The sequence below is a fragment of the Corvus cornix genome, chromosome 7, assembly GCF_000738735.6.
Source record: "Corvus cornix cornix isolate S_Up_H32 chromosome 7, ASM73873v5, whole genome shotgun sequence".
NCBI lineage: Eukaryota > Metazoa > Chordata > Aves > Passeriformes > Corvidae > Corvus > Corvus cornix.
The window spans coordinates 23,079,734-23,652,083 of record NC_046337.1 but is presented as its reverse complement, the minus strand read 5'-3'; the positions used below and the strand labels follow the sequence as shown (position 1 = coordinate 23,652,083).

The 572,350-nt window shown below is 38.0% G+C and overlaps 8 protein-coding genes and 1 long non-coding RNA gene across 31 annotated transcripts; 6 read left to right on the top strand and 3 right to left on the bottom strand.

Annotated features, from left to right (window-relative positions):
• The first annotated feature begins 40,142 nt into the window (after positions 1-40,142).
• On the top strand, positions 40,143-91,751 carry SESTD1 (SEC14 and spectrin domain containing 1). Of its 8 annotated transcripts, XM_039555030.1 has the most exons (21): positions 40,144-40,304; positions 43,427-43,489; positions 44,170-44,272; positions 49,807-49,926; positions 52,471-52,550; positions 55,834-55,942; positions 59,524-59,614; positions 61,582-61,695; positions 69,517-69,630; positions 71,125-71,222; positions 71,577-71,632; positions 74,154-74,365; positions 77,086-77,208; positions 80,418-80,612; positions 81,228-81,342; positions 82,479-82,638; positions 85,254-85,335; positions 85,649-85,771; positions 86,632-86,823; positions 88,588-88,709; positions 91,016-91,751. In XM_039555030.1, the coding sequence occupies exons 5-21, from the start codon at positions 52,496-52,498 to the stop codon at positions 91,143-91,145; spliced, it is 2,091 nt and encodes a 696-aa protein (XP_039410964.1). In that variant the 5' UTR covers positions 40,144-40,304; positions 43,427-43,489; positions 44,170-44,272; positions 49,807-49,926; positions 52,471-52,495; the 3' UTR covers positions 91,146-91,751. The 8 variants fall into 8 exon arrangements, with proteins under 8 accessions (XP_039410970.1, XP_039410964.1, XP_039410963.1 ...); XM_039555036.1 differs by lacking the exon at positions 49,807-49,926 and having other exon boundaries at positions 40,143-40,304; positions 74,154-74,356; XM_039555029.1 differs by lacking the exon at positions 49,807-49,926.
• Positions 91,752-103,283: 11,532 nt separating this feature from the next.
• CCDC141 (coiled-coil domain containing 141) lies at positions 103,284-174,537 on the top strand. Of its 4 annotated transcripts, none has more exons than XM_019290139.3 (31): positions 103,289-103,654; positions 109,361-109,593; positions 110,602-110,724; positions 118,288-118,479; positions 119,604-119,712; positions 122,443-122,696; positions 124,872-124,991; positions 132,814-133,008; positions 133,666-133,838; positions 137,630-137,771; positions 140,091-140,210; positions 141,447-141,638; positions 142,507-142,683; positions 144,167-144,346; positions 145,143-145,268; positions 145,839-146,027; positions 146,315-146,494; positions 147,303-147,452; positions 153,758-153,898; positions 154,700-154,894; positions 156,270-156,453; positions 157,667-157,776; positions 160,057-160,161; positions 160,778-160,861; positions 163,677-163,824; positions 164,365-164,560; positions 166,529-166,701; positions 172,516-172,670; positions 172,769-172,898; positions 172,991-173,153; positions 174,250-174,537. In XM_019290139.3, the coding sequence occupies exons 2-31, from the start codon at positions 109,492-109,494 to the stop codon at positions 174,371-174,373; spliced, it is 4,632 nt and encodes a 1,543-aa protein (XP_019145684.1). In that variant the 5' UTR covers positions 103,289-103,654; positions 109,361-109,491; the 3' UTR covers positions 174,374-174,537. The 4 variants fall into 4 exon arrangements, with proteins under 4 accessions (XP_010405591.2, XP_019145684.1, XP_019145682.1 ...); XM_019290138.3 differs by having other exon boundaries at positions 103,290-103,654; positions 164,347-164,560; XM_019290137.3 differs by having other exon boundaries at positions 163,677-164,560.
• Positions 174,538-180,339: 5,802 nt separating this feature from the next.
• TTN (titin) lies at positions 180,340-425,252 on the top strand. Of its 8 annotated transcripts, XM_039554644.1 has the most exons (257): positions 180,340-180,550; positions 182,511-182,614; positions 186,833-187,036; positions 187,741-188,028; positions 188,811-188,899; positions 188,997-189,238; positions 190,948-191,233; positions 191,476-191,628; positions 192,098-192,217; positions 193,228-193,365; positions 194,102-194,239; positions 196,427-196,702; positions 196,814-196,933; positions 198,006-198,281; positions 198,550-198,615; positions 199,085-199,343; positions 199,939-199,999; positions 200,114-200,326; positions 201,049-201,191; positions 201,844-202,046; positions 202,160-202,390; positions 202,946-203,190; positions 203,911-204,134; positions 204,234-204,398; positions 204,502-204,670; positions 205,193-206,883; positions 206,977-207,258; positions 207,527-207,793; positions 207,937-208,209; positions 208,317-208,580; positions 208,680-208,940; positions 209,476-209,736; positions 210,130-210,393; positions 210,487-210,747; positions 210,912-211,172; positions 211,609-211,869; positions 211,956-212,097; positions 212,187-212,352; positions 212,555-212,786; positions 213,359-213,643; positions 213,731-213,856; positions 215,916-216,104; positions 220,361-220,417; positions 235,616-235,894; positions 236,959-237,522; positions 237,988-238,269; positions 238,382-238,660; positions 239,027-239,305; positions 239,398-239,676; positions 239,799-240,086; positions 240,205-240,483; positions 240,584-240,865; positions 240,976-241,254; positions 241,379-241,657; positions 241,752-242,030; positions 242,149-242,436; positions 242,536-242,814; positions 242,975-243,256; positions 243,378-243,656; positions 243,799-244,077; positions 244,172-244,450; positions 244,554-244,841; positions 245,035-245,313; positions 245,523-245,804; positions 246,384-246,662; positions 246,767-247,048; positions 247,551-247,829; positions 247,955-248,242; positions 248,449-248,727; positions 248,827-249,105; positions 249,207-249,485; positions 249,587-249,874; positions 250,006-250,293; positions 251,184-251,465; positions 252,182-252,460; positions 252,570-252,851; positions 253,000-253,278; positions 253,403-253,690; positions 253,918-254,196; positions 254,297-254,575; positions 254,654-254,932; positions 255,075-255,362; positions 255,524-255,811; positions 258,524-258,805; positions 259,081-259,359; positions 259,470-259,751; positions 259,883-260,161; positions 260,626-260,913; positions 261,059-261,337; positions 261,423-261,701; positions 261,800-262,078; positions 262,612-262,899; positions 263,053-263,340; positions 263,854-264,144; positions 264,830-265,117; positions 266,117-266,209; positions 266,333-266,615; positions 266,870-267,047; positions 267,404-267,493; positions 267,576-267,843; positions 267,941-268,201; positions 268,748-268,957; positions 269,065-269,142; positions 269,257-269,283; positions 269,846-269,893; positions 270,746-270,802; positions 270,938-271,015; positions 271,285-271,536; positions 272,164-272,256; positions 272,795-272,872; positions 299,572-299,652; positions 301,056-301,139; positions 301,488-301,610; positions 317,133-317,207; positions 318,104-318,184; positions 319,343-319,447; positions 319,969-320,046; positions 320,437-320,490; positions 320,817-320,900; positions 324,672-324,722; positions 325,340-325,735; positions 325,931-326,206; positions 326,447-326,722; positions 326,875-327,014; positions 327,481-327,607; positions 327,694-327,957; positions 328,061-328,327; positions 328,460-328,723; positions 329,267-329,406; positions 329,532-329,658; positions 329,771-330,037; positions 330,134-330,400; positions 330,856-331,122; positions 331,209-331,348; positions 332,280-332,406; positions 333,158-333,300; positions 335,254-335,377; positions 336,224-336,490; positions 336,638-336,735; positions 336,876-337,044; positions 337,148-337,414; positions 337,590-337,856; positions 337,948-338,226; positions 338,316-338,724; positions 338,828-338,952; positions 339,048-339,314; positions 339,976-340,245; positions 340,441-340,743; positions 340,868-341,170; positions 341,528-341,715; positions 341,798-341,912; positions 342,496-342,780; positions 343,063-343,214; positions 343,342-343,489; positions 343,597-343,774; positions 343,868-343,989; positions 344,086-344,373; positions 344,467-344,763; positions 344,865-345,051; positions 345,578-345,693; positions 345,795-346,094; positions 346,322-346,621; positions 346,709-346,814; positions 347,891-348,087; positions 348,187-348,492; positions 348,590-348,868; positions 349,272-349,571; positions 349,671-349,973; positions 350,071-350,442; positions 350,540-350,842; positions 351,310-351,609; positions 351,706-352,002; positions 352,102-352,386; positions 352,472-352,765; positions 353,155-353,454; positions 353,558-353,866; positions 353,958-354,148; positions 354,635-355,064; positions 355,598-355,906; positions 356,319-356,467; positions 356,559-356,591; positions 356,689-356,818; positions 356,939-357,238; positions 357,324-357,641; positions 357,727-358,023; positions 358,113-358,412; positions 359,088-359,402; positions 359,493-359,641; positions 360,497-360,647; positions 360,737-361,018; positions 361,110-361,412; positions 361,518-361,820; positions 361,939-362,220; positions 362,679-362,978; positions 363,069-363,371; positions 363,484-363,792; positions 363,877-364,158; positions 364,388-364,687; positions 364,828-365,121; positions 365,218-368,184; positions 368,285-368,605; positions 368,713-368,997; positions 369,205-369,504; positions 369,822-370,124; positions 371,195-371,470; positions 371,586-371,885; positions 371,976-372,278; positions 372,516-372,815; positions 372,943-373,230; positions 373,323-373,619; positions 373,709-374,011; positions 374,104-374,409; positions 375,178-375,465; positions 375,569-375,859; positions 375,954-376,241; positions 376,408-376,998; positions 377,092-377,196; positions 377,688-377,885; positions 377,970-378,266; positions 378,384-378,971; positions 379,065-379,367; positions 379,483-396,588; positions 396,914-397,210; positions 397,314-397,901; positions 397,998-398,300; positions 398,429-398,725; positions 399,188-399,475; positions 399,563-399,862; positions 399,962-400,264; positions 400,427-400,732; positions 400,843-402,609; positions 402,705-403,001; positions 403,567-403,854; positions 403,948-404,247; positions 404,326-406,392; positions 406,484-406,786; positions 406,869-407,174; positions 407,264-407,554; positions 407,669-407,968; positions 408,075-408,380; positions 408,629-408,934; positions 409,033-409,314; positions 409,586-410,179; positions 410,281-410,568; positions 410,686-410,985; positions 411,429-411,731; positions 412,006-412,308; positions 412,426-413,010; positions 413,138-413,443; positions 413,535-413,834; positions 414,081-414,656; positions 414,749-415,054; positions 415,736-416,329; positions 416,438-422,391; positions 422,479-422,632; positions 423,554-423,847; positions 423,972-425,252. In XM_039554644.1, exons 2-257 carry the CDS (start codon positions 182,524-182,526, stop codon positions 424,268-424,270), a joined length of 94,350 nt encoding a protein of 31,449 aa, XP_039410578.1. In that variant the 5' UTR covers positions 180,340-180,550; positions 182,511-182,523; the 3' UTR covers positions 424,271-425,252. The 8 variants fall into 8 exon arrangements, with proteins under 8 accessions (XP_039410578.1, XP_039410570.1, XP_039410575.1 ...); XM_039554636.1 differs by lacking the exons at positions 237,988-238,269; positions 238,382-238,660; positions 239,027-239,305; ... (32 more) ...; positions 261,800-262,078; positions 262,612-262,899; XM_039554641.1 differs by lacking the exons at positions 236,959-237,522; positions 237,988-238,269; positions 238,382-238,660; ... (33 more) ...; positions 261,800-262,078; positions 262,612-262,899.
• Positions 221,260-230,780, top strand: LOC109145671 (muscle M-line assembly protein unc-89-like). Its single transcript, XM_019290380.3, has 2 exons — positions 221,260-221,351; positions 221,494-230,780. Exon 2 carries the CDS (start codon positions 221,505-221,507, stop codon positions 227,940-227,942), a length of 6,438 nt encoding a protein of 2,145 aa, XP_019145925.2. The 5' UTR covers positions 221,260-221,351; positions 221,494-221,504; the 3' UTR covers positions 227,943-230,780.
• On the top strand, positions 280,049-280,753 carry LOC120410262. The gene is made up of 3 exons (XR_005602280.1): positions 280,049-280,124; positions 280,375-280,458; positions 280,741-280,753. It is a non-coding gene; the product is annotated as an uncharacterized LOC120410262 (long non-coding RNA).
• Positions 425,253-428,495: 3,243 nt separating the features above from the next.
• PLEKHA3 (pleckstrin homology domain containing A3) lies at positions 428,496-439,338 on the bottom strand. The gene is made up of 8 exons (XM_039554652.1): positions 439,167-439,338; positions 435,461-435,577; positions 434,807-434,962; positions 434,025-434,161; positions 432,898-433,062; positions 431,754-431,797; positions 431,124-431,239; positions 428,496-430,371 (listed from the first exon to the last, which is right to left on the bottom strand). The coding sequence occupies exons 1-8, from the start codon at positions 439,204-439,206 to the stop codon at positions 430,244-430,246; spliced, it is 903 nt and encodes a 300-aa protein (XP_039410586.1). The 5' UTR covers positions 439,207-439,338; the 3' UTR covers positions 428,496-430,243.
• Positions 439,339-439,551: 213 nt separating this feature from the next.
• Positions 439,552-445,779, top strand: FKBP7 (FKBP prolyl isomerase 7). The gene is made up of 4 exons (XM_039554653.1): positions 439,552-439,837; positions 441,139-441,290; positions 443,376-443,509; positions 443,829-445,779. Exons 1-4 carry the CDS (start codon positions 439,629-439,631, stop codon positions 443,988-443,990), a joined length of 657 nt encoding a protein of 218 aa, XP_039410587.1. The 5' UTR covers positions 439,552-439,628; the 3' UTR covers positions 443,991-445,779.
• Positions 445,437-458,319, bottom strand: PJVK (pejvakin). The gene is made up of 6 exons (XM_010406720.4): positions 453,192-458,319; positions 450,868-451,063; positions 449,440-449,581; positions 448,625-448,742; positions 447,492-447,596; positions 445,437-446,179 (listed from the first exon to the last, which is right to left on the bottom strand). The coding sequence occupies exons 1-6, from the start codon at positions 453,400-453,402 to the stop codon at positions 445,878-445,880; spliced, it is 1,074 nt and encodes a 357-aa protein (XP_010405022.1). The 5' UTR covers positions 453,403-458,319; the 3' UTR covers positions 445,437-445,877.
• Positions 458,320-461,432: 3,113 nt separating this feature from the next.
• Positions 461,433-563,493, bottom strand: OSBPL6 (oxysterol binding protein like 6). 6 transcript variants are annotated; one of them, XM_039554647.1, is made up of 25 exons: positions 563,414-563,493; positions 518,895-519,126; positions 506,974-507,069; positions 503,471-503,593; positions 500,165-500,218; positions 499,349-499,462; positions 499,069-499,233; positions 498,427-498,559; positions 497,872-497,975; positions 496,953-497,045; positions 492,281-492,355; positions 487,907-488,072; positions 486,814-486,944; positions 484,690-484,797; positions 482,224-482,361; positions 481,266-481,353; positions 480,815-481,068; positions 478,418-478,555; positions 478,034-478,097; positions 477,360-477,438; positions 475,952-476,096; positions 474,684-474,828; positions 473,565-473,691; positions 472,902-473,024; positions 461,433-471,972 (listed from the first exon to the last, which is right to left on the bottom strand). In XM_039554647.1, the coding sequence occupies exons 2-25, from the start codon at positions 518,994-518,996 to the stop codon at positions 471,864-471,866; spliced, it is 2,874 nt and encodes a 957-aa protein (XP_039410581.1). In that variant the 5' UTR covers positions 518,997-519,126; positions 563,414-563,493; the 3' UTR covers positions 461,433-471,863. The 6 variants fall into 6 exon arrangements, with proteins under 6 accessions (XP_039410581.1, XP_039410579.1, XP_039410583.1 ...); XM_039554645.1 differs by lacking the exon at positions 563,414-563,493 and adding an exon at positions 563,204-563,273; XM_039554649.1 differs by lacking the exons at positions 484,690-484,797; positions 563,414-563,493 and adding an exon at positions 563,204-563,273.
• Between the last annotated feature and the right edge of the window lie 8,857 nt (positions 563,494-572,350).

Sequence of the window (572,350 nt, the reverse complement as noted above, 5' to 3'; positions counted from 1 at the left end):
CCACTATCTTTATGGATCTGGCAATAACCCAGTGAGCCTCACTGTATATGTTTTGAACATGTCACCTTGAATAAGTGAGGTACTGCACTATTTATTCATGCTTGGTTGGACATTAAATCTCCACAGTCATCATCTGGTCACAATGGTCACAGTAATTTTCTTACTGTGGCTTGTATATTTTTTTAACTTTTTTGCTTAATGCACTTGTTTCAAGTGACAACTGAAGCATCCTCAAGTATTTATTGGAATGACCAACATTTTAGGTAAAACTATTTTTTGTGTCTAGAACTCCTAGATATTACAATGTTTTATTATTACACTAACACTGTTTTAGAAATGTTTATATTTGGTTTCATGTCCTATTCATATTTATTTGTATCGATAGAGAGCTGTGCTGGATGCCAAGAGCCGGGTCCTGCTGAGCACCTGAACTGGAGGAGGCCAATCCAAGACCGCTGCCTTTTGAAAGGCTGCAGCTGAGGGAGGTCTCCCGGGACTGGGGAAAGGACAACTTTATGCCTGTCTTCAAAAACGTCAAGAATGAGGATCTGGGCACATGAAAGCAAGTAGGTGATTGGGATTGGCCAGTGTGGGTTTACAAAAGACAAAACCACATCCAAAAGGCCTGAGTGCAGCCTGTCTGCTGTGAGGGCCTGTCTTCGCAGCCAAGGGGAGTCAGATGCCCTGAGGCTGGCTTCCGTGACGTTTCCCACACCAGCTCTCCCAGAATCCCGGCAGGCAAACGTAGGCAGTAAAGACAGGGGGAGTGGCTACAGTGAGCTGTCGGAGAGCCTGGCCCACCAAGCTCTAGGCTCTGGACAGCCACTGGCAGCCCGTGACAGCGAGTCAAGCACTGTCCCTTGGGCCAGTAACACCAAACACACTCAGCACTGACCTGTGCAGGGCAGAGGGGCCCTGGGAACCTGTGCCGTGGGGTGGGGAATCCTTGGGAAGAACGTGTATGTGAGTGCCAAACCAGGAGCCTGCTTTTCCAGTGGTGAGCTGGAGGGCAAGGCTGCCCTCCGGAGTGACCTTGGCAAGCTGGAGACCTGGTTTGATGAGGACTTGGTGGGACTCAGATGCTGGGGAAGGAGCCCACGGACCAGCCAGCAGCAGCAGGAGCCCTGCGGGAAAGGGCCCGGGCAGGCAGGGGACACCCAAGTAGGTGGTGGACGGAGGGAGCTCGAGCCTGCGGTGCGCCCTGGAGGCGGCAGAACCGGGCTGAATGCGGTGCTGTGTTAGCAGAGCCACAGGCAGCAGCTTAAGGCACGTACGGAGCCTCTCTGCATGGCTGCACCCAGAGGAACGTGTCCAGCCTGGTGTGAGAGAGACACTGACAAACGGGAACAGTCTGGGAGGAGGTCAACATTGGTGGTCAGGAAATGAGCACACTGTGTTCAGGAAAGCGAGGGGCGTATGTTGAGCCCAGAGAAGGCTGCGTCAGTTCTGGCCACCGTCCTCCAGTGCTTAACCCAGGCTCACAGGGAAGAGAGATGGATGTTTCTCAGAGAAGCACCATGAGAAGATGAGAGAAGGCAACCAGAAGGTGCAGGAAAGAATATTCTGACTGTACATATGAAAAAAAGGTTTTGAAGTTATGCCTGGAGCAGGTTGCACAGGAAGTTTATTGCAATATCCACCTCTGAGTAGTAGGCTGGACTAGGTGACCTCCAGCAGACCTGTCATCTTAAATCAATCAATAATTCTAACAGGTAACAAAGTTTGCTGAAAAATCAAAAGTAATCACTGTGTTACAGGGCAATTAACAGCTGATGGAAACTTTGCAGCACTAAATACTGACTGATGATTCACAACATGGTGGGCACCTGCTAAGCCTGAAAAAATTAAGACAAACATCTTGCCTGCAACAGGCTGAAGAAGGAGAACTGGAAGGAGGATGTACCTGGAAAGGTGAGAAAGTCAAAGTGGCAGGGAGGGAAAAATATTTGTAGTTCAATATTGTTAGTGAATTTTGGAAGGGCTGACGCTGTATTTTTCAAACCAAAAAAACGACCTTGCAGTAATTGCAATGTGATGTGTTTCAGGCCTTTGTGAGTTTTGCTAAAACAAATACATCCATCTTACGTGAAAGTATTTGAATGCAGTGCTGCTGAAAAACACATTTGTTAGAAGGTGTTAGCTACTGTGAGCTATTTTTGCTAGGCTAGAAGCAGACACAGCACAAAGGCTTCTTTTTCAAAAACTGCGCTTTGCACTTTAGATATACAATGTAATTTCAGCAGATTAAAATGCCCAACATGCTCAGCAGCCAGTTGGTGCTGTCAGAGTACTCAGTCTGAGCTACAGCTTTTAGGATACTTCTGGCAATGAGCGCCCTCTCTGGAGCTCCAGACCCAGACACAGGTCTTGTGCAGCAAAGGACATTTCTGTTCTGTTTCCCCAGGATTTTTTATTTTCTTCAGGAGGTATCTTGGTCGTGAAAGATGTCATTTTTGGTTAAGGCTTCTCCCCAGAGCCATCCACCCAAGTTACTTCTCCATTTAGACACTTTCCCTCCTCCAGCTGTGAGAAGGGAAACATATTCCCGCTGTTCAAGGATCGATTTCTGCCATCCCACATCTGAACCTATTGCTGTATCGTCCTGCCTCACCCTCTGTTTATATCAGCTTACTCTCTCTAGCTCCTTCCTTGACCATATCAAACCCTGCCCTTGTTTCTCCAGCCCTCTATCAGCCTCTTAGGTATGAGTTCTCATAGCTTGTCAAGATGTCAGCTCCCTTCTCCACCCCTGAGTGAACTCTGTTTTCATTTTCCAGTAGGTGCTGGTGAGATTTTTCCATTCTGCCCTTGAACTTAAAAGTTCAGCTCCCTAAAGTCACCAAACTGTCCATCTTCAATATCTTTCCTAAAGCTCACTTACAGCAGCAAAAACCAAACCCACCTCCTACCCCTCCCCCAAAAATGAACCACCACCACTGCAGGGAGAGTAAAACTGTCATGAGATTTTGTGATGCCAGATTTTAGCAAATAAGAAAGCCTAAGAAGAGGGGACAACATAACCGTGACTCTTCTTATTTTATGTGTCTAAACTCTGTCAGCCTTGACTATACTAAGCACATTTTCTGGCAGATGTGATGCTTGCCTTAGAGGGTCAGTGATGCCTGCAGACTCTTCCTTTTCAGGATATATTATCTCCTCAGGAAGGCAGGTGGTAGCTTCATTCAAAACTAATTTTCATGTTGAACTGTGCCAAATCAGGTTTTCGTATGCAATTTGAATTTTAAAACATTCTGTAACATTTTCTGCAAAGGCTGAATGAAAAATGGATCTTCACTGCTTGACTTCACCAGAGCTGCTCAGGGGCTCTCACAGTTGAGTAGTGTGAGTCTACCCCTTGCCCAACCAGGCAAAGGAAATAGCGGGGGTTTGTTTTATATGAGATCAAAGGCACTGGCTCCACCCCTGCTCTTTCTTGCCTGTATAACTCCAATGGGAGTATGTTCCTGTTTGGAACACATTCCACCCACCCTGGAGAACAGCACTGAGGTGGGTGCACATGTGCCTTATAATGTGTTCTGTGCTGGGGGTTTTCTCCCTTTCCTGCAGAATGCCTGACTTGCATCAGAGCAACAGGAGATCTGTTTCTTGTTCATCTGCATGTGAGTCTAGGGCTACAGTAGTCCCCTTCCATATCTTGAAAAGTTAATTCTCCAGAGTGTCTCTCTGGGAAGGAGTGAGGCATAGAATTCCTGCATCTTGCCTTCCTGCCTCCCTCCCCCTGTGCAGAGGCAATCAGAACTCATGTAGAAAAACCCATCCAATATGAGGTTTACCTTTGACTTTCCCAGTTGAGTGTTTGCTGCTGAATTATTCAGCCCCCAAGGAAAGGGAGGTGGGAACAGGAACACAATATCTGACACCAGGTTGAACTTCATTAAGAAATGTGTTTTACCTGTGACAGAAAAAACCATAAATCCCAGACTCCAGTTCCTTGCTAAATGGACTGCAGTTATGTTCTCCCCCTTCTCTGCTTCCCATCTTTGGAATACATGAGGGTGGGAGACTGTGCAGACACAGATACTTTCTAACATGTGTGCCCTTTGTGGTGCCAGACAGGGCACCAAGCTCGTAAATCAGCTTCAGGGGTTGCTCTCTGTAAATGATTTCAGGTGGGAGATACTGATTAGTGGTAGCAAAGGCACCAGAATTGTTCAGATGTAGAGGGTGAGAAGAATTATATCTACATTTTCAAATGCAAAAGTTAATTTTAAAATAATGACTTGCTGTTGCCTCCCTGGGACTGAATGCTGGGAATGCTCTGGTGCCTTCTAAATCATCAGAGCTGGCCTGCTCTGCAGTCCCATGTCATGGGAAAAAAAGCATTAAATAGTTTTAGTCTCCTTCCGAAAATACTTAACTCCATATATATGTTGCCTGCCATTGCTCATATCTATTTTTCAAGGGAATTCAAGGGAAATTCGAGACACTTTAAATCTGCATTGCAACTGCTTGCTGTGTGCTAGGGTGATGCTCCAGCAGTACAGGGAGGAGGCAACAAGATGAGAGTGGGCAAGGTAGGCTGCAAGAGGAGAGGGAGCTCTCCCTGCACTGCAGTGATGTGTGGGCTACTGAGAGGTGCAATGCACTCACAGGCATTTAAGGAGGAAAACACCTTTACAAACGTGGGTTTTCAGACTGCCAGTTTTTGTTTACATTGTGAGTGAGCAAGAATTAAGTTGTGATTTGAAATGCACTTAAGTTGTCACTTAAAGACAACTTTTAACTGAAGACTTAAACTAAAGAGCAGTTTGATGGATGCTTGATAGATTTTGTGAAGTGAACCATTCCACAGTGCCAGGAACTTTACTTCACCCCTCTAACCCATTCTACTGGCATCTCTTTTTCTGTGACTTTTAAAATATATTTGCATGCTAAACCAATTTATTTTCTCATTTTCTTTTGCTAGGGCTACAGTTTTAACTGCCAAATCTTATCCTGTGACTTGAAAAAGCTCTGATGTGCAGTAAGCTCAGAAATCCTATTCATTCTCCACAAGGCACATTTACATTTACTACCAACACCTCCAGAGTTGGCAAATGTTCCAAGTCAAGGAATTACCAGAAAGCAATGAAGAAACTGGGATGGTGATGGTTATTTATTTCTAGTCATATGCTCGTTGCATGTGTTTACTCAAAGGAGACATTCAACTCCATACTTCTGTAACATAGAACATGAAAATGCAGATAGAACTTTAATAGAATTTGAACTTGGTATGGACATGGCCAGACGTCCTTTAAAACATGCCACATAGAAAATTTATTCCTAGTTTGATCACAAATTATCTGATTCTTCCAAAATACACTTGGAGGTTTCCAGACAGTAAGGTCAATAGAAATGGACTCCAGATAGCAAATAAGGTTTCTTTTAAGGAGATAGGAATGAAAAAAATATGATCATCCTCTTTCATTTTAGGAATGTATTTCACCACATTGTCAAAGGAATTGTCTTATCATGACAGATAGAGAACATGAAAATCATCAAACTTTTTTTGGTTGGTATTTAGAAGGCTGATGGTGATTGTTCCCACCTTCTCTCAACTCTTGGCTGCATGCTTTCAACAAGCAGTTCACACAATGACGTGTTCCAACACATCATCTACTTGTTTTCTAGTTTCATTTAAAATAAGAAAATTTTTGATTCTGTTAAGGTCTCTTTCACATGCAGTGGAGATAAAGGTAGTTTTTTATATTGTGTGCTCATGAAAAGAAACACCAGGACCTTAAAACCAGCTAGTGATTTTTGGAAAAAAGAAAGACACAGGCAGTTCTAGCAGGACTGAATCAAAACAGTCTGTGAAACAGACTGCCAGGGCTCTGTGCTGATGGGAAGTCAGCTTCTCGTTCATTATCTATTATTAAAGGGAACAGCTGAGAAAGTAAATTGGAGATCACAGCACAGTTGTTTTCTTTGCCTTATAACAGCAAAGATGAACAGTGACGCCATTCTCCTCAAACAGCTGAGTGTCCTGGCCACAGCTTTTGGAAATCTTGAATGCTTGGCTTCTCTGATCCTTGGCACTTATCCTGCAGCCCATGACTGATGCAGTCAGTCCACAGGCGGGGCTGCCTTGGCGTGGTAGAGGACCTGGAGGCATATATAAGCTGATCTCTATGAAGTATGGACAGGTATTGTAAAGAGGAAAAAATTAAATTCTTACAGTAGAGCAGTTCGACCAATTTTCTTATTTCTATGTACTGTTAAGAAGGCATGATATTTGGTCTGCATATACTGCTGATGGAGGGATTTTTCCCCTGTGTCCTGGGAAGGATCTTCTTATTTCTAGCAACATGAAAACAAGTTAAATGAACAAAATGCTTCTGCTGTGTTGAAACTCAATTTTCAGAGTTAAACCTCGACTGATTGGAGTCCCTTTAGAGGACAAAGAAGCCAAAAAATTAACACCACCACCACTCCCCAGGAGAAATGCATTTCTTCTTGGCACTGGTTGAAAGTATAGAGGGTAAATATGAAGCTCCAAAGAAATCTCTCTGTAGGCATTGTAAGGAATTGAGAGCTGCTGCCAAGCATTTCTGAAGTTCCCACAGAGACTTCATACCAGGAGGGCAACAACAGACCAAAGAAAAGCTCAGTAGAGCTTGTCACACCTGGAACAGCTGAATGTAGGTTTACAATAGAAATATTCAGTCTGCTAAGAAACTTTAAGATTGATTTAAAAAAAAAAAAAAAGAAGATAAAATATGAATTACTCTTGACTGCAAACTTCACATTGAGCATCCTTCTTTGGTTTCCTTTTATTAGATGTATTTTTTTGTACCCAAAATAATTTTTAATATTCTCAAGGTATGGCTAAATTAGAACTCTTTGAGCTTTTTAATTAGGTAGAATCTGATTTTGTAAAAAATTGTATTTTCAAAGATTCCTTCCATACTGTTATTGATCTGCCCAATGCCTTCTCCTGGAGATACGGCCTTGGCTGTGACAAGAAGCCTTGTGACTGAAGTACACAGCTCAGCCCCATGTTCTGACATGGCCTTTGCTTGATCTTCTGATGAAGAAAAAATACAATGGACAAAAATGTCATAGAACTTCTGCATAAAGGAGTTTCATCTAAAGAATTTCCTTTTCTTCACTAACCCAAGAAGGAAGGAAACAGGAAAGAGGGAAACTGGAAAGAATTGCACCCCTAAAATCTGTAAGTCTCTGATGAGCAGAGTCCTTGTAACCCCACTGCAACTGTCTCAACAGCTGTGCTCCTCCCATAGGCATGCCTGCTGAAAAGAAAACCAAGAATCTGTATATTAGAAATTCTGACTTGATGTGCAGATAAAGACTAACAATCTGTGATTCTTTCTGATGCTTCATGCTACCTTGAAATGCAAAACTAGGAATAAAAGTGTAACTCTCTTGGCTATCTGTTGAGTTGCATTAGGGATATTTGATTTATTCTGCATCTCAGAATAAAGGAAGTAATGCAGATACATGGACTTTTTTATGGCCAGATGCTGTTATTGTAAGATGAGTGCAGTTAAACTTGCATATAGCTTTTTTTTCCTTTAACACTACAGCTTTAAGTTGTAGAAGTTCTGTGTGTCTGGAAAACTGAGTCTAGTAAGGCTCTGTTTTAAGTATGCTGCATGTGCAAGAATTACTTAGTTAGGAGAGCCAGTTGTACCAACATTGCTTCCCTAAAAACATGGACTAATGAGAAATATATCATTAAAAGAAAAAGATACTTTTCTAAAGCACTTTGCTGATTACTATTCTAAAGTAATTAATTACTTCCATTTATTGTTACAAGTCAATAAAATAGTTTTCCACAGAACCTAATGAGACATTTAAAAATATAGTATATGATAGAATCTTACTTGTGAAAAGACATATTAAAAACTTAACCTGAACTGACATTTATCATGATGTAACAAAAATAGTAGTGATTCTTTTTCTAGGCAAATACTTTCTTATTTAATTAGAACCCATAAGCTAAATTGGAAAGAAAAAGCCCAAAAGCCAAAGATGCAAAGCCTTAAATCTGGAATTATTTAACTTAATCTAGAACCAAGTTACTCTGGGCTAAGATCTCTGAACAATGGAGATGCCTATACCATGATGCAGTTAGAAAATCTTTATGCTTCAAAGTACTACAAAATTCTGTTGAAAATGTTCTGCTGAGTGAAATTACTGCAGTTTGAAAAAATAGGTGGACACCCAAAGCACCTTGAGCTGGAGAACCAATTAGATTTAAGATCAAAGCACCTCTCAAACGGGATTATGATAGATTTTCTACAGAAATTCCAAACATAACTCAGAGTTGGCAATTGAAGAAGACTAATACTTGAAGCAAGTTGAACATGTTGGATTTCACCCTGAACTGGAGTTTTCCCTAGAGCCTTAGAAAGGTGCAGAATGGTTGAAATGATACCATATGGATTGCAAAGGACAGTCACCCACAGCAGATCACATCCAGTACAGCAATTCCTGCATATCAGCAGAAATAGCCTTGGGAAGCAACCTGTAATCCCTCTGCCAAGTCCTGCCTGCATGCCTGCTCATGCAGGAAGGGTGTAGGTACTTGTCTGCTTCAGCTGTGGCCTTTCGAACCATCCAAAGCCCCTGGTGGCAATTCCTGCCCCTTGTCATCTTGTCCAACTAATAAGTGAGTCAAAGAGGGTGTAAATGGATACATACCTCTGAATATGTATGCTATATGCCAATTTAGGCTCATTAGCCAGTATGTAATTATGCCTAATTTCACATCACTCCTGAACTTGATCCATTAAGAAAACTTCTATTCTCTGAGACAGCAATAACTTGACCTTAAACGAACTGAATGTGAAATTGCCTAGTGATTGATTTTTCAATTCAATTATTTTTCCTTCAGAAGTTAAATTTAAATGTGGCACTTTACAGTTGACAGAATCTAGGTCAAATAGATGGGATATTAATAATAACCTATCCTGTGTGAAATCCAGGGGTTATACTTAGCAGTAAATTCAGCTTCTGGAATTCTCTGAAGACTGAATTTTATGTGAGTAGCCATCTCATACAAGACAAAGGCACAGGCCAGAGTTTCCCAGACTTTTCAATACTGACCTGGGACCCCTTCCTCCCTGGTGTGCTTCCTTCCTCTCTATGAATTCTGGGCATCAAGGGTGCAGAAAGTAGAGGGTTTCTCGATTGAGACTCTCTTTAGCCTTGTTTAATCAGTTTTCTTTCCACCCTCATAGAGTTTGACTGAAGAAAGCATTGCTATTTGCCTTGCATAAGAATAACTGCAAATGAAGACATACGGCTGCTCCCCTAAAATCCCAGAGGGAAGCAGGATCATGTGCTGGCCCAGCCAGAAGCCAGCTGAGTTAAAAGGTGTTGGACAGCATCCAGTCCAACTAAACCTCCTCAAAAGGGAAAAATCAAAACACGAGACCTTGCAGGAATGAGAAATCAATTAAAATGTTGTACAAGCTGGAACAAAATAACAAAAACTTGGAATTATGTAATTTATTTGTGTATTGGAGATTATTTGCTTGTCTGAAAGACACTAAAAGCTTTGGTGGTGCTGGTCTTACCTTACTGCAACGTGCTTTCTGTAAATTGCTAATAGATGATGTCTAAGAAAACGGTGACACTCTCCCTGTGTTTGGCTCTTGTGACTCACCCAGCCAGTGCCAGCAAAGTGGGACCACCCTGGCAGAGCTGGCACAGGGGGCTACAGGCACGGCACAGCCCCTGGGCCACTGTGGTGAGCGGTGGCTGTGCCACCTTGGCACCCCACTGGCTGGGCTTGCTTTGCCCCCATGCCCAGTTGCCTGTGTGAAGTGAGGGCAAGTTTATTCCTTTCTGTCAGGTATCTGATTAACAGACCTGGGGAACACTAATTAATCCAAGTTTCTGGTCCAGGTGGAAAGAAAGAAATCCCCTACACAGTAAATTCTTGTAGAAATGGAGAACTGGCCAAGGGACGGCCTACAGAAATGGGCAGGTAGACTGTGATAGGTGGAAAGAGTGTTGACTGTTTTTTGCTGAAAAAATGAAAATTTGGGGAGGGGGAGATAGAAAACAAAGATCAAAAACTACATTTGCTTGGGAAAAAAGTTACTTCACAGTCTACCAGGAGGAGAGAAGGGAGTAAACACTTTTTAAGTGAAACCGTGGAATGAATGAGTGTCCTGATGCCTTTCCAATTTGTTGGATTTGTTGGGTTTTTTTCATTCTGTAGATCTCTTGTAAGTGGGAGTTCCAATGGCTGGTTGAAGAGCCTTTAAGGGCAGACACAAGAAGAATGACTTCTTCCAGGCTTGCTTGTAAGGACTGTAAATCCAGGCAGACTTTGGAATAACTCTTACTGAAACCAAAGGTTGGCTGGTGTCACCCACCATGGTGCAGACATCTGGAGTGTGTGGTTTGCATTCTGTTGCTGTAATGCAAAGTCTAGCTAAACAAAGAAAGCCATGGGGAAATCAGAAGTGTAGCCGCCTTACTACTGTGACAGTTTATTGGCAGCTAATGGCACCTCTCCCCGACACACATACACACATACCCCCGAGATCCCGAATCCTTCGGGAAGTGCGAGCCACGGTGCTGGTGAGCGTTTTGATGACACCTGGTGGCAAAACTGGAATAACGCACCAGAAATGGAATCGTACATGGGTGATAGCCATGTTACTGAAACTAGGGTACAATAAATCCATGGGCAACTAATGTGAACTAGAGGCTGGTAGCTAAAAGTGGAAAATAATATGCTAGGAATGAAATGGAGCAGCTTAACAACATTATTTCAAGAGGCAAACCCAGCTCTGATAAATGTATTACATATCTTTATAAAGCATTCCATAGAGAGGAGCCATAACAGGCTCTACAGGATCAGTTACTGCCTGCTTAAAGAGAACTGTAAACAGCAACAAGAGAAGATTAATTAGTTTAGTTCAGTGAAGTTGTCTCCTTGGATACCATTCAAGTGACTTCCACCATTGTTTGTGTGAAGTAACGAGGAACACAAACATCAGGGTAATAAATACCTGTGTTCCAGATAAGCATTTGTCACATGAATTTGATGTGGAATAATCTCTTTTCAGAGGATACATTTTGGGTTTGCCTCTAAACGCCTTGTAGCAGGCAGGCAGAAGGGGATAAATAAGGGGGCCTGCCCAGGGTAGCCCTCCCCAGCATCATCTGGAACCTACCAAAGTGGCCAGGGAAGAAGCCAGAGGCGCCTTCCATGAGCTGTGGGCAGGCTGTTTGAGGATGTTACATTTATGTCTTTTATTGCCAAGCTGGATCTGTGAGGCTATTAAAGTGAAATGCCAGCTACAAACCCTGAGAAAGCCCTTTCACTGACAAAAGGGTTTAGTGCTTTTACTTTTGTCTCATTTCTCCTGCACCTTGCTGATGAGTTACTGAGTGAAGTCTGTCATCCCTGTCACAGACCTGCAAAATTCTCCAGATTTCTACCCTGCCTCACACAATGATTCCATTCACCCTAAAGGTTTCCAGTACCTTGCTTTTAGCTGTTCCATGTTATGTGTTTATGTGCTATCTTCTGTTTGCTTTATGGAAACAGCCCTGAAATCACCAGAGGCGCTTCAGTTTAGCTTCTAGGCGCCATGTGATGTCTGCTAATACATGGTGTAGATAGGGAGATGTGTGCACAGCACAGGAGGCTGTGACAACGCTGCCGTTCACATTATCCTGCTCCTCTCCTGCTGCGTGTCACGCAGTGGAGGCGCTGGGGCTGCCTTCAGCCAGCCACAGTTACTGCTGAGGGCACAACCAAATCACCAGTTTGAGATTGCTTAGTCAATTGAACATTCATTTAAAAAATGTAATAACTTACACTTCACAGAGAAGGACTGAAGTTAAATAGTTGGGTTTCTCTTTGTTTTAAATCTCTGAAAATTTCCTGGCTAGTCAATTATCTGAGGGCACCAGCATTAATGGTTTGTACATGATGACACACATAGCTCCATTTTCCTATCACAATGTCCTCATTTTCACTCTGTAATATCACAGTTAAAGGTCAGCAACTACTTCAGTATCAGGACTATAAGCTAGAAAAGAAAGTAAGCAGGGAACTTCCAAAAGCTTTCTTCGTCCAACAACCTCTCAGTAAATTTCTTTACTGTTTGGACAATATCCTAAACTTTAAAATCTCCGTTTGAGACTTTTATCTCATTTTAATATTTTTCCAAGGTTGAATAATATATAAGTCCTGCTTATGTGGAGTTTTTTATAATTATGTTATTTAAATGGGTCAAACAAAAGAAAAATCGTGAAGAAGAAATAAGATATTAATAGTCTCACAATATGCAAGTGAAGTCTGTGTCCAAGCTCTAGCTAAAGCAAGAATTAGTTATTTTTGCTTACAAGTAAGGAGAGGTAAATGAGAGGCCTTGTCTTGGCTTAGGTAGCAGAGACCGGATATGCAGAGATCCGTTTGCCCTCAGGGCTGAACTGGATATTTACACCCCCGGAGGTGGTGCAGCCCCCATTTAGCCCTGCTGCTGCTGGGACAGGAACTGCAAGAGCAGTGATTTGCACAGGATGGGGTAAGGGAAAGGTGCAGCCCTCTTCAGTCCCCATGCAACATCTGCTCTATGCCAAGTCTGTGAAAGGCTCCAGCAGAAAATAATAAAACAACCTGTTCTTTGTGCTAACTGAGCCTAGCAGAAGAGGCAATGAGCTTAAACTCGAGGAAGATTTAAATGAGATGTTAGGAAAAATTCTCATGGTTTGGGTGACTAAGCATTGGCATAGATTGTCAAGGCTTTGTTCTTAAAACACGTAATAGAGATTTCACAATCCCTCAGCAAACTTTTGCCAAAAATGACTCACTGCAGTGGAATGTGTTGACTGATACCTTGAGATCCCTCACCACTCTTGATTTTAGTAATCTGTATAAGCACAGTTCATTGATTTGCTGCTTTGTTCAATCATTTGACATCTAAGCCCCAGTAATTACATCAAACATCCTGTTTCAGCTGCTCGGTGGTTGCATTGCTCAGTACTTGGATGCATTTTTATTAATTGGCTGCTTCTGTTTTATTATTTAATGTGTATTAAGTTTATTATTTAATGTGTATTAAGAACACTTCAAGTACAAAAGCCAGATAATAATTAATGCTGTTAAAAATACATGACAGCAAAAAGTAGAAACCAGGAGTGATGAGTGGCATATTTGCTGATTTTTTCCCAAAAGCCCCCAGTGTGAAATATCATATGATATCAACTGCTCCAATAATAATGGGGGCTAGTGGCCTTCCTGTTAGATAAATGTATTTCCATCAAGGATTCACTATTTTTTTTCTGGAAAATGCCAGTAATTCAAGAGCTAATAGTAACTATGAAGTGCTTTCCCCAGACTAGCAGTGTGGCAGGACCACCAACTTCTTGCAACCTTTCTGCTCCTTTTCCTCCCAGATACCTGATAAAAATGATATCTATAGACAGTGACCATCGAGGGCAGCTCTTGCCTTAGAGGGACAGCTTGTTAACTGAAAAATAAGTTGCACTGATACGAAAAGTCATCTTTATTTTGTCTCCAGGAAAGATGAGAACAGCTGTCTGGCTCATGTTGTGAAATGTGTCAGGAAAGCTGCTAGGGCACAGTTGTAAGAAACTCAGTCTCACTTTCCTGCTACCTCTAAATTAATAAAGACCCCAAGATGTCACCATTGCTCATTTTGCAGCTGCTGGAAGGCTTTGTTGCAAATACATTTTTCAGCATCAGTCCCAGGTCTGTATGATGGATAGGGAAACATAATTTGGGAAATAAATATTTATGATGCATAGTCACTTGGATTCTTTTATTTATACATTGCTCAGTACAGATGCCCATCACAACAGTAAAACTGTGCTAGGTTTCAGCATTTATGATTCATCCACTATGGAAGACTTAAATCATCAGCCCATTAAATGGAATGGTTCTGAACTAAATCATGAAGTCTTTTTAAGTGTCAGTCTTTCAAAGAAAAGAAATTTATGTTACACAGTTTTTGCCTTGACCAAAAAGGCTGTTTTGAACACAGGACTTACTAACTATCCTTCAATTACCAACAGCAAAGCTTGGAATACCCGACACTGGAAGAGTAACTACTGGAGTTGACATATTTCTAAGTGAACCATGGGCTTCAGCAGCGATCTCTACCCAGCTGTATGCCAAAGGGTTTCCAAAAGTCACGAGCTCTTTGCAAAAAGCAAAGAGTATGTGTCTGTCACGCATACTGTGAAAATTGTTGTGCTCAGCATGAGGAGTTGATTGAAAAACATCTTCTGCCTGGCACTTTACTTTTTCGAAACCCCAGGTACATATTTTTCATGCAATTTAACTTTAAAGAGAAATAGTCATATCTGGCCATCAGAAACTAAGGTTATGAATCCCTAGCTCTGCACCTCTCCTCTTCATGGGAAATGATTGCAGGGAAAATACCTTCAGGTAAGAAGATGACTCTGTTCCTGTAGCAAAGCATTTCAGCCTCTCCTCCAAGGTCAAAAGACACTACTTCAAATCTACGGACATGAACCAGCCTTCATAGACAAGAAATCTGTCTTACGTTAAATACAAAGAACATATGAAAATGGTTGTATATAGTTTAGATGACAACCTATTAAGCTTTCTTTCTTTTAATGTACTGCTTTTAATGTAATGCTTTAGGAAAGCAAAACTTCCATGAGGCTGAAGCATCAGCTTTGCTGTGATAGGCTGAATTACTCCTTGATCTCCCCCACAGTATTTCTTACCAGTACTTTTATTTCAAGTGGTCTGAGTCAGCAATCAGGCCTTCGCTGTCCTCATTGTTGCTTGCACACAGAAAAGATGATCTTGTCTCAGAAAACCTACAGCTTAGGCATATGACAAATAAATTGATGTAAGAAACTACTTTGGGGGCTCTGGAAATGAACTGGACAGAAGAATAGAGGATAATAGGTAATAATAGAAATGGGTCTCATGTAACTACTCTATCACGATCTCATCTTTGTTCCAGAAAGACCTGCCTGTTTCTGCCCATCCAGCTTTTGGTATTCTTCCTACTGCTTCTGGAGTCATCAAACCTTACCATCCTTTCCCCTTGGCTGAAATTGGTGCCATCTGTTCTTAGTTGTCATTCACTCTTGGTCTTTATTCCCAGTTGTTCAGTCTGTGTAGATTTTTAGTCCGACTCAGCACTTGACTTTCACATGCTCACAAAGCCTGCTTACCAAGCTTGCTAGCACCACGCTTTTATAAAATACGAAATAGTAAAGAATTTTACCTCCAACATCATGCCCTCCTTCTGAATCCTCATTCACTTGTCCAAAGATATGCCTTCCTCACTCTGAAACTATGAACCATTTTTAGCATTGATTATTTTCTTTTTTTTTTTTTAATTTTTTTTATTCAGTTCTGAAGAGGCTTCACCTTTCAAGGCTGGGATTAGGCTTCAAAGTCAGATTGATCTCAACAAGTGATTTTATGAAGACCAGATCTTCTGCTGTTCCCCTGCCATCTCTCCAAGTGGCCCCTCACTTCTAGGTAGGAGCCTTAATTTACAGGTACTGGAGTTAAATAGTTTTCCATCAAGAAAATTGCACCTCTAGAGATGGATCTTTAGTAAGCAAGGTAGAGCTTCCCCTTTGTACAACATATATTTGATGAACAGTGGAATGAGTTGTGCTTCTTTGCATTTGCTGACATGAGATCTCTAACACTTCACCCAGGCACGTGGCCTGCATCAGAATAATGGTTTGATCACTCTAGTGTCTTTCACAGACTGTAGTGGTATGTTGTCAGTGGTTTTTGTGTGTTTTATCTTATGGTACTGCCACAGAAAAGCAGGAAAGTTGCCACTCAGGCCTGAGATGGAAAAATAACCCTGGTGCTTTCATTTCATCTTTGAGAGTATTCACTCTGACCCTGATCAGACTGAAAATGCACAGAAGTAGCAATATTATTTACTATATAGATCATTTAAACAAAAGGATAAAGAGCTGGACATTATGGACTTGTTTCTTTATAAGTATTGATGTGTCTGGTTTGTCATCAACTGAATATAAAGAGGAAAAGTGATTCATTTCCTAAAGAATTTCTGCAAGAAAAACTTAAATGGGAATTAAAATGGGCATCTCTGTGGGTAGCACCCTGCCTGAGCCTCTGTGTCATAGGAAAAGTCCATGCCTGTAGGCTCTTCTGGCTTAATGTATAGCCAGGGCCAGCTAGAAATAAAGCAAGACATCTGATAATGCCGCTTATGTGTCCTTATGCTGGTTCTTTGGGAAGCTGTTAATAACATCAGTTATTGTGTGGGTTTTGGTCCAAGTCAAGCTGTTTGGACGCATCTCTCATTGTGATAATTGACATACAATTTCCCTTTCCTTGATGTAATGAAGTTGAAATCACGCTTATTGTTGAATGTATATAATTCCTGTGTGGAAAAGCTCTATGGAATTTTTATATGTTTAGTTGGTAACTGACATTTACTTACCACGATGTAATATTATTTGCTATCTTGCTTTTTTTATTTCAGAAGTAAATAGCACAAACACAGCTTGGCATGACTGAGGGAGACTGTTCGGCTGCAAGTCTAGAAATTAACTTTGCCACTTGCCTCTAGATGTTTGTCTGGGTGATGAGCTTGAAGCTCAGTTGGTCAGAGCATGGTGCTGATAACACCAAGGTTGTGGGTTAAATCCCTGTATAGGCCATTCACTTAAGAGTTGGGCTTGATAATCCTTGTGGATCCCTTCAACTCAGAAGGTCTGTGTTCCTCCGGAGGCCCCATAGGGACTTTTTTGCAGAGCAGCCCAAACAAGTCAGTAGAGGTTTCACTGTTCAGTCTGCTTCCTTGCCCTCCTGCAATCTTGAGTACCATCAGAGGCTGCCAAGTTCACAGGCAACAGATTTCCTACCAAACAGGAGTTTGTACGGGTGGTCCCTCCACCTGCCCTGTTGAGCAAAGGAGGACCCTAACTTTGTCTGAGTTGTTGCTCTATAAGCAAGCCTCACTCACATGATGGATGAATCACTGAAGAGGAAAGGCAAGAGTAAAGTAAGTAGGAAAGTTTAACAGTCTATTGTATTCTTCTTTTAATTAAAGGTTTGGAGTGAGGCATGGAGATGTGAAGAAGAGATAATGAACTCTCTTTAAAGAGCTGGAGGAAAACCAGCTGCAAGTAGTCTTGGCTTTAAACATGACTGGCAGGAAACCAGCCCGGAACTTAAACCATTCGCTGTGCTTCAATAGTCCAGGGAGAGCACCTGTTTCCCACTAGGATGCTGGTACTTTATTTACCTGATTATATGGAGAACTGTTTCTGTTTTCTTGGAATTAAATGCAATTGAGTTTCAGACCTTTCAAGGTTAATCCAGCTGCAAGTAACAAAAGGGAAAATAGAAATTCTGAGAAAAAACTTCACATGATTATGTTGGAAGGGTAGCAAATGCGTGATTTAAACAAAGATGTAGTCATCAGAAGGATCTCTCTCTCAAGTGGCTAGAGGTTTATATGATGAACATGATCACTGGAAGTCAGTCTGCCAGCTTCTTGTGCCTCTTGTGAAGGACTCATCTTGCCCTGTTCAGTCTCACAGTAATACTTTCATGTTTGCCATTGCTGTAGAGAATATGCACATCAGCCTTTCACACCTACATTGCCTCAGTGACAATTCTTGCAGTGCTCAAAAGACTGAATGAAGAGATGGTTATGCATTGATATTCCTCATCTGAACCTCTTAAAATGCTCATATTTCCATCTAAGCTTTTGCAGTCCTGTTCCACTCCTCTGGATACTGCAAGCCACAAGTTTCCACTTTGTTGAAACTTCGTATGGCATTCCTTGCTCTCCAGGACAAACTGTGGAGGAAACTGCCATTTTTAAAGTCCAAAGGTAATGAGAGCTTCTTTTGGCAGCAATGGGCTGGGATAAGAACAGCAGGCAGACATTGATGCTGAGTACTTGTTAGCACCAGCTAACCCTCTTAAGAGAGGGTTTATTCTGCCAAGTGCAAATGAACATACATTCCCTTTAAAATGCTTGATGCTTAAATGAAATTTAAGAGAAGCCCAGCTCAAAATCCCTTTTTGACCTTACTTTTCTCTCTTTGATACTTGAAAAAGACCCTTTAATTTCTCTCTTGCACTTGGCAAGAAAAAACTTGTTTTATGAAATGTAGAATATGATAGTGGCAGACCTGCACCACATCAAACGCTGTGGGAGAGCACTGTGGATTTTTGTTCCAAAGCTTTGAAAAAAATTAAGTTAATAGGGAGTTTTTGAGGGATCTTTTATCTTGAACTGGTTTTACCTGCAAAAAAATTTGAAAGCAAAGCCCAGTAAGTCTGTGGGGTTTATTGGCAAAAGAGTATTTCAGTGGAAAACATGAAATGAAATACTATTTTTTTTCATTTTGGTGCACTTGATTTCACAGAAAATTATGAATGGATTGTAACTGCCAGTACTTTTGCTGAAATGTAACATAAGAAATAATGTAATAATTAGCTACAGAAATCAGTTTTGGTCTCTGATATTTTATACTTAAGACTCTTCTTGCATTGGAAGAAAATATATAATATGGCCTCGTGATGAAACACTGCTGACTTACAAAGAAGACTGCAGTGCTAAATTTTTCAAATTACCATAAACATAATCATCTCCTGCTGAGAATGAGTGATAATTCATAGCACCATTACTTTCAGTAGTTAAGACTGTAATTTCTTTCAAAATATGATTAATTCCTTCCTAAATTATAAAAGTCAAGCCAAAAAGTTATGTTAGATTGGCAAACATATAGAAATGTTATTATGTTTGCTCCATGCCAGAACATACATGAAATCTTCACCCTTTAAAGTAAATGAAAGAAAACTTTAAATCCTGCCTGAGCTGGTAGGGAGCTGTGAGGAAGAAGAGAGATCCAGCCAAGCGAGAAAGGGATGATGGGTCTGTCCATATGAGCGGACTTTAACAGTGTGCATGAAACCCATTGGCCAGCAGAGGTATCTCTGTGCTTCCTTCTGCAGTAGCCAAGTTTCCAATCCTCCAGAAAGCCCATGAATGTTTGTGGTTATTCTTACTCAATAGCAGGAGCAGAATTTCACTCCCTGTAAATTATTCCTGTTGAGGTTGCTTTCTCTGTTCAGTGACAGGGATGGTACTTGCCTCCAAAAGCTTTTGGTCAACGTAGCTTTCCTCATTTTGTTGTGTCTTTCTGCCCCTAAGATGAAACAGAGAAGAGGATATAGTCATAAGATTCTAGATAAAGCATCTTCAAACCTAAGTTAGACTGATGTTTGATTTTAATAGTAGAAGCTGATTTAACACTGTTCAACAGTTGGTGGTGCATGCAGCAAAGACAGTCCCATGTATTTATGCACATTGAATGTTAATAGGGTATTTGCTTTCTTTCTATTCAGCTCAATTTGCTTCTAATTTTTATCTTCCTTTACATAATTTCTTTTTTTAATTCTCACTGGTTGCTAAGTAACTGTAGCAGTATTGCTGCAGATGTGCAATAGGCATATCTGATTACTGTGGTGGTCTTTCTTTTTAAGGAAAAAAATTCTTTCAGTAAAATAAGAACAATAATGAAAGTAATGATGGCCTGATAAAAGATTAAAGTTTTTTCTTATGCCAAATTTTTGCAGCTATTCATACATTGTGTCATCCAATGGTAGTAAGTATTTGGGAGGAGTGTATTATGCTCAAATGGATCAATCACCATAGGACTACCTCTCCCAGAGATTTACACTGCATTGAATGTGACACACAGGCAGTCTTGTCACAGCCAGCTGCACCTGTGGTGGGACTTTCTTCATAGCACACTCATGCTAAAACAGGGTAGGCCAGAAGTTGCAAGATCATGGACCCTAATTTTTGTTGGCTTCTGTAAATATTTCTGTGTAGACCATGAGTCATATCACTGGCCAAGTTCTAATATTTCTGCCCATGGAGGCTGGCAGTTTCTCTTTGTTTTTGTCAGCACAGCGCTCCAGAGCTTTAGCCTAAGTTTTATGGGAATGTAATGCAGGTGGCTCTCAAGGAGAAATGAAATCTCTCAGCTCATTTTCATGGCTCTTCACAGTTACTGTGTATATTATTCAAGTGTCCCAGGTGGCCTTTCTGAATCCATTTCCCTGAGCAATGCAGCACCCTCTGGCTCTTGGTAGCCAGGAATCTCCACAGCATGCAAGCCCTTGCCTGGTCCCTGTCACCCTTTGGCAGACAAGATGCCATGCTATTGTTTACTATCTCTGTTGTCACTTGCTCCTATGTGTAAGAGAGCTGTGTGTGAAGTGTAAGAGTTAAAATCCTGTTGATCATTAGTTTGGGAGGAAAATAGCAGAATGCATATGTGACAGAGAATGATCACTCTACTGATAGATTTCATTTTAGCATTTACTAATTTGGGTGTGTTTGACGTATCTGCAGCAGGATTTTAACGTAGATTTTTAGCAGCAGTTATATATAGATATATTTTCCTCTTAATGTAGGAAGAACAGAAGAATTGTAATTGTTGACATTATTCAAAACTAATAAATGGCAGTTTAAAGATGTGGATATTGTGTTAATTCTTAACTTACTGTAGCTAGGTTAGGATGGTTCCATTTATTTTTTCTTTTTGTATTCAGTTTAATCAAATGTGTCCATTAAGTGTAGGATGTGGCATTTGAATTCTTTTAGGGAATGCTTGCAGGAGATTGATTTTTGCCTGTGTTTGCAAAGAGTGAAGGAGTTTGCCTGTGTAATCTCCAAAAAGGTCAAATCTTGACTTAATAAATGTATGATTCAGGAACATAAACCTCATTCTTTAGGACATCACATTAATATTTATTGGGGTCTCAGTACTACAAAGACCTGCTAATTAGCTACAGAATATTTTGTGTGTTGGTTAAACTGGCTCAAGAGGGATTAAAATTGCTTCCATTATTATAAATCTGCTAAGCAGTGGACTCATATTCCCATTAATTCCTATGGCTCAGACTAGAGTGTAGGTACATCTTTCTGCATGACTAATAGTGGTTATGACATTTTTAATAAATTCAGTGAAGAATATTTCTAAGAGGAATCATCCCCTATTGCTGATGGTAGAGTAATAACCAGGCAGTAGCCAGGGAGCCCAGCAGGAGCTACGCAGCTGCATCTGGAAGAGACTGTCCCAATCCATGCAGTGCTCACCCTGTGCAGGAAGGTAGCAAAGACCAGAAACCTGGGCTAAGACTTGCTTAACGGAAATGACCCAGAGATGCCACCAGAATGCCAACAGTCAGGCCAAGTTTTAAAAGTATGGAAAAATAAAGATGGCCACTGTATTGAGAGAGTGACAGAAAAGAAACTCTGGAAGTGAAGCAGGGAGAAGAGGGTACTGTCCAAGGAAAGGGCTGCTGTGCACAGCTATAGTTGCAGTACTGCCTAGGTGAGGGAGGATATGTTTATATATCATGGAAGACAATATGGCACAAACATCACCAGGCTGAACTGAGCCTGTAAATCCACAAGACTCAGTCTGGATCTGGCCCAGAATGAGTACAGCTATATTTGCATAGTGCCAGCCCTAACCAAATATGCCTTGCTTCTGGTCTCTGTTCAGCTGTTTTTCAAATATGTTTGATTACAAAGTTGTGGGCTGGAAAAGATAAGATTAGATAAAGCAACTAGTAATCTCAGTATTTTTATAAAGTGGGAAAGAGAATGTATGCAGTGTAACAGTTGAAAAAAGGTGCCCTGCTAAAAAATTCCTGGAGTGAGTGGGCTTAAGAAACACTTGCAACCTAAAGGTCATGCCTTATGTTAAGGGAAGAAGCCACAGAGTCAAAACTGAACTGAAAAAATAAGTGGGCAGGAAGACCTAAAAAAGAATCATATGGCTCAGAGGACACTAAACAGAACCACCAAAATCACTTTTTTTTCCCCTGTGGCAACTGTTCACACGCATGCCACTAAAAGGTGCAGAGCCACGTGGGGTAAGAGCATGTTCTGTCAGCCCAGGATCCTACAGCTGAAACTGCTCCTTGACATTACAAGTGGTGATACAGACCAAGGTGGGAGGATACTGAGGAGGCAGGCTTATGTCTCATGGGGATGCTGAAGTGGAGAAAGGGAAGTAAGCACCATGTATGTTTGAGGAAATTGAAGAGAATGCACTCAAATGTACCTGTGGCTGACCAGTTTAAACCTTGGAGGCACTTTCTGGACAAGTCAGTAAGAGATAAATATTGATGGAACTTGTCTGACCTTGAATCAACTAAAATTTTGTTTTCACAGAGCACATGGCATCTGATAAGAGTGATTCAGCTAAGGAACTTTGCACCTCTGCACAGTATCATCAACACTGTGCTTACTCTGGAGGGATAATGACATTTAAGAAAACACTTGGATCCAGATGTGGGAATTGAAACTCCTGTAATTTTTTTCTGTTTGTTTTTCCTTCTGACAGGTTTTATTCTAAACCAGAAAAATATCATTTCATAAACCTTCATTTAAGTCCCATGCTCCGAATCTTCATGACTCTTGTCTTTCACAGAAAGGGAGAATAATGGGAAGGGAGCTAGCCCATCCACATAAACTATTTACCCAGAACTCCTGATGGGGTAAAACCACAGAGAAGAGCTCTCTGCTCTTAGTTATTGGCACACAAAGTCAGCCCTCAGAAAGCTTCATCTGCATCAACTTTCAGCTCAGCACTTCCCTACTGATGCTTTTGACTCATCATAACAGGAAGAACAAGAAGGACTCCAAACAAAGTGAAGGTTCTTCCAGAAGCTGAAGAGCATGAGAGAAATTTTGGATTAGCTCCAAGAGAGCCTCTTTTGTCACAGGACTAAACAGAGCTGAAACAGTCATCGTTGGCTGAACTGAAGGACAGGGTTGGGCAGTGTTCCCGAGAGGCTGAAGCCTCTCTGCAAGCCCTCTTGGATGGTGCTACACAATGAAAACCATGCACCAAACAGAGAGGTGGTAGCTAAAAGCATACATGCCTCCTGAATGCTCTTTTTGGTGAGTGGGGAGTCAAAATAATGGCCTATTTCTAACACTAGCTTAAGGGAATACGTTATGGATCATCATAAACCCATTGCTGGGGGCAAGGTTGGGTTGAAGCTATGTTTCCTATTAATGGTAATCTTTCTTCCCAGCCCCAAGAATACAGTGCTTGGAAGTGGGGAACAATTTAAGAGGTCTCTTGGGGTTTAGTGATTCCAGAAATCCTGGGTGGGGGCATGAACTAATGGTACATGAAAACCCTGATATACATTGAAGTGGGTTTTTTTTCTGGTTATTCCAATCAGCTATGAGGGAGTTTATGTGATTTGAAGCTTTTATTTCTTGCTAACACATGTTCACACACACAATGGCATTCTGTTGAATTGTTTCCAGAAAATTAATTATTCTTTAGAAAGATTTTGGCTTTCTCTGAGGACAGTTGCTACTTTTCTACATTAGAGAAATCTTTTGTCTTTGTTTAACAAATAGGTGCAGTGGAGAAATATTTGCCTGGGAAATTACTAGAGGGAATAAGATGTAGAAAGATCTTGATGCTGCAGTCCAAGATAAACAGGACATTGTAATACACTTAGCAAATGAAAATGCAAATCACAGAAAAGTAAAGGAGGAAAAAATACATTCCCTTGCCTGAACATTCAGAGAAAGGGAGTAGGACTGGAAGGTGTTTGACAAGCGCATTATTTTCAGTCTCCTGCTAATTTAGTGTTATCAGAATTGCTTGTGGCTGTCATTCTGTGAGCAAATATATTTGTAGAAATGCCAGTGGTTTCAGGGGGATGATGCACTTATCAGAAGAAAAATGTGAGTACTGTGAGGAGACTTCAAGCAAATGATAACTGGTAGAAGAGGTGTCCAGGAAGACATCTTGTGCTTATCAGGAGTCTGTTCTTAAAACCTAATCAGTGTGGTGTTAAATTATTAGTTACAGCTAAAGAATCTTTCTTTGTTTGTATATGAGTTTGACTTATCAGTGTGCTTGGCTTCTCCACAACCTAACAATTAATTAACATCTAAGCAATGAGATGTAGGTGAGGCCAGTGCAGAGACAGAGCTGGCAAAGAAGGAATTATTTTTAAAAGGGCTCAAAAGGTAGCCATACAATTCTCTGAGACTTAAGAAGCACAAAGAAGAAAAAAAACAAGGATAAAAACCACAAGGTAAGGGAAGAAGAAATGTGGAAACTATGAAGGAAAGATCTGAGAAAATATGTAGAAAGAAAAAGGAATGGGAGTGAAGAAAGATTGTGGGAAAGTTTGGAACGTAGACGGAAATACCTTTGCAGAGGGCAAATGGTATCAGGAAAGAGATTAAAATAAGAGAAAATGGGAAAATGACAAAATAAAAACAACCACTAGAATTATGGAATGCATAAACCCCATACCTAGCACTGCGGTCACTGAGTTTCACACTGCTTGTCTAAGGATTTCTGCTGAAACTATGCTATCAATATCCATGAAGCCTTGATGTGCCATTGGTGCACAGGGATGTGCATCTTTGTAGGATGGGGCTGCATGTAACCAGACTGAAAAGTGCCTTGCCTACAAGCAGGTGTGTTGCCATGTTATGATCCCAAATGCAGCTCAAGGGTTCAAAGCGACCTTTAGGTCCCCACCAAAGAAAATCGCTCTTCCATCTGTCTTTGGCTGCTACTAAATTACAGATTTGTGACAAATATATGAGTCTGAAGGATACTTACAAAATAACTACATCTCTGTAATTCATATTTTTGTTTAGCAGACTCCTGTAGGAGTAAAAGGCTATGTGAAAATCTTATGTGTATTTTTAATCCTTTTAATGACATCAAAATTTATATTCATGTTCATTTTCAAGTAGAATTTTTCTTCTGGGAAAACCACAGTTTTATGGAGACGGAGCAATCCAAATTAACGCACCCAACAAATTCCCTTTCAAATTTCTACTGCATGAATACCAAGTAGGTGCTTTGAAAAACAAACCTCCAAATATTCCAAATTCTCCAAAGCTGGATTTGCATTGAGGGATCCTGCTCCTAGCAATATCACTGTCAGCCCCCATGTATATTGTATAGCTTGTGATGCTTTTGCCATGGATTATTGATTGGGCACTACGGTCAGCAGAGCTTTAGTGATTCTGCTCCTGCCTTTGGTTACAGCTGTCTGCAGACATGTGGGTATATGCTCCAGCCATCCCAGGGCAACTGTGTTTCCCAAAGCATTAATCATTGCAGAAGAGCAAGGAGAATAATTGAAGTCCTGTGGGCATTTGAAATAGTTCAGCCCCACTCTATACTGTGAAGGCGACCAAGCTTTATGTGTTATGAGACAAACAGAAAATGTTTGAATAGAGTGTGTGGGGAGAGAAATAGATTAAAAGCCACCCACAGCACACAGCACCTTTTCCAGAGCTGACTAGCAGTTTGTGTTTAGGCAGTAATTTGGGGCTGAGAGGATACTTTAGATCTGCTCCAACCTAGCTGTGAGGAATGTGGGGAGGAGGATTTCGTTACTGACTACGCTGATGGCTCTCCTGATTTCCAGCAGTGCTAATTTGAGAGGCTTGGGGACCTTCAGAGACCCATGGATACCAAGCTTAAGATAACAAGAGGTCTGGGCTCATTTTTCCTTGAAATACAGGTTCATTAATTTCTGTTCTCCTACAAATGGGGGTCATTTTAGGTATGTTGCCTCAGCCTTGAAGCCTCTCAGCAGTTTGTTGCTAGTTTGTTGTTTGTAAGATGACTTCTAACACAGGTAAATTAAATAATGTAAAAACCTCACCTGAAACTGCTACTTGCACCTATATGTGCTTTAGATGACCTCAGAACAACCGTGTTACTTACAAGTCACTAATGTCTCCCAGATTATGGGTAATTGCTTTGATTTTCGAGACGTTGTATCCCAAAATACCCCAAGCAAACCAGGATGCAAAAAAACCCCAAAACCCCAAACCTGCAAAAAGACAAACCTCAAGTGGGAATGGTTTCTGAAGTAAAAATGGGTGGGAGTTTTTGAGCATCAGTAGGAATGAGGGATGTGTTCACTGTTGGTGAATACTGTGAGAAGAAGCAGACAAAAAAAAAAAAATCTATCAGAACTTTGAGGAACTTTGAATTGTCTAATATATAAAAAACCCCAACCCAAACCAAAAGCAAACAAAAACCCCCACAAACATACCCCCCGAGAAAAAACAACAACCAAAAAAAAACCAACAAAAAAACACCAACCAAAAAAATCCAAGCCAAACCCAAAGAAAAAAGGAAGGGTAAGGTGCAGTTCAGATATATTTGCCCTGAAACTCTGGATGTTAGAAATCACAGAGGAATACAGACAGACACAACTCAGCTTAAAAGAAATGACCCCAATTCATATAAATGCAGCACAACATTTTCGTTAAAAGCAACGAAATGTAATGATAACTGTGTCTACTATTATGGCTGAAATGACTTCTTAATCTGCACCACAGTTTATAGTCACATAAGGTTTCAGTCAACCCACTTATTTTTATCTGCTTTTTTCTGTTTCAAGAAAGAACCAGGAAGATTGGCTACAGTTTTCTCTCATTTTAGACAAATGTAGTCCTGATGGCTGTGGCCTGAAGGGAAGAGCTGCCTTTCTGCCAGAAGAGGAGGAGAACTGTTAATATCTGGCAACAGGAGAGGAACAAAGGCTCTGAGACAGAGTTTGCTGCTGGTGTACAACATGAGATATTTCTCTTTATAATAAGCAGATGCATCATGAGTGAAATTGTGTAGTTGCAATCCTGAGTGTGCATCAGGGCAAATCAGCTCAGGTAGGTGTGGTTTAGGGTGCAAACGTTGAAGACTGATGAGGCAGGATAGGAAGTCTATTTAGCAAACCTCCTTTGAACAGCAAAGACCCCTGTGCAGCCCTGTGTTACAGGCAAACTTGTTGGAGAGCAGAGGGAACTGCAGAGCGGGTGCCTGCAGCAGAGCAGCAGTGATTACTCAGGTGAGCTTGGAACAGCAAAGGCCAATTGCCTTGGCCAAGGCAGGTGGCTAAAGCCACCACCAGAGATGGCAGATGGCAATCAGCTTTGGACCCATGGAGCTTCAGAAGCTGGGAGCCTTGTTCCTCAGCAGTGTAGGGAACACATCCCTCCAACCAGCAGCCATAACCTGCAAGACTGAGGTGTTACCACAGGATGAGAATAACAGCCACAGGGCCCAGCACAAGAGATGAAAGAGAAGGACCATACATTATATGCTTGCACTTCTGGAAAGAAGTTGTTATGTATTAAATACCTCCCTTCTCCCTCACTGCTTCTTCCTCCCTGCTTCAGTGAAATGTTTTTCTAGTTTTAAGTTCATCTGCCATTTGCAAATGGGAATAACTAGTTCACTTAGTTTTATATTTTCAAGGTCCAGGGTATAAATTTAAGCTGGTGTTTATTAGAAACTTCTGAACTTAGAACTCATATATTTTTGCTGTCAGTAAAAACCTGACAGAGAGGTTATTTCCCCATCTTCATAAACATGGTATTTCCTAAAATATGTTGCAGTTAACTTGTGATACTAAGCTCTAATAAAAACTCAGAAATGTTTGAGAAATTCCATATGCTGCCATATACTGCAAGGCATCATTGAATCTTCAAATTTGTTCTTACTTAAATTATATGTGCTGATACCACTCCTCTTACTACAGCTTGAACACATGCTCTAGCTATTTCTAACACTTACAAGATCATCAATTGCCTCACATTTGTTTGCAGCATGCAGAATTACGTTAAATGCCACTGCCATACTCAAAGAGTGGCTTTTTTTTGATGGAGATTTTATAATGTCTAAAATGAGGCACCAGAAGTGATTGGCAGCCTGAGATCGATTTGTGTGAGCAGGATACATTCCTCCCCTCTACTTCCCTCCGGGGTCGGAGATGCAATTGGTAAAGGTGCTTATAATACACCTTCCTCAGTCTAAGTGGGGGTGCTTGGCAGGACATTCTTCACAGGGATCCCTGATGGCTTTGAGATGCTTTCTTGCTCTGAAATGATCTGGAGATATTAATTTTGAGGCATGAGGCTTGGCTTATTTGTTCTGACTTTCCTTTAAAGAGGGAAAGAAATCATGAAATATAAGCTTCTCTGTGTACCCTGGATACCAGCTATTGTTTGTGGGAGAAATTAAATAGATTTTGTTTTCATTTTTGCAGTCTAAAATGGATAATAGGACATGGTAGTTACACTCCTTAAACTATGCTAAATTTTAAAAAATAGGAGAAGAAAATTTGCAATTTAACAGGACTTACTGGTAGTTTGGCTATGATTTTTAAAAGATCCTACACCCACTATTAACTTAACTTACTTTTATTTTTCATTTAAATACTCATGACTTTCTGCATTAGTAATGCATGAACATATACCTTGTTCTTTCTTAGAAGGGTAAAGTTTCTCCTAACACTCCTATCTCTACTCTCTGCCTACTTTTCATTTGAATCCCAACATATAAACCTCATGTTGTGTTTTTTCAGTGGTCATCAAGATATTAATTTGTAAACTGTATTTCTGTAGGCCTCTACCATGTACTAATGTCTCAGTGGAAATGCTTGTCTGTTACTTAGCTCACCATACTTTTCTAGACTACTTTCCAATGTTGAACTTTCTAAGTAATCAACTGTTACTTCCAGTAATACAAAAATAGCATGTCATTACCATTACGCACTAACTCCGAGGATTTAATTTTAAACAATTTCTCCTTTCCCTGACTGAAGAAATGCCTCTGCAATAATTTTTAACCTTTCATCAGCATAATTGCTAAATAATTAACAATGGTTAAATTATGAGAACCTGAGAGATTTGAAAATTATTACTGAAGTATGTCTTTCACTGAAGCAATGACCTATATGCATCTGCTTCAAAATAAAAGCAAACTATAATTACTAGCAGCAGCACAAAGTCCTTTTATGTGCCAGATCTTCTGATATATGTACTTATTTCTAAGTCACAGCTGCCTTTGGTCCTATGTTAGGGCATAAAGAGCCATCTCATTGCAAAGAACTACTTGTGTGCTGAGGCTGAGCTCTCCTTCTCCAAGGTTATCTCATAATGCTTTGCAATGTCTTCATTTCCATTAACACAAATTAGTTATTCCACAGAATAAGCCATGGAAAACAATGTAAATGTTCTATAATACCTTTCTATTTTTATAGCAGATATTATTTCCTTTCTTCTGTTAGCTGAGCTGATTTGCATTTGCATGCTGAGCTTTTCTTCAGTTTCTCCAATCTTCTCAATGAGCTCCATGTGCTGATTTTGGATATGCCTTTTATACACCATTTAGGAGCTGACAGTCGTTAGTCTCTCCATCCTGTCCCAGCTCTGTGAGTCATCGGGATTTACTCACTCTCCTTTGTCTCCTAACTTGGGTATGCTTAAAAACTGCACAGTCTGCTGGCATCCTGATGACCCAATAATCTGGGTTTCAGCAACATGTGGGCCCTTATGTCCTCTCCTGCCCTTTGTTTCAGGCACTCCCATTCATTCTCCACTCACCACAGTCTTAACATTTCTAATACAACTCTGCATAAGGAGGGGGGGAACAGGAGGTATTTGCTGGCGGGGGTAGGAGAAACCATGGGAGCATGAATGTACAGCATAAATCTGTCAGAAACCTGGCTGATCCCTTAATGATTTATTTTTTCAGGTCCTTCTCAAGTTCATCCTTTTGGTAAATGTCTTCCAAGTAGTTTTTGGTAAAAAAATGGACAGTTCTCAGTGACTTTCACTCACCATTTTGAGAGTGTGGATATATCTTATGTCTAATCACATACCTGCATCTCCCCTGTCCACAATATTCTTCTTTTCAGGTGTCTTTGGTGGCCGGATGTGACTCTGCAGCCAGGGGCTGATGTAAGTACCCTTTGAATTGCAATTCCCAACTGCAGTTTCATCCACGCATCTCAATAGCCACTTCTTTGTTTCTGCAGTCTTTCATCTATTGAGGTGCCATTCATATTCAGTCTTTTTTTTTTTCCTGAGGCTTTAGGGGAAGTAGTGGCAGAGAGCTTGTTTAGTTTTGTTTTTCTGTTAGAGGTTCCAAAGTACAGAGTCTGCTGAACTACCAGTAGTGTCTATACAATTCTAATGACCCTTCACTCCTGCCACTTTATTTATGCCTTTGAGCTGTTTAAATCAGAGGCACCTGGATAGAAACAAAGTGAAGTGGCTGTCTGAGTGTTTTCACAAATTAAAGTAATGTGTCTGGTGCTTCAGCTAAATCCCCACCGCTTCCTCCCAGAGTATTTAGCACAAGGGTGTTCAGCAGGCTTTGGCTTTGTTAAACACCTGCTCAGAAAATCTGCTGACTACCAGAGGCCCCAGGAGCACAGCAGCCCCTTCATGCTTGCTTTTCAAAATGTTGGTCTAACACCAGCACAGCACTGTGATCCTCTCCCACAAAGTCCTCTAAATGCAAATTTTAATCAATGCCATTTCCTCATACATCAGTCCCTCTAGCTTTCTAATTATCAGCACCAGCTCTGAATTGTCATTACATTCTCATATTGATGTCCAGATTGAAAGTGATATCTTCCTGTGCTGCACAGGAAAGGATTACCACTTTGCTGCTCTATCAGGGATCTGAGCATAGGATATGAAGCTGATTAGCACACCTTCCTCTCTCCTGTGCACGAGGTTCCACCACTGCAGCTTTTCTACTATAAAGCTATTTATTTTTAATTCCTCTTTTGAAACAACCCAAACAAACAAAATCTTCATTATGCTTGTGCAGTACTCTCATTTATAGCTATTTTTAAGAAATGCCAGAATGAAAGTTGAACCAACATCAGCTTTATTTTATTGTGCAGTTCATAAATAATGTGGCCATAATTGCTGTTTCCCTTTCTTCCTGTGCTAACATTTTTGCAGCCTCTTACGTTTTTTTCTGAGCAACTGAAAAGCTCTAGATCAATAAAAAGAAAGTGAATTTTTTTCTGGAATGTCATACAGATGCCTAAGCTTTCAAACCCACTATGAAATAATTTTCCTCTCCAGCAAAAAAATATATGAAATTTGTTGGCAAGCAAGTGCATGTACTGTTTCATGTATAGCTAGAATAAAAAAAAGTATGATTTCTATATTATAATTATTTGGAAGATAACTGTGTGCATCCTGTTTTCATTACCAATAATCAGAGCTGCTTTATTGATTTAATTATGTAAAAATAATAATATGCTTTTATTAGGTTGTTTAGCTTCCCTATGATTGGATGTAACCTGGTTATAACTATTTTATATATATATATAATTGCTGGTGTTTATTGTTAATATAATAATGAAAATGAGAATATGATCTTATTAACAAGTACAATCCTTTTACTGCAACAAATGGTAAATATTTTGCACCTTTTATAAAATTCATTTTCAATTCTTTTAATGCAGAGTCTTGAATAGATTCTTGTAAAGCGGTGAGAAAAATCTATCCTTTTGCATTTAGACCTGAAATTAGAAATGGAGGTTATATTTTTAAAAGATTGTATAGTGACTCAGCACTCAGGATACTGTAGTTTATTAACAACGTTGGGAGGCATGCTCTGCCACGGAAGCCTAAAAATTTAATTGAAAAAATGCATGGTGGCCACTGATATAAATAAAGATATTAGTTAATATGCAGAATAGAAAAACTAAATTTATTCAAGGGGTGAAATTTTGAAGCATAATCTGGATTAAACCCAAATACAATGCTTTATTTACCAAGTATGACACAAAAATACTTAGGGCTTTATTTGTTTTCTGTTTTGCTTTGCTGCAGATTAACTGCTGCGAATGTTCAAAACTGCTTATCTGTGTCCTGCTCTCTGTGAGAAGCAGAGAAATGCCATGCATTTTCAGTTGTGATCTGAGATGGATCCCACACACTGGCCCTGGGAAGTAAACTGCCTTTGGTAAGAGCAACTTGGGTCTGGACTCAAATGGATGCTTTACAGAACAGAGGTATCCAAAGACAGGTTTGTTGGTTTGACTCATCTTTCATTCAGCTCATTGTGCTATTCCAAAAGACTGCTGGTAAATGGAAATCTGCTTTTAAATCTTTTATGTCATTCACATACTTATATGGTTTATTGGTGATCTAAAGTTCAGACATGCCAGTGGAGCGACAGAAATATTTGATATGAACAGGGCTCCTTGTCAGTAGAGGCAACCTCTACAGATCTGATTACAAGATTTGCATTCTGGTGCAAAAAGTATGTCTAATTCTGCAGATATTTTACTGAAACAAGAAACTTCATATACATGAGTAGTCAACTTGAAACAAGAGCACTAATTGTACTGATGAGCCTTAGCAGGACTGAAACAAGAATTATGAAAAGACCTTTCTTCCCATTTTATCAAAAATGGTTTAATTTCTTAAAATAGGTTGAAAATGAAAAAGAATGAAGGAAAGAGTTGTACATAACTTCCAGGGAAACGCTGTGCAACTGAGAAATTCTGGTTGATGTCAAAACATTTCTGTGTTACTAAATATCACAGCATAGGCATAATCTGCCACATTCTGCCAGAGGCTGACCTGTTCAAAAACTGGAATATTGGAGGACCCCTGAACTTTGCTGTTGCATTGGGGGAAGCCACTTGCAGAATGGCAGAGCAGCAGCTTAGAAAACCTCGGCTAATCAAATTTGTCAGACAGCAGGAAAATGTTTGAAGAGAAGGATTGATACCAGCAAAGGCACAATGGACCTACTGTGAGGGAAGGGCATGTATGACTTAACAGGAAGGATTTACTTTTTAACTCAGGCTAGAGTTTGATGAATATTTCCTTTGATGGAAGTGCTGGATAAATCAACTTCGCAGGGAGGGAAAGAAGCTGGTTTTGACCTTAGTTATTTCTCCAGCCTGGCTCACTGTGTGACAGCACAAATTAAAATGCACAGCAAAAGGCAGTGGCAAGAGGGGCAGGGAAAAGTGAAGTTAGGGCTTACCAAAGTCTTTCTGAGATGGCCCCCCATGGAGGAGAGCTTGTCTGGAGAGACATGTACTGACAGAGGCATGGGCAGGCAGAATGGGTGCAGTGGGAGCACTGAGCTAAACCCAGAGCATGCTTGGTAGGAGGGAAAGGTAGGGAAAACAGAAGTGCATAACGAAGAAAAATGTATAATGAAGGTTCTACTGTTAGCAGAAGGCAAAGCTGAGCAGGCTGTTTGCTTCCCTTACAGCACAACACTGAAGTGTAGACTCCAGGTACTAAACAGGCCAGCAAGTCTGAGTTCAGAAAAGGACTTCACTTGAGCTGGAGAGGGTGCTGAGGAAGTTATAGAAGAGTAGGCACCAGCACTGGTGACAACAACCGACAGGCATAAGGATCTCTTTCTGTGTGGGCTCGTAGGTGGCCAGTCAATGAAAACATCTGGGGCCTGTTTATCCTAAAGAGGGTTTAAAAACCTGGTTTTGACTGCACACACTTAGCATGCTCATGAATTTTAAGAAGGAAGGTTCACTAGGACAATTTGCTGCTGTGTGAGGATACAGAAAACTGAACATTTAATTCATAGTACATTGCGTTTTCAATCTGCTCACTGGTACATGGGAAGAACATGAGGGATTTCAACTATCTTTCCTTTAGAAAGGATGATTTGCTGAGATAAAATTTGCTATGAGTCTCTAAAGGAAGGGGTTTTAATCTTTTTTTTACATATAGAAGTGTAAATTTTCACATTTTGCAAAATTTTATGTAGAGTAACTTAGTATAGGATAATATTCTTCAAGAATATTTGTTTTTATCAAAGGTTCTCAGTACTACCTTATTAAGTAAAAGTTGTTGCATGATTTTGCTAATCTCTGCCCTATTTTTCCTCTCTCAGTATGAGCTGTTCTGAAATTATGTTCCTGTGCTAGAAGACAAAGTGCCAAGTACCTAATTTAGTACTCAGCAGTTACATCCAAATTTCAGTTGTTGTATAACACCAAATATTGTAAAGACGACAAGCTCAAGAAATACTTGCCTCAGACTGGAAAATTATCAGCACTTTGGATTAGACAGTATTATTCAAATTCCATTTAAATGGTACTTTATTCTCAAGGTGGCATGAATGACTTTAACAACCTATTTGTAATGTGTGTGACCTCCATGACTAAGATAACTATTGCAGCCTGATTGCCCACAATTGGGCAGAAAAAAGATACAGGAAGATGTTTACAAACTACTTGTGAACTATGCAAAACAACAACAAAACAAAGTACAATCCGTGGGATTTTAGAATTAGAAACAGGTACCCGTGGGATTTTAAAACACTTCTGTCAATTAGAAACATGTACTATGATTAGGCTCACAGGGCTTTTGGATGTGTTTGAAAATTCTTGCCATTCTGACAAAGATTTCAGAAATAATTTATGTTAAGGATAAACATACTTGATTATATTTGAAACGACCCTTTCAAAATGCATTAACGTAAAGCCTGTACACAAAAGTTTTGATAAAGCGTGAGAAATATACTCCACACATTCCATGATGTTTTATTTTTTAATTATAGGTATGGATGTAATTACTTTCTTTGGAAAAAATAGTTGGATTTTTAGCCATGGCATTCTTTCTGTCTTGAAGAGAATTTCTGACTCTGGGTGAACACTGAATACTGGGTAATTGAATGTCAAATACTGAATCTCTATAAAATAAGCTTTTTTCAACATAAAGGGTTACAGTTTAAAGCTTCTACATGAACATAATAAACCATGAAGTCAGGTAGCTCTAAGGACATCTATGCAGATACAGAGAAGAATTTTAACCACCTCAGTCACTCACTCCTAAAAATGGCTTTTCTCTCAGAGTGAAGAGTTCTGCCTCTTATTGCCTCTAAAAATAGCTCATATTTCTTATCCTCTTTCAATTCACTTTTGCTAACAATGATTGTGATTAGTGCTAGTGTATAACCTAACCTTGAAGCATGCTGCTGTTTGTAATGTTAGACATTCAAGCCATATGACGAGGAACCTATACAGAGAATCTGTAAATTACTAATTCATGTCAACATAGAACTATAACCTCTTTAGTCTTAGAGAAAAAATTATTATTGGGGAACTCCTTTCAATTTATCCTCTTTCCAAACACCTCCCCTTATGGCCCTCAGAAGAAACTCAGAGAAGAGTTTTTTCCTCAAGAAGATGCTTGGTAACATCACCATGTCAGAACTGTGCTAGAATCTCAAATCACACAATAATGGGAATTGCACACAAAAGTTGTAAAGCTGTCTTTGTCTTCCCCTTTTATAAGACCACGCAAAGTAACAGCTACGGTACAGGACACCCATTTCTCAGTCCCTGATTGAGAAATTCCACATTGCCATCTAACCTCTTTTATGCTGTAAACATTTTGCTAATAGTTAACTTTGAAGCTGGAAATGAAATGTAAATCTAATGTAAGCAAAAATGGTGGTGGTAACTGAGTGTGGCTGCCTCTGCAGGCCAATGCTACTACACTCCGTGGCTGAAGAGCAAGCAAGTTGCAAGGAGATGGCAGTCAAGTCTCATTAGAAAAATCCCTGTTCCTTCCTTTTTTGTGGTGCAAGCAGAAGAAAGCATCATGGAACTGCAAATGTGGTTCCAGCAGAACATTAGGTGCTTTGTACAGGAGTCATTCAAAATGTCATTGACCATCAGCTCTCTCTCTGTGGTACTTCCATAGCTAGCATTTCAGAGCTGTTATGCCTCATGTGATAACCAGTATGTAAATACAGTTCCTTTTCTTCAGCAAACCAGCGGTAATCCCTGATCAGATTGAGCCATCAGGAGTCAGAGTGTGCTGCAGACATCCCACCAAACCTGCTCAGTGGTATGGCACAAGAAGCTAACATAACAAGAAAGTTGGTTCTCATGTCTTTCCCCTGCACGTTAGACAAAACATGACCTGAGACACCTGATTGATCCACGGAGTCTCACAGGAGTCTTACATGCAATAACAAGGGCATGGATCTTGATCCTATAACTTCAGTCAGAGGGTACACAACAGCAGAATGGAGATGGGTATGTCTCAGGTCATGTTTGTGGCTGCAGGGGAAGGATATGAGAATCAACCTTCTTGTTATGTTAGGTCCTGTACAGAAAGGAAGGCATTCCCCCTTGTATCAAAAAAGCTAGGGGTCTACTGCCAGCCAGAAACAATTTTCCTTTCACAAGATGAAATAAATTTGTGAGGAAACCATGTTCATATTTAAGAAATCTGAGCAGCAAAATACTGACCACAGATAGCTTTGCATCCTTTCAAATATTTCTCAGGAAATGCAGCCCTTAGGCTTGTATTTTATTTTATTTTATACAAGAAAGACCAAGTTATGAAGACTGTATTTCATAGAAAATAAAAAGTAATTAAAGAAAGCAATAAAAGTCACTTCGAGTTTGCTGCAGGAAGCACAATCCAACAGCCTCTAGTACTTGGAAGGATACAATGAGATCAGGGGATACTTGATTGTTTCTACCTGAGCACTAAGAAGCATGTGAAAAAAACTCACAAAACACTCCAGATTCTTCAGAATCTTGCAAAGTTTCATATGCTGTATCTCATTACAGGCATGTCACTCATACCTTTATATAATGAAGGCTTTATCTTTTTTTATATATAATTGAAGAACTTCAAAATTACGGGCAAGCTATTTAAAATATTGTTTTACACGCCCTTTGATAAGTATGAGCGCAATAAAACAGATCCTTCAAAACCTGCTAGGTGCTGCCTACACAGAGTGCCAGGCTTTCAGCCTGTGCTAGTCAGTAAATGAAATCTCATGGGTTTGGGCCATTTGGGACTCGAGTTTCAGATTCTCTTAAGCGCACAATTTAAGGCTTTGTTGTAATTGTTTCAGAAGAAACAATCACTCCTCAGTTCAGGATTAAAACCTAGTATTTGTGTTTAAAGGGGCATTTCCTATCTCAATGCTAATAGGTAAATGTGAGGCTTACCTTCAGAAGCCAGTGAATGGTAGCTCATGTACTAAATTCTGCAGATCTTTTGTTTGTTTCTGTGATGTTTTGAATGTGCACTGAATGCTTGTATTTTTCTGTCACTTTCACTTCCCAAACTTCCTGATACTGTTTATTAACATAGAAAGGGCTTTCCCACTGTTTTTCCAACATGAATCTGGCTGTATGACAAATACGTAAGGTTTTAAAGTAGTAGATCCCTCTGCTGCTTACCCATGAATATGATGACACCATCTCATTATGATCAGAAAGCTCCATATAGAAAACATTCTACAGATTTTATTTACAATTCATTGCTGCCAGCCTATACTAATCCCCCTGCATATAGTCATTTGCTTATTTTCTGTATATGCCTTTTATGAATTGGCCTGTTCCATAAGTTACATCTCTAGCCAATATACTGGATAATGCTGGCTTACATTAACTTAACTGCTCACATTCATTTTTGTGCTACAAGTAAAAACAATTGCCTATCTGTTGCAAGGAGATGTGGAAGGAAATAACAAGCAAGGCAGCAAGGTAAATCACTCCAGGTGGAGGGTTTCCAGCCCACCAGGTACAAGGCTGCGCCTGGCAGCACCTCCCTGTGCCCAGTGGCAAGTGGAGCAAGAGTGAAGGTGTATTACAGGCCTGTGGGGTGCTGCACAGGATGGCCCTGTCACATCTGGGGGCACCTGAGATCACTGTCACCAGACTGAGCCATCAGGAGACAGAGTATGCTGCAGACATCCCGCCAAACCTGCTCAGTGGTATGGCACAAGCACCCAACATAACATACTTGGTGTCCAGTAGAAGTGTAGGGGGGTTTTGTTAGTTTTTCTTTGAAGGCTGATTTTTCTAGAAGTGCAGCCACTGAAGCTGGAAGCACTAACTCTGTTGTGAGAGCACTGCTCTGCCTTGTAACAAAGGCTCTGTTGTGCTGGCATGCAGCACAGTGCCCAAAGCTCAGGATGTTTCAGCCTATTTGCTTTCATTTGTATTTGAGTTAATCTGGCACAGCTGCTGGAGAATAACACCATATATTAAGGGTCATTTTAATCAAATGGATCCTTGATACTGTGATTTCTTCCTACTGGCAGTTTGCACAGAAAAGGCAATTAACTACAACTCTAAACTGATGGTATGACCTTAAACAAATTAATTATGTCAGATTCTGTCCTGGCAACTCATTCCGCAGAGTATGCATGGAAAAGTCAGAAAACCTGTTGCAACACTGTTATACTTAAACCAGCACATCTCCAGCCAGAGTACAAATGAGAGTGACTTTTGGGTAACTCTCTCCTATGGAAGGCACTGCAGGAGAAGCCTTGTTCTGTCCTTGAGAAGAGATTCCAGTTGAGACAAGAAAAATGGAGAAATAGGGTCTATGTCCTTTTGGCCTGAATTCCTTTCCTTCTCCCTCTTCTTCTCTCTCTCCCGCTCCTCTCCTCTCCCAAAAGTAACCTTAAGAAAATTTATTAGGATTAATGAGTTCATGTGTACTAAAAATTTGAGATCCACAAACCAAAGCAAAACCACCCAATTTAAACGGGTGCATGTTCCTTTATTGTATAGGCTATGTGATAGGTATGGTACACAGAATGTAATATCTACACTATGAAGGATCTTAGACATGTAAAATAAAGAGAAATTCACACATGACAATCAGCTGTACTTCTCCCTTTGTTGATTTTTGTCTTGGTCCTTTTAAAGATTAAATATATGTGTCAGCGAGTCCCACTGAAATTTTCACGTGTTGGGCATCAGATCACTTATGTAGAGTTCTGAAATACTGTTTGTCCTACAGTCAGAGCTTACAAAGATACAGCCTAAGGGATCTCAAGTAAATATTGATGAATAGTGAAAGCTTCTATTATCTTACCTTTTGCCCACAAGAATGCAATAAGCATAAATTTAGAAGAGTGATCTAAAAGTTCTATCTGGCACATTCTTAAATCATTAGTGAACACACTTAAAATACTGCTAAAGTTTTCCTCTTTTAATAAAGTAAAAAATAATTTATTTGGTTCTCTACAGCAATTACTTTTTGTGGGAAACTGATGAAGATGGTTTATCTCTGTATCTCTACAGGCTGTGAAGGAAGTAATTTTGCTCTTTCTCTTTCTTTGCTGCTGCTGTTTTAAGTATTCTTCCAGGAAAGGCCCAACAGAGAAGGTATGTTCTCAAGGCTGGCAGGCCTTGGCTGATGTGCCTCCCCAAATTCAAATTTGAATGACAATATCTTTAGTTTTTGCATGTCTGGTGGGTGGTGTGGCTGAGAGAGGGACAGCTTTCTGAGTTAGAAGAGGCCAGGGATGAGGTCAGTACCACAGGCATACCCCGATGGTGACGGTGAGGGCAATGGCTGCAGCAGATGTTGACTGGACAGCAACCAGGAAAGGCGGTGAACAGAGGTGGTTCTGCAAACTCTTGTTTTGAGAGAAGAAACGAAGCAGTTGCAGCCTCCGTGAGACACTTGTCATATTCGGAATAAGATTCAGTAAATTATATTCAATCGTTCTGGAAAAACCAAGAGCAAAATTATGGTTAAGATAGAGTGTGCAGAAGCCAATTTCTTTAAGAGCAATTACGTAGCCTAATGATGTATTCAGCCAGGAGATTTAAGACTGCAACCTGTCCTAGAGTAGTTAAGCTGAATCCAAGGCAAGTGTCCCAGCCAGCCTTCTTCACAGCATTTCTTTCTGCATTTTTGCTTGTATTATTTTAATCTTGGCATGACAGAGTTTTAGGGTGTTTGTCCAGGAGCTGAGACAGACAATGGGTTATTATCTGCCATTGGAGGGGAAACAAAACACACGTCAGTGCTGAATTGGGCTTAATGATCCTCGTGGGTCCCTTCCAACTCAGGATATTCTGGTATCAGGATATGCCACGAGTGCTGAAACGCTGGTGGCGAAGGACAGCCGACACCTGCCTGAGGTACTCCCAGCGTTCACCTGTGAGCCGCTGTGCTCTCATTCAGCACGCACAGCGTGTCTCCGAAGAGCAGAGCGAGAGTACTGTTATCTTAACACGGCTGCCAGTGATAAAAACTCCGCAGTCGGACAGACTCCCGCTTGTCCCGCGCTGGGTATTTATCACGACCCTCCGTGTCTGCGGGCCCCGGGCCGGGCGGGGCCGCGGCCTGCGGGCGCAGCGCTCGGTACGGCCGCATTGTCTCCGGGCGGGGCGGGGCGAGCGGCCGCGGCGGCTCCGCGCGGGGCGGGCGGGCGGTACCGCGGCTCCGCGGGCGGGGGCGGCGCTGAGCGAGGGCAGCGGAGCGGGGGCGGGCCCGCCAGCGCCCGGCGCTCGCCGTCTCCTTGCCGACGGAGGAGGGGTCGGAGCCGCCCCCGTCCCCAGGGGCTGCCGCCGGGCGAGCGAGGCGGTGCGAGGCGGCCGAGGTTAGCCGCCGCAGCCCGGCCGGAGCGGGCAGGTCCAGGCTCCGCCCCGCGTCGTCCCAGCCCGGGCACCCGCAGCGCCGCATCGGGTGAGTACCCGCGCTCCGGAGCGGCTCTGCCCTGGCCCCAGCCCCGCGGAGGGCGGCGCAGGCCCTGCGGCCTGGCCGCGCTTTGTTCCCGGGCGGCGGCGGCGTTGGCTCCGCGGGGCGCCCCGCTGTGCCGGGGGCGGCGGTGGCGGGGCCGTGCGGCAGAGCAGCCCCCGGCTGCGAGCTCGCCCCTCGCCCCGCTCGCTGCCCCGCTGTGGGTGCCACTGGCCACTCGTGTGCCGGGGGCACGGCGGGTCGGCGCGGCCCGGGGGAACCCGCGCAACAGGTTCGGGCATTGTTCGTGCCGCCGCTACATACGTGGCCGCGGCGGCGGCGGGGGGTTTCCCAGGGGGGCTCCCGAGTGGCCGCCGCCGGTGGAGCTTTTGCCTTTGTGCGGGCGCGGGAGGGCGGCGGCCCCTCCCGGCGGGCCCCGCCGCGGGTGTCACGGCAGGCTCGGGAAGGAGGGAGAGGCGTTCGGGCAAGGGGAGCGAGCCAGAGGCAGCCGGGGCGGGAGTCGGCTCCCTGGATCGCGGAGCCGCTCGGCTCCTGGTGGGGATTTTCGCGGTACGTGGCCGCCGGTCAGGCCGGCGGCCGGCTGGGGACGAGTCACGGCCGTGTCACTGCCGCGGCGTCGGGCGCTCCTGGGTTTCTGGAAGCGCTGCCTGGCCGGGAAGCTGATTCACTGCTGAAGACGTGGTTGCTCGTAGCTGTGGTTACCCTTTCTTTGATTTTTTGACAGGTCTATTGTCCAGCAGTTTTGCCTTCTCCCCCATAATTGTAGTGTCCCTTGCTACCCCGTAGCAGAGCTTTTTAGCCAGGAAATTGTACGAAGGTGATGCTCTAAAGCACTGTTTTTGTTAAAGAACTTAAACGAGTGTATGGAAGCAAGATTAGAGATAGGGGAGAGTGGTTCTTTATTTTTTTTGACTTTTTAAAAGTTTTTTAGTGAGCAAAATTGGTGAGGCTTATGTCGATAGGCATTAATAGCTGCTTTTGTCTGTTTCTCGCTCATCTTTCTGCATCCCAAAGGAAATATTGGTCCTCTCCATTTTTAGTATTGCAGTGTCTGCGGTGTCCTAACAATTGGATCTTGACTTTGTTCATGCAGTAAAATTCACTGTGATGGGAAAATACTGGGTTTTTTCCCTTTTGTGACATTGCCTGCTAAGATTCAGTGTATTGTAAATAATAAATAGTGTTTCTACATTGTGAGATTACTGATGCTTATTAATTACTGTGTTAATAAGGGTTCTCCTTTATCTGAATGAGAGCATTTATAGTCCTAATGCCATTGTCTGTACCAAGCAGAAACTTAAGAGAGAAAAGGGGGAAGGTGGACTACAGAATAGAACTGAAGCTTGCTCAGTGAGGCCTGCTGCTTGGTGAGGTGCTGATCATGCTTTGCTCTGTCAGGAGAAAAGCAACGAGGCAGAGCACTGAAACAGGCTATCCAGGGAGATTGTGGAGTCTCCCTCTCTGGAGACATCCAAACCCCCTGCCGAGGCTGGGTCTCCACCAGCAGGTTACACAGGAATGTGTCCAAATGGGGTTCCATTGGAACCATCCAAATAGATGCTCTCCAGAGGTCCCTTCCAATCTTAATAACCCTGTGATTCTGTGAAAATCTCCCACCAAAACTAGGAGCAATTACAATGTGGTTTTTAGGGGTGGATTTTAGGATTTTGCACAATTCTTTACGTCATAGATTGCTGCTTGAAGAATCCTGTAAAATCATCTCAGCTGACTTTTTCCTGGGGTGGTATGCTAATAGATGATATTTTGTTTGAAGTTTAATTGATCAGTAACGTTAGTTTTCCTAGAAATACAATTTTAAGAGAAAGAAATAGATGTATTTTTAAATTTCTTTTAAGAATATTTAGCATAAGGAAAACTGGATGTCTTGTTAAATTGTAGGGTATAATTCTAAATTGGCCGTGGATTCGAGTTTCTCAGTGAAGCTTATGTAAACAGGGGAAATTGACATAGTTTTGTTGTTTTCTGTCAACAGAATAAAGGAGTCAGGTGAAGTTCACCTCAGTTTCAGTTGGCTGTTGCTTGGGAGTGGTAGTAGGAAGGGAAACCGGAGGAATTTCTGTAAGAACTTTAATGCAGTGCTACCTGTCAAGAATCTTTAGGAATAGATTACAAAGAGGAGTACCTTTATTCCCCAGTGACTATGATTGGGTGGGGAAGTACAAAACACCTTCAATATGCAGCTTCTGATAAAGTAGGCTTGGAAATGATGTTGCAGGATTTCCAGTGTGTCTCTACTTAAGCTTTCTCAAGGACTTGCTATTTGTATTTTTGTTCCTGATCTAGAGGTACATCCTCTTGCCTTCTCTCCCATCTTTTCGAGGCTGACTAGAAAACTTCCATTAATAGAAGGGTGTTTTTAATTTAAAACTGTGAGTTAGACTACTGTAATGACTGATCTGTCAGAATTACTGTAAAACCAGTGAAGTGTGTTTGTCATCTTGACTTTGCCTTTTACACAGTATATTCTAATTTGAACTTTTTGGGTTTTGTTGTTGGGTTTCGTTTCATGGGTAGAATTTGATCAAGTTACAAGATTTCATGCAAGTCTTAAAACATTTGCTGGGATTTAATGTTTGGTACTTACATGTTAATTCCGTATCTTCTAACACAAAGAGGGAGTACTTCTATTTTCTTATCCAAGTTACTCTTTGCCTTTTTAAATTTTATAACAGTGAGTAATTTTGTAGGAATACCTTCTTCCTCTTCACAAAAAAACTACTAACACTGTTGTATTTTCAGTTTAGCCTAAAACTCTGTGTGGGTTACCTCTGATTGAGAGCATACTACAGGGATTCTGGTTCTTGTTACTTTCCCGCTGCTTCCGGTGCTGCCTCAGGAGCATTGCCTGCTTACTATAAACAATGTTGATGTCTACCATATGTTTCGGTAGAAAAGTGCAGGATTCCTGCTGTCCCACTAAACTCAAATGCCTAGCTTACTAGTACTTGTGAATATACAATGGAAATGTTGACTCCCCTGTCATGTAGCTCTGTAAGAAACCCTTGTTTTCAACCTCCAAGGAAATAAATTTTTAGATTGAGTAGCAAAATCAAAAAATACGGTCAAATCCTTTTTATTTAAATTTACAGAACCCGGGATCTGGAGCTCAAACTTGTAACCTTAGCAGGCAGTTTTGCATTCCAGTACCAATGGTAAGTAAGATAGGTCTCTTCCAAAAATAAATCTTTTTAATTTTCATGCATTATATTTGGTTCTTGTGAAGCTTTGATACTGGTGAATATACTGCCTAGAGCAACATCTTTGCAGTTGGTTTTGTAAAAACTTACTTAGGCTTTAACTCATGCCTTCTTTAACTTACCTGCTTTACTTTGTTTTCCTTTTGGGACTTTAAAAAAAAAATCTTTAAAAGGCTCTATAACATAAAGAAAGCTGATATTAAAGTTAAATTACATTGTTGGCCATGCAGCTCACAGTGCAGCTTGCATTACTGTGTCTCATGTAGTGGTAGTGTCTCACAAGGAAAGGAGTGTCTGCAGATGTATTAGAGGATGTTTAAGCATAAGACTGGAGATGAGTGAATTCTACTTTTAAGAGGGTTCTGTGGTAGTGGGTGAGAGTAAGGAAGGAAGTTGTAATAGCATCAAGGTAATTGTTGCTGCTCTGATGGTGTTGATAAGCTTGTGCTGGAAGATAAATGAGAGACTTGAGAACCTTGATTGAGCAAGCAGAAAAATGTATTGGCAAAGCTTTTTGCTCTTCAGACTAAGTAAGAGTGAGAGATTTTTGAAGTGAGGATAACCTTACAGCAGATGCTAAACTCAACAAGGAAGCAAATGAAAATCAATCTGGAGTGTTGTTTTCCTGTTTCTAGGTGAGAAGATGAACTGCTGCATTTTGGACAAGCTGAAGTTTGGAATGCTGGGACATAAAGAACCCATTAAGAAGGAAATTACAATAGTTAAGAGGCGATGAAGGTATGACTTAGGGCTTTGCAGAAACAATAATTCAAGCAAGATAGATGCAGTAGGTACTTGAGAATTCAGAGCCAAGATAAATTCCTATGGTGTTGGCATAGTTGTATTTGAGAGGTGTTCTTAGTGAGGTGTCATGAAGGCTGTGTTGACCAGACCAAGTAAAGCCAAAAAAAAAAGTGTTCTAAGAGTAAGTAAATGGATTTGATGTTAGCTTGATGTTTGGGTCACTAAATGATGCCTGTGGCTGAACTTGAGAAAATAAATGCCCATTCTTGAGGGAAAGGATCAGGATGGACACATAATACATAGATGAAAGTTGCTGAGAATTATCTACGTTTTGGTGTTGGCAAAAGTCATGTTTTCTCTCTAATAAGTATACCCTCAATGCAGGTTGTCTGTTTTCTCTCTGCTGGTGTTCTGTTTGCTAATTCTTTCATTCTGCAGTCTCACTTGACCCTAAAAAATAGTATAATTGGTAAATGTATGAGTGTTGCATCTATGCAGGATGCTCCAGGGAGCAGCTTAGAGAACTTGATTTTATGTTCTCTGAAGCATGTGACCATTTATTATTGATTTATTTATTGGTAGTGGAAGGCTACATGTTTTATTTTGAGGAGTAGGAGAGAGGGAGAGGTGCTGTTGATTACTGCAGGTGGTTGCTGTGGCCAATAGAATTTGTGATTTGCAGTTGAAATGTTCAGAACTTTTAATCTGAGTACAAAAGCTGAAGACATCTGTGAAAGTTAAGATCTATTTCTCCTGCACCCTCTAATTTAAGGACATCTTAGATAATTATTTTTACTGTGTAGAGCAGTGAATTAATGGATTTCTGAAATATTTGAACAAGATATGTGAACAGATCTGGTATATCTCAATCTCTTGTTCTTTCATGTTTGGTTAACATTAACAAAATTTTCAAGTTACATATTTCTTATTGAAGGGATTTTTATTATTACCCTCATCATGGATACTTTGTGTATTGTGCAGTGAGGACAGGGGAGCACACAACTTTAATTTAAATTTTTTTTTTCCTTTTGGGCAGAGGAAATTGTTCAGTGTTTCAAGGTCCACACAAAATCTTACTATTGGGCTGGTAACTATTTGGTCAGGTATCAAACCCAGAGTTTTAGGGATTTGTAAATAGTCTTTTTATTTGCCCTTTCTTCACTGTCATCTTGTTTTGATCAGTTTTCTCCACTCCAAAAGGATGACTGCTTTTGTGTCTGCTGCAGTTTTGTCTGCACACCCTACCTGACTCACCCTTTCAAACAGTACCTTTCCCTTTCATACCCTGCTACTCGAGATGGCTTTCAGTGTCATGGAGCATTTCTTTTTGCTTCCCCTCAGTCGAGTGTCACTATACTGAGCTGGGAAATGAATCCTGAGGCCCTGAGCCACATGCACTTGTAACCAATGCCAAATATGTGTATTGTTATGAAGTGGTAGATTGTTTTCTTATATAAGAATATTGCAGAAAGAACAAGAAGTTCTAGTCTTGCACCCCAGAGGAAAGTGGTTTTCATTTGTTCTGGACTGCCAACAGTTGCACTCATCAGTACAGCTGTTTGTCTTTTGACTTGGCTGCCCACGGCCTGGATTGTCCAATTTCATTCCACCCACTGTCCTAGTTCATTTAATGAAGTACTGAAGGCATAGGAGCTTTCTGATCTTTCATCACGAACTGGTTTTAGACAGTTCCTTAAAGACCTGGTGATAAGGTATTCATTTTTCCAAACACTTGTGACTTGTATGTTGGTTTTGTTTTGTTTGTTGGGTTGTTTTGGTTTTTTTTTTAAGGAGAGGGAGCTAGGAGAGGAGTTTGTAATTTTATTTTACTATTCGTAGGTTTTTTTTCTTCCCCCTAACCTCACAAAGTGCTTTTGTGGTAGAATTTGCAATCTGTATGATTCTGTATTATTTCCATGTGACTTCTGACTAAGGAAAATCTTAAGACCTAAAAAGGAGAATTTTCTTTTAATGAATTTTAGCAAAGTGGGATGAGGAAGAGAAAGTGTCTCAGCTGTGCTTTGAACATAGCATTTCAATTGACCTATTGCTATGTAGAAAGTGGTGGAAGAAGCAGCCTCTCAACTTGCATCATTTTATGTCTTCTGTGGTATTCAATTCTAACACTTCAGAGTGTTAAGTGAGATGGGACTATACCAGATGACTGCAACTTCTGCTGGTTCGGCTGTCTGTTGTAAAGGAAGGAGGGTATGAGCTAGATTGGTCTTCTGTTGCTGGTGGGCAAGCTGTGGTGTGTGCAGGAAGGTAAATGGTGTCTCTCACTGTAAAAATGTGGCAGAAAAGGGAATGTGAAGATGCATCCAAAACCTGTGGCTTATTTTCTCTACTATTCTAGATTAAAAAGGCTTGAAAACTGCTACAACTTAACATAGACCGTGTGTTTGGCTTGGACTGAAGCTGGAAAGGGCAGAAAACTCTAGCAAGCTGTCATCTTTGATGTCGCATGTTGTAGCATTGTTATGAAGGTCTGCATGTGTCCTGGGCAAGTTTGCTCTCTGAACATGGCCAGTGAGCCCAAGGAGTGCTGTTCTTTGAGAGTGTGCTCATTGCCGCACAGTATCCTGTGGCTGACCTTGTTGTATGGAAAGAGTGAGGTGTTGGTATTGTGTTTCACAGCTGTACATGCAGGTGTTACTGTGCATCCCTAGTTACATTGTTTCTGTGCTTCGTACTCTTCCTTTTTTCCCCCTCTGTCACTTGCTTGAAGTCGGAGGAAAAGCTCTGCCCTTGTGTGAAATGAATAGTTGACTGTGATCAAAGTTAGAACTCAGACACACAATGTCTTTTTCTTCTCAGATGGCATAACCTCTTACTCACTTGTTTTCCATTTGCTGGTTTGCTATTCATTGTATTGCTCATCACTTCCTTTTGTTGCTCATCTTTTTATTTCACTTTTCACAGAATTGTTGATGGGTTGAAAAAGGGTGGGAAATGAACATGGAAGATGGGTTAAATAAAGGAAGTAGTTAACAGACAGTTCTTCCGAAGTCTGTTATTAGCTTTAGTTAGAAGACAAGATTTGAACCTTCAGGTGAAAATGGAATAGAATTGGAATTTTTCCAAGCTTAAATCCGTTGTGGCTGTGACAATGTGCTTTTGGATCATGGCCTAGCACACTGTTAACCTCAGCTTTAACCCAAGTCAGAGCACATTTTCAGTCTGTGCATTGAACTGCCGTGGCAAGTTGCTGAGTTAGAGTACTCACAGTGCGTGTGTAATGGAAATGGCATTGTATGGTTGCATCTTGCTTTAAAATTAAAGAAGCTTACATGCTCATGAAATTACTCAGTCTGTGTTTTTCATTTTCTGACTTCTTTAGTGTGAATTAGCAGGTTACAGAAGATCAGGAATATTTTTGTTGTTTACAACTTCAGACATGTTTACAACTTCAGACATGAAACTTCTGTGGTTTTTTTCTGGACAGTTTTTACAGATAGTAAAAAAATTAAAAATACTAAAGTGGTTGAAAAAGCAAAAAACTCGATCTTCTTTAAATATCTGGAGTTACCTTTTCTCCTGAGGGCTCTAATGTTAAATATTTATTAGTGCTGCTCACAATACCTTAAAGAGTAAAAACCGAATACTGCATTTGCATACGTAAGCTGATGTTCATCTGTCAGGTTTTATTGTTATTTTGAAACTGTCCAGCTGAGTAGCCGAGTTCCAGGTGCCTTTTAATTGAAGACAGCATTAACTAATAAATATTTACAGCCTTTTTCTAATTTTGGGGCAAGTTTGTGCTTCAGAAATTACCCTGGGGCATCAGCCCTGGAGACGCCTTCGTTTGTGTTCTCTCTTTGTACAACTTTGCTGTGGGAGAGATGGCAACCTTTAATGTAACTTTAAAGGAAGGTGAAATAATAATCTACATAGATAATGGTGATACTCGGCTTTCTCTCTGTCTTTTATATGTGGATTTTATTTCTGTGTGGAACAGGTGAACTTGTTTTAAGCTGATTCATGGAAAAAGAGGGTAATGCTTTGTGGGTTGAAGTTAGCATCTGAAAAAGCCTGCATGCTGGCTTCAGAGAATGAAGATGTTAGTTTTGAAGGTCTGCAATTCAAAAGTTGACCTAAAAGAAAAAGTGTTTCCATTCTGTATGATCTGAGGCTTTTTTCCTTTGGTAGTTCAGAATGTCTATTGTTATTTGTGCTATTGTTTCTGCCTGGACTTGCAAGCTGCTACAGTTTAGAATGTAACTGCCCATCTGCTCCTGGGTTATTTATAGGCAGATTTGTGGAGCTCCTTCTAATCTCTGAAGTCTTCAAAAACATTAATGAATTAAACATCACAATACTCTTGTAAAAAGAGAATAAGACAGAGGAACTGAATGGAGACTAAAAAGGATAAATGACTTGCTGAAAGCCATATGTATATTTCATAGCAGAACAGGGAATAGAAACCAGATTTTTTTTTTCTTACTTGTAGTCCTGTGCTTAACAGACCAGCTACATGCTCCTGTGAGATACATGCTAAAGGAATGAAGAAAGTACTCCTTCTTTGAAACTTGCAACAGATGCTCATATGCAGACTAACCCATTTCAAGACTGTGCACCATGTAGTGAGAGTATTAAAGGTTTCAGGTCTAAGAAACATGAATAAAAATGTTAATATTAATTCTCATTAAGCCTGAATTTGTTTTGATTGTTAATATGTTTGACCAGTGGTTTCCACTGTGTTGCTTAGAAAGAAAACACCTGTTACTTGCAGGACACCTTCTCTTTGACATCTTACTTCCAGTTGTCTAGTCAACTTGTCCCTCTTCCCCCATCTTTAATAGACTTTTAGAATGGTTTTAAACAGTGTCTGGACATTGGTTCTTATTAATATTTTTAATTCGAAGACAATGAAGATGGGTAGCACAAAATGCAGGTGATACTTTCCATTCATCAGAAATTTTGCACTTTGATGAATTACACATAGTACTTATTGTGTGCGAGTTTTTTTTATTTTTGGTGGGGATTTTTTTTTGGTTGGGATTTTTTTTAGTGTTTGTTTGGAGGGGGTTGTTTGTTTTTGTTTGGTTTTTTGTTTTTGGAAGAACTTCTGAAATGTTAGATGTGTGGAGTAAAACAACGTAATTTACAGTAGTTCCAGAGTCTAGACATGATAGAGTATGCATCCTACCAAGCAGTGATTTGATTTCACGTTGGAGTGCAGCCTGAAGTATTGTTTGCATTTTTACCTGTTCTGTAACTTTTTTGAACTATTTGTTCACTATTTCCCCAACTTACCATCCTCTCCTTAATGTATATGTATTTCATCCAAGTTTGTATGTAAGAGAATTTTCTCCACAAATAGTATTAGTTTCTGGTTGTCAAGGGGATTGAAAGAGTTTTCTATATCATTGGAATGCCTTTCAAATATTTAGATTTTAAATACAAGTATTATGTGAATTTAGTGTTGCCACCTTCCTGTGGAAATCTTCAAAAGAATGAACACATTGTTGCAGACTGACATTGCTATATGGATTTAATAACCTGAAAGCCTATGTCATTCTAAACAGGTTCAGTGAGGTTGTTCAATGTGCATCGAATGTGTCCCGGAAGCATGTTAAATAAAAGAACTACAAGTTTTACAGTTTGGTATATGGCATTTTATGGTATTATGGCAAAGTAGATTGCAGGTGGGTATACAGCACTCAAATAGTTTCTGAAATTCGACAAACACATTTAACCTCTTTGTTTCATATCTGTAACATTTTAGTGTATAAAAGTTGTGTCTTTTGATTTGGAAGTGATAAAATGCAGCTTCCTGAAGTATATCACTTTCCTCATGTGAAATCTGTTCTCTTCAGTGCCCTCATTTTTCTTCTGTAGCTGTTCTGTGTTTAATGAAACCAAATGGGATTTTTATTGATGCATAGACACTGAATCTGTTTCTTTCAGCTAAGTAGTGGTACAGTATTGAGCAACAAATCATTCTTTCCTCATGCTAAATTGAAAGCTTGATGAACAATTTTAAGAACCTGTCACTTTGTCTTCCTCCAACGAATTGAACACTTTACATATATTTTGTGGGTCTAAATACATTTATATCTGCTTTTAAGCAGTGTACCTTTTCAAAACACCTTTAGTAGCTCCCATTGGAAAGTAGATGCCAGCTGTCTTGGAATTGTTTCGCTTTCCAATATTAAAAAAAGACAGTTTAATTCTAAACTAAGACTGTTTAATTCTAACACTAAGACTGTTTTTTAAACGTGAAGATTTTTTTTTTCTGACATGTTCTGATAAACCTGCTCTGGTGAGAGTTTTCTTCTAGCTCTCACAGAATTGAGGTAAGTGTAAACTTCAGGAGTTTCTGGAACAAGGACTAGGTGTTTGGAATTATCAGCAGTTGTTCTCATTGGTCTGACTCACCTCCCTCCGCTCTGAACAGAATGCTTCTTTTGGTTCCAGGAAATACTGAATAAAAGAACTATTTTGATCCATGGACAGTGCCACTACTGTGGCAGAAAGCCAGGCAATGCTTTCATATTAAATAAATAGGTCTTTTCAGAACAGCAGAGAAACATGTTCCCTAGAGTCAGTAAGCTGATGCAGACTTTTGTTCCTATGTGAAAGTACAGAGATAATGAAGTTGTATGTAGGTTTGAACTTCATTCATTGATTATAATAAAGAGGCATTTGTAATAATTTGGAAATATAACTTGGGGAGGAGGGAGAAAAATCATTCAGGTATGTGTTCCACATCTTGGAAAAAAGAATATAAAGGGAACTGCCTAAGTTTAAAAGTGTACACAGAGTGGCTTCAGGGAAAAAAATGACTGCCTGAGTAATTCTCAAATTTTGTGTTTTATGCAACAAACAACTACAAGTTTTTGTCTAAAGCATACAGGAAGCTTTAATAGAATGCTTTTTTGAGTAATTGTTCAAAGTACAGGCTGTCATGGGACTCAGTTTCCTGAGAGAACAGAAAGTTGTTTGTTTCCTTCTGTAATACATGAAGTGTGAATTTTATATAATTGGCAAAATTACACTTCAATATGGAGATTTTGGGATAAGAGATGGGAATGAACATTGTGACACATTACACATTGGAACAGGAAGAGACAGTAAAAAGCTGTTGAAATATTTTTTTCTGTTTAATAATATGATAATTCCTTATTTGTTTGTTATGAAGCTTATTCTTTTAACATGAAAAGGAATAACTATTTTACCTCAGGCTATTTGGATTTCTCTGGATTTGTTGGGTTTTTTGGGTTTTTTTTCCTATATCATTTGTAGTTTTTATTCAGTTAACTTCCCCCGTGCCAGGAAAAAATGTTCTGTGTACATCCTGAAGTATCCAGAGGGAGAATTCCAGGGTTGCAGTCTGAAGCCCTGGTCCTGGAATGGAAAAAAAAAAAATTTTGGATCTGTTTTTATTTTGACTGGATACTGGCGCATACCTTGAATTGCATATTTCTGTGCAGAATTAGGTTTTTTAATTATTTGGATTGATTTGTGGAAGTATGACCTCAGAAACTTACAAGCAGATGCCAGTTGCTACTTCATGTAGGCTGGAAGAGGAGGTTGCAGTTCAGGCATCCCGCGGATTTGTCAATGAAGCAAAAAAGCTTCATCACGATGAATTGCGGTTCACAGTGCAATAAAAATTGCATGAGGGTAAGGAGGAGGCAAAAGAAGCAGAAGCATTTCCAGGTATAGGTTATAGTTAGGACATAGTTATTCAGGCTGTTGGATGTTTTTCTTCAATTGAAGCCCTGCTAATGACAGGGTAATGGCAGTGTCCTGACATAAATGTAGCATAACATATCTAGCTAATTATTATATTCTTGGTAATATGAGATAAACTGTGCAAAAGTGCAATCTTATTTGCATTTATTTTACATCTGAATGAGCAAACAGATGATGTACCTGTAAATGAATTGTAGTTTAATAGGGTTGGGAAATGGGATTTTATATAAATTATCTTGATGTCTTTGGTTGAGATTCTGCTTTGGTTTTTGTGGTTGGACTGTTTCTTAGCCCCCAATGAGGAGAAAGGAATCTTTAATTAAATATTTGTATGGATAAAAGCCTACAGAGATGTTTATCTTAAGTTTTTACAGTATCTTGGATTTTGGTTAAAGTGTTCCATGCTTCCTTCAGAAGAATTCAGAAGTGTAACACTGGAAACACTGCAATTGATTTCCCGTGCTTGACAACTTCAACTTCTTGTGTTTCAGAGCTGCAAAAATTATCTGAAGTAGAATGGAAGCGTCAGTAATATTACCCATTCTGAAGAAAAAATTGGCTTTTCTTTCAGGTACGCTTTCGGTTTTACTCAGCTGGTTCCTCCCTGCATAATTTGGATGGGATATTTAAGTTTCTTATTTGTGTTTGCTGGATGTTTAACAGAAATACATTGTTGATTAGTGCTTTGTCATATTCCAAAAGAATCTCTTGAACTTTTTATCTAGTAGCCAAGCTGTTGGTGTTCAGGATTTGGTTTTGCTGTAGCCTGTAGCTCAACCCACAAAGCAGTTAGGAAGTTTCAGTCTTTATGTAAGAGAATGATGATTTAGTAGCTATCCAAAAATAATCCTTACTAGTTGGGGGTTTTTTTTGAGGTTTTAGAAATACGGAGTGAATGTTTTCAGGATTTTCCATTGAAAAATTTTCCTTCCTTTTCACCTGTTTTTTCTCCAGCATAAAAACATGTGGAAGCAGAATTAGCCATGCATTGCAATGGTTTGGTTATTGCCAGGTAGTTATTTCAGGGAAGGCTGTAATTATTATTGTATTTATTAAAACTTCTTGAATCTTATGTTGGAGGTAACTTTTTCTCTTCCCTATCCCAGAAAAAAAAAAAAAAAGAGAGGGAATACTTCAAATGGTGAATGACATTCTCCTGCTGGTTTCACTGCTGTCATAGATAGCTGTGTTAGTTCTTGGTGTTCGATTGTCTGATCTAGTGTAGGTAGGTAACTTATAGAACACTTGCCAACTTCAAAAACTGACAAGTGTTGCCATAAATACTCTTCTCATTTAGTTTATTTTAGTGTGTTTTTTTAGCTAGTCTAGTTTAGCCTGCTCCAGTCACCTGAGAAGGGAAACCTGGTTTTTTTGTTAATAGCATTTATTTTGCTTTGAATTTGCCCACCGTCTCCAGCAATTGCAAATCTAACAATTCCTGTTTAAAAACAATCAATTCCCTAAGACTCAACTCACATTAAAGCCTGGGACAGTTCTTTCATAGTAACAGCAGATCTGTAGTAAGTTGTTGTTCAGCATTATATTGTAAGGGGATATTCTCATTAACTAGAGTGCATTTTCAAATTGCTATTAAAGCTGCCTGATCCATTTCGAAATACAGACATTCTTAGCGGAAGGTAATTTACTGAATGGCATTTTGAATGCTAGGAACCCTTTTGGACCTATGTAGTTCTAAGTAGGTTTGATCTTTTTGGAATTGTTTAGTATTAATGGGTGCTTTAATTTAATGAATGACGAAGCTTGATGCAACAGGGTTTTTTAGTGTTCTTCAGTGTGAGTAAAGGAACTTGACAGACACAAAATGGTTCATCATGTATCTTTAAATCAATTTTACTCCATATGATTTCACAAATTAAAATATATTACTGATTAAAAACATATACTTGGAAAAATAATATTTTAGGAAAGTGTTCTGCAGTGTTTAAGTGCTGAAGTCTCTCGTCATTTTTGAGTTAAATTGGTACAAATACTGTTGATCCTGCCTTTTTCTGGAAGCCAAACAGTGGTTTCTAATTGAAATCCATGGCTGTGTGGCTTTCTTGTTGATAGGTCATTACACATAGCACAGAAGAAAAGGCAAGCTCCTAAGTCAACCAAAAGCCTTGAACAACCACTTTGGTGCAAAATGAACTAAAAACTTCCTTTTTTTTTTTTTTCTTTTGTGATGCTCTCAGTTGCTTTCCTAAGCAGTGTTTACAAGCTGGGGGAAAAACCTGTTAGTTGTTACACAAGATGACTTGTCGTGAAATAATAATTTAGATAATTATTGTAGTCTTTTTGTGAAATGTCAGGAGATTATATTTCTGGGATTTGGGTTGTGTTTTGTTTAGTCAGTTCAGCAAATGCTGTTTAAATCCAAGTATTTTTCTTTTTTCTCTGCTTCCTCACTCCAGTTTTCAGGCTTTCTGCCATTCAGAAACAGAAGGGTGGACAGTCTGTAAATAACTGTTGCTTTAGATTGTTTCTGCAAGAAGCATCTGTGCATTTGTCCTTTCTCACACAACACCACTCTTCAATTCTTCCGCTTAGAATTACAGTTACTAAAAAGTGTGTTGCTGTTTTCCAGCAGCAATTCTCTCCCAGAAAGGAGGAAGGGAGGGAACACAACTACTGCAGTGGACCACTGAAAGCAGTAGGTCCTTTATGAAAATGTGGAAAATACCTGTGTCAGGGGATCTTTAAAACTCCAAATTTAGAGAGTTTGCACAGCTTTGGAAACAAGGATAAAAAGCCTGTTGCAATTAAGATTCCAACATATATTGTGTAAACAGTGTTTGTCATTATCTTGCCTGCACCTCATGGATGGGGAGAATTCTTATCAAATTATGTCAACATGTGTGTATGAGTCTGCAAGCATGACTGTGCTTGTGCGCTTATTTCTGCACGGCTGTTACTATTCTGTAAAAAGTTGTTCTTACTGATTAGACAGAACTTCAGTTCTGTTGAAGAACTTTGTGAACCAAAAGCATAATTAAATTGCTTTAGCCATGTGAATAACACAGTTTGAGAACAAAGATGTTCTTTCTCAGGTTACGGAAATTTACTTTGCTTCATTTTCACCCAAATAAACCTGTGATTATAGCTCTCTTTGTATAGTTTTTTCTAAAATATGGAGAAGATTGTTTAGTAATTGACTCCTACATGTGCTTAAGTGTGTTGTGGTTGTGTTTTTTCCCTTAATAAAATAGATAATATATTAAAATTTACTGTTTCTATTATTGTTCGTATAACTTTTACCAGAAAGGTTTGAAAATACATATGAAGATTAAGGCAAGTTGGTCGGAAGTATTTGTCTTAATAATGAGGTGACTGTTAGCTGTTTGTAAGTAGGTCTAGAAATTGTTCTGTGTTTGAATGAACTGCCAGTTTAGAGTATGTGCCATGGGCAGTCTGTGTGGTACAAGATCCCCCTTTAGTAGTCAGTTGGACTAGAAAAGTCTTCCTTTTCTAGGAGCTCCAGTTGGTACATGCTCATCTTAGGAGCTGACTAGGTTTCTGATAGGCTGGTAGTGTAGAAGGTCTAGGAGATGCTTGTTAATAATGTAATCTAGAAATGCAAAAATAATGCTTCTGGAACACTTGTATTGTTTGTCTTGAAAGTATTATATGAAAAATTGTGACAGCTGTGGATGTGGGCTATGCTCTGATGATGTTTTAAATATCCATGTGGTGCATGAGTCTTCACAGCTGAGAGGTGAAATGTCAGCTGAGGTTTCCACAGCAGTTTAAAGATTGCTTTTATCATGAGGTTTGAGACCACTTAACTGCAAAGTATTTCTTCTGCTTAAACGTCATCACATTAACTTTGAAATTACTTTTTCTTTCTGAAACAGGAGGGAAGGACAGAAGAAGTGGCCTCATTCTGACAATTCCATTATGCCTTGAACAGACGAGTATGGATGAGCTGAGTGTCACACTAGACTACCTTCTGAGTATACCAAGGTGATTTGGAAGGCATTCTGTTCGGAGCTGGGTTGGTTTCTTTTGCAGTTGTAGAAGGCATCTTTCTATTGTTTTTAATTTTATTTACTCTTCTATACCAAATTAATTTTACATTAATTAAATTAAAAATTAATCTAAAATGTTTGTTTAGAATGTGATACTGTCTGACTGAGTTAGGAACACACATCCCAATAAGCTAAGGGATATATACTAAGGCTTGTCTATGTCCTTTTATGTCCTTATGTTCTCCTTTCTTGGGATAGCTTTTTTCATAATTTCTTTTTAATGACCATGCACTTAAATTGCTAAGTAAATTAATGAGCCGTTCCAATCAAACTCCTAAGCTTGCAAAGGCAGCATTGCTTATTGCCCTTTCTGTGCTTTGTGCCTAAGCTTTGTAGCTTGTACAGCTTCAGTGTGCACTGAGTTTAAAAATACACAGTCTTACTGAAGTTAGCAAGCGACTCATGTTTAAAGTTAAGGTACTGTTTAAATGTGCTGGATGACAGCTTGAGTATCCTGTCGTCCATAGCTTGCTGTAAAATCATTGCTGAAGTTCAGTGCATTTGCCACTGCAAGCTTACAGTGACAGTTTTTGGTCCTGGTGTAGATACCTGCATTTCTATCTTCTTAAGATCCAGGGATTGTTCTTTATCATAATTTTTTTTTTCCTCTTATGCCTCTGCTTTATAAAGAAATGAAGCCTCTCAGATAAATGTTTGCTTTTGTATCTTTTCAAATTTCTCTTCTGGAAACTGGACAACAATGGCATAACTAAAGACATCCAGTGTACTTTGCATGTTGTGATCTATAAATGTTTATAAAATACAGTTAAAGGATCCAGTGTTGGGGTTGTTTTTGTAGATAAGACTTTAAAAAATTCTGATTGGTGAGAGAGCAGTAAAGAATAATTTCAAATTAATTAAAAGTACAACATCAGTAGGTATATGAGTATACTGCACAACGTTTTAGTTGTGTAAGTTTCAGGGTTTTTCAAACAGCTTGTTGTCTTTTGTAAAGTGATGAAATACCAAATGGTCATCCACACAAGTCCTATCATTGACTTAAGGATTTGGCCATATTTACGGAACAGATGCAGGCATTCTTGTTCTAGTAAGCATTAATTATTCCACAGTCTCATCCTGATGTATGTCTTTACATATATCAGTGTAACAATAACTGTCTAAATGCTGAACCAAAGCGCTCTTTGTACTCAGTAGAAACTGGGAAATCTGTTTGAAAGTGAAGTCAGTGTTCCCACATTTAATGTTCTGTTTGTCAGTTGTGGAAAAAATGACCTCTCTTCTCTGGTGGCAGTATGGAAAAATCATTGTCATTTTGGTTTGTGTGTTGTTTTTCAGTGGGAAATACAAACTTTTTGGCCTAAGCGCTTCTCATTTTTGTTCTGGAAAACCTGCTGAACAATGTTTGGGAAAAAGAGGGCTGAGGGGAGGGATATTGTCCCAAACCCAGATAGCTGTCCAAGCAACATTAATACTACTTTTTTCCCCGGTTCTTTGTGTAAGGTAACCTAATATGTTTAACTTTTAATTCAGTTGTGCATGATATAGGACGTAACTACAACTGGTTTGGGATCGTCAGTCTACTGTGGATGGCTGGCTGTGTCCAATATTTGAGGGGCGTAACTGCTTAAAGTGTCTTGGGTAGAATTTCTTTGGAGTATATGTGTGAAGCCATCCTAAAACTTCAGACAACTTATTGCTAGTGTTTAAGTCTACTGTTACGCCCTTCTTTGATGGAATTTAAAATTCTCAGATTCTGGAGAGGTCTGTTCAGAACTGAAGAAGAATAATAGTGGCAATGTTATGCTGTTGTCTGTTCGTACTAAAGTTTGCTTCCTTTGTTGTATTCTCTCTATTGTGGCTCAAATCACCAAGCTTTTTATTTTTTATTTTAACTTGCATACAAACATTTGCATTGGCTGAACTTTCTAGAAGTGGTAGGTCACTTCTGAATTTGATTGGTTGTGTGTTTTGTTGGGTTTCAGGGTTTTTAATAGGTTTAATAGTAGAGGAGCAGATGCTGATACTGCTAGATTCCAGTAAGTCTAAGGAAGTAATGTCTCAAGATGCTGTAGTAACACTCTTCACCTTATTCTTAAAAGCAGTAGTAGTGTGCCTTTTGAGTTGATTTTGATTAAACATTGCACTCATGAAGCCTAAATGTTCGGACTGCTTCCAGAAAAATCATGTGTGTAATCTTAGAGGTTCCTTAAAACCAAAAGCATTCATGGACTGGCAGCCAACTTTGTAATTATTTTTTCCTTAACAGAATAGTAAAGTGCCTTCCTCCCCGCACCTCCCCCTTTTTTTTTTTTAAACTCCAAGATGAATTTGTCTTCCGCCCATACTTGATGAAGCTCAGCTTAAACATGAAATAAATAACAGTTAATTTCTTCTTGTGAAACATAATGCTTACTGTTACATGCTTTGTTTTTTTGTAAGCTAAGGAGATTACAGAAGTAGCTTTGTTTTGTAACTGCAGATTTGGGAAAGATTACGTAATACTTTCCTACCTAATGTAAATGTCATGGATTTTATTTACTTATAACTTTGCCAACACAAGAATTTCAACCTGGGACATGATATCTAGTGTGCTAACTAATGTTGAAACATGGGCTCACTTTAAAGTCCTCTTCTGGATGGTCCTGTGCTGGTTGTGGGAAGGTAATACTTCCCAGCTGTTGGTGATATCCAGAGGTTGCTGCCACCACTGAACATTATCCAGCCATTGTTGTGAGCACCTTGATGCCAGCTTCAGTTTGAAATGAGCTGGAGAGGTCTGTGGAAATGCACAGAGAATGAGGAAAGTTTTCGCTATTTTCTACCATTTTTTATTTGAGCAGCACCACCTTTGAACTTTTGGCTTTGCAGCTGTTTTCAGCAGGTTTTGGGGGGGGGGGTTGGGTGGTTTTTGGGGGGGGTGTGTTTGGTTTAGTGCTTTTTTCGAGGGGGGTTGTTTTTTTTTTCTGTAGTATACACAGACTCAAACCTTCTTAGAACAAAAAGAGGTGATAGCAGTCTAAAATAGTCTGTCTTGTAGATCTGTAGACAAAGCTTGTGTCCTGTAGAGGCTTTTTTTCACTGCAGTTCCTAGCTTACTTGTTAAGGATAGAATTTAAGCATGCTTAGATGGTTTCCTATTAGGACATGCACAAAGTGATATGTATCCTCAAATCTTTGCCAATTCAGAAGTAACCTTGTGAAAACTGACATCCCTTTGTCTTCCTTATGACACTGTAAATTGATCTCTTTTCTGAGGATTTTGTGAGCTTAACAGTTATGAGACCTTTTCAGGGTTGCTACAGTTTAAATAAATACTTGTATTATGAGATACACTTCAGTGCTACTTAAAAATTTAATTTGGAATATCTAATAATATGCTGGAGCATTAAAATTGGAAGTTATTTATAAGTAAGTAAACTTAAGGTTTGTAAGACAGTGTTTCTATGAGGAAAAAAGCTATGTAGTTGCATTTTACAGGAGGCTTGAAATCCAAAGTCGTGGTATGACACTTGTTAGAGTGAATTTTATGGTTTTTAAGTGTTTTTCTTCTTCTAGTGAGAAGTGTAAAGCCCGAGGATTCACTGTGATAGTGGATGGCAGAAAATCTCAGTGGAACGTGGTAAAGACGGTTGTATTAATGCTGCAGGTAAATAAATATTCATACAATCATAGTTGACTGATCAGTTTTATGGATGTGAACCAAATGGCTGTGTTACTGTAGAGGCAGTAATTTCCTTAAAATACGTTTCTGTGATGAGTCCTGTGCAGGAAGAAATTCTGAAAAGCAGATGCTACAGCTCACTCAAGTGAGAGACAAATTCTTAATATGATGAGAACACACAGCTGTAGACCTTTTTCGGAAACAGAGTTTTAGTTAAAAAAATACAGAAATATACTCCTGGCATTACCAACTATGAGCAGTAGGAATGTGTGCAGGGCTGCAGGTGACACAGATACTGCAGCTGAACAGGTTTTGATGCAATATATGCTGTACTACAAGGTTTCCTTTGCAGTAGGATATAGTTGACTTTGTTGTGGATCATAATTCCAATCACTAATTATGTTCTGAATACTATAAAAAGTAGGAGAAGAAGAAAAGTGACAATTTCCAATAAAAAAGAATTCTAAAAAAATATTTTAACTCTTCAGAACTGTGTGCTTACAATAGAGTCCTATTTCTGCTGTATGGATTATTTTCTGATCTCAGTGGTCAAAGGAAATGTGAGATACGGCATTTCTAACACATTAGAACACTTGGACTACTGCCTTTCTTACTGCACAGATGATTTCTCTTTATCAGAGCAGTTTTCCTCTCAGACTTAAGTGAAGCATCAGAAAGTATGTCAAATACCAGTTGTTTTTTTTTTTAATCCTGCTGGGTCATTGTTGTTTCTGGATTTTGAAGTCTGTGTCAAGGTGTCTTTCACCTATTCTTGACTAGGACGGTTTTCCTATTAATAGAGTTACAGTATTTGAATCCTTTGTGTTCATATTATGATCTTGACTGGGTTTTGCTTCAGCCACGGTGTGATTGTGAGGTTCAGTGGGAACTGCAGCTAGTGGGGAAGGTCAGCTCTTTGCCCACGCTCTTATTTGCCTGGCTTCCTGGCAGCACTTGTCCTGCTTGTGCAAAGCTTGCAGAAACATGACTTGCACATTTGTGTCTTGAGTTTGAGAAGGAAGCAATAAAGATTTTCCTGTGTGAATTGATCACTTGTGCAGATCACATGAGATTTGTCTGCTTCATTGTACATAGTTCTCAAAAACATTTCTGTGTTCAAAATATTGTCTACTTCGAAATCGTTTTTGCATATTCATTAAAATGGTGCAAGAATGGAGTTTTTTGTTGCTGATTTCTTTAACTTCTTTTGAATTAAGTTTTTATAAATAAAATCAGATATTTAAAGAGAAATCCCATGGATTGTGCCACCTTTATATCACTACTCTGATTATTTAATTTTTACTGCTATAGCTGGTAAGTTTAGAGTAATCAGGAGTCTTTGTTCCTTGATCTGCAGTCAGTGTGACAACATAAAATCAACTTGGTAGATTTAGGTTGAGAAATGTTTTTCTGGTAGTATTTTAATGAATTAATATGTTGAAATGTCAATATTCAGCCTTTTCATTCTAGCCTAAGCAGTATGTACTAATGAAGTAATAGGATATAATCTTGGCATGTGATCTGATAACACATGTACAGCTTTTTCCTAACTTTATGATTACGATTGCCTTCTGTGTAGAAGCTAATATTGGTGGAAGGCTTTGTTTTTAAAATTTCTTCTTCTTTTTAATGAAATACCATAAATTAAATTAAATCTAGCCAATAATTCATTTTTCTGTATTAACACAGCATAGACTAATGGTTTGTCCTTAGGACTGGGAGTAAAGAGGTTATATTTTCTTTTCAGTTGTGACCTAGCTTTGCTATGAGTCTAGCGCAATCTGTTACAATGCAGGATGGAGCAAGTATGTGATATAGATGAAGTATACTTCAATTTCTGTCTGCAATTTCTAAGTTCTTGTATAGATGATGAAATCTAAGCGGAATTCACTTCTGTGGTAAATGAAGGTTTAATCTTGAATGTTTTACTTATTTTTTCATTTGTTTTACAGAATGTTGTTCCAGCTGAGGTGTCACTTGTTTGTGTAGTAAAGCCAGATGAGTTCTGGGATAAGAAGGTTACACATTTCTGCTTTTGGAAAGAGAAAGATAGACTTGGCTTTGAGGTATGTTGAGCTTTTGTCTACTTCAGTCAAAAACACTGTTTCTGAAATTCTGGTACAATTGGATGGCAACTAAAGTATCTTTAAAATAGTTATGTTCCAGATGCTTTGTGGATAACCTTAACAAACCACTGTGGCTTTTTAACTTTTTCCATTTTTAATGAGACTTTCTTCATTTAATATTCTTAACTTTGAAATGTATGGCATTTAGTTCTTTGCTTAGCAAGAAAAGAAAGCTATTTGATACATATTGTGGGTGTTTTGAGTAAGAAACTGTTGTGCAGGGTTTAGTGTGAAATTTTTCATGACTTCTCTAATAGACTGTAGAGATACATGGTGTATGGTGTCACTATCAGCTGTAACCATTCTGAAAAACATCTTGTTGCTGTTGCATGCATCTTCTCTGATTTTGTGAGTTCTTTGACATCAGTTACAGATTACAGATCCTTTGCCAAATACAAGCTGACACTGTTCTGAGTTGTGAGGCAGAGTGTATGTAAGAGACTACACATTAATGTTAGCAGTTCCATTGTTCTATCTGTCTGGGACGTTAATGGAAACCTCAGTTTTCCCTGTTTTTTTAGAAAATATCTGTTTCATCAAACTTTCCACTCATTTTTTAAGCTAATCTTGTTTGAACTACAACAGGCATGTAGCATGCAGCCCACGGTGTCTTTAATCAAAAACATGAGTGTGGTGGTGCCCACTTGTATAAACTAGCCTATTGTTTGGAGCCACATGCAAGAGAATTTGAAAAGCCTCTGAACTAACCATCTGTACTCAAAAATATGATTTAAGAGCTGCTGGTTAGAAAGTGGCTTAAGTTTGCAATGTTCAGTTTCACACGGATCTTTCACAACGTAAGGTAAATGTCAAAGAGTCCAGAGAGCAGCAGTAATAAAGGTAAAGCCCCTCTTTAGAAGTCCTACTGTGTGATTTAGGCTCTCTCTTCCCATCTACACATCTGTAAATAAAATGCTTGGGTAAGTTCAGGAAGTCTTTCAAGTTGCAGTATAAAAGTATGTTATATAGAAGTTGTTAGTGTATATATGATGGTGCTGCTAGTTTGGAAGTTAGTCCTCTAGAAGATTTTTCTTGTGTTTTTCTTTAACATGATTCAGAATGTATTTTTAGACAAATAAGCAGAAAACCTATAGAAAATATATCAACAAAGCAGGGATAATTTTACATGACTGTGATAATAAAAGGATTATTTATTTCACTTTAAGGTTTGGCCAACTGTCATTAAATGATAATCCTTTAATTTAGTAATTTTATGAAGTATGTTCTGTGCCAGTAATCATGTTGGCATTTTTGGCATAGACCACGGGAATTATGTAACTAAACCTTTTGGTTTCTGTTACTTGGTTGCAGTCAGGAAAACTGTTTCAGTAAAAATGACCCACCTTCTCTGCCCTGCAAATAATATTTGTGTCAGAGACAGTAGTGTGTCTTTCCTCTGTTCCAAATACGAGTGCAGACCACTGATAAGGCTGTGGAAGGCTCCAACTCATGCACAAATCTACAGCTGCATAGTTTTGCATTACTGGCACTAAAAACAAGCAACACCCAAATAATGTTTTGGATCACAGGTTAGATTTCTGTAACTATTAGCAAAATTCAGGATTGGTTTTGCACCAGTGAAATAATTATGAACTAAGAACTTTAATGAAAATATGAAATCTTTTTAATCACTTGGGTGTAATCTCATTTTATTTGAAGTAAATGCTGTGTAACTGTGATTTCTAATGGGGCATCGAATCTACCTCCTATTTCCTGCTACCTGATCTGTTCTTAATACCTTGCTTAATATTACCATATGAAGCCATTAATCACAGTGTCTTCCTTTCTGTTCAAAGGCAGAGATCCTCTGCTTCAGAGTATGATGTGGTGATGATGAGTTGCAAAGCATTGAAAGTAAATGTGGGCACTGAGATCAAACAGTACTGGGTGGATAAGTACAAAGAGGTGGGCTGATTCAGCTGAGTAAAAGTTCATGTGTTTATTTCTGGTTAGTGTTGGTTTTGGACCTGCCTCAGGACAACTCCCATTTGTCCTCCAGCAGAACTTTCTTCTGTAACTTTATTCCTCCCTTATTAGCAACCAGTTCATGTGTTAATTGAAGCAGTTTTATCTGGTCCTGTGCAATGCTTCATAAGAGGAGAGTTGTCTTAATTGTTACAAAGCTGTCTTTCAGCTGGTTGCATATATGACACCGTAATACTTAATATTGTTAATGTTTTAAAAGATTGAAGGGCAGGATTTGAGTATAAAAAGTTCTGTGTTTTAGAGAGTTGAGAGGTGTTGCTTTTTGCTTTTTATTAATATACTCTACATAGTGTTGTGAAACTGATCACTCTTTTAGTAGATGTGTGTTGTATTTGAGCATGAGCTTTTCATATGAGGACAATGAGCATAACTGGAAGAAAAAAATACCATAAAAATACAAGAAATGTACAAATTTGTACACAATGCAAAATTGCCTATAGGTTAGTGGGGTTATTTCATACATGCCATTCATTTAAGGAGCTTAGAGGAAAAATAATCTCTGAGCCTGATTTAGGTATTAGATTAGTACTTTGAAAATCAGTTTGTCAGGAGCAGGAAAGAAGAGGATGTGCTTGCTGTTCTTATCCTTGCAGAAATCAGGGAGCAAAATTTTAGAAAGTTCACTTATGATTTGGCGATAAGAAATCAAGTGCATTTATAAAATAAAAATAAGGCAAAAGAGAAAGGAAAAAACAGGCTTTAAACTACTAGGAATTAGTTGAAAAAATTGGAGTGTATAGCAGAAGGATCTTTGTAATCCTGAAGTCCAAAGTCTGAGTAGTTCTAAATGCTTCACACTTCTACTGTAGCTGCTGACAGCTCTAACTCTAGTAACAGTGTAAGAAATTTCTTATGATCATTCATCTGCAGCATCTGCTCTGGAAAATTTCAAGTCTCTAATTTACCTTTTAAGAATGATGCTAATAAGCAGAGTATTGCTCCAGAGAATAAAGAATGACTAACACTTTGTAGGAAGCACCTAATTTTTGTCCATTTTCAGTTCAGTGTTTTAAGACTGAGGCACCAGAATTTGCAGCTTTCATGGACTTTCCTAAAAAGGCATATAGGAGTTCCAGTTAACATTGTTTATTTAACTGTTTTGGGGTTTGATGCTGGCTAATGGCCAGGCACCCATGAAAAACTATTCACTCATTTTCCTCTGCTACAGCTAAGCAGAGGAGGGGAAATTGATACTTCATTTTCATGAGTTGAGATAAGGATTATTGAAAAAAAAAAAAACCACTTGAAGGCAAAACAGGTTCAAAACTTCGACAGTATAAAGAAGATTTATTATTAAAAGTAAAAAGGGTAATGAGAACCAAAGTGAACTTTCTGAACACCTTTCTTTCCCAGTCCCTCCCTCTTTCCAATGACCGTGCAAGGAAACAAAACACGGGGTTTTGGTCAGTATTTCACTTCTTAAAAATCTTTCTTCAGTATGCTTAAGGAAAAGAGTTTCTTATGCTGTGCCATGGCATCCTTCCCACGGAAGATAGTTCTCTGCGAACATTTCTAGTGTGGTTTTAACCTCCACAAGCAGCAGTCCCGCCCGAACTTGCTATAGTGTGAGTCCCTCCCACGGGTCAAGCAGTTTTCCCACAACTGCCCAGCATCATTTTACTTCATGGGGTTTAGTCTTTTAAGGATGAGCTGTTCTAGTTTGGAAGTGAAGGCTCTCTTCCTCTAAAGGCAAGGGTCATCTCTCTCTGACAGACATAGAAGTTTTGAGCCGTTTATCTCCTGCCCCCACTAAAAACCAGGCTGTGTTAAACCAACACAAACTGCATCTCTCTTTTCATCTGCATGCATCTCTTGCTATTTTACCATGGAAGGCAATAGGTTCTTGGACAAATCAGGGAACCATCTTTGTGGAGCTGGAGCATGTAAGCTTGCGTTTATGTCACATCCTGAATTCTGTCCAAAAAAAGAGTGTGTTGAAAAATACCAGAATCTTTGCCTATTTTCTTTTCTCTGGGATGTAAAAATGAGAGTGCGCTAATTACTGTGTGCCCTGGAGGGTGAGGGTAAGGTGAGCGAGTGGGTAAAACCACAAGTGAAGGAGGCCGTTCCTGGCAGTGGAGCCGACAGTTCATTTTGTGTTTATCTGGGTTCTGCCAGCTGCTCTTGGGTTTCTAGTATGACAGATTTCTATGGCACTGGCCAGATAAATATTTAACTTGTGTTTCTTGGTGTAATGTTAAAGAAAAGGATTTTTGTTTAGATTAGTGTTCCATATTAAACAAATAACATCCTATGCTACTCAGTGTTTAATCAAATAGTGTTTCAAAAAAGGGATTGAAATAGTATTTAGCATCAAAAAGTAGGATTATTCTCCTCAGGAAGAGGTAGCCTTTGCTTTACAGTTCTGTGGCAATGAAGATCATATTTAGATTACACTTGTTTAAATTATGTATTCTCAAGAGACAAGTATATTGTTCTCTTTTGGAAAGTAACTACTCCTTCTCAGATTTAGTAGTGTGGCTGCTCTGATATTACACACTTCAGAAAAAACCTCTTTGTTACTGAAATTTTACACCATCCAATTTTCAAGTAGCTCCTGGGTTTGACTCTGTGACATTTGTATTAAAGAACTTTTTCATTTCTTCCCTCAAAAAAGAAGAAAAGTTCAGATGGATATATTTAGCATTTTGGGGGCACTTTTACATGTCCCGTTGAATATCTAGAATTCCTCTCTCATCTTGACATCTGCCTTTATCTCCTCATAGATGATCAATGAAATTTGCAGAAAACAGCAAATGACAGAGAGGTCAACTTACTGCAAACAGTATTTAAAGCTTTTTTATTACAAAAGATACATGTTGCATGGGTCAAAATCATGTATTTTTGCTCCTGAGAAACAGAATGTTGCACTTAAGGCACAAGACCTTGCAGTCCATGTTTTTAGCTTTGTCTTTCTTCTTTTGCTCAACAGTTCTTACAAAGGTTGTTTTGAATTTAGTATAAAATACAGCACTTCTGCTTTTCCCAAAGCACTGTTTTGAGTTATTTCTTTAAAGGCTTTCACAATGTTTTAGCAGACCAGTATTGTACAGAGCAAGTTTACTGACTAGAGTAGAGCAAGGATGAGAGCTGCTACCACTCTTCCAGGTTTTAAAAAGAACTGAGTTCAGATGATAAGTCCATGACTCTGGTCAGTAGCAAATAGGACATGTTTGAAACCTACTACCACTGTCAGCTTATTAGCTGTCCCTCTTGTCAGGAGTGGGTGGATCAAGTAAGAAGGGAAGCAATGATTAAAGGATTCAATAATTTATGCTTTTTTTTTGTTTGTTTGTTTGTTTTACCATCTGGCCAGATCTATTTGTTTCTCCCTTGGGAAATTTAAGCTGTTCATTTTAACATCCAGCTATAATCTGCTGTTTTACTTTGGATTAAGAAATCTGGGGTTTTTTTCCCTTTTTCTGGAATCAACATAGTTCGACTTGGAAAAAGAAGAAAAGCAAAAAATCATTTCAGTCACAAGCAAATGGGGTTCTTTCTATATTTACAGCTGTAAATTATCTTTGCCTGTGGTAATAAATTGAAGGATGAAATTCAAAGGCAAAGGTGAAACGCTGATTCATAAGGGACAACTTTTTTTAGGATCTGGTAGTTTGACATTTATTTTTACAGGATGTCAAAGACAATTACTGTGATTGGATTTTGAAACATTTTGGGAATCTTGACAGCAGAAGTTTGCTGAGCTTGAAGTATAATTAATATCTTTAAAAGAGAAGTGTTTTTTCGCTGTGCACATTGCGTTTTGCAACATTTTTTTCTTCTTTGGCTCTTGGTCTGTGTACTTATGGACTATCAATCTGTAGTAGCTGATTAAAACATTATTTCTGAAGCTTCAGAGAGGCAAACTGAGCTTTTGACACCTAGAAAATATCAAAGCTAATTTACTAATTTAAAGCATACAGAGGATGTATGCCACTAGTTCAGGTTTAGAGCAGGCGATAAATTCTGTTCCTGTTCAGGAACCTTCATTTCTGTCACAACCTAGTCAAAAATTCAAATGTTTGTTTATGTTTTGAAAAGTTCAGACAGGATTTTAGCAGCTAGCCATGTGAACAGTCAATAAACAGTTTAAGAAAGAAGTGTTTTTTCAATCAGAAACCTAGAGAATGGATGGGTTTGGGAGTAATGTCTTAAGTTCCAGCAAGGCTTATTAATGAGGTGGAAGGTTTTGTTTTTCAAAATTTTTCTAATAAGATGTAAAAAATCTTGGTTTTGACCAAATCTCTTTATTTAGGTGTTTCTTTTTTGTCAGAGGATTATTTTCTCATATGGCTAAAATATTTTTTTGTGCAGGTCTTGCTTTTTCAGGAGATTTTTTTTTTCTAAAAACATCTCTCTAGTGCAAGTTTACAAGGGCTATTCCATGCTCGCTCTCTTTCCTGAAGGATCTCAGTTAAACACAAATCTGAAATAAGTGGTCTCAATACAGTCTGTCCATTTTGTCAGGCTATTTGGGTCTTTTTAGAACTTGTATTTCAGTAATGAGAACCAGCTGCCCTGTTTCCTTTAGTTCCCATACCAAAATGTCCATACCAAAATTAATTTTCTCCTTTTTTTATGAACTCATAGAGATGAATGTTAAAAATTACCCATGAAGTGTGCCAAAAGAAGGAAGAACAAAGGGGTTTTTTTTTCTTTTTTCTTGGACCTAGAATCCTCTGGGGTTTGGGCTGATTACTGGCATTACTTAAAGAAGCTACTAGCCAATTCCATTTACAGCAGCTATGTACCATTAAGAGTACAGGACAACAGTGTATATTTGGATGTTGCTGAAAGGTTTTCCTCTGCAATGACTGTTGGTTTGGAGCTGCTCTGAATTCTTTGGTTTCAGTATCTGTGTGAAAATAGAGCTGGAATAGAAGCTCTTGTGCCCTGCAAGAGTATGTGAATGATTTCATGGGTTATGGAAATTTTCTTTCTTTTTTTTTTTTTCTTTTTTATTTCTGGCTATATATTGCCAATATGTATGCTTCCATAGAGAGGTTGGTTTTGGCTTTTTTTTCCATGGGGGTTATTTCAGGCTTAGCATATCAGGCATTGAAGCAAGCTGTGCTGCCAACTTTTGGTTTAGGCTTACATGAATAAGGGTCATTCAGGAGCCTCTAGAATGCAGAATTTAGTTTTCCACCTAGCAGTGAACATGTGTTTTCCTGTATTCCCTGATGTAGCTGATGAGCTAGATTTGTCTCCTGGGTGAATGACTCAGGCTTTTAAGCATACTAAGATTTGACTTTCTGACTACTTATGGAAAGAGTATGGTTGATCCAACTTTTGATCCAACTTTTGCTGAGCGTATTTGCACAGTAAATGCAGGCACTTTAATTTTATGGCATAAAATCACCTCTGGGACTGAAAGTATTGCCAGAAAGTGGTAAAAGTACTGTGTGCTTTACAGTACGATAGCCTTCTACCATATTCACTAGAAATAGATCATGTGGTATATGACTTAATCACAAAGCATCAGTTCCCAGCAGGAAAACAGATATCCAGGAAACACATTTCTTTTTCCCATTGTAAATACACAAGGTGGTAGAGATGATGCTCTTACAGGACTTTGCATGAGATACACACTGCGTCTCAGAGTTACCTGTCTCGTTTAGGCTCACATTAATCGCCAGCAGCCATATTTCACTTAAACATTTAGCAGAAAAATCTGAATCACAGAAAGATCTGCTCAGTATCCTTAGACACGCTTCTCAGATACTTAAGGAAAATAGAAGCATTATCTACAAGTTATCTATTTTATTGTTGCAGGTTATTTTAGTATCTGCTAACAAGCTGACGCGATATATAGAACCATGCCAACTAACAGAAGATTTTGGAGGAACTCTCACCTATGATCACATGGATTGGTTGAATAAGAGGCTGGTTAGTTATCTGTATTTTGGGGTTTGGGGGTTTTTTAATGTCTCCTTCTTGAGCCCTGAAATTTTTATTTGTGTAGGAACTACAAAGCATGTAGGAAATGGTCACATGTGTAGTAGTGCAGTTTGTTTACATGAACAGTCTTGTGATAAGTAATACTGCATTTACTCAAGGGATGATAAAGCTCATTTAATCAGTTTGTTGAACAAACCAGTTCCTAAATGAAGCTCTTCTAGTAACACTAACTCTTGAAGAGCCTGAGTGTATTACCGTACATAGTCTCTATAAAGGGCAATTGGCTGCTGTAGGAGAAGACCAAAACAAGGAAAAAATACTTGGACTCTACAGATCCTCCTGGGTTATTTCTTAGGTCTTGGTTCCTGTGGACTAAGAGTTAGGCTTTAAGCTGTCCTACACCAAAACTTCTGTCAGTGCAGTTTCCCCAGCAGACTGTGAAACACTAAATGTCTGGGAGCAACTACACCAATTAGTTATTAATCAGCACAAATTGTTTAACAACTGTTGGTGTGCATAGCTCTCCAGAATGTTCTTAATCTTTTTTTCACTGATACTTGCTTTTCAGTTATTTAAATAGAATTTTCAAAACAATATTTAATCTTCATTGACACAGCGTGTTCCCTTCCTGTGTAATCTGTTCTTAAAATGTGTGTCTCCATTAGGATCTTCAGGTGGGATCTCCAGGTGTATTGCAGCTGCACCTGCCTTCCCCTGAAATTTTACGTAGTCCTAGATAAGTTAAGGAAAGTTCATTGGCAGGCTACTGATTAATAATTTAATAACAGCAAAAAGGCCTGAAAGTTACTGTGCATGTCACATAATGCACCCAGTTGTTCTCACTTCTGTTAAAAAGCAAAACCAACCCTCAGAAGTCAGATACAGAGGAACTGTCTGAACAGTGCTCGTTGTCTTGACTGTACAGGCGTTGTTGTCTGAGATCGGAAGCCCCTGAGTTCAAAGAAACTGATGAGGATATTTCTTTTTATAGAATCTTTCTGTATAATATAATACATTTTTATTTTAGTTTAGTTATTCATTACAATATAGTCCATTTTAATAGTGATTAGAAGCTGGAATCTTCACAAAATTGATTATTTTAATCATTTCAAGTAAGCTGTCTGGTAGTTGTGCAGCATGCCTTGATTCTCTAGCATTATTAAAGGCTTAAATGAAGATGTAGAAGAAATATGTCCATAAGAACTTAAAGGTTTTGCAGAAATCTCAATTTTTTTTCAGTATTCATTTTATTCAGTGTAATACTTACTATCTGCCTAAGGGATCTTAGTGCTCTTAAGTGTTCCCTAACAAAATTTTGTATTTTCTGTTGTTTCCTCCCTACCATCTGAACGCTGGGTAATAATTACACTGTGTAGAGACTGAAGTATACTAATGGAACTACTGGATGAATTTGCACTGATGCCTTCAAATACAGATACCTAAAATTTTCATTTTTTAAATTAAAACCTTCTTCTTATTTAGGTATTTGAAAAGTTCACGAAAGAATCAACATCTTTACTGGATGAGCTTGCCCTCATTAACAATGGAAGTGATAAAGGAACTCAACAAGAGCGAGAGAGGTGTGTGATTCACTTTTTGAAATCAGTGCTTTTGGATGATAAAATTTCATTTGAATTCCAAAAAAAATACTGAAAAATGATACACCTTAAATACTTTGAAATGTGTAAAGAAATTCTAAACATTTATAGTGTAGACTACAAAATACATGAGCATGTATGTAGATGGATGCTCATTTAAGTGATTACATGCACCTTCACTTGTGTTTTGATTCAATGAGTTGAAAAAGTAAGGACTTCACTAAGTGAAAAAAAAACTTTAGTCTTTTAACACCATTAGGTAGTTCTAGGCTTAGCTGAAATTTTTAGTGCTACTGTAATACAAATTTTAATAATGTGTTTGTTATTTTTTTCAAGATCAATAGATTTGAACTTCCTTCCATCAGTTGATCCTGAGACGGTATTACAGACAGGTATAGTAAGTCAAAAAATTAGGATGTTGGTTAGTAAAGTGACATAATTCATTTTAGGCCCCAGGTAAAAGCACAGAGGGCACAGTTGTTATCTTAACCGTCTTCACAATGTAACAAGCTTATCAAATGCTGTAATCTTTGGGTTAAAAGAAGTGAAGCTAAGAAATTGAAGAACTCCAAACATGTCTTTTTAAATATGTATTTTCATAATCCTACTAACATCTTTACAATATTACCATAACTATTATGTTTAATTTTGGGAATGCTTTGTTTCTGGCTGATGTCAATGTATTTGCCTTATAGAATGAATTTATCTCAGTAGCCACCAAATGGTTACAATACAGAAGGCATTTTCCTGCACAATTCTGACAATTTGCATCAGTCTGGTTCTGAGCTGGTCATTTGTCAGAAAAGTGAAGCATACTTCTCTTCTTGGACTCTCCATTCAGCATTAAATGATTTGGGATTGTTCAAAATGTTGGGTTTAGGGTGAATTTCCCATTGACAATAAATTATAATAGTGCATTGATTTGGACTGGAATTTTTTTTTAAGTTAGTGCCTTTGTGGAATAAGAAGTAATGCATAGTGTTAGGTGGTGATCGGAGTCCGAGTGCTTAGAATTTTTACCTTGTAGCCTCTTATAAACTAATCTGTGGATCACATATAATACTTGTCACAGAGAACAACTGGCTTTACGTGCCCTCTGTGTGAAATTTTAGCTTATCTAGATGTGGGATAATACTGGTTTGAGCTAAAATGTGAAACGATAGTTTCATACTCTGGTCTTTTGAAGTTCTTAAAATCTGAAGTGTCTGTAGACAACATCACTAAATTTTAGCCTAATTGTGTGTCCTTGTCCAATAATATGATTTTCGGACAAAACAACACTTCCGTTTTGTGTAAACAGATGGCTCCTTAGCCCATTAGTTTATATGCATTCTCTGTTTTCTTAATTATGGTGTAATGAATTTTTTTGGGTGTTACATAGTTTCCTAACTTCCATGGGACTGGATGATCGTTGTGGCTCCTTTCCAACTCAGCATATTCTGTGATTAAATCATGGGACTTTTAAGAGGCAACCTTTCTCTGTTGGAGTCACTGTATTGAAAGGCTGAAAAAAAGAAAAATTAAATTTTCATCTCCTAAGGATAGATATGAACAAACTAAGGGTTTAGATAAAAGGCTTCTGTCTTCCATAACTACAAGTACTGTTCTTTTCGCAAGCTTCAAATCCATTTATATAGTTCTTAGAATTTGATAAGAACTTAGTTCAAAAAAATGTTTTTACATGGAAAAGTGGTAATCCTTTGCTGCTGAAACAGTACAGTAAAATTTCAAAATTACCCCAGTAGAACAAGCTGGTAAAAGTCTTTAAGCCTGTTTGCTCTGCAGCTATCTGTGCATATCTGTTTAGGGTTACAAAAGATGAAATCCAAGGTGTTTGTTCTATAGTACGGCAAAATGTGTTTGAATTCTTAAGACATTTTCATTTCACAGTAATATATACTGAGTAATTTAAACTTGTTTGCTGCAATCTCCAAAGCCCTTGACATTTTGAATGTCTCAATAATACCAGTTGAACTTAATCTTCTGTTTCTGCATTTTTCTTGAGGTATTACCATTACTTAAGTAGTAGTTTTCTTTATTCTTTCAGTGAACTGCCATGTTACCATTTTAAGACCTGCAGAACTGATGATTTCCAGCTGGCACATTTTCACTTTCATGCCCACATCTCTTTAATGACCCAACACTATTTTAACTTTTTCAATGAGCTTTTGAGGAACAAGTTGATGATCTGGGTTTACTTGTAGTATGGTGTTTACATCCAGAGAACTTTAACACAACAATAACATTTTTCAAACAGTTTAAGCAGAAGCTTAAATAGTCAAAACATACTGTTTTTGTGAATATGAAAGTCACTGCACTCTAGAGAGTCTGTACCCTGATATGATGCGTAAGAGCACGAAAAAAAAGGCAAGACAAGTGAGAACAAAATACTGAAAAAAATAGTATTCAGCTTCACACTCCCTATGAAAGTGTTGTACTTGCTATAAAAATCCTGAAAGACAACTGAGGAATTATATAGTCAGGTTTTTAGTGCCTCCAGAGCATCCATTCAATATAAGAACATGAATTGCTTGAGAGAAATACTTAGGATGCTACTTACCATTTTGAACTAAATCAGAATATTTCAGAGTTTTTTAAGACTCAGGATTGTGCTTTTCCATTTTCTTTACATTAATCAATGCTATTGTCAATTTGAATGTTAGTCACAGTATCTCTTCTATATATCTGAAATATACCACATTTCTTTTCTTCTCTTTTATGACTGATCCAGCCCCACAAACTGTGACCAGAGCTCTGCATGAAATTGTATCATTAAATATGTCCAATGCATGAAAGATCACTAGCTGCAAAAATGCACCATTGATGGTTTAAAAGCAGACAATCTTACTACTAATTCTTGTGGTTTTAGTCTTTGAATCTAGATTAACTGCATCATTATATGTATTCTTAAAGGTCATGAGTTACTCTCGGAGTTACAACAGCGTCGATTCAATGGATCCGATGGAGGGGTCTCCTGGTCTCCCATGGATGATGAGCTGCTGGCTCAGCCACAGGTCATGAAGCTGTTGGACTCCCTCAGAGAGCAGTACACCCGCTACCAGGAAGTTTGTAGGCAGCGAAGCAAACGCACACAGCTAGAGGAGATTCAGCAGAAGGTAATGCAGGTAAGCTCGGAGTTGTTCTTGAATGCTCCGAGGCAGAGCTTTGAGCTCCAGCCCCAGCCTGTGCTTTCTGCAAACTAAAACTCGGAGGGGAGACTGTCACGCCTCCCATCACTCCACAAATGTCAGCATGCTAGTTTTACTCAGTGCTTCACATTGTGGCTGCCACGGTGACTTTCCAAAGGCTATTCTGATGTGTGGAGGTTGTTCTAAATGTGCTCTCTTGCCCTGGGGCTGTCCCTTTGCTGCGCACTGCCGCAGTGCATGGCTTCGTTGTTGGAGGCGCAAATGCCTGCCCTGCTGGCAGAGAGAGGAACATTCACAAGTGAGACACCTTTGTCTGAGAGTCAGCTTTGCTTGAGAGTGGAAAACCTTCCCCTGCCCATGTCATTTAAAGTTCCTATTACTGAAGATAAGCCATTATTTATTCCTATATTTGTGTGATGCTTGAGGGCTTCACCTGAGCTAAAGTGCTTAAACTCTGTATTTCAAGGATACCCTGACAAGAATGAGTATAAACTTCCTAATCAATTGCATGTTAAAGGTCATGATGAATTGGTTTGGTCCTTTGGAAGCAGGCATGTAGTTAGTACTTTCAACATTTTCTCAGCAGAGTCTCAGTAGAGAAAATCAAGGAAATGGAATTAATTTATTCTTCTTGTGTTTATCACTTGAAATGAGATTTGTATAGTTTTAAGATTCTGTATAGTTTGAATATGCAGAAAATGGAATAGATAATTACTTTTAACCTTGCAACATTGGCATTTCTAATGCATGCGGAGCGCAAGTCAAGTACTTGCACTTTGCAGCGTTGTAGATGTGGGTAAAAATAAAAACTAATCAATTTTGTGATGTCTAGCAGTGAAAATAGAAATCTACTGAGGAGATAATATTAATTTCTATAATAATTCAATTACTGCAAAAAATCTAAAAAGCAAATGTGATCTATTGGTATATTGAGCTGGGACTATTAAACATACATGAGAGATTAATATAATCCTGTACAGAACATATCAGCACAGCTGTGGGTATAATCTGGTGAGATTCTTTTTCCCGTGTTAAAGTTTTAGTGGTTGAACAAGATGTGATTTATATTTCACTTTGGCAAACTGACATTGTTAATGCATTTAAATAGAATTGTTTACCATTACTCAGCCTCATTTTGCAATATTTGTAGTAGAAATAGTTACTTGTTTGCTCTGTGTGCACTACAGATGTTACCTGGCAAGTGAACTGAGTTTCAGTACACAGGAAAAATGTGTTTTGCTCTTTTACCAAACTAATCAGTTTTATGAAGTTGCCCCAGAGGGGGCAACTGCTAAGCAGTAGCCTTGTACTCTGTTTCAGACTTGCATGAGAACTGTCATTTCCATGTGTAAGTTTTCCAGGCCACTCTGACCTTAGAGGGGGACATCCGGGTCCCTTCACTTCTAGGTCAGTTCCATATTTAACCTGTAACAGCTGTGCAGAGGTGCTGCGCACAACAGGAAGTTTCTCTTTAAACAAAAAGGACCTGCAACTGTAGGGTCTTAAATTGTCCTAGAAATTATAAAAGCAAGGAAGACTCAGGATGCTTTTGGAGCAACAAATACATGCTTTGAAACAATGCTTCCCATGGGGCAAAAAAGGGCAGTGGGAAGGCAGAGACATAATGACTCAAAGATGGAGTGAATTGAATAGCCTTCTGTAGTAATAATTATTCTTGATTACTGTTGCAGTGCAGTCTAGCAGCACTAGGAAAATGGTCCAATTAGTCCCTGTTTCATTTGTCTTCATGGTTATGGGGCTACATTGTGTATTGCATTATGTTTTCTGAAAATCTGTGTGAAGCTGTTTTGTGATCAGTGTTTAAACAAAAGTCACATGAAAGAGAGGAAGCTGGCTTCCTATGCTTTTTTATTAAGTTCAGAATCTGGAGGTATTCCTGCATTTCCTTACTTCAGGACTCCAGCAGTAAGTGACTTTTGCACTTGGTTTCATCGCAGCTATCTCTGTCTTCCAGATATTTAAAAATTTATCAGGAAATTTTTCCATAGATACCATCTAATAATTCAAATTTGTGTAAGGAAACCAAAATTTGAGATATTCTGCTTTGCTTTACATTAAAAAAAATAGTTTCAAAATAATAATAATAGAAGAAATAAAGTACTATAGTCCAAAGTTGTATTGCTGTGACCCTGCAAAGACAAATTCCATGAGATGTGGCCACAAAAACTCTGTAACAGGTTTGTTATTTGAATAGACCAAGTTGGTGTGTAAGTTTAAATTTGAAATAAGTATGTATCCTGTACGTGAGTGTTAGTATAGTCAGCAAAAAAAGGAGAAAGCTCTCAGGTGTGAGGTTGAATACAGCTGTGCATCATAATCACTTGGGCAAAAAAAATTTCTCGTTTGAACACAAGAGGTCCATTATCATTGTGTTTTGAGCTCTTTTATTGACAAGGGATATGAAATGACAAGTGTCTATATGAAAAATCTTGTTGTAGCTGAGACCCGTTTTCATGGAGCTGACAGGCTAAGGTTAATGAAAAGTATTTTCTACTTAAAACTTTGAAGGGTTGAATGGATTCAACAAGAAGACTTCTACAGAGCTGAAAAAGAATCGTTTTTTTAAAAAACATATGCTTATTTTTATTTCTGCTTGTGTTACAAAATTCTGTGTATACTAGTTTTTGTATAATTGATTTGCTACTTTTTTTAAATCATCTTTATCTTACTGACAGGTAGTCAACTGGCTTGAAGGTCCTGGATCAGAACAGCTAAGAACCCAGTGGGGAATAGGAGATTCCATTAGAGCTTCGCAAGCTTTGCAACAGAAACATGAAGAGATTGAGAGTCAGCACAGTGTGAGATTTCCCTTACTCTTTTCAAGTATCAAAAGAATTCTAAATACATGCAGTTATGAGCAATGTATTTTGGTTATGAGTATCTAGGAATTTTGCATATTGAATGATGTTATGGGTTGCAGAGGAAATTGCCCAAGCAGTTACAGGACTAATATAGTCATTGTATTTGCATGTTATTAATTTTTTTTTCCATTGTAGAAAAATACTGATTTCTATTTGTGGTATTTCTTGGGTTTAGTATGTTACAGCAGTTCTTAAATTTTCATGTTGAGTAGAAGGAATAAATTTACTTTTTCTTCCCTCCCAAAATGTCTGAGAAGTCCTGCACTTCTCAGGTGACTAATTTAATATTTTTCTTTATTAGACTACACTTAGAAGTAGCTGAAACTGGCTTAAGACTTTCATTGATCAAGAGTTTAGATACACTTTATGTTCATAATGAAATCATGAGGATGCTGTTTTGTAACTACACTAACTTGATGCCTTTGCTTCTAATTTTGAATACTTCCTAAGCTTCAGTAGAATTTTGTCTTTCCATCAGATGATTAACTATAATTAGGTTATGAATATTTAGTGCTCCCAAAGGGAGTTTTGCTCACAGTGCTGTTCACCTTTTCTGACTTTCCTTGATGTAGACGCTGGCAATTCTGTCCACTTTTCCTAAGTTCCCTTTACAGTCATGGCAACACAAGTAGTCACTGGGTTATAGTTTTTCAGATGCAATTTAGGGGGGAAAAAAACCCCCAAACCTTTAGTCTGAGAAACACAGCACCCTAGACAACAGTGGTTTCCTTGCTAGATGCAGCAGTGTAGATGTCTGTGTTTGGTTAAGTAAATCCCATCTCCTCTCTTGTTGTTGCTTCAAGCTCTTCACGCAGTGTGGAAGCCAGTACCTTCTGGAAGTGTAAAACATCTTGCAGTTGAAGTCCTAATTGGAAGGAAAAAAAAGAAACCCACAAACACCCTAGACTACCTACTTCACTGACAAAAATAAATTTGAGTGTCTTTTAGTTATATCGGTATTTCAAACTGAAAAGAGAAAACAAGACTGAACATACTTTGTTTTCACTTGGATATCTATAACAGAGAACTGTGATTTAGCTGGGACTAAATGCAGTCATTGAATTCCCACTGAAGTTTTCAGGCTGCCTTACAGTGTGCTAAAGCACTGGCAGCATGGAACACAGCTTGGTTCTCAGGTGCTGGCAGGAGTCTACAGAAATAAAATACATTTTTTCTGACTATTTTATACCAAAAGGAAGTAATTGGAAGACCGCTGCCCTACCTTAGATGCCTGATTAGAGATTAAAACCATTTTATGGCAACAGCACTAGAAAAATGTGCTTTACGTTTTTCTTTGATTTTTAGTGTATGGTTCCTCTTTCATTGTTTTCTTCTTTTTCCTCTCCTAATAATTGAATTGACAGTTCATATGCTTGCTCTCTTTCATCACCTTCTGTTTATGTTGATTATAGTATTTTGAAGAGACTTGCAAAAATGTTTAATTTGTTTTGAAGATACTTTTTTACTTCAATTTACTCTGAAGTGAAAAACTAATTTCCATAGGATACGTTTTTGTTTGGGTTTTTGTGGGGAGAGGGTGGTTGGGTTTTTTGGAGGGGTTTCATTTTCTGATAGTTTTATTCACAAGCAATACACTAGAACTGTTGTTTTTGAGCAGGGCTTTTCTCCATGGGTTTGAGCTGTTACATACAGCTGTCCCTAAGTTCTCCCATGGAAAAGGTCAGAAACACACTTTTTATACCTGGTTTGCTGGTGTCTTAATTTTACTGATAGCGTGATCAAAATAAATTACTACAACTCTTACTTACTCTAATGCTAAAAATAAAAACACCAACCAAACCCTTAAACATTATTAATCTAAAATTTTTTTGACTTCTCATATTATAGTTGATTTGTCACACTCAGCTGGATTTGTATGTTCAGTGTCGAAGAGTTATTTCTGTGAACTGATTGTGCTGAATCTCTGTATCTTTAGTACATGTGTCACAGTGGAAGATGTTTTCACATTATGTCATCATAGTTACCCCTTTTGGGACAGATGAGAGGTTTATTCTGCTCTTAAATGTTTGACTGATTGCTAATTTAACTTTTTCATTACTTTCTCTTTTTTCCCCTTCTTGCTCTTTTCATACTCTCTTTTTTTTCTGTGAGCAGATGGTAGAGGCAGCTTTGGGTAAAAAGAAAAAAAAAATCAGAATATGGATATTTATACTCCGGTTTGCATGATTTGTAAATAAATGATGCAAAAGCCAAAGACATAATTTACAAAATTCTAAACATCCCAATCGGAGCGAGACAAGAATACAAATTAAATCAAATATTGTAGGCCAATAGATGGTGCTATTCCATAGAAATGCAGAGGACACTTCAAGGTCAAAATTAGAGCTGTTGAGCAAACACATTTTGCTTTACAGGCATTTCAGACATGCAGGATGTGAATGTGATCTGGATGTATCAAGCTGTTTTTAAATCTCCCCAAATTGTTAAATATTTGAACTATTTTCCTCTGCAAATACACCACCAGGACAAGACAACTAACTCTTATGTATGTGTTCAGTAATCAAGCCATCTGAAAACCAAATCTACACATTTTGACTTGAATAGTATAAAGCTTTCCTTAAATAAGAAACAAGGATAATTTTGAAGTTTCTGAGCATGGACACTCTTTTATTCAGAAGATAGAGATTACTTCCACTTTGTCAACAGCAGTATTTTTTCTAAATATTTTAAGGAAATTATTGCTAGTTTCAATCATGTCACTGAAAGTAACACCTGGATAGTCCTGTGAACACCTTTTTATAATAGCTGATCACTTGGCAAAAGGTCTTTTATTTCAGTAGACCACTACAGCCATTTAAGCACTAGAAATTTGTTTAAAAATGGTGGAATTCCTCTTTTGGTGGAAGTCTGTGCTGGAACTAGGAGCCATGCCTTGTACTTTTCTCATCTTTCTACAGTAATTTTTTTGTACTACAACACATATATTAACATGTACTAAGCACTTTATTGAGAGTTGATTTGAAATCAGGAATATTTTTTCTTTCTCTGTGACATGTCATAGTGCAATCTGTAATAACCTCCTTTTTCAGTCTGATTATTTATTAGCCTGCAGTTGCATGTATGACATTTAAGAGAAATAAAATTATATTTGGCATTTTTAATTCTTCATCTTCTTGTGTTTCTAGGAGTGGTTTGCTGTTTATGTTGAGCTTAATCAGCAGATAGCAGCTCTTCTAAATGCAGGGGATGAGGAAGACCTTGTGGAATTGAAAGCATTGCAGCAACAGCTGAGTGATGTGTGTTACAGGCAGGCCAGTCAGCTGGAATTCAGGCAGAACCTGTTACAAGCAGCACTTGAATTCCACAGTGTTGCCCAGGATGTAAGTGTTTCTTTTTAATTTTTCACAGGCTTGTCTGTCAATAAATTAGTGTCTTAGTATTGTAAATGTTGAATAAATTGGAAAAGTGTCCAGGGAGGTAAAGGGAAATATAATGTCACTTGGAAAATGCTGTAAGTCATAACTTACTGTAATTGGAATACTGAGAAAATTGGTTCCCCCTTTTTTAGGAGGGAAGTACTGTGTGATATGTCTTACATTTCAGTAGTGTTTGAAATAAAAAGGTTACTAGTTGAATAGTTAATTTTTCGCCCCTCTTTTTTCTTTTTATTTAGAGGCATATGCATTAATTGAACTGGAATTTGCTGTACTTTTCATAGTTTCTTTTTTTGAATTGGCATATTCCTTTCCTATACTCTCCTTAAAAAACAAGTAGAATCTTGGCTTCCTACTCTCCCACCATCTAGGGATGTATGCTCTTGGAATTCTACAAGGCAGATGGGTCGTTTATCTTTCATCTTGACTTTCATTTCCTATAGCTGCAAGAAAAAATTTGAAAATGACGAATTTCCAAACATTTAGAATATTGTAGACCCAACCATCTGAAGCTCAAACTTCTTTTTAAATATCAGCATTTATATTGTTCTTACATTTTAGTTGTCTCAGCAATTGGATGGTTTACTAGGAATGTTGTGTGTGGATGTAGCACCAGCAGATGGAGCATCAATTCAACAAACATTAAAACTACTGGAAGAGAAATTGAAAAGTGTTGGTAAGCAAGATATTTCTGCATTTGAGACACACACATTCTAATGAATGCATTACAGGGGGAACAAACAGTAATCCCTTTTAAAAAATCACCAAAAAAGCAGGGGAAAAAACACTGTCATTTCTGATTCCTCACTATGTAATGCTCCACTGAGCTACTTTGGACTGGCTTATGCCATCTACTGTGTAGTAATTCTGTTTGGGGAAATGATCTGGAACTGTTTTCTTTTAAATTTTTTGCATCTAATATGTATATTTGTTATATGACATTATCATGCATTTCATTTGTAAACAAACTTCTTTCCCCTATTAATTTTCTTTAGTGTCTTGGGATAATAATGTTTAGATGATCTTTTTGTCTCTAGAACTGACCCCTTGATGATTAAGTTTTTATCCACTCAGTTTTAGAATGCTTGTACTGAGTGTTTTGCAGTAGCTTTGAATGCATGTGTTAATAAATGGCACGTTGAAGGTTGTTACACTGTCAAGCATAAGGAATTAATTATTTCATTTGGAAGTGATCTACAGTGATCAGCTTTTTCATTAAGTTGTGGAAGAGAGAGCTGCAAAGAAAAATAATTTGTGGTAGAAGTAGTTATGATTGGAATATAACAGTTTGATGAATAAATGAGATACTCTTTCAGGAAAACAGATAGTAGAGCTGCCAAATAAAAGATGTAAGAGCAGATCCCAAGGGTTGGCAAATTTCAGTGTAGAAAATTGTATCAGCCATATCAGGTGTATTATAAAGCAGTAACTTCTGGCAGCAATGGAAGAACACTTAGGCTACAACTGCTTAGCAGTGCTACACATTTTAGGAATGGTGTAACTGTGTGGATGAAAGACATTAATTAGCTATGTATATACTGAAAAACTGACTTGCTGTCAACTTTGATTACCTTTCTTGTTATCTGCTAGGTCATAAAATATCAAAGCCTTAGTTCTTTGTTAATATAGACAAATGCTCACTCAAACTTGAGTTGGAAAGGGCAGTGAAAGACATAGCAATGTCCTTTTCATTTTGCACGTTCCAGTCTTCATCCGTGTATGATTCTGTTGCATTTTATCTCTCTCCATGGAGGAAAACCACCAAATTTATGAGTAACCATTGACCTTTTTTTTTTTCCTTTCTCTTATTAGACTTAGGCTTGCAAGGCTTGCGTGAGAAAGGTCAAAGTCTTCTTGATCAGATATCTAACCAGGCATCATGGGCCTATGGGAAAGATGTGACCATTGAAAATAAAGAAAATGTGGACCATATCCAAGGAGTAATGGAAGATATGCAGCTTAGAAAACAAAGGTAAGAACAACAATTCTAGTCATTAAGATTTTTGTGTGTTAACAAGTCACTTTATATACAATTTAATTTGTTTTAAAGAGCCCATTTTGTTTTATGTTCAGTTAAGGGATGTAATCAAACTCTAATTTATATTAGTAGTATATTTGAATGGGACAGAAGCTTCCCTGACTAATCTGTTGTAGCATGTTCCTAAAAACAGGCACCTTTTATATTTTGGTACTGGATGGAGTGTTTGAATGCTTTCCTGTGCTTGTTAATGCTCAAAAATTATACATTTCTTTTATATGGAGTTATGAAAATATGCAAGAGGCATCTTTTATATTAGCAGTTTCAGATGGAAGTATAATATGACTACAGTAGTGGTGACGGGTGCAAAATCACCTATTAACACTTATTTATCCTCTTTATCACAAGCTCTAGCCTTTGAGTATAGTATTTTCATTCCTGAAGATAGGAAGACTAACGAGATGGTGTTGGAGGGTTCAGGGTACAAAATGGAGGCATGGATTTCTGTTTTCAAAGTGTGGGGGTTTGTGAGTTCTGGAAAATTAGGGAGTGTGGGGGATGAAGTTGCAGTTGAGAAAAATGTTGGAGAGAGTTGAATTTATAAGAAGGATGGATTTTGCCATCATCATCTTCCTCCAAAATTTGGTTATTTTTAATTAAAGATGTAGTAGTGCTGGATATTCTGTGGTACTCCTTTTTTTTTTCTACTCATCAGTTTGAAAGAATTAGATGCTGTTGCCAGTATTACTGCTGGAAACCCTGAGACAATGTAATACTGTCTGTAGAAAGGACCTGAAGTTCAAGGGCATTGGCTGAGCAAAAGAGTGCCTCTAGGCAACAGCAAGGTCTAGTGAGCATCAAATTGCCCATTTTACAAATTAATTCTACTATTCATAAATTGTTTTCTTAGGGAGCTTAATGCAAGAAACCATGTGTTTTGGTAGTGCTTAGAGAAAATACTGTTTTACGTATGCCCTCTGAATCCTATTAATTTAAGCAATACTTGTGTTTAGGGAGCCAGCTGCAAAAAGCTACAGAGGACGTGTCACTGTGCAATAAAATGGCAGCTGGAATTCTGTACTGAGAAAAGAGGTGTATATGGGAGAAGGAAAGACTTCATATACACAGTAATGGACTCTGAATCAGCTGTGAACTCAAAGATAAATGTTGCAAAATGTACAGAAATTGCTTTAGTGTTCAGTCATACAGGGAAAAGCAAGTAGAATGCTAAGAATTGTTAGGAAAGGGATAAAAAACTGAAAGAAGAATGTCATTGTGTCGCTGTATAGATTGGTAGTCCATTTTTGTTTTGTGTTGCACGATTCTGGTCCCTATTCTCAGATGGGTTATAGAATTGTGGGAAGTAAATTAGAGGACTAAAACATCAATAAAATTTCCAGACAAAGGTATGAAGCAGCTTTCAGATGGTGAATGATTGAACAAAGTTCTTTAGCCTGGATGAAAGAGTAAAAGTAAAAGGACTAAGTATCTCTCAGTAGCATGTAGTAGTATTTTTTGCAAGGCCTAATTATATTTTTTTTCTAACGTCTGTTGAATGTTTCTTGTTATTTACATACACATGTATTTTAATGGTTTTTTTAGGGGCATTTTGCTGCTTTATTTATGCTTTTGAACCCATAAGCAATTTTCCTGCATTATTAGAGCAGCCAGTTTCCTTTCTGTAAGCATTGCAGGACATGTAACAAAATGCAGCATGCTAACAAACTGTTCTTTGGAAGTGCTTATGTTTGTAACCAGTTTGGAAAAAATCATGCACACAGTCTTTTGCATTTGCTTATAAGGCTGACTGCTGTTGACATTAGTAATTCCATTTGCACTGAACAGGAGCATGAGTCTTGCTGTCGACTTAGGAGGCTCTGAAACTGAAGTGGAAAGCAGTCTGCTAAATGTATTACCGTAGCTCTTTCTGTGGAAAGAGAAGAACTTTCAATAGTTACTTTGGAATTCTGGAGAAAGAACTGCAAACTATGTTCAATTGAGAACAAGATAATCAGGGTTAGTTTTTATATCAATTCGATTTTGAAATGCTTCCTGACAAGTACAGTGAAGCACATCATCATATGAGGGTTCAGGTATTACTACCTTTAGTAAGCTAAAAAGAAAAATGGAAAAATGTCCATTTACAGTCCTCATTGTATTCATCAAGAAAACATTGCCCCCAGCAAACAATACAATTCAGAATTATGCCAAGTTGAAGCCAACTTTCATCTGAATTTTAGTAGGATAAAGTCTGTCCTAGCCACATAAGCCTCTGTGTGGCAGAGCTTACCAGTGCAGCAAGGTAAGGAACCTGCGATGCTGCTGCAAGACCTTGTAGATAGATATCTCTGGTGTTACTGCCTCCAGCTTAGCCATATCAGGAATCTTGAGGATCTTGATTTTGGTGACTTGGAGTGCTCAGTTCTATTTATTGCAAATTCCTTATTGTTCTCTGAGGCATGAGGTATTTTGGCCAAGCTCAGCAGCTTTGATCACCTTTTCATGAGCACTTGTGTCTTAATGTTTCTCACTTGAAAATGTTGTCAAATTCAGATTGTTTTGTGTCTGCTGTACATGGGTTGATGAGTCTTGTTGTGCTGCTGTCTAAGGTGTGAGGATATGGTGGATGTGCGGCGACTGAAGATGCTTCAGATGGTGCAGTTATTTAAATGTGAAGAGGATGCTGCTCAGGTATGGAAATACCTCTAGAATTTCATCATTCTGGTCTTTGTATGTAATTTATGGGGGCCGGTAGTTTTACAGTATTTTTTTTGTAACGTTCAAATGTAGTTTTATTTAGGGAATATGTACAGTGAAAATAAAAGATATAGCAATGTCTGAGAATAGTATATTTGGTGATTGCGTGCGTGATCTACCAGCTTGTGACAGCTCATTTAACTTCTTTTCTGTATCAAAAGTATATGCTAGTACTGAAGTAACGTCACCCTCCTGGATTAATTTCTTTTTAATATATTAGTTTTTATTCTTTTGGCTTGTTTTTAAGGCGGTAGAATGGTTAAGTGAACTGTTGGATGCTCTGCTGAAGACACACATCCGACTGGGAGATGATGCTCAAGAAACAAAAGTTCTGCTGGAGAAACATCGAAAATTTGTTGATGTTGCACAGGTGAAATGTGGTTTTTTGGGGTTTTTTTGCAGTATGGTGTTTGTGCAGTTTCACATCCTCTCCTAAACAGAGTTTCTAATTGAACAGCTGTCACTGGTCTTCCTGGTTTGCCTCAATGCTTGAATGAAGAAACTTATTGCTGAAGTTGGCAATGGGCCTAATGAGACGTTGCAGTTCCATCAAGAGCAGCAATGCTGCAGTTTACTACCTTAGTTAACCTTCATACAGGCAGTGCAAACAACCAAAGTTTGTTGGCTTTTGTGAAAGATATATTTCAAACAGTCTTTAAAATGACTTTTGACGAACTGGGCCTTTTTAAGGTGCTTTGTCAGTCGTTTACTGCTTTTAGGAGTGTCTCATTTGGACTTGTTAATTAACAGATGGGATATTTTCTAATTCCACCTGTTAACACTGGAACTGATTTTCTCTTTTGATGAATAAGAGTTGAGGATGACAGGAGGGTCATTTGCTATTCAGTGATGGGCCTCAGTGCACCTGGATGCTGGGTGACAGTGAAGTCAGTGAGACAGTTGTCTCAGCAGTGGATACCAGGTATCCCTTGTAAGATCCAAACAGCTATTCAGAATTTTTGGGAAGCACTCCTCTTTTGCCAGTGTGAACACTAGACAGCAGGGAATATTGGATTTTTTTTAAGAGTGAAAGCCCTGTTCGGTCATTAAAATTTTATTCCTACTTCATCAGCATTTTGTAGTAGACCAGATTAGTTCAGTGTACTTTGTGAACTTAAACTGTAGAGCTTCCATAAACTTGCCTGCTGTAGCTTTAAGATGCTATTTCACCCGCAAGTTAAGTACAGAGTTTTTACGTGCGCTTACTCTCCCATCCCCTCCAATTTTTAGAGCACTTACGATTATGGGAGACAGTTACTGCAGGCAACCGTGGTCCTATGCCAGTCCTTGCGATGCACTTCAAGGTCCTCAGGGGACACACTTCCCAAACTGAACAGAGTGTGGAAACAGTTTACAGTGACTTCTGAAGAAAGAGTACACCGGCTGGAAACAGCTGTTGCATTTCATTCAACCGCTGAAAAGGTGAGTGTTGTGTTTTTTAAGAAGAAAAATTTCTAACCTGAGTTTAAGCAAACAAAATGTAAGAAATAGTTGCCAGTGCGTATATTTACCCTTTCTAAATATTAAAAAAAAAAAAGAATTGAAGTATATTTTTCTGACTGTTAACTTCAGTACTTAATGTAATAATTGTTCATATACCTATGTTGGTATAGGGCTTGCTTAACACAAAGGAGAGCAGCCCTCTTCAAATGGGAACTCTGATATTGATGATAAAGCATTTCTTTGTGTCTTTTAGACTGTAATTCTTAAAACTCAGGAACACTTCTTCGTGCAAGGTCTGCTACAGAGCTGTCAGGTCATTTACGTTCTTGGGAGAGTTAAAGGTGTATTGCCCTTTAAGCTGTATGGATTTTGGTTTTTTACTTCTCACAAACTGTAAATGAGGGCAGCTCTTGCCACTTTAGCTTCCACGCGTGCTGTCTTGTTCCATCTTGTAGTTTGCACCTGGGGGGAGTTGAACTTCTTCTTGAACACACCTCTACCTTGGTATGGTTTTCAAACTCCTGTAACTAAATGTCTTACTGCTGCACCCAGTCAGGTGATGTGAGAAGCTGCAGAGGAGGACGAGCAGTCAACAACAATGTGATGAGGAATAGTTGCTATTCAGTAACAGCTTGCTGAAGGGGGAAAATGTTGAGAGTTTTCAAATGCTTGAATTTGAGACAATGTCTTTTATTGTAGACCTTGAGGGGTAAGGCCTTTTTGTCCACAGCTGGTTTTTTGTGAAGCGATATGTTTTTAAAAAGCAGTTTAGGGTATGTGTCTCAAATATTGGCAATAAAATTGTGTGTAAGCGCAAAAAATCCAAGTCTTGCACATGGTAAAATAGATTCATTCTGTCAAATAGATTCATTCTGTCATTGAAGGAGAGCAGGGATTCAGAGTTGATTCATATGCTCCTTGGTTTTATTAATTTCTTATTTGTAGTAGTGGAAGATACTTTGAATTTGCAGGTAGTGGGAGTTGATGGAAGTTCACAAAAGCAGAAACATATCATATATGCTTCCAGAGATTTACCTGATACCAAATTAAATGTTAGTGGTTCATAAACTCTAAAAGAGTAGAATCTCTTAATCCATATTATGAGCTTTCTTTCTTTATTGCAGTAGTTAATTGCTGGGTTTAGGCAGTCTTAAGTTTAAAGAAAAGTAAATTAAAGGCTGACAAAAACCATAAAGGCTGTTCAAAAACCATAATTCTCCTTTCACTATCAGACATATATTGATGAGTCTGTGTGGAAAATTGACTGTTAATATCTGCGCTGCATTGGAAAAAAGTGAGAAGTGGAAGAAAATACATTACTGAGTACTAGGATTGGGTCACAATCCCATCTGGTAACCCTTGTGTTCAGACTTTTGTAGTTCTACCTGTTCTGTGCCGGATGTGGATTTTAGTTTTGAAACATCTTGTAAGGGGCTCTTCAATAACCATGGTTTTTTACACTTTATGTGATTGTCTTTTTTGTTTAATGATGTAGGTTACTATTCCTTCATTTGTTGCAAGAATATTGTCTAGGAAGACTATGATGGTAGCCCTGGACTATCTTCTTAATGGACCTTAATTGATATTTTCTTTTCGAGTTATATGAATATGTCAGTTGATCTCATGCAAATGTGGCAGTGAAAATGCCAAAAGAACATTCATTCTGCCAGTTAATGGCACTTAAAAAACTACATACTATCCCTTGTGTACTTTATTCTGTATTTTCTTACTTTTTTAAAACAGATTTTGCAGGAATGTCCAGAGCAGCCTGAAGCTTTTAATGAAATGGATCAATTTGATGAAATTGAAGCAGTTGGGAAATCACTGTTGGACAGACTAACAGTGCCTGTAGTTTATCCTGATGGGTATGTAGAACATTTTTTCTAATGCCTTTGCAATAATGCTTTTGGTAAAGTTTTATAATAGTCTCATATGCAGAAGAATCCTGAAGGCATATTGCTGAAATAGATAAGTGAGCATGTTGTTTTTATAGAGTTTGAAATTGGACCTGCCTGCTTTCTGTGAAAAGATGGGAAAGAATTTTTAATGAGTATTAGTGCACTGCTTTTTTAAAGTAGTGACTTTTTCACACTGAATAATTATTCGTTTCATGCATGCACAGTATGCAGAAGTAACAGAAGAATGACCACTCCCAATCTCTTCTCCCTGAAAAAAATATACCAGATGAGAATCATGGGATTTTGATTTATTTATTTGCAGTTCTGACTATCTTGAAGTCTTAAGCCAGTATACTGAAGATAAATTTACATTTGATTTATTCAGTAAACAAAACAGTACTTCCCTTGAGAAGTGTTCATGCTCATTTTAAATTGGTAGTTCTCTTGAGCTATAAAAGCAAATCGAATTTGGAATTTCAGCCATAATAAAACTCTTCTCTGTGTTTAATAACATCTATTGTTATGCTGAGCTTGTAGTTAACTTCTACATGCATTACAGCCAAGCTATGGAACAAGTCTCTGGTGGGTGGGATGCCACAGCATAATGAAAAAGGTCTGAAATCAGTATTTTGAATTAGAGGCTGAAACCTTGTGAGATAGCATCAGGCAACTGCATTAAGGTTACCTAAGTCTCTCTGTAAAATACAGTTGCAGGAAGCTGGTTATGAAAATTTGTTGTTATCTTATTTCCAAAATACCATATTCCTTCTGCAGTGTAGATCCTTCAGTAAGGAGTGCTAATCATGAAGGTGGACCCAGGCCTGAATTAGTAGTGCTTTCTACTGTTATTTCAAAAGTGTGTTTGAAAATAGTGGAGGATTTTATAGCTGTGGGAAAAAAACCCCAAAACAAACAAAAAAAGACCCAAACCCAGATCAAGAAGTGTTTGTTGAAGTATTTTTGTATAATTCTGTATAGCAGATTTTAGTGACCTGGCAAAAGTAGCAACTTTTCAATCCTGAACATTGTTTCTGACCCCTCTGGCATTTCAGTAGAGTTTTGCATATCCCCCTTCATAAAAATGATATTGTTGCTGTGCTGTGTCTCAGGACCCCCTGCTCACCATCCTAGGCATTCTGGTTTTGAAGTGTTGACCAAACATGCTCATTATTAGAAACAGTTTTAGAAATTTAAGAACATGCAAAATGTTATAAATGCTTGGGGGCATTTTCATTAGCCTGTTGACCTCTTCAGACTTTTTCCAGTGTCTTTTTGGAAGTTCAGGTCACTGTTCCCTGTCCTGTTCATGGCTTGTGCACTGTATCAGGAAATGCTGCAATCCAAGTGCAGTTATGCAGTCTGACCAGTTAACTTCTCAAATGTGTCTATTCCTGTGTCTGTCCACTTTTGCCTGTCTGAAAGTCCTTTGTTCTACTGCCATTTCCAAAGTGTACAGCTTCTCTGCTTTGCAGCTAGATTTAATACCTGTTCTTCCGAAACACATATTCTGTTCAAACCCTCCCTTTGCTGAGAACTTGGTGACTGGTTTCCCTAACATTTCAGCTGTTCTTTGTTGTATTTGAATTACACAGCCAGGTGTTCTTTTCAGTTTGAGAGGTAGATGGCATAATTTGTCAGCATGTGGTTGACTTAACATGTGAAGAGTCCTTTAATGTGGCAATTTTATAAACTCAGAATTCATGTATAGACAGGTATCATAGATGGTCACAGTATGCAAAATTGTCAGACTGACTTGGGGGAGAGCCAGAGAAAGGAGGTAAGAAATAGTGTTGGGAAGTATCCAGTTGCACTTCTAGAATAGTGCCCTGCTGTTCAAATCACAGAATGTTTTGGGTTGGAAGGGACATTAAAGATCATCCAGTTCCAATCCCCCTGCTATGGGGAGGGGCACCTTCCACTAGACCAGATTGCTCAAAGCCCCATCCAGCCTGGCATTGTACACTTCCACAGATGGGGCAGCCACAGCTTCTCTGGGCAGCCTGTGCCAGTGTCTCACCACCCTCAAACTTCTGTTGAGAGTGTCTTTTGGCTATGAAAGGCTCACTGAGTATTGGTAAGAATTTCATCAAAATTTGCTGTCAAGTCTCATCACTTAAGCCTCCAAAGCCTTTTAAAGGTGGCTTTTAAATGACAAGAGGAAAAAGTGGCTATTTTTCTTACCTGCTTTGTGTTTTCTACTGCAATTAACAGGTATATTCATGTACTGACTTACTTTTTTACTGATAATTTCTTGTGGTTTGGGTTTTTTCTAGGTCTGAGCAGTACTTTGGGAGCCCAAGTGATATGGCTTCTGCAGCAGAACACATTAGAGAGAAGATGAAGTTAGTTAGCCTGAAAAAGCAGCAGCTGAGACAACCAGAAGCCACAACCCCAGAGAGCTAATACTGACCTATGAATTCATAACAGGACTTCAGTTTATAATCCAGCATGTTGTTTGCATATTACAGAATTTGGTATAATATATTAAAATGCATTTCACAGCCGTTACGAATCTCATCTTTTTTTCAACGTAAATGTTCTCAGCATCTTAATACTGCACATCTATCAAGCCATAATTATTTAACATGCTATGAAACCATAGACTCCAAGTATCTTATGAAAAGGAACTGTAAACTTTGCACTGAAATTTGCTGTACAGCTTTACCTGACCTGTCAGCTGCTTCTTAGTTAGACAGCTGATGCAAGCTTTGAGTGGTGCTAATTAAAGTGTTAGAAGTTCCATATTATGAAACTCTAGTTCTTTGCTTCCCCCATGCCCAGGTGATGTAGTAATTTTAGACTGTAGGGAAAGTTCCTGCAGTGTAGACTGTGGTAACCCTGTAATTTTAATTTGAAATACTTAAAAAAATCATTTTTATTGTGCCAGTATGCAACCTGCCCATCAGATCTTTGATCTATCAAATTCATTAAACAGATGTTTTCCTATTTGTATTGATAATGTATTAAAAGCTGTTTGTGCTTAATAAAAATCATCTTTTTAAAATCTAAGAGAAATTTGTTCTGGTCTGTATTTCCAAATATGGTTTAGGTTACATTTTTATGATAAATGGTAGTAAAAATAATTACTCCCCCAATATATTTAGAAAGTCTGTATAATTTTTCTTATGAAATACATTGTGGCTATAAGGGAACTGCTCTTGAACTATTACTGATAGGTGCAAAAGTCCATGCTATTCTTTTCTTTCTTTCTGATAGCAGTACTTGCACAAAAGTAAGATGGTATTTGCATAAGTTGGTGTTACATTAATCATAGTTTTGTTCCCTTGTAAGACTGGCACGTGTCTCCTGTTTATTTCTAAGTCCTTTGTTTCCCTTTGAATGGAATATCCTGAATAATGTGAATATCCCTGTTGGTACCTTTGCGGTTAAAGGTTTTCATGTAATGAAAGAGAAATTAACATGAGGTTCATAAACAACTTCAAATCATGGGATTAGTAATAAAAGGACATTTATTCAGAGAAGGGAATTGGATTGAAACCAAATCAGCTGTGTGCATGGCTGGGTTAACTTCTTAATCTTCAGGATGCAATCTGAATAGATTAATTATTGTATTTTTGGAAGATGGTGTGGAATCTGGCCGTTTTAGGATACTGTGTGTGTAGCAAACAACTGTAGGTCTAAGAACTTTGTTATCTCACTGTACTTTGCTCACAGTAAAGGTAATGCTCTCTTCCTACAGGCATTGTTATTACTCTCCAGATTTTCTGATGAATCTGTCATTCAAATATTATATTTATTTATTTATTTGTCTTTGTTTTCCACATTTTCTCCAGAGGAAAGTGATGTTTGAAGTAAAGCCATTTCTCTATTAAAAATTTCCAAATTAATGACTTACCTGTAAATTCAGTGATAAAGGTATTTTTCCTCTTGAGGTATTTTGGCAGAGGAAATACAATTTTTTTTAATGCACTTAATGCAATGGTACAATATTACATTAATATTAGTTTAAAACTAACTGAAGTTTTACAGACCTTATTTATAAAGAGACGTTTTTGATACAATCTTTTCAAATTTAATTTAGTTGCTCAGTTGCATTTGAGAAAGCTGATGTTACTATGACTAATATTTGGAGGATATAAATTCATTTAGAAAGAACCCAAACATGAAAAGTATGCATATATTAAATCTAAAGTGCCAACACAAAAGTAAATTAATATAGTCATTAATAAGCATCGTGTCTCTAGTTCTGCAGCATTTGTAAATAGAATCGGCTTACAGTAAATAATGGTCTGCAGTATAAAATCTCATTAAAATATTAGAGTAAGCAAGTATTACAAACACTTTAAATTATTTCCGGGTTTTTATTTTATTTTGGGTTTTTTAAAATTTAATTTTATTTTGGTTTTTTAATTTAATTTATTTGTTTAAGGTCTCAATACTGTAGGCAAACTCAGGGCAATATCAGAAGCTCTTCACTCATTTCTTGTGACAGCTGCATGCACAACTTGAAACTGATGACTGCTCACCCTAGTAACCCTGATGTTAATTTTGTCTCTGTGTGTGTAGTCCAATCTTGACGCTGCTCTTATCTGTCCTTTGACATTCCTAGGGGCCAGGGGATCCTGACTTCCACCTATTGACTCTAATTGAGCCTCTAATACAGCATCATGGGCTGTGCCAGCTTTTGCTCTCTCTGCTCTCTTCCTCTGGAATTCCTTGCTTTTAGGGAAATCAAGTGTCCGGGAGGTGCTGTTTACCATCGCTTTGCCATTTGCCCATGTGTATCAGGAAAGAGGGCAAGTGGTTTTCTAAGTCGTGTTGCATGATAGTCTGCCAGATATTTCAAATCCTATGAACTCTGAGACTTCCTATCTTACTGAAACAATGGAATAAACATCATCTGTTAATACTGCTATTGAATGTAACTGCTTGAGAGGGATTTTTATGCTGGTCTTTACTCTTACTCTCTCATCTGTGATTGTACTTGCTACTGAAGCTTTAGAAATAAACAACCTTTACTAGCATACAAAATCTCTGAGATTCAGAGACATGCTAAAAAGCAAAAAGCCCTGCTCTCAAGTAATCCATTGTTATTTGTTTGTGCATTTACTACTGCAAACAGTAGTGGTGGCTCTACTTGTGGCTCTTGCTCCGCATTTTTTGGTTGCAAAAACAATTCAAACAATGGAGTTCCAAAAGATGCAAATAGTTTGAGTTTATTTAAAGTGAAATCACTTGCAGTGGAGGATACAGTGCTGCTAGGTGTGAGATGGGGAGATACCCACCAAAAGGGAAGGATTGATTGTCAGGATTGTAATTGTTACACCCCTTCGTACCATTACAACTAATGACTTGGAGGTGATGAATTCAATCCTGTTCATGGTAATGAGATGAATATCAAGATTTTCTGTGTTCCTGTTAGCCAAGTTTGGATGTATTTGAAGTGTTTCAAAATATGGTAAGTATTTTGTTAGCCTTTTATTAATCCTGAGTGTGCTTTATGTGACAGTGAATGGAAAGGTGATCGACTCGGTAAGTGCCATCCCTTTTTCCTGGGGCATCAGTTGTGCAGACCAACAGCCATAGAAAATGCTTATACCTACCAGCTGTTTTAGTGCAAAAGGTGTGTGGACTGTTGTATTACTTTCCATAAAAATGTTTGGTGCTCTTCATTGCTTAACTTTATATTGTGTTTAGTAAGATTTATGGGGGTTATATTTTTCTTGGAAAAAAACAGATTTGAACCATAGAGGCTTCTATAGCTTTGTGAGAGTGACTGACTTAGTGTTCAAATAAAGCTACTCTAGAGGTGCAGCAGTGGGTGGAGGAGGGCCGTGTGCAGAGCAGGATCATATAGCACTTCTAATTCTGTCGTGCTAGCCAAGGGTATCAGTGCCAGCTGACAGAAAGATGAGGGAAAGATTTTTTTTCCATCAGAGTAAAAAAGTAAAAGTGTCAGTAGGTCGCGATCACAAGGTGACGTTGTCATGAGCTTTCCACAACAGTAATAACATGTAATGGTGTTATAATCAATTCTAGTTTCCTGAATTCTTTCTGCAGGATAATTTTAATCTGTTTAAGGAGATTATTAAGAATGAGGAAGAAGAAAAGCTTTTGGAGCTACAGATGAAATTCTCTAATAGCACATTATGTGACGTCTCAAGCTAAAATGCTGAGAAATGGATGAAAGCAAAGATTTGGTGATTCCTAACTTCTGAAGGATTGACTTCATATCTCTACAGATTCTTGTATCGGTAAAAAGGGAGTTAGGATTGTAAAAATGCTAGGTTGTTAGATTTCTGTTCTAGTTTAAAAAAATAATCAGAATACTGGTTGAAACATATAGAATAACAATCCATACATATGTAACAAAGTACCTGAATGTGAACTGCAGAGCCAAAAACTGTTTGAGTATCTGGAATTTGCACACCATTGTTCCAAGCAATTAATTAATTCATGATCTCTTTGGAGAGTTACCATCTTTTCCAGGTTTGTGGAGAAGTGATACACTCTGAAATAAGATAAAAAGGCAAGTAGTCAAGCAGTTACACTACTTGTGGTTCCAGCTTGAACAGTCGTTTTGAGTCTTGGTGAATTGAGTCTTTTGTAGCTGTTTCCACAATTTCCTGATGTGCAACAGTGCAGGCAATTGCAGAGTTCCTTCTGTGGAATCAAAATCAGATGTTAGGAAAATATTATGGGATATAATTTTAAAATTACTGATTTTCACAGTCATCCCACTTTTGTTTTCTCCAGTTAAATAGTGGATGGAATCAATATAGTCCTGTTGCCTGTCAAGACTGCATCTTAATTGAAAATTCTGTTAAAAATATAATTGTATGCCTTCTGCAAGGATACAGAGTCAAGGAATACTTAAAGATATTTTTCGCCTGATGCTCAGTGGAGAGAGTTTTGTTGTGAAGGTTTGCTGTGTGAAAATACAGGTAAGACTAAATAACCACAGAAAAAGGAGATTGATTTCCCACATCTAATAGCTCCCTTTATACAGATCTCTCAAAGACATGGTATTTTAGTACCATTTTTCTGTGATTCCAAGATTAATTTGGAACATGAAAGTGAATCACTGAGGAGACTTGTGAGAACACATCTGATTCTGTGAAATTAGAAGACAACATATCAAAGATATTCATGAAAATAGATGCTTGTGTGACTGTAAAATTTTAGTTATGTTGATACAAGAATTAATAGAAACAGGATATAATAAGAAGCTTTTAGTATATGTAAACCACTAATGAAACACTTAAGCTCAAAATAGCAGTGAAAATTAATGTAACAGCTTTCTCTTTTCCTGTCAGTTGACTTTAGTTTACATAGGTCTCTATTACAGCAAAAATTACGGGAATGTGACACAGAGATGAGGAAGGCTGATTCAGGAGTTAAATGCCTCTTGAAAAAATGCTTTATTAAAATTTCATATGTGCTGAGGAAATATATTGGAAAACATTAAAAAGAAAAGTGAAAATCCCCATTTTTAGTTTAAGTTCAATGGGAGAAGTTCAGCTAATTTTCCAGATACTAGTGATATTTACAGTTTACAGGCCAAAGAGCAGGACATTTCTGACTTTTGAAGCATGAAGAAAAGGAAACTTTATTTGGTATCATTCGGAATACATTGAGAGGAGGCTGTTAAGTGGAAACAATTGGTTGTGTTAGCAAGAGTTGTGCAGATAACTTACGTTCTTTTTATTGCAGATAAACCACAGGTTTTTAAATAATAATTCAGTTCAATTGGCAGTTTAATGACAGCATTGAAACATCAAATGTGTTGTGACTACTGAATGCCAAGGAGAAACTACCTTTTTGTGCACAGGTAACTAACAGACAAAGTGTGCTTCAAAGTAAGTGTTCTTAAAAGCTTAATATAAAATTGTGCAATTTTAAAAATAATTCTACAATGTTAAATAGGTATTTTTTACATACTAGGAAGCCTTTTAGCTTTTCCACCAACAGCTAGCTGATAATTGCTATCAGACACCACTGATGAAAGCTCCTGTTGGGAAACCTCTTAATGCACATTGGATTTGTATGTAAAGGGGGGGGATACTACGAGCTACGTAAAGTATCCTATTGATTTACTAAGCTCATGCATCTGTGCTTAAAATGTTTAAGTGGACCTAATGTAACCACCCCTACTTTCTTTGAGAAAATTTAGCCACAGATTATGCGTCAAACTTCTGTAGCAAACCATGCCACTGACTGTTTGTGGCCCAGATGACTCCGACTGCTTTGCTCATCCTGCTAAAACGTGGTGTCCACTTCTGACATATAAATACACTTGGCTCTTCTGAGGATCCCGATGTCACAAATCCCAGTCTTGTTCTGTCTGCTCTGCTACAATACTGTCACTGTCTAAAGGCAACATACATTAGGTGGATTAGAAAATAGTGAAAATTAGGTTTCATGGTAGCTGTAGGTGCTAGAACACGTACAGCAAGATGCTTGGGCAGTTCTGTGTAGGTGTATATTGTGCTTGGAATAAGGCTGTAACAGCTCATGGTAGAACAGCCCTGAGACTTCGGTGAAGTCCTGAGAATCACTGGTGCCATTTGAACGGATATAAATGTTTATAGATTGGGCCTTAAAAACTTTTGAGCCTTTTCCTAGACCTTACACCAAATGTTAATTCTAATCATCTATAAATTATGAAAATAAAGTGGGGAGGAAAGCTTACCTTAGCTGTAAGAACAGACTCTTGGAGGAGCTGATAGGAGCCCTGTAACTTGAGATGTTCTATATCAGAATGAAGCATGAACAAATACATATCAAACCCCTGATTTTAATCTGTTCATGTTCTCTATTTTGGCAGGAGCAGTCAGTGTGTTAACTTCAGAGGTGTACTTTGCAGACATGGTTCACTGTGTTATGCTTGGTTTGCAGGGAACGAGTTGCCATCTTGATTTTGGGTTTTCTGCCTCCCACGTTCATTTTCCCAGCATGAGTTGCAGATGCTGGGTGACAACACATTCCCACCATCATTGCTGAATTTCCAGGCATGCTGGGATTGCTCATTCCTGTGCCTCACAGGATGAGGGGCTGCAGAGTTCCAGTGTGCTGTTGAGCTCCAGTCGGACGTTTATCTCTAATACTGTGCAGAATTTATGTGTGATAAGTGTCTTTTAACATTCCATTCTGCCCTTAAGGTTTTTAGACTACTAGGAAAGAGAGTAGCTTTCATGGTGTCTCAGCCATTTTCACAGGCAAGCCTTACAGCATGGTTACTTGACATTTAATATGATTGTGTGATATGAGTCTGACTTTCAGGGATTTGGGAAGAAGCCATAGTCTAAACTGGTACTAAGAGCAGCCTGTTCTTTTTCTCAGCCCTTGTATACAGCTCTGTGTGCCTCTCTTGGATGGTAGATAACTGCAAGCTGGGCTTAGCAGGGTGAAGATTGTGCAATGCATTCAACACATTTGAGTGCTACTCCACATATCTGTGGTGATGATGTGAACATGATGCCCACTCTCTGCTTTATATCACTAGGTGCCTCTCAGAGCGCGGCCTTCCTCCTCTCCTCTCCTTTCCAAGACTAATGTATCCAAAGGAGCGTAGTAATATGGTTAGATGTAAGCCAGGGTTAATATTAGTGCTCTGCTTGAAACGGCATCAAAAGGCTGCAGTGAGCCACATGCTCAATGAGCCTTGTTGGCTTTTTATTTCCACTCATCACGTGTGGCCAATTTGTTAGGTAGCTGCTGTTTGCAGGCATCGTTTCATGGTGCATTGCCTCTGCAGAACCAGCCGTACATGAAAAGCCAGGGCATTTGTTCCTGCAGGTGGCAGAAATGTGAACTATTTGAGTGCTTTTTGCTATTCGCTGTTAGCTGTTACCTCTTCTCTAGGTATTGCTTTGTCTTCTGGATTTTATCAGAGGTACGTCTACATGTCTATACCACTAAACTCTCTTCTTCAGCACCAATTTCATCAAAGACTTTGCAAGTGACCCAACAGATGTTTAAAGAGTTTCTTCATTGTTTCCAAAGAAGAATTTACTTCTGGGATGAAATAGTTGGTAATGCCAGTGTGTGTTGGGAGGGGGTGACAGCTGCATTCTCTGCTTCACAGGGCTGCTAGAAAGGAAACCTCATCAGTATTCAGGAGTGGCAAGACGTCATGAAAATCATGGATGCACACAGAGAATATAAAAAGCACAGCTGAAATAATTTTCATCTTAGAACACCAAGATGATGGGGGTTTTCTCTATATATAGTAGGGAGACCTGAAGAGCAGTAGCAAGCAAAAAAGAAAGGTGGGAAAACCATTTGGTGAATGGTGTAAGTGTTTCACATACACCAGTCAATGACAATATTTATAAAAATCTTTTATAAAGTGACAATATTTATAAAAATCTTCTGGTTGCAATAGGTTTTGGAAGATCAAGCTTGTTCTTTGAAGTCAGTTAATCGAACACTGCAAAAAGATGGAATATTCACGCAGTGAAAAAGACTAACGTAGAGAAAGGAGTTTAATTACAGGATACTTATCAAATAGCAGATCAAGTGGACAAAAAGAGATACGCGGCCCATGAAGTACTCTTGCATGGTATTTTTATCTTGCAAACACTGAAAGCAAGGTTCTGAAACACGGTTATTGCAGATCCTGCTGCATTGACAAGGGATGACTTAAGGTACACCATCTGTCTCTGCTTATGAAAATACTTACGTGTAATGAAAGGAAGACAGACGACTCCTCAAAAGTTTCTGTTAATTTAGGCCAAATTCTGGGACTCCTGATTAAAATGTGGATTTCAGTCTTTCAGCTCTCTCCTAGAATTCCTTATGTTGGATTCAAGCTCTGTGAGTTAAAAAAGGAGGCAGTGAAATAGTTAAAAAATAAATTTTCTCTTGATTTGACTAGAGAAATAGCCCACAGTTATCGTATAACTGTAAAAAAATCTAAATCAAATATTCTATATTCTATCTTGCAACTTGAGACAATTACTTTTTTTTTTTTTAGGTCTGAAGAGTACTCTAAAGCATATTGCATAATTTTAAGCAACAAGTGCAAAAATAAACAAATATGAAACAGTAAAGATTTGTAATTATATTAGCATTGTTATTATTTTAAATTAACTTTTACCTCAGGGCCTCAAAGTAACACTGATTATGGTCAGTTGCAGATTAGAGGACAGGAACAGGCTGGAGCAAAACCTCCTGCACAGCAGTGACACCATGATTCTCCTGTAAACCGTCTGTAAAAATGTCTGTGCATTTTCAATTCAGCCAGTCAAAACCTCAATCTGGAAGTTATTTTGCATTATGAGAGTTTAACCTCAGCACCCTAGCAATGTTATTGTTGTCAGTGAGTACTCAGAACTGCTCTCAGGCCGTAACATCAGGCAAGCGATGCCTGAGAATGTAATCCACAGGGCTCTGCCTCCTGAATTCTAACACTGAAATTGTGTTAATTAAAAACAAAGCAAGAACCTATGTGCAATTTGAAAAATGCAAGAAGTTTACAGTTGTACTTGATTTGGTATTTCCTCTCCTCTCTTCCCAATCCCACTATAAATGAGGGCCCCAAGTGCAGTTTTGTTTCTGACTGTAAATTTTGGCTATAATGCTTGTCTGCCCTTTGTCTCCACAATGTGAAATCATCACACCTTATATCCGCCTTATCAGTAAACCTCAATTTTGTCCTTTTCTCAAACAAAAATGGTGATTATTGTCCCTGGCAAGTCTATTTTCAAGTGTGAAATTTAGGATAATTAAGCAATGGGGATCCTTAATCAAGGAGCTGACTGCAGAATTCACTAGAGGACTGATACTTCAGAAGCAGCTACTTTGAGAAATCAGAAAAAGTGGTCAAAAGTAAATTATTCTGTGGTTCACAGGAAAATACTTTTGTCCTGAAGGAAGCATTCTGGACATGTGGCGAAGCAAGGGAATGCAGCATTGCAGCCACATAACCTGTGTAGGGAGCCTGAACAGACTGTCAGATGGGAATGCACTGCCAAGGTGGGCTTTCAGATCCTGGGATCACAGCAGGGGAGTTTCCAAAGGAATGTGCACCTCCAGAGCTGATCCAGGGTCCTTGTCCCTGGAATCTGCAGACAAATCCAACAAGGACATGCTGTCAGACCACTACTACAGCCAAGTAAAGGTAGTGATATTCTATGCATGTCTCTGGGGAAGAGAGGCTCCTGGTGATGTTATAGCACTGGGTGCAGTGGTGTGGAAGAGTGACACCTATCTCTGGCTTGACAGCATGGGCTGCTATGCTTTTGAAATCAATCCCCTCAGGGCCTTGAGGTGTGACAGAAATCTTCCTGAAGCAGCTTCCTCTTCAAGTGCACTTGCCCAGGTCCTACTCTGTGTAGGACCAAGTCCTGGTGCCCAAGTGAGCCAGATGTGCAGAACACCAAGTTAACACAGCTCTCTATTACTTATGGTCCTTGTTCATAGGCTACTGGGTCCTCTCATAGGAAAAGACATAAGAACACCTTGGATTCTTGTATATTTGTGTGGGGCGAAGGAATAATTCCTGGAACTGTAGAGGTCCAGCTGTGAGGACACTCTGGAGTAGCAAGCATGGGAAAAGATGACTGATGGCCCATTATGAGGTTGAAGGACATTGCCACTCCCTGAGCAGTGCTTCAAGCAAAAGCTGAAGCTTGCATTATAAAAATGAGAGCTTTTCATCTCTCCTTTTTGCTGTCACTTCTTCCCCAAGAAAACAGCTGAAGGCTCTCATCCCTACCCCATCCACCCAAGCAGGCACAGAGCAGTCAGAGGTGATAACTTTTCAGTAACCAAGACCTCTGGAGCAGGTTCAAACCCTCAGAAAAAGGGAGGAAAACACCTCACCCTTCAGGTTCTGGAAGAAGAAATCAAAAGCAACAGCTATAACACAGGAAAGGTGATGCTGTCCTAATGACATGACGAGACATCAGCCTGTGTTCAATTTCCCACACCCAGAGCTTTTTTGCATAGTTAGACCACAAGAAAAGCCACTCCAGGAGTATTAAAAAAACAAAACCATTTTGGGGCTTTATTTTCTTAAAAGTTTTCCACTAGGATAAACATACATTCATTCCAGATGATCTCCCCACAGGATTACACCATGGTGTCTTGTAGTACACGTTGCCATGCAGGCAGCCTGCTCATCATGGTGTCACTTGGCAAGCAGCATGAATATTGATCTGTATAAAGTCTTGGTACTGAGTTTCTGCCCTGTGAACCTCTCCTATTGCAGGTACCCACCCGCTACTGCAGACAGCAGCACTCAGATCCAAAGCAGTTTGAGCACCCAGAACAAGGAACAAATCACCTACTCTTGGTGACTGTTTTTTGCTATGGATGGCAAACAATGGCTCTGAAACCTCCAAATCCATCTTCACTGCTCTTCAGTGTTTAAATAGTACTGCGGGGGGGGGGGGGGGGGAGTTTTGTTTTGGTTTTTTTTAAATTGTAGGCAATGCTTCCTAGATTTATGTGGGACTTGAATTCTGAAGTACAGTGAAGGGCCACTGAAACTCAGAGCGCAGAGCGAGTATCCTCATACCCTGTAGTGACACTCCTGATACATTGGGTAAGCACCCATTTGTTTAACACAGCTCCAGGCAAATAGACTGGGGCGGGTGGGGCTGGAATTCCAAGATTTCATCTCCTAAGTATGTGACACAGTTCAGTACTTACCTGAAAGGAACAGGCAGAACGTGGTATGTGCTCCGTGTTTGAGGTATCAAGGTCTGGAAGAGGGAAATGTGTGACCAGAATGCACAGAGGAATCCTCAAGTGTCAACCTTCAAGTAGCAGTTATACGGGATGGACTTATCTTTTTAAAACAAAAAAAAGCATGCTATTTATAACCCCACTGATAAATGACTTTTTAAAAAGGATTCTGAAGCCTCGTGGTTCTTTATCACCTAAAATTCAACTGCCCTGCTGAATATTTCTTTTCTGGATAACTATCAGAGGTGTAAAGTAATGTTCTGTTAGAAGTGTGGCTGTGAAACGCATTTGTGTACTTGTTCTAAGTTTAGTCTTCTGAAAGTTGTGTTCATGTAACTCAACTTTTCCAAAAAATAGCAACAATATGGCTTTTGCATTTTGGTGTGGTTTGCATGATTGTATCTATTTAATTAGTCTTCTGTTAACTAAATGGCTCATACTGATCTTTTTGCATCACTGCTGGCTGATTGCATTTCATAGGTCTGAACAGAGACTTTTCTCTCTTACAAGATGGTCCTAAGAACCCAGTTACAGTGCATGAACCCTCTGAACAGTCTGTGTGATTTTTAACTGATGTTTTTATTTCACAAGTTTAATACATACGTCTGTATTTATGTGTAAACATTGAAAAAAATGAAACTCAAAGTCTTTTAATACAGCTGAAATGTAAATGTAAGTTAAACACAGAAATTAGAGACATGGGGCCAAAGTGCCACTGTAATAAATTACCTAACTAGTGGTAGTTTGTAGCTGCCCTGAGAGTTAGATGTAGATTACAATCTGCATCTTAATCTTCCTTCTTTACAGAGAGAAAGAGTAGCCTGTCTCACGTCTATATTTGGTGCAGAGTGCATACTCCACTGTGCTAACACACCACATCAGGAAGGAATTTCAAATGCTCCCAAGGAATTTAGTAACAAAAGTCCTGTTGGCTTTCCTTACATGCATGGGCAAGGGAACATAGTAATCCTGTGTAATAAACTGTTCTCTTTCTGCTGCCGCTGCTGGAGCCTGAACAACGGACTAATGAACCCTCTAATGTCTCTTCACCCTCCTGATAGAGTTGAATACCCTGGGCCACCGTCTTTGTTGACAACCTTTCAACTGGGCTGACCTGTGCATTTGCCACCTGTGAGCTGCTAAAACGGCTTCACTTTTGCATTCACCAGAGTAGAGGTCCACAGGCTGTGCAGCATTTGTTTTGGACAACACCCAGTGAGACAGAAATGTTGAGCTTCACCAGGGGTGCTGATGGGGTAAGTTTGTTCTCCAGCTGATTCTGTGGAAACTGGGGAGCCTCCCTGCCATTTCTGCAGTAAACTTAGGAGGATGTGCTGATGTCTTCACCTGGAACATGAGAGAAGACGACATGATCCCTTTGCAATTCACACTTGTGAATTGTTTTCTGTTTTGTTTCAGTTTTTTTACCCCTTTCAAAAGTTAAAATTTTCACTGTTTATATTTTGCCATTATATCTATACTCAAAATAGTCATCAAGTCACTTCTTTCTTATGTCTTTTCTCTAGCTGTGACTTTAAGGAAAGGTGTAAGTCCAACTTGTATTTTTTATTGTCTGTGACAACAAAATCAAATTAAACTTGCTAAAAAACATGATAATGTAACTAATGTGTTTCAGTTTGGAGAAATCTGTTCGGATAGCTTGACTTTGAGGTACAGCTGTTAATCACTTGGAGCTGTCAATGGCTTCAGAATTATTACAGGGGCTCATGCTCCCTTCTCTTCCTTTCCTCAAAGTGCTTTTTATCCTCTTCCTCCAGTTTACTGTTATACGAAACCACCTCACGGGTATCTGCAGGTAAAGAATCTAAAGAATTTTTTTTTTTTTTTTTTCTTTGCATGGGGTTATGTTTAAAAAGGAAAGGAACTTCTTTCTGAAAGCACTAATGTGTTAATCCATTCTCAGAACAAGAAATTTGTTCTGCTGCAGGGGTTCTTAAGAGGAGAATCCAACACCTCAGTTTTTTATGCTGCCCATCTTGAATCATGTGCTAAGATAACAAGATATAAAGAAAGCAGATTAGATGAGCACATTACTGCCAAGCTTAGTTTATTAATTCTGTATTTCTGAAAATAGGGCGATTGTACACTCTTCTAAAATATAAAAATGTAAGCAGTCCCTATGTGCTGCATACCTCTTTATCTTGTATATAAGGCTAGAAAAGCACAGGAAGACAATTTTTAAAATAACAGATGCTAGAAAGAATGGTGTTTGTTTATATAACATTTAGAATCTGGAGTTCTAAATTTAAAGGTTATATGAGCATTCTTAAAATTAATGTGGAGGCTGAAGTGACATTTGGTTGGTAACCCTAGTTAAATTTGTTGGATCTTTTCTATCATTTAATAAATAGTAGAGATTTAGGTGCTATTTTTACAGGTTCTAGGTACAAATAGCATGTATACTTTGTGGGAATCCTCTAAAATCCATAAGGAGGGATACAGGGAAGAGAAAGCTTCAGGGTGAAAGAGTGGGACACGATAAATCGATGACCAGTGGACTGAAATGTTTCAGCTGTCATTGCTCCCCATGTCTGTTTACTGTATGGGTTTTTTAAAATGTTGTTGTCCTTGGAAGCAAACAAACAGTGATTTTTGCTCTTACCATTGGACTAAATTAGCAGTGTTAAGGTGTTTGCTGATTTCTTGATCTCTGTACACTGCTGCTTTTACAGTTAGCAGTGTTGCTTCATTTTCTTTCACAGAGACATGTTCAGTGTGACAGGGATAACTTTCCTTTTGGTATTTTCTCTGCTTTGTGTGCTAATATTTTTTGGGTAGCTTTTTCTTTTCATGCTGATTTCCTAGTGTGGTAAGAAGTGTCTTCAGGACAGGTGATGAAGGAGAAAGTGTAGAAAGGTTTTTGTTAGGGTGATGCACAGGAAGAGTGGGAATATACAAGCTGTAATTCTTCACTATACTTTGATGTTTTAAAATTAATCTGTAACTATTGTTTCTGGAACTGAAACAATACTCCAGGCAACATGGACTATAGTTTGTTCTTGAAACTTTTTGCTGGAGGGAAGCAGGTTGTCTTTTACCCCTTGGGCAGTTTTCCACAGCTGTTTCCTAGCCCTTTACTAGCACTTTTATACTTTCTCTTTCCATGGTGGCAAGGACAGGACAATCTCCTTTTGGGGCCAGCAGGGTCCTGGGCTACTTTAGAGCCCCCCTTTTCCTAAGTTTCCGGGCTCTCAACTGGCAGGGATATACCTTCTGCCTGTGCTGCAGCTCTTACCTACCTGATGTTAATGTCATTTACCCTGGCTGACCCTTTCCCTCTCTCTAGCCCTGCTTGCAGCACCTGTCCTGCCTCCAGAACTTGGCAGCAGTGACCCATCACTGCCATGGGGGAGCCAGGCCCATGAGGGTGCCTGTTGCTCCTGGGTATCTGGGTTTGTCGGAGGACAGACTTCCCTCGGTTTGGTCTGCAACCCAGTCCCAGGGCCCTGCTGGGCCTGTGGAGCAACTTGTGCTGGTCCTCGCCCTGCCTCTGGATGCAGGAAGTTGGTTTGTGCACAGCCTCTGCTTGTCCTGTCACTCTGGCCCTCAGTAGAAAAGGAATGTCTGCAAGGCCCACAGTTCCCTTCTGTTTTCTGTCAGCGTTCTCTCCAGGGCAGCTCTCTGCAAGAAAACTTCTTTCCATCTCAGTGTTAAGAAAGAGATGACGTTCCAAGTTCCTGTTCCCCACAGGCCATCCATGTACTGTCTGGTCTCTGGGATGAGGTGCCTCTGTCTCCTGCCTTTCTCCCCTGACTGCTGCCAGGATGGTTTTTATCATTCTTGCTTTGGGGTTTTAGGAATACTTGGTTAGAATCTCAGTTTGTCACCCTGGAAACTTATTCAACCAGTGTAGGGTAAAGAGGAGCCTCTTCCAGGAGAAATACCTGCCTCCTGCTCAACCTTCACCCTTGATGTGACCTCCATGGCTGTTTTATGAGCTGTTTTGTTTTATGCTTGCTATCATGCCCTCATTCCTGATGATACCTGGAAATGGTCCCTACTCAAAAGGAAAGACCATGGGAACCAGTAAAAAGCCACAAGCACAGACTTGGAGAAGACTGATGTCTTTGTCCCTCTTTCAGGTGGGGCTGTGGAAGCAGTGTTTATACACCTTTTTGCAAGCCCCATGAAGCCCATCAGTTTGAGGGATCCTTCTTTGCTGTGTATGCCTGTTCTCCCAGGTGTGAGACAAGAGGAGACCCACTACATTTACAAACTGGTCAAAGTGAAGGACCTTGCATCTTTGGGGCTGCAGGGAGTGAGCTTTGTCTCTCCCAGAGGCATTTTCATAGTGCACCAGTAGTTCCAACACTCTCAACAGAAATAAACTTATCTCCAAAAAAAACACATCCTTTTTCTATGCATCACTGTCAAAACTGGGATTAGCACACTTTGCTTGCTACACATGAGAAAAACCTGTGGATAGGACACCCTATGTGCTGAAAATGAAGTGAATTTTTTCACATTTACCTCTCAAATCCTTTTTACGTACAGTTGTTTCAGATAATACATGACATTATTTACACCAGAGAGACTTGGATCTTTTTTTTTGCTTTCCTGAGATTGGTTCCTTTGTTCCTTTGTTCAGTTTTGTTGTTTCCTGTGGACAGTTGGTGAATATTCCTTGCTTCTTGTCATTCTTACTCTCTTCTTTCACACAGTAGTAGCAAAGGGAAAATATTTCTTTCTCCTGACACAAATAGCCTGCCTTTTTCTGGCTGCTACCAGGATTTTTGTTTGTTTCAGACAGAGGAACAGACAGGTAAGTAAACAAGACAGAGAAAGGCATGCTTGTTAAATTTTGTTCCCTTGGACACAGCTGAAATGGGCCATCATGCAGTTCTAAGATCCTCATTTTTTTCTCCCAGGGTTGTGTTCTAAGACACATTTTGATTCCTTGATACCTTTTCTCTGCCTGCTACTCTGATGTTTCCCTGTCTCTATCTTGTATGCTTAGCACAAGATGAATAAATATGATATCCATTCATTTGTTATCAGACCTTCTGAATCACTTGTCTCAGTTGTTGCCAAATTTGCTTATAGTCAACTTCTTGAGTGTGGCATTTTTCCCTTATTTCCAGCTGTCAGCACTGTGAAAAATGATACCTCATTTAACTTGAATGAAAAACAGCTCTTATGTCTGGCTACCCCAGGGAGATGATGGATTGGCCCAACTTGTGCTGTGAAAAAATACACTTAGAATGTTCTTCTGAGAGAACAAAAACTCAAGGACATAATACCAAAATTGGTTTGTAACTCCTTTTGTAAGAGTAAAAAGAAGTCTGGCTGGTTTTTCCTAATTAGTTTTTCCACCAACCAAGTGCTGTTTGTCCTCCAAGTGCTGTCCTGCCTGCAGGGTGAAAAATCCAAAATTGCTTGTCTTCTGGAATGTGTTTTTGAAAGCTGGAGTATTTAGCAGGTTTTGTAGAATGGATCTATCTTCCATTCAAACCAAAATAGGGCTCTCTAATGTTTCAATTCGGAAGTTTTCTTTAGGACTTCTGTCTCCCAGGTTTTGTGTTGGGATTAAATACCAAATTTTTGTTCTGCCATACCTATCACAGGAGTACATATTAGTCCCAAGGTGATCTGTCTAATATTTCAGTGGCAGGGTCCCTGGGCCTCTTACAGGTGTTACAAAGAGTTTCAGAAAACTATGTGATATTTGTTCCTTGGTTGGCAGCTTGAAGCTTCCATGGTTGTGATTCAGCACAAGGGATGGATTTTCTCTGCCAAGCCCATTTTGTTCAGCACAAACAACATAAAGGGCTTCTTCATATCCTGTTTGAAACTCATGGTTTGAAGGTGGTGCTCAGATTAAGGTTATAATCTGCCAACAATTGGAGGGCAGAGAAATGAACGAGCAAAAAGAATAATGCCACCTTGACACATCAATTGAAATTCCCTGTAACTACCTTAAGTTTCTCCTAGTCCAAACTATTTTAGAATTTTCTTCCAGATCTTGGTTCCACTGCAGGTGTGCATGTTCTTGTTTGTAATTAGCAAATCTAGTTTATATAAAAATGTATTTAAATGTTAAATATTTTTAAACAAACCAAACAAGCAGATGCTTAGGGGAGACTTATGCAAGTAGTTTCTTGGGTGGAATTGTTTTTCCAGAGTGGCTTGCAAGCCGAAACAGCAGTGTCACTTTCTCAGCTGTTCTGTGGAAGGAAACCCAGCAGCTGTTGTCCTAGTGTGGGCTACTTGTGGCATGCTCTGGACTAGTGGCAATAAAATTAATATGCCAAACCAATACTGTAATCTAAATGTGTCTAATAATTCCCCACACTGAATAAAAAACTTCAGGGGAGTTTAAGCAACTATTAAAGAGGTCTTCCTTATACTCATTTAGATCAAAATGAAGACTGTAGAAACAATTTAAGATTAAATTGAAAAGCAGGAAAATTATCTTGATCTTAGAGAGGAATAAAATATTCCTTAAGAATTCAAGGTACTTGGTTTCCTTCTCTGTTTGTTATGGTCACTATACCTTTAAGTAATTTTGGATTAAAAATCCCCTGTTTTGATTTAGCATTTGATTTATATACACACCCCCATCCTGTTTAAAGACTTTGATTCAGCAGAAGAATCACGTTGAACATATATATTCAGTAACTAGTAAGCGAGAAAGTATTTTACTTGTATAATGTGAAAATGTAGATTCGATGGTTGCATGTTTGAAACCTCATAACACTGAGTTTGTCTGTATAGAATCAATGGTAATTTTTTTTCTAGCTGTTTTAATTTGAGAACCTTTTTTGATTTGGTTAGCTGGTGTCAGGTGATGTCCATGGAAGAAGCCCTTCACACTTCAGATGGTGACAGAAAAGAACAGGCAGCTTAATGCTACCAAACTAGGGGTGTGTCAAATCTCTCTCAAGAATGATAAACTCAATGGAGTTGTCTATTTTTAACCTCCTGTTCTTTCCTTTGGGCAGACTAATCAGTGTTAGCTGAGCCACTTCACTGAATGAATCCAAGCGACTCTGGTGCTTTCTGAAATGAGCAGTGGACCCTGAAAGAGCGTTTCAAGTCTGCTTTGATGTATGAAGTCCCATTGTGAAACACGATGTCAGATGAAGCCAGTTCGGAGCAGAAGCCTTCTACAACAACAGTCAGTTCAGTGGCTGTGCAGGCTGGGGATGCCAGTATTGTTATAGCTGTGCTTAAGGTGAGGCAGCGACTGCTGGCACGTCTGTTCTTGTCTCTCTGTTACTCCCTGATTAACGCTTCTTTTAAATATTCTGGAAAATGAGCAGTTAGCATAAAATGATACAGCAAGGTCATTTGATTAGTCAATAGCTAATAGAGTTTTCTTGGAAGTTAACACCTGTTTCTGTTCATGATTACTGTTTGTGGCTTTTGGGTCGTTGGGTTATTTTTTTCAAATAGGATAAATAATTTGGTCAAAATATGTAGGCTCTTAGAGGGAAATAGTTCCTCTTACTCTGTCTAAAAAGAGATCAATGAAGAGTGGCATAAAAATGTGTTTAAAAGCACGATGATTGTAGTTAAGACTCCCTGAATAATTTTAACCTGTACTCAGCAATAACTTTACACAATAAGTGGTTCTACAAACTCCACAGATGAGGTATTTTCTAGGGAAAACAAATACGGTCTAAACCTGATTATGAGTAGTTGTTTTCGAAAGCTGTGAATTCACAGTCCCACGTGTTTCAGTAAAGCCCTTGTGTGCATACAGTTGTGCTTATAAGCACCTAAAGCCCTGTCTTGTGACCTAGAATCTACACCTACACTTTGCATAAAATTTGGCATTGGGAGCTGGATGCTAGTAATGAATCCCAGCTGGAATTTATTGGCAACTTGATTTTTCATTCTCCAGGCAACTTGGAAAACATGCTAACCTCAGCCACTAGAGTTTGTTTGTAATGCAGAATAAGGTGATAATGAGTTGAGTTGTCACCTAATTCAGGTAATTATTCAGGATGGTTTACATCAGTTGTGGGATATTGTAGTACCTTCTGGATAACTCTAGTCTGGGATTTTGTCACCTGTGAAGTAACTGAATGAAGTTTATACTGTATTCTCAGTGTCTTCATTGCGTGTATGGTCCCTGTGCTCCTATGCCTATGGAAAGTACATGTGAGCTGAGAGTGTGAGTAAATAAATGAAGGAAACCTTGTGTTTTCTGAAGTCTGTAACTGTTTACTTATTACAGTGTGGAAAATGGGTGAAGCTTCAGCTGGCTGAATCAACACCAAATATATTGGAAATTGGCAGCAATCAAGATGAGACTAAAAAACTACTTCAAGATCATGAATTCCTCCTATCTAAGCTGAAGGTAAGATGTGATAAAAAAAATTCCTCGAGTCATTATCGTTCAGGTACAACAGCTGATGTAGCTGCCTGTGCCTCCTATTGCAGTGTGGTAGTTAGGTTAAACTCCACATAGGAAAAAAACGTATGTGCAGCCTTTGTCAGTGTAGCAGATCTTCAGTGGCCTTTGTGGGTTCTTTCCAATTCAGGATATTCTATAATTTTCTGGAAATTAGGCTTCTTCACTGGAGAAATATGCTTCTGACAGCATCAGTAAAGACAGTTTTTTCCACTTTATACATCAGTGCCAAGTCAGGTGAAAAAATCCTATAGCCCTCCTGTAGCCCTCAGTAACTGCTAAATATAAGGGAATGTCAAGTCATTTTTTTAATTCTCCGAAGTTGTGAAAAGTTTGATTATTTTATAACAGCTCTGAACACAAGCAAGCTCCTTGTGTGTCTGAAGTATATATTCCACAAACATTTTCACTGAATGTTAATTGATATAAGTTGCATTAGGAATGATACTGTTCGATTAAAACAGCTTGTCTTGATCTATGAAGATTTTAGCTAAGTAACACTCCTAAAATAAGATTTTGGCATTCTTGAGAGCAGATTATAAGAACGGTGGCATTTGGACACTGAGTGACAGGCTTACATGAACAAACTGAATTATGTTATATGGGGGTGTTTGACACTGAGAGAAGTCTGAAGGCACCTAAAAAGAAATTTTGTTTTAATATTTCGATAGGGCAGGTTGACTTTATATATGTAGACAAATAAATTCCTCTAACATCTTTGAAGCTATGAACAGTAACTTATTTATTTAATTTTGGGGGGATTACATAAACTTTAGATCTGAAAGAGCCAACGTGATTTGGATAGGATCAAGTATTTGATTTGATACCAATGACTATGTGCTTCCCCAATCATTAAAAATCTCCAATGTGTCTGAGGTAATTCAATACGGTATATAGAGAATGCTGCTAATGCAGTGCATTGCGTGGACTTTGAAGAGTATGGAAGAGTATGATGACCAAATGCACAAAACCAACCAAAATACCCAAATCCTAGAGAGAGGTGGTTTTGCTTTCTTTTTTTATGCAAGTGCCACATCTTTGTTGTCACTAGTGCAACATTTGGGTATTCTTGGAATAAGCTACTGTGTCCTGTTTGAGCAATTCAGAATTAGCTGAGTTTACACACTGATGACAGGAAGGAGCTGATTATTCTTCTAATTTTCAAAACTAAATATTAAAGAGTGGAAAAAGAAAACAGTAATTCCCATCGTTGTATGAAAAATGAAGTTTCAAATAACATTTTAGTATGGAGTCAAATCAGATCAGAAAATTTATTATGCATAAACTGTTAAAGAATGTTTGTCATCCAAATACATTGGGAACAAATACTCATTATTTCATGTTTTATACCTGTGGTCCTTGCAAAATTTGGCATTGATTAATGAATATTCTATAAAAGAATTAAGTTCAAAATGACTGCTTTTTCCTCAATAATATAAGCTGTGATAATAAGGGACTGCAATGTTGTTACAATTCTTCCTGGCTGTACATTTTACAGCCATGACCATTTGTGACTTATAGTAAGCTGTTAACACTTGTCAGTAATTACTTAGTCTTAAGTCACTAAATCCACTCATGAAAAGTTTTTCCAAGATTGATTATTAGTTTTTAAAATATTGCTTATAGTTATTTTTTCCCCTTAGCATTTGATAATTATGCATTAACTGTATGAAGATGGGTAAGAGGCAGTTTGGATTGTTTTCCCATTTCTTTTTTATTGTTGTAAAAAATAAAAGGAAAATAAATCCTGACAGATACGCATACTTGATATGCATGTGCTTAACTTTGCTGATTATTCTAACCCAATTCAAAATTAAACTTTTGTGCAGGTCAGGCAAAAATTCTTGAATGAATAATGATTCAATCATGAAACTAGTCCTGCTTAAGGGAAGAGTTAGATGATTAATACTAAATACATCTTCGGAATCAGTGGAGATGTACCTACTGACTTTTAGAAGATAATTGATGGAATAGTTGTCCATTCTGGCATTATCGCATGTTCTTCTGTAAACTTGTTCTAGGTTTTGATCATCCCTTTGCTTTTTAGCTTCACTATTCTCATCCCAGTATATTTATTGCAAATTATAATCAAAATATTCAGGCCAAATTCTTTTGTCAGCATAATATGTTGAAGATTCACAGGTGTAAATAAGGACAAAATCTGGCATAGTGACCAGTGGTCAGTTTACAGTACTTCTGATGCTAGAGGAAAAGGAATGTAATCCAGCTCAGTGTTTCAGGGAATTGGTTTTGATTTAGCAATATTAACAGGGTTAAAAAAGCCCAAACAGCCGGTTTGGCACTCAGTAGGGCAGATGGTACTTTAAAGAGTAATTGGAATAGACTTGTTGAAAGAGAAAACAGTAACTTCTACAACATTTTGAAAGTTCTTTTAATGTTCGGAATTATTGTGATAAAAATTGATGTGTGTTCTTCAGGGCCTTAGGGAAAAACATATCAAAAATACTTTGCTTTGATAGAGTATACTCTATCATAGTCATTACTGATTTACATTTGTTCCATTAAATTTAGGAATTAGGAACATCCTACTACTTAAATAAAAAGCAGAATACAACTTTTGAAAAGGGCCCTACTTCAAATGTTTATGTATTAGGAAACAGATGTGTCATTATTAATAGAGTTAAAAGAATAAATGTTGAACAGGAAAGATTAAAACTGAGACTAAACAGAGAACATGTATGGCATGTTTACATCCAGTTAAAATTCCCCTCAGTAGTCTCATCTAATATGTTCTGATTCTGTTGCTGTTTTGCTCAATCAGACCATATCAGCAATACCAGTTTTGTTGAAACCATTAACTTCTGTGATTTCATATAAGTCTCTTTCCCAATATCTGCCTCATCCCTCTTTTGGTGACTTTCAGCAGGTTTATATGTTCTGAAAATATAAATATATGTATATATGCATTTTGATGTCTCATTCTTCACTATTAAAAAAGAAAAAGAGAAGAATCAAACCTGTAGAACCTGAGACAAATCTTCCAGGAGATAAAATGATATAGATTGCACTTTCCGTGGATTTCTCTGCCTTTCTTCTGTTTCCAACAGAAATGCTACCTGGAGATAACATAGATTGCTTAGTGTTTGAGTCTCTCAATAGTAAAGCTCACTGGATCATCTGGAGGGAAAAAAGAGAAAAAGAAAAAAGTGTTGCATGTGTGTGTCCATAACAATGTTAAAATTCCCAATAAGGCATTCTTGGTTTGCTTCCAAAGTTCTGGTTTTTATCATGACAGAGACTGTGGCAGAACAGCCACAAAACTGAAGTGAATCTAGCCCATAAACTTAAGTTTAAAACCATCATTGTTATTAATTTGGCTCATGAATCTGAGGATTGTTCCTAATTATTTTATTTAATTCACACAGCATAAATTGCAAAATAGTCATTTATACACTAATAGCCAAGAAAAACAAATTAGAAAATTACATTCTTCAAAAAGCACTAATATAATACACTAATTTTTGTATTTGGTATCTTTTAAATATGCCTTTCTGTTATTTCAAGTAAAAATATTTTCAAAATGCTTATTTTTCAGTAATTTTGCCATGGAAGAAATTATTTGTTAATATTTTCTCAATTATTGGCAATTAATTTTTGAGGTCCCCAACAGTACAATTAGCAACAAAGTTCAGCTGCGTTTTTATCAAACCAGAGCTGATTTTTGCAAGTGATTTGAACAAAAAAAAAAAAAAGAAAAGGAAAAGGTAAAATGTAATAAATATCTTTTTTCAGTGTTAGTTCAGCTCACTTATCAATTTCAATATTTGTATGAACAAAATTCCAACCAAAATAGTATTTGTCTCGAAGTAGCTTTATGACTGTTTTCTGGGCTTCAAGTTAACAACAGTGTTGTATAATTTCAGCACTGCCTTTTAGCACTAACTAAAGGCTAATTTTAGCAGCACCTCAGTGCTAAGAGAATGGGAGGGTAGTTTACACCTCTGAAAATTCCAAGTGATGGAGTCAGTGTGCAACACTCAGGAAAGGCAAAAGATAATTTCCTCCTCTCATTCCTTGCTCTTTTAACAGAAGGAAAAGTACCCAAAATATGGACTATGAACAAATTAATACAGTAGCTATATTATTCAACACGGCTTACACATTACTATTCTAGACCTTCAGTTATTTTTATTCTGTCTTTGCTACAAGAGCAGAGGCAAATGTGCCCTGGGAAGGAGTGGGGAAGGGGCGCGGCTGCCCAGCAGCTGCCTTGCCAGGCAGGGAACATTCCTGCTGCAGGCCTTCGATTGCAGCCCCTGAGTATCCCTTCAGCCCAGCTGAACCAGAGCATTGCTCCCTTTGAGCTGCCAGTGCTCTACTTTTGGGATGGTGGAGTTACACGTATTATATATATTTAATAGAAATTGAAATTGGTCTGTTCTTTTTAAAGCAATGCTTTTTTGACATGGTTTTACTGACAGCAACAGAATTTGCATGTTTGTACAAGCTCCTTTTTGACTACATGCTAGGCATTCCTTGTGTTGTCAAGCTTCATTCCAGCTTCTCAAAGAGAACCATACTCTTGTGTGTGTTCACAGGGAATGAAAGTTCATAGGAAGAAACAAACAGCATGTGAAGTGAAACATATTCATATCACATAATTGTTAATTTGAGAAATAACAGCATCATGTACTCAGAACTAGATGAGCTAGATGCATTTCTTTTCTTTTGCCCATTCAGACTGAAAAAATAAACACAAACCCAGACATTTTCAGGAAAGAATATCCTTCCTATTCTTTTTCTGCTCTGTTGAAAAAATAAATATATTTTAAAATGTATTATTTGAGAAGTCAATAGAAAACTGAAACATGAGATTTCAAAAATGTTTGAAATAATTTTAATTCTTTACTGGAAAGCTATATTAAGTTAAGTCAATTAATAAAAGCCTTATTAAAATTCCGGTCTCTATGAAATATTTTGTTTTCCATAAGTCATCATTTTTTGATGGAAATACACATTTTTCTACTAAGTTTTCTTCTAGATCAAGAGACACAAGTCGGAAAAAAGGAAATACCAATTGGATATTAGAAAAAAAAATATTTGACCATGAAAATGATTACATTCTGGAACAGGTTGTGCAGAAAAGTTCTGGAATTTCCATTGTTAGGGATATTTAAGACTTCATGGGCTAAGTCCTTGAGTAACTAGAGCAACGGGTTAGACAGATGACCTGAAGAGTCCCGTTCAAATTATTCCTTGACTCTGTGTTGATAAAACATTTATATTTCAAAGATAAAAAGAAGAAAACCAGTAATATCAGTCTACTTCATTTAAGGATAAACTTTTGCCATATGTAGTATATAGAAACTAGCATAGTTGAGGATAATTATTTGCAAAGTTCACAGTAACTAGTAGCTTTACAGTTGTGGGAAGCATAATTTTAAACTCATGGCAATAAAACCTTAATAGCACTCTGACCATCTTAGGTATTTGAATTGTTTCTCAAAAAAAGAGTAGTTTCCTCTAAAATATTTCTCTCTCTTTTTTTTTTTATTAGTCTGTCTTTTCAAAATGTAACTTTTTCTGTTGCTGGGGAAACAAGACAACATGACAACTGTTGTGATATTGGGTTTTTTTGTAGGGTTACAGGGGCTATTGTTTGAAGGCAATAAAATACACACCTGTTTTAAAAGAGCAAACCATACTCAACCATGCTCAGGAAAAAATTAAGTCTGTATTTCAAAATTTCCATTAATCAGTTCTAAACCCTAAAAGGCTATTACACATAGCAGTTCCATAATTCTCTTTCTTTTGTAACTTTATGCACACTAGTTTTGCATTTCATTAAATGCAGCAGTTTAGTTTGCTTTAACTTTCTAATTTTCTGTGGTTGGATTTGAATTCATCTCATAGTAACTGAATTTTTAAAAATTCATGGAGCATGACTGATAGCTTTTGAAAACTATTCCAGTTTTCTCTGTGTCTTAGGGATTATGTGCCTCACAGCTAATCAATTACTAGAAAACATAGCCTACTTGTCAGGGACAAATGTTAATTAACAACCTGTTCAGAAAAAAGACTTCTCAAAGAAGAAAATCTACTTCTCAGTCCTATACCATTTGTGTAGCATTCATCTTGCATAGTTAGGAAACATTTAGCATTTGAAATGTCTTTTAAATATGTTGAAGCTGATGTAATATTAGGATAAAAGCATACCTAGTTTTATTTCAAAATATGAAATAGTCAGCTCTTTAAAAAGCTAGTCTTTGCCAAGAAATTCCAAGTGGAACTACCTCAGATGTCACTCGGTTTTCTACAGTGTATTCAGAACAGCTGTGAAAGTGGTCTGATCATTTTGGTAAAATTAACCTTCTAGTGACGAGCAGTTTGTGTGTAAAGTTCTGAAAATATTTTACCCCATTTTTTTTATGTTGGCATTGTCATGACTATAATGCTTCTCATTAATTGATATTAAGATTTGAGTTAGTAAAGAGACTATCAATATCTCATATATTAATTTCATTCCTGTTATATTAGTTACAGAGCCGGTCTAGAATGTTAATAAAATTTCATGTTGGATAATTAATGAATGCCACTACTTTTACAGAGTTGTTGTGCATGTAACAATTTTATGCCTCATCAAGAAAGAAACATCATAAAGGCTTCTTTAAGTGCTCTACTTCATCAACTTTTTATCTGGTGGTATAAAAATGGCTGTTAAATTTGCTTAATAAAAATTTCTTTTCACATTACATATTCATGTGGTAGCAGCTCTAATAACAAAAAAGAAAGTGACACTATGAATTCCTGCTGATGATTAAACCCAAGATGGGGGTTGGGAAGAATACAGAAGAAATGCTAATCGATTTTTCTGACACACTGAAGGTTTGTAACCTAAGATGGAAATGGGCCAGCAGTTATCTTTCTTGTGGTGAGATTAATAAAGGGAATGAAACACAGAAGAATTATTTTGACAATTGAGCATTATTATTTGGTGGCCAGCTTGAGCAATGCAGCAAACTGAACTTGAAACACTTAGATGGGGTTTCTTGGAGAATACATGCTTATATTCAAGCCACTCTTGTCTGGATTGCATTGTAGTTATCAGAAACTTATGAGTAAATTACCTTACAAACTTCTAGAACTTCTAACGTTCAGTAATGTAATATGATGACATATGAAAGAGGATTCAAAATATGTGCACTGCTACCACTTTGAGGAACACAGGAAGATCTGTGTTTATGGAGATGTAAAAATGTTGGAGTCTAAATATTAGACCTAAAATAATAAATTCTCTTACCTCTTGTTTATACGTGAATTTTATAAAAATATTGCCCCTTAAGTGCAGATGAAATTCAGAAACTTGCTGTAAAACATGCAGAAATAGCTACACTCCTATCACTAGGAACTGGAAATAAAGCAGGAGTAGGAGGCTTGTGGCTAGTTTGTTAGACCCACTATAAAAGTATCCTGACACCAGTATCAGCACACTGTTTTGGATTTTGTTTACAGATTTCTTACATTTGTTTTGGTATTTTTCCTTCCCAGGCTTTGGAAGACAAGGTATGGGACCTGCTGCAGGAAGCAGACAAGGTTGCAGATGAGAACAAAGAAAAGAGTCAGGTTTATGATGCCATGGCAGAGACCCTTGGAGATGCATGGGATGCCCTCATCATTATGTTAGAGAAGCGACAGGCACTGCTGGAACTTACTTCAGTGTTCTTTGAAAACGCTCTGGAGGTTTGTATTTAAATCAAATAACTATTAATTTGGAGCTGCCCTCGTTTGATGGGTACTCTGACCACTCTAATTTTAATGTGTTATATATTGTTCATTGTATTCCTTAAGGCTGAGGCAAACAAGAAAATTAAAATCTTGGGATGCATCCTTCCTTTTACACCTTTCGGATAGCACAGGATGAAGCTGAACCAAAAACCATGTCTACTTTAAGAAATATTTTAGTCACAAAGTCTCCAAAACTCGTACTTGACAGAAAATGCCAGTGAAAAGTGGAACTGGACCAAAACCTAAAATATGTATTTCAGTGGCTATGGACATTCTGCAGAATATCTTTCATTCCTTATGATTAAAATTATTTGGCATTGAAAGAACTTATTCTCAGGTGCCTTCACTAATGCACACTGGTAATTGGCCACTGAAGGTTTTACACTGAAATATCCATAAACTTATGGTATTAAATAAAGCAATCATTAGTCTAACTTGACAGTCATTTACCTGAGACTTTGATGTACAGATGGACACAAAAGAACAACTGTGTGATCCCTGTTTATCTATCTCTTAACCTAATTCACTGATACACACAGGGAGCTAAGAAAGAGAGGGATTCCATACCCTGCAGGTATGTGTGCCCACTCTGTGTAGCCTCATGATCAACCATCCCCACATCCTGGAACTTGAAAAGCTTAATAATTCTCCCTGATAATTTTGTTTCTATAGTATGCCAGTGCAACCTATAAGTTGCAGAAGAAACCATGGGACTACTAACTGCCCTAAGAAGTCAAAGATCATCAATCTACTAATTATTGTGTCCTTATAATGTGTATTATGCGAAGAAATTAGATTTGGCATAAGGCTTTGTAGGAAAGATGATTCACAAAGTGGCAAACTGTAATTACAGATTATGTCAACAAAAGTCCTTCAATCAATCAGTGCCTCAAAGAAAAAAGCAACTCAGAAGGTGCATGGAGGCCACAAAGCATCTGTATTTGGCAGTCACTAAAAATGCCTTTCTCCAAGAATTTACAAATTTTCATGAACTTTCCCAATTACACAGAGATTATGATGTAGCCATGAAGAACAAAATTATACTGTGCTTGTCCTTATCCTTTGTTTTCTTAATGCAGTTTGCTGTTAAAATTGACCAAGTTGAAGATTTCCTGAAAAATGCTCAAGAGTTTGACAATATTGACTCTTTGAGAGAACTTCTTCTGCAACAAGAGCATCATACAAAAGGTACAAACTGTATTCCACTCCTGATAGCATGTGATTGTGTACTGACTTCTTGAAGGAATAATTTTATTCTTCCTGTGCATATTAAAACAAAATCTTTTAACAAATATGCAAATACTCTTTTTGGAAAAATATAATGGTGACATAGCTTTTTAGCAGATTTGCTGAAAGATATGAAACTCCTGGTTTCAAGCTAGCCCTTCCATCTTTGTTGCTGCAGAGTGGGCAGTGGCAAGCTTGTACTCTGATTTCAGGGCAGTTCAGGTCCAGTGAACTGCTAAGAAACCAAACTGACTTTTAGTGCTGATTTGCAAGCAAGTTCTAAAACTGTTCTTCTTTTTCCTGGGGCAGTTCATTCAAGTCATCAGAGCTACCAATGAATTAGCATTTTTCTATGGAAAAATTTCCATCAGAAAAATTTCCATCAGATGATTTCCAATCAGCTTTAGTAACAAGCCCCGGCAAAGCCCTGCAGTCTCTCAGGAGTGACCAAGGGAGGAGTTTGCCCCAGATTTTCTTTGCCCAGGGTTGGGGTTTGAAGCAGAAGGGGTTAAGTGAGGATGGGAACTACAAGATAGAGGTGGCAGCGCACCAGCTTCAGAATCTTTTTGCCTACAATGGTTCCTGGAATTTTGCTTCTGCCTTTGAGGAATGCAGCTGTGTTTCACCCCCCAGTCAAATTGTCTGATCTGTTTGAAGAAGCTCTGTGGCTGGGACTGTAACACTCTTGGAAAAAAGCTGCTCTCTCCCCTTCAACAACTTTCCTGTGCACACTTTTGCCCATAAAGTTTTCTTCCGTATGAATTCTTTTTCTTTATTCAAGCTTCTATGTGAAGCACCTTCTACCATATTGTGGCACATTCCAATCAAAAAGAGAAAATAATTTTTTGGAACTAATCTCATTCTGTGGCTACTCCAGACACCTTTGCAATTCCATATGGTTCTGCATTTTTTATAAGGCTTAAGACTACATCTTTGTAATTTTAATCAAATTTTGCTATATGATTACTAACACTTGGCAGAATATCAATTATATTTTATTATTCATTAGTGGAACACTAGCTGAAATATTTTTAGCTACCTTGAGCACCAGGTATTCTTCCTAGGAGGCTGAATAGAGGATCGAATTCAGATAACTCTAATATGGGGTTTGGGCCTTCCAAATTGGTCTTCATGGGAGAGAACTGCTCACTGCATACCAATTTAAACTTGTAGTATCTGGCAGCAATTTACTGCTGAAAAGAGGGCCCATAACTGTAAGGATCAGGTGAAATGACTTGCCAGAGAAAGACTGCTTTGATGGCAATAAGCCTTTCCTCAGATAGAGGAAAGTGGCTGCAATTTATTGACTTCTTATTCTACCTTAACTACATAAAATTTTGAAAGCTGATATTGAACTATTTGATAAAAAGCAGCACATTCTGCAAGAAGGATACTATCTACCTGCTCCAAAGGAAGGTGGCTGGAAATACAACCCTGACCAAGTATTGACTCTACCAGTATGTGATAAGTAGTTTATCACAAATGCCTATCACTCTGGAATAATTAAAAAAAAAGTTTGACACAAACACATTTTAAAATGGAATAAAAAAGGTGAAAACATATAAAATATCCTTGTTTACCCATTTCTACGTGTATTCAATTTTGGATGGACTGAAATGAAACATTTCTGATTAATACCACTTTTCTGGAAGGCAAGAAGTAAAATGGACAGGCTTGTTGCTGACTTGTTGCAGTGGGCTCACGGAAACTAATCTCTCTTGTTAGCCCTTGGTGGCTGAAGAGCTAGAGGCGTCCCACTCTGCTTCTTCCCTAGGTGTTCTACATGGAAGGTGGGGATTTAGAGTGCTTTGCCTTGAATTACCAGTACATGTACTCAGCTGGGAAGATAGAAGTTTCAGGGGAGCTGCTTCTTGTTGTTTTACTGGAAGCATCTGGAAAATATTCCTTTCTTTATACTTTTCTTCATGTCTACCTTGCCACTTATATTGGTTTGTCCCCCCTTCTTCCTCATTCTGCTCCTAAAAAACTTCCCTTTTTTTGGAAAGATTTAGAAATACTGATCATTGTCCATTCAATAGATTTTGAACTATGTGACTTTAAGGAGCTGGAACAAAGACAGACAAGTGACTAATAGGTCATTAAAGTGGACTAGTCCACTGAATTTTAACCCTGAATGTGTCCAGGTAAAGACTAAAGGAAGAAGGTAAGAGTTCCTGATACTTCTGACTTATTTATAACAGCCCCCAGGCACCAGAACACTATTTTTCCCAATGTCTGTGAGGGGTGTAAAGACCTAAACTTAGCTTGCATCACTAGTGAAAAACTACAGAGGTTACTGACCCACACAGGAAGTAAGGTAGAAAATTCCACTTCAGCTTACCCAAGGATTGGGAACCTTCACAAAGAACTCAGTTCTGAGAAAACAATAATACTTCTGGGTTTTGTCTTGATGTCTCTCATCTCTCACCTTTATAAGTGTGTGTTTATATATATGTTTGTGTATACACCACTGTACCTTTGTAGGTTTACATAAGAGCTGTCCAACTTGAAATGTCTTCATATATTAGTATACACCATCTAAAGGAAGCATTTGTGTCCATGCAATGCATGAAAATATGTTGTGCTCGTGTATGCAAATAGTGTGAAAAATACTTGGGTAATATTTGAAATATGCTATTAGAATCACAGAGCACTCTGGGTTTTTTTCCTGATGAAATTCTGTTCTTACAGAACTTTTGGAGAAGTCACTTGCCCTTTTAAACAAAAGCCAAGACCTAACTCAATTCATAGAAGAATTCAAATGTGAGGGGCCAAATGCAAATCCAGAGCTGATTCAAGGAGCCCACAGCAGCTGCTTGAAGATTGACAATCTCCTTGAAATGCTACAGGACAGGCGACGGCAACTGGACAAATTCCTTAGACATCAGCGCCAAGGACTGGAGCAGGTTCTGCAAATTTCTTTGTGGCACCAACAAGAGAACCAGGTAAGAGATATAATATCAAGGGAACTCACAGTAAAAACATAGCAACTGTTTTATGGTACAAACAGAAAAGGAACTTAAATATATTTATTAGGCCAATATTTCTGGGGCGGTTCTGTTTGAGGGAATCCTAACTTTTGAATGTTTGATGTTAACGGGAATTCAGGGGATACAGAGAAAACAGAGTACTGGAGACAAGCTCTGCTGTATAAAATCTAAGAGTAGGTTTATGCTCTTTGTGTTGCTTCTGTTTTGCTAGGCACAGCTGTGTAGTCTTGAAGGATGCACAATCTGTGGGTTGCTTATCCGTTACTACCAGGTTATGAAACACAAAAAATGCAGTATCTCCCTTTGGTCTCTAGCTGGAATGTGATGATCTGATAGTCATGATTGTAGCATGCTTTATTTTCAGAATTTTCAATGTTTGAAAGCATATGTATTTTACATAACTTCCTTTATGGAACTGTCAGCATCATATTTTCTGTTATCTCTTTCATTAATGATAATCAAAGACAGATTGGCCTATTTTATGCATAATTAGTTATCTTTGGAAGAAGAAAGTAATTAATTCAGTCACTAATTATTGTAAATGAAAGATTAAATCTGATTCTTGAAAAACAGGAGTGCTTTTAGATTTCAACCAATCAAAAAGGAAAACCACTGTGTTTTTCAAACAGCTGTATTTACCTTGTCTCCTTTCCCATCTCTTCAACAAAATCACTGAATGTGAAAATCTGGGGGTTTCTTGCTTATAAAGCAGTTAAGTATTCTCAGCCATTCCTTCAGAGCTCAGGTAGCACAGTGAAATCACGCAGAGGTATTAGCTGTAGTGGATTAAACTCACTGTAATGGCAAGGAATATTGCCAAGTGGTAAAGGGGTGAACACTTTGCTATAACAGGGTTAAAGAATGACTTTTTCCTCTGCCTAATATTACAGAAATACTGGTTTGTTTTGCCAAACAGATAGATGATAAAAAACCCCCCGCCGTAATTTACAAAGAATTTTTATTTCCCTTTTAGCACAGTTTTTATTGCCTACTCCACTTATTTGTATTTTGATGAAATCACAGTAAATGTTCTGTGAAAATGTGCTTCCAGGAAAAATGTTTCAGTCAATAAGTACACATCTGGAGGATATGCTCAAGAAATGAAGGCTCAGTATTAAAATAATTTCCTTACTTCCCTAGCTCTGTTGGACTCATGAGATAATGGGAACATTTTATTTTTTGTAACTGAAAATATTTCCACACATTTTAAAGGTTCTTTCACTTTTTAGAATTGTTTAAATTTATTTAAAATAGCACGATTCTACATGAGCAGGTAAAAACAAATCTCTAGTGGGCTATTAAAATCTGTAGTACCTAGAGTACAGAAATTCTTAGCATGATGCATATGATCCAAGTATAGGGGTGATTTTCCAGACTGGGAAGATTGGAAGAAATCCTCTTGATACCAGTAACTAATTCTGGATACTACTTTAAAGTGCAAAGCTTCACTCAGGAATTCTTGCCATGTGTTGTTTACAAAGAAAGTGAGAGGTACCTACTGTGAATCAAGCAGATATAAATGCAAGTAATTCTGTGGAATTTAGGAGATGTATTTGTATCCTGCATATGTTTGCTGCATATACTTGCTGAAGAAGTTTGTAAGATGTAAAAAATTTGTAAATCTGCATAAAATTATTCCACACAATAGTATCCCATTAGCTTAACTGGGGTTTTTCAAGCCAGGGATGGAGAGATTCTATTAGGTCAGAAGTTCTCAGATTTGTAGTCTTTTACTGTATGCAAAGGGATATTTTTAAGTTACTGTATTTCAAGAGAGAATGTACAATATCTTGACTGTGTCAAAAAAGCATGTGTTTATTCTACACATGGCTATAACTTGATTCTTCTTCTACTGTGTTCATTTACAATCTGGTCATGCTTGATGGATACATTTTTGTCTGTTTTGTCATATATATTCCATTATGTGTTTATTTTGGCATTAGTCCTTTCCTTCTGCATTTGTTATAACACAAATGCAAGCATTTAAATAAAAGCATGAACATTAGGAATGAAAAATGAAAGGAATGAAAATGAGAGGTTTTTTTTTTTATGAAACTGCCTTGTACATATTTCAAAGAATGGACAATATTTCTCGAATTTTTCACCTAGTTCTTTTTATTATTTAATTAGGTAACATCTTGGTATAAGAAAAACATCAGAGATTACTTTCAGAAGCAAAATTTAGGCTCATCGCTATTGGAAAATGAAGAGTTACTTCAGGAGCTTGAAGAAATGGAAGTCAAAGTGAAAGTAAGAAATGCCATAATTGGTTGGCGAAGCAACTTTAAAAACAAGTAGCAAAATATGAACTTGGGCATTGAACAAGCACATATAGGAATAGACATTTTCTGTATGTACATGAGATATAGATCTCTACATGTCTGAATTATTTTAGTAATCTTACTCCTTTTAATGCAAGACCTCCATGTTTCTCAGATTTTTTTTCATTTAAAATTTTAAAAGCTACTGATAAGTTAAAAGAAGAATAACCCTTGATGTTGTTTAGTTAGTTTTTCAATGTAGTGATCAAGTTCCACACTGGTAATTTACATGTTAAACCCTGTGGCAAATAATAAAGAAAATTAATTTTATAGAATATTGCCAAATTTTAGTGTTTATGAAGGACAAAACCGCAGCCATTTCTACCATAATTAATTGTCAGTGAACTGAATATGTGATTGGAAAAGGTATTTGCCCGTTTATTTCTTGTGACTAAAAGTAATTGAAAATGCTATTCTCATGGTTAATATCAGTTTTCCATAGAATAAATCTGTTACCACTGCTCATAAATGCAAGATGAGATTAAAGAAAATGTTGGTATTGAGAAGAAAGGATCTTTGTATGAAATAAATTGCCTATATTTAGAACCTTTTTTAGGTAACTCAGTTGTGCTGTCCTCAGGTAAGTGCTGTTGCTGGGTCAGGATCATTCTCCATGATACCATTTTCATGCAATTGAATTTGGATAACCCGGATGACCAGGGAGACCTTTTTCATCCAAAACCGCTTCCAATAGAAGTAAATGCCTTTTAAAAGGTTATTGTGTTGGTCTTAACAGGCTTCTGATTGTTCACAGATCTGTTTCCTTGTAAGCTTTGTAGTTAAATGTCACATGCTTGCATGTTTGCGTAATTAACAGTTAACTGCTTCAAGGCTGTCATGTAAACACAATATAATAATATTGCTAATGCTTCTCCCAGCAGCATGTCAGAAAACACTTATTTTTGTAAAAGGAAAATGGGAGTGTGAAGATAAATTCTTCTGAACTGACCTTCGGCACAAGAAAAGCAGATAAACCAGTAAATGAGTAAGCTGTGGGGTGTTTTCAGAGAGAGACACCCACAAAAATGGGTGTCCTAAAGCATTGCTGAATTTTTAGCCAAATAATCATTAACCTTCCCTGCATTTCATTTTCACAGGCTATTCTTGTAATTTGCTGTCTGAATTAGAAATTAGAGTGTAAGTGCAGAAAGGAGAACAATATGCATTTTCATTTTTTATAATAATCCTTTTCATTGTTGAGTATCTTGAAACTAACTTATAATAATAACACTTATTATAATTTCACCTAACAATTCTTCTCCCATGCATTATATAATAATGTATAGATCATTCATTACATTTTACTTAATTGACTTTTTTTAAATTAGGTCATTTAAAAGTGTTTAGCATTAAACATTTTCGTCACAAATCCATGTGAGTTATGATTTAGAGTATGTTATTTCTAGCCTTCTGCTTTTCTTACTAGCAGCATGTTCTAGCAGAGGGAAATTAAATTCTTGAAGGGGATGTTACTGAGCATGTGGATTTTGCTTATGATGTGCAGAAGAGTGGTCAGGTTGCACGCTGCAAATGTAATTGAGAAATCTGTGAATTATGGGGCTTTGAGAAAGCTATGAATTATGGGGCTTTGTGCATTAGTTTTTGCAACACTAAACTGCAGATGTTGCAAACAGAATAAAGGAAAAACCTGTTCTAAAGTAGCGTAAATAAATCTTTTCAAGTAACTTTTCATATATGTACTGTAGCTCAGAGCAAAATGTTTTTGTGTAGTAGCCATGCAGAGCAAATTTTAGTGTTCTCACAGGGAGTAAGAAAGTGGAAAGTTCCAATGTCTGAACTGTTTCACACAACATGTTTATTTACCTATATTATTGCATTAGGCTGAACAGGAGAAAGAGTTTCTTAACTTGTTCAGAGGCCAGCCTAAGAAGGATTTACAGACTTAGTATCTAATTTATGGGACTGGGCTGGGAGGAGTAAGGAGAGAGATTCATTATTATTATTATGTTCTCAAGCTGGTGTCTTATGTTGAACTTCACCTTGCTAAGAGGTAAAACCCCTGAAAACATTATCACTGACTTGTAAAATTATTAAGACCAAAAATAAACCCAAGAAATTGTAATTGGGGAAAAAGGCCCTCAACCCTCACAAACTTTAAAAGGACCCTCCTGCCTCCACTCCTGCAAGGACTTTCCCAGTTCCCCCCACCCAGTGCCACCAAGATTTGAGAGAAGAGACATATTTAGGAACTCATGTTTCAATAAAGACATCTGCTGGCACTGCTGCACTGATTACCTGCTTGCTGTTACATTTCTATGTGCATTGGAGGTGCTTGACATGGTAAAGAAGAACTGCTAGCACCACTTTGTGGCCAAATAATTTTTAACATATCTCAGCAATTTTCTGGGGGGGTGACAGACTTTGAATTACTTTTTCCTCTTTGTGCATGTTGTTTTTATCAGCTCACTGTTAAATACACTTCTACAGCCATTCACTGAACTTTTCAAAAGACACATCATATGGTAATTGTCATAGCAGCTCACACTCAGTTGTGTAAGTGCCCCCTATTTCATTTGTAATTTGAGGGAATAATATGATTATGTTTTTAATTATACTGCAACGTAGTTTCTGAAAGCATTTCAAGTATTCACAAGGACTAAATTACCAATGTACTGATGTATGCAACAAATCAATGGCAGGAAGATTTGGGGCTCAGAAAAAGTTCAGTTGTGAACATTTTTGCTTATGGGATAATAAGGTAATTTATCACACATTCTGAAAAAACCAGACTTTTATGTTTAATTGACTTATAGTTTAAATGCTGCTTTATCTAATACATGCATCATGATCTGAAGTCAAAGCTTTCTAAGCTTGACCCTAGAACATTCCAGTGAAAAAGCTTTTACACTATTTCTCAGGTTTTAATTCAAAGTCCAGAAGGTTTACTGTATAGACAGAAATGTCCGTTTATCCCACAATAATTGTTTAATAAAAATATAAATTTGTAGGTATTTCTGCATTTCCCCCCACCCCAGACTTGTGCTGGATACTTTAGAAGGCAGAAAATTTTCAGGACTTTTACTTAAAGCTACAATATTTTTAATTCGCCAGTTTTAGTACTCTTGAAAAATACCTGTTTAATCAAGGAACCTAGAAAGAACTCATTTTCCTTGCCAAATGGAATAGTGAAAACAGGTTTTGAAAAGACTTTCTAGAGTGAAGAAAAGAATAGTGACAAGAGCTACGGAGACACATTCAATGTGTCTTTAATATGTCAGAGGAATTCACAAGCATCTCCTGATAAATTGAAAAGTCAATGTAATAGTAGATTGTGTGTTCCTTTCAAGGAAAACGAGTAAGAAATATGTTAATGCTGACTGGCAGAGTGTTATGAATTTAGTATGTTGAGGTCTGATGAACAGAAGAAACTAAGATTTTTCCACTGAGTTTTTATGTCCTGTTGATGGAAAGCCTATGCTTTTTATGTGTAGAAACATTTCCTTATAAATAGAAAGCTGAAAATGAATTTGTCACTAGCTATTTTATAGAAAATTTAACCAAGTTTGAGGAATGTTTAAACAGGATAGCAAATGAGTCTAACCAAATTTAATACCCTCAGAGAATGTGTAAAGTTGTAATGTTTGTGGAATGTCTTAAAATATAAATTACTATAATAAATGGGGGTTTTGAGCTTGTGTGAAAATTCAGAGAAGAGCCTTGACTCAATATAAACTAGGCAGAGTTTAATATCTGCTTTAAGATCACGTAAAAGCTGCTGTTGGCATCTTGTACCAAACAAATTTATGAATTTTGTTACAATGATACACTCTTACAGGGAATAATTTCACTGTAAGTTGAGTTATTTTCCTATAATTAGTCTTGCCTGCTGTAATTGTGATTTAAACATTGTAATACACTGGAACAATTCAGAACTTTTGTTTTTCTGTATTTGCTTCTAAGCTAATTATGGGCAGTTTTTAAATTATGGACTTGCATTAACGTGCATTTTTCATTCTTGCATGAAATATTATTTTTTAATTATTATACAGATAGAACATAATAGCAAAATGAGGATTCACATATTCAACTGCACTTTCTTTGCCTTTTTTGTTGCAAATTATTATTAGTCACAGTTAAAAGCTCCCAGCTTCAGGGTTGTTTTCTAATTATCATTAATATCTGTGTGTTTAAATGTAAGTAAAATTTCTATTAAAATCTGACCATGCAATTCATACCAGTCACTCAAGCTGCAAGTATTGGAAGATTACAATATTATGATGCTGATATAATTGGAAATCAAATCAGTTAAGCTGTGTTTATGGGGACACCTCCTTACTATTTTTTTCTCCCCAAGATAAATTCTTCAGGTAAAAAGGAACAAATACAACACAGTAGACTCTTATTATCCCTAAAATCCTCACTCTTGCTTAATATTGCTTACGATAGAATGACAAACACAGGGTTTTATGAAAGGGGAATTGTGCATTAAATAATACAGTGCAGGGTTTCACTTAATTAAAAGTACAGGCTGAAGATTATTGCATCCAGAGGTTGGTAACGGTTATTATTTTAATTTGAAAAAGAAACTTTAAAAATTAGAAAGATTTTTCTATAGCTGCTTATCAGTAATAGACAAAATTTTTTAAAAAATTGTTTTTACTGTGCCCAGGATAAATCTCTTTTTAGTAGAAAGCTGACAGTACCCAATTCAAGTCTTCAAGATATATGGGGGATATTTTTGGAGGGTTTTCTTGAGAAAGTGGAGCAACTTCATTGCAGGATATTCTAAAACAGCAGTATTTTAACAAGCCTAGAAGGAAATTCAGTGGGCAGTATTTGGCCTTCAGGTGCTTGTTTGGGGAACACATGAACTTGAAAAATCTCTGAGAAGGTTTTTCCTCCAGGTTCCCTTACGGAAGGAAAGAAGAGTTAGAATGAGTGAGACAAGTTTGCATCTCTGTAGGCATACAGTGCAGATATACTGAAGCACAACCAGAACACATCTTTCCTTTTCAAAATGAAGCAAAGCTAGGTTTCTTGAAATATGTGGAATTAGTTTCCTTACTACAGCCCTTAAATTCGGATTGAAACATTTTAAGGCTATTGAGTTCTTTTTATGCTGACTTTTTTTTTTTTTAATTGGTAATACTATAACAAAAGTTAAAAACAAAAGTAGATATAATATGAGAAAAACTAAATAAAACATTAATGTAGATCTATAGATTTTTACAGTTGCTTAGGCTTTCCATGGCAGAAAGGTAAGAGTGTTCACCACCGTGGAGAAATGACTTACAAATCTAGCAGGATTGTCATAATTTTCCTGTTCCTATTCATCATATTTTCATGACAAAGGGATATGCAGCACTGCACAAAAAAAAAAAAAAAATACTGTTCAAATAAAGCTGTAATCTGAGACATTTCTGCTAGTTCAGTAAAGGTATTATCATTCCTTTTATGTTTGATGTAATGAAGGCTTTTAAAAATTTTTCCTTCACAAAAAGCTTACTTAATACCTAAATAATCTCTAGCATCCTTTTAAATTGGTTTTAATTTAATGAAAATTTGCTTGTTAAAATCTTGGTTAGCATCTCTTTTATAATTTTAATGGTGCATAATTTTTTTGATTGACTTTGCTGAATTTTTTGTCTCTTGTTATATCTTGCAACAGTTAATACCATAGATTAATTCACACTGAAAGGTTCATCACTTAGTATACCTTGGCAGTTGTGCTTCTGAGTGAGATGAAAGGTATTTTTATATAAATCATGGTTTTGAGACTACCCATGTTCAAGTCAAGACCATGCAGCCATGGTCTGAATGCATGTGCTTTCTATGTTTGGACGTGGTTTTCGTTGACCTGTGAGTAGTGCTAGACCTTTTTCCTGACTTGTTCTGGTTAATCTAGAATACAGGAAGGAAAGCAGTCCTTTCCACTGGAATTGCCATGCATGATTTAAGCTTGCTGGGAAATGGATACGCTGGAAATTCTAGGATACCTCTCTAATGTTAGCTTTTGAACCAGATCCAATAGGGATCTGGGAGAGATCCCTAGGATCTCTAGGGAGAGAACAGCATCTCTTGAAGAAGAGTACGTAAAATAAGTTTCTGATCTTTTTGAACCAGTGTTTTTTACCATACCAGTTCGTATCAAAAAAATGAACAATGTCAGATAAAGAATGCACTGAACTACAGAGACCAAAATAGGTCTAGTACTGCTTACTGTACTTCAGAGAAGGATAAAGCAGTAAGGGATTTAGAATTGCGGCTGTTTGGGAAAGATCTATGAAAAAACCAGATTGCTTCTTTCTGGAGAACTTCCAAAACCTGCAACTTTCACTAGAAATATTTTCACTAAAAAGAAATGACAAATGTGAAGTCCATGTTTTAAGCATGCTGAAAATAGTGAGCCTACCCTGTATCCTTGTTGTGCCATGTGTAGACTTAAGAGTGTTTTAATGAAAAAATTCTAATTTAAAAATACTTTTCTGTTTGCTTTACTAGACATTTGATACAAATCCATGGAAAAAAGTGCTAAATTAATGCCAAAAAGTTTCCTCTATTATTTAATCAATTACCAGAAAAAGGGGAGAGTGTAGTATCAGACTCTCCTTTTGCTTTGAACAGTATAATGAGTCACTGATTTTAAGTGTTGACAAGTACAGCAGTAATAAAGTACAATGTAACAGTTTTACTACTTTATAGTTTCCTTTATAGAAACATGGGGGGGGGGGGGGTGGAAAAAAAAAGCAGCAACCAAGGCAGTAGTTGCAGGTGAAATGGTATTTTTCTCTTGACTCTTTCCAAGTAAATATCATTTCTTTTTGGGCTGTTTAGTCTGATACATCTTCAATACTTCTTTATAACCTAAAGATGATAGGGGTGAATATTTTAACAGCAATCGTCACCGGGAGTGAAAGTTTTCTAGATGAAATTTTAATCCCTAAAGTTGATATATATTTGGGTCACTACAGTAGAAGCACAAGTCAGTTCCGTGTGAATAGCTGAATAAAGAAAAAGGAGTGAAACAGGTAGTCAGTTCTAACTAACTAAATGTGCTTCCATGTGGTGCAATGTCGACCAAATATTTGTATGCAAACTTGTACTGATTCAACAGAATCCATTTTAAAACACCTTAGTTTTAATGTACCTGGCTCAATTGTCAGAAATGTTTCTGACTCTACGGTTTGAAATTCTGAAGTGTGATCTCCCTTTTTTTCGTTCTGTCACTGCCTCTAGAAAGGTTCATGATCAGATAATGCCAGAGGCATTCTTTGAGTGGATTTAGGATCTTGTGTAGGAAATCAGGGTAACTGTACAATGGAGGATGTCGAGGATAATGGAACACCCTGCTGTAAGGGAGGGTCATTTGATTGAAGTGATTGCCAGACAGCTCTTAGCAGAAATTGTCTCACTGCAAGCTGCTGTTACCTAGGCAGTATTTTAATTTGTTCTTGATTAAATAGGTGGGCTTAAGGGCTGTTTGCCGCGAGAGTGTGGCCATGCCAGGAGGTTTCTGGTCTTTGTTATCCAGACCATTTTTCCCAGCAGACACCTTAGTAACTGCTGCTTCTGCCTGTGAAACTGTGTCAAAGAGTGTAGAATGCCACTGCTGAAAGCTCTTATCACTAAACCCATGATTTTCTGGGAAACGTCTCAGAGTAGAAATATTGTTTTAAATCATGATAGCTTTCATGCCTACAACAATATGCATTTTGCAATGCATATATTATTATCATGCAGTATATTACTTTTCTACGTGTAATTGATTAAAGTGAATTTTTTCCTGTTAGGAATGGAATTACACTGTGGAACAATTGGAAGGTGAAGCATTTAGGATCTTGCTTTCAGAGGACTATACAGAAAAAGAACATCTAAAGCTTTCAAATCAGAAAATCTGTCTGTTGCAAGAAGAAGTGTCCTTCCATATGGAAGAAAGGAAAGCCCTGCTGCAAGAGGCCAATGACTTTTTTCATGCTGCTGGCAAGGTTGGTAAGAAGCCAAGTCTGTAATAATAACCTGATAATAAAAATATTAGTGTGCTCTTGAAGGCTGGTGTATGTGGGATTATGCAAACAGTTGGCTAAACAATTCGAAGTGGAAAGTTACAAATTCAATTACTCTTTTTATATTACTTTTTGCCTCAAACTTCTATCCAATATGGCAAATCCATTAAAATTTTTTTTCCCTTTTTTTTTCCCCCTTTAAGTATCTTGAGAAAAGCGCTTGCTTTCCAAAATTAAGTATTTGGGAAACATTTATTTGCCAAAAATTGGGCTTTAAGATCCTGAGCTTTGCCATGATGGCTTAAAGCTGTATGAAGACACAGGAACTGCTCTGAAATACCCAAACTGTTACATGCTAGTGTGGACACCAGAAACAATGTCTATACTTACAGTGGTCTCCACAGGGGCTAATTATAATCAGTATTATTAGTAATGCAACCTTATTTCCAAAATCTTTCTGTTAGAAGACTATTCAGAAAAGTTTATATTATAAGGTGTCCAAAGAACAAATGGTATTTTTGTATTATTTTCCAGGTATATTTTTTTCAGATCGTTTATAGAAATTTTAAAACCAGATCGTTTCCAAGGAGAGTTCCAACAAAGAACTATTGATAACATATGCTTTTCTTTTTTCTTCAGGTACTTGATGGTCTTGAAAGTATTGAGAATTACCGTAAAATCTCTATTTCAGAAGGCTTACATTTACCTATATTGACTCTGAAGTACAAGGAATTGCAGGAAGCAATTAAAGGTTGCACAGCAACTACCATGCAAAAGGGACGAACTTTAGTTAATAAAGCAGATTCTCGCAGGTATTCCCTCCATTTTTGTGTATCTGCTGTGGTTCTCCATATCTCTATGTCACTTTATAACTCAGCTAGTTAGAATCAAATTGCATTTAGAGCCAGAGTAGTTTACTAAGTAGGTAGGCGTTTAAGGACCCAGTGCTCCTGCCATATTTCTCTGGTGGTATTTGTATGAAATGATCTCTTACAGAAAAATTTTTGGGAATGATACTTGTCAGAGTGGTGTCAAACAATGATATTGGTATAATTGGGTCATTGGATAATTGGTATGGTAGGGCAGAACTCAGAATCAATGGTTTAGTTAACGTTTAGGAAAAGTAAATGTATGGAAGTGACAATTAAAATATAGATAGTTATGAGCATTCTCTGCTGCCCACTGTACCCCTTTTAGACCTTTTTGAAAGCCAGAGTTACAGCAGTTATTAACGTGAATTGATGAAGATAAAAATGGAGATAAAACCCTGTGCAGTAAATGTGGAAATTTCTCCGCATTTTAGTAGTTTTAGTTAATAAATAAATACCTCTTATTCTTCCAAAGTTTTTGTTAATTACAGTGATCATGCACTTCATGTGTGTGATTTTTACAGTGTTGGAAAAGGTTAAAATCAGTCCCAGTGGCTTAATATCTCCTACTTTTCAGGAAGTCTTAGTAGGAGGTTGGTGCTATAAGAGTGAGGACTGTTTGTGCTAATGAGTTCTACTTCAAAGACAGAGCAGATGACTATGACTGATGGTTTTCTACTGGTCAGCTCAGCTCTAACTTTCCATTATATGCTTATGTCCTTAGTTATTAATTGCATTTCAACACAACAACTGAAAGCATGTAAGATTTATGATTTATGATTTTAGATTAATCTCATGATCCTGCAAAAAATTTCATCTAAAGGTCGTTCACCCATTAACTCCAGATGTAATTGTCTTGAACCTAGCAATGGGATGAAATCGAAAATTCCAGTAGAAAGTTGTTTTGGAAACACAATGTTTTTACAGCTGTTGTTACTGCTTCCTAACATTTTAATGAAATATAATAGAAAGGGATTTTTCTCAGTGAAACTTTGATTTATAAACCAGCCATAATTTCAGAATGCATGCTGCTGTTCTCCAGGGCTTTATTTTCTGCACACATTGCCTCTACAGAAGCAGCTGTTGGGTTTCAAAATGTCTGCACAGCATTAATTAATGTTAGGAATGCTAAAGACCTTAGTAGAGAATGAATCTCCAAAATGGCAAGTCATTAATTTTCTTTCTTCCTTGTTAAGAGTTTTTAAAAAAACATTTAAACAGTCCAAGACATCAGTGGTATATTAAGATATCTACAGTTGAAATAAAAAGAATGGGGTGAATTTTTCAAAACAACCCTATTAGTAATTTCTTATAAAAGTTCAATAAAACCAAGTAATGCTACAGGTGTATCTCCTGTATGCCAAAGTGTTGGTCAGGATTTTCTATAAATAAATAGAAGTTAGATTTCTGCTTAGAAGACATTATAATCTTAAGAAAAGTAAAGCTTTACATCTGAAGCAGCAGTGATTTAGAGAGGGAAGGTAAAACTTCATAGGCAATCTAACTAGAAATGTGTTTTGCTGCTTCTAAAGAACAGTGAAAAAATCCAGGCTTTAAAATGTCTACTTGCATTATAAAAAGAAATAAGTCCCTTTATAAGAAAGCAAACACAAAATATCATGGCTTTTCAGTTTTTTCCCTGTTGCCTTCAGGCCTCATTGCCTGAATGTAATGAATTTGCAATACACCTCAGCACGTAGTGCTCGTACTTCTGTGCAAGTGAAACACTTAACATTCCTAGGCATGGGCTTGAGGATTACAATCATAGAATAATTTAAGCTGGCAGGTAACTCTGGAGGTCATTTGGTGCAATCCCTTGCTCAAAACCTGTCTGGTTAGGTTGCTCAGGACCGAGTTTTGACTATCTCCAAGGATGGAAATTCCACAATCTCTCTGGGCAATCTGTGCTGTTGTTTAAGCACTCTTTTTGGGAAACATGTTTTTCTTACTCCTATCCAGAGCTTCTGTTGCTGCAACTTGTGAGCATTTTGTCTTGTCCTATTGCTGTGTACCTCTGAAGAGACTCTGATCCTCTCTTTATATATATAATGTCCTACTTCCAAATCTTCTTGAGGCATGTTGCAAACTTATACTAAAAGACATTTCTTTGAAATAACTTGAAATATGAAAATAATGAAATTCATTATTTGAAATAATGAATAAATGAAAATGATGAAAATATTCATATTGAAAGATGAATAGATGGTAGAAAAGTGACAGAGGAAAGTTCTTGTAAACCCAGAGTGCTTCACAATTAAAATATTGGTAAGGCTGATTTTTAAGCTCTCATATTTTTAAATTAAAACCAGCTAGAAAAACAGGAGCAAAAATTTCTATGTATTAATTATAAAAAAATACAAGCAATACGTTTTGCCTACTAAGAAAATCCTTGTTACTTTGCCAGCCAATTGGCTTGCCCATGAGTATAAGAACTGTCTTTATTTTACTGCTGGTTTAAATATACTGTATTGAATCATAACAAACCAATGATACTTTCAAAGGCTTTATCGAGATGTGTATTATCCTTTTCAAAACCCGTAAATCTTGTTCTCTTACTGCTTTTTTAAAATGAGTAGTGCTAGTAGCTGTTTTTAAACATACCTCTTTTTAAGGAGAACTGAAATAGAGGAATGACATTTTTAGAATTTAAGATTAAAGCAGAAACGAAGAGGTTTCTAGTTTTTGAAAGAGTAACTTAAAAAGTTTGAAATCACCTACTTCCTGAAAAGAACTTAAAATTTGGGTTCTCTTTTTGTCAAACTCTTGGATAAAATTCAAATTATGTACTAACACCATACTTTATATTAGTAATGTAGACTAATATTTTTCTTTGAGGTTACAGAATTTAACTCTGAGCCTTATCTGAAGAAAATTTCCCTCAATACTAGAGGACAAAGTAAGAAACCTAGAATAAGCATCTATATTAACAAAAGTTTCTGAAGAAACTAAAGTAATTGAAAAACTTATTTTAAACATGTCTGTTTAAAAAAATTCTTACGATGAATAAATCTAAGTAGTAAATAAGTTGATATGAATGTGTGCATGGGGGGAAGTTATATCAAAACTTCAACTCTTAATTGTATGAGGTAACTTCTTTACAGTCTAAAGTGGACTGCCTCAAATATTCCAATTCTGAATTGCTTCCCTAATATTATCTTTTAACTTCAAAGGCAAGCCATTGTTTTGTAAATTGGTGTGATTTTTTCTTCAGTTGAAACAGCACCTTTAAGGAAAGGTTGACTTAGAATGTATATAACATTCTTTTTTCAACTACGGTAAAAACGCTGAAATATTTGAGAATCCAAAGAAAACATTCTTTTAAAAGTACAACTGGTATGCCATATATTTTCTCTTTTAAGCTATTCCATTTGTCATTTTAGTTTTTAAATAGTATAGCTAGAGTGAGAAGTGAAATGAGCTATTTCTCAGTGAATCAGGTTATGTGTCTTGTGAGAATTAATGTAACTGTCTTGTAAATCTACCTTAGGCGCTGGTGACAGATGATTTGTTTGGAAACATCATTCCTGTGTTTTACTAATTATCAATTTTATTTGGATTAATTTTCATATTTCTCTTGGTTATTTTTCCTCTAAGGGTAACAGTTTAAAATTCGTAAGTTACTCATCATACAAATCAAAAGAAAGAAAGTGTTGGATTTGTTTAAAATCATAGTCATCCTCTATGTTGAGCAAAAAAAAAAGGAAATAAATGACAGTTCTACTTCTCCATTTTAGCTCTTGGGTGGCAGGAATTCAGAAAATGATGGAATATGTTCAAAAAAAAGTAGATCAGTTAAACAGCCAGTGTCCAGATTATGAAGAACTTGCTTTGAAGAAACAACAATGGACTACCTCACTTGAAGGTCATCTGAACAAGGTACATCATAGAATCACAGAATGGTTTGGGTTAAAAGGGACCTTAAAGAACATCCAGTTCCAACCCCTCCACCATGGGCAGGGACAACTTCCACTGGCCCAGGTTGCTCAAAGACCCATCCAGCCTGGCCTTGAATGCTTCTAGGGACAGGGTAGCCACAGCTCCTCTGGGCAACCTGTGCCAGTGTCTTACCAACCTCATAGTGAAGAATTTCTTCCTATTATCTAATCTAGACCTACCTTGTTTCAGTTCGGAGCCATTAACCCTTGTTTGGTCACTCCAGGTCACTCTGGAGCTTTCTTATAGGCTCCTTTAAGTACTGGAAGGGTCTCCTATAAAGTCTTCCCAAAGTTGTCTGCTCTCCAGGCTGAAAAACCCCAGCTGTCTCAGCCTATCACCATAGGAGAGGTATCCAGCATTCTGATGATCTTTGTGATGATTATTATAATCATCACAGCACATCTTCTTGAAGCATTCAATAACATTCTTAATGCATTTGTGAACAGTGCATTGTATTTCCATAATTTAACTATAGTGACTATTAAAGTTGAACCACATAATAACAAGTTTGTTAGAGAGAGCACAGTTGTAGTTAGATTGCTGAATACTCTTATCAACACAAAGGAACCTAAAGCTGTTCTGAAAAATTCAGCTGTTTCCACGAGAACATTTTATCAGTGATGTTCAATTAAGCATGGATTTGCTTGGATAATGAACTATTATAACTTGTTCTTTTGGAAAAGAAGTGAGCAATCAGTCCTGTGACCTGTAAGAAGGTTTCCTATACTGCTTCTGTCCTCTGTTCTATGTGGCTGAAAATATAAATAAAAGTGTGGCAAAATTGAGGGTTAATAAGCATGGTGACCGAACCACAGCAAATTTTCAGTAAATCTGAAGGAGACTAGATTCTGTTCACTATAAAAATTATTTTTGTTAATTAGGGTATTGATGCATCAAGGACATCACAGTCTTGTTTAAACTGTTCAATGTCATATAGTTTTACAGACCTCTTAAATGACTTGTCAGAGATGGAATAGACAAATAGCTCCTAAATAAGTTTCCATGTGTAAATTCAAATTGAAAAAATAGTCTTTTAGCAAGGTTCGTGTGAAGGAACCAAGAGTGTAGACCAGAAAATCAAATTTAATGACTGAATAATTAAGTCTGCAATCTGATATTTTATATTTGCATGATGTTTATAGTGAACTATTCTCAATCAAATGTGAATTCAATTTAATACAAATTGGTCCTTTTCTATAAATTTATTTGTATAGAAATGATGTCACTATCATGCTGTGAATCTTAAGGTAAAAGTTAAACTATGAAGGTGATTTTTACTTAAAATGGAGACCTCACCTTCAACATAAGGTTTCAGTCTGCAGTTTGTTCTAATCACTTTGTTCCCAGCCTTGCATGAGAGGACATCTTGGAGATTTGTGTCATAACACGATTATTTATTGCAGTGAGGAGTGCTTGTTGTTATATTCCTACCAAACAATACGCTTTTCATCCCAACCCTCATATGTAAAGTATCCCAAAGAATCTGGTGCCAAATTCAATCGTCCCTCAGCCTCATATAACAGAGTTTGAACCTCAATTAGGAGCCAGTTCTGAAGAAAAATGTTACATGTGAATTCACATGTCTAATAATAACTATGTGTGTTATGTCTGGCATCATCTGCCTGTGCTCCTCATAATCTGTTTTATAATCATAGTGCATATATAATATCTTAGTGACAGTGGAAGGAAATTCTGTACATGTATCTGCACAAAAATAGGTCTCTTGCCTTGTTAGAGAAGCTTTAAATGTCCTTCCTGAAAAAAACAAAAAACACGGAGCAGAATCAAAATATTTCTTCCAGGGCTATAATAGCTAGATTATAATGCAGTTGTGCCATATTGAAATCACAAGCCATGGATATTTAGGGTAAAGGAAAGCACTGTCAATAAAATGAGACCAAACAGGAAGGGGTTTTGATCACACCTGTTGGAGAAATAGTAGTTTTCTTCTTTTATATTTTAATTCCTGACTTTCTCCGACTATATATGATATTAAAGCACAAATTTTACTTTTTCTTCATTTCTTCTCTCCATCCCACCATTTGGGGTTGAGGGGTGTGTGTGTGGGGGGGGGTCTGTGTGAGGGAGCAGCTGTGTGGTATTAGTTGCCAGCTGGGTGTAAACCATGCCCAGAAACATAATCCACACACCGACAGACAAGTGTTAACTCATTTTTTTCTATAAAAAGTGATATTTTATACTGGTGTTATAATGTCTACTTATATAAATTAACCATGTGAATAATACTTTCAAATGAAGGTGTCACAATCAATTAAAAAACTCGCCCCGATGCTTGCCGTTGGCGTGGAGATTGGCTCATACTTGTGTGAGACAGAAAGAGTTTTGAACAAACATCTTGAACTGGCTAAACAAACAAAGGTAAAAAAACCTTTCAATAATGTTAAGCACTTTTAGAAACAGATGCTTCCTCTATGTAATTCTAAATAAGGTAAGAGGCTGACAGTTTCTTGTAAAGAAAACAGGTCTATGGTGTGTTTTAAAATTGTAGTTAATGAGCAAAACCGCAGATAACATTACAAGTCAGTCCTTAAATCATTGTTTTTCCCCACTGTCTCTATCTCACTGTGTTATTTGTTAGTGCCTCTGGATCCTAGTACCAGCTCTTGATCGGAAGATTCTTCAAATGTGGATTGCTACTCCTATGTGAAGCACCAGGTTTAATAATTCTCTAGACATCCAGAGTCAGAGAAAAACCTTCCTGTAGTTTATTATGCCAAATAAAAGAGATGAACTGGCAAAAATAAAAAAGTGGTTCCCACTTAGAGAAACTGTGAAGGGGCTTGTAAAGATATCCACTGGTCATGTTGGGAGTGCAGCCATCTGACGAGAGCCCTGCAGCACCCAGCTCTGTAACACATGTGAGGCTATTTTTAAGTCACATCCAGGACCTTTCCAACTCCCACAGCAGCACTGCAGTATCTGAAAGTGGGTTAAAATCACTTGAATTCCTTCCATAGCCTTGACATAGGTGCATATTTCAGCCTAAGCTGAACAACATGGCAGTGTGTATTTTAGGAGTATCCTACGTATTTTCAGTACTTAAAACTCTGTTACTCCTGCAGAGTTCTTTCTTGTTTCAGGAAAGATCTTATAGAGCCCAAGGGATGGATCTGTACAGTGCCTGTGGAAATAAAATTCACTTTAAAACAATTCTGAAGAGCACATACTAACAATATAAAAAGCTCAGCAGATAAGCAAGAAAAACCTTTTGTTCTGTCAAGATTTTAAAATAGTTTTAAGTGTCTTTTCTGCCAAATTTTTGCATGCCAGGGTCTTGCTTTTGTTTGCTGCAGTGTCTACTTTGCCCTGACAGATATATACACCTCTTATAACTATACATCTCTTATAACTATTCTTTCTGGGTATTGTGATAGGCTAGCTTTCAAAATAGCTATTTTAATAACTACGCCTATCATTTTTAGGAAAGAAATGGGTATTTCTGTGATTTAATCTCCATGATGAGCTCTTCTTCAAACAAGCAATTGAATTATACATAAGAGAGCAATCCTAATGAAAATTAACAATGTGATATCAATATTCACAAGTCCTTTCCAGTTATTATACCTTTTTTTTCCTATGCTTCTGCCTTCAAAGGAAACTTCATGTGAACTGAGAGCAGCTGAGGGAATCATCAAAAATATGGAAGAGTTGGAACCTGAGCAGGTGGCAGCTTTTTCTAGCAGAGCTGACTTTCTGAATAAAGAATTGAAAAAAATAGAAAAAAATATTAATTCAAAGCTAGAAATTCTAGAAACTTATGTGGCCTTTTTACAGTCAGCTGTAGAGGTATGGATTACTTATTTATTCTCTGACTAGACTGTAAAAGTCTTACAATTGAAAAGCATGCTTCCACTGTAGGAAGAATTGTAATTGATTTTAATTTTTTCCTCTGCACATGTGCACTCTCATTATATACATGATAAAAATGCTTCCATATATGTACTCTGAATATTAAATTTACTGATTTGCTTTATATAACTTTTAAAAATATCACATGATATATTCATAGAGATCTCTATTGCTGCCTTTCACTACTTCCACTGATGTGCTAATTAATACAATTGAATTTAAAAATTAAATAAAAACCAGCTCTAGCTCAAATCATAATCAAGTCAATACCAACATAATTTTGGTAGCTGTGCTAATGGTGACTGGGAGGGTTCATTTTCATTTTGATTTGGATTCCATTTTAAGTTTCTGTAATATGGTAGCTTTTCTTTAATATTTAGAATGAAACTGAGGATGGCATGGAACCTGTGAGATAAAATTAGCCATAGGATTTATTTATTGCATGATAAACTACAAAAACCTGTATTACATCTACTTCTGATTACTGCTAACTTCAGTTACTTCCTATTAAGCAAATCAGTGAAAATCAGTGCATTGATATACTGGTACATAAAATCCATGTAATGATATGTGACAGAAATTGAACTAATTGCTGCCATCCATCTGCTTGCCATCCACTGGTTCGCAAGTTATTTAAAACTATTTTATTATTTGGTGTTTGTAAATATTTTAGAGACTCATAGATCTTAAAATGAGGGGAAGATTCAGAGGGTGCTATTCAAATTAATCATATCTGTATAACTTCTGATTATAGCACCTTAAGTTTTGATTTGTTTTTTGATATTTATTTAATGTCTTTCTAAAGGTGAATGATGATATTAAAAATCTGAAGGAATTCTATAATTCAGAACCACTACCGACAAACAGGGAGGCTGAAAATAAAATTGCAATGGAGTCAGCTAATACTCAGTGGCAAAAGACTATAAAGAAAACTTTTTCCACCCAAAATATGGGTAGCTATTTTCTTAATTTAGTAAATGTGGTGAGTATAATCTGATAAACTATATTGATTTTTTTATATTTGCCTGTGATGAGATCCAGTCCTAGTTCTATGCCTAGATTGTGATTTCTCCAGTACCTAGTTTTAAAGGGGCTAATGCTGTGATATACTTTAAGAATATGAAAGTATTATTTGAGCGCTTATGGCATTACAAGTAATATAAAAAGTTTTGTGGTTAGCAATGACAGAACCCTTAATGAGCCAGTCTGTGCATACAAATGTAATATGTGCTCATATCTGTTTTGTTCATGTTGGAAAGCAGCATACATGAAAGTACAATATTAAGTTTATTTTACTTCCACTAAGAGGGAGGCAGTCTTTGTTGACTGGGTCTATGAGTTCTTCTAAAGAAATGCCTGTTAGAGCTACTTCCTTGCAGATAATCTTTCCCAGTGTCTTTACATTTTGCCCAACAGCTACACTGCCTAGGCATCCCTGTCTAATTTTCCAACAACACTTCATAAGGCAATCTTTTGAGATGTGCAATCATTCCCTAAGCTACACCTCCTAAAGTAATCCCAATTAATGTAGACAGCCTGGATACCCAGCTGTTTTTTCTGCTTTTATAGGACAAACTAGGGAGCAATTAAATTACACACTAAGCTGAGAAGGGGGAGGTGGTGTTGGTCACCCACAGCAGCATGTAAGGTGAGCTGGAAAAACCAACTGAGGGAGGGAAAGTGCTCAGGCTGTTAGTGTGGCTGAAGGTTTGTGTCCCTGCTGGATTGCAGCCAAGCACAGCTAAGACAGTCAGAGTAATGGCAAAGTCACTTGAAGTCTTGACACATCTTCAGGGATTTTCTCCTAAAGACCTGGAAATATGTCATCACCATATTTTCTGCTACCCTGTTCCCATGATATTCCCAGGTTTTGTCTTTTAAGTATCCAGAAGATATGGATCATACTAGTAATTTACAAAAACAACTTCTCTTATGAAAAAAAATTAAATGAGAAAACCAGAAATGGCATTACCCAGTTTTCTGGTATTTCTCATAGAAGATCTATTGGAAAGAGGAAAATACACCAAATATTCAAATACTTTAGCCCTCCTGTGCTTTGGTGCTGTTTTGTTTATCGACACAAAGGGGTGGTCTTTTCTTTACCTGCTTTGTTTTCCAGTTGCTATTTTTTCTCCAAAAGGCCATTTTGGGTAGTTCTGTTTATTCAGAAATTATTTTATTTTGTCTGAGTGTGAAACAGCCATCAGACAGCAATAATTCAGTCATTACTGACCTGCTCTATGTTTTAAACTTCAGCTGTGGCTATGTCCTCAGTTTACCAATTCTGTCAATCTGTGCCTATTTCTAGAAAATATTAAGAGAAAAGCATATGTAAAAGTATCAGAATTTTTTTTGAAAGTTACACTAGAATAGTTGAGTTTTTATTAAGCTTTGTTTAAAACTATGAGCTTTTAATTGTATTTTATAAAAATGTGTGAAAAAAAATTTGTCTGTTTATTTGCCAGGTAAATGAGAGTTTAATATTAGAAGTAGAAAAGTCTATAAAAGTAACAGAGGATATCATTATTAATCTGAATAAAGAAAGGAAAGAGCTGACTGATCTTTGGGCAATCTGGAATTTTAAAATTACTCAAGTGAAACCCATCAAGCAACAGTGCCAGATATTTAAAGAACAACTAAAAATCGTAAGTAAAATAGCTAGGAAGAACGCAACTGTGGCAAATATTTCTAGATCGTTATTAATTTGTCTGTGACTCTCTCATCAATCTCTCATCATTATAGGTATTATTTAAGAAACAGTGATGATCAGCAAGATACAATTCTTGTCCAAAGTCTGTTCTCTGTTCTGCCAGTCAGTCATCAAGAAACATGAAATGTTTTTAATCTTTTTCCCTTACTCAAATGCATACAAGTCCAAGTCTCCTCTTCAAATTCTAAGTTTTAATGAAGTTTAATCGATGCTTTACCAGCAGTGTTTGTTTTTTTTTTTTTAAAAAAAGCACCATTTTTTGAGACTTAACAGTTGCTAAACTAAACTGTGTCCTAATAGTTACTAAACTCAAGTCGAACCAGGTTCCTACAGAAAGAGGATTGAAACCTTCTTGGCACAGGGAGAGTGTGCAGTGCTCCTTAAAAGAAACACTAGCTGGGCTAGTAGCAGAACCAGAAACACCAGCTAGACTTGTAGCTGCTGTTTCTCTAGTGCAACTCATCAGTACACCAGCACATCTGTTATCACAGAAATAATGTGTCTGTGGGTCCTGCAGTCTTGGTGTCTGAGTCTTTTTTTCATGCTGTCTTAAAGATATCTTATCACCCTTAACACTCAGAAGGTTTGTGACAGAGGGGTTTTACTGACAGCATTTGGGTGCCTGGTTTGAGGAAGGTTTTTGTTACAAATTTAGATTTTACTTTAAATTCGGGTTGGTTTTTTTTAGTTTATTTCAGCTAGAAATGCTGAACTTTTTGATTATCTTTTAGACTACCCATGGATTAGAGATTCTTCAAGAGGCTCTCCAGCTTGCAGCACCAGTTGACCTTGGAAGTGACCTTTTAATTGTTTTGGAACTACAGAAAAAGCTTAACCAAATGAAACCACACTATGAGGTGAGGAGCCAAGCTAGTGGAGTGAAGGGTGCATCAAAAGCTGGTTTTGGTCCCGTAAAGATTCATATCCACATTGACACCAGACACTGTCTGGATTTGAAGTGTTTGAGGAAGTGTTTGTGTATGTTTATAAGGTAGCAGAGAAGACATTTTGCCTTCAGTGTCCAGAGAATGTCCCGTGTGGTGTTAGCTGTGTATTAATGCGACACACAAGCATTGGGGGGGGTGGAAGTGCAAGGAGAGCATCAGCTCCATGCTTTTGAGTTCAGAGCTGGTCAGAGGCTGAGGTACATCATAGTGAACTTTCTACCTCCTGTGAATACTGTCTCTAAGTTTTAGCAATTCACTCTGCTGTTGTCCTGTAATTATGTTTGACTTGTTTTCATGCAAGGCTGGGCGATAGCTGGGTTTCATGCCTAGCAAAAAGTACAGAATGTAGGGTTTTAAAGTGTGTGTCATTGACTTCTCCCCAAGGCAATCTACCACTGTTAGGTGGTTATTTCATCAAATGTAACGGAAAAATTGCAATTATATTTGTGCAAATTGAGTAACTTCTTTGATTTTTGTTAGCAACTGAATGCTGAGCTTGAGTACCTGGTAAAATTATTGGAATTGCCAAGCCAGAAAGAATTTCCTGTGAAAGAGAATTCTGAGAGAATAAGTGAGCTTATTCATTTCCATCAAACAGTAAAGGATGCAATGATAGAGTATGATGAGATTTTCAGCAAGACAGTTAAATTCCATCACATTAAAAAAGAAGTGAGTATAATATTTTAAAATATACATTCTTCCCACTGTAGTTAAACTCTCTTTGGTTTCAGTTCCTGTTGCTTTTCTTTCCTTTTGCCCAAGAAATAACATTAATCAGCCTGGTGATCAGTATTAAAATCCTGGATCTAAAACTGCATGAATCATTGAAATTTAAAACTCAGATCTGAACCCAATTTTAATTACTTAAACCCACCTCAAAAAAGTTTAGGTAGGTCAGGAAGAAATGTTAAGTTTTATTTTAAACCCACACTGATTTTTGTTTTTGTATATTTCAGCTGGAATGTCTATCAATATCAGGAGAACTGGATATTCCTGAAATATGTTGGAACCCTGAAAATGTGCACCAGGCTAAAGCCTACCTTGTGAATTCTCAGGAGAAACATGCACATATTAGACAGCTATATAATCTACTTATTACCCAGGGAGTGGATATCTTGTCTGCAGTACAGCAACCTGTGAGCATAAGTAGAATAATTTTTGAAATCAAGGATAAATATGAAAGATTAGTGAACTTATCTGACTGAATTTTAGATGTGCAAAAATGTATTACTAGTCTGAGAGAAATACAGAGGGAACTTTAAGGGAATTAATCTTAAAATATCAGTGCTTGGAAAAAAGAAAAATACATAGCTTTCTTTAGTATTTTTTGTGAAGTTCAAGGCCTTAATGGCAATTTCTTGAATCTCTACAATCTTGCTACTTTGTAAAGGTTGCTTTGCAGATTTATTCTTCTATAAAGAAAGGAAACAGAAGAACAAAAAAAGTAAATATAATCACAGTTTTGTGATTGTACTTACAGATTCAAGACTGATTTGCGTGACAAGATGGATATCATTTTAGAAAGGAATTACTTACTCAGGGAAGAATTTTCATCACCCTATATTCATTCACTTACTAAGAAAGCAAGACTTTCCTTGTGACCTGGCTAGATTATTCATACTGGCAGTCTGCTCTTCAGACACCCTAAATTGATTGATGGCAGAGAGGAGCTATTCTTCAGGTGGCGAAGGCCTAGAGTAGGTCACTTCCTCTTTGCTCAGAGAAGACAACATGTTTAAGTTGTGACTGAGACCCAAAACTACTCCCCAGATTACCAGACTGAAACTGCTATGTCCTTGCTGTCCTTCCTGTGAAGATTTAATAGTTTACTCTAGCCCATTGTGGCTGACTGTGCATGTTCTGCCTCAATGATTTTCATTCTGGATTGGTTAAATCAATACATTTCCCGAGACTGATAAATTTCTTTGTCTCTTTCCTCATTAGAATTGCTTGAATGTTTCTGTAAAGAATCTGAAGCAAGAACTTGCTAGATTTGAGTGTGATAGCATAAACTGGAGCTCCAGAGCTGATAAGTATGAGGAAGAACTGTCACAGTATTTCCAACACTGCACCACTCAAGAGGATATAAATGAGGTAAATGGGATAAATCCCAACACACTGAATGGCTGTTAAAAGAGGTGTTGTGTTCTATAATATACATTACTGTTTACCATTTCTCTAAATGCTTCATATGTATACAGAAAAACAGACTTTCATTTTAGCAGCAACCTTGGATCTATGCAGCAGCAACAGTAATCTGTGGTTCACGGCTCTGCTGTTCAGGATTCTATCAAGTAGTTGGACTGGCAATAAAATGCTTGCACAGTACCAAGAGGAGTCGAAGTAGAGCAGCTGTATTTTCTTTGGCCTTCAGCTCAGTCAGCTTCATCTGAAACATGAATCGTCACGCCTTTTTCTTATGAAGCTAAAGTTTCAAACAGAAGTAGAATTTATATATATTGCCATTGTAAGGCTGTTGGAAAGAACTTTCAATATTTTAATGAAAAGTTCAGAATAAGCTAGTACTAACAGTTTTTCAGAAACACAAGATATGATGCTTAAAAAACTGCTAGGAGGAAAGGAAATGTTCATTGGCACAAGAGACTAGAATTTAGCATTATGGAACTTAGGTTAGGAATAATTCCTCAGTTAATATGATTATCAACTTAACATCTTGGTAGGCCAAATACAAATGCATCCACAAATTAGCATGTTGCATTCCTTAGATGTCTCTGCAAAAATGGGTTTAGGAAAAACCTCTCAAAGAATTAACTTTCCCAGAGTGATCCATTAAAATAAGAGGCTGATGGACTCTGTACTTGATGTTCTGTAGATTGTATTCCTCTGCATCTGTGAAGTACAGAATCTGGATTCTGAGCTGGAAGATTTCACATTAATGTTCCCTGTAGCATGAAGCAGAGGTGGTAAAAATACAGGACACTGAAAGTTATATATTCTTATTTTTATCTTTTGCTAGGTAAATCTACACCTGAGTAAAGACAGACTATATTTTGTGAAAATCACCAAAGATGAGGTGACTGAGATTTTTGTCCCAACTATTTTTAATGAGAAAATTGTTGTTTGGGTTTTCTTTTAAAAATTATTTTGTGTGTTTGTGAAAAGTATCCGTTTTCACGAAAAGATAATTTGAAATTGAAAAAATATTTTCATAAAAAGGTTTCTTTGAATATCAGTTACACTTCTAGTTACAAGCTGAGTGTTTCATGTTGGTCTTCTGTAACTCTTTGTCTTATGGTAAGAGGTAGCAGGAAGAGCACGAGGTTAGGAGAAGCACTCTGGCAGAGGGAACCATGCTGTAGAAGAGGGTGAAGTATGAAGTATCTAAACAAGAAGTCCCATTGTACTTCACAGTGTCATGGCAGAATCAGACTATCTGAGGTTTGAAATAAAATGTTCTAGGTTTTTATTGAAAACCCCTCAAATTTGCTGAAGAAAAGGAAGTCTGTATAAGGCTGGCCATATTCAGACACACTGTTAAATAAAAGAATCTTTGTTTCTGTCCTTTGGTTCTGGGATTACATAATGAGGGCAAGAGAATGTGGCTCCCTTCTAAGAAGAATTATTTTTCTATTTTTGTTGCTTGTTAGACTACAAGGGAAAGCAGAAAGTAGAGGGAAAAGCCAATCTTCTGTCTCTCAAATGTAAATAAAAGGTCACATCAGTGGTGGGTTACTCATACAGCAAAATGTATCTTTTGTCTTCTGGTAGTTATTGGATACTCTCTGTAAAATAACTGCATAGCAATTACAGTATTCACTATTGGTTGTTTTTGGTTTTTTTTTTTTTTTTTCTGTTTCAGTTGGGAAAGTAATGTTGATAAGTTAAAACCTGTAATTCTCAAACCTATTTAAATCTTGAACATAAACTAACAGAAATATACTAATTTGGCATGTGGATACCTTTTTCTTTAAGTTCCTTTTCTATTGTAGAATAGCATAGAAGATGAAGGTATTTCCTAAACAAATATTTGGCTAATGTACCTGTATATGCATTAATATACTGCCATTTTCTTGCTTTTTTTTTTTCATTAAGTATTTATAACTAATTTTGTTCAGTGATCAAGAAACCAGACACCAGAATACCTCAAGAATACTATCTATGAGTATTACCTTCAGTATCTTAAATTCTGTCAATTTTATCATCAGGAATTGAATATTGCTAGTATGTAGCAGATCTGTCTGAACTTAACAATTTATTTACTCTCTACTGTGCCTAAGCAAATAAGTATTTCATATACCAGCAGCAAGCAGCAGCTGTTCATGGCTGTCATATAGTAAACAGCCAACCAGATAATTTAGTAGTGATTTACCAGTTTACAGAGCAAACTTTAAAGCTGACTGAAAATATTTGTGATTCTGCTGTAAATACTTACATTATTTATGTTTGATGTGATTAATTTAAGTGTGTAAATACAGCATGTGAATGAGGGATTTGGTGTTTAGGACTCAGTGTTTGAAGAGATCCTTAGAGGACTTAGCAAGTTCCCTTTGTTTGTAACATTGGTGCTTCTATAAGAAACAAGGAAACAAATACTGAAATTTACAGCCAAGAATCTGTAGCATGAATTTTGAGACAGCCTTGGAGGAGAGAAGAGTAAAATGCCTGCCTTTTCTGTGCCCTCTCTAATTTAGAGAGAATTTGAAAAGGCAAAAATAAATATTTATGTCCTCTACATCTTGGAGAAGTATAAGGGGAGCTCATCTTTGGGATCTGAATTTGCCAGTTTGGGCTTCTTGCTTCACTAGCTGGTTTGGGTAGCAGCCTCTGAAGAGCCGCACCTCCACTGTGTTACACTGCAGTTGTTGGTGAGCTCAGCCTCGGGTACTCTGATATGCTGGACATAGTAATGCTATAATGGATCTTTTCAGGGGATTAGAAACGACACAATTAATTACACATGATAGCTTTTGCGATGAAAAAACCTTTTCTTTAGGTGATCACTTTACAAATAACATTATGCATGTCTGCATAAAACTTGCAGCAGATCCTGAAGTATGTTCACAGCTTTTCCCAGCCATCTCATTTCTTCTTCACCATGTCATTACTTATAGATTTATGGAAAGGTATGACTGGAAATATGGATTTTAACCATAAATGGTAATGAGCTATTTTTATTCACAAGTCAGTAGGAACCGATATGTAGCCACATTTCTCACCTTGTAATTTCTTTTGATTGTTTCCCCAGGAGTAAAGTAGTCATTAATGACTTGACCAGCACCTTTTCTTTCCACTTTTTGTTTGACTGTTTCTTAATCTTTGTCACTTTGAAAATTTATTTTCAGCAACCTGCTTTTATGGGGTGTTTTGATTATTGCTGCTACTAGAAGTTTTGTATATGAATAGAAAGGGAAAGGTAAGAGATTAACAACATTGAAGTTCCTTCTAGAGTGGCTCCCACAGGAATCAAACATTTACTGGAATGCTACTGCTAACAAAAACATGTTTAAAGAATCTTTTAAATTTGATTTTTCCATTTATTTTATGGTCCTACGATAAACTGAAGCAATCGATACTTAAACCCATCTCCTCCACTATCATTCTCCACCCATGACAGGGCAACTATAGTTAGGAACAGTTGCCTGATTAAAGACTATGACACAATAGGCAATGTACAGAGTTCCAGTAAAGCAGTGGGCTGAAGTCACTGAAGCATATTTGGATACATAATCCCTTTATTATTCCTCCTTTCATCTTGCAAAACTGAGATATGTTTAGATTCCTAAAAATTGGAGGCCATACATTGTGCTTGGTGCAATTGCTGATGATAACAGGAGTTGTGCACATGCAGTCTGATGTACAAGTCAGAGCTGGATCTGGTTTTTCCACTGAGGCTAAAAGAGAAGAGTGACAGCAGCTGCAGACCTTTGACACATGAGCCATCATATCTGAAACAAGGAGATCTAATTTCACATACTGCTATGGGGAGAGCCTCTGGCCTTATAAATTATCACTATTAGACTACATGAGCACAAACTAGTGAAATAAACTAAAACTCTTGTTCATCTTTTGTTCCCTACAAAATTGAAGCAGCAAATAAGACTCTTGTATTCTGAATAAAATTGTTCTGCAGAAGTGTTTACATTAACAGAGGGCTTTTAGATAGACTTTATTATTCCGCGTACTTAGGTGGGATAAAGAGCTTAAATTAATTGGAGATCACGGGGCCAGTGATAGAATTCCCTTCCTTTCCATTACACTGAGTGAGCACCATCTGTTTATTCACTGCTGAAATAATGCAGCAACATCCCACTACATGAAATGAAAATGAAAAATATATCCCTTGATGGATTAACTTTAGTATATAATAATAATAATGATTGATTGTTAGCAGTTCCAATAACAGTAGCTGCAAAATAAGCCTTCATTACTCCCCGGATTCTTTGGCAGGAAGGAGGAGGGGGGCAGGGCTAAGTCTGTAGGACTTTTTAATATTAAAAAATCCTCATATACATATTTAAATATCAAATTGTGGATGTGACATGAACTTGTTAACAATAATTAAGTAAGTTCTTTTCATCTATGTGTCTGGAGTAACATATCCTAAAGCGTTAGAACTTCTGCATTCCTTTACATCAGTGTCTTTAAATAAATATAAGTTTACATAATTAATTTATTATTATTATTATTATTATTACTATTATTATACTATCCTAAAAGCAAAATATTGTTGATGTAAAGGTTTTAAAATTCTTAAAATCAATATTTTGGTCATTTTTATAGTCTTCCATTTCAAATGTTATGAATTAATTACAAATAACTTGAAAATATGATCATGGAATTGCAAGGTAATTAAAATAGTACCAATTTTAAGTAGGTTCTTTGCTTGTCTGATTCTTGTATCTCTTGCTTAAAGAAATTAAAAAGTAACAGTAATATCTGAAAGGACTTTTAAAAGTTGTAAATAAAATTGGTTGCATAGCTTTCAGAGAAAAAATATAAAGAAAACTATGCTTAAAAATTTCATAGCCCTTTAACAATAATTTATCTAACTGGTTTTGATATGCTTATTTATATAACATTGATAATGAAAAAAAATGACATCTCGTTTATTAAAGGCCCACATGTAAGACAATATTAAAGTAAACATAACTGTCACTTGAAAACAAAAATTAAAGAATATAACAACCCTATATTATGACTAGTTCTCATGGTAAATAAACACTGGGTTTAAATTTATGTTCATCATATATGACTCTTCTTTTTGATATGTATTAAACTCTTTCTGGTAAATTGGAATGCATCTGATCCATATGTATGTAAATGAAATTGCAGATTTCTAGAGCTTCATCAGTGTCATTCCTATCCTTCTGACTCTTTATAATATTTTCTGTAGATTAAAGAAAATATAGTAAAATATTGTGTAGCTATATTCCATCTAATTAAAAAAAGAGTTTTAGAACAAATTTAATGTAACTAGATTTAATAGTAGCTAGCTGATATGAGTTCATCTGAAAAGTCTTCAAAGTCATGGACACTTCATAATTGGACCTACTTAGTTGAGTTTAATTTATGTTATCATAAGAATAATTTTCCCTAATGTTGGGCTTGCTGCACCACATCAGTGCTGACTGGCAAAAGTATTCTCACACAGTACCGAGCCTACTAGCAGTAGTTAGGTGAGGCTTTCTGTGTCTGTTAGGCACAATCTCTCTGCTGCCATATTCAGAGCATAGTTATTTGCAAGTCAGGTGTTCATACAGTCTACCTCTTGATCCTGCAAAGAGCTGTATTCCTCTTTGTATGCTGTGAGTGATTGTACTAAGATGCTTGGACTAGCAGAGTGTATAAAATTAAGCCCATACGTAACTTCTTTTAGGAAGCAGGACTTTTGAAAAAGGGGTAGGGAATGGGACGATACACCAACCAAAAAACAACCCGACATAAAGTAAATGTTTTATTGTAGGACAAGAGTAATATGAATAAAACCAAATCTACTTGCCCAGGCCCAGTAAAACTGGTTTTTTGGAAACTAAGTATGGGTATACATTTACATGACTACCATTTCTACTAAATGGACTGAAGGATGTGAAGGGCATCTACCTCCAGTTAAAATCAGTGGAAGATCCTGGACAAGATTTTTTTCATAGGTTGTCTGAGCAATGATCTCATCCCTTGTCCAAACCCTTTTTTAGCCCCAGTCATTCTGGAAACAGTATTCTGCATCCAGAAAGCAAAAATACTGATTTAGCAGGATTACGAGTTTCCATTACTGTAAAGAAATTCTGAGGAGCAAAGGATGCTTTATGAGATGGCCTAGTATTACTAATTTCTGTATTAAATTTTAAGTGTTCAAATTGTTCGTTTAACAGCTCTTGAAAAAACCTAAATTGATGTGTGATGTGTCATTTTTTACTAACAAAGAGCTTACTCTGTTACAGCTCAGAGAATCATTTAAGGATCTCAAAAAGAAATTCAACAATTTGAAGTTTAACTATATGAAGAAAACTGAAAAAGCTCGAAATATGAAAGTGCTTAGAATACAGATTCAGCAAGTTGATACATATGCAGAGAAAATACAGGTAATAGAAATTCTAGGCTTAGTAAAAGCTTCACCTGTTGAATTACGCGGCCTATGCCAAGCCCATCGCAGGAGATTGGCACATCACAAAATTTATTGTGCACTTCTCTTACTCATCATTATATCCTTCCTGTCTGTCATTGCCTGAGACATTTTTCATTGTTCTATTCCTGTTACTTTTCCACTTACTTCAGTGAAATTATGTTGACTCAATTCCTGACTTCACTCCTTTTATCCACCATTATTTTTCTGTTTAATCTTTTATTCTTCTTGCCTCTATTACTTCACAATACGTGTGACCTAGTCTTTCTTCTCCTTAAAAAACCCCAAAATAATCATCTCTGGCATGAAGCTACTTTCTTGTCTTTCTCATTTCTTCACATAAGATGAACCTTTTCGTTACAACCTTTGGCTGTATTCATTGCCTGGAGTTGATCATGCTCATTTGCACCTTAGAACCCTGCTAGCTTCACCCATTTTTCACATTCACCAGAAAATATTCTTTCAATGGTCTTTTTAGTTGCAAGTCATGCATGACCATGTTTTATTACTGCAGATATTTGTTTATTTTTAAACTGAAAAAATTAGCTCAATTATACATTTAATAAATTTAATTTATATCGATTTTAGTCAGCATTGCAGAGGTCCTCCAGTTTCCTTTGATTTTTGAAAGAGCAGCTTATAATTTTTAAAACAAAGGACAATAATATGTTTGTATGGTTTTCCCCTGCTTTTTATATTAAACTTCTAAAAATAGAAACATTTTGTTGTGGTATTTAATATTGCAATGTCTTTTAAACAGATTCTTAAAAAGAAGATGGATAATTTAGAGAAGAAAGTCATTGACCTTTTTGCAAATGAACCTAATGCTAAAGTTAGAGTTCTCTTGGGCTCAATCAGTGACTTACAAAAACAGCTGAATGATTTTAACATGGTTGTGGAAGATTACAAGCAAAATCTGGATCTCATGGAGCATCTGCAACAGATGATGAAAGAGGTACTAGTAAACCTGAGACCCCCACGGTGGCTGTAATAATGAGCCAGGACAGGGATAGACAAAAGTGATTTAACTGCCTCAAGGTTAATCTGTAGCTTCCAAAAATAATAAGTTGGTAAAAAATTTTTTTTTTTTATTATTTCTTCCTAAATTTGCAGTGACAGGGGGAAATAAATGTGCAACGTCACCATATTCATGCAACTGGGGTCTCCACCTCCACATGACTTTCATAGTCATTCAGCATGTGTGTGATCATACCCATGAGCTCATTTTCTCTAAGTAAGCTCTGAGACAATACAGAAAGTGCCACGAAGTCCTCTTTGATAGCTGACAAACTATGAGTTACCACTGTGGTTTATGTAATGATGAACTGAAATGTAAAATACTCAGTTCCTTACCAGAAGAATATTTTTTTAACAGACTAAGTTGTTAAATATATCTATAATTTTTTTCTGAACTGCAGTCTGTCTTATTGGACACTTTCATAACTTTATTTTAATGTGTCTGAGGACTGTCTCATGCATTGTCTTTTTTTAAAGAAAAAAGGTTTGTAACAGTATTGTAACAGTATTTTCCTTCTTGCCGTATTTTGTTGGTGCTCTTGCCGTGGGGCAAGCTCATTCTGGTCATCACTGTTTATATTTAGAAATAACACTGCTCTTATCTCCAAAGAGATCTAAGTGTATGACAAATTCCCTTAATGATGAATCACAATACTAAAGTTTTGCTAAAGAGATGTTTTCAGTGCCCAGTGACCTGATCAATATGTTCTTGCATATACCATTAGCAAAACAATTTGTTGGTATTTGTTGAAGATTTATATTTTCAAACTCCCCACTTATTTAACAGAAATAGATTATTTCCTAGAGGTAAAATTTAAGACTGTTTGGAGTATTCTTAACCAAAGGTGTTTATTATGGGTATGTTCTAAAGCCCATTCTTGTCAGTAGAAATATTCCTGGTGACTTTAGTGGTTGCTGACACCTCTCTGCTAAAATGTAAAATTTAAAGAACCCTTCTGCCCTTACACAGCTATAATTGAGGCCATAATATGAAGTTTTTGAAATTAGTCAATTGATTTACATGGCGGAAAGAACTCAGAAATAAAACATGTTTTTGCAGAACCGTTAAATAATAACCTCACCATGCTTGTAAGACGAGCATGGGACTAGTGTTTAATGAAAATTTAACAGCTATTAATACTTGAAGCACCATTAGTAATTAACAAGTGTTTTTCAGGTTAAATTTAAGTCAGAATACTTAAGACATACTGTATGCCACTGATTATGGAAAGTCTAAGAATAATCCAGTCTATTCTACAACATCTTGAACTGCAGACAGTGATTCATTACAATGCAGGTTTTTTATCCCTCAGTGTCAATTTTGGTTTGAAGATGTGAGCGCAACAGTGATTAGAGTTGGCAACTACTCTGCAGAATGCAAAACAAGAGAAGCAATAGAGACTCTCTATAAGCAATTCAATAAATTTATTGAACCTACAGTGCCTCAACAGGAAGAAAAAATTCAGCAGATTATGGATCTTGCTAGACAGTTATATGGTGAGGAGATATCTGGTAATGTACTGTGGGGACAAAATACAGTAACTTGGGACAGAAGTAAGCAGATTCCTTGGTTTGTTCATTGAAGAAAAAAATCAGATGAATTTAAAAAAATTAATGTTTTAAAGTATTGTTTTGAAGAGGTGAAGGATTTCAGAACAAATATTTACAAAAAACAAGAATATGAAAGTACTCAGCAGTCTGGCATTTACTTAGTTTTCTGTATACAGCCTGAGTTCACCTTGAAATAAAAATGTCCTTGTAATATTCATGAGCTTGGAGTTAAGACTTCATGGCTTAAGCTCTCTCATAACAGGTAAGCTCTCTCATAACAGGCAAGACAGAGGATATTATAATGCTGAATTTATTTTTCACCTTCACACTGTGAATAACTGGTAGGATTTGTTTGCCAAATTTTTATTAGCAAATAATGTAGACTGCTATTTAGATACTGTGTTTGCAATTGTAGTGATTTGGAACATTGCTGACCAAAAAACCACAAAGTCAAAAAACTTCATATTTTCCTTTTTTCTTTTTCCCCACTTTTAGTTTTTTATGTGCATTTTGAAGTTATTTTGTCCAAATGTGTGGGGATTTAGTGTAGCCTATCAATTCAAGTAGTAAAGCTGAAAAAATTTCAAGATTCAAACTGGGCTTTTAAATTCTTCTTAATTTAGTGCTGGAAAGACTATTTAGAGAGCACAGATCACTTCTTTTTTCTTCTTTCTCTTTTTTTATTTTTTTAAGACTTCTCAATATTTTAAACATTCCTATCTGCAGGCAAGGAGAGGACAGAATGGATTTTTGAAAACAGCTGATTAGGAACACCATGAAAAAGTTGCGTGGTGTTAAGTCATTACATGAGAAAAAGCTTCTGCATCCTGCCTTTGTTTTGTGTTTCTTGTAACAGGGATCTAAGTGCCTCCTAGTTTCATAACGTGGCAACTAGTTTAGGGGACACTTGACGAGGTCAGCTTTTTTTAAAGTAGTACTACTAACCAGAGAGAAGACCTGCAGAAACTATGAGGACTCATCTCAAGTAAGCTACTAAGATGTGAGAAAGCATATTACTGTGAATCAGAGAATTCCTCCAGCAAAACAAAACACAGAAAAAATATGATTATTGTAGTACCTTGGGGTTACAAATTACACTGATTGTTGCATGTATGTTTGAGGCATTTTGTTCTACATTCATGCTGTTCTGTCTTTGTAGGTATTGAAGAAGGAAAGAAGTATGTTGAAAAAACTCTATTAAAGTACAAAGAAATCATGAATTCTGTTGATGGCTTGTGTAGAGCTCTGAGAGAACTTAAGGAGATAAAGGTATTTTTTTTTAAACTGGAGAATGTATTGCATCTACATCGATTTATCATGCTTAGTGACTGAATCAGTGCTTTTAACTGAGGATCATCTATGGTAGTGTGAAATACTTCTTAATTGTTCACTTTTCTGTTACCTTAGGTAATGATTGTAATGAATCAATGAAGACATACTTGTTTTGGGTACTAAATATTTCTTCTAAGTTTCTTTTTCTTTGCTTTTTTCGGAACTGTTACTCCTTTCAAGCAATGTTTAGGAGAAATTGTCAAATATTCTTTGAGTATCTAGACAATTTTTTTTTTCATAATTCTTCTTCCTTTGATATTGTAATAGGCAACTGCTAGATCTACAAAATGCCAAACAATCTCACTTGGCTCCTCTTGGAAAAGACATCCTGAAAACCAAGTTGTGTTAAAACTAAAGTAATTTGAGGTAGAAAAGCCTTGCTTTTACATAAATATTAAAGACAACAGCATTTTTAGTTTCATGTTCTGATAAACTGCTGTAGGTGTAATTCAATATAACATATTAACTGAGGAGGAATTATGGAAGACAGGTGATAGAGGTAGATAATGAAGACTGTCTACTGACCCCTCTCCATTCTCTAAGTAATATATGAAAAATCTCCTGCATGCAGCAGCAGCTGATGAGTTAATTCTTCTGAGAAGGTGGTAAAATTAAGATGCTTAAATATCCTACTTTTGTTGATACTGAATGCTGTTTCACTTTTCTTTGATGGAATTATACTATAAAGTTGACAAACACTCAAATTATGCATTAATACACTTAAAAGCTGTAAGAGATGCCAAAAATATAAATGAATTCCAAAGGTCATTATGTGAATGGAAAGAAGGCTTTGTCTTGCACTGTGACCATATAGAAACCTCAACATAAATGCCTATTTGGTTTTTCTATGTTCTCCTCCCTGTCCATGTATCACATAAACACTATTGTGTGCAGGACAGTACTCCCAGGTTCTGTCAGAACAGGGCTTGAACCTTTCATCTTTTCTGCTAGCTCAACATTGTATGATCTTTTCAAGACAAATGGAATTTCAAACTATTTTTACTACCTTATTTTGACTAATTTCCATAAAATCATTGAATTTCTTGCACAACAATTCTGCAACTTTATTAAAAGGAAAGTTGTTTTGGGTTGGTTTTTTTTTTTTTTACAATATGCACTATTCTGAGATTTAAAACCTAATATTCTTATTGAACATTTCCAGACTATATTCAATCTTATGAAGAATAAATAATTCAGCAAACTATCTAAACAGACATGTGCCATCTGTATGGAATGCCATGACTATAAATTGAGTTTCATTTCATGTCATTTTTAAGGCATGACAAATTAAGTGGAAATGTATTGCATAACCTTTCCTAATTTTACATTGCTGCTGAATGCCAGAAAAAACTTTGATTCTTTCAAGTGCAAAATTAAAGACTATTTTTCCTTCCTAGGTAAAAAAACTGATTGAAAAAATTACATGGAATTTTTCACTTGTTTAATGCTAGAATGGAAGATTAATAATGCAACACTTTCTTATGAGAAACTTGTTTAAGACTGTAACTTTTGGCTGGGCAGCTAAAGATGTGAAAGACACAAAACTGTAACTATAAAGCTTTTGGCTTTCTTTATCTCATGCGACTCTTATGTTCTTTGAAATCTGTGGGATTCTTCCACAACTGTTTTGAAGGATTTATCAAGTCTTCATAAAATACATTATGGTTGTCCAGGTTTCTGTTATGCTATGTTTTATGCTTAGATCACATTCTTCCCTTTCCACCTTTTAGAAAAATTTGATTATAGAGACTCACAGATGTTTCTTTCCTCTCTAGAACTGTTTTCCTGAAATCCTGATATTTTTCTGAATTTGTGGTTTATTCTCTTTTTTTCTCATAACTATGTTACTTTCTTAATCCTTTATTCCTCCTTGCTGAGCCTGTGTACAAATTGGTTAATATTCCTCAGATTCTTGACTAGCCACTGGAATTCTTCAGTCTTATATACTGAAGAATTGTAGTCTTCTATAGTTTCCCTGCCTCAGAAAAGATCCCATCCGCTTTGGAAAATGTTGTCATTGCTTGTCCGAGAATGAATTAATCGGGTTTTGCTGCATTTTTTTTCCCATAAGCAATTAACACCTGTGCTGATGACAGATTTTAGATAAGATTTCAGTTTGGTTTTTACTCCGTTGTACAGAGCATAAGTCAGTGTGTAGCTAACAATTGCTACCTTCTATTATTTATAAACTTAATTAATTTTCTCTTTACATGGCAGAAAGTTGGATTTTCTGAAGAGTTGATTACTGTTAAAAAAGAGGAAAGAAAAGGTCAAGAAGCATGTGAGACTGCTAAAGACAAAGAAGTGGAGCAAAAGCAGCAGGTTAGTTCAGTTATTTGCATTTTTTAATAACTAGAACTCTGTTTCTAAAAAGGCTTTGTGTATTGCTAAAAAGTTCTTTGCTTTTCAGTCTTAGAGCCTCCATTGGGATGGGTGTTACCAGTGTAATCTTGGTTGATTGTTTTTCAGTTATTTTCAGTTAGCCCTTTTCCTGCTATCCAATCCACATACTCTTCCTCATGAATTTTTATTTTTTAGCATTTTTTACATGCCTGTATATCTCCTTTTCTTTTCTGAAATAGTATTCCTTTCTTAACCTTTTACTGATTTTCCTTTGGTCCTATTAATGTAGAGGTCCTCTTTGTGACCATTCCCCCTTCCTGAAAAAAGAGTACATTCTGCTCTCTCCTTTAAAAATAAAACTTAAGGGCATATAGGAAGTAATAGTGGAGACTGTTGTTACTATTCCCAAAGCCCTAGAGTTCCTATGATGACTAGATACAAGTTATGAAAGTATTTGATTTATAAGTAATATTCTATGAGAGAAACCTCATGGCTCAGAATTTGCACTAAATAAGGGTGAAAATCATGATTATTTGTTGAATCATTAAAGTCTTAATGACGAAAAAAGTGGAATTTTAAAACATTTTTCTTTCAGATGGCATCAGGTGAATTGCTTGCAAATTCAGAAAGCATTGCTGAGAAAAGAAGCAATACTCTGTCTCCTACAGGCACTAAACAAGTATGTGTTGTTCATATTAATTTACATTTAATCAGATTGATGGGCATCATTGTGTACTCTCAAGGGAATTCTACTCCTTAATTTGCTGTGTCTAAAAAGTGAGGACTGTTATACTGATATGCTTTGCTTATATTCTCATTTACAGTATTACCAAAAACCTGACAAAACAAGCACATTGATTCAGTTTAACAACAGTGTGAATAACAGGAAACAGAGCAACAATGATGAACACAACTACATCTGTCAGCAGTTCACTAAGACATCATGTCAAAGATAATTAGCTGTAACATTGTTATGACACTATAGAAGAAATAACAGAACTCACCATCAAATAATCGTCTTTATCCTCATCTCAAAACACTTAAGTTCCATTTCAGTTGCCAAAATTCTCTGCATCAGAGATCATAAATAATCCAAATTAGTGATTGCATGCATGTTGAGAACAATGCACAAAAGGAGATTAGATATGGGAAGACTGAGTATGCATTTAGAATGATAAAAATCCAAACAGACAAATATGTTTCATTCATGGATATACAATAAAGGAATATGAAAGTTTCCAAATCATCAATGAACAAATGAAGTCTTAGAAATACAGGCAAAGCAAAGCCAGAGCTATATTTCATGGGATAAATTACTTTAGATTAAAGAATATTTTGAAGTTTTTGGATCCTGGATGTAAATGTAAATCATTTGCTACATAAAAAAGTGATAAATTGGAGTGGGTGGTAATATATCTAAGTGCTTAGGAATGTAGGATCCATTTGTAATAGATGTAAAGACCTAAAAATTCCATTTTGCAAGCTGCTAACATAGAAAAATACTACAAGATATTAAACAGTGATGTTTTCTAGAAATTCAGCTAATAATACCATTCCCTTCAGTTCAATACAAAATACCCTGTAATCTGATGAGCCAAAATTAAACCTAATTAATTTTCTTACCTCCATTCCAAGTCAGTGGGAGTTTCAGTATTGACTTGCAGCCCAGATTTCACTCAAAATTTTGTGACTGTTCCAAAGAGTGTCCCTCAGGAGAATCACCTCAGCAGATGTCCATAGCTCTATTTTGCTAAGCCACAGCTTTGTCAGTCCTCATCAGACTGAGTCTCAGCTGCCAAGGAGAGAAGTCAAGGGTATGCGAAACCGCAAATATCATATGAGAATTGTGGCAACTACGATGCCTCTACCCTTTTCATCACTCCATACTTCACTTAAAGAGGTGGCAAGTTCTTCTCACTAGAACCTTGTATAGTGGGCCAAAATCTCTGAGTTTGTCTGTACTTCTGCAAGCTGCTTTTGCAATATTAATTTGCTTCAAATATAACCTTCTTAAAAGTGTGCTAGACCTTCTTATGGTACATTGATCCTCCTGCTTTTTTGGTCCCATGCTGCCAAAGCCTATCTGGCAGCTTGCTCACTCACAGCTCACCTGCCATTCTTTTCCACAGCATTTTCCCCAGGGTCTTTTCCCATCTCTTCAAGGGTCAGAGTTCATCAGGGGATGCTTGTGGGAAGCTTGAACTTCATCTTACAACTAAATTGAATTGTTTAGTAAAATAGACACTGTAAAGCCCCAACCTCCTTCCAGTCATTATTTCATAGATCTGGCATGAATCACATTGCTTTGAAATAACAAATGCAATAACTTGGAAAAGCATCTATATTAAAACTATTACATATATTAACATGTCTAGAGGACCAGGGCACATATGAGGTTCTATTTCTTATAATTTTTTAAAAATTTTTTGTACTAATTATTAGATCATATTTAGAGCAGTAAAGCAAAAAGAAAACCAAAATAAATATACCACCACACTCTTGTACTGGATACTGCCAAAGAGACCTGTTTTGGAAAGCAATGACATTCAGTGTATCACCCAATTTATGTGAGTGGGCAGTTCATAGGTGATAGAAACATTGCTTAATAGATTACATATTTGTGAACAGAAGTCAGCAATGAGAGGGTAGCTTAAGAAAACATTATGCACACCTTTGCTGAGAGCCTTTGAACAACTGACATCAATCTGAATATGTGATTACATTCATATAAAAATTAAGAGGCAGAGAAGTAATTAACAAAGCACATAACGTCTTTGAAGCTTTGTGATTAAAACTAATGCGTTTATGCCTCACCCAATTCTCTTTGAAATATGATGAGAGGGATTTTTTTTTTTCCTGGATCCAAGTTAACATAAAAAAAATTTTTACATTTCTTTTTTTTTTAATATTTGGCAGGATCTTGGAATAGCTGGCAAAATAAAAAAAAAAAAGACAGAAATATAAAATGCTTGGAAAATGTTATAGAGGTGTTGGTTTAATTATTTAACTCTTGAGCATGACTGACAACTCTTTTTTCTCAAAGAACCAAGTCCAACAAGTTGGATGTTAATATATTTTTGTCGCTATGTAACTGTGTTCCATTAAAATGTAATTAGGCCACCTACTCCTCCTCCTCCTCCACCTTCCCCTTGCAAATGCTCACATAAACAGAACCTACAGGAAATCCACAGGTTGCCCTTTGTTTGTAGAAAGGTACTTTTTGTTTCATTGTTACTGTTATAATAAATGCTTATACATAGTTTTAATAATATCTTCTAAAATCTGTTTGAACAGTTTGAAGTTCCAGCAAGTTGCTGCAACATTTTCTGAAAAATTATCCTTTCTTCCATTTCTTTCTGCTTCTCAGAATACATCAAGATTAATTAGAAGAAATACTGTTGCTACATTCTGCATGACAAGGGATGTATTGAATGATAACTCTTTGTCTTTTTTTTTCCTTCTTTCTTCTCTCTTCTTTCCCCTCCTGATTGGAGGAGAGGAATATATTGGCTGATATTTCAGCCGTTCCAGCTGGTGAGGATCTTGTTTCACAGGATACAGAGCTGTCATCTTCAGCCAAAGAGGATAGTTTACAGACTGAATTCCTGGCACAAGACACACCCTCCGGAGATGAATATGAGTGTATATCACCTGATGATATCTCTTTGCCACCGCTTTCTGAGACACCAGAATCCAACCTCTTACATTCTGAAACAGAGCTAGAAGAGCAGTGCTGTTGTAGTTCTCATAGTCTGCATGTCAGTTCCTATAGCTTGCAAATGCAGAAAACCACTAGTATGATAAAACTGATGGAAGCATCTGACCTCTTAACAAATTCTGCTTTTGCTGATGCTACAAATAATAGAATGGAAAGCCCATCAGATCACTTCGAAAATTTTTGTCTCTCTTTAACAGATTCTGGTCCAAAAGTCAGAGCAGTATCTCCTTTGACTTGCAGCTCACAAGGAATATCTGAAACTAGCACGGCTTCCTGCCCTATAAAAGCCAAACCAGTGCAAAGCATGATGAGTGAAGTGTGCAAAACACATTTACAACACCTTGAACTTCATAAAAGCATGTCAGAAACACAAGAACAATTGCATGCCTTAAGTAACTGTACTAAACCCCAGGACAGGCTACATGCTTTGCCTGATCCGTTCTCAGGTTTCGTGTTTCAATCAGACGCCACCAGAAGCTGTCAGAGGCAGATGGTTACCCGAGAAGAGATTAAAAGTTCTTCAGAAAAGAACAGCATGGCCAGCCTAACTGGACAGGCGCCTAACTTCTCCCAGCTTCTGTCTAACAAAACCGTCATGGAAGGCTCTCCGGTAACTTTGGAAGTAGAAGTAACGGGATTCCCAGAGCCTACACTGACATGGTGGGTAGCTTACAATGAGAAGTAGTAAATGTACCTATAAGTGAGCCACCATGAACCTCTTACAACCAAATCAATTAATCTGTAGGCTAGAATAAATGGCTTGTATCCTTTCTACTCCACACTTCTGCCTGATTTCCACCTTCAGAATTGTTTTCGACAATTAACCAACTTGAAATAATCTCTCTGTACCAAATTTTATGAATGGTAGTATCAAACTACTGCAAACATACCCCAAGGTTTTTTAAGGAAAAGCGTCATATAGTTTTCATATTCTGGAATATGGCATTCTACTTGTTCAATGCCTTCTTAAAATAATTGCATGCTTCAGATTTACCATAAATAAATTCACCTGCATTTTCCCAGGCTCTGGGCACTATGTATGGACAGACACATAGATATGCATGCACACTGAAATATTTATACAGTCACTACATATAGATGAGGACACAGTTACACATATGTGAAAGTCAGTTATGAAAACCAAGGCAGGTTACAGGTTAAAAAAACCCACCTAAATATCTACACTAACAGAATCAGTTTATATCATATATTGGTGTGCATGGTCTATCTCTTTCTTAATTGCTATGTGTCAATTTAGATTACTTTATACTGGATTTAGATTACTTTTATACTGGATTTAGATTACTTTTATGCTGGATTTGTGAGAAATACAGATGATGTAATATGAACATTTAAAGTCTAAAAATGCCCTGCCAAAAGGAATAGGGACTTAAAGAGGGGCAGGATTTCAAGATTTTTGTCCTAGTTCTATATGTTGTTGCATGCATTCCTCCGATTTTACCTCATTTGTCTTTTCTCCACTTATTCCATTAGTCTTTCACAATGGAGGCCTTTCTTTTAATGTATTAAAACTAAATATGCCTCTTACTGGGAAAAAAATGATGTTAATATTATTATTACGCTTTTAAATAATTAAACTGTAAGTTTTTGTTAAACTGAAATTTTTTCAGTGGCACTGAGAAAAATACTGGACACTGCAACCTTGGTGCTATACTCTGTTGGTATCAATAAAGTTACCTTGTTTTAAATACCAGTATTGTACAGATTGAGGAGTATTATTGGTGAAACAAGATGTTCATTTTATTGTAAGAGAGCATTAATTTAACTCGAAAATATATATACTGTTGATAGATTGTCTTTCAAAAAGATAGCATTCAACTGGAATAATTTTGCAAATTAGAAATTCATGAGAACAGAAAAAAAAAGTCGGTGTTTTAAATTAAAAATTCACCAATAATGTGTATTTTGTACTGGTGTAGAAATATTTTCGGTTATACATGTGGAAAAATATTTTCATGTTTGTGTTAGGTTAAATGTAGCCTGTGCTGAAACATCATGAGGCAAGGAGAGACAGAATTTTCTCTAATTTCCATTTTTAAATCAGGAGTCAATACCAATACATGGTGAAAGATCCTCAAGTGTTAGAATATGACAGCAGTTCCCTGGAGTAACTCCTGATGCATTGTTCTATCCTGTTTGATGATGTGAACTAAGTCAATGTTAAGTGGCCTGGGATGGAAGAAGGTTCTTGACTGTCATTTATATTGAGGATACAAGTTTAGAACGTTTTTTTGTTGATCTTTTAGAACCTTTTCATTAGTTGGATTAACTAACGACCTTATTAGCAAAAATGTTTCAGCACAAAACCAAGGGCCCAGGCCCTCAGGTAACCTCTTTAATACTGCAGTGAGAGAGGTGTGACTTGTGCGTTGAACACCATTTTCAGAACCACATTTTCTACTGTTAAGATGTATTATCCAGTAATTTGCATAGTTTAGCTGTTCATACATATTGACAGATTAACTTCAAAACTGAGAAAGGAGAGCACAATAGTGTTCTCTATCCTCTGCTGTTAATGTAGGTGTTACAGAGATTGCCTGAATTTGCAAGGTTCTGTGTGACATGAAGAGATAAAACTCTGACTTGAAAACTGACTCTCTGCTTCAGGTACAAGAAGGGCCAGAAACTGACTGCAGATGAGCACTTAAAGCTTTTACAAAAGGAGACAAAGCATACTTTGTTCATTCAGAAGGTGTGTGATAAAGATGCTGGCCTCTATGTTGTTCGGGCTAAAAATTTGAACGGCACTATCTCATCAAGTGCCATTCTTCACGTGAAAGGTAACAGGCCACCTATTGCAAGAATAGACTGGATAATGCTGTGTGTCATCTATATTGGTGTATCACTAATGTACTGGCTATTCACAAAATAAGTACAATATTGACTGCACTGGACTTAATCATCACATGTTAAATTTATTTTCTTACACTGCATTTTCACAATATGTACCAAGCCACTTTTATGGCAAAATGGATATATTGCTTGTTTCTTTACTGGCAGTTTTAAGTGCTTATTTTACTTTCTCATAGTGATGTTGAGATAAAAACTTCCAAAGATATTTCTAGAATCTGAGGCTGAGTTTTGCTTTCGAAAAATGTAGGCATTGCAAATCACTGGAAACAGTTTTAATGGCTGTAGGTTTTAAATGTCAATATAGAGCCAGGCAGTGCTCAGATCACTGTATATTTTAGGATATGTCTTCTCTTGGGATGGGGTATGGAGGGTGTTGGAGGTTTTTTTAAACATAGAATGTATTTTTTCCAGCCATGTTTTCTCGTATGCTTACAAAAAAATTTATTTTTAGGATAAAGCTTCTTAGTAAAGGCATTATACCATTCCTTACTGAACTAACATAGACCAGATTTAAATCTGTCTCAGCCCAGCATATAGGACCCATAAATGAAAGCTGCAGTAGTTCCAATAGAGTTGTGATTGTGCTACAGAATTGACTCAGAACCATCAGGATTTGTGTCAGCGGCATCTAACATACAATAGAACAAATGTTTACAAAATGAAACATTCCAGCATTCCACTCTGCTTAAGTAGATGCCCGTCATATTTTCTCTGTCTTCTTATAAAGATACAAATATTTCTAATAATCCTCTAAATTGTTAGTATAAGAGAAGAAAGTTAATAATTTGACATGAGCTTTTGCACACGTTTAAAATTTTTAACACATTGATTTCAAACAGAAGCAACCAAATTGCAGAAATATTCAAAGGTGTATTCAAATTTATAAAAAAAGAAAAATAAGTGAAACAGAATTATCCTTTAACTTCAAAGTAGTAAATCCAAACCAGTAGTTTGTTCACCTACAGTTTGCATTTCCTTCTTGCAAAGGACAACCACAAATATTTTTTTAAAATAAAGTTCTAATTTGTTTAAATATTTCATAACAATGATGTAACTGTGCCAATGGAAGACTCAATTTATAAATCCTCAAATATAACTTCATTATTTAGCCTCAGTATTTGTTGTATTTATACAGTAAAAGGACTTTACAAAGAACTACATGATTTTTCCTGCATCTTTTGGTTATCAGCTTTCGTGTTACAACTGCATTGCTGTGGAAAATTTTTAGAGAGGGAATATTTACCTTCTCTTGCATAATTTGCTGGAATGAAGTAAACTTTTTACTGTGTAGCATGCTATGAAAAGAATATATACTGTAATTGCTGAGGGTCAGATATTTTGGCCCAGTGACGGCGGCTTTTGCAAAATTCCTGTAACTTTGAAAATGGAAAAGTTCTCATCATGATACAACCTCACAGCAATATGAGAGGGAGCAGGAGGAGGAAGTGGTGAACAGATGGGGAAACAAAGTAAGTCCTAACTAACTGGGTATTACCCTTAATGAACCACTTTCTAAGTTCCGTCATCTCCCAAAAATGTAGATTCATAGGAATTTTCTCAGGTATCAATTTCACCTGTTTTCCTACAGTGTATTTTCCATTTCATGATAAAGGTAATTTAGATCTTAATAAATCATTGTAGAAATATATAATACCATTGTTTGTTTGTTTGTTAAAACTTTCCTCTGAGAATTTGGACATTTCTGTGAACTTTAGGTAAACACAAGTTGATTTTGTGAGTGTGGTATTGCATCTACTTTCAATCAGGAATAGTTTTAAATGGAGTTTTTAATGGGTGTGTGGATATCAGCCACAATTTTAATTGCTGCAAGAAACAAGATTTCAAAAAGAGTGATTAGAGATACTGGATGCACAGCAGGACTCTGAAAGTCTCCTGGTTTTAATGTTTTGCTTTGCAAACAAAGACATAATCAACACTGGTTACTGCTGTGCTGGCAATCTGGGTTTAAATACCCTTTATTTAAGGACTCAAATGAGTCCTTAAAAAAAATTTGCTGGAAAATTCCTGCTATGCTCTGTTTAGATAATCTAAAAAAACCAAGAAAATAAGGGAGTGACAGTGATATAGTCTCATGATGCACTAATATTTCTTTGAAGGAAAAAACCACTCATTCTTTTGCAGCAATAATTTTAACATAGTGTTTCCCACTCTCATGGAGTTTTTAATAGTTTATACTATGCATGCTTTACTTCCTCCTTCTTTTAGCCATACTGTAGAGCAGGGAATACGTATAGGTGTTTTGTATTGTTCTGGTTCTTTCTTGGTTTACAATGTTAGTTTCCCCTCATCACAGTCACGGTTTTGGGCCTATAGTTACTTCAAGATCCCAAAGTGTTTTCATCTTCCCTATGGCTCCCGTATAGAGAAGATGTAAGCCTCAGTCCCACCATCCTTACAAGAAAGAGATTGGGCATATAACTAACCTACACTCCCTTCCTCCTTCCCCATATGCAGACACCGATTAGGAAAATGGTGAAAGATATTGCCTGTCTACAAAGGGGTGTTTACACAAAGTACCTAAATTTGGAGGGGGAAAGGGATTAATTATTTTCATTTTTCAAGAGAAGCAGCTTGAGGTCACATGTTTGAGTCAGTAGGCAAAGAGAGGATGAGTCATTACGCAGATTGGATCAGATGTGGCTGGAGCGGCAATGGAGAAGGTGACTTCCTCCCAAATGACTGGTAAGGTATGCTTACTTCTGCACCTTTCTCTGGAGACTTTTCTAGGGTAAAGGAGTAATTTTGGTGTGTGGTCCAGAGGAACTGTGTCTTGAAAAACTACTGCCAAGACTTTAAAGAGGTTAAGAATGGTATTCAAGGAGACTGGAGCTCTGGATTATGGATATTTCTGATCAATTGAGTCAGGAGATCCACTTAATATTCCCAATAAAGGAATCTTTCTGTTTGTGTTAGGAGCTTGACTGAGACAAAATCTCTAAACATTAAAGTGTAGTGTTAATTTAGAGTAATGCTGAGTAAATACAAAGTCTCTAAGCAGCATGGTGGGAATCTGCCTAGCCTAATTTGTGGAGAAGACAGAGGAAGTTCATAAAATTGCTAATATCACATTTCAAGACACCAGAGATTGGAAATTACATGCCTAGAGTAAATAGATTAAGAATAACTGTGAAGCAATTTAATTTTACAAATGGCTCTTAAAACCAATTTGGCTTGACCTGTACTACATGTGTGTGAGAGAGATCTGAGGCAGGGGTGAAAGCTGCGTGATAGACAGATATGAAGGTGATCTTTCCTCCTGTAGTTTTTCCATTGCAGCAGATTGATGATTTTTCCGTGCTTATTTGCCAGTTTGCAGCATAACTCTACTGGTTCCTACCAGTATACTCGTGGAATATTTAATATTTGACAAAACTACTGTCTGAAGCTGTAAGAGTGGTATTTCAGTACCACTGACTACCTGATTATCTTTTCCCACAGTGGGGGAATGGATCTGTTCTTTCTAACCTTTATGGTTCATGGGATGTCCAGCCAAGAAATAAGTTGCAATTAACAAGTTTTCTTCTGAGTTTTTGTTATGATATCATGGGAAAACCATTGGTGAAATATAACCATCCATTCTATTTTGAAGGTTGTTGTCAGATGATGAAGTCTTTTACAGCAAACTTTGTTTCCTGTTGAGGTCAAGCCTGTGCCTGAAAGAGTTGTAGGAACTGTCACTTCATGGGTTTTTTTGCACATACTTCTCTCTTTGCTCTCTAGAAACTGGTCATTTCAGTTTTTATGTTCTACTGCCTTACTGGTATAAAGTCAAGATGTGGTCTGATCATTATCACTGTCACCTGTCACCATTCCACTCAGATTTTTCTTTTTGTTTTTCTTCTTTTTTTTATGGTAAAAACCATTCTGGTATGAGATGCAACATGACTTCACAAGGTAATCCAAACTGCACAAGTAGTGGAATCCAGCCAAGATTATCCCAAGGAGGGGCTGAAACCCACTTAATGTTTTCCACTGGAATACAAGCTAATCATGTTCTGTTTGTGACCTATTGCTAACTGCCTGCAAAGAGTAGGCAGGGCTGTAAACTTGGCTCTCTTTCTTGAAGTGAAGCTGGAGATCTCAAATTTCTGGGCTTCAGGTGCATGCAAAGCAATAGGGGTGGCAGCTTGCACATGCTAACTTTCAACAGCTACGAACTGAATTGTCTGAGCTGCTCTGGCTGGCTAATACAGAGGTCACACCAGTTTAGCACAAGTACAGGAGAGTAAAACTTATGTTATTCTGCTTTACAGTATCACCTCAGTCCTACAGTACATAGGAAGAATAGAAAAGCAGCTAAAATAATAATAAAATTATTGCAATTAAGAGCTCACCTAAGAAGTGAATTTATTAATACAGTAGTCAAAATGTCTGTCTCATTATGCCAGCAGGCCCACCTTTGGCAAAAATAGCCTTTAGCTCAATATATTTGGATTCAGAAGTTGATGTGCACCTGTGTGTGATAAGCTGATTTTTGTTCCATCATAGCATAAAGAAAAAATTTTCATCCTTAAACAGTGGAGTAAGGGTGGCATGGCAGTTTCAAGCTCTGTCATTTAACACACATTTCAGTAACTTTCTGTTTCTGAGAAGGTCAGTTATAACTTTTGTTAAATAATTTGGAAAGAAGGTACAATTTATGTCAGAGGAAGAAGGACACATTCTTTATGTGATAGAGATGCAAAAAGTTCATTTTTGTTGTAGTATATGTCTTTGTGTGTCCTTCTTGTGTTAACATCTTCTGCTTTATATTCCCTGTTTCAAGAATACTTAGTCTGAATTCTGAGGTTGTTTTCTCTTTTTACAGTAACCTCGTAGGTGGAATATGAGTGGAACCTCAGGTGGTAGTACAGTGATTCAGTAAATACACCTTTACAGCTCATTAAGTTACAAGTCACAGAAAGCAGTGCTTTTAGTCAGTACAAACTGATGCTGATGATTAAAATTTCTTCAATTTTGATGGGTCAATTTGTATTGATCAGTCCTTCTAGTGGCTCAGGTGTCATCTGTCCTTCCAGAGTTGGCATGAAGCTAGCACAGAATCAATCTCATGTGTTTTGGGTATTTGCAATAGAAAAGCAATTACTTGCCCATCCTTCATCTGAATCAAATTTGTACTGGATGATGTGGTAGTACATGGTTTCAGTATTAATGATGGCCAAAATAGTGATGTGGTTGAAGTGGTAGAGAGGCCTCATTCTGCCCTTCATTTTTGTTGCAAATATCAATTCTTTTTATCTTTTCAATAACTTTTTTTTTTTTTAACTAAAATAATAGGGGGGGAGAAAGTGAAGAAAGCATGATGTACAACAATGCACTAAATAAAAAAATTTGCTCTCATGACTTTGTCACTTAAATTTGTGTGAAATATTTACTTATCTGCCTTCACTGAAACAATAATTCACATAGACTTGCCTAATACCTTACCAAACAACATGATTCTTCAGCATTTCCATGGAACTAATATCACTATGCTGATGCATGAAATTCTTAGGTGCTTAATATCCATGTTTTTTAGAAAACTTTATATTAGGTAGATAAATGATACATGCCTACTAACTGTCTTGCAAACAAGTTATCCTGAGTTCCAGGCATCAGTAAAGGCTCTCTTTGTCTTACAATGTGATGAAATTTATGAGAACAGATTTTTTTTTCTTCACTTGTTTCAGTTGTGTCTTTTAAAACACAGTGAATATTGATTTGATTACCTTTTTTTTCAGTACAAGGAAAACAGCCAAACTTCATACAAAAGTTTGGACATAGAACTCTACAAGAAGGAGAAGATTTAATCCTGCATTGCACTATACATGGAAAGCCCAAACCACATGTCTTCTGGAAAAAGGATGATATCAAAGTGGTATCTGGAGATATCAGTGTATGTTCTAATGTTCTTGAAATTTTTCTTGGGAGAAAGGTAATTTATATTGCCTTATGCTACTAATTATGTCTTATGCACATTCTCTTCTTTTACAGATTGAGAAATTAGGAGATACCTATTACCTTTTAAAGAGAAATGTAGTCCTTGCTGATACAGGGAAATACATGTGTGTTGCCAGCAATGAAATTGGAAAGGCACATTGCTCTGCTTTCGTAACAGTGATAGGTGATTCGTCCTGCCAGCTGCATGCTTTTTGGCACCCTGTTGCCTTATTACATGAGCAACTCGTTCCCACTAATGTACATATTTTGTTTCAGGGAAAAACAATCCCCCCAAAACTTCCAGTGTAACTCAGGCTAAACCAGAATGGGAAGATGGATATTTTTCAGAAGAAGTGAATGTCACCACAACTGAGCTAGTACAAGCCCACCCACCACATGAGGGAGATCAAAGGCCAGTGGCTGAATGTACTCCAGTAAGGTAACTTGCATCTTACTCCATGCTACAACTTGTACTGCTGCAATAACTGTAAGCACCTTAATTTACAAAGCACACATCAAACACTCTTCCTAATCTATTAATTTTGGGGTAATGTACATTATGTGCATAATATGTGACTGCCTTTTTCACTTAATTCTTCATCAAAAGATATTTAATTTTTAGATGAAAGAGCTTTTAATTCATTAGAACATTGAGTCTTTGCAAGGTATTTATGTTTAGTGAAATATTTTTTTGAAATCTAGGCATCTCAATCTAGATTTTAATATAAGCTTGAAAAGCTCAAAGGCACAAAGTGTTCCAGGAGTTCAAATTGATGGAGCTACTTGAAGTTTCATCAACGGAATATATAAACAAAGGTTTCTACTAGACAAGTCTTATTCAGAAGAGTAAGTAGCAATCCTAATAAGACAGGAACTGTCACTGTTCATTAATTGATTAAAGATAATACTTCCCACTGTGCAATTTGAGATTAAATAAATGAGATGCATGAAGCCACTAGTCCCTGTGGTGACTTTTAGCACAGGATGAAATCTTGCCTCATGAATTTAGACTCTGATAAAAAAGGAAGAGCAGTTTTATTTTGTCTTTAAGTTCCTGAAGTTTATCTATCTAGAGGTAGAGCAACGTGTAACCATAGAGGAACGTTGTTGCATATGTTGATTCAAAGGCTTTGTCCTTTTCCTTGTGAGCTGCCTGCACACTTTGCCTCATGTCCAGCTGACAAAGTGTTGATCCCACATAATTTGTTCAGGTTTTTTTCTGTAGTGCTGTGATAGGGCAGTAAAAAAAAACAAGCCAGATCATTGTAATTTTACTTAAGGCACATAGAGACTTCAGTATGATTAAACCATGTAGACCATACAGAAAGGTCAGATTTATCCTATTTTTTTCTCTTACCTTCTGTTGTTTATAGCCAAAAGTGTCTTCTGATCAGTAAAATGAGATTTAGAATATTTTATGTTCTCTGTAATTACTGTTTGTTTCATCTCTAATCTTGTGTTTTCTCAAAACCACGAAGAACTGACTGTGCCACCATTAAAAATGTGGACAATATTAACTGACCTTTTTAAAACAGGTTTAAAGAGAAACTCTGGTTCCAAGGAGTGCATCTTGAATTTGAGAGGCCACAAGAGATTAACTTCAGTTTGAGACATGATCCCATTCTTCTGCCTGATGCAGTGGAAGAGAAGATGGACTGAACTGCAAGATGCCTGATCCCTGTGCAAGTTCATGTTGTTTGCTGTGTCCATTAGTAGATATTGGCCACGGGTGAGGAGCAGATGAATTTTGGGTGCTATCCAATATATATCTAGATTAAAATTTGTATTTTGTTCCTTTAAAAATAAATCAATATTAAAATTCACCTGTGTAGAGCATTTATTAGACAGTGATTATACAGTTTCTTGTGGGTTTGCTCTGGATTGTTGGAGAAATCTAATAGAAGGTGATGAAGAAATATTCGCCTTCAAAATTACAGATCTCCTTGGTGATTGCTTAGTACCCACTATGGTATTCTTCTACAAATTCCATCAGTGGTATTAATTCCATTAATAGGTCTTCCCACTAGCTAGTATAGAGAATTAGGATTTAAACCAAAATGAGTGTATAACTATAGAATTCTTCAGTTTATTAAATAGTGTTAATTTTCGGATTTCTAACAGCTTTGAGACACTTCTAGGAGGCCAGGCACCAAAAGGAGTGGTTACTAATATTAGCAAACCTTGTCTAATGCTTGCTTAGTAACAAGAATATCTTCAGGGAAGAGAAAGTCTCTCTCTAAGGCGGCATAATGGAGAAGTATTCACTGCAATGCTTCTGCTTTCAGGACTAGATTAGTGTGACAATACAGTCCATTTCCAGTTGGTGCCTGTCATTGCAGTTCAAAGGAGTGGACTACGAAATTGTATTAGTGCTAGCTTCAAAACACGTTTTTAGTATAGCCAAGGACTCTTCAATAAGAGAATTCCTCAAGAACCACAATGTCCAACATTCTGTCATTCTTTATATTCACATTGATTAGACCTACTCTGGTTTTGCATACCACAGCAATGCACTCACACTTCTCACAGAGAGCAGATAGGGATTTAAGCAGTGCAGCATTTTTGCGCTTCATCCAAGTAGATGTCATCTGTGCAAAACTGGCACTGAAATAATGTATTTAAGAATTGCTTAAATCATAATATCAAAACATTAGATATTTTTCTCCATCAAGGTGCAGGTTGCATAGCAGAATCTTAAATTTTTCTCCAAGTTAAAGTACAGGCAGAGAGAGGAAATGAGCTGAAAAAAAATACTATGTACATGTCTTCGCCTGATCACATAAATCACTTGCTTGACGTTATGGAAAAGTCAGTGGCATCCTGCCTGCAGAAGAGTCACAAGGCTATGTATATGTGCATATAAATATAGCAGCTGCAGACTGAGGTACTTGCTCTGCATATTTACCCTGTATCTCTCACAGATTTTTCCAAAATGGAATGAAGACAAGTGTCAAACATCTTATGGATCCCATGCAATTACTTTTCCCATCTAAGCCCCTCGTTTGCACGTGTTATTTAGATTTAAAGATCTCACAGAAAAAATTGTGTTTCTAACTGTACTCACATTCAGAGGACTGACAAAGTACATATCAGATGTCCATCCCCTCCTTCCCCCCCAAATTATAAACCCCATAAAATTAATGTTCTTTTCTCAGCTGGAATCTGTTAGTGTGACATATATAATTTCCTATTTAGAAATTCATTCTGTAAAAATTAAAGTGTAGAATTCAGTGCTTGCTGGTCTTGGATGCTCACCAGATTTAAAGTACTGGATTCTTTTTGCTTTTCCTCGATTGTTAGACTGTGAGAAAAACTTTAATATTTGAGGCTTTTTTCCTCTTGATTCACAAAACAACACTCAAGAAAAAAAGTTTCGATGCTTTTTTAAATACGTGGGGCAAACCGAAACCTATATATCTGTTCTTAGTTATGGTTTTCTTACAAAATAGTAGAAAGTGGGTTTTATAAATAAATAAAAATCCATCAACCTTCTTTTGCCAATGAGGAACACAGCTATTGCTCCAAGTGTTCCCTGAAAATGGATCCATTATGAAAAATGGTGTGTTTGTTTCTTTTCATTTTAAAAATCATAGATGTCCATGTATTTATTAAACGGTTTCCAAATTTGACAAAATATGTGTATCTATTAAATGCTAAGGACAGTCTTAATGTTGTGTAAAACTTGTCCCCAGTATAATGACATTAACTACTGTTTTGTGGAAGGAAACAGAACACTTAATAAATATATTCTTTACTCAGGGGCCAGGTTTTGTTAGTAGGGCCTGCTTTCTAAGGTGAAGTGCTGACAATGTAAATTTTTTTCTTTCTTGTTCCCCATATGTAAATGTGTGAGGATGATATATAAATAACATACAAGGAAAACTTGTCAAAAGTGACATCTGTAAATCTCCTTCTTAGGTATTTCCAGTGAGACTATGTAAGTGACTCCTATCATCATGAAGTTAGTGAAAAGGGACCCTGATAATGTGCAGTGCCATTTCCAATAAGTTGTTCCCATATGAAACAGATAAAGTCGTTTCAAAACTTAGTGCCTTAGTTACGTTTTCTACTTTGGAAGCAACTGACAGTGCCTTCTTCAGTAACACTTTTTTGCAAGCAGGTTTTAGTTTGTATTGAAAAAGGCTAGTGTATCTTGCATATTCAATTACAGTGGCTCAAATAAGAATCTTTAGCACCTGAAAATGTAGCAGCCTTTCAGAAGCCTGCTGCAGCGGACAAACGTGGATATTCTCATGCGTATAATTCAATTTATAGCCTGTATTTAAAGTTTTAAAGGTTTTGTTACAAAGTATTGTTTGTAGTATTAGCAGGGAAAGGGAAGTTGATAAAGGTGGTTGAAATATGTTTTGATTTCAAGTCAGTATTTAGTGATTTAACAGTTTAGAATTTTTTAATTATTTCTAAGTTTAAAGAAAGAAAGTGGGTAGGAGAAGGGAAAGTAATTTTTTTTCTTAAGTGTACTTGGAAAAATGGAAATTCAGCAAGAATATAAATATATTTTGGGTTCTGTTTTGTCAGTTCTATAAGTATTTAGGACAGCATTTTATCAGTGAGAATTTTTATGTAAAGTGGCCAAATTATTTATCTCATTACTCCCTTGGTTCACACAGTTGATCGGAGGACAGAGTAAAATGAAAATAGTAAATAAAAGGAGATATAATAGTTATTGTATAGGAAAGAACGGAACCAAGGGAGACAGTGAAAATGGAAGTAAAGAAGGAAATGGGAAAGGTACTAATTTTTTTTACTCAGTTTGCAAATTAGCATTTGTAGATAGACTAGGGGACCAGGAAAGAAAGCAGGATTTGTGCTACATTGGCTGTGCCGCTACAGCAGAGTACACTGGTAGTACAAAACTACCAGTGTTTGGCAAACAATGAAGAAAAGTAAAGACCGTGAAGTTTTAAAAGAAGTATTAGGAAATTCCGCTCAAAAAAGCACAGTAAAAACTTGTTTAGGTGGCACTTTGAAATTTTAAGTGTTCAAGAAATAATTAATTTTGTCTTTCAGCTCTGACTAGAGTCTTCAGCTTTCAAGGCATCTTCATGTGGGCCTAGTAAGGCAGCTCCATTGATCAAGTCATTAGGATTATTACAATTAATCAAAGTGAATCACATACAAAGAGATTGCAGGTGCTCACACCACAACGTTTCACTGTGTTAAACATCACCTGCTACTCCTTAAATGTGTTGTGCCCTACTATGTAGTACATATGCTAACATTGGCAATACATAGTTTATACTTCAAGCAGTATCAGACTGAAGCAAGCAGACCCTGAAATTTTCATAACTATCCCAAATTTAAATATCTTCCTGACAAAAAAGTCTTATCTGGATCTGATTTTTGTTTGATGCTAGAGAAAAAAAATAACATCATTTTTACCAGCAGTATGACTGAAGTCGTCCTTCTGATTTTTCTTGTGGGTACACTATGTGACACTAAACATGTAGAAATCATGTGATATAAATGTGACAGAAGGCATGTAGGATAAATAATTCATATTTCCTTGAGGACATGAGCTAAATATTCCACTGTTCAATTTCATTTCTGTATTAAAAGTAAAAAATTGAGAAGGTAAAAGCTTTTGTTGGAATGGAAACAGATGATTAAAAACAGATGTAAAAGTTAAACAGAAAGGAACTTATTTTTTAAAATACAATCTATTTGCTTTAAGTATTTGAAAGCAGGAAATTTTTTCCCTTGTAACATTATTGTTATCAGTCATTGTTGACTTGATGTTAATAGAAACACACAAACTTCTGACCATCTCATAACTTCAAAAGTGGCAGGCTTTATATTTCTGTCATTTAAAAATTATCACATGTTCATAAAAATTTTAATTGTTTATTTGATTTAGACATCATCATTAAGCTGCCTGCGTTTTTTTAGTTTGCAAATACTAGCCTGTGTTTTTCTTCAAGCTGGATTTTTCACTGACTATTTAAGTGTTTAGCTACAGAGAAAAACATTTCTCTGCTAATTTAACAAGTCTCTACTTAGAAATAGAAATTTTATATCTTTTACACAAGATTCTTTGGATATTTTATGTTTTTTTGGTATAAGCTAGCTTGACCTCCCCCTCATTGCATTTGCTGTCATTCTCAGTCTTGTACAGAATGATTAGGCTCTCTGAAATCTATTTGCAAAAAGAAATTAAAAATGAGCCATGGTTCAGGTAGTACCAGTGTACAGACTGTTCCTCCCATTTGTGTTGCTGTTGATACTGCTGCATGCCTAGAGTAGCCATGAAGTTGCCACCTTATGAGATGGATAAATTAAAGAGCAGATCAAATTTCTGAAGTTATTTTATGAGATCACAGCAATATGTAATTTCTTATTTTTTTCAGATCTGCAAACTATAGCATTATGACTCCCTTGCAGGAATCACAGCAGTGAAACTCTCTCTCTCCTTGGCATTTTCTGCCTCCCTTGCTGGAGGTTTCCTTCAGGTTGTTTTCAAACACAAGTGCAGCTGATAGTACAGAACTCCAATCTGTCTTTACTTATCTCAGCATTCTCAGGGAGGTCCTTTTCGATGTGGAACTTGGTAACCTCAGACTGAAGTTCTCCATTTACCAAAGCAGCTAAGCACATGCTTGATTTTAAGCAAATAATTTTAAGTAAGTCTTCTTATGAGCCAGTTATGTGCTTAAAGAGTTTGCTAGATAGGCAGGAATAGGAACAGGCAGACGAGGTAATGTGGTAAAACACCTCCCATTCCAGCCATAAACAAGAGTAGTCTTCTAACTCTGATGTCTGTTCCAGCAGCAACTCTAATAGCACAGTTAGCTGTGTAGTGACAAAGCTGGGCTAATGGAAGTTCACAAACCAATATGCTGTTCCATGGTCTGAGGTCTGCACAAGGCCTACACAGGTGTAGAAAAAAGCAGTTAGACTTAAAATCTTTTTTTTAAATGACAGTATTTGTCTGTGTCAAATTAATTTCACAAAATTTGTGTTTCTGCACATTGTATGCTACTGTTTGTTAAGCTTAACTGCTTGGAACATCCAACAGAAAAATTGTGAAAGAAACAAAAACAACCCTAGAGCACCAAATCTATGTATTACCTAACACAATTTTAGAATTCAAAGTTATGCAAAATAAAAAGTTTAAACAGTGTATTCTAATAGTGTGCAGCCACTTGTCTGAGCTCAGCTTACTTATTTAGTCTAGTGATTGACACATGCATTTGGTGTGGCTTCTTGGATGTTTTATAATGAAAGAAAGTAAGACTGAGTCTCACTGATATGATGACTTCTGACTTGTCCATTTGCCCTGCTAAAATGCTTCTTTATTGTTCTCTTTGTCTTGTGATTATGACTTAGGAAATTTGCAATGGCTTGTAAACTGCACTTCATAAACTAAATTGAATTATAAACCAAAAGCTTTGGAACAGCTGAGGTTTCCTCAGTGAATCCCTTTTGTGCCTCCAAAGTTAGCCTTGTCAATCAAAACCAAGAGGGGTGTATGGTTACAGAGAGTGAATCCCCTCTCACAAGATACTTTCTTTCAGGAAACCAATCAGAACTGGCACTGACATGATGAGGCAGACCTGTCAGCAGAGCTGGGGTATATAAAGCGAAACAACTATGTTAGCACTTCTGAGCAGTCGTGCATTCCCCGCCTCGCCTCGGGTGTAGGGATTGCAAAAAAACAAAACTACACTGTCAAGACTGTGTAGTTTTGTTTTTATGATTAGAGGCTCTACAATTCTCATGCTGGGATTGTCTAAAAAATCTTACTCTGGATAAGGACGTCGTTCAAGAAGATTTCGTTGGGCTTAGCCCACTCTTGCAGGCACTTTGAGAGATCAGGTTAGTAGCATGTTTCTGCTGGTGTAATAAGGGCTTTATCAGTCATTAATAATCCTGTTACAATCTATTTTTTATAAATTTGCTCACAGGGGGGGTATAGATTTCAGAGTATAGACGTGAAACACTTAAATCCTCTGTCAAGATTATATCCTTAATTTCTGGAGTAAGCGTTGATAACTCTCAGCAAAAAGGTTTTTTCCAGTGTATTTTATTGCTAAAGACTACATAAATTAAGATTTTAAAAGTGCATGGAAACATGTGCTTAACTTAAAAACTCCTTTCTGTTGGGAGTGTTCAAGGTTACGCTACTGCGAGATAAACTGAGAAGCTCCAAGAATAGCTCTGATAAAATGCATATGGTATCAGCTAAGCGTTGATGACTTTTTAAGGGAAACAACTGCTAAGGTATCAGTTACATGGCAGCTCTGGAACACTTGTCTGCTGTCATTCATGGCTGTGAAGGTTATTTCTGGAACATGACATTTTAGATGCATACTTTCAATTCTAATTATACAAGAAGCCTTATAAGATCAGATGTTCATCACCAGAATTTGCTTGGACAATGGAATATAGAGACTTTGTGGGAAGTCAAGGACAGTTCTATTTAATTAAATTATTTCTGATCTATCCTGCAAATTACATATATGTACAAGCTGTCATAATGTTTAATTGTATGGTAAAATTATTTCCATTTTTTTTAGCTGAGGTCCAAAACATAGTTGTAACTGGACCTGAAAATCCCAATACAATATCCAGTTCTGCTCTTATGCACCTATTGCATGTATGCCTCAGGCCCTGATTTCTATGAAGGAACTCACGTAATGAAGAATTTTCACCCCTGTGAGAGGTAGAATAAACTTGATTCATAGTGAAAGAAACTTCACTTTCTCATTTTTAATTGAAGCTTGGGACTGTTGCAAAATCAGGCACAAAAGCTAAAGTAAATGGAAGTAAATATGTGAGTAAGATTGGCTTGAAAAATTGTGGGGCTTTTGTTTTGAGACCTGATATGCTCTCAGTGGAATTTTTTAATGAGGAAAAAAGGTAACTTTAATGGATGTATGGTAATATTGAGAAGATGCTAGCTACATTTTTAAAAACTGCACAGTTCAACATCAGTAAATAAATAGGTCATGCAAATATAAAATATCGACACACAAGCTTTTCTAGTGGCAGTACGTTATTTCAAAGTAGGATCTTGTGGCATAGCAAGAGAAAGCAAACTTTCTTTCAGATTTCACATGGCTTTGCAGTTGTTCAAGCCATCATCAGTGGCTACCTTATATCCTAGCTCACATTTCGAAGGTGGCTGGCTTCCCATATTCAAAATTCCACTGAGATACTCTCTAAGAAAGAGGGGAATTTTATTTGCATCTTTAATACCAATATGCTTCTGTAAAGTGAAATTATTCACTACTTACAGGGTGCTTTTAAAACAGTCTCTTGGCATTTGGTTAATCATTAAGCTAAATACATTGCAGACCTTCACGTTTTTTTAAATTGCAACTTAGTGTCTTAGTTATGAGTTGTCTTCTCATTGCAGAATGCAAATATTTTGCACCAGCAAAATATTTTAAAAAATTATACAAGGAAATTACTTTCTCATAAGATAAAAAAGTTAATAGATAAAGAGAGGCAGGCCAAATGACCTGTGGAAGGTCACACAGTGAGTCAAGCAGAATTTTGTCTCCTGCTGCATACTTGCAATGCCAAAGCACAGCTCTGCTAAATATAAAGGTTTCCCATCCAACTCAGCCAAGCATGCTCCAAGAGTAATTTGCTTTACAACTTTGTCAAAACCCACAATCTTTACATTTTGCCAGGTCATTCCGATTTAAAACTGAGAAGAGTAGATCTTTCAGAGAATAACTACAAGTATTCTTAAAATCTTGCAAGAAGTGTGTGCATATAATAACATTTCCACCATTGATAACTAATTATGGGCTTTTTTTGCTTGCAGAGTGCCTGTAAAGATGACGACAAAAGCACCAACATTTACACAGCCATTACAAAGTGTTGTGGCACTGGAGGGTAGTGCCGCAACCTTTGAGGCTCATATTAGTGGTAAGATTTTGATTCACTCTTCCAAGATTTGCTATTGTTTATCACTCATTTCTTTTCTAATGAAAAATGATGACACTTTTCATAGATCATAATCTGATATGAATGGGTAAAATGAGTTCTGAAACATGCATATATATCCATATCACGCAGTGCTGATCAGCACTGTGAGGTGCTGTCAAATATCCACAAACATACTGTATAAACTTACACGGCTGTCCAAGCAGTAGCCAATTGTCCTGCCATGCCCCTGGTGTCTGACTCTCATGTATGTTAGAACCATCAAAACTGGAGTGAAATACCTTTAAATGTATATATGTAAAAATACACACTGTGCTCATGAGGGAACTTCATGTGCCTGCAGAAAGAATAATCCCATTTGGATGATGACTGGACAGAATTAAAAGTCAGGGTGCAAAAAGCAGGGTTTATGCTAGCTCTTCCAAGACCTTTTGCTAAGCTTTACTCTAGCTAAGATGTATTTCTGTGCCCTTAAATTTAATAATTCCAGAGTTCTAGGAGAGGGATTAAAAGCACAAAATGTAGGCCCACCTGGCCACTGAAGAGGGTAGAAAACCCTAGTATGCTAAATAATAGATGTATCTGGTGATCCTGATGGTAACATCAGGCTGGATTAATACAATTTATGTTGGCTATGCAATTTAAAGATGCCAAGCAATTTAAAGGATGCTTGATTTCTCCAGTCTACAAACACCCTATCTTGTGAAAAACACCATGCAAACCCCTGAGATAATGTTACCAGAGACCCAACACCCTGTTCTAAGAGTATCTCTAACCTCAGCAGTGACTAAGGGGAAATGGCATATGTTCCTGCTGGTGGAATTATATTGTCTTACAGGCATTAGCAATGTGATGGTCCACATACCATAAAGCACTTCTCAGATTCTCTGTGACAGGTGCAAACACATGATCTGTGCAACTGTAAAGATCTCTGACATCTGTGGTCCATGTATTTCATCCCTTCCTCCCTTTGCATAACACGGGCTCACCCAAGGTGTTTGAACATGTCCTGCAGTTTGCATCCATGACATTTTTTCATGCCATATTCTATTATTTGGCCCTTACTCTTCAGTTAATTGCCCTGATTTTCTCTTCTTTCTTCTGCACTGTAAATTTTCTGTGAAATTTTTTTCCACTGATGTTTGCAATACTTATTATTATTATGAATACTTAAATATATCATCAGAAAAAGTTAGGACGCTAATATTATTATTCAATGTGTGATTTTGGCTAATTTCATTTGTGTGATATTATGGAGTACTTGTGAGAGGAACTTGATTTCTTACTAAGTGAAGACGCAGCAGTTTTTCTAATAGCATATGCCATATTTGTATGTTAGTCTCAAATATCTTGTGAGTCAACCTCTTGTTGGGTTTTTTTTCACACTGTGAGATTCTGGTATCTCTTTCCTGCCCTACAAACATCCAGCAAGCTTGAAAGATCTGACAGTGGCTTGGCATTTAGTTTTTCTACAGCATAAAAAACAGGATAGGTTTTTACTGTAACAAATTGCATAAATAAAGGACTACACAGCTTTATCCTGCTGTAATGTTTGCCCTTTCTATCTGCCATGAATTATTGTCCATTTGAAATTCAGAATTTTTCTCTATCTCTAATAACACTGCTCTTTTATATAATTCAACTATTAATACAGAGCTACAGTTCAAATGTGAAGAGCTCAGTTAATCTAAGGGTATCAAGAAGAGCTTAGCAACCACCTGAGATGCAATTTTGCTGTGTGTAAACTAGAACAAATTAATTGTGCTGTTGTATTAGACTGTGAATTAAGTGTCACATTACATAGGGTTGATATCAGATGAGTATACCCAGCATGTAACAGAAAGCACAGAACACACAAACCCTGTTATTAAAAGCAGCGAATGCCAGAGCAGCCACGACATCGTCACAGGGGGAGTCCTACTGGGTCACCAGTGACTGAGGAGTCATGAGACAAGAAAGTCAGAAGTGTTGCTGGCATTAGAACTGTGCCAATGCTCATGTCTCCACAGTGCTGATCAAGTTTGATTTTTTTCATAAAGAACTGAGCTGTACCCTTTATTGAACTGATATTTAAAGGTATTACCCAGTGCAAGACAGCCCTTAAATAGTGCTCACTTCTGAAAGCAGCACACAGATCATACACAAGCTGGCAGTTCCTCTCACATCATTGTGAGGAGAATCTTATTGAATTCAATTACTGAAGAGGTGAATCTGAGGCATGTCAGGTCAATTTTCTTCTTTTTGGCATTAAAGTTCAAAAAACCTCAAGGACAGTTTTAAAATGAAAAGAGATTGTCCTAATTTTAATAGCTAAATCATAGTGTCATTTGGGACATGTAGAAGTAAACCCCTACTCCATACAGACCAGGCACATATATCTTTATTCTGAGTTAGATCTTACCTAGCTCTGGGACATGGGAGTGCTAGTAAATTTATGGACTCGAATTTTTGATATAAACTTGGGCTCAGATTTCTAAAATGGCTTCTAGCTTTGGATCCCTTGTACATAGCAGTTTGAGACATCAAAACAGACTCCATTTTGAAAATGCAGACCTTTTTCAACCTGCCACAGAAACTCCCATGTTTTCTAATCATCATATAATACCACCACAAGAAAATAGAACTTTTGACAATGTTTCAAGAAATTCACTATTGAGGACATGTTTCTGGGAGGTTTCCTTGCTTAAAACAATTTTAAACTAATTTTCACAAATATTGAGGACACATAGCTCTGAATGAAATCACTGGGGTCTGCTATATACTCTATGTTTATGATGATAATGCCTAAGTTGCCCTACACCAATATCACAAAACTGAATTACACTATCCCATCAGGACTCTTTGATAACTTCCATCTGTGAAAGTTCCAATGCTTAAATGTTCTTTTACCCTTTTGATTTCTCATCCTCCCTAAAACTGTCCACATTCTGTGTGTGCGAGTTTCTGTTTTACAGTTCTCTTAATACCAGTGCTTTACTGTGAGTAAGATTTTAAGCTTTCCTAACCAAGTCTGATGGGACTGCAGTCAACCAGTAAAAGCTTCAATCTACATATCACAGCTTCTCTTTCACTTTAGTCTCACACCATCATTTTCCTGGTACATTAAAATCCTTAATAATTTATTTGGTTTATAGGCAGGATACCCTAGAAAGGAAGCAGAATTCTGTGCACCTGGGGTTTTCCAAACCACAGAGATTAGAACTGGGAAAATTAATTCATCTGTAAATGCAGTCTCAGATCTCAGTCCTGAGCCCCTGTGCAGCACAACTGATGATTTGGGTTGAGTGGATATGTACATGAAGTGAATTTGCAGGGATTTTAATTTCTAAGAATTTATGTTCTAGGACTATGAAAAAGATTTTGAGCTGGAACCATCTCCTTAAATTACGTGTTCTCCTTATGTGAGAATGTGGCTCATATAAGAAGTTTACTTGTTCATCAAATGGATTTAAGTTGCTCAATAAATTTGGCTGAGTAGAACACTGGGAAGAGAATTTCTACAGGGAATCTAAAATCACCATTTGAATCCAAAAATTAGCTGTAGGTACAAGTGAAATTTTTCTGACCAGAAGACTCTTGTTCATGACCCTGGCAACAAAAGAATTATGTATTTGAACAACAAGTTGATTCCAGATGACTGCTGTTGATCAAACTCAAAAAGTTCCAGAAAGAGAAATTAAAACCCCCAAAACTTTGCTAGCATTTGATTTTAATGTCTACAGCAGTCACTTTTTCTGTCACTTCATTTTCTAAAACCATGGTAGTGTTAGAACAAATGCTTCATTTGGTTGGAAGTACTGATCTTTACATTATCTCCAGACTATTGGACTGGATAAATATTCTAGCAATAACAAATCCTACTTACATACTAGAAAATAAGTTTTAAAAATACTGCACATGAATTAAATCATCCCCCTCATGATTTTAATGAACATCTATTTCTTAATAGGATTGCCAAACACTACAGTCCTCTCATTATTCAAGTGATTTCCTAAATACAGGAGCCAGTGCAGCTGTCCTATTGCTCTGTGCATTTTAGAGACCTTTCTAAAAAGAAATTCCTTTGCCACTGAACATATAGCCATGCCTATGGCATTATGCTCCACTGTAACTGTGCACACCTGAGTGTGTGTTCTGGTAATTTTTTATATCTGGCATTTCATAATGTCTTAACCTCCATTTATCCCCATTTCTCTGTAGGTTTCCCAGTTCCTGAGGTGAACTGGTATCGGGATGGCCAGGTTCTCTCTGCTGCAACCCTGCCCGGTGTGCAGATCTCGTTTAGTGATGGCCGCGCTAAACTGGTGATCCCCGCCGTGACAGAAGCCAACAGCGGAAGATACACTGTCCAAGCCACCAATGGATCTGGGCAAGCGACTAGTACTGCTGAACTACTTGTGACAGGTACAAAGCAGCTAAAGAAAGGCACCTCTGCCTGCTAGCAGTGTGAGAGATAGAAGAGTAACACATAATCAAACAGTTCCAATTTTAAGTACGTGATCACCAAAAAAATGGCAAACCTCATTCCTTTTCCTAAAGCAGTCTAGGATTCAGCATGTGTTCTCACCAGTAACATCTAACAGTGTCCTTTACATTTTAACTGTATAAAGTTTGATCTTGATCTCACAAACCCTTATTCATAATTACAAGCTTCTGGCTCAGTCCTTATACCTCTGCTCCTGTGGTCTGTCCTACTGGCTGCATTGAAATTGCTTGTAAAAGAAAGGATAAAGTTCTGCAGGATGGAGCCATTAATGATATCTAATGGTATCAATTATATTTAACAGAATAAGCCACATAAAGGGCCATACCGAGAGACTATGCTTAATGCCTATGGTTACAAATACTGTATCTGTAATTCTAGAAACATTTGCAATCATAGGTATAATCAGAAATATCAGAAATTTTAAATTCTTGAATAAAGCTAAGGGTGTTTGCATTTTGGCATATCAACTCCTAATGTTTTGAATATTTCAGAAGGTACTATCAGTAGCATGTGAAGAAGAAATAGACCTCATGCACTTCTAGTAATGAAAGTTTCTAGTTATTTGCAGTTCTTTTTAACAGATACCATTGTTTTTCTATTTACTTCTTCAATAAAAATGCAGCTGGAACAGCGCCACCAAACTTCTCACAACGACTACAGAGCATGACTGCAAGACAAGGAAGTCAAGTTCGACTTGACGTGAGAGTGACTGGAATCCCTACACCTGTGGTGAAGTTCTATCGGGATGGAGTAGAAATCAAAAGTTCCCCCGATTTTAAAATTGTACAAGAAGGAGACCTTTACAGCTTAATAATTGCAGAAGCATATCCTGAAGACTCCGGCACCTATTCTGTAAACGCCACAAATAATGTGGGACGTGCTACTTCAACAGCTGAATTGCTAATTCAAGGTAATAGAGCTAAAGTTGCAGGCCATGAAAATCAGAGCATTAATTGTAGTGGTGCAATATGCCCCACTTCATTCCAGTTATATCAACAAGTTAATTTATTACTTCTTTCTCAAGAGTTATTAACTTGCTGTGAAAAAAACAATATCTTTGATGAAAATTGCGTAAGATTTTTGTCTGAGAATTAAAAGGACTTTTTCTCCAGAATGGGTCTTCTTTAAGTGGAGGATATAATTGATGGAAAGAAGTATGGGATACCTTGAGTTGTTCTCATTTTGGTCTGTAAATCTCTCAAAGTTTTATTTGTAAGCTGGCTTTGACAGAATAGATACATTAGACTGCATAACTGTACATGGTCTTGCAAATGAGGCTGGTAAGGATGAAGACAGAGAATTTTAGCAGGGAATCATGCTACCCAGAGCAGTCTTGCTTGAGTTTCACCTCAGTCAGGCTTAGAGATGCTGTAATCATTTTAGATCCAGGACTGATATGAAGAATCTACAATGAATGTATTTTATTTTGCTTTGAATTTTTTTCTAATGACTTGGTAATGCAGTAATATTGCTTCAACTGTTTTCACAATTACCCGTCTGTAGATATTGAAGGCAAAACAGATGGTTGCTCATTTTTATTTATTTTTATTATTTTTTTTATTTATTATTATTTTTCAGTTGTGTATACAGATTTTTATATAATTGAAGTTGACCATTCACTTTTTTCTCCAACTGTTGATATATGATTGTTGCCATATCCAATTCTTTTGACCACGTTTTCTCTTTCAAAAGGCGAGGAAGAAGCCGTTCCTGCTAAAAAGACGAAGACAATTGTTTCGACTGCTCAGATTTCACAAACAAGACAAGCCAGAATTGAAAAGGTATAATTTTCAAAAACAAAGCAGGTATGGCTAAAGTGTGGAGGGTTACTTCTACAGTATCTCACCCTAGTTTTCTTTTTCTTGCTTTTCATTGTAGAAGACTGAAGCCCACTTTGATGCCAGATCACTTACAAGCGTTGAAATGATTGTAGAAGGTGCAACCACCCAACAGCTCCCACACAAGGCACCTCCACGAATGCCTCCTAGACCTACATCAAAATCACCAACCCCAACAACTGCTGCAAAAGCACAAATGGCACGACAGCAATCACCATCACCCGTTAGACAATCACCATCGCCCGTAAGACATGTCAGAGCACCAACACCCTCACCAGTAAGGTAAAATTACTATTCTTCCAGGCAATACTGGTTTTGGAGTCATTTTCACGTACAGCAGTAATGCTGCAGAATGAGAGCATGGTACATAATGAAAGAATGCACAGACCTATTACTGACTGGGTCTATTTTGATGGCGAGCTGTAATGTTCTATATTTGCCACTGCTATAGAAGTGCATGCCTCCTATGTAGACTTCTATCCCCTATTGTAGAAAATCCCATTTGACTGCTCTACATGGAGCCAAAGCAGCACTTGCAGCTCCATTTCATGATGAAAGAACGAAAACAGTAGAGCAGTTGGCCCTCGATTATTTTAGATGAACAGAGAAAAGAGCAATGACACTGATGAGTGGCAAACAGAACAAAAGGATATTTTAAAAAAATTGGCTCATGTTCTGTGTGTGCTGGTAATAACTACAGAAACAATGTTTTGAAGGTAGGCAAGCTAAATGTGGCTATGGAAAAATGAAGTTTAGCTCTTCTGCGTAGAGGCTCTAGAGAGGAAAAGTGAGTGATTTGAAGAGCAAGGCTCATGGTATGGGAGACCCCATGAGGTCTGTGCTGAGGGGCAGGTAAAATGAAGAGTTTTGAAAGTCCTGCAGTTTCAGTATCCTGAAGTACAAACATCATGGAAGGAATGTCTCCAAGCTGAGTGCTCAGAAGAGTCCCATTTAAGTTGCCAGAGCTGGCTGTGCTGGTGAATTTTGCCCCATGAGAATAACTTGCGAGGACAGGAGTAAACAGACGGATAGCAACAAGCAGTAACTAACAAACCGCATACATGAAAAAAGAATTCAATAGTGCCATCTAGAGTACATATGGAACTAGAAGTTTATCCTCCCTTGCTAGTAGACCCCTTTTCAGCATACAAGACATTAGAAAAAAATAAATCTTAAAATTAGTATGATGATGCTGCCCCCTACTGCTGCTATTTGCTAATGTTCTCTTGGAAATACAGCCCACAAAATTCCACTCAAAGAAATTCTAAGTTAGAAAATCTGTTTAAGAATTTTGGAAAATGCTTTAAAACTGTCTGCTAGGATTAGGATTGAATTTTTGGAATATCAAAATTTAGAAACTAGCACTTGTCAAGTGGATTATTGTGTCTGAGATTTGTAAATGTAAGTGTGGGGAGAAATACAGGCACTGATAAACTTGCCTGGATTATGAATACATATATGAGTGATACATGGAAATAAGATGTAGTACAGGAGTACATCCAGTTGTTTTGCTAGGTGGTTGCCACATGACATTTTTATAAAGATTGTTTACAATTATTATTTTGTCTCTCTACAGAAACTGGACCATGAATGTATTATGTAGTATTTACAGCCTGTGAGCCTTTTATGTTATTCCTATTAGGAGAATCAGGATAGAGCAAATGCAAAATCAATTTCAAATATATTTCAAATATATTTGGTTGAGTGAAATTTCTTTTACCACTTGCTCTTATTTCTTTTTGGAAACTAAGCTACTACAAAGATAGGTTACAGTTATGAGGATGACAAAAACACACATTAGGCATAATGTTAAAAACAAGTTAGCGTAATTTACAAATAGAACCTCTCAAAAACTTTTCTTAAAATCCAACTACACCTTACTGAAGATATCCTAAATGGGGAGTGAGTTCACATTCAGGCTGAAGGTGTTTACACAGTTATCACACTGTGGCAGTAGATTAATGATATTAATACTCTAATTTTTTCAATAGGTCAGTTTCTCCTGCTGGCAGAATCTCCACCTCACCTATTAGACCAGTGAAATCTCCATCTCCAATCCGTAAACCACATGTAGTGACAACAGCTGGGGCTGATGTCCTTCCTCCTTGGAAGCAGGAAGGATATACTGCAACCATGGAATCTCAGATGAAGGAAACAAGAGTATCTACAAGCACTACCCAAGTGACTGAAGAACGATGGGAGGGGAGATACGGGGTCCAAGAGCAAGTTACTGTTACTGGTGCTACTGCTGGCGAGGTGGTCACTGGTGCTAGAGAGGTAAAGTCTATTTCTGGAAAAAACACTGGGTTTGCTTTATGTGGGGTCTCACCCCAGCTGGATAGATCTGCTAAATGGAGTCTGAGAGGCTGTGTGTAAAAACACGTGTGCATCTGCTGTTGAGAGAGTTCTGCCGCAGATATGGAAATGCTTCTTTGCAACATTCTGTCTCTGTACTTGTTTGTGCTTCTTCTGAATGTACGCAAAACATGAAAAAATGTCTTTTGATGTGACTAATATAGGTGAGAAAGGACAGTGAAAAAACAGCAGCTATTGCTACGGTGGTTGCTGCTGTGGATCAAGCCATGGTGAGAGAACCAGCTCCAGGTGTTGTGGAGCAAACTGCTAAAAGGACAGCAATGACTGCAGTCCACGTTCAGCCTGTTCACGAGCAGGTAGAAACAGAGCACAGACATTCTATGATTTCCCTTTATCCCTTCATCCAACATGCAAACAAGGCATGATTCACTGTGAAGAATTAACAAAATATGACCCAGTGCACTGCAAAAGCATGCATACTCATCTAGAACACCTAGACTGCAAAGGAATGCTCAGGCTCACTTACACAATTGCATTCCATCATAACAGGATTGAACTAATTACTCTTTTTAAGTTTAAGGATGCTTTCTCTAAAAGTGATCCTCTATTCTTTCTTCTTATTTATTCTCTAACGTTATTCTTACAATGATGAATTTTTTTCTCTAATATCTCATTTATAATTTCCCCAGTAGGAAAAAAATAATTCTCCTTTAGTATTTTTCCTCTCTTCTCTCTTGTTTTTCCTTCTCCTCTTATTTTGATGATCAATTTTTCAAAATGAATTTTAAGGCTTTGGTTTTTTTTGTTTGTTGCTATAAAAATCAGATGAAAAAGGAGGCAATGGTAGTAGTTACCAGTGATAAAGCCACAAAACAAACTATGATATCAAGAACTAGAGAAGGAATTGTCACTTCACAAGAACAAAGGCACATCTCTCCTGAAAAGGTGAATAGAGATTTTACCTCTGATTTTTATGCCCAACCTTGTTCAAAAATCTGATATCTCATACAAAAGACAAGCCTATGAACAAGACAACTGTTATTATTTGTTCCTTTTATGCATGTTCGCTCTTCCAGTTTACAGTGCTATCATTTTCCTGTCACTTATCTTGGATTACTGTCTTTCCTTTTTGATTTCACTTCCATTATTTATACCTAAGAATGTGATAGATGAAGTTGCAAAACATTAACCTAGACAAACCTCTTTTTTTTTTTTTCATATATTATATGGTAATTTACTAGATAGTATTCTTGATCATTTAAAGAATAAGTAGAAACTATCTCTCATATTTTGTTATGGGGGGGGTGTTTCAGATTTTGTCTCTAAGCTTACCACTTGTAACCTGCTTTGTTCGTTGGCAGCACAGTGGGTCAGAAAAAAGAAGGAAAAACTCATTCTGCATTGAAATCAGTTTTGAAAACACTGATGAGTGATTTGAATTCAGATTATTTTAGCAGGTGTTTTATCAGAAAAATGTGATTTAAGGGAAGACCAGCTTTTATAGAGAATGCTACATTTGCATTATAGTAGAAATGCATGAAGAAGAAAATGTAACCTCTCTTTAAAGCACTGAGAAACTGAAATCCACCTGGGCATTAATCTGAACTTGGCATTTGAAATCTTTTCAAACTGAGAATTTCCTAAAACTTATTTTTAATATACTACACTTTCTCAGAGTGATTATAATGCAGGACAGTTTTTCTCTGAGCCAATCTTTTTTTAGTACCGCTTTAAGTATCAAGCATTTGCGGAATGTTTTATTATTTTTATGTTAAATGTTTTATAAAAAGTCCATCGTGCTTTTGTTATTGTTTCCAGACCAGATGGTTTCAAAATGCAGTTTGACATCTTTGCTCCCTCTAATTTCTATGCTCTTTTCCAAATATATTGAAAATTCCATACCTTATGTTTTAAAATAAAATATAATTTAAAGTTCTTTATTTGTAAATGTCCAGGTGAGAAAAGAACCAGAGAAAACTCCAGTACCCAAAGTAATAATTGCCACAGACAAAGCCAAAGAACAAGAAAGAATAACAAGAGCTAGAGAAGAAATATCTACCAGACATGAGCAAGTGCACATTGCTCATGAACAGGTAAATAAATGTTACAATGTTTAGTTCGTTGTGACACTCTGGTTTACAAAATCTGTTACATAACTTTGCTGTCCTTCTTTACAAAGAGAAGATTACTAAACAAAAACTTAAACAAGGTATTCCAGACAAAAATCTCTGCAGGTCCAGTTCTCCTGACCTCATAGCAGCTCTGTCTGCAGAGGAGTGCAGCTGCCCTTCTTACAGATCCTTTGATCATTAAGGCTTTTATTGCCACGGTACACCGAATTTCATCTGATGCTTAATGACAAATTCATCTATGGAAGTAGATTTCTGAATATAAATTTTAAAGGTTATTTTTCATGGTATGATATGTAGTGTGGAGTTTTATTTAATGAAATTCAAATTTGTGAGAAGGTTGAATACATCTGTTAGACCATATTGTGGAGCCACTCAACGGATGGGGATAGCTATTAAGTCAATAATACTAATTTCTGCACAAACGGATTCTTCAAAACATAATGATCTATCACAAACTAGGAAGTACAAAGATTCTTCTCTCATTCACATAAAAATTAATGCAATATATTAATGACTTTGCATGAACTTCTCTCAGCATATAAGATGGGCTATAACTTGAGTACAAAGTCTGAAGACGTTTCTCTCTCTCTCTTCTTGATATACATTTAGAAACATTATCCTGCTTTCCAAAAAAGTTGTGTAATCTTGACAACAGGCATAATCAATTACTATTGTTTTTCTTTACCATAAAAAATAGATAAGAAAGGAAGATATGAAACCTTCTGTACCTAAGGTAGTAATTACTACTGATAAACCTAAACCACCGGTCATAATATCGAAAAGTAAAGAAAGAGTTGCCACCAAACAAGAACAAGTGAGCATAACACATGAAAAGGTGAATAGCACTGTTATAACCATACTTGGGTTTTATCCTTTCTTCTTTACAAACTTCATGTTTTCCTCAAAAAGAACTAACTCTGCATTTCCAGCTCATTTTTTGTAAGATAATCCCACTTACAAACTTTGAGACCTAATGCTAATTAGACTAAATTATTTCACCTTGATCTTCTTCTCTTGTTTCCATTAACAGGATGCTTATAATTATCTTCTGACTGATGTTTGGAATGGACTGACTGACTCCTGAAATGCATTTTAACTTTATTTCTTTTAAATAATTACTTTTATTTAAATAGGTGCGAGGGTATAACAGTACTTATCAGTATACAGATAACACAGAGATGTGTGCAGTGCACAAGGATCTAACCCTCAATTCTCCTTCCCTGTTCCCATTTCAAAATGTTTTCTCATTGTTCAAGTATCTTTCATGACTGAATGCAACTGAAGCTTCTATTTCTGCTATAAAAAACAGATTAAAAAGAAAGCTGAGAAAACTACTCTAGTTCTAAAAATAATTGACCATTGCTAAAACAAAAGCACCAGTCACAGTGTCCAGAACTGGAGAAGAAATGACAACCAATACATGATTACAATTTGGTTTGTCTGCAAACCTCACCTTTTAAGAACTACTTTGGTAAAACAGAATGGTCTCGAATTCCTGAAAACATACCCATTAAGTGGGTTGATTGTCAAGTAAGAGTCAGTATGATTAAGTTTCTAGTGCTGAGGAGGTGAGGTTTATATTCCATCCTGCTAGGAAATGTCACACTTTAGGCCGTAGTCTGATTTCTCTGTGACAGTCTCCTCTCTATCAATGGCTTTTAAGTAATGTTTATTGTTCAAATTTCTGAGTCTGAAATATTTTTTCTACCCAATGATTCCTTGTAACTGTGTGGTTGTCAGTTGAAACAACTTCTCTTTATTGAGGTTTGAATTGTTCTTTGTTCAACACAAACTTTAACATCCATTTAGGTCTGTCCACCTGGTTACTTATTACCATCAGACACTTGTTGGCACTGCTTTGTTCCCATAGGCCTGCCACAGTAGGAAAGATCTACAATACAGCCAGGAACTCTTATGTGTGGAAGAATAGCATAGTTGCCAACAGCTGTTATTTAAAATCTACAGTGTAATACATTCATAAAATACCTCTATAAAATATAAGCAGATGAGCAAAGCATATAAAACTCACTCAGAGGAGTCAGACTGCTAAGCAATTTGAGTCCCTTGTTAGATGATGTAAATTTAGGGCCAAATTCAAGTCAGTATAAAAAATTACTTTGAAATTGACAGTGATACTGAGTAAGAGGTCCCTGTTACCTAAACAATACTTTAATAAGAAAACAAAATCTCTATAAATGATCACATTTTGGCCTCACCTAAGTAATTTTAGTTTAAGCTGATAATGATTTTAAAATCAATATGAAATGATCTATTAGGGGTTTTTTTCCCATTTACAAGGCATACATATCATATGCTCTGTTGCTACATCCACATCAGTTATGACAGTAATAGTAAACACTAGTAAGAGTCACCCTATTATCTACTGTTGGCTGACTGGGCAGAAGTTTGGACCCGATAACACAGAAGCTGATAGTATTTATGAGTTATTAGAAACAAACAGAAGTCCTGATACAAAAGCATTATTTCCAAATTATCAGACATCTCAGTCTCCCTTCTTCTGAAAAATCCTTTAAAATAGATCAGCACTGAATTAAGAGATATACCTGCTGTAAAAATTTTTATGGGTCTGCTTCTCAGTAAATACATTTACATCAGATGCTAGATGCATTTTTTACATTTGCAAGAGTTATATGGAGCTGATGAGCATACTTTAAAACTATGTGCATGTTTACATACCTGTATACTCTTAGAAGAGTGGACACAAGTGTGACTGTAAAGTATTAAAATTGGGCTTGCAGACAAATATTGATATGTATAAAACACAGAAGCATAGATATATTCTGAATGTGCAGAGATAGCACTTAGAGAACATATATGGTTTTGAATCTACTGATTCTTAAGGGTATTTACAGGTGCATACTTTTGATCTTTTCGTCATTACTTTTACACAATCATACACCCTCTCTTTGGAATATACTGAGCATTATAACTATTTGTCATATATGCAAGTTTTCAATATAATTATGAATACGTGTACAAATTCTGCTGATGTTGTTTGTAGACTCAAGCTGGGAAAAAGGCTGAAGCTGTAGCTACAGTCGTTGCAGCAGTTGATCAGGCACGTGTTCGATCACCCTGGCAACCAGAACAAGTAGATGAAGCTTATGTAAAGCAGAAAACTTTGGAATATGGTTATAAAGAGCACACTGTAACAGACCACGTTTCTGAGGCCCCAGCAGAACGTCATGTTGTCACTAAAGAAGTTAAAACAGTCTATGTTCCTCCTGAGAAACATATCTCAGCTCCTGAAAAGCAGGAAGTTCATATATCAAAAGAGGTTAGACTCTTTTTTATATTATGTTCTTTCCAGAATCTATGTCCCAGTGAAATCTGTTTCAGTTTAAAGAACAGCATCACTTTCAACAACCTTTTTCATTACTTTGTTTAGATAAAAAGAACAACAGAAATTGAGAAAACAATTCATGTTGAACCCCCGCGACCTCGCACAGCAAGTCCTCACTTCACGGTCTCCAGAGTTGCTGTTCCTAAACCAGATCATACATATGAGGTAAGCTGAAGTGTATCCAAGAGGAACATGCTCATTTTCAATAGCCAGTAGATCACCCATTCCATCTGGCTTTTCCTCACACACTCCAGTGTGGTCCTTCCCCAAGAGGAAGAGTTGTATACTCCTTACAGCTATTTTTGTTGGCTTGTTTGACTAATAAAGAATACTGCTGTAAACAGACAAATTGCTAAAATAGAATTTGTTGTTATTATTAGTTATTTAACTAATCTTATAAACTGTTTGAGGATGCAGCTTCAGTACTTCGTGACATATAGTGAAATTGTAGATATTTGTCATGCAAATTATGTTTTTTAAAGAGCAGAAGTATCCTTCATTAATCTTATTATGTGTATCAGTTCACTTGCATACTGCTCTATTCTTCCTTGCTAATTAATACATACTAAGCTAATTTTTTAAACAGAAAAAATCCTGACTGACTGTGTAATATGACACTATCCATTTTTAATGTTAGTCTTTCCACTCTTCTGCTTGACTCCTTTACATAATATTAAAATTTCCCAGTTAATTAATTTTCTCATTTAAGCATATTTTCTCTCTTCACCTGGAATTTAAAAATTATTTTCCTCCAAACATAATTAAACACTGTCATAAATATTTTATTAAATATTTGTGCATTTTTTTAGAAGTCATTTCACCTATAATAAGGTTTTGAAATCTCTTCAGTTATTTTAATCACTGGAAGTTATATAATTATTACTAATCTTTCTTCCAATATTAGACTGATTAAATGGAAATCTAAGGCTTCAAGTGAGCAAATGGAGAGAACATTTCTTGTGCTACACTTAAGAGCTTCTTGACCATTGAAAGATCAAATTCTGCAGTGAAAAAGAAAATATTTAAATGTTAGATCAAAAATAATACAAGGGTATTATATCTATGGTATTCTACTACTGCAACCTAATACTCTTATTTTCACATATAGCTTTTGCAGTGTCAAAACCAAGTAACTAAGGAAACAACTGCTCCATATGCAATCTGCTCAAGAAATGCACTCTCTCCTTTGAAAATAAGACAACAACAAAGATGTAACTCTTTCTCTTCTGTTCCCTAGGTTTCAATAGCTGGGTCTGCCATGGCTACTCTGGAGAAAGAGTTATCAGCTAGTTCTCCTGTGCAAAAGATCACCAAGCCTGTGAAACCACCTCAGCTAAAGCCTCACGAAGTCAGGACAAAAGCAGAGCCAGTCGCCCCTCCACAGTTTCCCTTTGGAGAAGCTGCTGAGAAGTATAAGAGTCACTATGATGTTGAGACTAAAAAGGAGACAAGGATTAAAAGTGAAGCAGTGCGGACAGAACACTTGATGCTGCATAAAGAAGGTGAAGCAAAGGTATGTTCTTAAGCAAATTTCTGTCTGACTGACTTTCATCTTAAAAATATAGAATGGCCTTACTTTTTTGCTGTTTTCTTATTGCAATTTTCCACTTCTAAAGCATTTTGCTGCCTTTTATCTTTTCATTGGTTTACACAAATCCTTGTAAGGACCTAATATTTACCTGTTACTTTCAAGAGTCCACATTCCCTGATTTATTTTCTTATTTAAATTATGCTGTTTATGTCCTTGACTTTGTTCATTAATTGTTCTCTAAACAACCTAGGTGACAGAAACTGCCAGAGTTCCTGTGCCTGCAGAAATCCCTGCTACTCCACCCACCTTAGTCTCAGTAAGTAATTTGTATGTAGTTTAGGGGAGTTACACTAGATTTTCACCCATTCTGTTTTCTAACTTTTATCACTGAATACCTAACCATTAAAAATTGGCTTTATTTAATTTTTTAAACTTTGTATTAGATTTACTCAGCCATATAATTTATCTCAGATACAAACTCTTCTCGATGTCTTTTATGGTAGTGACTCTTCACAATTATGTCACATAGTAGGTAGATCTATTTGCATAAGTGTGAACCTACTTTTTCATTTTGTTAATAACAGCAGTGTTCAGAGATCCTAAAATCCAGTTTCAAATACTTCCCTTTGGAAAATACCCCTCTTCTTTTCCTGCATACATTGCTTCACAGATCACTGTTTTGAACTAGACATTAAATTTTCCATTCAAATAGGTTTTAAATATTTAAATATATGTTTAGTATTGAAAATATATACTGACTGTGATACTTATTTTTTATCATACAGGGCCTCAAAAATCAGACTGTGACTGAAGGTGAGTCTGTCACTCTGGAGTGCCAAATATCCGGTCATCCTCAGCCTACAGTGACATGGTACAGGGAAGACTACAAAATTGAGAGCTCGATGGACTTTCAGATCACTTTCAAAGCAGGGCTTGCTCGCCTTGTGATTCGTGAAGCCTTTGCAGAGGACAGTGGAAGATTTACCTGCACTGCTACCAATAAGGCTGGGAGTGTCAGTACTTCTTGCCACTTACATGTAAAAGGTAAGTATATTTATAGAATCACATAATTGTTTAAGTTGGAAAAGACCTTAAGAGCATTGATTTCAATCATTAACCCAAATCTGCCAAGTACACTGCTAAACCACGTCCATAAGCGCCAAATCTACATGTCTTTAAAATACCTCCAGGGTGGAAATGGTATTTAAAAGTTAGCCCCAGGTGACTCCTGGGTAACCTATTCCAATGCTTGATAACCCTTGATAGCCTTTTTGGTGAAAGGTTTCCTAATATTCAAAGTCAACCTCCCTTGGTGCAACTCAAGGACAGTCCCTCTTGTCACTGTAGGAAGTTAATAATTTTGTTAACTGTCTATTACTTGTAATGTATTGTAGACATTTAAAACTCATGGCTTGAGTTGTATTCCAGGGTTATTAGGTAAAAGGGCTGTAAGAATATGAGGAAAAGGCTGATAATGGGCTGATAATGGGAAACTCTTAACTCAATTCCTTGGTGGAGTTAGCAAGCCCCCTGAGCCAACTACTTACTCTTTTTATGTCAACTCTACAACTCTTTTTATGTCATTGTTTAAGGCCTATTAAGGTATTTTAAAATCCACTATATCGAATTTTCCTTGTAGTTACTGAAGAAATTGAGACTCGAGAAACCATTTCTGAGAAGGCTGTTACAGAAGAGAAACGGTAAATTTCCTTTTCTAAACAGACTGCTCCTACTGCAGTCATTAGGTTCTTGCATCCTGTTTTATGAGAGCTTCAGACATCAGCTCACTTACCTGCACTGAAATCTTATTTCAGCTATGTGGAGACAAAGGACATTGTAATGGAAGATGTCTCTGCTGCAGCAGAGGAAGTATCGGGAGAACCCGTACCTCCTTTCTTCATAAGAAAACCCATGGTGCATAAATTAATTGAAGGTGGGAGCATTATTTTTGAATGCCAAGTAGGGGGCAATCCAAAGCCACATGTCTACTGGAAAAAAGGCGGAGTTCCTCTAACAACTGGCTACAGGTACTTTGAATACCATGCACAAAAACTATCTTAACATAATTTTTATGCATATTTAATTGGCAATGTCATAATTTTGATTCCCTTACTTAAGTTGAGCCAGAAAACATACCCTGATTTCTGTGACATTTTTATTTTCTTAATGTAAAAGTTATAGGATCATGTCTTAATGTGTGACTTTAAAAGGCTGCTAAGTTTTAAAACATAAATATTCAAAAGACTATAAAATGAGATATGCTACTTTTCCTTATAAACAAATCAGGAAGTTTTGCGTTTGTTTTAGTCTGTCTTTGCAATGTTTGCATTCTGTCTATTTAAGTGTTGTCTGTAGAAAGCAACATGCTTTCTAGCTGAGAAAAAAACCCACATTTGTGGCATTCTTGAAATAATCATGCTATGATGATCCATATTAGGACAAACTGTGTGCACACAGAATATACCATTATATTTTGTGTGATAACTAGACCTCTCATATTTCAGTACTGTTGTTTGTATCCTATTTATTTAGTGATAACAAAAAGAAAGCTGTCCAGTACTCTAGTTTCAGTGTGGTTATTTTTCATACACTGCTCTGTAGATTCATTCAGTGAGAATTGCCTGCAAAAGTTTCTCTTTTTGTGCCCTGTACAAGTTAGGAGTGTGTCTCATTAACTGTATAAGTAAAAGCAAATTCACTAAAAAGCCTGTCCAGAATTACAGACTTTTTACTTTTATTTTTCCTATAGATACAAAGTGAGTTACAAAAAAGAAACTGGGGAATGCAAACTTGAAATTTCCATGACTTTTGCCGACGATGCCGGAGAATACACTATTGTTGTTCGTAATAAACTTGGAGAAGCTTCTGCAACGGTCTCCTTACTAGAAGAAGGTACATTTTAGATTAAGGCAATGGGAACAATATTTCTTAAAATTAACTTCAAAATGGGAAAAAAGATTTTAAATTGTGCTGCAAATTCTTTGCAGCTTAGTTTATTCAGCTGAAGAAACATAAAGGGAGATCTGTCAGCTTTGTTTCTGCAAGAGTATCTGACATCAGGCCCTTGAAGGACTTTATTCTTTGCTAGAATGTGTAGTTATAGGAACCTTCCTCTGTTGACATGCCATGTTCATGACAGGATAAGACATTCAGAGAGTGATGTGGGAAAAGAAGGTTAATCAATTAATAGTTTTTTATCTTAAAGGGAAAGAAGCTAGTTTAATTTTTTTATTTGTCCTGTAAAAATGTACAAAAATTTTCAGGAGACAGAGTCATGGTGAAGAAATTGTAAAATAATCTCGGCAGATGCTTCCACTTTGAGAACTAGGATATCTAAATAGTACAAGAAGACTTCTGTCTGTTTATAAAGCTCATCTTAATACATCAGTCTTTGCATTTTGTTGCTGTTTGTATTTATTGGCTAAACAGATAGAAAGTCTGCTTGAATCACCAAAACCAGTAAAATAAGTTTGTACTTGTTTTCTCCATTCAATCCAGTGAAAACCAAAAAATTTATCAAAATTAATCTGTTCTCAATTCTTAGCTGATTATGAAGCCTACATAAAATCACAAGAAATGATGTACCAAACTCAAATGACTGCATACGTACAGGAACCTAAAGTGGCTGAGGTAGCCCCACCTATTTCCTATGGTGACTTTGAAAAAGAATATGAAAAAGAACAAGCTCTAATCAGGAAGAAAATGGCAAAAGATACAGTGATGGTCAGAACTTTTGTAGAAGATGAGGTATGTCTATCCCTCTGTATTAATTTTGGGTACTGACATTTTACCATACAAATAGTTTATTTGCAAGGTCATTATTTGACACAGAAAACTAATGGTCTTGCTTTTCTGTATAGGAATTCCATATTTCTTCTTTTGAAGAAAGACTTATCAAGGAAATTGAACTCAGAATTATTAAGACTACCTTACATGAACTTCTTGAAGAAGATGGAGAGGAGATGATGGTTGATATTTCTGAATCCGAAGCTGTAGAAGCAGGATTTGATTTAAGATTAAAGAATTACAGAACCTTTGAAGGGACAGGAGTTACCTTCCACTGCAAGACATCTGGATATCCATTGCCAAAGGTACCCCACATCTGTATAAATTTTTTTTAATAAATATTTTGATGCTCTACTTGAAAAAATCCCTTAACATCTCATTGTCAGACTTTTTACATTCTGCATAGAAAACAGCAACTCTCAAAGGAAATCCAGTCTTCTGGTTTGATATCAAGCTGAGTTTTCCTTTTGTCCCTTAATAGAATAGAGTTAGGTTGGTTAGCCAGTTCAGAGGTAAGTTGGATTTACCAATTAAGTTAGTCTTGATTCTGAGTATCTCTGAGGTAGCCTAGCCCAGTGGGGAACACAGTAGTAGTCCAGTCTAGGTTACTTTGCCCTTCATCAAAATGGGCTTTATATCTGTTTGTAGCTCCAAAACTCATGTTTCAGATTGTTGTGTAAACATGTTACTTTAGTCTTACCTATTTCAAGTAAAAATATTAATGTTTAACACACGTACATGGGCTGTGATGTTTTTCAGCTGACAAACAGTAAGTTATAACGTCTTGCATGTATAAGTCATCACTGGATCTTTGTCTTTAGGAGAGTTTGCATAGTAGTCTACTGTTTCTTTCCATGCAGGTTGCATGGTACAAAGATGGCAAACGTATAAGGCATGGAGAGCGCTACCACATGGAACTTCTGCAAGATGGCAGCGCCACTCTGCGTTTGCCTGTTGTTTTACCTGAAGATGAAGGAATTTATACAGTCTTTGCCAGTAATATGAAAGGAAATGCCATTTGCTCAGCAAAACTCTATGTTGAGCCGGTTGCACCTACAGCAACTCCAGGTTATATGCCAGGACCTGAAGTTATGAGAAGATATAGGTAGGTACACGATAATATAATTTTACAAAACTTCAATCTGCTGTGATAGACAGTCCAAAAGATCATTACACAGCAGTTAAATAAGCTCATGCTATTGGAGTTTGCATACCTCTGGAAAAGCTCTAAATGCTGTTTTCATGACTCATATAGATTTATGCGCTTTTTGTCTGATTTTCGCTTTTAATGAGCAATGCAGTTCCCAGAGTACAATCATTCACGTACATTTCCAGCCACAGTATCAGATTTACAACCTCAATAACCATATTTATTGGTTAAAGTACTCATGTTTTTGAAAAAATACCTTCTGCACTTGGAGTTTTAGTGTGGTGTGCAAATATTTTTCCCTGCCCTTGAAATAGCTGTATTTCTATGACAGAAAAAATTAAGCATTGCCATGTCCTGTGTTCAGTTTCCATACACATACACACCCATGCACAAACATACACAGGATTACACCCATATCTGTGCACTATCCAAAACCCAAAAATTTCCTTGGCCATAGTGTGTCCTAACACTGTACATCTCTACAAAGTCCTGTCAAAAACATAAAGAAAATTGACTATAAAGAAAAATTAATTTTGTCCCAATTTCTCACATAGATAAATTAGCCAAGCTCTTTAAAATAAATTATGAGAAAGGCAAAGGTTGAAATCTGTTTATCATGTCAGTCCACTGCTATATGACATTGTCATATATATCTGTCTTATCTTTTCCTTCCAGGTCTATCTCTCCGCGGTCTCCAAGCCGGTCTCCAGCCCGCAGTTCTCCTTCTCGTTCTCCTGCCCGGAGATTAGAAGAAACTGATGAAGGGCAACTAGAGAGACTGTATAAGCCAGTTTTTGTGCTGAAACCTACGTCATTTAAATGTTCACAGGGACAGACAGCAAGATTTGACTTAAAAGTTGTGGGCAGACCTATGCCAGAGACATACTGGTTCCATAATGGTACATCAGCCTCATTTTCATTAACAAATAATCTTTAAAAGGTCTTTGATATCTCATTGAAACTGTTTTGACTGCAACTGTTCTCATGTGTATCTGCAGGTCAACAAGTGATTAATGACTACACCCATAAAATAGTGATTAAAGAGGATGGCACCCAGTCATTGATCATTGTTCCTGCAATGCCTGATGACTCTGGAGAATGGGCTGTCATTGCTCAGAATAGGGCAGGCAAAGCTTCAGTCTCAATGACACTGACTGTGGAAGGTATCTTCTGTACATTTTATTTTTAGCAGTCTGATGAGTGTTTTTTATTTAAAATCACGGCTGTGTCATTTCCTCTTGTGATAACTTACCCTTGCTCTTTCAGCTAAGGAAGACCTAGTCAGACCACACTTTGTGGAAAGGTTGAGAAATGTCAGCGTGAAGGAGGGCTCTAGACTGGAGATGGCAGTGAAAGCTACTGGTAACCCTAATCCTGATATTGTATGGCTCAAGAACAGTGACATCATTGTGCCTCATAAATACCCAAAAATAAAGTAAGAGAATTTTTTATATTTAAATCTATTTAAATTTAAATTTTATTCAAATTTTATTTTCTTTTATTTTATTTAAGATACTTTATGTAAGTTAAGGAGTTAATAATCACCATCCTGCAAAATGCCTCCTACAGTTTCACAGAAGGAATTCACTAAGGGCTTTTGCATTTCTGCAAGGATTACAGATATGAAATATCTTGTAGTATTCACTCCATTTTTTTCCAGCTTGTGTTTTCATATAGTTTCTATTCTGCAAATCCATCACAGAGATTATTGAACTGTTCTCTGTCTCTGATTTTGAAGACCTCTGCAGGTAAAACTGCCACTGAATTTAAGAATGGTTTTTATTATCTTTATCTGTTTGATTCATAGGCACTGCACTCCCAAACATGCATAAACATAAACAACGTATCTAGTACCTCCAGAGATTTGCCTTTGGAGGCTTTGACTTAATTTGGAAGAAGGACAAAAAATGAATGACAAAGAAGGGAAAAATAGTTAGAATTTTTTTCTGTATTTCAGGATTGAGGGAACCAAAGGGGCAGCTGCCCTTAAAATTGAATCAACTGCCAGGCAAGATGCTGCATGGTATACTGCTACTGCTATCAATAAAGCTGGGAGGGACACTACCCGCTGCAAAGTAAATGTTGAAGTTGAACATACAGAACCTGAACCAGAAAGGAAATTAATAATTCCAAAAGGAACTTACAAAGCCAAGGAGATTGCAGCACCAGAGTTAGAACCTCTCCATCTGCGTTATGGTCAAGAGCAATGGGAGGAAGGAGATCTCTACGACAAAGAAAAGCAACAGAAACCATTTTTTAAGAAGAAGCTGACATCTTTAAGGCTCAAACAATTTGGACCAGCACACTTTGAATGCAGGCTTACACCAATTGGCGACCCAACCATGGTGGTGGAGTGGTTGCATGATGGCAAACCCTTGGAAGCAGCTAACAGACTCCGCATGATCAATGAGTTTGGGTACTGTAGCCTAGACTACGGGGTAGCCTATTCCAGAGACAGTGGAGTGATTACTTGCAGAGCAACTAACAAATATGGTACAGACCATACATCTGCTACTCTGATCGTGAAGGATGAGAAAAGTCTTGTGGAAGAATCCCAGTTGCCAGAAGGCAAAAGGGGACTCCAGCGAATTGAAGAGTTAGAAAGAATGGCCCATGAGGGTGCTCTACCTGCAGTTGCACTGGACCAAAAGGAAAAACAAAAACCAGAAATCGTTTTGGTTCCTGAACCTGCAAGAGTCCTTGAAGGTGAAACAGCACGATTCCGCTGCCGTGTGACTGGCTATCCTATGCCCAAGGTCAACTGGTACCTCAATGGGCAGCTCATCCGTAAAAGCAAAAGATTTAGACTCCGTTATGATGGAATCTACTACCTGGATATCGTGGACTGCAAATCATATGACACTGGAGAGGTGAGAGTCACTGCAGAGAACCCAGAAGGCTTTATTGAACATAAGGTAAAACTTGAGATCCAGCAGAGGGAAGACTTCAGATCTGTTCTTCGTCGTGCTCCTGAACCCAAACATGAGCCTGTTGTTACAGAACCTGGAAAACTTCTCTTTGAGGTACAGAAGGTAGACAAACCTGCAGAGGCAACAACCAAAGAAGTGGTGAAGCTGAAAAGGGCTGAAAGAATCACTCATGAAAAGCTTTCAGAGGAATCTGAAGAGCTGCGAAGTAAATTCAAGCGTAGGACAGAAGAGGGCTACTATGAAGCCATTACAGCTGTGGAACTTAAATCTCGCAAAAAAGATGAATCATATGAAGAAATGTTAAAAAAGACAAAAGAAGAACTTCTTCACTGGACCAAAGAGATCCCAGAGGAAGAGAAGAAAGAACTTCCTCCTGAAGGCAAAATCACCATTCCAACATTCAAACCAGAGAAGGTGGAGCTTAGTCCAAGCATGGAGGCTCCCAAGATACTTGAACGAATTCAAAGCCAGACTGTAGCCCAAGGAACAGACGTGCACTTTCGTGTGAGAGTGGTGGGAAAACCAGATCCTGAATGCCAGTGGTTCAAAAATGGTGTTCAGATTGAAAGGACTGATCGTGTGTACTGGTACTGGCCTGAAGATAATGTCTGCGAATTAGTTATCAGAGATGTGACTTCTGATGATTCTGCCAGTATCATGGTGAAAGCAGTCAATATAGCTGGTGAAACTTCTAGCCATGCTTTCCTGTTAATACAAGGTAATTTCAATTCTCTTACTTATCCTACTGCTCATCATAGTGTGTTATGTCTTTTGGTCAGTGCTCTGTTGATCATTATATAATGTTTTACAGCCAAGCAGTTAGTCAGCTTCACTCAGAAGTTACAAGATGTTGTTGCTAAAGCAAGAGACTCCATGGCAACATTTGAATGTGAAACATCAGAACCCTTTGTCAAAGTGAAATGGTTTAAAGATGGAATTGAGATTCATTCTGGAGACAAGTACAGGATGCACTCAGACAGAAAGGCTCACTTTCTTTCTGTATTAACAATTGATATGTCTGATGCTGATGACTACAGCTGTGCACTGGTAGAAAATGAATCCATAAAAACCACTGCAAAGCTTACTGTTGAAGGTAAGAAGCATACAGCTCAATACCATGCCATACTGTTAAAGTGAAATCAGCTTCAGAAAGAAATAAAACTACTTAAACAGATGTCTAACACCCTAACAAATGTTGAGCCGCTTTCATACTTTTGGAATCCAGTATGAAAGTTCAGAGATTTATCTATGTAAAATGGTTACACTATATATATTTATTCCCTTAGGATCATTTAATAACAATTTTTTTCTTCAGGAGTATCTAATCAAGCTTATTCACAAATGTAATTATGTGCCTTTAGGTGCTGCAGTTGAGTTTATTAAAGAACTTGAGGATGTTGAAGTGCCAGAATCCTTATCAGGTGAACTTGAATGTGAGGTTTTCCCAGAAGATGTGGAGGGGAAATGGTATCACGGTGATGTTGAACTCACTTCTAATCTTAAATATGTGATTGCATCCCGCCGTGGTCGTCAGATCCTCACTATTAAAGATGTTAATAAAGATGATCAAGGAGAGTATAGTTTTGTTGTTGATGGAAAAAGGACTCACTGCAAACTGAAGATGAAGCGTAAGAATTTCTTATATCGTCTATATATTACAGATTTTCTATATTATAGCATGTATTATAGCTATATCGTTGTATGCCATAATGCTTTAATGTTCAATATTCTGCCTCTTATAAGTATTAATTGACTTCATTTAATTACACAGCTCGTCCCATGGCAATTCTTCAAGGACTTACTGATCAAAAAGTCTGTGAGGGAGATATCGTGCAACTTGAAGTTAAAGTCTCCCTAGAAAATGCAGAAGGTGTCTGGATGAAAGATGGCCAAGAAATTCAATCAAGTGACCGCATTCATATTGTGTTGGATAAACAATCACATATGTTACTCATAGAAGATGCCACAAAGGAAGACAGTGGAACTTATTCTTTTAGTGTTCCTGATCTTGAGCTCTCAACCACTGGACAGATCACAGTGTACAGTAAGTCACTATGATGATTTTGAAGGCGTGTTTGATTTTTGACTCCTTTAGGATTACTTTTTAAAGGCATAGTTTTTCTCATGATGAATATTTTTGTAACTTGGCAGGTGTGGAAATAGTGGTGCCTCTAAAAGATATTTGTGTAGTTGAAGGAACAAAAGCCATCCTCGAATGCAAAGTTTCAGCACCTGATGTGTCTTCGTCCAAATGGTACCTAAATGATAATCAAATAAAGCCTGATGAACGTGTACAAGCTGTATGTAAAGGCACTAAACAGAGGCTAGTGCTCACCACAACCCATGCATCAGATGAAGGACGTTATAAACTAATGGTTGGCAAAGTTGAAACAGACTGCAATGTCACAGTTGAACGTAGGTGTCTTTTAAGACGTACAGTTCTTTGTGAAATAATTTCTTTGAAAAAAAAACTGTGGAAACTATTCATAAATTTATAATGTATTCTTTTTACAGAAATTGAGATTATTAGAGGTCTCCATGACATCACCTGCACTGAAACACAGAATGTGTCCTTTGAGGTTGAGCTCTCCCATTCGGGGATTGATGTAATTTGGCATTTCAAAGGCCAACACATAAAGGCTGGTCCTAAATACAAAATTGAAGCACATGGCAAAATATATAAATTGACGGTGGTGAAGATGATGAAAGACGATGAAGGAGAATATGTATTTTATGCTGGAGAGAAGAAAACATCTGGGAAGCTTATAGTAGCAGGTTAGTAAGGTTAAAGTCCAACATTTTCATTTCACTGTGATTTAAAAACTGTCCAATATACTGTATTTCATACTTTCAGCAATACTGTTGTTTCAGTGGGGGGGTTTTGTCTTTAGTTTATCTTTTTTTTTTTTTTTTATGTTCTCCTTGCCTTTCACCTTATTTTTTGTGATTAGTATAATTTGACTTCTCAAATCTTTTAAGTAAGTGTTAATGTATTTTGCTAGATCAAAACCATAGTATGAAATGCTATATTATGCTTTTGATGTAATTAATGTAAAAAAGAAGGGGTTTTGTCTTGAGTGCTCTCAGTATATCTGTGCTGATGATAAAATAAAAGAGAATAACTAGCATAGAATTAAGAAACATCTTTTTATAATGTTCAGGTCATATTGTATTCCTGATTTTTCACAGAGCTCAGAATGACAATGGGCAGGCTGCAAGTTAGGGCAAAGTATTCCAGCATCTACTTTTTGTTTCGGTATGGGGGGAAGCTGAACAGCAACATGATGAATGTGCTTTTCCTTCCCAACAGGTGGTGCCATTTCAAAGCCTCTCCATGACCTGACTGTGGCCGAGTCCCAAACGGCTGTTTTTGAGTGTGAGGTGGCAAATCCTGAATCAGAGGGCCGGTGGCTACAAAATGGTAGACCATTAGCTACGACAGATCAGTATCGTGCTGAATCTGATGGTGTAAAGAGGCGGCTTATTATCCCTGCGACAAAACTGGAGGATATTGGTGAATACAGCTATGAAATAGCAAGCTCAAAGACATCTGCCAAACTGAAGGTCGAAGGTCAGTATTTTTTCTAACTAACTGATGTCTTTGAGACTTATTCCAGCATCCCTCACTATGTCTTGGACCAGGCCTTAAGACACAAGCAAAATAAAATAAATCAAATAAAAAACTCCAAGCCAATCCAACAACAACAACAAAAACTAAACAAACAAACCCCCAACCAACCAACAGAACAAACAGACAAAACCCCAGAAACCAAACATTTCTCATGGATGCTACAAGTAAAGCTTCCTTGTTTTGTTCCCAGCACACCACTTTGCTGGAAACTGCACAAATTACTATGAAGCACCATTATTCACTTTTATTAAAATTATTGTATTTACTATGGGCTTTAATTTTGATCTGTTTTGTCAAGGGTTTTTTCTATTTTTTTTCCCTTTTTTTCCCTAGCTGTTAAGATAAAGAAAACACTGAAGAACTTGACAGTGACAGAATCACAGGAGGCAGTTTTCAGTGTAGAACTGACCCACCCTGATGTGAAAGGAGCTCTATGGATTAAAAATGGTGTTGAACTTGAATCAAGTGACAAATATGAAATTACAGTGAAAGGGACTGTTCACACACTGAGAATCAAACACTGTGTTGTCACCGATGAGTCTGTTTACAGCTTTAAACTTGGAAAAATAGGAGCAAATGCCAGACTTCATGTGGAAAGTAAGTCAGTCTGGTTTGAATGTTTGCTGTAATGCATGTTTTGAAATTCAAATCATACAAAGTGCTGAATATTGCTAACTTTTTTCCCTCTAGCTGTCAAGATCATCAAAAAGCCGAAGGATGTGACTGCTTTGGAAAATGCTGTTGTCTCATTCGAACTGAGTGTTTCCCATGATACTGTACCTGTCCGTTGGTTCCATAAAAATATTGAGCTTAAACCAAGTGATAAATACAAGATGATCTCTCAAAGGAAAGTTCACAAGCTTATGCTGCATAACATATCTCCTGATGATGCTGGGGAATACACAGCTCTTGTTGGGCAAATTGAGTGTAAAGCGAAACTGTTTGTGGAAAGTAAGTATTGTAAGTTCGTAAGAAGGTAGTTGTATGAATTGCTTACACCATAACTGAGCAACTTGACCTGATGCTTCATAGCCTGTTACCCTTGATTTTTTGCAGTCTTCCAAACATACCAACTTTTAGAAAATTCTCTCTCGTCTTTTTTGCCCTCCTTTTAGGCATACACATCACAAAGACCATGAAAAATATTGAGATCCCTGAGACCAAAACCGCCTCTTTTGAATGTGAAGTTTCTCATTTCAATGTGCCTGCTGTCTGGTTGAAAAATGGTGTGGAGATTGAAATGAGTGAAAAGTTCAAAATAGTTGTCCAGGGGAAACTCCATCAACTCAATATCATGAACACAAGCAGTGAAGATTCTGCAGAATACACATTTGTCTGTGGAAATGATAGAGTCAGCGCAACCCTGACTGTAAAACGTATGTCAAAATTAAATTATCCAGAATATTTTACGGTTACCAATTATGAGTTTTTGTTAACACATGGACTAAATGAAATTCTGACAAAGCCAGCACAGCTGTAGAGGTGTTTTTAAATAACACTAAATAGCCTCAATTACATTCTTTAAAGAGATTTAGAAAAAGTGAACTTGAAAGTCAGATCCTGCATTGTTCTTTTTTAGGCCAACTTGCCTAATTGCCAAGTCACCATAGAAAACAGAATTTGGATTCCTGTGTCATTCAGAAGTTGTGGGAGATTTAATTGTAATACTGATTCTGAACACAAAACCTACCTTATAATATTTCCAAAATTGTCTTCAAGAAGTTGAAGCATCCTTTATCTTGTTAGCATGTCATTAAAATAAAGTAAAACAGAATGGAAGAAAGCAAACCATGTCCATTTCTTTCCTTTTAGCCATCCTAATTACCTCCATGCTAAAAGACATCAATGCCGAAGAGAAAGATACAATAACATTTGAAGTTACAGTCAATTATGAAGGTATCTCATATAAATGGCTAAAGAATGGCGTTGAAATAAAATCAACTGATAAATGCCAGATACGAACAAAGAAGCTTACACACTCCCTCTCCATAAGGAATGTGCATTTTGGTGATGCAGCAGAATATACTTTTGTTGCTGGAAAAGCAGCTTCATCAGCGACTTTATATGTGGAAGGTATTTGCTCTCTTGATTTGCGTATTTAGTGACTTCTGGTGGCTTAAATAACATCATGGCACTCATTCTATTATTTTCTGCCCTAGCTCGTCACATTGAGTTTAGGAAGCATATTAAAGACATCAAAGTGGTGGAGAAGAAGAGGGCTATTTTTGAATGTGAAATTTCAGAACCTGACATTCAGGTCCAGTGGATGAAGGATGGGCAAGAACTCCAGATAGGTGATAGGTAAATTATTGCTTCTACACCATATTTACTTTTGGTGTGTGTTTTTCCCCAGGAAATAGCTAGCTCATTTTCTTTTCTGGTGTGCTCAGGTTGAAAATTCAGAGAGAGAAATATGTCCATCGTCTCATCATTCCTTCCACAAAGATGTCTGATGCTGGTCAGTACACTGTAGTAGCAGGTGGAAACACATCCAGTGCCAATTTGATAGTGGAAGGTCGTGACATTCGTATCAGAAGTGCCCAGAAAGATATTCAGGTAAGGCCTATACAGATGAATAAGTATTTCATAGCTTTGTCACTCAAAGAATAATGCAAGGGAGGAGCAACAATATCTAACCAGCAAGAGTCATAGCACAAAAATCTGTAATCATAAGGTCAGAACCTCCATCTAGGAAATGGAAAGTGAGACCATAGGAAAAAACAATATTATTTCTATTATTTATTCTACTTTTCCAAAGGTCGTTGAGAGACAAAGAGCTGAAATTGAATTTGAAGTCAATGAAGATGACATTGAACCACAGTGGTACAAGGATGGTATTGAGATCAACTTCCAATATGAGGAAAGATACAAGTATGTGGTGGAAAGGAGAGTTCATCGAATGAGCATCTTTGAAACCACTTACTCTGATGCTGGAGAATATACTTTTGTTGCAGGACGGAATAGAAGTTCTGTTGTTCTTTATGTGAATGGTATGTGGCCCCACAACCAATGTTTTGACTGTTTATTACTCAATGGTTTTCTGATTTTTATATAGCTTCTCTGGAATTCTAACTCTTGAAAGAAAAAAAATTTCAAAAGGATCATCGGGAATACTACCAAATTCTTCATGTACATGGATGTTTCTTGCCCTACTGAAGTAGCTGGCTAGTGGATAAAAATACCATGGCAGTTCTTTTCCCACTGTATTTACTTAGACCAGAAAATTCTCCATTCTAAAGAAAACTAATTTGCTCATATGGACAGATATGCCTTTCCAGAGTGATCAACCTAACAATTCTTGGACACATTTTGCCAGAAAACACTTACACCAAAACAGCCAATTATGTTAAGGCACTTGCTCCTAGATCATTCCCCCTGTATCAAGAAAAAGGGCAGATTTTCACGGACACAAAAGATTAGGAATAATAAGGGGGATAGTTTTGTTTGTTTAATCCTTTGCAAATAGTTTTGAATCACTAATAATATCAATAATGAGACTTCTCTCTCTCTCTCCTTCTTCTTCCTCTCTCTCTTTGCCACCTCGCTTCCTCACAATTTTCAGCTCCAGAGCCACCCCAGATTATTCGGGAGCTACAGCCGACTACTGTGGAGTCTGGCAAACCTGCCCGCTTTTGTGCTATTGTATCAGGCAAACCCCAGCCCAAAATTTCCTGGTACAAAGATGATCAACAGCTTTCTCCAGGTTTCAAGTGCAAATTTCTCCATGATGCACAAGAATATACTCTGTTGCTGATTGAAACTTTCCCTGAAGATGAAGCAGTGTACACCTGTGAAGCAAAAAATGACTATGGAGTAGCTACAACTTCAGCTTCACTTTCAGTTGAAAGTGAGTTTCCCATGCTCATAATAATGTTTTAGAAATGAAATTTTCATTCTTCATCTTTAAAAATCACTTCTGTCCTTTATTCTTTAGTCCCAGAAGTTGTTTCTCCCGAGCTAGAAATGCCAGTGTACCCACCTGCTGTCATAATACCACTACGTGATACTGTTACATCTGAGGGACATTCTGCTTGTTTTCAGTGCAGAGCTACTGGGACAGGTGGGTTTAATGAAATACTGTACATCTTTCCATCTCTCAGAATTTTTCATCTTGAATTCAGAAAAAAATTCAGCAGTGTATATGCTTGGATCAGTCTAACCATAGAAGTGCAGTTATTTGATATACACACAGAGCCAAGTGTTGTTAACTACTTTCAGTTAAGCAAGTCAGAGGTGGCGTCAAGCATGGAAGTTTTAAACTATCATAAGCATATTAAGTGTTTCAAAAAAGAAGATCTGTTTTACAAAATTTGTCTTTGGAAACGTCTCAGCATTTCAAATGCTAACTGATGTTGGAAAACTCTGTCAGTGAGTAAAATGTAGAGTTTCATGGGGGAAAAGCATTACCATGTCAAATGAACATGATGAAGTTTCTGAAGACACACACTGCCATGTCTGTTAACTGCACTAACTGACTGAAATTGTGACTCAACCTTTCTCCCAATATTTCTAAGTATCACTCTGCAAACACTAAACTGTGGTTACTTTCTTTTTCCTAGCATAAAAAGTGTTTCTTCATTGTCTTTTAAGTGTAGATTTTACTTAAATAAGTTTTCTTGACTTAGTGACATAGAATTTCAGTCTGCAATTAAAATATCTTTTTCCTTAACATACAGTCAAATAAAGCTACCTTTCTTCACTTAGCAAATGGCCTTGAGTAACTAATAAAATATTCACATAGTAAACTGCAGAGTAAGATCCAGTTCACAAGCCAAAGAATTTAAAATTATTTAAGATAAAAATCCTCCAAATTTAAAAATAATTCTGAGTGACAGCTCTATAAAAATTCTTATAAATTGGTTATATATGCAAACATATATAATTTTCATTTCCATCCCTTAAAATAAAACTCCAGGTTTTTTTTTAAAAAAGAAGCTTTACAACAAATCTGATTCAGCTTTAGAAGTGCTGCTAAAACTCAGAAAATGTATGTTGGAAAGACTGGCCCACTCTTTGTGCAATGCATGCTAGTGTAACTTTTTTTAATAGAACTGTATTCATGTGAATGTGGAAGCTGCATTTACAGCACAAAATATAACGATCCTTTCATCTAGGTCACCCATCATAGAATCATTTAGGTGGGAAAAGACCTCAAAGACCATCAGGTCCAACTGTTAACCCAGAACTGCCAAGTCCAGAAATAAACCATGTCCCTAAGTTCCACATCTACATGGCTTTTAAATACCTCCAGGGACTGTGACTCTACCACTTCACTGGGCAGCCTGTTCCAGTGCTTGACAACCCCTGCAATGAAGACATCATTCCTATTGAAAATTTCCTTTATTGAATACTCTAGCCAAATGTATTTGTATACCTCTCACTTGTGTTGTAAAAACCTTTTATACTAGGTTAGGTAACACATGATTGCAAGTACAGTTGTTTAATGATACGCATTGTGCAACTGGCTATAGAAAACAGCCTTCTGATAACAGTAATAGCATACAATTTGAGTAACAACATATGAATCATGATGTAGCATAGTGACAGGTGGAGAGGAAAGGCTAAACTCTGCTTCAATTCTCTCCAAAGTCTACAAGAATCTATACAAGTAATACAACATTTTAAATAGGAATATATAAATCTTTCTTGAGAAATATGTAATATTTGCAACAAAAAGAGGGAAGGTGCTGTGCTTAGCAACATAATGTTCTAATTTCTTAACCTGACTAGTTCAAGCTAGATATTTTATAGCCTGTTTAATCATGCAATTGTAGCAAAATCACATTTTTAAAAAGATACTTTCTCTGATTTAAGTAGTAGCAAAGTATTTTTAAATTTTTACACTAACAGAGTTAAGGAACAATTACTTTTACTCAGTAATACGTCTGCACCAGCATCAGTTTTGCCATACAAGTATTTCCAATACACAAATCAAAATCTAAAGAAACAAGTAGGTTACTTTCCAATCATCATACTTTACGAGAATAATTACAAGGCACTTTTAAAGTTAGATACTTGAGTTTAAGATTTTTGAAAGCTATAAATACAAAAATAGTGTTTATTTGCTAGTAGAATATCATCATTTACTCCTTTTTTTTTTCTTTCTTTTGCCTGAGCAGATCTGAAAGTCTCTTGGTACAGCAAAGAGAAGGAGATCAAGCCATCACGGTTTTTTAGAATGACTCAGTTTGAAGACACTTACCAGCTGGAGATTGCTGAAGCTTATCCAGAGGATGAAGGAATCTATACCTTTGTGGCGAGTAATTCTGTAGGCCAAGTGACCAGCACTGCTACCTTGAAGTTAGAAGGTACACTGTGCAATTAAAGAAGTTGTCTTGTTCAGGTCATGTTCCAATAATCATCTTAATATACACTGATGCTTATATGTGAGTTGTTGTCTGTCATGGTGTCTTTTAACTCAATTAATCGCTACCATTTTGCATACAATGTCCCCAGCATACATATATGTCTCCAAAATATGTGTCACTGACATAAAAATGTATTTCAAAATTTTTCAATGTTCCATGCCCCCCCTTTTCATTTACTCTAGTCTTAGAATCTGTCACGCACCAAAGATGGTAAAAACCTTCTTTTTAATGGAAGTTTTTTGCTTACACATTCTTTGATTTGCCTGTGAAGACAATCTAGTAGGAGTTTTTGTACAAAATAAATTACTTTGAAAGTGTTGAAAAACATCTTAAATAAAGGTATGTAGCAGGTACTCCGGCAACTGAAAAGAAATAGTTTACATTCATATGAATTGATGGAACATTGATCAAAGTTTTAGAGCAGAAATATTGTTTGAAGAATTTGCTGTACTATATTGTCCTTGATATTATTAACCGTAAGTATTTTGTTTTCTTTTTGCAATAGATTTTATAAATGATGAATGAAAATAATTCATGCTGTTAAGTTGCAAGTTAGAAAAAAAATCTTGAATGAGAGAGAAAATTTACTGTAGTGTAGGGTAAGAAATTAAAAGTTGGCATGCTTCTTTTCAGGATTTAAAAAGGTTGAAGAAGTTACATCAGAGTCCCCTTGGCATGTTTCTTCATCTGTTTCACTTAAGAAGGAATCTATTGGCCAAAGGCCCGCCTTTATCCAGCCTATTTCAAGCTGCAGGGTATGCAGCGGGGAATCAGTCAGATTTCATGCTAGAGTCTCTGGCAGGCCCAAACCAAAAATCCAGTGGTTTCATGATCAACAACTCATGTTGCCAAAAAAAGACTTAGTTTTCCACTTTGATGAGTCTACAGGCACAGCTATACTGATAATAGTAGATGCTTTCTTAGAGCATGCTGGCCAATACTCTTGCAAGGCAAGAAATAGTGCTGGAGAAACAACTTGTACAGCTACACTTACAGTGACTGCAGAAGGTAAAGCCCCATTTTTACTTCAAAGGGATTCAATATGTTGTATACCACACTTCTATGCTGTTACTAATTTTTCCCTTGTTTCACACCTTTTCTTTCCCACCTAACATTAATAGTACCCTCAGTAACCCATCCACTCTCATTTCCTGTCTTTAAGCTGTAACATCTGGAAGTTTTCAAGTTTGTATCTCAATATAGGTCAAAGAACAACAATGCTTTAATGAAGGCATTCATATTTTTTTTAAAAAGTGATTTAGTGATCTTTATAGCAGTGACTGAGGTATTTTGCACTATTCTGTAGGGGGGAAAAAAAAAAACACCTCCTTTGAAAGGGCCATAAGTTTCCAATACTAAAATGGACCACTTTAGTGAAAGAAGAGACAAGCACCGAGTATCAACTGCATGACTAGCTTAGGCATCTCTTGTCATTCATTCATGTGAATGGATAACTTCTGTGTCAACAGAGTAGTACATCTGGCATGCTGTGTTTTCAAATGAAGATCATTCATTTTCACCCCCCCATGCTGTTTGATTTTGTTCAGAGCATGGCCCAGTAAAGTTCTTTAGATACTAATGTTGTTGTTTTTGTTACTTGATTACACAGTGCAAGCCCTAGATAGGCAAAGTTCTGGGAAAGATGTAAAAGAGTCTATATCAGAACTTCACGTTTCTCCTCTCACAAAGAAGAACATTGAAACTTATCAAAAAGAATTTAAATCAGTGGAACAGCCATCACAGGAATTGCGTGTACAGGTTTTTGAAAGCGTGTCAGAAAGTTTGACCATGAAGTCTACATCAGTTGAAGAAATGAAAGCCATGCACACAACAGTCCTTTCTCAAACATCTCAGAGCACCAAAATCTCTATGAAGACCTCTCAGGAAAAGAGAGATGTCCCTCCAAAGGTTCTCTTGCAACTCAGAGACCTAACTGTGAAGTGTGGTGACACTGCTCAGTTCATATGTGCCTTAGAAAATGAATTCTATGAGTTTCTTTGGGCCCATGAAGGTGAAAAGATAGAATTGTCTGAAAAATTGAAGATATCACAAAATGGGAATGTTCTTCTGCTCACAATCCTAAATGTCCAGCTGACAGATCAAGGACTATACAGTTGTACTGTGTATAATGACTATGGAGGGACAACAACTTCTGCAGTACTAACAGTCAAAGGTGGTTATCTGACTTTTAACATTATCACTTACCTTTTGCAGCTTCATTTTAACTGCCTAGAGCTCACTCATATTTCCTTTATTATCAGTATTTAATTGAGAAAGCTCTAATAATAATGCTTTGGAGTTTTTCCTCCACATTTACAGCTCTACTCACAAGTGACATGCAGTACTGGGAAGTTGGTATTGTAACTCTGTGCCTCTTCCCATAAAGTCACAGATGTCTCAGGCTTTTTATTCCCCATATCCTTTGTGATATGCAGTGAGATGTAAAGCAAAACAGGCTTGTAGGAAATTTTATATTCTGTTAATTCCTGGAGCTGGAGTTTAAGGAAGAAAAGAATGTCAGATGCAATGTTGAATTAGATACCAGGTCATTTCAAACTCCAGCATGTTTCTAACAAATCCAAGATTCCAATTCCAAAGTTGGCAATATAAGTTAATGTACTTGAAAGGATTAATGGGTGCAAGTATTGTATTACTGCAACAATGAACTGTTTTCTACCTTTCGCTCTTCCTAATATATAACTATTTATTTTTTGCTAAAACTCCTTCCACCTCTTCCTGACATCAAAGTATTAAAATGTTAGTAGTGTTACCGGTAATGAAGACCCAAAAAATGTATTATCACTACAGGTGATAGTATTTCTGATGATTTCAAAGGAATCAGGCCAGAAAACTGTGATGAATAATGAGAAAGGCGTTGATCCTGTTGATTTGGCTCTTAATTATTGAAATTTTCTTTCTTCACTATAGAGCCGTGAAAAGCACTTTACATAATCTTCTGCTGCTACTTACCAAATTAAGGCTCTAAATTAGAAGCAAAGATGTGCTTTTTTTAGTCATTGTGGATCAAGATGGAAGTCCCACAGGCTTAACTGTTACCTAGAATTAGCCTAACAGGAACAGAGCTCTTAAATGTGCAATCACTCATGTTTAATAGCATTGTTTTAGTACTAATATACAGCATATTCTATCAATACTAATTACTGGGGTTTTCCCCCTAAGTATAAGGATTTTTTTATTCCTGCAAAACATCTGACCTAATCCTTTTCCTAACTTTATTCTTACCTAGCAAAAGAAGCACAAGCCAAAGCAGTAACAAAAATTACTCTTGAATCAGATACTAAAAGCTTTAAAGCAGCCAAAGATTGTCAGTTTAAAGCATCTGAAGTTAAGCAAGAATCTTCAAAGAAAACCTCGAGCTTATTTATATCTACATCCCAAAGACCATATGAAACTGAGAAGCAAAGAAACAGAGTATATTATCCTGATGTTGTGCCATGTGAAGACATCACAGAAACTGACGCCAAAGCACCAGAGTTTCTTGAAACTCTGCCTTCAGAAACCACTGTAGAAGAAGGAGATGATGTGTTTCTCTTTTGCGTAATGAAAGGTGTGCCTACACCTTGCGTAGTCTGGCTGTGCAATCAGCTAATAGTTGAGGAGTCTGCACTGTGTTCCATAAAACATGATGGGCCACTGTGCAGTTTAAGATTATTGAAAGTTGATCAGAACCACAAGGGTATATACAAGTGCAGAATAGTTAACTCTGCAGGACAAGCCGAGTGCAGCACCCATCTGAAAGTGACAGGTTGGCAACTGCATGCTCCTTCCAAGTATCAATTCCTCATGCATAGCATCATCATTGCATTCCAATATATTCATTCCCTAAGAGATGATAAACAACAAGAAGTATCTCATTAGTCTGTGGATTGTTGAATGTTTTCTTCAGGGATTTACAGCATGATAAAGGCATGTTGTTTTAGAAACTTTCCCCCACCCTGCGAAAAGAAAGCAAATCTTATAGAAAAATGTGCACTTCAAACAAGTTTGAAAATATTTGATTACTCTGTTCTCAAAATTTATCAGGTGTTTGAAATGTTTGGCATGCATTTACGTGTGTGTACGTACATGTGAATTTATGTGTTTTTGCAAAATAGATTGGATATTTTTACTATATAAAGTGTTGATTGGCACATTTAGCAACTATAGCTCAAAAATCTTTGTCTTTTTTATTCTAGCTCCTGAAAAAATTGTTCATGAGAAGCTAGAGGAAGAGGTTGAAATGGAACTGAAAGGTACAATCACCGATGAGAATAATTAGTACCAGTAATTAGTAATGTTGTGAAAAGCTTTTATCAGCTTCCATGAAGTGTCTGATGGGGAAAGACACATTTTAAAGCATATTGGAACATGTTGCATGTTTGTTTTGATATGCAAAGGGTTACCTGCATTATAAGGTTATTCAAGTTTTAAAATATGTTTAAAACTTCAAATTTATAACTGTGCAGCCATATTTTTAACTTTTACTTCATGCTTTGCAGCTGTTCACAGAGCTCTTATTTGTTCAATTTCCTTTTGAATGCATGGAATAGTTTACTTCAGAAGGAAGTTATACAAATCTTAATTGTATTACTTTTAAACAAGTTAGCAGCCTAACATTAATCAGTTCAATGGACACTGTTGAATGGATACATGAAGTATACTAGAGAGCATTTGTTGTTTAGGTTATGTGAAAGCTACACATTCCCATTGATTCCTTGCACTTTTTTTTACATACATTAATTCATCATTATACATCTCTTACCCTGGCTTGCAGATAGCATACGTGGTTCATGTTGCTTGCTTTTTTCCCCCGTGCATAACACTGTGAAGTTAGTGGCTGTATTAGTTCGAATAAACGCCTTCTCATTTCATGTTACTTACTTCTAAAAAAAATATATTTCAAAATATTTTTTTCAATTGTTTGAACATACCTACAAACAGAGGGGTCAGAAAGGGCGTTTATTCTACTGTCTGCAAGTCAGGTAAGATTTTCTTCTTTGCCACCCAAAGACACACAGCTTTTCCAGGCAACAAAAACATACATGCAGAAGAACATGTTATTTTGAAATTCTTTTTTTGCTTGTTCAAGAAGAAATTTCCACAGTCTGAAGAAAGAACAGACAACGAACGATTTTCGTGTCAATCTTTAAAACAGAGCAAGGCGTTGCGTTTATTCGAACAAATATGGTGAGTGAATTACTTTTTTTTTCCTGGGTGTGTGATGAAATCTGTTGCATGCCCATTTTTTATTTCAACATATTGCTACTTTTTTACAACCAGATGGTAGGCAGAGCATGACATGTAATAACCCAGTCTCCTTCTCTTGCAGAGCAGCACAGCATGGTGGACTTCAAGGGACATGGCACAGTGGCGGTGCTGGCTTGCCCCCAGAACCGTAAACCCATCTTCACACAGGGCTTGAAGTGTAGGTCTGTTGTGGAGGGGGACCCTGCGTTCTTCCACTGCAAGCTGGTGGCATGCCCAGCACCACACATGGCCTGGTTTCACAACAACCGGCCTGTCCTCCAGGACTGCCGCAAGGTGATTCGCACCGAGAGCACGGAGCACACGCACTGTGCCAGCCTGGAGCTGCAGGATGTGCGGGAGTATGACGCTGGCAGCTACAGGGTATTCGCCATTAACAGTGAGGGCTCAGCTGAGTCCACTGCCTCGCTGCTGGTGGCACGCAGAGGGGAGCAGCGGGGCTTGGGTCTCGCCGGAAAAGCAGAGTGGGTGCGGCAGAGCTGGGAGTGCCTGCTGCAGCAGCGGCGGGAGGACCGGCTGCGGGTGGTGCTCCGCTGCACTGGCTCTCCCTTTGACAAGGGGCAGGTGGCTGAGCTTGGGGACCTCTCACCAGCCCGGGGCATGGTACGAACCATCTGTTTCCAGAGCCTGCCACTGGCGGGGCCTCACCGCCCAGGGCTGGCACAGAGTAGGGAGCACAGGCGCACAGTGCCTGATGCTGAGGAGCTCCTGGATGAGGAGATCCGTTGGAAGCTGCAGAAGCTGAGGGAAGCAAAGAGGGCAGCACTGAAAAAGAAGCAGGAATCCCTCATGTTCATGCCCCAGGAGGGCCCTCCTGGGAAGCCCAGCCCACCTAAGGTGGCTGCCACAATGGTTGGCTCGAAGCCCCTCAGAGTGCAGGTAGTGAAGCAATACTCCAGACCCAAGGCCATGGGGGAGAGATGGCAGGTGCAAGGTGGGCTCCTGGAGCCCTGCCCACCCCTCTTTGTACAGGAGGTCAAGCCCCAGGAAACTGTTGAGGGACAAAGATGCACTTTCTCCTGCCTCTTCCATGGCCGCCCACAGCCCACCGTCACTTGGTACAACAATGACAAGCCCGTGGGGCGCATCCAGGGCACTGCTGTTCACACCACGGAGTGCTGCTCCACACTGACCTTCCCATCTGTGCTCCCACAGCATGGTGGCACTGTCACCTGTGTGATCTTCAACCCACTGGGCACAGTCAGCACCTCAGCTGCACTTCATGTGAGACAGCGAATGCCAGCCTATAAGTACACAATGAAGGAAAAGGAGGGGATGAAAGTGAAGGAGAAGAAAGAGAAGGTGAAGGAAGAAGAAAGGGAGAAAGAGAAGAAGAAAGAGGAGAAAGTGAGGAAGAAGGAGGAAGAAGAAGCTGGTCTGGCCCTTGCAGCAGAGAATGGACTGCCAAGTGCAGTTCCAGACTCAGACTTGCTGTCATTGCCTGTGGAAATCAAAATCACTGCCCCCACTCCAACGCCAGAGCAAGACACAGAGATGAGGGAGACCCCACGACTCTCTCCAGAGCAGGCTGCTTTCACCATAAAGCACAAATTTAAGTTTTCATTTGATATGGGAAATGAACCACCCCAAATTGTGACAGAAGCCCCAGCACATATTCACTGCTGTGAAGGAGAGGAAGTGGTGGTGGAGTGTGCTGTGTCTGGGCAGCCCCCACCAGCTGTGACCTGGTCCTTGAATGGTCAGAGCCTCTCTGCCAGTGAGAGGCTGAGGTTTGAAGAAGACAAGAATGGCATATACCGCTTACACCTTCAAGAGGTCTCTGTCACGGATGCTGGGCGATACTGCTGTGTGGCCACAAACGTGGCTGGAACAGCACAGACTGCCTCTGAGCTGACAGTGCAGCCCAGCGCACCCAAGCTGTATAGCAAGGATGGAGGCACTGAGGAACTGCCTACCATGGACCATGTCCTGCACCTCCAAGGCCCCAGCATACTTGGGAAGGATGAAGAGGAACAAACCGCATGCCCCAAGGAGGAGCAAGCCCACCTACCATGGTCCCTGAGGTTGTCTCCACCTTCTGGTGAGCAGCTGGAAGAGTGCGAGGAAACTCCTCACTTCAGGGAAAGTGAAATGGAGGAAACAATGATGCTGGATACCACAGAAGTTTATGCAAGGCAAGAAGCGGGCAATACAGAAGAAAGGGTGAGTTATACAGATGGTATTTCTGAGATGAGGCAGTACAAGGGAAAAGCTGACTCTGAGGAACATAGGTTTGGAATTGATTCCACTGAATTGCACCCTACCATATCCAGGGAAGGATGTGAACTGGTGGCCAAAGACTCAGGTCACTTTTCTGAGGAGCTGGAGCCTGAAGGAGGCAAGGTGCTACCACATACAGATACCCTGTCTTGGGACATCTTGAAGTCACCATTTATGGAAGTGGAAGGGCAAACACATGCCTTTGAGCAGTCTGCTCTGGCAGGGGAGTGTAAGGATTCATCATTCATGAAAGTGCAAGAGCAAACACATGCCTTTGAGCAGTCTGCTCTGGCAAGAGAGGGTAAGGATTTGTCATTTATGGAAGTGCAAGGGCAAATACATGCCCCTGAGCAGTCTGCTCTGGCAGGGGAGTATAAGGACTCATCATTTATGGAAGTGCAAGAGCAAACACATGCCTTTGAGCAGTCTGCTCTGGCAATAGAGGGTAAGGATTTGTCATTTACAGAAGTGCAAGGGCAAACACATGCCCCTGAGCAGTCTGCTCTGGCAGGGGAGTGTAAGGACTCATCATTTATGGAAGTGCAAGAGCAAACACATGCCTTTGAGCAGTCTGCTCTGGCAATAGAGTGTAAGGATTTGTCATTTACAGAAGTGCAAGGGCAAACACATGTCCCTGAGCAGTCTGCTCTGGCAGGGGAGTGTAAGGATTCACAATTTCTAATTCCTATATCACCTGTGGTGCAAGAGGGAAGTGATGTCTGCACAGAGTGTGATGCCCCTGCCTGGGAGGCAATGACTCCTGATGTGCCTCTTGTGGAAGAGTATGTGCCCCACCTGCAGGACCACATTGCAAGCAGCCCCACAAAGGAGGAGTTTGGCTTTTATGAATTCTATACAGGAGAGCAGCAGGAAGAACAGGACAAGGAGCAAGAGAGATCAGTTGATATTGAACAGGAGATTAAAGCTGATGATAATCTTTGTAAAGAAGAACTGATTGATGATGGTGATGCCACACACTGGGAAATGAACAGAGACAGGCAAGTGCTGCAAGAAATGAAGTCTGATGCATGCAGCCCTTCCTTGGATTTAATCCCCACTCCTCCTGGCATAGAAAACTCAGGTCAGGTTTTTACTGAGGAAGCTGAAGTTCATCTGGAGGAAGTGCATTTCAGAGAGAAGCTGTTGCCATCTGAGACTGAGACTGAGATCACATTTGATCTGAAGAAGTTTGTGGAGCCTTTCCCGGCTGCAGAGACTGTGTATACAGAACAGGCAAAACCCACCACATCACTGGAAAGTGTGCAGGTAAGAGTCACTGGGCTCAACTCCGCTGTGCACCAGCATGGTGTGCCTGAGGAAGAGGTGTCTCTGAGTGAGGAGCTGCATCAGAGCTACAGGATGCAGCAGGAGGAGGTTGATGCCCAGGAAGAGGAACAGCCAAGAGAAGTCACAACGGCTGATTTGCAAACGCCTAATGGGGATCTTGGCAGCATCATGATATCTGCTGAAGAAGAACACTCTGCAGAAGAAATGCAGGAGTCAGAGGTGAGTGTCTGTGGAGAGGACTTAATTCAGGAAAAAATGAATGAATTTCTAGTGGAACCCCCAGAAGGTTTCCAAAGAGGAGTTCAGGAAACACATGTGTGGGAGAGTGGGGAACGACTGGAGACCACAGACTCCCAGAGTGACAGCTTCATTATGGACTTGAAAAAAGCTGCACATGAAAAGAAACTCCAAGCTGGGCATCAGGCTGAGGAAGGTGGTGGTTCTGAGATAGAAAAGGTCTTTGAGCCAGGAATGAGCAGCTTCACCTGTGAGATAGAAAACACAGATTCCCCTGAGGAGAAGCTCAGAGACATTCAACAGGAACCAAACACAACCAAGGGTTTCTCTTTTGGGAAACTCATACTTGGGTTAGTAATCGATGATCCTGTGGCACAGGAGGAGCAAAGGAGGGAGTCTTGGGACAAGAAGAGGACTCCCACTGAGGAAGCCTCTGAGAACAGTCTGGATGTAGAAGAAATGTGGGAGGATACTTCTGCAGCTCCAGAGTCCAGTGCTATTCAAATCTCAGAGCTGGAGCCTGATTTGTCTCTGGCCAATTATTTAAGATCCACTGGGATATATGAAACTCCAAATCTCAGAGGCACAGTTCAGAAGGAGCAGCAAGAAACTATCACTTCACTGGAAGTGGAGGAGGTTACCTTCAGCATGGTTTATGATTATTACAACAACCATCAGGAACTTGCCCGGCCCTTCTCTCCAGAGTCAGAAATGTCTATAGAGCTGGAGAGTGGAAGCAGAGAGGAGTCACCTGATTCAGACCGCTTCTACACACCTCCCTCCTCTGTGGAAATCTTTGAAACTGCTTCATCAGCATCCTACCACACGCCACTCAGCACACCTGAGCACTACTCCACACCGTCTGAGGGCTCAGGGTACAACACACCACCTGAGCGCTACTCCACACCGTCTGAGGGCTCAGGGTACAACACACCACCTGAGCGTTACTCCACGCCGTCTGAGGGCTCAGGGTACAACACGCCGCCTGAGCGCTACTCCACGCCATCCGAGGGCTCAGTGTACAGCATGGCCCCTGAGCACTACTCCACACCCTCCGAGAGTTCAAAATGCAGCGCATTGTCAGAGCAATATTTCACACCCTTTGAGGGACCCTGCTCTGCATCAGGGGACAGCACGCCACCGGAGCGCTACCGGACGCCCACTGGGGAGTATATGGATGCCCTGACCATGCTCCCGCTCTGTGAGAGGAGGCATCAGCCTTCGGACCAGCCCCAGGCAAACGGGTTTGTGATGCCCTGTGAAGCCCTGGAGCCATCAGGCAGGGACATGCCACCTGCATTCCTCAAGGCATTGAGCAGGAGGAGGTTGTATGAAGGCAGCACGCTGACGTTCGTGGCTGAGGTGGTGGGTGTGCCCAAGCCAGGAGTGAAGTGGTATCATAATAAGTCTCTGTTGGAGCCAGGTGAGAGAGTGCGAACAGAGAAGGATGGGGACATATATGTTCTGGAAATCACTAATGTCCAGAAATCTGATGAAGGACAGTATCTGTGCCATGCAGTGAACATTGTTGGGGAAGCTAAAAGTATTGCAGAGGTGGAAGTTTTGCCTGAAGATGGACGGTCACTGGCACTGCCACCCCCTGTCACCCACCAGCATGTTATACACTTTGACATGGAGCAAAACACATCTTCAAGGTCCCCTTCACCACAGGAAATCCTCCTGGAAGTGGAGCTGGATGAAAATGAAGTGAAAGAGTTTGAGAAGCAGGTCAAAATCATAACCAGTCCTGAGTTTAGCCCAGACAAGAAGAGCATGGTGGTTTCCCTAGATGTACTTCCACTTGCCTTGTTAGAACAAGCTGCAGGCTTGGCAGCAGGGGAGAATGAGGATGTAAAAATTGATTTCCAAGTAACTGAAATGCCTCCACGCTTTGCCGTGCCCATTACAGATATCAAGGTGACAGAAGGCTTGGATGCAGTTTTTGAGTGTGTTGTAACAGGTACTCCTGTCCCAGCAGTTCAGTGGTTCAAAGGTGACACCCGTGTGACACCTGGCACAGGGAAGTATGTTGTGAGTCAGGAGGAGGGACTTCACAGTTTGAAGGTCCAAACTGTAGGACCTTCTGATAGTGGCTGGTATCACTGTCAGGCAATGAATAGGCTGGGAGAAGCAATGTGCAACGGCTCCCTTGTGGTCATGGCTCAGCAGGAAGCAAATGCAGCAAGCAGTGAGATAGTCACAGGCTGTGAACCGCACAAGTCCCAGAAGTGTGACTTGCTTTTGAGTAAGACTGTAAGCCCGGGTGACCAGTCAGAAATAGAGCTGGAATTTGAGTTTGAACCACACAGAGATGACTCAGAAAAAGCGATCCGACTGCTTGCAGTGACTCAACAAGAGCAGGAAGTGGAAGGGGAGAAGCGTGTCAACATTAGTTTTGATGTGTTTGCAGAGCCATCTGAAGAGGAAGGGGTTGAGTTTAGGGCAGAGGACTCAGAGAGCTGCAGCTTTGAGTTCCAGGTCACAGAAGCTCCTCCCAGATTTGTGAGGCTGATTTCTGACTACAGTACATTTGTAGGTGCCTCAGCATGCTTCCAGTGTCTTGTGACTGGTTCCCCCCGTCCAAGTGTCTGCTGGTACAAGGATGGGGTGTTGTTGGAAGGGGATAGGTACTGTGCACAGGAAGAGCAGAACGGCTTGCACAGTCTTACTATTGAAAACCTGATGCAAAGTGACAGTGGGCAGTACAAATGTATAGCTACAAACAGGGCAGGAACTGCTGAGACTTGCGCTGTGTTAACATTATACTAAATTTCCATAATTTATTTCAGAGTCTGTCTTGAAATACGAAGTGGTTTTATGATGTTGTTCACTGCAGGTAAAAATGCAGCACTCATTTTAGGGGCATTGTTTTCATCTCTGTAAGGATGAAAACCACTCTGTGGGCATATTTGTGTTTCACTTAGATTTGCCTTCTTTGGGGAATTTAAGTGAGATTTAATCCATGCATAGATTTGCGCACACTTTCTGCACTGAAGGATATTTCAGGCTCCTTCTACGCTCCTTACTCATTCTTGTAAAGATATTTTAATTGACACTCATTTGCGTAGGACTAATTTTTTTGTATAATGTACATATACCTGTGTGTCTGTAACAGTGCAATCACTATTGTTTTATGTAGGCTAGAAATCACCTGAAACTGTAGACACCACCTTTTTCTTGTAACCTAGAGGTATGGAACACTAACTTACGCTTGCTCTTTAGTCTGGGTATAGTTCTGTTAAAGAACTCCTTAAATTGGTATTCCCCCTTCTCACAATGTTGTGTCAGAACACGATTCAAATCCTGTTTACGGTTTCTATCACTGCAAAATTCTTACATCTATGGGCCTCATTCTACTGACTCATGGAATTAAATGCCTTTTTTAAGTCAATGAAATTATGCTGTTGTAAAGAAATGCAGACTAAAGGGAAGAAAAATGAAAATTTTGCATTAGTAGAGACCGGACAGGATTTTCTTCTCTATTACCAAGTAATAAACATGAAAGCATATTTTGTACTGTATTTTTAGGAGCTAAAGGGAAAGCAGAGAGGGAGCATAATAATAACAAATCAATTATGTTACTGTAAATTCATTAAAATAATTTTGGTTGTCCCTGTATTCCAGTGTCATTTGTAAAAAATGCATAGTAGTAAAAAAGTAAGATATTTTTATGCAGTATTCTTGTTTCACATTAGAACTACATCTCTACATATCCCTCCCTCCCTCCCTCCCTTCCTTCCTTCCTTCCTTCCTTCCTTCCTTCCTTCCTTCCTTCCTTCCTTCCTTCCTTCCTTCACCGTTAAGTGTGCTATGTGTCAAAATGACCAGAAATAAGTGGAATATATTCAGTTGTTATCTGTGGCATTTTCTCAGCACAGGAGATTTTTACATTAATGTTCTCAATGTGAATATATATTTTTATATTTAAAGTAATGCCAATATTTAGGAGGAACCAGCAGTAGCTGACATAATTAAATCAGAATTAAATCTCTCTTACATAAACAATGATAAATTGATTAAGAAAATCTGTTAAATGGAGGAAAGTTATTAATTAAAGTTTCTCAGAAACTAAATAACTTTCTAATGTACGTACCAGCTTTCCAGTTACCTATATGTCAAGGTGAGATCTTGAGTTCAAGATCCCTAGGCAAAAATTAGTTTTACTTCATTTACCTGTTAATAAGGTTCTTCCAGTTATTTACAAATTGCTGTCAGTTGCCTTACAAACAGCTTTAAGCAGAGTGGTGATTTTAAGCATAAAAACTATTCCTATTTTATGTTCAGTTATGTTCATACAATTTCTTATTTCTGAGTTTGATGTGTCCTTACAGTGAGACCAGCATGCCTCAAAAAGTCGATTATTTTCTAAGACTATCCCATCACTCACCTGGGACAGTAATTTTTGATCAAAAGATTCACCTTGCCCAATCATGTTGCCTGATATAAAGTCAGGAGTGGCAAGTTCTAATGACCCAGTACCCAGGCAAAACAACTGAAATGTTTAGGCTAATGCAAATGTGTCACTTCAGTTTCTTCTCAGTCATAACCCCTTGATAAATATTTAAGATTTGTATGTTAAAAGGCAGAGCTAATTGTGCTTTCTCATAGGTAATGGTGGTAGGAAAGAGAAACATGACTGTCTGACCCAATGTTGTGCTGGGAAAGAATTACTCCATAATGTGCCCTTAATCCATTCCTTGTGTAGATGTGTAGCACTGACTGATTCATTAGACAGCAGAGGTCCTTAGGGAAGTTGGCATGAATTGTCTGATGTTCTATGTCAGCTGGGACGTGAGGGGTCTTTTAGTTCCAAAGTCAAAGAGGTCAGAGGCCCTTTGATTAGGTCCTGCACAACTGTGGTGTGTGTTTATTTTGCATGTAAATCTGAACATTTTTAGCAGAAAGAGGCCCATAACTTGTTTTGGATATTGAATGTTATCCCATCATACACAGCAAACTGGTTGACATTGTTGTGGAGGAAGAGGAGAGTGTCAGGCTGGTGTCTGTCATAACAAATGTCAGAGAGGTGAACTGGTACTTTGAGGGTAAACTGGTCTCTTCAGGCAACAAATTCTAGTGTTTGCAAGATCAGGACACGTACACACTAGTAATAAGCAAAGTGTGCGGGGAGATTCACCAAGGAGAGTACACCTGTGAGGCGCTGAATCAAGGTGCAAAAAGAGCAACAGCAACAAAAGCCAAACAGGTCCAAGTTCATGTTCACATCCGAAATATAAGGCCAAGCATCTTTACCCACGTAGTGGTGTTCGTGGTTTATGTAAATTTATAAGTCTTGGTTTAAGTTTCGTACATTAGCCAGGAGCACCCGGTTCACCTAAGCTACAATTATTAAATCTGGAGTAATCCTAGGTTTGAATGCATTTAGTCTGGGACAACTGGTATAGCTTGACTATCTCTTTTCAAAATTTTGTGTTTTCATAGGAATGAAAAAGCTCACAATTTTATTTTCAGATTTAATGTTGTCTTCATTTCTACAAAACAAGTATCTTAACAAAATAGTTAATTATGTCTGTTTGTCACCAATGTGTATTGAATGTTAACATGTATGGTTAATTTGTGAAATAAATATGAAATTATTTAAGTCCATTGCTTCTTGTACTTTATTCATTTTATAAACATATCTAAAATATGAAGAAGTATCTGTATAGTTATTCTCTTATAAATATCCAGGAACACACAAAAGTGCATTAATTTTTGCCACACTCCTGTGTATAAAGCATTCTCCTGTGTTAACATGGGTTTCACTCTGCATTTTTTATATTTTATATTTTTATATTTTATTGGCCCAATTCTGCCGCCCATCCTCAAATTTACTTGCACAATTTATTACTGTTTTAACAAGGTTGGTAAGTAATGCTGAAGGACTGCTGTAATCTCTTTTTTTGCTTAAGTATCTCTTCTCTGCAGTTAATCATTGCATGCACTGTGCTATGACATTTATATTATGGCATTTGTGGCAAGACTAATAATTACTAAAACCAATGAGAAAGAATTGGGTGACAGAGTCTGTTCTTTATTATATTTGTTGCTGGAGTGCAGCAAAAATTCTTATATCTCAATAAGTTTTAAAATTGAAGGCACTGTAATTAAGAAGCTTATCAAGGTTCACCATTACAGTGCCTAGAGACTTTAATCCACTCACACTTTTATTCTTTTTTTTAAACTCTTATATCTTTCCAGCATCAAATACTGTGGGTCTTGACTGAGCAAACTTGACTCAGTGAGGACAACAGTATTTGATTTCCAATGGTTTTCCTTGCATCATGCTTTTCTGTGAATTGTTCCATTCCTGGAATTTCCAGATTTCACTGATGTTTCTATTGTCAAACATCTGCAGAGAATGGCATGTTCTTGACCTCTGCTTCCTCTCATTTTCAAACTACTATTTGTCCAATGCATATATCTATAATTTCACAACGGCAAGAAAAAGAAAAATCTTAAAAGTGTTCTGTTTTCTTTTTCTCTGATGTTGTAGGAGTTTTAATAAGCCACATCTTGGCAGGGAGGAGTTCAAAAGCAGAGCTCTAATTCAATTATATTAAATCAAGGGTTTAGACTTGTGATGTTCATAATAATTATGCCATAAACTTAAGGGTCTAATGACAAAATCAGGACAAAGCTGGTAAGGTAGAGGTAATCTTTTGGTGTTCTAGACAAAAGATAGAGTTTAAAGACATGAACTATGCATCAGAAGAAAGGTTACTGTGCTGAAAAGATTGTGGGTTTATTGGTTGGTTTGGGGTTTTTTTTCCAATCCTAATTGTGGCATTCTGCTTTTTTTGTTGGTGTTTTGAATTAAATCAGGGTCTTAGCACTATTCTGCTGTACTTGCTTGTGTAGGTGTACATACAAATATGTATGGCACATAACATTTTAATTATATCTGTGAAATGCATCAATGTTGCTTGATTGTTACTTGCACAGTGCACCCTGGAGGGATATGCCTAACCCATACTGTGAGGTCAGGTTTAAAGACACACCCATCCTGATCAAGATAGGAAATTCTTAAGTAACCTGACAACACAGCATGTCTTACTCATTTTGGCAGGTGTGACAGTAAGGGGACAACACAGACCTGTTCATTGCTGGCTGCTCCATAGTATTGAGAAAGCCTCCAGCTGTAGAAAAATAGTTGCCCTAACGCTGTATATTGCTATCTATGAGTATTCTCATAAATATTCTAGTAAAACTAAACAATTTTTTTCCATACAGACATCGCTAGGTCTCTTATTCCCTCTTCTGAGGAAAGAAGAAATGAAGGCTACAGCAGAGGCCTTCAGTTGCCTGATAGAGAGAAAACACTTGAATTTGAGCCTGCAAAACCAGTTTATTTCAGCGAAGCAAAGATGAAAATGGAGGAAGAGGGCAAAGCCCCTGTCTTCCTCAAACAGGTCGCAAATGTTGAAGTCTGGCAGGGAGATGTAGCTAGGCTCTCTATTACTGTTACTGGCAGCCCCATACCCAAAATCCAGTGGTTTTTCAACAGTATGAAGCTAACCTCATCCGTGAACTCTAAGTTAGTATTTGCTGGCAGTGACCACAGCCTCATCCTCCCATATGCAGGTGTGCAGGATGAGGGTGAGTACACTTGCGTGGCCAGCAGCGTGCACGGTGAGACCACCTGCAGCACCCAGCTCCACGTGCACCAGAGGAAGCCAGGATACCCTTGCTTTGCCAGGGAGCTGGACAGCGTGCAGTGTGCACCGGGCTTCACAGCAGTCTTTGAGTACACAGTGGTGGGGAAGCCATGCCCTGACGTGCTGTGGTTCAAGGGGAGCGAGCAGCTCTTCTCTGATGCACGTCATTCCATTGCTCACTACCCTGATGGCTCGGGCTCTCTGACAGTGTGGGACTGCAGGGAGGAGGACACTGGGCTCTACACATGCAGGGCTGTGAGTGCCCTGGGCAATGCCACGTGCTCTGCTGAGCTCTTTGTGCTGCTCGAGGAGCATGCTGTGTGGAGGCAGAGCCCGGCCTTGCAGCACTCTGCAGTGGCAGAGGACCAAAGCCCCCTTTTCTACGAGGAGGCTGGTGAGTTTCCTGCAATCGAAGGAGCACTCAGTCTTCAGCCCATGAGGGAGCCTTCAACCCTCCTTCAGCTCCAGATGAGCCAGGCAGTGTACATGCCGCCCAGGGAGGACATCTTGCCTGGTCTGCCACCAACCTGTCTGGCAGCACAGAGTGTTGAAGAGGTACTCACACAGGTGTCGACAACACAAGAGAGCAGCAGGCTTCTGGCAGAGTCTCTGCAAGCCTTCCCTGCTGGCCCCCAGAGCATGGTGCCCACAGCAGTGATGGACCTGCCGGGCTGCCTTGGGACTGTAGCTGCACAGATACTCATGCCCAAAGAGAAAATCATCCCCAAGGCAGCAGAGCAACTGGCTGCTCTGAAGACAGAAGCTTCCCAAACCCTTCTACAGCTGTCAAGCACCACTGAGAGCCATGCCATGGATGGTGACCAAATCCAGGTCCTTGAGAGCTTTCAGATAGCTCAAGGTGAGCTGATGGCTGAATCCAGATTTCTCTCTGAATTGGCCTTCACTGGGGGTCAAGCTGTCCCCCTGGAGAACATTTCTTTCCTGGAAACAGCAAAGGAAGATTTTGCTGCGATACACGAGGGACAGGCTGTGAGATTTCCCTTGCTTCTGGAAGGAAACCAGTCCATGGAGAAGGAGCATGTTGATCTTTCCAAGCCACTCAAGCAGTGGCAGAAGGCAGAGAGACAATCCCATGAAACAATGTCCTCTCACCAGCTCCAGCCAAGCCAAGTCCTCAACAAAGACCGTGAGCTCACTGCTCTGGTTCCCAAGAGCTGCAACTTAGACATAAAGTCTCAAATCAGAAATGCAGTGAAAGCGGCGGTGGTAAGTGAGAAAAATCTCTCATTTTCAGAATGGTTGGCTGATAAGGAAAATGTTGAAGTAAAGGCAATAAACATCACCAAGGAGAATACACATACCTTGTGCACCTATGTTGTGACCACAGGAGGATGCAGTCCCATAGAAATCCAAGTGTCCTTGGGAGAAGTCAACATTCAGACAGCTGTCCAGAAAACAGTCTTGAAGGAGGCTTTCTATTTCCTCCTTTGTGAACATAAATACCTCCTGACTGGTGAAAAATCCAAAGCATTGCCATTCTATGCCAGTCCACTTCTCTCAGGAAAATCCTGTGATGAAATCTTTGAGCTGGAGCCCCAGCAGGCTGAGATGACTATGGAGGCAGAAATACCACTGGAGCAACCTTTGTCTGCACAAGTAATCAACACTGTGACCGAGCATGGTCACATCAAGGATGTAGGTGCAGCTGAACCTACTGCTGATGTGGCCTCTGCAGATCTTCTTATTGAGACACCCACAGAAATACTGAAAAGAAAGGAGAAAAGGGAAGAAAAGTGTGAGGAAGAAAGCAGAGAGGGTCTGAAAACTAGTGCTGGAAAGCTAGAGGATGAGCTGGGCAAAGAAAGTTATCCCATCATACACAGCAAACTGGTTGACACTGTTGTGGAGGAAGAGGAGAGTGTCAGGCTGGTGTCTGTCATAACAAATGTCAGAGAGGTGAACTGGTACTTTGAGGGTAAACTGGTCTCTTCAGGCAACAAATTCTAGTGTTTGCAAGATCAGGACACGTACACACTAGTAATAAGCAAAGTGTGCGGGGAGATTCACCAAGGAGAGTACACCTGTGAGGCACTGAATCAAGGTGCAAAAAGAGCAACAGCAGCAAAACTCACAGTTGTTAAAAGAGGTTGGATTATGGGGATAAAGTAATCTTCATAATGCACTGCTCTACTAACGAACCTCCCCTACTATGTGTATCTTTGAATAGAGATACAATATTAATACCATCATGCCACTAATCAGAGGGCCCCCTTTCTCTCTGGATTGCTGGTCTCCATTTACCACATTGCAAGGCCTCTCACTTCCATTACCCCAGTCTTTGGTCAGGAACTTCATTGCTTCATTGCACTAGCATGGTCAGGACAAAGCTGTATTTCAATCCCAACCATTTCTCCTATTGTTGCCTGAGAAGTGGACCTGCTCTTCCCATTTTGCTCACTGCTGCACCCTCTCTCACTCCTTAGAGTCATTGCACATATTCACCACAATTTCTCGTTCACACCATAATTTCTCACAACTCCAGGATATTTTACTATATTTTTATATCCTATTGCTATTGTGCATTGCTATTTCACTTTGTTTTTCCAGTATCACCACTGTTTCCTGATGTCATTATGCACTGTAAGACTGTCTGTCCACTGAGTCTGGTACTGCTTTCATTTCTTACAGATATTTTTTCTTTTACAGTCACTTTATGTGAATTGCAAATATGTCACCTTTTCTTTTTTTTTTCAGTCAGTCAATCACATAATTTCAGAATGTCAGCAGGCAGGGTTTTGAGTTACTCTCTGCTTCTAATTTCAGTTGCACCAATCCTGAGAAGAAGGCTTGAACCCCTGGAAGTGGCTGTAAATCATGTGGCCAAGTTTACCTGTGAGGTAGAGATGGCTCCCAGTGTCAAGTTCCAGTGGTACAAAGCCGGACGAGAGATATATGATGGGGACAAATACTCCATTCGCACCTCCAACTACCTCTCCACACTGGAGATCCCGAGGCCTCAAGTTGTTGACTGTGGAGAATATAGCTGTAAGGCTTCCAACCAGCATGGCAGTGTAAGCTCTACAGCTGTTTTAACAGTAACTGGTAAGCACAGACTTTCAAGCACTTCCCCTTTTCCATAAAATATCTTGGTGTATTGTAATGCTTTCACTGCTATACTTGCACATGTTTATGGTAGGGCTCTTGGTTGGCATTATAATACATAATCCATGCCTAATTTTGGCAGGCACAAACATAGAAAAAGAATAACTTTTGTGAATGCTGCTTTTAGGTGCTTTCTTTATGAAGGAAAGGGAATCAGCATGAAAAGTTTCAGAGGGAAAGAAAGAAGGGGGAAAGAGAGCAGGAAGAAGCAGCATGGGATTGCTTTGTGAATACGTTCTTGAAGAAGGTTTATTTAACTTTCAGACAACAAGAAACACTTCTAAATCTGATTTCTTGGTGTAACAGTCACTGTGCAATTATCCTAGCACCCTAAATTTATCCTGCAACTATACTGTCGATGCAGGTTATACAGCTCTGCATACCTGAACATCTTTGTGCTGTGGCCAAAGGGGAACTCTGTGACTAGGGAAATAGATCTTAAAAAAACACAAGAATGTTTAAAGGCTTTCAATTTGCAAACTTTTTGTCTATTGAGAGCTATACAGTGGGGTTTTTTCTTAAAAGAAAAAACAAACAAAAAACCACCATCTTCCGGGTGTTTCTTGTATGATTACTTTTTTTACTCTGATTTTTCTCTTTGTGGGACGAGTCCTTATGTGGTCTTTGCTAAGTGCTAGGTGCTAGAGACTAGAAAAAAAATGCATGAACAGTGAAATGCATGCAAGCTTGCCCATCTTGAGAGAACAGTGCGCAAACGTGTCAGTCTTGGGGAAGGAAGTTCTGGCTTTTGGTTTATTTTCCTTTAGTTTGTACATTGCTCCAGAGATTCACAACACCTTCAAGCTCTGGAGCAACACTTAGACTGAAGAAGTACAAAACCAAAAGCCAAAATTTATCATCTTTAACACCTCTTATCTCCTTTACTGCTGTTTTCTTTTGCTTAAGAGTGTCCAGTGACAAGCTGGCCTCTCTTGCTCTCTGTCCCTGGCAAATGTGGCTCTGCTCCTCACCTCTTGGTAACATTGAACCCCTTTGTTTTGCAGAGGCATTTCCACCAACGTTTCTTACCAGACCTGAATCTATCACTACTTTTGTTGGCAAAAGTGCCAAGTTCCTGTGTACTGTTTCGGGCACTCCAGTCATCGACGTCACCTGGCAGAAAGATGGAACAACTATTTCACCTTCAGACCACCATAAGATCTCCAAAGTGGAAAATAAACATGTTTTAGAAATTTCCCGTCTTAACACTAGTGACAGAGGGGCTTACACTTGCAAAGCTTCCAACAAGTTTGGAGCTGATATTTGCCAGGCTGAAATGGTCATTATAGACAAGCCCCACTTCATTAAAAATTTGCAGTCAGTACAGTCAGCAGTTAACAAAAAAATACGCCTTGAATGTCAGGTAGATGAAGACAGGAAAGTAACTGTAGGGTGGACAAAGGACGGAAACAAAATCCCTCCAGGCAAAGATTATAAGATTTACTTTGAAGACAAAATAGCCTCGCTTGAGATTCCTCTGGCTAAGGTCAAGGATTCAGGCCACTATATGTGCACTGCTTCAAATGAGGCAGGAAGCAGCTCCTCTTCTGCCAGCGTCACAGTCAGAGGTAAGATAGCTCTATGCCCCCTTTACCTGTCATCTTCTTGGGTTCCCCATTTCTTCTTTCACAGGCAAAAGACTTCTTTGGGCTGAAATTACGCTGTGAATTCTTCTCAGACCTGCCACCTGGTTCTTTCCCCTTAAAGTCTTTTTCCCTGTTGCCTGACAGTGCACTGTGTGTTACTTCAATATTTCTTTCACCAGAGAAAATCAAGAATTGCTCCTGCATGCAGGGGAGAGATGGATGAAGAGGGCAAGCAAAACCACAGAAGCTGTAGATCAGCAAAGATTATGCTGATCTCTTGTGAAGATGTATTTTGTTCTTGCTCTGGGAAGCAATCTTTCAAAGCTTTGTATTTCAGCTTTCTTTCCTTTCTCCCTTTTCCTTTTCCCTTTCTTTCCCCTTTCCTCTTCCCCTTCTTCCCCTTTTTACCATCTCTTCCCCTCTCTTCCCTTTTCTTCCCATTTTCAGAGCCACCATCCTTTGTGAAGAAGGTCGATCCATCTTATTTACTGACCCCAGGTGACTCTGCACGCCTTCAATGCAAAATCAAAGGGTCTCCTGAAATCCAGGTTACTTGGTTCAAGAACAATAAGGAAATACATGAAAGTAACACACACAGGATGTCCTTTGTCAATTCTGTGGCTGTGTTAGATATTTTGGAAATGAAAGTTGATGACACTGGGACCTACTCATGTGAAGCTGTCAACGAGGTTGGAAGTGACAGCTGCACCACCGAAGTGGTTGTCAAAGGTCTGTCCTTCTTGTTGCTGCCAGTCACATTCTTCAGAAAAACCTTCCTTCTTTTTTTTTTTTTTTTTTTTTTTTTTCATGGTTGACTAATTCTTTCTTACTGCTTTTGTAGAGCCGCCATCTTTCATCCGAACACTTGAACCTGCAGAGCTAGTGAAGGGAACAAACCCCATTCTTCAGTGTGAGGTTGCTGGCACTGGACCCTTTGAGATTAGCTGGTACAAAGACAAGAAGCAGATTCGCAGTAGTAAAAAATACAGGTTGACCTCTCAGAAGGCTGTTATTTCTTTGGAGGTGTCCTCATTTAATAGTGCAGATGTCGGTGAATACGAGTGTGTGATAGCTAATGAAGTCGGGAAATGCATGTGCAGTGCCACATACATCTTGAAAGGTCAGTGGGAGAGAAAACTCCACTTACTGAAGGGATTGGCAAAACCCTCTTATTTCATAAAATGTCTTTTCTTTGGATTTGTGGGAGGCTGGGGAGACTGGGGAGGGAGAATACCTTCTTCTCTTAAAATTCTTTGTGTATCTTGAGTCTTATCTGGCATCAAACCTGTGAATTTGAAGAACATTGAGATTAAAGGGCCATTAGCTCCCAGCTGGAGAATGCAGTTCTCTGACTTGCCTGCTCTTTTGCTGAATTGTGACATGCACTGCACATACTGTCTTACAAAACTGTCTTTAAGTAGCAGATTTTATGTGATGATGTAATAGTAGATGAGTATTTTTTTCTTATCTCTCTTCTTTGAATTAGAACCACCATCTTTTGTTAAGAAAATTGAAAACGTGACTGCTCTGGCTGGAGATAGTGTTACGTTACAGGCTGTGGTGAAAGGGTCAGAGCCTATTTCTGTGACATGGATGAAGGGCAAAGATATTATTAAAGATGATAAAAATATGAGAGTGACATTTAATCACGGTCTAGCAACACTACAAATTACCGGTGTCCAGCTGAGCTCTGGTGGCAAATACACCTGCGTGGCTGAGAATGATGCAGGAAGTCAGTCCTGCTTTGGTGAACTAGCAGTGAAAGGTCAGTGGAGAAGTGCTGTGATCCCTGCAATCTCCCACCTGAGAGAGCAATTTCCTTTTGTCCTTAATACCAGTTGTTTAATTCTGTTGTAGAACCCGCCAAAATAATTGAAAAAGCTGAAATGATCCAGGTTACAGCAGGAGAACCAGCTATTTTGGAGTACACTGTCACAGGCACTCCAGAGCTGAAAATCAAATGGTTCAAAGATGGAAACCCACTACCTGCCAGCAAAAAATATAGGATCAGCTTCAAAAATAACATTGCCCAGCTCAAGTTTTATGCCACTGAAATGCAGGACAGTGGTGAATACACCTTTGAGATATCCAATGATGTGGGCATCAGCTCTTGTACTACCAGCTTCACTGTGCTAGGTTGGTACTGCCTCTTTGCAAAGAGCCCTGTTTCTCTGCTCTGTACCCAACAGAGCCAGAAGCAGAACAGAATGCCTGTTTTGCTCATGTGTTCGTTTCTGTCATTTTTTCACTCTCAACAGATCGCACTCTTCCTCCCTTCTTTACTAAACCACTGAAGAATATTGACAGCATCATTAGCACCTCATGCCGCCTAGACTGCAAAATTTCAGGCTCTCTTCCAATGACTGTCTCATGGTTTAAGCAGGACACTGAGATCACTTCAAGTGCCAAGTACACATTACACTTTGCAGAAGGCTCAGCATCTTTGGAAATAAATCACCTAGATGCAAATGACGCTGGGGTCTACATTTGCAGAGCCACAAACTCTGCTGGTAGCAAAGAGAGCAGTAGCACTTTGTTTATAAAAGGTTTGGCAACTTGTTCCACTTTTCTTGGAGTTTTGCTTATCTTGTGATAATACTTTTCTTTCCCAAAATTCAAGCCCTCTCTTACTCTTGACAATTTTTTCCTTTCAATGCAATCTAGAGCCACCCAGCTTCACTGTAAAACCAGAGTCTCAAGATGTACTGCCTGCAACAACTGTACATTTCAAAAGCACCTTTAAAGGCACAACACCACTGACAGTGAAATGGTTTAAAGGTGATACTGAGCTGGTGACAGGAGGAGCCTGCTACATTATGACAGAAGCATTAGCAAGTTACTTGGAGCTTTATGCAGTCAAACCAACAGACTCTGGAAAATACACCTGCAAAGTCTCCAATGTAGCTGGTTCAGTAACATGCAGTGCAAACTTATTTGTGAAAGGTTTGCATTCTTACTCTTATTTAAAATTCTAGCTGCTGGATTAACCCAGTGGCACTCTTTCCTGTGTTCTTTGTCATGAATGCTCTTCTTAAATCCACAGAACCTGCTGCCTTCAAGGAGAAGCTAGAGCCAACCCATCTGGTAAAGAAAGGTGGATATGCTGAGCTGACCTGTGAAGTCACTGGTACTCCTGAGATTAAAATCACATGGTTCAAGGATGATAGAGAGCTAAAAGAAAGTGACAAATACAGGATATCTTTTACAAAATCTTTGGCAAGACTCCATGTTTCAGAGGTTGATACAGAAGACAGTGGGGAATACATTTGCGAAGCCAAAAATGATGCTGGAAAAGATATCTGCAGCAGTGTTGTTACAGTCAAAGGTGTGTGTGACATCCAGCCACACAGTTTGTACCTCTAAGCTCAGTACTCAGTATCTCTCAGCTTCAAAAGTATGATTAATGCAAATTGCACTTTCCTTTTTGCACTGTAGAGTCACCTTATTTTACCAAGGAGTTTCAGTCCATGGAAGTCTTGAAGGATTCTGATGTGGTTTTGGAGTGTGAGGTGCTTGGCACGCCTCCCTTTGAAGTGTTTTGGGTGAAAGACGATAAACCGGTGCGGAGCAGTAAGAAGCACAGAATAAGTATTGAGAAATCTTTGATTAGCCTCCACGTTTTCAGGTTTGATGCTTCTGATGTTGGCGAGTATCAGTGTAGAGTTACAAACGATGTTGGGAGCTGCCTCTGCCATTCAGAGGTCACGCTGAAAGGTTAGTGCAACGTGCAGAACACCACTAGCATGGTGTTGCTAGTGTTTTGCTAGCATGGTGTGGTTTCTGTGCCACACTGTTACATGCCAGGCCTGTACTTACATAACCACTTTCTTCCTGCCAGAGCCTCCTCAGTTTTTGAAGAAGATAGAAAATATTAGCTCCCTTCGAGGGGGCACAGTTGTGTTTCAGGCTGCTATTAAAGGTTCCTTGCCCATCACTGTGTCCTGGTTGAAAGACAATGATGAAGTGATTGAAGACAACAATATCAAAATGACCTTTGTGAACAATGTTGCCACTCTTATGGTGAGATCTATTGAGCTGAAACATGATGGGAAATATTTCTGTCAGGCTAAAAATGAGGCAGGAATTCAGAGGTGTTCTGCTCTGCTGACTGTCAAAGGTTGGTCTTACCCTGAGGGCTTGCAATGATCTCAGACAGCTCCTTTGTGATTTTTACAGATGCCCTTAACACTCTATCTCCTTGTTTACGACAGAACCTGCTACAATTGTGGACAAGGCTGTGTCAATAGATGTGACTGAGGGAGACCCAGCAACCTTGCAGTGTAAATTTTCAGGAACAAAACCTATTACAGCCAAATGGTTCAAAGATGGCAAGGAACTGACATTGGGCCCAAAATATAAGATCAGTGTTACAGATACCGTCTCAGTCTTAAAGGTGCTTTATGCAGAAAAGAAAGATAGTGGAGAATACATTTTTGAGGTCCACAATGACGTTGGGAGCAGTAGCTGTTCTGCCAGCATTAATGTCCTAGGTGTGTATGGGGTGTCTCTTATTATTGCTTTTAGACACAAAATCTTTTCTCCTGATCTGACATCTGCCACAATCACAGCTGAATTTAATATTTTGTCTTTTTACTCTGTCTTGGATAGATCTCATTATACCACCTAAATTCACAAAAAAACTCAAGAAAATGGACAGCATTAAGGGGTCTTTTGTCCACCTGGAGTGCATAGTGTCTGGTTCGCATCCTATAAGTATCCAGTGGTTTAAGGATGGCCAAGAAATAACACCAAGTGAAAAGCACAAATACTCTTTCCATGATAATACTGCATTTCTGGAAATAAATCAACTGGAAGGCACAGACAGTGGCTCTTACACTTGCGAAGCAACAAATAAAGCAGGAAGCAACCAATGCAGCGGGTTCTTAACAGTCAAAGGTTTGCGTTCCTTCTTTGTCTTGTGTTAGGTCTCTCATTCATATTTTCGGATTTCCCCATCTCAGAGTAATCCCCTTTCTTCCTTTTTGCATGTTATAGAACCGCCATATTTTGTGGAAAAACCCCAGTCTCAAGAGGTTGTGCCCAATGCTAGGGTTCAGTTCAAAGCACTGGTGAAAGGGTCTACTCCTCTGCAGATAAAGTGGTTTAAAGACAGCCAGGAGCTCCTGTCTGGAGCCAGTCGATCTGTCTGGAAGGATGACACTTCTAGTGTTCTGGAGCTCTTCTCAGCTAGGACATCTGATTCTGGGAACTACACTTGTCAGATAAGCAATGATGTGGGGACTGCAACCTGCAAAGCAACTCTGTTTGTAAAAGGTGTGCAACCCAATCTTCTAATTTTTTTGGTTCTGATTTTTTTGTGCAATTTTGGTGGGAGGGGGAGGAAACATTTTAGCCTTTTTTTTCTTTAAATTCTGGGTTCTTTTCTTCCTACCGTGGATATTATAAAACCTCAACTTCTCTGTCCATCTTCTAGAGCCCCCCAGATTTATTCAGATGCCAACTTCTGTAGTAGCTTTGCGTGAAGGACAGTCCACCACTTTCGAGTGCCAGGTAGTAGGCACACCAGAGATCCAGATTACATGGTACCTGGATGGGAATGAAGTGACTGACCAAGCTAAGTATGGCATCTCCTTCATAGACGGTTTAGCCACTTTGAAAGTCACTCAAGCCAGAGTGGCAGATAGTGGGATTTATGTTTGTGAAGCCCACAATGATGCAGGTAGTGAGAGCTGCAGCATCGAGCTGAAAGTAAAAGGTTGGTTTTGAACGTCTTGTCATCTCTGTCACATATCTGGGGTGAGGAAGTAGGAGATACTTCTTCTCCCCTCAAAACTATTTAAGGTTACTATCTACTTTCCCCTCGTTCTTCCCTATAGAGCCTCCAACCTTTGTTCGGGAGTTGCGTCCCACCGAGGTAGTGAAGGGTTCAGAGGCCACACTAGAGTGTGAGGTGACTGGTACCCCTCCATTTGAGGTGAAGTGGCTGAAGAACAATAAGGAGATGTTCAGCAGCAAGAAATACGCCATCTCCGCCAAAGAATCAGTATTTACTCTTAATGTGACTAACTGTGATGTCTCGGATGTTGGTGAATATCAGTGTATTATATCAAATGAAGGTGGGAGCTGTTCTTGCAGCACAAGACTCAGCTTAAAAGGTCAGTCCTCTAGGAAGCATACCTCAAATATTATATGCTCCAGCTAAAATGTAGTGACTGGGATTACTTTATATGATGTCTCTTTCTCTTCTTCCATTTCCACAACTTCTCTTCTGAACAACAAACAAAACTCACACTACAGAACCACCATCCTTCATCAAGAAGCTGGAGAACGTCACTAGCATTTTGAAAGGTGATGCATTTTTTCAGTGCGTCATAGCAGGTGCTCAACCCTTGTCTGTGTCATGGATAAAAGATGAGAAAATACTAGAAGACGATGAGCACCACCACATTACCTTCAAGAACAGCGTGGCCACACTGAAACTTGCTAATGTTGACCTCAGCCACAGAGGGAGATATACCTGTCAGGCAAAGAATGAATCTGGCGTGGAGAAGTGCTTTGCTTTGCTTTTTGTACAAGGTGTGTACAAGGTGTAACCTTGATGAGTATTTGGAAAGTCAGTTCTCTATCCATGTAGCTAACTGCTATAATTTTTACACTCTTTATACCTCAGAGCCTGCACAGATCATAGAAAAGGCTAAATCACTTAAAGTCACTGAAAAAGACCCCGTGACTTTGGAGTGTACTGTGGCTGGGACACCAGAGCTTCGGATAAGATGGTACAAAGATGGCAAGCAGCTCCTGCCCAGTAGATACTACACAATGAGCTTTGAAAACAATGTGGCCAGTTTCAGGATTGAACCTGTATCAAAGGAGGATAGTGGTACATACAGTTTTAAAGTCGAAAATGACTTCGGAAGTAGCACCTGTGAAGCTGTTCTGACTGTGCTAGGTTTGTATTGCCAATCCATCACGAAGGGAATGAAAAAATAATCTCCTCGAAAGATAAGCAAGAAGTTAACCAGTGTGTTTTTGCTATTTTTTGTGTTGGGCAGATCAATCAATTCCTCCTGTATTTATCAAAAAGCTAACCAAAAAGGATACCATTCTGGGATCTTCTATCCAAATGGAGTGCAAAGTCTCTGGGTCACTCCCCATTGTTGCAAAATGGTTTAAGGATGGAAAAGAGATAACTGACAGTGCAAAATATAGAAGCCTGTGCCATGAGAACACTGTGTCACTTGAGATTGCTAATCTGGAGCTGGCAGACAGTGCAAATTATACGTGCAGTGTCTCTAATGTTGCTGGAAATGATTCTTGCAGTGCTGTCCTGACTGTGAAAGGTTTGAAACTCTTTTACTACTTCTTATCTGTGATAAATGCCAGGAAAATACCTTAGATCTTATGCTAACATAACAGTCTTATACATCTTAATGTTAATACTGAAAACTTGGTCTCCATGCTTGCCTCACTGATTTTCTTCATTCTTAGACATTTCTTATGTAACTGAGTGTGTCTTTTTCTTAAAAACTGCAGAGCCACCAAGCTTCTTAGTAAAACCTGAAAGCCAGCAAGCCATACCAGATTCTACAGTGGAGTTTAAGGCCACACTAAAAGGAACACCACCCTTTACAATAAAGTGGTTCAAAGAAGACTTAGAACTTGTATCTGGTCCAACTTGTTTCATTGGTATTGAAGGTTCAACTGGGTTCTTAACCCTCTATTCAGTGGATTCTTCTAGGAGTGGGCACTACACTTGCCACATTTCAAATGATGTTGGCAGTGACTCTTGCACTACAACACTGATGGTAACAGGTGTGCACTCTTTCTTGTTGTGTTACGGGTTTTTTGTCTCTTTTCTTCTCTTTCCTTTTTGCCAAGCCCGCCTTGCTGATCTTTGATACACTGCCAAGTGAATTCCCTACCCTGTGTTTGCAACCCACAGTTGTTTGGCTCTTTTCCCTGCTATTTTCTCTCCAGTATTAATTCAGACCTTCCTGACCCCACTTTTTTTGGTTTTTTAGAACCACCCAAGTTTGCTAAGAAGCTAGAGGCAGCAAAAGTAGTCAAGCAGGGTGACTCAGCCCGGCTCGAGTGCAAAGTAAGTGGATCTCCAGAGATGAAAGTAGTGTGGTTCAGAAATGACCATGAAATTGTTGCCAGTGAAAAATTCCGGACTTCATTCATTGACTCTGTGGCCGTGCTTGAAATGAATCATCTCAGTACTGATGAGAGTGGTGACTACATCTGTGAAGCTCACAACCCTGCCGGCAAGGCCAGCTGTAGCACCAAAGTCACAGTGAAAGGTTAGCTATTCTCTTGTTCTCTGACTGCATCCTATTTTTCCCCTGGTGTTTGTATCCCTAAGAAATATACAGGAACATGAGGTTAATTTCTTATTTCAAGACTGTCCTGTTCTCCATGTTGTGTTTGTTTCTTGATGCCCCCTCATCATCTCTGCCAGTGTCTAAACAAGAGAGATGATGTTCTTAATGCGATGAGTCCTAAGCTAGTTTTTCCCCATTTCTGTATTTTTAATATCCAAGACAGTTCATAGTAAGAATTGTTATATCAAGGAGCTGAAATATGAAGAGAAGGAACAGACACAAACCGACTAGTATCAGTGGGAGGTTACTACCAACTAAATGAGACCTGTACCCTCTCTGCTAAAGGTCACCCCTCTGTTTACCTTTTCTACAGAGCTAAGGGCTCTCTAAGAATGCTCACCATTGTGCAAACTCATTGTGCCCAGAAAATGAGGGAAGTCTTGCCTGTTCCGTAGATATTCTCAGCAGTTGCATTTTCCAGAAGCTGGTATCAGTAGACAGTTTGTCAATCAAACGGCTTCAGACTACTTTCTAACTGTTCCTTTCTTCCCTTGTTAGAACCTCCTGTCTTTAGCAGGAAGCCTTCTCCAGTAGACATTGTCAAAGGATCTGAAGTTATCCTGGAATGTGAGATTTCAGGAACACCTCCATTTGATGTTGCCTGGTTCAAAGACAGGAGACAAATCCGCAGTAGTAAGAAATACAAGGTTACAGCCAAAAACTACCATACAGGCGTTCGCATTCTTAATGTCGAAGCTGCAGATGTTGGTGAATATCAGTGCAAAGCACAGAACGATGTAGGAAGTGACACTTGTGTTTGCACTGTGAAGCTGAAAGGTAAAGTACTGGTACCTGTGTTTTCTGCAGTGCTCCCAATGGCGCTGCTTTGCTCTTCTTTGCAGAAACACTGTATTTACTATAACTGCATATTTTTTCTTCAGAACCACCAAAATTCTTGACTAAAATAAACAGCATGACTGTTGTGGTTGGTGAACCAGTAGAGTTACAAGCAAGAGTGGAGGGCTCCCAGCCAATTTCTGTTCAGTGGCTTAAAGACAAAGAGGAAATTATTAGAGAAAGTGAGAACACGAAGATCACATTTACGGAAAATATTGCAACTTTACAATTTTTGCGTACAGAGACAAGCAGTGCTGGAAAATACACCTGTCAGATAAGAAATGATGCTGGAAGTCGCGAGTGTATGGCTACTTTAACCATTCTAGGTTGGTAAAAAGCACAAATTCATGGAAATTTCTTTTTAAAGTTAGAAACTAGGCTGCTTAGTGTCAGCTGTATACTTTGCTTGTGCCTCTGAGTTCAAAACAATCAAAATAGAGAATCCTTCTCTTCCCAGCAAGCAGCAGTCAGGTTCCGTATTTCCAGTTGTCCAGCAATAGGGTTGAAAGGAACCACTCTGTGACTTTATTTCTGTCATGTCTTCTGCTCATGCCTGCTTGGAGAGGGAGTCTAATATATTTTGTATTTTAAATTAAAATATATTTTAAAATTAAAATATTTTTATTTAATCTTGGAAAGCATCTGAAATTTGCAATTTAGGGTAACAGAAAGGATGGAAAAAACAGCTGTAAAAACCTCCACGTCCCAACAAATCGAAATTTCCTTAGTACCAAATGTGTAAACCCCATCTCATAGTGCTATAATACTTACAGCTAATATTAATCAAACCCTGTTTTAACCATATATGTTACCCATCTCTCCTTCCAGAGCCTGCAGTCATTGTAGAGAAAGCAGAGCCAATGAAAGTTACTATAGGTGATGCCTGTACTTTGGAATGCAAAGTAGGAGGCACACCACAGCTTTCCACTGGGTGGTTCAAGGATGGCAAAGAACTGACCAGCAGCCAAAAATACAGAATCACTTTCCTCAATAATGTATGTACACTTAAAATTATGGATGCAGAAAAGGAAGATGGTGGATTATACACTTTTGCAGTGCAAAATGATGTGGGGAAAAGCAGTTGTACAGCATCGGTTGATGTTTTAGGTTGGTTGGATATCTTGTCTTCTATCTTCTACAAAAGCTTTTGTTTGGCCATATTCTCTGTCCTTTCTTCCATTCCTTTCCTCATTTTCTCTCTAACCATGAATTTATTATGTTTTCTTATGCAGATCGAATCATTCCTCCTTCTTTCACAAGAAAACTAAAAGAAACCCTTGGTGTTCTGGGTTCCTCAGCACTGCTGGAATGTAAAGTGTCAGGTTCACCTCCTATTTCTGTTGCCTGGTTCCACAATGGACTTAAGCTAGTCAGTGGAGAAAAACATCAAATCTCCTTTTCAGATAACCTATGTATTTTAGAAGTTAATTCACTGAGCCACTCAGAAACTGGCACTTACACCTGCAAAGCTACCAACACAGCTGGCTCAGATGAATGCAGTGCTGTATTGATTGTACAAGGTGGGTATATGAAGATCAGGAAGACCTGTGAGCTATTCTTTTCTCTTTCTCTCTTGAAATTATCTGCAGTCTTTTGTAAATATTCTTGGGGAAAATTATTGACAGAAAAATAAAGATTTTGCTCTTTATCTTTAGTAGATGTATGGAAATACCAGACCTATGCTGTAGCAATCTGTCTTATCTATCTTTTTCTTTTGTGTATTTAGAGCCACCTTCTTTTGAGAGGACACCAGAGCCTCTGGATGTATTGCCAGGCACAAGCATCACTTTCACATGTGTTGTCAGAGGAACCCCTCCTTTTAAGGTCAACTGGTTTAGAGGGGCCAATGAACTTGTGCCAGGGGACAAATGTAATATCTACTTGGAGGAGTCTGTTGTGGAGCTTGAGTTATATGATGTAACTCCTTCCCAAAGCGGAGAGTACACTTGTCTAGTGACTAATGATGCTGGCAGGGTAAATTGTACAACACACCTTACAGTAAAAGGTTTGTAAAAGATGATGTCTCTCTATTTACCTTAAATTATTGTTTCCTTCTCTCCATTTGGCATGTTGGGCTCAACATTTGTGACTTACCTTTCATTAGAGCCAGCTGTCTTTGTGAAGAAACTGAGTGATCAGTATGTGGAGCCTGGCAAGCCCATCATCCTAGAGGGCACTTACACAGGCAGCCTGCCCATCTCTGTGACATGGAAGAAGAATGGCCACACCATCGCACAGTCTCAGAAGTGTAGCATCACCACCACAGAGAAATCCTGCATCCTGGAAATACTTGACAGCACCAAAGAAGATGCAGGAGAATACTCTTGCCATGTTGAAAATGAGGCAGGAAGAGATGTTTGTGAGGCTGTAGTCTCTACCCTAGGTGTGTGCTCCCTTTGCTTCTTTTCCTTCCCTTTTTTTCAAGTGTATGCTTTCCAAAACCTGGCACATAACAAGCCTGTCTAATTGCTTCTCTTTTTTTAGAACCTCCGTACTTTGTTACTCACTTGGAACCTCTTGAGGTGTCAGTTGGGTCTTACACAACACTGCAATGCCACGTTGCTGGAACACCAGAAATTACTGTGTCTTGGTACAAAGGCGATACAAAACTCAGGTCTACCCCTGAGTACAAAGTGTTCTTTAAAGACAATGTTGCTACACTTATTTTCAACAAAGTGGCTAGCAACGACAGTGGAGAATATATCTGCAAGGCAGAAAACAGTGTAGGAACTGCATCTACAAAGGCTCTCTTAACAGTTCAAGGTGATGATTTTGTATTAGCTTGCTAAAATTCTTTTTCTCTTGCAAAACTATGAAAAAATTGCTTTCTGAGGTATATTCATCCTTTGCTTGCTTTCTTCCAGAGCGCAAACAACCACCTTCCTTTGCAAGAAAACTAAAGGACATCGAGCACCCTGCTGGTTTACCCCTCAAGCTTATGTGTCGGCTCAACGGCTCAGAGCCCATTACTGTCACTTGGCACAAAGATGGTGTGCTGCTAAAGGATGACCACAATGTGCACACATCCTTTGTAGATAATGTTGCAGTGCTGCAGCTGGTGCGAACTGAGATGAATCACACCGGGCAATACTCCTGCACAGCCACCAATTCTGTGGGTACTGCCACCTCAAGTGCTAGGCTCACAGTGGCAGGTGTGTTGGCTTACAAAACTTTTGTTGGGTCACAGGCTCCTCCCCCTTATTTCATGCATGCAGTGGTACCTGTGTGTTGGATTAACTTTTTTCTGAGGTATGAATATTACATTATTTTCTTGTGTTTCTAGAACCCAAGCAAGCACCTGTCTTTGATATCAAACCAGAATCTATTGATGTGCCTTTCGGAGAAAGTGCTGACTTTGAATGTCATGTTACGGGAGCCCAGCCAATACACATAACGTGGTCCAAGGATGGTCGGGAGATCCGAACTGGAGGAAATTTCAATATTACATTCACAGCCAACACAGCTCACCTTCGCGTGCTCAGAGTGGGTAAAGGAGACTCTGGCCAATATACTTGCCAAGCTAGTAATGAAGCTGGGAAAGACTTCTGCTCAGCCCAACTCAGTGTCAAAGGTATTAAGATTAAGTCACCTTTGTTTGTGCATTTTCTTTTTCTTGGGTAAAGACATCTCTTTGTCTTTGATCTTCTACCATTTCTAGTTTAGAAATATATAGAAAGTAGCTTTCCAGACTGCAGATATAAAACATGTAATGACCTTCTCCCATCATACTGTGTAACAGCAGAAGTCTTGTGTGCCTGCAAAATCTCCAAGGAGGAAGGTCCTTGTATGAACATGTTTGTACGGAGAGTTGCACTCACGCTACTTTTTACTTTAACAGTTAAACTTCAGCCACTGTGGTAGTCACTCATAGCAATTGCTATATGGAAAATGCTGATTAGTAAGTACAGCTCTGCCTTACATTTGTTGGCCAGCACTGGTGACTCTTTTGAATTTGCTAAAGATTTCAACTGGAGTTCTGAATTGTTGATTTAATCTAGACTATGAATCACTTAATTTCTTCATGCAGAAATATACTTTAAAGATGTGTAAGCAAGTGAAACAATCCCTACCATGTTTCTGTTGCTCCTGGAGATGAAGGGCTTGTCAAATCTTTCATGTTGGCCTGGGAACCCTGTTACTTGTTACCACTCATAGATAACAGCAAAATTTCACTTGTGTGGAGCAACTGTCGTTTGTGTATTTTTCACAGCTTCAATTGTCTGATGCAGCAGGGTCCAAAGTTGGCAGCACATAGTTTTAGTTGTTGTCTTTGCCTTCTTTTCGTCATCTTGTGTATTTCCTTAAGAGGAAGCTCTGGTTGGGGATGTAACCAACTTCTGTAACAATTTTACTTTTGTGCTGTAGTACTCTTGTGCATCCCAGAACTCTTGCTTAGCATTGCAGATTTCACTTGGCAAACAGGTATGTTGTCATTCTCTGTATACTTATTCTGTTCTGCAGAACCCCCCAAGTTCATCAAGAAGCCGGAAGCTTTGCGGTTCGTGAAGCAGGGTGACACAGTTCAACTTGAATGTAAAATCAGTGGCACACCAGAGATTAGAATCGTGTGGTACAAAAATGATCAGGCACTCCAGGCAAGCGACAGGCTGCACATGTCCTTTGTAGACTCTGCAGCAACGCTGACCATCTTGGGTGCCACTGCTGAAGATGCTGGGGATTACATCTGTGAAGCCCACAACTCTGCGGGCACAGCCAGCTGCAGCACTTCAGTCACAGTGAAAGGTTAGCACATGGCTCCGCATTCCTCACCAGAACCCCTGGCTGCCAGGCCTGCTCCCAGCTGCACATCCCACTGCTGCTGCAGCAGCTGGTGGCTGCTGGGTCAGTGTCTCTCCAGCTGCTCTTGCATTTAAATGCTGCTGTGTTTAAGCAGCAGACATCAGGCAGGAAATAGTGGTGGGTGTTCAGCACAGCGCAGTCATTCCCTTGTCTCCCCATTTAAGTTAACTGCAGGATGAACAAGGCAAGCTTTTCAGATCACAATGGAAGCATGGACTAGATGGAACACCAGCCATGGTGAGGGTGCTGGGAGTACTTTTAAGCCATCCCTCTGCCTCCTCTTTATACACAGTGATCCTGACAGGAATGAAATTTAAGACGGAAGAGGAGGCTGTGTAGCTGAGCTTCACCGACTGTAGCTTTCATGACTAGAAAGAGCAGGGTGGGAAGCTGGAATGTGACCCTAGAGTGCAGGAAGAGTGGCTTTTGGGGAAGGACACTGAGCACTGATTCCAAACAGGTGCAGAAGTACCACATTTTCTGCCCTTTGAACTCTGAGTGCTGGGATTTTTTAGAGGTGAGGCCACATATTTAAAAGCTAAATATGTGTTTACAATATAAGCGTAGGCTCCCTTCCTGAATGTGTTGCTTCCTGCTACTATCCAGAAATCCATCCAGAGAAGCAGACTCACACATTATGATGTGATTCTTTTTTATAGAACCACCCATTTTTAGAAAGGTGCCAAGCCCTGTGGACACTCTTAAAGGCTCAGATGTTGTCCTTCAGTGCGAGATAGCAGGGACCCCACCCTTTGAGGTGGCTTGGTTCAAGGACCGGAGGCAGGTCAGGAGCAGCAAGAAATTCAAGGTGACAGCAAAGCACTCCGTTGCCAGTCTTCATATTCTCAATCTGGAAGCTCAAGACACTGGAGAATACCAATGTAAAGCTATGAATGAGGTGGGAAGCGACACTTGCACCTGCCCAGTGAAATTCAAAGGTTTGTATGCTAGAGGATCAACATCACTGCCCTCTTTTCTTGATCTCCTGGCTGTCACTCTTCCAAGCAAGCATGTATGATTAACCAGCCTCCTTGTTTTTGTCATCAGAACCTCCACGGTTTGCCAAGAAGCTGAGTGACACTGCAATCTTCATCGGGGAGCCAACAGCCCTGCAGGCAGTAGTGGAAGGATCCCCACCAATTTCTGTTGTCTGGCTCAAGGATAAGGGTGAAGTTATTAGGGAGAGTGAAAATGTTCAAATGTGGTTTATGGACAACATTGCAACTCTTGAGATTGCCAGTGCAGAGGGAACTGACGTTGGAAAGTACATCTGTCAGATCAAAAATGATGCTGGCATGCGGGAGTGCTCTGCCTTTTTACAGGTCCTAGGTGGGTATAGCCTACTCCACTAGAGGCACTGTGTCTCACAGCTTGCACAGTTGGCTCTACTAGCCTTTGCCTTCTGCTCACACCCTGCGCTCACAAGTTTGTGGGTAGATTTCTCTGTGACACACAGACCCCTCCCTTCCTATTTCAGAACCAGCAGTCATCTTAGAGAAGACCGAACCGATCACAGTAATGGCTGGCAATCCTTTTACCCTGGAGTGCAAAGTAGGAGGAACACCTGAGCTTATCACCAAGTGGTACAAAGACGGCAGAGAACTAAAGAGTGACCGCAAATACCAAATTACCTTTTTCAACAATATATCCACTTTGAAAGTCTTTTCTGCAGACAGGGGAGACAGGGGCTTGTATACTTTTGAGGTGCAAAATGAAGTAGGGGACAGCAGCTGCACTTCTTCAGTTGATGTTTCAGGTCAGCTCTATGTCTTTGTTGTTCACACTTGTCTTTAAAGAAAGTTTTTATTTTTTCCCCTTTTATTTCCATTCAAAGAAACCTCAACACTTCTCTTCCTGTTCTTCTGCCCTGTCCTACTTAGATCGCCTTGTTCCTCCTTCATTCTCAAGAAAACTAAAGGAAACAAATGGGGTGCTGGGATCCTCCGTGCTGCTGGAGTGCAAAGTGTCTGGCACAGCTCCCATATCTGTGTCCTGGTTTCAAGATGGAAATGAGATTGTTAGTGGAGAAAAATATGAAATCTCATTCTTGGATAATGTTTGTGCTTTGAAGTTGAATGCCCTGGATGTCACAGATACAGGGTCATATACATGTATGGCAGCCAATGTGGCTGGATCTGATGAATGCAGTGCCTTCTTGACTGTACAAGGTCAGTGGAAGGATACTGCCACATCTTCAACAAAATTCTTCTTCCTTCTTCTCTTTCTTTTCTCTGGTTTCCCATGGTTTCTTTTTCATGGTTTGTTTGGTTTGGTTTTTTTTCCCAGGGGTTCTTTTTTTTTTTTTTTTTTGACTCAAACGTGCTCATTTTCTTCCCCATGGAGACCTTCCTATTAATATCCTTCTCCCTCTTCCATTTCTTTGCATGATCCTTAGAACCACCTTCTTTTGTGAAGACACCTGATCCCCAGGAAGTTTTGCCTGGATCAAATGTGACATTCACCAGCTACATCAAGGGCAGTACTCCCTTCAAAGTGACCTGGTTCCGAGGCATCAGGGAGCTGGTGCCAGACAGCAACTGCTCAATCTCTCTCAATGAGTCTGTGGCACAGCTGCAGCTGTACAACGTGGAGCCAGGCCACAGCGGGGACTATGCCTGTGTGGTCACAAATGATGCTGGCAGTGCCTCATGTACAACACAGCTCTTTGTGAAAGGTGTGTTTGGGTGTGTGCATGAATGCACAGTTATCTTCATTCACTGCCTGCAGCTCTTCCACATCTGTCCCTCTTACTATTGATTTATACCTCCCCACAGAGCCTGCAGTCTTTGTGAAGAAATTAAGTGATTTCAGTGTGGAGCAGGGGAAGTCCATTGTGCTGGAAAGCAGCTACATTGGCACCCCTCCCATCTCTGTCACCTGGAAAAGAAATGGCATGCCCATTGCTCAGTCTCAACGCTGCACCGTTACAACTACTGAAAAATCTGGCATTCTTGAAATCTTCAACAGCACAAAGAATGATGAAGGCGAATATACCTGTGAGGTGGCAAATGAGGCGGGTGGGGATGTTTGCCACAGCCTTGTATCCGTCTTAGGTATTCATTACCCCTGATCCCCCTAATGCACCCCGTGTGGTGCTCTGCCTCTGCTCACCATGCTCTCTCCTTCCCCAGAACCACCCTATTTTGTCACGCACCTGGACCGTGTGGAGGTGAAGGTTGGCGAGCCCTTGACCTTAAAATGCCAGATTGGCGGTTCACCAGAAATCAAGGTGTCCTGGTACAAAGATGACACCAAGCTCAGATCAACACAGGCTTACAAAATGCACTTCAAGAACAATGTGGCAACACTGGCGTTTTCTGCTGTAGAGGATAGCAACATTGGAGAATACGTCTGCAAAGCAGAAAATAGCATCGGCTTTGCCACCTCCACAGCTTTGCTTGTTGTTAAAGGTGATGGGCCAAGACCCACTCTTTTCTGGGGTAGTTTGTAGGAACTCTTTGTTGTCTACAGAAAGGGGGTTTTATTAATTTCAAATATAAGTAATTCTAGGTTGGCTTCCTACTGATAGTGGTGATTATTATTGTTTTGCAGAACGTCAACTTCCCCCTACATTCACCAGAAAACTAAAAGATATTCAGGAGGTGGTTGGTGCCCCAGTGACATTTGACTGCCGCATAACTGGCTCAGAGCCTATCCAGGTGTCTTGGTACAAGGACGGGGTTCTCTTAAGTGACACTGATAACGTGCAATCAGCCTTCTTAAATAATGTTGCGACTTTACAGATCTTGGAAACTAGTATGGATTACTGTGGCCAGTATACTTGCTCAGCCCAAAATGCTCTGGGGACTGCCTCTTCCAGTGCCAAACTTCTCCTCACAGGTTTGTAGCTCATGCTTTAATGAAAATCTTTTGTATGTCTTTGCTCTTTTATTTCTCCACCCTTTTCCCCACTCTACCCATTGTATGGTGGCCAAGGACAATGGGCATGGCGTGATGAGGCAGGCTTCATGGTGAGCCCTGCCATGCTTTCTTCTTTGCAGAACATCTACAACCTCCCTTCTTTGACATCAAGCCGGTATCTATTGACGTGGCACTAGGGGAAAAGGCAACCTTTAAGTGCCACGTGACTGGTTCTGCTCCCATGAGGATTACTTGGACTAGAGACAACAGAGAGATTCGTCCAGGTGGAAACTACAAAATGACACTGGTGGAAAACATGGCCAGCTTGACAGTCCTAAAAGTTGGTAAAGGGGATGCTGGACTCTACACATGTACTGCCAGCAACAGTGTTGGAAAGGATGCGTGCGCAGCTCAGCTGGCTGTACAAGGTATTGCTGTGGGCTTTAGTGTTTATGAGGTTTTCTTTGCAAGGCAGACACCTGGAAATCACAGTCCTGAATGCAGATGTGTGTGACTAATAATCTTTACAAGAGGTTACTCTGAGATGTTATTTCACTTAATTATTGTTGTAATACCAAAATACTTATATTTCTTCTGCTTTGGTATAGTACATGATTTTTCTTATCAAAGGGGTTCTTTCATTGAAACATTAACTCTTACGTACTACTCTGTTGTGCCTTTGTGAATGGTTCTGTTGGACAGCAAAATCTGTCTTTCTAAAGTCTTTCTCCAGCAGTGACGGTCACTAGGTTGCCCAGGGGAGTGAAAGGAAACTGAGAGAAATTCAATTCACTTATATGGCTTAAAAGTATTTTTACTGCATGTGCAGCTCCTGCAAATAGCTCTGCTCTTTCACAAATTGAAAACACTGAAAATTGCTCTTCTAAACAGCAAAACTGGAGGATCTGAGAGCAGATTTGGTGACAAATATCCATCCCACCCAACACTTCACCTCTCTTCATAGTGTGTGGATCTAAAAGTGAAATCTAAATTTATGAATGGCTCAAACTGTCTTAGTACAAGTGACACATGTATATTAGTGCAATTTCCTCAATGTAGGTGGGAATATATTTATAGCTGTTCCAGACATTTCAATCTTACTGATTTCATAAAAGAAGAAATGTAGCATACACTGCTTAGATTATGCCTGAGTTAAAAGGTCCCTGTTGCTTTAGCACTTTCTTTCCTCTTTCTTTTCCTCTCTTGCCTCTGTATGAATTTGGAGAGGAAAGAGGGGAGAAATATTTCGAGAGTAAATCCTCCTACTCTGTAAGACAAATAACACAGGAAGCTGAACTACTAGTAGCAAGATTTTGTATTAATAACTTGTCAAATATTTTATATATACCAAGTATATTCTAGCCATAAGCATTTTTCTTGGTGGAGGTAGGAAGAGTGCGTAAGACTGAATTACCTGGATTCAGTAACAAGTAGTGGTGCTGCATTATGCAGTTTGACATAAAAAAATCCACACTGAAAGATTGTAACAAGAAATCAAATCTCTTTAGAAGATCTGAAGCTTCTCTCCGCTGCAATCATAAATCTGTTTATTAATTATATAACTTCTAATAGGTTTATTTGAACAGAGTTACCATAAATGGTCTAAATGGTCTAAACTGACCTTATTTATTTTCTTACTCTTCAAATCTTTATTTGTAAAATCCTGAGGAGTCTTTCCAGGATTGTTATTTTATTTTTTGTTCGTGAATTTACTGACACTCCCTTGAGTTCTTTAAAATTTGTACAGTTTCCCCAGGGCTGTAGAATTAGTGACGTTCATTGTTTTCAACCAATTTCTAAGGAACTTGAAAGGGCAATCTCTTAGGGTGCATTGATTTGCATGCGTTTAATTTGAGCATATGCTGTCTCACTTCTACAACATGCAGCCTTTTGTTTGTAGAATTAAGATATTTCTTTTAATTGACCTTGAAAATCTCACAGCTTTCTATTAACTTTCTCCCTCTAGCATCTAATGTTCCCAGTCTGTAGTTTTAATAATTGCTTTATGTTCTAGAACTGCCTTACATTCTAAATACATACCTTACTAACGTGTATATCCTCATTTTTGGAAGCAGTGGAATCAGAGTGTGAGTACTCAGCAACTGCTGGTATACAGATAGATAATCAACTCTTTCTCAAAGTGAAATCCAATAGTAAATTACTATGGTTCCAAGAGTCCTGATGTTAACACATCATCATTTCTATTTTGAGAAACCCAGGAAGTTTTGTTTCTAGCAACACAGGATGTTCTGCAACTGTCCCACAGGTTGAAATAATCCACAATAAATTAGATATTCTTCCTACGCTTTACAGACAGTCACACAAAGAGGCACTTCATCCTGTTTTGCAGAGTGATTTTTTTGTTGCGCCCACATTACCACCTCCTGGTTTTATTAGTTATATCTTTGATCTATGAGCATTCCGTCTTGTGATTCTAATCATCCAGATGGTACTTTTGATGAAAAGTATCAAACCTCCACTTTCTTTTCCTCTCCTTATGGAACAAAATGTAACCACCTGTTTTACTTTTCAGTCACAGGACATTTAACACCAATGTCTGTAATACCAGCCATCTCGTAATTCTCCTCAGCATGATTATTTCTAAAGTCTTTTGTTTGCTACCTAAGATCCTTAACTTTTATTCCTTATGTGCAACTTTATGTTCAGTTTTGCATTAAATGTGTGAGGAGTGATAATGCAAATGCATTTATTGACTATATTAATTATTAATCACAGTATATAGAGCAGTAGCTATAATACTCAACACGAATGCTTTTAATAACATTTCTTGGCTGAACAGTCGTAGTCTTGCATTTTCATCAAGCATTTTGATGATTCATGTATAACAAGAGGATATTTTGTAAAGAAAACCACATGTCAACTAATCTGTAGTGAATATACAAGGAGAGGTACAGTGGATCAATAAAGTAAGGAGAAACTCATTGAAATGCATGTAGAAAACTTACTTGCTTCTTAATATGGATTTTGGACCAATTTAAAATCATCTGAAAAAATTTCATAATTGCAAAATCAGAATTTTTGCTTGAGTCCCTAAGGTTTACAGTTTCAGTTATGTGTCTCCCTGCTTATTCAAACAATTAGTGCAGTTTAAAGCATCATCTCCCATTTTGGCTTTCCAGAACCACCAAGGTTTATTAAGAAACTAGACTCCTCAAAACTTGTGAAACAGCACGATTCCACAACGTATGAATGCAAAATAGGTGGATCTCCAGAAATTAAAGTCACCTGGTACAAAGGAGAAACTGAAATCCATCCCAGTGAAAAATACAGAATGTCCTTTATGGATTCAGTGGCAGTCATTGAAATGCACAATCTCAGTGTTGAAGACAGCGGTGACTACACTTGCGAAGCTCAGAACCCAGCGGGTAGCGCAAGCACCAGTACTACACTGAGAGTAAAAGGTCAGAATCTCAGCTCTTTTCTTCTGTAAAGCTCCTTTCTAACTCTAAAGTCTTCCTTTGGGAAAAACTCTTAAATCCCACTTTGTTTTTTCAGAGATGCCAAAACCCATCTGACTAGATGGGAAATCTCTTGCCTGTTTCTGAGCTCTGTGGCAGATCTTTCTTATATATTTGTCTTTGCTATTTAGCGTCAGAAGAGTTACTTGAATCTTCTCTCCTCTTTAATCTCTTTTGCTTAAATAACACAAATGATAACTCTTTTTTATTTTTTCCAGCACCTCCCATTTTTACCAAGAAGCCCCATCCAGTCGAGACCTTGAAAGGGTCTGATATTCATCTGGAGTGTGAGCTGCAGGGCACTCCTCCATTCCAGATTTCGTGGTATAAAGACAAACGAGAAATTCGGAGCAGCAAGAAGTATAAGGTCATGTCTGAGAACTACATAGCTAGTCTTCACATTCTCAGTGTGGATACTGCAGATGTTGGTGAATATCACTGTAAGGCTGTAAATGATGTGGGAAGTGACTCCTGTATTGGCTCTGTAGCACTAAGAGGTTTGTACAAAGATTGGCATCTTCTCGGCTTTTCTTTGTTCCTGCCATTCTTCTCTTACTTTTCTGCTCCTGATGGGTTTCTTTACTGTTAAATATCTTCTCTTAAATAGCACCACCAACCTTTGTGAAGAAGCTGAGTGATCTCACTGTCGTAGTCGGGGAGTCGATTGAACTGCAGGCTACAGTACAAGGATCACAGCCCATTTCTGTACTGTGGTTAAAAGACAAAGGGGAAATCATCAGAGAAAGTGATAATCTTTGGATCTCCTACTCAGAAAATATTGCAACTATGCAGATTGGAAATGCAGAACCAACCAATGCTGGGAAATACATTTGTCAGATAAAAAATGATGCTGGAGTTCAGGAATGCTTTGCCATGCTGAAAGTGCTAGGTTGGTAGCATGAGATAAACAACACAGTGTGTTTTAAGATGCTTTAAAATCAAATTTTTAATAATAATAATAATAATAATAACTATTGCATTGTTATTTTTTAAATTTTTCTGACTTGCATTTCATTGCAGAGCCTGCAGTCATTGTAGAGAAGCCAGGCCCAGTCAAGGTTACAGCTGGAGACTCTTGTACTCTGGAATGCACAGTAGATGGCACACCAGAGCTTACTGCTAGGTGGTTTAAGGATGGTAATGAACTGTCCACTGACCATAAATATAAAATCAGTTTCTTCAACAAAGTATCTGGGCTTAAGATCCTCAATGCAACACTAGAAGACAGTGGAGAATATACTTTTGAGGTGAAAAACAGTGTTGGTAAAAGCAGCTGCACAGCCTCAGTGCATGTTTCAGGTTAGTCACCTGTGATCCTTTAGTTCCTTTAAAAAGCCTTCAGATAGCAAAGTGGTTGTAATTGGCAACCTAAGAGACTTGTATAATCTTAGGAGTACTTGGCATGCCACTTTGACAGGCACCAAGAATAGATGCCTACCTAAACTCTGAGGGGCATGAATTATTGAAAGGACTTGATTTCTTCAGCTTTAATCTGCATGTCCTCTTTGACAGTTGGTGCATTATTGTTCCTTACGAGAAAGAACAGCAAAAATAAAAGGTGTTCCTCAAAGATTGTTAATGAAAATTCCAGCATATCCTTAACCATTGACTATTTTTCAAGTACTTAGATGTGTCAGAGTATATTGCCAAAGCAGATACAGCAAAAGAAAGGTCACTAATTCTATTATGCATGGAGAACTTCCTGTATTTTAAGAACCCTGTATGGTAATTTTTATTTTATTTTTATTTTGAAACAAATGCAGATCGTATTATACCTCCTTCTTTCACAAGAAAACTGAAAGAAACATATGGTCAGCTGGGTTCTTCTGCTGTACTGGAGTGCAAAGTTTATGGGTCACCACCTATTCTGGTTTCCTGGTTTCATGATGGACAAGAGATTACCAGTGGAGAGAAATATCAGGCTACTCTTACAGACAATACCTGTTCTCTGAAAGTGAATGGACTTCAGGAGTCTGATATGGGAACTTATTTGTGCACAGCTACTAATGTAGCTGGCTCTGATGAATGCAGCGCATTTTTGAGTGTTAGAGGTCAGTATCAGTAAGAAGTCAGAATCAGAGGGCCCAGATTTATTTTCAGAAAGACATCATTTTTTCTTTGTTGTATATTTCTGATTACTGTGATCTTCAAAAGAAGTTCAAACCTACTTCTTCTCTGTTTTATTTGTGTGCTTAGAACCACCATCTTTTGTGAAGAAACCTGAACCACTGGATGTTTTTTCTGGGGCAAACATAGCCTTTACTAGTATCATAAAAGGTTCCCCCCCACTGGAAGTTAAATGGTTCAGAGGCAGTGTTGAGCTAGTACCAGGACCCAGATGCAATATCACCTTGCAAGATTCAGTTGCAGAACTGGAGCTGTTCGATGTACATCCACTTGAGAGTGGAGACTACACCTGCCAGGTCTCTAACGAGGCAGGGAAAATCTCTTGCACAACCCATCTTTTTGTCAAAGGTTTGTCCAGACTACTGCTTCTTATGCTTCTAAAGATGATCTCTTGGCTTTATTTAATTTGTTTTCTTCCTGTTGTTCATTATAGAACCAGCCAAATTTGTGAAGAAGGTGAATGATTTAAGTGTAGAGAAAGGGAAAAATTTAATCTTGGAATGCACATATACGGGTACTCCACCGATTTCAGTGACATGGAAGAAAAATGGAGTGAAAATAATGCACTCTGAAAAGTGTAGCATCACCACTACAGACACATCTGCCATACTGGAAATCCCTAGCAGCAAACTAGAAGATCAGGGGCAATATTCTTGTCATATTGAAAATGATTCTGGGAAAGATAATTGTCATGGTACAATCACAATACTAGGTGCGTCAAGCCAGCATCACTTCAACAAGCGTTATTTGAACTACTAATGGTCATCATGCAATATCTTTTTATGCTAATGGTGTGTCTTTGTCCTTCAGAACCACCTTACTTCATTACACCCTTGGAGCCAGTGCAGGTGACTGTTGGGGATTCTGCATCCTTACAGTGCCAGCTTGCTGGAACACCAGAAATGATTGTGTCATGGTACAAAGGCGATACAAAGCTGAGAGGAACTGCTACTGTGAAAATGCACTTTAAGAACCAAATTGCTACTCTGGTTTTCAGCCAGGTAGACAGTAGTGACAGTGGGGAGTACATCTGCAAAGTAGAAAACTCTGTTGGGGAGGCTTCTTCATCATCTTTGCTTACAGTTCAAGGTGAATATTTCAATTTTAAATATAGGGAAACGGCCTACTTTTCTTAAATACGCCTTGCTATTTTGAAAAACAACAATTGCCTCTTCTTCGTAAAACACTTTACTGTTTCTTGATGCGTAAAGTACCCTGTGGGCACTGTCTTCTACTAACAAAGGCCTGCCAGTAAAGCTAGTCGAAATATGGCACTTACTGACCACAGCTCTTCTGTAGTGTTACAAGTGTCTGTATCTTCCTTCCCTATTCGGGATACTGCTTTGATTGTTTCCAATGTCAGCAGTCCAGAGGCTCACTGGGTCTAAGTGAGGGCAGAATGATTACCTCTTTTCCTGCAACCATATGCACAGGGCTCTTTACATCAAGTTCAAAATAAATTATATGCTCTATAAGAAAATTTTAATTGGAAGTTATGAGCAAAAGTCCACCATACTCTCAGTATATAACTCACAGTATACTAGGCAGTGATTATTGGTGAGTGCAGCAATAGTTGCATGTCTTCTGAAAGACTTCACTGTACAATACTTGTTTTCTTACAGAGCGTAAACTTCCTCCTTCTTTTACACGAAAATTAAGAGACGTTCATGAAACTGTTGGCTTACCAGTTGTGTTTGATTGCGGCATTGCTGGCTCAGAACCTATCGAAATATCTTGGTTTAAAGACGGCACGCGTGTGAAAGAGGACTACAATGTTCACACGTCCTTTGTAGAAAATGTAGCAACTCTCCAGATTTTGAAGACAGATAGGAGATTTATTGGGCAGTACACCTGCACAGCTGCCAATGCTATTGGGACTGCTTCTTCTAGTGGCAGGCTTGTCCTTACAGGTTGGTGGGCTGTGAAATATTTAATGGAAATGTCTTAAAAATAATTTTTGCTTTAAATATGGATTTAATGTTGTACAAGAGATTCTTATTTCACAGAGTTTTAAAGTTAATGGAGATTTTTAAGTGATGGTTTTTATTTCTTTCACTCTTCAGAAGGGAAGACTCCTCCATTCTTTGACATCCCACTTACATCTGTGGATGGCATTATTGGAGAAAGTGCTGATTTTGAGTGTCACGTTTCTGGAACACAGCCCATTAGAGTCACTTGGGCAAAAGATAACCAAGAAATTAGAACAGGAAAGAACTATCAGATCAGTTACGTAGACAACACAGCCCATTTGACCATCTTGAGAGTTGACAGGGGGGATTCTGGAACATATACATGCTATGCTAGCAATGAAGTTGGAAAGGACTCTTGCACAGCTCAACTGGCAGTTAAAGGTACTGAATAGATAATACATTGTGTCTACATTTTTCTTCCTTCAATTATAAAGGAAGTTGGCCTTATTACTGCAAGATAAGTTTGAGAAAACTTTTGTGATGTAGCCTGAGAGTACCTATCTGGAGATACCTATGAATCTTTTAAGGGAATTAGGAAGGGTCACTAACAACAATGGGAGGAGAAATAAAACATATTCTTTGGCCTACTTTCTTAATAGGCTCTAGACTCTTTCTTTCTTAAGCTTGACAAAACTTTTGGGGTTTTTTAAATGGTGTGTGATTTAAATCAATGTAAGAGAAATTTTTTTTTCCAAACAGAAAAATCCACTGTGACAGTGACTGTAAGAGTAAGATTCCTGCTGTTTATCTTAGCATAATTTCACTTTAAAAATATATCCAGTTTAAATGAGAGTAAATATAAATTCCCCAATGTTCAAATTTTTCTTGCAACATTGTCTTTAGGATTTATCATCACAAGATAGATTCATGGAATTTATGTTCTTTTTTTTACAGAACGAAAAATTCCACCTACTTTTACTAAGAAACTATCTGAAGCAGTAGAAGAAACAGAAGGGAATGAACTTAAACTTGAGGGTCGTGTTTCTGGCTCTCAGCCTTTGACTGTTGCTTGGTATAAGAACAATCAGGAAGTCCATTCAAGTGCTCACTGTGAAATATCTTTCAAGAACAATACCCTGCTTTTGCATATAAAGGCTGTAGAGCAATCAGATGCTGGTTTATACACCTGTAAAGTGTCCAATGAAGCAGGAAGCGTATTGAGTACATCTTCCATTGTTATCAGAGGTTGGTTGAAGTCTTATTTTTCTTTGCTTCCTGCTTTTCTTTGTTTGATGTAGCTGCAAGTATATAGCTTCTCTCTAATGAGCTTGTTTTACTTAACAGCAGTGATTTGTCCAGAGATGGACATAAACCACAAAGTCAAGAAATTATTTTATTTTTGTGATTATTTTTTTCAATGAGAAGCTTCTTTTTCACTATTTGCTATGACTAATTTAAAGTGAACATTGAAGTCTTTGTGACATTTCTGTTCAATTTTAAATCATTCTCTTTCCATGGAGTAATAGGGGGTTTGTGCAATGAAATCTAAGCTTAGGCAGTGTTGACACTGTGTTGTGGTAGCATGACACTTCATCAGAACAGTCTTACAGGAAATTGCAGGTATTATTATTTCTTTAAATATTTTTATATAGTTTTGCAGCCTAATAGTGCTTTAGTTCTCATACTATTTTTTGCATGTAAAGGTTCCTGCTGAGGGGATAAAGCTATTTCTTGCATGTTTATATAGGAAATATGCTGTCATGCTCTCTTGATATTTATTCCATTTTCTAACATTATGGTTGACATTCTGAGACTTCTGCTTATCCTCCTGCATTCCTTGCCGTCGCCTTCTTAGGAACTGCATGTACCTCTCTCTTATATTCTTGATCATACTTTCCTGAGTATTCACTGAAGCATTTTCATATTCCAGAACCTAAAAAGCCTCCAGTTTTTGACCAGCCTCTTCAGCCAGCAGCAGCAGAGGAAGGTGATACCCTACAGCTTAGCTGTCATGTCCAGGGATCACAGCCAATCCGAATTCAGTGGCTGAAGGCAGGAAGAGAAATAAGAGCTTCAGATAGATGCAACTTCAGCTTTGCTAATGGAGTAGCTCTTCTAGAACTTGCTGCAGTTACCAAATCAGATTCAGGAGAATATGTATGCAAAGCTTCAAATGCAGCTGGCACTGATACTTGCAAATCTAAAGTGACAGTCAAAGGTACAGTAACACGAAGAAAATAAGGGTGTATGATGAAAATGTCAACCAAAACTCTATCCCACTTTGTTTTCTGTGGAACAAAAAAGTTAATAATCTAACAACAAACAATTAGTTACTTTCAGTTCTTTTTAAAACTGTAGAATCTAGTAAAACAGAGTATATACAATAATTTATATATCAATAGTGACATAAATGGTGAGAGATCAGTGGCAAACCAACAGCACATTCTTATCAAAGAGATTAAGAATTTGTTTTCTAAATCTAAACACCAAATTTAACAAAAATGCAAGCTAAATGGGTGAAATTACTTTGACATGCATGTTTTATGGAAAGCATGTGAAAAGTGGTGTTTATTAAGGAAAATATAGAAGGAATTTGATTGAGCATATGGCCTTAGAGGATAATTGTTTCAAGACTCTTAAAGACATTTTGACCTTTTAGCTGAAAGTAAATGGAGTCTAAACATGAGTCCTTCTGTGTAGGTCTTGCTTTACCATTGCATAAAGGACACAAGAGTCCAGCAGTATGTACAAATAGTCTCTTTCTCACTACATGAATAGTGAGCCACTAGGCTATGTAAAAGAAAAGCAAGAGAATTTAACAGACCACTGATAAAAAACTGCAAGGAATTCTTAGGGCATAATACCCAGAAGTAGACTGAAAAGAGAAAATCTCACTAAAAATGGATCTATTTTAGAAAATGAGGCTTTTTATTTGCGTATCCACCTATGGATTTGCATCCATGGAGAGTATAAATGGCCTGACTGAAGTAAATGAACAGCACAATATGGTCCATTGTGGACAGTTTCATCTGGAAAGCAAACTACAAGTTGTTTAAAACAGTATTAAAGTATTTTGCATTTTTACCTCTTGCATAGTCTTTTGTTTCATCTCAGGAATTAATTTCTTTTTTACAATTGCTGCAGAAGTATCAACACTCATGAACATAAACTATTACATGGAGCCATTTGTTATAACTGTCTGACTCTGTTTTTTTAGAAAAACCGACAGCTGCTCCAGCAGCTAAGAAAGCAGAAGTGGAAGGCAAACTTTATTTTGTGTCAGAGCCTCAGAGTATCAAAGTCATGGAAAGTAAGAACTCTTTTCAAAACAGTACATTGTCTTCTATTTGCCCACATCTTTTTGTTTGAGATGATGTACCAGTGCCATAAACAACTGGAAAGACTTATCTTCCTCATTTGCATCTTTCTGCAGAGACCGTTGCAACATTTATTGCAAAAGTTGGAGGAGATCCAATTCCAAATGTTAAGTGGATGAAGGGAAAATGGAGGCAACTCAACCAGGGAGGCCGCATTATAATCCAGCAGAGAGGAGATGAAGCCAAACTAGAAATAAAGGACACAATAAAAACTGATTCTGGCATGTACAAATGTGTAGCTTTTAACCAACATGGTGAAATTGAGAGGAGTGTAAATCTGCAAGTTGAAGAAAGAAAGAAAGAAGTAGTTGAAGGAGATCTCAGGGCAAAACTAAAAAGGTATATTGAAAGTTTTTATAGATTAATCTGCAACCAGCACAGAAGAAACTTTTTTGGTTATACATCTGAGAACAAGATATAATTTAAAAATATTCATTAAATAGGAATAACTGTACTAAAAATAAAAGCCCCTGACTAGACTAAGCTAAAGGATTCTACTGCACAGGGCAGCTCTAAGCTGATTCAATATTTCATTTAACAGCTTTCTGGGAATGAAATGCTGTATTGTTAACTTCTGTTATTGATTTGATTAGCACTCCAACAAAAACAAAAGAGGAAGAGCAACCTATTGATATCTTGGAACTTCTCAAAAACGTAGATCCCAAAGAATATGAGAAATATGCTCGCATGTATGGAATTACAGATTTCCGTGGCCTCCTGCAAGCCTTTGAGTTACTAAAGCAAACCCAAGCAGAAGAAAGTCATAGATTGGTAAGATACAGTGTGACTTCAGGGTTGGGTCTCCTAGGAGTAATATGTTTCCCTTGAACAGACATGGTGGCCACACTCTGAAGTTATGATGTGTGCATGAATTTCTGGTTCCTCTTTAGATCTTTTACTGGCAGGTCTCAATTTCTTGCATGCTCAAATCCAAGAAGAATAAATGGGCCTTCTGGCAAAGTAGGTTCTGTCTTCATAACTTGACTGCAATTGTTAGAATGGGAATATACACCAGTTACAGTAGAGTTACATAAAATTTGATGTAGGAATGAATACTGTGTTGGATAAAAATGACAGCTTGACATTTAGTATCCTTTAATATTTGAGTATATTCTGCATTTTTGTAGGAAATTGAGCTCACAGAAAAAGCTCAAAGGGAAGATCAGGAGTTTGATGAACTCGTAGCTTTTATTCAGCAACGACTCACACAAACAGAGGTAAAACATTTTTGGACTGATTTCTGAAATATTCAAACCCATAACAGGGAAGTTGAAATTAACTTAAACTAATATTTTCCAGCCTATTACTCTGATCAGAGACATTGAAAATCAGACGGTTTTAGCAGATGAGGATGCTATCTTTGAATGTGAGATTAAGATTAACTATCCAGAAATTAAACTATCATGGTACAAGGGAACCCAGAAACTGGACTCCAATGACAAATACGAAATTAGAATTGAAGGTGATCGCCACATACTAAGAATTAGAAACTGCCAGCCTGAGGATCAGGGAAATTTCAGAATAGTGTGTGGACCACATATTGCCAGTGCCAAGCTAACTGTGATTGGTAAGTGTACTTCTGAAGTATATATTTGAATTAGTTAACACTTTGTTTATTCCACTCTCTGATCTCTGTTAAAATGTGTATTTTAAAATGCTAATAGAACCTGCAGTAGAGCGGCATCTTCATGACACTACTTTCAAGGAAGGAAAAACATGCACACTGACTTGTCAGTTCTCTATCCCAAATGCCAAGTCTCAGTGGTATAGAAATGGGAGACCTATTAAGATAGGAGGGAGATATTCAACACAAGTCTCTGACAAAGTGCACAAACTCATCATCAAGGATGTTAGAACAGAAGACGAAGGACAGTATACCTGCAAGCTTGACAGTCTAGAAACAACAGCAGATCTGGCCATTGAAGGTTTGTAAAGAATCTCTTTATTACAATAGTGACAGACTGTTTCTGGAGGTTTCATTAGCAGAACAAATGGAAATAAAAAGTATTTCTGAAAAACAGATTCCCAAACTTGGAAACGGACTAAATAAGAAATTTTATTGTCCTTTCTCTTTGAATACTTGTGTAACTTAGTATTCTTGACTAAACCATGATTAATAATGTTCTTTTGCCCACAAACAATCTGAGTTGTACTATATTCTATTTTCTTTGGGACTCTTATATTTTTCTTGGACTTTTCTTGATTATTCTTTAGTTTCCTTAATGGCTTCTCTTACAAAATGTATCTGCACAGCAATCTTGTTATAGTTGTACTCTTATGTCTTCTAATCTTCATTCTTATACATAAAACTTCATAGAAGATGGAATCCCCTTTTCTTTATTTTTTCAAGATCTATTGGTATTATCTCATTAAAATTTAGCTACTTTGATGACAACAATGAGAAGGATTCAGATAAAGTAAATACCAAGGTGGTGCATAACAATTGATGTATTTTTTGTTTCTAAAAACAGCGGAACCAATTCAGTTCACAAAAAGCATACAGAACATTGTTGTGAATGAACACCAGTCTGCGACCTTCGAGTGCGAGGTGTCTTTTGATGATGCAGTTGTGACATGGTATAAAGGCCCCACCGAACTGAGAGAGAGTCCCAAGTACAGCTTCAGAAGTGAAGGTCGTTGTCATTACATGACTATTCACAATGTTAATGCAGATGATGAAGGTAAAAACGCATGGAACATTTGTGCTAGTGTCATTTTTTATCTGATTTTTTTTGTCTGGTTTTAAATGATGAAAGAATATAAATATCAACATTCTTGGTTGCTGCAGGTGTGTATTCTGTAATTGCTCGTCTTGAACCAAGAGGAGAAGCAAGAAGCACTGCAGAGCTCTATCTGGTAACCAAAGGTTAGCGAATTTTCTAAATACATTTGTGATCACAACTATGTGTAAATTTGTTTGTTTGAAACATGATTCTGGAAAAATCAATAGTCCTAAAAGAAATCTAATATTCCTTTGCAGAAATCAAATTGGAGTTGAAGCCACCAGGTAAAGTTCTCAAGCAAGACTGGCGCAAGATCATGTCTATACTCTGTCATAGAATTAAAGAATTGCTCTGCTTTTTTATTATTTTCAAATCTTTTTTTCCTAGAGTTAGAGTAAGTATAACCTACATCCTGAAAAAATATTCCTCATCTACAGACATGTGGAACTATTATTCTCATAAATAGTGGCAATGAATACTGAGATAAATCCATACTCAGTGACATTAATAAGGACACTATTCTGTACAATGTGGAATGCCACATTCTCTAAAACACACAAGTTTATTTTTGTTTGAATTACTAAGGAACAGAACGATGAAGATGTACCAACTAATAGATAGGATCCTCTCTGTGCAACTGAAAAAAAATAACCAAGGAGGCAAAATAAGCAACAATTGTCTCCTTATGATAAGTAGTGGTCCTCTTTTTTGAAAGTTCTTAAGAGCCTACTCCAAATGTTACAAAAAGAAAGATTATAGCACCATCAACTACTATTCTTGAGGAGAGCATATTGAAATTTTTATTAGAAGGATTTATTAAGTCAATTAAACATTTTGATTTTCTAGATGTTCCTGATGCCAAGGTTGCAGTTCCACCTCAAAAACCAGCTGAAGGTAGGGTAACAAACCATACTTGTTCCAAATCTGCACTGAAGCAGAAGGCCAGTGGGAACCTCAGAGAAAAATCATAGCTCAGTTATAAGATCTAGTTAATGGTCCCTGTGAGCAAGACTTGACTTGGATAGACTTCTTTGCTGTGTGGAAGGTGAAAACTCTATACAGGTAGTGGTAGGAATTAATTTAATTCTCTTAGAAAGAGTCCTTTCCATCATGCTTCCCTATCAGTCTATTGATCATTTGATCTTCCTTTGATTTCCATCTTCCTCGGTGATTTTGGTTTTTTTTTTAATTTTCACCTCTTCTTTTAGTCACAAAAATATCTTTTAAACAAGCTGTCTGAATTACTGCCTTTAAAAATACATTCTTTTAAAGCCATATGTTGGATTTCATGTTTATGGCAAATGGCCTCTCCCCAGGCTCTGTTTTTGGACTACAGACTACAAACAGTATTTATACTTCTGTTAAACCCAGTAGCTTACTATAAACCTCAGCAGTTTAAACTTCTTGGGTTTATTTCCAGGATAATTTGGTAAATGCTTGCAGTGGCAGCAGGAGGGGAAAGATTTGATATTTAGATGAATTGCCTTCAGCAAAGATAGGAGAGTGATGGCAGCAATGAAAATAAAGCTGAGGACATTCAGGGTTCAAATAAAGGTAGACAGGGGATTCCCACTCAAAATATATTTATTCAGCTGCTGTAAACTGTCAGAATAAGCACCATGTTTGCTTTTATTCTGCAGCTGCAATAAAATCTTAAAATGTATTTTTCCAAACCAAGGTTTTTCTTCATTTACAAGGAAATATCAAACTTAAATTTTGTTCTAAATATTTCATTTTTCCTACAAGCTGCCCCTATTCCTATTCTTCTGCCTCTTGTTCCACCTCCAGAGGAGAAAAAGCCAGGTAAATGTCCTTACAGTATTTGAATAGTGTGTTCATGTTTCATTATGACAGTTGGGTTTTGAATTTTTGTTTGTTTGGCTTTTTAGGGATTCTTAAGGGGTTTTAATTTAAATTTTTAAATCTATTATTTTTAAGCAGAGAGAAAAGTTCCATTAAAGAAAGTCCCCCAAAAGGTGGTTAAAAAAGGTCCTGAAGAAGTCCCACCACCTAAAGGTAACTTTTTCCTCTTTTTGAAAACTTTTTTAAAATAGTAAAATCACCTTGTTTTTTGTTTTGAAATAACTTGAATCTACCACAATTGTTTGATTTCTCTCTTTATGTTAAAAACATACATTTAAAATCCAAGCTGATTGTGACTGCTTCAAAAATAGTCCCTTCTTTAAACCATCAGTGAGGGTGAAATAATTTCATTAAATGGGAGCATCCAATATGCCTTGCAAATTCCAGAATATAATATGAATAATCAATATATTTATTTTAAGTTCCTGAGGTGCTACCAGAGAAGCCCAAAGAGATCAAAATAACATCCATGGCAAGGAGAGAAGAGATACATGAAGAAAAGAAAATACATGAAATGCCCAAAGAAATTTATGAAGAATGGGAAGAAGATTATGGCGAAGACCATGACTATTATGTCAAGGAAGAAGGCTATGATGAAGGGGAAGAGGAATGGGAAGAAGCTTATGAGAAAAGAGAAGTGACTTATGAAGAAAAAAGAATAATTCATGAAGAAGGTATTTGAATTATGTCATTTTATTTCCTCTCATTTCTCATATTTATTATTAAGCCCCCAACATTTTGAACTAGGCAGCATTTTTTTTTGTTTTTGTTAAAATATCTGGAACTATAATATGCTGACAAATTTTAAGTGACACTTGATGATAACACAAGATATCACAAGGTATGGATGCAGATAGTAATGGATACATTAGAAATTCATTGCCAATGAACTTTGCAGGTCTTTAAAACTTAATATGCGTTAGTCGTAGTAGGGTATGTGTCATTTTTAGTTTTTTGCATATTTCTTCTGTCATTTTCATATGTTCTAGATAAACTTGACTTACTTAAATGTTTCACACATTTCTTGATTGATGTTAATGGCTGAATTTTGCAATTTCTTGCATGCTATAACTGTCTTGGGGATTAGTAACATGTGTGCCTCTAGGAACAGAATTTGGCTTTGATGAGAAAATATAAAACTTGAAAATAAACAAAACATTTTACTTCAACAATTGGATCTCCAAAACTCTCTGTGTGTTTTTAAAATTCATAAAATTATAATGGCATAACAAACTCCTTTCTGTCTTCAGAGCCTTTAGACGACATATTTTTATCACTAAGTAATGTTATTGTTTTTTAAGTGACTGAAGTTCCTAAGAAACCTGTGCCTGAGCGAAAACCACCAGCGATTACAGCTGAAAAGAAGGAAAAGAAGGAAGTAACTGTTCAAAAAGGTATGACTTTCCCACAAAACTAACAGGAACATGCAGATTAAGATCTCTTATGCATCTTCTTCAAGCTGAATGATGCTGATTATTCACATTTCATTGGAAAGAAGAAAATTCTCTTTATGTTAGACAGCAAGATGAGCAAGGCTCATGGCAACCCTTTTTCTCCTCCCACCTCATACTTCTGAGCTCTCTGCTCAGTTTTGGTTGAATGAAAACACGAATTGATGGTAAAATCAAACTGAGCTTCAGTTGTACTTTCTTCTCCCTGGATATTAGCCTTGGGCACGGGTGTAACTTTTAAGCCATTAAATGCTGCCCTTCTGGGAAGTGTTCTCCATTTACATCACTTCATATCTCTCAGGGTAGGGTGGGCCTCATTGCCACTACTGTTCACCACAGTAAACAATGCGCTGAACAGTGCACAGGATGCACAAGGTTTATAACATTCTAAACAAAAAAAGGGGCCAGTTCTATCTGGTTTCTGTCCGGAAAACAATTTGCAAAATTACTTAAACAATAAACCTATCTGAATTACTTGCAGTTGTCAAGAAACCTGTTGATGAAAAAGTGGAGGTAACAACTCAGAGAATTGCAGAAGAAAAAGTCAAACGGACTGAGGGTAACTACTGTTTAATTATCTTAATGTCATCTTTCTATGAAAGTTGTGGATTTTGTTACTAAGCTGATCTGCATATGCTTTGTCTTTACTTAACATGGTCTGATCAATTTTTCAGTCTTTGAAACATCTCATAAAAGCTTCTGCTGAATTCTTTAAAAAGAAGATTAAAATCTTTTCAGGGGAAAATAATAAATGCAAATATTAACTACCAATGCTTTAAGAAAGGAAGCGTGTATAAAATTGCACTGGGTGAAACAGTGTGTTTCACTCTAAGCTGTAGATACTAAATCCCTGTCTTGCTTAGATTTCCATCTTGACCCATCTACCAAGATGCCTTGGTTAATTCTTTCGTTATAAAATAAAGATGCACCCTTATTCTCTTAGTAGCTACGTCCTTTTGTATGGCATTCCCCATTCCGCAGCAGGATTCTGCCAGCTGCAATTCAGTAAGTGTCAAGAAATGACCTGTATGCTAAACGCCCTGAGCTACCCAGCACCTTTAGAATGTAGCAATAAAAAGAAACAAACACATTCCTTACGTTGCTTTGTGTGATTCCAAGAAGCCTGACTTACCTGCTGAGTTAGATTGTCTCGTTTGTTGTATTTTCAACATCATTGATAGATAGCTGTAGACTTATTTTGATCTCTTTGCTAAATATTTGACTGAGTAACAAAATTCTAACGCCAACAGTTACCAAGAAAGTTCTGCCTCCAAAACCTACACCAATGGTCGTTGAGGAAAAAGTTATGAAAAAGGAAGGTACAAATCAGCATCTCTGAATTGCAGTTTACTTTTTTTTCCAGCACCCTATGTGTTTCTGTGCTTCTTTTGAATATGTGGGCCTGTGTGTATGTATCTGGATCCATAGCAGTAGTCATGCTGTGACTACTCAGTGTTTAATTAATATGTCTACCATGCTTTTGTTGTTTATAAAGTCTGTTTTTAACGTAGTTGTGGATAGCCTTTTGCTTCTTGTTTAAAGAACCTATGGTCACACTGCAGCGTGACTTAGCTTTGTCTTCATCTATTCTGCTTGCTGGCCTATCCTTACATAATAAACATAATTGTGCCCCTGTGCCCAAAAATATCTTTGAAGAAACACCTCTAGAATTCTTTTGATGTACTATTTCCAAAAGCCCATGCATGCATTTTGTTTCAAATATTTGGGTTAAAGGTGTCTGTGTCTATAGTCTTTAACAAATTCTGAATATTCTACTTGCGTGCTCGTTCTGTGTTCAGTATTTTAGAATGTGAATACTGACTGTCTAAATATGTCTAAGACTTTAATGTTCAGTACAGATAAAGATTTGATAAAAACTCACATGCTGACTACCAGTAATGTGGATCTAGAATATTAAATACTAAAACAAAATCCTATCTTTAAAGTACCAACAGTAGAAACATGGACTGTTTCAGAAGAAAAGATGTCAGTTTCTGTCCACAGAGAAGAAGAGTATTCATATGATGTTACAGGTATGTACAAAACCAAAAGTATGTGCACCCAAATCAAAACAATCAGTCCTACTAGACTTTCTTTTGATCTATTTTTATGTATGGCAAATTACATATTTAGACACATCATATACTTGTCTTTCAGTATGCCTTGCTTTTTTTTGTCCATTGTGTTATGTAGCTTTACTTTTATTTAGTTTAATAAATGGAAACTTTTTCAACTATTTTATCTTAATATTGTTTAAATACTTCTCTTTGAAGAGCCAACAGAACATGAGAAAACAGTTGAAGAAAGATTCTTTGAAGCTGTTTACCCAGTTGAAGGTAGTTTGATTAAGGACAGAAGTCTAATCAATATTTGTTTGTTTGTTTTAATTTGAATCAAAATTCATTGTGAGATTTGCACATGCTGTCCATTTCCTGGTTTAAATTTTTTTACATATTTACATGTGGGTTTCAGGGATGATTGTGTACTGGACACACACATAGTATCTTCTTAAATTTTTTCGGATTTACTATGGACATTGATATTTCCTATCTCAACATTTAATATCTTTAAAATTCCTATTGTAGCACATAAGGAAGTTGAGGAAGAGGAAGAAGTCGTTTCTACAGAACTGGAGATCTCTCATGTTGAAGGTGAATAAAGACTTTGCATCAACATCTGCTCCGTTTTTCTGAACTTTCACATTATCTGTCTGTAACATTGTTTACCAAAGGATAGCATATCAGAACTGAGATTTCAATTTCTCTATGGCTCTGCTCTCAAAGCTTCAAGCCCTACTGCAATTCTATCTTATTCTTCTTCATCACTGCTTTAAATAATTCTTGTAATAGCTTTTCATGAGATGGGTTTGTTGTATCTGTTTGATAAAATAGAATAGTTTTTGGCTTATAGTGTTTGCTTATACACCATGTTAAGAGTAGCCTACTCTGGTTTACCAATTATTATAGCTGTGTCCTAAATGATCACCACCTATCTTTTAAAGTGCCTGAGATACCAAAGAGGCGCGTTCCAGAAGAAAGAAAGCCTGTTCCCGTCCCTAAAACAGAAGCTCCATCAGCTAAAGGTATTTCTACTGTTCTAGTAAAAAAAAGAAAGAAACAAAACCCAAACAAATATTCTTTTTTTGTATTATTTTTCATGTTTTCATGAATACATTTAGGAATTTACTCTCTATGTGCCTTTGTTTTTGCACTATCTCTGTATGCATTATTTGCTTTTGAATTGTCTCCATCGCACAGTTTCAGTTTTTCAATTGTGCTGTAACTTAGCTTACAGCTTCAATTTGTCTCAGCTTCTTCTCTTTCTTAACAATCTTTTGCTTATTGTTTCTATTTGTGTGGCTTTTGCTGGCAAGTGTAGGGTGTTTTTACTTCAAGAGAGTCCCATGATAGGTGCTAGTGCAGTGATTTTAACATAGGAGTTTTATACTGTATCAGTGTCTTTCCTGTATAGTCCACATTTGTCCAAAAGGCTGTATGTTGTATTGTGTTGGTTACAGTGCTCAGCTCCTTGTCCAGGCCCTGTGTTTGTTGTATAAAACAACCTTGGATTACTCAAACCTGGGTCAGTGTTCCAAAAACTAAAGATGTCTTACTTTAACAATGTTTTCCAAAGTGCCTGAAGTCCCTAAGAAAACTGTTCCAGAAAAGAAAGTTGCTGTTGCTAAAAAGGAGGTGGCTCCCCCAGCAAAAGGTACAGCATCTTTTGAATGTGGGCTTTAACCAGTTCTGTGCTATTGTCTTCTTTTCCTAACTTCTCTTATGTTCTCAACATAAGCATGTGATAAATGTAATCTTTCTGTGTTCCATGCGTGAACAGGTCTGTTCTCATCTAAGACATTCAAACGCCTTAGAAAGATTACTTAAATGAATTTTGATACCTTTAGAGTTTTTGAAGGGCCTAGAAAAACTGCCTGAAGAAAAAGTACATGTTCCTTTTCCCAAAGGAGAACATCTGCATGCCAAAGATACACTTACTGATGGAGTGTACACTACTTGTTGAGTTTTATTTTTCTATTAGTCTGTATGTAAGCATGTTTGTGTTAGAATTAATATTTTATGTATAATTCTCTGTGCATCCGTGAGAGTTTTTAAGACCTGGTAATATAGTCGAGCAGCTCTTTCTTCAGTTAAGAAATCAGTCTTAAAGTGTTTGATAGTCTTCCAGCAACTGGTTTGATTTTGGCTTTTATCAAGCATGTGTTGCCCTTGTCATATATCTTTCTATGTTAAGTGTATGAATGTGTTATGTGGTGTGTCTAGATATTCTTATAAATGGATTAATGAAATCTATAATACTTAATAAATCTTTGAAATTTAGAATTCAGTTATCTTATATGTTTTTTTAAGTGCCAGAGGTTCCTAAGAAAGCTCCACCAGAGAAAAAAGTTGCTGTTCCAAAAAGAGAGGAAGCTCCAACACCTAAAGGTACACTTAAAAAAATAATTTTCTTTTCTTTTATCTTAAACATCTTGTTTATGTCAAATTTTGGGTTTGATTGCTAAGTTAATCAGGTTTTACTTGTACTTCAGCCATGTTAAATATGTATCTTTTGTGTCAGTTTTGTGTATAGGTGTGCTATAGATTTATTCTTAAAACACTTGTTAATTTTAGCTAACGATAATTATAATTAATATCTTTGAAGTGCCAGAAGTACCTAAGAAACTGGCTCCAGAAGAAAAAATGCCATATGTTCCTAAAGTAGAAATTCCCTCTGCAAAAGGTACAATATAGCTCACTTTAATATCGTTTATTGTAGCCTTTAGAACATTGCATTTATCTCAACTTGATCAATTGTCATGTTTGGTAAGCGAAACATGACCATGTGTAATCTTTTTAAACAACACATTTCTCTTACATGATGCATTTGCCAGTTTTTACTTCAGAGGTTCTAAAACAAATACTTTCTTTAAGTGCCTGCAGTTCCTAAGACACCTGTCCCTAAAGAAAAAGTATCTCCTGCTATTCCTAAAAAACCTGAGGCTCCTCCAGCTAAAGGTATGCTTTCCAGTAGAATACAAGAATATGCCATCTCTCACCTTCTGTTTATATGTTCTGTACTTAGTCATTGATTCGTGCTTCCCCTGTGAGTTCTGCTGTTCTGATTTAGACAATGAATCATTAAGTATGTTGTATCTCTTATGCAGTACTTATATAGTATTCTTGCTAAATATTGAATCTCCATTATATGTTATGTGCTCAGTACCCTTAAGCAACTCTTTGGAAAACTAGAGTTAGCATTTTGAAACTATGCTTTCACAATGGAATTGGAAAGGCACACATTTAATATCATTGTCTTTCAAAGTGCCTGAAGTGCAGAAGAAAGCCAGTTTTGAAGAAAGAGTACTTATTACAGAAGAAAGAATATCCGTTGCCATTCCAGAGGAAATCCCATTACCTGAAGGTACACTATAAACAGACAATAGTGAGAAACTTGTGCTATGTCTACAAGTCTGTTGCTCTAATATCAAGATCAAAATACACCAAAAATTTTTTCATAGTTATCTTGTATGAGTTTTGTGTTGAACTGCAGGCAGGTTAAAAGCCTCCTAAGTGCCACTTACAATTTCAGTCTTGAATGTCAGGATCCCCCCGCATCAACAGGAATGGAAACTACTACTGAATAAAATGGTCTTCAGATCAGGGGCTCATAAAATTGCTGTAGCAAATATGGATGTATTGTTTAATTTAGACTCCAAAAATTAGAGCTGTGACCATCCATTTGTCATTTTCTCTACAAAGCTCTCTGTAGCCCTGAAGATGAAATACTGCTTCCCTCTGCAGTGTCAGCTTCTCACCAGCTTTCAGTTCACCTTCTCATGTTCAGGAACGATTGAGATCAGTTGTTTTAAGTTAGTATAATTCTGCATAATATCTGCTTCAAGATAACTGAAATCAGCATTTTGTCTGTTTTTATATCCCATTAATAAATACCCATTAATAAAGTAGTAAAGACAATTTGCACTTTCCTTTAAAAAACCATAAATGAATTTTTAGAAGCAAATTTGGAATGTCTATCTAAAACACGAACTTGCACATACACATCCATATGGATACATGCAGTGCTCATTTCTGTTTGTCTCCTGCAAATTAACCTTTTCTCTGGAACTAGTTGATGTTTTCCCTGACACAGTCACCTTTGTAGATGAGTACATGCCAGGATTTCCTTTCAGTTCTTGACCTATCTCATTTGTTCCTCTCCTCACTTTCACACAGTTGCATCAAGGAGCAACCTCTAATTCTTTCACTCTTGTTTTCTCCACCTGAGTTGTCGTGATGGGGAAATTTGGGGAGCTGAGGCATTCTATTGAACTGACAGTTGACCAGTGAATGGTATTAGATACAAAAACACACAATGGGGTGCATGGGACATGGACAAACAACATAATTTAGAGCAAATAATACATATGTATGTGCACAGCACTTTCTGTATTTTATGCATATCTTTGCATATATTATCATACAGAACTTCTAAGAATTGATCTTCATCTTCTTTATCCATCAATCCCTCCTTCTCTCCATCTATCCATCCACGAAAAATACTAAAACAAATAATTTTCCTTAAAGAACCAACAGTTGAAGAATGGTCTGAAGAAGAAGCAGAGGAAGTATCTATTTCCATTCACAGAGAAGATATTTCTGAAGGTACGACAACAATTCAGAAATACTAGGCAAAAAAGTAATTTTTGCTCTATACCAAATAGACAGTTTGGATTAATATCTGCATTATTCATAAGGAAAAAATTACTACTATATCAATATGTTTTGTAACTTATAATTTTTAATTTTAATGTCTACAACTTCTGTTACTTGCTTTTGAAAAGTACGGTAGCTAATCCTGTTTCAATACAGTGAAAATAATAGGTTATCTCTTTGATAGTGAGATCTATCAGGCCCTCTTTTTGTTTACAAAAATCCTCTGCTGGAAATTCCTCTTCCACCAGGTTGCTTGGATGAAGTAAATGTTCTTGAGAATACCATGGTGCACTCAGATTCCTCAGATAATTTAATTGTAAAATGACTATATTGTTTCCACCTGTAAGTTTATTGGTGGTAACATAATACTGGTGAAGGACAGTAACACTGACTGATTCAGTTTCTATGACAAGTGACACCACAGAAAGATTTTTCCGTGGACATTTTTAGTCAAGGAATTTTCTTGGTATTTGGGAAAGAAGGTATCTCAAAATGGACAAATTTCAACATTAGTGGACAGAGTAATGGACTGAGCATTTTCAAATTCTACACAAATACAAGATGAGAGCTCAGTCTCTTGTTCCATTTAAGTTGCTTGGAGTGTTTCTATTGGCCTCAGAGGAAGCAGGATGACTTGAATATAGATTTTGTCACCCCAGATGTGTCTATTAATAAAGCACACTGTTTATTCTTGTTTTACAAATATTATGTTGCTTACCAGGGCCATAAAGATAGTAATATATGTCAAATACTTAAACTTCGGTGTTTTTATATTTTACTCTTTTTAAAAGTTACTGAAGAAGAGTCTTACTACACAGAGGAGACAGTAACTGTTCCAGAAAGAGAGGAAGCCCCACCCACAAAAGGTATACCTTCATTTCACTACACCATCCAAGTTGTTTCATCATTCTTGGCATTATGTTGCCACTATATGTTTATGTCCATTTTTGGCTCTTTTGTATGTGTTCATGCTATAGTGATACTACTCCTCTATGTAAAACTATGTATTGTAATCTTTTAAAGTGCCTGAGAAGCACAGGAGAATTGCCCCTGAGCCAAAAGTCCCAGCTGCTCTTAAGGAAGCTCCAGGAGCTAAAGGTATAAATCAGTTTCTCAACTGGTTGATGTGTCTTCAAAGGAATTATGTTTGTCTTGCTGTCTTGCTTGTACATGTTGACATGGGTGGTGTCTTCTGACAATGATAAATGCTGTATCAAATTCCACTTTGTACTTTGAAAATTATTGTCTGTCTTAACTCAGTAAAACAAATTGTGTACTAGGCAATTGCAAATATTACACTTTAATATTCTTTCTCATCTTCCTTCTCATCTTACTCATTTTCCTAAAGTTCCTGAAGTTCAAAAGAAAGCAGTTCCTAAAGAGAAAGTACCTGTTCCTGTGTCTAAAAAAATGGTGGCTCCACCAGCAAAAGGTATATCAGTGTTCCTGTTGCAAAAAAATGCGGTTTTGCTGCCTTCCATCTTTAACATATATGCCTACGTTGGGGATTGTATTGTTGATACAATATATATCTCCCTATCAAATTTCTTCAACATTAAACATGTATTTATGTCTGTGTACAATGACACCTGTGACCTGTGCTGTTTGATGAGATTTTATGTTATTATATGTTATTTATATGTTATTTCATCTTCTATCTTATACCTGTTGATAAATCAAACAAATTTTCTAAAGTTACACAATCTTTTTTAAGAACCTGCAGAAGCATTGGTGCCCACTTTTGAGGCAGAATTTGAAGAACCTCCAACAACCAAAGGTAAACAGATTATTATCATGGAGACTTTTTAGTTTGGTCTTGCAGTATTTGTGTTTAGGCATTTTACTTAAATACAGTTTTGTTTGTTAGTATCTGTAACCTTTGTAGGGATCTCCTCTATCTTTTGACTCTTTACTCATTTTCGTGCTATGGCTATAAAATACGCTCTTCAGCAGTGTCTTATTTTTGTTGCTGTTGAAGTTCACTTAGCACTTTTTTTAAAACAATCAGAATAAGTAAAAGACACACATATCTGCATTTCAAATATTGCAATTAAATATTCTTGCACATTATTTTTAAGTGACTGAAGTTCACAGGAAAATTATCACAGAAGAAAAAGTTGCAGTTGCTAAAAAAGAAGTGGCTCCACCAAAGAAAGGTACATAATTTTTCAGAGTTACACAAGGGAAGTCTTGTTTCAGAATAGTGGTTTGTATTTATGTCTAGTTATCTAACACAAACTGTAATGTTCAGTGTTTGCTGTCTTTTTTTTTTTTTTTACTTGAAGTAATGTCAAGTCTCTGATTTGTGTTTTGTTATCTGCTTATGTTTATATACTGCGATTAATTTAACATCTTTTACAATAAACTTCTTTTTAAAAAATGCCAGCAGTGCCCAAGAAGCCTGTGCCAGAAGACAAAGTACCTGTTCCAATTCCACAGAAAGTGGCAGCTCCACCAGCTAAAGGTATACAAGTTCTTTTGAAAGTAGAGATGGCTTTTAAATATCAGACATCCATGTGCATCATACTCACAGTCTGCCTTAGTTAACCAATCTGTCTCTCCTGATTTGATTATAAGTGAAAAGGACCTTTGTCTTCTCCCCTTCAAAATACTGCAGTGTGACAGAGAATAGTCATACACCTTCATTCCTTGCATTTTTTAGCTATTTAATACCACTGATCACTCTGGATGCTTAAAGGCTTTGCCAAGCTGAGTGATGATATTTACTCAGTGAAAAAAAAAAAAAAAATTGAACACATTTAGAAAAAAAATTATCAATGTTTTATAATATTGTCAATATTCAGTGAAATGTTTCAAACTTACAAATATGTCTTCTGTTTCTGTGCTTTTCTTGTGTTTGATTTTGTTATGTACCCTGTATGTGTGGTGTTCTTGCTGTTATGTGGTTTGTGTTTCTGAAGAGTCTAGAGACAAAGTGTTTATTTCTTACCTTCCTCTTATTCATTCCATCTTACTTCACAATATGTGAATATTCTGTTTGATTTTGATTTGTTTTGGTCGATATATCTATTAGCCTAATATTACATATATTATTTTAGTATATATTATTTGTATGTTTCATGTGATTGTTGTGTTCATTATATTTTCTTTTAAATAGTGTGCTATTTGCTCCTAATTGTCTGTCCATAATTCTTTCGTATGAACTTCAGAATGTGTGTGATTTGTTTTAGAAGCTAGTATTCTTACAATTACTATCTTTAAAGTGGCAGAAGCACAGAGGAAAACTGCCAGAGAAGAAAGAGTATCCATTGCTGTTCAAAAGAGAAAAGTGCCTCCACCACCAGAAGGTAGTCCTGGCCATGGGTTAATCTATTAATAGATTGTGCTCATGTAATGCTATCAGAGCTTCAGGCCTATTGGTCTGGCACATTTCCTGAGGTTCAAATTTAGAATTATAGAATCATTTAAGTTGGACAAGATGCTTAAGATCATTGAGTCCAATCATTAACCTTAAACTATCAAGTCTATCACTATGATCCACTATAGTCCCAGGGGACCTTTTACATAGTTTTTGAGAAATACTAGAGACATTTTTCCCAATTACTCTGGGGGTGGGTGGTGTCACGAAACAATAGTCATTTTTCTAAGAAACTCCAAATGAGATATTTATTGTACGTTATATGACACCAGAAAAAAACATATTAATGTTAGACTCTGTCTTTGAAGTACCAACAGAAGAAGAACACTGGGCTATGTCAGAGGAAGTATCCGTTTCTCTCCACACAGAAAAGGAGATTTCATACACAGGTATGAAGACAAAAAAGATTCTGTGTCCAAAGTTACATCTTATCAGCCAGTAAAAAAAAAAAAAAAAGAGCGAAAACAAAACAAAATTTCATGTCCTTTGCTATTGCCAGTTTATTATGATAGTGAAGCTTGTAGAATAACACAGGACAGTATTTCATTCTCATGAAATGTTTAATGCTTTCCTCTTGGCTTACTGCTGTTCTCATAGTGGAAGCCCAATAATTTCATTTGGTCCTCCTTTTCAAATCTTGCCACCTGTCTGACCTTTGAGGGGAAACAGGAGACAGTCTTGGCTTTCACTTAAAGTAACACACTTTCCTATCCTGAAAAGAAAGACAGTCCTTTCCTGTTCTGTAAAAGCAACTCCTCACCTAAATATGAAGGTTAAAGAAAGAAATCTTTAACTCTACTGTTACCTACATGGCTGAGACGCTCAACACAATCCAACATCATGGACCTGCCTGCTCAACTGTCCATAGCCTTTAAAGAATATTCATTGCTCTTTCACTTTGCAGACTATCAACCGATTTGTGAAAAATGACCCACAAGATGCCTCATACTTACTACTTTTAGACCTGATACCGTTGATAAACAGCATTATCATATTGATATCATGAAAGATTAATACAAAAAAATCAGTGTGAAGTTAAACTATCTATTTAGTCTCCAAAGATGGGGGGACAAGCATATCAGGAGTACTAGGAGTAAGATGGAAGACAATCTTTGGTCCTCTGTAAGGCAGGTGTAATATGCCATCTGGAAGGAAAAGGGTCAAAGCAGAAGGACATAAAATGCAACAGTTCTCCAATGGGGTATGAAACAGAGGTGTTTTAGCCGGAAAAAAAGGAATCTAAAGGAACCTGAGCTTTCTGAAAAGGGCACTCATGCACAATGCAGTTTTTGTTACCAAATCCACCAAAGTACCCGTTCCAACCAGTTTTAGTTTAAGATTTCAAATGTAGATGTCCCTGGCATTTACAATTAAATATCAAGGAGGACTCTGCCAGAAAATACTTAAAGAGCCCCAAAAATAACACCAAGCATCAAGACTTGTGTCAGCCACTCATTTATGCTCACTGTAGCTTATCATGAATAAAGCCTCTAGAAATCCTCAAATCTGTCACTGACAGAATGGATTCCATCTCTTAAGGTGAGAAAAAAATCTCAAATCTATTAAGAAAATGCCACAGTTATTCTCTAACTTGGCAAGTCTGCCAGATCTTAAAATGCCAAGGTAATTTTCTGTGCACTTTCCAGTTATATTGGTCAAAAATTTTCCAAGACACCTGCCTCAGAAGACAAGACCCACACACTTCTGTAAAAGAGAATATGCTGCTTAAACATAGCAAGCATTCTTTACTAAATAAATCTTAAAAACTGAATATATACACATCTTAATCTTTTGGAAATGCTCCTGCTTTTACAAGGAATGGCTCCTTGCCATGTCAGAACAAACAAGTCACTTCATAAAGTAATTCACAGAAGAGGAAAAATACCTTCGTCCCCGAGCAAGTAATTCTTTTGCTTTTAATTAGACCAGAACTCTTACCTATTGCTAGTCACTCTCAAAGTCTTTCTTGAAGGTTCCCTCACCTTCATCTGGAGCTTCCTACACAAATCTTTTGTTGTCAGTGAATAAGGACTCTTGATCTCTTCCTGAGGTAGTGCAAAGTGCCACTGTTGTGAAGAGGAGCTGCTACAGAGAACAATGAGTTTTAATTGATTTTGTAGTTGGATGGCTTTGGATTTTGAATTCTGCCCACCAGCAAGCTTAACTTCACTGTTGGCAGCAGTGGATGAAGCAGGAATCATATCAGCTGTTTATATTGGTATCTTGAAAAGTTTGCTGTTTCTTAGTTGAAAAGCAGCCTAATGACTTCCCTAGCTACATGTCCAGTGACAATAAGCATGCATGTCTTTTATATGTGTTCGTAAGATATCTTTTTCTGTTTTGGTTTTCTATTTTTGGTTTTATACAATTTACATCTAAAAATTCTTAAACATAATTGTACTGTATCTTTTAAGTGCCTGATGTACCAGAGCGGGCTACCATTGAAGAAAGAGTACCAATTTATCCTCCTAAAAAAATGGCAAGACCACCAGCTAAAGGTATACTGGATAGAGTATTGAAATATGGTATAAATGTTTTTTGTGTCTTGTGTGTTCCATGTACAGTGAGTACTGATTTGTTTTCTATGGAATGTTCTTCCTTTGGTTAATTCTTAGCCAAAAATGCCTTTTGATCCTTATTATTAGTAAGATCTATGTGCTAAATTTTAAGGTTCTTTTAATTGGTATCTTTTTAAGTGCCTGAAGTACGCAAGACAGTTGTCCGAAAAGAAAAAGCATATGTTGAAGTTCCTCAGTATGAAGAGGAAGAAGAGATTCCAAAATATGAGGAGGAAGATACCACCAGATATGAGAAGGAGGTAATCCATTACAAGGAGGAAGTTCGCCATTATGAAGAAGTTAGTCACTATGAGGAGGAAATTCCTCAGTATGAAGAGGAAGAAGTTCCTCAGTATGAAGAGGAAGAAGTTCCTCAGTACGAAGAGGAACAAGTCATCCATTACGAAGAAGAAGCTGCTTATTATGGAGAGGAAGTCGCTGAATATGAGGAGGAAGAGTCACAAGTTCCTCAGTATGAAGAGAAGGCTCCTGTACCAGCTAGAGGTATACTTTAGGGTTTGTGTGAGAAAAAGTAGTATCTTTTCATTCTGCGAAAATACCAAAGTTTTGTTGTAAAATGCTGCAGTGTGCTTTACAATGTGCATTCTTTTAAGATATTTACTGATTATTATATAGTGCAGAGAACATGTGATGGCTGTATGTCTACTCTTTACTGCTACCTCCATAAATTCAAATATTCCATGTCATACATGTTCGTTCCTCTTTCACATGAACTCTGTATAAACCACTAAGAAAATTTAACTGAGCTTAATTTCATCCTCATATGGGGTCCAATTTTGCTATCAGACTGTGCTTGAAATACTTGAAAATGCTTATGTAAAGTCTGCAATCAGAGACAAAAAATATATTTATCTAGCAAATAGCTAGAGTACTTGAAAATAAGTGATTTAGGAACACAAGTCGCACTGAATTATTTTCAGAAACTTTAGAAAGCCCTATGGTTGATGTTTATTTCTATCCTGAAGGGAATAATATATTTTCATGAAAAAGGAAGATACAAAAGTTTTATTAAATATCCATATTTGAATACTGTTAGTTTCAGGTGTTTTCTTTAGGAGTAATTTTTATGGTATGGGTATAAATTTTCTACATTTTTAGTACAGGATGAACATAATATTGACTACTTAGGAGAACTAGGTCATACCAAGATCTTGGTAATAAAACCTTTCTGATCATAATATAAAGATACAGATCATGTATATGCAATTTTCCAAAATTACATAATCATCTAAGAGTGTCCTTTCCAGTCCTGATCCAAATCATTCCATAGCATCTTTTTCCATCAAAGAAGTTTGGAATTTCTTTTGACTAATAAATGAATGTCAAAACTAGATCTAACATTGTTTGCAGTAGAAATTTTGTCATAAACATGAGCATATTATACTTAGCTGAGAAAATATGAGGCTGTACACTGCAAAAGCCAGGTTAATCCTGAACAGGAAAATTAATGTTGACTGAAATTTCCATTGACTCTCTCATAGTAGCTAAGTTTAATTCACATGTGCTCCAAACTTTCGTCAGTATGCTCAGAGACAGTGGGATTATTCTCCTATCATTGTAAAATTTATATGAACATTTCTGGGGTTTGGAGTACAAACAAAAGTTTAGATACATTTCAGTTGAAGCCTTTGTCTCACTGCAGTTAAAGTCTGTTGATTTCAAAAGAGTAAAGGGATTTTTTAAAAACATTTTATTTACCCAATAAATTACGTTATAAATTGCTGGGTACTTAGAATGTGTCCACAGTTCTCTGCTTGAAGTAACTCAGTTGATAAACTAGACGTGCTTGAGTTTTTTGCATGTAGAAAGCTCTTGGAAATTTTCCAGGAAGAAAATGCAGTCAGCAATTTATATTTAATATACGTCACAATATGATCAGATGCAACCTATTACATGCCTGGCAAGGATTACAAACATAGTTCTAGGGGAAAATATTGAAAATTAGTAAAAGCACTAAATATCTTACACAGCAATTTGATAATTGTTTATTACAGGGTTTGTAATAAACATCCAGGAATTGGAAAAAAAATTAAATTGTATTTTTGCAAATTTCCCACTATGACATTTTATAATTGTTTTTAATAGCTGCTCAAAAAAGTCAAACTCTGACTTAATCTTCTGATCAGCAAAAAATCCCTTGAGGTCAAGAACATTTTTATTGATGGCCTCAATGGCTGAGCAGGGAGAATGGATATAATAGCAGCTAATATTATGTGTTTGTTATTTTATTTTGTCTTAATGATAAAACCCTGTTAAATCAAAGCTGTTTGTTTGGAGTATGTGATGTTTGCTTGTATGAGTATGTATTTGTGACGTTTGTTTACACTTTATGTTCCTGTTTTTATGGAAGTAAATACCTAAAACTTTAATGTTGTCTTTCAAGTGCCTGAGGTTCCCAAGAAGCCTGTTCCAGAGGAAAAAATACCTATTCTGAAGAAAAAAGAACCTCCTCCAGCAAAAGGTATATATCATCTCTTTATGTTAGAAGACATCCTCTGAATAAGTAATTCACATTATTTCTCAGATGCCTTAATTGCTTATTACTTTTTTCTGTTCTTTTTGGAGAGGGGTCTTCATATAAAATATTTGTGTTGCTGTCTTTTTTGATTCATTTCTATTTTGAGTAGCTTGTGGTTTATTTTTTTAACCAAAATTATGTTTTTGAAGTGCCCGAGGTGCCAAAGAAACTTGTACCTGAAAAGAAAGTCCAAGTGCCAAAGAAGGAAGCTCCCCCAGCTAAAGGTATATACACTTGCAATTATCTGTGACCAGAAAGATCTTCTAGCATTCATTTATCTTCTCACTTGTGTTAAAAATTAGGATAGAGAAAGAATTGTTACTCTTAAGAACTGTGGATCTTTTTGTTTGTGTTTAATTGTTTTAGTGTGACTGGTTTGTATGTCATGTTATTTTAGATTCTCATGCCAACCTCAATTTTTAATAATGTCTTACTAAGTTCCAGAAGTGCCAAAGAAACCTGTGCCAGAAGAGAAGGTTCCTGTTCCTGTACCAAAAAAGAAGGATGTTCCACCTGCCAAAGGTATATGACTTGATATAGTTCTTGACTGAATGTTTTATTAAAAAAAATGTTTTAAGTCAGTCTTTTTTTCATATGTAATGTAGAGTGAAGAAAGTTTTCTATTCTTGACAGTTCTTCTTTGTTGTCCAACTTTATTGATTCATATCAGTGTTCTTTACCTTATGGTCCAAAAATGAAATTCTTAAGCTACAATAATATTTTTTCAAGCACCTGAAGTACCAAAGAAACCTGTGCCAGAAGAGAAGGTACATGTCCCAGTGCCTAAAAAAGTGGAAGAGCCTCCACCAGCCAAAGGTACACCATTTTCTGGTTCAATGTGTGATCTTATTTTTTGTTTCTTCATCTTTAGAAGAAGATTGTTACTGCCAGTAACAATCCCATTCTGAGGCCTAATGTGTTTGAACCACTCCCTGAGCTGTTTGATCAGTACACTGTTGTTTGTGTCCGTCAGTCATGGGTGCTATGCTTATTCTATGCTTTGAAAATGTCTTTGTGTTTTGTATTGTCTCTGTCTTTTGGATCTAAATCATTTTAAAGGGCTTGCTTTTTCAAAAACAGATGCTCCAAAAGATAAAAAATTTACCTGAACAGCCAGACTTCCCCCTTAGCCTACTACACCAATTTGTGGTTCTGTACTCTCTGTGTGTTTGTAAGTTTACATCTGTGCATAAATCTGTGGATAAAATCAATGTTAATTTACACACACAACTAGATTTTACCATATTTGTGAAGTTATCTTAATATCAGCTATACAGTTATCATTTCACTATGTTTTATGTTACACTGAAAATTAATTCCCTAAACAAAAATGTCTTTAAAGTGCCTGAAGTGCCCAAGAAGGTTCCAGAAAAGGCAGTACCTGTCCCTGTACATAAAAAGCCAGAACCTCCACCAGCCAAAGGTATCGCTACCTATAACTAAACATATGGATGATGCTTGTTCTTGTTTCTGTATGTTTGTTGTCAGAATTTAACTGAAGTATTGTAGCTGTGTGTGACAAACGTACTTGCTAATTCACACTCTTTAGCTTCTGTGTAAGTTGTGTCTATGTTTTCTACAATTAAAAACTATCTTTAAAGTGCCAGAAATACCAAGACGTGCCAGTGAAGAGGTACCTATTTTTGTTCCTGAAGAAGAGGAAAAGGTTCCAGAGATACCAGCAAGAGGTACACCATTCCTTCTTAAAGAATATGAGGGCTTTGTTCAATTCACTAATAGATCTTCATCTCCAGTGATTGTTTTAAGCTTGATGTAAACCTCAATTAACCTTCTGAGAGGAGTTTTCTTCTTCTTCTTTTTGGTCTTTGTGAACTTTTTTCTGTAGTTTTAGTAGTTTTGATGCTCTAAAAGCAATTACCAATTTCTTATGAAAACAATATCTTTAAAGTGCCAGAGGTGCCCAAGAGAGCTGTCCCAGAAGAAAAAGCACCTGTTGCAGTTCCTAAAGTAAAGAAAATTCCACCAGCTAAAGGTATATCACATTGTGGTGTATGAAGATAATTCCTCTCTGTCTTATTTTCATATTTCAGTGGAACCTAATTTTATCATTCAATTTATACTCACATAAAGTCAGATCTTTGGCTATAGCACCCTGCTGCTTCCCTTTAGTGAGCAGTGCTAGGGCCCAGACTGGACTTGTCTATTTTGTTAATGACTGCAGCGGGCTGAGAATCAGGCCTTGAATGATCTGCTTTTTTCTACTTTAAGTGATTACTGTGAATGAAGTAATTCCTTGTGATATTATCATCCAGAAATAATTTTTAAATTAATTTAAATTTTGTTGAAACAAAATAGCTGAAACAAAATTTTATGGGCCATTACCTGGAAATTCTTCAATTCAGGGAGATCACTCTTACATGTACCTTGAGAATAAGCTAGATTCTCAAGGTTTTTAGTTAAACTTCTACAAAAATAACAACAATTTACAACTGATCATACTAATAACCAGATCCTATACCCTAAATGGGAAATTCAAAGTGGAGGCAGACTATTGCAAAGGCCACTGTTGCATGTCAAGCAGATTCTACCTCAGCAGTAGCTGAGTATTTTAGGGAAAAAAAAATTTAAAAAAGGAAAGCAGACACTGGAAAGTTTTTATGCAAAAACGTTAATGCTAATAATCTTCTTTAACCTCTGGTTTGTAGCATATCTTGCTAATATTTTCTGTTTGCAATGACACTGGAATTAAAAATTGGGGAAAAGAGCTAGTCCTCTTTTGGACTTTTTAACCCAGTTGCACACTGCTGTTTTCAGGGAGTGAAAAATAGCCAGTAGTTTCCCCTATTTTTATTTCTATTGTTACTTTAAGGTTGGTGTCCTTATGTTATGGATTTTTCTTTGTGATGTTGTGAAACTAAAGTTCTTAAAATAATATCTTCAAAGTGCCTGAGGCTGCAAAGAAAGTTGTGTCTGAAGAAAAGGTTCCCATTTTTGTTCCTGAGGAAGAAGAAGGGGAATTTATTCCAGAGGAAACTGTACCAGAAAAAGGTACATGATCTTTTTGCGCAAGTCACTCATGACATCTTTTGTGTTCTTTAAAATTCATCTTTATTTCTTGTTCTAAGTTTTATTTATATATGTTTTGGGGGTAGTTTGTGGTCTTGTTCTATGTTTTTATCTTGTTTCCATGTTTATGCTTTTAATGCTCTGAAAGCAATTTTAACACGTTTGCAAAATAATATCTTTAAAGAGCCAGAGATTCCTAAGAAACCTGTCCCAAAAGAAAAAACACCTGTACCCACTCCTGAGAAACTGGAGCTTCCTCCAGCAAAAGGTGCATAAATTAACAATGTGTTGTTATTCTCGATGTTTCGTTTATTTTGTTTGTTGTTTATGTTAGCTTTGTGTCCCTGCTGCATTTCTGTATTGATATCTCAGAATTCCTAGCAGAAAGTAAGCGCTTAAATTATTTGACTTGCTCAAGATGCGTGCCTGTGAATGTAAAGTCTTTTGTTTTAATTTCTGTTTCATCTTTTAAAAATATATTCTGCAGATCAGTTCTTATTTTGTCTCTTTGTACGTGTTCTGTTCTCTTTCTCATACTACTGGTGGATGACATTCTTAAAATAAAATGTCTTTAAAGTGCCTGAGATGCCTAAGAAACCCATTCCTGAAGTGAAAGAACCTGTTCCTAAAAAGGTGCCAGCTCCATCAGCCAAAGGTATTGCCGATTGTAAATGCTGTTATCGTTAACTGATAATATTCTTGGTACAAGTTGAGTTTAGTAAGGGACACTTTATTATTTCTGTCCTGTATTGTATTTGTCACTATGCTATTTGTTTGTTTGTAAGTTTCTGCTGTGTTGTTCATAAACTTCTGGCTTTGTGTCCATTTAAAAATTGTGTAAAAGTAAACTGAAGTTAGGTCTTATCTTTAAAGTACCCAAGATGCCTAAGAAGGTTGCTCCTGAAGAAAAGGTGCTGGTTTCTCCCGCTGAAAAAGTGGAGGTTCCAGCTGCAAAAGGTATATGCACTCCTTAAAATTAATATTTATGCTAGGAATACTCTTGACCTTCTTTCTAACTTTTGTCTCTGTTGTACAAGATTTTTGTTTGAATTTATGTTAAAACTCTTCATTTTCAATGTTGAATTGTTGAACCATAAAGCTCTGTTTCTTGTGCTTTTTTACTTACTCTGCTCTAAGGTGATTTAATGTTTTTAAATTCCTAAACAAAATCTGTATCTTTAAAGTCACGGAGGTTCGTAAAAGAGCTGTTGCAGAAGAGAAAGTGCCAGCTGTTGTGCCCAAACCCAAAGAACCAGCACCAACTAAAGGTACAGATATATTTCTTCTTATTTCTCCCAAAGATTTGTTTTTTCCTCCTCCTTCTAAAATCTTTTATAATACATACATTTCTTCAGAAGCATAGTTTTATGATTTAATGTAATTTATGCTTGTGGTTATCATGCACATTCTCTTTCTTTGTCAATTATCTTGACTAACTGTAAAAAAAAATTTAAATAATTGTCAGGTAGTAACAATAATACTGTTTCCAAAGTGCCTGAAGTATCTAAGAAACTTGTCCGGAAAGAAAAAGTCCCTGCTCCTGCACCTGTGGTGGAGAAGTATGAGTATGCATATGAAGAATATGAGAAGTATGAGACATATGAAACCATTGAAGAGTTTGAGAAGATTCAGGAAGCTGAAGAAATTGAGGCATATGAGGAACCTGAAGAACCTGAGGGATATAAGGAAATTCAGGAACAGGAATATGAAGCGGAGGCCGAGGAGAGAGATGTCTATGAAAAGTATGAGTTCAAGGAGAAGGAAGAGATCTATGAGAAATATGAGGAGGCTTATGAAATCCAACCAGCTATAGGTAAATCAAGACATGATTTCTTTGTTCTTCTAGTGTGTTTTCAGTCACTTCTTAAGCCTCCTATGAGTGCTTATTTATAGTTTGCCTTGTTTGTAGTCCTATGTGTGTCTGTTGCTGGTAATGATAAATCAGTTCAAGGATTGTCTCTATTCTAGTCCTTCCAAAGGAATTCCCTTCAGTGTGAAATGGGAGGGTTCCCTATCTGACTGCCCAAGAGTGAGCTAGTGGAGATATAACACAAGCAGAGAAAATATCAACCTTCTAATGTAATTCGGCTTCAACATGAATTAATTTTTTTTGCATTAATATTTGCTTCTTTTGTCCAGTTTAGCTCCTTCGAGTTACAAAGATATTAGAACTTTAGATTTAGATATTAGAACCTTCCTTCCCATAATTTAAATTTATGGTCATAGGATGCCTCACACCAAACAGAAAGTGCATCTACAATGTACCAAAAAGATGTACATTGATATTTCTTATTTCATTACTCAAGAATTCTGGGATGACTGCTCCCTTTTTTCTCCATAAATGATGAGGTGATTCCTCTACAAATGAATGATTGTTCTGCTTGCTGTCTTTATATCTGTTGTAATTCTTCATATATAACTTATAATACATAATGACATATTTTTTAAAGTGCCTGAGTTGCCCAAAAGACCTCTGCCAGAAGAAAAAGTACCTGCTCTTAAAAGAGAAGCTCCACCAGCTAAAGGTACATCAACCATCAGATAAATTTGAGAACACAACTTTCTGCGTGAGTCTCTGAATCCCCAAATCCAGTAATTTACCTATTCTGATTTGACTGCTAGACTCAGCCTTTTTACACAATACCGTTAAAGACAGTTAAAAAAGGTATTTCTTTAACAAAACAAAAATCAAACAAATTACTTCCTGGAGACAAAGGGATTGAAGGTAGTACGTTAATTTAATTTTTGCCATCATAACGTGATATTTTAAAGCTAACCATTGAAACTCTAGTTTCCTGCAGAATTCTAAAAACTAGAATCTTCTTTAACCTAATGATATGCTGGAGTGTATGCCATCTTAATAGGTATTCTCTGTATCAGGCTTTACAAAACATAAGTGTCATCAATAGCAATTGTCAGTGGGTGCTAGAGAAGTTACTGCACTAGTCCAAAGTTCTGTAATTTTCTGTCATAGCACTCAATTTGCCAGAAATTTGATTTGTGCTAACTTTTATAGTTGTTTCTCACATGAATTGTCAGAATGAAATCAGTGGGAAAAGGTGGATTCGTTTACTTGTTGTTTTTACAGAAAAGCTTGATACAAAATTGAAACCTTACCATATTCCCAGCTGCCATTAATTAGAGGTGATAGTCCATGAAACCTAATTGTTAAGGCTTATCCTTATCCCTATCCAAAATTTATCCAACAACAGCAGTGTTTTTCTTTCACTGAATACTGGAACTCTAGCTGTGTCTATCCAAGCAAAATAGTCCAGATAGATGGCCTCTATTACATGTATTTATGTATTAGAGAAATATTTTTGTGTTTTGCTAAGTTTTCTGACTCTTCAGCGTTGTTTGCTTTTTGTTTAACTTCTATTCTTACATAATATTCCTCCTGCAAACATTCTTAAAAAACTACCAATGTCTTTAAAGTGCCAGCGGTGCCAAAGAAACCTGTTCCAAAAGAAAAAGTACCACCTGCTATTCCTAAAAAGGAAACGACTCCACCAGCTAAAGGTATACTTCCTCTTCTTGTCCTTGTGAAACATTAACTCTATTTTCAGTCTTTTGTCCTCATTATTCGTTGAGAAACACGTGCATATGTTTTATGTCCCACTGTGGTTTTTTTCATCTGTTTATCATTGAGTCTTTTTTGCCTGTTGGTTTCAAGTCATTTGTTGAAAACGTTAGAGTAATTTAAAAAATGTGTGTTCTGTCATTAACCTGCACAAGAAAAGAGTTCAGAAAGAAATAATACTTTTATTTCTTCTGGAAGAATATATATTTTTAATATGTTATTCTTCTGTCTCATCTTCAAAATTAACATAAATGTTCTTTCAGTGGGGATTTAATTCTTTGATGCTTCAAGAATCTTCCTTGTTAGATTTGCTCTTCTTCTAACTTCTTCAACTAGCTTTGAAAGCCCTAAAAGTAAATTATATCTTAAAGGGCCAGATGTTCTCAAAAGAACTGTCCCTGAAGAAAAGAAACCTACACATACACCTGAAATTGGAGTTCCACCAATGAAAGGTAAAGGAGATTTTGATATGAGATTTTATGGAAAGGAAATATTTGCGCCATTTTTCCAAGCTAACATCATAAAAAATTCTCATGTTCTTTACACCATTGCAAGAGCACCCAGTCTCTAAGTGGAAATTCAACTCTCAGTGATAAATCCAAAACTGGGGCAAACATTTCAGATAGGTGCTAGACAGTAAAACATTGAAGTATGAATAAAAACATGCTGAAGAGGTATTGCTGCTTATACCACCAGTATGTAAAGCTGCAGTGCTTTTATATTTATAGTATAATTGTGAATTTAGTTTAAACTGGGGTTTTGATACCAATACACAGGTCATGATATTGGTGAAGAAGTAATAGGGCAAGAGTCAGTAAGTTTAAGCTATTAAAGCTGTTACACCAACCAGAAGGAAAAGCATGACAATGCAGTAAGGAAAGCAAATGGCTTATGCTCTTTGAGAGCTGAAACCAGAAATTTCTTCACAAAATTCACTGTTTCAGCAAGACGGTTCTAGAACTGTGTCATATTTCATTCTCAAAAAGTTTCCAAGACCTCAAAAGGACTTAGTTTTCTGGGTTTATTTCTGTTTGGGATATTAAAAATTGAAAATTACTTTGAAGTTACTAAAAGAAAGCTAATATCTTTGAAGTTCCTGAGGTCCATAAGAGAGCTGTCCTTGAAGAGAAAGTACCCACCATTATCCCTAGAGAAGAGGAGCCTCCTTTTTATGAAGGTACATCAGTGACACATCTACCAAAGAGTAAATTGCAGAGAATATATCAAATCATGCTCTATATTGTTCTGTAAAATATGAGATATTTTTAATTAATTTTTTAAACTATTTAAAAGAAGCTTATATCCATATCTTTTAGACCATCTATGTCCCCAAATTTAGATAAAATTCAGCATTTTAAAAATTTAAATTTAAAATGTTACACTAAATTTAAAAATGCAGTTTAACATTTTAAAATGCCATACTTTTTTCCTCTAACAACATGAAAAAGATATATATATATAAATAAGAGAGAAACTAAGTTTCTGATTCAGGAAGCACTTGAGTCACATTGGAGCAAGGAAATGAACTAAAATAAACAGTGGTTTAAGAAACTATTCTGAGCAACACCTAATTTTTGAGCTGCAATGGAGGTAGTTAACCCCAAATGAAGACATATGAAATTCAGTTTCAAATTCTATCTAATACACGGAACTAAGAAACTAGAAAATAAAATATTTCTGTAAACTTGTATTTTACTAACTGGGAATGGTAACTTCCAGCAGTAGTAAGATCAGGCTGAAAGATATTTAAATAACTTATGTTCAAATAGCTCTTTCTCCATATGCATGTGTGCATGTTTTTATTTGTCTTGTAACTAATATTATAATATGTAAAATAAACTAATATCTTTAAAGAACTTGAAGTTTATGGAGAAGTTCCAACAGAAGAAAAGACGCCTTTTATTACTCCTAGTGAACCAGAAGCTCCAGCACCTAAAGGTAAACCAACTCTTCAAGCAATCTGTAAAGTGACACATTCCTACAAATTATTCATCTTCATCATTCCATCTGTGCGATAATCTGTTATTTCATTTTTTCATTCTAATGTTTCCTTAGATGCTTTGCGTCTGTCATTGCTTCTTTGCTACTTACACTTTGTGTATTATAATGTTCTTTAAAAAATTTAATATCTTTGAAGTATCTGCAGTGACAAAGAAAACTGTCCCACTTAAGAAAATACCTGCTGCTGTACCTACAGAAGAAGCTCCTCCAGCTAAAGGTACATTACCTCCAAATTAACTTTCTCTAGCCTCTTTGAGAAGTGAGATACCAAGGAAGAAACCCAGCTTGCTTGTTTTTCTTAAACAACACAACCAGATGCTACAGACACTTTACAGTTCTTTTTCTTTGTTTTCTATAAGCAGTTGCTTAAACAGATTGATACATTCTCTATCAAGAATTTAAAATTTAGAAAGATTAAATTAGACATAGAAATTTAGTAGGCAGAAGATTCAGGGATTAGCCAGGGACTAGCCTTATATTTTTTTGACTTCATGTCTCATGTTCTATTTCTCAAAATACTTTCTCTGACAATATATTGGAAAAAAATCTAAAAGGTTGTGACAGAAGCTTATTTTCCAAAGGGCTGTTTGCAGTCATATCAAGGGCTTAAAGGAAGTCAAGATTAAGGTATGACTTTAAATCAGGACAAAATACAAAGCTACAAACATTTTTAACAGAAACATAATTTTGTAATACAATTCCAGAACAGAAGAACTCTACAGATGTTGGAAGCAAAATAATTAGTTAATTGAACTGGATTTTTGCCTTTTTTTTATGTGTAATTTTTAAATTTTAAAAAATAAAACCCTTTTTAGTGCCAAAATCCTTAAACACACACACACACACGCAAAAACATCAAACAAACAAACAAAACCCCAAACATTAAAAACCCCCCAACTATCTTTTCAGGGAAGAACATATTCAATACTGGAAATGCTAGGAGTTAGAAAGATCAGACTCCAGAAGGCAAAGTTGTTGACTTCTATTCACATCTTAATACCATATATTTTTTCTGTTGTTCTAGTAGATTGTTTTTTGACAAAGCTGTATTACTTATTTGATAATGCAAATTTCTAAAATAAACCAATATTTTTAAGTTCCTGAAGTACGAAAGAAAGCTGTCCACAAAGAAAAAATACCTCCTGCTGTACCTAAAGAAGAACCTTCACACTTTACAGGTATAAGAAATTTTAAGTACAATTTGAAGGATAAAAAAAATGCTGTCATACATATATTATTTTGAGAGCATTCTGTTTATCATGAACTAGAGTTTACTTAACAGCTTTGCTTACCTGAAACAGTAAAAAATTAATTAAAAAAAATACCATCTGTAGTTCTTAAAATTAAATGCTACTTGAGATCAGCCCAAAAGGGAAAAAAATAAAGAAAAAGTGACAGAACTTAGATAGGCAGGACCTATCTCTGCGCTCAGTGTAGTAGCTCAGTTATGACATATAATGCGTCTTTCTTCTGACAAACTGCAGAGGTCAGATCAGGGTAGAATATGAGAGGTCTTTCATCCCTTATGTGAAAGCATCCTAATTTTACACATGGATATAAAATGGATATCTTCAGAGGAGCTTGAATATTTGATTGTATTTGTTATTTATCTAACATGTTGTCTTGTTTTCTGAAGATACTCTAAGTTAATTTAAGTGTTTAAACTAATATCTTTCAAGTACATGAAGTTTATGAGGAGATTCACATAGAAGAAGAAATTTCTACTGTTCATAGGAAAGAGGAGGCTCCAGCACCTAGAGGTATATGACTTCTTCATCACCTCTTCCTACAAATTGCTAAGTCTTGAACTCCAGGAAAATTAAATTATTCATGTCCGTGTTTTAGTCCTTGTTCAGCATAATTAATATTTGTATTCATTCTTCCAGTACCTTAATTATATGAAAAACTTGAGATTTTTCATGATGTGTCTTTCTCTCGTTAAAATGAACTAATATCTTTAAAGTGCCTGCAGTCATTAGGAAAGCTGTTCCAGAAGAAAAAGCACCTACTGCTATGCCTAAAAAACCAGAACCTGCTCCTGTGCCTAAAAGACCAGAATCTCCACCGTCTAAAGGTATTTTGAGAGCCTGGTAGAATTCAGGTCGTTCACTGATAAACATCTTTACTTTCTTACATGGTTTCTGATTTAATAGTTCATGGTCCATGTGTTAGATTTGTGATGTTTATGTTGTATATGTCCTATTTTCTGTTTTCTGTTTCTCAAGTTGTGTTTAAGTCATAAAATTGAAATCAAAATCAGTAAATAGCTTTCAAGTGACTGAATTGCCTAGCAAAAGTATTCCTGAAGAAAAACTCTGCCTAAAAAGACAGAAGCCCCCAAAGGTATAGGTCACCATATTCCTTCATTCTTTCTCTACAAGTTTCTTCTGTCCCTTGTACTGTTGCTGTCCAAGTATTAAAAATTAGTTGAGTTTATCTATTTCTTCTACCCAAGAATAACCCAGAAATTGTATCAGAAGCTAGTAAAAGGGACTAGAAAGAAGGAAAGCTCTAGCTCAGTTAACATGCAGTGAGATTTACAGAACATTTTCACTTCATGGGTACAGCCTCAGAAATTCAATCAATACTCCACCTAGAAGTACTTTCTATCCTTCTGTTTCACATTGCTCATGTTAAGCTTAGGGGTCAATTGATTTCATTTTGAATGGAAATAGAATTTGCACAGAAACCATCTGTTACAATTCACTCAGGTATTTTAGAAGTCTGTCTGAACTAGCAGTTTGTGTGGCATTAAAAACTGTCAAGCCAATGGCAGCAGACCTTATCCCACCCTAGTCATCATCACATAGTACTGCCAAGCATCAGTGAAGAACTGTGTTATGTGTGACATTTAAAATGCATTTCATGGAAGTTCAACTTTTGCCATGACTTCTTTAGCTTATTTTCATCTTTAGCATAGCACATCTAAAACTGCATGAAAAAAGATCCCAAGGAAAATCACTTTCAACTTATTCTTTGCCAGAAGAGTAGAACAAAGAAGATTTCTCAGAAGTTGTAACTGTTATCAAAGCATCCTTATACATCTACTTGTTTTGTCACATCCTTATATATCTATGTGTTTTGTCTTATGTCTCTGTATTGAATGTTTAATTTTTGTAATTTTTAAAACTACATTAATATCTTTAAAGTGTACAAGGTACCTATGAAATCAGTAAATGTTTTTGTACCTAAAAAACCAAGAGTAACACCACCTAAAGCTTGTATGTCAATAACAGTGTCTTTCTGAGGAGGGGATTTTTCTCTTGAGCATTAGAGCTTGTAGTAAAACTCAATTATCAAAATCCTAATAGTACATAATAGTATACAACATTTTTGCATGACATCTCTTTTTATATCTTTCATTTCTTTCTAATATGCTTCTTGTGATACTCTTTCTTCTTTACAATGTAAATATTTTAAATGCTTTAAATATTAAAAAATTAATGCTGTTTTCTTTAAAGTGCCAGAGGTGCCCAAGAAAATTCCAGAAGAGAAAGTGCCCACTGCTGTCCCTAAAAAACCAGAACCACCACCAGCCAAAGGTATGTTGCACTACAGAAAATTAAAATTTGGCAGGGGAAAAAAACCTCTGTAATGATTGTGCAGGTTAGTTATATGATCGTTTGTGTTTTCCTGTTACTTTTACCTTCTGTGCCCATTGGTCTATATATGTTACTGATTTAAAATTCTTCTCTTTTGAATCATAGCTGTAATCTGTACCAGTGTGTCAGAAATACTGATGTGGCTGGGTAGAGACGCAATTGACATTTGAGAACAGTAAGAGAAAAGAGAGGAGGAGAAAAGAGGGCCTCTGTGATATGAAATAGTCCTGACTCATGACGAAAAATTAGCCCCAAAAGAGAGTATAGAATGAGTGATACAGATGCCTAATACAGAAGAAAAACTTCTGTGCACAGACAAAAAATTGATACCAAGAAGTGATCACACATAGAAGAATGTGACAAAGAATACAAAATGGACAATGTCAGTCCCAGTCAAATAGAGATTCAAGAGATGGTTGAATAAAACAGAAAAATAATCTAATGTAGAAGAAGAAACTCCAGAAGATTCTGAGGTTTTTCTTCAGACTTTACAGGGACATAAAATAACCTTAACACAACAAACCTGTCAAATCAAAGGCTTTATTAAAAACCTTTGCCATTTCTACTGAAAAGTTCTGAACATGACTGTAAAATTCTGTGTAACTGAAAATAATCTCATTCCCAAAGGGCCTGAAGGACCCAAGGAAGTAGATGTAGAACAAAAAAATCAAAGTTGCTGTGCCTAAAAACCCAGAATTTATACCAGCTAAAGATACTTAACATTATAACAAAAGTACAGAATCAAAAAAAAAAATATTCTTTTCTTGTTTTAACAAGACAGGAGGCATTATTCAAGACCTCTGTTAGCATTTTCTTCTTTTGTCAAAGGTCTTGCACGTGAGTAAATGTTTTGAGTGAAAAAGATAGATCTTTGTAGATGGTGTTTACACTAAGAGTGATCTGCTCTTATGTTTTAGTCTTATGAAATTCTGATAGTAAAAAGTTATTGATATTTTTTGAATGCTGGAGATACCAAAGGAACTGGTCCCAGAAGAGGTTTCAGTTAAACTATCAAAGAATCCAGAACATCCAGAGACTAAAAGTAATTGTATGCAAGGAAAGAAAACCCTTTAGTTTTCTAGGGTACCACTTTAACATCATGGTAATTTACTTTTATTATTAATGTATTATAAAATACTTTGTTTTTTCAATTGTAGTTTTTGCATCTGTAACTCAGTGAGGCAGCAGAGTGAATTTTCTCTAGCAAAAGGAGAAATTACATATTCACATCCAAAACCACTGATGCTTTTGATGTCTCTGAGATTTACTTTTTCTTAGTGTCTCAACACTGCAGACATATCTTCAAAATGCATATAAATAAAATTAACTGCTTTTTTTTTAAGTGCCTGAGGTGCCCAAGAAAGTGATTTCAGAAGAAAAAATACACATTGAAGTTCCTAAAAAACCAGAACCTCCACCACCCAAAGGTACACATTCAATAGTAATAAGACTGCACACAAATTTTAATCTGTTGCTCTAAATATTATCTTTCTTACATTTGTGTTAGCAACCTTTTCATATATTTTATACAATATATTTATAAGCATTACAGATTGTGTTGTCTTCTTCATTTGTGAATAGCTCCCAGTAACAGTGGCTACTAATAGTGTGTGTAAAGCAATATGGAAAAAAAAACCAAATGGTATATGAAGGTGGCCTTTTTTCTGATGCTGTGAGGTATTTTTTACTTTGGAGCTATTGTTGCCTTTTTATTTATTATTAAGAATTCCTATTCTTCAAATTCCTGAAACTAAAATAAACAAATATCTTTAAAGAACCTGAGGTGCCGAAGACAGTTGTTCCAGAAAAGAAAATACCTGTGCAAAAAATACCAGAACCTGTGATTGTCCCAGAACCAGAGGCTGCACCTGAAGAACCAGAACTCCCACCAAAGGAAGGTAAATCTCAAAACTAATAAATAACAAAAGCAATGTTTTTCCTCTTTTCTTTAACATTGTAATTATCCAAGCCTTCTGTTTTCTGAAATTCTAAATTATGCTTGTTCTATTTATCTGCATATGTGTGTGAAACAGACATACATAGTTGGTTTTTAAAAATAGTGGTAAATCTTGGATGTCTGAATTGCCTGTATGTTATATTTCAGCTCTTCTTACTATTTTCACATATTCTTACTATTCTACCTGCTTGGGTTCATGAAAACCACCACAGCTAGTACCTTAAAAGTTATAATAGGAGAAGAAAAGAAAGTACCCACTCTAGTAGCTAAGAGCAGAAGATACCAATATAATTGAAAAACCAGAAGCTCCACCAAGAAAAACTAGATGCCATCACTGCTATTTCTTGAAAGGATCTTCAGCATATTGTCTGAAATTAATATCTTTTGTCCTGTCCATTCTGTTGGCTATTACCATGGCTTTTACTTATATCTTAAGTTATACTATTAGTGCATGTGTGTACTTCCGTATGGAAGCATGAGTTTTGTGAGGGGGAGTGTGTATGTGTGCTCTTGAGAGAAAAGAGAGAAAAGCCAACATGTCATATATTCATCATTTTAAAGGCCAGCATAAATGATTGACACCTGATATGTTTTTAATATTTTCATACAATTGTGGTTTTATGTTTTATGGTTGACTTAATTTTAGTATGATGTCAGTGCAGTTGTTAAATTGAGAACTAATATCTTTTATATACGTAAAGTGGCCAAGACAACTTTGCCAGAAAAGAAAGTACCTGTTCCAGTTTCTCAAGAACCAAAGTCCATTGCAGGACACCCAAAACCAAAGCCTCAAGAGGTGGAACTGCAAGAACCAGAAATGGTGGGAGTGGCCCGAAAACAAAAGCCTGTAAAGGCAGTTCATAAACTAGAGCATGTTCTGACATCTGAGGAGCCTGAGACTGTTTTGATACGCCAAAAATCAGAATCTGTTGCGGCATCCCAAAAACCAGAGCATATTGTGGTGCCTGAGAAACAAGAGTTTGTTGTGGTACCTGAAGAACCCACGCCTGATATAGAACCTCAAAAACTAAAAGAGGGTGTGATAGCCCCAAAACAGAAGTCCATTGTGGAATCCCAAAAACTAGGACACGTTGTAGTGCTTGAGAAACAAGAATTTGTTGTGGTACCTGAGGAGCCCATGCCTGATATAAAACCCCAAAAACTAAAACATGGTGTGATGCCCCCAAAACAGAAGCCTGTCATGGAATCCCAAAAAGTAGAACATGTTGTAGTGCTTGAGAAACAAGAATTTGTTGTGGTACCTGCAGAATCCATGCCTGATGTAGGACCCCAGAAACTAAAACATGGTGTGATGCCCCCAAAACAGAAGCCTGCTGTTGAACCCCAAAAACCAAAGCATGTTGTAGTGCCTGAGAAACAAGAATTTGTTGTGGTGTCTGAAGAACCCAAGCCTGATGCAGCATCCCAAAAACTAAAACAGGGTGTGATGCCCTCAAAACAGAAGCCCATTGTGGAATCCCAAAAACTAGGACACGTTGTAGTGCTTGAGAAACAAGAATTTGTTGTGGTACCTGAGGAACCCATGCCTGATGTAGAACCCCAAAAACTAAAACAGGGTGTGATGCCCCCAAAACAGAAACCTATCATGGAATCCCAAAAAGTAGAACATGTTGTAGTGCTTGAGAAACAAGAATTTGTTGTGGTACCTGAGAAACCCATGTCTGATGTGCCGCCCCAAAAGTTAAAATATGGTGTGATGCCCCCAAAACAAAAGCCAGCTCTGGAATCCCAGAAACCAGAACCACTTATGGCCCCTGAGGAATTTGAGCTCATAGTGGTGTCTGAGGAGTCAGAGACAGTTGAATCAACCCAAAAATCAAAGCGTGTTCTGGTGCCCCCTAAAACAAAGCATTTTGTGCTGCCCCAAAAAACAGAGTTTGTAGCAGCTGAAGAAACAGACATTGCTGCAGATTCCCAGAAATCAAAGCCTATTGCAGTGTCCAGAAAAACAAAGCTTTTTGTGCCAGAACCTGTCATGGTGTCTGAGGAACCAGAAACAGTTTTAGCACCCCAAAAACTAGAGCCTTCTATACCACTTCAAAAACCAAAGCCTGACGTGACATCCAGAGAACCAGAGTTTGTTTTGGCACCGGAGGAACCACCACCAGCCAAGGTGGCCGAAAAGGAAGAGAATGTTGCTGCTAAAAAGCGAGCACCTGCACAGCCTAAAGGTACCTCTTATGCAGGGGATCTCTTTTCCTTCCCTTGAGTATGTTGTTTCACCACTCATTTTAAAGCTTAATACACATAACTAATAGATACTAATATCTTCAAAGAACATGTAGGGCCTGAAAGGCTGTCCCATCTAATTTCTCTAGCTGCTTGGGAAAAATTAAAACCTCCATCAGTCAAAGCTACATGTTATCATGAATACATGACAATCATCCTGAATCTTCTCTTAAGTATTATTTTGATCTCCTTTGTTCTGTCTGTCATTTTTGATCTGTTTTAAATGATGCTTGCTAAACAAATCACGTAGAGTATGTGTGTGCTAAATTGTTACTTCAAAACATGTCTTTTGTCCCTTGTGTTTCAGTCTCTGTATTTAAAACTGAGTTTTATTGTAACTGTAAAATGAAATGTACTAATATCTTTGAAGTGCCTGAGATGGCTGAGAGGACTGTTCCAGAGAAGAAAGTGCCCCCTGCTCTATCTAAAAAAACAGAAGCTTCACTTCCTAAAGGTACATATCACCACTATTATCATGCTAAGGAAAGGTGCTGTTTGCCTTTTAGGGTTTTTTTTTAATGACTCTCGATTTAAATTGATCTTTCCCTATATACTCTGATATCAAAAATATGGGACAGATGCACCAAATATGAATTGCTGCACAGGGGTGTGAAATGTTTCCTCAACTAAAACCATCTAAACTTTTGTTGTACTTGGTTTATGTCATATCATGCAGATATGACTACCTGTCTACCAAAGAAATGCCAAAAACTTACAGATGCAAGAGAAGGAATTCATAACGGTTGTTCACATTATTAGTAGGGATGGCTTCATACATGGTTTAGTGGGACTGGGCCATGTTATATTTACAGTTAGCTTTGATGATCTTAAAGGTTTTTTCCAACCTAGATGACTCTATGATTCTATGAGGAAAGACAAACAGAAACTAAAGGTTTCAGCAGAGGGCAGCAGTTTTAGTACACAGAGCAAAATAATCACAAATATCTCTATGTATCTGTATCATGGAGCGGACTATTTTCTTTAAACAGTTATTCATAATTTGCCTGTATTTTGGTCATACATAAACATTTTTGACTATGGGATTTGCAAAGCTGTTACTTTGTATAAGTAGCATTAAAGAGCTGTAAAGTTACTGTGAGCATGTAATACAGTGAGCCTTTAAAAAGGCATTTATAATTGAAATACAAAAAAATTACTTAAGACACACCAAAACCAGACACTATACATTGATGCAGTGATGCATCATTTCAATTCCTGTAGAAGTCCCAAGCACTGGCCAGAGAAAACATGCCCTCTGCCACCAGATTCTCCCCATCCTAAACACAATGACATTCCTCAAGTGAAGTACCACCTAAAAGCGATGATATAATCATTTAGATAATTGAAATTAATATAACAGGAAACAGTTACAAGCAACATCTAGTGATCAGAAAGAAAGCCAGGAGACAATAGAGGGAAAATATGAGCAGTTAAAGAGAGGAAACATACAAAAGATAGAAAAAGAAAGGTGAAGTCAACCTGAAGGATAAAAATAGTGATAGTATCCAAGTGACAAGTAAAAAGATGGCAATGACTGCCTAAACCAGCACAGAATACAGTCATTTATGGAACATGGCTGGTACACAAATACACTAGGATTCCATAAATAAACCTCTGATCATCTGTTACTAAGAAGCCAGATATATTTTCTACATTTCCATCCTGACCAAGAAACAAAGACCACACAGAGTTCACACCTCCTGTGTGATGCATTGGGCACACTGGTCATTCCACAGGTTGGAAACAAGGCAGAGCTGATGACTGAATGTAACCACAGCACGCTCTCAAAAAACAACTGCGTGCACGTATTACTGGTTGTCTTATTGTTACATCGACATCTGCAGTGCCCACAAAACTAAATACACTAATATCTTTGAAGTTCCAAAGGTGCCCAAGAAAGCTGTTCTGGAAGAGCCTACCCCTGTAACTGTGCCAAAAAAGCCAGAGCCAGCAGCAGTTCGAGGTACCTGTCGCTTTGTGCATCAGTCTGAGTGAGACTGTCCTTACTGTCTTACATGTTATTTCTGATGTCTGTCGTTCTGTTCATTTGTGATTTCCTGAAATTTCTGAAATTCCATGCTGTGTAGAAATTCTACTATTAGAATGGGAAAGAGCTTTCTAATTTGGATTTTTAATGAAAACCTCTGTCTTTATCATTTTACCAAGAATCTCAAGTAATATAACTTTTTTATATTACACAGTCATGACATGGCAATATTAAAAACAGACAAACAGGAAAAATAAACCACAAAACACCTAATCACTTCAGTGAAAATAAGCAGGAAAAGCAGGTTTAATGGACTGTGAATGAACTGAAGTTAGTATGGGAAAACAAGACCCAAAGTAAAAAGAGGAACATACCTAGACAGGACAGTCGTATTTTAAGACTTAGGCATACAGACCTAGATCCCAAATAACAAATAGTCCGAACTTTTTATTAGTGCAGAACTTAATCAAATGTGTGGTCAACCAGGATGGTCTGAGCTCTCTTCTGACCATAACCTCATGGGGACCCTAGAAATTTGGTTCCTCAAATCTACAATTGCATTGCATATAATTATTACATACAAGACCACAGATGTTCTGTATTTCTGCATCCCAATTCTGTGTCACTCCTGCTCGCTATGCAGATGGCTCTTTTAGCCTCACCAAATGCAATATCTAAATACAAGATTATAGAAGCATTGAAACCTAACTCAAAAGCCCCCACAAACACTGGAAAATAATTGAAAAAACAGAAGGGAAATAGAAGTGAGTAGTAACAATAACATAGTAAAAATGATGGGATTTCTGTTCCCCGCCCTGTCTTGTGCCCAAACTGCTAAACGTAAAGCACCAGCAGATTCATGAGGAATGGTAACAGAGAAGACATGAGCTGAGGTTGCTCCCAGAGAAAAGCCAGATGCCAGCAGGGCTGAGAATGAAAGGCTCTCCTCCTGGAAGGGAGGACAGGCTGCTAAGTACCCTAATTCACACCTCACCCTCAAGCCTATGCATAGCCAGCAGTTCTCTCACAGAACCTACCTGGTGTCACTGCTCTGTGCCTGTGTCCTGTGGGGGTTTGTGTGTGTGACCAAGTGAGAGAGAGCGAGACATGGGTTGATGCTCTGAGACCACTTTGGTTATGTTCATGAGTGCATCTCCAGTTTACATTTCACTGTGCATCCTCCTGTTGTATGTATAAAACTGACTGCTACTAATATCTTTGAAGCACCCGAGGTGCCCAGGAAGGCTACTCGTGAGGAAAAGATACCTGTGCCCATTGCCAAAGCACCAGAGCTTCCAGCACCCAGAGGTACCTGTCTTCATGGATAACTTAACAAAGAAGATATTTCATCTTCTTCTCCTCAGCCTTGTCCTACCCTCTCCTGGCCTGTCTCTGTTTTCTGACTGAGACTGTCAAGGCTGTGTGTGCTGGGAAAAGGGTGCTGCGCGGTGTGTGAGGGTTGGAGCTGGCTGTTGTGATGTTCTGTGTCTGTGTCACCCTGCTTGTTGTTCCTGCTTGCCATATGTTCTCAACAATGTAAAATGAAATGCACTAATATCTTTGAAGTGCCTGAGATGCCTGAAGCCGAGGTCCTGGAAGAAGAAGAAGAGGTGGAAGCACCAGAAGAGGTGGCAGCAGTTGCTGAGCCTGGAGAGCCAGAAGTCTCTCCAGCTGAAGGTATAGGGTGGTGTTCTCAAAGAGTCTGCCATGACCTCCACGTTGCTGCAATGCTCAGTGTTCTTTGCCCCTCTGCCCTGTGTGGGGAGGGATGAGAGCAGCATTTGGTCATTTGGTATCTCTTTGTGCCTGTATACTCCTTGCAAAAGAGGGTGGGGTTTTCCAGAAACCCCCCCTCATAAGCCTTGGGCTCTTTGCAGTGAGTCCACCTTAGGCAGGAGTATTAGCTGAAGAGGACTCCCTGGTAGTCTGTCAAGTGTTTACTTTCCTGCTTTCCTGCTTGCCATTTGCCTGTTTGCTGACCTTAAACTCAGTCAAGTAAAAGGATCTAATATCTTTAAAGTGCCTGAGGTGATTGAGGAGGAAGAGGCAGAAGAGGAGGTGCCAGTGGTCATTCCCCCAAAGCCTGTGCCTGTGCCCAAGAAACCTGTGGCTGTGCCAAAGACACCAGAACCTCCACAAGTTAAAGGTATATCTTCTGGAGAGACGTGCTTTTTCTTTCAGTGTATTGATTAATATTTTCATTTGTTATCCCTTCTTTTGTGTAAGATTTGTTACTTGTCCTTGACCCTTAACCTCTGCCGTTCCTGTCTTTGCGCATGACTAACCAACCAGTCACTAGAGGAATGTTACAGTGCTTAGAAATATCTAAACTCTTTGATTGTTACAATCTTTCCTACTAATTTAACTGTGAAATTAAGATGAAATAATATCTTTAAAGTGATCAAGGTGCCCAAGAAAGCTGTCCCCCAAGAAAAGACGCCTGTTGCAGTACCCAAACAACCAGAACCACCACCAGCCAAAGGTACAGGTCTCTATCAGTATCATCATTAGAAAAAAAGTCATGCTCTTCTGAACTTTAGTTAAACTAATTTTTTTATGATGACCTGTCAGAGATAGTGCCTAAGAAATATGACGTGCAATGTGGAGTGTCAAAAACATGGCAGAAAAACTAAATTTCATTCCTTGAAAAGTATCTCTAGCTTACCGAACTTTTAATAAAGTTTAAGAATTAACATTTACTGTTTCAACAAAATAACATGCTTTTCTAAAGAAGAGCCTGAAAATAAGCCTTTAAGTTTAAAGAACAAAACATTGCATCCCAAGATTTCTAATAGATGACAGCAGCAGAGTAAGTTCTCTACCTCTTTAAAAGTAAGGTAATGCCAATGTACATGAGGAATTTTTGCTAGCAAATGACTGGATGTATCTAGTGATTATCTTATTATGATATTAATAGAACCAGGAAGAGAAGAGAGAATATAAGAGGTATGTATATTTCTACAGGAGAATTTAAATGACAGAAACTGTGGAACATAGAGACTTAAGAGGAGATGTAAAGAATGGAAATAATTGATAGAAAAAAAAAAAGATGGTAATGATAAATCAAATGCTACTTTCCTAAAGAAAAACTGTTTCAACGACAAAGTAGTTGTGAATTATATATGGCTGATACACAAATACACTAGGATTCCATAAATAAACCTCTGATCATCTGTTACTAAGAAGCCAGATATATTTTCTACATTTCCATCCTGACCAAGAAACAAAGACCACACAGAGTTCCCATCTCCTGTGTGATGCATTGGGCACACTGGTCATTCCACAGGTTGGAAGCAAGGCAGAGCTGATGACTGAATGTAACCACAGCACGCTCTCAAAAAACAACTGCGTGCACGTATTACTGGTTGTCTTATTGTTACATCGACATCTGCAGTGCCCACAAAACTAAATACACTAATATCTTTGAAGTTCCAAAGGTGCCCAAGAAAGCTGTTCTGGAAGAGCCTACCCCTGTAACTGTGCCAAAAAAGCCAGAGCCAGCAGCAGTTCGAGGTACCTGTCGCTTTGTGCATCAGTCTGAGTGAGACTGTCCTTACTGTCTTACATGTTATTTCTGATGTCTGTCATTCTGTTCATTTGTGATTTCCTGAAATTTCTACATTCCATGCTGTGTATCAGTTAGGAATTTGATAATGCAGTATTTTGTATAAAAAACTCAAATTATATTTTGATTTTACTATATTGGTGCCTTATTCTGAAGCAGTAGATACTAAAATGTTTATTTTAACGATCATAAGTTTTCCATACAGATGCCCAAATTTGTTATCTTAAATTGACAAGAGTCTACATGACTCTTCTGGCAGACTCAGGTAGTGTATATAATAGACAGGAATCTGTTGAAATGAAAACCCAATTTTTACTCAGCAGTGCACAAGTGCAGTAAGAAGTGACAATATACAAAGTTTTAAAAGAAATTGCTGACACTCTTAGGGTTTATAATAAAGAAAGAATCATTATCAAATCCATTGCACTGTACAGGCTGTGGAAGTTGCTACAGTGAAATGAAAATTGAAGCAAGAGAGGTACTTAGGATAAGAAAATAAGCCAAAAAAAAAAAAAAAAAAAAGAAAAAAAGCATAAGTGAAGAATGGATATATAGAAGGACAAAAATAGGGAAAAATGAGTGAAACTGTGTTACTCATCCTATCACTACCCGAACTGCTAAACGTAAAGCACCAGCAGATTCATGAGGAATGGTAACAGAGAAGACATGAGCTGAGGTTGCTCCCAGAGAAAAGCCAGATGCCAGCAGGGCTGAGAATGAAAGGCTCTCCTCCTGGAAGGGAGGACAGGCTGCTAAGTACCCTAATTCACACCTCACCCTCAAGCCTATGCATAGCCAGCAGTTCTCTCACAGAACCTACCTGGTGTCACTGCTCTGTGCCTGTGTCCTGTGGGGGTTTGTGTGTGTGACCAAGTGAGAGAGAGCGAGACATGGGTTGATGCTCTGAGACCACTTTGGTTATGTTCATGAGTGCATCTCCAGTTTACATTTCACTGTGCATCCTCCTGTTGTATGTATAAAACTGACTGCTACTAATATCTTTGAAGCACCCGAGGTGCCCAGGAAGGCTACTCGTGAGGAAAAGATACCTGTGCCCATTGCCAAAGCACCAGAGCTTCCAGCACCCAGAGGTACCTGTCTTCATGGATAACTTAACAAAGAAGATATTTCATCTTCTTCTCCTCAGCCTTGTCCTACCCTCTCCTGGCCTGTCTCTGTTTCCTGACTGAGACTGTCAAGGCTGTGTGTGCTGGGAAAAGGGTGCTGCGCGGTGTGTGAGGGTTGGAGCTGGCTGTTGTGATGTTCTGTGTCTGTGTCACCCTGCTTGTTGTTCCTGCTTGCCATATGTTCTCAACAATGTAAAATGAAATGCACTAATATCTTTGAAGTGCCTGAGATGCCTGAAGCCGAGGTCCTGGAAGAAGAAGAAGAGGTGGAAGCACCAGAAGAGGTGGCAGCAGTTGCTGAGCCTGGAGAGCCAGAAGTCTCTCCAGCTGAAGGTATAGGGTGGTGTTCTCAAAGAGTCTGCCATGACCTCCACGTTGCTGCAATGCTCAGTGTTCTTTGCCCCTCTGCCCTGTGTGGGGAGGGATAAGAGCAGCATTTGGTCATTTGGTATCTCTTTGTGCCTGTACACTCCTTGCAAAAGAGGGTGGGGTTTTCCAGAAACCCCCCCTCATAAGCCTTAGGCTCTTTGCAGTGAGTCCACCTTAGGCAGGAGTATTAGCTGAAGAGGACTCCCTGGTAGTCTGTCAAGTGTTTACTTTCCTGCTTTCCTGCTTGCCATTTGCCTGTTTGCTGACCTTAAACTCAGTCAAGTAAAAGGATCTAATATCTTTAAAGTGCCTGAGGTGATTGAGGAGGAAGAGGCAGAAGAGGAGGTGCCAGTGGTCATTCCCCCAAAGCCTGTGCCTGTGCCCAAGAAACCTGTGGCTGTGCCAAAGACACCAGAACCTCCACAAGTTAAAGGTATATCTTCTGGAGAGACGTGCTTTTTCTTTCAGTGTATTGATTAATATTTTCATTTGTTATCCCTTCTTTTGTGTAAGATTTGTTACTTGTCCTTGACCCTTAACCTCTGCCGTTCCTGTCTTTGCGCATGACTAACCAACCAGTCACTAGAGGAATGTTACAGTGCTTAGAAATATCTAAACTCTTTGATTGTTACAATCTTTCCTACTAATTTAACTGTGAAATTAAGATGAAATAATATCTTTAAAGTGATCAAGGTGCCCAAGAAAGCTGTCCCCCAAGAAAAGACGCCTGTTGCAGTACCCAAACAACCAGAACCACCACCAGCCAAAGGTACAGGTCTCTATCAGTATCATCATTAGAAAAAAAGTCATGCTCTTCTGAACTTTAGTTAAACTAATTTTTTTATGATGACCTGTCAGAGATAGTGCCTAAGAAATATGACGTGCAATGTGGAGTGTCAAAAACATGGCAGAAAAACTAAATTTCATTCCTTGAAAAGTATCTCTAGCTTACCGAACTTTTAATAAAGTTTAAGAATTAACATTTACTGTTTCAACAAAATAACATGCTTTTCTAAAGAAGAGCCTGAAAATAAGCCTTTAAGTTTAAAGAACAAAACATTGCATCCCAAGATTTCTAATAGATGACAGCAGCAGAGTAAGTTCTCTACCTCTTTAAAAGTAAGGTAATGCCAATGTACATGAGGAATTTTTGCTAGCAAATGACTGGATGTATCTAGTGATTATCTTATTATGATATTAATAGAACCAGGAAGAGAAGAGAGAATATAAGAGGTATGTATATTTCTACAGGAGAATTTAAATGACAGAAACTGTGGAACATAGAGACTTAAGAGGAGATGTAAAGAATGGAAATAATTGATAGAAAAAAAAAAAGATGGTAATGATAAATGAAATGCTACTTTCCTAAAGAAAAACTGTTTCAATGACAAAGTAGTTGTGAATTATATATGGCTGATACACAAATACACTAGGATTCCATAAATAAACCTCTGATCATCTGTTACTAAGAAGCCAGATATATTTTCTACATTTCCATCCTGACCAAGAAACAAAGACCACACAGAGTTCACACCTCCTGTGTGATGCATTGGGCACACTGGTCATTCCACAGGTTGGAAGCAAGGCAGAGCTGATGACTGAATGTAACCACAGCACGCTCTCAAAAAACAACTGCGTGCACGTATTACTGGTTGTCTTATTGTTACATCGACATCTGCAGTGCCCACAAAACTAAATACACTAATATCTTTGAAGTTCCAAAGGTGCCCAAGAAAGCTGTTCTGGAAGAGCCTACCCCTGTAACTGTGCCAAAAAAGCCAGAGCCAGCAGCAGTTCGAGGTACCTGTCGCTTTGTGCATCAGTCTGAGTGAGACTGTCCTTACTGTCTTACATGTTATTTCTGATGTCTGTCGTTCTGTTCATTTGTGATTTCCTGAAATTTCTACATTCCATGCTGTGTATCAGTTAGGAATTTGATAATGCAGTATTTTGTATAAAAAACTCAAATTATATTTTGATTTTACTATATTGGTGCCTTATTCTGAAGCAGTAGATACTAAAATGTTTATTTTAACGATCATAAGTTTTCCATACAGATGCCCAAATTTGTTATCTTAAATTGACAAGAGTCTACACGACTCTTCTGGCAGACTCAGGTAGTGTATATAATAGACAGGAATCTGTTGAAATGAAAACCCAATTTTTACTCAGCAGTGCACAAGTGCAGTAAGAAGTGACAATATACAAAGTTTTAAAAGAAATTGCTGACACTCTTAGGGTTTATAATAAAGAAAGAATCATTATCAAATCCATTGCACTGTACAGGCTGTGGAAGTTGCTACAGTGAAATGAAAATTGAAGCAAGAGAGGTACTTAGGATAAGAAAATAAGCCAAAAAAAAAAAAAAAAAAAAAAAGAAAAAAAGCATAAGTGAAGAATGGATATATAGAAGGACAAAAATAGGTAAAAAGTGTTACTCATCCTATCACTACCCGAACTGCTAAACGTAAAGCACCAGCAGATTCATGAGGAATGGTAACAGAGAAGACATGAGCTGAGGTTGCTCCCAGAGAAAAGCCAGATGCCAGCAGGGCTGAGAATGAAAGGCTCTCCTCCTGGAAGGGAGGACAGGCTGCTAAGTACCCTAATTCACACCTCACCCTCAAGCCTATGCATAGCCAGCAGTTCTCTCACAGAACCTACCTGGTGTCACTGCTCTGTGCCTGTGTCCTGTGGGGTTTGTGTGTGTGACCAAGTGAGAGAGAGCGAGACATGGGTTGATGCTCTGAGACCACTTTGGTTATGTTCATGAGTGCATCTCCAGTTTACATTTCACTGTGCATCCTCCTGTTGTATGTATAAAACTGACTGCTACTAATATCTTTGAAGCACCCGAGGTGCCCAGGAAGGCTACTCGTGAGGAAAAGATACCTGTGCCCATTGCCAAAGCACCAGAGCTTCCAGCACCCAGAGGTACCTGTCTTCATGGATAACTTAACAAAGAAGATATTTCATCTTCTTCTCCTCAGCCTTGTCCTACCCTCTCCTGGCCTGTCTCTGTTTCCTGACTGAGACTGTCAAGGCTGTGTGTGCTGGGAAAAGGGTGCTGCGCGGTGTGTGAGGGTTGGAGCTGGCTGTTGTGATGTTCTGTGTCTGTGTCACCCTGCTTGTTGTTCCTGCTTGCCATATGTTCTCAACAATGTAAAATGAAATGCACTAATATCTTTGAAGTGCCTGAGATGCCTGAAGCCGAGGTCCTGGAAGAAGAAGAAGAGGTGGAAGCACCAGAAGAGGTGGCAGCAGTTGCTGAGCCTGGAGAGCCAGAAGTCTCTCCAGCTGAAGGTATAGGGTGGTGTTCTCAAAGAGTCTGCCATGACCTCCACGTTGCTGCAATGCTCAGTGTTCTTTGCCCCTCTGCCCTGTGTGGGGAGGGATGAGAGCAGCATTTGGTCATTTTCTATCTGTATGTGCATGACCTTTAGCTCATTCAAGTAAAACCAACTAATATCTTTAAAGTGCCTGAGGTGATTGAGGAGGAAGAGGCAGAAGAGGAGGTGCCAGTGGTCATTCCCCCAAAGCCTGTGCCTGTACCCAAGAAACCTGTGGCTGTGCCAAAGAAACCTGTGGCTGTACCCAAGAAACCAGAGCCTGTTGCTGTGCCAAAAGTACCAGAACCTGTTCCTGTTCTTAGAAAACATACAGTTCCTTCAGTTAAAGGTACATACATCAGTGACTGAGCATCTCCTTCTCTCTATTTTCTGAATACCTTTCCCCTTGTTTCACTGATGTATGCAGTGCCAAATGAATAATCTGCTGCTTAAATTTATTATTCTTCATATTTTGTATGCCCTACTCTTTTTAGTCGTTGCATTTTTCACTATGATGTATATATATATGTCTTAATATTCACAAAAATGAAAATTTACTAATATCTTTAAAGAACCTGAAGTGCCAGAGAGAACTATCCCAGAAGAGAAAGTGCCTCTTACAACACCTAAAAAGTTACAATTAGAAAAACCAGAGCCTCCTACAACCAAAGGTACATATTGCCAGGAGGCATCTCCTGAGAAGAATTGTTTCTATATTCTTTCTTTTCTTTGTTCATAACTGAGTCTATAAAATTTGTCAGTTGAATGTAGCCTACCTTGAGAAAGACTGGAGCAGAGTCTTTCATGGTTATGCCCACTGTTACTGTGATTTTGTGTGTGCTAGATGTCTTTGTCTTTTTATGTTTCATATGTACATTTATATACACACAGATAAAAGAAATTTTTTTTTTTAAGTGCCTGAGGTACCCAAGAAACCTGTCTCAGAGGAGAAAATACCTGTTGCTATTCCTAAAATACCTGAATCACTACCAAGTGAAGGTTTGTGCCACCATAGATTTTACTCTAAGAACAGTCCTTTGTCCTGTTCTTCCAAGTATAAGCTTTAAAGTAGAAATTTTCCTTTTTCTCCTATTGTGATGTTTGTAAGTTGTTCACTTCATATTTTAGATTATATTAGTCAATATTTCTTGTATCTGTTATTATATATTCATATTTGGAAGGCATATGCTCCTGCCCAGGTGAAATCTCTTTTAAGATAATATTAAATTCCCACTAAATTGGAGTCTCTCAAAAGTTAGTATTTATGTTGCTGTTATAATAAATTAATTGAGGGCTTTGAGATTTTTATTCTTTCCTGTTGCAATGACTCATCCACAAGTTTAATGTTTAGTTTCTATTGTATACCTAAAAAATTCTATCCTTCACACAATCCTGACTCATGCTTAGAAAAGAAAGTAGTTTTTCAAAATCTTCCATTAACTGCAAAGGTAACAGATACTGAGTGATTACTTATCCTAATGTGTATTTGTCTGTGTCTGTTGGAGTAGATTTGCTTTTAGTTATATCTGTATAACTGTTCATGTGAAATGATCTTATAATTGAAAACTTACACCAGTTGTCAATATTCTTTAAAGAATATAAAATCATAAAGGAGATTGAGCCTGAAGAAGCAGAAGAAATTCCAGTTGTAGAAGAAGCTTTACCAGTTGAAGGTATACAAAGTACTTCCCTAGAGGCTGCCACACACCTTTCTTTCATTATCATCATGTGCAGTCTTTTTCTTGCTCTCTCATTTTTCACACACGTGCCTGTATATTGTTGGTCACCTGTACGTTGTAGGTCCTTCTGTGATTCTTCCTTTGTTGTGTTCTGGAAAATATTTCTGATCATTTAACTCTTAAGTATAACTTGAAGATTGTTTTAAATGCGTTCATTTTGTTTCTTGTCCACAAGAGTCTTCCCACCATTTGGTTTTCTGCCTTTGTTCTCACGTTATTAACGTGCTTTTTAAAGTCAGCTTGGATATTTGTATTGTGTGCATGCTATGAAGCAGTAACCTAAGGCTCTTTCATGGTCCCATTTAATTCAATGACATTTTTTCACTGGCTTCACTGGAAATGGAAAATGGTGGTCTTTAGGTTTGTACATTACTCTTCACATAACTACCATCATAGGAAATTTATTCTAAATCTACCTAATGTTATTTAAAGTGCCGCAACCTGAAAAGAAGGTCCCTGAAAAGCGAAAACCACCACCACCACCACCTGCACCAAAAGAAGATATTAAACTGGCAAAAGAGCTACTTAAAGGTATAATCATCTGAAGCCATAAATAACAGTGGAAACTCAAAACATAATCTTTTAAAATTATACTGATGAATCTTGAAAAGCATGCTTTTGAACTATCATTTTGTGTCTTTTTTATTTCTTTTCTAATATACCATACTTAAATGGTGCGCCTCACTAATGCTCAGTTCCTCATGATTTTTTATCAGCGTTATGCCAAGGATATTTACATGGGTTCTTTTCGATAGCTACAGAAAAAAAACCCCAATTTATTAAAACAATTTTAATCGAGTTAACACATTCTTCTATCCTTAACATAATTCTTCTCTCTTTAACATATTCTTATGTGTGAAAAGAATCCCCAGCAATCATTTGCTGGTGTTACTATATGAACATGGGTTTCAGATAAATTGTGCTTCATACAGACCATCTGACTTTTTCTAAACAGTTAATCAGCAAGGATCTTTGCTTTGCAGCTTTTGTCCTTCTATTACATCAATACTATTAATGAGGTGTTTGGATTTTTTAGAAAACTCCTTTCTTTTTTGAGTCTAATGTGTGTTGTAAAATTCAAATAATTTTCTTTAAAGCTCCTGAAGCAAGGAAGAAAGTTGTGGCTGCAAAACCTGGTGAGCCTCCAAAACTGGAACCCCCACCTGCTAAAGGTACCTACCTAATATAAGGTTTATTTGCTTAAAATAAACTTCTCATGAGTCCAAAGTTGTAGTTCTTAGGATCTTCTTCTTTAATTTGCTCAAATATGTCAAAACATTGTCTATGTTAGATTATGCTCAACAATGCACCCCCATCTTGGGCATATATGTTTGTGTTATATTTATGTCCACTTTAACTGCCCATCATGCAATCCGTGAGATGTGAGAGTCAGAAACATAGAAGAATGAGAGAGTTTTTATGAGTTTTATCGCTTGTGTAGGTGTTCACTTTGGTTTTCTACTTAGCTAGAAATAAAAAATAAAAAACTGTTTAAACATATACAGCATTGTTTTAACATACTTCGTTTATTATTTTTCTGAAATGTAACGTATTCTTGTGAGAGGACACCTTCCAGAGATGGGAATGAATAATATATTGAGCAAGCCACTTCACAACCATGCCTTTGTATCATTCATATGTACTGCAGCTTAAGATAAACTAAGCAGCTAAACAGTGGACATTCCTTCTTAATGCTGTTCCAAGTTTAGAGATTAAAGTGGATCCTTATGAATAGATATGTAACTTAAGCTTGTAGTGAAAGAGGACAAGGAAATAAAAATGTTACTATGATGATGACTCTTCTTGAATACATAACCTTTATCGTTTTCTCAAACCATACTTCTGTTGATTTGTATGAAAACTTTCTCCTTTGGATAAATTTAGCTGTATGCAAATTATATAGAAAATATATTAAAACTATTGACTCCAGTATCAACAGTTTTACCTTTGATTTTAATATTCAGTAGTGAACTAGCATTTGATTTGTCTGTTTGGACAGGCTAGTTATTGGTTAGCTCTTACTACTGTTACGAACCTATAATAAAATCTGGAATAATATTCTTTTAAGTGCCTGGACTTGTAAAGAAACCTCGCAGAGTAATTCCTGAGGTCACTCCCCCACCAAAAGAAGAAGTTGTTTTGAAAAGAGGTATAGTAACTTGGCTCTGTTTTAAAAACCCCAGCATTTTAACATTGTTCAGCATGTTCCCCTAAGTAAAATTGTTTTATGTATGTGGTATGGAAAATTACATGATCAAATACTATCTGATATTTGTTTCTTGGGAAAAGCAGTTGTAGTTGCAGGGATGAAGGAGGGGCGAGGTGGCCTGAAAGTCTCTCAGATCCAAAGGATCTGTGATGAAAACAGGGCAGAACACTGAAAATCTAGTTCCCTATCTCTCTCTTCCATTTTCCTGATCTCTTTATACTAGAGTTGAGAGTTTTCCACTGTCTTCAGCTTCTGGACCCCTGTCCAGTGACAGTGTGAATGTTATTAAGGTTACATGTATAGTCTATGTGTTCTCTTTTGTGGTTTTCTTAGAAGTACCACTCAGACCACAGAACCCCGCAGTACTATTGGACATCAGCCCCCTTTCCTGCAACCTCTGGGACATTCTGAATCATTTTGTGCTCAACTATTGCTTAGAAAAATGAAGCATTAATTCCAATTCTCTTCAAAATACCACAGAGGGATGACTCGTGCCTGTGTACCTTGCAGCCAACCTTCAAATTTCAGACAAAATAATAAAATACAATATTCAGTTTTTCAGATGACCATGTCATTACATATCCAAGACAGAGAACTGAGAGGACAAAAATAAGTGAAATTAAGAAAATGGAGAACAGACATTATATAAATTTGAGCTCTTCAAATATAGTACTTGAGGATGTAGTCTTGTTCTCTCACTGAAGTCAATGGGAGTTTAATCTATAATCCTGCATTGCATCCCTAAAAATCATCTTTAACTACAGTTAATCATCCATAATTGCATCTAGCAATAAATAAGAGAATAAATATATAAGATATTACAAGAAATTTTATTCTATCATAGTCAGTTAACATTAAAGTCTTTCCTCTCAGATGGACTACTCTTAACAAAAATGTCTTTTTTCCTTAGATGACTTGAATTTTAAATTACTTTCAGGATAGTATATTGAATAGTTACACAAATCTTCCACTTCTATTGAGCGATATATTTTATTTTCCTGTTTCTTTATGATTGATGTTTTTAATCTTTGTCTTGTTCACTGCCTTATTATTTTGTTTGCCTGTGCTTTGAAAACTGAGATTTCTTTTCTTTTGAAGTTCTTAAAAAGAAACCTGAAGAGGAAGAACCTAAACCAGAAAAAGAGCCTAAACCAGAAGTTAAACCAGTACCTACACCAGTAGAAAAAATTAAGAAACCTGAAGGTACTACATTACTTTCAAATCTACTTATTAAATTATGAATTTTTTTTAAAATCCCACTATTAAGTAGTATTCCCTTAAATTCAGGAATGAAACTGATATCTTGAAAGATGGCTTGCTTTGGCCTAACTGTGCAATTTAAATCTTAGCTGGAAGCACAACTGAGTTTGACATTCACATTTGGTTCTGAATTCTACATTTTGGGATTGTTTCTCAATCTTCATTGTGTATAGAAAATATATTACCAATATTTTATATAATACTGATAAAAATATAACTACAGCAAAAAATTGATCCAAGAATTCTTTTAGGTAACATTTTACCAATATGTGTCCTTTTACCCATTTATAGTTTCTAATTTATTCAAGTCTTATTCTAAAAAATACATATTCCTAAAACTTCAGAACATCTGAAACTGTTTACATGTAAAAACAATGAAAACTTTTAAATACACTTGAGGGTATTCTATTTTGGGATTTAAGGTGTTTTAATGTATCTTACAAAATAAAAACATTGTTTTAAAGTCCCAGAAGTTCCTACAAAGAAAACTGAGATACCTGTCATAAAAAAAGAGGAGAAACTTGTGCCTGAACCACCAAAAGGTACAGATGTGTGGTGCTCTTTTTCCTTATTGCAGCAACTAAAGGATATTCAGTGCTGAATATCATGCTATATTAATACAATGCATTGCTGTCCTCCAGTCTGTCATGACTGCTGTGTCCTCATTAACCATTTTGCAATCTTCTGGATTTCTTCTTGTCTTTATTCTTCAGTGTTTGAAAAGTTAATCTTTTTTCCATTGTTTCCAATCTTGCTTTACAAGACTTAGTTAATCTCAAGGTGATTTCTTGCTTTTTGGACAAATAAAATAGAAACCAATAAATTGTCTTTGTTTAGCCATCTCTGTGTTTTTGCTCCTAACTACTAATGCTCAATGTGATTGCAAAAAATGTAAACTAACCTACTTGTAATTTCTGTGTTTGAAATGGCAGAAACTAAGCAAGCATCTGTCCCAGTTCCTGGGCCTGAACCTAAACCTGCAGTAGGTAAGAATTCTTTAGTTGTGAATACTGGTCAAGCCTTTCTTTTGTGTCTAGTTGTTTTTCATTCAGGGATTTCTCACTAAAAGGACATTCACAGAATTGTACAATACCAGGTTGAAAGGTGACTTCAAGGGTAATCTGGTCCAGCCTTTCTTGGCAAAACCACAGTCTAGACAAGATGACTCAGCACCCTGTCCAGCTGAATATCAAAAGTGTCCACATAAAGGCCTTTAGAATTAATAAGACTAGAACTTCCATACCATCTACAAAACATTTTAAAGAACATCATACTGAAAGTAATGTATTAAAACTCTTTTTTTCCCATACAGCTCTAAAATCTCCAAAACCAGCTGCAGAACCCGCACCTGCTGTTACTGCTCCAGTGGCAGCTCCAGTTGTTGGAAAGAAAGCAGGTATTTATGTGTATTCTATGCTATTGATAGGGTTTTTCTCTCTGACATGCCTAAATACTTTCGGTATAAAAAGAGTGAAGAGCTGTACAATAACTCATTCATTGCAGGAAGATTTGAGGTCCTGTTCAAGGATCTTGTTATTCTAGGTACTGTCACCTAATTTAAAACAAAAACATCTCTGATACACTATGGAGACCAGTCTGTGCTCTTTTGTCTGGATGGTAATGTGTGTCTTTATTTGTTGTCCTAGTATGAAATTTGTGTATTCTGTTGTTTTCTCGGTGTTCCTTATGTCCTGATGTATGTTTTGTGAATCACATCTTGGATTTTCTGTGTAGAAAAAGAGAAGTTACACGTTTGTGAGCAATTGTTGTGTTGTTTGGTTTCCTGCTTTTGACATGTCATTGAAGCCCTGAGGAAAAGTGGCAGTGGTGTTGAAGAACTAGAGTATTGCTACTTTCATCTGCTATGCTTAGGACTATGGAATAAAGCCTGCTGTGGGAAAAAAAAAGAGCTGTGAAGGTTCCAGTTCCTCTGAAACACTCTGAGCCTGTGGTCCACCAGCAGAGCTGATGTACATTCCGCTCACCCACCATTCAAAGGGCCTCATGTTACAGTAGAGCTCAGATCTTGGGCATTTGAGAAGCCAAATCATGAGTGTCTCATGGCCATTGATCTGGTGATGTAGCCTGAAGTGGCAAAATTAACCTATTTTATGTCACTTACCAGACAGCTGTCATTTTCTGCTACTTTTAAGCTGCACTGGATTTAAATTGGTGATCTAACGAGACAATACTAATAGTGGTTTACTTGGGTTTTCTGTTCATGTGTGCCATTCTTACCTTTCTTTTGTGATTATGTTGTAAGTTTTCTGTTGTGTAGAGAAAAAGTGTTCTATGTTCATTTTATTTCAGGTATAGTTGGAAAATTTGTCTTAAAATATATTGTTCTCAATTCTTATTCTTATGGGTTTTAACTCTCTAAATTACCTATGAAACCTTTGTAGCTGCAGAAAAGCCTGATGCACCACCTGTACTAAAGCATAGAGATAAAATGCCCTCAGTGGAAGAAGAAAAGCCTGAGTCAATTGTGTTAAAGAAGATTTTGGTTGAGAAAAGCTTGCATATAAAAGAGAAAGTAAGTCCTAAGGAGACAGTTCCGGCCATAGAGCCACTTGAGTATAAAATCTCACTGGAAACAGGTGATGGAATACTGAATTCAGAGAGACATGAACAGGAGAAAGTATCTCTTAAATATTTCATCCTGGCTTCTGAAGAAGAGGAACCAGAAATGACACCTGTCATTTCAAGAAAGACTACCCTTACAGGTGAGAAATTAGAAACTGAAATGGATCACATTACTTACACGAAGGATGAACTACCACTACTGGATGAGGAAGAGAAACTGACTTCTATAACATCTGAACATGCGGAAAGAGATTCTGGAGAAGAAAAGGAGGATGAAATTAAATTGCTTGTTCATAGGGAAGATGCCATAGAGAAAATCTCTGAAAAGTTTAGTGTTCTTCATGAAGGAAAGATTCCTGGCCATGTGAAAGAAGAAATTGAATCAACTTGTGTACCTAAACCCAGAACGCCGTATCAGACCAAGGACCAGAAAGGACTTCTAGGAAAAGAAAAAAAATCAAAAATAAGTTTGCCACCTGAAAAATTTCACATTAAGGATAAAAGTTCATTTCTACAGGATATCATAGAGGCAGGCATAGTTGAAACTCCTCAGCTTAGAAATGTAAATGAGAGAGGAGATTTTACTCCAGAGAAATCTGACGTTTCTCTTGGAAAATCCATGAAGGAGCATGGCATACAAAGTAAAATTCAGAGGATGAAGCAATCTGGTAGCACAGTAGCTGAAGTTCCTATAGATGAGATTCTTAACAAAGAAGCAAAGAAAGTGGAAGATATTCAAGATGATGAGAAAGATAAGAATCTGGATTTAACATCAGCAGAAGTACATTCCTTAGACCTGTGTGAGGAGGCTGAGCCAGGATTGAGAAGAGATGTTGACCTAGAATACCCCATTGAGGATGAGGAGGTTCCCAGAGAAAAACCTCACACAATCTTTAAAACGTCTCTTAAGTCAGAAGTAGTAGAAACAAAAGCAAGAGAAAAATACTCTACAGAGAAAGAAGTTCACTATGAGGAGGGTTTAGGACAATCATTGACTGAGAAAGCACTCCTAAGTGATAAAAAAACAGGCAAGAAGGTTATACCAGAGAAGGAAGAAAAAACTATCTTCAGCAAAATCAGACAGTCAAATGCCTCTAAAATTCTTCCTGTGGAAAAACAATTGGATACAGTGATGACAGAAGGAATGGAAAGTGAAGTTTCCATACATGAAAAAGGAGTCATATCTGAGTCAGTAAAGAAAGCTACTATTCAGCCACCACGAAGTCAAGATGAAAAACAATTTCAAGAAGTTCATACCATTCAGGATGAACATAAAGAAACACTAGCTCATAAAAGCAGAAAAGACAGAATTGAAGAAAAGCAATCTACAGAATGTATATCAGATGAAAAAACATCACCTGAACATGGCATTAGAAAAAGCGCATCTGGTACCATGAAAAAAGGGGAGGGAAAGCTTCCTGACAAATCATCATCAAGCAAAGGGATCCTTGCAAATGGAGAAGATAATTACTCCTCAAGCGTAGGTAAGATAATAACTTCTAAGAAAGCAGAAGGAGAGAAAGAATACCAGAAATCAGAGCCTGCTCACCTGACTGAGCAGGCCACTAGACTTTCAAGCAAGAATAAGAATTTGGATGCATCTGGAGAATCGTGTGAAGTTCTGGATGTTCCAGCAAAGTCTCATGCAAAGCGAGGTGAGGAAGACTGATGCCAAATTCTTCCACGAAGTGCTTGTACCATTTGCTTCAGGAGAGTACCACCTGCCATTGTGTTTTAGCTACACCATTCGCAATTCCATCAAGTCTGTCAGCTGGCTTTATTGGCATTCAGCCACTCTTGACGTCTTTGTCTTACCTGTCTGTACATACATCTCTGTGATCACTGTTCATTGTCTTACCCTTACACTTTTCTAAGACTCCATAAATCATTCTGTGTGCCATTGTCTTCTCAGGAAAACTCATACATTTTTTCCAGTGTTCATTTTTCCATCCACTGCATTTCATTCATATCATTCTCCCATTAAAAGTATCTTTTATATTTCCTTTCACAAAGAGATAACGAGAAGCAGCATAGTATGGATAATACTTTCAAAAGTCTGTGATGATTCATCACAAATTAGGTTACTAATAGAACATCCCTCACTCGTAAAAGTACCAGATTGTCCCAAAACATATATTTGATTTACACAACTTATATTTTTGTGGCCTTCATTAGTAAAAGGGTGTGCTTTTTTAAAAAAAAAAACAACCTCATATACTTTTAATAGGTACTTAAACTATTTCAGCTGACAGGTGGGTATTGATCAAGGGCCTAATCAAATCAAGTGTCAAGGAATGTCAGAATTCTACAAATTAATGGGCAGGACAACACATTAAGGAAATAGGACCTTCTAAGCTGCCTGTTAGTCCCTACTGGTGAATTTGTCTTTCCCACGCTTCAAGATATTCCATTGAGATATAGACAGTATAAGTTCTATAAACGTATGTTTATATCCTTTCCTCCCCTTTTACATGTAGGTAACTAAAGGAAGGAAAAATTTGATATGTAAAATACATGCTTTTCTTAGTTTTAGTAAGTATGTTTATTTAACTGCATTCCTAATAATCTTGCTGTTCTGCTTCAGAGGCCAAGCCACCAAAAGAAGAAACTCCAAAGGGTATCAGTCCAGTCAAAGGTACGAGCAATACCTTGTCATGGTTTAACTTCAGCTGGCAATCAGGCCCCACACAGCAAGTCGTTCACTCCCCTATGGTGGGAGGGGGGAAAGAGTAAGAGAGTTAAAAGTGAGAAAACTCATGGGTTGAGCAAAAGCAGAGCACATAAACAAAGCAAAATAGGAATTCATTCCCATGAGCAGGGATGTGTTCACCCACATGCAGGCCAGCAAGACTCCATCCCTTGAAGGGCAAATGTCTTAATTCTGAATGCCCCCCACTTCCCTCTTCCCCTGCTTTATATACTGAGCATGACACCATATGGTATAGGATATCACTTTGGTCAGTTGGGATGAGCTTTCCTCGCTGTATCTCCTTCCAGTTTCTTGTGCACTCCCAGCCTACTCAGGGGTGGGGCAGTATGAGAAGCAGAAAAGGCCTTGACTCTGCAAGTGCCTCTCAGCAATCACAAAAACAACTCTGTATTTTCGGGACTGCTTTCAACACTAACCCAAAACATAGTCCCATACTAGCTACTTAGAAGACTATTAAATCTACCCCAACCAAAATCAGTATAGCCTACAATCAAAAGCAATTAATCAGGATTAGTTTATTCATTTCTGGATCTGAATTACAGCCAAGAAGACACCTTCACCAGCAGATGCAGAAAGAAGGAAACTCAGGCCAGGCAGCGGTGGTGAAAAACCTCCTGAAGAGCCTCCATTTACTTACCAACTCAAGGCTGTGCCACTGAAGTTTGTCAAGGAGATGAAAGATATAGTGCTAAAAGAAGCTGAGTCTGTTGGGTCTTCTGCAATCTTTGAAGTCCTTATTTCACCATCCACTGCAATTACCAGCTGGATGAAAGATGGAAGTAACATCCGAGAGAGCCCAAAACACAAGTTTATTGCTGATGGCAAAGATAGGAAGCTGCATATTATTGATGTCCAGCTGTCCGATGCTGGTGAATATACTTGTGTATTACGACTGGGGAACAAAGAGAAGACCTCTACAGCCAAACTTATTGTTGAAGGTATTCCCTGTTTCAGATTTATCAATAATTTAGGCTAGCTACTCCTCAAACTAGAACTGGTGCTTTGCAATTTTACAGTAGTTGGTAGACACATTCTTTTGTTTCCCTCGATCACTGCACATATTATATGCAGTATTTCTGCATCACATGTTCGATATATAAAGGAGACAAATCAGAATAATTTGTTTCCCACAGAACTCCCAGTGCGGTTTGTGAAAACGCTTGAAGAAGAAGTGACTGTCGTTAAAACCCAGCCACTGTACTTAACATGTGAGCTTAACAAAGAAAGAAATGTGGTCTGGAGAAAGGATGGTAAAATCATTCAAGCCAAGCCTGGGAAATTTGCTCTGGGTGTTATTGGTTTGTCACATTCCCTCACGGTCGCAGATTCAGATGATTTTGATGCTGGCACTTACACTGTTACTGTGGAAGACTCTGAACTATCATGCTCATCTTGTGTTAGGGTAGTAGGTAAGCAACCAAAACCATGTTCTTTTTTCTCTGTAGGATATTTGGGCTGTTTTAAAATTACGAAATCCTTTTCTCATAGTCTTACAATGTAAGTGGACAGATAAGATTTTTACAGCTATTAAAACTTGCTGTAATACAAAATCTCTTAATTCCATTTCTTCTTCTTTTTTTTTTTTTGACATGTCTATTTGTAATAAAAGTCTGCTAAACTGTTTTCTTGTGTAACTTTTTGTCATGCAGAAGTTATAAGGGACTGGTTAGTAAAACCCATAAGAGACCAGCATGTTAAACCAAAAGGAACAGCTACTTTCAGCTGTGACATTGTCAAGGATACACCAAACATTAAATGGTTTAAAGGAGATGAGGAAATTCCTGCTGAGCCCACTGACAAGACAGAAATCTTGAAAGAAGGAAATAAAATTTTCCTGAAAATCAAGAATGCTGGTCCTGCTGATATTGGAGAATATGCAGTGGAAATTGAAGGTCGCAGATACCCAGCTAAGCTGACCCTTGGTGGTAAGGAAGCTTTTATTTGGATTATACTTAATCAGCTTGTAGGCCAATGTTAAAAAACGTCTAAATAAACAAACAGAAAAGGTAACCTTAATTATTATAAAGCTCTATCAAAACTTGACCTAATCATACAAGTGTTCATTTGTGCATTCTAGATCGTGAAGTTGAACTTCTGAAGCCATTAGAGGATGTTACAGTTTATGAGAAAGAGACAGCAAACTTTGATACAGAAATATCTGAAGATGATGTTCCTGGTGAATGGAAGCTGAAAGGAGAAGTCCTGAGACCTTCACCTGTAAGCATTCTTGAATTTTGTTACAAAATTTATTTAAGTTAAATACTGTGAACAGGTTCCTTGAATCTTTATGGTAAGACCTGTCATTGCTACTCACTCCAGAATATATGACTAAAAAATACTGATTCTCTAAGTAAGGATTATATCTTATAAAACTAAGTTTTGAAGGCCTTCCTTTTTTTAAGGTATTAGAGCACACAATTCAAGCAACAATAGAAATATCCTACACAGATTGTGGGAATGATTCTGACATTCTAAAGAAGTGTAGAATGCTGAAGAAATGTATTCCATTTCTTAATCATTGAGTGAAAGTTTTAACTTTCCTTGAAAAGCAATTTCATTCTTCCTACCTGACTCTTTACTGCATACACAATATTTATGAAAATCCCTTTATTAAAAACACCTAGCAGTAAGGCATTGTCATTACACTGGTATTTGTATTTAACAAAGTCTGTCATCTCTCCAGACATGTGAAATCAAAGCTGAAGGAGGAAAACGCTTCCTAACCTTACACAAAGTCAAATTAGAGCAAGCTGGCGAAGTCCTTTACCAGGCCTTTAATGCCGTCACTACAGCTATCCTGACAGTAAAAGGTACAATGCCCCATGGAGTGTGACACTAGCTTAGACAGACTTCACATGGAGCATATTACAAATGATGTGTTATGTTCTGCTTCCAGAAATCGAATTGGACTTTGCTGTGCCTCTAAAAGATGTCACTGTTCCCGAGAAGCGCCAAGCAAGGTTTGAATGTGTCCTTACCAGAGAGGCCAATGTTATATGGTCTAAGGGCACTGATATACTCAAGATTGGAGAAAAATTTGACATCATTGCAGATGGAAAGAAGCACATTCTTGTCATCAATGATTCACAGTTTGATGATGAGGGAGAATACACTGCTGAAGTTGATGGCAAGAAGAGCACAGCAAGACTGTTTGTGGAAGGCAAGTATATTCTCATGAACAAAAAATAAAAAAGGGTGAAGAATATGTCCTTTAGAACTGCCTTAGCCTTTTTTCTGATTCTATTTATGTGTCTACATTACAGGTGTGAGGCTGAAGTTCATATCACCTCTACAGGATCAAACAGTAAAAGAAGGGGAAACAGCTCAGTTTCAGTTTGAGCTTTCTCATGAAGACATGCCTGTGAAATGGTACAAAAATGACAAGAGACTTCACACAAGCAGAACAGTTTTAATTACTTCAGAGGGCAAAGTTCATAAACTAGAAATAAGAGAAGTAACACTTGATGATATCTCAGAAATAAAGGCCGTAGTCAAGGACTTGAACACACAAGCCAACCTAAAAGTCTTAGGTAATTACATAAATAATTTAAAATGTGCTATAGAATAATTATTAACCATTTTTATTAGTAGAAAGTGAAAAAATATTGACATTTCAGTAAATTTATGTAACTAATTTATCTTATCCACTATGCCTTTTATAGAGGCCGATCCATATTTCACTGTGAAATTACAAGACTACAGTGCTGTAGAGAAAGATGATATTACTCTGGAGTGTGAACTTAGCAAAGATGTGCCAGTAAAATGGTACAAAGATGGTGAAGAACTAGTAGCTTCCAACAGAATTTCCATAAAAACAGATGGTTTGCGCCGTATTCTGAAGATCAAGAAGGCTGCAGAGAGTGATAAGGGTGTTTATGAGTGTGACTGTGGAACTGACAAGACAAGTGCCAATATCAGCGTTGAGTGTAAGTTATCAAATCTTTGCTAAGGGAAAGTACTGAAACCTTTGTAAACCAGTGTAGACAGATAGATGCTCTCTAGAGAGCAAGACCAGAAATGCCCCTGTAGAAAGCATACTGTTGTGATGAATGGCTGAAATATCTGGATTTAAAGTTGTTAAAAGTGGTTACAAGAGACAATGTATTTGACGGTATATAAATAGCTGTAACAAAGACAGTGATGATCAGTTAGTCTCTCTGCCCGTTTACAGTAAGGAAAAAAATACCAGTTTAGTTCACTGTAACAGATATCTGGGTTAATTATTAGGAAAAATATTCTTACCACAAATAACTAGATTTTCAGATATATTATAGAAGGAGCTTGTAGACTGCCACCTTGCGTCTTTTTAGGAAGAGGTTAGATAAGCAGTTACTGGTCATAGCATTTGAATGCCCAAAAGAAGGAATAGGGAGAGAGTTGAGATCCCTTCCAGTACACATGTCTATGTTATACAATTTGTGAGTAAACAGATGTGAACTTGTGATTTTTTTTTTTTTTTTTTTTTTTAGCTCGCTTAGTTAAAGTGGAGCGCCCACTGTATGGAGTGGAAGTATTTGTTGGTGAAACAGCACGCTTTGAAATTGAAATTTCTGAGCCTGATGTCCATCCTGTATGGAAGCTAAAGGGAGAAACCCTAACACCTTCACCTGTAAGGTTTCTTCTTTATTTTTAGACCATAATTTAGGTAGAAAAATATGTTTAATAATAGTGTTTTCTCAGTGGCTTCTTAGAATATTCATATTTGGGGTGGGATGTGTGTTTCTTTATCACCAGGACTGTGAAATCATTGAAGATGGGAAGAAGCATATTCTTGTCCTTCATAACTGCAAACTTGATATGACTGGAGAAGTGTCTTTCCAAGCTGCCAATGCTAAAAGTGCTGCTAATCTGAAAGTGAAAGGTACAGTCTGCACTTGGCCAACATTTCCATGTGTATTTCAAGGCATGAGAACAAATCTAGTGTCAGAAAGCACTGTATGAAAGGAACTGAATGAGCTCTTCTTTGATTTCAGAACTGCCTCTTATCTTTATCACTCCACTAAGTGATGTGAAGGTCTTTGAGAAGGATGAAGCTAAGTTTGAATGTGAGGTATCCAGAGAACCCAAGACTTTCCGCTGGTTGAAAGGAACAGAAGAGATCACTCCTGATGAAAGAATTGAAATTATTTCAGACGGAACAAAGCATGCTCTGATTATTAAATCTGTTGCCTTTGAGGATGAAGTAAAATATACATTTGAAGCTGAGGATAAACGAACAAGTGCCAAGCTAATTATTGAAGGTTTGTTAGACTTCTTTCTCGGAAAGTTTTGCATCATAGTACTTATATAGTTTATATTGATGACATTATTGTTAATGACATGTTATGTTGGTATAGGTATCCGCCTGAAATTCCTTACTCCTCTCAAGGATGTAACAAAGAAGGAGAGAGAAACTGCAGAGTTCACTGTGGAACTCTCCCATGAAAACATCTCTGTGGCCTGGTTCAAGAATGACCAACGATTACATACCAGCAAAGTGGTTTCAATGACAGACGATGGCAAATTCCATACGCTCACAATCAAAGATCTTACTATTGATGATACTTCTCAGATTAAAGTAGAAGCTATGGGCAAATTCTCAGAAGCTAAACTCACTGTTCTTGGTAAGAATACCCAAAAGAATTTACCTGGTGAATATTATCAGAAGAGTTTTATTGATAAAATTAGCAATCAGAAAATCTTGTGGTCAGCCTAAATGTAAATTATGATTTTGAAAATCTGACAATTTGGTTTTCTTCCTTGGGTGTCCATTTACCTATTCACAAAGGATGAATACACAGTAACTTTAAAATTTTATACAAAGTTGCAAAGTTAGCTATTACATACTTAAAACAGGGCTCTGAAACTCCTCGAGCATCAAAAGAATGTTGTAAGTAATGCCCTGAATTGTTTCTTAGGTGTTCATTGCTTTCTTTTTTGTAACAGAACTGTGAAAAAGGACTATATTTAATCCTTCTTGCAGGACATAAACAGGAAATATATTTTATGGCAGAAACTAGTTGTTCTTTCTGCAAGACTAAAACTTCAGTCTGAAATATGTCTTAACTTTTGCTTGCAGAGGGAGACCCTTACTTCACTGGGAAGCTGCAGGATTACACTGCTGTAGAGAAAGATGAAGTAATCTTACAATGTGAAATCAGCAAAGCAGATGCCCCAGTGAAATGGATGAAGGACGGCAATCCAATTACTGCATCAAAGAATGTTGTTATTAAGGCTGATGGTAAAAAGAGAATCCTTATTCTCAAGAAAGCTTTGAAGAAAGACATTGGACAGTACACTTGTGACTGTGGTACTGATCAAACCTCTGCCAAACTTGATATTGAAGGTATGGTTATTCTAATGGGCTGCTCTGTAGAGATCTTTTGGGATCTGCTAGAGACAGAGGGAATCAATCACGTTTTTCTTCTCCAGACCGGGATATTGAGATTGTACGGCCACTATACAGTGTGGAGGTGATTGAGACAGAGACTGCCCATTTTGACATTGAAATCTCTGAGGAAGGTGTCCATGGCAATTGGAAGCTAAAAGGAGAACCCCTGACTGAATCAGCCGTAAGCAAATATTTCAGGATATTTTTTATGTGTGTCTTAGCACGTTGCAGGGAGGTGGGGTATGAGGGAGAGGGTGAATGCAGAAACTAAATGTGATCTCTCTTTGCTTTCAGTAAGAGTCACTACGTTAGAAATAGTGGGTTTTTTAATTAATAACTTTTTTAATGTAGTAAAAATGTAATTCAAAATAGCTAAATAACAAATTATTTTACATAAAACAATACATTCTGCATTGCTAACAATACCTAACAATCACGTATCCAAAGTGCAAAGACCTTGTGTACTTTACTAAAACATAATGGCATTTGAAAATGCAAACTTTGGTTTGCATGCTTTTGCCTGTGGGTTTTGAGTTATACTTGGTTTAGATGTGGATCAGGTTTCCAAACTCTTTTTCATTTCTGTGACAGTTAAAATTAGTGTAAAATGGTATAGGGCTTAATCAAATATTCTTAATTCCTTGCTGGAAGGATCTGGAAAATAAAGAAACAATACAATCACAACTGGCAAAATTTTGGCTTCTATGTAATGGTATAAATGTGAATAATACACAAAAATCGGAAGTTCCGTGAAAATCAGTGTCTGGATAAAATAAGGAAAAGTCTTCTTGAGGAAAGGTCCCAGCACAAGCTTAGCAAGTTTTAGTTCCCTTGGGGGAACTAGGCCTCTGACTGGTCTACATATATATTAATATATTGGCTACTTAGTCAGCACACAAATGTGTTGAGTCTTGCCCTTTCTTCCTAGAGGAAACGGGCTGTATTAAGAAGAGGGTTGGAAAGGAAAGGCCTGTGAATGAATGTTTATAAGGTATATTTCATGTGGGCCTAAGAGTTGGTAATGGGGTAGAAGAAACCAGATGCATGGTATGAGGTGAAGTAGGGGCTCTTTCAGTGAGTAGTACAAAATTTATTAAATTCTGTTTTTGCAGGAATGTGAAATCAAGGAGGAAGGAAAAAAGCACTTCCTTACACTGTACAATGTACGCTTAGATCAAGCTGGTGGAGTAGATTTCCAAGCAGCAAATGCCAAGTCTGGTGCTCACCTTCGAGTGAAACGTAAGTGTCTTTTAAACTGAATTAATTGATTAATTAAGTGAAAACATGGTGCTCACTGCCTCTTTGGAAAGTGTGGAAAATCTCTATACTGTATTGAACCCACAGCAATCCTTTCCAGAACAGCAACTCAGGGATTAGTTACTCAGGTCATCTTAATTTTTTTTGTTAAGGATTGTCCTATGTGATTTTTAACCTTATATAAAATTTATTCATATAGGAGAAGTAAAACTAAGGAAATGGCCTTGAAGGCTGCTCCATGGTCTGGCAACATACTCTGTTATGAAATCAAATATTGCAAGCAAAGGCTTTGCTGCATCAAAGTATCATATTAACTGGAGAGGATAGGATAACAGTGATATCTGGGGGTAGGGTTAAGGGCTTGATGGACAGGGACAGACTACACAGTTGAAGACCACTTGTTTCCCACTCCAATCCTAGCCCTCGCTATTTTGGAAACACATACCTTATCTAGCAACAGGCATTCAAGGCTTGGCAAGGAGACAGATGCACAGCAACTTTCCTGCTGACCTTGTTTAATTTAAAGAAACACGCTCTGCAAATAGGAAACTGTAGGTGACCAGCCCTCCCCTAAGAACCCAGGCTGGCCTCTTCTATTTAGGGAATTTAAAGAGCAGCATTGCAATGTCTGGCTCTCTTGAGGGAAGCCACCATGGAGATTAGTACGTAAGGGCAGAAGCTCTCTCTTGGGTAGAAGTGACTAATCTAAAAATTATGTCTTCTCCTTACCAAGCTCGAGTAATTGGCTTGCTGAGACCCCTCAAGGATGTAACAGTGACAGCTGGGGAATCAGCAACCTTCGATTGCGAACTCTCTTACGAGGGAATCCCAGTAGAATGGTTCCTGAAAGGAAAGAAACTGGAGCCCAGTGATAAGGTAAAGAAACTAAATTTACTTTTTCTCATGTTTCCTCCTCCTCCTTCTCTTTCAATTCTCTTCCCCTTTATTTCTTATTTATTCTCTGTCAGTTGAAGTACTAAGGCACAGCAATATTGTAGTGCTGGTATGCCAAAAGCTAAATAATCCCTAAATCAGATACAACTATTTTTCCCAGAAATTCCAGTATTCTGGGATACTACTAGTATTTATTAAACAAAGGGAAACTAAGGTTCCAAAATACCAATCATTACAACAGTGATTTTCTACCTGATTCTGATGGAGACTCAGCCACAGGGATACTGCATAATTTTTGCTCAGGTTACCTGTGGTTACAGTGAGAGGATTTTGAAAGGTGCTTTCGGAAAAAGCCTTTTTTCCTTGTGAATGCTGAGTTGCAGTCCAATTCAACGTATAAGGGGATTAAGAGGATTCAAATTCCATTTCAGGCATTTGTTCTGGCTCTCCAGATAACTCTCTGGGCAGATTTGCTTGTCAAGCACTTCTCACTAGCTATTTTTAACCCTTCATCAAGTGCTGGCTCTTAACTCTGAGATCTGAGCAGCCTGGAATGCAGTCAATTTAATGTTTAAAGTCAATGGTAGGGGAAATAAATAAAGAAACATAAATTAATACATTAAGAAATGGAAACGGATATTACTGGTTGTAAGACATCTTTTTAGCATACTAGGCCTAAAGAAAATCGTGCAAATTAAAGTAAAAGTTGGAAACCTCAGACAAAGTAAATTTACAAGGCATTGCACAACCTAGAAAAGTTTCAGAACCTGTAGTAATGCTGCTAATAATACTTTGGTACAGATTGCTATTTCTTTTAAATACAATATCTTTTAAATACAATATCTTCTTCAGGTTTTGCTAGATCTTTCTGAGTTTTAACAATTTTACATAAATAAAAACTATTTAATGAAAGAAATAGAATATAGAAATAGGAAAATCAAAACAGATCATGGTGATAAGGGACCATATTACAGTATTTAAGGAAAGATAAACAAAGTTGAAACTCAGCAGATGAGTCATGAAATAAATTAAGGTAATTACTTCTAAGTTTCAGAATAAAAATGTGAAAAGCTATTGATCAGTGCAGTGGATTTGTAGTTATTACTGCCTGGCAGGAAAAATATTGTATGTTCGGTATTCTGCATGATGGAACATTATTTTGGTCTTTTCTGTCTGAGCTATCATTTCAATTACATTAATAAAAAAATACAGATTTCATATACAGCCAGTTTACATATACAATCAAAACTGTCATTTGAACAGTTGAAATTTTATCAAGATGAAATTGAGAGTAGACCATATATTTACTTAATGCGTCACGTTCTACCCATTTAAAATAGCCTCTTGAAACACATTTACAACTGTCTTCAAGAATCAATCTAATTATACAAGTGTTTCATTTTAGCTGTTGCCAATTCAAACCATTTTATTACCTCTGTGGCTGGCACTCAGCTGAACATGTCTAACCTTTATTCATTGAAGTGATTTTTTTGTTTGCTGTGATTGCAAAGTAGTTTCTGCAACAGGTCATCACAGAAACCAGTTTTTAGCCAGAATTTTTTACCAAATGTTAATAATAGAAAGTCAAATTGGCAATTCCAGAAAAGTGTATGTGGGGGGTGCCAAACCTCTTTATATCTGCAAAAGTTTCTACTTTATATGTAACCAGCAGTAATGCCAACTTTTCCCATAAATTTGCTTATATTTTTTATTTGTTAACACCTGTTCAAAATAGACATCATCTCAAGTCAGCCTCAAAATCCTCAAAGCATTGAGGATTGAGCTATATCTAGTATATACAAAAGGAAATTATCAAAGTTTCACATAAAAGTGGACAACCAAGCTCCACAAATAATAAATAGCACGCTATCTCTTGAAATATTTCTTGAATACTTGTTGTAGATGCTCACAAAGGGGTTTTGTGTATTTTATAAGGTTGTGACCCGTGCTGAAGGGAGAGTTCACACGCTTGTTCTTAGAGATGTCAAGTTAACAGATGCAGGAGAGGTATCACTGACAGCAAAAGATTTCAGAACTCAAGCAAATCTTTTTGTGAAAGGTAAGTCAGTCTTTTTAGTTAAACCATAATCAGTATTAATGGTCTATTCATGATTCATCCTGGAACAGGATGCTAATACACACTGTGTATCAAATGAGTGGGATCATATATACAATACTGAACTGGTAGATAACTTTCCTGATTAAAAAAGCCACCTAATTAAAATCTCTACACTTCAAAGAAGGGCTCAACAAGGGAAAACGCTGGAAATGTGTCAGATGTGGGAGATGAAGCAGTTCTTAGGGTTTCCAGGGCTTTGCTGCAGACTTGAACATTAAATTGGCCTCAAGAGGACCCACAAATGCTGGCCTTTGTGGCTCTCAGTGGCTTTTTCTGTTCTTTTGCATATCCAGAAACCTATGAGAGTATAACTACACCATCAGTCAAGGAACATAACATTGTCTGTATACTTGTACTGCTTGCAAGCTGTGTATCAAGAAGTAAAAGAACTGCACACACTAATCCAGTAATTCAAGGAAAAATTGAAAAAACCCCAAATATTCTCTAAGTTCACAGTATAACTTGAGACTCACTGAGATCACATGGATATGGTTCAGCTAAAGAAATTGAGTTGGAAGGCTTTGTAAATAAAAAACCCATGGACAAGAATATCATTCAGTCTAATCTTACAGTAGGCTGAAAATGAGGAAATTACCTGAATTACCAAAAAATGTGTGTGCATTAAAAATAAAAAATATTTTAAGAAGCCTTCAGTAGGGACATCTAAGAACCTTTTTGACTATTCAGTCAAGGAAAACCAGTCAACAGCATGGGACATTTCTGTACAAGCAGAAGACTGGCTGTAATTTAGATCTTTTCTATCAGAAATGTATCTGTTTCTTTTAGAACCCCCAGTTGAATTTACTAAACCACTTGAGGACCAGACTGTTGAAGAGGAAGCCACTGCAGTACTGGAATGTGAAGTTTCCAGGGAAAATGCAAAAGTTAAATGGTTCAAAAACGGAGAAGAAATTCACAAATCAAAGAAGTATGATATAATTTCTGATGGCAGGGTCAGAAAACTCATCATCCACGGCTGCACACTGGATGATGCAAAAACATATGCCTGTGATGCTAAGGATTTTAAGACATCATGTTTTCTCAATGTGGAGCGTGAGTAATTTAAGATTTCTACAAAATGTCTAGGTGCTATAAAAGCAATGTACTAATGTGTATGATTGGCAGTAATATCAACATTGGCAATTTTTTACTTATCTAGCATAGACTTCCTTTGACTAAAAGTTTTCTATTCTCTTACAGCTATTCGCGTTGAGTTCCTGAAACCTCTGACTGACCTTGAGGTTAAAGAAAAACAATCTGCTCGGTTTGAATGTGAGATTTCTCGTCCAAATGTCAAGGTCTGTAGTACTACTTTTTAATCTGAGTAACTCCTTCAGCTAGAGGGGAAAACCTTATTATATATTGCTATAAAAGAACACACTGAAATCTATGATGAGGATGTTAATATTAATAACCATGTTAATTTGTTCTGAAACAGGTGAAGTGGTTTAAGGATGGCGTGGAAATTAGAAAAGGCAAAAAGTATGACATAATTTCTAAAGGTGCAGAACACATTCTTGTCATCAGTAAATGTGTCTTTGATGATGAAGCTGAATATTCCTGTGAAGCAAAAACAGCTCGAACTTCTGGCCTACTTACAGTGATAGGTAAGTGATAGTGTTTTAGAATCCAATATGTGAACGATAAAAAATGTGAGAGTGGGGTTTTTTAATGACAGGCTTTCATCATCTTTCAAAATTCTTTTTGCAGAGGAAGAGGCCGTTTTCACAAAAAATCTTCCTGACCTTGAAGTAAATGAAGGTGACACTGTAAAATTGATCTGTGAAGTTTCAAAGCCTAATGCTGAAGTTACTTGGCTTAAAGGAGATGAAGAGGTGCCTGATGGTGGTAGATTTGAACACATTGCTGATGGTAGAAAGAGAATTCTTGTTATACATAATGCTCATCCTGAAGATGCTGGCAAATACACTTGCAAGCTCCCAAGCTCAAGTACGACAGGGAAACTTACTGTACATGGTAAGAGCGCTACGTTGGTGGGGTTTTATCCTGGAAAAAAAGAATAAAATTTAAACCATTAAAAAATCAGTAATAATACACAACTTGGTTTATTCCATTCACAACTAAAAATGAAATAAAATAAAATATAAAATAAAATAATAAAATATGTATCTACAAAAATGTTTTCTTTCAGAACTTGCAGCAGAATTTCTTACCAGACCACAAAATCTTGAGGTGCTTGAAGGAGAAAAAGCTGAATTTGTCTGTTCAGTATCCAAAGAAGCCATTACAGTACAGTGGCTGAGGGGTGACACAGTCCTGGAGCCTGGTGATAAGTACGACATCATTTCAGATGGCAAAAAGAGAACACTTGTGGTTAAAGACTCTATTCTAGGAGATACAGGAATGTATACTGTGATGGTTGGTGATGCTAAAGCTACAGCACACTTAGCAGTGATTGGTAGGTTTTATTTTAACAATGTCTAGGTGCACATTTTGTTGCATTCTTTATACTACATGACGTCCTATTTCTTCTGTTTTCTCAATTTCAGAAAAACTCAAGATTATAACTCCTCTTAAGGACCAAGAAGTTAATGAGTGTCAAGAAATTATCTTCAACTGTGAAGTCAATAAAGAGGGTGCCAAAGAGAAATGGTACAAAAATGATGAGGCAATATTTGATAGTGCAAAGTACATTATTGTTCAGAAGGGTGTAGTCTACACTCTCAGAATCAGAGATGCAGAGTTGAAAGATCAAGCTACCTACACCATCTCACTGACAAACCAGAGAGGTGAACACGTTAAAAGCTCTGCTGCCTTAAAAGTATTAGGTAAGTAAGTTGCACTACATAAAATTGTTTCATCATTTACGTTCAATTTTATATGCGGATGTAAAAATGTTCACTTTTTGTCATAACAGAGGAGGATCTCAGAATTGTTGAGCCCCTTGAAGACATTGAGACCATGGAAAAGAAAACCGTCACATTCTGGTGCAAAGTCAATCGCCTTAATGCAACTCTCAAATGGACAAAGAATGGAGAAGAGATCACGTTTGATAGGCGCATTTTGTACAAAATTGATAAATTCAAGCACTCATTGATCATTAAAGACTGTGGGTTTATAGATGAAGGTGAATACACTGTTACTGCTGGACAAGACAAATCAGTTGCAGAGCTTATCATCACAGAAGCACCAGCAGACTTCACTGAACATCTTCAGGACCAGACTGTCACTGAATTTGATGATGCTATCTTTACGTGCCAGCTTTCCAAAGAGAAAGTCAGTGTAAAATGGTACAGAAATGGAAGAGAAATCAAAGAAGGCAAAAAGTATGTGCCTTTTATTATGCTTCTGAATGTGCTAAACATGATTGTTTTACTTTATTGCTTTGTCTGGAAACTAAAATACTGCTTATTTTTCTCCCCTATAAAGATACCAATTTGAAAAGGATGGAAATCTGCACAGATTAATCATAAAAGACTGTAGACTAGATGATGAGTGTGAATATTCCTGTGGAGTGGATGACAGGAGATCTAAGGCAAGACTTTTTGTTGAAGGTATGTGTAAAATTGAATGGGATTTATTTCTGCATTATTTAATAATAGTAGAAACAATAAAAAAATGATACCAAATAAATTAACATTTATTTCAGAAATCCCCGTTGAGATTATTCGACCACCACAAGATATTTATGAAGCTCCTGGTGCAGATGTCATCTTCATGGCTGAATTGAACAAAGATGGTGTGGAGGTCAAGTGGTTGAGAAATAACATGATTATCATCCAAGGTGACAAACATCAGATGATGAGTGAAGGGAAGGTCCACAGGTTGCAGGTGTGTGACATAAAGCCCCGTGACCAAGGGGAATACAGATTTATCGCCAAAGATAAGGAAGCTAGAGCTAAGCTTGAATTAGCTGGTAAGTTGCTTGATTTGTGCTGCTTTTATAAAATCTTAGATTAGTGAATTCCTGTTTAACTAAATTGATTTTTGGTCTTTCAAAGAGTTGAACTAAAATGAATATACAAGGAGTCTGAGAAAAGTGTTAAAATATTTGAAGTTTGTTTAACAAATCTGTAAAACTATATGAATATGAATTTAAACAATGAACATTTTTTGTTATACCATGTTTATCTAGCTGTTGAGGAAAATATGTCTCTTTCCAATGTGCATATAGCAAAGAGCAAGATTTAAGCTTAAAGGAGCTTTAAGCTTTTCATTAAGTCACTAAAAAATATGAAAATTATTTGGCCTACTCATTTAAGTCATTTAAGACATTAAATTCCTAATTTGTCTATTTTACAGAATCGACCAATAAAATAATTAAATTAGTTCTCAAAAAGCAACTCTTTCTTTCCTGATTTTATAGGAGGACACAGTACATACCAACCAGCCTGTATTTCTTTCTCTGGACTTGTCCAATGAGTCTATGAAGGATTTCCTTAGAATTTGCTCCTTTTTTACTCCTTTAGAATTAGCTCCTTTTACTTTTCTATGTTAGCTTCTTTGCTGACTGCACAAATATATCAATTTTTAATATATATATGCAAGTACTGACTTTTCACATTCATCTTTCTTAGCTGCACCTAAAATCAAGACTGGTGATCAAAACCTTGTGGTTGATGTTGGGAAGCCTTTAACTATGACTGTCCCGTATGATGCCTACCCAAGAGCAGAAGCTGAATGGTTGAAAGCAGGGGAAAGTCTGCCCACAACAACTGTTGATACAACAACTGACTGCACTACCTTCAAAATTCATGAAGCAAAGAAATCAGATAAGGGAAGGTACAGGGTTGTGCTTCGAAACAAACATGGCCAAGCAGAAGCATTCATCAATGTAGAGGTCATTGGTAAGTACTCGTATTATTAAAATCTTGGTTAGCATTATTTCACAGAATAAAAAGCCTTTATTGAGGGGGAAGCCCTCTGCTTCCCTTCATGGGGAAGCTGTAGATCATATTGAGGTCTCCCCTCAGACTCCTCTTCTCTAGCCAGAGGGACAAAAATAGATGCAATGCCCTGAAGTACTGTCATATCTTTAATAGATGTTCCAGGTCCAGTTAGAAACTTGGAAGTCACTGAAACTTATGATGGTGAAGTTGGTCTCGCATGGCAAGAACCAGAAAGTGATGGTGGAAGTAAAATCATAGGCTACGTCGTTGAAAGACGTGATATCAAGCGTAAGACCTGGATTGTGGTCACAGATCGTGCTGAAAATTGTGAATACACTGTTACTGGACTTCAGAAAGGAGGAGTTGAATACCTCTTCCGTGTTAGTGCACGCAACAGAGTGGGCACTGGTGAGCCAGTGGAAACAGACACACCTGTGGAAGCTAAGAGCAAATTTGGTAAGCAGAAGTTATGAAAAACTCAGTGTTTGATGGCTGTGTAAGAAAAACAGTTACAAATGCTAACAATAGGTAAAACCTACATACCTTCTTTTTCCTTTTTTCATCCTAAAATAAAATGCAGATGTTCCTGGTCCTCCTCAAAATGTAGAAGTTACTGATGTGAACAGGTTTGGAGCCACACTTAGCTGGGAACCACCTGAGTATGATGGAGGATCTCCGATTACTGGCTACGTTATTGAACTGCGTAACAGAGCTACCATCAGATGGGAGCCGACTATGACCACAGGAGCTGATGAACTGTCAGCTGTCCTGACTGATGTTGTGGAAAATGAAGAATATTTCTTCAGAGTAAGAGCTCAAAACATGGTTGGAGTTGGCAAACCAAGTCCTGCTACACGTGCAGTAAAAATCATGGACCCAATAAGTAAGTATGCAAAGTATGTGTAATTATGATTCCATTATGAGACGGGAGCATTTTGGATGCTATGCATGCAGGAAAGTTTAGTTGATGAATCTGTGTGCTGCAAATACTGTGTACAGTCAGATTTTCCCTTCTTTTATCCTTCAAACATAGCAGGAGTACCTTGCTACTCTTTTGGTTTAGTAAGAACTTCAAATATTTTTTTCTCTGAAGTTAGGATCCAACCTCAGTTTTAAAAATTGGTTTAGAAAAAGCTATGCAAAGGCTTTAAAAAGAGTACTGTGAGGTAGAAACAGTTAATTTATAGAACCATGCTCCTTTATCAGTTGTGCAAATATATTTGTTTCACATTTTTTTCAGAGAGACCAAGTCCTCCCATTAACCTTGAGCACTCAGATCAAACTAAGTCATCAGTTCAGCTCACATGGGAACCTCCTCTCGAAGACGGAGGAAGTCCAATCTTAGGCTATATTGTTGAAAGGCAAGAGGAAGGAACAGACAAGTGGATTCGTTGTAATCCTAAACTAGTACCTGCTCTTACTTTTAAGGTATGATGTTCTCTTCATCAACAGGTAAAATATGTAGATCATCTTTAATATGAGTTAGTAAATGATTGTTTGTGCTTTTTAGGTAACTGGATTGAAACAAGGATCCAGTTATTACTACAGAGTCTCAGCAGAAAATGCAGCTGGTGTGTCTGACCCAGCAGAGGCTATTGGGCCATTAACTGCAGATGATACTTTTGGTAAGCCATATGCTATTTATTAAAAACAATTAATCAGATAAGGCACACAGTTAAAGTGCATCTTGTGGGTAATATGTATATTTTTCACCAGATAACTGGCACACCTGAGACATTTGAGATTATGAGCTATTTCTCCTCCATTATGAATTCTGCAGATAATTATCTGTACTATTAGATAAAGGCCTGTTAGGTTGCCTGAGGAGCAAGGCATGACCTTTTGTCTCCTGACCTACCTTTGTGGAAGGTGAGAGGTAACAGAAGGAAAGAAAGGCAGAAGGAAAAAGAAGATACCTGAAAAGAAAATTAAACAATGCAGAGTTTTTACATTAAAGGGTAAATCAGATGTCATACTTTTTAATACTAATCTCCCTTACCATCTCACATATTTTTTTAAAAACCCGAAACATTTAGCCAGAAGAGGTAGGGAATCGTAAGACAAAGCTAGGTTTAGACAGGCTGAGATACAGCAAGCTAGACCTGCAGGCTGAGATACAGTCAGAATCAGCCTCTCAACACAATTATCATTAGCCATGTTTATAACTTCTCAAAATAATTCATTTAATCCATTTTCCTTTTTTTCCAGTTGGACCTACAATGGACCTAAGTGCATTTAAGGATGGGCTGGAAGTTATTGTTCCAGAGCCAATCAAGATCCATGTTCCCACCACTGGGTACCCTGTGCCAACTGCCACATGGTCTTTTGGTGACCAAGTCTTAGAAGAGGGTGATCGTGTGAAAATGAAGACCACTGCCTCCTTTGCAGAACTTGTAATTACTCCGAGTGAGCGCCCAGACAAGGGAATTTATTACTTAACATTAAAAAACCCAGTGTCATCTGTTTCAGGAGAAATTAAAGTTAATGTCATTGGTAAGTGAACATGTATGTATTCTAGCAATAACATTGCATATTTTTCTTGCTAAAATTTATTTAGGTTAATAATGTGTAATCTCACAACATCCAACCAAATATATTAAAATAGAACTGAAAACTAAAAGTCCTTCCTCAAAAAGCCTCTTTTCTAGTTTTCAATATGCAGCTTTTTTGTTTAAAGAGGAATGACTTAACAAGACTGTCTTCTGGTAGACACATTACATAGAGATCATCTATCAAACACCAATTACAAAATAATGCAATTTCTGTGTCTTCTAGCCTGTCCAAGTGCACCAAGAGAACTCAATGTTTTAGAAGTACTCAGGAGTACAGTACAGCTCGCATGGGAACCTCCAGAAGATGATGGCGGAAGTCCAGTTACTGGCTATATAATTGAAAAACGTGAAGTAAGCCGGAAAACATGGAGCAAAGTAAGTTCATTCTTTCTCATTTAAATTTCTATTGCTATATTATTTCCACTGAGTTTTGTGTCTTATTTTGGTAATCACTCTTTGGAAATAAATTTTAAAAACACATTGCAACCTTTCTTCTCTTTAGGTTATGGATCATATTGTTGACCAAGAGTTCACTGTACCTGACCTTGTCCAAGGGAAAGAATATTTATTCAGAGTTTCTGCATGCAATAAATGTGGCCCTGGAGAACCTGCATATATTGATGAACCTGTAAATATGTCAATACCAGCAAGTGAGCATATTTGAAATTTTTCTGATTTTCTTCAAAATAAGGTGTAAAAATAATCTATCTTCCTTAGACTGGTTTCTAAGACCCCATATGTTTTTAATTTTTAATAGCGGTTCCCGACCCACCAGAAAATGTTAAATGGAGAAATCCAACATCAAAAGGAATCTTCCTAACATGGGAGCCTCCCAAATATGATGGTGGTGCCCGCATTAAGGGTTATCTGGTAGAAAAATGCCAACGTGGTACAGACAAGTGGGAGATATGTGGGGAGCCTGTTATTGAAACAAAGTAAGTAAATTGACACAGTAGATATATCCTCTTAACTAATTGTGCCATCCTCACCACTCTAAATACTTGAATTTTTAAAATTTTTTTTAACAGAATGGAAGTAACAAAGCTCAAGGAGGGAGAGTGGTATGCTTATCGGGTTAAGGCTTTGAACAGAATGGGAGCGAGTAGGCCAAGTAAGCCAACTGATGATATTCAGGCCATTGATTCAAAAGGTAACTACTTCACTTGCTAAATTGCCATAGATGCTTTATTTTTACCAGTCTGAACTACTGTTGCTATAACAACATTTTAATTCTCTCCTAAATCAGAGGCTCCAGAAATTTTCTTAGATGTGAAGCTTCTTGCTGGACTCACTGTGAAAGCTGGAACCAAAATTGAGCTGCCAGCTAAAGTAACTGGAAAGCCTGAGCCCCAGATTACTTGGACCAAAGCTGAAAAAATTTTGAGACCTGACAACAGAATCACCATTGAAAGCCAGCCTAATCATTCTACAGTCACTATTACAGACAGCAAGAGGAGTGACAGTGGAACCTATATTATAGAAGCTGTGAATTCCAGTGGACGTGCTACTGCTGTTGTTGAAGTTAATGTTCTTGGTATGCATGTATTTTATGTTGTTTGTATAAATCATTAGTAACGTACCACAGTATGCATGCAGAAGATTAACATTCACATCTTGTCCTCTACAGATAAACCTGGTCCACCAGCTGCATTTGATGTATCAGAAATTACAAATGAATCCTGCCTTCTGACATGGAATCCTCCACGAGATGATGGGGGTTCTAAAATTACCAACTACGTCCTTGAGAAAAGAGCTACAGACAGTGAAATATGGGACAAGTTGTCATCGACTATTAAAGACACAAAATTCAGAGCTACTAATTTAACTCCTCATAAAGAATATGTGTTTCGAGTCAGTGCTGAGAACATGTATGGTGTTGGGGAGCCAGCACAGTGCAGCCCCATCATTGCCAAATATTCATTTGGTTAGTTAATTAAATTAATGTTAAATTATTACAGTATTTTAACAGGAAAAAAACCCCCTATCTGATGGGTTTGTTTTTTCTTTGTTTTTTAATTTATACAGATCCACCAGGCCCTCCAACAGGTCTCAAGCCTACAGAGGTCACTAAAGATTCAGTCACTTTAACATGGAATGAACCAGATGAAGATGGTGGCAGCCCCATAACTGGATACTGGGTTGAAAGATATGATCCTGAGCAGGATAAATGGATAAAATGCAACAAAATGCCAGTGAAAGATACAACATTCAAGTAAGACTACAGTCAGTTTAGGCTGAAATAAGTCACAGAGACATAAAAACGTAACATTAGCTTTTAAAATAAGTTTTATATTGTTCCTACTCTTTTTTTTCTAGCTTCTGTAAGTTTTGATCCAACTACCCCTGGCTGGTAGTTAGTTTTATCGAGGAGTGTCTTTACTGAAGAATTAATCAAGTCTTGTATCTTAATAATTTCTGTGCTTATTCTTAAGATACTCTAAAACAGCAGACATGGCCATCTCAAGTATCAATTTACCAAAATCCTTAGTTTTTTTTCTTCTGATACTATTATTAACTAAAAACCATGGAATATGTGAAAATCCACGATGGTACTCAAAACGTTTGTTTCTGTCATGGTGCACCATTTTAGTGTTGACAATGTATTGACATCATTAGCAATAATTTGGGTATTTTTAGATTTTCCAAGTAATCTGTAGTATGAAGAGTGGAGAGAATAATGTTTTAGAAATTAATTAATGCCTAGGTTTGGTTTAATCAAACTTAATTTTTATTTCCAGAGTTAAAGGTCTTACAAATAAGAAGAAATATAAGTTCCGAGTCTTGGCAGAGAATCTTGCAGGACCTGGAAAACCAAGCAAGGAAACAGAGCCAATCTTAGTGAAAGATCCAATCGGTATAATAAACACATTTTTTAAGGATTTAATTTAGCAACAACAACAACAACAACAACAATATTGTTTTCAATGACATAATTAATATTGGACTCTTGTCTAGATCCACCATGGCCTCCCGGAAAGCCAACTGTGAGAGACGTTGGCAAGACATTCCTAACCCTGAACTGGACAAAGCCAGAACACGATGGAGGGGCAAAGATTGAATCTTACGTTATTGAACTGCTGAAGACTGGAACCGACGAGTGGGTGAGAGTGGCTGAAGGAGTTCCCACAACTGAACACTTCCTCAAAGATCTTATGGAGAAACAAGAATATTCATTCCGTGTAAGAGCTGTGAACAGGGCTGGCGAGAGTGAGCCCAGTGAACCCAGTGACCCTGTGCTGTGCAAGGAGAGGCTCTGTGAGTACTGTTTCAGAATGCGCTGCTACTCCAAATACACTGTCTCTGACTTTAAAAAAGCCCCATGTCTGTCTGTCTGTCTTTGTAGGTACCAAATGAACTCTTATGAAGTACTAAAATCTGCCCTGCTTCAGTTCAGGAAATACAAAGTTTTGATAGTTTTGATCTTCCAAGATCTTTCATGGGAATTGCAACATCCTGGTTTACCTTCTTTTTCTCTTTTGCAGACCCTCCTTCACCACCCCGGTGGCTTGAAGTTATTAATATTACTAAAAACACAGCAGATCTTAAATGGACAGTACCAGAAAAAGATGGGGGTTCCCCAATTACCAACTACATTGTTGAAAAAAGAGATGTAAGGCGGAAAGGTTGGCAGACAGTTGACACGACAGTGAAAGATACCAAGTACACAGTGAGCCCACTGACTGAAGGCTCATTGTATGTGTTCCGTGTGGCTGCTGAAAATGCCATTGGACAGAGTGACTACTGTGAAATTGAGGACTCAGTGCTTGCTAAAGATACCTTCAGTAAGTTTTGATTCGCTTACTGAGTGATCAGTAGCTCACATATCATGAATTCATAGTCTTCTAATATGTGCACTTTTTTTATGTTAGCAACCCCTGGACCTCCATATGCCCTTACAATAGTTGAAGTGAAAAAAGGCCATGTTGATTTAAAATGGGAGCCACCTAAGAATGATGGTGGCAGACCGATTCAAAGGTAAGATCATTTTAAGTTTGTGTAGGCTCCTGTAGATAAACATCTTTTAACAAATGAAGATATTTCTCTCAAAATATTTGTTTTAAATGGACACATTTTATATAAAAATGAGGTGGATGGATGTAAGAGAAGCCATGTGGTCAAAGCAGTGAAGGGTTTTATTCTAAAATGTGGAAATTATGCAAATAAAATACCTACTGTGCCTGAACAATGAATGTGTGTCAACATCCTCAAAACAGCATTTAATAATACTGAACTGTGTATTAAAAAAAAGAAAAAAGCTGCCATAGTTTCCTGTTCCTCCAGAATAGTAGCCACTTAGACTCATCTATCAAGTAATATTGTTGCATTTTCCTTCTGCCTTAGTTTCTCATTCAAACTGTATGCTCTCAGCTAAAATCAAGACTTACCTCTTTTCTGTCCATTTTCTTCTTTATAATACATTTTAAACAGACTGTTTTACTCCTCTGGGTTGATTCTAACTTGTCTTTTTCTTTGGTTACCAAAGTATCTGTACTCTGAAATTCATCCTGACTGTCAGTTAGATTTTTCCTCTTTATAGTTTCATTCTTCCTCTCCTTCCCAATCACAGTAGGCACATCTGAACCCACAAGTACAGAGATCTGCCTGAAGCAACAGAAGTCACTTGTATTACTTTGCTATAGCCTGTCCTAAGCAGAATTTTGACAGCCAAATAATAGTATCCACAAATATTCTCAATGGACTGACCACTGAGATCCAAACTAGCAAAGATACAAGTACAGCTTGGAGGTTCTTTTGCCTCTGCAGCTCTCTACAACCTGAGAACACACTTCAGTTCTAAAATACAGAGCACAGTTCAAGAACTGACTTTCAGGCCTGGGTCTGTCAGTGATGTCAGCCCTATTAGGGGCTGAGACCTACTAGAACTAAGTGGCTAATGTCTGAAGAAAAGTTCATTGAATCTATTACCCATGATTCTCTTTACTTTTCCACTGTCTAAACTATTCTAGTCTCTTTTCATCTGTTTTCTTGAACAAGAAGTCTGAAGTGTTCCTATTTCAAGTGCCTGACAGTATTTTCCCCAATCTATTCAGATATGTTATTGAAAAGAAGGAAAAGTTAGCCACTCGCTGGGTAAAAGCTGGGAAGACAGCTGGTCCAGATTGCAATTTCAGAGTGACAGATGTCATTGAAGGTACAGATGTACAGTTCCAGGTTCGTGCAGAAAATGAAGCTGGATGTGGTCATCCCAGTGAACCAACTGAACTTGTCCATATTGAAGATCCAACAAGTAAGTAGAATAATACAGTGTATGAATTTTAGAAGCAGTGTACTGTGTAGAACAGATATTCTGGGAGGAAAATCACACAATACTTTTCCATTTCTGCAGGCCCTCCTTCACCTCCTCAGGATTTACATGTCACAGATGCAGGCCGAAAGCACATTTGCATTGCATGGAAACCTCCTGAGAAGAATGGTGGTAGTCCTATTATTGGATACAATGTTGAGATGTGCGAAGCAGGAACAGAAAAATGGATGCGAATCAATTCTCGTCCAATTAAAGATCTAAAGTGTAAAGTGGACGAGGGTGTTGTTCCAGACAAGGAATATGTGCTAAGAGTCAGAGCTGTCAATGCTGTTGGAGCTAGTGAGCCATCAGACATCTCAGAAAAAGTTGTTGCCAAGGACCCAGACTGTAAGAATAGATTCCTTTTTCTTTTTTTTTCGGATCTGCATAACTAAAAAGAATGGTGTTTGGCAACTTTTTAATAACATTATGCTTGCTTTTACAGGTAACCCAACCATTGATCTAAAAACTCGTGACATTGTTGTTGTTAAAGGACAGAAACTAAGTATCCCTGTACCCTTCAGAGCTGTTCCATCCCCAACTATAACATGGCACAAAGACGGCAGAGAGTTGAAAGCTGGTGACAGAACAACAATGAAGAGTGACTATACCTCTGCATTGCTTGAAGTGATAGACAGTGTTCATGCTGATGCTGGTGTTTATACTATTACACTCGAGAACAAGCTGGCATCAACAACTGGTTCAGTCAATGTCAAAGTCATAGGTAACTACATTATTCCATTCTGAGAAATATACTTATTTTCACTTGGGCCCTGCAGCTGACAGAAGAAAAGACTAGAAAGATACTTCTGCCAGGTGTACAAATCACTTCAACTCAGACACATGTAGATTGCTATACAGGCAATGTTACGAAGTCCCATGAAACACCACCTTACCTCGAGTTGCCCTAACTATTCAGTGGCTGCTGAAAGCCCAATTATTTTGAATATAAAAATGTTTTAAGAATTCTGAGAATTTTTCACCTTTGAGAACATATATTTGGGAACATAAAATATGCTGTGTACTCCATATTTGTGGTCTTTGCTTTCTGCAAAGCAAAGCAATGAAATATAATTTAGCTAAATATCTATTTAGCTAAGTAATTTTTTCATTCTTATTTAAAACAGGTCCACCTGGACAGTGTAAAGACATTAAGGCAAGCGAAGTAACTAAGAATTCTTGCAAGGTATCCTGGGAGCCTCCAGACTTTGATGGTGGTACTCCTATTTTGCATTATGTTCTGGAACGCAGGGAAGCAGGTCGTAAAACATACATCCCAGTCATGTCTGGTGAAAATAAGCTTTCATGGCAAGTCAAAGATCTTATCCCCAACTGTGAATATTACTTCCGTGTTAAAGCTGTCAATAAGATTGGAGGAGGTGATTATCTTGAACTAAGAAACCCAATCATTGCAGAAGACCCGAAACGTAAGTTTGTCTTTCTCTTTAATAATCTTAAAAATTGAATTTTAAATAAAATCTTCATACTTCTTTTCTCATATGATCTTTTGATCTACTCTTTCACAGAGCCCCCAGATCCACCTGTCGACCTTGAAGTCCATAATCCAACATCAAAATCAGTAACTCTTACATGGAAACCACCCCTGTTTGATGGTGGAAGCAAGATCATGGGCTATATAATAGAAAAGCTTGCTAAGGGCAAGGAGAGGTGGGAGAGATGCAATGACTATCTGGTACCCTTACTAACTTACCCAGTGAAAGGCCTTGAGGAAGGAAAGGAATATCAGTTCCGTGTTCGTGCTGAGAATGCTGCTGGCATCAGCGAGCCTTCTCGGATTACTCCTTTTGTGAAAGCTGTGGATCCTATTGGTATGAATTTCTCATTTGATCATTTTTATTAATTGCCATACATCCTCAGACATACTGAAAAATTCTACATTCCATTTCTCATTCTGTGTTATTACAGAGGCTCCAAAAGTCTTTCTTGCTGCAAACCTACAGTCTGGCCTTGAGGTGAAGAGAGGTGATGAGATCATACTTGAGGCACATATTTCAGGATCACCCTATCCATCTATCACTTGGCTGAGGAATGATGAAGTTATCAGACCAGAGGATATCAAAAAGAGAGTAATAGTACCTAAAAAGAAGAAGGGTGAAGCTGAAGAAGAGAAACCTTTCCAGCTTTCACTGCCAGAACGTATGAGTGTAGACAACCATAAGGAAGGAGAGTCTATACTATCAATTCGTGACTCCATCAGAGCTGACCATGGCACATTTACAATTAAAGTAGAAAATGATCATGGAGTTGCAAAAGCCTCATGTGAAGTCAATGTGTTGGGTATGTAAAGAATGTCCTCAAAACACCTAGTTGTTCAGAGTACTAGGTAAGAAGTGCACAAGATGAGTACTCATAATTTTTCTTGGTTTACTGACAGATACACCCGGGCCTCCAGTCAACTTTGTATTTGAAGATTTGAGGAAAAATTCTGTCATTTGCAAGTGGGAGCCTCCCCTTGATGATGGTGGAAGTGAAATCCTGAACTATGTACTGGAAAAGAAAGACAATACAAAAGCTGAAATGGGCTGGGTAACTGTCAGTGCAACACTCAGGCATTGCAAATTCCATGTAACAAAACTGATTGAAGGAAAAGAATATCTATTCCGCGTATTTGCTGAAAATAGAGTTGGAGCAGGACCACCATGTGTTTCAAAACCAATGACAGCTAAAGATCCTTTCTGTAAGTTTTAATTTTGGAGAACAACCTTTTCAGAAAACAAAGTGTGAAACTAAAGAGACTCTTAGAATACTCAGCTTTATCTGTGTGGATGTTTCCCAGAAGAAACTTGGCTATGTGATAATTATTGCACATTTTAAACCATTGAAATACAGGGAAATATCAAAAATATTCTAATTTCAATAGTAAACACATAAGAATGATGATCACATTCATAAAACTTTACATTTAAAACACTTAACATCTGAATAGTGACATTCTCTGTGCTTCATAGACTAGTATTCTTACCAAAGAGACAACCATTGCAAATTTCATTGCTGGTTGCTGTTGGGAATCAAAGATTCTAAGAGAGCAGAAAAACTATGAATTACTTAAAATTAGTAATTTCTTAAATCTTAGTTCTCTCTTAGCTTTGCGTAAGCTCTGAAGAGACAGCAATGATGACAAAACCACCTTTTTTCTTTTTTCAGCTCCACCAGATGCACCTAATAAGCCTGATGTGGAAGATGTAACCAGCAACAGTATGCTGGTTAAGTGGAACGAACCAAAAGATAATGGCAGCCCTATCATAGGATACTGGATTGAAAAACGTGAAATTAATAGTACTCATTGGGCTCGGGTCAACAGGAACCTTGTGAATGCTCTGGAAGTAAAAGTTGAAGGACTGTTGGAAGGTTTAACTTATATCTTTAGAGTATGTGCTGAAAATGCAGCTGGCCCTGGTAAATTTAGTCCACCATCAGATCCAAAAACTGCACAGGACCCAATAAGTAAGTGGCTTAGCAGAAGCTAATAGCAGACAGTTGACAAGATAGGATTCATAGCCTTTAACTTTGATTTACACTTATTTGTTTATTTATTAATAGTGCCACCTGGTCCACCGATTCCAAGGATTGCTGATACAAGTGCAACGTCTATTGAGCTAGAATGGGCACCTCCTGTGTACAATGGTGGTGGAGATATCACCGGTTACCATGTGTACAAACAACTGGTGGGAGTAAATGAGTGGTCACGATGTACAGCGAAACCCATTAAGGTTCTACAGTTTACTGTTGGAGAAGTCAGAGAAGGTGCAGACTATAAACTCCGTGTTACTGCACTCAATGCAGCTGGCGAAGGACCACCTGGGGAAACTGAACCCGTAACTGTTGCAGAACCTAAAGGTATTGCAATTGTATTATTTTTAAGAAATATCTATCTGCTTAAAAGGTTGGTTTGAATCCCTCCCTTCAACTAATGAAGTGCTTCTCTTTCTTCCACAGAGCCTCCCACTGTTGAGCTGGATGTTTCTGTGAAAGCAGGCATTCAGGTCATGGCTGGGCAGACTATTAAAATTCCTGCTACTGTGACAGGGCGTCCTACTCCCACCATTGTATGGGCTGTGGAGGAGGGTGAATTAGACAAAGATCGAGTTGTTATTGAAAATGTCGGCACAAAATCTGAGTTAACCATTAAGAATGCATTGAGAAAAGACCATGGAAGATATGTAATTACTGCTACCAATAGCAGTGGTTCAAAATCTGCAGGAACCAGAGTAGAAGTATTTGGTAAGAAAAATATTTTCTCAAATTAAATAAGCTTTTTTTTTGTTCAGTATGGGCTTTACCTTATTTGTTTGATTTTGTTTTTCAGATGTTCCCGGACCAGTCCTTGACCTAAAGCCAGTGGTCACAAACAGAAAGATGTGTTTGCTTAACTGGTCTGATCCTGAAGATGATGGTGGCAGTGAAATCACAGGCTTCATTGTTGAAAGGAAGGATGCCAAAATGCATACATGGAGACTGGCTGTAGACACAGACAGATCTAAATGTGATATTACAGGTCTAATTGAAGGGCAGGAATACAAATTCCGTGTTAGTGCCAAGAACAAATTTGGTACTGGTCCACCTGTTGAAATAGGACCCATTCTTGCAGTTGATCCATTAGGTAAGATGACTAATTATACAGTGTTTTTAAAAAGAAAAACATCAATGTCAGATTAATAAGACAATATTGTTGTCTTCTATACAGAAAGTGTGTTTATTTTTCAACTACATGGATAGGTATCTGCCTTAGATTCGTTAATGCAGTCAGATTTCTGAATCAGTTCTCTGAAGTTAATGTGGTCCTTTACATAGCAAAATACTGGTGCCTACTGACTCAGTGCTTGTTACCTTTTTCTTCACATACATGAGAAACTTTATACTAGCCATAATCATACTCAGATTCTTTACATGCAAAAACTATGGTTTTAAAAGGCCAGAGCTACTGCATTCATATGATTTAATATTCTCTGATTTTTTAATTTTCTGTTACTGTAATTTATGTGTTAATAGGTCCTCCAACAGCACCTGAGAGGTTCATGTACACAGAGAGGACAAAGTCATCCATTACACTTGATTGGAAGCCACCACGCAGTGATGGTGGCAGTCCCATCTTAGGTTATATTGTTGAGAAGAGGAGACATGATTCAAAAGATTATGAAAGAGTTAATGCAAGGCTCTGTCCAAAAACATCTCTTCTCGTTGATAAACTGGATGAACTTCATATGTATGAATTCCGTGTGAAAGCTGTCAATGCGATTGGAGAAAGTGAGCCATCACTGCCCCTCAATGTAGTTATACAGGATGATGAAGGTATATCAGCTTTAAAGAAATCCATATAAATATCTTCAGAACACTTCAAGGCAATTTCTCTGCTTCATCTCCATCTTCACTATGTCACTTTCCTTCTTTTCAGTACCTCCAGCTGTTACGTTGCGTTTGGCTGTGAGAGGAGATACTATCAAAGTCAAGGCAGGAGAACCAGTTAACATTCCTGCTGATGTAACAGGTCTGCCAATGCCGAAGATTGAATGGGACAAGAACGAAGTTTTAATTGACCAAACATCCGATGCACTTAAGATAACCAAGGAAGAGGTATCTAGAAGCGAGGCAAAAACTGAACTTATCCTGCCTGCAGCAGTGAGGGATGATAAAGGCACTTACACTGTGAGAGCGTCCAATCGTCTTGGCACTGCATTTCGCAATGTGCATGTCGAAGTGTATGGTAAGGGTGCAACATTTTAATAAAATGACAGCTAATAAAATGCCTTTGCCTTTTTTTAAATGTAGTTCCATGCTCTATTGCTTTCATACAGATCGTCCTTCTCCACCAAGAAATCTTGCAGTTTCTGATATTAAAGCAGAATCATGCTATTTAACATGGGATGCACCTCTTGATAATGGTGGTAGTGAAATTACCCATTACATTATTGAAAAACGTGATGCTAGTAAGAAGAAATCTGAGTGGGAAGAAGTCTCCAAAGGCGCTGTTGAGAGAAGATTTGGGGTAATTTATAAAATATCTTTATTAAATAGTTTAGTATGCATAAAAAATAACAATATTACATATGTAATGGAAACTGCCACTTGCATAGGTGCCTGTGCTTATGCTCCATTTAGACCACAGAATTACTGGATGAATGTTTCCCATCCAAGTATCTATGTTATCCCTCACGTGACAAAACAAAATAAATTGTTCATTTTTGCTACTTAACCTCAGCTGAGCTAGAAAGAAGACACCTTCCTTTACGTTTTCCAGAATTATTCATTTTTTTACCAACTGCAAGAACAAACATAATGACATTTTTATTTATGTTCAGTCCTATGGACATGAAATAAGAGTATCCTCAGGCATCACATAGAACTGTGTAGTACATAAACATAGGTATGCCAGTGAGATTGCAAGATAGAATTTAAAGTGAAAAATTCTGCATAACTCCAAAGAAGTTTAATTGGAAAGTAGCCAAGAATTGTTTTAAATCCTCTTTTTCAGGTATGGAATCTTGCAACAAATGAAAAATATCAGTTTAGAGTCCGGGCTGTAAACAAATATGGAATAAGTGATGAATGCCTCTCAGAGAAAGTTGTTATTAAGGATCCCTATGGTCTTCCTGGACCTCCTGGAAAGCCAAAAGTTTTAGATCGCACCAGATCATCTATGTTGGTGACTTGGGAGCCTCCTTTGGACAATGGTGGCAGCCCAATAACTGGCTATTGGTTGGAGAAGAGAGAGGTGGGAGGCGTCTACTGGACACGTGTCAACAGGGCTCCAGTAACAAAACCATCAGTAAAAGGTCTAGAGCACAATGTGCTTCGTTTGGCTGAAGGTGTCGAATACCAGTTTAGAGTTATGGCTGAAAATCTTGCTGGAATTGGCCCTCCCAGTGAACCATCAGATCCAGCTTTGGCAGCAGATCCCATATGTAAGTATATCATTGTGTTAGAGGACTGTATCACAGCAGAACAAAAAATGTGCTAGTATTACTTATTTTTAATTTATTAATTAAAATTAATTATTAATAATGAAGTATTAATTTATTAACATTAATCAAAGGCTTTGTTTGCATTAAACCTAAGAGAATAAATTGACACAAAGTTTCCTGATTTTAAAATCTTAAAAATAATTAGTTTTAATTTTAATTTTTCCCTCTTTTATGTACCTAATACTGTGGTTACACCAGTGTAGGCATTGCCAAATAAACTTCAGTTCAGAATCATATTTTTATATTATTGTTTTATCTTACTGTTAAACAGTTCAATATTTATGCCTTGTACCTTAAGTACCCCTTGCTAATATGGGTAATACTTGTAATTGGTATGCACTTTCTAGGACCTACACTCTATATACAGGTAAAGAAATGAAAATACTTGCATTCTTCTAGAAACTATCTAGAAAAGTAGGAAGACAAGAAGACAGTAACAGTCAGGTAATTTTTACTTGCTCTTGTTTTGCCAGTTGTGCCTGGTCCACCATCTTGCCCAGAGGTCAAAGACAAAACCAAATCATCTGTAGCACTTGCATGGAAGCCTCCCCAAAAGGATGGTGGGAGTCCTATAAAAGGATATATTGTTGAAATACAAGATGAAGGTAGTACTGAGTGGAAGAAGGTGAATGAAGGAGACAAACTCTTTCCTACATGCGAATGTGTTGTTCCCAACTTGAAAGAGCTCAGAAAATACCGATTTAGGGTGAAAGCTGTAAATGCTGCTGGAGAATCAGAACCAAGTCCTGCAACATCAGAGATACCTGTCCAAGATATTCTAGGTGAGAGTTCTGAGAACTGATTTAGGTATTTGTATCTAAATGCCACTTACTGCTGTGAATGTTCAAAAAGGATGCCAAGCAAGCCAAAGTCAGAACAGAATAAACAATTATACAGGAATGTAGGAAAAGATTGACACACATTTTTGAAAGTGTCATGATGTCCATTACCAGGGAATGCTCCATTAGGAAACTGATCAGCACCTACAGTCATACTAACGAAATACTGCTTATTTTATGAAGAATTTACAGCAGCGAATTTTTCTGTTTTTATAATTCCCAGTTTCCTTTTTGCATGGCCAACCCTTCTCACATGAACATGCGTTCCACATGTTTCTGGGGGATTTCAGCTCAGTGATGATGGAAATTTACTTTCAGTATCTCTTAAAATTTATATATTTAAATATTTTTGCAGAGGAACCAGAAATCTTCCTTGATCTTGGAGCACAGGATTTGCTCTCTTGTCGTGCTGGCACAACAATTAAAATCCCAGCTGTTATCAAGGGTCGTCCAGTTCCTAAAACATTTTGGGAGTATGAAGGAAAAGCAAAAACAGCAGCAAAGGTTAGTAAAAGTAATAGCTTTTTTTCTACACCTGTTTCTAGACATTTAAGCCTATTCCCTTTTACATTTATATTATTTCCCATGTTTATAGGAGGGAGGTCATAATGTACCTGAAGAAGCTCAGGTAAAGCAAGCAATTTTTTTAACCTCACTATTGTAGTATTTTTGAAACAAATTTTCAAAGTTGATCTGTAACTTCTCTTTCTTCCTATAATACACAGGTGAAAGCAACTGATACACGTTCAGAGATTATCATCCCTGACTGCAACAGAAGTCATTCTGGACGATACAGTATTACAGCAAAGAACAAAGCAGGACAAAAAACAGTGCACGTCAGAGTCAATGTGCTTGGTATGGCTTGCATATATTGAACTATTCAAATATTAGGGTTTATTTTTTATTATATTTTTTTAATTGTATTTTTCTACATACTTCTGTAAAATTGTGTCTGTTTTACTTTTATCTTAACAGATGTCCCTGGTCCACCAAAAGACCTAAAAGTAAGTGATATCACAAGAGGTAGCTGTAAACTTTCATGGAAGATGCCAGATGATGATGGTGGAGATAGAATCAGAGGCTATGTTATAGAGAAAAGAAATATTGAGGGGAAGGCCTGGACTAAAGTCAATCCAAACTGTGGCAGTACTTCCTTTGTGGTACCTGATCTCATAGCTGGCCAAGAGTATTTCTTCCGGGTACGTGCAGAAAACCGTTTTGGAGTTGGCCCTCCTGCAGAAACCATCCAGCGGACCACAGCCAGGGATCCAATTCGTAAGTAAAATTAAAGTCAAACAAATCCTTTAAAACTAGATGGTACTGTATAATGTATTTATTCACATTTATTTTGGTTGTGAAGATCCTCCTGATCCACCTATTAAACTGAGGATTGGCCTTGTAACCAAGAACACAGTGAGCCTGACGTGGAAACCACCAAAGAATGATGGTGGAGCTCCTGTTACACATTATAATGTTGAATGTCTCCGCTGGGATCGTACTGGAGAAGTGAAAGAGTCTTGGAAGCAATGCAACAGACGTGATGTGGAAGAAACAAAGTTTACTGTTGAGGATCTTGTAGAAGGTGGAGAATATGAATTCAGAGTCAAAGCTGTAAATATAGCAGGTCCTAGCAGACCTTCAGCCACTGTTGGCCCACTTGTTGTCAAAGACCAGACATGTAAGTACTGATACTAGTAAATACAAATTCCATTTTAAAATCATGAAGTATTTTTGTATGCTATTTTTTCAACATTTTGTTGTAGGTCCACCATCTATTGAGCTCAAAGAATTTATGGAAGTTGAAGAGGGAACAGATGTTAAAATTGTGGCCAAGATAAAGGGTGTACCCTTCCCCACATTAACATGGCTAAAAGCTTCTCCAAAGAAACCAGGTGACAAATCACCAGTGGTGTATGATCAACATGTCAACAAGATCGTTGATGAAGATACTTGCACTTTATTGATCCAACAGTCTCGCAGAAATGATACAGGCTTATATACTATAACAGCTGTAAATAATTTGGGAACTGCTTCAAAGGAGATGCGGCTGAATGTTCTGGGTACGTATCAAAATCTCTTACAATTACATTAATTAATAGCATTCATTTGATACTTGATTAATTCTTCTTTATTAAAATGCATCTTTTAGGTCGTCCTGGACCTCCAGTAGGACCTATTAAATTTGAATCCATTTTGGCTGATAAAATGACAATATCATGGCTTCCTCCATTAGATGATGGTGGTTCTAAGATTACGAATTATGTTATAGAGAAAAAAGAAGCAAATAGGAAGACATGGGTACCTGTTACTAATGAGCCTAAGGAATGCATATTCACTGTTCCCAAGTTGATGGAAGGCCATGAATATGTGTTCCGCATTATGGCACAAAACAAATACGGTATTGGAGAACCTTTGGATAGTGAGCCAGAAACAGCACGAAACCTTTTCAGTAAGTAGAAATAAGCTTTCAAGTGATGTCAGTTGTTTCCATATGATGGTATGTGTGGAGCATCTGTTAAATACCTCTACTGCTTTCTCTCATCACTAAATTTCTAGAATAGCTTGAAGAGTTTTAGCAGTAGTTCCTGGTTCTTAAAAGCATGTGTAGTGCTTAAAAATACTTTTCTCCCCTCTTGTGTTATATTAAAATACAATCTCAATATTTTTAAGGCTTAAACATACAAATAAGTGTTTACCTGATAAGATTCAGCTTACTCTATTGTATTTGAGACATTATTAAACTCATAGCCCATGAAGAATTAGTTTCCTGCCTTTAGTTTTGAAAGATAAATTAGACAGATTAGCTCTGACATAGAAGGAATGTTAGGCTGAAAAGAGAAAATGGTTCTTAAAACAGCAAGTGTTAGGCTGGGCACTAAAATGAGATAATGATCCAGAAAGGCTAGGAAAAAAAATTTGATGATTTTTATTTGAAGGAAGGGTATTTTTCACAGAATTATATGTACCTGAATAGGGGTGAGAAACTGAATGAGGGAAGAAATTTTGTGCAGATGGGTAACCACCTAGTGCAATGGTGACCATGTGAGTGCATAGCTCTTTTACACTTAGCTATTTCTATATATCTTTAACGTAATTTTTTACAAGCTATTTTTTTTTCCCTCAGCTGTCCCTGGACCTTGTGACAAGCCAACAGTTAGCAGTATAACACGTGACTCAATGACTGTAAACTGGGAAGAACCAGAGCATGATGGTGGCTCTCCTATTACTGGTTACTGGTTGGAGCGCAAAGAGACCACCGGAAAGAGATGGACCAGGGTTAACAGAGATCCTATCAAGCCTATGGCACTCGGGGTTTCATACAAAGTTACAGGCCTTATTGAAGGCTCTGAATATCAGTTCCGTGTTTCAGCTATCAATGCGGCTGGTGTTGGCCCACCAAGCATGCCATCTGATCCAGCACTTGCTAGAGATCCTATTGGTAAATATTTAAAACTTTTTTTTCAAAATTTGAAAGTATTCAAATGAGAACATATAATATATTGTTATGCTGTATGATGATATTTTTCAGCCCCACCTGGCCCTCCTATACCAAAAGTTACTGATTGGACAAGGTCTTCTGTAGACTTGGAGTGGACTCCACCAGTAAAGGATGGTGGTTCTAGAGTCACTGGCTACATTGTTGAGTTTAAAGAGGAAGGAAAGGAAGAATGGGAACGGGTAGGTTGAAAACCATTACTACAGAATCTGCACTTCTTCTCTCTGTGTCTATCAAAATGAATTGCTCCAGAAAAAAAATTTCTTTAAAAATGTTTACTATTCAAGTTATTTTGTAAAAGTTTGCACCATAATTATCTTCATATGTTTAAAATACAAGACAAAGCTTGCCCTTCCTCAATATTAAGTTAACTTTGTAATGACTAGATGTAGAATTTTATAATTTCTAATTAAAGATGTGGGAATATATGTAGGTAATATTTGATAAAAAAACGGAGAAGACCTAGTTAGAACTGTCAGAAAAGTAGTCCTCACTGGTGTCAGTGTCAAAGCATTTACAACTACTGTGTCTCTACATTTTCTTCATTTTTTTCAATAGTGCATTACTGAAAATTTAACTGGTGCACACCTTGGTTATTTTTTATATCTCCATAAACATATGGGTGCATTTTTAGTAAGACCTACATTTCCTATACTGTTTCCAGGTAAAGAGACTTTATATTGGGTTTTGAAAAGAAAAGAACAGAAATCCCTTTTCTTGTTGCTCTCACTTATATGAGTTTATGTGTCCAAAAATACATGTAATTATTCTGTGACCAGGCTACTGTAATTGCTGTAACAACCTTCTATGTTAGAGTACATTAAAAAAAAGAAAAATCTTCTGAATAGCTTGTAGATCCATGTCCTGTATTTCTCTAAAAATTTCTGAAGAGTTCTATGTGGGCTAGATCTATGTATGCTTAATACTGTTATGTGATTGTAAATCTGAAATAATATCAAATGTAAGATTTGTTTCAAACTCTGCAAAGAAATTGGTGATATCTTGATGCTTGCTGACGTTACAATGTTTTCTTCCAGGTAAAAGATAAAGAAATTAGAGGAACCAAGTTTGTTGTGACAGGATTAAAAGAAGGCTGTTTTTACAAATTTAGAGTTAGAGCAGTAAATGCTGCTGGCATTGGAGAACCTGGAGAAGTTACAGACATTATTGAAATGAAGGACAGAATTGGTATTTACAATTTTGATTTACATTTTTAGTACTTCTAACTCAAAGCAAGAAAAAAAATATTCATTGACCTTTTCGTTCTTGTCCCTCAGTGGCTCCTGATATTAATTTGGATGCAAGTGTCAGGGACAGAATTGTTGTTCATGCTGGAGGAGTAATTCGGATCATAGCATATGTCTCAGGAAAACCACCTCCAACGGTGACTTGGAGCAGGGATGAGCATGCTCTGCCAGAAGAAGCCAAAATTGAAGAAACAGCTATTAGTTCTTCTTTAGTCATCAAGAATTGCAAAAGGAGTCACCAGGGTTTATACACTCTTCTTGCTAAAAATGACGGTGGTGAGAGGAAGAAGACAATTATTGTTGATGTGCTAGGTAAGTTGCTATTTCAGTGCTTGTGAACAAGTACAGTTTCATAAGATTCAGCATGTGTGCTTCAATACTCCATTTTTTTCTTTGCTTTCAGATGTGCCAGGCCCAGTTGGAATGCCACTCCTTACGGAGAATCTAACCAATGACTCTTGTAAATTGTCATGGTTTGCTCCAGAAGATGATGGTGGTTCTCCTATTACCAACTATATAATTGAAAAACGTGAATCTGACCATAGAGCTTGGACTCCAGTGACCTGCACAGTTACAAGACAGAATGCTACTATTCAGGGACTCATTCAAGGGAAAGCCTACTTTTTCCGAATTGCAGCTGAAAATATAATTGGCATGGGTCCTTTCACAGAAACAACAAAAGAGATTCTCATTAGAGATCCAATAAGTAAGGGTATTTTTGAGTTTGGATAACTGTCATATGAGATTAATACACAAGAAGATTCTGAATGTGCAGAGAAATGAATCTACCTTGTTTTTACTTTATTCTCAGCTGTTCCTGACCGTCCAGAAGACCTGGAAGTAAAAGCAGTCACCAAGAACTCTGTTACACTAACCTGGAACCCTCCAAAATATAATGGAGGCTCAGATATCACCATGTACGTTCTAGAGAGCCGTCTCATTGGAAAAGACAAATTCCACAAAGTTACAAAGGAGAAAATGCTTGATAGGAAATTCACTGTAGAAGGCTTGAAAGAGGGTGACACCTATGAGTATCGTGTGAGTGCTTGCAATATTGTAGGGCAAGGCAAGCCATCATTTTGCACTAAACCAATCACGTGCAAGGATGAAATTGGTACGTTTCTTTTACATATTTCTTTTTAAAATAGTAATTACTTATACTGATTCCTTACTTTTTTGTATTAATATTGCTGACATTTGTGGGCGTTGCGTATTTTAATATTGTCTTTCAGCTCCTCCCACACTTGACCTTGACTTTAGAGACAAACTTATTGTCCGAGTTGGTGAAGCTTTCAGCTTGACTGGACGTTACTCAGGCAAGCCTGCACCAAAGGTTACTTGGCTAAAGGATGATATTGTTGTGAAAGAAGATGACCGAATAAAGATCAAGACAACTCCTACAACTCTTTGTTTGGGAGTACTAAAATCTGTCCGCGAAGACACAGGCAAATATTGTGTTACTGTAGAGAACAGCACAGGATCAAGAAAAGGATATTGTCAAGTTAATGTTGTTGGTAGGTTTTACTGAATAACAATATGGTCTGGGACTTTTATTTGTGATTAGAATTCATTGCATTTTATAAAATTTAAGTATTGAAATGTGTTCTTTATTACAATAATTTGATTTACTGCATTCTCAATTATACTAAAAAGCTATTTATTAATTCTGAGCACATATTTAACTCTGGATTAGTTTATCCATTAGTTTATTATTAATTTAATGTCTCTACATGCATTTAGAGAATGTCAACACTGTAGAAAATGTTAATCACCAAATACGTTATGCATAGTAAGGAATTAATTCCAGTATGTCAAACAAATAGGAATAGCCCTGAAGTCTTGATGCCTTATTGTAACTATGATGTCAGGTTTCTAATTTTATGCTATATTTACTGTATTGACACTGTTTAATCTAAGTTGTTTTGTGAAGTTCATAAAAAAGCATGAGTATGGTTTATTTTTTCTTAAACAGATCGCCCGTCACCTCCAGTAGGCCCAGTTATATTTGATGAAGTCTTTAAAGATCATATGGTAGTTTCCTGGAAACCTCCGTTAGATGATGGAGGCAGTGAAATTACAAATTACATAATTGAGAAGAAGGATGCACACAAAGACGTGTGGATGCCAGTTACATCTGCCACAGTGAAGACAACATGCAAAATTCCCAAGCTGCTTGAAGGAAGAGAATACCAAATTCGAATTTATGCTGAAAATCTTTATGGCATAAGTGATCCTCTCATCTCTGATGAGATGAAAGCCAAGGACCGTTTCCGTAAGTTTTTCATTTGCAATTATATTTGGATACTCCAATCTTTATTCTGTTTGTAATGCTCATACACTCTTTTTTTTCTCCTCACCCCAGGTGTTCCTGATGCACCTGAGCAACCAATCATTAAGGATATAACCAAAGATTCTGCAGTAGTGGTTTGGAACAAGCCATATGATGGAGGCAAGCCAATAACAAACTATATTGTAGAAAAGAAGGAAACAATGGCTACAAGATGGGTCAAAGTTACCAAAGACCCAATTTTCCCCGGTACAAAGTTCAAAGTACCTGATCTCCTTGAAGGCTGTCAATATGAATTCCGTGTTTCAGCAGAAAATGAAATTGGTGTTGGTGATCCTAGTCCACCATCAAAGCCAATTTTTGCTAGAGATCCAATCGGTAAAGTATCACATTTCATTTGTCATTGAAATTTTAATGCACTCAGTTTCAGTTAGAAAATTATTCTAATAGGTTTTTTTTCTCCCGTTTCATTTTTTTGCTTTTTTAACAGCAAAACCAAGTCCACCTGTTAATCCAGAAGCAGTAGATAAAACTAAAAATTCAGTTGATTTATCTTGGCAACCACCTCGCCATGATGGAAATAGCAAGATAATTGGCTATCTTATAGAGTATCAGAAAGTTGGAGATGAAGAGTGGAAACAGGCTAATCTTACAGCAGATTCTTGTCCTGAAACAAACTACAAAGTCACTGGTCTTACTGAGGGATTAACGTATAAATTCAGGGTCAAGGCAGTCAATGCAGCAGGCGAATCTGATCCAGCGCATGTTCCTGATCCGGTGGAAGTAAAGGACAGGCTTGGTGAGTTTAATAAAATCAGATAAGTTTACCTAAGAACAGACTTTTTTTTCCTCATTTTGTAAAAACTTATGTTTTTCATTCCAGAACCTCCTGAGTTAATACTTGATGCTAATATGGCCCGAGAACAGCATGTAAAAGCTGGAGATACCCTGAGACTTAGTGCTGTTATTAAGGGTGTTCCATTCCCAAAAGTTACTTGGAAGAAAGAAGATCATGAGGTGTCACCCAAAGCTGATATTGAGGTTACAGGAGTTGGCAGTAAACTTGAAATCCGTAACACTGTCCATGAAGATGGTGGAATGTACTCCCTGACAGTTGAAAATCCAGCTGGTTCAAAGACCGTTTCAGTAAAAGTTGTGGTCTTAGGTAATCTTTTTGTGTTCCTTCTGTACAACATTTTTTTACTCTATAATTGGAGATTAAGAAATAAAGGAATTTCTGGATAATATCTATAAACCAAGTTATAAAAAATACACAGCAGAAAGAGGACTAAAAATTATATAAAATATAATATAATTTATCTTGAAATGTACAAAGTTTTATAAGAAATGCTGATTGCCAAATAAATAATGGATCCCATTTTTATCAATGTTAGATAAGCCTGGTCCACCCAGAAATCTGAACATCAGTGATGTTAGAAGTGACTCCTGTTATATCACTTGGATGGAACCAGAAGATGATGGCGGCTCTGTCATTACCAACTATGTGGTGGAGAGGAGAGATGTAGCTTCTGCACAGTGGGTAGCCATCTCATCATCCTCCAAGAAACGCAGTCATATGGCTAAATATCTCATGGAAGGCACTCAGTATCTCTTCCGAGTTGCGGCTGAGAATCAATATGGTAGAGGTCCATATGTGGAAACGCTTAAACCTATCAAAGCTATAGATCCACTGCGTAAGTGTTTTTCAATCATATGATTTGTTTTGTTCATATGGGATTTGGTAATTTTGAGGTTGTCCTGTTGGTATGAACATGATGCACTGGTACCATAGAGTTTTCATCCTAGTAACCATTTTGGTTTTGTATTTTAAAAGATCCTCCAGGGCCACCAAAGAATCTGCATCATGTAGATGTTGACAAGACTGAAGTTTCCCTTGTTTGGAATCGACCAGATCGTGATGGTGGTGCTGAGATAACTGGGTATTTGGTGGAATATCAAGAAGATGGTGCAGATGAATGGACTAAGTTCCAGACAGTCCCTATGCTAGACTGTGTTGTTACAGGCCTACAGAAAGGAAAAATATACAAATTCCGTGTGAGAGCTCAGAACATTGTTGGTCTTAGCCTTCCAGATACAACTATACCAATAGAGTGCCAAGAAAAACTAGGTAATTTTTGGTTTTTCATGTTGTTTCACTGATTCTTTCTCTTTTTCTATAAGCATTTGCCCTGAGAATATAATTTCCATTTTTGTCTATTTTCAGTACCTCCATCTGTGGATCTAGATGTGAAGTTAATTGAAGGTCTCGTTGTTAAGGCTGGCACCACAGTGCGCCTTCCAGCGATTATGAGAGGTGTGCCAGTTCCCACAGCAAAATGGGTTACTGATGACACTGAAATTAAACCAGATGGCAAATACAAGATTGAGACTGACAATTACTCAACTGTGCTTACTATCAAAGACTGTGTAAGAAAAGATACGGGAGAATATCTACTCACAGTATCTAATGCAGCTGGCAGCAAAACTGTGGCTCTGCACCTTACAGTTTTGGATGTTCCAGGCCCACCAACTGGTCCCATTAATATTCTTGAAGTAACACCGGAATATATGGTTATTTCTTGGCGTCCTCCTAAAGATGATGGTGGGAGTCCTATAATTAATTATATTGTTGAGAAGCGTCAATCAAAGAAAGAAACCTGGGGAGTGGTTAGCTCTGGAACAAGTCACACAAAAATTAAGGTACCACGACTGCAGAAGGGCTGTGAATATATTTTCCGCGTTCGTGCTGAAAATAAGATAGGCATTGGTGCACCTCTGGATTCAGAACCAACAGTTGCTAAATACATGTTTGATCCACCATCCCCACCTGGTAAACCAACTGTTTATGATATTACAGAAAATGCTGCAACAGTGTCTTGGACTCTACCAAAATCTGATGGTGGAACTCCAATAACTGGTTATATACTTGAACGTCGGGAAGCATCTGGTAAATGGGTGCGTGTCAATAAGTCACCTATACTTGATATGAAATACAGAGTCACTGGTCTTTTTGAAGGCAACACATATGAATTCAGAGTTCTTGCAGAAAACATGGTGGGCTTAAGCAAACCATCTCCAAGCTCTGATCCAATAAAAGCATCACGTCCTATCACTCCTCCTGGACCACCTATAAATCCAAAGTTAAAAGACAAAACTAAAGAATCAGCTGATCTTGTGTGGACAAAGCCCCTCAAGGATGGTGGCAGCCCAATTCTGGGATACATTGTGGAATGTCAGAAAACTGGAACTACACAGTGGAATAGGATTAATAAGGATGAACTCATTAGACAGTGTGCTTTCAGAGTACCTGGATTAATAGAAGGAAATGAATATAAGTTCCGAATAAAAGCTGTCAACATTGTGGGAGAGGGAGAACCAAGAGAACTACCAGAAACTGTACTTGCAAAGGATATTCTTGCTCCTCCAGAAGTAAGCCTAGATGTGACCTGTCGAGACTTAATTACTGTCCGAGTAGGTCAAACAATACATATTACTGGTAAAGTAAAAGGTCGACCAGATCCTGAAATAACATGGTCTAAAGATGGCAAAGTATTAGTCCAAGAAAAGCGTGTTGAAATACTTCATGATCTACCTAATGTTGAACTGCAAGTGAAAGAAGCCAAAAGATCTGATCATGGCAAATATATAATAGCAGCTAAGAACAGCTGTGGACACGCTCAAGCTTTTGCTGTTGTTAATGTACTTGACAGACCTGGACCATGTCAGAACCTGAAAGTAAGCTATGTCACAAAAGACTCTTGTATGATCTCTTGGGAGAGTCCAGTGGATAATGGTGGCTCTGAAATTACAAATTACATAGTAGAATACCGTCAACCAAATCAGAGGGGATGGTCAATTGTCTCCTCTGATATTACTAAACGACTAGTAAAGGCAAATCTTATAGAGAACCGGGAATACTTCTTCAGAGTTTGTGCAGAGAACAAAATAGGTCCAGGTCCTTGCATTGAGACCAAGACTCCTATCCTTGCTATTAATCCTATTGACAAGCCTGGAGAGCCAGAAAATCTTCACATTGCAGAGAAAGGAAAGACATTTGTGTATCTGAAATGGAGAAGGCCAGATTATGATGGTGGAAGTCCAAATTTAAGTTATCATGTTGAGAGAAAACTGAAAGATTCAGATGAATGGGAAAGAGTTCACAAAGGCAGCATTAAGGAAACACACTACATGGTAGATAAATGTGTGGAAAATAAAATTTACCAATTCCGAGTTCAAACCAAGAATGAGGCCGGTGAAAGTAACTGGGTAAAAACAGCTGAAGTTGTCGTGAAGGAAGATCTCCAGAAACCAGTGCTAGATTTGAAATTAAGTGGGGTTCTAACTGTGAAAGCAGGTGACACAATTAGAATTGAGGCTGGAGTCAGAGGAAAACCACAGCCTGAAGTTGTATGGACAAAAGACAAAGATGCCACAGACCTCACCAGATCTCCAAGAGTCAGTATTGAAACAACTTCTGACACATCTAAGTTTGTTCTCACAAAATCAAGGCGTACTGATGGTGGGAAATATGTGATTACTGCAACTAATGCAGCTGGTAGCTTTGTAGCATATGCTACTGTTATTGTCTTGGATAAACCAGGTCCCGTACGAAACTTGAAAGTCACTGACATTTCAAGTGATAGATGTACTGTTACTTGGGATCCTCCAGAAGATGATGGTGGTTGTGAGATACAGAACTACATCCTGGAAAAATGTGAAAGCAAACGTATGGTTTGGTCTACATACTCTTCCTCTGTCCTTACAAACTATGCAAAAGTGACACGCCTCATTGAAGGTAATGAATATATATTCAGAGTGCGTGCAGAGAATAAAATAGGCACTGGCCCACCAACAGAAACACATCCAATTATTGCAAAAACAAAGTATGATAGACCTGGACGCCCTGACCCTCCAGAAGTTACAAGAGTTAGCAAAGAAGAGATGACTGTAGTTTGGAATCCACCAGAATATGATGGTGGCAAATCAATTACAGGATACATTTTAGAGAAGAAAGAGAAACGGTCACTAAGATGGGTTCCTGTTACTAAAACGCCAATCCCAGAGAGACGCAAGAAGGTTACTAATCTCTTCCCTGGTCATGAGTACCAGTTCCGTGTCAGTGCTGAAAATGAAGTCGGACTTGGAGAGCCAAGCTTGCCATCAAGACCTGTAATAGCCAAAGACCCAATAGGTAAAATACCATTGAATTTTTCTGTATTATTTCAGTATTACCATAACAGATTGCTAAATTGTACACTGTGTTCTAATCTGTAATTTTTACTGTCTTGCAGAACCACCTGGTCCTCCAACAAACCTGAGAGTGGTTGATAGCACAAAGACTTCCTTAACCCTTGGCTGGGGAAAACCAGTGTATGATGGTGGTGCTCCAATTATTGGATATGTTGTGGAAATGAGACCAAAAGTTGAGGGTGCTGATCCTGAAGCAGGATGGAAACGATGTAATGTTGCTGCTCAAGTTATTCATACAGAATTCACAGCTACCAGCCTGGATGAGAAACAATTGTATGAGTTCAGGGTTTCTGCCCAAAACCAGGTTGGCCTTGGCCGACCAGCAGAATTGAAAGAAGCTGTGTCTCCCAAGGAAATTCTTGGTGAGTTTTCCCATCCTCTTTTGAGGTGTTTACACACAACCTTTATTTGCTTTAGGCTTATTTCATTTCATGTGCAAAACCTTGCATTTTATTTCTTTGTCTTTCAGAACCTCCTGAGATTGAGTTGGATGCAAGCATGAGAAAGTTAGTCATAGTCAGAGCAGGATGCCCTATTAGACTTTTTGCCATTATTAGGGGTCGCCCAGCACCGAAAGTCACCTGGAGGAGAATGGGCATTGATAATGTTATCAGAAAAGGACAAGTTGATCTGGTTGACACTATGGCCTTCTGTGTCATTCCCAATTCAACACGTGATGACTCAGGCAAATATTCATTGACACTTGTTAATGCAGCTGGAGAAAAGGCTGTATTTGTGAACGTCAGAGTTCTGGGTAAGTAATGAGAGAAATACCTCAAGACAATTTTATAACTATTTTGAATGTTTCTTGCAGGAATATTTATGACCTCCAGGTATGACAGTTTTTGAGCACAACTCTATCACCTAACACTAACTCCCTCCATGTAGAAAGCTTTTAGCCCCCTTTAATTTTTACTTACTAAAGAAGAAAGTACTAACATAAATTGAAATTTCTTCGTAGATACTCCTGGACCTGTGTCAGACTTCAAGGTTTCAGATGTTACCAAGATGTCATGCCATCTTTCATGGGCACCTCCAGAGAATGATGGGGGTAGCCCAGTGACTCATTACATCCTGCAGAAACGGGAGGCTGACAGGAAGACCTGGGCAACAGTCACAGCAGAACTAAAGAAAACTAGTTTCCAAATAGCGAACCTTGTACCTGGAAATGAATATTACTTTAGAGTAACAGCAGTAAATGAATATGGGTCTGGTGTTCCAAGTGACATACCAAAACCAGTTCTAGCATCAGATCCACTAAGTGAGTATGCCTTCATGTATATTTTATGTTTGCCTTCATGGATATTTTCTGTTTGTTTTCTCTAATTTTAGTGGGATTTTGCAATTTTTGAGTTAATGCTTCTAAATTGAGCTAACTATTCAAGGATAAAAATAAGTATTTCTGTGTCAGTTTCTTTCAAATAATATGACCAATGAATATAGTACTTTTGAAATTAGTACGAGTTTCGCTCATTTCTGTATTGTCCTTGTTGAATTAGCATGGATAACATCCAATATTCAAGAGTAAGAAAATCTTGGAAATTCAATGTTTACCATCTTTCTTTTTTCCCCTGAAAGGTGAACCTGATCCACCAAGAAAACTTGAAGTTACTGAAATTACAAAGAATAGTGCTACTTTAGGCTGGCTGCCACCACTTCGTGATGGAGGCTCTAAAATTGATGGATACATTGTTAGCTATAAAGAGCATGATCAACCAGCAGATCGCTGGACAGAATATTCAGTTGTTAAAGATCTCTCCATTGTTGTAGCTGGTCTGAAAGAAGGAAAGAAGTACAACTTTAGAGTGGCAGCTAGAAATGCTGTAGGAGTAAGCTTGCCAATAGAAGCTGCGGGAGAATATGAAATTAAAGAACAACTCAGTAAGTAACAATTTAAATACCACCTAATATACTGCTTTAATAATTAAATGAGCGAGATATACTGTTCTTTGAGTCACAGAAAGACATTTGCTTTATGGAGTTATCTGGAGGATTGTGATTAACTGTACTGAATATTTTGACAGGTCAGAAAAAAAGTGAGAATTGACCACTAATTTAGAACTATTAAATAATTTTTCAGGTATGGTTTCAGTTGGAACCAGAAGATAAGAATTAGGGAAAAATAACAAATACCTTCAATGAAGTTTAAATGCAAGAGAAAAAGTGTCAGACTCGTAGTTTGAGAGATAAATGGGAAAGTGGGAGCTGTTTTAATATAAGAGAAAATAAGTGGTTTATATTGTAAAGTTGGTTGAGAATATAAACAATAATCAGGGAGGACAGGCCGGCCTATTTAAGGTGGCAAGGTTCTTGAGGCACATGAAGATGTAGGGAAAGGGCAAGATGAGTAGAATCTTCTTAATTTGGGACATGTGAAGAGAAAGAGAGAAGTACAGAAACAGGAGAACAAAAACTAGCTGGTGGAAGGAAGTACACCAAACATACTGTCAGGTTTCTTTTGGAAAAAAAAATTTATTTTGTGCAAAAGAGGAAGTAGGAGAAAAATAATTCAAGGATACAGAAAGATTAACTGTGCAAGCAAGTTTATCTCAGTGACAACTTCAGTTTTCTTCTCCTTCATGTTTGTCTTGTAGAAAGTCAGCAATAAGTGATTTTGCTTATTGGTTTCAGATAAAAAGAGGATTTATATTTCATGCATTAATAGTGCAAAAATTTCTACATAAATGTGTGTGAAGGCAATCCAAATTCATAAATATTTTCTTATAAACTGTACAATAATGTAAAAGTAAGACTGAAATGGATATTGTCACCTGCAGAAACTGAAGTTGTCCATAAGAGGAACCTAAATTAAAGATTTTCTAGTCATTTCTACAAGTGATTCCACTTAAGAGAGAAGCAGAGAAGTTTCACATGAAAAAATAAGAAAAAGTAGTTTAATATGTCACAGAAGTGGAATTTATTTGCCTCTGTGTGATTTTGTTTTTTTACAGTCCCACCTAAGATTCTGATGCCTGATCATGTTCACATTAAAGCTGGAAAGAAACTGAGAATCGAAGCTCATGTATACGGGAAGCCTCAGCCAGTCTGTAAATGGTTGAAAGGAGATCAAGATGTAGTTACATCTAGTCGCCTTGCTGTGCACAAAGCAGAAAAGTCTTCTGTTCTTATCATTAAGGATGTGACTAGAAAAGATACTGATTTTTACACTCTTATTGCAGAAAATAGCTCTGGTACTGATAGTCAGAAAATCAGAGTGACAGTCATGGGTATGTTCCATTTGGTTGTTTTTCAGTCCAGCTTTATATTAAGCTGGTTTTAGTATATTCTAGTGGTTGTAATCTTCTTTCATCCCTTTTTTCTTAATATACTTGTTTTGTGCAGATAAACCAGGTCCGCCACAACCTCCATTTGATATTTCTGAAATAGATGCTGATGCTTGCACTCTTTCATGGCATATACCTCTTGAAGATGGTGGCAGCAACATTACAAACTATGTAGTTGAGAAATGTGATGTAAGCCGAGGAGACTGGGTAACAGCTTTATCTTCTGTCACAAAGACAAGCTGCAGAATTGGAAAACTGATTCCTGGAGAGGAGTATATGTTCCGTGTTCGTGCTGAAAATCGTTTTGGGATTTCTGAGCCACTTCCTTCTGGCAAGATGATCGCAAGGTTCCCATTTGGTATGCCAGTTTTTGATAGCAGCATTTCTCTATTTAATCGTTCTAGTAAGAAAACATACAATTGATATCTATCTTTGTATTTCTTTCTAGATGTTCCCAGTGAACCAAAGAATGCACGTATTACCAAGGTCAATAAGGACTGCATTTTTGTTGCTTGGGATAAACCAGACAGCGATGGAGGCAGTCCAATTACTGGTTATCTCATTGAGCGCAAAGAAAGGAACAGTTTGCTGTGGGTGAAAGCTAACGACACAGCTGTGCGCTCCACAGAATACCCTTGTGTGGGCCTCATCGAAGGTCTTGAGTATGCTTTCAGAATTTATGCTTTGAACAGAGCTGGAGCAAGTAAACCTAGTAAACCAACTGAGTTTGTCACAGCAAGAGCACCAGTTGGTAAGCCAATACCAATACTTTGCAACAGACTGGTTTTATGATAATTTTCAGTTTATCTGCAACTTATTTTGATCTTTAGTTTTCCCTTCTGTTTATATTTTCATGTTTACTGTGACTTCACTCTGATTGCACTGTCTAGGTATGCAGTAAATAGGATCTAGTAATATTAAAGCCATTTTTTAATGTGTTAACTCATTTTTGGGAAAATATACTTTAATATGTTTTTATTTGCCGTAGATCCCCCTGGAAAACCTGAAGTTATTGATGTCACTAAGAGTACTGCATCACTGGTATGGACAAGGCCAAAGCATGATGGTGGTAGCAAACTTATTGGCTACTTTGTGGAAGCTTGCAAATTACCTGGTGATAAATGGGTTCGGTGCAATACAACTCCACATCAAATACCCCTAGAAGAGTACACTGCGACTGGTTTGGAAGAAAATGCTCAGTACCAGTTTAGAGCAATTGCCAAGACAGCAGTTAACATTAGCCAACCTTCTGAACCTTCTGATCCAGTGACCATTCATCCAGAAAATGGTAAGAAATGTAAAAGCATTTGATAGTTCTGGTAAGAGTCTGTACATGTTGGGAACTAACACTCATGTGAAGAACGAGACATTTATCTCTTACTAGATTGATTAACTCTTGGACTCTTTCCCTTCAGTTCCTCCCAGAATAGAGTTGGATCTGTCTATGCAATCACAGCTTACAGTAAAAGCTGGAACTAATGTGCGTCTGGAGGCAAACGTATATGGCAAACCAATGCCAGCAATCACCTGGAAGAAAGAAGGAGAAATTTTAAAGCCATCTGAAGGTGTTAAGATCACCACAAAGAGAAATCTTGCTACAGTTGAGTTGTTCAGTGTTAACAGGAAGCAAACAGGAGACTACACTATTACTGCTGAAAATGCAAGTGGATCAAAGTCAGCAACCATTAGGCTTAAAGTACTTGGTAAGATAAAGACTGTCTATTAATAAATAAATTTCTAATTAAATGATATAGCAAGAGATGGAACTATAACAATGCGATGTTTATTGTCCTAGATAAGCCTGGCCCACCAGCCTCTGTCAAAATCAAACATATGTATGCAGATCGTGCGATGCTTTCTTGGGAGCCTCCTCTGGAAGATGGAGGTTCAGAAATTACTAACTACATTGTAGACAAGCGTGAAACAAGCAGACCTAACTGGGCCCAAGTCAGTGCCAATGTACCCATTACAAGCTGCACAGTGGAGAAACTAATAGAAGGACATGAGTATCAGTTCCGCATTTGTGCTGAAAACAAATATGGTGTTGGAGACCCCATCTTAACTGAACCAGCAGTTGCTAAGAATCCATATGGTAAGTGCTTTGTGGAATAGTTTCATTAGTCACTGGATTTTTGTCTACACCTAAGAATGTGAACATAATTTTCAAATAAATCTCCACAGATGTACCTGGACCTTGTGATCCACCAGTAATTAGCAATGTAACAAAAGACTTTATGACTGTTAGCTGGAAGCCACCAGCTAGTGATGGTGGATCCCCAATAACTGGTTATATACTGGAGAAGCGTGAAACGAAGGCTCTTAACTGGACAAAAGTTACCAGAAAGCCTGTCATTGAGAGAACGGTTAAAGCTACTGGACTCCAAGAAGGAACAGAATATGAGTTCCGGGTGATAGCATTGAATAAGGCTGGACCTGGCAAGCCTAGTGCACCATCAAAAGCAGTGTATGCTCGTGATCCTCAATGTAAGCTAAAAGTCTCAGATACTTTCTGTTATTATTTCCAAATGCATCATGCAGCATTTAGTATGCTAACTTAATGTTATTTTAATTCCCAGATCCTCCTGGCCCACCTGCTTTCCCAAAAGTGGTTGATACTACACGCAATTCAATAAGCCTGTCATGGAGCAAACCAGCATATGATGGAGGAAGCCCTATTATTGGTTATCTAGTGGAATCAAAAAGAGCTGACACAGACAACTGGGTCAGATGCAATCTACCCAAGAATTTACAGGCTACACAATTTGTGGTAACAGGGCTGATGGAAGATACAGAGTACCAGTTCCGTGTTTATGCTGTCAATAAGATTGGATACAGCGATCCTAGTGATGTTCCTGATAAACACACTGCCAAAGACATTTTAAGTATGTTCACTGAAAACAAACTGCCTTGTTGACTTTTGCTTCAATTTATGGGATGAGTTTCAAAGACACACTTTGTCACAGGTCACAGGCACAGATTAATTTGGAACATGTTTTTAGTCAAAAAATGTGGGCTAACAGTGGCTAATTTGGAAGAAAACAGGGCAGTTAGGAACAGAATAGAATTTGGCTGGTGTCTGCCTTTTTCATTTGTGTGCTTTATAGCCTTCTGCCTCCCACTGAATAGTCAAGATTTTTTTCTTTTTCTAATCCTAAAATTAGAATTTTCAGATCTTTCATTTTTCTTAAAACTTTCAGTCAACTTCATATCTTCTAAATAATTTGAAGCCAAGATTACTATTCTAAGCAGCTGTGCGATTGATTATATGACACTTCTTAAGAGACATGCTGGCTTTTGTATGTGTTTTGCTGTATGTAGAAAAGCATTGCTTCACAAAACTGTATTTTTTGAAGAAAAGCAGTAGAGTCCAGGAGGCTCTGAAACTCCTTTGAATTCTAGAGAAACTAGGAGCCTTTCTAACATAAATGGTGGAAAAGGCAGAAAAAGAAAAGGATGTGAAATCAGTGCAAAAAAATTGCATATTTGCAAATCACCTTCAAACAGGAGTCAGGACACTAATATCATCACGGGCATGAAAATTTGGGTTAGTCAAGTGAAATGTCAGTAAAAAGGGAGTTTTTGTCGCAGTAACTTTTATGGTAGTCTTAAAGATGATGCTTTAATTACATGGGGTTTTCTGTTAAACACAGTTCCACCTGAAGGAGAACTTGATGCAGAACTAAGGAAAGTCCTTGTGTTGCGTGCTGGAGTCACAATGAGACTTTATGTGCCAGTAAGAGGACGTCCACCTCCTAAGATTTCATGGTCTAAAGTGGGTGCCAACCTAAGAGATAGACAAGGGTTAGACATCAAGTCAACTGATTTTGATACCTTCCTGCGTTGTGAAAATGTAAATAAATATGATGCTGGAAAATATGTCCTCAGTCTGGAGAACAGCTGTGGCAAAAAGGCATACACCATTGTTGTAAAAGTACTTGGTAAGTCTCAGGGCTTTCCCCGTTAAAATATATTTGTTAACTTTTTAACTGGTTTTTAAAATTTTGTTACTAAATCAAATATGGTGATGTTGTGTTTATCTAGATACTCCAGGCCCACCTATTAACCTGATTGTAAAGGAAGCATCTAAAGATTCTGCCTTCATTACATGGGAACCTCCTCTAGTAGATGGCGGCAGTCCAATCACAAATTATGTTGTTGAAAAACGTGATGCAGAAAGAAAGTCGTGGTCCACTGTAACAACAGAATGTCCAAAGACTAGCTACAGGATAACTAACTTAGAGGAAGGCAAATCTTACTTCTTCAGAGTTTTTGCTGAAAATGAATATGGTATTGGTGATCCTTGTGAAACTCGTGATGCTGTCAAAGCTTCTGGTAGGAAAAATGAATCCTTTTCACCTATTTTTTAATTCAAATAATTTTTATTTTTAGCTTGAATGGACACTTACTATGCTTTTCTTCCTTCTAGAAACACCTGGGCCAGTTGTGGATCTAAAAGCTTCAGTTGTAACAAAATCCTTATGCAATTTGGTATGGAAGAAACCTATCAGTGATGGTGGAAGCCGTATTTCTGCATATATTGTTGAAGTCCTGATTGGTGAAGATAAATGGCAAGAAGTCATGCGGGGAAAGAACCTCCATTTTTCAATGAGAGACTTAAAAGAAGGACAAGAATACACTTTCAGAGTGAGGGCCCAAAACGATGCTGGATATGGAACTCCATCAGAGATCACAATTGTAGCAAGAGATGATGTTGGTGAGAAGCAAGATCATTAATTCAATGCTTTACTTACCCAAATTATATTTTATGCATACTATCATTACTATGTACATACAGAAATAAGACACCTTTAAAACAGCATCTTCATTTTACAACAGAGTTTATGCATAGTGGAATAACTGGTTTCCTTCATTTTTTACAGTGGCACCTGAACTTGACTTAAGAGATCTACCTGATTTGTGCTATACAGCTAAAGAAGGTAGCAATTTCCGCCTTAAAATCCCTATGAAAGGCAAGCCTGTCCCAACCGTAACTTGGAAGAAGGATGAAGACCAGGCAATTACTGAGAGTGGAAGAGTTGCATTTGAATCTACAGCAGTTAACACCACTCTTGTAGTACATGACTGCCAGAAAGCTGATGCTGGGAAATACACAATAACTCTGAAGAATGTTGCTGGCAGCAAGGAAGGCACTATTTCTGTGAAAGTTGTTGGTAAACCTGGCATACCAACAGGTCCGGTGAAATTTGAAGAAGTCACAGCTGATGCCATAACCTTAAAGTGGGGCCCTCCAAAAGATGATGGTGGTTCAGAAATCACTAACTATGTTCTAGAGAAGAGAGATAATGTAAACAATAAGTGGGTAACTTGTGCCTCTGCAGTCCAGAAAACCACATTTAGAGTTACGAGACTTCATGAAGGAAATGAATATACATTCAGGATCAGGGCTGAGAATAAGTATGGAGTAGGGGAAGGTCTTAAATCAGAGCCTATCATTGCAAAACATCCATTTGGTAAGTATCCATTACAATTTTTGAAATCTAAAAAAAATATTTTAGAGGTGATAATAATTTTTAACATTACTGCATTTTTTCAATATTGTTTAGATGTCCCAGATGCTCCTCCACCTCCCAATATTGTTGCTGTTCGGCATGAGTCTGTAGCTTTGACTTGGACTGATCCCAGAAGAACTGGAGGTTCACCAATCACAGGTACATCCCCCAAAACCTCCCTAGTATTTCAGTTAATAGTTCTTTCTCTCTGTCAAAAGGTAAGATGAATGTAACAGGTGTTTATGCACTAAATTAAGTGATTGATTGACTGATTGATTGATTGACTAATTAATTGACTGATTTTACTGGTTTACTTCCTAAGAAATAACTCAAATGTTGGGAAAATACTAACTGAGAAACAATATCTTTGCTCAGAACCGAAAAATGCAAAGAAATAAAACCAAACTCACCTGTATGTGGCAATACTTGGGTCTATAAAATTAGCGATTTGCATTTATGAACATCTCATCATTGCAATTACATACATCTGTTGTGTATGTTCACATCCATTTCTTAATCTGGTTTTCAGTGCTCCTCTTGCACAGTGTATGCAACGTGCAATATGGGCAGTAGAATGTTTCACAGTGCTGTGAGAAATTGAGATTTCTAGAAACCCCCCCCATATTTTCATCTCATCATTTATCTTCTAGGTTATCACATTGAAGTTAAAGAAAGAAATAGTCTTCTGTGGAAGAGAGCAAATAAAACTCCAATAAGAATGAAAGATTTCAGAGTGACAGGGTTAACTGAAGGTCTGGAATATGAATTCAGAGTAATGGCAATCAATATGGCTGGAGTAGGTAAACCAAGTCTTCCATCTGAGCCAGTTGTGGCACTTGATCCTATTGGTAAGTCATCAGGAGAATAAAAAGGAAAATTCTGAAATTTGAAATAGCTTTTGTTTGACTGCTGTTTGTTATTTTTTCTTCTAGATCCTCCTGGGAAACCTGAAGTTATCAATGTAACCAGGAACTCAGTAACACTCATTTGGACAGAACCAAAATATGATGGTGGACATAAGTTAACTGGCTATATTGTTGAAAAGCGTGATTTACCCAAAAAGACTTGGACAAAAGCTAATCATGTGAATGTTCCAGACTGTGCATTTACTGTAACTGACCTTACTGAAGGCTGCAAATATGAGTTCAGAATTAGAGCAAAGAACACTGCTGGAGCTATCAGTCCTCCATCTGAATCCACAGGAACCATAATATGCAAGGATGAGTATGGTATGTAGATGGCATTGAAAAGGTAGAATTTTATTGAATAATTAATATCAAATCACTTGTTTCTTATCCCTGTGTTCTTGTTGTAACAATCAGTATTTTTTGTCTTTGTTTTGACAGAGGCACCAAGCATTGTTCTGGATCCTACTTTGAAGGAAGGTTTAACAGTAAAAGCAGGGGAAACCATCACACTGTCTGCTATTAGTATCCGTGGCAAACCACCTCCAACTTCTGCATGGTCAAAAGCTGGAAAAGATTTTAGACCTTCAGAGCTTGTGCACATTGAAACCAAACCAACTTCTTCTACTCTAAGTGTCAAATATGCAGCCAGAAAAGATTCTGGAGAATACACAATCACTGCAACCAATCCTTTTGGCACTAAGCAGGAGAGTGTACATGTGAAAGTTTTAGATATTCCAGGACCTCCAGGGCCTATTGAGATCAGCAATGTTTCAGCAGAAAAAGCAACTCTTACATGGACACCTCCTGCAGAAGATGGTGGATCACCAGTGAAATCATATGTTCTTGAAAAGAGAGAAACTAGTCGACTGCTCTGGACATTGGTTGCTGAAAACATTGAGAGCTGTAGGCATGTTGTTAGCAAGCTCATTCAAGGAAATGAATATGTTTTCCGTGTCTCAGCAGTAAATCAGTATGGCAAGGGTGAACCAGTACAATCAGAACCAGTTAAAATGGTGGATAGATTTGGTAAGTAGTACAAGCTAAGAGATTCCAATGTGGTTTTATTAATTTTTAAAGACTTGATTTTTGGTTTAACTATACTTTTTTCTGCCTGAACAGGTCCTCCAGGTCCTCCTGGAAAACCAGAAGTAACAAATGTGACTAAAAATACTGTCACAGTTACCTGGAAAAGGCCAGTCGATGATGGTGGAAGTGAAATCACAGGTTACCATGTGGAGCGAAGAGAAAAGAAAGGTTTAAGATGGGTCAGAGCAACAAAGAAACCAGTTTCAGATCTTAGATGCAAAGTAACTGGTCTTCTGGAAGGAAATGAATATGAATTCCGTGTCAGTGCAGAAAATAGAGCTGGAGTTGGACCACCAAGCGATACTTCAAACTCAGTCCTTTGCAAAGATGTTGCTTGTCAGTATCATGCTTTTTCTTTTTGGGGTGGGTGGGATGGGCAGGGAGCACATTCAGAGAGCATAAGAATGACTTCTACTGTCATGTAATATTTTACCTTTTATTTGCTTTTCAGACCCACCAGGTCCACCTGCAAATCCAAGAGTGACTGATACTACAAAGACAAGTGCATCTTTAGCCTGGGGAAAGCCTCACTATGATGGCGGTCTTGAAATCACTGGCTATATAGTTGAGCATCAAAAAGAAGGGGAAGATGAATGGGTGAAAGACACAATAGGGACTGCTTTAAGAATCACTCAGTTTGTTGTAGCTCATCTGCAGACAGGGGCCAAGTATAATTTCAGAATCTCTGCCATGAATGCTGCAGGTGTCGGTGAACCAGCCATAATTCCAAGTGTGGAAATCACTGACCGAGAAGAGATTCCTGACTTTGAACTGGATGCTGAGCTAAGAAGAACACTTGTTGTTAGAGCTGGATTAACTATTCGGATTTTTGTACCAATTAAAGGACGTCCAACTCCAGAAGTTACATGGACAAAAGATGATGTCTCGCTCAAAGGACGTGCCAGTATTGAAAATACCGACTCTTTTACACTCTTGATTGTCACAGAGTGCACCAGATATGATGCAGGAAAATATGTAATGACTCTTGAAAACGCTGCTGGTAAGAAGACTGGCTTTGTAAATGTGAAAGTCTTGGATACACCAGGTCCGCCAATAAACCTTAAGCCTAGAGAAATAACCAAAGACAGCATCACCCTCCAATGGGATATGCCTCTGGTAGATGGAGGTTCACGTATAACAAACTATATTGTTGAGAAACGTGAATCAACTCGGAAGGCATATTCAACAGTCACAACCAACTGCCAGAAGTGTTCTTTCAGAATTCCTAATTTGGCTGAGGGGTGTGAATATTATTTCAGAGTTCTGGCTGAAAATGAGTACGGTATTGGTGAACCAGCTGAAACTGCAGAACCCGTAAAAGCTTCTGAGGCCCCATCCCCACCTGAGAGCCTTAATATTATGGATATAACACGGAACTCAGTTAGCCTAGCTTGGCCAAAACCAGAACATGATGGTGGCAGCAAGATCACTGGGTATGTAATTGAAGCACAGAGAAAAGGAACCAACCAGTGGGCACATATCACCACTGTAAAAACACTGGACTGCGTGGTAAAGAATCTAACTGAAAATGAAGAGTATACTTTCCAGGTTATGGCAGTTAACAGTGCTGGAAGAAGTGCCCCAAGAGAAAGCAGACCAGTTATTATCAAGGAGCAAACAATGCTACCAGAGTTTGACCTCCGTGCTCTTTACCAGAAAACAGTCATTGCCAAAGCTGGTGACAATATCAAGATTGAAATCCCTGTACTTGGTCGTCCAAGGCCTACTGTGACTTGGAAGAAAGAAGACCAGATACTTAAGCAAACACAAAGGGTAAATTACGAAAATACAGCAACTGCAACCATACTGACCATCAATGAATGTATTCGAAGTGATAGTGGTCAATATCCACTGTCAGCTAAAAATATTGTTGGAGAAGTTAGTGAAGTAATCACAGTTCAGGTTCATGACATACCCGGACCGCCTACTGGACCAATCAAATTTGAAGAAATTTCATGTGATTTCCTGACATTCTCGTGGGAGCCTCCTTTGAATGATGGTGGTGTACCAATAAGTAACTACGTTGTAGAAATGCGTCAGACTGACAGTACCACGTGGACTGAATTGGCAACTACAGTGATACGTACTACATTTAAAGCCATTCGTCTTACTACTGGAGTTGAGTATCAGTTCCGCGTTAAAGCTCAAAACAGATATGGAATTGGTCCAGCCATTACTTCAGAGTCTGTAGTTGCCAACTACCCATTTAAGGTACCTGGGCCTCCTGGCACTCCTCAGGTGATTGCAGTCACCAAAGAAACCATGACCATTAGCTGGAATGAGCCAGTTACTGATGGTGGAAGCCCGATACTGGGATATCACATTGAAAGAAAAGAGCGAAACAGCATTGTTTGGCAGACTGTAAGTAAAATGTTGGTGTCAGGCAATATCTTTAAATCAACTGGACTTACCGATGGCATTGCATATGAATTCCGTGTTATAGCAGAAAATCTGGCTGGGAAGAGTAAGCCAAGCAAGCCATCTGAGCCTGTGTTTGCCCTGGACCCAATAGATCCACCTGGTAAGCCGATACCTCTGAACATTACAAGACATGCGGTTACACTGAAGTGGACTAAACCAGAATATAATGGAGGCTTTAAGATAACTGGCTACACTGTTGAAAAAAGAGACCTTCCTAATGGTCGTTGGCTGAAGGCTAATTTCAGCAATATACTAGAGACTGAATTCACTGTAAGTGGTTTGACGGAAGATGCTGCCTATGAATTCCGTGTCATTGCTAGGAATGCTGGTGGAGCTGTTAGTCAGCCCTCAGAGCCATCAGATGCAATCACTTGTAGAGATGACATTGAAGCACCAAGGATAAAGGTGGATGCTAAATACAAGGAGACCATAGTGCTGAAAGCAGGTGAAGTTTTCAGACTTGAGGCCGATGTTTCAGGTCGCCCTCCACCAACTATGATGTGGACAAAGGGAGAAAAAGAACTTGAAGACACAGCAAAATTAGAAATAAAAATAGCAGATTTCTCTACCATTCTCACCAATAAAGATTCCTCAAGAAGAGATGGTGGTGCTTATACACTTACTGCAACAAACCCTGGTGGCTTTGCCAAGCATATCTTCAATGTTAAAGTTCTTGACAGACCTGGTCCCCCAGAGGGGCCTTTGGCTGTGTCTGAAGTCACTGCAGAAAAATGTGTGCTGTCATGGCTACCCCCACTGGATGATGGAGGAGCAAAGATTGACCATTATGTGGTTGAAAAACGTGAAACAAGTAGATTGGCATGGACATCTGTAGGCACAGAAGTTCCAGTGACTAAATTGAAAGTTACTAAACTGTTGAAGGGCAATGAGTACGTGTTCCGAGTTATGGCTGTTAACAAATATGGAGTTGGTGAGCCTCTGGAATCAGAGCCCATTATTGCAGTAAATCCATATGTTCCACCTGATCCACCTAAAACACCTGAAGTTACAGCAATTACAAAGGATTCTATGGTTGTCTGTTGGGGCCATCCTGATTCTGATGGTGGGAGCCCAATCACTAACTATATTGTGGAACGTCGAGACAGGGCTGGTCTACGGTGGGTGAAATGTAACAAAAGGGTTGTTACTGACTTGCGTTATAAAGTGTCTGGACTGACAGAAGGCCACGAATATGAATACAGAGTCATGGCGGAAAACGCTGCTGGTGTCAGTGAGCCAAGCCCAGCCAGTCCATTCTATAAGGCCTGTGATACTGTATTTAAGCCTGGTCCCCCAGGAAATCCTCGTGTTTTGGATAGCAGCAAGTCCTCTATTACAATAGCATGGAACAAACCAATATATGATGGTGGTTCAGAGATCACAGGTTACATGGTTGAGATTGCACTACCTGAAGAAGATGAGTGGAAGATTGTAACTCCACCAATGGGTTTAAAGGCCACTTCTTTTACCATCACTGACTTGAAAGAAAATCAAGAGTATAAAATACGGATATATGCGATGAACTCTGAAGGTCTTGGGGAACCTGCTCTTGTTCCTGGCACTCCAAAAGCTGAAGAAAGAATGCTACCTCCAGAGATTGAACTTGATGCAGAACTACGTAAAGTTGTAACTATTAGAGCTTGCTGTACTCTAAGACTCTTTGTCCCAATTAAAGGAAGACCAGCACCTGAAGTAAAATGGACAAGGGAACATGGGGAATCTTTGGATAGAGCAAGCATTGAATCAACAAGCTCTTATACTTTACTTATTGTTGAAAATGTAAATAGATTTGATAGTGGCAAATACATACTGACAATTGAAAACAGCTCAGGTAGTAAGTCAGCATTTGTGAATGTCAGAGTTCTTGATACTCCAGGGGCACCTCAAGATTTGAAAATAAAAGAAGTTACAAAATCTTCGGTTACACTTACATGGGAACCTCCTCTCATAGATGGTGGCTCTAAAATAAAAAATTACATAGTTGAAAAGCGTGAATCAACCAGAAAAGCTTATTCAACTGTTAATGCCAATTGCCACAAGACCAGCTGGAAAGTTGATTCACTGCAAGAAGGCTGCAACTACTACTTCAGAGTCCTAGCTGAAAATGAGTATGGAATAGGCCTTCCAGTTGAAACTTCAGAATCCATAAAAGTATCAGAAAGACCACTTCCACCAGGGAAAATAACTTTGTTGGATGTGACAAGAAATAGCGTATCCTTATCTTGGGAAAAGCCTGAACATGATGGTGGTAGCAGAATTCTGGGCTATATTGTAGAAATGCAAAGTAAAGGCAGTGAAAAGTGGTCAACCTGTGCTACAGTAAAAGCTACTGAAGCCACTATCACAGGATTGATCCAAGGTGAAGAATACACCTTCCGTGTTTCAGCTCAGAATGAGAAAGGTATCAGTGATCCTCGCCAGCTGGGTATACCAGTTGTTGCAAAAGATCTTGTGATCCCACCAGCTTTCAAACTACTGTTTACCACTTTCAGTGTTCTAGCAGGAGAGGACTTAAAGGTTGATGTTCCTTTTGTTGGTCGACCCAAACCAGCAGTGTCTTGGCATAAAGACAATGTGGCATTGAAGCAGACTACAAGAGTAAATGCAGAAAGCTCAGAAAACAGCACCGTATTAACAATAAAAGAAGCATGCAGAGAAGATGTGGGATCATATTTAGTTAAACTTACAAACTCTGCTGGTGAAGCAGCTGAAACCCTAAATATTGTTGTCCTTGACAAACCAGGACCTCCAACTGGACCAGTAAAAGTAGATGAAGTAACGGCAGATAGTATTACCATTTCCTGGGAACCACCCAAGTATGATGGTGGTAGCTCTATCAATAACTACATTGTAGAAAGAAGAGACACTTCCACCACTACTTGGCACATTGTGTCAGCTACTGTTGCAAGAACAACTATAAAAGCATGTCGTTTAAAGACTGGGTGTGAATATCAATTCAGAATCGCAGCTGAGAACAGATATGGGAAGAGTACGTATCTCACCTCAGAGTCAATAATAGCCCAATACCCATTTAAAGTTCCTGGTCCACCTGGAACTCCTTTTGTAACAAATGTCTCAAAAGACAGCATGGTGGTACAATGGCATGAACCAGTCAACGATGGTGGCAGCAGGATCATTGGTTATCACTTGGAGCGCAAAGAAAGAAACAGCATTCTGTGGGCTAAACTGAATAAAACACCTATTCCGGATACCAAATTTAAGACAACTGGCCTTGAGGAAGGTCTTGAATATGAATTCAGAGTCTATGCAGAAAATATAGTAGGAATTGGAAAGGCAAGTAGAACATCTGAATGCTTTACTGCACGTGACCCATGTGACCCTCCAGGTCGTCCAGAACCTGTAATTGTCACAAGAAACTCAGTAACACTTCAGTGGAAGAAACCTATATATGATGGTGGAAGTAAGATCACAGGCTATGTTGTTGAAAAGAAGGAATTACCCGATGGCCGTTGGATGAAAGCAAGCTTTACAAATGTCATTGATACTCAATTTGAAGTAACTGGTCTGGTTGAAAACCAGAGATATGAGTTTCGTGTTATAGCACGAAATGCTGCAGGCACTTTCAGTGAACCATCTGAGAGCTCAGGGGCAATTACAGCAAGAGATGAAGTAGAACCACCTCAAATAAGTATGGATCCAAAATACAAAGACACTATTGTAGTGCATGCTGGTGAGTCTTTCAAGCTTGATGCTGATGTTCATGGCAAACCAATACCTTCCATTCAGTGGTTAAAAGGTGATCGTGAGCTGACAAGCACCGCTCATATGGAAATAAAAACTACTGATTTTGCAACAAGCCTTAGTGTGAAGGAAGCCACGAGAGTTGACAGTGGGCAGTATGTACTACTGGCAAAGAATGTTGCAGGTGAAAAGAAGGTTCCTGTTAATGTCAAAGTTCTTGATAGGCCTGGACCACCAGAAGGACCTGTTGAGATTACAGGTGTTACAGCTGAAAAATGCACACTGTCATGGAAACCTCCACTACAAGATGGTGGTAGCGATATTTCACACTACGTTGTAGAAAAAAGGGAAACCAGTCGCTTGGTGTGGACTGTTGTTGACTCAAATGTGCAAACCTTGAGTTGTAAAGTTACAAAACTTCTCGAAGGAAATGAGTATGTTTTCCGCATCATGGCAGTAAATAAGTATGGTATTGGTGAACCTCTTGAGTCTGACCCAGTAGTCGCAAAGAACCCATTTGTAGTGCCACTTGCTCCAAAGGCTCCAGAAGTCACAGCAGTTACCAAGGATTCTATGATAGTTGTATGGGAAAGGCCAGCCTCAGATGGCGGAAGTGAAATCCTAGGCTACGTCCTTGAAAAGCGAGATAAGGAAGGCATTCGCTGGACAAGATGTAACAAACGCCTGATAAGTGAACTGCGATACAGAGTGACTGGTCTTATAGAAAATCATGATTATGAGTACAGAGTTTCAGCTGAAAATGCTGCTGGCCTAAGTGAACCAAGTCCACCTTCTACTTACTACAAAGCATGTGATCCTATTTACAAGCCTGGTCCACCCAACAATCCTAAAGTCACGGATATTACAAGATCTTCAGTTTTTCTTTCATGGGGTAAACCTATCTATGATGGTGGCTCTGAAATTCAGGGATACATTGTGGAAAAATGTGATGTAAGTGATGGTGAATGGGCAATTTGTACCCCTCCAACTGGAATTAAGAATACTCACATGGAAGTAGAAAAATTAGTGGAAAAACATGAATACAAATTCCGCATATGTGCAGTAAATAAAGCAGGAGTTGGAGAGCATGCAGATGTTCCTGGTTCTGTTATTGTAGAAGAAAAGATGGAGGCACCAGACCTTGACCTTGACATGGAATTAAGGAAGATTGTAAATGTGAGGGCAGGAGGTTCCTTAAGACTGTTTGTTCCCATCAGAGGTCGTCCAACACCTGAAGTAAAATGGGGTAAAGTGGATGGTGACATCAGAGAAGCAGCTATTATTGATACCACTAGCAGCTTTACTTCCCTTGTTCTAGATAATGTTAACAGATTTGATAGCGGAAAGTATACTCTGACCTTGGAAAACAGCAGTGGAACAAAGTCTGCCTTTGTCAGTGTAAGAGTACTGGATACCCCAAGTGCACCTGTTAATTTAAAAATCAGAGAGATCACTAAAGACTCTGTTTCACTTTCATGGGAGCCTCCTCTCTTGGATGGTGGAGCAAAAATAAAGAATTTCATTATTGAAAAGCGTGAAGCAACAAGAAAGGCATATGCAGCTGTTGTAACAAACTGCCACAAAACTTCATGGAAAGTAGATCAACTTCAGGAGGGCTGCTATTACTTCTTCAGAATCTCTGCTGAGAATGAATATGGAATTGGCCTCCCTGCAGAAACCAGTGACCCAATTAAAGTTGCTGAAGTTCCACAGCCTCCTGGGAAAATAACAGTGGATGATGTCACAAGAAACAGTGTCTCACTTAGCTGGGCAAAACCTGAACATGATGGTGGTAGCAAAATCATACAATATATTGTTGAAATGCAAGCAAAGGGGAGTGAAAAGTGGTCAGAGTGTGCTCGTGTTAAAACACTTGAAGCAGTTGTTACTAATCTAACTCAAGGGGAAGAATATCTTTTTAGAGTAATGGCTGTAAATGAAAAGGGTAAGAGTGATCCTAGAGCACTTGCAGTTCCAATAGTTGCCAAAGATCTGGTGATTGAACCTGATGTAAGACCTGCTTTCCACAGTTACAGTGTTCAGGTGGGACAGGATCTGAAAGTAGAAATACCAATTGCAGGTCGACCTAAACCAACTGTTACCTGGGTTAAAGATGGCCAGCCATTAAGGCAGACAACAAGAGTCAATGTTAGCGATTCAGCTGATCTCACTATATTGAATCTTAAGGAAACTAGCAAAGAAGACAGTGGCACTTATGAAATCACTGTGGCTAATGTTGTTGGACAAAAGTCTGCCTCTGTTGAAATTATTACTCTAGACAAACCTGACCCTCCAGTTGGACCTGTGAAGTTTGACGAAATAAGTGCAGAAAGTATTACCCTATCATGGAATCCCCCAGTGTACACAGGCGGCTGCCAAATCACCAACTATGTTGTTCACAAGAGAGATACAACAACCACTGTATGGGAAACAGTTTCGGCTACTGTTGCAAGAACTACACTGAAGGTGACTAAACTGAAAACTGGTTCAGAATACCAGTTCAGAATATTTGCTGAGAATAGGTATGGGCAGAGTTTTGCATTGGAATCTGCACCGGTTGTAGCACAGTATCCCTACAAGGAACCAGGACCCCCTGGCACACCATTTGTAACAACAGTTACAAAAGACTCCATGGTCGTACAATGGCATGAGCCAATAAATGATGGCGGCAGTAGAGTGTTGGGCTACCATCTTGAGAGGAAGGAGAAAAACAGCATTCTGTGGACTAAAGTAAACAAGACTATTATTCAGGACACAAGTTTTAAGACAAATAACCTTGAAGAAGGAATTGAATATGAGTTTCGAGTTTCTGCAGAAAATATTGTTGGTGTAGGCAGAACAAGTAAAGTTTCTGAGTGCTATGTAGCTCGTGATCCATGTGATCCTCCAGGTCGCCCAGAAGCTATAATAATAAAAAGAAGCTCTATTACTCTACAGTGGACCAAACCAGAATACGATGGTGGAAGTAAGGTTACTGGTTATATTGTAGAGAAACGTGACTTACCAGATGGTCGCTGGATGAAAGCTAGCTTCACAAATGTCATTGAAACTCAGTTCACTGTAACAGGACTTACTGAAGACCAAAGATACGAATTTAGAGTAATTGCAAAGAACGCTGCAGGTGCAATAAGCAAACCTTCTGACAGTACAGGACCAATAACAGCAAGGGACGAAGTTGAACTTCCACGAATTTCAATGGATCCAAAGTACAAAGACACTATTGTTGTAAATGCTGGTGAAACATTCAGACTTGAGGCTGATGTTCATGGAAAGCCACTACCAACCATTAAGTGGTACAAAGGAGATAAAGAGCTCGAGGACACTGCTAGATATGAAGTAAAGAACACAGATTTCAGTGCATTAATAATTGTAAAAGATGCTGTTAGAGTTGATGGTGGTCAGTACATTCTAGAAGCCTCTAATGTTGCAGGAACAAAGACAGTAACAGTAAACGTAAAAGTCTTGGACAGGCCAGGACCTCCGGAGGGCCCAGTCCAAGTGACAGGAGTTACAGCTGAAAAATGTGCATTGGCATGGGGTCCTCCTCTTCATGATGGTGGCAGTGATATTTCTCATTATATTGTAGAGAAGAGAGAAACTAGCCGCCTGGCATGGACTGTGGTTGCTTCAGAGGTTTTGCCTACAATGCTGAAAGTAACAAAACTCTTGGAAGGAAATGAATACGTCTTCCGGATCATGGCAGTTAACAAATATGGGGTTGGTGAACCGTTAGAATCTGTGCCAGTAATGATGAAAAATCCATTTGTGGTTCCTGGACCACCAAAGGCCTTGGAAATTACCAACATCACAAAGGATTCTATGACTGTCTGCTGGACCCGGCCAGATAGTGATGGAGGTAGTGAAATTGTAGGTTACATTGTAGAAAAGAGAGACCGAGCAGGCATCAGATGGATAAAATGCAATAAACGCCGCATTACAGATTTGCGATTAAGAGTTACAGGATTAACAGAGGATCATGAATATGAATTCAGAGTTTCTGCTGAAAATGCTGCTGGAGTTGGTGAACCAAGCCAGGTTTCTCCCTACTTTAAAGCTTGTGACCCGATGTTCAAGCCTGGCCCACCTACAAATGCCCATGTTGTGGATACCACCAAAAGTTCCATTATACTTGGTTGGAGTAAACCTATTTATGACGGTGGTTGTGAAATCCAGGGATACCTTGTAGAAATCTGTAAAGCAGATGAAGATGAATGGTCACTTGTTACTCCACAGACAGGTATACGTGCGACTCGATTTGAGATCAAAAAGCTTACTGAACATCAAGAATACAAACTACGAGTGTGTGCTCTCAACAAGATTGGTGTGGGAGAGGCTGCATCAGTTCCTGGTACTATTAAACCAGAAGACAAACTTGAAGCTCCAGAACTTGATATTGATTCAGAGCTAAGGAAAGGGATAGTGGTTAGAGCTGGTGGATCTGCTAGGATTCACATACCATTCAGGGGACGACCAACACCCGACATCACATGGTCCCGAGAAGAAGGTGAATTCTCAGAAAAAGTTCAGATCGATAAAGGCATAAACTACACACAACTTTCAATTGACAACTGTGATAGAAATGATGCTGGAAAGTATATTCTTAAGTTAGAGAACAGTAGTGGTTCTAAATCTGCATTTGTTACAGTAAAAGTCTTGGACACACCGGGACCCCCTCAAAACTTAGTGGTAAAGGATATAAAGAAGGATTCTGCTGTATTATCTTGGGAACCACCAGCTATTGATGGTGGTGCAAAGGTAAAGAACTACGTAATAGACAAGCGTGAGTCAACCAGGAAGGCATTTGCAAATGTAAGTGCTAAGTGTGGCAAGACAAGTTTTAAAGTTGAAAATCTTACAGAAGGAGCAATTTATTACTTCAGAGTTATGGCTGAAAATGAATACGGAATTGGTGTTCCAGTTGAAACCAGGGATGCTGTCAAAGCCTCAGAGCCACCTCTGCCTCCTGGGAAAGTAACACTCACTGATGTGACTCAGAGAAGTGCATCATTTACGTGGGAAAAACCTGAACACGATGGAGGTAGCAGAATTTTGGGATACCTTGTTGAAATGTTGCCTAAAGGAACAGAAAAATGGAGTGTTGTTAGTGAGACCAAAACATGTAATGCAGAGGTGTCTGGTTTGAGTCCAGGACAGGAATATCAATTCCGTGTGATTGCCTACAATGAAAAAGGCAAAAGTGATCCCAGAGCGCTTGGAATTCCTGTGATAGCTAAAGACTTGACTATTGAGCCAAGTTTCAAACTGATGTTTAATACATATAGTGTACAAGCTGGAGAAGACCTGAAGGTAGAAGTACCATTTATAGGTAGACCCAAACCTACTATTACTTGGACAAAAGATGAGCAGCCACTGAAAGAGACAACCAGATTAAATATTCAGAATACAACAACATCAACTATTTTACATATTAAAGAAAGCAACAGGGAAGACTTTGGCAAATATACAGTAACAGCAACAAATGCAGCAGGTACAGCAACAGAACACCTGAGCATAATTGTACTAGAAAAGCCTGGCCCACCACGAGGACCTGTCCGCTTTGATGAAATTAGTGCAGACTTTGTTGTTTTATCATGGGATCCACCTGATTATACTGGTGGCTGTCAGATAAGCAACTATATAGTAGAAAAGCGTGACACAAGCACTACCACATGGAACATTGTGTCAGCAACTGTTGCAAGAACAACCATCAAAGCAACAAAGCTTAAAACAGGTTCTGAATACCAGTTCAGGATTTCTGCTGAAAATAGATATGGAAAGAGCTCTCCTTTGGCTTCTAAATCAGTTGTTGTGCAATACCCCTACAAGGTGCCTGGACCACCTGGAACCCCATTTGTCACAGCAGCTTCCAAGGACCATATGATTGTACAATGGCATGAACCGGTTAATGATGGAGGAAGCAAAGTTCTTGGCTACCATCTTGAGCGTAAAGATAAGAGCAGCATTCTTTGGACAAAACAGAACAAGTCACTTATTGTGGACACCAAATATAAAACAGACGGCCTTGAAGAAGGTCTTGAATATGAGTTCAGAGTTTCTGCTGAAAACATTGTTGGCATTGGCAAAGTCAGCAAAGTATCAGAACTGTATGTTGCCCGAGATCCTTGTGACCCACCTGGCCGCCCAGAGGCCATCGTTGTTACAAGAAGTAACATCACACTGAAGTGGAAAAAGCCAGAATATGATGGTGGAAGCAAAATAACTGGTTATATTGTAGAAAAGAAAGAACTGCCAGATGGTCGCTGGATGAAAGCCAGCTTTACAAATGTGTTGGAAACAGAATTTACAGTAAGTGGTCTTGTTGAAAACCAACGATATGAATTCAGAGTAATTGCAAGAAATGCAGCAGGTTGCTTGAGTGAACCATCTGAAAGTTCAGGGCCTATTACTGCCAGAGATGAAATTGAAGCACCAGGAGCTTCACTGGATCCTAAATACAGAGATGTCATTGTTGTTCATGCTGGAGAAACCTTTGTTCTTGAAGCTGATATCCATGGCAAACCTATTCCTGACATCACATGGTCAAAAGATGGTAAAGACCTTGAAGAAACAACTGCAAGAATGGAAATTAAATCTACCATTGAGAAAACAATTCTCACTGTCAAAGACTGTATAAGAGTAGATGGAGGTCACTATACTCTTAACCTCAAAAATGTTGGTGGCACCAAATCTATACCAATCACTGTAAAAGTGCTTGACAGACCAGGACCTCCAGAAGGACCTTTGAACATTACAGGTGTCACTGCAGAAAAATGCTACTTGTCATGGTCTCCACCTTTACATGATGGTGGTTCTAGTATCTCACATTATATCATTGAGAAGAGAGAGACAAGTAGGCTTTCATGGACACAAGTAGCAACAGATGTCCAGGCTCTTAACCACAAAGTAACCAAACTCCTTCCTGGCAATGAATACATTTTCCGTGTAATGGCAGTCAATAAATATGGAATTGGAGAGCCCTTGGAATCTGAACCAGTTGTGGCTCGTAATCCATACAAACCCCCTGGTCCTCCTTCAACTCCTGAAGTTTCAGCAATCACAAAAGATTCTATGGTGGTAACATGGGGTCGCCCAGAAGACAACGGGGGAGCTGAAATTGAAGGTTACATACTTGAAAAACGAGACAAAGATGGTATCCGGTGGACCAAATGCAATAAGAAAAGGCTGACAGACTTGCGATTCAGAGTAACAGGTCTAACTGATGGGCATTTCTATGAATTTAGAGTGTCTGCTGAAAATGCTGCAGGGGTAGGGGAACCCAGTGGGCCATCCATTTTCTATCGTGCTTGTGATGTTTTATATCCTCCAGGTCCACCTAGCAATCCAAAGGTTACAGATACTTCCAGGTCATCAGTGTCCCTTGCCTGGAGTAAGCCCATTTATGATGGTGGTGCTCCTGTTAAAGGATATGTAGTAGAAGTAAAAGAAGCTGCTGCTGATGAATGGACTACCTGCACCCCACCAACAGGCCTACAAGCAAAACAGTTCACTGTGACAAAACTGAAAGAGAACCAGGAGTATAACTTCCGCATCTGTGCCATCAACTCAGAAGGAGTAGGAGAACCTGCGACTATACCTGGTGCAGTCTTAGCAGAGGACAAGATTGAACCTCCTGAAATTGAACTTGGTGCAGATCTCAGAAAAGTAGTCACTGTACGTGCTAGTGGTACTTTACGCCTGTTTGTCACCATCAAAGGAAGACCAGAACCTGAAGTTAAATGGGAGAAAGCAGAAGGAACGATTAGTGAGCGAGCTCAGATTGAAGTCACCAGTTCCTACACAATGCTGGTCATTGACAATGTCAATAGATTTGATAGTGGTAGATACAATCTTACTTTAGAGAACAACAGTGGCAAAAAATCAGCTTTTGTTAATGTCAGAGTGCTTGATACACCTAGTGCACCTCTAAACCTCACAATCAGAGAAGTGAAAAAAGATTCTGTAACTTTAGCCTGGGAACCACCACTTATTGATGGTGGAGCTAAAATTACCAACTACATAGTTGAAAAGCGAGAATCCACAAGAAAGGCATATGCCACAGTTACAAGCAACTGTACTAAGAATTCCTTCAAGATTACTCAACTACAAGAAGGATGTAGTTACTACTTCCGTGTTCTAGCTGTAAATGAATATGGGGCTGGTTTACCAGCAGAAACTGCTGATCCAGTTAAGGTATCTGAACCACCTGCTCCACCTTCAAAGGTCATTCTCGTTGATGTGACTCGCAATTCTGCTTCAATTAAATGGGAAAAGCCAGAGAGCGATGGTGGCAGTAAAATTACTGGTTATGTAGTAGAAATGCAAACTAAAGGAAGTACAAAATGGAGTGCATGTACACAGGTGAAAACATTGGAAGCAACAATAACAGGCTTAAGTATGGGGGAAGAGTACAGTTTCAGAGTGCTTGCTGTTAATGAAAAAGGAAAAAGTGATCCAAGAGAACTTGGTGTCCCAGTCATTGCAAAAGATATTGAAATCCAGCCGTCTGTTGAGCTCCTTTTTAACACATTCACAGTGAAAGCTGGAGATGATCTTAAGATTGACATTCCATTCAGAGGGCGACCTCTTCCCACTGCTAGCTGGAAGAAGGATGGGAATCCCTTAAAAGAGACAACCAGGGTAAATGTTCAGACATCAAAGACTTTAACTTCACTGTCCATCAAGGAAGCTACAAACGAAGATCTGGGACATTATGAATTACATCTTTCAAATACTGCTGGATCAACAACAGCTTCTTTAACTGTAGTTGTCCTTGACAGACCAGGACCACCAACTGATGTTAAAATTGATGAAGTTAGTGCTGATAGTGTAACTCTGTCTTGGAAACCTCCAGCATATGATGGTGGATGTCATATTAGCAATTACATTGTGGAGAAGAGAGATACTACCACAACAACATGGGAGGTAGTGTCTGCAGCAGTTGCAAGAACAGCAATTAAAGTATCTCGACTCATCACTGGATCTGAATATCAGTTCCGTGTTTGTGCAGAAAACCGCTATGGGAAAAGCACTTATACTAATTCTCCTTCTGTTGTGGCAGAGTATCCATTTAAGCCTCCAGGTCCACCTGGAACGCCTCGTGTGGCACATGCAACTAAATCTTTCATGATTGTAACTTGGCAGGTGCCAGTTAATGATGGAGGTAGCGTAGTACTAGGATATCATTTGGAGCATAAAGAAAGAAGCAGCATTCTTTGGACAAAAGTCAACAAGAGCCTTATTACTGATACACAAATGAAAGTTACAGGTCTTGATGAAGGACTGATGTACGAATACCGCGTGTATGCAGAAAACATTGCTGGAATAGGCAAATGCAGTAAAGCATGTGAACCAGTTGCTGCAAGAGATCCATGTGATCCTCCTGGTCAACCAGAAGTTACTAATATTACAAGAACATCTGTCTCATTGAAATGGACTAAACCAGAATACGATGGTGGAGCTAAAGTAACAGGATATATTATTGAACGCAGAGAACTACCAGATGGTCGTTGGCTAAAATGCAATTTTACTAATGTGCAAGAAACATACTTTGATGTAGGTGGACTTACAGAAGACCAGCGTTATGAATTCCATGTGATTGCAAAGAATGCTGCTGGACTCTTCAGTCAGCCATCTGAATCAACTGGACCCGTGACCGTAAAAGATGATGTGGAGGCTCCAAGAATTATGATGGATGCCAAATTCAGGGATGTTGTAGTTGTGAAAGCTGGAGAAGTGTTTAAAGTAAATGCTGATGTTGCAGGACGGCCAATACCAGTGATTTCATGGACAAAGGATGGCAAAGAGCTCGAAGGAAAAGCTAGAGTTGAAATAGTCTCAACAGATTTCACTACTGCAATAACCATTAAGGACTGTATCCGAGGTGATTCAGGACAGTATGTATTGACATTACAGAATGTTGCAGGAACAAAATCTTTGGCAATTAATTGCAAAGTACTTGACAGACCTGGCCCACCTGCAGGTCCACTAGAAATAAATGGCCTTACTGCTGAAAAGTGCCATTTATCATGGGGACCCCCTCAAGAAAATGGCGGTGCAGATATTGATCATTATATTGTGGAAAAACGTGAGACCAGCAGAATTGCATGGACACTTTGTGAAGGAGAGCTTAAAACAACATCTTGTAAAGTGACAAAATTACTGAAAGGTAATGAGTATATTTTCAGAGTGATGGGAGTTAACAAATATGGTGTTGGGGAGCCTCTAGAAAGTGTTGCTGTCAAAGCCCTAGACCCATTTACTGTTCCAAGTCCACCTACATCTTTAGAGATCACCAGTGTGAGCAGAGATTCAATAACTCTTTGCTGGGCAAGACCTGAGTCTGATGGAGGCAATGAGATCTCTGGCTATGTAATTGAAAGGCGTGAGAAAACCAGCCTAAGATGGATTCGTGTAAACAAAAAGCCGGTTTATGATTTAAGAGTGAAATCATCGGGTCTTCGTGAAGGATGTGAATATGAATTTCGGGTTTATGCAGAAAATGCTGCTGGCCTCAGTCTCCCAAGTGAAACCACACCATTGATTAAGGCAGAAGATCCAATCTTCCTGCCATCGCCCCCATCTAAACCTAAGATTATGGATTCTACAAGGTCAAATATCACAATTGGTTGGACAAAGCCACTGTTTGATGGAGGTGCTCCAGTAACAGGATACACAGTTGAATACAAGAAAACTGATGAAACTGACTGGACAACAGCTACTCAGAATTTAAGAGGCACAGAATATACCATAACTGGATTAACATCGGGCTCTGAGTACGTTTTTAGAGTGAAATCCATTAACAAAATGGGTGTCAGTGAACCAAGTGATGTCTCAGAACCTCAGGTGGCAAAAGAAAGAGAGGAAGAACCTGCCTTTGAAATTGACAGTGAAATGCGGAAGACTTTAATTGTAAAGGCTGGTGAATCATTCACAATGACTGTTCCTTTCAGAGGCAAACCAGTCCCAAATGTAACATGGAACAAACCAGACACTGATCTCCGTACACGTGCAAGCATTGACACTTCAAGTAATTGTACATCTCTTACTGTTGAAAAAGCAACTAGAAACGATTCTGGAAAATACACATTAACATTGCAAAACATCCTGAATACTACCACCTTGACTTTAATTGTCAAAGTTCTTGATACACCTGGCCCACCATCTAATATTGCTACAAAAGAAGTAACTAAAGAATCTGCTGTGTTATCTTGGGATGTTCCAGAAAATGATGGTGGAGCACCTGTAAAGAACTATGTAATTGAAAAGCGAGAAGCTAGCAAAAAAGCGTGGGTCACTGTGACAAACAACTGTCATCGCCTGTCCTACAAAGTGACTGGTTTGCAAGAAGGTGCCATTTACTACTTCCGTGTCTCTGGAGAAAATGAATATGGTGTTGGAGTGCCTTCTGAGACCAAAGAGGGAACAAAAATAACAGGTATGTTTTATTATGAAAACAATTTGTTAATACTTAGAATAATATGTGGTTTAAAGTGTTTACTTCAAAATAATGTCAAAAGTTTTAAATCTGCGTACTGTAAAATAGATCATTTTTTGTAGGTATGTCTGTAGTTTTACAAATAAAAAAGAGTTAAGTAATAGCCTGAATTTTAAATTTTGCTTGGATTTTACTTAAAATATTTCTAAAATACAAATTGGTTTAAAAACACATATTTTTGATCTAGACTGTGTTCCTGTGTAATTGCTAATATAAAAAGTAAATACCTTCTATATTGTTTAACCTGTTGCACTTTTTTTCTCAGAAAAACCCAGCCCACCAGAAAAGCTAGGAGTAACAAATGTCACAAAGGACAGTGTTTCTCTTTCATGGCTAAAACCAGAACATGATGGTGGAAGCAGAATTGTGAGCTACGTCCTTGAAGCTCTTGAGAAAGGACAGCAAAAATGGGTTAAGTGTGCAGTTGTAAAGACAACTCATCATGTTGTCCATGGTCTTAAGGAAAACGTCGACTATTTCTTCAGGGTGTCTGCAGAAAACCAAGCTGGTTTAAGTGATCCTAAGGAACTACTGCTCCCTGTTACAGTTAAAGAACAATTAGGTATGCTTCCTGACATGAGACAAAAGTTGATACACAGTCCATTGCACTCACATTTTAAAAGATGGAACATTCTTCTAATGGTTTGGAAATGTTTTTTTTTCAGAATCTCCCGAGATTGACATGAAGGGCTTCCCTCATAACACTGTATATGTTCGAGCAGGATCAAACCTAAAAGTTGAAATTCCAGTTTCTGGAAAACCAGTGCCAAAGGTGACATTGTCTAGAGATGGTGTTGCACTGAAGCCTACCATGAGATTTCACACAGAAACCACTGCAGAAAGTCTCATCATTAACCTTAAAGAAAGTGTGGCTGCTGACGCTGGCAGATACGACATTACTGCTGCGAATTCAAGTGGCACCACAAAATCATTTGTTAATATTGTTGTGCTGGATAGACCTGGTCCTCCTGTTGGTCCTGTTGTCCTTAGCGATGTCACTGAAGAGAGTGTAACACTCAGATGGCAACCACCAGCTTATGATGGCGGAAGTCAGGTTACCAACTATATTGTACTGAAAAGAGAAACAAGTACTGCTGCTTGGTCTGAAGTGTCTGCCACTGTTGCTAGAACTGTTATCAAAGTTATGAGGCTCACAACAGGGGAAGAATACCAATTCCGTATCAAAGCTGAGAACCGCTTCGGCATCAGCGATCACATAGACTCGCAATGTGTGGTTGTCAAGCTTCCTTACAGTGAGTAACGTGCTTCTCATGGTATACATTGATATTTTAATGCTCTGATGTTAAAAATATAATTTTGTTAACAATCACTTCTTTTGAAATCATCAGCTACCCCGGGCCCTCCTTCTACACCATGGGTCACTAATGTTACCCGAGAGAGTATTACTGTCGGATGGCATGAACCAGTCACTAATGGGGGCAATGCTATCATTGGATATCACCTGGAAATGAAAGACAGAAATAGCATTCTATGGCAGAAGGCTAACAAGACCCTTATTCGTACCACTCATTTCAAAGTCACCACAATCAGCGCTGGCCTTATCTATGAATTTAGAGTTTATGCAGAAAATGCAGCTGGCATTGGAAAAGCAAGTCGTCCTTCTGATCCAGTCCTTGCAATTGATGCTTGTGGTATGTACTCCCTTGAAAAAAATGAAGCCCAACAATTTTGTTTCCCCTGTGATAATTGTTCTGTACAGTAAGCCAATATTCAAAATACCTGTTAATTATTGGCAATATTCTTGCATTTCCTTCTGCAGAACCACCAAGAAATGTTCGTGCCTCAGATATTTCCAAGACCTCTATCACTCTCTCCTGGCAGAAGCCAGCATTTGATGGTGGTAGCAAAATCACTGGATACATCGTAGAAAAACGTGATCTTCCAGATGGCAGATGGACAAAAGCTAGCTTCACCAATGTTATTGAGACTCAATTCACAGTATCTGGCCTGACACAGAATTCCAAGTATGAATTCCGGGTCTTTGCGAAGAATGCTGTCGGTTCCATTAGTAATCCCTCAGATGTTGTGGGTCCTATCACATGTGTTGATACATACGGTAAGTGTTTTGCAATGATATAATGATATAATTTTGGGGTAATAGGACAATTAAAGGCTGTACTGTTTTGCAGATCCATGGTCTTTTAAATATGGAAGGCTAGTATACAGTGATTGATTCAAGAAGCATGAGTGACTGTGAGCATTTGGGCATGACTGTAGGGAACATCTTTGGCTGTGTCTGCATTTTTAAAGTCTTCTGGTATCTTTATTCTCTGAGCAAGAGAAGTCTGCCCATGATCCAAGTGGTTATACTTATACATGTAATTGTCTTTTCTTCATATGATTAGTTCTAACTTACTCTAGGTTTATGATTTAAGTTAATATATGCTCTCTTTACTTTGATCTGTATTTATGAAATATCTTTAACTATTAGATTAAATAAGGTAGTATTATTTGGGGATTTTATTAAATACAGGGCTACAATAAACACGTTTTTAACTTATTCTTATTTTTTCTTAAGGTGCACCTGAAATCGATGTGCCACCAGAATACACAGAAGTGGTGAAGTACAAAGCAGGCACTTCAGTTAAGCTAAAACTAGGCATCTCAGGCAAGCCTATACCCACAATTGAATGGTTCAAAAATGGCAATGAGGTACTGACCAGTGCACTAGTGTCTTTTGAAAACACAACAGAATTTGCTTCTATACTCATCAAGGATGCCAATCGACTCGACAGTGGCACCTATGAATTAAAATTGAAGAATGCCATGGGTTCAGCATCAGCCCACATTAGAGTACAGATACTTGGTATGGCTTGAGATGCAACTATATTTTACTATTAAACAATAATTCAGTAATGAATACTTAGCATCTTCTTTCTTCTGCCTTCCACAGACAAGCCAGGACCCCCAAGTGGACCTATACAGTTTAAGACAGTCACTGCTGAAAAGATTACAATAATGTGGGACCCACCAGCAGATGATGGTGGTGCACCTGTAACACACTATGTTGTTGAAAAGCGGGAAACAAGTCGGGTTGTATGGTCTTTAATTTCTGAAAAACTGGAGGGATGCATTATAACTACAACAAAACTCATCAAAGGAAATGAATATGTGTTCCGTGTCCGTGGTGTGAACAAGTTTGGAATTGGTGATCCACTGGAATCTGAACCCGTTATAGCCAAAAATTCATTTGGTAAGAAATCAGTTCTATAAAATAACTTATGCAACTGAATTGTCTTGTGTATTATTTGGAAGTAGTACTGATCTGCTGACATATGTTTTTTTTACTCAGTTACACCTGGACCACCTAGTACACCAGAAGTCACAAAGATAACCAAGAATTCTATGACGGTTGTCTGGAATAGGCCCACTGTTGATGGAGGCAGCGAAATATCAGGATATTTTCTGGAGAAACGTGACAAGAAGAGTCTGAGTTGGTTCAAGGTCTCTAAGGAAACCATTCGGGACACCAGACAGAAAGTAACTGGTCTGACTGAAAACAGCGAATATCATTTCCGCGTTTGTGCTGTCAATGCAGCTGGACCAGGTCCATTCTCTGAGGCTTCTGACTTCTACAAAGCTGCAGATCCTGTTGGTAAGATTCAATGTGCATTATTTCCAAGAGGTTAGAAATCAATGGAAAATGAGTAGTTAGGGTGGGATTGTACCAATGTAATCAAGGGCAGATTTTCTTCCTCTTTACAATTAATTGGATTCTGATTGGTGTTTTTTTTCCCCCATAAACTATCATTTACAGATAAGCCAGGCTCACCAACAAAGCTGAAAGTTGTGGATACAACCAAGACATCTGTTACCCTTGGCTGGATTAAACCTGCTTATGATGGAGGAAGTCCAATTACCCACTATGTGGTGGAGAAGAGGGAAGGTGAAGAGCAAGAATGGACTGTAGTCAGTACTAAGGGAGAAGTGAGAACAACTGAGTATGTTGTATCCCACCTTCAGCCAAGTGTTAATTATTATTTCCGTGTATCTGCCATGAATTGTGCTGGACAAGGAGAGCCTATTGAAATGATGGAACCCGTTCAAGCTAAAGATATTCTTGGTACTGTATTTTTTTGTGATTTATCATTTTTCTGTGTGTTTTTTTTTTTTCAAATAATTTCTTATTTTACATGCCAAGTATGCATTATTAATTTTCATTTATTTCCACAGTGGCACCAGAGATTGATCTGGATGTTGCTCTTCGGACATCTATTGTTGCTAAAGCAGGTGAAGATGTGGAAATAATGATTCCATTCAAGGGAAGACCTCCTCCAACAGTCACATGGAGAAAGGGTGACAAGAATCTTGGGACTGATGAAAGATACATCATCCAGAACACAGAATCATCTACACTACTTAGTATTGCTCAAGTTACACGAAACGATACAGGAAAATACGTTCTTACAATTGAAAATGGAGTTGGAGAAGCAAAATCATCATTTGTGAATGTAAAAGTACTTGACACACCTTCTGCATGCCAGAAGCTGCAGCTTAAGCATGTTTCTCGTGGCACAGTTACACTGGTATGGGAGCCACCTCTCATCAATGGTGGTTCTGAAATAACAAATTATGTTGTTGAAAAAAGAGATGCTACAAAGAGGGCCTGGTCAACTGTTACAACAAAGTGTTCTCATACCACCTTTAAACTAACTAACCTGTCAGAAAAGACTGCATTCTTCTTCCGTGTTCTTGCTGAAAATGAAATCGGTCTGGGTGAACCTTGTGAGACATCTGAACCAGTGAAAGCTGCAGACGTACCTGGACCTGTAAAAGACCTAGCCATGAAAGACTCTACAAAGAGTTCTGTTAAACTGCAGTGGAGCAAACCTGACTACGATGGTGGTAGCATTATATCAGACTATGTTATTGAAAAGAAACTTCAGGGAGAGAAAGAATGGACATACGCAGGCACAAGCAAGAGCTGTGAATTTGTAGCTGACAAACTTAAGGAGCTTTCTGTTGTGGAATTCAGAGTCTTTGCTAAAAATGAAAAAGGCATGAGTGATTCTGTTACTGTTGGACCCATTACAGTGAAAGAACTTATAATAACACCTGAGGCTGACCTTTCTGATATTCCTGGAGGACAGATTGCAGTAAGAATTGGACACAACCTGCACGCTGAACTGCCCTATAAAGGTAAACCTAATCCATCAATGAGCTGGCTCAAGGACAACCTCCCTCTTAAAGAAACAGAACATCTTCGTTACAAGAAAACTGAAAACAAGATAAGCTTAAGTATCAAGAATGTGAAAAAGGAGCATGGTGGCAAATATACTTTAATTCTTGATAATGTAGTCTGCAGAAAGTCATTCACAATCACTGTAATCACTCTTGGTCCTCCATCCAGGCCAAAAGCACCTTTAAGAATAGATGAAATCAAAGCAGATAGTGTAGTTTTGTCATGGGACGCTCCTGAGGATGACGGAGGAGGAGAAATCAGTGGCTACAGTATTGAGAAGAGAGAAACCTCACAAATGAACTGGAAGCTGGTGTGTTCAAGTGCTGCAAGAACAACCTTCAAAGTACCAAACCTTGTTAAAGATACTGAATATCAGTTTAGAGTTCGTGCAGAAAACAGATATGGAGTGAGCCCACCTCTTGTCTCAGCTGATGTTGTGGCAAAGCATCAGTTTAAACCACCAGGTGCCCCAGGCAAGCCTGTTGTATACAATGTAACTGCTGATGGAATGAGCATTTCTTGGGATGCTCCCGTTTATGATGGTGGTTCAGAGATTGTGGGGTACCATGTTGAAAAGAAGGAAAGAAACAGTATTTTGTGGCAGAAGGTTAATGTTGCATTAATATCTAACAGAGAGTACAGGATTACTGGACTGCTTGAGGGCCTGGATTACCAGTTCCAAGTATATGCTGAAAACGCTGCAGGCCTAAGCCGAGCGAGTGAGCCAAGCAAATTTACTTTGGCAGTCTCTCCAGTGGGTAAGTGAATTATTAATCACTCATCCAAGAAAATTCTGTTCTTGTAGATTATGGTGAGCAGTAATAAAAATAAATCTTCATTATTTTCCTTTCAGACCCACCTGGTACTCCTGATTACATTGATGTCACTAGGGAAACAATCACCCTGAAATGGAACCCCCCTCTGCGTGATGGAGGCAGCAAGATTGTTGCTTACAGCATTGAGAAACGGCAAGGAAGTGCAGACCGTTGGCTCAGGTGTAACTTTACTGATGTGAGTGAGTGCCAATATACAGTTACAGGGCTCAGTCCAGGTGACCGATACGAATTCCGAGTGCTTGCAAGAAATGCTGTTGGTACAATCAGCCCACCTTCACAGTCTTCAGGCTATATTATGACCAGAGATGAAAACGGTAAGAATTTCTTCTTAACATGCTTGCATTCGGGTATTGAAGCCAGATAGAGTTTCTGGCTGTACTGATGGGAAATGGGAAGTCAAGGGGCAAAGAAGTTGTGACTGAGGTCCTCCCAGTCAATTCAGAACATTTATGTTTGTGCTCCAAGGTGGGAAGGTCTAAATTAAAAACCCAAATCTGGTAGACATACATAATTAATTGCTGAAAAGCATGGCACTCTACATTTCTCTTGCATAAGCAGCAGCAGCAAAGTTGGAAAGAAAGCATAGACGGTAGTATTCTGATGCACTGAATAATTTAAAATTGAAATGTGCCTCACGTAGTTTGCATACTATTAACACCGCATTTTAACAGCACTTTTCACCGGTTATTAATATGATGCACTTATGGGTGCTTACAGGAAAAATAAGTTTACCATTCATATAGTAACTGCTATTTAGAGAATGCCATTTTGTAAGTGAAATAATTCTATATATCACAAACTTTTATAATTAATACACTTAGAAGAGTATAAGAACAAGACTTAGCTATATGGAAATTGATTTATATTTTCCTTTTTTAGTTGCTCCAACAATTGAATTTGGTGCTGAGCACTTTGAAGGCCTTACTGTTAAAGCTGGAGAGAGCATTAGACTTAAAGCTCTAATCAAAGGACGTCCAGTACCTAAAGTGACATGGTTTAAGGATGGGAAAGAGATTGATAAATTAATGAATATAGAAATAACTACAGCTATTGGATATAGTACACTCTTCATTAGAGATGCTATCCGGGAACATCGTGGAGTGTACACAGTAGAAGCCAAAAACGCATCAGGCACTAAACGGGAAGATATTACCATCAGAGTACAAGGTACTGCACCAAGCACTGTCAGCATGCTTTTCTTAAAATAGTATTTTATTGTAAGTGTCAGCAAATTATAACTGTGAACCTTTAAAATTGCAGACACACCAGGAAAAGTTGGTGGACCAATACGATTCACAAACATCACTGGAGAAAAAGTCACATTATGGTGGGAGCCTCCAGCAAATGATGGTTGTGCTTCTATTTCTCACTACATAATTGAAAAACGTGAAACCAGCAGGATTGCTTGGGCATTAGTTGAAGATAAATGTGAAGCTTGCACCTATACAGCACTTAAATTAATTAAGGGCAATGAATATCAGTTCCGTGTCTCTGCAGTGAACAAATTTGGAGTTGGCAGACCATTGGAGTCTGATCCAGTTATCGCACAAATACCTTACAGTAAGTTGCCACCTCATTCTGCACAAATATCCACGGTGTTACCATCTTGTCTTTCTAATGACATTTTTCTTTTTTTAGCTCTCCCTGATGCACCAGGAACTCCAGAGCCTACCAATGTAACAGGAGACAGTATCACACTCACATGGGCAAGACCAGAGTCAGATGGTGGAAGTGAGATAAATGAGTACATTCTTGAAAGGAGAGAAAAGAAGAGCATGCGCTGGGTTAAAGTATCCAGTAAGAGGCCCATTACTGAGAACAGATACAGAGTAACTGGCCTTATTGAAGGCAATGAGTATGAGTTCCATGTCATGGCTGAAAACGCTGCAGGAGTTGGACCTCCAAGTGACGTTTCAAAGCTGATTAAATGCAGAGAACCAGTCAGCCCACCAAGTGCTCCTAATGTTGTAAAGGTGACAGATACATCAAAGACTAGCGTAACCTTAGAGTGGACAAAGCCGGTTTTTGATGGAGGCATGGAAATCATTGGGTACATCATTGAAATGTGCAAAGCTGATCTTGAAGCATGGCAGAAAGTCAATGCAGAGACTGTTATTGCTACTAAATATACCGTTGTTGATTTGGAGGCAGGAGAACACTATAAATTCAGAGTTAGTGCTGTCAATGCTGCTGGCAGAGGAGAAAGTTGCGAAGTTCCTGCTTCAGTCCAAACCGTGGACAGACTTTCTGCTCCTGAAATTGATATTGATGCGAATTTCAAGCAGACTCATATTGTAAGAGCAGGTGCAAGCATTCGTCTATTTATTGCCTTCTCTGGAAGACCTGTTCCTACTGCGGTGTGGTCCAAAGCAGATGTTAATCTTAGTTTGCGTGCTGACATTCAAACAACTGATTCATTCAGCACATTGACTGTGGAGGAATGCAATAGAAATGATGCTGGCAAGTATGTCTTTACTGTGGAAAACAACAGTGGAAGCAAGTCTATTACATTTACTGTCAAGGTTTTGGACACACCTGGTCCACCAGGTCCTATTACATTTAAAGATGTGACTCGAACATCTATTACTTTAATGTGGGATGCTCCTATTCTGGATGGAGGTTCTCGTATCCACCACTACGTTGTGGAAAAACGCGAAGCAAGTCGTCGTAGCTGGCAAGTAGTGAGTTCAAAATGCACTCGACAAATCCTTAAGGTCACAGATCTAGCAGAAGGTATGCCATATTATTACCGAGTATCAGCAGAAAATGAATATGGTGTAGGTGAACCCTGTGAATTAACAGAACCAGTTGTAGCCACAGAAGAACCTGCTCCACCTAAGAGACTAGATATTGTTGATACAACCAAATCTTCTGTAGTTTTAGCTTGGCTTAAACCTGATCATGATGGTGGTAGCCGTATTACTGGATACCTTCTTGAAATGAAACAAAAAGGATCTGACTTTTGGACTGCAGCTGGACAAACCAAGCAACTTACTTTCACCGTTGAAGGCCTTGTGGAGAACACAGAATATGAGTTCCGGGTCAAGGCAAAGAATGATGCTGGCTACAGTGAGCCAAGGGAAGCTTTCTCTTCTGTTATTGTTAAGGAGCCACAGATTGAACCAACAGCAGATCTCAGTGACATAAGCAGACAGCTTATAACATGCAAGGCTGGAAGCACCTTTACTATTGATATACCAATCAGTGGACGCCCAGCTCCAAAAGTGACATGGAAACTTGAGGAGATGAGGCTGAAGGAAACTGAAAGAGTGACCATCAAGACAACAAAAGACCGAACCACGCTGACTGTAAAAGACAGTATGAGAGGTGACTCTGGTAAATACTACCTTACACTTGAGAACACTGCTGGTGTGAAAACATTTACTGTCACAGTGGTAGTCATAGGAAGGCCGGGTCCCGTCACTGGCCCAATTGAAATATCATCTGTATCTTCTGAGTCCTGTGTGTTGACCTGGAAAGAACCTGAAGATGATGGTGGCAGTGACATTACAAACTACATTGTAGAGAAACGTGAATCTGGCACAACAGCATGGCAGCTGGTAAATTCCAGTGTGAAACGCACACAGATCAAAGTCAGTCATCTCACAAAATATCAAGAGTACAGTTTCCGAGTAAGCTCAGAAAATAGATTTGGTGTCAGCAAGCCAGTTGAATCAAAACCAATAGTTGCTGAGCATCCATTTGGTAAGTGAAATACTTATCAAAATTTGTTCTTTTCCTCTGACTGAGGTATTTATAATTCCTAACATTTTCTCCCCATCCTTCTTATGTTTAGTCCCACCAAGCCCACCTTCAAGGCCAGAAGTCTATTCTGTGTCTGCAAGTGCCATGGCCATTCGCTGGGAGGAACCCTATCATGATGGTGGCAGCAAAGTCATTGGATATTGGGTGGAAAAGAAGGAGCGCAACACCATCCTTTGGGTGAAGGAGAACAAAGTACCATGCTGTGAATGCAACTATAAAGTCACAGGGTTGGTGGAAGGCCTAGAATATCAATTCAGAACCTATGCTCTAAATGCTGCAGGTGTTAGCAAAGCTAGTGAAGCTTCCAGACCTGTAGTGGCTCAAAATCCAGTTGGTAAGTACTACTTTTAGAGTTACATTGTTATTTAAGCTAAAATAGGATTGCATTTCTCATTTTTTCTGCTTTATTCCTCCAGATCCACCAGGAAGACCAGAGGTAACAGATGTCACCAGATCTACAGTGTCGCTGAGCTGGTCACCTCCACTTTATGATGGTGGAAGCAAAATTGTCGGATATATTATTGAGCGCAAACCATATAATGAATCTGGTGATGGACGTTGGCTGAAATGCAATTATACCATTGTCTCAGAAAACTTTTTTACTGTGACAGCTCTTAGTGAAGATGAAGCCTATGAATTCCGTGTACTAGCAAAGAATGCTGCTGGTGTGATTAGCAAAGGATCTGAATCAACTGGTGCTGTCATTTGCAAAGATGAATACAGTAAGGAATATTTACTTGGAACAATTGAAAACATAACATTCTATTTTTAGTACTGTCATGTAATTTTTTTTCAAATCTCTTTTTTCCAGCACCACCAAAGGCTGAACTTGATGCCAGACTTCAGGGAGAAGTTTTGAGCATTAGGGCTGGATCAGATCTTGTTCTGGATGCAGCTATTGGTGGAAAACCAGAACCAAAAGTCTTCTGGTCCAAAGGTGACAGGGAACTGGAGCTATGTGAAAAGATATCTCTGCAATACACCAGCAAACGAGCTATTGCAATTATCAAGTTCTGTGACAGAAGTGATAGTGGAAAATATACCCTAACTGTTAAAAATGCCAGTGGGATGAAACAAGTTTCTGTTCTTGTCAAAGTGCTTGGTATGTGTCCCGTGATTAGTATTAATACTTAGTATACTAAAAAACCCACATTCTTTTAAATGAGATGCTTTTCCTTAGCTGCTAATAACAATACTTATTTTGATTCCTACACAGATTCACCAGGCCCATGTGCAGGCAAAATCACAGTTAGCAGAGTAACAGAAGAGAAATGTACTCTGGCATGGAATATTCCTGAGGAAGATGGCGGTGCAGAAATCACTCACTATATGATAGAAAGGCGTGAAACCAGCAGACTTCACTGGGTTATTGTTGAGGCTGAATGCCAGACTTTATCAACTGTGGTAACAAAACTTATTAAAAATAATGAATATATCTTCCGTGTGAGAGCTGTCAACAAATATGGACCGGGTGTTCCACTTGAAACAGAACCTGTGATTGCCAAAAATGCTTTCAGTGAGTGTTACTACCTTCCATTCTGCATCAGAATTTGTGGAATAATTCTCATGGATACACAGTGTATTGAACAATAATATTTTTTTCTCACCTTTAAAAAAAATAGCTATTCCAACACAGCCTGGTGCTCCTGAAGAAGTGAGTGTCGGCAAGGAACATATCATCATTCAGTGGTCGAAACCAGAATCAGATGGTGGCAGTGAGATTAAGGACTATCTTGTGGACAAACGTGAAAGAAAAAGTCTGCGCTGGACACGAGTGAATAGAGATTACACCATTTATGATACTAGACTGAAAGTCACCGGTCTCATGGAAGGGAGCCAGTACCAATTCCGTGTCACTGCAGTGAATGCTGCTGGAAACAGTGAACCTAGTGAAGCTTCACAATACATGTTATGTAAAGAACCATCATGTAAGTTACAATATTTAAAACATATTTTAATATTTATTTATAATAATGGAGCATAAACTCACATTGACACTTCAACTAAGAAGCCCATAACCACACATAAACTCACTGAACTAGCTAGTATTGGAATAAATTAAAAACAGTTATAGTTCATCTTAAATGCATTTCCCGGGATTAGCTGTCTGGAAGTCGGTTTTGACTGTAAAATGTTTTCTGCAACAATGTAAAATGCATTTTCTTCTTTTTCAAAGATACTCCTGCATCACCTTCAGTTCCAAGAGTTGTGGATACTACAAAGCACAGCATAAGTTTAGCATGGTCAAAGCCCACATATGATGGTGGTGCTGACCTCTTAGGCTATGTTCTTGAAATGAAAGAAGAAGGTAGTGAACAGTGGTATCGACCACATACAACTGCCACTCTGAGGAATGCTGAGTTCACCGTGACTGGTCTTAAAACAAACCAGAAATACCAATTCAGAGTCGCTGCAACAAATGTGAATGGTATGAGCGAATTTAGTGAATCATCAGCAGAAATAGAACCTGTGGAAAGAATAGGTAATTTGAAAACGTAATGTATATTTTAAGGAATGTATATTTTCCTTTAGAATTTCTATTAGATTAACTAATTCCATGTTTCTTATACCCTTCGTCAGAAATACCTGAACTTGAGCTTGCTGATGATCTGAAGAAGACAGTTACAGTCAGAGCTGGTGGTTCCCTGCGCCTAATGGTCTCTGTATCTGGCAGACCTGCTCCTGTAATCACATGGAGCAAGCAGGGTGTTGACCTTGTAAGTCGAGGCATTATTGATACTACCGACAGCTACACTCTACTTATTGTGGATAAAGTTAATCGATATGACGCTGGAAAATACATCATTGAGGCTGAAAATCAATCAGGAAAAAAATCTGCAACTATTTCTGTGAAAGTGTATGGTAAGTACTGCTACAGTTGTATATGAGCATTATGCCACTCTGTGTGCTCATTGCTCAGAAATAAGTCTCATTCATTTCCAAAGGAAGTTTGCATTTTAAATAACATGAGAATGTTTGAGGAGTCAGGGAAACAATCTAATCCAAAGGAAAATTTCTGGAGCTGTGCTAGTTTACAAATCAAATCCCATTTTTGTTTTATGCAGAAGTAGTTATTTACTGTAAAATGAAAGGATTCAAAAGGGGAAAAAATTTTTTTGTTTGTTTGTTTTAGATACACCTGGTCCACCACCTGCAGTGAGAGTTAAGGAAGCATCAAAAGATTCTGTGACACTTACTTGGGACATTCCAGTCATTGACGGTGGAGCCCCAGTCAACAATTACATAATTGAGAAACGTGAAGCTTCCATGAGAGCTTATAAGACTGTCACTATCAAATGCAGTAAGACACTTTATAGAGTTACTGGACTTCTGGAAGGAGCTTTGTATTATTTCAGAGTACTACCAGAAAATATTTATGGCATTGGTGAAGGCTGTGAAACATCTGATGCAGTACTGGTATCTGATGTCCCCATGGTACCACAAAAACTCGAAGTGATTGACACCACTAAGTCAACTGTTACACTTGCTTGGGAGAAACCACTGCACGATGGCGGCAGCAGATTGACTGGCTATGTTATTGAGGCCAGCAAAGCTGGAACAGAAAGATGGTTGAAGGTAGTGACATTGAAGCCTACCGTCTATGAACATACCATTATCTCTCTCAATGAAGGTGAACAGTACTTGTTCAGGGTCAGAGCACAGAATCAGAAGGGCGTGTCGGAACCACGAGAGATTGTCACAGCAGTGACAGTTCAAGACCAAAAAGGTAGGTGTCTACTGTTGAAAACAATAGGGTCAAGCTTACACCAAATGAATGTGATAGTTATAAAACAGGTATTTAAAATATCAATTATTTGCTCTCCTTAGTTCTACCAACAATTGACTTTACTGGAATACCTCAGAAGACAATCCACGTACCTGCTGGCAAGCCCATTGAATTAGCCATTCCAATTGAAGGACGACCACCTCCAACTGCATCTTGGTTCTTTGCTGGTTCTAAACTAAAAGAATCAGAACGCATCAAAATGGAGACTGCTGCCAAAATTGCCAAATTAACTGTGCGTGAGACCACCATACATGACACTGGGGAGTATACACTTGAACTGAAGAACACAACTGGAACAGTTACTGATACAGTAAAGGTTATAATCCTTGGTAAGAATTCATGAAAATAATTGTCCATGAAATTTCTCCATTTCAACTTTTACATGAGAAATATGATTCCTTTTTTCCACCTGTTTTGTAAGTTTCTTTTTTTTTTTTTTCCCCTAGACAAGCCTGGACCACCTGTTGGACCTATCAGAATTGATGAAATTGATTCAAATTATGTAACCATCTCCTGGGAGCCACCTGAGCTGGATGGTGGAGCTACCCTTAGTGGGTATGTGGTAGAACAGCGTGATGCTCATCGTCCTGGATGGTTGCCAGTTTCAGAGTCAGTAACCAGGACAACATTTAAGTTCACCAGACTTGTTGAAGGTGCAGAATATGTGTTCCGTGTAGCTGCTACAAATCGCTTTGGAATTGGATCTTACCTGCAGTCTGAAATCATAGAATGCAAGAGCAGAATCCGTAAGTCTGAATTGTTGTTCATTCTCTACCTTTAAAATTAAAAATATATCTTTAAATGGGCTTATATATCCACACATATACTAGAATTTTCTAGATGTTGCTACTTCCTTTTGCCAGCTAGAATGGTATATTATGGTGCACAGTAATCCAAAGAAGAATGACATCCATAAATCTGTATGTGTAATATAGATGTACTGCACAGAACATGGATGGTAACGTTGGATTTTCTGCTCAGATCTACCTTTAGTCTTGAAAAATTGCTTTACCCCATTACAAAACCAGAAGTTTTTCACTGACCCAATTTGTAAATTGCTCAGATATCTACTACTAAGAGAGTTTGATAAGACATTGATATTACATTGTTCTTCACAATATGTCACATACTACTAATGTGTAGAGTAATCTGATGCTTTCTTCACTAATTCCATGTCATATTTTTACAGGTATTCCTGGTCCTCCTGGCACTCCAGAAGTGTTTGATATCTCTCGAGACGGCATGACATTGACTTGGTATCCTCCAGAAGACGATGGTGACTCACAGATTACTGGTTATATTGTGGAACGCAAAGAAGTTAGAGCAGATAGATGGATCCGTGCAAATAAAGTTCCAGTCACCATGACTCGTTACCGTTCCACTGGGTTGGTCGAAGGATTAGAATATGAACACCGGGTCACAGCAATCAATGCCAGAGGCACTGGGAAACCCAGCCGTCCTTCCAAGTCTGCTGTTGCCAGAGATCCAATTGGTAAGTAATTTCCTACAAAGATTAAACACATTATAGTAGAAGAGAATGACACTAGTAAAATTTACCCTTTTTTCTAATTTGGAAATTTATCTGGATGTATTAACAAATGAGATTCTGACTGGAGAAAACAAGGAGAATATTAGTGAAAATCTTTCATTTGAAGTTTTCCTGTATAAATTCATTGTAGACTTATTACAGTTCATAAGTTGAAAGTTTCATCTTTCAGATATTCATAAAAACATATTCCACTTGCCTATTTGATCTTCTCTTCCAGCTCCTCCAGGTAAACCTCAGAATCCAAGAGTCACTGATACTACAAGAACATCTGTCTCCCTGGCTTGGAGTCCACCAGAAGATGAAGGTGGTTCTAAAGTTACTGGCTACTTAATTGAGATGCAGAAGGTTGATCAATTTGAATGGACCAAATGCAATACTACGCCAACCAAGATTCGGGAATACACCTTGACACATCTTCCCCAGGGTGCAGAGTACAGATTCCGTGTGCTAGCCTGTAATGCTGGTGGGCCAGGAGAACCTGCTGAAGTGCCAGGAACAGTCAAAATAACAGAAATGCTTGGTAAGACATTTCAAGTCTTAATTCTTGTTGAAAGCTGTCCTAAAAAAATATTTGCCTAAAGCAGGTATGATATTATCTGTAGAAGGACATAGCATGATGTGTTATTTTTGTTTACAGAATATCCGGACTATGAACTTGATGAAAAATACCAAGAAGGTCTCATGGTGAGACAAGGAGGAGTAATCAGGCTTACAATACCCATTAAGGGTAAGCCCATCCCAGTATGCAAATGGACAAAAGAAGGACAGGACATCAGCAAGAGGGCCATGATTGCGACTTCTGACACTCACACAGAACTTGTGATCAAAGATGCAGAAAGAGAAGATTCAGGCACCTATGATTTGGTACTTGAAAACAAGTGCGGCAAGAAAGCCGTGTATATTAAAGTCAGAGTGATTGGCATTCCAAATCCACCAGAAGGACCACTTGAGTATGATGATTTACAAGCTCGTTCTGTCAGAGTAAGCTGGAGACCTCCTACAGATGACGGTGGTGCAGATATCCTGGGTTATATCGTTGAGAGAAGAGAAGTGCCGAAGACTGCCTGGTACACTGTTGACTCTAGAGTGAAAGGGACATCTCTGGTGGTGAAAGGGCTCAAAGAAAATGTGGAATATCACTTCCGTGTTTCTGCTGAAAACCATTTCGGTATTAGCAAATCTCTCAAATCTGAAGAACCAGCAGTACCAAAGACACCTCTAAGTAAGTTTTCTTCTAGACTGAAAAAATAGTTACTGCATTATGATTTAAAAGTGCAATAATATGTGCAGAAATTTTAATGGTATATCACTGTTATTTCTATTATTTTTATTATTGTAATTATTAATAGATCCTCCAGAGCCTCCAAACAACCCACCTGAAGTGCTTGATGTTACAAAGAGTTCTGTCAACTTGTCCTGGTCCAGACCTAAAGATGATGGTGGTTCTCGTGTAACTGGCTACTATATTGAACGTAAAGAGACATCTACAGAAAAATGGGTCCGGCATAATAAGACACAGATTACCACTACAATGTACACAGTCACAGGACTTGTTCCAGATGCTGAATATCAATTCCGTGTCATTGCTCAAAATGACATTGGTGAAAGTGAAGCAAGTCCTGCTTCTGAACCAGTTGTATGCAAAGATCCATTTGGTAAGATAATGTCTGCATTAACAGATCTTTTGAGAGCAACTTTATGGCATTTAGAGAAAAATTGATTTTCTGTATCTATTTTAATTTTCAGACAAACCAAGCCAACCTGGAGAAATTGAGATCACTTCTATATCTAAGGACAGCATTACATTAGAATGGGAACGACCTGAAAGTGATGGTGGCAAAGAGATCCTTGGCTATTGGGTTGAATATCGCCAGTCTGGAGAAAGCACCTGGAAAAAATGCAATAAGGAACGCATCAAGGACAGGCAGTTTACAGTAGGAGGTTTACTAGAGGCCACAGAATATGAGTTCCGTGTTTTTGCAGAAAATCAGACTGGTCTCAGCAGACCTCGAAGGACTGCTATGGCAGTGAAAACTAAATTAACATGTAAGCAAAAATATATTGTCACATTTGCTGTGATATTGTTGTGATTTGCTGTGTCAAAAGCAATGGTGCTGCATTTAACGTGCTGCCTATTTGTTTTACATGGTATTTGCTAACATGACTGTCCCAAAGGACAGTCTTTCAAGTATAAGAGGGACAAGTATAAATGGAAATTAATTTCCAGTAATCTAATAATATAGGAAAATTTCATAGTAATCATAATAATTTTCTTAATTTTCTTTGTCGCAGCTGGAGAAGCACCTGCCATAAAAAAAGAAATGCAGGATGTTACAACTAAACTGGGTGAGGCAGCTCAGCTGACATGCCAGATTGTTGGAAGACCTTTGCCTGATATTAAATGGTACCGCTTCGGCAAAGAGCTGGTACAAAGCAGAAAATACAAAATGTCATCTGATGGACGCAATCATACACTGACAGTAATGACAGATGAACAGGAGGATGAAGGTCTCTACACTTGTATGGCTACCAATGATGTTGGAGAAACTGAAACTAGTGGCAAGCTATTATTGCAGGCTCCTCCTCAGTTCCACCCTGGCTTCCCATTGAAAGAGAAATACTATGCAGGTGCAGGTGGCACCCTCCGCCTTCACGTTGTGTATATTGGCCGGCCAGTACCAGCAATAACTTGGTTCCACGGCAACAAACCTTTGAGAGGATCAGAAACAATTACTATTGAGAACACAGAACAGTATACTCATCTTGCTATTAAAAATGTCCAGCACAAAACTCATGCTGGGAAGTACAAAGTACAACTCAGTAACACATTTGGAACAGTTGACACTGCACTTAATGTGGAAATACAAGGTAATTAATTTTATTTTCAGTATTTTTGTGGAATATTTTCTCAAATATTGACTGGAAAAAGAAATAAAAATTTTGTGCTTTTTCTTGTACAGATAAACCAGATAAACCAGTAGGGCCAATTGTTATAGAGTCTATACTGAAGAATTCTGTGGTGATAAGCTGGAAACCACCAGAGGATGATGGAGGTGTTATGATAACCAATTACATCATAGAGAAACGTGAAGCCAAGGAAGGAGCAGAATGGCAACTTGTATCTTCAAGTATTTCAGGCACAACGTGTAGAATTGTTAACCTAACTGAAAATGCAGGCTATTATTTCCGTGTTTCTGCTCAGAATATGTACGGCATTAGTGAAGCACTGGAGGTCTCATCAGTAGTTTTTATAAAGCCTCCGTTTGGTAAGTGGAGACCAAAATATCAGTGTCTGTATGCCCCTGGGTTTTCGTTTAATGCCAGCCGACAGCTAAGCCCCACGCAGCCGTTCGCTCATTCCCCCACCAGTGGCATCGGGGAGAGAATCAGAAGGGTAAATGCTGGAAAACTGTTGGGTTGAGATAAAGACAATTTAATAGGAAAAGAAAAATCTGTGTGCACCAGCAATGCAAACCAAGGAATTCATTCCCTGCTTCCCTTGGAGAGACAGGTGTTCAGCCATCTCCAGGAGTGCAGGGCCCCATCACATGTAACAGTGGCTTGGGAAGACAAATGCCATCACTTCAAATGTCCCTTCCCCTATTTCATATACTGAACATGATGTCATATGGTCTGGAATATCCCTTTGGTCAGTTCGGATCACCTGTCCTGGCTGTGTCTCCTCCCACCCTCCCACGCACCTCCAATTTCCTCACTAGCGTGGCAGTACAAAAAGCAGAAAAGGCCTTGGCTCTGTGTAAGCTCTGCTCAGCAATGAAAAAAACATCTCCTTGTTATCAACCCTGTGTTCAGCACAAATCCAAAACACAGCTCCATATTAGCCACTGGGAAGAAAGTTAAATCTACCCCAGCCAAAACCAGCATACCCTGTAATTAATTAATAAGGCAAATCCACTTCAGTTTTTGAACTTTGTTATTCTTTACAGAAAAACCAGGACAACCTGGCCAGCCAGTAGCAAGTGCTGTCACAAAGGATTCTTGTGTTGTCTCATGGAAGCCACCCACAAGTGATGGCGGTGCAAAGATTAGAACTTACTATCTTGAGAAGCGTGAGAAAAAACAAAACAAGTGGATTTCTGTAACAACAGATGAAATTCGTGAAACAGTCTACTCTGTGAAAGATCTTATTGAAGGTCTTGAATATGAGTTCCGTGTAAAATGCGAAAATCTTGGTGGTGAAAGTGAGTGGAGTGAGGTATCCCAACCAGTCATTCCAAAATCTGATGTACCAATTAAAGCTCCACATTTCAAGGAAGAAATAAGGAATCTGAATGTGAAATTTCAAGCTAATGCCACATTTGTCTGCAAAGTCACTGGTCATCCTAAGCCAATCGTCAAGTGGTACAGACAGGGCAAAGAAATCATGCCAGATGGGGAGAAGATCAAGATCCAGGAATTCAAGGGTGGATATTACCAGCTGATCATCACGAAGGTAACAGATGATGATGCCACGGTATATCAAGTTAGAGCTACCAACCAAGGAGGATCTGTGTCTGGCACTGCCTCTCTGGATGTTGAAGGTGAATGAAGGGTCTTGATAACCAAGACAAATTCGTTCTTATTTTGAATATTTAGACTCTTCTCATGTGCTTTTTGTCATGTGTTTTTCCTTTCTCTTTCTATTCCAGTTCCTGCAAAGATTCATTTGCCCAAAAACCTGGAAGGCATGGGAGCTGTTCATGCCCTCCGAGGGGAAGTGGTGAGCATCAAGATTCCATTCAGTGGCAAGCCTCCCCCTGTGATCACATGGCAGAAGGGACAAGATCTCATCGATACTAATGGGCACTACCAAGTCATTGTTACACGATCATTTACATCTCTTGTTTTCCCAAATGGTGTTGACAGAAAAGATGCAGGGTTTTACATTGTTTGTGCCAAAAACAGATTTGGAATCGATCAAAAAACAGTTGAATTAGATGTGGCTGATGTGCCTGATCCACCAAGAGGTCTGAAGGTAACTGACGTTTCAAGGGATTCAGTAAACCTAACCTGGAGTGAACCAGCTACTGATGGTGGAAGCAGGATCATAAACTACATTATTGAGAAACGTGCTACAACAGCAGAGCGATGGATTCGTGTTGCACAAGCTCGTGATACACGATACACAGTGGTGAACCTGTTTGGCAAGACCACCTACCAGTTCCGTGTAATTGCGGAGAATAAGTTTGGCCAAAGTCAGCCTTCGGAACCTACTGATCCAATTATAACAAAGGAAGATAAGACCAGGGTAATGAACTATGATGAAGAAGTTGATGAAACCAGAGAAGTTACGGCAGCTAAAGCAGCTCACTATTCTACAAAGGAACTCTATGACAAATATATGATTGCAGAAGAGCTTGGACGTGGGCAATTTGGCATTGCACACCGCTGTGTTGAGGCAGTTTCGAAAAAGACTTACCTGGCCAAGTTTGTCAAAGTAAAGGGTGCTGACCAAGTTTTGGTAAAGAAAGAAATTTCCATCCTAAACATTGCTAGGCACCAAAATATCCTGTATCTTCATGAATCATTTGAGAGCCTAGAAGAATTGGTCATGATCTTTGAATTCATTTCCGGGGTTGACATCTTTGAAAGAATCAGCACAGCTTCATTTGAACTTAATGAAAGAGAAATAGTAAGTTATGTACGCCAGGTCTGTGATGCACTAGAATTTTTACATCGTCATAGCATTGGACATTTTGATATTAAACCAGACAATATTATTTACCTCACAAGAAGAAGCTCTGTAATTAAAATTGTTGAATTTGGTCAAGCTAGACAGTTGAGGCCTGGAGACAGCTTTAGACTGCAGTTCACTTCTCCTGAATATTATGCACCTGAAGTACATCACCATGACTTAGTCAGCACAGCTACTGACATGTGGTCAGTTGGTGCTCTAACATACATACTTCTCAGTGGCCTTAACCCTTTCATTGCTGAAACAAACCAGCAAGTTATTGAAAATATTCTAAATGCTGAATACCTCTTCGATGATGAAGCATTCAAAGACATAAGCATCGAGGCCATGGACTTCATTGATCGCCTACTAGTAAAGGAAAGAAAATCTCGGATGACAGCTGCTGAAGCGCTTAATCATGTGTGGCTAAAACAGCAGACGGAAAAGACCAGCACTAAAACCATTAAGACCTTGAGGCACAGGCGTTACTATCAAACTCTAGTAAAGAAGGAGTGGAACACAGTTGTGTCAGTAGCCCGCATTTCCTGTGGAGGCGCAATTAGATCCCAGAAAGGCATAACAGTGGCTAAAGTTAAAGTTGCCCCAATAGACATTGGGCCTATTGCTGGGCAGATAAAGCATAATGTTGTAGAAGAAGGAGGCCATGCCAAGTATGTATGTAGGATTGAAAACTATGATGAGTCAACACAAGTCACATGGTACTTTGGTATGAGGCAATTAGAAAGCAATGAGAAATATGAAATAAAATATGAAGATGGTGTGGCAACCATGTATGTCAAAGATGTCTCCAAATCAGATGATGGGACCTACAGATGCAAGGTAGTAAATGATTATGGTGAAGACAGCTCTTATGCAGAACTTTTTGTTAAAGGTGTGAGAGAAATTTCTGAGCACTACAGATGCAGAACTGTTAGAAAAGTGAAACGACGGGTTGATACTATGAGACTATTAGAGCATCCCCCAGAATTTACTCTGCCTTTGTATAACCGCACTGCATATGTTGGAGAAAATGTCAGGTTTGGAGTAACTATAACAGTTCACCCAGAACCTCGCTTAACATGGTACAAATCAGGCCAGAAAATAAAACCTGGGGATGATGATAAGAAGTATACTTTTGAATCAGACAAGGGTCTTTATCAACTTCTCATCAATAATGTCACTGAAGAGGATGATGCTGAATACAGTATTGTGGCACGCAATAAATACGGTGAGGATAGCTGCAAAGCTAAGCTGACTGTGATTCCACATCCACCTCCACCAGATGCCACACTCAGGCCAATGTTTAAAAGACTGCTGGCAAATGCTGAATGTCAAGAAGGCCAAAATGTCAGTTTTGAGATCAGGGTATCTGGTGTTCCAAAACCAACGTTGACATGGGAGAAAGATGGTCAACCTCTATCCTTTGGTCCCAACTTTGATATAATTCATGAAGGTTTAGATTATTATGCTTTGCATATCAGAGATACTTTGCCAGAAGACAGTGGCTATTACAGAGTTACTGCTACAAACAGTGCTGGATCTACAAGCTGTCAGGCTTATCTAAAAGTTGAACGCTTGAAATATGTCAAGCGTGAGTACAAGACGGAAGAAGAACGGGAGAAGCATGTACAAAGGCAAATTGACAAGACTTTACGAATGGCAGAAATCCTTTCTGGGGTTGAAGCTGTTCCACTGACACAAACTGCACAAGAGGCTCTCAGAGAAGCTGCTATCTTATATAAACCAGCTGTTAGCTCAAAGACCGTCAAAGGTGAATATGAAATTAAGGAAGAAGAAAAGAAGGAGAAGGAGGAAAGAAGACTTCGTATGCCATATGAGATCCCAGAGCCTCGCAAACATGTGCGCGCTGCTCTTGAGGAAGATCAGCATATTAAACACTTTGTGCCTCTCTCAGACATGAAGTGGTACAAGAAGCTGCGAGACCAGTATGAAATGCCAGGAAAACTTGAGAGGACTGTTCAGAAACGCCAGAAACGCATACGTCTTTCCAGGTGGGAGCAATTCTATGTGATGCCACTGCCACGCATTTCTGATCAGTACAAGCCTAAATGGCGCATACCAAAGCTGACACAAGATGATCTTGAAATTGTGAGACCAGCACGCCGGCGGACCCCATCTCCAGAGTATGAGTATTACTATAGACCAAGAAGGCGATCACTTGGTGATTTGTCTGATGAGGAATTGCTCATGCCTATAGATGACTACTTAGCCATGAAGAGAACCGAAGAGGAAAGACTGCGCCTTGAAGAAGAGCTGGAGTTAGGCTTTTCTGCTTCTCCACCAAGTAGAAGCCCCCCACGCTTTGAACTATCTGCCCTTCGGTATTCTACTGCAGGAGCACAGGCCAGTTCAGAGGAAGAAAGAAAAAGAGAGCTGAGGTATTCAAGCTATCACATCCCAGCTAAAGCTGACACCAGTGCAAGCTATGCAGAGCTTCGTCAACGTCACGACAGGGCTGCCTACAGACCGCCTAAACAGAAGCAAAGAATAATGGATGAGAGGGAGGATGAGGAATTGCTCCGTCCTGTTGGCACTGATCAACGACTTTCTGAATACAGGAGTGAGCTCAAATATATGGCAGAGGAAGAAAAGAGTAGACTCAGGAGAAGGAGGGAAAGAGAAATAACTGAGATCACATCAGAAGAAGAAGAAGAAATAGAAATGGTGCAATATGCTCACAGGGAATTTTCACCTCCCTCTAGATTACTAAGGAGAAGAAGATCCCTTTCTCCAACTTACATTGAGTTGATGCGTCCTGTATCTGAATTAATTCGACCTCGCTCACGGCCTCCTGAAGAAAGTGAGAGAAGATCCCCAACACCAGAGAGAACTCGACCACGCTCACCTAGCCCAGTCTCTAGTGAAAGATCTCTCTCCCGGTTTGAGAGGATGGCAAGATTTGATATCTTTTCTAGATATGAGTCCATGAAATCTGCTCTGAAAACTCAAAAAACGATGGAAAGGAAATATGAAGTTCTGACTCAGCAGCCTTTCACCCTTGACCATGCTCCTCGCATTACCCTGAGAATGCGCTCACACCGGGTACCATGTGGCCATAATACTAGGTTCATTCTAAATGTCCAATCAAAACCAACTGCTGAAGTAAAGTGGTACCACAATGGTATTGAGCTCCAAGAGAGCAGGAAGATACACTTTACTAATACGAGTGGTGTATTAACTCTGGAGATTCTCGACTGCCACATTGATGACAGTGGAACATACCGAGCTGTGTGCACAAACTACAAAGGGGAATGCTCTGATTATGCAACGCTAGATGTTACGGGAGGAGATTACACTACATACTCTTCCCAGAGGAGAGATGAAGAAGTACCAAGGTCAATTTTACCTGACTTGACAAAAACAGAGGCATATGCAATCTCCTCATTTAAGAAAGCATCTGCAACAGAATCAAGTTCCTCAGTAAGAGAGGTCAAATCAGAAGTGTCAGCAACAAGAGAATCACTTTTATCCTATGAACACTATGCTGCTGCTGAAGAAAAAGTCACTGCAGCTGAAGAAAAATCGTTGGAAGAGAGGACTGTACACAAGGCATTTAAAAGCACTCTACCAGCAACAATCCTTACAAAGCCACGGTCAATCACAGTTTCTGAAGGGGAGGCTGCAAGATTTTCCTGTGATGTTGATGGTGAACCAGCACCAACAATAACATGGCTCCGTACAGGTCAACCTATTGTTTCTTCAAGGCGCTTCCAAGTAACACGAACACAGTACAAGTCTGTCTTTGAAATTTCTTCAGTCCAGATGTCAGATGAAGGAAGTTACACTGTTGTGGTGGAAAACTCTGAAGGAAGACAGGAAGCACATTTTACTTTGACCATTCAAAGAACAAAAATTCCTGAAAAAACAATTACTTCACCTCCAAGGATCAAATCTCCTGAGCCTCGTGTAAAGTCACCAGAGCCAGTTAAGTCTCCTAAACGAGTGAAATCTCCTGAACCCATCAGCAGTCCCCCAAAAGCTAAGTCACCACCTGGAGACAAAATGGTACCAGCAGAGAAAGTACAATTACCAACTGCTTCTCCACCAAAGATAAAACAGCATCTGAAAGCAGAAACTCTTGGAGATAAGGTAAAGTTATCCTGTGCAGTTGAAAGCAATGTTTTAAGTGTCAGAGAAGTGGCTTGGTATAAGGATGGTAAAAAACTGAAAGAAGACCATCATTTCAAGTTTCATTATGCAGCAGATGGCACTTATGAGCTCAAAATCCATGAGCTCATGGAATCTGATAAAGGAGAATACACCTGTGAAATTATTGGGGAAGGAGGCGTTTCAAAAACTAACTTCCAGTTTACCGGCCAAGTATTTAAAAATATCCATTCCCAGGTAAGAGGTGTATCTGAATCTCATAAAAGAGTTCAGAAAGAAGATGAGTTGCTTATGGTTTCCACCCAGAAGAAATCAGCAGTGGCAACTGAAGAGAAATCTGCAATTCAAGAAGTCATTAAAAAGTCACTTGTTACGGAAGATGTCAAACAACTGAAAGCAGAAATTACAGCTTCTTCTACTAAAATGACAGTGTCTGAAGGGCAGAAAGTGACATTGAAAGCCAACATTCCTGGTGCCTCTGAAGTAAAATGGGTGCTGAATGGAATGGAGCTGAGAAATTCAGATGATTACAGATACGGTGTTTCTGGAAGTGATCACACGCTAACTATCAAAAAGGCCAGTAATAAGGATGAAGGTATACTCACCTGTGAGGGTAAAACTGACAAAGGCATTATTAAATGCCAGTATGTTATGACTCTTTCTAAAGAGCGCTCCAGTGAACCAGCATTCGTCATTCAGCCTAAGTCTCAAAATGTCAATGAAGGACAAGACGTGTTGTTCACCTGTGAAGTTTCTGGGGATCCTTCTCCTGAAGTTGAGTGGTTAAAGAATAATCAACCTGTAAGTAATCATTTACTATATTTACTTGAAATATTAGAATTATTCATAAAATTGATCTTAATGAAATCATTTTTTTCCCCTCCTTAGATTGCAGTTTCATCACACCTCAGAGTATCTCGCTCTAAAAATATATCTTCTCTTGAGATTCGAAATGCAGCACTGAGTGACACTGGAAAATACACTGTCAAGGCAAAAAATTACCATGGGCAGTGCTCTGCTACAGCATCTTTGACCGTACTCCGTAAGTTTGTTCTTTGGGTCTCACGTTCAGAATAGTCACAACTTTTTGCTGTGGTGTGTCTACTAAAAGGACTTACGATAAAAGCCACTGGTAACATTGACTTAGGTATTTTAAGAAGTTCTTATTTCTTTTGTATATTACATATACAGCCCTAAAACAGCATTAGAAACCTTTCTAACACCCACAGAGTTGCACAGGCATGCTCTATTACATCAACAGGTGCATGTTAAGAGAAAGCTATGAGCATTGGTTCTAGGATGAGTATGTTAAGACCTTGGTGCTGGTAATTATTCTTTCCTTATTTACTAACAAAATCTATTACAATAAAACAAAGTCATTCCACAGTCAAAAATTTTTATGGCAACTTAAATTGAACTGGGTTTGGTATTTTATTAGCTATACCATACCCCAGTTCCTAGCATCAAGGGGTGGCTGTGATTTGCTTGTATGACTGTGTTTGGGTTTAAAGCAAAGCTGCAGTGATTGAGCTTTCCTGTTGCCCTTTATAGCTACAGAACAATTCAGTGAAATATAGATTTTACTATTCTATGTTTGTAAGAACTTGAAAATGTTTCACAGCTTCTACAAATATGAACTGAACACACACAATTTTTCAGTGTCTAATTCTAGTAATGGTTCTAATAAGAAACATTGTGTGATGACCTGTTTTTTCTTAAGTATGTATGTTTTTCCTTGGAGCTCATACATACTGTAAGTTTCATTGCCTCTTTTTTAATTTCCAAATTACTGCTTGTGATTTGGATATCTTGAATTAAATAATTATATACTCCACTGCAGTTTTCCATTGAAAGCAAAGCATGCCATCTTCATTTTTATAAAATTAACCATACAGAACTGCATGACTTTGTTCGTTAATGTGATGTTGTTGCTTTTTCCTTCTATGTTTGCAATGCTCCTCAGCTCTAGTTGAAGAACCTCCGAAAGAGGTAGTATTGAAGACCAGTGGCGACGCAAGCATGCACGAAAGTTTTTCTTCTCAGTCCTTTCAAATGGCTTCTTCTAAACAAGAGGCTTCATTCAGCAGTTTCAGCAGTAGCAGCATGACTGAAATGAAATTTGAAAGCATGTCTGCCAAAAGCATGTCCTCCATGAAAGAATCCTTTGTAGAGATGAGCTCCAGCAGTATTATGGGGAAATCTAGTATGGCTCAACTGGAGAGTTCAACTAGTAAAATGCTTAAATCAGGTCTGAGAGGTGAGCATTACAATTATTGGTAGAGTTAGTGCTTCAGCTATCCTGAAGTAGTCCTCAAAGTAAAGCTGCTGCATGGCTTAGTGAAAACAGACTAACTTGGTATTTCTTCTCCTGTTTTATAAAGGAGTACCACCCAAAATTGAAGCTCTCCCATCTGATATCAGCATTGATGAAGGAAAAGTTCTCACACTATCCTGTGCCTTTTCGGGTGAACCTGCTCCTGAAATAACATGGTACTGCAAAGGGAGAAAAATTACCAGTCAGGACCAGCAAGGCAGATTCCACATCGAAACAAGTGAAGATCTAACCACCCTGATCATCATGGATGTCCAGAAGAACGACGGTGGACTTTATACTCTGAATTTAGGGAATGAGTTTGGTACCGATTCTGCCACTGTGAATATAAATATCCGATCACCTTAGAGAGCTTAATCTGTATTATTTACACTTGTATTTTTACAAGTGACTCATATATGGACTGAAATATCTGATATGTAAATATAAAAGAAAAATATTTTTTTACCTACCTGAACGAGACAAAGTCCAGAGCTATACATTATGACTTATAGTCATTATTGACCTAAGATTTTAAACCACTTTTTTCACTGACATGTACATACTGTATATAGCCGAAGTTAACGGTTATGAAGTTTTGTACCGTTTATTTTATGACATTTTGAAACGTAACTTTTGGAACTAACAGTTGGCAGGGGAAAGTTTCCTAGCAAACGACTACCCTGCTCAACATTTAACTAATTTTTGTGCCTCAACTCATTGTTGATGTCTAAGAATGCCTCAACAGGTAGAGAGGCTCCCTGTTGAAGATTACCTACACCTAAGACATGATACTGTGCACAGTATTTCATACGTGCACAATTATTTATGTTGAATCAGAAATGTAAGGCACTGGTGATGTTTGCAATTACCCTCCTGTAAGCATTGCTTTAATGTTTTACATTGGATCTGATTATGTCATAATTTTCATACCTGACTGACAATTTCTGGACAAAGTGTGAGCGGCCAGCACTTTGTTCACCCACTGTCTGTGTACTGTTTCTGACATATTGACTGCCTGAATAGCTTTTTAAAAAGTAACATCACCTGGCCATCCCCTTAATCAACAAAGCTATTTAGGTACTCAAGTGCAGCAGCAGTACCCCATCTCGGAGGTTCTTAGGGTGCAGTGATTGAGTTTGTGTGGTAGTATTAGACAGCCAGTAGTCACTTCCAGGCAACTAAGCAATGAACCACAGTTTGAAAACAAACTGTTGCTACAACATCAAATACCAGCCTGCACTTCAATTTGCTTTAGTTCTCCTAATGTAGTAATAGAGCTTGGTAGCTGTTGAACCTCCTTGAGATAGAATTGTTCATTTGAAATAAAGCATGCTTTCTGCATCATAAAGTCGGTGACTCCTTTATTTATTATGCTGTTTTTACAATTCCTGTACTACACTACAGAAAAAGAGTTGCTGAAGCAAAAGATGGGGTAGAAATGCAATTCTCCAATGCAAACCGCGTAGTTAACTGTTGACAATCCAACCATCTTATCAGAAGCAGCCTGTCCACCAGCCAGCCTTGAAAAAAAACCCTTTAAAGAAAATTTTTGTCATAGATTCTTCATTGACGAAGGATAAATTCTAGCACATGCCTAAGCGTTGTTCTCTTCTTATCCTTCTGTTATTTCCAGGCTTTCCTCTACATCCTCCTGGTTTTTCGGCAGCTGCAACAGCTGCAACTAATACAGACTAGTTGACCCTAATTGCCTGGGCCTACAAGTTGTCACCTCCTATGGGTGATTAACCAATTCTTCATCCCACAAGTCAGCTGACACATCTGTCAGAGCAAAGCCCATCTTTACATTTGGGGGGTTGGGGGCGGGGGGTATGTTACTACAGGAAAAAGAGTATCAAGGTCAAAGGAGCAAGTCTGCTTCTAGAATTCACTCCGCAGAAAAAGCTTGAGAGCAAACACAGAAATGCAACACTTCAGGAGCTGTAAAATTCTCGTAAGTGGAGCAGGAGCATTAGTTAGCACACATGATGCATCACTGTGATTCTCAGCATGCCAAAAAAAAGAGACTCAAGTTAATCAGGAGTAAAGCAGGTAGAATGTTTAAGAACCTATTCCAGAAAGACTCATTATAGAAGCTTTTTTTATAATTTCCTATAACCCTATATATTATCAACCACTGTCTATCCAAATGATGCAAGAAAGCTAAGAAATAGGGACAAAACAAGGACTAAAGTAAAAATAAAGATTTCAGAAGAGCTAAAGCTCTGGGTCAGGACAAAACCCAAACTTTTTCAAGTGATGGAAGCAGGAAGACTTAGAAACAATCATAAATATCAAAGAGTTTAAGAGTACATGGTATTTCTTCCTTAGGGAGAAAAGTAAAAAATAATTAAAATTAAGTAAAAAAGGCTGTTTATTTTAATGTTTAAACCATTCAAAGAGAAAAAAACCCAACAAACTCAAGAAAGCCTCTAATTCTCATTTCTTTCGATGTTTAAAAAAATCCCAACCAACAAACTCAATACAAGACATAAAAATGCATAGGTACAGTCTTGTTTAGCTAACAAGTAACTTGTATACACAGGCACATAATAAAATTAACACTAAAAATGCACTAGATATTTAATCATCTCAGCAGAAAGAATTAGTGATAGACAGCATGTGCAGATTTAACCATGGCCTCTTCTTCACAAAGGCTACTGGAAACTCAATCTTACATGGTCTCTACTGAGTCTCAAAACACTCAGTCGATGAAGAGGAAGAACACTGGTGTGGCAGTGTAAGCAAGTTCATCCTGCCAGTACCTCTCTGGCCCAACTCTGCACAGCACTTAAGCAAGTACTTTAGGCAGATGAGTCACTCACATGTCTAAAAATAGGATTTAAAATACTTAGGGGCTTTGCAGAAACACAGCTTGAATAGATAATGTTACAGGCCGACCAGCTGAGCCAGTGTTTTTCCACAAGACTGCTAAGCAAATGCTAACCTAGAGTGACATTGCTGAAGTCACAACCTAAAGCTTCAATATTCCATTTCACAGAACACATCCCTAAGAATAACATTTTTCAAGATCACAGATTAAGCAGTCTCTGGATGAAAAGAAATAAACATTTTGAATGATTTACTTATTACATCCAGGTCAAATACTGGGATTTCTAACTGTACAAGCTGACATTTGCTATCTTTAATCAAATCTATTGTGCTATAGGACCAAGTTTAGAAAAATATCCTACCACTGATATGGAATATGAAGGTATTTGGCATTCATGTTTCCTGAGTGCTGATGCATAAGAAAAAGCTTTTTAACAAAGCTCTGTGAGCTGTACAAATCCTACTATAGAGCTAGCTATTTTCTTCTAACATTTTACATGTGGCAGCCTGAGAAAAATAACTGTGATGGTGGAGACCCACAATAACACTGAGAGATTTTATTGCATTTTAGTTGGTTTTCATAGACATTTCCTTTATTCAGGTATTACATCCCTTTTAAAAGTTCCTAATTTACACCAACAGGAAGAACAGCTACACTAGAATACTTAAAGCGATAGGGATGGAGCAAAATCCAAGTTTATAATTTCTGAAAATAACCTTAACAAAAACAAATAAGTGTGATTGCAATTTTTAAGGAAGGAATAAAATTTTTTTGCAGAAGCAACCTCTGAAGTATTCCTAGCCCAAAGATTGCTTTCTCTGAGGAAAAAAAGTTTAAAAAGTGAAGCTGAATTACTAAGTTGGAAGACATACAAACATTAATTTACAGTTCTTTAAAGTCCCTGAACATTGTAATCTCAGTATTCACAACTCTCCAAATCATTGTGTGTCTTACCATTAATTCTTTACACTAAAAGCTGGTTATTTCTAAGCATTCTATTTCTACTTACCCAATGTTAGGAAATTCAGAGATATAACTGAAGTTACCACTTTTCACCTAAATATATGTCCCATATGTATATGCTTTAAGTGATGAATACTGTTTAGAAATTTGGTTTCAGACTGATCTCTTCAGAAGCACTTGAGATCAAAACTAGAAGTACCAACTACCTATTCTGTTGAGGTGCAGCTCTCACTCTGCACTAGAAAGAATGATACAATCAGGCATTCCTGATAAGCTCTCCCCTAAATTTGGAAATGAAAAATGTAAGAGCAGCCAGATCTTTTTTAGTCAATGGATCGTTATGATTCAGCCAGATAATTTTCAGAAATGATTGCTTAACCCCAGTTACCAGAAGTATGACAGCATATCATCTTCACTGAAATATATTTTAGGATGTTTAGTACAGGTATCTATAAAAAGGCTGATTTAAGAGAAACGTATCACATATATATGCATCAAGCTGAAATGATGGCTTTGGGGACCTACAAAAACCCGAAGCAATTACGTGCAAATTTTGTGCTTGGATCTGATCAGAACAACTTTTGTCTTGTGGCAGTATTTAAAATTACTACTTACTACTACATGCACTGATCAGTCTCACATTTTTTCTGCACAATGTGGAGTCCAACCTCTTTTCTCCATAGTAGTTGAAAGCAGAAGGTATCTGTCGTTGTGACGTACTTAACACTGCAGAAGCTGGCAGAAAACTCAGTGAAATTTCAAAAAGCACCTCTGACAGCATATGATTCAAGACAACACTCACATTGCAGTATGTAGTTTACTTCTCTGAACATCTTTTTTAATACTTATTTTTACAATTGTCATGTCATAGAGAATACATTAAAGCAAACATTCAGAAAAAAATGCACAAGCATGTGTGTGGCTGATATGCATATGCCAGTTTGCATGAAAACTGACAGAACTGAGCACAAATGACAGCTCTGAGCTGGTATCCACAAACCTCTTTTACAAACCATTCCACTCCACTTGAACTTGACATAATGGTTTATAAACTGGCATTTTATATATGGCCAACAGCTCCTATGTTTTTCCTCAACATTTGGACCTATTTTGATTTAGATAAATCAACATTCCAAAAATAAGAAAAGCTCCCATTCCCATCTGTTCTTTCCAGCCTGCTTCAAATTATTTATATACACAAAAGGAAGACTAGTTAAACCAAATTAAAGATCTGATTATAAAAAAAGGTTTTGGTATGTGCTTGAGTACAAAAAACCCTGTACATTTATTTAGCAATTGTGTAAATCAAGAACAGTAAATGGCTTCCTTAAAGTGCTCTACAGCTAAGACTTTATAGACCAAGTTCATCCCTAAACCAACACCCAAAAAATCCCCAAAAGCTTACAATGCTAACATTAACGACCTTCTGGACCAAGGTGCTAGTAGGCACTATTATACTATATTACTCATTAATTATTAAGAGAGTCAGACTCTGACCTCACTTACAGTTAATGCAAATTTACACTGATGTAACTGAGAGCAGAATCCATCTTCTGGTGTATACTATCCTCAAATGATACAAAGGAGTTGCAAAAACAGATGCTCCCTTTTGTATAAATATGTCATAAATAAAATGTACAGATACAAATATTCATTACAACAGCAGCTTACAAGTCTTAGGTCTAACATTTCAGCTTTTGTTTTTATCATACTTATCTAAAAACACACCTTAAGTAAGCAGAGTGAATCTTAACAGCACTGTATTAATTATTTGTGATGCTACACACCCCAGAAACAATTTATGCACATTTTGAAGCCTTTAGTAGATCTTTAGACCTTTAGTAGTGAAAGTAGGTAGAAATTTTTGATGCAAAAAAGAATAAATAAATAAAAACTATTAAATATCCCATGTTTGGTACAAATACTTCATATTAAGTTATTTTTATACATTTGTTTAGAAAAATACACTAAATATTTCTACTTTAATTGCCTAAAAATAAGGACTGGATTATGTATATCCTTGTATTTTTAAAGGCGGCAATGTCAATTACCGTCAAGCTGCTGGAGCAGAGCCATTAGTGCCCATTCCCACAGCCCTTACACTGGCAAAAAAAAGCCACTGTGGGGCTAATCACAGCTCCAGGTGGATGACCTGGTACAAATGACCAAGAGGCCCATGGCACAAGTTGCGTTTTCTCCAAAAAAATGAAAACTTTTTGCTGAAGTTTATAATGCATGTTTAGTAACATATCAGTCAGACCTCCACACTATTTAAAAAGAGATGCATTTACAAATGTGGATGCTTATCTGTTAAAGCCATAATTTGTTCAAAAAAATGCACATTCAAACTGTGAAATATTAGGAAAATACTCTTGCAAATAAACTATATAAAGATAAAATACACTTCCAAGATAGTATTTATGTTATTCTATAAAGTGCAGAGAAATCCTTCTAAAAAGGGAAATAACTACTTCCTATAACAACAGTATAATTTCAGCAGCTTTTGCATAGCGTTACTTATAGGAAATTTAATACTTTCAGTTGCTTCAGGAGGAAAAGGATGAGAGAGTCTCTTCCAGTTCAGATCTTTCCTTTGACACTGATTTATTTTCTTCAGGAATGGTTGATGATACCAGATCTCCGTTGACAGCACTTCTAGAACAATGAGCAGTTCCTATGAAGAGATCAATTAAGTATTTAATTTTCAATCCCTGAAAGTATCATCCAGTCTGTCAATTATTGTATTTGCAAAGTATTTCCTACATATAAACAATCAGAAGAACTAGTCAAGCTAAAGTCTGCCTGGGAAGAGTTATAATGGAGTCAAAATGCCAGCATGATTCAAAAGGAAAAACCACAGAGGAACCGGCTACTAACTCAGTCGGCCCATCTAATCGAGAGGGACTAAATTCTGGTCACCATCTTTATTACTGGCAAGGCTGTGTGCCTTCAGAGCAGTGCTGTTCTCTACAAAAGGCAAGGAACCACTGAAATGAACCATCTTTCCACAATGCACTGGGTGAAAAGTACCCCTGCCACTCACAGATGTCAAAAAAAGATAATTTCTTCTGTGACAATAAGCAGGTGGCAAACAGCAGTATTCCACATCACTTACCAGAACATCATTCATGTAAGAGTCTATTAGGACAAACATCCCTTTTCTAGATATGTATTAATTTTATCTTGACAGTAGTCCCACTGATTTCAGTATAACTACTTCAGCTGCAAGATCCTTTGTAATATGGATGGAAGCCAGCACAAGTCACCCAGGTAACAAACTATACAAGTGCTCTGATTTATAATACAGGAATCTTACAAATAAAACTTTTTTCCTCATGCTGATATCAATGCTAGAACATTTGCTGTAAACAGAGAAATAAATTGTACAGAAGGATACAAAGAAAACTCCCTCCCTTTCAAACTTACTCTGAGAATCTTCTGAAAGTGTATCACTGTAAGATTCTGTATCTGAGTATGTTCTTCTGCGCCGCTGAGAAAATCGGTGAAGAGATGAACCTGGTTCTTTTACAGAGGGATTAATCCTACAAAGGAAATTAGATCTATTAGTAAGCAAAAACTGTAACAACCTACACAGATTTTATATACTTTAAATCTGAAATAACTTTGGTGCTTAGATTAAATTGTGAGTATCAATGCTTTTTACTACAATAAACTAAAAACAGCACAGCCAACAATCATAATTTCACAATTGCAAAGCCTGAATGTGGAAATAAAAATGAAGAAAATAATCTGAGAATCTGAAATACTAACTGAAAAAGAATGTTAGCATTTCAAGCTCTAATTTCATTAACTTGTCAAAACAAGCCATTTGCATAAAGCTTCTAGCATGACAAAATTTTGGTACTGTATTAAAAACAGCAGCTGCCACCGATAGCTGGTAATCTGCACCCTTTGTTTTCAAAATTAGATCAATTTATGATTTTTAATTTTTTTCCCCCAAGCAAACAATTCTTCTCACATTTTGATTTTAATGCTACCAAGCTCAGGGAGGTCTTTTGAGACACAAGAAAAAAGCTTAATGAAATACAAAATTACCTTTCTGAATAGCAAGGACCAGGGTGGCTAATGGAACGCTTCATCTAGGGGAAAAAAAATTCCAAAGAACAAACAACACCAAAAATGTCACAAGCTACTTAGAAGAACGATACGCATATCTACATTATTTGTTACTTTATTAACAGTCTGTACAAAGAAAAATTGAATATTTTTTTATAAAAAAGCAACCACTCAGTTAAAAATCTAACTACATGAAAACAGATGGATTGCCATCAATATTAAAAGTTGCAGAACATTCACACAGGAAATAGCTTACTACAAAAAGATGCTACCTCCTATGTATGGAATTCCCTCTTTCACCAAAGTTCCTCACAGAGCTATTGTTAGTTGCTATGATCTACTGAAGCATCAAGACATTTTTCCTTTACCAAATGGAAGTTTAAATTCCTCATTACACAATAAAGTCAAATTCTGCCTCTTGATTCCTTGTGGTTTCTCTGCTATCACTGTCAAATCTCTATGCATATCAAAGAAAGTGATTATTTTAAATCATAATGATCAGCTTTTTAAGTAAAGTGATTGAAGATAAAGAGATGAAAGATGCAAAAAATTCCACAATACAGCTCATCTTGGAATACATACACAGAACTGAGAAAGCATTTGATTCCCATACACTGTCCTTCTAAGGGAATTAATCAATAGTGAATAATTATGTAAGTAATATCTTTATCATTATATATCTTTTTGTTAAGTAAGGCAATGATATGTTAAGACAATCGTCTTCAATTACATACACTCGAACATAGCTATCTTGCTGAAGTGCTTCAAATCACAAAGCGCTTAAGCAGGAGGTGAAGTTATGTAATTTTTCTGATTAGTATAAAGTCAGCACTCTAAAAAAACCAAACAGTTCAGCTGAGGAAAAGTTAAACCTCATTCATTTATGAGATACCTCATTACAGGGCCTTGACACATATGGTAAATTACTCTGATGATGTAAAGGCTAGCAAACAACGACTGGGAATGGAAAATTGATTTATATTTGGGACCAGTACTGATTTATAAGTTAGTCAAGATTTCAACATCATAGCACACAGCAATAGCATAGCATTCTGCCACTCCTCCCCCCAATCAAACCACCAATATGACACTTAAAAAAGATAATATTTCAAAATGTCTAAACCATTTGAATAGGTGATGGTGACACAGGAGAAACCAAGGGATCGGGGTGAGGCAGCTGGAACATTTCTGGCTTAAACTTGGCATTAGCAATCTTCACACATTCTTCAAGTGTTGTGATAAATGTATTACATGTGGCACTAAGTAAGGAAGAGGCTTCATTCATGTTCTGAAAATAAATGAAAGCACAAGCACAAGCAAGAAAAAAAATTAAAATATGCAAATACAACTCTCCCCCATCACCTCTCCCAGAGACACTAATTTCCCTCATTACCACTAAGAATTTGCATTTCCCACTTTATTTAATCAAATGTACACTTTACCATAAGGCCAATTTAAGAAAACAAATGTGACAGCACTGTAGCTTCTTTCTAACATCTCAGTTTCTTTAGGGTACCAGCCAACAATGCCTTACTGCAAAGCTTGTCTCAGAGTGACTAACTGGTATCAGAAGATCATTCAGTGAAACATATTAATTGCAGCAGAAGGTGCGAACAGTTTTATCACTCCAGAGCAAGGAGCTGCAGGTCCATTTCACCTCCCTAAACTGAAAACTTGCTCTGTTGTGACTAAACATCAACCCCCTGGCTTTGTACTAAATGAACCAACAACATTGTCCACAAGCTGCTTAAGAGTGCAAAGAATGAAGTAATTTATAATTTCCAGTACTTTCATTCAAAAGCAGGAATACATTCTAGCATTGCACTTGTGCACACTCAGATATTCACACTGCATGTTCCCAAGGCCTGGAACACTAGCTTTCACTGATAAAAAAATGGAATACCCTCCTACACGAGGAAGTAAGAATGGACAAACAAGATTGTTTCAACTACTTAAACAGAGATGCAAAACAAGACAAAATACTGTATTGTTCATATGACAGCTCTTCTGACCTTTCAACCAAAGGGCTCAGAAACACAACTGCTTCCTAACACCCGGCACAATTACAGTTAAACCATCCAGGTACTTTACACACAGAAAATGACTATTAGTATGTCTACACACATGCATTCAAAAATTGCCATTAGGTTAAGTTTCCCAACACTGGGGAGATGAATAAGGTTTAAGACATCAACAGTAACTTGAGGTGTATTATATAGTGGAATGAAAAGAAATTCTAGAATTCTGCACCTCAATGCTGGGAGGAGAGCGAGTCTCATCATGGTGAACAAATTCTTGTATTGTATGAACTTGCTGCATTAAAAGATCACAGTAGAGACGAAGTTCGGACATTTTGGTTTTAAGAGATTCATTGGTCTCACTTATTTCTATGAAAAAACATGGAAATATAAATTTATTGCATACAATGTACATACACATTGTAATTTTTAAGCACTTTTCATTTAAGTATCAATTTAAAAATCCACTTAAACTTCCACTTAATTTTGAGGAAAAGTGGCTTCTGCAAGGAATCAAGAATTATACTCGAAGCAGACAATACTTTTGGATAACTGAAGCTAATTTAATTACTATTATGAAAAAGGCGTATTACCAAGAAAAATAAAGTTGAAAGCTTTCTAAGCTACAATGGAATGTTGAAAAAATTATTGGATAAAATTTATGCTGACCAGAGTCGCTGCAAGCAGTTACATTAAGCCACCCAAGAAAAATTACGGAAAAAGAAAATAGTTACTATAAAGAGTTACTAAAACAGCAGAAACTAAATGGCTTCACAACAGCTACAAACAATATGTTTGTTCTTGTGACAACAATACCTTGCTGGTATTTCAGCTTCTTAAGATAAAAGAGGTCAATGGAGATGACTTCTAACTCTAACACTGAGGGGGAATTTATCATAGAGATGACTAGAAATAATTACAATTTATATAAAAAGACAATAATACTGACTTTGTACCACAATACTTGCACGATGATTATCCAAAAAAGTGATATACTCTAGCTAACACACATACCTTTTTCTTTTTTTGTTCTGGTATCTGCTAAACAGGCTTTTGCACTTCCCAGTGCTACCAGCCATCTTTGCCTTTCAGCTGCATTAACTGCTTTCATATAGAAATGCTGCTCCCCTGGGATGATTAGCTCCATTCTTGTGTTGTCTGTTGCATGAACTTGTGATAGAAGGGAAAAAAAATAGAAATAATAATAACCTCAACTCAGTAACAATCATTTATTAAATACTGCTCAAAGTGTTTTAAAATGCTTATGGTAATCCCACAGTAATACAGTAAATCACAATGCACCACTGCTGAGTAAGGAAAAGCCCAAAGCTGCTCAACCTTTCTCGCCCTTTCCTTCACCAAAAGAACAAGATAAGCAAAATCAACTGGAATGGCAAAAAAAATTTAAAAAGTGATCCTCTCCACTTTACATCACTGGTTCCATCTACACTAAAGAAACACTAACAAAAAAGTAATATACAGTGTGTTCTAAATCTCAAAACAGAACTCTATTCATTATTATTTGTGAACTATAAAGCTGACACACTGGACTACAGCTAAACAAAAACAGAGGAAGAAAAACTTGTGATGCAAACATGTATGATTGGTGATCTTTTCTATTTCCATGGCAGCTAAAATTTCCTCAAGCAGAAATGTATTAATTCTTACCTTTTATTTCACACACAGCCATCTTTATACTTCCTTTGCTGCCTTTGCAAACATCATCTTGGGAATCATAGTATGACAATATCCCATTGTCTAGAACAAACCACCGAGGCTGCCAACCTAGAGAGATCAAGAAAGTGAAAATTTAGTCTAATTCCTAAATTGTAAATCAAATTCATCTCTTTGGCTGTTAAAACTTTAATAAAAGAGGCAAACATTACATTAATTCTTGTAACACACCAGGAAGTAAACAATCTGTGCAGTCTGAAGACCAGAGCCACTCTATAACCAGACTAGTGTTATATGGATATTCCACTCCCATTTTTTTGGGGTGCAAGATAAGCACTACTTCTGTTTTCCGTTCTAGAGAAATATTAAATTTTAATTTAGCCACCATGGAATCCTGTTTTGAAGACTTTTAAATTACATACCTCTGAAAAACCATTCTCATTCAAATATATTTTTCAGGCAGATTTTTCTAAGATTGTAGGAACTTACTTGTAAGATACAAATAAATGACTGATGTCACCATCTGCTATGCTATGTTCTCCTTTACCTACTCTATTTCAGTGAAAACTTTGTATTTCACATTTAAGTATTGACACTTTCTCCATTTCTACAAATAAGATAGCACTAAAATATCCCAGTAGAGCATAACAATTATGCTGGCCCATTATAATCTGGGTCAGCTGTACAATAGGAGCAGATTATCCCTCTATTTTACAACTCGGCACCAAACTTTAACTCCTGCTTGGTTTAGGGTTTGGAATGGCAAAAACTGTGTGGCCAAGCCCTCTACATGTTTGGCGATATGACAGCGTGGCCCAGGGTGCTTTCCAATTGCCATGCCAACAGAGCAAGCTGAAGCCATCCAGCAGCAGTGTATTTTAACATAGGAAGCTAAATCAGGTACAGACTCCGAAATCTGCTACAGGCTTCATATTATTCACATTCATAGCACTATAGAATCATTTAAGGTTGGAAAAGATCTCCAAGATCATTGAGTCCAACCTTTAACCAGTCACCACCTTGTCAGCTAGACCAGAGCACTAAGGCCCATATCCATTTGTTTCTTCAACACCTCCAGGGATGGCGCCTATCACCTCCCTGGGCAGCCTGTTCCAATGCAACCCTTTCCATGAAGAATTTCCTCCTGATGCCCAAACTGAACCTCCCATGGTGCAGCTTGGAAGCTGTTTCCTCTCATTCTGTCACTTGTTATCTGGGAGAAGAGGCTGAGCCTGATCTGGCTCCAACTTTCTATAAGGGAGTTGTAGAGTGATAAGGTCACCCCTGAGCCTCCTCTCCTCCAGGCTGAGCCCCCTCAGCTCGCACAGCTGGTCCTGGTATGACTCAGTCTCTAGACTCTTCAGCTCCGCTGCCCTTCTGTGAACACTCTCCAGCACCAGAGTCATTAAAAGTTGTAACACTAATTCAAGAAGAGTAAGACCAGGCTGCATTAAATCGGGTTACCACTCCATGATAAAGAAATAATAACATGTAACTGTTGTTTTTTTGTTGCTTACCAGCTGTAACAGTAAGCATACATGTCTTTTTAAATGCAGAGTAGTAACTAAAAACCAGATCCACACTCAAAAGCAGAATGATAAAAGGTACAAACACTGAAGGACAAGAATTCACACAGGAAATGTTTCAATGTCAGCACTAATACTCAAAGAATATGCAAAGACTCTGTCCTGTAAAACGCAACTCAAAAATGCACGGATCTTTTTTTCTGCTACGGTCTGTTGCAAGACATGAACCCTCTGCTCTCCTTATCTCCTATGTCAACGCCTGTCCTATTCTGCTAAATATTCAAAACAGTCTTTTTCTGCTAAAAAGGGAACCTACAGGAATGATTATTCCATCCTCACATTACGGAAAAAAACAGAAGCAAAGGACTTAAAAGGCCACGTGCCTCACAGAAGCAAGCCAAAGAACAAAAACACCTCTTGTAATTTGAAACTGGGCAGTGCTCTACATTTGAGAAAATAGTTAACAAATTTGTACTTCACAAATTCTTATTTGAGGAGAAAAAAAAGCAGCTGTATTTCTGGTTTGTTCTTAATGAAGGAAGAAACTAAATATTTTCCACAATGCTTCAGCAACAATAACAAGCTCCTTTGCTGCTTGGTGTCTACCATTAATGACAAGTACTACAGCCTATTTTCAGCCACAAAAACAAATACTATACAGATAGTAAAGTAACAAAGCAGATGGTAATAAAATTTAAACATTTCACTAATATGATGAGATTACTTAAAAAAAAAATGCTGCCCTCCTACACTCTGGAAATTGTAGGCAATCCCTGACACTGATTTTGAAATGCAGAGCAAATGCTCTCTGTTGGCCAGCACAAGCCTAAGGAAAGGTCCTGAAGTTTGCTGGTTTAGAGTACTATTGGCTTTCAGCAGAAGTTAGCTGCATGCTGACAGAACACTCTATTGTGTGTACAGCATTCATAGCTACTGTTGAGTATTTGCTTATTAAATAACAGACTTAAAAGGGGAGCAAACACCACAAGAGTTCATTGCCTGTATCCATTTATCTTTTGCTACAGCAACATTTTCAGTCATGTAAGTGAAAGTGACAATTTTCATTGTTTTGAAAACAAACTTGTGCTCATTCTCTCTCTCCTAACGACAACTTGTCCTCTATGTGTTTTGTCTATAGTTATTGTGAAGAAGTGACAAAGACATCAAATATCTGTTTAATTACAGCACAACTGCTACCTTTTACCAGAAGGCCCATATCTGTGGACCCATAATTGCTCTGAAAAATGCAAAATTATGCTCTGTACACTTCATTTCACACCGCAGCCGTACAATCCTCACAGCGTGGCCCACATTTTATAATCCTTCAGAAGCGAGTTTCACACCACTCCACACTCACAACCAGTATATGTTGAAGCAAAACTGCACACATGAACCGCTGAAGAATCAGAGGGCAAAGAAGATACTGTCAAAGCAGTGTAACATGAGGCACGATCAAGCACGGTACGTTAGCCAATGCTGATCTGCTTCAGAGACACAATTAGTCCTATCACAGTGTCAGAGGAGAAATGTTTCACCTTGACACCTCCGCCTGTCCCAGAGGGAGATGCTGTCTCTATTACAGCAGAAGATCAGCCATACAAAATCAGGCAAATGCTAGCACTTGGTGCACCTTTTGTCTGTAGCGCTTCTAAAAATGCATTTAATGAAATTAAATTAATGAAAGTTCATCATATGTTCCCCAGGTTGGGATACAGGAGATCCTGCTGAGAGTCTCTGACTAACTCTGCAAGGCGCAATCCAGGTCGCCAGAGGGGCTCGGCAGAAGGCCAGGGCCGGGCACAGCTCGCCCGTGAGGCTGTCGGGGGCAGTCGGTTCGCAGGGCTCCGGCCGGCCCGGCCGCCGCCCGCACCGGGGGAGAGCGGGGAGCGCTGGCGCTCCGCCGCCAGGCGAGTCCCCCGGCCCAGCCTGGGAGCCGGCTTCAGGCGACCGCCCCGCCAGCCGCCCCAGGGCCCCTCCGTCCCCCTCGGCCGCTCGCCGGGACTGGGCTCCGAGCACAAACGGCGGGCGATGCCTCAGCCAGCGCGTTACCGACAGCTCCGGCCGCCCGCGGGACGCCGGGACCCCTCCGAGGCAGCAGCAGCGGCGCATCCCAGCCGAGGCCGAGCCGAGCCCAGCCCCAACCGCCGCCCCCGGGCCCGGCCCCCCCCGCCTACCCGCTAGATAGTTGGTCCACTTGTACAGGACCCCCTCCATCGCTCAGAGCCCGACGCCGGGCCGCATCCTCCTGCTCCGCCGCGGGGAACGGGCGGCCGCGGCCGCCGCGGGGATGGCGCTCCCCTCCCGGCCCCACCGCTGTCTCCCCCGCGCGGAGGCGCTCAGCTCACGCGCGGCGGCCGCGGCGGCACCACCGGCGCCGCCCGCCCCGCGGGGCGCTCTGCACCCCCCATGCGCGCCCGGCCGAGCTCCCGGCCCCGCCACCCCGCGGCTGCTTCCGACGTCCCTTTCACTTCCTGAGTGGAGGGGGCGGCCCGAAGCACTGCCCGCCCCGCGGCCGCTGCCTGGGCCGGGCTCGTCCCCGCGTCCGGCGCGACGGAGGCGGAGCGGCGGCGCTGCCTCGGCCCCCGCCCCTCGGCGCGGTGGGGACAGTGCCACGCCGGCGGCCGCCTCGGAGTGACATGGGCCGTGGGCTAAGCCTGCTCCTGCTGCCGCTGGCGCTGCTGGCGGCCCCGACTCGGGCCGAGGGCGGCACGGCGGCGGCGGAGGAGGTTCAGATAGAGGTGCTGCACCTTCCCGAGGCCTGCAGCCCGAAGAGCAAGAAGGGCGACCTACTGAACGCGCACTATGACGGATTCCTGGCTAGCGACGGATCCAAGTTTTACTGCAGGTGAGCCCCCGAGGCACCGGGTCGGAGGACGGGCGGTGGGCCCTGCCCGGCGGGGTACGTGGCACAGCCGCTCCGCTCACCCTTAGCGGGACTCGAGGCGCTCCCGGAGTGGGGGCAGCTCGGGGCCCGCACTGACCTCGTCGGCATTAGTAATTTTTCCCCGTCTCAACCCTGACTTTTCCTCAACCGAGTGTTGAAGGATGCAGTTTCCCTAGGGTCAAGAGGGAGCGCAGAGGCAAAAGATGAAAATCAAAGACGGCTTCGCTCGAGACTGGCTGCCGTCGCCAGTGAACGGGGCCGACAGGGACTTCGAGGGCCTGTAGCCCACACCTCACATGTAGACCCCCTTTGTCAGGGTGGAAAAAACCCATCATGTTGTTACTTGCCATGTTCTGTGCTGTAATACGCGCAGAAAAATTAGGCTTGGGAGGAGAAGCTCCTGGTAGGAATGCACATTGACAATTTTAGGCAGAAACTTGAATATAGCATGCACTTCCACGTAGTTGGCACTGTGCAGTACAGCCACATTATTACAGTAGTGGCTTGCAGCCTTTTTGCCTCTTCCCCGTTGGCGGTTTCCCTTCTTGATTCATTGTGCCATCCATTTTACCGCAAAGTTTTAATTTAGTCTTTTGCTTTTTCACTTTGTCCCGTCCATCTACCTTCAGACAGTAGCTTAGCTTATTACAAAATCTTGATTCATTCCCCCATTTGTATAATTTAAGAAAATATCAGTATAGGATAATTCTGCATTTAACAGTACCGTTTCGCTTGCATTTCTTTGCCTGTTGAAGTGCCTGACTTTGATACATAGAGTGTTGCTCTCTGGATGTTTTGCTCAGTCGCTGTTCAGTTTAGTGCCTCATATGACCAGAAGCTGCCTCAAGCATTGACTGTGTGAACTGGCCGAAGTGTCAGGTGAGCACACAGCACTGTAGCTGACATTGCCATGTTCCCCCAATGCACACCTGCATTCTCAGTCCCATGCCCTCCTACAGTGCTGTGAACTGCTGAAGATATTTTCACTTTCTAGTGCTCCCCACATTCCACTTCTTGGAGACTTCCTTCATTGGCACCTTGTTTCTGGCATGCAGTGTACATAATCAGGAAGATCAGATGTTATTGTAAGAAGTTAAAAAACAAGGGTTTTCTTTTTAGTTTAAAAAGGATGTTTCCCATTACACGTATGAGGACACATATTCTTGCACTCTAAACAATGTTCTTACTGACTGCAACTTAAAGTTATATTTTTGTAAAAAAATATTAAATTGATGTTACTCATACACAATTTTTTTTAATAGTCGGACACAAAATGAAGGTCATCCAAAATGGTTCGTTCTGGGCGTTGGACAAGTCATAAAAGGCTTAGATATTGCTATGATGAATATGTGTCCTGGAGAAAAACGGAAAGTGACAATTCCTCCATCATTAGCATACGGACAGCAAGGATACGGTAAAAAAGAAGTTTTAACACTAAACTTCGTCTTTTCTCTGTTTTACCCTTTCAAACATACAGTGTTGTAAATGTCTGTAAGAGCTGGTGCTCCCATTTGGAGACTGTGCAACCGTGCAGCCCCAGTACTGCTCATTTCTACACAGTTAAGTTGTCCTGACCACAGACCCATGCCCAGGCCTTGCAGTTTCCATTAGAACTCAGTACATGCCACCCAATGTGTTTTCCCAAGTATTGCCATAATATGAAAAAATGGCAGCAAAAGGAAGATCTTCATGATCTGTTACCAGCATTATTGTATTAATCTATTAAATTCCAGTCACGTTTGGTTTTTATTATTTGACTGCTACCTGTTTAGCCTTTTAATGACAATCTTCATCTTCTGAGTAAAATGGAATATAATGCAGTGCAATTAATCTAAGTAGAAATAATTTGCTTAAAATACTGCTTACATTCTGAACAGTTAATGGCTCTCATCATCACATTACACAGTAATTGCAACAGTGCAATGTATGAAATCTGATTTGAATATAAGATAATTTAGTGTGCAGATTACTTTAAAAAAGTTCCAGTACAAGTTTTATGCAGTGTTTCAGCACTCAAATGTAGATAAATTCAGCTCTGACATGGGTGTAGTAGTTGCTGTGAAAAGGTAGCTCCTGCTCTATAATAGTACTTTGGTAGTGATATGTCAGAATTCAGTGTATCAGTTTTGTCTTTAATACAATTTCATACAAAAAAGGAAAAACACTGATACAAGTAAAAAATGTTCTTTAATACTAGTGTTAACTGTTTGTTCCAGGTAGCACTTGAGAAAGTAGTATTTTCCTACAGCACACCTGTCCTCTGTCTCAATGTATTCCTGCATGCTGGGGAAGATGCCTGCCTAATCTTGAATTAGAAAAGATGCATGTGGCTTTTTCTAAATCTTCTAAATCGTTCCTGTATTGGTATGTATATTTGTAAACTACTGGCACTGAATTTTAGTAATGTATTTTTCTTTTTTAAGTGGTATTTAAAATCATTATTTATATTCAGATGTATTTAAAATTTCTACTTTTCTAAAGCATGGAAGGTTAAAACCTTTTGAACTCTGAAACCTGTCATTTTTACTGTGGCTATTTTAGATGAGTAGTGTAATAGTTTTTTTGTCTTCTGTTTACAAACAGTGTAGATTCTTTAGCTTTTCTTCAGTTTATGAAGGATGGGCACAAGCTCAGAATTCTGAGGTTACAATGTCATGCTCACTGGCTTTGGCAGCTTGCATGTTTACATTTTAATTTTACACTGCATGATTTCTTGATGCTCTTTTGGCACTATTTTTAGACCTCATTGGTTTGTTGCTGTCTCTTTTTAGTTCCCTTTTTTTGACAGATGCATGATACATGGACCTGTGTTTGTAGGCAGTGCTGGTTTTACATCAGGTGTCAGGAAACACTTTGATCCTGGAATAATGAATTCTAACAGTTGTTTTTTTAATTGAGAGACCAAAGTATTCTAGTCATTTGGGGTTTCTGTGGGGTCAGATGACTTACATTGTATTGCTTCTTTTTGAGATGTACATTTTAAACACTATTTTACATCAAGTTCTTTTAGCATAGGTATAATTCATATGAAGTAGGTGAAACCTGACATTGTCTGCTTGTTTTTTCAGACAGAAAATACATATGAGCATTGGTCTGCTACTGTTATATTCTAAATCAAATTGCAGCTGTTTAATAAAGACATACATCTTAGAACCAGTCTAAATAAACCCTGTCAAATGACAGGATGTGAAAGAGTAATAACTTTAGAAATACTTGTTTTTCATGATAACCATTCACTTAATCTCTGAAAGTACCCGAATTGATATGTGATACAGTTTTGTTTCAGGCAAGTACATGATTGGCAAGTTTCTTCCAAAATCATTTGTCTAACACAATCAGTCTTCCTGTCTAGATGTACAAGATTTAAATTCAGAGTTTAATCTGAATATTAACACACCTTTTTAAATAAAAAAATGCTTTACATGTGAATTTATCATACATGTTATCTCTGTCCATAGTGTCTGATTCCTTAAATGCTTTCTTTTCCTTTTATTCGTAGCACAGGGCAAGATTCCACCCAATGCAACACTGATCTTTGAGATTGAACTTTATGCAGTAAATAAGGGACCTCGTAGTGTTGAAGCATTTAATCAAATAGACAAAGATGGTGACAAGAAACTCTCTGAACTTGAGGTAATATGATGTAAATAATTTGAAAGAAATAATTTATAAAACTATAGGTGTGGCTGCATCAGTTTTATCTTTACATGAGCTGCCTCTGTTGCAGCTGATCATGTACGGTTTCTGTGTGCTTACACAAACTACACTGTGCTGAAGTTTGCTGAAATTTGCTTTAATACGTTAATAAGTCTCTGACTTCCTGTAGACAAACTGTAGATGTGTCTGCACTGGAATCACAACACATTACTTGTATATACCCTGTGTCCTTGAAGATAGCTGTTGAGTACTGGCATAAAAGTCACAACAATTGGACTTTTTTCTTTTCTTCTAGATAAGCCAGTATTTAAAGGAAGAATTTGCAAGAGATGGCAAAAAACGTCATCCCTCAGCCCATGATGAAATCTTAGCTGATATATTTAAGAAAAATGACCACGATGGAGATGGCTTCATATCAGCAAAGGAGTACAATGTCTACCAGCATGATGAACTCTAAGTACTTTAAAAAATCTTTGGCTGTTTTCTGGACACTGAATTCTAAATAATAATACTTTGTTACAGATTTTTGTATTTTTTTTATAGTAGCATCTTTTTATATGTCTCAAGGTGACTGTAAAAATCTTATTTTTAACATTCAGGTAATAAAATGTGTTAGATGTTTCAAAAGAAAGAAATAAAATTGAAGTACACCATGATCTAATATTAGTGGTTCCTACAACATGTTCCAATCCACAGTATTGCTCAATAGTCTCTCATTTGGTGAAATACTGATGAAAATAATTATTTCTGTTCTATTGAGCACACAAAAGTTACAGTAACCTTTAACATAGCTGGAACATAACCGATGAACACTGCACAATACCCCATAAAATAAAAAGGGAAAAGAGAATCCCAGGAATATAACTCTCTAAGACCCCTGCAGGCTCCTAGCCTAGCTTCTTGAGGAAATGCCATTTGCAGCAATTAACTATAAAAGGCCTTAAAATAGGCGAACTCTTGTCTATGGAATGATAAGATAAAAGCAAAAATGTTTTTAAAGCAACTTAAAATGACCTCACTGATGTAATACTAACATAAAGAATTTGGTGTTGAAGAAAAAGCAGTATTTTAAGTGAGTTTTTAAACTTTGACTTAATAAAATTATCAAGTTAGCCAGTTTATTCAGCAGCACCAAGTTAAAAATCTACACTATTATCATTTAATTGAATGAGGTCAAAGATGATGGGAAATACTATATATAAACATAAGTAATTAATTACTTGGTCATCATTCTGGTTTTCCTCACTGGAAAAATAAGAAGAAGTAGCAATAATTAACAGACAGGACTTACATCTGTTAACTGTTCTGCCTGTGCAGAACACATTGTAACACTTGTGAAACATACTTCACTCTTCCCACATGAAAAGCAATGGCTGTATTCATTTCAACATGTAATAATCAGATGTACACAGTGAAAGTGGCAGCACAAGTGAAAAAAGCTTCCATACCTGGGTTATCCTTGAAATAATTTTAAAAGGTATAAAAAGGGTTTTTGCTTTGCTGGTGTAAAACAGTGTGGTGAGAGGTTTAACAGTGCCCTGCCCTACAGCGCACCCAGTCCCAGCCCTGGACACAGCTCTCTGGCGTTCCAGTCCTCAACAAAACTCGGTTTCCTGAGGCTGGGATGTACTTGTAAAAGTTCTTCACCCCAGAAGTCTTGTTAGAGTGTGCAGTTCCATTATTTTCATAAGCTTCCAAAACATTTTCTGCTTAGCAGTTTTTTTCTGAGCACATAAAAGAAAGTGAAGAGCAGCTGTGACATAAAATCCAGCCACAGCAGCTGGACTGGCTGGTACTTTTTAATAATCTAAACAAACTTGATATACAGCAACAGCACCCTAATATGAAATTCCCATCCATAGTTTCAGTTGTTCCCTTCTGTAACTGAAACACTAGACTGAGCTAACTTTTAGCATGTTTTTTAATCCGATACTTCAGTTAAACATTCATGAGGACACTAAATTATTAACAAATATTCTCATTTAACCATCATATGCCAGCGTAGAGAAAGGCAACATTTTGGGGGTTTAACAACAAGTTTGTGTAAACAACTTTTAAGTTCTAGCATATATTTTGACATTATGAAAATACTATTTAAAAGTATGTTTTTCATTATCATGATAATGAGAAGGTTCTAGGAAAAACAGCAATGTCGGGGAATGCATGTGCATTTTAAAGTAGAAGGTCATTGACTGTGAAGCAAATAATTTGAAGATAACAGTGTAATAAAATGTTTTGCACTTTCACTGTTTTTCATTTCACAATTTGAGTCATATTTACTAACTGAAAAGTTTGTGGCACAGTTATGCCCATGTCTGTGACAGCAGGCACTTACCCAGATCAGTTACTTCATTCTCTTATGCCAGAGGTCAAAACAGGGCACAGCATGCAGTCGTACGTATTTTTGTCCATTAAAAGAACATTCCAGGCATCCATAAACTGTCTCCCTTTTAGAACTTCCCATTCCACAAAGGACACAGGGGCCTTTGGGGATGTTGTTATTAAGTAAATTAATTCGGATATGAGAACCGTCTCTGAGATAGCTTGTAGAGAGATCAGTCATGCTTGCAGCTTTTTCATAATAATCTGCAAAAAGGTCCTCCAAGTAAGGATCGGAGTTAGCAATGATTTCCACTACTCCTTTATCTGAAAATGAACACACAAGAAAAAGAAGCAGTGATTTGTTATTACATTATGAACTGTTGTTTAAAAACTGTCAGTTTAACTATAGAAATAACAACCGATTCTCAAAACCATGTTAAGCATGCTAATATAGATTGCTTCCCATTAAAAACCTTGTGTGATGAAAATTTTTCTTCAACTTCACTTAAGGCACTAACAAAAGCCAGAATTTTTTGTATATGACCTGTGTAATTCTATTTTTAGAAATATATCTAAAAGATAGGCCTGAGGTGAGAAACTGGTGCAAAGTCAAGTCACAGCTGTGTACTTCTCTGTTTCTATTTTTGCATTTCTAGTTTTATATTCTAAACATTGTAAATCCACTTTTATTTCCTATTATTTACAATAAAAACCCCTCTAATACTTAATAGGTTTAGAAAACTCGGAGGACTCCTTGTTAACCTCACAGCAGGTTTCTGAGCATCCAGATATGCCAGGTAGGAACTACTTGCCTTTTCCCTCTCTCTTCAGGGACTGACTAGATTGAGTGAAGAACTTTTAGGCTGCTACAGCTACTGAGATGTATCAAACCCACTGAAGTATTCCCCTAGTGTGGATTGGAGCAGCACTGAAGGCTTGGTCCATAAAAGTCCTTTGATCGAGAATGGGATACAGCGGAGCAAGGACACCTGTCCAGAGCAGCCTTTGGGACATGTTTACTGCTCAGCATTTACCTTCACACTCAGATCTGCAGATTTCCAAAGTACTTGGACCGAGGAGTGTTACAAGTTTAAGGTCTTGGTGTAAAGCTGCATACAGGGATCTGCATTTTTGTTGGATGTTATGTTCATATTAGAATGAAGAAAGAGGACTATGATGGTATCTTGGCCATGTCCCTGCCATGGGAACATAGTGCCTAAGGAGTACATTCAGATATTGCAGTTATATTGTTTGGTATGTAAACTTACAGCTTTTGCCCTCAAATAAATTACTGTAATTATAACTTGTATAATACAAGCTGTAAATGGCAAACCCATGAAATAGGTTCAATGTTAAGTTAGCTTTATAGTTACTCAATACTAGTTTATCAACAGCCATAAGTTTTATTTTAAGATCTTTAGAGTTTAATGAGCAGATTTGTTATTTCTGAGAGTCAGGTTCTCAAATGTAAATTTTAATAACTCTATAATCATTTCAATACACTAGAAATCGAGAGCTACATCTTGCATCAAGATTTTTTTCTTTAAACATTCATCTTGCACAGAAATTAAAGAAACAAAGGAACACTTTTCATGCATTAAATAAGACATTTGTATATAAATATCAAAAGTCATACTTCGATGAAACAGATTATTCTTTAATCTCCTTAATTTGGTCAGTGAAGATGATCCAGATTTCTCTCTTTCAAATCCTCCTTTTGAAATTGGAGTCACACAGAGTTCTGTAAAAATGAAAAGTTTTAAAAGGACTAAATATAAAAGCCATAATTGCACAACAGTTTAATATGCTTTCTATAAATTTCTTTCAATAAAGTTAACAGTAATTAAATTTAGCTTTGCTAATGTTTTTAATGGCTGGTACAATTTTTTAATACAAGTCTGCACAGAGTAATAGCCCACAGAATCAAGTAACACAGATTTGATGGGAATTTCTAAATGTTGGTAGCTTTCAATTAACATCCTCATAGCCTGTTTAGGTTCATACACAAATTATGGTCACGTTAAGGGATTAGGACAAGTCAGTATCATAAAAATGGAAGCCCTGATTCTGAAGGACAAACATTTCTGTAGTCTTACTTGAAAGTAGAAATGAAAAATAGTAAGCAAGGCTGTGAGTTCTTTACTCACCTCTTCCAATACTGAATCAACTATTAAAACCTTTTTTATTAAATAAAAATAAGTATAATCTGTGTTTCTATCCATAACTTGAAAGAAAACCTTTAAAGTAAAATCTGTTATGCAAATTTTTTGTTTCCAATTACTGCAATTATTTCCTCCTAAATAGCTTTAGATACTTATATGTGCAAATGTATCAGACTGAAATTAAAGCCCCAACAGAAAAAAATGTTACTAGTTTAGAAGTTCTGTACACTTTTTTCTTTACTTGTGTCTTTGTACTTGCCCATTTTATGCAAAACTGATCAGATAATGTCAGAAGCCTGTTCCTCACCAGCTAGAAATATAACTAAGTGGGGCTTTTTGTTCCATGCAGCTGCAGAATTAAAAAAAATACAAAGTCATACTAACTTTTAAAAAATGTTTCCACAGCAAACTATTTTCTAGCACCTGCCTTGTTTATCATCTTTTCAAGCACACTTTCTGTCAGAAAGTCAGAATGCTTACGTGCATAAAATTAAGGCATACCATTGTAAGGAATCAGGGATTACGTATATCAAGAGCAATAAAACAGATTTAAAAACTTAAATCATTATAAATAATAGCAGTAATGACAGTAATTCACATTACTTACCAAAATTACCGTCCAAATGAATGTAGAGTTCAAATACACTAAAAGCAATAGTTGTATGTGCAGGAAAAACAATGGCTTTGTCTCGTCCTTTATAATTCTGATCTTCAATTATGTGAAACTATAATTTAGAGAAGCATCAAAAGAAAAAAAGTTACAAATTGAAATGAATTAATAAACATAATACTAATCTTAACTGCATACATTGAGAATTGTAATACCAGGGGAAACTTTGAAATTGAAGATCAAATTTCACAACTAAAGAATTTTCTATTAACAACTTTGCATTTTAATAACATTTGATACAGAGAGAGTAATTTGCATCACTTACTGAAAATTACGTGAATGATTTATAAATACTAGTAAAGAGCAAAGTCAGAAGACGTCTAGGTTTAATTACTCAAACACATTGAGGGGGAAGCAGGAGGAAGGGCATAAAACAGGGAGTAAGATGCCAACCCTTCAAATATTAACCTGAAGTTCCAATGTATTACAGAAGATAACCATAATAATGAAAGAAAGGTTATACATTTCTTAGAAAGAAGTCATAAATTCTGCATTTTTGCTGAGGCTTTACCCCAAGCAATGGCTCATTGTCTAGCCATCCTTTCATGCAATCCCATCCCTAAGTCACATAAGCACTGCTAACAAAAGACCAACTCTTAAATCACTTTACATCATTGCAATAATATTGATTTACTTCAGATTTTTTCAAGCTTACATTATAAAAATACAATTAAATCAAACAATAAAATTTATAAAAACGAGCTTTTTGTGCTTGATCATTTAAGTTACAGAACTTTGTCAAACATATTTACCCTCATTGTCTCTCCACGCATTCCAGTATGGACAGTTAATGAGCACTGCCTTGTAGTTCGAATGCTTTCCATGACCACACACAAAATTTCCATCCTACTTTTTCTTGATTGATGGACTAGACAATGATCAAAGTTTATTTTTCTAAAATCAAGAGGGAGGCAGGAAGGAAATTCAGACATAATTAGCAGTTTACAAAGCAGCTAAGTAACTTTAAATCAATAAATAAATCACCATAATGTCTGTTTCACAGCAGTAAAACAACTGACCAAGGAGATCTCTGGAAACCTAATATTGGTTTTCAGAGTTTGGGAACAGAAGCACTAAAAAATTCAAGGAAAGCCAGTATTGTACAGATGTAAGAGAGGATATCTGGTGCACTCTGGAAAATTCAAAGCCTGTCCATCTGACTCTGGTTTTAGTGCCAATAACTGAAAAAAAACCCTTATATTACTTACAAACAATACTGAACAATCATGAAACAAGTATTTGTTAAAGAATTTCTACAAACAGTGGCAGTTAGTTCTGTAACACTGAATCTTCTTTTCAGGAGACTAGATTCTCTCTCCTCACCCCAGTTATTAATTATAACGTTTGGAGGTTCTAAATAAAGCAGGAAAAGGTAGGCACAGAAGGAGAGGTTACAGATACAAAATGGCATGCACTTCTTGGTAAATAACAACAAGGCAACAATACATATTTGCAAATGCCAAATGTTGCATCATGCGTAGTAAATAATTTACTGGGATGCACTGCTGGGATTCACTGGGATGACATTGTGACCAAAGTACAATCTTTGAGATATAAAATAAAGAATTACACCTAAAATTAGTCACATCATATTTCTAGAAGTTTGATATTTGTGCTAGCATCACAGGAGCACCAAGTTCATTTTCACTGTCCACAGCTCTACAAGAATTTTGGTAAAAGAGACTGGGTTTAAAGAAAAGTCACAGAAGATTACAAAAAATAACTTATTTTGGTTTTTGCAGAAAAGGCTGTGTAATAGCTTCATAAAACCTCTAAGTACCTACAATGGCAATAATATATATGGCTCTTGAGTTCATCAAAGGCAAAGAAATCCCATTTCTGAAACCTGAAGTTGGGTAATGCCATTCAAAGTAAATTTCAAAATTTCGATAAAATGGTATATAACACAGATGGGAATTTGGATGGACTCTTCCTCTCTGAATATGTATTTTTTTCTTCAGAGATTTACCGTAATTCAAAGAATTCAGAAAAATTATACTGTCTGCATTATACAGAAGGTCATGTGTCTAATCCCAGTGATCCAGCCTGATACTTTTGAAAATATCAGATGTGACTGCTACTGATTGACTTAAAATAATCAAAACCTAACCATTTCAGACTTTCAACCTAACAGTATGTAATATAATTATGGAAACAGAAATCAAAACACAGAATACAACCTTGTCGTAAGTTCTTTAAGTAATGTTGGTACTTCAACTTCATGTTTGGTCACTATGCCAAATGAAGCTTTAAAGGCAATAGAATCTGATCCAGCAACATCAAAACCAACATCGTTCATTATCTGATTTCCTCTTTTACCATTAAGCGAAACATCTGATTTGTCTTCGTAGTTGAGCAGCTGGTAAGACGAGACACCTGAGTAAAAGCAGATAACCTTTGTGTGATGAAAAGTCTGAACACAGTATTTTCACACAGCAAGAATAAATGGTACCATTCCTACTGTGCTTAACCATTTTGATGTGAAATTCAGAGCTACACTGAGCACTTCTTTATTGGTGTTACTACTGATTGATGGAAAGACCACACAGGAGTCAGAGGGTTTCTGTGCCGCTCTCTCTGCCACAGTTGTGCCCATGCTCCTGGGTTTGATTAGAGCTATTTTCAAATTTCTGTGTTTATCATTATTCTCCGCAAGTACTTCTACCTGTAACTATGATGTTGATACATATAAACTACACATGTAGTGTGTTCTGGCTTTAATGACAGAGGCTCTGAAACCCAAAATGACTCAGTGGAGGCCACACAGAATAATAAAACTAGGAGTAAAATGAAAGCCACAGTATAAAAAATATTAGGGAATTCTGAATTTTGTCTAGAGGCCATACAAATACCCTAATTTTTCTTGATTTTTGCAATACATGAATGAGACATGGGTGTGCCACTAACATTAACTCTGCCTTTTACCTGACATGTCACGTTTAGAAAGACTTACCACACTTTCCATAGATGCCTATTGATTCCAGGGACTATGTCAGTTTATTTTGAAGGAAAACAACAGATTAATTCTGACTTGCTTGAAAGTTTGCATTCAATTGTTGTGCAATCAAAAGGTAGGTACCAAAGCATCTCTATAAAAATGTCTTTATAATATTAAATGCATTTCCATTACACTAACAGAAAAAATACTAGAACTCATTGGTTACCAAATTAAAATGAACAAAGGGATTTGATTTCCAAATACATCTAAGAATCTGGGGTTTACTCTTTTTTTGGTTTTTAATCTTTTGAAGCTTTTAGGATAAAATGACATTATGAAGTCACTTAGTATGAATCCTGTTTGTATTTATTTTTAACCAAAAAAAAGGTTCAGCTATTTTTCACAATTCTAAAAGGATTGCAAACACTTGTCTTTGTCACATAAAAAAGGAAATTTAATTATAAACCCTTTTGCTTGTGTTAAAGGACAATACTTTCTGCACATGACATTTAACCTTTACAGAAAAGACTAGTAAGGTTTTGTGAGACTTTTTAATGAGATTTTTCAATCTTTTTTCAGACTTTTTAATGAGATGATTTTTTTTTTTTCATTCAGGACAAGCCAGGAGGCTTGTCCTGAATGTAAGACAGGATTAAAATTTTTCTTATCATGCTTGTGTCCTGAAATCCCCTCTTGTGGGATCAAGTGGTATTTCTGTCTTCTTGTGCTCATACTAGTTTGTCTTAGTAGGGTTTTTAACTGATGCATTTGTTGTGCAATTAATATCAAAATACTTTTGTCAAAATTGACGTTTTCAAAAAAAAAAATCAATGAAACTTTTGAGAAAACAGAGCATGCAGACATGAATTACACACTTTTCAAAGGAATGTACAGGAAGATATAGACAGTATAGCTCAATTTTGCACCTCCTAATTCTCATAGAATCTCCTCAACATTTATGTTATTGCACAGCAAAGGCAATTTTAAGAGAGTTAAGCTCTTTAAATAAACCAAAGAGATAGCAAACATGGAAAAAGTCTTATAAAAATCCAATTACATCAGTCAGATGTAATAGTTGTTGTCAAATGCTTCTGGCCTGTGCAGAGCCCAGTTCAGCGCTAGGGACTACCACCATGGAAGAGCTGTGGAGCTGAGGCTGTTCTTACACACTTTAAAATGAGTATACAGAGAAGGGTGTACATTTCCAAACAAATTTTATGTAGCAATTAATAACATACATCAATACATCCATCAGGAATTTGTGGGTTGTAAAAAAGCAAGGCTTAACTGAATTAGTTTAATACTAGTTCAGAAAATATCAAGACTTTTTAGTATAAATTACTTTCTTTTTTTACTCTTTTTCCCAGAAAGTCCTTTTTTTCCTTTTTTCTTACCATTTTGATTTGTACTTTTTTTCTTAAATATTTATTACATGACTAAGCAAGAAAAATTTTATTACCCATTTACAAAGGAAACATCATACTACCTGCACTGTTTAAACTATGTTTATTATGCATTTACTAGAAAACATGCATTTTTCACTTTAAAGAAAGATAAAAATCTTACCTGCAGAAATTTCTTTCTCCCCTTGAAGAATGTCTTTTAATGTGAAAGGTGTTGAAGCAAATTTAGATTTTTTTGAAAGTGAACATTTTCTTTTTTTAATCACAAGGCTCAGAGGTTGGTATCTGTCAGCTTCACTGAGGCTGGGCACTGGAACTAATCTTCCTCCATCACCAACCTGTTTAACAAAGTTTTTGGTTGCAGCAGCAAACATATTACGACATTAGTAATGATAGTAATAAAAAGCTCTGTATCAAGTGTAGCTTCCAGACATCAAGCCCATGTTCAATTCATTTTATATTGTTCTTGCAAACAAACTAAAATGCTTTTTTAAAAAAAATAAAAGTCTTTCAAACCGCTGTTTTCTTAGGTTGAGTTATATTTCACTTGGAAAGAATCAACAGCATCTTAGCTACCGAACGTCTATGGTGTATTGCTTGAGACTTCTCTCAGAGATCTTCAGTTAAGCTCTCTAATTCTGCATGATGAATAATGAATTACCAGTGTAAACTGAGAGGGAAATGGTGCCCTTTTCTTGGCAGTTTAATGCCACTGTTTGAAATCAAAATTTCTGTCACAGAAACAGAAAACTAACTTCCATAAACCTTAGCTTCCCTCTAGGAGTTATTGGTGTACTGCTGTTTGTTGGGTCCTTGCCACAGCTGAATTCTGGTGTTTTAGCAACACCCAACAAAGCAGCCCAGACGTGCTCTGGGAGGCCACTGGAATTACACTTTGATGAACACTGGTTGCTCTGTGAGATGGTGTTGCCTTTCACAGCACTGGCATAACCTAGCTGGGAGAGCTCAGCTGGGGACTGAGCACTGTGCTGGGCTGAAGTATAAGATCAGAGATGGCTGGGGGCAGGGGGGAACAACAGTGGGCTTTCATCATTTGTTATTAAGCTCCTATGGACTCAGCTGCCTGTGACCCAAGGGCTAGGCTTGAGCTGCATGTATTTAGCTCAGACTACTGAAAAACTCATTAAATTGTGAGAATTATGCAAAATAATAAAAGTAAAATTGCAGAAAGAAGTGAGATTATTGATAGAGGAATGAGGAGCAACTCAAGGATCGAAGATATAAAGCACCAGCGTAAAAAGACAGAAAATTTTAAAGAAAAAAGAGAGAGACAGTAGAGAGCACTGTGGAGGATCTGTGAGAGAGTCAGCAGGAGCTGACCCATCCTCATGTAAACAATGACTTGATTTTCTTGCAAGATTGATGAACACAGAACTGGCTAAACCTTGTAGCACTTCTTCCAGAGACTTCCTTTGCAGTTACAGTTGGTAAAGCATCAACCACAGGCATGTAAATCTACACTTCAGTAGGAATATTATCCCTGGTTGCCAGGTAACAATTGGTTTGGCTTTTTTTTCTGAAGTAAGGTTTTCATGTGAAAGTATCTAAAGAACTGTTTTTATAATATGAATATTTATTTAATAATTTATCATGTGTCAATACTTCCATAATAGTTTTAAAGGATCAGAGTATCAGGAAGTCCAACAAAATGGCAAAAAGAGGAGGGCATTACCTCAGCTAAGATGAAAAGAAAGGCTGCTGGATCTGTCTGCTTACTCTAGAGGGTGCTGAAAAATCAAGTCAGGTTATATATAGACTTTGAATTGAAAGCATGTGAAAGGCTGCAATTAATTCTGGCTGTAATTCATATTACACTATCAGAAAAACCCTGTACATATTTACTCAATCAAAACACATCAACAGAACTGAAAAGGTTTTAAAGAGAAGGAAAATCTATGGGAATTCCAAAATGAAAATTGCCCACCAATTCTTGATTTAGATTAATCCTGTATGTATGTTACACGTTTGACAGGATACTGTTTTTCCTACAGATTATTACGATCAGCTGGCACCGTTTATTCAACATGTAGTTGTATTTTTCTTACTCGGTATGTGGTCATAGATCATAATCTGATCTAGCTCTAATTTTGATAATGAATAGTTTCATTTGATATGTTTATGTGCTATTCCTGTTACTCTAACACCCTATAATACACCATAAACACTTCAGCAGATGTTTGTGTTGTCCTCATGCCACAGATCAGAGAACAGGAGTCCAAGTACAGTAACATTGCCATGTTCTGAAAACAGTCACTAATTTTGCACATCCGAGTGAAGAAACTTAAGGTATTTCCCTGCTCCTCCAGCACCAGGAAACTGTACTTGGCACACAAATGTACTCATGAACTTCAGCATTTCCGCAGCCCTGGCATGCTCTCATTTTGGGCAACCAATACATGAAAAACATTTAATTTCCAAGTGCATAAGTTATGCCTGAGCCATCATTGGAATAAAAAAATCTTGCCTTGTCTCACTAAGTTGTGCAGATTAAAGTCCTTGCTCACATTTAGGTTCAAGGCTATCCCTGGGGAGGATCTGGGCCGAAATGTTCCACTCCCCTTGGCACAGAGCCCTGTAAGGGCACTGACAAGGCATCCCCTCTGCCTTCCCACACACAACCCTCCACAGAAGAGCAAGAGGACTTTTCTAGCCTGATTATCTTCCCCTGGAGGGAAGAGAAAGATAGTTTATTTCCTATGCAAGATGAGTTCTGTTTGTTTGGAGCGGGTCTTAGCCATGGAGTAGTACCAGAGCAAGTATTAGCTATGTATAGCTGAGAATTTTTATGCTTAAATACTTTATTTTTTTCCCTACATCATATTGATATGAACATAGAGATTTTTTATGAGTAAAATCTAGAGGACAGTCCTGCTGTCTGCATAACATTGGAGGATGCAGAAGGTTTTTGTGGTTATTAGATAATTCCATAATGATTTTTGGTTTAATATTAGATAGTAAGCCTACATTATCCCTTGCAGGAATGTTGGTCACCTGTAATTACAGGGTGTCTGAAGAGGCATTTATAAGCTGATCTAAGGTGGTGCAAACTAGAGATTTGTCCATGGAACTGAAAATGTGGAATTATTTCATTATTTTCAATCCAGAAATCTTAAACCATCTGTTTGATGTTAAACCATCTACTTGAACTGATCTGATTTTAATTTATTTCTTGTCACAGTCACCCATATCATAAGATTAGCATGATTAAGCAGTCAGTTGAAGGGAGAAAAGAAATCTTAAGTATTAACTGACTGGATAAACTCAGTTGGTGTTTCACTTGCAAGGATTAAACCCACAATCTACACCAAAGTATGCTGGTAATTTGTTTAATATCTTCTTAGTGTACAAAAAGATGCCATCAGTTGCCAGATCTCCTGGTATCATGTACACTTCAAGTGCCTTTGAACCATATTACATTTACCTACAGATCTCTGCAAAAGAACAAGTGCAAGAATTTAACATATAAAAACCAGCTAAATAAAATGCTACTGAAAAAATTACTTACAAAATTCCGTAACTTTCCAGCATATGGCATGAGTATTTCCCTAGAAAGATAGGATCTGTGCAATATAGCTACTGTTATATTCCAGGAGGTAACAAAAATAACATTTTATGGGACAAAATATGGTTCTTATTACACATACACTTGTTGGTTTTTTATAACAAGCTGAGTGGGTTTAACAGCACTTGACTTCTTTTTTGATTCTTTTGAGGTGGCATTTGTCTAGAGATTCTCATGTACGAGCAAAACCAGCTGGTTTAACACCATAACTTACATAACTTCAGAGCTCCTGGGTCTGAAGTCAGTACCACTGTCATGCTGAACTCCTGGTCTAGCACTTTGCTGGGATACTGGGGGTACTGGGGTCACCTGGCACTCATTGCTTGCAGTGATTGCTGCTCACAAAGCCCTATGGCATTTAGAGACCACTGTGGGAAGGAAAGTAAGTTAAAGCAAGAATGTTTCCAGCAGACATAGCTTCAACATAGGTATTTCCATGTTGGATTTCTTTATTATACAGTTCAAATGCAGTGAAAACTTTAAATCAGTTCCTAAATGCTATGCAGTATAGGGGAACAATGGAGTTAGACATGGTATATTTTAATTTTTCGCAGAAGCCTAGTCCTAAAATATTTTAAGTTCCCCACATTTAAAGTATGACTTCTTGTGGAGCCAGATCCTTTTGAATATTACACCGCTATTTGTAGAATCAGGAGAAAATTTTAATGCGAAGTTTCTAGAGGTATGTTTTTTATTGGACCTCTATGTTTAGTTATATGGAACTTTTGTATGTGAACAGTTACTTTACAAATTAGAATGAATTTGAAAAAAAATTTTAGAAGTGTAGGAAACAGTGTCACCCCTTTTCTATACAGATATCTAAAAAGTATCATATGGGGTATTCTAAATAATTTTCAAGGTCACTTTTAATAGTCCATTTGAAAGACAGATACACACACTTGCTATCACTATGATTCCTGTATCACATTCCTTAGGTTTACAGCTCAACTATTGGAACCTCCTTCTATTCTCTGCCACAGAACAGACTGTGATGACACTGGTAACACATATCCCCAGCTTGTGCTACACACACATAGAAGGCAGATCCCCTGCCAGGGGTTGTTTTTGTGACACTTTCCCAGCAATCAAAATATTTAAAGCTGTACTGTACTGAAAGTGTTACATCAGGGAAAGGCTACATGATGTGAAGTCCAACTGGCTTCTCTATGTCTTTTGGCTGACATCACCCCTCTTTCACCTTTAGACAAGCAACATCTGTTGACCTGATAAAAAGGGTATGTGTTGCACAGTTGGCTCTTTTGTACCAGTTCACTGCCTTCTCACTAGAGCCATGCTGACGATAAAGGGAAACACAAAAGCAAGCAAGGAATACAAATTCTGGTGGTTGTTTTATATGCTCTTCCACAGACTTACCTTTCAGGTTCCAGACCTTTGTTCATGGACAAGCAGATTACTTAATCTATGTTTCATGTGTCCATCTTTAGAGTGTATGAAATATCCCAACTTCTGCTTCTTTGTTATTGCCCCAGCATCAATGGCAATATTTTTAATGGACAGATGGATGTGTTAGCTGTGAAGCCTTTACTAAAAAGAAATGCAAAAGTAGTCCTCCAGGGATTTGCTGAGGTAGTATGTTTGCATTTACACTTACACCTGTGAGATGCAGGTGCATCTTTCAGCTCTCAGTCGGACGACTGACTGCATCTTTTTGCTCACTAAGAAGATACTAAACAAATTACCAGCATAATATGGTGCAAATTTGGGTTTAATCTTTTCAACACCAGCTCAGTTTATCCAGCCAGTTAACAATTAAGGTTTCTTTTCTCCCTTCATCTTCCAGCTTTCATTTGTTACATAAACATTACGGCATACAACAAAGCTACTTTCATCATGCAGCATTATTAGCTCGTAAAGACAAATCTGGAAAAAAACAAGCCACTGTGATCTAAAGTAGGTTTAATGCTTCCTTTCCTTTGAAGGATGCTGCCCAAATGGCTAAATCCTTTTTATCCAACATCTGTCAGTGGACGTGTCTGTGTGAGACGACAGCTTTGTGGGCTTGCCCATCCTCATGTACCAGGAGGCAGAGCAGTAGATGCTGCTATGCCACTGTATCTGCAGAAAAATTACAAAACAACAGATTTGTCTACTATGTTATAACTCACATGGTCCATGCTGAGCTGTCTGATGGGTGCTGGTACAGTTATATCTATATAAAACTTCCTTCAGTCATAGACATATCTTGTTCCTTGCTGCTTCTCCTTATGTTTTAAACTGAGCAGCAGGACTGCTTTTATTTTTGGTGTTGACACCAGCTGTTCTGTGATACTGGGCAATTAACCTCTGTCTATGAAACCTACTGTTTGTGGCCGTGCTAATATATCACTTCTCAGGGAAGGATACTGCAAGATCTGATTATTATTATTATTATAAAGTATTCTCAGATCTTTGGATACAGAGTATTTAAAAACAGACAAAATTAAATCAGTGTTTGTAGGGCAAGCAAGAATTCAGCATCTTCTTTCATAATCACCTCTATGTTTATTCAGACTATTCCTTTTCATGCTACAAGACTATATCATCTAGTTTCCTAATTCATTCTTTTCACACATTTAGGCACAAAGTAATACACTTGAGCAGTTTCCAGATACTAAACATTGTAACCAACAGGTAACATAAAAAATTCTTGTCACCAAACATAAAAAGTAGCCTATCACTGTTATTCTGGGTTAGCTGATCAGCATTTAAGTAAAGTCAGCTCTTGAACTAGAACTGAAGAATGGACATGGTCTCATGCTGTTTCTTCAATTTCTTTGGCTGCTAAATGTAATACATAGCCCTCAAAAATAACCTGCTTGAAGAGAAACTTAAAAGACAATTGACACATTAAAATTTATCAGTTGAAATAAATAACCCAACATCCTTACCAGAACTTGTAGTGCACCTGCAGTCCAACAAGTGTAACCTTTTGGCAATGTTTAATTATAGTTTTATCCTCCACTGACTTGTCAAAAAACCTGCTCAAGAAACCTAGGATAGTAGTGAAATTTGAACTAGTAATTAGTTTCTTTTCTTTACTGAAGGAAATGTAGCCAGACACTCATCAGTGAGAAAAGCAACTACGTATTTGGTTTTGCTTTGGAACTTACCCTTGTAATTACAAACATACTCAAACGTAGTCTCATCACAGGCAAAAAATATCTTCACAACAGATTCGTGTCTGTAACATGCATTTATGTACACCTTTTTTTTTTTTCTGAAGTTTTTAATATACCGTTATTAATATGTACTTGGGATATAGATATGGGATATATAACCTAACCTGTCTCTTCATTTACTCTAAGTTAAATCTTAGACATAGCTCTCAGAAATAAAAACCACAGTCTAAATATAAGACATTTCATTGGCTGACCTTGAGTAAAATTAGACTCATCACTCAATCAAAATAGAGTACCTCATGAGGACTTGAAGAACCATGCAGCTTGATATGTTGGCAGTGCAAAAATATTAAATGTATCATCACATCAGAACAGATTTTTGTACCAGCAGTGAAACTTGGAGCAGCTTTCTGTGGGCAACTTCTTTAGCTGAGTCAGGATGAAATCCTGTCAATAGCTTCCCACACTGTCTCACTTCACCACACCACAGCACCCACATGTTTGTGGTTACGAAGAAGAATCATCTGTCTCTTGCTTAGATTAAATCTAAATATGTAATTTACTTTCGTACCTAAAGCAATAGTTTTGATGCTAAATTAGTTGTCAGATTGCTCATGCTGCCTCACAGGCCTCTTGTGCTCTATTCCCAAAGGTTTGCTGTGTTGATTTTTTTTTTTAATCAATTAAGTAATGCCATAGAACTTTTCACATTTCACTCATGCACAGTAATTCTGCTGAGTCACAGTCATCCAAAGCATTCAGAGGTAAAGGACAGATCTCTATTGGACAAACATGAAAGCAGAGCCAAGTTTCACTCATGGAATGATTTAACAGGGAATAAGCTCCTAATACGCCCCTGCCTCAGAGCATGGGTTTGGACAAGATGTGTACTCCGACACGAGACAGAAAGCACTGCCATTCATGAAAAAAGGCTTTTCCCTTCCTTTGCAATTGCATCCACTCAGGCAGCATTCCAGACTGTTTGAACACTTGTTCTTTTTACAATGCCAAGAAATAACAAAAACCTTAATTTCTCCTCCCAACCAAATTCTTATTTTTATTATGCTTTCATTTTAAGGGCTGAACAGCTGACAAGAACACATAATGGAAAAATCCCAAAATCCCACATACTGTTATTTTTCCAAGAGGCCAGACAGGGTGGGTGTCAAGTAATTTTTTTTCTTTCATTTCCACTTTTTTCAAATCTATTAGAGAACATCAGGAGCAATTCTTTCTACACCCTCTCTCGAAACTTGAGAAGCATACTGCAAGCTCCCTTTAATCACAAAGAACAAGCTGAAGTGGGGAAAAAAAAGAAAGAAAAAAAAAAGGCTCTTATCAGCTGTTGTATGAAGATATAACTAGGAACTGCCAAAAAGAAAATTACCATCTTTGAGACTGCGGTTGGTAGCTCCTGACAGATTTAAAGGAACTGCACAGAAAATCACATAGGAAAAGTTTTATAAAAATATTCCTGCACTGGAAAAAGTTTAGAAAGGAACAGAATGATGCTTTTGCAAAACCACTGTTTCAGTGCTTTTGCTGCCACTATCACCCACCTCTTCAAAATCAATCTGTAAAATATATATTAAGAACTTCATGATTTATAATCAATTCATCTAACTAGTTACAAATAGTTTATTCAAGAACCATTGCCTCGAGTTTTTCTTATATTAATAAATCAGAACACAGATGACAGCAGTTTAAACAGTGTACATTGAGATTTATTAGAACAAGCACTAATAGCAGCAGTGTACAGAGTGATGGAGACAATGTACTGTATGCACTGAACAATAGTAATTATACAATTGCACTTCTTCAGAGATCTATTAGAAAATGCTTTTCAGTAAACAGTTTCCCAAATCTAGCATTGTTTGGATTTGCCTCCGAGGAAAAAAAAATACAAAAAATATGCTTTATCTTTTTTTTTTTTTTTTTGGTAAGGCATTAGCAACATTCATTGGCAGGCTACACAAGTCATTTGTACATGCATTATCCAATTACACTGCAACAGGTAAAAGAGCATCGTGTTTCCTCAAAAATTAGAATTGTGTGTATGTTTTGGACACAATATCCTGGTAATCTGACTTAGCCTGAAGGAAACAGATGACATCTTTTGTTACATTTTAGAGCACAACAAAAACTATAGCATAGCCAAATTCACTTTTTATTTCCTACCAGAAGCTGTAGGACCTCCTTCAGTTGGAGCTGGTATTATGGGTATCATGTATACCACATACATCACTGGAATAAAGTCTTAATTACTATTTCTTGTTTACTACTTCCCCCACTACCACCTCCCTGAATCATGTGGCCAAAGGATGCTTAACTGTAATCAACATTAACTACTGAATGAGCTTGGGTTTTATTGCATGAGAGGTAGTCAGTGTGAGGCCTCATCTGCTCTCTGGATTACTACAACACTACGTTCAAAACCAAATTACAAGTGCAAAGACACAGAATAAGTGTTGCAGCTGCATTACATGGAAACTTAAAACTGTTTTATTACTGCTCTTTTCTGGCTAGGTTTAATCTCAGAAGTAGCCAGAGAACTCAACATACCAAAAAAAGCAATTCTATGTATGTGCTAAAGCCTAGAGAGAGAGAGGCACTTTCTCACATTCATCCTTTTCCAGGCTGAGATTAAGAGCGTGCTCTTAGTCAGCCACCCCCTTCTCCACAAATCAGAAAGGTTAGACTCCTTTTTTTTGACTGGCATACAGTACTAGCAACCCTCAGCTCTGGGCTGGCACCATCCCGGGGAAAGTATAGGGAAACAGGAATAGGGATTGCAAATACTCTTACAATTAAGCTTGCCAGAATGAGACATAATATGATGAATTGTAATTGTTTTAATGTACTGTTCTTTATTCCAAATGTCATACCTAATTGAGCTTTGCAGAGACATGAAGTTAACTTGTTTTTAAAAACTACAAGCTCCAGAATAAGGTTCCAAAACGCAAGAGAGTCAAAGGAAAGTCGAATATATTGCTCAGAGTGGCAAGCAGTCAAACCAACTGTATTTCACACAATTTATCTTCCACAACATGGTGCACATGTTCGAAATTAAGCTTAAGGGCACTAGTTGAATACCTAGGCTTGACTGCATATTAGGCCTACAGCTGAAATAGATTTAGGCAGCTGGATCATCCACTCACCTGGAAGCTCACTGGGTTCAACAGAGAATGGAGTACCAACAGCAGCTCAGCCTCTGCGTAGGTGCTCATTTGTTTAAGCACGTAGGAATTAGAAATCAAGTGCTACAAAGCCTGGGGTAAGCAGGTAAACCAGCACATTGCTTTCTTAGGAATGTTCAGCATTTTTATCTGAACTTAAGCACCTACATCTTTTAAGCTGATTTAAATGAGAACTGTTTGCAATGGTAATGCTAAGTGTGCATTGATGCCTGTGCAACGTCAGAGTCCAAGCAGATGGATCAGGAGAAAATCTCATGTGCATTGCTGACAAACTCTTGCAGTGAAATAAAATTCTATAGATTTGGAATATGCAAATTACATCCTTTCTGTATTGCTCCTCAGCTGATGATGTTTACTAACCATAAGAAATAAAATTGCTTTTACAGGCATAATCAGCCCATATTTGGAATCAGAATTAATAAGATGTAAAGAAGAATCATAATGAAGACATCCTAAACTTGTGAATAGTCAAGCACAGATGAATGCATTTGCAGGAAATCAATCAAGAACAATTAACTTTGTTTTTTTAATGTTAAATTACTGAATGTACTATGAAGGACCAAATTTATGCTTTTAAGAATTGCGACACTATAAGTAGCTTATATAATTTTCACTACAAATATCTGCAAATCAATTTTCTATTATTTAGAGTTACTTAGAAATTATGGTACTGATTTTTTTTCCCAGTATCCTATACTTCTTCATCTCATTATGGAAGTCCACAGCAAACTTTTGAGTACAAAACTGTGAGTCCTGCATGTGAGGTTTAATACTAAAGTACTCAAAAAACAATGCATTCTGCAACATTTGGGTAGCTGGGTGCATAAATGCTTCTCACTGTCTTTCTTTCCCTTAAGTAAATTTTTTCTATTGCTTTCAAACAACAGAAAAAATTTTATTTGGTGCATCTAATTACTCAGACCCTTTCTCATTACAGTCTGTTATTTCCCTTTAAAACAGACACTGTCTACCCACTACTCAAAAGTAGCACTGGCTCTATATGTTATGCTTCTAAAAAGCAACTTTTTGCCTTTAAATTAATCTTAAAAACCACAAAGCAAGTTTCTGCTTGCCTTTGTAGCTGACATAATAGGATAATCACAGTGGAAAGACTCTGAGGATCTCCTTTTACAAGTAAGCTACCCAAAGACGTGCGGAAGGAACCAACAGATATGGTTGGGGTTTTTTCAGAACTAGCACAGGGATACAGGCAATCAGCAAAGAATGCTTTTTTAGCTGTTTAGGTTTTGACATTTTGGCCTGCTAAAGAATTGGCACAGGGCAATCTACCACCTGAAAGGTTGTTAAAAGCAAACAAACTCAGTAAGGCAGTATAAAACTGACAAACTAATCTAAACCTTGCTCTTCTAATGGCATTCTCAGAATCTGAGCAAGGTAAAAATACTAACATTTACTACATTTCATACATGTGTGCATGGCATCTAATCACACCAAAAAAAGTGTGACATTATTCCCAATTTATATTAGCTTTGTGCAAAAGTGAGAGAAAATACAGAATTCTTTGCTGTTGAAATACTGAGAAATCATAAACCACCAGTTAATTATACAAAGAAAAGTAGATAGAGACCCAAGAAGAGTCTTGCTACTGACTGCAACAAATAAAATATACATAATATCCTAGCACAGAACTGCCATAATACTTGTTCTTGATACCACAGTAGTTTAATTTTATGATGGCTTTTCACGTGCTAAATTAAAGTATCCACTTCAGACAATCTAGCAGTAACAGATAAAGAACAGCTAACTTGCTACACAATTCGGGGAGAAAAATATTTCAGACATCAGATGCTGGCAGCTTGATTTCTTATTTTACAGTAAATAACATAGACACAAATCCATATACAAAGCCCACTGATACTTATTTTTGGCCCAAGGGCGAAATTTTAGTGGTCCACCCTGAGGAGTGGACATTTAGTGTGACATGAACTCCGCTCTTCATGTCTGCAGAATTCCAAACATGGTTTACTTTTTAAAACTCAAACTTCATGTGATTAATTCTTAGTGTGGAAAAAATGCTTGAAAATAAATAGTCTAGAAATGATTAAAAAGGAACAAGAACAGTGTCTTTTCTAACTAGAGAGAAAGGGTACTAAGGTAGAACTTGTCATTTTGCATTTATGACTGCATACCAAAATACATTCATCAGCACTTATTTTTCTGCTCAGTCAGGTCTTCTGTGAGACTCAGCGGAAAATAAAATTGATTGTGATCTGAATTTGTTATACTGTATCTTAACCCCTAAAGAATACCAGTAGCACTTTTTTCAAAAATTAAATAAACTTATTTTCTAACCTCAAATTGGAATGACAATTTTCAATGGCAACTTCAAGACAGGTGATAAAGTAATTTTAATATATTTATTGTGATCCAGTCTCAAAATATTTTATAAAATATTAAGCAAATACAAGCATAATAGAAGATCTCATCTGTACTTCTTCCACGTAGTTAAAGAAGCTATCCTAAATTTTCCTTTACCTGGAAAATACTGAGGATTAACCTTGTATTCACTATGTTAATGTTACTATAAGAATCCTTGTTGAGGTGAATTTAACAAAGAAAGAGAGAGTATTCAGCACAGGACTACTAGACAAGAAATCTGAGTTTGCAGTCCTGACTCAAGCACTGGTTATTCTTGGTGGGCATGACAAACGAACCCATGGGACACAAGCACAATCCTAAAAAGAGATGCAATTTCAGAACAAGAGGTTGCATGTGTGGCTACACTGACCAGCACCAGAAGCCAAGTACCTCAGTGAAGAACAGTTCTGGTGGAATATTTGCCACTGTGTGCTGCTCTTGTATAGCACATCGTTTTGATTCTCAGAGAAGTTACCCACTTCTCAGTTTTTGAAGGGATTTCCTCACCTCTTCCCATTTTGCATGCCTAATGTTCTGGGCCAGCAACATTATACACTAGCATAAGATATCTTCTTTCATTAATGCAGACCACTAAAAGTAGCAGCCAATATGAAAATACATTTTAGTGTTTCACAGGAGACAGCTGAATCATTGCTCCAGGAGTACCAATAAGTAGCTTTACCATAGATCAATGAATTATTCATAGGTCAGAAAGAATATATTACACACTGCTGATTATAGATTCAGACTATGTAACTCTCTTTTTCCATGTTACCAAGACACCTTCAGCCAAATGCTGGCTACAGTCATTTTTTATTTATAAAAGGAGTAAAAACTTCCCTTCACCTTCAGCATTAATTCTGAGCCAATGTCTCCAATCTTCCCTTTTTTCATGCTGTCATGGATCAGTGGAAAGAAAAATGGTATTAAAATAACCAGCCTGAAACGGATCCAGCAGCTCTGCTGACATTTTAATTCCTACAAGTTAAAAACTTTCTGGTTTATTACATGTCACACTGACAGAGCTTCTGTGACTAGTTTCACCATTCTGCATTGTTGTCTCTCCCTCACCTTTCTTTTCTGAGGTTTGACAAAGACTGCAAGGAAAGTAATTTAAAAAAAATGAAAGATGATGAGTTTAAAACACCACAAAAATTGGCAAAGGAGGAGGCTGGTATATGAAATACAATGTTACTTTTTCAACTTGCAAGAAACTGTATAAAAATCATTTTATAAAGATACTTTTCAGTTTAGTGAAAGAAATATATAGTTTACACTAAAGCCAATGAATAAAGGTGTTTTACATACCCTAGTTTAAAGAGTAAATAATGTATTTCCTTTTGTAAGTAGACTCCTTACAATATATAATACAAAAATAAGATAAATTGCTGTAAATAAGCCATTTCTCTGACCTTACTTAGATTTGCAGCATTCTCCTGGGTGCCAGTCACTGTTCTAATGGAGCATACGGAGATACTCTCCCCAGGAATAATTATACCTTTATTAGCACAGTCTAGATTTTTCTGTTAAAAAAAAAAAAAAAAGAAAAAAAACCCTTTCTTCATGAAAATACTGACTGGTATCAGAATTACCGTAGAAGTAACTAGGAATGGTAAAGTAGAAAATGATACTACTTTTTATACTAAATATACCTCAAATTTATCAATATATGCACTGAAGTGTAAATTCAAGTTTCACACAGTTTTGATGACTGTTTCTTAACGACAGACAGAAAGAAAAACCAAGGTAGTGTTTTTCAGCCCCTGTAGCTGCCAAGGCAAGTAAGTGGTTATGACATAGCAAATTTCCTTAGCTTTCTCATGGGTCTGTGGATAACACAAGGTTACCAGTGAGGCCATTCCAGTGCTTCTGATACACTTTTGTCAACATTAATCTTATTCCCATAGGTGGGCAAAATTCTCTAGCTTAACCCGTCCTATCATTTTAGCATATGAATACAAATACACTCTCAGGTGCACTTAATCTGAAAAACTCTCCTTTGCTTTCATTATGCAGCTCCAGTATTACTAATGACATCTAAAAATGTTCATTCCTCAGATTACAGCTGCAGCCAAAGCATGTAAAATAGCTACTGTTTATTGTTGAACCAGACAATGTCTAAAATCCTGTAAAACAAGGAGACCACACAAACCTTTCCTATACTAATAGACCTTTGCTAGTGAAAGCAAGTTTTGCAAAACAGAGAATTGGTATTTTCAGCCCTCTTGGTTATTGTGCAGTTGCAAATGAAACCTCTCCTCCCCTCCAGGGCATTTTTTGAGGAGAAGATGTAAGACTGCAGTTGTGCTGGGCTCCACTGGTGAGAGATGAGAAAATCCCATTCTGTCCATGGGAAACAGAGGACATGGCCCAGATACAAGGTGCTCACCAGGTGCCCATGGGGGGAGGACCAGCACTGGCTCCTAGTGTGCCTTAAGGTTTGTGCAATTTGTTGCCATAAAGCACTGACAGTGTTCAGTACGGAATTAAAGATTGTATCTTGCAACACTGTGCCATGTATACATACTGCAGTACTTGACACATGCCTGGCATGTGCTGCTCACATAAAACCCACAGATGCCATACAGGCTAATTCAGAGTCAGAAGTTCAAAATGAGAAAAAAGAAGGGTAACATTATTTGTATGATGAGAAGACTATTATAGTGGGAATTGCACTTTTAAAGCCAAATAAAAAAACATTTATTTCATGCAACTTACATCTGTCTAAAACTGAAATGGGTGCCTAGATGACTTTTTAATCACAGTGATACTTCATGAAAATCAATTCATATTCAAATTGTCTTTTCCTGTGAGACAAAAATTTCTAATATGCCAAAAAATTTGCCATCTTGATAATACTGATCTAAAATAAGAATGAAGCTATTTAAGTCTTTGTAAGACATTGCATTTGATGAAAATAGCTACTATTACCCTATCATATCTGAAGTACCAGAACAAGGAAATTAAGGTACACTTTTAAAGTATTAATAGAAAGTACAGCTCATTATTGTGAAATTAAAACATATGAATTGTGCATTTTTATACAGAAATAAGTGTTTTGAGAAAACACAGGAGAAAAGCATATGTCTTTGAAGTGAAAGAACTTCTTAAATTGCATAAAAAGTTTTACATGTCAATTGATTTACACTAATTTTCAACACCTACCAAACATATAGCAATTACATCTACTGAGTTGGATAGTATTTTCATGCCTTCCAAAAGGAAATACTGACTGGATGAACGGAGTGAGTTGGGCTGAAAACTGCTTGAACCCCTGCTTGAAGGGCACTCACTGATCAATGGTTTATGCCCTGCTGGCAGCCAGCAATGAGGACAGCCCTGCAGGGGCCGGTTCTGTGGCCATGTCAATCAACATCTCACCAGTGACCTGGACAAGGACATAAGACTACATGATAACTAGTTCACAGATGACATCAAATTAGGAGGATGAGATGGCACACCAAATGGCAAAGCTTCAACCAGAAGGACACCGCTCAGCTTGAGGACTGGGCTAGGATACACTTCACAAGGTTCAATAGAGGTGAAAAGGTCTGCTCCTGGAGCAGAAAAATCCCACATGCTGGGAAGGGGTGTCTGAGCAGCAGCCCTGCCAAAAACCAGCAGGCATTTACAAAAGGTGCCAGGCTGCAAAACAGCCAGCTGTGCACTCTTTGCAGCATGGGATACTCCATTCTGCACTACGTGGGCAGGGGGTGTGGAAAACTCACTATCGCCTCTGACTCAGTGCTGTGAAATGTCACAGGCTGACTAAAAGTTATAATTTGGATACAAGCCCTCAGACCTATCCTCTTTAGAAACAGCACAAAATATACCATGATGTCTCCCAATGTTAAAGGACAAATGCAATATCAGATTTTGCACAGAACACAGAGAATTCTGCACAACAAGAAACTGCTTTATGGTGCATCTGCTTGAACTTTTTCATTTCTGATATAGATTGCAAATATCTTGTGTTGCATCATTTTGTGTCTTCTCTACTTACTAATTAACTAATTTAACATCCGCTAGGCTTAGAAAGTGCCTTTTTAATAGAAAGATTTAGTATATCACAGATTTTCTAAATTTTAAAAATGTTAGTATTATTTCTCTTTCAATGAGTGTCAAATAAACAATTGTAAAAAACAATTCAGTGATAGCATTTTCAGTGTCCACCAAGTTTCAGTTTGCATTGCAAATAATGGCATTCACAGAGCACTATGAGAACACTGTAAAACTAAAGTCCTTCTCTCTGTATTTAAATTAAAGATTTGAGGACATGCAGTTCCGTCCCTCAAGTGTACTTGAAGTCATACACACATAATACTTCCTAATATCATGGTGAACTGCACACAAAGACTGGAGCAAAAGATGGACAAATGTTTAATAGAGTTGGTTTTAAAGAAAATGACAGAAAAAAATTAATTGCTATTTTACACACAATGCGCCAATTTGATTCCTAGTGTAATGTCATTAAAGCAAGTAGGATGATGTTAACCAATTATTTTAAAAACCAACTTTGATATATTTTCATTTTCTTATAACAATTGCAGAACTAAAATAAGAATAAAACAGACTAGGTTCAACTAGGAAAGAGAAAGATAACATTCTTTGAATAACATAAAATTTTCTGTGGAAGAAATCCCATTAATCTACACAGGGATTTTTATACCAAATTTTTATAAGAAATTCATGAGCATTCACAATTCATAAAAAGTCTACTTAGTATTTTCTGTAGTTTTTTATAGTTCTTTCTGACAACAGAATTGTGTGACAAAACTGGAACTGATTAGTAGCTAGTTGCCCTGCTAGTCAACAGGGAGAACTAAATTAATATTAAATAACCAAAGTAATCTCAGTTGTATAGGGACCTGACTCTGAAAAAGGAAGAAGCAGGCTGAGAGCTGGGGATGTGTGGTAATGCAGTGAGAACTGTTCGAGCAGCTCTGCTGGCAGATCACATACCTATCTAGTAATTTTATTTTTGGTCTCAGGACTGGAATCAATCTTAAATAGAAAAATTGTATGTTACATATGCACACAAAGGAATACAGAGTCTATGCATGAAATCTAACCTATCATCAGTGGTGAGATGTGTAACACATGCATAAATGGAAGACTAGATCATACCATATGGAATGTCGTTTTTATCTAATAAATTACTGGTTTTTCTTTTATTAAAATCTGCCCTCCTACCATTTTATGTTTCAGCGATTTTCAAACAGAAGGTGCCAAGTCTTCTCCCACTTATATTAACTGAGGCTTAGCAACACATAAGAGACTTTGTTTTTAATCAAAAAATACAGAACCACTTTATGAAAAAATGTAAAGTATAATTTTGCACAAAAGCTATTTTGGCAACACAAGTAGAAGTTGTTAGCTACAACACATGGGAGCCTCTGCCATACTCTCAAACATAAATTTAGATTAAAAAAGTGGATGGGGAAAAAACCAGAGCCAGGAAAATAAACAGTGTGTGTGGCAGAAAACAGTTGCATTTACAATCCTATCCAGCTTCTGGAGAGAAGCCAGAAACCTTTGCATGATATCTTTCTGTGCTTTTAACACTGTTGCAAAGCTTCAGGGATTTCTAATTGTATAAACAGTTATGGGAAAATGAGATTCACTGTGAGGTCAATGTCCAGCCAGTACTAAAAATGATGACTGCATCTCAGCATCAGTCATTTAGAATATGAACTTTCTGACTAGGAATTCATATGCATTTACCAAAATTGAAATTCAACCAGCCAGCAGTTTCTTTTCAGTCTGATTATACAGTCAGCATCCCAAAGCTAAAGCATGTACAGTAGATCTCATACCTCTGAAATACAGTTAGATGTTTGGTTATCTTTTGATTTCAAATAATGCAGGTCTTCCAGTATTTATATTGTGATAAAATTCTAGAGCTTTAAAAATCTGCCCTTCACACAAGCCTAAGCATAGATATTTTAAAATTACTTACTGTACATCTTCATATTTTGTTAAGGCATGAACAATGGCATATGACTGGGAACAGCTTCCAGAAAAGCATATCTTTTTGACAAAGGCCAGTCCAAGCACATCACACCAAAGGACTAACCTGAAGCCAGAAATGACAGTGTTGTGACCCAAGAGTTTTTAACAAAAATAGTTGAAATAAAATGGATTTTTTTTCTCTTTTTCTTCCTTTTTTTTTTTTTAATTTAAATTGTATTACTCTTAATGTCTGTTTAAAGCACCGGTTGCAGTTTTGCGCTTACCACCTCTTCCGAGTGACTTTGGATAACTCATCTGCTTCTTTATTTCTGAATTTTCAGTGTATGAAACTTTAAAAGGTTTCTGCTTCCTTTTTTTTTCCTTTTTTTTTTTAGTTTTAATGGCTGCTGCAAAATTAGAAAGATCCAGAAGCGGTCAGGGGCCTGGTCTAATGCACTTCCAAAAGTCCATTATAAAGATGAATATAAATGCGTATGATATGGTTTTTCTGTAGACCCACAAACCACACTTAGCTATAAGAAACATATTGTGCATAGTTATTTTTTTCTTCAGAGTGATATGTTTACTAGGTCTACATTCTCAGTTTACCAGAGTACGGGAATGTCTACTTTACTAAAGCCAGGATCCTTTCGCAGTTCCCAGTAGGTTTCATTGGTAACCCAGGCTTCTCTTTGATTAGCGTCAATAACTTTTCTGTAGAAAGGGGGAAAAAAAATAGAGTGAGAGATAAAGAGAGGAAAAAAGTTTTAACCATAGATACTGCTCTTACGCAATATAAAATCAAATTGCGCACCTCTCTGATCTAACCCAATATTAAATCAAATTTCATGTATCTAAAGGACACAAGTCAGGAATTTAAAGGCAAAATCAACCTCCAGCTATATCAAAAGTGGAAGACAGAGAAAACAGCCACGACTGAGAATCTGTTGTCTGATCTGTGTGAGCAGGTCTTAGAGCCACATAAAACCCCTTCGGCCACTACAGATTCTGATTATGTGAAGAGGATTATCCAATAGATATAGTTTGCAGGATGTAAACCTTTAACCATTTGGTTTTTTGTCTTGTCTGTATTTTGCTTATATTATGGTACAACTGCATCAGGCACATTCAGTCTTTTCACTTTTGATTCCCCATGCTAAACATGAGCCTACTTGGCATGACTATTCCTTGTTTCAGAAGAATGCTTATTAAAAACAGCCAACAAAAAACCACCTCCATTCAAAAATAAATACATATTTACTGTATACATATACATTTATATATACATGTTATATATATGTATGATGTGGCTGCTCAGGCCCCACGGTGTTACTTGTCTATGCAATGACTTTAAAAAAGCCCTAGTTAAGTCTTAGATCCTAATATTATACTTGTAATTCCACTTCAGTAGGAAGGCTTGTATAGCTGAGGCCCATTATGGGAAAAGGATCATTTAATTATGAAGCTTAACTGTGTAAAAATTGCTTCAAAGAAGCAGGTATCAGGTATCTAATTGTCTTTCTTAAAACTGCAACTTTCCACACTTTCATGATTATCAGTCTGTGTTGGTGGCAATTCTTGTAGTACTTCATCCAGTTATAGTATAAAAAACAGAGACTTACTACTCAAATGAATAGACTCACTTAAAAAATTTGGGTACATATTCAATGCCATTTTCTTCCATGTACCGCCTCCGAGCTCTCTGGAGTTCCTCTATTCTTTGTTTCTCAGATGCTGCTGCTTCTATGTTTCCTTCCTCCAGAAGCCTGTAGGAATAACAGCAGGCCCTATAGCAATCACACAGTGTCTGGTCCAAGGGATTTTCCAGCACCAGTCATCACAAAAGACAAGCAGAAGCCAAGTGTGTTGTCGGTGTTGTACTTTCAGATCCAGGCTGAGATGCGACTCCCCAGCTACGTGTACCTGACCTATAGCCTAAGGCACACACTTTATTCAGTAACTTCAGCATATCACAAACACCGAAGAACTATGAACAGAGAATTTGGAGGGAATTAGTGTTGCTTCCATTCATAGCAGAAGTACATGATATTTCAGAGCCTGTTTTTCAGGTTTTTTATGAGGAATCTGCCCCAAGGTTGCACTGTAGCTCTACTGCATCAACAAGAAGATTTCAAATTTCCCTCAGCTGTGTTAAGCAGAAATTTGAGTGCAATACTATCTTCTTTACTAGCAGAATCCTCCACAGCTTAATTCAGACTGCAGTGAAAATACAGACAAAATTCAAGACTCAGTCAAGCTCAGCCTTGGACCCACCAAATATTAAGTGTATAAATAAGCATTCTTGCCTTTGATCTGGCCTGAATCGTGCATCTGTTGCAGGAAGAAGATCTTTCAGTAAAGGATCTAATTCATTGAGCTCAACAGCAAACCTTGTGAAGCCATAATAACGCTCATAATTGGTTGGCATGGAGCCTGAATACATAAGAGAAAGAAAAAAGCTTTTTAAGCTATTACTCTAAATATGCAAGAGATTCCTTTACTGATAAACTTTTAACAGAAAAATAATTAATATATTTTACTCTTACAATTAAAAAGCACCAAAAGCTATTTTCTAGGTGAAACAAAATTCACTAAATATTAATTTCAACTGCTTATCCTGCAGAGATTAACAGATTCAAAACTTCTATGCTCTTCCTTCTATTTTAAATAAAAGCTAATGTTTTCAATATTTTCAAGTTAAAAACAATTTCCTGTTCCCCAGAAAGTGGGCTTATCAAATGTGTGTCTAAAACCTAACCTTAACTGATATTTAGAGTTCATTTTGGAACTTAACACACACTCACAGACTGATTTGGCACTATGAGGAGTCAGAACCGACATCACAGAGAGCAGGGTGCAAAGTAGGGTTCAAAACAGCAAAAATACAAAGTAGGATTCAAAATTCTAAGAACAGTAATTCCTGGAAATGCACATATGAAAGATACAGGTGCAAAGAATGACTAATTCAACCTCAGGCCTGTAAGCAAGCAGGAAGTTGAAATTAGATCCTGAAAGTCCCAGGTGTTCTCTGTCTCTGAAGACCAATCCTTTAGGCTAATAAAGCATTAAGACAACAAACTCAATAAACCCCTATTTGTTGAATCCAAACAAGTTACCCTGCTCTCTGTAAGAAGGCAGAAAGGCCAGCCCAGATGCCCAATTTTTTTCTTAATTTTATTCTTCTGTTGACCCCAAGATCCCAGCACATTTGACCAGGAGTCAGACTGAGATGTAAAAGATTTTGCCCCGTAAGAACATTTCTATTTACCATTATGATAAAGTCATGTAAATTCTCGTTTATTTGTCTAGCTAGGAATTTTAATTTCTTAGTAGCATTTTGTGTATTTAAAATGAAGGGCAAAACAGTTTCACAGAGTTTAAGCTTACTCTACAACACCTTCCAGAGCTTATTACAAGCTTCTTACCTGGCCTCCATATGCATTTGGCTGAAGGTGCAACCCCACAATAGAGGCCTTCGTGCCACTTTCCAAAAAGGCGGTGAACCACCTTCCCTTCTTGATCTATCACAACACCCTGGACCTCATTTACATTGGAATTCCAGTAGTTCACCTGCAAGTTTAATCAAGGATTACTAGCTCACATTGCTTTTCCAACACCCCATTGCACCAATACACATAATGAATGGATCTCGGCATGTGGTGCTGACTGTCCAAATTCTGTGTTGGAACAGCTCACCTGGAACTAAGAAAACCAAAATTGAAAATCATATGGTCCTAACACTAACTGATTTAGTATAGGAGAAAGTCTGCATAATTTGCTATGTGGTTTTGACATAAAAGTATTTAAATTATCTGCACATCTGGGAACTACACTGTCATTCATTAACCCAAATCCCAAACAGTTCTGCAAAAATGACCCTTTGCCCATCAGAGCCAGCTAACACTCCTCTTCCTATATGAGGAAGTACTGAATATACCTGTACTTGTATGGGAATTCTTTGATGGGTGTTGAACACTACAGAAGGGAAGACATACAGTCAGTGTTACTTGTTAATTGTTTCTTCTCTGCTTCTCTTCTCTGTTTTGCTCTTCTTAGACACATTTAGCTCTTACACCTTCATCCAAGAGCCAGTTTCCCATTCTCAGATTACCCATCAAAACAGAAATTTCAGATTTATGTTGACACCCCATTGCTAACATTGCAATGGTATCTTGCAATGGACATCTTTTGTTGCAATATGAAGACAAACTTATCTTTAGGGAAAATACTTGATAGTAACATAGCTATACAGAGTTCTATTTTTATATATGGTCCTTGCTGGATATTAAAATACTATGAATGAAAGCAGCATTATGTAATCTAAAGAGATAAATTATTGACCAACAAATTCTAGTAAAGGGAGAAGTAAAATGGCATGGTAGTGTACAGTGACTTTGTGTTTTCCTTGTGGTAATATAAAAAAAACCCTGACATCTCATTTTTAATCAAAAACCAGTACAGCACACAGCTATACAGCAATGGAACGCACTGATATCAAATGTTCAGCGGAGTAGAATCATACTACTTGACATAGCCTTCTCATTTGACAATTTACATTTTATGAATACTGATAAAAGAAATAAAAGATAAAAAGTGGAATGTGGACTTCAGGAATAGTGTAGAAACAGCTTGATGTATCCTCAAATTACGCAGTTGTACGAATATAAGATATATATTAGCATCCATATGTTACCTTGACAAAAGTGAGTTTACAAATACAAACACTGCTTTTTGTGTTTCTGATAGTTATCTCTCCGTAGTGTTCTATCCATCTCCTTCCACTAAGAATATTATGTATGCAAGTAGTGACTTTGTTCCAGACATAGTAATCTCCATACCTAAGAACAGATTAAAAAGCAGTTGGTAACATCTATTAATCATGATCACTTGTGACAAAAAAGTAAAACATTGCTCCTTTATTGTAAAAACAAACCATATTGCCCAAAATCATCTGCACAAATGACAAAGTCCTGCATCTGGGTACATTACTAATCCTCCTTAGAGAAGCTCACCTAAGCACCAGTGTATGGAACTACAGAAAGGTGCTATAAACAACAAATAAATACATTATGAATCACTGAAGCCCTGCATGGCATATTCACTGTCCTCAGAGCATAAAGTACTTTAGCCACAATTCCTGTAGGGGCAGGACAGTGACCCACAGATCAACACAAGGGTGAATTGACGCTATAAGCAGAAAATGTAATTAAATCACAAATAGAACAAAATAAATATGGAAAGGAGATCAAGAAAAGGAAGTAGGAAGCCAGGAGCACACTGGCACATCATCCCTTTCCCTCTGTAACAACTATCCAGTCAGAGCATCTCTAATGTCAAACAAGAGAATAAAACCAGGAATTTAGATTGTGCAAAGCTCATTCTCCTTCAGAGCTTAGGGGAAAGCATGAAGACAGAAGACAAAGCTGCTCCAGAGCGCATTTACGCCAATTTCATGAGATGGATAAAGAAGTGGAGTGATGCTACGCTGTTAGAGGCAGAAAGAAAGGCTGGCTGCAAGGTACAGGAGCAAGAACACCACTGCAAAAACAGAGGACGTTTAAAGTATCCACTCCTTGCATATTCTTAGGATTTACAAGCTGCAACTAGTCTTACTGGTGGGTGAAGCTACTGCTTCTCACTACTCTGCCAACATCTGAAGAACGCATTTTGGTTTATCCACGTTTTGAAAAAAGACCTTTTGTGGTCTGGTTGTTCTGAGAGAACGCTCAGCAGCAGTGAGAGCCTTAGAACAGCATCAGCTGCTGACAGTCCTGCATTGCAGCCTTGTTCTGAAGGGCTCATCACTACTTTTGTACATTTAAAACATGGGTACTCTCTCCTGAAACATTTCTATCCCACTCTCTCCATCACTTTCTAGAGAGTGTGTACATTTTTCCTCCAAACACAAAAAAGGATCTTCAGGCTCAAAAAAGCTCCAGTAACTGCACCTGAACACTAAGGAGAGATTAGAGCTAGGCACCAACTCTCACCGGTACAATCCATGTGATGTCTGCATACACTTCCCCCAACCCATACACAAGGCAGCACAGACTAGAGTGCACCAAAGACTGAAAACAAAAGGAGAGAGGACAGAAGCTTACTTTGGAAGAGTCACATTCAAGGTTCCAACTGGCAGAATTTCCATTGATTTCCCCCAGAATTTGTTTTTCCACCTGATATCTGAATATAATAGTGAAAGATTTAAAAAACTGAAATGACCACGGTCTCCCCCTTGCAGTGCTCAGTGTGGCACAAGACTATCCGTGTTAGACTACCCAAATCAAAACAGAGCAGTAGATAGTATGAATTTGCCATGAAAGTACTAAAGGAAAAAATACTAGAAAATTACATTAGGACAGAAAAACTAAAAGTAAGTTTAATTAAGAATTGTGTCTGTGCTGCGTGATTGTCAAATGTCTTGTGCAAATATTCAATACAAATTAAAGGCACATGCCAGTAGATACAAGGAAAGGAAGAGCTATTTTTTCAACTGTAAGAAGAACTGCTTGTGTTTGTAAGAAATAGTAATTTTATTGGTAAAAGCCTTATAAACAGAAGAGTATAAACAGGCTGCAAGTGACAGGGGAAGTTTTAACTTGTCTGCTCACTCTTAAGAATGAGAATTTGGAGTAAAATAAATCAGATGAGTTTATAATATGTCACTTCAAAATAATAAGTATAGAAATTCTGAGTAAGTTCCAAATGCAACACAGCTTGTACAAAATTTTTACTTGACAATACAAAAGAAGTTATGCTTTAAAATTAAAAATTATACCTTGCCAAAACACAAAGTTTTTCGATTCACAGTGACATGCTGAAATGGGAGGATGGTGGCTAACCTGAAAAACAGTTTGGTTGAGTTTAAAACATTTAATTTTCATTCCTAAGACAGTACAATTTTTATTGCAATATGAAAATACTAAATAGCCCACATAGCTATGAAAACAGATACAACTTAAATGGTTAAAACAGTTCCTTGTGATTACTATAAAAATGTATTCCTTCTAGCATTTAATGAATACCGCTCATATTAACAATACTTATTTACTCCAAAGAAAGTAAACCATTATAACTAGAAAGAAAAAATGGGATTATTCTATAAAATGAAGAACCAAAAATATAAATCTAACAGGAGTGTCCATCTAGAAACAAACTTTACCTGCTCTGAGAAAAATCGAAATCCTTTGTCTTCTCTAATACATTCGTAAGTTTCACCAAGCACTGGGTTAAATGGCTTGCTTCCTGCTCTAAAGTATGTGGAGGCATAGCCTGATGCTGCAAAGGCAGCTATGAGAACCTGCAAAAATAAGACCAGAACGTGAGAACAGGCAGACATTCTTGTGTGTGTGCCATCACTGTGTGGTACCACACAACTCACTGTGCTCGGAGTGAAAACTGGACTAATGAAGCATGCCTAAGAGTGAAGCCATGCATCCCAGCCAGAACCAGTATAAATATTTATTTCTTCTGTTGATATAATTTCTTTTTCTCCATGGGCTCATTTAGTCTTTCAACAGTCCCTTAAAATGACAATCGGCACATGACACAGTTTGTATGCCTTTGACCAGGCTTATCATTAGTGACCTAAAACAGGCCCAGCTCTAGTCCTTCTTCCTCTGAATAAATATTATGTGACAACTTCTAATTACAAGATCACATACCGTTTTCCTATGGGAACTATTTTATTTAGTGCCAGACATAAACAGTCTCACTTAGGATGCCCTTAACACAGAGTTATCTCCAGACCTTCCACACATGTGCAGCCTTAACAGCCCCCTTGTCTATATTCCCAACACAATTTAATAATCTCTAAGCCAGGCTTAACAGGGAGTAATAAGTTAAGTGACATGCCATGGTTATTTAGTTTACAGGTCTCATTTGCAGACTTCAAAAAAATCAGATCAGCCAGTCAGAAGTCCAAACAAAACTTCAGAAAAACAATACAGGGATAAAAATGAATCGGCTATTGGCAATATGCTACCAGTGGGACAAACCTTATCCAGGTTCCCCTCTCCTCCTGCTAGTGAGGACACATCCCTCATGTGAGATTTTATATGCTTTGTTTTCTTCCCACTGTGTAATAGGTGCTCCATTCATTTTATATTATTCAGAAATGCAGCATCAACAAAATTAATACTGTTTTCACTGGATTTTTCTTCAACAGTAAAAACCTTCATTCTTCTAAAACTGCTTTCGGATTAATTTCAAATTCCTTTTCAATTTAATTATAAGACACTGCAGAGAAATGAAGGCGCTTACTATCCTTATGATTCGAGAGCAATATGAAGTAAAAAGGTTTCCACTGCTTTTGGATGCTTGTTGGAGATAGCAAAGTCCTGATCTTTCAGAGAACAGTGAACAAGCAGCAACACATTCACAGCATTGCTGCCAGAAGCTTTGGGTATTCACCTCTTTTCCAAGTAGTCCCATATGCCTCAGCTCAGGTGTGCAGTTTGCATTTTTAAGGTGATTTTAGAAGTTTGGCTTGTATTCCCAAGTACTGCAGTAGACATCTGTAGCAGAGAAGGGGATTGAATCCACGTTTCCAAGGAAGCTTTCAGTTGCACCATGGCTTTTCCTTCCTGAATTCTCCTTACTACTTCAATACTGACCTTCCAAACTTTTCAGCAAAGGTGGCAATCAGCCTGCTTTACTCATTACAATCCTGCCCACTCCTTACAGAATCTCCCTCCTTTAGTGAGGGATAGAATCACAGAATATTCTGAGTTGGAAGGGACCCACTAGGATCATCTCCCGAGTCGTGTAAGAAAACAGAATGTGATGATGTATAATTCAACTCCCTTTTGCAAGACAGGTTCAACTTCTTCAGTGTTTAGGACTCCTCACTCTCCTGCAGGCCTTGTGAACACGGCAGTTCAGGGACTTGAGTGTGCTATTGTATGATAGCCAAAGGCAACCTCTCTTCTCCTGGTTATCCTCAGTGCTGCCAACCCATACCAGGGAACAGTAGATATGTTCAGCAACAACACTGCCAACTTTCCCTTACAGCCTTTCCCTGCATCTTCTGAGGAAAAGGAAACATGACAGATCAAAGCACTTTGAGAGCTGAGCACAGGCTGCTGGCCATCAGTTAAGAACCCAAAACATACTTACAGGGGAGTCAAAGACAGGCTGCCCTGGCAAACTTTGTTTTGGTGTTTTGAAACTTCTCTATTAGAAATTGCCTGGGAGGACATCTTATTCACACCTATATTAATCATAAGCCAGTCACAGACTTGATTAAGGCTGCTGGACTTGATCACTGAAAGCCAGGAAAGGATGCTGCAGGGTTAGAAACTGCCAATGCCTACATCTACAGCCATAGAGTGTGAGATCAATCTTAAATAAATGAGTTACAACTGCAGGACTTGGTTTGAAGTCAAGAAAAGTCCCTCAGCCTTGTTCAGATCAAACCTACCACCTGTAACAACACTCTTCTGACCCAGCAGGGAGGTCTGTTGTCTGTGACCAGGAGAAGAAACAGAAGACCCTGCATAGACCCCACTCAACAGCTCCCTTTTTAATACAGACAGAAGTGCTACACTAAATGCATTACCATGCGTTCATAAGGATCATCGGTTTCAGCAGCCTTGTCCAAGAGTTCACTGTATTCCAGCTCTTCACAAAGATGTTGCAAAGTATTCAGAGGTTCATTTAGCTCAACTGGCATGGATACTTTGGAAAGATCTTTGCCAATGTTATTTCTCAAAATATTCCACAGATTGATGTTACTGGTGTCAGGGCTGGGAGCTGGAAGACAAGTTCTCCGTCCATTTCTGAATGCGCCTCCTGTCAGCTCACCATTAAGAACTGGGAAGGGAAAAAAATATGATCATAAGAAAGCACCAGACTAAGAAAAACAGAGTTCTCCATTCAACCAAATCACTGCCAGAACAAGCAAGCCCAACTTCACTCTTTTCAGCTGAGTTGGTCTTGTATTGACATGCAGTAATTCTGGTACATGAACATAACCAACGTAATTTCCCAAAGTTTGAAACACAGTATACTTTGCCGAGAAATGTTGTCTGCAACACTGGTGTTGTCCTCAGATATATTGTCACTCACATCACTGATATAAGATTCATCATCAGAAGCCTAAAACATAAATAAAATATCCATTAACTCAAATACATATAAAATATACTACCAAAATAAACAAAAATAGTTAACTGAGAAACAAATATCCAAAGAAATAATCTGTATCCAATTAGAACTGTTAACTAAATCAACTATATGTTTAAATCAGTCCATAGTGCCAATGCACTAAAAGTGTCAAAACAAATGCTAGCCATCCTCACGTTTCTGAATTCCTTATTATCCAAATACAGACATGAGATCTGAAAAAGGTGGCTTCAAGTAAGATCAGGGATGAACAAAAAATTGATAACATAGTGTGCAGGGATGGGAGGTGAGAAGACGTAGTCAGATTTGTGCTTTTTATAAAGAACCAAACAATAAAATGCAACTTGTGTTTCAGCAAACAAATTATATAAAAATCATTTTGCAAAACAAGAATCTCATCAGGTAAGTAAAAAGACTATTTTAAAGAATTGTTTTACACAACTCTTTTTTCCAGAAATATTACTTTTTTGTCTATTCCTCTCATTACAGAGAATAACTTTATATACATATATAGTAGAAGACTTTTTAAAGAATATTTTAAAATCTAAATTTAATTGACTGCACAGTCAGATGTAACTGTCTATGTCATCCTTAGGTGGAACTGCCACAGCCTAGAAAGGACATGTACTGAACATAAATTACTGACACAACTAACTTTCAACTCAGTTTTACACTTCAGGTAACTCCTACACCTCTTTCTGTGGCAGTCTCAGGTTTGTTTATCCACACTTTATACATTCCAATACCTTTTTATTCTAAGTAGCATTACTAAAAAGATTCACTAGTGGTAGCACTACCTAACTCTGTCCAGCAGCCCAGCTGCCACCTGCTGTCATAGCCTACCTCGTTTTCTGACGAGCTGGCAGATAGAAGCACTTCCTGTGCATCAAAGAACTCTGAAACTGATTCAGACATAGAAAGCCTGCTTTCATTAGAAACTTGCTGAGACAGTGGCAAACTGACATGAATTTGTTCACCCGTCTGTAAATAAAGCACAGAATAGTAAAAGTATTATTTCTAATATTAAAGAAATATGCGTAGAACGGATAAATCACCCGAATAAGTTTCCTATGCCAAATAAAAGCACAGAGAGTACAGACAGCATTTTAGTAGGACTTTGTGTGTACCTAACAGATGAGACTGAGGATTACAAAATGAAGTGCCTTTTAAACAGTGAGATCCACGTCTTCATTTGAGGTCTGCCCAGCATCTACTGCCAAGTTTTAGCAGCATGAAATTCCAGATCTAGTTCTCTATGCAGATAAATGATTTTGTGGACAATAGCTGGGTTGTGTCAGACAAGTTCAACCATCAATTTTAGATGAAATAACATCTGGTAATAACAAATTACATCACTGGGAGCTAGCTTTGATACAACTAAATTTAATTATAAAGGTTTAAAAGGTCAGGCAGTTATAAGTTACTTTCCAAATAAATGACTGTGTGAACCTGTTTAGTAACAATGTTTGAAAAGTTAGAATATTTAGGAGAATAGCTATAATATATTTTTTTATGGGCTTTTATTCTATGTTTATACTCCAAATCTCATTTGAATTATGCCATTAACTCTGGCTCAATACTACTAAAGGGAATGAACTCTTTACAGTTTATTATAAAGAAATGTAACATCAAAGTCAAGGATTCAAAATGGTGCTATGTGTACGTCAGTAGTGCAGCAAGCTAAAAATGAAACACACCCTCCTCTTCCTGCTAGTGATGGGAGGAACACCAGATTTCAATGTTACCCTGCAAGCTATCACATTAAGAAAAATTAAGATTCTCTCCCTGTACCATTTTACCACAGGATCTGTCACTGTGGGGGGAAACAGATTTCTGACTTAATCCCTTAATTTATACAGCATGTTGTTCCTGTGAGATAATACAGATGAAACTACTGAAGCCCTTCTAAACATGGTTAACTCTTCAGATTGTAGCACAATCCTCATTAATCTTATTCCAGAACTTCTGCATATGGTTTTGTTGACATCTTAATCCTGTAGAATTATTCTATACAGTTACCTCAAAATGCACTAACAAAACATCCAAAAAAAGCATAAACAAGGCAAGAGGTCAAAACCCATTCCTTTTCCATTAGGATTTAAAAGATTGCAGATGGATTGTGACGCTTGATGAATTAGAATGAAAACAGAAGCTCATTTTACCATAATCTTTACAGGAAGTGATTAAAATTTTGAGGTTTCCTGTAAACTAGAGGGACTTGGAAAAATACACATGCTCCTACCTGAAAAAGACCCTCACACAAGCATTATCTACATGCTGCATGATTATAGATATATATAAAACAAGCAAGATAAGTGAATGAGAGATCGGGAAACTTCTCTGAAAAACTTCTTCAGTCAGGAGCACTTCTACCAAGACAATGACGAACAAATGAAAAAGCAACAGCTAACCAACAAAAAACACAGAACAGAAGAGATGGCCATTGTCTAGAACTTCACTGCAGATTGCTGTGCTGTGGCACCACTTTACTTCTATCTTCTGTTGCTAGCCTCCAGCATGCTGGATTCTTGGAAAAATTGTTTGGGTGTTTTCAAAAAGCAAATAAACAAATACAGTTTTACCTTTCTTGCTTGTTGGAAGAAATAATTAGGAGACAAGACTGTGTTAATTGAAATGGCATATGCATAGAAAAAAATAGTGCAAATGACAAATCAAAAACATTTTTGTAAAATGCAAGCAGAATGGTTGCCAAAGTGACCATAATAATTGGAATATATTACAGTCCACAAATTCAGATTTGTCACACGGGAAGCTCACTGTTATTAATACAAATGTTCATTAATCTGTTGACTAAGGAAAGCAAAACAAGAAAGACTAGGTGCTGCAAAAATATTAGTGCAGTGCTTGGTTCACAGACTGAACCTTTTAACAGTACCATTCAAGATACTAAATGTGAGGCCCTTTAGGCACTTGCAAAATCAGGCCATTAAATACTAAATTGTTCTGTTGATTTGGAAAGAAACTAATATACAGAATTGGTTAGCTACTGTGTGATACATTCAAATACAGTAAAACCTCACTAATTCCCACAACCAACAATTAATATTCCAAAGCTGGAGTCCTTCTCTGTTCCTCTAAAGAGACCAAGATGAGTTCTTTCACCTCTGACATATGGAAAACAAAAGACCAAAGTTTTATTGTACGTAAGGAAATATAACCTGACTTTTTCTATGAACGAATGTTTGCCAATCCGAAAAATTCAATAATTTGTCAGATGTGTTACAGCTATTTAGTGAGAATTAGCAAGGTTTGTTCGTACTCTAAATCCATTAAAGGCCAAAATCTTACCTCATCAGGACTAGGGATAATATTTACACTGACAACCTGATCACAAATAACAGATTCTGAATGTATTCTGTTCAAGCGACTCCTTAGTTCAGCATTCTGGTTGAGAGCCTTAAAATAAAAATTGCACATTTCATTTAAAATTAAAATGTAAATATTAAACACAAAAGAAAAAAAGGAAAAAAGAAAAAAGAAAAAAAAGAAAAATTAAAAAAAGTCTTTCCAGCAATTTCCTAAAAAAAAAAATCACAGAACCTCCTTTCTTCCATTCATAGGGAGATGCCTATTTTGAGATCCTCTCTAACACGATCTCATCTTTGGTTACTCTGCCTTCAGGAGACAGCAGGGACAGATGTTGTCCCACAGTGTAACACTGGCATTCTACCTTAGTTCTTCAGAGAGCTCTTTGGTAGGTGTACTGGTGGGTTATGTACATTATGGAAATGGGGAGTGAATGCAGCAAGAAAGAGTGAAACTCCAGAACAATAAATGGGAACTGCCCACAAAATGGCTGAAGAGGCAATTCTTGGTTTACAACTATACAGCCCCTTCTGAGTCAAGGTTATCAGCACTCAGAGGCTTCAAACAGAGATTGCTTCGTTTCCAGTAAAACCAACATAATTGCTAGTATCATTGTCAGCCCACCCAGATCTATTTTATAGATTTGCCTTTGTACTTATTTCAAACTACTAACCCACTACAGTATCACAAATACCAACAGAATTCAAATGGTGTCTGGTATCTGCTGATTTTTTTCCTATTTTAAAGTCCAACCTAGATCATAAATTTGGGTATATATATATATATATATATATAATCTGTTATTTGTAAGACTTGTGTGCCAGATTCTGAAATCCAGAAGTATAATATGCTACATACTTAGAACACGGCTGACTTAACCTTAATATATTCCCAGCACTGAGGATTATAGAAAAGAACAGAGGGACATATCGTTTTAGGATATGTTTCAATGTAGTAAGAACCTTCTTCTGTCTCCCCCTAGTGCAGATTCAGGAATAGATTGCATGAATGTACTGAAACAAAGAAAGACCAAAGGAAAATAGGCAAGCTTAAACTGTCGTCAAACAGTTTAAATTACCCAGTTTTGCTTTGTTCTGAAATGGTCTGGGTACGTTCATTGTTGACATCCCTCAGAAAGGGAAGGTAATGACTAACAGCAGCCTGACAGCAGCTTCTTCATCAGCTCAAACCTGGTCATGAGACTGGACAAACTGAGTCAAGTCAATTTTCCACTTACTCTTCATTGAGACAGTGAACTAACATGTGACAGTGACTTTTAAATTAACGTTGGAGGCCAGGAGCAAGAAGAAAGCATGATTCTCTATTTAGTGCAAGTTGCTAATAAATACCCACAGGTCTTAGACAAATTTGTGTCAATAACCAGAAATGTTTACCCTTATCTCTTGCCCCTAATCCTTTTTTATCACAATGCACAGAAATCAATCTACATAACATGATATGCATCTCTACCTATAGAAAGTTTTGTCCTTAAACCTTTAGTCAATATTTCTTGCAGATGCAGTCCTCCACACCAATCCAGCAAATGCTTTTATGCTTCCTTGACAATGAATTTTAAAAATTGAATTATTTTGCAACCTGAGGACTTATTGTTGCTTATTTCTTCTTTCCCACTAAAGCAAATTACAATTTTTCCTTTAGCTTAAGTGGGAGAGATTCTGGAGAGTAACAGGTGTGTATCCGGAAATCCTATTTACCCATGACTATATTGCAACCCACGATTCCTTTTGCATTTAGAGACATAGACATATAAAACAAATCTGACAATATACAGTCAAAATTTAAAACTTAATTACAAAAACAAGAATATTTCCCTGGCTGTGCTCCAAGAAAGACATCCAGCATTTTTATAAAAACATTTGATCCTTTTTCTTTACTTTGGAAAACCGTAACTGATACATGCTTACATAAATATCCTTCACCTCCACATGCACTGAAGTTAGATCTACATCATAACAGAATATGCCATAGTTCTGGTTGAGAACTTGGTTTTTTCTTGGGTCCTTTTACTTCAGGAAATGGCCAAAATACAAAAGAAATAGTGCATCAGGCAAGCTAGATAGGCTTGAAATTAGATCAAGAACATACCTGAGAGAGGGACTGTCTGAGGTGAGCTATTTGAGCATTGTGGCCTGTAAGATCCTGCTCTGAAACAATCTGCTTAAGCTTCTCCTTCTCTATAGCTATGCTGTTAAAGGCAGACTTCAAAAGAGAATGCACTAAGCAAAAAGAAAAACATAAAACAGGTGTTTTCTTGGCTAAAGAAATCACATTGACATCTATTACAATACTTCATCAATAAAGACAGAGAGTGAGACTTCCATCCCACGGTTATGGACATTCGAAACAAGGGTCTGAACTTCAAGTAACCCATGCCAAATTAAGCACAAACACTTACAGCTTGCGATTGTAATGTGCACACCCTATGTTCACACATATCTCATCTCAGCATATTCTTGGTGCTGAACATAAGGAAAGGTGCATTTTTGGAAAAACTGTGTCCAATGTGTGTTATTTTCTTTCTGGTTTTTATTTGTACTTTTCAGAGTAACAGAAACATCAGTTCTGCTAGGACTTAATATTGTACTAATAAAGAGGATTACCCGGTCTTTAAACAGCTTTTTGAATTTTTTTAAGATGTCAGTCTCACTTTTTTTCATGCTTGTTATATAAAAGCAAACTGATAACAAAACCTTTTTAAAATGCTGCTTTTCAGTTTGCAGAACCGTTCACTTACTGGCAATAAAATTGCATTTCTAAAGTACATTACTGTAATAAGCTCTTTTTCCATTGATTCCACTGACATAGAAAATATTGCAGAAAAATGAATTCATAGCATTATGTGTAGCAGTTACATTCTGAATCATTTTTCGGGAGAAACAATGCATTTTGTTGAGGAAAAAAGAATGTTTGCAAATTCAGTCACATTAACAGAATGCAGAAAGTAGTTCAGAAGACTTGGAAAACAATTTCAGAGTTTACCTATCTCTACATTTATGACATGCATGGAAAATGTAAGAAAGATAATCCATGTTTCCTTTATATAAGCCACCTGAACAGCTAAAAACTCTTGTACAGTATCATCTAATGCAGATGAAAGACCTGGTCATAACTAAGTGAAGGCAATAAAGAAACACAACAAAGAAGCACATTACAGGAAAGGCTTGGCATCCCTAGCTACCTTTTTGTGCCATCAAGCAGAACTCTTCTTGAAGCTTCATGTACTCAGTAGAGCATTCCAGAGGGTCTGCTACATGGCTTGGGGGAGCCTGAAACTCGATGTCTGCACAAAGGTTGGGGTTGGATGAATGCAATCGAACGGGTGACATCGTAGCACTGAAAGGGACCTACAGCGAGAAACAGAGAAGAAATGTATAAGGTGTAACCAAACTTTTGACTCTGTTGAAGCAAAATACAAATTTCTTCTGAAAAGACTTAGTTCACAATGCAAAGAACATGGTAAGAGTGAACATGTAACTTCTTACTCTCCTAAATCTCAACACAGCTGATGCAGACTTCTCTTAATTTTTTTCACTGAAACAGAAAACATAAGGCCTAAATACACAGCTAACAGCTAATGATGGAGTATTTAAATTCTAACATTTACAAAAAATGGATGATTTCCATTCTAATGCTTAGAAGATTACTGGAAAATTGAACCATGAGACATGCTCCTTTATATTTGGACATTTGGAAGTAATTGTAGATGAGTCTGTTGTTGCAATACCAACATTTGAAGTATGCAAGTTCCTCCGCAGATCTAGAAACAGGATATAATATTATCAAATATATCATTGAAGTTTTTCAAAACTACACATAAATCTTCAGTTGAAACTCATTGTACTGGCAACTATGAAGAGGGAAGAAGCATACAGTCTTTCTATTTTCTTTTTAACTAAACAAATAAACAATAGCAACAAAATAAAATCAAAACTCCACCTGATTTTCATTTAAAATACATGAACCATAAATAAATGCAGAGAGATACAGTTTAGTAAGATGGAGCAAAGAATTTAGTTTATTATCTTTCCACTTCTCTTTCTCCTCTACTTTTCAGGTACAGTAGTAAAAAAAAGTACATGCCAACTCTTTCTAAGTTAAATATACATGTATCAGGTATAGCAGTTACCTATATGCTACATAGGCACTATATGGCTACCACTGCTATATATGTGAAGCATGTGTGCATGTATGTTCTATTTTACTTTCATGTCACCATTTACACATATTTATATGAAAATCAGACCAAGAACACAACTTTCAAATGTAAATGCAACAGAAAGGCATGCAGAACTACATTTTGTTACTTAAATATCAAGCACTGCTTAGCACATTAAATCTAATTAATTTCATTAGATTGATCAAATGTGTAAATCAAGAATTTTTACACTGCAGCCCAATTTAATTATTCAAATATGAAAAATGGGGCCAAAATACAAAATGTCTCTTCCAAGGCATGATAAAGAGCAGCAGATAACATAAAAAGTCATATTACTAAGAATTTTTATCAACACATTAGTTCTGTACTGCCATCAGTGGTTGAACTTGGTACCTTGTTATTTGATTAGATCAGGGAATGGTTTTATCAATTTCTTCTGCAAAAGCAGACATCAATACACATTTTAGGTTTAGGTTCTGATTCTCCAGTGAAACCCTCAAAATCCTGTTGGATCTATTAATCATTCCACTCATGAGGGTACTCGGTGAAATACATTTTCCACTCTGTTCTTTCTCGATTTCCAGATACGTATAGCACATTAAATAATAACTCTATAGCACCTATCTAATATAAGCTTTATTCCTGCTCTCATGTATTTCAATTTCCAGCTATATCAACAAAGTAGGTATTTTTTTACTGGACCTTGTTTTAGCCTCATATCAAGAAGAATTCATTAACAGAAGATTTAGAATAAATTCCTTCTATTCGTACTGGCTACTTAACCTTTTATCTTCTTCACAAGTGCCAGAATGCCTCTCTCAAGAACCCCGCAAAAGTTGGTTAACAGACTACTGTGGCTAAATGTAGGTTAATTTCAAATTTCCTTTCCGAAACCTTTCCCCTTCTTAAATGGGAGAGCACATTCTTAGAACTTTCTGGGAGCACCACAAAGGTTCAACTGCTCCAGGTGGCTCCAGGAGGGCAGAGTAGGTATCTACATTGTATTTCTGTGTGTGGAGCACAAACCCAACCCTCTAGACCATCCAGAAGGCAGGAAAGAAGCTGATACCAGCTATCATGCCAGAGCTTGAGGGAGAGTCCCCCCAGCCCCACATGCCTGTGGTGACGGGGGAAGCTCTCCAGACCTACATGGACTGGCAGAGCTGCAGGCAGGCTGCCCACACATCCAGGGGGCTCTGTGTCACTCTGTGATGAATCAAGCTGAAGAGATCTGCTTTAGATCCATCATTTCTGCCTCAAACCTCAGCTGGCCAGGCTGAAAAGAAATGTTTCTGCAGTGAGGCTTATTGAAAAAATAGTATTTTCAATTATGTTCTAGAACCAGAATTTACATGTTCTACAAACACGTCACACTACTTGGAAGAAATATACATTCACATGACAGAGACAAGTAGCCTTGCTGACTGCTTTAAATACAAGAACCAAAAATACTGAATTGTTGATTGACATGAACTCTCCTCATATGCATTTTTTAGAAAACTTTCCAAGCTACTTTCCATAACAGATGAAAACAACCAAATTAAACAGCCATTTTCATTCTCTTGAATAAGCAACAGTACAAGAAACACAGCCAATATACCTCTCTTCCCCTTTTTTCCTTTCACTGATGTGCTTTCTATATTAATGGTGACTTGATCCCGTTCTCTATTTACTACCTATTCTCTTTTTGATTGTTTTTTATTGTTTTGAAGGTTTTTGAAAAAATATTTAGATTCTTGATGCATCACTCTAGTTTTCTCCACACAGACACTTCTAGACATCACCTCAGATGAACCTTGTCCCAACTTCCTGCTTTACACCAGAGGCATTATACCCACTCATCCATCACCTTCTTCAGAACTACGTGTTCATGTAGGAACAGACTGTTCCTGGTCAAGCGGGTTGTAAGGAAAACCTCTTTCTACTGTGCATTTAGCTGATATAATTCTGTATTCCTCAGTCTATGCACGCAGCTTCACTGTCTGGGAGAAACAACCATTTTGTGCATCAGCCAGGAAGAACAGGCCATGGCCATGAACACTGCCAGAGCCACAGAGTCATTTTGGTGCCTCTAGTTTTTCTCCCTCCTAAATTTTTTCCAGCTCCTCCAAGACATCCCTCAACAGGTCCTCACTTCAGCTGCAGGTAACAACTCAGCAATTTGCTGTACTCTTACTTACTCTTCCACTCCAAGTCCAGCTGCATTTGCACTGAAGCACTCCCTAGGTAAGGAGTACAACCCTTGCCAAAGCTGTTTAACTGCTGCTGAACCTTCTGGTTAGAGCCTCCCACCAACACTGTTCAGCCCCGAGCAAACGGAGTAAACTGGGAATCGGTAAACTTCTGTGCTAGGCAGGCAGACCGACAGAGTCAAAATAGCAAATCAGTTATGGAGCACGACATTCAGCATCCACTGATTACAGAGGAATAAATTTAGATGAGTTAATTTGGAAGCTGGAGAAACACTGATATGTCTCATACTTTTTAAAACAGCACAGCAATAACAGAGTTCGTGGTTCAGGTAGCAGGAACTCAAGACAGTCAGGCTTAAGCAGAAACTATGTCTGATCTAGGGGATTTCAGCTCCGGCCTGTAACAGCAGACCCTGGAATACTTCAGCCTGGTGAAGAAATTCACTGCTTGGGCTAGATAAGGAGTATGCATTTAAAGCTCACTTCAATCTTTGGCTGCACAGTCTTCCCTATCTCACTGTTGTACTTACCAGTTGATGGATTAGTACAAATGTCTATATTGGGCCTTCCTAATGAGTACTTTCTTGATAAAGCAGTAGCTGAAGATATCCTTTTGATGGTAGTTCAATTTCACAAACAGGACTTCCCACAACTAATCCCAGCCCCAGTGTTGATTTCATAGCTCCGCATTTCCTGACAAAGACTTAGAAAATTAGCAAAACTACATACAGACACTGAGGTAGTAATATGACTTTTTGGGATTATGGAATGTTAACAGATAGTGCCTCAAATGAAAAGGCTAACCTTGTACTACTTATAAAAATACCAGAAAGTTTTGTAATTTCATGGTTATTTGTAATAAATCTCCTTAGTTCTGTTGTCTTGCTATAACTGTCACAACATCTTTTAACAGAATTTGGTAATTTTTTTCTATTTTGTATAGTATGTCAAAGACATATTCAGTGCAGGGCCTGAGTCTGTCACTTGCACTTGCATAAAGGAGGAGGGATACGTACCATGTAAACAAGCTCAGACCCACATTTATAGAATACTTTTATGTTGGGCCTTGTAAGAAACTCAGCTGAAAGTGGGTAGCAGGGACACCTCCAAAAAGTGCAAGAAACATTTTCATAAGCTTATTACACAACCAAGTTACACAGCTTCCCATCTTTAGAGCTATCCCTTGAGTTTTAAATCCACTCACTGTTGTAGCCACTGCAGCTGCCAGTCTCTGCCGGCGTCGTGTTGTGCTGAACTGGCCCTTCGGTGCCGGCCCTTCCTGACAGTGAATGCAAGAAAAGAAGGAAGTAGAAAAAGAGAAGGGAAGGGGTGATGGGACACAGGAAGATGAAAGGTGATCAGAAAAGGGAGAGGGAGAGTCTTTAAGTGGGTTTCAATTTTGTTAACTCTTATGGCCTACACATGTTGAGGACATATCATGTGTTTTCAGCTGTGCATGCCAGAGACATAAAAAGCTGGATACTTCATTAAAATTATCTCCAGATGAGTTGGACTGCAGTGCACTCACTAAGACTACCAAAAAAATATCTATTAGTACTGCCATTCAGAGTCATAAGGCAATAATGGAGTAAGAGAACAGAAAAGATGCTACAGCATGCCAGAAAATAAAACAAAAATCAAACTCTGCGGTCACTTGACCATCTAGAAGATGAATTCTGAAAGAGATCACTTTGCAATAGTGGAAGTGCATAAACTGTGGTCACTGAAGATGCCTGTGTCTCAACAGTAAAACTTTTCAGTGTGTATGTTATCTAGTGAGTTTTCTTATGTAAATATTCCTGTACATAGCTCTGGCATTTCCACATCCATCCTTGAGCCTATTGAATCATTTTCTCCACATATCACTTTTCTGAGTTCCACCTGCTTTTCCCATTGTTGAAGGCTTGGCTTCCAAACCAAGGCAAAAGCTCAGATAAAGCAGCACAAATAAAAACTAAGTATTTCAACAACTGCTTCCTTTTCTGCATGCCTGACTTGTGACCTCATCCTGATCCTGCTTAATTTTACATTTATTTTACTTGTAAGAAGATTTGTCACGGTACATTAAAGTCAAACAAGTAACTGTCTAATGCAGAGGAGCTTCCCACCTATCATAAAGTCATTCTATTTAATCTTTAATCAAAATGTCATTATTTTGAAGCCATTTTAAGATTTTGGAAGACTAGGAAATACACCTTTCTGCTTTTAGAAAACAAATCTCAATTCCTTTACATTTTTCTTCCCCTATATCTTCACCTATAGTCACTTCAGTATTTTTAGATCTCTATACATTTTTATTTTTCTGCAAACATCCTGATTGCCATACAAATAACAATGTACAGATTGGATACATGGACACCATGCTGAAGAACAGGATATTGTATTTCAATTATTAGCTGAACTGTCTTGCTTCTGTGACATTCCCAGTAGGGTTGCTATGGTGGAGAATGGCCAAACACTTCACCCTCTAGCTGATATTAGTGGCAATGCCACTGACAATTGGAAGGGTTGTCTAATGAACACAGTAAAAGACTTGTGGTGCAATATTTTATATGATTCTCACGTTAAAATAACATGTACATAACCTCTGAAATACTGAGAACAAACTCTGTTAAAGCAGAGACCAGATCATAGGCATGATGCAAATCTCTTTGTGCTCTACAGAATTATGTCTATCCTGTGAATAAGAGTATGGAAGAATATTCTTATCTAATAATAGGAAAAAACCTATGTACAGAAAGAGAGATGCAGAAATACATACACACATATATCTATAAGATTATGATTGCAGGTATGCATTATTAAAATGGGAATAGTGAGCTTTGCAGAACCACACACTCTCCTCAACATAATAGAAAGAGAGGTCATAATCTGAATTACCATAAAAAGAAATACTTAAGGGAAAAAGTAATAAGCTAGTCTGGGTCTGGTTTCAGTTCTGAGCTGAAAGCTTCAGTAGAGCAAGATGATTTTTCAGCTTACTCCATAGTATACAGTTCTCTATTAAACTATTTTCCCTGGGAAGTCTTGGAACTTTACAACTTTTGAGCTTTTGATATTTTGAACCAAAATATCACTGGTTCTTTATTGTTTTGCAGTAATGCTTTTTTTCTTCATTTGAAGATCTTTAGGCTGTCATGAGAATGATAACTTAGCCTTTTCCCAAAGGGAAATAAATAACAAAACCGAAACCTACAACTCAGTTTCTGCAGAAAAGTATAATTTGTAAAATGAATTAATACAGGTCAACTAACCTGTTGTTGAAGGCCATTTTCATACAATTTTAAATAGGCTTTTTAAAAACAAAATGAACCTCCTTCATAAAAGCAATCTTTCTTTACAGAAGCAATTCATATATTACTCTTGAGTAAAGGCCTGTAAATTCAGCTCTTAATTGTAAACAACTTAGCAATAGTAAACACCCAAACCTGAAAATGTATAGACACATGCTATGATCAGTTTTACTTCAGGGAGTAACCCTGCTGTAGTTATGAGCAAAGTGAGCAAAGTCAACTGCACACAAAACTGGTATATTTAAGTGGTAAATATAAATTTCTAGGAAACAAATCAAGCAGCTTTACTTACAAGAAAAAGTATGTTTTAAATACATTACACACCTAGCATTCATACTGCAGAATGTGTTATCAGGAATACAAGAAAAGCTATCTTACGAACAAAAAAATGGTAACAAGTGCAATACAAAATCTGGATGGGAGAATTCCCTCCTTGCCTCATATGCAGTGGATACTGAGCCAGAAGAAATCACAGCCTCACTCCCCATCACTCACAAAGCACACACCTTTATATAAAGCTCCCTAATTTTATGCTCCCCAGAAGGATGCTCTCAACATCGTACAATCTGAAGGTCTTTGATGTAGTTAAAACCTGCTCATTCTGAAATAAATAGGTGCAAGTACTCTAAATGGAATTAAGATTGAAACTAGCTTAAAGTTAGATTGTTAATATTAGCATTATCCCCTAAAACTAACGAGAGGTATGGAGGTATGAGGAAAGTAATAGTACAAAAGAAATTTTATTAGTACCAAATGTCAACCATTCAATAGCAAATTATGTGTAAGCACCATGAAAACAATGATCACAAATCAGACAAAATGATTCTCAGTAGGGGATATCCTGATAAACAGTTCAGAAAGACTTGAAGCAGTCTTGAAAAACTGAGCAATAAGGAAGGCCAATGAAGTAGAAGGAATGCCTAACAGAAGAACAAAATGTTAATTAGCTTAAAGGGCATGTAGGCTTCAGAGGGAATCCACATTTTACTGGCAACCTAAGCAAATTAGGAATAACACAATGAGTCAGTGAGGCCATCTTCCTACAGATCACAGCTCTAGAATTCAGGAGAATTCTAGAGACAGCCTTGGAAGAATAAACTGAGTCTATCAAACTAGGCAAGATAATGGAGTAGCCATCAAGTATTCTTTGTCTTCCTTACAATTCCGTTTCACTGCAAATTAGTTTATGAATCAGTCAACAATAACTTAATAGTTTGCTATAAAAAAATAAGCTTTATATTTGCAGCATGAAGCTTTCCAGGAATTAATGCTGACCCAAGTTAGGCAGAGTTCGTTATCAACCCAGAAGTGACAGACCCATGTAGAGCAGTGCCATGCACACACACCCTCTCAGGGGAACCTGCAATCCTATTTGAAAATTTCAGGAGCTGAGGCACACTCCTGCCAAACTACAAACAGCAGTTTGAGAGTCAGGTGCCTCTGATGGAAGCCCAGGCCAGAGATACTTCGGCAAAGTGTAGATAACACAGGAACAGCTCATTATTCACTATGAACAACCATAAATCATCATAGATTGACTGCTTTCACCATTTTTGTGGATAGGACTTCTCTGAGATTACTGTGGCATGAAAGACCATGCAGTGGTGACTGACTCTTCATAGGCACCAAGTACTTGCATACATTTTTGTGATATTTTAATTTCCCTGTGTTATTCAGCACCAGGGAAAAGCTGTGATCCTTCAATTGCAGATAATAGGACATGACATCAATCACAAAAAGTCCTTTGTTAATAAACCTTTTTAATCCAAATTAAATGAAAATTCCTTAATGCACCTATTGGGGACATATTAGAAGCTTTCAAAATCTGTATGAATTTCAAGGTATTTGAACGGATTAAAAGTTGCTGACATTTATTTACTCAGTTGCAGATATCACAGTGGTGACTGCTAGCTCCCAAAGCCAGTTGAACAGTCTTCACTACCAGTTGCTTAGTTTTAAAAAAGATCAGCTTTTGGATCAGACCTCAGAACACACAACTGCTTCCAACAAAACACAGTGCAGCAATACAAGCACATGATTCTTATTTCTGTGCTTTTACCTTTCAGTTCTAGGGAAGGATGGAGTAAATTCTTGCTTCACATAATTTATTTTTTGGTTATTTGATTTGTTCCCATATTAGCCTTTTCCATAACAGGCAGCTTGTGAAAATACTTATAATTGGTAATATTCCAAGTATAGATCTTGACAAAGACAACTGGTGTGTTTAGTATTTCATTCTGCTTTTAACTTGATGTCTCCTGTTCAACTGCCCTTCTTTGCAACTTTGATATGGAATGGCAGTATCCCCATATGGTGCATGTATATTGAGTTTTGTATGCCTTAATTGACTGATATTCAGATCCCACTCCTTTCCCTAGATGGCAATGTTCTCATATGAATGATAATAAAATCTGTACTTTTCTCACTATCTTGTCTAGGTTTTGAACAACAGAGATTTAATTTACTTCATCAGAAACGTAAAAGACAGCACATTGACGTCCTACTTTCAGCTAATATAACATTTCATGCTTAGAATTTAATCTAAATTCTACAGTGAAAAGTAAAACATGGTGCATTCAGTACCTGAAGTTGAATTTTTGCATCTTTGCTGACACTTTTTGTTCTCCATCGTCTCGTCACCCGCTTGTCTTTCTTTGAAATATCTACACAGTTAGCCTACATTACACAAATAGTTAAAAGCGACTAAGTGCTATTAAGTTGACACAAGCAACACAGACAATACAGCAAGTTAGTAAAGAATTGTAGCATTAGACATGTACAAATTAGAAAGCAAGGAGAAGAATGCTGCTGCTGGGGCCTGAAATTGGAGCAGGGATCAGCTGTAGCTATCCATACACTTTTATAAACACATGGTACAGTTTGCTCCTTTAGCAAAACTACCGGTACCCTTTTTTCATGGGTGCATAATATTTAGGTCCAGATCTTGAAATTCTCATGGATTCCTATATGTAGATATTTGTAAAGGCAAGAGGATTCAGTGAAAATGGAAGGAAGTATTTATGATTTAGGATCTGCCACTGCTTTCTGTTAAGAGGAAAACTCACCCTGAACTGGGAAACAGTCCAAAACTTGGGACCTCTGTACTATGCCCCCTTTTCTAGAGCATGCAACTTTGTCTTTGAGGGTCTTTGGGTCTCCAATCCTTAAAAAACTTAACATGTTATCTTACTCAACACAACAAAAACTCCTTAAATACAACATATGTTCTATTGTAACAGTCCTCAGTTTTGTTTTGCAAATTACTTTATCATTTGCTTTGTCCTATTTAACTCAAATACTAAATACATCTTAACTATTTGTTTACACATGAAACAGAAACAGTATTACACAAGATTAAAATAAACATATAAGATAAACATTTCATCCAAGATTTACTATTATTTCAGAAAAACATTGTGAGTTAACAGACAACACCTCTATATTTCCCTTAAGAGAAAGAACAAATATTTCAGCATAATGATTTATGTTCAAGCATACTTACCTGCATGTCTGTGAAATTTGGTGCTGACTGAGTTCTCTGTAGTATTTCTAAATTTTGAAGAAGTTTACTGAGTTCCACAAGGTTAGACTGACAATGAGCAAGATCTAACAGATATAAAATAAAAATACATTAGGTGCTTCAATTCAGACTTTTTTTTTGCCATGGTGTCCATTGTTAGCACTTAATTGCATTATAAAAGTTAAATGTCCATACCCCTTGTAGTAAGACATCCAAGTAAAAGTTTTATTTTCAGAGGTGTTGAACACTTGTTATTTCTATAGGAGTCAGCAAAAAGTCTGGACTTCAAAAAGTGATCATATTTGAACAATGACATCTATTAAAATAACTCCGTACTACAGATTATTAAGATAAATTTTAAAAGCAACATCCCAAAACACATAGAGAGCGAAGTTCCCGCCACAAGTATGTAATTACCTGAAGAGCTACTACATGTTCATGTAAGGATATAACTTAACCACTTTACTGACTTGACTCTTTCTTATATCAACAAGAAGTTTTGCTGAAAGAACAAGGCATGAAAAGATAAAGTCTAACCTTCTGCACATCTGTCCATCTCTTCAGAGTCCTGCAACCAGGCTGCTACTTTACTCTGACCAGTAGTGCAGGTGACAGGAAGGCTATTACTGCAAGGTATAGGAGGCTGCCAGGGGTAGTTATTTTGTTGCACCTAAAGCAAAATAAAATGCTTAAATTTAGTGTTGCTGTGTTGCCTTGTCAGTGTAATGACTATACTACTTCAGAATAGAAACCAAAGTATGCATTGTGTTCTCAGTGAGATCTGTGATTTGTCTGCATAGTTCCCAAAGACAGAGATTTTCATGAATAGCATGTTGGAGAATCAAACCAAGAACCCACAAGTGGACTGTGATAGGTACCAGTTAGGAAAGCTGCTGTTTAAGAGGAGGAAAAATCAGCAAAGAGGCAGACTTACGTCTGATGACAAAGGCTAGTGTAGACTGTACGGGTGGTGAATACTTTGCAAGATCTCTACAGCAGCCCATTAATGAAGTAAGGCTAATTAGACAGTATTTCAGCTGATTTCAGCTGCATACACTCACAGCTTTTTGCTGGCCATCGGTTCCCACAGGGGAAGCTCCTGTCTTATTGGCATTACAAGAGCTCACTGAAACTGCCCACGGGCAAGCCATGAGTTTTCAACCAAGGAACACTACACACCTTTCCATCTGACACATTGGCAGCTGGTGAAGACTCTGTAGTAGATGCTGAGGGGAATATATGAAAGCTGGCATCCCTCGGAGATCTCACGATCTCATTCTGACGGTACAACCGGTGGTGCCGTAACTTTGAAACCCATGCATCAAATGAATCCTGCGATTTCACCTGGAAAACAATTTATTATCAAGAAAGCATTCAAGATACTACTTTTCTGCACGATCTTTTACAATTTTATTTATTTCCACTGAGAATGGAAAAAATATGTACTTGTACTTTTTACCTTTAGGTGATAGATGTGTTCTTCTGTGTCAAGATCTATCCTACGAGCCTTTTTTTTTATAGACATGACTGATAAACCAACATCAATGCTCCCGTGGACCTTTCCTTTCTGTATCTAAAATCAAAACACCAGGGTAAAAATTTAGAAGTATCATGCACTTTTTCTACATATTTTACAGAAAACTATCTGGTGCTGAAATGGTTTCCCATTTTATAAACATTTTAACATAAAGCCATATTAAAAAACAAAAGCTGCACTCAGACTGACCACTTAACCACTATTATATTTATAGTCAGAGAAAAGTATCTCACAAGAAGTGCTTGGTACAAAGCCAACTCTAAAGTTTAGGTGTGCTAAGTGGTTCATACCAGCACACAGGTACAGGGAAGTGAGAAGCAGAGAAAATTAGATAATACTTGACACCCTGCTGCTACGACTTGATAGTTATTGGTATCAGATCTAACTAATTTACTGCTACCTTTTACATCTCTAGAGTACATTGTTATCAATTCTTTGTCCTATCCAAATATCTCAGAATAATCAGCTTTGACTGACATAAAAATTGGAAAAGAAAAATACACAGTCAGGTTAATCTCTCAAGCAGCTTCATTCAAGAAACTACTTAAAGTAATTTAACTTACATTTCCATAGAAGTAAAAAAGGTAGAATTCTTGAAGACATAACCAAAATCTTACATGATTTATCTTTAAATCCATCAACAACTTTCATGTGTGTACTGTCATAAATACGCCTACACTGAGTATGAGCAGGCTGAACTTCATTGAAAGTTTTAAAATAGTCTTCAACTCTACTTACATCAATTGGTGACTTTGAATATTTCAACATTCCATTATCCAGGACAAAAAACCTCTGAAATTATAAGAAAAAAACCAACAACATTCCTTCTTAATGAGCAGATGCAATTTAAACTGTGTACAACAATTCGTCTAGAAAAGGATTACCCTGTAACAATTAAGGAATGTTTGGGGGTTGGAAGGGGAGGATAAATACAGTAGTAAATAATTTTCTTGCTTGTTTTTTGACAATTATCTTCTAAACAAAAACCCCTAGATTCTCTTTTTTCAGCATCATGTTCTAAGTTTATCATAAACTTTGATAATGAAGGGTATTTTTTTTTCCTCCAGTTTTCCAGGCAATGTAATAAACTCTGTAAGAAAGAGACTGTAGGACAAGAGAATTACATCTGTTTCTTAATTTTCTTCCTGTTTTTCTTCCCTCAGAATCTGGTCACATTTCAAATTAACAACCTACCTTCCCTATCCAGAAACTGAGAACTTTTTCCTAGTGCAAGATCTACATCTCAAAAGGAAGACCATCTGAGAGACCATGGTCTACCATCCAAAACTTTGTGCCTTGTGGCAGACCTCTACTCAGTGAAGTAAAGAAGAGATTGCAGTTCATGCTGAAGACACCTTTTCTAGTGTTAATCTAGGTAATACAGGTATTAGTACCAGAGTAAATACTGCCGCGTTCCCAGAAACATTCCCAGGTCATGGAAGGGCTGATGTTTTAGGTGTTAGTGATACAGGGCGAGCCACTGTATCTTCCCTGACATGGTTACCAGGACTGGCCTAACCTGATGATGCCCGTGCTATTGCCACACCTTTATTTTGCTGAGCAGTTCCGACTTAGAACTGAGAGCAGAATCCCCTATTCACACTGTATTTCTCCCTCCATTAAAGCTTCCCTAGCTTGTCTGTACCAGATCACTCAAGCTTCTTTGCTGTCAAGTTAATGCTGACTTCGACGCACAGCACAAAGATAAAGCCTAGCAGGAAACTGGACCTGAAATGAGATTCACTAATTTGTGTTTATCATCGCTAACTTTAAAAACATGCAAAGTAATAGCACATAATTCCTATTTTTAGAGTGTAACCTAAGGCATTAATCTATGTTAAAAACCCAGAACACAGCAAAATATTCTGCTTGTTTCTCAAAGCTGTTGTGACATGGAAAGGAAGGACAACGGTTTCCCTAGGTAAACCTGTTAAATTAACACTATGAGCAGGGTCAGTAGTTAGCAGAAAATCCCCCCAAAGTTCTGGAAATTATGTCAGTCACACAACAGATGGTACCAATATCTCACACAGGGCAGGAAAACAGTGCTTTTCTCTACCCCAGCTGAAACCAGCACACCTGGAGATATAACTTCTTGAATAAGATGTCGAAACAACAGGAACATTTTGGGGGGTTTTTTTTAGGTAGGTATGGTCACTAATGGACTTCACAAGAACATGATATTCATGTCATATTGCTCTCTAAGCTGCATACACAAAAGAAAATTATCTTTCATCATCATTTCATTCCAAAGCACACCGCACTTCAGAGAATGGTAAGTTCACCAAGTTGCACACACTACACCTGGTATGCTACTAAAGCACATTCAGGACTGTCAGAATATGACATGCAATGTTCCATAGACAAAAGATGCTATATACAGCTTTTCTAGCAGAACACTAACACAGCACTTGCTGCAATTACTGTCTCTGAAGTTCCTCACTGGACCCTCAGTACAAAGTATTGTTATGGAAACTCTGAGATATCCAGGCTGGCGTTGGAAAAAAAATAAACTTATTAACAAACCCAAAGTTCCAAAACCTAAGTTCAGCATAGCTCCCAAGGTGAAATGTAGGGCAGAGTAGAGGGGGATGCTAAAATGTGCAGTTCTTAATCACATTAAAAATTATCTACACAGGTAACTGCTCTAAATTAATCCAGATCATCAGTAATCACCTTTACAGAACTTTGAAAGTTGGACTCCTTTTACTCACCTATAAATGAGTTCCTTACCAAAACAGACACTTGGCCAAATAGCAACACATTAATATAATGTATTTTAAAGGTGTGGGAGCAGTGGTTTATTCCATAAATTCTTACATAACTCACTGATTTTTTTTGGAGGGTCAGAATGATTTGTTGGGGGTGGGGGATTGGTACGCTTTTTCATGTTTCAGCTATGTCAGTTTGAAATCCATTAATTTGTCTAGACTAAATTCAGGTAATGCCTAAGTATCTGGCTGCTGAAACGACAAACTCTAGTTAAGTAAAACAAAGCCAAAACATCTAATGTAGATAAGCATGCAGGAAATAAAGGGTGGCAGGCATATGTATAACATAGCACAACATGCAGAAAGAAGAGAAAAATTAGGAAAAAACTGTAATTTACACCAGTATGGACTGCATTTAGACTCAGACCTAACTAATTCCCACAGTGTTTAGCAAGAAAAAACCCCAAAAGTTAGTGCTTTCCCAGAAAAAACACCATGAATAGCTAATTATTTCACTACCTTTTGTAGTAAAAATCATTCTGTCCCTGAAAATTATTCTACTATAAGTACCCTTAGGAACAAAAATATGAATGAGCATCAATACCACACATCTTGTTGCTAAAAGGGGGGGGGGGGGGGTAGGAAATGCAATTATTGTGGTATTAAATAGAGACAAAATGGTTTAAGAACACCAAGTGTAAGGCTAACAAAAGGCAGAATCATGCATGGAGATATGTATCCAAATTAACTAAACAGAATCAGGAGATTTGGGGTTGAATTTTGGGGTGTTTTGGGGTTTTTTTAAATAGAGATATCTTACGGCAAAAATGCATAGTCCCACTGTATGCCCACAATGAAGATTCCAGTGAAGAAGACAAAAAAATTTGGGGACAAAGCTGAATAAGTCTCCTGTCAGCAGATCTGAAGGGGAATGCTCTCCTATACAAACACCTTGGATACATGGAAAAGTCCATCAGCTCTCCTCTGCTGTGTAACTTCAATGTAAACTCAAAGCAATGTTAGAGTACACAGCTACACTTTGTTATAATAGACTGGAAAGAAAAAAAGGGGTACTGATTAAACCTCTTAAGACACAAGACATCTGCAGCATTTACAAATTCCATCTGGATTTTGAATACAACCTTAGGCAGAGAGCACTGTGATTTGAGAGCCATGAACTGTGTCTGCAAACTAATTCTGTACACAGTTGGAAGAAAAAGTCATACACCAAAATTGTGGGTATTTATTTGACATCCTAATTTCGTCTAGACAAAAAAATTCCCAACTCATAAAATAAGGTAATAACATTCTGACTGGTTAATGAGACCTTTACCTTGTGCCAACCTTTTAATGGCCATTTTCTCTTTTTCAGCATGAAACCTTCATGTTTGTCTGGCTTCTGGACATTGGTCTGGCCTATTTTCAGACCCTCTATGATTTCCCAGCTGTCAGGTTCCTGGTGAAAAAGCATGAAGACACATTGATTAATTAAATGTGCACACACATGGTGAAAAATTGCACTTACAAGTGGCATAAATTCTTCAGTGCAAGATAATGAGTAGGAGCCAGGCTTTTCAATCAACCTATTTAGGTACCAAACTACATGGTCATTATATTATGTCTAGCTGTATCTCATTTAAAACCACTAAATATAAACATTTTTGGAAGTCTAACCCTTAGCAGGTAAGGTGTATAGTAACAGTGCCCTTCGTGCTATTTCTTAATCGTAAAGAAATTTAAATTTTCTGATCTATAAAGTACAAGCTACATTGGTTCTGGATGTCCCAGTTTTTCCTCCAAATCAGAAAAACTAGCAGAAGAGGTTGCTTTATTGTTGATTTTGAGTGCAGCTAGTGATAATCTACAAAGGCATTTTATGACACAGCTTCACTGGCTAATTGAGCCTCCAGAAAACTGCAAAAGGTAGGGTTTTTTTTTATTTTCCTGCATTAATTTTCACTGTATTATGAGAAATTTATAGAAAAGCTAACTAATTTTCTCTCTAGAGAAAAACACTGGTTGTATCATTTGAGATACAACCAGTTGTATGCCTTTCATGGAGCCAATTAAAGCATATTTCTGGTATACACCACTTCTTTTGCATGGTGACTGGCGCAGCTCAAGCCAGATTTACAATGTAACACAGTTAACAGGTAAAGAACTGTTGGAATTGTAAAAAGAAGAGAGGCCCGGGCTTCGGCAGCGGGGAGAAAATTGCAGTCCAAAACCAATATGGTTGATAAGAGCAAAACTCCATTTATTAGCAATCCAGAGGCACTTATATAGTATACCAGCTTGTTAACTCTTAAGTGGCTTAAAACCTATCAAAGCGAATTTCTACTTCTACATAATTGGACTTGCATTGGCAAGCTTCTACTGCTATGTTATGATTAAAAGAATTCAGAGTCCACCTCCCTTCTCTCCCGGTTAGCACATCTTATCAGTACAGCTGCATCGTTTCAAAACTCCCTCTTTGTTCCCAGCCCTGTTTTTTTTTCTTCACACAAGAATTTTCTCATGGAGAGTTTTTCTCACACACAGGCCTTTTGCTTACAGACCTATTGCTACAGTTCTTTTATTGATCCCATAATGCTATCAATGATCCATGCCCCTGATCCTTTAATAATTGCAACAAAGAACAATATTCTTGAAGAGAACAAGACAGAGTCATGCCTGTATTTCTATACTCTTGCTACTACTGTAATCAAAAGTATTCTGCATCAGTTTAAAAATCTGTTATTGCCAGCTTCCTCAGACTATGAGGAAGCCATACTAATGTTATGCTAATTATACCTTAAAAAGCTGTAAAATTGCATTTTCTCAGTTGATCTGTCATAATTCCCAGCAATGTTATGAAAAGTTATCAAGAAAGGAAGGAGGTCATGTAGCATCAAACATTTAAAGGGAAAAAAAACTTGTTTGTCTCCACATTTCCTAAAAAACTGTTCAAAGCCAAGCGCTGTCAGTCTTTCCTAACACCTCTAAATAAATTACACAGCCCTGATAACATCAATATTACTACTATGAAAATATAGTTGCAAATGTAACAGCAAATTTCAAAACTAATATTTTCAATAAGGTCTTGGTATTTTGAGAATGGTGAAAAGCTCTATCCCAAATAATACATACTGTAGTAAATTTTAATATAAATCTTTATTCAGCTTATTTTCCCCTGAATAAGCATAAACTAACTATCCTATTGTCTTTAAATGCCATACTCAAAATCCACCTTTTTTACTTCCCCATGTTTTGTTTCAATAATCTATTTCCATTCTGTGAAGGGAAGCACATATGTATTACTTTTTCCCTACAAGGAAGTACTTGGCACTTGAGGGGGACAAATTAAACTCCAAGTCCCCTGGGGCAAGCAGAGAGTCTCTGCATCTCTGCCAACAGATGCTTCACCATATTGATTTCTCCTTTAGATGATCAGCTGCAGGCATAAGTCTTTTATCTACTAGATAACATCAGTATTGATTACTTCTCAACTAGAAATCACACAATCTCATATAACTTTTCATTTAAACAAAAGGCCAGATACAGAGGGATAAAATGAGCCATTATTCAGTGCAGTGTGGATACTTGTCTCCTGCTGCATCAGTGCTACAAGCTGTTCTTAAAACCCCCTAAAAATCCTAACTGCGCCTCATCCCACGGTTTTGGAGTGTTGAGCCATGCCCAATACAAGGGTCATTATGAAGGAGAGACAAAAATGGGAAAAAAACAGTGAAATTGATATGCTTGTGGAATCCTCATCCAAGGACAATTCTCAAGTACAGCGCCAGTACTTCAGGACTTCAGTGATTCCATAGGTATTTCATGAGAAGCAGCCCAGTGCAAAGCATCATGACTGGGGGAACACAATCACAGCCTTCAGTCCCTGGGTCTGCACATGCCCCATGTATGGGGATTAAGGGAACCATTACCAACTTCTTTCTCAACTTTTGACTGCAAAATATTTATTTTCCAAATAAAAGAAAATAAACCATTTCATTTTCCCTGGATGAACAGAATATTTCCTTTTGAAATTGTTTTACCAGGTCTGTTTCAGAACTTCAGGCATTACATTTCTGATTTTTCTTTTCCACCAAATATTCCATCACAGCATCCTCACCTTTTCAGTAACAATGTTACTTTTGGATATGAAGTATCATAAAATGAAGCTTTATGTGGAATTAGACTTGTTTAGAATCACTTATTCCAAAACTGAGGAATTTACCCAAAAAGAAGTTGACTTCAAAACACCACACACACGGCTCCACCTCTCATGAGGGTGGTGTCACAAGGGTGGTGCCACCCCTGCAGTTCCATCCTTTTCTCTGCCTCAGGAAAGAAAGTCTCAGCAAGAGCTTTTAAATTTCAAACTACCCTCAAGGGATGTTATTAGGACATATTTTTTAAACTAATATTTGTTAGGAGCAATTTTAGACTTGGATATGATTTGCTCTTCCTTAATAAGAGGATTGGACTGGAAAATTTTCTCAAAGTCTTAGAATCATACAACACCCTGAGTTGGAACACACAAGGATCATCAAAGTCCCTTCTAGCCCCGTACTCTGAGATAGCAAAATTTATTCCTAGGCCATCCATGGGAAAAAAAAAAAAAACAAAAAACCACCTGAATTTTGGTAATATAACATCTACTAAAGATTACTGGCTCTTCCTCCACCTCAGTTACGGAACAATGAGCTCCAGGGCAGACTCACAATATACTCAATGGTATCATTGGAATATCATGGAATCATACAAAACACTGTCCCTAAAGTGATAGTCTAACTACTTTGTAACTCTAGAGGGAAACTCACTACACAGATTCCATCCCAGGCTTTTGCTTACCTTGGATAGAGAGAGATGATCGCTTTCAAGGAACTGCTTGCTTAAAGAAGGGTCTGTGCTTCCTGAAGAAGCCTTTCGCTCCAAAATATGAACACTCTAAAAAAATAATTAAAGACAACATCATGGCTCAAAACATAAAAAACACTACCCATCCATGACTTAAATGCACAAATAGTTTGCCTTCAGAGGCAATATACTTCTCTTTCTTTATTACTGGGTTTTTAATTAATTACTCTGTTTAACCTAGAAATGATGGTGAACTAAAAAAAACCCAGGAAAGACAAGTAATGCAGTTCTTACCTACACAAAGTACTCCTAACCAGACCTATCATGTTTTCTGTTAATATACAAGACACTGAGTGCACATATTGTGCAGTCAGCACTGCCCTACATTCACTTCTTCACATAAGATATTACTGCCTCTAAAATATTCATTATCACACCTTAGCATTTTGTTACTGGCTTCTCAACTGAGATAAAGTAACTCACCACACTAATGCTTTTAAATAGATTACAGGTATTAACAAGATCAGTTACTGTGTCTCAGATGATGGGCTTGCTGGTGAACATTCATGGAATACTGTGATCTTAAACCACTGCAGCTGTTTTTACATATGACAATACTATAAAATTTTATATCTTCAAAGCATTGTAATAAAAATGAAATACATAATGTCACAACTAGTCTTGAAAAAACTGCTATTCTTAAAAGACATCTAAACATGTCTTTCTATTTTCCAGAAATGTTTCGCTCCTATTTATAAAAGAAAAAGCATTTTTGATACAAGAGAAAATGACCACAACCCTCATGTGTGGATCTGCATTTCATTCTCTGGTGAAATTTTGCTGCATCTCACACTACTATTTGGCAAGAATTCTACCACAACACGTCATTAGTATCTCTTTGGAATAATATAAAACTGCTTCATTTCCAGGACATGCAGCACAATGACAAACTTGCAATTGCAATTACCCTCTGAGAAGCATATGTTTTTCTCAACTGAAAATGCCAATTAAGTTTTGTTCACAATTAAGCTTCTTTGCATTGACTGAAGAAATTACCCAGGTACCAGAGACAGCAGAAACAATCAGGGAATATAAAAGCACATACAAACAGCAGTGTAAATACTATTGTTTATACAAATTATTAAGTACACAAGGACCATAACCAAACTAAATGAAAATAAACACAGCTATTCATTTAAATGCATGTGTATAACACAGACCACATCTTGCTGCAGAGCAACACACAGACCTTCATTGTTCTTATTCAAGTTGCAACTGTGAATGAGAATAGGAAAATATGGGGAGTGTCTCTGTTGTCAGTGGAGATTAATAAGCATCCTTGCCACCACACAACAACAATTAGTATTTAATTTCAGTTCACTTTAATTAAATTTTACAGTGAAGAATGCGGAAAATCAACAGTATTATGTTATTCAAGGGTCAACCAGCAAAAAGCTTCGTCATTTATGCTTTAAAAACTTCTGATTTATTAAAGGAAGTCCAATCTACTTATTTAGCCCAGTGTATTTTACTAGTCAGATGACAAAAAAAATTTGTATGTATGTAGCACAAGTGTCTGTGTTACATATCAAGTAATTTAATAAACTAATTTGAGCTGAGAATCACAAAGTTCCTAATGATAATGATAAGCTTTCTCACCTAATAAAGGAAATGCTACTTATACACAGTATCACACTTTAACAATATACAAAAGAACCAAATTAAAATGTCTCTCGATTAGTATAATCAGGATGATTCCCAACTTTCTTGCCAGTTTTGTCTGGCAGGCAGGAATCCATCCATCCTGAGATGGAGCAATGCCCAACACAGATGTTCAGAAGGTCTCATATGTAGCAGCTGGTGCAGTTTGTTGTTACATAACTGCAATTTCATTTTGTACGATATTTAGAGAGGAGTAGCCCAACAGCCCTTAGCTTGCCAGATTTCCAGTAACATTTTCAATTAAATGATTTTAAGTCAGGAAGGTTTTGCGCCTTTTTCTTTTTTTTTAATTAGCCTTCAGTCATTACAGTTCCACTTCAGTTGAGAAATACATTATTAGCCAGCAGCACTTTAATGAATGCTGACTTATTCAACTATTTGTTTGAAAATTAGAAAATGAACACCTTCCAAATAAAATTGTCTTCTTTACATTCCTTACTTCCAGAAGTGTTGGCTCATTGTCTATATATGTTTGCTTTTCAATTCTCTTTTCTCATGACCACCATTACACTGACACAAAATCATTTCTTTAGATTTGTGACATGTCTCTAGCATAATATTAAGAGACATTACTTGGTGCAAAGTGTTTTCCAGTAATGCATGTTATTTTTCTGCAAAATTACAACTAGACATCACACAATTGCTTGACATTTTGAAAAGCAGCTAATTTTACAGTGGAAGAATTTAGTTATTTGGAATCAAAGAAATAAAAATTATTTAGATCTTGAAATTATTATCAAGGCTTTTTTTGTATTTTAACATGAAAAACAGAGTTGGTAAAGGAAGCAGTAAAAAAAAGTCTGATAAGAAGGAAGAAAGAGGCAGACCAATATAGCTTCTGGGGTTTATTTATAATCAAACCAGAAAATGAATAATAATCCATTAAACTAGGCATATCAATCAACCTGGTACTCTTATTCCTCTCATCCCAAAAATACAGACAGACAAAATCAATGTCTGCATTGCTGCATTCCAGACTCCCCTCAGGTTTCAGGATTACCTATGCACTATAGCTGGTTTCTCTTGGAGGAAAACGCCAGCACTAGCAAATTCTGTGTGTTCTTGAAAACTAATTCAACAGAATTACAAGTTTAATTCAAATTACTATGTAATTCTATTGCAAAATCTTCATCCTAACTACAATCCTTCCTTCATTTTTATGATTATCTACAACATACATATGTGACACACATTTGCCTCAAAATAGCCCTAGCAAGCCAACATATGGGGAACACAAATGCTTGTTCCACCCTGCATTTTTTTCCTTTTTTCCCCAAAGACATGAGGGAGAGGAAATTGATGGAGAAAATAAAATAGCACTATGACGTTGCATCATATTCTCATCTTCTCTGGAAGGCAAGAATGGAAAACATATTTTACAATATCCTTCCATGTATCTTGCCAATTTCTTTCCTTACTTTGGAGTTCAATGACTCATGCACCTCACTGTTCTGGTTTTGGCTGGGACAGAGATAATTTTCTTCTGAGTGCTGTTACAGTGCTGTGTGTTTTGGATTTAGTATGAGAAGAGTGTTGAAGGCACAGTGATGTTGCTGAGTAGCTCTTACCTTAAATCAAGGACTTTTCAGTTTCTTGTACTCTGCCAGTGAGGAGGTGCATGAGGAGCTGGCAGGGCCATAGCCAGGGCAGGTGACCTGAGTTGGTCCTTGGGATATTCCATACCATAGAATGTCAAGCATAGTGTATAAACTGGGGGAGTTGGACGTGAGAGGCCGATCACTGCTGGGGGATGGGCTGGGCCTTGGCCAACAGGAGGTGAGCCATTGTATTGGGCATCACATGCCTTTCTTGGGTTTTATTTCTTTCTCTCTTTCTTGTTCTTTCTTTCCCTTACAATCATTATTGTATTACTAAACTGTTCTTATCTCAACTCCCAGGTTTTCCTTTGTTTTTCCTCTGATTCCCATTCCACTGGCAGGGCTGGTCTCCGTCAGACCAGAGGCTGAAGACCCTAACTTTTGTTTACTAAATCTGACTTCCCATTAAAACAAAAGACATTCAACTGTTTTCACAGGAAAGGCAAGGAAAGAAAAGAGATTTTGAGTAAGTAGAGACAGAAAATCCAGTGACAAGTCTGACACTCATGCCTCTCCCTTCTGCTTCACTGCTTATTTACTTAATGGAATTAATTATATTTAATGCAAAGACATCTCTATAATTTATAATTTATTAATTTCCCAGAAAAAGACAAGCTGGTGAGGATTTCATCAGTTACATTGGACACAGACTCTCTGTAGTTCAGAAATGTGCACAACATGTGGTTAACAATTAATGAAAACGATCTGATGGATCGTTTCGGTTGGTCATAGCATTCTAGCAGTCTTCAACACCCATAACCATGGGGCCTAGGCATACACTGTCCTATGACAGCAATTCAAAATAGAGCTTTCCTGTCTGAGTTTTTTGTACTGTTCTTTTTCAATCCAAAGTGCTAACCAGCGCATCTTTTATTATTTGCTATTCACTGGAATTCTTCTTGCAACCTAGCAAAACTGTGTTCTTATTTGAATTCCATTTAGTATGAAGTGCAATGTTTAATCACGTTCTCTCAATTAAAAAAACCACTATTTTCCAGTTATCTGAAACACAGCAGAAGCAGTAAGGTAGACACAGACTTGACTGCATATGACAATTTTTACTACCTTCTAAACAAGCTGTGATACATGCCGAGTTAAGCTGCAATATTATTTGCAAAGGCTGTATTATTTTCAAGGTTATAACCTTGAAACTTGCTTTTATCTTCAGCTGCCTCTCAGCCAGCTCTGGCTTTCCCCCATTAATGTTGGAAGAAAGACAGACTCTTGAATATAACTGTGAGGGAAGAGCGAGGGCAAAGCAAAACAACCATACCTCATCAATACATTTCTTCTATCTTCTAGCACATTTTTTAAATTTTTATAAAGCAGTCATGGTCCTATTCTTATCCTCAGTCTTTTCTATTGGCACTGCTCCACAGCTGTTTTCAGCAATCTCAGCTATCAGCTAACTGACAAAGGAACTTCAAAATACTTCGTGAATACCACACACAGTTAATATTTTTCTTCTTACTGTAACACATGCTCAGCTTGTACAGAAATGTCTCTTTGTAACCTTTTTACTGCAAGACAATATGCAGCTCTGTAGCATATGTATAATATCCAGGTACGTCTGCCTGCTTCTTTCCTGGGATATGCAAAGTACACCCTTCTTGTATAACAAAAATGTCAAGGATTTGTTAGCTCAGGAGCTGTCTGTCAGCCCTTTCCAGAACTCCAGCTTTGTATTGTACTTCACGTCAATGCTTTTAGGCTCTGGAAGCAAGGAAGACTTTGCTATTCAAGGTACTTTTCAACAAATTCTGAAGACAAATAAGCTCTTGCTCCGATGAAGATCTTCTTGGAGGGAATCATTAGCACAACTGGATAAAGGAGAAAAGAGCTACCTGTCATTGTAACAGCAACCTTCCTTTTGCCAGAACGATGGTTTGGAACAACTACCAAGTCACAGCCTCAGTGTCAATGACAATCTTCTCCCTTTGCACCTACCTTAAGATAGTGCAAACAGATAAATTTACAGTGTCTGACAGAGAGAATTCAGATTTTAGCTAATGATACAAAGCTTTTTTTATGACTAGTGAATAATCACAATTAAAAGGCTTGATATTTTGTTAAATAGTCTCAGGCTAGCAGTTCATTTTAATGATGCTGAGATAGTTAAAGAAAAAAGGAAGGAAAATAAAATTACATACACAAAAGAAAATCATTACTTGATATGTTAATTTTTTCATGAATGAAAACATTCTAGACATGAAAGGGAGTCAATGTTAACACAAATAATAAATGAAAAAGCTGGACCTTCCTTAAAAAAGTGCATAGGTTCAGAAGAAGAGAGACCTTTCTTCTTGTGACTCTCTTTCACTTCTTCCTGTAAGCAACCTACTTAGCCTTTCTCAATATCCTTTAAACTTCAATATACACAGTATAAAAATATAGGAGATAGGAAAAAGAGGGGGTTGAAAAATTTTTAATCTGATTTTTTTTTTACATGAAATATTATTCTACTAGGGAGGAAAAAAATTTTTATGTAATCACTTCATTTTCAGTTCCACACTAGAGTATTTAATAAAAACAGGAAAAGAGAGGTGTTGGAACAGCAAATAGCATTACTAAGGCACACAGTTATTCTGTCTAATACATTTGTATATTTTGAATGTGGATAATCCCAATCACACAGGAGTGTCTAGAAAACAGAAGCCTCCATATCATACCTGCCATCACCCTCCCTCTTCACTTTTGTGCATTTCCTCTCCACTGAGGAAATGAAAATACAATCATGGTTCTCTTTCTTCTCCCCCATTTGTTTCCCAGAAATCCTCAATGGCACTTCAGAAGAGTTGCATTTCTTCCTTCCAAATTCGTGCGTATGTTGCACTTCGAGTTTGTATCCTCAAGGATGAGACATGCTTATGTAGGACATGTATGCATGAAGGGAAAAAAATGAGACAAGAGGAATGCAAAAGTGACCATGTTCTGAAAACACCACCTTAAATTATCTGTCAAAATTTACATGGGTAATTAAGCTTTTATGAGAGCAATTTCCCTGGTTTTGTAATAGAAGATGGCTACAGGCACCATTTCTAATCAAACTGACATATTTTTTAAAAAATAAATCTTTCTTCATAGCCCACATCTGAACTTCAGCATTCTCCATGGAACCTGTAAAGCACTCCTAGAGGTAGGGTAACTGAGATAGCAATGTTTATGAAGCTCAGAGAACATGTACACACAGCCCCCTGGGACAGCCTGGTATGAATGCTATCACTGTCTCTCCTTGACTGTTCCAGACCATTTTATCTCTTCAAAGCTTTAAGGCCAAGTCTTTCTTAGGAAGAGACAGCATCTCCATCTATTAATCTCCAGGACTGCGCTCTGATCTTGTCTCTAAACCAGTGAAGATATTACAAAGGGCAGGAGAAGTCATGATCCAAGTATATCGAAAAATGGACTGGAGAGGCCCATCCTGTGCACGTGGACAGATGTACATCTTCTGTTTGCTGTCTATCTCTCAGGTAAATTCTAGACAGAAATACAGGCACGATATGAAGGACATCTGCTGTGTGTCTGCAGGCTAGCTTCACACACACAGCCAGCCTGATGTATCCAGGGGTACTGGGATCCAGGGCACGTGCTGCTGCCAGTGTATGCCAGCAGCTCTGCCCACAAGGATTCCCAGTGCTGGAGAATGTCTCACACTTTCAATGCACCCATCAGCATCAGTACTTGGGGGTCTGCCTTACCATTGGGATCAATCTGTACCCATTCCCTCCAAGTATCACTTGCAGGGGGTTCCTATCCCACCCCTGGACAAACCTGTAGTCCAGAGAGCTTCACTTTGTAAGTTTAACCACCTTCTGAGTTCACTCATCAAATTACCCATTTGAGTGATAAAAATCTAACAGATCTGAGATTTATGATTTCATTTAAAACAAGCACTATGGCATTGAACCTAATGTAACATTCACGTGAGTATTCTACAGCTTTAAAAGTTACATCGCTTCAGACATTTTATCAGACACTGAAGTAAGACCCACTACCTTCCAAACCTAAGGAATGTTTTCACACTCTGTCAAAGGCACAGGGAAAAAAAATGTAGAGTAGCAGCAACTAATCAAGTTAAAGAATAATTGCATGTTTTTGTTAACAATTTTGGCATTTCATTCTTCGGCTCCCTCAGAACATTTGCTTGCTCCAGTGAGTTGTTGCTTTTGAAGTACTCAACACTTCCTTCTCTAATCCTGCTTCAATAGTTTTATGTGAAGAAAGTTAATTAGGAAAGCTAGCAAAAGAGAATTACATCACTGTAACAACAGTACTTGGCATTTAGTAGCCTCTTTAGTTTGAAACTCTCAGAGAGGTTAATAGCTATTATTAAATAATTCTCACAAACAACAGCAAAGTAAAAAGGCTTCTAAAAGTCTATGCTTTGCTACAAAGCAAAGCTAGGAGTAAAGCTGCATGTTCTGAGGTCTGTATTATGTCCACCAGACAACTATCCATCCTTGCCTTTCCTACTTTTTAAGTCACAGAGAGACAGAAACAAGTGAAATTTACAGGTAACCAATAAGAATATTTTTCCCAGATGTCACATCAGTCTGACAGCTGTGAGCAAGCATGTAGGCTGCTACCCACCTTCAGAATAAAAAAGGTACATAAATGTGCTCAGACATCTCTTCCACATGGAATATATTAGGTTATATCACATCACAATCTTGTATGCGCAGCACTGTCAAAGCATCTACAAAATGGTGATACCCACCTTAGGAAACACCACTTTCAGGAGACTACTTCGATGAAATACAGTGGTTGTAAAAAGCTAAATAGGCATTTTCTAGTGCAGACCTTTAGACAAGACCAGAGCCTTGGAATTGCGCTCTGCTTCTAAATTTCATGGCCAGGTAAACATCTTCAGCCCAAACTCAGTCCTTTGTGAATACCTTGTGTACACCCCTTCTATTAGTCAATACTGCTTGTACAGAAGGGAAAAAAAACCAACCCAAAACAAACAACAAGCCATACTAAAATCTGAAAAGCAGACTGCTGCTGTGGAAAATCTTTCTTCCTCTTTCTTCAAAGCCCCCACCTCTCACTCTTTACAAATAGCTAAAAGACAATAATTGTTTGAAATATGAAAGCTCTCCTAGTAGAAAGGTGACAACACAAGGCTAAATGCTATAGGACTAAAAGCTTTCCTTCTTTTGAGATTGCTGTGTAGGAAAAGAAGCAAGGATTTGTTGAAAAAGCAAACTGATAAACAAAAACACAAAAAGAGCAAGAGAACAGCTGATCGTCTCTCCCCCATGAAAGACCAAAAAGAAAATTAAGACATTACAAGAGAAATCCTCACACAATATAGAAGACATTGCTACATCCATTTTCATATCATGCATTAGCTAGCTTTTAGGTGGTGGTCAGAAAGGTCAAAATCTCCCCTTTGTTCACAGTTTCAATATGATTACTCTCCTTCTGTATCACTCCCTCAGTTTAGCAGCCTGAGGTCAGGCTCCAATTTGCCAAACTGCACATTATTAACCCTATGATGTATTTGCTTCTTTCTTCTCAGCACAATATTCCTACCCACACACTGCAGAGAATATATAATGTATTACACTCTGCCTTATGAGTTGCATACTTAGTCAATAAATAAAATACAGAATATTTTTTATGAATATAAAGAACTTACACCCATAAAATTGAATATACAACATATGATTTTATCATATGCAGCTGTACTTCTAAGAGTTGTTAGTTTTCCTCCATTTTGCTGTGCAGCAGTATATAGCTAGCCTTTTCAGAGTTTCATAAGGGATAAAAAACAGGAATCTCCCTTGTCAGCATGGCCCACAAAATAGGCTATCAGAATTGCACTTTTTATGCTACCTTTTGTACGAAGACTCTTCTTGACAGTGGAAGTGACAGGTTTTGTGCTCTGCAACAGTTCCACACTAGGAAAATCTGCTGCTGCTCCCTTCTGAAGTATTCCTTATCAAGGGTACCACAACTGCCTTCCCACTCTATTCAACTAAGGGGCTAAACAGAGCAGGCTGTTTCTGGGCCTTCTACTGTCTAACCATCCAAATTAAACACGGTTTTAATGGAAATGAATGACAAAAATCTGAAATCACTTTCTTAGCTATTGCTGGCTTCATTAGTCTATTCATTTATCTATTACTCAGTCATGGAGCCTGAAAATTGGCAATGTCAAAGCTTTTGTCTGCTAATTCTCTTAGGTGATGTATATTGTACAAATAAAAAAGCTACAGTAAAATACCAGCATTATATACAGCACGACATTTTCCACTCTCCCTGAAATGATTTCTCATAGTCATGTTCACACTCATTCAGCCTCCTGCACCATAATTTATTGGGAAACTGTTCCATAATTGCTGGTATGACTTTAACAAGAATTATATTATGAGAATGCTTCAGTCATTAACCATCCAGAAATAGCCAGTGTTATCCTGACATATGACAATAAAAGCTACATTGGCACTTCATCCAGTCATATCAATTTCCATATTCATCTATATTACCAATTTAGGAAGGGTGCTTTCCTACTAGCTGCTCTGAAGAGTCCAAGGAGGCAGCAAGACACAATTTTAAAGACTTTTCAAAGTAAAATCCAACAGCCCCTGAACCAAAATCCCATAACCCCTAGCTATCATTGTGTTTGGGCAAAAGCCTATGGAAACCAAGACATACAAAATAATACCACAAGCAAAGAAATAAATTAAAAATGCAGTTGTTACACTGGATGGTAGGATGAAATGGATGTTTTAATGTGTCTCCATGCAGAGAGGAAATGTGCATGCTCCTTTCCCTGGATGTAGCACCACTGCACTTCATGCCGCGTTGCACGCTGCAGTTCTTTCTGCAGAAGAAATTGCTCAGCCGTTCATTCTCCCACCTTTAACACTGAAAGCACTAAGGCAAAAAAGCAAACGCCTCAGAGTAGCCCTTCCAGTCCACATTTACATGCCTAAGTACATCGTTAAGCATCATCACACTTTATGGGATCCTCTGGATGCATCACACCATCAACCTTTATAGCATTATTTTAAAATCATGCTTCACGTTTCCATGATCAAATATGGACCTAAAGTTAAGCATCCATTTCATTATGATGACAGGTATACCTTGCTCTGTACCGTTGCTATGGTAACAGATATGGTAGCCATTAGATTTATGGTAAAATGTATTCCCAAGAGGTAAATTTGGTTTTTAATTCCTAGTTGCATGGTTATGTCAAATTACCTAATTACAAAGAAAACTCAGATAATATGCTCTTAGCTGAGACCAGCAGCTCCTGAGACTCTTGCATTTGCCTTCTTTGGGTTTAAATGTAGGAGATAAAATACACTGATGCTTTAAAAAAATGACGTCAAAATTCTTGCTCCAGATGGAACTAATGAAAAATTAAGAGGTTATATCCTAACCAAGACTTAATTAATTGAATAAAGCTATCCAAAATCCTGTACACTATGAAAGGGAAAATATTATCACCTGTGAGAAAACACTTTTTGGATTTACTTAAGCAATGGAAATTATTTAAAAAATTACACACACATTTCCTGCCTGTTATTAACCATACATCAGAATTCTTCTCCTGATTTAACATTTTAAATGTACCTTGTGGTGAGATTGTTTACATTCAAAGCTGTAAATTTTACAGTTTGCATTAAAAATCCTCAGGCTTCAACATTTTCAAAAGAGGTAAGGGAAAAAACTTCCTCAGCAGCAGCTGAGAAAATAGTATCAGAGCTGCCAAACAACTAGCTGAGAAAATATTCCTAAGCCGTTCAAGTAAATGCATAGTACATCAAATTATTTTAGTTTTTTTTAATTATTTGCCTCTTTTCCATGGATCAAATTTCAAAATATGTTTCTGTTCTAACCAATTTTTCAGTATCAACCTTTTCATTTGTAAAATATACATGTAAGAACATATATGAAATCTAGTGGATAGCTCTGATACTTTCTGAAGTGCTCCCACTGATATTGTGGCCAGATTGTACAGCCAGCCCTCAAAAACCCCCATTTAATTAATACAGTCTTAATCTCAAGCAGATCCTGGAAAAAAGATGCATTACATCCACATAAACAAGAGTCTCTTAATGGAAGTCTACCACAACCAGACTAGTACTCTATGAGATGGTACAATCAGGGTTAATTTGTAGTAAAAAAAATAATATTTAAAACGTTAGGTGTTTACATAAAGGATGAACAAGATGATATTTAAACTGAATTACCACCTTCTAAAGTGATAATGCATCTCTGTTGTTAGATTTACAAAAAGAGATATTCATAGATGACACAAAACAAATTTATGTAACGGTAGGTTTCTGCTGCCAAAAAAATCACTTCCCAAAAGACTTCAGAGCATGTTTCCTACTTGTCCATGTGATTATACTTCCTGTTCCAGTGCTGTACATAGTGCCCATGTTGTTTTTAAATCTTTTTTAAACCACTTTAGAAAATGGAAGAAGTAAATTCAAAAACTCAACAGTTTTTGGCTGTAGTGATATCATCCAATGCTATAAGCAAGCAAATCCAGAGCTAGCAAGAACTAACAGCCACATGACAGGAATAAAAGTATCATCCCACCAGATGTTACAAACAACTAGAGCATTTCCTTACCTGCCTCCTGTCTCTCTGAGACGATGACGAGGAGGAGGCACTTCTATGTGATGGAGTGGATGTTTTGTGAGCTGGAGATATACTCTTCTCCTCTGAACTCATCTTTGCAGCAAACTTGTATTAATGATCTTGTGCTCTTATCACTCATGTACAAAAAGGCAAGGGATAGTCTTCTGCATCCTTCTGTTTCACAGTTTATGGACAGCCGAAGAGGAAGTCAGTCTCAGCTGAACTGCACCGTAATAAAGAAAAATGTGAGAGAAAGAGTGAATGAACATACCGTCGCTCCAAAGTAGCTCTGCAGCAAAGGAATCTGTTGACTATTTAATCCAACACATCTCCCAGTCTTTTACTCCCCTTCCCAACAACTACCCAGTACAAATACAAATGCGTTGTTCTGCCTTCTCACAGAATATGAAAAAAGTAGTATATTATTTCAAAAAACCCTAAGGAAAGGTTTAAGTAATTTGCAACAATTGTCAGGCAAAGTTTACAAGTCCTTGATAATGGGGCATTATCCTGCATTATATCACAACATTATCAAGTAACTCCTCAGGACTTCCCTTAGAGCACAGATACCACTGAACACCCCATTATAATCAGCCCCTTGTAAGAATCCTGCAGTTAGATTAAGGACTCTTCAAGTATTTAAAAACCAGGTCCCTCTCTCAAAGGTGGTGCCCTCACCTGCAGTATCAAAGGCTTTACTGAGGCAGGGGGAGTGAGTGGCTGGGGGGCATCTGGCTGCTGGCCAGGGCTCACCCACCCCAGCGTAGGGAGCATTCCCTTTACTGTTTATTCAGCCACTGCTAGATACGTCACTGCTTTACAAATACTAGAAAATTTCTCTCACTTGTTTCTCTCCACCCAAACCTTTCATTTCCTCCCACAAACAGAACAATAGATACTTAGAGCAGCACAGAGGATATTTGTGTTAATAAACAGTCAAACACTACCTGTCAAAGCCCATCAAAATTCTGCAAGTACATCATGAAAGTCCAGGAGTGGAGTTAACGCTTCTCCATGTTTAACAGATCACCGTGATCTTACTTCAGCTGATACAGCGTCTGATCTTCCATTAACCTTGGATAAAATTATTCTCTGAATGAGATGTTAGCTGCAGGCAGATGATATATCTTCTCCACTGCCCTCCTAATTTTGAAATAGTGCCCCTCCCCATTCGCTGTGATGACAGCACACCAAGGGTCAGCACAGCACAGCTAGCTGCAGATGGGTGTGGAGAAAGGTGCTGTCCTGCACCATGTTAAATCAGATCAGGACAAAAATACATTAACACTCAGACATGACTGCACACTCAAGAAATGATGCCATATTGAAGACAGAGCTCTAGCTTCTCCAGACACAATAGGTATCCATGCAATAAATCATCCTGAGCCCAGATACTCACACAGAGGCAGCTAAATAATTATTTACATTGTGCCACCAGTTTCTGAATACTGCACCCTAAGAAACATGCTCCTGCTAGAGCCAAGATCTGTGATGACTTGAAACAGACACCTTTTCTGCTTGCCGTACTAAGGGAAAGTGGAATGACTTCACTTTATTAGTTATCAGTACTTTTGCAAGTATGACTATCATCCATATCTTATGAATGAGCTTCAGTCTCCATCAAGGAGTCTCCCATAGAATTACAAATCCCACATATTACCCACAGAGTCCACACAGCATCCCAGTGACATGAGTGGGAGGACACGGCTGTTCCAACAGCAAAAGCTGCCCACATTCCCTGAACATCTTGGCAAATTCTGTATCCTTTTCAGGATGACAAGCTCCTGCTAGAAGAAGCCTAAGAAGATGGGTTAGGCTGTAGCTGCCAAAGCCAGCTACAAGAAGACAAAAGTTTGCAGGAAGAAAGAAACAAGCTGCACAGCACATTTTTTTCAGAACTTCAGAGAGAAAACATAATGAAAATGAACCCAAAGAGAGGCTTTTCCTTCTATCCTAGCATACCAGGGACTGCTGGCCTAGTTTAACAGCATTTTCATACCCTACAAATGCATCAGGGAAATTTTAGCCAAAGAGGTGTACCAACAGGGATATCTCAAGGTCTATACAATGTTCATTTAAATAAAAAATGCAATTACAAAAATCAGAACAAAAATATAATCCTAGTTCACAGAGCTGTGCAGAGCACTTGAGTTATTTAATAGGAAATCTGCAGTCACTTTCAGCTATGAGGTCACTGAATTTTTTTTTTAGCAGAGTAGCCTTCAGGCAAATGAAAATCAAACCCTTTTTAAAACATCTGATCTTCACTCAGTTGACTCATGTGGAAAAAAATTATATTTAGTAATAGCACAAAAGGACAGTGGTCTGGCACTTCAAGTGTGTTCTGAAGGCTGTCTGGAAGCAGTAGCTGCTGTTGTAAGAAGCAAACAAGCAGTACACAAGGAAAACAGTTCTCTAAATAGCTGCCAAGTCTGGGATTCTGTCAAGTATGGACTTTTTCTTTTGAAAGGTATTAAAAACAAAAGTAATGGCTTACACCTGAGCCAAGCTCCACAGTGGTTCTCTTGAACTCCCCAAGGACTAAGAGCTGAACCTAACCAACAACTTGTTCAAACCACACCAACTTGTGACCAAAACAAAAATGCCACAAATACAAAACCAGCCCCCTTCACACTACAAGAAGCAAACGTTTCTTCTTGCCCTATTTCACAGCAAAAATAGCTTCAATACTAAACTACTATTACTTATATATAGGAATATATATAGGAATTTCAGTTCAGGAAGTGTAGTTCAGGGTTAAAAGTCAAAAAAAGACAACTGGAATATTTGAGAAATCATGCCATGTAAACAAACAAAAAGATGTATTTATACAACAACAACAAAAAATGTAAATCAGCAAGAGTTAGCACGGAGCTCTTTCTTATTGTTCTTGAACATTGAATTTGGATTCTTTCTATATAGCTAAGAGTCTATCTACCAATTTTGGCTTAAAATTTGGGCATTAGATCTTTTTTAGAGCATGTTAGAAGGAATAAATCTAGTGGAAATGACATAAAGAGATGCCAGTCTCTCTGTAACTATGACTGAAGCAAGCAATTAGAAACCTAATTTTTGGCCAACAAATTGAATTTACCAAAATGAAAACGATGCTTTTGAAATATTTTTCACAGGCATTTTCCATCAATCACTGGAAATTTTGCTATTGATTTCAATGGGAACAGAAGCAAGCCATATACCATGGTAGTATGTTTCTAGAGAGTAACAGAAAATCTAAAAACACATTCAAAAACTATGATGTTGGGATTTGGGTGAGTGGGGATGACCTCTGGTAATGATGCATTTGTTCTGATACTGTTTCTTGACAAGTACAGGGCAAATTTTATTATCCCTTTACTTCACAGCAAAAATATCTTCAACCTGGAAGTGTTTTAATCGATTTAATCAGAAATCAATCAGAAAAAAAATAATGACAAAGACAAGGGTAACAGCATTGGCTGCTGGTTATTAATTGCTGCATATCCAAGTAATATTCAACTTGTAGGCTGCATTTTGCACACACCAATTAAATCCCTCATAAACTGCTCAAAACCACCTGTCAGTTCAGGACCCTAAGTTGATTCAGCCCATCAAATGGGGCAGGGCATTGGCCTGCTTGAAAGCTGCTTTGCCGCAAGTTCCCAAGGCAGGGGATTCATTCATTGCTTCTAGCACACAAGAAGAGACAGACTGCCACTAATGCAAAAAGCAGACACTGCAGAGAGGTTTTGGCCATCCAAAAGTATCAGTGGCCCGGATGGGAGTTTTGTCCTCAACTTCTTTTTATTGGCATCTCAACTATTTTGAATTTAAAACATGATAATTATCTACAGGTTCTGCAGTACATTGTCTTTTAAGTTTACTTATTTTTTATGTAAGGCAATGTATATAGAAAAGTAATATGCCCAAAGTCAAGGAGAGAGCAAGTCTCATAAGCAAAACATGCAGTGAGGCCTCTGATGCATAAGGAAAAATACCATGTGCCATGATTTTAACATCCTCCAGATGAAACAAACACCTATACCTAATTCTATACATAAAGGAATGCAAAATTACCGTACAGGAATGACAAAAAGAAATTATTTAAGAAATATCCGAAAGATTCTTTATTGTACAGTTAAAAAATCGTTTCTACTTTCTTAAATCTCTGGTATTGAATATTTCTTCTATAACTGAGAGCTATTCCACCACTTTCTTGCAGTTCATCCCTACTATACTTTTTTTAAGCTAGAATTGAATTTGAGATAGTGTTTTCTCAATAATGTTTTTGTGCTGGATTTCAATTGTTACAACTTGTCTGGGCCTGGGGGGAAAAAGCTATGGATTCCCCATTCCTCATGCTTTCTCTGCTTCAACTCAGATTTGGATATTCTTTACTATACAGTAATTTTTAGCTCATTTATTCTCAGTTCATTAGTGGTGTGGTTTGGGACTTTTGCTGCCACCCTCTGCTGTCTTAAATCAAGCATTAAACAGATCTAGAAAAAATTTCATTCTTCATTTCTTTTCTGTCCTCAAAGCGTTACTGTCTCTTTCTGTCTAAATAAACAAAGGAAAATTACACACTTTATTTTTCATATCGGAAACCATTCATGTTTACACTAGAGATATTTTGCTTACCCAGAAGTCCTGTTATCATATGAAACAAAATTATTTCAAACACATTAAAATAAATGACCAATCCACTACCAGGCTGTGGAGTGTGATTATTTTTATATCAATGTTAGGCTAAATAGCTTGAAAGACAAGGAAATGCTGAGAGCTACTTACTGATTTCTCATCACCTTATATCTTAGGTTACCATATGTTTGATTCAACATCCCTCCGAAGTATTTCCTGGAATTTTGTATATTGAACTGCTCAGTAGTATCAAAATACTGAAGGAGACACTGGATCTCCATATAAAAATTCATCACTCTTCATTTTCTTCAATGAACAAACTACAGGTTGCACAGATTGGCATTATCTGAAACTTCATTTTAAAATCGAGTATTTTTATGCTACTTGCTAAAATGTTAAAAAAGAAAAGGCAGAGGGGGAGGAATAAAATGGAGACAGGCTATTTTTACTAGGGTGGAAAAAAAATTTTTTGAATGACATGAGACAGTGTACCAGAGAGCAAACTGGGCAAAGACTTGGAAACACAAGCTGTATAAACCACTCAAAATAATTGGGCGATGCAGAGGAAAAAAGCAGCGTGTGGAATTGAATATAAGCAAGTTAAAGGGTAGGAATATTTGGCTATCATGCTTTACAAGCCTCCGCTGTATGGCAAGTCCACTGACACTGAATAGGAAATCTCTGTCCTGTCCCAAAATCTAAAAATTGTCCAGCAAGCCTGGGCAACTGCATCAACTGCAGCGTGGTTTGTGAAAAAGCTATTAGCAGAAATGACGAAAACATACAAATGCGGAAATTGCATAAATCCAGAGTTATGAATAAATGCATGTCGTATAAAAGATAAATTAACGTTCTCACTCGGTAACTCAAAATGAAGTCTGGACTCAAATAACAGACTGCTGTAATAAATGTTATGTTGCTTCTCACTCTGATTGAGTCTTTTCTGCAAGAGTGCCCAGAATACTTCAGAGAGTGTTTAATATCTTGTGTGGTATTGGAGTAATTTGAGAAGACAATTTAGAGCGCTGAGATGAATCTTTAGACATAAATGAAACAAAAGTATGCAATTGTCACTGGCATTCATTCAAGCAAAACATTCAAACTGATCAGGGGCTGCTTTTCACTTGGGAAGGAAGAGGTTTTCTGTGATGCTGTGTGGCTGGGTAACACAGTCATTCGATATTCAAGCATTCACTGAAGGCCAACCTTTGTTCTCATTTAATGAGCAATATGTAACTGCCTCTTTCCCTCTCCACTGCTGACCTTCCATGCAGGAAAATCATAACCACACTTTTGTTACAGTACAGGAATGTTGCAAACACAAAAATATAATGGAAATAAAACTTCCCAATGCAGTAGCAAAGTTGTGGTGATTTAATAGACCACTTGTGGGAAATAAGCAATTTGTCATTTTTCTTTTTTAACAAATAAGAGAACCAATCCCTTTACAGACACTATTTGAGAATGAGCCACATCACTTTAGGAAAGTATCAACTTTTTAAGAAAAGGTTTTCATTGATTCATTTTAAGTTTTATTTGCAGACCTCTGAGCAGTGAATTTTAAATCACTGATTCAAAGCTAGCAAAACAACATTTGATCTAAGGGAGCCACTAATGATTTATTTTGAGGTCCAATATTTATAAGTAGGAATAAATGAGGTGCTACAGGAAAAATGGGAAATCTATATAGCACTAAATGATTTTTAAGGTAGAAGATATCAGAATTCATATGACTGTGTTACCATTGCTCTTTTCAGGTATCCTTATGAAAATGTACTTACCTATTCTCAGGCATGCCTAACAACCTTGGCATATGCAAAGTCTCAATCTGATATTATATACAGAAATGCCTACAGTGTCTAAATACTGCCATAAATCATTCTCTATCCCATATTCAAGATGCTCTAGATCCTGCCTATAGCTAGGAAATGAGTCCCATGCAGCATTATCCCTGGAAAGGAGCTCTGATAGAGACTAAGCTGCTGCACTTAGCCCAATTTGCAATTTCCATGATCATGAAATCATTTAGGTTGTAAAATATCTTTAAGATCATGTCTCAAGACCTTCAACTCTATGCAAATGTTGCAGGCTTGGAAATAACTGTCTGGAAAGCCCAATGGAAAAGGACCTGGTCAACAGCCAGCTGAACATAAGCCAGTGTGTGCCCAGGTGGCCAAGGAGGCCAGTGGCATCCTGGCCTGTATCAGGAATAGTGTGGCCAGCAGGATCAGGGCTGTGATCATCCCCTTGTACTCGGCACTGGTAAGGCCACACCTTGAATCCTGTGTCCAGTTCTGGGTCCCTCACTAAAAGACAGACATTGAGGCTGTCCAGGGAAGCAGTGGAGTCAGCATCCCTGAAGGTATTTAAAAGACATACAGCTGCAGTACTTGGTGACATGATTTAGTGGTGAACTTGGCAGTATTAAGTTGTGTTTGCATTCTATAACCTCACAGGTCTTTTCCAAATGTAATGATTCTGTAGTCCTGTAAATGGCAAATTATACTGATCAAATTGTGAGCAGCTGATAATCTGCCTGAGATCATGGTGTTGATCAGCAGCCTCTCTACTGCAGGGTGATCAAGGCATGCAGTCAGCCTTTCTCCTACAGTCACTTCACTGCTGGGCTTCAGCAGAACTCTGCTATCTCGCGTTTGCTTACAAGGCTTACTGCGTGGTTAGATGTGGGCACTCATCTCCTTCACCTCATTGATTACTCTGTTTGCTAATTTAGCTAAATCTATAACTAGACATACGCAGTAGCAATGCAGCCACTAAACTCAACTGGTAACAACCCCAAGGGGTTTTATGTCTTATTTCATATGAGGATAGACAAGAGCAGCACTTACCCATCTTACAAGCAGTTTCCTGCAAACTCTTTCAAGATTAAATAGTTAAGTGGTTAAGACACAATGTTTATGTCAATAAGAGCAAAGTCTAAAGTAGCACTGTCCTTAATTAGAATACCACTTCTTCTTCACTGATTGATATTCAGTAATGCGGTGAAAGTAATGGAAAAAAAACCCCGTTTTTCATAGATGTCACGTTTTACAGCCCTACATTTCACAACCTCCCATGACAAGCATTTGTTGCAAGAATTATCAAGGAAATTAAAATGAATTAACATGGTGTTTCCCAAAAGAGTAACTAAGTTTATTCAATGAAGTGGTTTTTAAAGCCCTTAGGCTTTGTTTTTGGTGCTCAGGTTAAGGGGTGGTTTTAGTTTTGTGGTTTTGGTGTGTTGTTTTTTGAGGGGGGCAGTGTGCAGGTGAGAAAATCTTGTCAGTTTTTAGCTTTTAAGGTCTACTTCAGTATGTAATCTCTACATCTTACAGAGCTTATTCCACCAGAGACTGCAGTACCAGCAAACACTGAGACACAATTATTTCATGTCATCCTTAACAGAACGTAGTGTGCCCCAACACTTGGTATGATTTCTTTGTCATTATAATTTTTTTCCTGAGCAGCTAGTCCAAGTATGTCTCAATAATATAAAGACTAAAATTAGTATTAAGAAAATCACTTGCATGGGCATATATTTGTGTAAAATACACAATTATGACAGACTTCATCAAATAGATGGATGAGGTCAAAAAACAGATAATCAGATTCAGACAAGAAGAGGACAGTACAACATCTGCCTTTTCTATTTTCTGCTTGCCTACACGATTAGGCAGGGCTTCCTTCCCTTCCAGAGGCCCCAAAGCATTCATAGCAATTAGTGAAGTCCCAGAATGTCCAAACCTCCAGTTTCGATGACAATTTCAAAATAAACCCTCAACTCATTCGCAGCCTCTGAGGATTGCCTCACTAGCTGATGCGATCCCAGGATTTTCATTAGGAAATCTTTGTTGTTCCGTGTTCCTCAGGCTATTACAGTAATAGGGCACTATTGATTTGTATGGCATGGAAATATTTTGCATAGTACAGAGTCAGCATTATCAGCCTCTGTCATATGCATTTGTAACAGACTGCTGTGAGCAGAGGGTTCAGTGTGTACACAGATTCACAAATATATAAATACAAATGTGGAATATATACCAGTCAAGCATTAAACAGGAAAAACTAACTGATGGACATTACCATCCTTTCCAGACACACCTAAATCTAGGACATCTTTTTCAAAAAAAGAAAAACAAAGAAAAAGAAATGGAATACATGCTATAATATCCCTTTTTTAAACTGAAAATATCGGTGGGGAATTTTTCATTTCCATCCAAACTTTTTCAGAGAACCACATTTTTCAATTAAAAAAAAAAAAAAAGCCAAACATTTTAATCAAAACTCAGGAAGTACTTTAAAGAATGAAACGTTTTCATGCATCCTGCTTTTTTTCATGGGAAAAACCCTCAAAATTTTCAACAAGCTCTTAAAAAAAATAAAAACCAGAAACCATTTTTTTCCTTATTTTAGTAATTAATTTTTTCTTTACCACTCAGCAACTTAGACAAAAGAAAAATATATTAGAACCCTCAAGACACTTCAGCTGCTTTTTGATGAAGTCTCAACTGAACAGTGATCTATAGCAAAGAAACTAATTTCCCTTATAAAAGAGCTATAAAATGTTTTCACAAAAATTGTATTAATCTTTCAGAGCATGGGAGCCTAAAAGTTTCTTGTGACCCTTGAAATCCATGTTGTCTGGCTGCATTTTACTGCCATTCATTTATTAAGCTATCCCTTGTTTCTCTGAATGTTTTATTTCCACTACCACACAAACATTGCATTTTTGCAATATGTTTCAAGGCTACCAAGTAAAATTTTGATTCACAGCAAATTAAGAGCTGCCTATTTTACTGATTTTGAACATTATCATCATATGTTTGTAGGAAGAATATAAAAAAAAAAAATCTGCTGTCTCAATATAAATGCAATGTGTTTACGGGAATGAATAAAAGACATTAATTGATGGAGTTTGATCAGGTCATGAAGAACAGAGAGAGGAGACACAAAACTGGCAGATTAGTCAGAGCTTCCACCATCCAAGGTTTTTGGGGTGCTACATGGAAGGTCACATCCAGAATCAAAAATCAGAATGCAATTTTATTCTTAGAAGTAATTAGCTTGACAAACAATAAAGAGATCACAGCTGCACAGGATAATACAGTTAATGGCTTATACATAATCTGGGAAATATTGAGAAGGAATAAGGAGGCTGTATTGCCTCTGTGACTGCTACTAAATCACTGTGTCCAGTTCTGCTGTCAGCGTTTCAAAGACATTCACAAATGGGTTCAAGAGAGAACCATAAGCATGACCACATGATTGAAAAACATCGCTACTAATAAAAGATTTATAGAGGTCAATCTATTTAGTTTGTCAAATAGAAGATTGAAGTGTCACTGGATGACAATCTATGGCCCACTATATGGGGGGAAGGAATTTATTGTTAGAATTCTTCTCAAAGGTATAACATAATCTAATCGGAAAAAATAGGGAGATAAATACATGCACTTTAGAAAGAAAGCACACAGATTTATAATGGTGAAGATAATTAATACTGATAAAATACACTGAGGATTACAATGGGTATTTGTGCAGAGGTATGAGAAGACATTTTCAGATTCAGCTGGAATTTCCAAGGTTTGGAGTTTTTTAAAATATATTCCAAAGCTCAGTCATCACTGCTGATTTGGAAGAATAAATTCATTCTGGGCAGCCTAATGACCCATTCCATGGCAAGAGTTCAGGTTAGACTATAATGCAGCCTCTCCCTCTCCACAACTGAAGCCAACCAAGAAAAAACCAAATCAAAACAGAAAAAGAGAGAAAATAAAAGGAATATTTTTTTTCCTTAATTCTACCTCTGGTGCACCCCAATAATCTTTCCACTTAAGGTTTTCCAATTTTATCCTCATATGTCACTAGGCATTTATTAAGTCTGATCTTTTGTACGGAACAATGTCAAATGTTCTTCAAGTACAGAGAAAGATAGATTCTGATCATTGTTAATATTTGTTTTTCTTACTGCTTTAAAGAATCTGACACATATGTTTAAAACCTAACTTTCCATGGATGAGCAGGAGCACATCATAAAGTATTTTTTTTTATCTCGTTACTATACAAATTTCTCTGCACCTCACTTGGAGATCTTTTCATTAGAAAGACAGAAAAGAAAAATAGACAATTATTGTTCATGGCTAAAAAAGAATACCAAAAATGTCTTGAGCACTTGATAAATACATTAGGAATCACAGACATGGCTGAAAAGACCCTGAGACAGAATAATCACTTTTGAAGTTCCTGCAAGTCTAAGACACATTGACTGAAATTAAAATGAACATAAAAACAGGCAGTTGCTCAAAAGTAGTTTCCTGACAGAGCGAATCAGTGACAAAAAACCCCCCACAACAAAAACAACAAAAATCCCTTTTCTGCTAATGCCCAGCTGGTTATTTCTTGACTCTCTTCCATGAGGGAAACACATAATATTTCCTATCCTCACACTAAGTCCTGCACACATCATTAGCTAGATATGCTTAGTTCTTCCTACCTTTGAATACTAATCAACATTCAGCTTCACTGACAAAAACCACAGCGTACTCAAAAGTAACATTTATTTGTCATAGAAGAAACTCTCTACTTCTAACACTACTAATAATTTCAGCTGAAATTACACCACACTAAATTGCCTTTGCCTGTGCACAAAGCATGATCTGAGGACAGCAATGCCCTAAGGCACCTTGCACAGAAGGAAATAACTGAGGAGTTCTAGAATATTCTCATCACTAAAAAGCTCCATGTTTTCCATCAGTCATTGATTTCCCAAACATATTAAAGACAGAAAACGACTGCTAATATGCTAATATAAAATGCTATTTTATAATCTGATTATAAAACCAGAAGGGAGTATTGGAGTCATATAACACAAAAAGGACCAAATGAATTTTCCAGCTTAGCTCCTGTTTGAAATAAACCATATAACAGCAAATCATTCAACCCCAATGCAAAAGCTTTCACTGCTGTGAACCAACCACAAATCCAAAAAAGTTCTTGCAAAAATTAATTTTCCTGCATTAATAAGAATGTGCATATTATTTTTCTTTTAAATAGGTGTGAACTCAAGTCTTAGCCAAGAGCTCTTGTCAAACCTTTGCCTACTATACAGATGAGGTCTTTACAAATGCAAAATTTACTAGTGCACAAATACACTATTTTTACAAGACTTTAGGCACCTAACTTAAGTTTTCTCACATTTCTCAAAGATTTTTAGTAAGTTAAATGAAGTTTAGAGATGAACTGGCATAACTGAAAAACTGACAAACATTTTATAGACAGATGTGCAGGAAGACTTGTATTTAGTAAATTAAGAGGAGGGCTGAAAACTTGCTCGAGCCCAGTGGTAACTCCCCTAGTTCCCAGAGCAGAGTATTTGTTTATACAATCTAGACATCAATATGATGATTAATCATATTGGACACTGTAGCAAACATGGTGGGCTTCAACAGGATATTGGACAAAAAGAAAAGTACAAAAATCTTTGGCCACGATTAAGTTACACATCCATAAATTAGCAAACATGCCAACTGGCAAGGAACCATCCTTCCCTCTTAACACAAAATGCTGCTATTCTCTTTGAGCATTTCTCTACTTACACTTCCCCATAAGTTGGGACAGGACACATATGTTTAGTACCTTTTGGTGTCTTATAGAAAGCACCAAGGTTCGTAATGCCCAGCTGAAAACCCTGTTTAATCTGTCTAGAAACAACTAGCCTTTTAACACTTCAATAAGTGAAGATCATTATTGCAAGACCTGCTGGGTTAGCATCACTTGCAAGACATGAAGTTAGTTTTCCTCTACTTGACACACAATAAACCATAATATGTACAACAGCAGGCAAGAATAAGACTGAGACACTCAGATGGAGCTACGCAGTCTGAAACAGGCTGTATAAAGCTCAGTCAATCAATTGAGAAACAGGCTAATTTTACACGGGCTAGAGATGAGGGCTATTCTGTGCTAATGATCGACATTCACACCTGCCAGCCTCGATAGATGCTTGTGAGATATTTGGTGCTTAAGACCATTTCCATCTCCCAAGTGCCATATAAACAACCTGTGATAACCAGCACAAAAGATTTGTAGGGATAACAGAGCAGTAGAAACACAAATCCCTAACATGCCACTATATATTATTAACATCTTAATTTTTTACTACAAATTCTTTTTTCCCCCGCTGTTCTTCTCTCGCATCACCCCAGATTCTCACAATTAGTCTGTGTTCTGCAGACCCATCCCCATCAAAGCTCAGCCTCTCTGCCCCCACTTCAGTATTTTTCATTCTTCCTCTCCCTCATCCTGCAGTCATGAAGCACAGACTACCTCCATACCGACCCAGTTATTCCTTTATATTTCATGACCGTGTCAGGTCCCTTTTCCTCTTTCTTTGTTCATGTCCTCTCATAAATTGCACACAATCATGATCCTTTGAATTTATCTTTCCTTTTCTAACCCAAGCTCTATAGATGCCCCACTTTTTTGTGTCACAGAGCACAGCCTAGAAGCTCAGCCCACAGCAAAAAATTCTTTAGAAAATATTTAAAACATATTCTGTATTTGCAAAAATCTGCTCTTCGTGGGAGAGGCCATGACTGCAGATTCTAGTCATAAGAAAAAAGAATAAACAAAGAGAACCTAAAATTAGCATTTAAAGACCATATGTCTGCACCCTGCCACTTTGCAATAAACTGGTCTTTCCCTCTCTGGGGCTGAATTATTAGGAAGTTTTTCTTCAGCTTGATCTAAACAAAAAATGAATGACATAACAGCAAGCAAAAGATGCCTTATTTGAACACTACTAAACCTGTGGTCCACTATCATTTTATCACAAACTATTTGTAATTTTCACTGCAAAATAGTTTGTATCGAGAGGCTTAAAGTTATGCCAGCAACATCAGCACTTACTCAGAGTTTTTCAGCTGTACTTCACAGAAGCACTTTAAGGAGTATAGTTTTAGCACAGAGTCAGGTCAGCTACAGAAGATACAGTTTGCAGATTGCAATGAATTCTCTCTAAGTCCTCATTAATGATCCAACATAACAGTTCCATTCAAGCTCTAAATGACAAGTGCCTGCCAATTCTTTACAACACTTTGTCATTGTGCTTTACCAGAATACTTACTAGGAACTAATACATTTTCTTCTGTGTCCTAATGCAAAATTCCCAACCTGATCTCAAGAGAAAACTCCAAACTGCCTAATTTCACTATGACTTTAAAGAGACTCAGAATAATTCTTCAGTTTCACTAGTAAAAAACAAATTCAGTTTTTGACAAATCATGTTTCAGGATTGCGTCTAATTTGCTGATGTTGTCAGCAAATAGCTATTACTTAATGTTATCAACATACATGAGTAACCTTGCATATTTATCAATATTTTGAACACATTCTTAATTAAAAACACCATTCACATACAATATCTCATATTCAGTTCCAAATTTTTGAACCTTTGATTTAGCAGTTCATTATAAGAACTTTTCAAATCATGCCATATTTACTGGGTAGTTACATATTTTTCATTCTACCTACATTGGTATGAATGAAATACCGGTTTTGAAGCCCTTTGATTATATAAGGTGAATTTAACACTTTTTAAAAATGTTACCACACATAAAATAATTAATTGCTCTTCTATCTGTGAAGGCCACAATTTCATATTTTACATTTATAGAATAGTAAACTTCATTAGAGAGGTGCTTTTTAGAGAGCTTCTCAGAGTATCAGTGAGGTAGACTAAATGCAAAACCTGAAGCAAGCTCTGACACATGTTAAAGAACATAGAGGGTGAAAAACCCAAGTTTATTTTAAGGTGAGAGAGAAAGCAAATGAATAGTATTGGGGAAGATAAAAATAATTGTTTCCTTCTTTTCCTGAGCAAGGACAAGGGCCCAGAGTTGGTCAGCTGCTAACCATATATGAGCAGCCAAAAGTGAGGCTCAGTGGTGAAAGCAACACTCAAGCGTTTTGCTGGCTGATGTGCATTAACGTCACAGCGAGCAGCAAACGCCGCATCTGAAAGGAACAGCCAAGAGGCAAATCCAGCATCTGGCCAAAGGCAGTGACTCAGCTACAGTCACAGGGCATAGCAAGAGAGGGATGCAAAATCTAGTAGTCGACAGAATTGCTGCTCTAGTGCAGAAAACTGATGATGTTAACCAGGACCACTGAAAGAGGGCTCTTCTGCAGTCCTGACCATTTCCACACTGGTTGGCTGGACAGGGTGAATCATAAACTCCAGTGATGGCTTTTCATGAATAGTGACCTTGCTTAATTTGTAAAGGAAATGTAAGGGTTCTTTCTCTTATACATTCAGTTAAAAGTAAGATCAATCAGGGATGAATTTAGATTTAAGGTCTGTCTGAATTAAAAATAACTGAAAACCTTGGGTCATCTAAAATAACATCTTGTCCTCTGATGCTTATGAGCATCAATGACATAACAGAAGGTCTTGACTGTTCAACTGTTCTGTGCTTCTTGTTTTAGAAGGCAGCTGATGTTCATATGAATGGGGAGGTCTAAAAAGTCACAAAATAAATCAATGAACCCCATGGGGTTTTTACTGGCTCAGAAAATGTAATCTTTCATGCAAGTGAGCTAACATGAGATTGACCAATAGCAACTAAACTACAATGCAGGTAACCTAAATCTGTTGCCCTTTCAGCTCACGGAAAGATGAACAGTGCAGGAATAAGTTTGAAGAGAACAAAAAAAGAACTCAAAAAAAAAAAAAAAGCTGGAACTGTTTTTGCCTCCTGCTACTGCGATTATTCAAAGTATGCTTTTTTTGGACTGTTGCAATGGAAGTACTATCATCTCTTAATCAACAAAATGGTAATAGCAGTGGATAGTTAGTTATAATTATATATTATAAATTACCGAAATTGTGACTTCTAACATGGATTATGACTAATTTCTCATAATGCAATTTTTATATACACACTTCTTACAGAAAAGAAAAAAAAAAACAGAAAAGCACTAAAATACTTTCTAAATCTTGGAATATTTCAGTAACACCAAAAGTTGAAATGAAATATTTGTTTATTTACTTGTCTTCAGCTGTCTTCTCCTGTATGGTAACTATTCAGAAGACCACATAAGAAAATTAGCATTTCAGTGAAAGTGGTTTCCTCAAACACCCACAATGCCCTGAACAGAAGGGACTCTCCCACCCTCCTCATGTCCTGACTGACACCATCAGTCCCAGATGTGGCAGGAGTGTTGGTATTGTTTCACCTCTCTGTGTAAATTCCTGTATGTTCTTCTGCTATATATAGCCCATAGAATAATTTTCTATCAATCTCTTAATTACTGTTCATTTTATCATACCTAAAATAGAAACCAGAATAGCAAAATGATTCCTATGTACTTTTAACTCAATTAAATCTAACCAAAGCACAATTGTTTTCCACCTAGGAAAGCAGAGACTCAGAGTTCACTACACTCAAAGTCTCCAAATCCCAGAGGGACTGGAGGATTAAGTACCAGTACCAGATGTCAGCAGGGACTGTCACACCCCCACTTGCTTACGGTATCCCTGCATCAGATGGCAATGCTGCACCTCTGTTTTCTGTATGGCATCATGTAAGTTATAATGAGGGTATGCAATATTCAGCTCTCTGAACAGACCAGTAATGCTAAATTCTAATTCTGTCCAATCTAAATTTAGTAAGCAGAGAACTATAAATTAGACCTCTGCACTTAGTGAGCAACTGCAAACCAACTGTAACTGCAGATGCAATGAAGTCAGTATGACTTTGCAGTATTTTAACCTTCCTTAGTAATTCCTGAGACTTGGGGCAGTCTGCTCAAGACAATAACGGCTGCTTCTTTTGTGATGGGTTTGTAATGAAAACATACACTGAAAAGTATTTCAGAGGTATAAAATTTTTTAAGTAGTGGATAAAGCACCAAAGAAAACCATTGAATTAGCATGCACCAATTGTCTCAGATCATCAAGATGAAATGTTTGCTGCGCTGTACACACAGGATAGTTTGCACAACAACATCCAAAGACATGGCTGTATAAGTGCCAAGCACTCTCAGCACAGTGTCAGGCAGGTTGCAGCATTCTGTCTTACAAAAAAAAAAATTCTAATAGAATATGGTTGTAACAGTTCTCAAGTTTGCAGCAATCCATCAGAAGCTTTTACAATCCGAAAGTATTAATGGGACCATGTAAGGGAGTGGCTCCCTAGAAACAATGTTAAGCATTTTCAGTTTGTGTTAATAGAGAAATGAAAAAAAATCCAAAACAAACAAACCAAACAGAAACACATAATTTTCTATTACCATACAGCAACTGCTGAAAATATGTCATTAAAAGAATGTCATCCTGTGTGTTTATGCACTACTCACAGAAAATGGGTTTCAGAATTACGTAAGTCACTGGAATTTGTGCTTCCACTGCTGCAACAAAATCCCACTAGCAAGTACACAAAGAGGCTCTGCACCACATATATCTTGCTCTTCCTCTGCTACCTCTGCCTCAATCTTCCCCTAGAGTTTCACAGCTGATAATGCAGGAGTATTGCACCCCACATTCATCCTTTGCTTTCTGGAATACTGCCTGGTACAGTTGCTCCATTTACTCTCCACTACCCATCTAGTTTGCACTGAAAAGCTACACATATGACAACTAAACCAACACAGATACATATGCTGTGCTACAGCAGCTATTACTTATAATTCAGTAGTTACGCTAATATATATCACAGGCCTCAATGGACAAAAAGATGTCTCTTAAGTATGACCAATTAAAGATTAAAAATCTGTGCAGCTAGTACATGCCAAAAATAAAACTGATCAATAACTCCAAACATCTCTGAGATCATCTATCCTTGACTGGAAAGGCCTTTGTAGGAACCTTCTACTTCAAAACTGGCATCTACAAATTTACAGTTTCATTTTGAAGAAGTAGGGAGAAGACCTGGGGAATATTAACTGCATATAGATCCCTTGTATCTGCATGTTTTCTAGAACATCTGTATCAAATTTCAGATGGGTATTTCCCTGACATAATATATTCCAGAGATTAGAGATGATAGCTCTAATTGACTGTTTATAAATACAGTCTGCCTGCTGCAGCACAGAGATGTAAAAACAGTGTACAACAGAGTTCTTCACAAGGCAGTGCTGAAGTGAAAAAGATTTTGTCAGTGTTTGGTAAATTATAGCTGGATATGGCTTTGCTGTGGCCTATTTAGGTCTTTTTAGAACTATTTTTGCCTGCTTTTTAAGTGTTGTGCTTTACACAAGCAAACCATTAACAGATTGTGTTTGTCAATGTGATCTACAAAAAATTTCTTTCTTTTCACACTCCACAATAAAATGCTGCCCTATTTAAAATGCTGTTTGTGGCACAAGGTGTTAAGTCGAGTTCTGCCTCCAGAGAATAGCACAGCAGGAGCTAACTACCAAACCCATATTTATAAAGAGGATAAGCCTGCTTTTCCAGACCATATTTTCACACAGAATTTTAAATAAAAATCCTGTTTCATTATTTATAATTATAATTTCTAACTCATCATAATGAATCCAAAACGGAAGTCATAGAAAACTAAAGAGCTTTTATATTAATTGACAAAGTAATCCTATGTTGTTGTATTTTGCTTAAACAAGCTATTTCAGTGTGCAGTGGTTACCCTTAGGAACCCGTGGCAGCCAAGTGCCAATACCACAATATTTGCCATGCACTCTATTAATCCACATGCCAAAAAAATCAAAGGCTAAGGATGTCACAGATCCCACTGCAATATTCCGTTTACCTGCTAATGGTGTCAGCTTCTTTAATCGCATCCATTAGACAAAGAAAACTTAAAAGTACAAAGAAATGGCATATCAAGAATGTAGAGAGTTAACGGCAACTATATATGCATGAGCATGGTAATGAACTGCTGTAGGAAAAGGAATCTGAGGCAAGTTTTCAAGGGTCATAAACATTTCGGGAGAGAAAGCTTTCCAACATATACAGAAATTTGAATCCAGCGCTATCAAGGATGGTAAACACTGGAGGAAAGGCAATTATGATCAAAGCCAGAAATACCCATAGGATCAACATTGTGTTGAGACCTCCTTTAGTTTTAGCCTAGCAAAACTGAATGATGAAGTGCTGACAGGACAGACCATGTTCTTGAGATGCTACTTCTAACACAGTCATCTCCTTCCTATGTTGCGGAAGAAGCACCTGAAACATAAAGCAGCAGTGAATAGAAATAAAAGCTCCTAGATAGAATGCTTGTTGGTTCTTTTTTTTTTTTTTTTGGTCCTTCTAAGATGAGGTAATGATGCCTTCAGCTGGAAGGGAGACAAAAACCCAATAAAAGGATTATCCAGCAACTTTAACGTAAGATTAAGAGTGCAATATTCACAACTGCAGCACGATATAGGACAGAAGATAGTAAGAGAAGGATGCATTATAAGCTATTTATACATTTTCTTTGAAAATTGATTCAGACAAATACAATGATTAACCCAGCCTATCCTCTGAATGGGGAAGTTGCATAAGAAAGCACAAGTGAGAGAAACATCAATTAAAATATTCCTGGTTTTCATTTTACTGTGTATATATAGCAAATATTCAGCTATCTCCCTTGACTTTAAAACGTTAAGCAAAAGCAAGCACCTAGTATATATGCAGAAGTCTAATATTGTTTCTTTTTCTAAAATATTTGCATGTTTTCTCAAGTCCTTTAGGAAACTACATAAGTTTACCCATCACAAATATCTTACTTTCTCCTCTTCCATCTCCTGTTGCTCTGAGGGCTTCACCAAACTGGAGCTGGTACTTCAGTAAGTCTCTCTTCAAAGAAAAAAATCACTGATTTTTGAATGGCTTGTGACTGCTGGCAAGACCAATAACAGGGAATGCAGAATGTAACTCTACCTTGCGAAAAAGGACAATGGCACTGATGTTGATGAGCTGTTCTGTAAATTCTCACAACAGGATAAAGGACAAGTAATAAGGCCTTTTTCTGTGACTTCTACATCAAAGAAAGCATAAGGACTTCACTTTTGTATGGTCTATGCATCTGGTCAAAAGGGCTGTCACTCAATTTCTGCTGCCTTCTTCTTCCCCTACCACCACCTTCATATATTTGTGTGGCAAACATCACCTCACTATCCCAAGGGAAGTAAACAGAAAATTAACAGTTCAAAGAATTTCGCACTAAAAAGAAGCCTATCATATATTGTACTTCATTACATGAACTACTGTTGGTTATACAAGAAGAACTATTTCAAGAACAGTTAACTAAATCATTCATTCTATTACCATATTGACAGTAGCTTTCATTAACTGGAGATAGATTTTTCAAGGATTTTCTTTATTACTTCATTCACTAGACAAATAAAAGCATACTAAATGGAGATGCTACAGAATTTCCTATCCAGGTCTCCAACATTTCTTTTTTTTATTCTGTTGTGACTGTCATTCTCATTTTAAATCTTGGGTTTCTTTATAGATTGATTCTTTGCTCTTTGTCTAATCAGAAATGACTTATCACTTAAATTATGATGAAAAATTCCAATAATGGTACATTCAATCAAATGGAATAGAGACAAAGACTTGAAGTACCACTTTCTTGAAAAATCTTGCAAATACAGATATATTATCTGTTCCAGAGAGGCATAAGTTACTACTGTTATCCTTAAAACCTTTAATCATGATTTTACTGCATAAAATATAAAGGAATGAAAACCAACCTGCTGATATTGAATGTTCTAGATTATCAGCTAAAATACTCCTGCTTTTTGTTACAAAACATTGGGATAAGACTTTTATTTAGAAATCAAAAGGAAAATGTCACCTCCACTAATGTCATGTGAAAGTCTGCCACAAAAAGAAGCTCCAATATAGGATCAGTTACCTGGATGCCTCTCTCTCTACAATTTTGAAGCTGAAAATAATGTAAGACTAAAAGAACTGTAATAAAAGCTCCAATTCCTTATGCTTTCCTGAACCCAATACATGATGATAAAGAGTATTCACAAATTTGAAAACAAATCTATTATTCTTTACTATGAAGAAGCTACAGATAGAATTTTCCAGGTAGTCCAAAACTGTCAGTTCAACTCTCCTTGATCTAACTGCTGTGTACATTGTACAGCACCATCTCTATTTAGCCATCATATGGACCTGCTTGAACATCCTGACAAGAGAAGTGGTAAGTGAAATGCCTGTCACTGACCATCAGGGAGACTGGCCTCCTTTTCTTCCAAGTGCTTGCAAACTATAAAGTGTAATGGCCACTTCAAGTAGAATAGGTTTAGTGAAATGGGGGAGCTCAAAGCAGCGTATTAGGAAGTGAAGAACAGAGGACCTTGTCATCAGGACAATACTGATCATCTTCATACAGTTCACAGCAATTGAGTAATTAACTCACAGTTCCCCCAAAATAAAAAGCCACCACCAAAACCAAAACCAAACCACACCCCAAGATATTAACTACTGCTCCAAGAGAAACAAAAATCACATGCAATTACATTTCTCCCTGTGGATTACTAAGCATGGGAACATATTAAGATGTAAAACCAAAGTGACATTCTACAACTAAAAACTAGGACAGAAACAACACCTACATATTGCAGTATTGTCCCTACAGGCCTGTATCTATTTAATGGTATATTAATAGTGTAAGAAGGTTGAACTAGCTCTCTTTGAGCTGTTTTTTCAATATAATAAAGGTATTGGTTTGTGGATCTGCAAATAACCAAATCGCCCTTACCTAGCATTTGGAAAAAATGATACAATATCATGCCAGAAAAAAAAAATAAGCCCTTATGATATTTTTTTTTATGCTTGGAAAGAAAACAGAAATAAGAGGCAGAAATTACAGGAATGTGGGATGTTTTATAAAAGTTCCTATCTTTCTTTGGTTTAGCATGCTTCCATATCAGCATAAACCCAGGATTCACAATTTCATTTATGAAAGGAATCTTAGTAATTTCCTATATGGCAAAGCTGGCACACCCATGTCAAATATAAGAGCAGTACAGTACTGGGAACAGTCAGAGCCCACTGAGTCACATATTAAAAGCAAACTGAGAGCAACCAAATTTCACTCTTCACTAACACCTGTTAGTGGTCTACCATATTAAAAAAGGTGCTGGTGTGACCCATGCAATCAGTAAAATCCTTCCCATCACAAAAGCCACTGTGACTACTGCCACTCTGCTTTGCCTGAAAGCCCCTGGAAAGAAGCCAGAACTTAGGAACACCACACTTCCATTATCCTCCCTCCTGAAGACAGTTAAGATAGAAGAGCTTTTATGACTCACTGCCTGCGCTCCACACTGCAGATACCGGGGATATTCTGCAGTGTCCTAAACTCTACAGGCACAAGAAAAATTAAAGAGTTTTAGCCACAGTGACACTAACTACTCTTATTTGAATATTTATCCTGAAATGCATTAGGCTTTTACTATTTGCCCATTTGGGGGGCTGAAAGGCCACAAAAGCTGGTTATTACAGAAACACTCTAGCTCTAATATACAGATTTTAATTCTGTAATATGAAAAACTGCATCCTAATTGAGATGATTTAAAATATGCTTTAAAACTGAAGTGTTGACAAAACTTCAGAAAAAGGGAAAAACACCACCACACACATATTGGGACACACTGTCTTTCTGAACTACAAATGAAGGTTGCAATATGCAAGAAGCTACAAGAAGGAGGCTGCTCTCCAGGAATAAGCTAGCACCATCAGAAATGCCAGCACTTCCTGACCACCTACAAGCATCACCAGACAATTACTATATAAATACTACTTCTACACATGACAACTGTCATCACAGAAGTTTAGATTAATTATCTAAGTAGCATATTTCACATATCAGACAAAGCAGAGAGGAATCCTAGATGCCTTCTTCAAGAAATACAACTGTAATATATCTTGGTGTACAAGCTCACCTTGGAAAATTGCAACTAAAAAAAAAAAAAAAAGAGTATGTATTAGTACAGCCAGTTGAAGGATATTACACATGTATGTATTTGTTACCAGTGAGGCTCATTCAAATCAACACTGTCATTTAATGGGTCTCATTTCTTACTCCAAAAGATACATGGAAAAACCAGAAATCCTCACCATGATCTATCACACAAAAAACCAGACTGGTTCCTAAGGAACATGTCACATATAAAGCAAACCCACCAAGGAGAAAATAGCGTTGTGAAGTACTTATTCATTGGAAGAATCTGACACACTTATGAAGATTGAAGCTGCTGCAAAACTGCTACAAAGCCGCAGAGGCTGCTAGCATTGCCTTTGTTGAACCAGAAAAGCCACTGTTAGAGCCAGGACAAATAGGGCACATAATGAACAAATACATCATCTTTACATCTGCAATGCTACAAACCAAGTCTTTGAAGCCACATAGGAGGTAAGGGTGCAGCAGCTCCAGGCTTAGGCAAAATACAAATCACTTAAAGAGCACCTTCACACTTGCCACACAAAAATCATTTTTTAAAAAAAAAAATCTCAGAATTATGAGCCAATTGCTGTATTGTTACTTCTTCAGGAAAGCATTTTAGTCATAATTATTCAAGGACCAGAATGGAAAACTGAATAGTCTAAATTTCATAAAAAACAGTTTTCTCTTAGTACAAATAATCACATTACTGTTTCTCAAAAGCTCTTCACATGCTCATATTCACTGATCAACTGTGTAGCATTATTCAGTCATTGTCGTTCAGAATTCAGAAAGAAAGGAAAGCAGAATGGCATCTGATATATGAATATGAACTCCTTGCTGGGGCACGTGCCTCCAGGTACCTCAAGACAATGGTGACAGGCTTGCTTTCTTGGTAGCATAATTCATGCTTTTATCTCTGGGATTTTGATACAGTAGGATTTATGATGTTGGGCATATTTCTGACTTCTGGCCACAGCAGGTATTTTCACAGATGTTCCAGAATTATTGCCCACTGCAGAATTGCATGTGATATGATTCAATCACTTGGGTAGTTTTGTTGTCCACAAAATTGAGTCTCACTACCCCAATAACGACACGCTCGAGAGAGACAGATCTGGCAAGCCTGGGTGCTCAGTGGTATTCCACAAATCAAGCACACCAATTATCAAAACTTTTTGTAATTTATACATTTTAGCAAACAAATGAATTAGTATTTATTGACTACAAGTCACATAGGTCTCTTATTAATCAGTATTCTATCTTCAATTGGGTAACGAGTCTCTCGCTTCCTATGCTAAACAGTCCACATGCTGACTCTTTTCCTTCTTTTGAGTCGGTGGTTTTTTGGGTCGGTGATCCGTGAGTCAGCGGTCCTGACCTCCCCCTGCTGGAAACACCTCCTACCCAGCCAGAGCTGATTCAGCACAGTTGCTGAGTTTATTAGTTTCTTCCTTGTCTTGAAAGTTCTGCCAAACGTCCTCGTGGCTTGTAAATTCTGCGTTCTTTGCGTCCACTACCCTTCTTCCCAAGCCTTGGTAACCCTCTGAGATCACTGAAGCATGTCAAGTCCTAAACCTTAACAAGGCAATTCTACCAACAAGTACTTTGTCTTTCTAACACCTAGACATCACTTAGAGCTTGTTGGCTGCTCTCTGTTTCACGCATCAAATCTCCCTTCTTGCTACTTAGGCTTGAAAGTATACAAAGGTAAAACATCAAAGAACATCCTTTCTTAAGAAAATTTTACATATTCCACATTTGCAACAGTTTATTCTGTTTCTGTCCTGTTATGGTTCTAAATGGAATTGGTATAAGCAAAGAGCAGAATTATTGCAGATGATACAGTGCAGATCAATTAGATTGTTGCAGGAATTATAAGTGGAGGTTTTTCTGTTGTCTCATGTAGCAGGCCGAGCAAGACATCCATCACCTCCTCCTAGTCTTAAAAATTCCCTAATGCATACAAAAGTGCAGTTCTGTTCTGAGAGTTGCCTGAAAATATTTTATGTTACTTGACTAATTTCAAATATAAAACCTCATTATGTAGTGATTAAAAATAAGTTTTAAGTGTCAGTCCTAGAAGTGTACCTTGAACTGCACTGCACACAAAAGCTCTGTAGCCAGAGCTGAGCTAGCACCTTTCAGTTATGGCATGCATCCTAATTTGTTCTGTATCTGTACTACATCTGCCACAGTAATGAACTTTTCAGAAACAACAGGAATTTATCAGTGAAGTCGAGAGAGATGATTCATTACCAGTGACCATATACCACCAAAGAGCTGAGTAAGATGGGAGAGGCTGACTGTAATCTGACTTCAACATCACAGTGACTCACCCATCCACTTGACTTGCATAGGAATACACACAAATACACAAATAAAGCAGCCCATAGAGTCCCTTCCCAATCACATTAGTATCAGACATATAGAAAATGTATCCAGAATTCTATTTTAATCTAATAAAAATAATAACACGTAGACATCTCCTGGGAAATATGGGATCAGAAGAACAGAAAGTAAGATTTCACAGGCTGCATGTAGAAGAGATAATGGAAGAGGGGAAAAAAAAAAAAAAAAGAGTTCTACCATTACAGAATAGTCACTTTATTTTTCAAAAGGAGATATATCATGAATGCATTGTTTAAATACCAGAAAATCTAGGTACAGGACTTAGAATTTACTGAACAACTCATAAAGTAGACAGCTTTGCAAAGTACAAAGTAACCAATTTTTGTATTAAAGAGTAAATAAACCCTTTTCTTATTAATGTATATATTTATATTTTTTGGCAAGAGACAAAAATTATGAATTTTTATGTGCACATGATGTAAAAGAGATTTTGATTCCAAGGCAGAAAGAAAAAAAAAACAAAACAGTTGAGTAAAATTTACTCTATTCCCTAAATATTAGGGAAAATACCCTATGTCTCTCTGCTTATTATTTATAACATTTATACAAAGATATGAAGAATTTTATCTGCAACTACACTTTAAAAATGTACTGTTCTTCATCCAAGTAAATAAATAAAAATCTCTATTTATATAAACAGAGATGCTTTATCCTGAGGACAGTGTACCCAAACATTTTCATTTTATTTAATCTTCTCTTAGACATAAGAGTAATTCTTTTTTAAGCTTGATGGATCCTAAAATTAACCTCCTAAATCTGCATTTAGCCTTGATTTAGACTTAAAATTTAAATAAACAACAATTCTCATTGGCAGACTCAAAGGTCTTACAAGAAACCTGCTCTAATTCCTACAGCAGGATGTCTATTTTATATGTCTAGTCACTGCAATTGTTTCAAGCTTTATAAACAAGCTTTACAAGGCAAAAAAAAAGGCACTTTACAAGTGCAGATTCTCTAATAGAAAAAGACAGGTCCTTTTAAGAGGGATGTTCTGAAAACTTAATTTCAAGACTCAGGACAGGGAAACCTGTATTGGTACTTTTCTGGAGTGGGTTTATCATTTTCTGTTACTTTGGTATCTGATGTTTGTGTAAGAAGCTGATGGGGCAATCAGAACTTCACTTTTCCTTCAGAACATCAAGTGATAACATGAAGAGATGTTGGTGAGACTACAATATAGAAAGGATGTGAACAGAAGTGGATGCCGTGAAAGTAGAAGATAAATTCATGTCAACTATTAAGCTATTTAGAGAAGGAAGATGAGCTTTGCTGTAGCTGGCATTAGAGCTCTGTAACATACAAGCCAATGCACTCTGATTTCTTAACCCAATTCCACATGCACAAGTCCTTTGTCACTGTGACTGCTTGCAGTAGCAGCTACATTAAAAGCAGCTGATAGAGCTGAGTACTACAGTGACCAGCAAAAACGAGATTTTGATATACTAGAACACATCTCAATGCAACAGATTTTGTTGATCCCATCAAACCATGCTACTGGAGAGGAAAAAATAAAAGCCTTAAAGATTACATCATCCATAATGAAATTACACAGCAGCCAAGCTGTTAAAGGAGAACACAAACACTTCTGGACAAGGAATATATTTCTGTAAAAACTGAAGAAGCTAGCACCTAAGTGGCAGAATAAACTGACTCTGAAGGAGACCTCAGGTAGTTAAAATTCAAACACATACAGTCCATTCAGGAAAAACACTGAAGGAAAATGTTTCATAGAATTATAGAATGGTTTGAGTTGGAAGGGATCTTAAAATCATCTCATTTCAATATTCCTTATTTCCTATTTAGTTTGTTGTGTTATTCTCTTCTCACAGCTCAGCTTTTATTTTGAAAGACTTCCATTTAATTCTTTATTGGCTGAAAAAAAATAGTCAAATTCTAAACCTCTGAATTGATCTGAATTTATTATAAAGCTCAAATGCTCTGAACAGATGGAACAAATACTTCATACAGTACCTCAGCCATCCAAAAATTCACAGGCTATGTGTGTATAAAACAAGGAAAATTAGGTGGGTTAACAGCAGGAAAGTAGCTACAGCATCTCTGTGTGATGTAGAGACGTGACTGTGAGCCCTTTGTCTGGATGGGTGCCAAGGCCTCCCCACAGTTATCCTAGCTGTAAATAGGTAGCTCTTCACTCAAGCTGAGACGAAAAAAGGCAGACAGATGTGATAACAGCCATATTGCTCCCCTGTGAGCTGTTGGCTGCAAAATACAAGTGGGCCTTAACCACACAAGATCAATAAGCAACCTGCATCCAGAAGAGATCTTTAGTAGGTTTTGTTTTAGGGAAACATACCAAAGTATCAAAGCATCAATAAGTCCGTTGGTTTCTTTGTAATTAACAAAAACCAAACAAACAACAACAAAAAAAGAACAACAATACAGATTTTTCAGCAAAGACAAATCTCATTAGTCAACAGTTTTAATGTAAGAGCTATTACACGCTTAAAAAAAAGATATTTCCCATTTTCACCCGTTTATACTGCTCCTCCAGCATTGCCCATGTTTTCTGCCTCATTCCTTTTCTAAATGGTTTTATTCTGTTTAAGTGATTCTTCCACATTGACAACCTTTTCTGCCAGATTTTTTTCATTGCTTTGCTCCTATATCCAAAATGCAGAGCATCCCTATCTCTCTTCCCCACAGGATTTCTTTCTTTGTTCATGTTGCCTTTTTTTTCCTCCAGTCCTCTGTTTACTCTCTGTCTTTGCTTATTTTCCACCACTTCAGCAGAAAGGAGTCCAAGCAAAGATAAAAAACAAATGGGAAGCAAAAACATTCCTTCTCTAGTCCACTATTTTGTGCATGGAAGCATGCCATTTCTGGGGAAACAGTCCAACTGGCACCACAGCAATCCCTGTGGCACTGGACAAGGATGTTACGTTGCTCAGGCAACCATTCCTAATTGTCTTTTGGGATGCTGAGCAAACAAGATAGAACTTTTTTGCTGGTCTGGCTGAAGGTCACAGTAGCATGGTGGCAGTGAACACAGGTTGCTGCCACAGCAAGTGAGGCAGTGAACAAAACCACATCAGGCATCCTTATATGCAATAACAAGTCAATCGCATATAAACCCCAATCTATTGTGCAGCCACAGCCATGTAAGATAATGTGTACAACAGTTGTCATACAAGACTACAACAACTACTATGCCAGAGACAATGTTATTCTAGACTCATGCTGCAAGCAAATCTGAATGTTTCTCCTGGCTTGAAAAATTAAACATAAAAAAAAGCTATTTATATATAACACTATCCTACAAGAAACAGATTGTCAACAACAGTTTGGCAGGGCACCATTAACATCTTTTAGAAATCAGGAAGAAAAATCTTCAGAAAGTAAATGTCTGCTGAAACAAATGAAGACAGAAGCTTTAAGAGCAAGAGCTACTGCCTCAAAGTTCTTCCAGAGGGTTCATCTCAGTATATGAATATTTTGCATCTTAAAAGAAACACACCATATGCTGGGATGACTTTTCCTAACTAGAAAAGTCTGCCTTATATTTTTGGAACAAGCAAGTTTTTCCTTGGGCATGTTTATTGACATGTTTCATAAACCTCAAATCCTTAACCGAAAAAAGAACCTATTTTGGCTGCATGAAAAGCAGATTCCTTTTTAGTTCAGAGACCAAAAGGAAGAAGAAAGGGGAAATTTCAAGTAAAAAAAATTTAAACATCGAGACACACCAGAATGAACATTTCACTGAAATTGTATTCAGATAAAACTTAAGTTTTTTCAAAATTTTCTCCATTTTTCCTCTTATGAAAAATATTTGTTATACTTAATCCAAATTCAGTAACAAAGGCATAAAATGGAAACATTTTTCAGAGTATAAAAAACCAATAAATTGCACTTCCTAATCCAAGAGAGTCAAAAATCCTCTTCTGTGGATCCCTCTACTGTCTCTCTATTTTCTGCGAGGGCCATAGGAGGTACAGATCCACCTGAACCTCTCTGGTTTTTCTTGGCCCTGGAGCCACGCAGAAACCTCCAGCCTATCCTTTAAGACTCTAGCAGAAGGATGGAAAATCACCCAAATTTTTCTTTTAATTGTGTTTACTCTGTTTTCACCGTGGTGTCTGGCCTGTAACACTGAGGTTTCTCCAGCCCACATTACTGGATGCACTGTCTCTCTTCCCTGAGTTTCTTCAAACCTGCACACACTGTAGCATGCTATAATAAGCACACACACCTGCCAAATTTAAGGTCTGGGAAGAGACTGGACCAACTGGGTGGGGGAAACGGGTATCTTGAGCTCCCTGTGACACTTGCCAGTCCAACAGCAGAGGGAAAGGTTTGGTAAGGGCGGTATGTTGTGCTCCCTGCTCTGAGTTACTGCCATGGGCAGGACACTAGGCTCAGCAGACCTAAGGCACCACATCCAGCCTGGGCTCATCTTTCATGTCTAGCGGAGAAAAAAAGGGGGGAAAAATATTTTCAAAGTCATTATCTATATTTTTCAAAGGATGCTGTCTTAAACATTTTTTCCCCCACAGATCATCCTGGTTCCCAAGGCCTGGGAATAGCTCCTACTATAGAGAATAAGAGACATAACTGTAGAAATCTTGTACTTATTTATCCACAACTGGTCAGAAAGCTCTCATATAGTGTTTTTCTAGCTGGACTTGCATGTACTTGCAACGACGTTTGGCAAAATAACTTTCTTAGCTTCCATTATTTCCACAGTGGGTGGCTCCTTCCATGTGTGTCACATTTTCAGGCATATTCCCCTATCCAAGGAAAGCACTCCAGTTCTCTAACATAAGAAAGCAAATTTTACCACTGAAAACATTTGAACAAGAAGACCATGGGAAAGGCCCACATCACCGATAACTATCAAGATGTTCTGCATCCCAAAACACTGCCACTAGCACTTAACACACCAACAAGGTCAACAGTGTCCTACCATTATCATTCAGGGGCTTTCAACTTTCACAAAACATACTCAGAGGCATTTTCAATTTCATAATGACACTTTAACATACACAGTATAAATAGATATGACAAAACATTGTTATTTAAGCCTAGAGGAAGAGACAAGGGGAGTCATATTTCTCTATTATAAATTATTATATACTGTGAAACATTAATGAAACAAGTATGACATTAGTGGACTGTATTCAGAAGATAAATAACATGAAAATTAAAGACTTGTCCTTACAACTACTACTATTGGAATTGTGTTAATTTTCTGAAAAGCTGTGTGAGCAAATGATGGGTTACAACTTGCACTAATTCAGTGTTACAAAGAAAAAAGGTAACTCTTGTGGGTCTTTTCTATTTGCATTCTGTTTTCAATTATAAGCTAATGTTTCGAAGACACTTTTCCTTGTACAGTATTTACGTGCAGGCCTTGAAGTTTACTGCACACACAGCTCCTCATCTATCTCAGGAGGGCTCAAGGAGGACACTGCTTGAGCCCCTCAAGTTGCAGGGCAGAGATATTACAGACTCACAGGCTCTGGCTGCACTTGTGCATTCACGGTGATGGCCAAGAAAACAAGTATATTCTTAAGGGCTTGGTACTACATGTAAAAGCAGGAATACAAGAGGATGCCCAACATAAATAAATGCATATTGTAAATGATCAAATCATTTTAAAAGCCTTTTTGTTCTCATATCAAACTGACATTTCATAGAATACACTAGCACCAAAATGAACAGCATTCTCTAGACACTCTGTACAGACAGAGTCGAGAGAAAAAGCATTTGTGGTCTCTTTTACTTAGACTAAAGGGTGACCTAAATTAACACTGAGTTAAAGATAACAAAAAGACCTCCAGCAGTAAGCAGCTGAACATAAATGTGATTGTTTTGATTACTGTCATCACGATTTCTCAGAAGGAAGCAGCTCAGCCTTCACCTGCAATTCTATTAGGACTGATTCTCATCCTAAGAGGGGACATTTATTACTGCTGGGTGTATTTTCATGCTCAAGATGGGATACTAAAAATTTTCTTTCATGACGACATCTGACTTCATTTGTGTAACATAATTCCCTCAGCTGCCAAGATTCCATCCACACCTCCAACTTTACTGTTAACAACCGCCGTAAGATTTTATCTGCGGAATTGGCCGAGCCCAGAAGATGTGCTGGCTGTCACAAACTCCAATCAAACAGAGTTCATTAAGTATTCCTCCTCCCTCTGCTCACTGACTTTGACAAATCAGGGAGCACTGTTCCCATTCAGAGTTTCTTATTCCCATGTAAGATGGGAATTACAAATTTGGATTTTCCAGAACAAGCTCAATAAAATATGAGCAGGATTCTATTGATAAACTTGCATGAATAAAACTGGTGACCAAACTGCAAGCATCCTCCTCTCTCTTTTCAGGAATCACACATTTATGAGACAGAGGATTTAAGCACCACCACCAAAGCAGAAAAAGGAGTAGAAGGGTTCACTTCATATTTTGCTGGCAATGAATACCTAAATGTAGAATCACAGAATGATTTGCGTAGAAAGGGACCTTAAAGACCACCTAGTTCCAACCCTCTGCCATGAGCAGGGGCACCTTCCACTAGACCTGACTAAGCTGCTAAGAGCCCCATCCAACCTGGCCTTGAACACTGCCAGGGATGGGGCAGTGAGTTACTTAAGAAAATTACTGTTGTCCTTACAGCTGGAGTGATTTCTCCTCTCAAGGAAGAAAAAGAAATTGCAGCTTCTCTGGACAACGTGTTCCAGTGCCTCACCACCCTCATAGTGAAGGATTTCTTCCTTATACCTGATCTTAACCCACCCTCTATCAGTTTAAAACCATTACTCCTTGTCCTGTCAACACACCCTTGTAAAAAGACTCCCTTTAGGTAATGACAGGTGCTATAAAGTCTCCCTGGAGCCTTCTCTTCTCCAGGCTGAAAAACTCCAGCTCTCTCAGCCTGTCTTCATAGGAGATGTGCTCCAGCCCTCACAATTTGTGTCAGAAGTTGCAATTCGAGTCCTCAGGTTTTTCTGAACTTCTAATGCCATACAACCCAAGGTCTGAATTTCAGCATCTCCTTTTTTCTTAGCATTCTCCTCTTTTCTTTCTCCCCTACTATTTCTTAGTTACTGAAAAATCTCCTAACATTATCTGGCAGTAACATCAAGGCATAAGAATAGTCCTGAAAACTATACCTCATGCAAGATTAATGCCAGAAGTATAAACAATAAAATGCTACTATATTAAAAACCATAAAAGATACCATAAAGATAGAAATTGAGATGAAATTTCTCCCTCTGCTCCTTGTTACCATTCACAAATTATAAACTCAGGTAAGGGCAACTCAGTATTTGTAAATTCATTAAAATAAAAAACATTGATTCTGAGTCATCTACCATTTAGACAGCAAAAATATATTGTGATATATTTATACATAAATGTTATCCCCCAAAAAATTTTAGCACCAGTCATAATACCGTCATTAACACAAATAAATATACCTTGAGAAAGTTTCTAACTCAGAAAACTGAATTAGAGCACCCAAGTTCTACTCAAAAGTGAGACTTAGTGGTTTTCCATTGAAACTTTTCATTAATATGTATATTGCCACAGAATGAACAAGGAAACTGAACTTAGCCACTTTTTTTTTTAAGGCACTTTAGGACAATTTCACACCCCAACATTGTAAAGTATTTTGTTACCCTTGACATTTATTTTATCTCAATACTGACTTTCGATTTCTGTTGCAATTTCTTTTTCTTCCTTGAGAGGAGAAATCACTCCAGCTGTAAGGACAACAGTAATTTTCTTAAGTAACTCAGTTAACTTTTTCAGCGTTCTTCAGTCCTTCACAATAGCTGGTAAATCAGCATTTAGGCAACTATGTGTCAGTAACCTCAGCCAAGATGCCCAAAGCCATTTACACAGAGGAGAAACTCCCCTGCCACATGCAATACCTGTTCCAAAATTAATCAACACCGGGAAATAGCAGGAAAATAATTCTTGAAAGACTACCAAGCAAATACACTAAGGAAGTAAAAAGGACTTGTAAGGTTAATTGCATTACTGCTACATAGCAGTAGCAATGACACCTGACAAATATGTTGTGGGACAGTTTCCCAACTATAAAAATTCTAAAACGCAGCTTAAAAAGGAGCGGGGAAAAGCACTGTGGATATTCAGTTGGAAATTGCAGTGTTCTGGAAAGAAAATTACAAATTCATCCTCATTGTGTCTGATTTTTAACAAGCATCCTGAAACGTGAAAATTGTATCTATTTTACAAAGCAGGGCTTTGTAAATTTGGAAAACTTAGGAGGGTTCCTTTCCTTTTTTTTTTTTTTCTTTTTTTAAGTCTCTACAGCTGCTTAGGGCAGTTGTCTCCACTTCCCCACCACTCCAGTAGACCCTCAGAAGACAAAAGGCTACGTAGAGTAGAAGTCTATAGTAGAAGCTTGAAATCTACAGTCCATTCCTTTCAAATATTTATGTTTTAGCCTTTGAAATTATTTGTAAAATGTCTATTCTTTCTTATAATATTTTCATCTATAAAAATTAAATGGGAGACCAAACCCACCAAAGTACCAGTACTTAAACACTGATAAATGCCAGTGACTACAAAGATAATATGAGCCATCACATTTCCGAGTAAGCAAAAATCTAAGCCATGATAGGGATCATTTTCAGTTTCCTACAAAGTTTAATTTCCTCAAATAAAACATTCACCCTCTTAAACTGAACAAAGGTTTTAAAAACACACCACAGTTGCATCATTATTTGATTATTTAATTCATAAGTACAAGCAGTGGTTGGCAACAAGAATGACAAGCACTAAGTACACACCATACAAAATATAAAGACAAATTAAAATCAGCTGTCTGGGAAGCACACACAAGTCTGAGAATACTGGAAGCTTCACTCTTCCTCATTTATCTTTTAATGGAAAAATTTGACATTAGCTGAAAAAGTATTGATTTTCTGTGCTGTAACCTGTGGGCAACTAAAGATTTGAAATTCATTTTTGCAGCATACCGAGATTGCTTAAAAAGAAAAATTTCAAAGAGGTCTGCTTGAATTACTTTCCAGGTCCCACAACACATACAGACATTTATTTCTGTTCAGACTTGTCCTTCTAAATGAGAAACTTGCCTTCGGAAGTTGCACCATTACGTTTAAATCTGCTTCAGCATGGTTGAGATGTATAACCCACCCTGACAGAAACACCAACCTAAAGTGCAAAAATATTTCACTTGCTGCCATTAAGCAATGGCACCTTACACTGCTTCTAGGCATAAGAACTGGTAGAAAAATAACATATTTTCCTTGGTATGCTTACACTGTGACTATCCAGGCCTTCTGTTCTCCAATGTTTTTTCCTTTTATACCCCACAGCCCCTGGAAGTAACCCCCAAGGACCTCCTGAGATCCTAAGGACCTCAGGAGAAGCACACAGGAGTGGCAGCTGGAGGGAACAAGGCATGGAGCATCATCAGCCTGGCCAAGGGGACATGGCTGTGTCCCCAGGAGGAGCAGTGAGCCTGGGCACAGGACTGGAGTTCCAAGAGGAGTGAATTAATGGGTGGGGAGTGACCTGTGGAGGAGAGACAGAATGATAAAGAGGGCAAGAGCTGCGGAAGATGTCTCAGCACTGGAAAGCCAAAAATGATGAACACACCCCTGGTGCATTTGGCTTTAAAAAATTGGTTTCAAAATAAGTTTGTACTCATTACATTGCTTTATAAGAAACTAAATTTCACCTCCAAACAGATTTAGCCAATGTTGGTGGTTTTCTCAGTGTTATATCACACAGCTATGACACATTTTTCATGGCAAACTATCCAAGAACCAGCCAAGAAAGCAGAACTATGTAACTATGTGTTCCTCAAGATATCTGCAGCCTAAAGAGGAGTTTGTTTCCACTAGTTTTCAGCATGGGAATGCTGCCATAGATGTTGAAGTATAAAATCTCTGAAGCTGCCATACCCTTCACAAGCATGTTCTGTGTTTCTCAGCACTGAGCACAGTGCCCACAGCCAGACAAAGCAGAACAGAAAACAAAAAACACAGAGCTTACCTTTGAACCTATGCAGTGGCATCAAAAAATAAAAATTCTTTGTTATGAGATACTGCCCTTCTTCCAGAGAGAGCTATGAGCCTAATGTACATCAATCACTGCCTAAATAGTTCTGGTTTACTATATGTAAAACCCCTTCAACTGATGTAAACTAGCATACTTCTGTTCCCCTCAAGGGAAATTCACCATGTTTATCAAGTTATTTTTAGTATCTACCTGTTTTTTACACAGCATTATTATTCCTTACTGCATCTTTGAAATTATTTTTACTGACTTGCTACAAAAACACATGTTAAAAACAATGAAGAAAATGTAGAAGATTCTAAAGTCAATGTATTTATACTTTACAGAAGAATTCTGTGTAACTTTAAAATAATTCAAATAGTCACTAGTATATAGAATAACAAAGAGATACAGCACAGGTTTATGACTGGTATTTGATAGCTTTATGCAAAATGATTGAGCTAATGTGCTCACAAAGTTAAGAAAGCATAGAAATCTGAAAGCACTGAATAAATCTTTAAAAATGCTGAAGAACATTGAGGGGGAAGTCCACTAATGAATATATCAGAAGGTAATTACACCAGAAATACCATAAAGTGGCAGGGAATAATAGTATCTCCAGCACCACAAGCTGGCAGACAAGGGCCAGTACAACTCTGGGCTGGGCAGGCAGCAGGAATCAGAGCTGGAGGCAACAATCCTTCCTTCCCTGCCCCGTGCACTGCCCTCGTACAGTGTGTTAACAGTCTGAGTAACATTCCAACTATTAGAATGTGCACATGTCAGAGAGGACAAGTGGATATTGGATCTATAAAGGTCAGAAAACTGGGGGGAAAATGAGGCACTCAGGAAGGCACAAAACATCAGGAGAACTATGAGCAGTGATCTGTTGTTACACAGCCTCTGCAGAACCTGTCTAGGCATCTCAATTGGAAACCTAAAACCCAAGGGTATTAAGAAAAATATCACAGCTTTAGGAAAGGCCACGTGATTACAACATGGCCTTTTATCCAAACTTAGTCTTTGTAGATTAATGTTACATTATTTTGGCCAAAACACTTTGAAAACCCGAAGAAATTGATGAATAGGAATTCATAAATTTTAAAGGCAAAAAATCTGACACTCTCTCCTCTTCCTAATGTAGCTCACGAAATTTAAATATGTAGCAGGCAGACAGACACACACAGCAGCTCTTATGGAAAGGGTAGGAGCTATGAACCCAAGCTGCCATGTCATTGCTACATTTCAGAGCATCTGCAGATCCAACCACAACCTCTGCATCACCAGAAATGGAAATTAAAAAGCGTATCATCGATTTCTTCTGAAGCTGTTTCTATCCCTTAAACTCACAGATACTACACAACCACGTGGAGCTATTGAAGAGTCCTGTAAGGGTTGGTCAGCTGGGCTAATTTTAACCCTCATTTCTGACTTGGTTTGAGGCCTCCCCCACTAAACCTCAATCCACATCAAAAGAAAGCACAACCATTATTGTATTAATTAGAGACAGAAGCCACTCTTGTTATTAATTGTAAGCTCTGTCACAAAACAGTATTTATGGTGACTTGGCAAGAGACAGAGTTTGCAGCTACTAAAGAAAATACCTTGGTTTGATTTTTAAAAGATTATTTTGCATTGCAAATAGTAATTGCATTGCATTACATGTCACTGAATACTGCAAACTGACCATGGGTTTTATATGGAGGCTATGCTACCAATTATTAGCAGAACCGAGAAAAGCCTGCTCAGTGGAACAGCATATAATTTACATTTAGCTTCCCACAGCATATTTGTACACCCACACAATATAGGTCACAGTTAAGAGAACTCTTGGTTTTTTCCCCTTCAGTCAGAGAATGCATTATTTTTGCCCATGATTATGTCACCCAAGAATATTAAACCAGGTAGCAACTATGACCTGCCCATTCTTCCTAGTAGTTACACAGAGAACACAGCTGTCAGGCACAAGTGAATGTGGAAAGACAACTTGTATTTAGCTGACAAGAAAGGGGGGGCGGGGGAGGGGGGGAAGGAGATGGATTTTATGCATTCTTCAACCATTCCACAGAAAGAAAAAGAATTTGTCTGGCTACAGAGCTGACCAATACTTTACATCCAGACTCATCGTCTGACTACTCTACAGCTCTACTTCATACCATTCCTATCCTTCTGGTTTTGGCAAACATCTTATGAAGCTAGTTCTCCAGAAACAGCATAAACCCCAGAAACACAGACTTTAAACAGAAAAGCAACATAACTACTTACCAGAGGGATGTGTATGTCATGGTCACATTGGGGTCAGAGGGACCTCAAGACTCGAAACCAACTGCTCCTTTCAGATCTCAGCAAGCTGTTTTATGCTGAAGCTTCTTCCTTTTAATTAAGTATTATTTCCATCATTAGCCACTTCCTTTTCACCCAGCTGACCCACTCTACTCTGAAAGAAACATTTGTCACTAACCTAACCGCTCCAGCTTCCCATTTTCAAGATGAAAGTCCCTTCATCTGGTCCATTTCTTGCCATTTCTGTAGCTCTCCATCAGTGATTCTGCCCTTTCCATTTTCCCTAGATCTATCCTTACCAGGTGACAACACAGCTAACTGGATCCCTAAATATAAACATATAAAAGAAAATAAGTTGCTCTCCACCATTTTCCATTAAAATAAATTAAAGAAATTTTATCTTGTGGCCAAAATCTCAAAAATCATACTCTAAGAAGATGAGCCACAGTCTCTCTTGGTTAATTTCTCTCCCACTTCTCCTATAACACTGCCATTTCTTTCCAAACAAGGTTGAATTTTATTTTCAAAGGCAGAAGGGAGAAACAGTTAAATGCTGTTTTCCTGAACAAGATCAAAAGTGTGTCAGGCATCCCCGAGTAGGTCAGCTATAAAAATCCTCATAAAGTAGAAGTGGGGGCAAGAGTGCACTTGCAGTTCCACTGCAGATGCAGGTTGACCACACACAGGACAGAAACAGTAATAGCAGAGGTGAAACGGGAAGAAGAATCATCAGCCTGGAACCATTCCTGTAGGATGTTAACAGAAACTTCTCTTGACCCACATTCCATTTAACATCACCTTATTCATACTGGGTATGTCACAGGGGAAGAGGTTGGGGTAGCAGCAAGAATTGACAGATACCACTGCATCACATAATCTGAATAAAACAAAGTCGTGTTTTATGAAGCAGGATGAATGTGGCATTTCTATTCCAGCTTGTCTATTCCATGATACACACAAATCAAGGTCCAGGTGACTCTGCCACAAGAGACCCTGAAGAACAGAATGCTCACTCCAGCTGCTCAGTATGTCCAAGTGCTGACCCGTGGCTTGGACCTCACACCAAGCTGCTCCCTTCCAGCTCAACCTTCCAAGTGGCAGAGGTATGTGCCTGTCCCTTGTCATGCTCCCCTACACCTGGCTACTGCTTTAATTCCTTTCTCATTTATTTTTTATTCCTTTCTCATTTAAACCATCAGCATGAGCCATGGAAGTCTCACCAATTCCACTGCCCATACCTAAGGTCAATTAGCAGCCACCATCAAGGTTCCTGTAACTGTTTGGTCTCCCACCACAAACACATTACAGGAAACAGGAAGTTAGGAACTGCTACAGAACAAAGTTCTTCTACTGTTTGTTCATTTTCCAGGATTGATCAGGTCAGCTACCGCTGGACAGATGTAGCTAAGGCCTCCTGTGTCTGAGCAGGCAGGCTTCACTCCATGGCACAGGTTTCATTCAGACTCTTCTTTGGGCAACCCGAGCTTGTTACATTTCTCAACAGAAAACCTGTCAGTTCATCATCTGAAAAAGTGTATCACATTCCAAGACAAGGCTTCTTGAAATCGATCTACAGATCATTCTTAGATAAATGTTACCTACTTTGGGTTGACAATACCAGATATAGGCCCTACTGTACTGATGTAAATGATCCAATCATTTTAATACCCCTGCATCCTTCCCAACCATAATTCACTAATTTAATTGGGAATAACACAGACTCTAGAAAAGCCTCATACCAACAGAACAGCATTTGCATTAGAGAGTGGGCCTACATTTGATACCACATAGAGATCTGTTAATCCAGCTTTTAAGTAGAGAATCCACCAGGACGTTTGCATCTCTGCTAGAAATGTGTAAATCAATAGGGACTAAGCATGATTTTTGTGATTTTCACAAATTTCATGAGAACCGAAAAGTACTGGGGGGTTTATGTAGTTTATAAGCTAGAAGCATTTCCATCTCTCAATTTCCACTGAAAAAAAAAGGGAAAATAAAACTATTTCAGCAGCGTTACAAATGTAAGCAGTCAGATCACACTGTGAGAGATCATAACCAAGACTGCTATCTGCTAAATTCTGGGTAAATTCAGCTTATCCACCTGATTCTCAGCATCCCAAAATAAGGAGGAAAAGATTTGTTGGAATGGGAAGAGGGTCTAAATTCAAAAACTGTGAAATATTTGATTGAGCAAAACAGAACCTTTAAGATATGCCCAGGGACAGCACTCTGACAGAAATACAGATATCGTCCTCCAGCAAGAAGACAGCAAGTAAACCAAGTTTCACAGAGGGAAATTAGGTTTTTGGTAGAAAACCTAATCTTTGAATCTAGCATGACACCTGCTAGTTAAAATTCTTGCAATTTTGTATTAAACTCACAAGCAACTAGAGACTTCCTTTCTTTACACCTCAAACTAATGTATCCATTTTCTCCTTTAAGAGAAGTGCTCTCAACTAGTATTAAAATATATTCCCCTTTAAGGAACTGAAAAAAAAAATAAAAAAGGAAATTATTTAACTTGGTTTCAAAATGCAGCTGCTCTGTCTGCTACAGTGAGGCATTTCTAAGAATCATTATAAAGCTCTCCTAATCTAACCATATTACAACTGCCATACATTCCAGACCCATCCTCTTACTCTTCTTCAATCTCCAACTTACTCTTCCTACTCTTCCTTCAAAGCTTCTCTTTTTAAAGTTATAGGTATCAAGTAACGACATACAATCTTTTTTGGTTTCTGAGTTGGTGATGGAGGGGCTCACACTGAAACCATTTAAGCAACCAGTCTGCAGCTTTCTCAGAAAGACAAGCTTGGAAATTCACCATCTCTCTACCTGCTGCTACCACCCATAACTCTATATAGCCCTCAGCACAGACACATTTCACTTGGAACCAGTTTATAAACTATCTGGAAATTCCATAGGATTAATACATATATGCCAGAAAAAAATAATAATTCTGAGTTTCTGAGCACTATCTATTTTTCACTGTTAATAGAAAATTAACAATTTTCTGGGTTTCACCTATAATGACAAAACAAAATTATAGAATAATTTAGTTTGGAAGGGCCCTTTAGATATCACTTGGGTCAAATCCCATTAAAAAAGGAAAAACAGCAGCAAAACCAACCCTGTTTTTCCCTTATTTAACAATTGTATTTTGGTATTGTTCTTTTTTTTCCTCCCTTAATCTTAGCAAGTCTATGCAGCCCAGAAGTTTCCCTAAAAGACTGACTTTCCCTAAAAGTCTGACTGTCTACACAGGGTAATTTTTGTGGTATTCTCCCATCTTCCATTTTTTCACATTTAGCTGTTCTCCCTTTCGCTGGTTTATCAGCTGTCAGCACCAAAAGGTTCTTCCATCCTTTTTCAACTCTTTTGAAAGGAACAACACCAAAAGAAACAAGACACACTAGAAACACCATTTACTAGCACATATACAGCACTGGCATTTAAAAAACCCCAAACTTCTAACTTCTTCCATGTCTGTATTCTGACTTACAAGAAATAGCTGAAAGTTGTAGGTTTGTATTTACAGCTCAGAAAATCATGGTATGGAGATGGTGAAATTAATTACAAACATAATAACACCATTCGTAGCATAAACTCTACTAGTAGGGCCTAAGACAACAGCCATAGGATATGGGGTAATGGTTTTAAGTTAAAAGAGGGTAGATTTCGATTAGATATAAGGAATAAGTTTTTTTAAGATGACAGTAACAAAACACTGGAACAGTGAGGTAGTAGATACGCCATCCCTGGAAACATCCAGGCCAGGCTGAATGGGGCTCTGAGCAACCTGATCTAGCTGAAGAATGTCCCTGTTCATTGCGAGGCTGGACTAGCAGACCTGTCAAGGTTCCTTCCAACCTAAACCATTCTGTGACTCTATAACTACATATTCCTTAATATTTCATAACATTACAACCAAACGCAGCTCATGTTACCTGGCCCCTCACTATATAGCTTTCTTTTCACTAGATTTGTGGAAGCTGGAGTTTCCTTCATATGACCAAAGCCATATTTTAAACTTGCCAGAAATCCAACATCCCTCAAACAGCCTGAGGATGTTTACTTTCATTTGTGTACTGTACCTGTTGCTGTTTCCTTCAACACGTATAAGGTTGATATGGCAAATTCAACACATAAACAGCAAAAAAAAGTAAGCATTTACTTTAGTATTCCACTGTGAAGGATTTTTTTTAATCTCATTAAACTTAGCTTAAGAAAGAAACACAAGCCTGAAGGAAATTCTTGGAGAAATTCCTTTTTGAAGTATAATTGCCCAGAGTAACATTTCCCATGAAAATTATCTACAGAAACTGCTGCCTTTTCCCATACCAGCAGAGTCAAAAGCTTCAAAACCAGAAAGCAGTTAGTTACAAGGAAAAAAAAAACCTCCCAGAAATCTCTGGGAATTGTTTGAATTCTTCATTGTTTTAAAAAAAATTTAGAAAATACAGGAGTAATGTACAAGTATTTGCTACCCTACACATGAGGCAGAGGGGCTAATTAAACCATCAGGACAGGCTCACTGTATACACACACATTACAAATATAAACACACATCCTTAGCAGTGAAGCACTAGCAATTCCTTCCCGTCTCCCACTGCAGTGACAGCAGGTTCCCCAGCGTGGCACAGGCACAGGAGGCTGACTAAAGTCCCTTAAGAAATACAGCCCTCCTGAGACAAAGCCGCATGGTAAAGAAGCATAAATTCTCAGGATTCTGAATGATTATATTAAAAACAAAACAAAAAAAAAAAATCCAAACCCTTGCTGATATCACATGCATTTGGAGAAACAAGAGCAAAACCATTCACTTCTGTCACACTAAGAACATCAGTAGACCATGGCTCAGCTGAAATGTCCAGCACCCAGGGGTACACACATACACATATCACACACACCTGTGCCAGAGGACTAAAGGAAAATGAAGCAGTAGAACACTCTCTGCTTTCATCTCCAGAGCAGACTGGAGGAAGAAGTAGCAAAGGAGAGCAGTCCCACGTCCACCACCATTTGCAATAGAGCAGGAGGCCAGGAGGGATTCCCCTATTACAGAAGTCACAGAGCTTTACCTTTCCATAGCCATGGTGGCTTTGTAATAGTGTCCAAATGGCTGCTCAGATGCACAGTAACTCTCACACCTGTGAGTTGTATAAATGGTTGTTGGTTGGTTTGGATGGTTGTATAAAAAACACATCCAAGCATATAAATAGGCAGAGTACAGCCCTCCAACACCAGCACTTGGAAAAAACCCCACACATGCTCCTACAAGTATATGCGAACCAGTGTTCACAACACAGACATTTAAGAATAAGCTCCCAGAATGGGCTAAGAACAAAAAATTGCCAGCAATAAGCAAGGCTGCAGACAAGGCCCCCAACAGTACAGCTCTAAGCACTACAGAGGATCTGGGAACACAACAGCAAATTAATGTCAAAAAGCAATCTTGATGAACTACAGTACAACAAAAGGTACCTCTTTCAGCCCGCAGTAGCAAGGGGAAATGTTTAGGGAGACTTCAGTAACAAACCCTCCAATATTGTTTTCCAGATATATATCCTGCCATGTACTTGGAAAGAAAAGGTTGTTTAAATATAAACCCTTAAGGGTTTTCAAATAATCAGTGTTGTACACATCTCTGTTAATTTATCTATGATGGAAAGAAAAGATAGTCTTCCTGTGTAGTTTTTAAACAAAAACAAAAGAAAACCCTATTTATTATATATACATAGAAATGCTTCACTAAACATATAAGATCCATAACAACGACATCTGCTTAACCTCTAAAGGTCAAGGTCATGTCATTTACACCAAGATAAAAAAGTCTAATTAGAGTATCTATGGCTGTACAGGCAAAGGGTGGTTATTAGAAAAGAACTATTATAAACCAAACACAATTACACTGTACAGAAACCATTAGATATTTGATGAGATTTTAATCTTTGAGCTGGTATTATTCTGCAAGTTAATCATCTAGAGAAAAGAAAATCTGTTAAGAATGCAATTAAATGTACTAGTTCCATTAAAATTGAGCTGATATAGTTAATTGTAGTCCTAAAATAGCAATTTCCTCACACCTTCACTAAGCATTTTTTTCATCTACTGAGTAATAGTCTATTTAAGGAACACTTTTCACTTAAACTCTCAAATAAGATTTGTGAATACTTTTGTTCTGTCACGCTACCCCGTACAAGTTACACTGACGTTTGCTATTCGACCTTGGCTTCCTAGTTTGCTCTGAGAAATCCAGCAAAGTCTTTTGTTTCAGTTACTGTTAGTCCACGGTACCTGCATTGCTGAAGCTTTCGGGAAGAAAATCACCAATTTATCCTCCCAGCACACGCCGGCAATTAGAAACTGACATGAAATGACGAGCCAATGGCAAAACTCACGTCATACAGTCATTTTAAGCATCAGCACTTCTGGCAAACACATGATTTCCAAACATTAGTTTTAATGAACCCATACATCTTCAAAGTACTTGGAAGGGATTTGCAGCCTTGCTAGCAAATTGGGAATACAGGCCGTTCCTGCCTTTTTTTGAGCGAAACAGAATGAAAACAAAAAGGTATCCTAAGAGTACATCAACTTGGCAATAGCTAATCTGCAACTGAATCTCACAGACCACAGAGTTTATTGGAGCATTTTAAATTGCTCTGCAGAGAAGGGCGGAAAAATCACGACTTCGGGGAGCGCCAGGGAAGCCGGGGCTGACACGGGCGCATCTCGCTGCGCGGATGCCGTTACGTAACCCCGGCCCGGCCCCCCCGGTCCTGATGCTCCGGCTGCGCCCCGGGGCCGCAGAGCCACGGCCGGGCCGGGCCGGGCCCCAGCCCCAGCCCCAGCCCCAGCCCGCCGCCACCGCGCCCCGGCCCGCTCCCGCCTCCCCCGGCGGCACCGCCGCGCCCCGCCGCGGCACCGGCCCCGCGCATTGCCCGCGGGCCCGCCGAGCCCCGGCTCCGCCGCCCCCCGACCCGGGGCTCCCCGCACATCCCGTCCCGCCGCTCCGGCCCCGCACCCGCGGCCCCAGCGCCGCCGCTCAGCGCCCACCTCCTGGCCGGGATCCGCGACGCATCCCCGCTGCGGCCCGGGAGGCTGCGCCCCGCCGCTCCCGCTCCCTCCCGCCGCAGGTCCCCGCCCGCCTGACGGAGGGAGGGAGGGAGGGAGGGGGCGGGCAGCCGCCGCCGCAGCCCCGCAGCCCCGCCGCGCCGCCCCCCGCCCCCGCCCGCCGGCCAAGGTGCCCTCCGCGGCCGTACCCACCTGCGGCGGGCAGCCCGCGCCTGCCCCCGCGGCAGCGGGACAGGCCCGGGGACAGGTGCCGGGGACCGGGCTGAGGAGGGGCTGGCGGCGCAGGGATGCTCAGCCGAGCGCGGCCGCGGCCCTCTGCACGGAGCGGCGGGGCGGTGCCGGGGCTCCTCGCCGTCCCTCCCGCAGCCGGCCCCGGTGCACCAAGCAAAGCCCCGAGTCGGGGTGCTGCCGGCGTGTCGGAGAAACTGGGCAGCAGCGGGCACCGGGTAACGGGTTTCGGTCATGACATCGGGTCTGGAATTAAACGGAAAAGCACGTGGGCAACAGCGGGGCTGTGCTGGAGCGAGAGGGACCTCCGTGCCAGGGGCGGGAGGATGGTGTCAGACAAAGCGGTGCCGCCGAGGGAGAAGAGCTGTCAGCAGCAGCCTAAGGGCCTTTCCCCACCCAGGCTTGGTGACACAAGCACGACACCCAGTCTTGCACCGTCACCCTCCCGCAGTGGTCACTGCGTTAGCTGATCAATCTTTGTCATCTGATAATGGGAAGTTGTAAAAAAGCACGTTAGACGCGCCAGAAAGCTACCGTAGAAATTACTCCTTTGGTTTAATTTGTATTACGTTTCTGGGGGGTTGGTTTTTTCGGTAGGTTGCTTTTTGGGGGATTTTTTTGTGCAGGGTTTTTTGGGGGGGGGAAGTTGTTTTTTCTTCCCTGTAGATCCTCCGTCACAGCTTTTACAACATCTTTGATAGCTTAACACACCTTTGGAAAGGGGAAGCTGGGCTGTCTTGTGTAGAGAACCTATGGAGTGGAACAGGTCACCCCTGCTGTGGAGCAGACAGGTTGTAAACTCATCTGTCTGATTAGTGACGTGCCTCTGGCACCCTGGTCCTTCTGCTAGGGCCCTGTCATTCCCTGTCCCCAGGGCTGGCACACTTCCTGCCCTCCAGAGATGGCTCTGAGGCCTCTCTTAGCAAACTGTACTCCTACTATTTACATTCCCCACCTCAGCCCTGCTCTCTGGTTCATGGTAACAAGATTGGAAATAGATTTTTGTCGTCCAAGAAAATCAGTTGAAATCCCTGGAGAACTAGATGCCATTGCCAGCAAATTTCAATAAGAGAATGGGGGGAAAGGGCAAATACCTCCAAAAAAAAGTAGATTTAGAGCATTCTATAAATAATCAAGCCTACACTATTCATTAGGCAAAGATAAACAGGCTGTGTAATGCTGGTTTATATTTCCCCCATTTCTCAAACTAGCAGTTCCAGATCTGGGAGTATCACTGTGCAACAAAGGATCATTTTGGGGACCCTGGCATACAAAAGCCATAGTCATTTTCCTATTAAAGCAGAGACCTCTGTAGAAGGATCCCTTGACACAGTATTTTTTGTGTAACTTCTCAGATAAGCTTCTTGAAAAAAAAGCTTTATTCTTTCAGCTGAACCTGCAAGTCTCATTTTGAATGTGGTGGAATAAAGTTAGGAAATTCATTAAATAACACTTTTTTTTTTCTTTTTGGTGTTCAGGTTCCAAGAGCTGGAGGTGGAAAAACATTAAGCAGGACTTTGGTGGGTATCAGAGTAAGTTTTCATGAAAAATCCACAGAAAGATTAGGTAAGAAGCCACATACATTATAGAACACATTTAAGATCAGATTATTAGAGAGCGATGCCTCTCCCCCTATTAAGGTGCGAAAGACACAATATGCCAAAGTCAATGGTATGGATATTATTTAACAGTAAATGTGGGGGGAGAAGGGGGTGGGAAAGAGAGAAAAACAGGAAAAAGGAAGCAGGGGGAGTGGGGAGGGAAGAGAATGACAGAGAGACATCACTGTGATAGAAGGATATCACTACCTGTGGATCCAGACAGCATCCCGTTACTCCTCTTCTGGTCTTCTCAGTAGGGGGGGGTCCTGTGAAATGTGGAGTTCAATGGGTTAATACGTTCAGGTGTCCATGGGAACACCCAAGCACATCCCCTCCATGGGAGGGGATATTTTACACTGTCTTTTGCAATACAGGATCTGTTGCAACATTGTGGATCCTGTGCTGTCCCTTTGGTGGAAGGCCTCAGAAATGAGTATGGGGGTGCTTCAGGGCTCTTTGATGGCTTATGATCCCTTCTAACACATGGCAGCTGCCTCTGACAGCAGCACAGTCAAGCCAGTTATGCCCCATCACAAGGGGTGCACGTGTGTGAATGTGAATATCCCGTGTGGATGTGACCTTCCCTGAGGAGGGGCAGCAGGAATGTCACAACTGGACTGGTTTGTATGAGGGAAGACAATTGGCATGATAAAAACACCCTCCAGTCTCTGGAGAGTCTGCTTCTTATCTGGCTCAAAGCCCAGCTTGTAGCCTCCGAGGCCGGGTGTTCACCCCCTCTGTCTCATGCAGAGCAGAGGCTTCACCACCACACCCCCAAAACCTCTCCTCCTCCACGGCACTTGCAGGGGGAAGAGTGTGCAAACCTGGCCTCAGCAAATGAGTCTGTGGCTACGGCTCCCCCCACCAGACCCAGCCAGAGCTGATTTTCCAGCACAGCTGCTGAGCTGGCTTTCCTTGTGGATACATTCTTCTACTCCAGTCTTGTTTATTTCTCTTTAGGCCTGAGATAATTGAAAAATAGTACCACCTTTATTTTATTTCGAGTTCCCATCAGGTGTCTTAACTCACAGTTCAATTTCCCAGATTCGGGTGAGGTGGGCTTCATGCTGCTTCTTTAGAGACTATGCCATAGTGGGCAAAGTCCTTTGATGATCATAACAGTGTTTAACACAATTATGATTTTTAAGTCTCTTACAGACACTTAGTAATACCAGGGATGTAACCACTTATTTTTCTTCTAAAAGAAATAAGTAACAGGGCAAGGAGATAGAGGTGTCTTAAGGTCACCATTCAACAGCACCATTTCAGACAAGAGGTCACTCAACACCTGTGACATGAAAGAAATTCCAGAAAATGCTCTTGTTAATTAGCTAACTTGTTTCTGAACAACTGATTCTTTAATATTCTCTAATGATCTTGATACCAAATTCTTACGTGGCTATTCCACAGATTGGGGTTTTTTCACTAGTTTGCCTATACTTAAACCAAAGAGAAACAAACATGTAGAAAGGCAGCTTAAATTTTTTTTTTAATAATACAGTTATGTTACATGGATGGTGGATGACAAAGTGCTGTGTATGCACACAGGTACCCTCATCTTCTAAGGTCTAAATTATATGGAAGTGTTTCTTAGATAACTGTAGTTATTCCCATTCTTTAAATCAGGCAGCAGGAAAGTTTATTAAATATAAAATTAAATGTTTGCTTACTAGCCCCATGCTGAGGATAAGCAGATCTATGGACATGGAAAATATTTACTTACAGAACCTTAAGGAAATACTTTTATTTTCTCCTTTAATAAACAATATTGTTGTTTCATTGCTGTCATTTATTGGTGGGGGGGGTGTGTAAAACAGTATCATTAGGCAAGGCATAGGTAAAAGACACCTTTTTAATAAAGATTTTTGTAAATTATACCTTGCCTTTTTTGCAAATTCATTGAATTATGAAAAACTGTGAGAGTGCAGTAGTAATAACCGGTGAACTGAAGTGCTTTGAAGAAAAAGCATGAAGTAGAGCAGCAGAGAGCATTACAGAGTGCATGATAATAAACAAATTAGGCAGAGAGAGAGCTTGGGAGGCAGGCTCATAGCAGGCAGAAGCTGTGAAAGGAGAAAGGCAGGCACCAGCAGATGGAAACTGGATGTGCCCTAGAGTAGGGGAGTGCCACAGGACTGAAGAGCCATCTCCAGGAATCAGAAAGCACAGCTGCCATTAGGACCACGATCAGGTAACCAGATCAACATCCCCTTTCTTTGACAGATACCGAGCACCCAACACAACATTATTTACCTTCCTCTTTGAGTCCTCCTTAGGGCTGAATTGCTTAGAATACTTCTGGATGAGCACTGTTGCACCTAAATAGCCTAAAATTACTTGTGTGAAGACCACACAGTTTCCTGAAGATCCAAAATTACTCATGGTAGGCAAAATGAAAGGTGACTCTGAGCAGCTGTAGAAAGATCTGACAATAGTGAGCAATAGGACAATGAGATGGTGGCTGAAGGTCTATGTCAATAACTGGAAACTAATATAAACAGTAATGAAAATAACCCTAACTAAACTTACATAATAATGGGCTATAAATTAGCCTTTATTACTTAGAGTCATTGTGAGTAGTTTTCTGCAAACACTGGTTTGCTACTCAGCAGTAGTCCAAAAGGCAAACAGTGTTAGAAATTGCTTCAAAAGCAGCAGAAAACAAAGCAGAAAAGCTCATTACAGCCCTACGTAAGTCTCTTTGCACTTGAGTGCTGTGTACAATTCCAGTTCCTTCATATGAAAATGTGAAACTAGAAAATGCATGTATGCAGCCAAAAAAATATATGCAGAGGTATGGGAGTGCATCTGTGTGAGGAGATAATTTCTAGTTGAAGAGCAGACTGAGAAAGGATTGTCTTTTGATCTATAAAATGCCCAATGATACATAGGAGGCTGACAGGAAACAATCACGTGGTGGTTTTTATCACACAAGACCTTGGCAAGACTCAGTAAATGATCAGGCAGAGGGTTTAAAACAACAACTGGTAAAAACTTTTTCATACAGAGTGTTATTAAATCAGATGGCTTGCTTCTATGCTACACTGTAAAGCTGAAGAGAGAGGTTTTTAAACTGGGATTATGCAAATGAATGAAGGACAGCTGTAGGCACAACTATTCCCTTTGCAGTCCCTGCTGAAAAGGTGCCTGCCCACTGCCTGTTAAGAGTTGCCCAAGAAAGGACACTCTGTCTGCCCTGTTTTCCCTGACATCAGTTTCCAAGCAGTGTAGAGAGCAGGATATCAGATTAAATGGACCTTTACAGAGTCCTGTACAGCCATTCAAATGGTTTATTCTTTTCTTTCTGTGCAGCTAGGTGTGAGAAACCAGAGACAAACACCATCCCTACATGTGAAAGCATACTCCTGCTTTTCCCCATCTTCCCTGGGAGTGAAATCAGTCTCTTAGTTCTTGATCTTTCCATTCGGGTGTTCTTCCATTCCCCTGAAGAGAATTTGGAAAAACTGTTTTTATCTTCTCAATATTTTGCTCTTCAGTTTCTGTAGTGATAGTCCCTGTGCACTGGTCTATTCATTTCAGCACCATTTTCAACCATCCTTTGTACAGGACTGAGACACTACATAGCAAGAGAAGCATAATAACATAAGATATGCATAGAGTATACCAAAAATACTTCCCATATTCATAGATCATCACAAAAAATAAAATCTAAACTATTCTTGGACATCCCTGAAGGAAAAAGGAGAATTATGTCTTCTCATTGAAGAAACTGGAAAGGGAAGTAGAAACACCCAGAGATGATTTAAAACTGAAGTTACAGATAATAATAATTTACAAGAGTTTTATTTAGAATATCCCTATTAAATAAAAAAAGCAGAAAAGCAAACCTGAAATGCAGTTTGTCATAACTCCAAGAATCCCTGAAGACAAACATAATAAATCAATCTCACATAAACAAACTCTGTATGGTTGCTAGTATAGTTAACTATATCCACTCAAAGAGAGGCAAAGTTTGTTTCATACTTTATTTTAGCAGTGGGTAGTAGTCCCGTGGCCTCATTTTCAGCACAATGCACGACTTCTTTACTATGTAGACTGCAAAACCAAAGCAGTATAAACACTTTGAGCTATACATTTTAAACAACAGAGAAAAAAATCTCTGGTTGGAAGTTTTGTAACTACAATCCTTATAACCCTGCTGGCTATTACCAGCCCTCTACTTTCTATTCTAGACTCAGTTCTTTCAAGCTTCAGTATTTAAAGGACTTTTCTCTCAGTAACTCCCCTAGAATGGCATTAAAAGGGTCACAGTGGTAGCTTCCTCTGCACTCTCTGAAAACTACCTAATTAATTAATTTTTCCAAAGCAACAGAGATTACCCAGCTTCAAACAGTTTCAGATGGTCTGCAGGATAAAATTCCAAGAATGCTGTTTTATATGGGCATTGAGGCTATTTTTGCCTTTAACCAGGCAAAGGATAAAACTTACTGTGATACCTGTTTATGGATAACCCATGTCTAAAATTCTGGCCATAATTTTAAGTAGCTTAGTTAGTATGTTGCCACAGAGAAGAAAAATTTTAATGTCCCCCAGCACAATTATAAGAAGTGAATTCAGAATAGAAGTGAATGTTGTGGACTTGATTAAAATTTAAAAACATCAGTGGGTCAAAACATGCACTGTATGTTTTCACATGCCATTGCCTTTGATTTTGTTTTGCTGATTAAGCATAACTTCACTCCTGCTATCCTTAGCTATAACAGACACATTAGAAAGGGGATTTAGTGTGCCCAGCATGACGATAATCAGCATTCCGGTACTTAAAATAACTTTCAGCCATCTTGCAATTTTATTTGTGAAGCTGCTTATAATTTCAAGTTTAGAAAATATTTCGAGCATATATTTGCATTTCTGATTGGTTTGATGTCCACATATCTGAATATGCTCTGTTAACATTGCCCTGTATCTTTTAAAATGCCATCTGAAAAATTCATGCAGAACTTTCCAAAAACAGAACTTGGTCAGAAGAGCTGGAAGAATTCCCAATGAAACTTCTGTACTCCCAAGCTCAGGATTTGTAAACACTTTCTCTAAATATAGAGTAGGGTCTGATCAGCAGTTAACTCTTCAGTCTTAAGTCCTGCAGATACTGTGTATTAGATATTGCATGTTAACATTGAATTTGGATACCCCACACTGCATGTTGGATGAAGCTCTACCTTCCCAAGCCTCAGAGTCTGCAGAATTTCAAGAAAAATTTGTAATAAAAGAATTAAGGTAGGGGAGCAGGCAGATGTATACTATAAAGTAGATGAAATGAAAATCTAATTTCAATATTTAATTAATCTGACAGTGCCATGTATAGCTCAAAACAACAGCCCCACCATCTACAAGACAAGTGGACTGTACAGCAGTGAAGTGTTATTTTCAAGCTGGGATTTATGTTTACAAAGCACCAGGGCCCATCATCCCTCAAGCAGCTCCCCTCTAAAGCTTCCTTTAAAGCATTTCTAACCAAGCAGAGCAAGCAGCTGGACTGTGTTTTGCATTCTATTCAGCTGCACATCTCTCTTCACCCTTGTAGCCAGCAGAGCTGCCTGGCACAGCGCTTTGGGCGCCATAGCTTCAGCTGCCAGGGCTGCCCAAGGCATCTGGGATGTCCTGTTTTGAGTGTGACACAGCACCAGGCTGGCTGCAGGAGGCCCGATCCTGCCTGAAACTCAAGCTTCTGGTGCTGCGCTTGTCCCTGCTAAGAGCAGAGGCTGTGGGTGACGTGAATTTGTGCTGCAAGTTGGTCAGTGAACTCCAGACAGCTGCAGCTGGGGTGAGCTGTGTCAGAGCAAGGAGTAGGTACAGAACCACCACACAGCAGAGGGAAGAACAAGAAATTACCTGAGATGAGTGAGCTCAACAGAGAGCACAGGATTTGGAAAACCTGTTTTATTTACTGCTTTAAAATACTGCTTTAAAAGTAATCCTGGTGCTGTAACATTCACTATGTGCATACGATATATGCACGGTGCACAACACTGTATTTCAAAATTAAACAGAAGTAAGACACTAAAGGGTGACATTATTACAGACTGATCTAAGGGCTTCTGTGGTTCATTTGTGATAGACATCCACCCAAGACTCTGCAGAGGGATTCCTTGTGGAACAGGGGCATATGATACCCCTGGAAAAATTGGACAACCCAGGGTTGCTGAGGACAAAGCCCTGAACTGGCCCCTGGCTGCAGGCAGCCCTGAAAGTCCTTGGCAAAGTTATGCACTGGTTGGCTCCCCCATGGATTAGGAGCCATCTAGAGGGACTGGGTGTGAATCTTTGCAAAGAAGATATAAGCTTGCATAGGTAAACAATAAAGGGAGCACAATGCTCAAATCGTATCAGTGTTCATGTCATTACTCTGGCCGGCTCTCCAGGACTCGGGACCCCCCCGAAAAGACTCCAAATCCCTACACACAGCCTAATCTTAAGGCATTTGGCTTCCAGAGCATCAAAATGCCCCCCATCTTTTCTGTCTTAAGAGCTGACTCATTTGAATTATCCTGCTTTTCCCCAATATCTAAATTGGATTTCCCCAAAGAATTCCCCACACACCTTACCTCCTATTAGACTGTTTCCTATTCTATTTCTTGAAATCTGAACTCGTTTATTTATAACCTTCCTTATTTTTCCTTTGTTTTGTCCCTATTTCCCCTGATTTTCTCCCTAATTCCTGCTCATTATTTTCCTCCTAATCTCTTCCAGAGAAATTGCAAGAATGCCAAGAAATGGTATAGAGAGGTGTTCTGTATGCAGTGTTTTCAGGTATCACATAGGAAGTTTTCATACTGAGCATGACAATTTTAGAACTATTTGGTTAATCCTGCATTTGCAAAACTATGAAAGGCCTCTGGAACAGCAAGAAAAAAAATCAGAAGCAGACACATGAGGCTTGTGCAAACAAAAATAGAGCATTTGTATTTAAAAACTAAAAGGCCATAAAGAAATAAATAGTTTAAAAAATGAGAGAAAATAGGCAAGTTAAACTAAGGTTCTGTCTTCTCTTAATTACTTTAAAATCAATTACTTGAAATTTTTTTAATTATTAACTTATTTTAAAGTATGTTAAATAATGTTTGAAATTGATACACCTATTGATAATTTTGTGGAAAAAAAACCCCAAACAAACCACAACCTTTTGATTAAGAAATTATCTATATAGGTTGACTATTTTAAGAGCAGGTTAAGATTCAATAATGTCAGCTTTGGATGGAGGCTGCAGCCTCCATCTACACATCCAGAGCCCAGTGACCTCTGCAGGAACTGGGGGATTCCTGGAAGTGCTGTGGCATCA

Coding starts and splice junctions, on each gene's coding strand:
- SESTD1 (XM_039555032.1), top strand. CDS start 52,496: ATGGAAGCGTCAGTAATATTACCCATTCTGAAGAAAAAATTGGCTTTT. Junction 52,551..55,833: donor AAAATTGGCTTTTCTTTCAG/GTACGCTTTCGG, acceptor TTTCTGAAACAG/GAGGGAAGGACAGAAGAAGT. Junction 88,710..91,015: donor CCTGTAGTTTATCCTGATGG/GTATGTAGAACA, acceptor GGTTTTTTCTAG/GTCTGAGCAGTACTTTGGGA.
- CCDC141 (XM_019290137.3), top strand. CDS start 109,492: ATGTCAGATGAAGCCAGTTCGGAGCAGAAGCCTTCTACAACAACAGTC. Junction 137,772..140,090: donor TTGAAGGTCATCTGAACAAG/GTACATCATAGA, acceptor TTTCAAATGAAG/GTGTCACAATCAATTAAAAA. Junction 157,777..160,056: donor GAGAACTTAAGGAGATAAAG/GTATTTTTTTTT, acceptor TTTACATGGCAG/AAAGTTGGATTTTCTGAAGA.
- TTN (XM_039554644.1), top strand. CDS start 182,524: ATGACGACAAAAGCACCAACATTTACACAGCCATTACAAAGTGTTGTG. Junction 267,844..267,940: donor TGCCAAGCTAACTGTGATTG/GTAAGTGTACTT, acceptor AAATGCTAATAG/AACCTGCAGTAGAGCGGCAT. Junction 376,242..376,407: donor TGTAGCAAGAGATGATGTTG/GTGAGAAGCAAG, acceptor CATTTTTTACAG/TGGCACCTGAACTTGACTTA.
- LOC109145671 (XM_019290380.3), top strand. CDS start 221,505: ATGGTGGACTTCAAGGGACATGGCACAGTGGCGGTGCTGGCTTGCCCC.
- PLEKHA3 (XM_039554652.1), bottom strand. CDS start 439,206: ATGGAGGGGGTCCTGTACAAGTGGACCAACTATCTAGCGG. Junction 434,162..434,806: donor CAGAACAAAAAAAGAAAAAG/GTATGTGTGTTA, acceptor GTTTTTTCATAG/AAATAAGTGAGACCAATGAA. Junction 430,372..431,123: donor ACTTTCAGAAGATTCTCAGA/GTAAGTTTGAAA, acceptor ATCTCTTCATAG/GAACTGCTCATTGTTCTAGA.
- FKBP7 (XM_039554653.1), top strand. CDS start 439,629: ATGGGCCGTGGGCTAAGCCTGCTCCTGCTGCCGCTGGCGCTGCTGGCG. Junction 441,291..443,375: donor ATACGGACAGCAAGGATACG/GTAAAAAAGAAG, acceptor TTTTATTCGTAG/CACAGGGCAAGATTCCACCC. Junction 443,510..443,828: donor AGAAACTCTCTGAACTTGAG/GTAATATGATGT, acceptor CTTTTCTTCTAG/ATAAGCCAGTATTTAAAGGA.
- PJVK (XM_010406720.4), bottom strand. CDS start 453,402: ATGTTTGCTGCTGCAACCAAAAACTTTGTTAAACAGGTTGGTGATGGA. Junction 451,064..453,191: donor GGAGAAAGAAATTTCTGCAG/GTAAGATTTTTA, acceptor GCTTTTACTCAG/GTGTCTCGTCTTACCAGCTG. Junction 448,743..449,439: donor TGCGTGGAGAGACAATGAGG/GTAAATATGTTT, acceptor TCTAAATTATAG/TTTCACATAATTGAAGATCA.
- OSBPL6 (XM_039554647.1), bottom strand. CDS start 518,996: ATGAGTTCAGAGGAGAAGAGTATATCTCCAGCTCACAAAACATCCACT. Junction 481,354..482,223: donor CCAGCTCGTCAGAAAACGAG/GTAGGCTATGAC, acceptor TTTATGTTTTAG/GCTTCTGATGATGAATCTTA. Junction 473,692..474,683: donor CAAATGCATATGGAGGCCAG/GTAAGAAGCTTG, acceptor TTATGTATTCAG/GCTCCATGCCAACCAATTAT.